Here is a 576,716-nt window from a genome sequence, read left to right on the forward strand (position 1 = left end):
CGACGTCCCGCATACTGTCATGTCCAGCGCCGGCTCCAGACACGCCCTGACGAACCTCAGGCAGCGGCTCTATATTCCTATTCCTCAAATTCACCATCATTCATGGGTTCCCCCGTGTCGTGGGGGAGACGGCCTTTGATCGCTTTTTACGATCCGCAGAGCTGCGGTGGGAGAATTCTTGAGCTGCTTTCCACACGGCTTCGTCCGTTACCCTGGACAGGGACCCTTCGACAGGTTTCAGCTTCCCGGGTCAGGGAGCTCCTGGAATCTGCGGTGGGCAGGAGTCGATTCAACTCTCCTGATAGGTGAATCGCTAGGAATTCACCTACCGCTACCCTTTTATTATTATTATTATTATTATTATTATTATTACTTATTATAACCTATTCACACGAATTTGACAATCATTGTTGTTGGTTTCAAATAATATCTCGTTATAACTCATCGAAAGAAATTTAATAACAAATTGAGAAAAATTTATCTTATCACATGAATTTGACAATTATTGTTGCTGAATCCAAATAATTTGCAGATATGGTTCATTAAAAAAAATTCACCTTCGAATTTGGCGGACCAACTAGACAATGATTAATATGATTTGAACTAATTTGAAATAATTCGAGATAATTACCTACCTATAATTCTTAATAATATGCAGATATAGTACAGCCACCATAAGCGCATCAGCCAAAATCGAAACACGCGCGGGGGTCAGAGATTAAATTGCACTTGAACCCATTTTGTATATCTACTCACAGCTAAGTCGGAAATTTGCATCATTGTTTTCACTGTTTGGAAATCAAAATACCTTCTTGAATTTATCGATTCTTATTGAACCCTGTGCTGAAATTGAAGGAAAAGTGCATTGTTTTTCTTTTTCATTTTTTTTATTATCACGTTTAATGAAAATGTTATAGTCAGGCTCAAACGTGATGAAAATGACCAATGAGATTTTATATTTATTAATTAAGAATTAACAATCCACATAACTGGCAACATATTCAAAAATCATCATCACTATTTGTTTGAAGTGGTGCCTTATTTCCTGTCATTATTCTCGAAGGAGCCTTTTTTTCCATCGCTGAAACCTCAAAGGCCAGCGATTCATCTTCAGAATTCATCAACTCAGGCTCGTCCTTATCTAGAAACAGTTCTTCAGATTCAGAGTCAGTACTGAGATCCAGTGATGATGCACTCCTTGATCTTGGAGGTTGCATTTCACCAAATGCTTTCGGCTTATCGTTTCTAATTCTGCCTAAAAATAATAAAACATCAGTTAACGCGTAACATTATATATAAGAAAGTTATTGCTCGACAATCTCGAATCGAACAATTTTTCATTCTTATAATTTTGCCGGCGAATTAATTGGTGCTATTGCCATATAATGTGAGAAAGGATGAATTTTGCATTACGATAATTTTTGGCTTAATTCTAGAAAAACTATTGGGGAGCTCTGATATAGCTTCGGCTATTTCAGAACGCGATTAGAAAATCTATTGAATTATGTATGACATGTTAAATAAATAAATAACCTTTATTCTATGCCTTCAGATACAAATTAATTAGATATAAAAAACAATTTTTCATTATCAACATCAACTTGGACAAAAATAGGGAAAAAATGCACCATTGAAACAGAACATAACTTAAAGTAACACAATTCTCAATTTTTATCACTAAAGGAAATTCTTGTTTGTGGTATGATAATAATCTCAACAAAAAATTAAACTTTGTCCCGAAGCTTGTATGAGCTTTACCTCCTCACTTATCACATAAGAACAAATATAAAAATATATAGACATACGCACATTCAGGTCAAAGAAGCATTCTTTATATCGATCATATTCGAAATGAAGAAACGATGCTGCGAAAAGATCCACCTCTTTATCTTATTTATGAAATAGTTTGGGTTACGGATGGCTTTCAAGTCCGTGGGTATCATATTGAATGACCTTGGCGCAAGGAAGAGAAAAGATCTTTGTACAATAGTTTTCTCCATCCTAGGCCCTAGGGCCTAGGCACATAACAGTTTTGCATCAATGATCGGGTTGAAATGTTAAAAAAAATTTCCCCTTTTGAAGGTAATAAGCTTGGATGAATATCACATATATCTTTTATATTAATTTTGCTAATACATCTTTCACATCGACAACGATGTCAAAAATGTATCAGCTAATATATTAATATTAGCCCGTTTGGTTTTAACCAGGAATATTTTTGAAAATATGTGAGTCATTTATTACTCCCGAACAATTATAAAGATACCAAACAGAAAGAAAGCTTTCTTAATTCTTCAAAATGCAACCAACAATTCCGGTCACATATAGTATATCGATACCATATAAAACAGCTCTTATAATCTGAGGTAAACCCAAGGGCTTAGAAATGGGGAGGGGTACTAGGGGTGAATACCCCCCCCCCAAGATTTCCAAATTACTTATCAAATCACGAATTCTCGCAAAGACGAACAACTAAAATTTTTCCATAAAATGAACTAATAATCATTTTACTTTTCTTCGAAGTCAACAGGGCAGTGAAAAATCGGACCCTTTTACGGTTTATGCTTTCAAGATGAGTACTTTTATTGCACAAGGGCACGTCTATGTCCGAGGTTTATTATTTTCCTTTATCTATCCGCTTCCTCGGCCTCTTATTTGCCATCTGTGATTTTTGCATTCGTCATCGGTATACACTTACCTGTTGTTTTCGGTTTTTTGAATAATTTTCGTCATAAAATTTCTATCCTCTAATCAATGAATTGAACTAAGTTTTTCAAATTAATTAATTTGAATAGACCTTAGATATTCCAGATCAAAGTTTTCATCATGTCATATGCTAATTTTGAATGCAAATCCACAGGGTGATATATTTTCCTGGAAGAGAGCCTGATTTTTTGCTTCGAAATTCTTTTTTGGTGTACCGCTGATAGCTTAAAAAATGTGAAAAGAAACTTTGGTCCAATACTGCACTTTTAGTTTGCTAAAATTTTATCGTTTTTGCTATCGATTTCGAGAAAAATATTTCAAACAACTCAGGAAAATCCAAAATTATAAAGATCCAGCTAGTAAGCTGTAATGAATAAATGAATCATAAGTTTTGGTACTTATTTACCCACTCTGTAGCGAAGATTTGATAAACTGATATAAGCATCGCTAAAAACTTCCTGTATCTCGAAAACAAAGCGTTTGAGGGTTTATTTTCTTGGGACTTTTTATTGCTGAAATAATCAAAGGAATCTCTCATTTTCCTCCGTAACTCTAATTTAGGAACATCCAGTATGAGGTAAGAACTACCGAATTGGTAATAAAAAATATTATTTTCAGTAATTTGTAACTTCGTTATCAAACTTTTTTCTCACATTACAGATGAGTAAACGTTGTGATCGACAAATTTTTTTTGGATACCTCCTCCAAGAAAAAGAAAGATCTCTGCCCTTAGGTAAACCTCTGGTCGACAGAAAGATATATGTTTTCATTCAATTTTGTATTTTATATTCGAAAAACATGAAAATTTTCATTGATGACTGAGATATTTTTGCTCAGAAGGTTTTTAATTACAAATCGAACAAATATGCGAATACATGAGAAATTACCTTACGAGGGAAGAAAAACTCTCAGATCTTACAAATTTGTCAATTCTCGAACATTTTGAGAGGATAGGATGGACGGTACAAATAAGTGTAATTTTAAAAACTGAAGGGTTTTCCGATAAGTAGTATCATTTTTCTATAAAAAAACAATGAGTATATTTTGAGAGGAATTGATGGGTGTTCTAAAAAAAAGCTATGCCATTAACGACGAAAAATTACATCAGCCAAATCGCCCCCAAGGCTACAGTTGCAGCATCATATTCTTTTCGTGAAAATTTCCATGATCAATTCGCATATTTGCGGCTGTATATTCTCGAATTTCATCTTTATGATCTCGAATCGATCGTGGAGTATTGACATAGACCTCATTCTATACCTGGCTCCAAAGAAAAATGTCTAGAGGTGTTAAATCACAAGATCTGGGTGGCCAATTGTCATCTACCTCTTCGAGATATAAGACGGACACATAACTTTCCTTGCAAAATTGAGATTATTTCTTGAGTCCTTGTATTAACTGAACTTTTGAAACCTTAATACATGAGTCTTCATTCAAAATACTGAGTAATGTCGTTTGTGGATAGTCCGATTTCGAAGATCGACGAGGAACCGAAAAATCTGGGTTGTCATCAGCATAACGGACTACAGCAACAATATTCTCAGTAGTTCTCAAGCTCCGCCAACGGTTTCGATTCTTCACATCACTTCTTTGTCCAGATCAAATTTTTCCACTAGTTTAATTATTGCCAGTTGACAAGGTGGTTCACGATGACCCTACTGTGACTGCAATATTTTCGCAATTTTCATTGTGAATTTTTTAAGTGCGTTGTTGAAGCTTGTGTCGTATTATTTTTAGTAATAGCATAGTTCTCACATGTCAAATATCGAAAGATGACAGCTTCAGAATTGAAAGCTGCCCAGATAGTGGACTATTCAAAATGAAAAATCTTAGTGGTAAACTCTTAATATGATTATCAAAATGATCCCAACATTGTAAGAAAATAAACCAGTGGATGAACCCTTATTAGAACAAATCATCAAAATGCAGTTCTGAGCTCTTATCAATCGGCCTCAATAACCGACAATAACAAACTCTTGGTCAAGCATGACGCTTGTTAAGCAAATTTCTTAAAAAAAATTAATGCATTACCTCCAGTTCCAGCTCGGGGTCGTTTTTGTTTACTCTGAAATTTGTCTTCTTGCTCGATATCGTCATCAATGAAAACGTGGTCGGGATCCATCTTATCATCAAAGGGAATCGTTTCTATTCGAGGCGAAGACAACATCATTTGTTTCTCATAATGTGCTCTCTCTACTTCAGCGAAGAGATTTTCAAGATGATTCAGGCTTCTCAGCTTTGTGGAATATTGTCTGAAAAGTTCTTCTAATTCCTTCTCGAGAGCTGTGAATTCATCAAGAAAAGCTGGCCTAGAGATAATGAAGAAAATGTTCGAAACAGTTGGAGTATATTTTCCATGGTAATAATAATAATAATAAACCGACTTTTTTCAACAAATGTACATACATTTGCCCTGAAAAGGCAATGGTTGATTCATTTGAATAATTTCAGTTAATTCCGGTTAATATTTGAAGAGGTGAATTTTATCGAGTGTTATGTGATAAATTTGAAATTCACAATTATCAGGAACTTTAACTTAAGTTCTTTTCCTCAAAAGAAATATATAATTGGGCTAACCTCACTTTCTTCAACGTCTGCAATCTCTTCTCATACCGATCAATCTCAACCTTCCTCCTCTCTATCTTTGCATCCAAATTGGCTTCAGTAGCCGAAATATTGCTAATCAGTTCTGTTGTATCCTTGATGTCTTCGTTTATTATATCGATAGCTTTCTTGACACCACTTTCAACATCATTTATTTCGAATTGTCTAGAAATACTCCTCTGTCTGTGGACCTAATATTCAAAAATTTAAAAAAGATTAAAGAAAATTTAAAAGATAATTGTTTTCATTCTGTGCGGGAATTTCTCGATCTCAATTTTTGAATTTTATACACAGTGTTTCTCAAACTCGTAACAGTGTTTGTTGTATACATTTAACTCATGTTATACATGTGTTGATTCTCGACTTTCCGTGTTACATCAATATTCGTATGGTATTAATTTCGTATGGTATAATAGGATGGGCAGGTGTTTTTGACACACACAAGAGAACCATAGATGTTCTCCAAAAAAATATCATCAAAGTAATGTACAGGAAAAAAATTATATTCTCTAGTGACAGTATATACAGTTTAGCTAAAGTATTAGATATAAGACAAATTTTTGCTCAAAGGATTATCATACATATTAAACAAAATAAAATTTCCATCACACAAAAAGGACACAAATACCCTACGAGAGCTGGAGACGACAACAAAAATTATGAGAGACCCAGGGCAGAAAAAGGAATAGGACAGAGATGTGGTGAATAAATAGCTGCAAGATTATACCCGATCGTACCAAAAGAAATAAAAGAAATTAATAATGAAAATAAATTCAATAAAGAATTAAAGATATGGCTGATAGAACAAGACCGAATTGTGATACATAAAATTATAAATTCCACTTAAAAAGAGAAAAGGAAAAGGAGAAACGATGGAGAGAAAAAAACACACCACTAAAGACGAAAGGGGGGAAAAGATCCGAGAAAAAAAAGTCACCGATGAAGACGAGGAAAAACTGATGAAGAGACGTACCTATACCGACTGAGACAGGGATCAATTAGAGTTGAAATTTATTTATCATTTGTTATGTATAGTTGCTAGTTTTTCAGTTTTCTTGTTGCTGTCAAATAGGGAATAAATAATAATTTGAATGCTGTACACAGTTATTATCTCAGTGTTAATAACTCACAGCTTTATTTTCTGTAGTGTATTTTGTATTTTTACTGAATAAACTTTATTTTATTCTATTCGATCGTGGAAATAAATATTATAAATGAGGAAAGTACTGAGGTGAAACCTTTGAGCGCTCGTTCATCCTCCAATTGCACCCAACGAAACCACATAAGTATATAGGGTGTCCCATAAGTGGCACGTCACAGTGACACCGGAGGTAGGTCAGCTAAAGAGGGACCTAACCAGCCTATCATGACCCGAGTAAAAGTTGCATGGTTTTCGAGTTATTACCAAATTACGTTTTTTAGTGAATTTTCACCTTTTTTAACATTGTCAGGGTCAGAATTCTGCTGGAAAGCTCTCGAAGCTTATTTTTTTTGTTGTAATGGAATCTTAAATAATTATTTAAGATGACATGAGTATGATTCTGTCAAAAAGTTATGTGGATTTCCGTAATTTAATGGATAAATCTTGATTTCAATTGCTAGCAAAACGAGAACTTCGACTTTGGACACCTGCTGTGAAAAAAAAATCCTTGAAACAAAACGAGCAAGTAACATCAAAAAATTTGGCATTTTAGACAGATTTAGAAATGGTACAATACACGAATCTTATGCCCATAAAACTAGGTATTTTCATCATTTTACCGATGCCCTACTTAACTAAGTTGAAACTAGGAATCCCGCTATCAGGTAATTTTGCCGCTTGCTATGACATTACATTTGATACCGGGCTTTGTTATTATTTGTTAAAGTCACAATAGGGAAAAAAAAGGATTAGGGGAAGCGAAAAAGGAATATTATTGGAAAAAAAGGTAAATTAATTAAAAACAGACTCAACTTTCGATTATTTATTTAATTCTTAAATCTAACTTACAGTAAATGTTCAAACTGTTTCCCTCGGACTCTAATGCATAAATGACACCGTTTTATAAAATTACGATTCAATTTTCTTAAACTAATTGTAAACTAAGTGTATGCAAAACCAATAAGAAGCGAGGAAGAATTGCGTGAACGCGTATTCGACGCAGCCCGGACCATATCGAAAATTAGTTTAAGAAAATTGAATCGTAATTTTATAAAACGGTGTCATTTATGCATAAGAGTCCGAGGGAAACAGTTTGAACATTTACTGTAAGTTAGATTTAAGAATTAAATAAATAATCGAAAGTTAAGTCTGTTTTTAATCAATTTACCTTTTTTTTCAATAATATTCCTTTTTCGCTTCCCCTAATCCATCTTTTTCCCTATTGTGACTTTAACAAATAATAACAAAGCCCGGTATCAAATGTAATGTCATAGCAAGCGGCAAAATTACCTGATAGCGGGGTTCCTAGTTTCAACCTAGTTGAAAATATCTAGTTTTATGGGCATAAGATTCGTGTATTGTACCATTTCTAAATCTGTCTAAAATGCCCAATTTTTTGATGTTACTTGCTCGTTTTGTTTCACGGATTTTTTTTTCACAGCAGGTGTCCAAAGTCGAAGTTCTCGTTCTGCTAGCAATTGAAATCAAGATTTATCCATTAATTTACGGAAATCCACATAACTTTTTGACAGAATCATACTCACGTCATCTTAAATAACTATTTAAGATTTCATTACAACAAAAAAAATAAGCTTCGAGAGCTTTCCAGCAGAATTCTGACCCTGACAATTTTAAAAAAGGTGAAAATTCACTAAAAAACGTAATTTGGTAATAACTCGAAAACCATGCAACTTTTACTGGGGTCATGTTAGGCTGGTTAGGTCCCTCTTTAGCTGACCTACCTCCGGTGTCACTGTGACGTGCCACTTATGGGACACCCTGTATATAGCTTTACATCTCTGAGGGTGCTCGAAATTTATTACTAATCTTGAAATGGTTATTCACGGAAAATATTAACCCGAAATAATGACAAATTCTTTTCCAGAATTTTCGATGGTTATGAACAATATGATAAGCTTTTACACCCCTAGGTTCTTCCGGTATCGCCGGAAGGTAGGGTAAAACCGAATTTAAGGAAGGATTCGTAATGAGTGAGTCAAACCCCATCCTTTCAGATGATTTCCGGCTAAAAATTCGAAAATTACAGACACTGTGATGAAAAGATATAGCAATCGGTTCCGAGGTCAAGCAGTCAAAAATGGATATCAGTACACAAGTCCATAACTTACTCTCAGGTCGACTTCTTTTCCGAGTAATTCAAATAAAGAAGCACCCGTTGTTGTTATTTCTGAGGCGAGTTGGCGAGATAACTTCAATTCTCCAACCTGCAAATTGAAAACAGAGGAATTATTATTATGCCATGATCAATAACATAAATATCAAGTCGAACATGTGATAATGATACAATTTGTAGAACTTATGAATATAAAATTATATCCTAAAGAACCCCTTTCCTCAGTTCTGAAAGTGATTTATTCGGTGTAATATTAAAATTTTATTTCGAAAGAATCAGGCTTAATTCTTAGGAAAACTTGCAATGATTTTAAATGATTCAATTAATTTTATGCTACTGAAATTTGCAAAGAAGAGGTAATTTGTCAATTCATCGTACGTGATTGGTCACCGATGAATCGGCTGCGGGGTATGTGTTTACCTAGAGAAAAGGACAGAGTGAATTTTTTGAAAGATCTTCAATAACTGTTGAGACTTCAGAAAAGATACCTACGTTGTTTTAGATTTCAGCTATTACTAGCTGAATTACAGATTTAAAATTTACTTTATGAGCGAGAATTGTGTTGGGATTCTCCGTAAGTGTTCACATTAATATTTGCATTCAAAAAGTAATAACCCCACCAGGAAAAATGAATTAAATTTGAAACAGTAGTCATCCATCTTATAGAAACATATTCAGATTTGGTGAAATTCTTTTATGTGTCAAATAATTTCAATGAAACTCCTTCTCATGTAATCATTTTTTGTATTATTTCTTGCTTAGAAATCAGAGAGGGAGTTGTTTATACAGGTTAACATATTTTAATATAGTTGTGCATTTCCTCAAAGGATCGGAGCATTATGAAGAACAACCTCACTTGGGATTGAAATATCGTAAGAATATACCTCGGGATTGAAAACTTAGAAAGGAGTACCTCTGTCTGTTGAAGACAGATATGGGTGTGGCAAGCCTGGGGCCCCAGCTGGGTACTTCACCTAAAGAAGCGTGTGGTCCCTGCAATAAAGGGACAAAAATGTTGCAGGAGATAGCCTTGGAAACCTCGTTGGTCAGTCGAGGTAAAAAAGACTCTATGGGAAGTTGCAGTAATGGCAAGTGGCAACCCATAGTAGAGCCTCAGCAACCCCAGGTAAGTTTTGGAAATCGCAGCGCCACCCGCCCCTCTCTCAGCTACTACTGGGAGAGGGATGAACCAGATGACGGAGGGGAGCCCCCGGTATCTGGTCATCAAAAGAAAAGATTAAAATTGAGAACATATTATATGGTTCAACTGGCGAAGTTAATCGTGTAAGAAATATAAATATGGGACTACCGAATTCTCCAAATTCCTCAATTTTCGATAAATATAACGATTGTTTTGTAGAAATAGTCTCTATGATTTTTTCCAGAAAACATTTGAAAATGAGTAATTTGGGGGATTCGATGTTGAAGTGACTCCACACACCCAGGTGAATCAAAGTAAAAGTCGATCTACTCAACTGAACAATGGAAGAAATCAAAGAAGGCCTAGAAAATCAAGGAGTTGTTGATATCAGGAGACTAAAAACGAAAAAGAACGGAATATTAGTTGATACTCCTGGACAAATATTGACATTCAATATACCTAATCTTCCAAAGAAAATAGACATTCTTATATATGAAAGAGTCGAAATACGTCCATATATTCCCCCACCTATGAAGTGTTGCAAATGTCAAAAGTTTGGCCATGTAGCTTCGAAATTTACAAACATCGGAATTTGCATATGTGGTCAACCGAAACACCCAGAAATAATGGCTTGTAGTAAACCATTCAAGTGCCCTAATTACGAAGGGGAACATTTGAGTACTGACAAGAGATGCCCTACTTACATTTTTGAGAAGTGTGTATAAGAGATAAAAACCCTCGAAAATGAATCATACTTCGTGTTACGTGCTCAAAGTTTGTATTGAAATTTTCCATCATTTATAGGTTAATGTTATTTTTTATATTTCGAACTGCGTGCATTAGCGCTACCTGTGTCAACTGTCGATCATAGATATTTGAGTGAGAGAAATTTACGGGCCAGGGACTCTGTGATTGTGAAAATTTTGGTTAGGAGCTGATGGTGATCATTTGCGATTTCTCGAATTTTCGACTTTGAGTCATCCATTGTGGGATTTATTTCGTCAATCATATTTTGTGCATTATTGACAATCGAAGCCCTTTTCCGTTTTGAAGAAACTGGTAGTTTACTTTTTTTCTCGAAGGAAGCTTATTTGAATATTCTGCTGCTCTAATTGCATGTGGTGATCTTTGGAATTTCCGCCAATCAGGTATGTTTCGTAGTGTACACTTTCTGCAATGCTCCTCACCATCTGATATTAACAGTTATTACCTATACTTGGTGAAATTTGGTAGAAGTTCACTGAAAAATTCCACTCAGTGGAAAAGAAGTCTCATTGACTGCCCGAGAACAACTGGGTATGTATTGTAAAGTTCCTCGTTATTTCTTGTGTTTAATATTGATCAATTTCTCTTCTACGGAATATAGATTAAACCCTTCAATTTAACTGTCGAAACCTCATTTGCACTCCTTATCTACAGGGTGTTAGTACAACGTCGTTGTTTCATAATGTCTTGGTGGAGCACCACGTTTTCGTGAGATTATTGCTGAATTATCGACAACTCTGGAGATTTCAAGGGACAGCCAACTTGGAATCGAGAAGATTGGGGAAGTATAGAAGGAGTAGTTCCTGAGAGGAGAGCAATCAAGTTGAGGACTATTGAGGATTTTTAAGTTTTGGATCGTTGAAATATCTGTATTTATGAAAGTTGCCTATACCTAATTATTTTCTCTTGATATACTATTTGTGAAGAAATTTATTACCACGCAAGTTCAAACTGCGAAGTCTTTCAGTTTCATAAAGATAACAATATCTCATTACCTTTGTCAATATACCACTTATAAGTAAGGTTATTTTCATGCATGTGTTATAGAGAAATTTGTCATTCAGTTGTTGCTGCATTTCAGCTTGATTTTTTCTAGATGTCACATAAATAAAATGTTTTTTTTCTCATTTACCTAACATATTTCTAGATTCAACTCGGGTGAAATTTTATAAGCGTTAAGGTTTCATAATTGGCTAGTGCTTTCCTGTCCTCTGAATTTTACACAATAGACTACATGCCTAGATAAATCTTATTCACATATCTCTTGGGGAAATGAATCTGACTCATCATAGAAAAAAAGAGACGGCATGGCCTAGCTGTGTTCAAGGAATTTCATTTCTACTTAATCTTTAAAGTGCAATTTTGAAGAATACTTAACTGATTTCATATCATTCAATCCAGAACATATTGAAAATAGTCCCTAGTTACTTCAGCAATAAATCCATCAATTTTTCTATACATATCCTGAAGCAATAAAATTTGATGCTTGATAGAGGATAATGAAAGATTGAATCAGATAATTTTTCCAGGCCTGTTGGGAAGAGTGAAACTTTGTGTTGGGGATCCTGCCATCTACAAAATGTGCGCAAATATTTTTGATGGAAAATAATGATAGGTGAAACTTAATAAGTTTTCTGTTAGAAATCCTACCTCTACCATGTTTTGTTCGGTTTCTTGATGAAGAATAAAAGAAGATTTCGTAAATATTTTTGTAGGGGCTGGAAAGCCTTTAGAATATACATGAACTCAAACTTACTTTTGTTCCTGCCATCTAATAATGCTGTGAAGTTATTATAGATAGGAAATAATAAAAGATGTAATAAACAGAAATTTTTAGGGTTGGCAGATTGTTGGGGAAGGGTGGAATTCGGAAACTTTTTGTTGGATATCCTACCACCACCAAATTGTGAGTTTCGCTTTCAATGAAAAGTGATGAGAGACTTCATCAACAGGAAAACATTTTCGAAATGTCGTTGAGGAAGAGTGAAACTCGACAACTTCTTTGTTAGAGATCCTCATAGCACCAAAACTTGTGATCGTTCTTGTTGTAGTGAAATGTGAGGTTTTACAACAGAGAGTGTAATTTCTTGAAAATTATCACTATTATATTGCTGGAGGTCTAGATCGAAAATAATGAAACTTTCACAAATAGAAATTTTTTTAACGTTGGAGGAAGGTGCAAATTTTTTGTTGTAGATTTGCTGTCTATAAAATTTGAGATATCGTTCTTGATAGGTAATAATAATTTCATCAACAGAAACAATTTTCCAATCGCTGCAGAGGGTGTTGGGCCGGTTGAAACTCAGCAAATGTTATATAAGGTATCCTTTTACCATTAAAGCTTGTGAGATGTTTCTTGAAGAGATCAATGAGAATTTTTTTGACAGAAAAATTTTTCCGAGGTGTGTTGGAAGATATTCGTACTGAACAACTTTTTTGTTAGAGATCTTGCCACAACCAACATTTGTAAAAACGTTCTTGATTGAGAATAAATGAAAGAATGAAAGATTTTTCGAGCGTCGAAAAATTGCTTGAGTAGGGAGGAACTCAGCAACTGTTTTATTAGTAATCCTGCCACCAAACAATTACATCTTCGAAGCATTGAAAAATTTTGTGGAAATAGAAGAACTCCACATGTTTTTTTGTTAAAAATTATGATATCTTCAAATTTCAAGAGATCGTTGTTGATGCAGAAAAAATTTGATCAACAAAAAATCTGACAAAAATTAGACAGAAACGGAAATATGATCGCGATAAAAAAAAGTGTAAATTTTTTTTTTATTCATTTGAACGAGAAACATTCGAGAACTGAAATATTGTAATGATGAAAATAATTTTACAAAACTTTTTATTTTTTTCGTATTCGAAACGATAAAATGTATAGATTCAAAAATCGATCTAAATGTTGCGCTATTGGTTGTTTAGTTATTTTCGAGTCTTTTAATAGAGCTTCTATAGAAATACATCCTCGAAAATATTCCACAAAACTAACTGATATTGCTTACTTTATCTGTTATGTCGAAGTCTCTCATGTCAATGTCGCTCCTATTAAAATTATCTTCTTTTTCCTCGATTTCAACATTCAATGCGTCGTATAACAATGAAGTTATCTTCAGAAGCTCCTTCACGGCATACCCATCTGCTTGATAAAGCCTCTTCGTGTTAAGCTTTATGTTCGCTTTTATAGCCTGGAAAACAAACTTAGAATGTTAGGGAAAAATATTATCCGAAAAATAAATTAAATGGATCAGTATGAATGAATTTTGGTTTTGGACGCTCATTCCCGAATTTATCGCTCCATCATTTGGTCAGAATGTCAGTACTTAATTTTCACATTATTCGAAAATGGTCTCAGACGGTTCTACTCACTGATGATGAATCCGCCCTCAAACTCGATTCTATCCGTCCTTCCCGTGAACACGATACCATTGACCGAGAATATTAAATTCTTCAAAAGTTCGTTACTGGGCAAATCTCGATTGGTGATTCCGTAATTATAGCAGTTTGAAATTTTGTTTTTCAGTTCATTTCAAAATTTCAGTTGGATTCAAATGGACAATTTCAAATCTCGTGCAAAATTCAATCTCGATAACATAACAAAAAAAAATCAAGAAGTTTGTATAACGGAAAAAATTACCCAATATTTCTATGACCTCATAACCAATGGAGTTGAAAATTTGGATGTTGATATAGAATAATCAATTTACGTAACATGCATATCGAGCTGATGACAGTAAGAACCATAGAATATTCTAAAAGAAGAAAAAAAAGGAATAGCCAATATTTCTGTAATGCGCTCTATTAGTGATGACGTCACGCCGCCATTTTAGTTCTCTTGTCAGTGTTCCAATATCCAATCAAACAAATTGTCGTTCAAATTAGTACAGAGCTATTGAAGAAGTTGACTCATTTCCATAAATAAGATTATTTCAGGACCGATTTTAATATTAATTGATAGACAGAAGGAACAAGATTAATACCAATAAGTTTGAATCCTATATCATTCACCAGATTTTGTGAAAAGCCGTGTTTATTAGTTTGAACATAACCTCAAAATGTGTTTTATTTTTAGCTATGGTAGATAAACATGTTTTGTTATTTACCACAGTAGCACATTGGAACGATAAATATATATTTCTTTTAAATATCTTCATTCAAACGAAGATGGTGATGTGTTGGGCTCCTGATTGCACTCATTACAAATTGAGGAGGAATAACAATGTTTAAATTGCATGTGGATAGCATCATTAGAACTGCAGAATATTCAAGCAGAATATCAGAAAAATATACTGAAGTATGCATAAAATAACAGTTACGAGCATCGTACAAAATTTTTTTGAAAATAGTGAAGTCACAACCATAAAAAAATTATGCTGAATATCGACATAAACAATAGGAAAAGCTGCGACGAGAATTCAAAAGCTTTTGAGCGATTGTTCATTCATGAGACAATTACTCCCTTGAAGACCACATAATTGTAATTAGGTGTATATGTAGTCCGCAAAGTAGCAATAGGCGCAGGAATGACGAGAGCTTCTGACATCAGTGTTCCTTCATTTTTAAGTTTCATTTGAGATATAACAATGAAGGGATAATAAATAACGTTTCTATAAAAAATAAAAACCTATCAGTTCGACACAAGAGTATGTAATTTTCGAACTTGGAGAAGGAAGTGTCCCCGAAGTAAAATATTTTCATTAGAATTATTGAGAACCAGGAGAATTCTTCAGATGATTACTGAAAATTAAAAAATGGTGAATCTTATCAGAACCAGTTCCTAGATTCTGAGGAGATTATTTTCTCTAACTTTTACTAATGTTTTAGGACGGAATCTTTCAGGAGGATAGAAGTGTAATTAAATAACAAGTGTAAGCAGTGCATATAAATATCTCCCATAAAAATAATTGATTAAATGAATATTCATTTGCGGTATGTTTCCATTACTTGATAATCATTACAAGTTTCTCTTACTTCCTATAATTTATTATGTGAATAACAATTGTTTGTCTACACATTAGTTTCTTCAAATGAATATATTTCGAAGAAAAACTGGGACACATCGATTTTTAATTCGAGAGGAATAACTTTTAAGATCAAATTCAGAACTATATCGCTTCAACCCTTAGTTCTAGAACACCAAGCCCTAAATTTTGCATAAGGAAGATGGGGTCAGTGATACCTTGAAAAGTCATCTATCCTGAGTTCAGCATATCAATTTTTTTTCTTCGCCTACGAGATATTCGAATTTGAATTTCATATAGTACTGGTCATTCCGTCAAGCATGCTATGTGAATCAAGAAAATCTTCACCTATTGATTCTGTGATTACGATGATTATTCTTTCTACAAGCGTGCGCTTTCAACTCTTTTTCCACAAGCATTTGAAGTAACAAAAAGATATTTTCCCACACATTGCGGGAAAAACACATGCCATATAACTTTTCCTCATATGCGTGCGGGAAATAATTAGCAGTGGATTTTTCCGGACGCAAATATCAAAGAATAAATTATATTCTGTCAAGTCTTTATGCACCGAACGCCCAATTGACGTCAAGGATGTGTATGTGAATAATCAAATCTTTTGAGTTTTAATTTATTCCCATCGAATGAAGACAAAATGTTGTTCCTAAATCTTGCGGAAAGTGTCTGTTCCGCTCTCAACTGTTTGACCGAACTTCCGCGGGAAAGTATCTCTTTCCTCACTTATTGGCAAAACAACTATTTTTTATTCACATGTGAAAATCTTACATTTTGGTGATTTCAATTAATAACAATGAATTATTTCAGCCAATCATTGGGGATTATAAAAACACTCGTCCTTAAAGACTCGTGATTTGATCAATCGCTTTGTTTTCATATTTTTCCAAATAAACAAGTTTTCGTGGAAATAAATATCAATAAAATCTGAAGCAGTCGTGCTAGTACCTTTGATAATTATGTTAATTGTCAAATACTAGACAACATAATTATTACTGTTTATTACTTTTATAAACGATTAAGGTAGAAATAGTTCATTCTTGACAAAAAGACTGGAATTGATTTTTTTAATTTTTAAAATAACGTATACGAGCGTCGCAGATTTATTTGATGAGGTGCGTTTTATAGTTTGTACGAAAATTTCAATGCTCAATTATTTCTCTGAAGCCATCTGAAGAGCAAAACCTACGCTACGCAGCTAGAATCTGCCATAAATGTTGGAACATCGACCGGGACAAGAGGAACAGAAATAGTTTAAAATACCACACAAAAATTAAAACCTCATTTGAGAGGTATTCATTTAATAATAATCCAGGTTTTCTAGGATTATTGACTTTTTTGCACGTTGAATTATAACACATTCCCCAATGAAATGATATTTATTCGGACATATCCACTGAAATAATTATTAAAACATTGCTGTAAGTTGTTTCTGCCTACTCACGAAAACCTTTCATCGTTCGACCCTTACAGAAAATATCGAAAAATATTTGAAAATTTTAAGACCAATAGACTGCACCGAAATGGACATCATATCGGCAGAAGTGGAAGCAGTATTGTGAAGTCTATGCGCTGTACAACCGATAGTTTCGTTGACTTCGGAAAAATTTCTTTTAATTAAAAAAACTCGCCCTTATTTTACTTCGAAGTAAGTACCTATTAGTGTCATCCGCACTGACAGCGAAAATATTTTATATGGAAATATGTCCACTAAGGATTCAATACAAAATAAAGTGATTGTATGAGACGATTTATTTGGCAATGTGTCCAATTTAAATAATTCAATTTTCAATCCTTCTGTTTCTGAAAAATAATATTTGAGCAACGGAAACAGCATTTCAGATTTATGATGGATTCCGTTGAGATTCCATAAAAACAAATTTTGTAAATAGGGAAATATGAATCTCATAACGGTCAAATTACTGACCGGGACAATTGAAAACTAACCGGGACACGGGGACTCAATGGTCCAACATTGATTGAAAATTTAAACATTGATTACTTCATTTCAGTTCAGAAAGTGATCGATGTCCAAGTTTTTCAATGGTTTTAAATAGCAAATGGTGCAACTGGCCATTAGAGGAGTTGAGGCGACGAATTATAGGAGAATCTAGAAAAATAACGCTAATAATGCTACAAAATGTGATGACCAGATTCGAACAGAATCTCTGTATATGGGCGAGGGGGAAGAGGACCGTTTGAACATTTGATTCAGTATTTATTCAATTGCCCGATAGCAAAATATTTTAGTGTTTCAGCAATTATCGATGTTGGTTTTTCATCGAAGGTTCTCGAAACATGCCTTTCGATTTTTTTCCTTTTATACTGTTTCAAATAAAAATGAGAATTCATAAACCTCTCTAATACCTTCATTGGTAATGGGAAAAACTAACAGTATTTTGATGTTTGGTGTATGACAGGTATAGAGCAACATCAAAACAATTTTTGAATTTGAATTCAATTGATCACACAGCATGCTTGACGTGAAAACCAGGGTTTTTCAAAAATGAAATATGAATATTTCGAAAACCAATAGATCAAATGGAAAAATTTAGGTAATTCTTTACTTTACTGGTATATTCTGAATTCAGGAGAGCAAGACCTTTCAAATGAGGTATCACCTAATCCAAGAATCAATATTTTTATTATTGAAATAGTTATTTGAGAATTATAATGAATTTCTGCATCAAAATTCAATAACAATTGATTTTTTTGCCTACCGGGGATGGCAGCTGCCTCCCTTTGCTCCTTCCATGACATAACCCATCTTCCCTTTACGAAATTTAGGGGTTGCGCTGAAATGATATGGATATCAAATTGATCGAAAAAGTTGTGCCTTTCGATTCAAAAATCCACATGTGGGTGCATTTTTTCGAAATGAGTTTATTCCGTGTTATCTCGTGCGTTTCGTTCTCGAAAGCCAACCCTGTATTAGTTGAATATAAAGGGCTGAAAGAATAACATCAATAAATAATATTAACAGTAAAAATCTGTATATCTGCTTTTCAATGAAACATAATTGAAAAATTTATTAGAATTGTCGATCTTAAAAGGTAAAGGACCCCGCACATTTTTTATGGGAAATGGCTCTCCGTGAATTTTGCTGAATTTCTGTTATGTTGGTAGACTGATAAAAAAGGATTTATGTTACAAAACTGAAAAATGGACAGTTTCCGAGATTATGGAGCTTTGAATATTTTTCCACTTATTGCGCTGTTTTCTCGTGTAAAACTGAAACTTTTGATAATTTATATATCATGTTATATATTTTTAAAAAACCTCAAGTTTGAATTTTAACGTCAAAACTAGTGTCAATAAAGAACAAATGATTACACCGATGGATTCTACTGAGAAAAGTGCCTGTGGAGGGCTATTTTTTTGTAAAACGTTTTTGATTCATGTTGTTAGCTCCAATGAAAAAGAAGTTATGAGAACTTTTCATTACACGCCATTTTCCAATTTCCTCTTTAAGCTTTAATAACGTTGAATATTTGAAGTTATGTTTTCACTAAATCAATTCCATCGAAAATCGAGCCCGAAAATGTGCTATTCATTTTTTTCTAACTTCAAGGGAATATGAGATCCCCTCACTAGACAACGAATTTGGGATATCCGATACAATATATCAATACTGATCACAATTGTTCCCCACTTTATCCTAAAACATCTTGCTGAGTCTCATTATGAACCTTTTTGAGAACATTATTTTCTTCCTTCAAAAAATTACCCAAAAATACCCTTTCTCGATCATGTGAATTATTGCAGCGTTATCCTGAAGCATAAAAAGATGTATAGAAGATCTAGAAATTCCTATCTCATCAAATTATCATATTTATAGAGATAATTCAGGTACTAAGAAAAATTTGTTATATTGCTTTCAAACCTGAAGATGCAGATGAAAAATTTTGCTAAACGTTGCCTCACTTGATATAAGCTCAATATAAATTAATTTGTCTCAAAACCCCAAAGTCACAAGTGGATTTGATTAATTTTGTTGAACACTATTTCAAACGATATGATTTGATTTTAATTTTGAGTGAGTTTGAATTATCTGTTGAGTTAATCTACTATATAACTACGCAACGAATAAACAACGTCTGAATAAGAGCAAGAATGATAAATATATCACCAAATCGTGACTGACAAAAAATTCGAATTTGATGTTTATTGAAAGCAACACTCTTTCGATATGTGGTTGAAAAAACATCTTGAACAGATAGCCAAGCGAATGTTCATTATTGCCAACATTTCATCCTTCAGTAGTCGACTGGTTCATTGTAATGTCATTATTTGGCAAAAGGAGTTTCCTCAGATTTCGTGATTGGGATGGTCATTGATTTCGAAATGAGATTTAAATTTTTTTCATTTTGTCGATCTCATGGACCAAAATAGGTATATTCAAGAATAATAACCTAAATGTGAAGTGATCTGCCGAAATCTTTCGTGAGCAGGTGGCAAACCTGATATGTTTTTATGGCGGTTTCTTTTTTTTACTACGTCGATGAGCTCATGCAAATTTGAAATTGATTTCTACAGGTTGATCCGCGAATAACTGTACATTTAGTGTCATAATGAATAGATTGTAGCCATGGCCCACGAGAGCCAGAAACAACAACTATATATTATGAGCTAAGGTTATTCGTTTCTCAGATACCGGGTGACTTTTGAGCGAATTGTTTTTAATTTTGTTATCCTCATCCTACGCCATCAAACTGTTTATGGAAACCATACTAAAATAGTGTAATCTAGGATTTCGACTTTGATAAAACATCCTTCACATGAAATATAAATTAGTCCTTTTATTTTCTTGCAATTTAATAACACCAAAAATTATTGAGCACAGTTAATGTCCTGAATATTGAGATGCAACTTTTCTGAATTCAAAATGAGCTGTTGAGTGAACTCACGATATCCGTCATCAGTGCTTCATAAATTGAATACTCACTGAATGGTAAATCAAATGATGAGATGTGCTGCTAAGAGTGTTAACGAATTCATTACAAAAAATTTTCTGGGTATGTATGTCAAACTACTGAAAAAAAGATCAAAAATTTCAAAAGAATGTTTTTTTTAGGTTTTGTTCTCAAATATTTCCCCTCTCTCTTCATTGAGCTTTTCTGATCCTATATGGTTAATTTCTCAGTTCATTGAACTCTGTGTTATTCTTTCAATTTAGATGTTCTCTACTACGATTTCCTTCACACAGACTTACTGCAGCAAGAGGCTTACAAAAAGACATACATACATACACAATTATAGTCTCTTCTCTGTTAAGCTAGTGAAACGCATTATTCAAGAACAATTTCATTAGTTGGAGCGCCATCATGTTCAAAAAGTATTCCTCTAATATTTATATTTGCAGCGTTTAGCAGCAATGAGGAGCTATTCATCCAGAAATCCAAATAACCACGACTGTTCAAAGGGTGGCAGGAAAACGATACTTCTTCTTCCTCTTCTTGTGGGCTCTCAGTGTGTTTTTTCAAACTCAACCATTCGTCAGGCATCTCATAAGATGTTGAAATCCAGGGCTCTTTCCATCTTTTAGTTGGTCTACCCAAAATCCTCCTGGGTTCAGGGATTCCATCACGTGCAATTTTCGCCAAATTGTTATGCGTCATTCTGCCCACGTGTTTCGTTTCAAGCTGTTCTGTGCTTCCATCTCCATTGTAATATATTTGCTATACATATCGCACACTCCTTGTTCCCCGCGTATTGCCGAATTATGAATAGGATCTCCCAATGTACAGTGCATCCCATTTTGGGTGAGACAGCCAGGTTTCTCGCTTGTTATTTAAGATAGAGCCTTGCGGTTTTCACGTTCCTATCCTACTTTTTCGTGAAACTCAAGTTTGTCTAATCAGATTTTGCATAACTGTTCCAGTTCAAGAGATACAGGGTGATTTTGGAAATTGATACTTTTCGGACCCCTCCTTTATCTCCGAAGTTATTAGAAATAATGCTGAGGTAAAAACTACGTCTGAATCAGAATTCTGCATAGTGTACATCCTGATATTCTTCTAAGTATTCTCATCTCGGCAGTTCTCAGAATTGCTTCCGCCTTACTCATATCAGCTCTCGTCTCTATTGCGCATGATATACAGGGTGTCCCGTAAAGACCACGTCAAACCGAGGGAGAATGTAGATCAAAGGATAACCAACTTGCTATGATAAAATTCCCATTATGAAAGTCTTACAGTTTTCGAGATACTTTTTTTTTGGAAAATAATGAATTTTTGCCCCTTTCAATAGTTTTGCCCTTACGGTTGGTACAATTTTACATCATTTTGGTTAATTTTTTCAGTAAAATATTGCTGAAGAATGATTTCAACGTTTACATTAAAACATACTCCGAACATTTTAAAGTCGTGGATTATTTTGTTCATTAAGTTTAGCCCATCGTAGTGGAAAAAAAATGTACCGAGCTACTGCTGCACATTACACCAATAAATTTTCTATTTCATAGTGATTTCAAAAAGCTACCACACAAGTCATTTGTTATTCAAAGAAAAAAGATATGGCTATGTTATCCAAATGGGTACGTTTCTGACAAAATCAAGTTTGACAATTCAGTTAAGAAATCTTTGTTGTTGCATTACTTAGTGAACAATGGCAATTGTTAACTTGCAAAAATATTACTCGCATAATTATTCACCTCAACGAAATTCAATTTTGCCGGCAAATTTTTTCGAAAACATCATGCAGATCCAGATTTTTTTCATAAGTTCATTTGGAGCGACGAGTCTTCCTGTACCAAGGATGGGTACATATTTTATGGGAAGTCATTGGAAGTCTTGGCAAATTTTAATAAAATTCATCTGATTATTCTGTTAATTCACCTCTTTTTGGGTTGCAATTGCATTTTAACACACTTAACCTCCACAGTCAATGAATAAATTTGAGGTACCTGTTCGTCCCTCTATATAAACACTATGTATCGTAATCCTCAAATTGTGGTGAATTGGGTTTTAAGGTGGATAATGTCAAAGTACGGGTATTGCATATTATCCGCATAGTGAACTTGGTTCATGTGATATATCACGTGCACTAACTTGATGTTATCTGACCAACGCACTGTATGAAATTTTCAAATGGTAATTGGTATGACCGTTACCTCGATAACCTTTGAGCTACTGGATGTGAAGCAATGAAACAATACAGTTTGGAATAGTAGGACTATAGAAATGAAATAAATAAAAATAAATGAAAAAACTTTTGAAGGACAAGCTTTTATTCAGTGTCATCAAAAGTAAAAATAATTTATCTATTCTGTGCCAAATTTTGTAGAAGAAGATCGTGTGGGAATGTCGCCGATTCTCACAGATTTCATCCTCATATTATATTATAATATGTTGGACTCGAAACTCTCCTGCCACGGTTTATTCATCAACTGTCTAATTTGTGATACAGAAAACTATTCTGCCAACCCACATTTTCCAATGACAAAATCACTAAACGATATTTATGGAAATATTCCATTATTTTCAATAAAAATTCAGTGAACTACAGAAATAAGGGTCAAGGGTTTGTGGCTTATCCGCATAGAACAATGACTTTACATAGCCCCACAGAAAGAAGTCTAGCGGTGTTAATCACAAGATCTTGGAGGCCAATTCACAGGTCCAAAACGTGAAATTAGGCGGTCACCAAACGTGTCTTTCAATAAATCGATTGTGACACGAGCTGTGTGACATGTTGCGTCGTCTTGTTGGAACCACAGCTCCTGGACATCATGGTTGTTCAATTCAGGAATGATACATTTAGTGATCATGGCTCTATACCGATCACCATTGACTGTAACGTTCTGGCTATCATCGTTTCTGAAGAAGTACGGACGAATGATTCCACCAGCCCATAAAGCGCACCAAACAGTCAGTTTTTCTGGATGTAACGGTGTTTCGACATACACTTGAGGATTAGCTTCACTCCAAATGCGGCAGTTTTGTTTGTTGACGTAATCATTCAACTAGAAGTGCGCTTCGTCGCTAAACAAAATTCGTTTATGAAAATCGGGAACAACGGCAATCTCATTTTGGGCCCTTTCGACGAATCTACGCCTTACTTGATGATCGTTTGGCTTCAATTCTTGCACGAGTTGGATTTTGTAAGTACGCAAACCAAGATCCTTCCGCAAAATCTTCCATAAAGTGGATGGACACAGATCCAATTCCTGTGCTTGATGGCGGATAGACTCATTCGGGTCTTTCTCAATGCTACGCTCTACAGCAGCAATAGCTTCTTCTGTACGCACCGTACGGCGTCTCTGGGGTTGCGAGTTATCAATAAGAGTAAACCGAAGAGTAAACGTGGTGCGAAAACGTTCCATGGTTAATCGAATTAACTGCTCTGATGGACGATTTTGTCGACGATAAAATGGACGTAGTGCGCGATACGTATTCTACACAGAACCATTATTTTCGAAATATTGCACCATTTGCAACCGTTGTTTAGGCGTGAGTCTATTCATGATGAATTGCCAAACCAAACTGAGAATAAATCACTTGACAGCTGTTAAATCGGTCGCCATCTTGAACAGTAATGCCAACTTAAAGTTATATACCTCGAAAAACAACTCCCTATATTTGTTTGACAACAAATTTTATCTTGAAAATATGCAGATAAAACAGAAAATTAGTAAATATGCACTGCAAACCAAAATTATCTCATTTGAAACACAAATAATGCATCTTTATACCCATTAGCATATGTAGTTGAGCAAATGCAGATTTATCCGAAGCATAATTTTATAATCAATGTTCGTCGATGAATTGTGCTACATTTATCCATCTCACTGGAATAATTAAAAATATTTCGAAAACTGTAGGGGCATAAAATCCATACCATACGCCACGAAATGAGCGTAATTTATCTAAAGAAGAGAATTTCCATCCGACAAGTAAGTGACTCACAGGGAAAACTCGAAATATCCCGAAAACTGAATGGGCACAAAAATTTTTTTATACGGCAAAAATTGGCACAAAATAACCAGAACAATATGATATCAAAATTCTAGGAGTGGATCACCAACTTGACGCATCTCATTTTAAGACTAGAATAATTTAAAAAACATGTTGTTATCGATTTAGATGATTCGATTATAATCTTACTTTTGTGGGTACCTATTCTTTCTCATGAATAATTTCTTATGGTTTATGAACTCCGAATTATATTTATGATAAAAAATTAATTTGTATCATATTTATCTGATGTTAACACTATTCCTTCAATGTTTACATCATATTTGAATAGTTTGGCAAAAAATCACTAAATCAGAATGAAAAATTTCGTATGAAACGTGCAGTAGTTGAAGTAAGTCATGAAAACAATATTTCAACTCACCATAAATTGAGCAGCATTCCTTATCAATTGAACCCTTTCGTCTTCTGTACTTATCTGGAGTGGAATATTCACATCTGCATCGAATCGTTTCACTAGCCAAACAAGTAACTCAGCAACAAGCGGAAAATTAGAAAATCGAAAACTTTCCACAGAAATGAGGCTGTGAAAACCTAACGCCCTGTTCATTTCCAAGAAGTCTGTGAAAAAGATTGTGTCCATCAAAACAATTGAATAGCCATAAAGAGGTTATTCAATTTCTTTATCTTGTCTGGTTGTTTTGTGACGGTAAACTTTACAGACCAATATTATATCTATTTATAGGTATATACAGGGTCTACCAAAAAGAATTTGACCCCCCCAACAACTCACTAACGAAGAAATTTGATATTCAAAATACAGGACAACTTCTGTTTTGAGGAGGACTAATTTCCAACATGAATTTGTTCTGAAAAAAACCCTCTCCATGAAAATGACATCAACCCCCAACATTTTTTCATGGGGAAGAGGTATCCAGTGTTGGTAAGTATGAAATTTATTTATGTACTGTACACAACCAGGGGCGGATCCAGGGGGGGGCCATGGGGGCCATGGCCCCTCCTCGCGGACCTTATAAATATAAAAGTGTATCCTGAATTACCGAAGACTATTCAATCATTTAATTTTTAATTTTTTTTCCAATAGATAGCTTTAGTTATCTGCATTTCGTGTTTTATAGGTCCGATTGGGTTCCACTAAATGGCGTTAGAAAGATGAGATTTCGTACTACATAATCTTTTTCGACAGTTTTGTGATTAGTTTACATCGTTTAGTTTGAGCGCGCGTTAAAGAAAAAATACGTTATATTTGAGTTTTTCTTCGATAAAGTCGAAAATGCAAGCCAAGCGGCTGAAAATTTAAATAATGGTTATGGTTTTGATACTGTAATATACAATCACGCGCAATTTTGGTTTCGTCGATTCCATTCTGGTAATTTCTATGTCAAAGATGCATCACGCACTTGAGACCAATTGTCGAAAAGATCGACAAAATCATGGACATTATCGAGTCCTGTTTCCATTGCTCAAGAGTTGAAGATTGAACAAAAAACCGTTTAGAACCATTTGCATAAGGCTGGTCTCAAGAAGAAGCTAGATGTATGGGTACCACATGAGTTACCGCAAAAAACTTCTTAGACCGAATTTCCATCTGCGAATCGCAACAAAATCACCCCGTTTTTGAAAAGGTTGGTGGCTGGTGATGAAAAGTGGACGACTCACAACACCGTCAAGCGAAAACAATCGTGGTAAAAAAGCGGTGAGCCATCGGAAACGGTCAGGAAGGTTTTGCTGTGTATTTAGAGTGATTGGAAGGGAATTATCTACAAGCTGCTCCCCTAAGGCACAAATGTTGATTCGGAACTGTACTGTCAACATTTGGACCTTCTAAAGGAAGCAATTGCCCATAAGCGACCAATAGGATAGAAATTGTGTTCCATGGAGACAACGTAAGTCCAATCACATCGATAGTGACTCGCCAGAGGTTCTTATGCATCCACTTATGCATCCGGAACTAGCCCCAAGTGCATCTCTTGCTGTCCACGGCGAACAATTTTGCTGGTGAAAAATTCGTTTCAACAGAGGCTTGTGAAATTAGACTGTCTTCATTTTTTTTGCCAATAGCGAGAAGGGTTTCTATGAGAGAGGCATACAAAAAACCTTCAAAATGACAACAAGTTATAGAACAAAACATAATTGTGACTGTGGTAATTGAAGTATTGATTTTATGTAAAAATAATGATTTTTTTCCATACCTCATATTTTCTTGTACCTGAGTTTTCTCATGAAATAAATCTACATGTATTCATGAAATTGTTTGAACTTGTTTTTGTACTACAACAATTTTGGGAACTGAATATGAAATGAATTACTGAAATACATCTTTCTTTAAAAAAAATACTTGACCCAGTAGGCACCAACAAAAAATTCCGCTATTTTGCTAATCGATATGAGCCGTGACTTTTTATGGCCCCCCCCTCAGACATCACCTGGATCCGCCCCTGTACACAACCCAGTTAACATTTTCAAAATCGGTTCATTATTCACGAAATAATGTAATATTGGACTCACCGTCAAGAGACCTAAGAGTTTCTAAGAATCCAAAATAATTTTCAAGTTCTGTATTAGGGAGAAAGAATTTCTATGACGACATTGTTCCGAAAAAAACCACCTGAGGTGGCAATATTATTTGAATAGCGAGGAGATGTTGGATGTGGTTGGGTTGAGAAGTTTTTTCTTTTCTCTGAACATCGCAGATGAAATGAAAAAACTTCTTAACTGAACTATGTACATCCAACATCTCCTCCCTATTCAAAGAATGTAGGGGGTTATTTTTTTTCGGGAAAACGTCGTCATAAGAATTTTTTCTCCCTTATACAGAACTAGAAAAACATTTATGGGTTCGTCAAAACTCTAAGGTTTTTGAGTTTGAGCGGTTCAACTGTATGTTCTCATTACCTTTCGACGGTATGTTTAATATTTGATACACAAATTCGTGAATAATAAACCGATTTTGAAAATATTAACTATTGTGTACAGAACATGAATAACCTTCAAACTCTCGAAATCTCTTCCATGAGATATGATGTTAATTCATTCTTGACCTAATATTTTTTGATCTTCTAAAATTCTTCTTTTCTGAGTTCTAGGAGCAGGTCAAATTCTTATTGGGACATCCTTTATATATTGTATATATATCATATTCAGCAAGATTTTTTACCCAGTTCTCAAGTTGTGTCCGTATTTTCATAGAAAAAAATAAGAATAAATAATTCATTAATCGTAATACGTAATGCAATTTTCAAGAATTCTATTCGCACATTCCACAGACTCATGTCACAAAGGTTGGGTTGGAAGATTGGCACCAGAAAATAATTAGTTTTCAATCTGTAAATTGATGAATCATTCTTCTTTCGATTCCATCACCTCAATGGTTTGTGGTTGAAAAGCTGAATTGTTTGAATTTCTTGATATAGCTACAAATTTGTGGAAATAAACTTACTTCTTATATCTCTGTATGACATGTTCAAGAGCTCAAAAACCAACCACAATACTGCCTAGTTACATCAATAGAAATACTTCATCTATCTGTCATGCTACACCGACAGTAGATTTAATATCTGCTGTCGGTGTAGCATGATAGATAAATGAAGTATTTGTATTGATGTAACTAGGCAACGTGAATATACAAAGCTCTCTGTCCGCAAGGTGTGACACCGTTCACTCTATGCTGTACAGTACAGCAGAACTCTTTCGCAAGTTAGTCATTATGGTTTCTCTGAAGCTCAACAATGAGCTCGTTATTTATTGCTTCATCTGAAAATTGATATGTTATGATCGCCCCCGGCTAAATACATGTTCACTTAACTGACTTAGCATCTTCCTCAACTATGAAAAAACGTATAACTCATTAATTAATAATCATACAAAAGATCATTGTCATACAATTTTCGAGATATTGTTTTTGATATGATTCACATAATTTCAAATTGTCTTAAAGGCATCAGGAATGAATAAAAATCAGGTATATTATACACACCGGCAAAATTAGGAAAAACGGACAAAATCTCAACGAAGTTTTCTAATTTTTTTCCGATATGTGTGGAGGACTCGATGGTAGGTAATTCTTCTATATCGCTGATTTTCGATGATATAATTATCCAAAATTAGCTATATGTATTTTATGAAAATTAAATACCTACTGATTTTGACAAATGAAACATGGATAGGAATCTAATAGAAACATCAAAAGAACTGAAAGCTGGATTATGGTTTTCTATATTGATTAAAAATCTGTATGGCAATGAAAAATATCTATCATAATGGATCTCATCATGAAACGGATTATGGGCATATAAGTGTATTATTATGTTAGGACGGGTGTAGAAAAAACTAATTACTTGTATTTTGTATTGAAGAATAGCAATAATCAACCCCATTTCAGTGACACAATATACTTTTTCTTCAATAAAATGAAATTTCATTCTTTAACGTGAAGGTTATTTATAGATATTAGCAATATTTGCAGAATGATATGTACCAAGTGTTCGTTCGCTTATATGTAACTAAACGACCCGATACCATCTATAGGCAACACATCAATCTCGGCTTCGTAAAATTCACAAGACGTACACATGTTATTCATTCGTGCGTTCATCTCGCTGAAGTGACAACTTGGTATATTCACCGGTATTTCTTACGCCAATTATCATCGTTAAATAATTGAAATATTCATACTCTTTCATCTTCATCTGAAACCATTAATGTTTTATGTCATCATTAAATAGACCTAGTTTAAATTGAGAGTAAATTCTTGTTCGAAGAATTTCATGGTCATCTGAATTGGATCAGAAGTAATATTATTATCCTTTCAACCCCTTCATCCTTATTAGGCATTACTTCTGAAGCATCATCTTCAACATCGAAAATGTTTTTGGTCCATTTAATTCTAATGAGTATACAAGAGTAACAAACACAACAAGTTCTTCTAATTCCAACATTCACACAAAAATATAGAGAATTCGGAAAGTCTGGTTTTCGGAATGCATGTACCTATCAGGTCATAGGACACAAAAAATAATTCGCTATGAACTACAAAATGAAAATAACTAACATATTTTCTAGATTTTCTGGTCAGAGAGAAAAAGAGAAATTTCAAGCACGGTTACTAGATCAAAACAGGCAACTTGTACAGCAAGTGAATAAGAAAGATTTTCATGACAGATCGTAGAGGAATGTTTAATGAGAATTTTCCCAGAAAACTGAACAGGAACAAGAAACATAAAAATACGTACAGGACACCTAAAATTAATTACATAGAAAGTAAGTTGGACATTCTATTGGTCTGAAGAAACTCAAATCAGCTGTAACCGAAACTTACAAAAAAGCGGAGAAAGAATATGACATGGTTTTATGGAAAAAAAAAGAAATGTATATGAGAAGAGAATTAAGAGGTCAGACAACAAGAGTCAATAAACGATGTGGCAAATTTGTAAAGAAGTTACTGGTAGAACACATAATGCAAATGATTGTGCATTGGAAGGAAAACCAGAAGAATTGATCAAGGTCGCGTTTTAGGGAATCTCGCTTAGGAAAATTTGAGATGTAATTTTTTTTCACAGTCTATGGTCTATATTTGTTTGAGTGTTTAATATTCTCATATAAAAATAGGCACACGTTATATTCATATGAGACATGAAACTCATACAATAAAAGAACTTTTGACATTATTTATCGCAGCAACATGTCCCTTCAAAACAAATATATTTTGTACAAGGCAACAATCCGTACCACTGTAACTTATGTTTTAACGTGTTGGGCCTTCTCACCCTCCGCGCCGAAATTCAAAATAACAAGTCTTCCAAAATAAATTCCTCAGGACAGCTTTCAACGCGCCCTGGTTAGTTCGCAATTCCCAACTCCATCGTGAGGCGAACCTACCACCGTTGAAGGAATTTCTTCACGAAATCGCTCTCCAAACTCTTGGGAAGTCGATAATACACCCCAACCACATTAGTCAGAGACTCTCTGGACTACGACGAATCTTGCACCAGATACAAGCGTCTAAAGCTTGCTTTTCAAATCAAGTCTTTCGAAGACCGTCAGTGATTGGTGCACGTTATCATTTAATTTTCCACAAAAAGATAGTTCAGCCGATGTATCCTTTCTAAGGTGACAGGCAATCCCAACTCCCGCCATTTAACCTACTCAGATAAAGCGGTCTAAAAGAAGTTGCAACAGAGTCTCCTCTCAGGATGGTGTGTCTTGGGCAGAGATCGCTGGATAGCCCAACTGAAGAGTCCACCAGTGATCTCGGGACGAAACACTAAACCCCTGGCAGAGGGCGCACCCCGTAACTTGGCTCGAGAAAGACTCGCCAAAGTTTAATAGTATGTAGTTGTTTTTTGATTTTATGAAAAAAATTCATTTTTACTTTTTAATGTTTCTGTTCATCGGTAAAAAAATATATTTGAATTCATCAATACAATTAATTTTTTCATGAAATTTATTCACACTTTTGGTTCGGTTGAAGTTAACCTAAAGTTCTTAACGTTTCAAATAAATTTCTGCTCCAACAATAATCCTATATGAAGTGCTATATTTTTCAAATTGAGATATTGCAATAAAAAAAATAACATGTTCAGAAAATATGAGGCAACATATTCTCGGCTGTTAACGAATCACTCCACATGGTGTTCTGAAAAAAAAACTTTTTCATTTCGTTTTGTTCACTGCTGTATAAAAACAAAACTTAGTGAATGAGTATGGCATCTCAAAAGTTGTGTTTCCAAAAAATCAAGCTTCAATCCAAAACTATACTTCGTTGAAATTTTGCCCTTTCCCCTAATTTTGCGGGTGTATAACGAATAAAATGAATATTACAATTCTTACTGATCATGGAGATTCAACTTCTTGAGAATGGATCCCATTATTGATATTTGTATCATTTAATTGAAATTCTTTCAAATATGTCAAATAATTAATTTCTGCATTAAATTATGCAACAATGGACTTTCACAGGTTTTAGCTAAAAAAAAACGTTACAAATTAAAACAAGTTCTTTATAATAAGTGGGCTGTAATTGAAATAGAATTCAAGTAAAAAAAAATAATACATTATGATTGAAAAATTTTCAGTATCCCGTCATAAATTCTCCTTTTTTTTGTCATTGAATACGATATTTTAAGATTCTGCCGCAGGTTTGCTACTCTCATCGAATATTCAATTGAGATGTAATCTTCAACAAATCATTTAGGCCTGGGGAAATTAATTCTCGACGCGTGGTCTATCAAAATGTGGCCATTATTCCTAATTGAAATAAATTTAATTATATTGAACAACTTTACATCCAACCATACAATAAATAGGCATTTCAAATAATATTTAATCTCCTTTTAATGTCCTTTCAACCTATCGAAATAGGTATGTCAATAGGTAATCCATGCCGATGATGATAATTAACTGTATAATTATTCAACTGGAAATTTTAGAACAACAACCACAGCTTCTCAATGATACCGCTTCATCATCAAAAGAATCTAAAAAAAACTTTTTTAATGAGTGGTACATCTCGGTTCCCGTATAAAACATGCATGACTAATTTCAATGGGCCGGAAATCATTGTTGTGGTTTTCTTTATCTCCTCCAGGTGATTGGATACGCTAAATTCTTGAGCATGATATCTAACTGAGAGAGATCGAATTATTAGAAAAATTTCAACAGTCAGCAAATTTCAAAATGAACTAAATCATCCGGATCTATACGAAAGAGGTAAAAATATCAGAAAAATCTCAACAGGCGATATTATACTTCCAATCGAGTGTTCATTGTTTCAGATAACTGCAAATTCTAAGATAAATATTCACTGTTGTATAGGGTGTGTGACAAATCGAAACTCCGAAAGAAATAAAAAATTCCTACTAACTTCGCTTCAGCAGTTTTTGAGCGCTTGTCATTAATGCACATATTGCGCCCTTGGAGATCAATAAAATGTTCACTTACATATATGAAATGTGAGTAATCAATACTTCAATGTTGTCGGATCCTGAGTGATCCTGAGTGAGAGAATCTGTTGATACGATCTTTCTGAAATTCAGCAAGAACATTCGAGCGATAATTTCAAATATTTTTTCGATCTACACGCCACTGTTTTCTTTCTAGAGAAACCTTAATCTTTAAGGATAGGGCTCTTTCCAGATGAAGAGTTGCGGTCCCATAAGAGAAGGAGTTACTAATAGCCTAATTTTTTTTTTATTTATTCATTTTCCACTGGAACACAAATAGGACAAAGTCCCCAGAGTGTTCACTCAGTTACAAATAAAACTTAATTATACATGTTATTTACTTATGAACTGAACAAACGGAAAAAAATTACATTTTAAAAGTTCTCAGCGAACAGGAAAAGAAATCGACGTATGGATAGACGACACCTGAGGTCGTCATCATCCTGACAAGTGGGAAATTTGCGGTGTAGTTTTTTCTCCTAAGGGATATCTAAAACATGTTATCCAACCGGAGTCTTAGATCTTAGATCAGGAACCCTCAAGCGAATCTCCTCCAAAATACCAGGAGCAATAATCAAACCATTCAAGAGCTTGAACATGAATGAAGCATCATTCATGAATCTTATATCGACTAGCCTGGGAAGCTGAAAATTGCTACGAGCATACGTGTAGTCGTGATTTCCAATGACAATTTTATATTTGTAGGCCAGAAACCGAATGAACTTATTCTGAACAGACTTCAAGCGCCGAACATAGCAGTCGTATCTCGGGTTCCATATGATCGAAGCGAAGTTCAATCGTGAGGAGACAAATGCATGGTATACTGTTAAGACAGTCTCATTCTTTTGGAAAACTTTTCCATGCCTAAGAACGAAGCCAAGCATTCTGGAACCTAAGGTCGAAATATGGTTTCGATGATTAGTTATGTAGTTGAACTGGATCAAACCCGAGAAGGACAGAGACTCAACCATTTTCGAGCACTTGCCCTCAATGTTGGCTCTAAAAACAGACCAGAGGCACACCTCGTCCACTCAATTCCGGCACAGTTTAAATCGCCACATATCAACACGCGATCACCCTCGCTGACCTCGCGGAAATTTATCTTCAGCTTACTTAGGAAACTTGAGACTGCGAACCTTTCACCCGGAGGCAAATATACACAGCACAAGTATAGCCGAATGTCACTATATGATACCCAAATCCAAACATCCTCAGCATCAATCTGGAACTCCGGAAGAGCAGCTGACTCGAGGTCCTTGCGGATCACAAGCATAACACCACCCCCATCCTCTTATCACAGGCGGTAGAGGCCCTGTTCGAAGGAACAGGTCGACGGAAAACTCCATACAGACTATAGAAGTATAGTCTGTATGGAGTTTTCCGTCGACCAATTCTCCATCCGCTATACAATCAATCGGCCAGGATTCAGTGACGAACACAATATCATGGTTGTTAGATGATAAGTTATTTTTGAAGTTGGTACACTCTTCATATGAACGTGTGTGAAGTTTCATTTTAATCTGCCATTAAGTATCGACGATTCCAATGGAAAAAAGTGCAGTGCAGTGATAGAATTTTTTTTAAAGAAAATGATGAGGGAAATTGAAATCGAAAGAAATGTTTAAGGACAATTCCCTCAAGGAGAAGCGTTAACCGTAGACACGTGTTTCGGGCTTAAAGCCCTCACCAATAATGAAAAAGTGGAACACTCAGTGGAAAACAACAAAAAAACGATCACTTGTGGTTTCGGTAGGCAGACCCTATCGACTACAGGTCAGCAACCAACGGCAACTTCTCTTACTTTTATTTTTGCAAGGTACAAAAGGAAAGGAAATTTACGAACGAATATTGAAATTGTACTTCTCCTTCAATAAGTAAAGTAGAAAAATAGGTTGTTGAATTTAAACGTGATCCTACATGCCGTCAAGGACATCCAAAAACATCAACAACACCAGAATCCTAGAAGAAATACAGGACATCAAATTGGAAAATCGTTGAGTTAATGAAAGAGATACAGTAGAAGTCCTAGTCATCTCATTGGGCAAACTAAACAATATTTCGACTGAAGTATTGGGTTTCAGAAACCTGTGAGCAAAATGTGTGCAGCATTCTCCTCGGCATTCTTTTACACTGGAACAAAAACACATACGAATGCGACGTCCTTAGCTATATTCAGAGAGTTTCGAAAGGATGAAGTAGATTTTGTGCGTCGATTCATTACTATGGATGAGACTCGTGTCTATCACCATGATTCTGAATTGAAACAAAGCCTGGTCTTTAGCTCCGACACAAATTCTTGTCCAAAAATCGGCCAAGAAGGTTTTAGCATCAGTTTTTGGGATGCGAAAGAAATTTTGTTTGTGGATTACTTTGAAATCGGTAAAAATAAATTTTTAAAATTATTGGAATCTTGGAAAAGCCAAATGAGAAATTTATTCAAAAAAGACTCATTTTGCAGAAGAAAAAAATTTATTCATCAGGACAATGCACCGTATCTCAAAAGCATTTTGACCATGGCTAAAATCCATTAATAAAAGTTCGAATTGTTAGAATATCCACCGTATTCACCAGATTGGGCCCCATCTGTTTCCAAACCTGAAGAAATCATTGCGTGAAAGGAATTTTCATGAGATGATCATGAGGTCTTAACAGCTGTATAGAAAAGCATATTTTGCAACCCTTCCAGATTCTCGATTCGGGGATGGAATTCATAATTCAGAATCTCGTTGAAACAAGGGACACAATTAGTATAGTAGACCGGCCACAACCTGAAACATCTCGTCAATATCTCTTCTCTATACCTACAACAGATCATGAAACTGCTTGTTGTAAGTTTCAAAATGGTGGATGCGATAGCAGTGACGTCATCATCATGGCCGCAGACGGTTTTGTTTTTTGTTAATTACATCGCAACCTATTCTCTGGTGTATGGTTTGCTTTGAAAGCTTATTGAATGTTCTTCAATTTATTCTCAGACACCTGAAGCGTTTCTATTATGTTTAAATAAATGTTCGACAAAAAATGATTTTTTGTCAAGGCGATTTCAAAATTATTTTTCTCTATTTCTGTATCGTAATGAGTTCATTACAGTTCTAAAAAACAGTGCTGTAATGAACTCATTACAGCATAGTTTTCAGATATATTTTTCATTTTGTGGTTGTCTATGCTGACTTCGAATCCTATCACATTTCAACAAACGTCAATAATTGTCAATATTATATAATTTGGGGATATAGAGAAATGATTTGCTACATATTCGCAAATTCTCATAATTCTGGTAGTGTTAAATCGATTTCGTCGGACATAATTCACGAATTTAATGTGTAATTGTAAATTATGTCTAAATTCGAAACATACGATTCATATTCAAATTCCATAATCTGTCAATTTTCGTAACAGTCACACCAACTGCCAAGATACAATACAAAAGTCACTATGATATATAATCTGAATTTTTCATTGAATTTTGACAATTTTTGGCAAAACTTGACTGAAATAGAGAAAATATCGTCTAATACTCGTTGCAGAAGGCCATTCCAAGACTCATGCGTTCGAAAACTCGCTCCTTCGTCGCTCGTTTTCGAATTTCGCATTCGTGTTGGAATAGGAGCCCATTCTGCAACTTGTTTTAGAATATACTATTGTTTTATACGTTGAACTAACGTTAAATGTGTTCGATATGAAAATTATCCAGAATTCTATAACTTATTTATGAATATCAGTTTCATTAAAATAGGACCCAAATAGATTGAGCTTTGTCCAATTTTTAATTGTAATTTTGTCCCATTCATATTCATTCATACTGTTAACCAAACGTACTTTTTTCAACAGGTAAAGATGTGTTCAGGGCATTGTGTAGATCACAAAATGTTCGTTTTCATGTTTTTTAGTGGTGGAGGGTATAGCAGTGACGTCTTTAAAATGGCCACCGACGGTTTTTGTTTTTTGTTGCATACATCGCTCTATTTGCTCGTGTATGGAGACATTTGAAAGCTAATTGAATGTTCTTCAATTCATTCCTATACATCTGAAACGTATTTGTTATATTCAAAAAAATATTCGACAAAATATTTTTTCCGAGCGGTTTCAAAAATATTCTTTTTTACTGAGAAACCATTCAACTTACACGATAGATTAGTGCAATGCAGTTGAAAATTATGCGAAATTTAATCAATTATTTATAAACGTTAGTTTCATCAAAATAGGAATTAAAAAGACTGATCTATGTCTAACTTGTGGCCTAAGGAGCCAAGGTCAGATACACTTACGTCAGATAATTCTTACCCATTCAAGGTGATATACACTGGCATGATATCAAGTCTAAGTCTTTTTGAAATAGGTGCTGGTGACAACTACTCGCCATGTTATTTCCAGCCGTGCCGTGCCGGGGTACATTTTTCCGTTTCCTATAGGGTTAGCGCAACCAGTTGCTCTAATTCATTAGGAAACGAAGAAGCATGAGACAACTCCGTTCCCTATGTGGCTAGTGCAACTCGCACATTTATTAACCATCCTTTCTGCGCACATCCAAAAAAATGTTTTCATATACACCTACAGTCGCCGCCAAATAAGATGGCAAATCTAAGGCGCAGAGAGAGCTAATGCTATCTCCTTCGCACTATTACGGCATTGGTTCTGGGGTGTTGCTGATTTCGAGACTGCTTAACTCAGTGGCGTGGTAAATAAATCGAATCGGCAATGAATTATTCGAGATAACGAAAAAAATATCAGAGGATAATATTTGACATTGAGAGTAGAACCATTTATTATAAGAAAAGATAGAAAAAGTTTACATTTATAACAGGTACTTTTATTTGAAAGAATAAGACATACAGGTAGTACGATAGTATGACATTGAATTCGTTATGCTTTATATGTACGCTACTGAATGGAAAGCTTCGGTTTATTAGGTACCCTTAGTCAGTCATTAGCTCCTCCTTCAGTTTTCTGCGCAATCAAGTTCTTGCCAACATATTTGGCGGCGACTGTATATTGTTATATTTAAATTTCTTTTTTTTTTTGAGATCAGGCATATTATAGTTTGGTTTCTTTTAATTTCTCAATTCAGCTCTCTCATTTGAAAGGTTCTTCATTTATAATTTTTTAGATCATTGGGTACGTAGTTTATTCATTCCCACAATACATTGGCGATTCAATTTAATTTTTATTTGTCTATGAATCCTAGTTGGTTTATGCACAAATAATAAATAGTATTCGATATTGAGATTTCACGTTAACTTCAATAACATTGATTTGATTTCAACTGTAGGTATAGATGTAAATCAAAGCGGCATTCATACTAAAACAAAGTACCTGCGCAAAGTTATTTTAATATCTAATTTTGGAGAATAACAATCCTAATTGTTATATTCTACCTACAGAAATTATATTGAATAATTTAAAATCTCATTTTGATCCTTTTTTTTTTCTATAAAAATTTCTTTTTTAGACTACAGTTAATTTTGGCTATTTTAGTTGATTAAATTACTTGAAAAAATAAGACCGAATGAATAAAAACTATCTGGCACCCCTTCTTATATATTGTGCAATTATAAGACCCAATTAATAGGTCGTCGTTTCCGAAACAATTCCATGACTTTAATCGGTGTGTTTATTTCGAATATACCCAATTACCTTTTTACAGATAAAGAAGAGAGTTGGTGTTTTTTTAATAGGTCTAAGGGCTAGATATGGAAAATTTTTCAGGTGAGTTCGAAATTGGGATAATCAGAGATTGTCAATTCTAGCATTACTCACCGATTCTTCGTAGAGCTCACAGTTTTGAGGAAATTTGAAAAAAAAAATTGAATTTCCCTTCAAAAATCGTTATTTCTCCTGAAGTATTCGTTACAGACCACTCAAATAAAAACGTTTTTCGAACATCAAGTTCCGGTCCAACTCATACTGAGGTTTCAAGGGCGTAGCTTACGTTCAGGAAAGGTTGCAGCATCGGAAATATAATCAATTTTTTTCTCGAAAATTTCAGATTTTTACCTATAATTTCGAAATAATGTACAGTGCATCCCATTTTGGGCGAGACAGCCAGGTTTCTCGCTTGTTATTCAAGATAGAGCCTTGCGGTTTTCACGTTCCTGTCCAACTTTTTCGTGAAACTCAAGTTGGTCTAATCAGATTTTGCATTACTGTTTCCGTTCAAGAGATACAGCGTGATTTTGGAAATTGATACTTTTCGGACCACTTCTTTATCTCCGAAGTTATTAGGAATAATGCTGAGGTGAAAACTGCATCTGAATCAGAATTCTGCGTAGAGTTCAGTGGCGTACTCAATTTTTTTTTCGGGGTATGATTTTGAAGATTCAACACAAACCTATAGTTTTTTTAATGGAACACCCTATATATCATAACTTCGTTGAATTCGTTATTTTTTTCCCTTCAAAATGATGTGTGATAATATATAGGTAGAATGGTCAGAAATGTTAAAAAACACTAAAACATCAAATAATGATGATTTTTTGTTAATGAGCAATGGATTTCCCATATGAAAAAAAGGTTCAATTGGATAATTTGAATTTGTGATTTTTATAAATAGTAGAGTAAGCAAACAAAGATAATACACTCATCACTAACATGAAAAACAAAACGTAGGTACCTACCTAATAGCAACAAATAAATAATACAAAAATTCATAAACATTGCATGAAATCTTACAGCTTAAACTGTTCAAATTGCTGTCCATTTTCCCTAATACATATAATATACTACAGTAAAAGATATAACAGTTTAGAAGAACTTCGTGCATCAACAGAGGCAGTTTTCCAGGATTTACAAAACCGCCCTTTTATAATATTAAATGCACTCAGGCGTATTGAAAAGTTTTGACAATTATGTATTAGAGGAATATGGACAGTAATTTGAACAGTATAAGCTGTAAGATATCATGCAATGTTTATGAATTTTTGTATTATTTATTTGTTGCTAGTAGGTAGGTACCTACGTTTTGTTTTTCATGTTAGTGATGAGTGTATTATCTTTGTTTGCTTACTCTACTATTTATAAAAATCACAAATTAAAATTATCCAATTGAACTTTTTTTTCATATGGGAAATCCATTGCTCATTAACAAAAAATCATCATTATTTGATGTTTTAGTGTTTTTTAACATTTCTGACCATTCTACCTATATATTATCACACATCATTTTGAAGGGAAATAAATAACGAATTCAACGAAGTAATGATATATAGGGTGTTCCATTAAAAAAACTATAGGTTTGTGTTGAATCTTCAAAATCATACCCCGAAAAAAAAATTGAGTACGCCACTGAACTCTACGCAGAATTCTGATTCAGATGCAGTTTTCACCTCAGCATTATTCCTAATAACTTCGGAGATAAAGAAGTGGTCCGAAAAGTATCAATTTCCAAAATCACGCTGTATCTCTTGAACGGAAACAGTAATGCAAAATCTGATTAGACCAACATGAGTTTCACGAAAAAGTTGGACAGGAACGTGAAAACCGCAAGGCTCTATCTTGAATAACAAGCGAGAAACCTGGCTGTCTCGCCCAAAATGGGATGCACTGTACTGATCACCCAACAGCAAGCATTTTCGTGATCTACATAGTCTAATCAATCAGTGAAATGAAACAATATTTCCATAATGGAATTTTAATTTTTTTTCAATTTTCTAAGGCAGGAGACATATATTTTAGAGTAGTTTTTGTTGTCCAAGTATAATTCCAATTAAGACATATATGGGGTGTTCCATTTGATAAACTGCAACTCCGCTCTATATCCCCAAAACGATAATTGATTTCTAATTAAATGGGACACCTATTTATGATTTGATCATACAATGGACACAAATGAATGAGAGCATGCGTTCGGATTAGGCAACTGGTGTAGTTGCGCTAACCACATTACATAGGGAACGGAGTTGTCTCACGCAAATGGCTGCAAATTGCTCCTATCATTATTGGCGTATAGGTTAGGGGCGACTGAAAACACGATACCTCCGAAAACAATGCCACTGAGGCATTGTAGAACTGCAGGAAATATTGAATATCCTCTGAGTACTATATCGTCCAAAATTCAAACTAAAATTTATAAAAATAAATAAAAAAAATGAGTTCAAAGCATGCATTTCCGAAGGGATTCGAAAAAAAATACTTGAGAAAACATATTTTAACTAGAACTATCATTTCCTGAAATTATGACCTTAATCTGTTGAATTTCCTTAAAAAACAAATCTAAAATTTTATATGAAGTTTATAGTCGTATTTCATAGTTTCTTCGTTTCAGCCTACAAAAATTGAAAAAACTAACTTGAGTTGATATCGAATTCATTCCAAATATTTTAAACGCACCCGTAGTCTGAGGAAAAACCACGAATGCCTTCAATGCAATTATTGGTTAGTGACTGACGCAGTCTTATGATTCGGCGAAAATGTTCAAAATTCCACAACACAATGAAAATCTCATATTTGTAATATCTCAACCGCAAACATTATACAACGATTCAATTGAAATCATGTAGAGAAGAGATAATGCCAAGAAGAACGTAAAAATCCAATTTTAGAATATGACTTATTCACGTCACGCCATGGGTGAGTTTGAGAATAAGTGGAAAGTATACAAAACACTTCATAGAATACCAATTAGATATTTTATGACAGAATTCGAATTTCAATTATCACAACCTTTCTTGAAAACAGTGACTAGTTCCAAGAATTAATTTGGAAGCTGAAGTAACATAGTCCATAGAGTTTTTTCTTCAGCATTTGACGTGTAAATAACTAACTCATCATCATCATCAGAAACTTCAGGTTACAGGTTACTGTAATTAGAAATTAGTCCGTTCAAGAATTACTGATATCCCGCGGGTTTCTGTGGAAAATCGAAATTAAGTTGGTACTGGCTCATTTAGCAATATTTTGAATTGAGATTTCGGGTTGGCATTGAAAATGTCATTGACAGAAGGTTGGATTTAGTGATTCGCTTCAATTTGTTTGTGTAATTGGTTTTGAACCAAGAAATTTCGAAACTAAAAAGTTGTATCAATTTTGAACACACATTGCGATTAGTTAATTTGAGTATTTCTCCCAGTACTGTTGATAAAAGGAGAATGCAAGTCATTACAGGCTGGATTATTCGTGAAAACCTGTCCACAAAGATTTTACCTTCAAAGAATCATTGAATGATTTGATTGTTACAAAAATCAAAAGCAACCAATATATCAGTCTGGATAAAAATTGACCAAAAAGCCTCTGACTTTTAATCCACCAAAGAAAACATTACATAAAATTGTTTGGTTACAAGTTCAGAACAGTTAATAATTAAGGAAAATTCTAATTGATAAACAGAAAAATATTAGTTGAGTACGATTTTATGGTAAATACAGAGTATATTTGCAACAAAATGTGAAATTCATTTATCTGAATGAAACTTAGTAATTTAAAAATGACAAAATGGTCTTATTCAACAGTGGACTCTAGAAAGAAAACAAAAAGTTAGTCAAGTATATTCAAGGGTAAAGGTAGAAGGAGCACTATTTTGAATACCTGGATGTTTTGTTTTGATAGTGGTGATATAAGGATTATATAAATCTATGAATGGAGAATTATTTCATAATTGGGTTGTTAAATTAATACCTTTTCTGCAGATAATTGGAATTGCAATAAACCCCTTCTTTGGGGTGTATATGTGTCAATGGAAGAGCGGCTTTCCACTGACTATGAAAAAAAATTGATGTTATTATAATATTTCTCATAATGAGGATGGGGGTTCGACCCGTCGCACTAGGGACAGGTCTTCTTGTTGAATTTCTATATTGGGGACAGAATTAGATTTTCAGGTTACTTAATTAAAATCAATTAATTCTTGAAAATTGAATATAATAGAAGAAAAACCAAAATTACAATATTTTAGAATTTTTATTATTTGGCTCAACGGCCAAAAACTTCAATACAGAAAAATATCTCAAATGATCCACTACTCAACACAACTAAACAGAATTATTTATTGAATGTTGAATTTGGAAGAATCAGGACTACCCAACAAGACAAAAATAAAAAGAAACACCCAAAAGATCGTTGAACTGTTACTTGTCCTTATCTCACTGAGCTAGGTTGGTAAACCTAGTTTCAATAAACTCTTTTTCTTAACTTTTCACACAAGACGTATAATTCGTCTTTATTCACTTCACCCCCGAATCGCGCAATCAAAGCTTATCTATTTCTATATCAAAACAAAATTGAAACTTTATCAAATAGTTCTGTTTCCTACTTTTGAGTCTGACCTACCCCGTCCTTTCTTAGAGTAAAACCATTTCTTCTTTCTTAATAATTGAACTTCCTTACCCCTAATAAAAATTACGCTGATTCACAAAAAAAAATGTTTTGTTTTAAGTCCGGTTTCACGACCGACGTACTATTCCAGTTGCTATTGACTCTCTTTAGAGCCCGATCGATACTTTTTGTCACCCGTTACTAACCATTCCCTTGAAACCCCGATCGATACTGACTTATTTTTCTAATCCATTATCACAATTGATCTCTCACAGAGGGGCTCAGTTGAAGAAATTAAAAGCAATTTCATGTTATTTACCAAAAATTTTTTTCAAAGAATTATTCCGTTCAAGTATATTAGATTATCATAACTGCGTATTGAAAAGACAAATTTAAAAACCGTGTTGACCACTAATCTATGTGGCATTAAAAATCCATATATTTGAAGTCCGAGACAAAGAAACTGCTGAAAGTTCTAATTATGAGTTATCGATAATTCGAACCTCTCACGCTGCGTAGAATTTGGTTCGATTTAATTTGGAAGGTTTTACCAATTTCCGATTTATTATAGAATAATATGTATGGTCACAGCTCAAATGATGAATTTCAAAAATTCATGGAGTATGACTGAAGTTATATTATATCAAGCTATTTTCAAAAAAAATATATATCTCGAAAACGGTAAGACTTTTAAAATGGGAATTTTGTCATGGCAGGTGGGATATCCTTTGATCTACATTCTCCCTCGGTTTGACGTGGTCTTTACGGGACACCCTGTATGATATCAAGCTATATAAAAAGATCTGTAAAAAAAGACTTGGCATTGTATCAATAGTTTATTTATATTCGATTTTGAAATTGTTATATCTGTTTTTTGTTCTTCAATGAGTAATCCAAAAATCTAATGAATTCTAATTCCCTTATAAAGTGTTTACTGAGTATTCAATCGAAAAATATATTCGGAAGAGTAAATTCAAGAAGTTCTTCAGCTCTCAACCATAATAACAGAATGCATTAAATTTTCAAAATCCACGAATTAAAAATAAGTTCATGCAAAAATGCTTTTAGTGAGTGGATCAAAGCTGTTTTGGGCAAAATATTTTATGTAGGTAAAAAAAAGAAGGAAATAGTAAAAAATCATTTCAATAAAAGATAGAAAACTTGACTGTACAAATAGTATATCTGACATCCTTCCTCATGTAGACCTCAAAGCTGCCCTCAAAAAGAAATATTTCCGAGAATGGCAAATCCGATGGAATGTATGCAACTAAAAACTCCGCGAAATCCAACCCAAAGTAGACAACCCCCCAAAATGAGTTTCCTTAGAAGACAGAACAAGATAAATATTCAAAGACTCAGAATAGGACACACGAAATTAACCCACGGCCATCTGATATCAAATGATGATGCTCCCAGTTGCGAATACTGCGGTACTCGCCTAACAGTACAGCACATTGTAGTACACTGCCCCCAACACGAAGATGCTCGTCGTAGGTTTGGACTGAAAGATAACCCGAAGGACAATCTTAGCTCACACGATGCAGCCGAAAATACATTAAATTTTCTGAATGTTATCCAAATAGGTAGATCATAAGAATGTTGTGAAATTGATATTACATATAATATGATAAAGTGATTGTGTAACAGTCCCTCGTGTGACCATAAGTTTTATTTATTTATTTATTTCAACGGTACAACCATTTTACATGATGACGAAAACAGATAAACAGGAATAAAACAAAGGAAATAATACAGCTCAGCCGAAGGCCCAGAAAATATAAAAAAAAAATATGAAAAAAACATGAAACAGTTTTATTCAAGAATTATTGAAATATCTTTTGATCGCGAATAGGAGGACTCATTCAACAAATCCCAACCCGATTCATTAGATGCTCTCATAGCCCTATCCACTGGGTTGTTATAGGAATAGTTCCTGGTATGAAGCTCAGGTACAAGAAAATCTCTGTGACGCAAATTAACATGCACTGCATTGAAATTCAATTTTGCTAGTAGATAATGATGAATCAATGAGGTCATTAAGGAGCTTATAAACAAACATTATCCCGAAATTTTTCCTTCGTTTCTGAAGAGTTTTCAAGGATAAGCCGGACATCAATAAACTATAGTCAATTTCACTAGACTGAATGCCCCGCTTATAACCTATCCATCTCAAAAATTTTTCTGTACTTTCTCACCAACTGAGCCACCGAGGAAGTTCTCAATATTACCGATGTGAACCTAATAGTATGGATTTTGAGTCATGTAAATTAAATAAATGAATAAAATAGTATTTATATTTCTCATACAAGTTTAATCAATCATTCATGTCATATACAGTTTCAATAAATATGACTTTAGAAAGTAATTTAACATCGGCTGATTAATTGGTTTCAATTTCGAAAGTTGCAGTACAACTGCGATGTTAAAATTCTTCATATACTAAATGGATTCTCAAATTTTATTTCTGTCTTATTATGATATGGCTCTTTCATTCACTTAGCTACACTATTTAAATTCATCAACCAGTTTTTTTCTGCTTTCTTCGCCAGTTCAGCTACCACAGTTAAAATGATCCATAAGAGTTATATGAATACAATTTTGCAAAAAGTGTCCATCAAGTAGGTATGCAACAATTATTGAAGAGCCTTTGGTGAAAAGAAATATACATATTTTGATGATCTTCAATGGAATCTTTCATCGGCGATTTTTTAATGAATTGATATCTCTTCATTGGATTTCCTTGAAATGTGATAGCATTCCACTATATGTTTACATTATAGAACCTGAATTCCAATTAATGAAACCATGACTATATGCGCCCTTTAGTAATTTCGAAAATTTGGGATCTTCCGAATACAAAAATCATGAAAATAATATGAACTGATTATTTCTATGATGAAGCACAGCATTTTCAGTGATATTTTTGTAACCATTGTTGAATAATAGCGCGTTTAGAATGTTTAGATGCCTTAAAGTCTCATTCTAATTTAATCAATGGATGATCTGATAAATCATGAGAGAATTTTTAATTTTCAAAGAAAATCGTAGTTATGTTTCAGAAGTTTGGACACAAATCTCAACTGTTCAAACAAAATTTTCATTTGTAAATTCCGAGTCGGCTCGAAAACCGTAGTCATTCAATGGTTTGGGACGAGTTAGTAACGAAGCTGTGGATAGTCAAAGTTGAATTTAGTAGTGCTCAACAACAAAATTGATTAATTTTTTGCACTAAGATGATTTTATGTTTTGTCATTGTGCATCGTTGTTTTATTGCAATTTAAAATTCTATAGCTCTAAAAATAACACCCTTTATATAGAGTGTTTCATGAATCACTGTACAGGCTTTCAGTGCAGATGCAAAATATTCTAGGGAGTCACACATAAAAGCCGCAACTGTTTTCATAGCACCAGTAATAGAGGAGTAATGAGAACTTTTCATTTTAAGCCATATTCCAATTTTCGGTAAATTTTTACAAAAACGCCTCCTTGTAGTTTCCACTTTTTTATTATTTTTCATTGAATATGAGCATTCCTAAATGATTCTTGATGGTTTTCAATGATGGCAATGATTTGCTGATTTGTTGATAAGGGGGATAAGGAGTGAACTGGGTGGGTAAGAATTTTTGTAGAAAAGTTATGAAAATGATGATTGCTAGGCACGTTTACTCTTAATAATGTCAAACATGTAAATATTGATTACGTCATTCTCAAAAACAATTCAAAAAGTATATTCAAAAAGATTTAGAACTAACTTTTTTTTTTTTTTTTAAATGGAGGGGAATCCACCTTATGGACACCCAACAAATCTCGACAAATGTAAAACACCTGTCGAGATCTGCTGGGTGGTGTGAGGCTCTCCTAAAGGGCATACTAACAAAAACCTCCTTTACACCTCCGCCGAAAGCGAAGAGAAAGGTTCCAAGGACGCCAACCTTCCTCTTAGCGGGCATAATGCCCGCCACTCACGAAGCGTTTTTTCGAGCGTTTGGTAGCAAGCGTTCAAGTAGCTTGCGCCGAAATGGTAGCTAGTCTGTCATCCCTTGCTGCCATCGAAACCTGCCACTCGAGAGGTTGTTTACTTGTTTTATTGAGTATCCGGGTCGGATTTCAGATGGTTGTTATTGTTTATTGTTATTATTTTCCTCTTGACATTGAAATAAACATTCAGTAATTGGAGATCTTCTTTCCCTGGAATGTCCCATTGGAAGGTAGTCTTCCTAGTCAATCATTTTTACCAATTTGAAAACCGTAATAAAAAAAAAAATTTTTTTGCAACAACTTTTACCCATATCTGTAATGTGAGATAATGAGGTTTGATAAGTTTTTTTTTTTTCTTCTTTTTTTTATTCTCACATTTAAAGTAAAGTAATTTTACAGTTTTTTTTTTTACATTCAAAAACATCGAGAGATGTGCAACAGTACCTAGACAAAATGTCTGTTTCTACCATTGCACTCCCTCACGTTCCTCGAAATGTACATACAAAATAACAACTGGCAATAAGACGAAAATCGAAAGAAAAAAAAAAACAAAACAAAACAAATGGAGAAAGCAGTGACGGCAGGTAAGGACTCATCCGGACATGCAGGTAGTCCAGAAATCTATACTATACGAATGCAAACCTCTCAGGATTCTCAAATATAAAACTCCTGAGCTCTGATTTAAAGACATTCAATCTTTTATTCTGTTTCAGTTCAGTAGGAATGACATTAAACAATTTTGGACAGAAATATAGAAATGATCTTTGGGTGACCGACTTCTTGAAAAATTGAACATGAAAAACCAAATTATGTGTTGATCTAGTCACTCCTGTACGGTTTTGCTTGAAACTCTTATTTTTCTTAAACACCCTTATAACACACTGATTTATGAAAATAGCTCTTATATTCAATAATTTAGACTCATCGTAAAGTAAACTTGTCGAGTACAATCTTTCTTTTTTTAACATTACTTTGATAAGAGTGTTCTGTGCCGTCTGTAACGTCTGCAGCGAAGTGTAAAATGCGCCCCCCCAAGCAACAATACAGTACCTGATTATTGACTCCGCTAGGCTGTTATATAATATAAGTATATTTTTTTTTGATAGAATGTCTCTCAGTATATAAAATGTATGGCTTAATGATCTAATTCTCTTTGTTACCTGACTGATTTGTTCTGTCCATCTTAAATGTTGATCCACCATAACCCCAAGGTATCTTATGGAAGATGTTTTTTCCACCTTTGGGCAAGAACATAATTGGGTATTACAGGGAGGCGAGTGTAGTTTCAATTCAATCAAGGGCCGGTCGACAATTGATGGGGAGAAAGTAATATATTTAGTTTTATTTAAGTTCAATGTTAGTAAATTGTAGTTCAACCATAAATATATTTTTCTCAATCCAGATTCAGCCATGGTTTTTACCTCATCCCAGGTTTCAGCACAGAAAGTTAGAGCTGTGTCATCAGCATAACAGACTAAATGGGCTCCTAAATTCTTTATTTTAGTAATATTGTTCATATAAACAAGGAATAACAGTGGTCCTAAGACCGTTCCCTGTGGTACCCCAACCTTTACAACCATATATGAACTTTTCACGTGTCTAATTGCAACACGTTGTGATCTCTCCGACAGATAATCCCCGATGAGATCCAAGGCAATCCCTCGAATTCCGCAGCCCTCCACTCTTTGAAGTAGTTTATTATGTGGGATAGTATCAAAGGCCTTGGCTAGATCAAGGAACACCGCGAGGCATTTTTTTGAATTATCCATAGCTCTTATCGGTTTCTCTAAAAAGTCAAGTAAAGCATCCTCCGTATTAAGGTTTTTCACGAAGCCAAACTGTCTGTCAGTAATTACACCATGTTTATCGAAAAATTTTGACATTCTATTCTTGAGGGATTGTTCAAATAATTTCGCGAAATTGTTTATAACAGAAATAGGCCGGTAATTACACATTTGACTTTGATCTCCTGTTTTGAAAACCGGAGTGACAAGAGACTCTTTCCATTTACTCAAAATAATTTTTTTATTACCAATTGTTCTTATGTAATTCTGGATTCTCTTAAAATGGAGTAACGAAGGAAAATGAGAGATTCCTGGGATGATTTTAAGAATAAAAAGTCCCATAAACATGAGCTCGCTAATGCATTGTAGGCTGTACTTTTGATATTTCTGTTTGCGTATGCTGAATTTTTTATTTTTCATCGACAGGTTTTTTGCCTAAATATTTCGATGGAACCTATCAAAAATTCTTTCATTTTGCACAAGAATTTGGTTGGCTACGAAGTTCCGACGGTACCTGATAATTTGCTAGCTGTCTGTGACCATCTGAAATCCGACCCGGATACTCAATAAAACAAGTAAACAACCTCTCGAGTAGCAGGTTTCGATGGCAGCAAGGGATGATAGACTAGCTACCATTTCGGCGTAAGCTACTAGAACGCTAGCTACCAAACGCTCGAAAAAACGCTTCGTGAGTGGCGGGCATTACGCATACAGCCTCAGTGCGACCGGTTCACTAACGGTTTGGTACTCTACGGCAGAATGTCCTTCTTGTTTCACGCTGTCCTGCCCCAAGGTGTGTGGGATAGGGCAGAAGCAATTCGTTGAAGGTGGTAGAGTCATTCAACAGGTAGCCTGAAAAGCGTGAGGCAACTACTCATCAATGATCTCCCTCGTTCCGTGGTTTTCCCCATAGCTCTGATTACGGAACTCAAACCCAGCGGGGACTTGGTCGGCAAGCCTCCTACCTCCGAACTATATCTTCCACGAGGAGACGCCTCTTGACCCTGGTCCTGCGACCTTTGCGAACTTGCACAACTTACGCAAACCCTAAGTCCTCACAGCATAGGATCAGACTCAGTTTGTGCAAGGAAGTTATAAGGATGGGGGTTTGTAGAGGTAGTTTAGTAGTGTTGACTGTGAGTAGTGGGGGTTGAGCAAGATTCGATGTCATTAAAGTCATAATTACTCCTCGAATAGTGTAACGGGAATTACACTTAAGGTCCTAAACTGGCGCCCGCGGAAACATAAGTAACCCCTATTCTACCACGTACTCATAGCCATCTTCTTGCTTTCTTCTCGACCTCTTGTGTCTCGTTCTGCTAGACCTGTCAATGTTTTCCACCTACCTTTATGGCCTCTGGTCGGTTCTGCGCCTCTATCTCCTTTTTAGTGGAACCAGCTAGCCAACTGGCTGGCTGCTCTGCTTCTCTTCTCGTGTTGCTCATTCTGCTGGAACCTGTCGCTTCGAAGGGTAGATATTAGAGGATGTTCTTAGGGGTGAGTGAGGTATAGGCAGGAATGTTTGGTCTGGGGGAACGTGGAATTGTTGAGGTATGGGGGTTTTAGCAGGCTGGGATTAGCCACGCCACATTTTCTGGTCAGTCTTAGTTTCACTGTCTACATTACAGCAGGCAGTTACTACAAGCCCTCCCACTAAGACAAGCTGCAGACCTCGGGAGAGAGACTTAACCTGACCTAACTACACACCTGTAATTCTGCAAATTGATGACGTAAATCTCAAAAACAATAAAAAAAATTCAACAATTTTTTTTCAGGAAGAATTAGTTGTCATTAGCACTTATTAAGTGAGTGTTATTGAAATATCAATTGTCTTTTTCTTCTATTTCAGGAACTTTTTATTTGCCAGTGCTCTTATTGAAAATATAGCATGAAAACATCATAACGAATCACTATACGAAATATTATCAAAATTAACCCAATTGGTGTTATAGCTTGAAAACAGTTGAATTTATGAAGGTTTTCACCTAATTAATTCTTCCAAAAATTGAAACCGAAATAAAATTTTGTTCTTTATGACCTTTATAATTAAATGATTGTTTTTTAAATTTTTGCCAATACTTCTCATCTTCTGATGTGTTGTTCTATGGTCATATTCTAGTTTCTGTTCGCCTTACGCATAAATAATTACATTTACATCCCTCTAATTATAATTAGAGGGATGTAAATGATGAATTATTTTGCGTAAGGCGAGCAAATACCAGAATATGACTATAGAACAACACAGCCAGTTCACATAGCAGATCTAAGTTTAATTTTCAACGTATAGAAAGGATCATATATTTAAGAATTGATCAATAGTACTTCAATGAGTCATTTCGAATGAAAAGAGGTATTTTGTCAGGTTTAGCTTTTATCGCCAAAAGCAGTAAAATCGAAATTCCACACGAAATATCGTAAAATCCATTCGACGTGATCATTTGCTCAACATGAAAACAATTAAGTTGAAAACGTGATCCGAAGAAATATTCATATATTTGCACAAAAATATGGGAACGTCTTTATGATCGAATAAAAATCACGTGAGTTCATTTGCTTTAAAAATTAATAAACGGTTTTCAATTTGTAGTACCCATTCATAACATAACATTTAAGTGCTGTTTGATGTACGTAATTCTCCAATTTTCAGTTACTAGGTGCTAATAAGTCAATTCCGAAAGGTTAAAAAAAATATAACTATTTCATGTGTGTATTAGTTTCATCAATAAATTGGAAATTATTGATAAACCACTTAGAATCTCAATACAAACAATCCAAGTTTATTATTTGAGAAAATAGGTTAACTCGTATGTAACCTTATCGTGAAAGTATGTATACAGGGTGATTCAATAATAATAATAATAACGATAATATTTTATTTATCCTTCAAAACCATATTTACTTGTATGAATACAAAAAAATATGAAAAAAATATACAAAATTTTGTATCAAGATTTCAGGGGCGTATTTTTCAGGTCAAAATAAGAATTTTATTCCATAGAATCATTTTTTGAGGTATTGAGATGGAATTTGAAATATGGCTGGGCTGAGAAACCAAAAAAATTTAGTGTATCGAACGGGGTTGTATGTTCCACATATTGCAGCAAAATGCAAAACATGGCGGAACATAATCCTGATGATCATTGAAGAACTGAAATATGATGAATTTACAGAAATACTATAATCCACAATAGAACCACATGTTGATTAATCCATTATTGTATCGATATACCGACCATCAATAGGAAATTTTAAGGTGTTCACGGAAGTGCCGGATGGATTGGTGTCGAAATTGGTATACAATTATAGCAGATGCGATGTATCTGGTGACTTCAATGCTAGTTTCAATGTAAATTTTCTGAACGACACCGATGAAGTGAAAGACATAATACTATATATAATATATACCAAGTATATTTAGTTTTTCTCATTATTTTATGTTCTATATCCGACATGCCCATCTTTATATTTTATAATGGTCGATGGCCAATTGCATATGCAATGAAGTACTGTTATTATTATTATTTTATAATTTTACTTCCATGATGTGTACTGTAGTATCTTTTTATTCCATTACATACCTTGAGATGAGGTACTTGTACTCGATTGCATTATTGTTAGTTTTATTCATAGTGCAATTATTTCAACCACATATACAGGGTGTTTCAAGTTCGACTGCCTATTAGACGTTTCTGGAGAACAGGGCCGATTTGAAATCTGAAAATTTGGAATAAGACATTGTTCATGATGCCTTATTCAGCTAAAATATTTTCGAAGCTACGGCACTTCCGGTTATACAAGAAATCAAAAAGATTTTTTCAAAAAACCTTTTTTTTCCTTTTATGTCTCAACTATTATCAAGATAATCATTCTCAATTACTCCCTACTGAAATTTTTGCGTTGGTCCTTATACTTTTCAAAATATTAAGAAAAAACCGAAAAAAGAGAGAATTTCCATAGTCACTATTACGTGAATTAATTTTACTGTGCACATCCTATGCGTATACTCGATTCACCTTCTGGAACTAGAGTCATGTAAGAATATCATCCATATCTTGAACTTGAGAAATATCATCCCAGGGTGTTTCAAATATTGTGCCAAAAAATGTGAACAATATTTGATAATAACTTTCGATTTTCAAATTAGAAACCTATTTTTTTATGATTGCGTTGGATTCTACGGAGAAAATAAGACGGTAATGTCCAAACATGATTATGCTCCCAAATTCAATAATTCAAGAGTTATTCGAGATTTTATGAATTTATGCGATGTAGAGTCAATTTCATTGAATCTGTTTCTAGAGTGCGTTTCAATTTCAAAGCAGTGTTCTATGATCATAGAAATTAAAATATGCAATTATTTCAAAGTGACAGGTGTATTTATTATTGAAGCTGGTAGATTATAATTCACGAAATGAATCCCCGTTATTCAAATAATGAAATTGTGGATCTATTCTATATACTGAATTGTTCCGAGAACTTGTCGAGCATTCAATCAGAAATATTCACATTTATCACCAATTATCCAGAAGATATTTCGGAAGTATAAAATGTATTCTACAGCTTTTTTATATGTATAGCATATTCATCAACTTTGGCACACAGGAGTTCTGCATGATTCTATCTCAAATGGTACAGATTTTTTTTCTATGTAGGAACTCCAGTATAATGGATACTCACAATGTATGGAACATCCTTTCAAGATATGTATCTTCTCATTTAAATGATGAAGATGAGGAAATTTCTGATTTAATGTTAGATGAGTTCTGCCAATAATTCTATTCATCATGTAATAAATTATTCATAATACAAGTGCAGATGGTTTTGATATTCTTCCACAAGTCCAAAATGAACAAGTGGTAGAATGAGACAGATAATTGATAAATCCGTTCTATTTTATTTTGTTCCACAAGATGTGCCAGAATGAACGGATTTGCCACAGAATTAGAGGAATATATATCCAGAATTTTGTCATTTGAATAGCGGAAATAGTGAAATCGAATTAGTGTAGCTTTGATAATGAAAGCTCCTGTAATGTGATTCGAAATTAAAATTTCTATGATCATAGAGTATTATTGCTAGTCTGTCTGAAAACAGATGAAATGAAATTGACTCTACGTATAGCATAAATTCATAAAATCTCGAATAACTCTTAAATTATTGAATTTGGGAGCATAATCATGTTTGGACATTACCCTTATTTTTCTTTGTAGAATCCAACGCAATCATGAAAAATAGGGTTTTAATTTGAAAATCAAAAGTTATGATCAAATATTGTTCACAATTTTTGGCACAATATTTGAAACACCCTGTGATGATATTTCTCAAGTTCAAGATATGCATATCGAGTATACGCATAGCATATTCACAGTAAAATAATGCATGTGATTGTGACTAAGGAAATTCTCTTTTTTTTTCGTTTTGTTTTTTTTAATATTTTGAAATCTATAAGGACTAACGCACTAATTTTAGGAAGGAGTATTGAGAATGGAAATCTTGATAATATCTAAGACATAAAATGAAAAAATTTTTTTTTTGAGAAAAACTTTTTCATTTCGTGGATAGCCGGAAGTGCAGGAGTTTAGAAAATATTTCAGCTGAATAGGTATCATGAACAATGTCATATTCCTAATTTTCAGATTTCAAATCGGCTCCGTTCTCCAGAAATGTCTAATGGGCAGTCGAACTTGAAACACCCTGTATATCATATTCGACTCAGCAGAAAGAGCATAAAGTGTTTTCATATACACTAGTGGAATAAGTTAAAGGATCAAAATAAAATTCGAAATTTCGAGCTTTTTTTCAAATGGCTGTACTTTCGATAACAATAGTCGTATCTCAATTTGAAAAAAAATTTTTCAGGCTTGAAGTTCATAGTTTAGAGATCTCCTGATGAAAAAATTTTTCAAGCAACGTGTACTGCTCAGTCCTAATGAATACAGTATCTGAAATTTCTGCAAAATTTTTTCAGTTTTTATTTTTGACCTACAGTCTTAGAAATTTTTTTTCGAACTCAACCACTATATGGATGAGATAACCTGTTCATTCAGCTTCAATATCCTTTTTTCAAAATTTTTATGCGAGCACTTCTCGCTGAAATATCGAACTTTGAATTGAAAAGGACCTTTTTGTCTTTAACCATCAATATCTCACCAATCAATGATTGCACAGGAAATTTAAGGGATGTTTTGAAATCATGAATGAATTCTCTACAAGAAGTAGATATTGAATTTTCGGAAAAAATTAAAAAATTTCTTTTCGTTCTCTACATTAATTTGAAAATTTGATGAAAAAAAGGCTTTCGGAGGCTTTTTGGATAATCAAGCGCTGAATTGAAAATATCGAAAAAACCATCAATGTTGAGTATGCGTTTCACAGTTCAATATCACCACAAAAATCCTAGAGAATTTCAATTCAATTCATGGAGCGGTTTTTTTTGTTTCATTCGATCGAATTTCCAAAAAATTAAAGGATAAAGTATATTAATATAAATTCATCATGTTTGTACACTACTAAGATGTCTAAAAACCTGGTGTAAGGATTGATTAGATTTTGTTTTGCCAATTTTGAGAATATCAGTTAAGTTTCGTTTTGTAAACTGTAGGTAGCGCTTTCAACTAATTTTGACTCATTATTGTTATTTATCATTTATAAATTTGGTTATATTATGTACTTTTTACAGACAGAAAGAAATAAGAGGAGGATAGAGGCTGCAGAGAGGGATGCGTTGAGGAGATCGGCTAGAATATCTAGACTGCAAAGAATAAGAAACCAGCAAGTACGTAATCAAATGGGAGTAGCAAGAACAATCATGGATGATATAGAGAGAAAACAGCTGATCTGTTAATGGACATGTTCAACGAATGGGACAATCACGACTGCCGAAAAAAACAATGGAGTGGATACCAAACATGAGAAGACAAAGAGGAAGACCAAGAAAGAACTGGATTTATGTTCTTTAATTTGAATATCAGACTTCGGCTCAACCGAGTACAACATTCCCTTTTGACATAAGTATACATATTTGTCTGGAAATAAAATTCCATCAATACAAAATTATTATTATTATATCAATCAAAGAAAAATACAAAACTATCAAAACTAAAATTCAAGAGAACAATTATATCGAATCAATAAATTAACATAAAGACTGACAAGCATTCAAGAACTTCTGATATATTTATTAATTATTTGAACGGTGAGACTCTTTAAATAAAATTCATTCATTTAATTAGAAGCTGTTTTCCTGAACTGTAGTTACATAACCATCAAACTGTTTACACCTTATCAAATGAAGTAATACTCTATCGAATCTGGATTAATTTGAATTTCATGCTTCAATTTTTTGTGCGAAAACAAACTGTCCAAGGCAAAAACTAAATCATAAAATTCTTACTGCGAAAATTAAAAATCTTTTTGGCTTTTCGAATGCATTAACTGATCTTGTTGATTCCTATTTGAGTCATCGTCGGCAATTTGTTCAAATCGAAAATTGTAGATCTAGAGATATTGACGTTACTTCGGGAGTGCCTCAGGGGTCTAACCTAGGTCCGTTATTATTTATCCTATTTATTAATGACTTTCTACAGATAATAAAGAACTTGAAATTAGCTTATGCTGATGATTTTAAAATTCATGCGGAAATTTCATCTGCTGATGACTGTTTAAGTTTGCAGGAAGACATGGATGTTGTAAATGGGTGGTGTAACAGTAATAAATTTCATTTGAATGTATCGAAATGTAGCGTAGTGTCTTACACGCGGAAGAAGGAAGTACATCTGTTTAACTATAACATTAGGGGTATAAATCTCTCTCGGCTTACTGAAATCAAGGACCTGGGTTTGGTATTTGATCAAAGATTTTCTTTCATACCACATATAACTCAACTAATTCTATCGGCATGTAGGATATATGGTTTCATTGTACGGAACGCGAGATTTTTTGAGAATTCGTCAACAATAATTCACCTATTTAACGCGTTGGTCAGAAGTAAGCTCGAGTATGGTTGTCTTATTTGGCACCCAATCTATAACTGTCATGCTCGCCATCTAGAGACTGTACAAAGAAGGTTTTTGAAGTGGCTTTCATTTCGAGAGGATGGACTGTAACCCCCTAGGGGATACGATCATAGTATCTTATTATCAAGATTCAATTTGAAAAGCCTTGAATGCAGACGAGGTTTACATGCCATCAAGTTCCTTCATGGTCTTATGGGTGGTAGGAATGACTGCGTTGAGTTGCTGAGTAAGCTAGATTTTCTCGTACCTCGCCCGAATGCTAGAACCAGATACCTTTCCTATGTTAGTACACCAAGAACTAATTTGCTTTTGCAGTCACCACTTAGATATGCTTGTTCCGTTGTTAATTCTATAGCGGATAGATGTGATCTGAATAATCAATCTCTAGATTATATCTGTGATTTATATTTAAATGAAAACATCTGAAGTTAGGATGATCACACATGACATTGTATTGTATATGATTTCCATTTCTTTCTTGTGTTTTATTTTTTTTTTCCGCGGGGCCTGAAAACTGTCTGTTGGGGTGTATATGGGTTGTTTATCTATTAATTTCCATTGTTTTATTGGATTACGTTCATGATATAGCATATTTTTTTCTTTATAAATTGTTATTAATTTTATATTGATTATTGTTTTTGTATTTCCTGTAATTGGGTACTATAACCTGTAGGAAATAAAGACTCATTATTATTATTATTATTATTAAAAACTGAAATTTTTGAGAAATAAGATGGCATTATTCTATCGGATACAATCAAAGACTTTTCATAGAAAATAATAATAATGGTTAATACCAAACGACGTGGGAAAAAACATTACAAATTCAACGGGAAAGCTGAGTGATATGGCCACTCATCAATATCTATTATTGTTCATATTCTTCCTTAATCTCAATGAAGAACTCAATCGAATGATTAATAAAAGTTGAACCGCAAACAATCCCACCGCAAATCAAATTTAATGAACCACCTGTTGGGTATTCACATTGTGCAATATAGGTATTTCCTCTAGTTCGTAATTGCAAGTGAAAAAATATAAATAAACGAAGAAATGACTGACTGGGATAATTTGATTATGTTGTGAGGTATATTCAAATTACTTAGGATCAGTTGTTGTTGAAATAAAACTACAATGGATCACTTAATGGGAAACGTAATCTTTATTCAGCGAAATGTTTTCATTCATTTACGATAGATTTTTCTAAGAGAAATTTTTTTCACAACGGTTTATTGTTTCAACTATTTTACAAAAAATTTTATCTTTGAAAGGAAAAAAAATATGAAAGATCCCTTAAATCTGTAACTACTTCGATATAAATCTTTACCCAAGAAACTTGCTGAAATATTTTTGGGAAGCACTGATGTGGAGCTTCTGAGCGCTAATTCATTCATATGTAAAGTGATATATAGTAAAGTGATCTCTAAGGGCGAAATTAATGCATGAATTAAAGTGCTCGACCAGATTTCACTTTAATTATATTTAATCGGTGAACTACTTGGATTTTATATTTCTAAAATGACGCGACCAAAACGAAATTTTTCCTCGAGCCTGAAATTGTTATTTCATAATATCTTGCAGTATCTGAAAACACTGGAATTTATTGCTACTGAAATATAAGATTTTTATCGATATTCTGCTTGAATGGCCTATGGTTCTGATTACGTTATCAACAAAAATGCAACACGGATCTTGAAATTATTATTCTAAATATTCAAGTGAAATCTTATCCCCATCGGATATAGATTAATATTTTCCGGTAAATATTGAGTATTTCTTTTCCATTATTCCTTATTACAATGTTTCATACAAATCCTTCACTATAGTCCATTATTTTTTTATATCAAGAATATTCCTATAACCCAATGATTTTTCGATGAAAAGCGATTAAAAAAATGAAATATTATTTAACCACTTCGCAATCTCTGAAGTTCTCACAAATACGCCACTGGAGTGTGTTGAAGAAGAATGTTGTGACAGAGAATATTGTATTCGGTAAAATCCTGATACCGTACAATACTCATAATACAATAATTAAGAAGTATTTCAATCTCCTGCGAAATTATATTTTGGAATGTGTAGAATCCAAAAATGGAATACAAAGAATCCGTTCGTACACCATCTACAACTTTTCTAGGAATCTTTTGATATACCCTTTGACTCTTCTAGCTGGAGTCCACGATCAACATATTTTTGAAGCAAAAAGTCAAGTAAAAAAGTATTTTTCAGAAAATAAACAACAAACTGTTGATATCGCCAACATAACACTGAATGGAATATCTTAGTTTCGGACTTTAATAATTATTTGGAATTCAGATCGGATGATTCTGGGTAAATCAATCAATTTCCGAAAATCATTACAGATAGGGATGAGAAAGTTGATAAAGAATAATCGAGAGAATACGAATAACCAAAAATGTAGTAATATACAGGGTGTTACGTTTGATATATTGAAGATGTTAATACTTCTTGACAACACCGCAGCGCTGAAATATTCTAGATCGATAAAGCAGTATGGTTTCTATTTAGGAAATCAAATATAGAAAAAATCTTTTCTCCTTTTAAATGTGAGTCTAGTGTACAATGGACGCAATAGGCGCTTTGAGCTCGATGTTCAAATTCTCCAGGCCAGAATATTCTTCCAGAAAACAATTCTTCGGTATTGAATTAATCAATAACAGATTATATACATAGAGTTATGAGTTATGTGATGATTCATTAGTAAAATATTTTGAATGAGAATCTACAACCTATGAAAGTTTATTGGTTTTTCATTAACCCATATAATTTACCTTTTTTTTTAATCTTACCTATCATCCTACGATAGATACATTAAGAGTGGTCTATCCCATTTTAGCGATCATGTCAATAATTAGCATGCATTATTTTACGCCGAAGACCATCGATTTATATGAGGTTTTCACTTTTATTCGTTGCGAAAAATTCGACAAACAAGCATTTGTTTTTTAATGAATTTTCACACAGAACTATTACTCATAAATTTTTGTCGGAGGAATACGTTAAAACGTATTTTGATTTCTTGCATGTGGTAAAAAAAGACGGTAAATCAGAGGAACGTTTACTCTAACTGAAAGTGGTGAAATTTCAAAAGCGCTGAGGAGATAGGAGTAGTTTTAGCAGAACACGAGAAAGTCACGTGGTATAAACCCCTCTTGAAGTAATCACAAATCTTTCCTCGGGATATATAGGCTGTTTATGAAAATTACACCATTTTTATTTAGGCGGTGCTCTATCTTATCCAAAATATATTTGAATGTGTCTTGGCTCATTCGGGTATATTGAAAGGACTTTTCGTCATCATTCTTTAATTTAAAAAATAAGTGATGATATTCGCCATATCTAAATCTCAAACGATTTATTGGATGAATACCCTTGTCAGTTTTAAAACTACTGAATCTAGAGCAATCATATCATCAGATGACGACGACGACATCTTTCACGCTCAATGTTTCGAACATAACTACCAGTTTTAGCCGGCAACTACGCATAGGTGCGAGAAACCGGAACCGGTAAGCGGTTTACCCGCTTTTACTCTGCAGCTACGCTAATAGAGCCTTCAGCAAATGACATAAACCAAACAACGCGAATGCATTACAAGAAAATATTCTGCTGAACTCTGAAGAATTTGTTTAAGCACCTCTTACTATTCCTAATACAAAGGAGATTGACAAAAGTACATTAATGGATCAATTACTAATTTCTATATTATTAACAAATAAAATTGTTTATTAAATCGATAAATTAGTGCTAGATGGAATAAAATACACTGATTCGCAATAATGGTTTTTATCACCTTGGAATGTTACTTCCTCTCCGTTTACACGTTTCGGTTCATAAATATTCTTTGGTGAGAATAGCTATCATTATTGGCTCATTGTATGATTGCCGTTCAATATGGACCTCTACAGGGTGTATCAGTTTTAATCGTTAAAAATTTAATGGGATAGTTGTCCTGATTCGGAAAAAAAGTATATTATATACCTATGAGATATGAATATGAGAGAGATATGAATTTCACAAGAAAAAATCATTTTTATGCAATAGCTTCCATAAAAAGGTTGGATTCAAACAAAATTTTGCATGCCTACCCTACTCCCTAAGGGCTATTTTATCAAGATATTTTCGATTTTGGGCAACACCAGTGGCGTGCAATTCGGTCACATCTAAATTATTTCGAACAAAAAAGTTTGTCACTGTTATTTTTAAAGAATGAATAAGGCTAATCGAATTGCTGTTTGTATTTCGAGTTGAATTTGCTTTTACAGAACCAAATTTAAAGTTTCTGTTTCGGTGATAATTAGATTTTTTGAAAGACGTGCTGTCTAGAAACTGACTACAAATCAAATAGGAAATTCATTAAAAATCAAAAGGTAACGAAAAATAGAAATGATATCAGAGCATATGTTCAAAATACAGATCGTTAGCCACGATGCATCTCTGACAACAGGGAACTAATGAATTAACTCATTCCATCATTTCCTAATTTTGCCTCATCTTAACGCAGACATCTTTTATTCGCTGGATCAGCTCGTCGCGGGTTGTCACGGGAGTACTTCAAACTTTTTATTCAATGTAACAAACAATCAAATCGTATGTTCGAAGATATCTCTTCGAGATATCACCGAATTCAGTTCGTGGCTGACTAAATCATGAATTTGTAGCCAATTTCGAGTTAGCACGTCTTTCGAAAAAAAAAAAAAAAATCTCTAGATCTGGAATTTTGTTCTGTAAAAGCAAATTATACTCCAAATTGATCAAGAAGTTCGATATTGCTTCATTCATTCCTGAAGAGTCCGTTCACGCGGCGCAAATTCAGGCTTTTTCTTAACTAATTCGGTCTTGATTTTCTCAGAAACGGTAAACGCTATCGAGATGATTCAAAACAATATTGGAAGGTCTTTATACCTTGTGCGTTCGTTAGGTATTAATTCCACTTTAAGTTGCAAATTAATTGTTTTATTGACGTAGAAAGTACGATTTTCAATACCAATTTTGATTGATTTATTGTCGCTTCAGTTGACCTAAATTCGAAAATCTAATACAACATGGCCATAGCTCCTTCGTCGTTCGTTTTCGCATTCGTGTTGGAATAGGAGCCCATTCTGCAACTTGTGTTAGAATATAGTATTATTAGTTAAATTAACAATATTATCAAAAATACCTATTGTCTAGCGGCAATTGGTTTGAATGTAACACCCTGTAGTTTGTTACATTTTTAGATTAATAAAACTGTATAAAAATAAGAAATAATTTCTTTCGTATTCTGTCTGCTAGACCACAAGTACCAAACATGTTTGGAAACAGCTCATTTTTATCTATCTAAAAATGTAACATACTACAGGGGGTGTTACATTCAAACCAATTACCGCTAGATAATAAGTATTTTTGATAATATTGTTTATTTAACTAAATAAGAATGTTACGCGTTACTTTATGAGCACACACAAAACTGTTGTATTCTTGTCCACCCTGTATCAATTGGAATCAACATTTTTGGAATCAGCTCAGCTAGAGTAATCGGAAAATTGAGACAAAATGTGGGTGTTCCATTTGAAAAAAATGACGGTGACGTCATTACATTTTTGGAATCAGCTCAGCTGATTCCATTAAAAAGAATGACGGTGACGACATTACTCGAAAGTAATTCACCCTGTTTATTAGATTATTATTTTGAAATACGGTAAATTACAATCAAAATCGACGTGTTTCAGGATTATTCCTTAAAATGGTCTATTTAGCTAAAAATGAATTTGTTCCATACCTTACGACCACAGTGTATAACATTAAGATGTCTTAAACAATGGTGTGCTCACTTACTCCTTATTATCAATTATTATTTCACTGAATCGGGGTCGTTACGGCTCTGTTAACCTTGCCAACTGCGACCAAATTGATCTTTTGTTCTTAACCCTGCCGATTCATCAAACCTAGGGAGCCGTCGATACTGTTGAGGAAACTGATGACATCCTTAGAAGCCTTGGTAATTACTTCGTGAGTATCTAGAACTGACTTTCCCATGTGAGTGGTTTTTAGATCAGTTAGACCCAGACATTTGCACACTATGTTTTCGGATGTTTCTACCTCCTTTCCACGTAACCTGCAGATCTCATCTGCTGACTTACTCATGTGGTAAAACACAACAGGTATTTAGACCGACAGTGTCCTGTCAGCAGTCCCACCATTACCCGAAGATCAGGTCTTCCTGGTATATGTCGGTTAAAGCACCACAAATTTAATTGCTTGAAGAAGACCCGGAGTATTCCTGCAGAGGGTTTTTCTATTGTCTCACTCCCGTTATTAATAATAATAATAATAATAATAATCCCTTTATTTCTTAAAGCAAATTTACAATTGTGCGGTAAGAGTGACGTCATAAATTTAATTCACATAATGAAATTACAATGAAACATACTTCTAAAGACGAAAATAAACCTCAAATTTCTCAATTATTTGTGTAGTCTGCACACTCCTTAAAACTCTTGAATGTTATATGGTTCGCAGATTATCAGGAAATCAGCTAGCTCTTTTTTAACTCCAGTCCATTAAGGGATGTTTATAACGATTGAATATTTAGATGTGTCAATGTTAAGTTTTGTTTCTTTTCAATTTTTGTATCTTTAGTCTTGTATTTTTGTTTGGGGTGTGAAGTTCAGACAGTTGTGTTTCTTTTCTTATAAAAAATCCTTACCTTGCTGTGTAAGTTCTTTGTGTTTGGAAAAACTAAATCTTTTTATACCAACCCCTGAGGGCCAAAATTCTGGTTTGTACATCTCATCTTTTTTAGCTATTGGAGCTGTTAACACAAATCTCTTCAGGCTGTTCTCTTCAGATGGAATTTCTCTTACCATAATTGTTTGTTTATCAAACCCTTCCTTCGTTAATATATAATCTTCGATCATATTGGTAGTTGTATTTCTGTTTACTCTGTATATGTATGGCCAAACTTTCCTTTCTTGTCCAGAAAATCCTTCACATTGTTGTCCAGTTCCAATATTCTTTTCGGGGTTTTTGAATCGTCTTTTCTTTCCACGATTGACTTCCTTGAAATCCTCTTCTTGCTTTCGTCCTGTATTAGGGTGTTTTGTTATTTCAGCGATGTTTTCCTTTTGATAACCCATTGTTGTTGTTTGTCTATCGTCCAAGAATGACATATCATCAGAATTCTGTGGTCTGGGTGATTTAAGGTTAGCTGGTGCTGCCATCTTCTGAACAGTAGCAGAAGTAACCTTCGCATAGGAAGAGGTTTCTTTATCATTTTCTTGGGCTTTTTCAATTGTTCTGTCATTGTGAATTAAAATTGGTGATACTTTTTTTTGAATGTTTACTTGCGTTTTTGTTGATTTTTGACTTTTTCCTTCCATATATTGTACCTACTTTTTCCAGTAATAAACAACTATTTTGTTTCAGGATGTTGTTTTTATCTCTTGTCTCTTCTAGTAACTCTTGTAAATACTTAAGTTGTAAAATTAAATTTTCTGTTTTCTCTGCACTTCTTGGATTTTCTTGTTGTTGTTCATCTTGTTTATTCAAATCTTCATTCAGTTGCATTTTCTTCCTGAATTCTTTAACAAAGTTAATTAATGTTCCATTTGTCACATATTCAGGTAATGTAGCACTCATTATTAAATCTACGAGTTCATTTTTTCGTAATTTATTTAGCTCGGCTGCCACGACATCCGCACTCTCCGGCATCTTGACAAGAAAACCACTATCTTATATTGGTATTTTCCATGTCCACAGATGGGCTCAGGTGCAACGGTGATGCCGTTTTTGCAAGTTCATCGGTCTTTTCATTTCCTTCAATACCACAACGATCCGGTACCCATAGTAATAGTATATTATTCAACGAGCGGTAATCTAGGTCATAACTCACGCAGATGATGTTTGCAGCACGAGCCGCAGGCGAGTGCTGTAATTCATCAAGTGAGTTATGACCATTACCGCAAGTTGAATACTATACTTTATCTACGACTATATCAATAAATACTAAGGAAAAAATACAGACTTAGAATAAAGACAGAAGGAACGGGAAATAAACATAATGTGCTCGATCCCGTACAAGAGAGATGGAAACTTAATGCTACCAATCACAATCGAACTAGCTTCGGCTAGCTCGAATCCAGTACAGAGTACAGACATAGAAATTTATTGAAAAACCTTAATAATTGCCTGTAAAAATGCATTGAAATATACCAAAAAATATTCCCTGTAAACGATGACTTAATAATTAATTCTGTATGGTAACATTAGCTGTTTGTCTTTTGGAAATGTATACCTTTATAATTTAATTCACTATCTGAATTAATCGTTTTCAGCAAAACATTCACAATAATTAGATATCAACTTAATTTGAAAACGTCAAAAGTGACATTCCCTCGGACATTCCTCCCCTCAATAACAATAATGGAATGTTCCCTTTCGGCCAATCGAATAGAAGCAGTGAAGTATAGAAGCACAGATCCATATTTTCCGATTTATAATAGTGAGTTATATTAGTGAGTTATTATAAATCACGCTGTTTGTTAATAGATACTATTAATAGCTCAAAAGCAGTTGAATAATGAGTTTATAATTCAATAGGAGTAGATAAAGTTACTTTATTGCCTCTGATCAGTTACTTTATGGCATTACAGCTCTCACATGTCAATAGCGAGCTTAGCGTGGCCTGGCTATCCGTAGTAGTGTAAATACGCGCCCCTTTGAGTTTTTTTTTTTTTTTTGAGAAACTCTTGGGTGCAGTAAATATCTAGTGTCTCTGCTTGAAAGATAGAGGGCTCACTTCCCAGGGATCTAGATATCCTCGTTTTAGGCCCATCTATTTCAATACCTGTGCTTTTTTCTAATTTTATATCATATCATATGGAGGACTTCTTGTCCAAGCGTTCATTACACTGAGACGATCGTCAATGACATCACATCCCAGGGTTTTGCCAAGAGGTTTGAGTTTAATGTATTTAATATCCCCATATGCCAAATCCAGTTTCCCGGACGGAGTTTTTATTGCTTCCAGAAAGCTACATTTCCTCACATGTTAGTATAAGGGAGGTTGATCAAGTTTAACCTCAAGTGCTGGTGTGGGAGGTGTGTGTATAGCTCCTGTGTCACCGATACAGGCCAGTTTCTGCAGTTTCTGCAGCCGCCTACGTGTGGTGACCTCTTCGGTCATCAGGTTGAAAAACCTTAAGATTGAAGCGGCGACTTTTGAAGAGACCAGCCTTTTTGGATTTTAGGGTTTTGGTCTCTTTTAACTTGGTTTCTTATGGCTCACGTCGTCTTTCTGACAATGTCAAGTTTTCAGGTCGAACCAACATTAATAACAAGATCAATGACTTTCGACAGAATTAATGAAAATTCTTAATAATTGATTAGTCAGTTCTATGTAGAGCGCCACCTTAAGTCGCCAGAATTATCTTATACAAAATCTAATTATTGATAGACACAGGTACATTACTTGAATTATTTAAATTTATGCAGTTGTTGGAAAAGTATAATATGGAACATGTGGAGAATAGTATATTGTGCAACAAGTGAGGAAAGTCCAATTTTTCTCGCGAGTGTGGAAGTTTGTGGCACGAGCATGAAAGGCGAGTGCCGCAAACACACGAGCGAGAAAAGGACTTTTTCCACATGTTGCACACTATACTTTTCCTACAACTGCACAAATTTCAATAATTCCAGTAATGGACTTGATTCAGATAATAATAATAATAATAATATTATTTATTTTCCTCAGCGACAATATTACAAATCATTGTATAAGGAATGGTCAAAATGGTGTTCGTTGACAGTATGTGTTTCCATAGAAACTACTCAAAAGCCCAATTTCATTGGTCTACCAAGCGAGCTGTGGGCAAAGTGCCGTGAGAAATAATATTTTCCACAGTATGAGCAATACATAGTTTTGAAATTGAGTAAGCTATGAAGAATACGCTACTTTTCATAGCAGTTGTAGGAAAAGTACTTTTTCTCATTCAACTCTCAGGCTCGTGCTATAAACTTCCACACTCTTGAGAAAAACTGGACTTTCCCTAATTTTTACACAATATAATATTCTTTCAACTAACACAGCCTTGGGTGTGTGTAAGAATTAAAGGAAACATATTACCCCGAACGATTGGATGCATATGCCGATGTAATTTCCGTGATCACTTTAACTCAAAGAAGTTCATCAATGAAACTGAGTGTATTGGGCAGTGGCGGATACAAAGGGAGGGGTTGCGCGGTCCCCTTGAGCGATGATGTTTTGTCTTCGTTCGACGCAATCCACGTTGAAAAATGGAAAAGAGACTTCTAAATATTTCGTACAATTTCTTGTGCATAACTTTCATCTGAATTCGGTACCCTTGAAGAAATCCTGAATCGACCCCTGGTACTGGTCAGTGTAAGTAAAACCCCATATCTCAATCAGCAACCTCTCCGTTCACCTCTTGCAACTGTTTGGTGCGCAGTATCGATACTAAAACTCATTGCTTTCTTCTTATTCAAAAGGAGTAATGGTGACAGTCAACTCGAATCGATGTATCGGTCAATGCGTTTTTCCCGTGACAACTGCAGATTCTTAACTTCCAAAACGACATTTGTTTCCAGAAAAGTGGAGCTGTTCATATATCAGGAGTTTCGTCGGACTTGATGCAAAACTTTTTTCAGATCCTCTGATTTCAAATGAGTAGATTAGCTTTGGGTCCAAAGGTTTCCTGAAGTAAATATGTGCAATTTGTTAGAAGGAGACTGTTATGCATAGGATCAGAAAAAAAAAGGAAAGGTGCTTACACTGAAAAGATCAAATTGCAATATCGGCTACACATAATGCTCGGAGATATATACAAATTGTTGCAAATAATAATTCAAGGAAAAATTTATAGACGAAAGGGCATCGGAAAAAGGAGACACTCATGGCTACGAAACCTGACATAGTGCTTCAACTGCTCTTCGAGCCAGCTTTTCAGATCTGCCGTATCTAAGATCCGGATAGTCTGATTATTGCCGACCTTCCAAAGGAAGAGGAAGAAACAGTAAACTAGAATGATGAAAGGACTGTTCGAATACCTTGCCTTTGAGAGAAGAAATTGGCATATTTTGAAAATTAGCACCACCTCGGAACATGTTTGCTAAGTAAACTTGAAATCAACCCATTATTTTCAATTTGCTAGTTATCTTCAGAACCACTTTTGCTCTCAATAAAATATACTGTTTCATTCATGCTCATTGAAAAAAATTCGATAGAGAATGATAGAATTAATCAACTATTTTTCAAAAAAAAAAAAAATTAAAATTGCATTCTAGAGTTTTCCACATGTGTGGATAATAGGTTAAGAAACCATTGAATTTTCTGTTGTTGATGGTCTATGAGAATGAACTACAAAAAAGATGCCTAGAAATTGATTAGACGCCTCTAAGTTGAACATCAGAAACATAATTCAATGAATTATTCAAAATTCGTTATAAAGATTTACCGGAAATTAAGTTTATCGAAAGTGATACCACAAATAAAGACGAATTTACATTTTGACATATGATATTGGAAATATAATTTTCATAATTTATACTTGTCTTTCTCCATATATTCAGTTCAGAGATAAACACATTAATTACCAGGAAAGACTGAAAATTCAAAAATATCCTTGCTCATATTAACGTGATACAATATACAAGTCAATTCCGAAACACTTTCTTTTGCAATTTCTTCCACTGGCCTCTATTTTACCTCCATCCAACACTTGCTAATCCCATAGAGATAGTGAATTCCGATCGAAAAACTAGCCTATCGAGCAATCACGCGGTGAGAATTGAATCCCAGTACCACCTTCTACTCTGGTACCTATCGGTGCAGCAGGTATTTGGCATGTCAATAGTTCAGCAGTTCAGTTTATTCCCGATCATCTATAAGTAAGGTAATACCCAGGAAGTACCCAGCTTGCTTTATCTACTTTTCGCGATCAGTGCGAAATGTGAGGTGCTTTTGTGATTTATCTGATAACTGTGGTGAGTTAAATTTTTTGATTGCGATAATTTCTTAAACTTGCAGAATACGAATCAGATTACTATGAATGAAGCAAGTTTCAATAAATCGGCGATGAAGTATTTCGTTACCCACCTAAATTATGTCACAATTATTGCGTTAATGATAATCGTTCAAATTTGGATGGTTATTGGAGCAGATCATTATTATACGCAAGAGTTTCAGGCAGTCGTGAGTTTCACTCAGCACGTCTTGGATGAAACATTTACTTTTAAAGAAAGAACTTGCTCATCTCAAAATAATCTTGTCACCCGTTTTTGTTTGGTGAATATCTACATTGAATTCGTATTTGTAACAGAGAATATTTGAAATTGATCCTCGCTCTACTGTCAATTAGATCAATAATAATGTATAAACTGATCGTAAGCTGAGAATAACCAAATAACACACTCTATTACATTTATTTGTTTCTTCCACAGCTTTTTCATTTCATATGCACTCTCATAATAATAGTCTTCATTCAAATAATCCAATCACGGAAAAATTGCACTCCATTGAGGTATCAAACCGTAGGCAAAAAAATATCAGGTACCCAGGTACATTCAAATCCAATGCCGGTTTACCCGAACTGCTTTCGTTAATTCAAAGAAAAACTCAAATGTAGAAACAATTTTAAAAAATCACGATAGAACTGACATGAAATCGGGAGATTTTAGGCGCTCGTTCATTTAAGCACCAAATGCGTCCTCGGAGACAACAAAACTCTATATAGGTGAATGTGGTCTCCAAGGGAGAAATTGGGACATGAATGAACAAGCAATCGAAAGCTTCTGACTTATCATCTTTGCTTTTCTAGTTGTTTTCGATAATCTGAATTTTCTATAGTTCTGATGAATGATACGAAATTTTGTATGAATCTTGAAATTTGTCGTTGATATATGTATAGAAATATATCAAGGCTAAATCTGAAACTGATCACATATTTTATGACGGAAATATTGGGAATTTAATTTCCAATATTACTCTTCCGTAGTTCTGATTATTTGATGAGCTTAAAAATGTTAATTCATATCAGCAACCGAAATCTCAACTACGTCAACTACGTAGGTTCTGAATTTTTTATGGTGTTGGTTCTCATTTTATGACCAATTGCAAATTTTCTTTCCGATCAATTTTCGTCAATACGGTTGACCGGACGGACAAAAATCAATTTGAAGACGCATACGTCGAACCTTATCCTCTTAGACCATTCTTGGGTCAAAATAATTGAATTTGTAATGAAATTATAGAGGGATTGGTTCGGAGAAAAAGGGTTTTGTATCATTGTTTTGACATTTGCCACTTTTTTCAGTTTGAAGTTACGAATATTTTGCATGAGAATGCAAATTTTTTCGTTAAAGGCAGATTGATTTCAATGGAATCTAGTGTGAAAGGTAGGATACACATTTTGCGAACAGCTATTATTGACTGTTTTCTTCTCTTACTCTGAAAAATTACTTTGAATACCTACAGTTTATCTATACGATTCAATAGATTTTAAAACTCGATTCCATGAAAAAAAAATTTCCTTCATCTCAAATGAAAACTATTTAGATCATATCAAGGGCTCGAATCATTCCTACATGCAAATAAGTATGATATACCCGTTATCTAGTAGAAAGATTTTTTGTGAAAATATCCGATAGTGCGAAATCAAAAACCTGAACATAATTCAACATAAATTTTTATCAACAATAACACTGAAGGAGAAATCAGGTAGCCTTTGTTATGACGTAGAAAATTTTAAAGGTCACTTTTGAAAGCTTACTTTTTATGATCCATAAATTTTTAATTCGGAATTGAAATTGGGGAGAGTCAATCATAACATCAATAATTTGATTGTTGACATTATAATATTATTTATTATTTCCGAATGAATTATCAAGCTCATTCATTAATTCATCAACATTTATTTGATAAACATGATTAATCAAATTGATATTCTCTACCACACGCCTTCATTTTCCTCCTTAAACGACGATACGTCCATTTGTTTGAAGATAAAGCGATCTCAACTTTCTAATTTTTTTCCTCTAGATATCAACCTACTTTCGTTGAAAAAATCGTCAGTTTTGAAATTTTACCATACTCACTACATATTCGATTAGATCATGAAGGAAATTCCTAATCGAAACGAACTGAGTAGTTATGAATTGTTTGTGATTATGATCATTATATTGATTAATCACCTCCAGTATAAAAAATTTAATAGAATTTAATATTCGAATTAATTATTTCAACTTTATTTTCAGTTGCAGTATCGCACACTGCAAGTTTCATGAAACTCTGGTCCATCGATTCGTTCATTTAATTTGATTTTAATGGTGGAACCACTGAAACCGAAAATAAACTGATTGAATGGATTGATTCGATTTACAACATCGACAATGAAAGTTTTACGACATCTACAATGATTAATCTTCTCAAATATGTAGAAAATGCTCTTTGTTTAGAGATATTTGAGTTTCAATATGAAGTTCAAGATAATTATTTCTGCTGAAATACGATAAATAGGTACGTCACGGAATAATTGAAAAACTGTTTTATTAAATTTTAAAAGACCGAAAATGGGTTCGGATTACTGAAATATGTTTTTCTAAAGTTCAAAACAGACATTCACCTGGAAAATTCTTATAGGTACTTATTATCACATAGTTCGAACTTTTATTAGAAGGTTATGTTTATTTTGCTCAAAAAATGATAGAATAAAAACTATTTGATGATGAAATGAAGTAGTACTAGGAAGCATCTTCTTCTTAAAACGATAACATTTTCGTGAAATTGGTTAAAATAATTCCTACGGATATGAAGATGTATAGGTATTCATTCATATACATGATGAAAAATAAAATTCAGTTCAAGAATTTTTGCAATATAAATGTTAGGTATCTCTTCATAGCATTAAAAATGATTTTAACTGATGAAAATCTTATCGTTTCAAGGAAAATATGCTAGTACTATCACATTCTATCCTCAAATTGTTCTCATTCCTGTCAATTTGGAGCAAAATAAACATAACTTTGAATTCGAATTACCTTATAATAATAAGTACCCATAAGAGTTCCCAAGGTCTATGAATCTTTTTTTTTAACCTTAGAAAAACATAAAAACATATTTCACTAATCTGAACTTTCAGTCTTTTCAAATTCAATAAAAAAGCATCTCAGTTATTCTTTGACTTATTCATCGTATTTCATCATAAAAATATTTTATTTAATATTTCTCTACTGTGTTGATTTAAATTCAAGATATCAGAGAGGATCTACAATGAACTCCTTAATAACAAAATATATCATCCTGCTGAATTTCTGATGCGAAAGCTGATTTCGTGCAACACAATAGATTGCGAAAAATGCTCATTCTATCCAATGTATTCCTTTACGACTCTAACTAATTACGAAGAAATTACTGCATCCTTCACATTGCCCTACCTCAAAAGCATATTCTTTCCAAATTAATGGGAACATTTTAAATCTATGTAGTTACAAAAATTGAAATTATTCGGTCTGGCTCGAAATATTTTTTCAACTTATCCAAAAATTCATTGATTAATCTGTGGATTATTTATAACTGAGGATATTGTTGCTTGATGTATGATGAAAGCAGTTTCAAATTATACTCAGTGACATGGAAAGAGTCAAACTCAGAACGAATGTTTTTTCAGCATTTCCGAAAAAAAATTTAAATGCGTGAATTTTTTCTGCCTGAGGATTACAGTACAATGCATGTTTGAAAGGAATTTGAATCTGGTGAATAAGGTTGCCGAAACAATATCCATCAATGTCCAATTCATGAAGAAAATTCATATTTTAACGAGTCCCTGCCTTATATGGGGACGACCATCTAAACATGATAATAAAGTAGAGTAGACCAAATCCTAACGCCCATCAGGAATAAATTGCTCAAAAAGAAATACCCAAGGAGTACCATAGACAATAGCCCCCAAATTAGTCAAAGCATTCCATATGTCATAAAACAAATATGTAAAAAGAGATTCAGGCTGACATAGGTAATACTCCAACATTCTTCTGTATATGCCTTTTAACATATCTGAATATTTCATTATTTTATTTATTATGCAAAGTTTCAAAGCCAATACTTGAAGTTCTGAACATTTATCACCATACACAAATTTTGTTCAAAATAAACCTCCGAATATTTATGTTTCAAAACGGTGTTTCCTGGAAAGTCAATCATTTCAATTTGTAGTGCAATGTTATAACTCCCGAGTCCCAAAATATTAGCAGCTTCATTACATTCCACCATCGGTGTGTTATTTATGGTATATTCACCCTTATTCTTTATTCTGACCAGAAAGGACAAAATAACGTATTTGAAGAAGTACATGTTAAATTCATTATAAAAACAACCAAGAGCGGAAACTTTTATGGCAAATGGGTTTTTATATGGCATAAGCGTATTGACGTCCCGGGAATTCCGTAGATCAAATACTTTTTCAACCCAGGAGTGTTCAGAAACTCTCAAGATTGAAGATATGAAATTACATAAGGTAGTGTCAGAATCAATATACAGAACAAACCCAACCTATCCTAGGACAGCCTGTTTCAAAACACTCCCTATAACTGACTAATTGAATTGTCAGTGAATAGGATTTTTTCGGGTTCCATTTTTATTCTTCTTACTACAGATTCAGATTTGAAATGATTAATTTGAGGCAAATAATAAACTATCATTCAAGGATAATTATCGAACAAAGAAAAAGAATACGATAAGGAAGCCATAAAATGAAAGGTAACCACAAATACGTAGATATTGTTTATTATGTACACGACACAGTTCTGGATTGTTTTGGGTTTCAATTTTTAAGAATATTTTTATTCCTTGAGATATACTGAATGAAATATAATAGTTTTCAGTACTATAGACAATAATACCGATTATATAAATTACTGGTTTGAATTAATTATTTCCAGTAATAAACCTTCGGAATTATCCGAGGCAAAAAAACCAAGCCACAATCCTTTCATTCAAGCTTTTTAAAATATTCTAAGTACTTTATCGACAAAATGTACGCTTAATTGAGTTAATTCATATTGTTAAAGGAGATATAGTATCGGTATCTCAATTTGTCATAATAAAATGCTATTGATATCTTTGGGAGGTATAATAAATTTTAATGAGCTACTAACGGAAGAAGAGACAAGAAAATTAGATATAAGACATACAAATTATAAAATGTTTACGTAACAATTGCAACGATTTTCAAAAAGTTTCCATGATGATCGGTCAGGCGACAGTTCGATCTATTGTAGAAATCGTGGTGCGTCACAATGAAATATTATCCACGTGACTTCCCACAGATTTAATGAATTGCTTCGTCAGATTGTAATTTAGAGCCATTGAATTCTAATGATATCATCCCATTCACACCATAGTAGGTAATACCATATGTATAAGAACAGATCTTGTCGTGAAATTTAAATTTCGCAGCATTTGGGTTTTATTTCCATTGTATATATTCATCAGATAGTCAGATCCAAGATCAGGAAATTAGTCGACTAGGTCAACGTCAAGGCAATTTATGTTGACATTACGATGTTCTGCTTCTAATCATAAAATTTATAAGGAAGAGCTGAATTCAAAACTATTTCAAAAAACATATTTCACGAAGTTATTTTTCACTTCTAAAATAGAAAGAGATCAATCTTCAAAGAACAGAATTTGTTCATACATATTGAATATCATCAAGAAATTATAATTAATTATATATAAAATTAAAATTATAAAATTATATATAAAATTGCAGCTCAAAACAACGACATAGATTTTTAATTCACTGTTTGTTTATCGACTGTATCCTATGTATCATCCACGGTTATTGGATGCCAGAGGCGTCTATTGTTGGGGGTCAATGGCGGTACAGATTCGGTTCACCGATCCATTCTGTGTGGATTATGAGAAAATCAATATAAAATTGACGATATTTTATGAAATTTTTCTAGGAAGCTATTCCTCCGGATATTGCCACTAAGTCTTTGAAGTCTTGCGTATCGCTGACCGCCGCGTGACGTAAAGAGTTATCAATTTTTGTGATTTCAAAAGTGAACGTAAATAAAACACTTTCATTTAGAATATCGATAAAACTTTATTTTAATATAAAGCTTGGACCTTTCTATTATGTGTGGAATACAACATCATTCAAATATCCTCCGCAAAATCTTCCATAGTATTTGATCCTTATTGTGAGATGATTTCGATGTTGGTTTTCAGACAGTTGATAGTCTGAGGAATATCGGCATAAATACTATCCTACGCATAAACCTAAAAAATAATCCAAAAACGAAAAATCATTATACCTGTTCTTGCTAGTGAAGAAGTATATTTTAGTCGCTTGAAAAAAAAAATAGTCGAATATTTTATATTCGGACTGAATGATTCCATATAACATAACATACTTTATTGATCCTGTAAGACACTACAAAAGTATAGGATAAGTCAAAGAAAAGAAAAATTAAATTACAATTGCAGTTAATGTATCTAATGCTAAGGAATCTGAAAAATACTCTCCCACTGAATAAAAACATATTTCGTATGAATGATTGATGGACCGGATACATTCAATTTGTTTAGACGGAAATTTCAGAACTCGACATCAGAGCCATCTATGACAATTCGTGAAAAATCGCTCTCACAAAACTTTTTGTATTTTGCAAATCTTCATAAAAATTAGGGATTCCCATGTGAAGTTCCAAAGTTGACCTCCGTACCCCCCACAAGGACGAATTGAATGGGTTTTGGCATAGGTGAACTTCCCTTTCAAAATCATTAACCTTTTATTCGAACATTTTTCCGTAAGATGTTTCCCTTTCGAGACTTTTGACAGATTCAAGCTGAAAAAAATAACCCGATATTAGTAAGTGAGCATTTTCAAATATTTTTCTCACATGTCAAAGTCGGACATTTTGGTAGTTTCGACTAATAGCAATCACTCGTCCTAACGGACTCGTCATTTTATCAATCAGTTTCTCTTCATATTTTTGGCAAATATACGAGTTTTCGTGGAAAAAAAAATTTCGATAATATTTGAAGCACTCGTGGTATCACCTTTGATAATGATATATCAATTTGTGGATGATTAGATGAACTATTTCCATACTATTCAGCAACATACTAATATAATGAAAAAGGTCTTAAGATACATAATCATATTCTTGAAATCCGCAATCGAAACAATTTGCCAATAAATCAGGATTTATCCTGATAATCCATGCCAAATTTCTGTCTTGTTCATATTCGATGCATCTTTCAACTAAGAAATGAAATCTATAGAAAATACAACACATAATTAACACACTTTCTTATACGATAATAACCTTGAACCAAGGCAAGTACCTTTAAGAAATCAATATTTCACATTCGAATTGGCTTATTGACGAAATTTCATTTTATTTAACAACGATGCAACAACTGCCGATTCACTTCACAATTCAGTTTTCTTAGTCTGATTTTGATTGATTGAAACTCAGAGATATGAACGTGTTAACAGGGTAAGTAAATAGTGCTCGATCGGTCGATAACTCTTGAAAATTTTGGGCTAGGGTATCGATTTAAATTTTGACGGAATAGATAGATAGATATATTCTTTATTTCAAATAAAATTTTACACTAGGAAAAACATGAAATGAAACAGTGTCCTTAAGTAATTCACAACTACATGAAATAATCCCCTAAATTATACGGTTCAAGATTTATTAAAAATGTCTTGGTTTTTGATTTGAAAAGTCTGTAATTTTGTATTATTTTAAGATCATTTGGCAAACTGTTGAAGATTTTAATGCACATATAGGATGGATTTTTTTCTGTTAGAGATAACTTATGCTGTGGGTAATTTATATTGGCCGTTCTCGTATTGTATGTGAAATTAGTGTTATTTCTAAGAAATTCTACTTTGTTTTTGTGTAGGTAGAGAAGGCACTCATGCAGATATAGACCATAAACTGTTAGTAACCCCAATGACCTGAACTTGCCCCTGCAGGAATCCCGGTACCCCATATTCAAAAATATTCTAAGTATTCTTTTCTGACTTATGAATACTTATTGTACAGATGAACTCACACCCCAAAATATTATACCATATCTTAATAGAGATTCATAGTTAGCATAATATAATTTTTTTTTTACATTTTCATTTATATATTTGTGTACCACTCTGAAGGCAAAGATCATCCTATTCAATTTTCTTAACAGATCATTAATATGTGTATTCCACTTCAGAAATTCGTGAATTATTATTCCTAAGAATTTAGTATTCTCAACAGTGTTATTGACTTGGTTGTTAAGACTTACTTCTGCAGGTTTTTCTTTTGAATTACTCGCTCTGAATACAATGACATTAGTTTTACTCGTGTTTATAACCAGACCATTTTTTGAAAACCAATTCTCTACACAACTATATAATGAACTACACCTTTCCTTCAAGCTTTCAGTGTTCTGTCCCGCCACCAGAATATTAGTGTCATCTGCAAAATTTATAATTTCTGAATCGTCTACTTCATTTGTTACATCACTCAGGTCATTTATGTATATTAAGAAGAGTATCACCCCTAAGATGCTACCCTGGAAAACACCAAATTCATTACTTAGCCATTCAGAAAAGCGAGTTTCATTACATTTTGTTATTTTAACGCACTGCCACCTGTTGGACAGATAGGAGGCAAACCAGCTCAGGGCACTTCCCACTATTCCATATTGTTCTAATTTTTTAATCATATAGTCTCTATTAATGCAGTCAAATGCCTTTGAGAGATCTATAAATAGACCTGCAACAAGTTTATTTTCTTCCAAGAATTTCAAAATATTGGTTGTTAACTGAAAAGTCGCAGTTTGAGCTGATCTACCCCCTAAGTATCCATGCTGAGTGGAACTGAAAAGGTCACAATCATTAAAGTACTTGATAAGACGAGTGGCCATTGCAATTTCAAAGATCTTAGAAAAACTATTTGAGAGGTTAATTGGTCTATAATTTTCCAATTTTTCTGGATCTCCAGACTTGAAAACTGGCACTATCATAGACATTTTCAGTTGATCAGGAAATATTCCAAATCTAAAAGAGTTATTAATAATATAACATAAAACCTCTTTTACATAAACTATACTAAGTTTTACAATGTTTATCGGAATTTCATCAATACCGCTACTATATTTATTTTTCAACTTATTTGATAAATCTGAAATTTCCGATGGGAGAAAGGGTTTCAAGTACATCGAAGTATCAGTCTTAACATCACAATAAAAGTTTGATTTCTGACAATGTTTTAATAGGTTTGGAACTATGGTTATTAAAAATTCATTATATTTTTTTGAAATAGACTCTGGGGAACCATGTATTCGACATTCTATCCCATCAGATATTTTACCTTGAATTTGTTTACAAATGTTCCACATGCTTTTATTCTTATTGTCAGATGCCAGTATTCTGTTATTATAATATTCTTTTCTTGATTGAATTAAGATATCATCATATTTTCTTTTTTCATCTCTATACGAAGTTTTATATCTTACATCATGGCTACTCAAACAAAATAGCACATCTAAACGATGTTTGGACTGTGAAATTTTAGGATCATCATAAAACTTTTCTTTTGAATTTTCATTTTTTACTATAATTTTTTTTTAGGAAAATACTTTTCAAAAATGTGTGAGAATATTGTGAAAAAACAGTTCCACTGTCCATTCACATCATCAGTTTCAAAACTAAAAACATTTAACCAATTCTGGTTACCTAACTCATTGAAAAAATCTTGTCTAGCTTCATTTGAATATAACCTGATTTGTTTATATTTAACATACTTATCAACTTCAACCTTAAAACATATTTTCTGCGCACTATGATCAGAAATATGATTAAAAATTATGGAGCTATATACAGTTTCTGTTAAATTTGAAAATATGTTATCAATACAACTGTTTGTGTTATGAGTTACTCTAGTATCCTCAGAGATATGTTTCACCAATGAAAACGAGTCAAAAATTGAGATCAATTCAGTCCTGAACCTGTTTTCTTCCCTGAGTTCAATGTTAAAGTCACCCCCTATTATTATTATTTTGTTTTCTTTATTTATAGCAATTAGTAAACCCTCAAGCAGATCAAAAAATATTTCCTTATTTCCATTACATGGTCTGTAGATTGATACCAGTATGTATTTCCTGTTGTGAAGTTCACATTCTACCACTGCACACTCCATCTCACCTTGTACTGAACACTTACTGAGCTCACTTCTATGTATATGCTTCACTCCCCGTCGAACATAAACTGCAGCTCCTCCATGTTGGTTTTCTCCCCTGCACCATTGTCCTGCTAGATCATAGTTATTTATCGATAACGTTTTCAGCTGCTCCACAGTTTTCCAGTGCTCGGTTACCATAAAGAATTCGCATTCTCCCTCTAAATGAATGAAACTTTGAATTCTGTCCAATACGTTGCCAATTGACTGCACATTTTGATGAATAACACAAATATTAGCTTCTTCGCTGTTTTTATTTTTCACCACTACATTTTTATTCCTAGTACTCGAACTTAGGACTCTTGAATGCTTTTCTGAAAATTTCCGCTTCTTTCACTCAAAAAAAAGTCGAATCGTTTAACACCGACATTTTTGGGCCAAAATTCTGGTTGATACATTATATCTTTTTTTATTAATGGGGCCGTAACAAGGAATCTCTTCAATTGATCTTCACCACTTGGAATTTCTTCTACATTAGTTGTATATTTGTCAAATCCAGGTTTGTTAGTGATATAATCAATTATTTCTTTTTCTGTCGTTACTCTGTTGACTCTGTATATATAGAGCCAGACTTTTCTTTCTCCACCAGAAAACCCATTTTTAGTTTCATCTTCACTAATTTCAGCTGTTCCTAAATTTTTTTTTGGTCTCTTCTTTTTATATGTAACCTTTTTGAATTCCTTTTCTTGTATCTGACTTTCCGGTTTGTCTTCCACTATTTCTTGTTTGTTTATATTTGTGCGTGCATCTTTGTTTTGTCGACTGTCATTTGATGTATCTTTTCTAGATGCCTGTAATGAGGATGTAGACACCTGTTGGATCGGTGTTGTACTCATTATGCTGCTGGATGTTACATTCTTCAATCTGTTACTTGACATCTGATTATCCGGCTTATCATCTTTCAAAATTATTGGAGTTCTTGATAATGAAATATTTTCTCGTTTTTCGATGTTTATAGTAGGACGATTTTTTTCTTGACTGCTGTTTATATTGACTATTGGAATTTCAGTCTGCATTTGTGTCATTCTTTCCATCAAAAATCTATTATTCTCTCTGAGAATTAGGTTCTTATCATTCATTTCATTTAAAAGCCGTTCTTTGTTTTCTTTTTGTTCATTCAATAAATATTTCAAGTGATTTATTTCAGCTTGGAGTATCTGTTTTTCATACCTCATTTTGATGTTTTCTTCTTTGAGTCGAATGTTTACTGATTGGTTCGATTCTATTTCATTTTCTCGGCCTCCGTTGGAATTATATATTAGTTCCTCCATTTCACAGCATTTCACATAAGTTGCGTCCAGGAATGACAGACCTGTTTTATTTACTAGTTTTCTCGCACAAGAATCGTGATATGCACCACCACAATTTTTGCATATTAATGTTGAGCATGTTTTCTTTGTACAACATTTGAAGAATTTGTAAATTTTTGTATTTTTCACTTCAGAATCAGCACTAATATCAGAGCACTGATCATTCACGTCATCTACACTTTCCGCCATCTTGACTTATAGAGAATAGCCACCGCATAAGCTTAGGTAAATTATTCTGACTCTACAAGCTGATCCGAAAGTGGTGAAAAACGACCTGCTTTTTTAATTGATAACGCCCAATTTTTATAATATCGTAATCCATGAAATTCTGAAATGTTGAAATATCCCATGTGTCATAATTTATCTGTGGTATTTTTCAACGTAGTTCACTTTTTTCGATAAATTCCATGGTTCTGAAGGTTTAAACTGAAGATCGCAACTTTGAAATCGTTCAAGATAATTGTACGACTTTTTAATTGCATTCCCGAAAAGTTTTCAAGTATTCTATAGATTTACGTATCATGCTACAGCTAGATTTTTTTTTGAATCACCTTTAAAAAATGACAATTTGGCCAATTATTCAAATTGCATGTTCTGAATTTTTTTTTGTCTGTCAGATAGCCTAGTGAGTAGTCATTTTTTTGTTGAGACATGTGATGCCTAAAATGAATAGTTTTCAGAATGCCTTACATTTCAAAATATCAATTAACATTTTCTCTTGAACCTTTCGGCCGATTTGAACAATTTTTTTTTTTAATTGTAGCTCGATTCTTCAGGAACGTGAGTAATCAGATGTCGTTCTCGTTTAATTCTTTTCTTCTATAAAAAAAAATTGAAATTCAAGTTTTATTCAGAACAACCTATGGAGTGAATACATTGACAGACGGGAAAATTCACGAACACACAGACGTTGCCTTTTTTTCTAAACATTCACTGATTTCATCAATTGCGATATCTTTATTTTGAGAAATGACATCACTTCTTGTGGTACCGTTGTTGAACGAGAAATTAACCAATTAAATTTTGAATATCAAAGTTCTGAGTTAATTTCAATTGATACATTGAACCGAAATGTACATAAATTCCATGAAAAAGTTAATTATATTGATGAATTCACTCATAATTTTTCAATCGATATGAAGAAACATTTTTAATTGATATTTTATTAACACAATTTGAAGTCGTTCATCATATTAATGAATAATTTCCATTGTATCAAGGAACATTTTTCATTATAACAATCATCCTTTCATCATATCATTCAATCATTTGTCCGTTTATGTTTATGTACGATTTCTTCTATCCAATGAATTTCATCAAAACATCGAACACACAACGTTAATCAATTTCGAATTGTGATGTTGATGAACAGGGATTCATAATATTAATGAATGAATATGCGTTGACGAACAAAATATATTTTTTATCAATAGGTGACAAAATACATTGTACCATTGAAATCAAGTTGATGATTTCAATACCATTCTTCAGTACAATGAACAAATTTTTTTCAGTGTACCTAATGACACCATCAAAAGTTCTGTTATTACTCTCAAAATTAAGATATCGTAATCAATAAAAAGAAGACATGGGGCAATATTCTCGTCTGTTAACGAGAGTTCTGAATAAAACCTTATTTTTCTTGTTCATTCTTGTTTATAACAGATAAGAAAGTAAACAAAGGCCGCATCTGAATATTAGAAGTTTCCGAGGCATCAAGCTACAAAAAAATTATTGCTAAAATAAAAAAAAGCGATCCGTTGTTGGATTTCTATCGATAATCCAAACTGCCTAGCTTATATTTCTAAGATATAACTTCCGGATTACACACTAATCATACAGTTGATTAAATCCACGTGACGTGATTAACTGTTGTAATACAGGTCGATAATCCAGGTAAACATACTCCGAATCTGGAATGTTCCATTTTCGCTATAATTGAATTTACGCTTATGCAGATAAATCTATTAGTTGACAATAAATTTGGTTATTTGATTCTCAAAAAATTTTTGTTTTACTGAATGTCGAAGATGTTTCGTAATTGTACCTAATATACTACAGACTACATTGAAAAAGGTGTAATCTCTTTCGAATTAATATTATGAAAAAGCTACAACCCCTACCAGATTACATTCAAAAGTATTCAGGGGTACAATATTGAATACGACATACAGGGTGTTCCTAAATTTATACGACAAAATTCAGAAGTTGTATGCTCGCACAAAATTAGTCTGAGTCTTTCCTATAACAAGCTTTCCTCAGCCCGCCTCTGAAATTAGCGACCTCTACTTTATTTCATATCAAAACTATTTTTCGAGATGAGGTTTCATGAAATGAAATTATAAATTTAAATCTTTGTTTTGTTTACAAATTTATTTTATTCTTGAAATGAATGGAAAACAGTAAATATATTAAATGTGGAAGGATTCATAAAAAATGCTGAAAATGACCACCTCTAGCCAAATAAATGAACGTAGTCTACGTGTCATGGATTGCCGTTTCTTATGGTGAATTTTAGTCGCCACCTTTAAAGGGTGATATCTCAAAAAAGTGTGGGCTGACGAAACACCCTGTATGTATAAGCTTGGTTTTCAATGTGATATACTACTGATGTATTAAATTTTTTCATTTTATAGACTCATTAGGCACAAGCGATGCGTCGGGACGAGAAGATTTTCGAAAAGAACAGAAATTTTGTGGATGTTTTCATACTAAGGCAGTACGCCAGCACATCATGTAAATGTTTATGTTTTCTATTCCACTATTCTAAACCTCTATGATACCTCTAATAATCTTATAGCTCGGAAAACTGGTTTTGTTCTGTGTAGGCTTTGTTACTGTGTTTCCTCGCCAATTAAGACACAGTACTGTTAATTTTTTACCCAACAGCGAATATTTCGACTGTTCCATTAGGTATAGTATTTATTTTTCACTCACTCGATCAGCTATACAGGGTGTTTCCTAAACATGCGGCAAAAATTCAGGGGGTTGTTCCTTGGACTATTCTAAGAATATTTTGTCCTCTGATGATTTTTGAAAAACCTATTTGTTTCGAAGATATAGGGGAAACAAAATTTCAGATAATAACATTTTATTATGAAAAATTACATGAAAATTCAACTCAACCTACAAAAACTGTTGAAAATGACCACCTCTAGCCAGCATACAAGCATCCAATCTTCTCCTCATTGACTGCCGAACCCTTTCAAAAACACCAGGATCATTTCTTATTAAGTTACACCCAGCAATGATCCGATTTCGCAAGTCTTCCACATTTTCTACTGGAGTGGTATAAACTCATGATTTTAGATGGCCCCATAGGAAATAATCTAAGGGGTTTAAGTCCGGGAAACGAGCAGGCCATAAATGAGGTCCACCTCTTCCAATCCAGCGATCTCCGTATGTTAAGGTTGTAGACTACTTTGCGCTGAAACTGCAATTCCGCTAGATGGAGCTACCCGAAAATTTTTGGTAGATTTGTACCTGACACACCCATTCAAATTGAAGAACCGCCTGTTTGGTATTTATTGCCCCTAATAAAATCTCAACTCTCGATGAAGCCCAGCAAAGAGTAAATTTGTGTTTCTGTAAACTTTAGAAATTCAGTTCAGTTTAGATACAGTGGCGTAACCTAGGGGGGGATAAGGGGGATATATACCCCCAGGAGGAATATCCATTATATGTAACAACCTTATATATCACAATCTTATTATGAGTAAGCAAAATTCTTTGGAAAACTTCTTCAAAAGAAGGAAAATTTGATTTTTTTTCCTTTATCCCCCCTCCAAGGCTTATGTCTGGGTACGCCACTGTTTAGGTATATAATACTAAATAAGAAAATCGCTGAAAATATTGTAAAGTTAGAAATGACAATGAACCACTGTCATGGACTTATTTTGAGTATGGATAATAGAAATAGCAATTTATTCGAATAGAGAAAAAATATATGATCATCTCTGGTTGTATGATTTCACAGAGAAAATCAGAAAAATTTGCATATTGAGATTTCTAGAATGTTAAATTCGAAAAGCTTTTGAGTTCTCATTTTATGCGCCTTTGGAGGCCACAACACTGTGTATAGGAATATAAGATATGCGATTTATTAGGTTATTGTTGTCGGTCTCTTTATCTAGATGAGAATTTTTGATATTCTCCTGAAATTCAGAATGATTATTCAAATGATTATTTGACATTTGACACGTATTATGAGTCGTGAAAAAAAATTAGTGAGGGCAATAAGAAAAGAGTAACAGAATAGAAATGAAAAGTTGTATTTTGTTCTGTCTATCGGGTGTCACTTTGGGTTTTTACAGATATAGTCAGCTCATCTAAGTTCAATATTCAAGCTTTGTTTTATCGAAATCGGATGAAAAGGGTTATTGCCAAATAAAATTCACACAATAATTTGTTTTACTAGGCGACAAAGTAGTGATTGACTACCTTAGCTGAATTCCCAGCCACGCTACGCTCAGCCATGTACAGTATAACTTCAGTAGTCCGGGCAGATTTCGTTCCGGTACCTGCCCGAAATATGAAGGCGTCCGGATTACTGGAGTGATTTTAATTTATGAAATGAAGCAACTTATAAATTATCAAAATAAGGTTTATTAATCAAGTCACAAAAAAAAAATTATTTTCTCATAAAATAAAACAAAACTGAACAAAACACTCAAGTACATGTAACACGTTATGTATATATGTACAGGTAGGTATTTATAATATTGTATAAATACATATTATGTATGTATGCAAAATGAAATATCATCTACTTTTTTGAAAAATACATATCAATTTTAGTTTGGACCTTTTTGGATGCATCTATATCAATTGCGTTGTCTTTAAGCCTTTTCAAAAGCTATAAATGTTCAAGGGGAAGGTTATTCTCCTTTGTCCACCTGATAGCTAGACTTTTCCCTGAGTGTAAGTGTCTTATGTGATCGTTTGACTGCAACCATTGCGTCCGGCACGCTCAAAAACAAAGTGCAGAATTAAAGATGCTACCGCCACGCTGTTTCCAACCGACATGTTACCGTTTTTTACATGTATAGACAGGAAAATGCTATTATTTTGCATAATGAATATTTTCGCGCCCGGATTTCAGAGGCAAAAATTTCAAAATCCCCGAATCCCAGCAGTGTCCGGAATACTGGAGTGTCCGGGCTAGCGCTATCCGAACTATCGAAGTTGTACTGTATTAGTATTTTTTATAATATGACTCGGCTTTGAACTATCAGCCGCGGCAATCTATCTACTACTTTGCTACCTATAGTAAAATAAATAACTATTGAAAGTATTTTTTATTTGACAATAACTATTTTCATCCGATTTCTATGAAACGAAGTTTCATTTATTTTGTAGTGATAAATTAAAATAAAATTTGATACAAATTGCAATTGTTGGTATGGTTGGTTGCTATGGAAATGTATATGTCCATAATAATTATAGTTTGACAACTTTTTGGAATGTTTTATTTCCATTAATCATTTCTGATGATGCCTATTCATGAAACTACTTACTTTGCTGCCTAGGCAGGAAAAGTAATACTTTACTGATTGATATGTGTCTGCAAAATTAATATTTGTTGTCAATCGGAGGAAAAATATTTTACAAATTTCAAGAACTTTTTTGGTGTGCAAGGGGAAGCCCTACTCGTTATGCAATCTTGATGAATTAGGGCGCTTCGCCATAATTGAGGTACAAAATAATAATAATATAAAAAATATCACAAATAAATGCACAGTTATTCACACGTTTTCCGAATAGCTTAAACTAATATTTTTTGTATCATCCATTCGAATAATAGGTACTCATCATATAGAAAATATACTAATTACACAGTTCCTTTTCATAAATGGAATATGTTATGCCTTCAAAATTGAATTATCTACAAATATCTTTTCTTATATATTCTAAGAAATAACGATTCATAAAGTTCTAGTTTGATTTATAAATTCATTGAAATTGAATATATAGATAGTGAGAAAGGGCTGCATATCATATATTTGTCACGTATAGGACGGCCTGACGGACTGACCAGAATCGAATTTGAGGACGGATTCGTCATCGGTGAGTCAAACACTATCGTTGGAGACCATTCCCGTCACAAAATTCGAAAAGTACGTATTTTAGGAACAGTATCGTTTGTAATTCTAACAATGATTTCATAACAAGTTTTCTATCTATCCCTATTCTTCAGTGCAATATTGTCATAAACTAGTAATGAAGGTACACAATTTTAGCCAATCAGAGAAACCCTACCCTCGTAAATCATAAAAGTGTCATTCATCTCGAGCCATAAAATACAGTCCAAGATTCTATTGGCGTTCATATTGCAAAAAGGCGTAAACCTTTGGGAGGCGTTCCAAAAAGCATAATTCCATATGAAAAACACCTACAATTAGAGCAAATCAAGCAATTTTAAAAAAATGTTTGCACCAATTCAAAACACATAATATCACTGAACATTTGTGGATGAGTTACTTGAAATGAGAAGTCTCTCTAAATCTGAATAGTCATTTAAAGAAAGTGTTCAATTTCAAAGTTCGATTTGCGCAATACTATCGATTTTTTTTTGAAAATTGAGAAGACATGTTCAAGTTCACTATCACGTCATTGTTCACTCAAAAAATGAAATGAATCCGACCTGTATTTTGGAAATGGGAAATACAGTTGATTAGCACTGAAATAGCAGTGGTATGAACAAGGTATTGAACACCCTTAATGTTAAAAACTCACGAGCAACCAAACTAAAATGCGCTGGTGCACCATCGTGCATAAACCACATTGCATGTCTTATTGCCAATGGTACATCCTCCAAAAACAGAGGTAACGTTTGTTCTAAAAAGTTGCGATACACGTCCCCGGTAAGTCTTTCTGGTAAAAATATCGGCCCAATAGGGCCGATATTGGGTGACTGCCTAATAAGGCAGTCACCCACAATACCAACCCAAACATTCAATGAGAACTGATGTTGAAAACGATCTTCAATTACCTCATGTGGATTTTCGTCGGCCCATACATGGTTGTTATGAAAATTTCTTATTGCATTTCTTGAGAAATTCGCTTCATCGGTAAAAAGAATCAGCGTCAGTAATTGAGGAATTTGAACTAATGTGGTTAAAAGCCATTGACAAAATGCAATACGTGGGGGAAAATCAGTAGGAATAAGTGCCTGAACGCATTGCATATGGTATGGGTATAACAAATTGTCTTTAAGAATTTTCCAAACAGTCTTATTACTCACATTCAAAGTATTGGAAATTTTTCGAGTAGAAGTACTAGGGTCTTCTTCGATCATGTCCAGCACATTCTCTTCCAGTTCCACCGTTCTTACTGTGTTTGGTTTTCCTGGTCCCCCCATTTTTTTCAATGCGCCTGTTTCATGCAGACGTTGATGAATATTTTGAAACAATTTTCTGTCAGGAATATTACGCCCAGGAAATCGTTCAATGTACAACCTCCTAGCTTTTAATGAATTTCCATCAGCAAGTCCATAAATGAAATGCATGTCAGTCATCTCGGTGTTTGTATAGCGATTCATAATAGTCAAAGATAAAATGTTAATTGCTAATACATCACAAAACGAATTCAAATGAAAACCGTGTTTAATCTGTATTCCTTTACCATCTGCACTTATCAATTTTTAGTCAAAAAACTGTCCGTTTTTAGTAATTGGAATGTTGTTAAACAAATTTAAAAATAAATTGTACCTACTTAGTAAACACAGTGCGGTACGCATTTTTATTTAAACTATTATTAATTTTAAAAATATGAAAAATGTTGTTCGCCCTGTATCTTCGAAACGAAGAGGTTTTAGTAATAGTCCAAGGAACAACCCCCTGAATTTTTGCCGCATGTTTAGGAAACACTCTGTATAATATATTACATACACCTACTGAGTTTGTCCAAGTTTCAAGTCATTCGGAAGCTGATTAGAAGTTAATATTGATGAAATCATATTCAATTTTCTCCGGTTTTACAGAGTAGGTAAAAAACAAATTCACGCAAATATTTTTGACACTATGAAAAATGATGAATTTCATGCATTTATTTTGAACAGGATTTGTGAATTGAAGTTATTTTACAAGATCACATCTTTTTAATCATGGATACATGGTGGGGCATGCTGCTGAACGAAAATATGTTGAAGAAAAACATTAAACTGAGGAATACAATGAAGTGAGTCAGGAGCTTGTGGGTACTCGTTTAGGAGACAACAAAACTGTAAATAAGTGAAGGTGGTCTCCAAAGGTGCAATCTGCGCTTGGATTAACGAGTGCTCAAAAGCACTCAAGGCCAACTCAGTGATATTTTTATTTCCATTTGTAGCATTACCTATGTAGCTTGAACCCTGAAATGACAATAGGACCGGAATTGTTCAATCAAGGTATAATTTTGTGTGTGGTTTTATCGGGATTATCAATTCAAAGGTTCATGAAGTTTTCATCATAATATGCTTGTTAGAATATTTTTGATGGTTTTCCAGTATTTTTCTGTTTTTGTCACGTTTTGATTTAGCTTTTATATTTGATTCAGTTCGAACGAAGTTATTGAGCTACCGCTTAATCAATATGATCACCCAACTCTTTCGATAGTTTGGATCCACAACGGAATGAAACAGTAGTATACAATTGCGATTGTTTTATAATGTTCTCTGAATGAGTTCAAAGTTCCACATTAGATTATCAGCAGATCAAGTTTAGTGCATGTTTATTTCCGGATTGTCTATAATAAATGGAAATAGTGTGTTTGAAATTGAGACTGGAATTCCATGTGCGAGATCAATTTATTTTGTACGAATACCTTCTTGGTACTTTATGAAATTGAGGTATTTTACTTCTAAATAAATACCATTGGTTGAGGCGTTCTAAGCCAATTTAAGAGGGTCCGTCCTTTCTCAGAGGATTGCGGTTTGATACACAGTGATCTAGACTTCAATACCTAAAAATTGAAGCAATTAATATAATAATACTAGAGTTGTAAGTAGAAAACTTTGATACCCTGTATCTCGAAAACGAAGCTTGTTAAGATATATGTTTCTTCTTCATCAGCAACCAGCTGTCCAGTCCTGGAGATAGACCTCCCCAAGTTCTCTCCGTCTGTCGCGGTTTCCCGTCTTCATGTACCAGTTAACTCCCGCTATGTTCTTAATATTGTCTATCTAACGTTTGGGAGGTCTACCGACACTGCTCTTCTATAATGTCACGTAAGTTTATCTGGCTATATGCCCTGACCAAGACCATTTTGACGTTGCCGTCGGATGACGTCATCCACCTCTGATCGGCGTGTCAGCTTCTCGTTGCGGATATGTTCCGGAGGCTCACCCCTAGTATTTATCTCTCCACCACTCGCTGAGTTGTTCTCAGTTTGCTCACTGCTCTCATTGTCAGTGTTGTTGTTTGTAGTTCATATGTTAAGACCAATACCACCAAATGTGGTATTGGGCCTGCGTTCTCCCGGTCAATATCACATTCGGTGGTATTGGGTTCCTTGACGAATTCAAAGTTTTATGATATCGTTCCGTTAACAGATATACATTAAAGGATATATGTTCATTTGAACTTTTTTCACGAAAAGAGTTGTTCCATCCGACACCAAAGTTATTGAACTAAAATCTGGACTACCCTTTATATTCAAGTTTTGGAATCTAGGTATTTCAAATCAAAATCTACGAAAACTTCACGTTATTCTCTCGATTCATTTTGAAATAATTTGCCTTTGAAGGCCTATCATCGAAATTAATTGATCCGCACGTTTTACCGTCCATAATTTGAATTTTTCTGGGGAATTTTAAAAATCCGAATATCTGCCAGTTTGAATAGCTATTGAATTGAGTGGGATCACCTCTGCAATTTATTGAATGCATTATAATATGATATCATACCTTTAATCCAAAATAAGAAGCCTACAGTAATGGATTTTCAAAGCTGCATATTCCACCGCTCCAGAATTGCCATCCAGTTGCATCTTCATCTTTACCCAAAATTATGTAAAAACCGTATAATATTCCAAACAGAATTTGTTTCTTGTATAAAATTGTTCTCATAAATAATAAATGAGAATTAACCAAATTTCTCATCGTTTGTATTACCAGTTGATACATTTAATTCGTGTTCATTAAAGGAATAACTGTTTGCTTCCATTGAGTAATTGATTATGGCAGTTCAACAAGGGTAATTTATGAGTGATGGTTATCTTCAGACCTTCCTCTTCTTCGCAATTCCAAGGAGGAAAATTTTCCATAGAAACAAGGTTTTCGCCCATATCATTTCATGAAAATTATCTCGCATATTCCAATTTTGTTAAAAGGAATAGCCTACTTATGACCTCCATGGGAGCATCTCATCAAAGTTCAGGTAGAACAACAAAAGCTAAATACACACTATTATATTCCTTAAATATATACATTAAAAAGTTATTACTTCAGTAAATTTGTATGCTTAACTACATTATATCTATTGGTACTTCCGTTTTCTGAGATAAGTTTTAATTGAGAGAGTTCAAGTATCATATCTAATTATTGATCTATGTAAATAACACGTTCAATATTTCCACCTTAATTTAACAACAAATGTTTCTCCAATTGTCATCAGTTGTGAGTCTTGTGAATTAATATCAAATATAATGTGATACTTGATTTTTTCCCATTCTATGAAATATTATTCTACAGTCTACACTTTTGTAGAATTTTGTCTCAAAATCCTTCGACAGATTCAACTTTTATTGTATATATTTGAACAAAGAAACACCATTACTGAACTCACTCCCTTCGCGTACACCCATACTCTAGGATTTGAACATTTTTAATAACCGTTCGTGGTTATTGCTCCCCTTATATGCAGACCACCATCATTGTTGTTCTCTTCGATATTTAGTATATAAAACAACCATTCAACTCAACCTACCTCACCACCTTAGATCCTCTGTAATAGTTTTGTTTTTATCCAAATATATACACGGTGTTTCATCATAAAAAGGACAAACATATATTGTCACTTAGAGGACGCTGGGAGAATCATTTTTACTTTATGATATATTCTTCCTTCTCAAATCTTAAGTGAGATGCAGGATGTTCAACGTGATTTCTGAGCAATATTCTTGAGTGTGGTTAGTTATGTAAAAACTTTGTCACAGTTCCTGGTCTAATCAGAGAATTATTAATGCCAAATTCAGAAGAGATGAAGAACTCTAAGAAAATAAATTCAAAATGGCAAAAATACTGCAATGTAGTACTGGTTATAACGTGTCCTTCATCAAAACCTTCCAAACTCCCCCTTCAGTCATCTAACATGTTTGAGAAAAAACTGGTTGTGTTATCAGCACCAAAATTTTGAAATTGGGCTGTCAAAATATTCCTGATGGTTATGTAAGGTTATCACAAAAAAAACTTGTGATGAGCCATCGTTCCGGTACATTGTATTTTAAATGCAAATACTGTGGAGCACTACACAAGCACTGACAATGTAACTTGATGTCTTCGAAGTACAATTAAGAACCCTATGCTTGAGTAGACAGCTTCAGAATCCTATTACTTCTTTCAGACTTCTGATTTCCCCTCTGTTTTTTGTTCTATAAATAGTTTGGAGTTCCTTCTACTGATTAATTTTCCAGAGGTGTCACCATCCATGTTTTTTGAGGATATACAGAATCATTAAAACAAATTGTTTCTCAATCTAATCATTGAATGGGTGTCCGCGCTGTTTATATCTCCACTGATCTATTTGTTCAACATCATCCAATAGAACCATTTATAACAATTGTACTATTTCGTCTTACATTATCTCAGAGGAATAAATATGTATTATGAATATATTTCTATGGCATTCAAATTGTCAAAGAATCAAAACGAATGCCAAAAAGAACTCGCAGTAAGCATTCGCATCGAGAACGTTTAAAACTTCACGAGTAAAGAATACCAAAACGTGTGACATTCAGAAAGTACCTACGTATACCTACGATTTGAATGATCACTTGTCGAGAATAAGGTCCCAAGATCACAACGAAAAAATACTTTACACAGCTGAAATATGGTGTTCCGATAAACTTACAATCAGTTGTGTACAGCATTCCATGCTCTAACTACGACAGGGCCGACATCGAACAGACAAACAAAGCAACTGTTGAAGGACAGGGTCAGACAACATAGAACAGACTCCAACAACATCACACGTAAGGAGAAAACTGCTCTGACTTCACATACATTCAAAGAAGGACACAAATTCAATTTCGAAGGAACGACAATATTTGACCATGAAAACAGCAACTATCGTAGGAACATAGGTGAATTGATTCACATAACATGGAATGAAACAGTGAATTATAGAGAAATTGTCAATAGACTCAGCACCATATATAACAATCTATTGGTTCCTTTAAGAAAATAATCGGTATTCTGTTTGATGACTTTCATACTCCCTTGTCAATTCTTTTAAAACTACACTCTGTTACCCTTACCAATATTTGATGTTTTCCACGTTCCGCTTTTCCTTTCGTTATTTCGTTGTACCAAAATTAAACAATATAAGAGAAGAAATAAAACAGTATGTATAATCCTTTTTCATATTTTCCTACGGTAGAACAGGTTAATATATTTTGTTGTGATGACTCAATTCCTGTGAAATCATTAATGTGAGTCTTGTGAAAATTGTCATGTTCAAGATTTTTAATCTGTTTAAATTTTTAGTTATGACTCTTGATAAAGGTATGTTTTGAAAACGAAACGTCGGTGTTTTCGATGTGAAAAGGAACATTGATTAATATGCAATATCCAAATACCTGAAAGAGTTTTTCGTTATATATAACTGACCACAATCAATAGAATATTGCTCAGAAATTACGTTGAACAACCGCTTATGCTCAGAAAACGAGGTATATGTCATAAGGCAAAAATGATTCTCCCGATGTGATCGGCAGGTCTATATATATTTGTCCAGTTCATGCTGAAACACCTTGTAAATCTTTGGTTCTGTTCGAGTGGACATGGTAACAGACATTATTAATGTAACAATACTTCATATCCTGATTTCGCTATTAAACCTTTTGTAACACTTCAATAGAGTACTGAAATAAAGCAGGATTCAAACGGTTCGTTGAACTTGTTGAATATGCTTAAAAAGAATTGCCTTGATAAAGATGAAATCGATGTTGTAATAATTATTGCCACTACGTGGTAAGCGTATAAAAGTAGTCTCAAAATGTAGGTAATTGAATTTACGTTTTGATAGTTATTTTTAACAGGTTTGCGGAATATGAGGAACCCGTTCTGATAAAATTTCATTAAATGTTATTTGTTTCGTGTTGAGGAAAATATAGTCATAATAAAAAAAAATTAAGGATAATACTTCAAAGATGAAGAGACAGTTATGATGAATAATAAATTCGGACTTGTATACAATCTAGGTTGAAAGTTGATCTCAAGGAAACGTGATGCAATTGAAGATGAACTGGTTAGACTGGTTTCGCACTTTTTGGAGCTCATCAGTATCACATAACCCAAAATCGATGACAACCCGATGAAACAAGAAGTAGCGATAACTTGAAATTTACTATGATAACAGTATTCTACTTCCGCTATTTGTTATTTTCACGATAATTCTTTTGTCATACCGAGAACTCTTCAGGTAAATATTACTGGATACTTATATCCAACCGTTGAATACCACAGAAGTATCTGAATTATGAGATTTATTGTGTCATTCTTGAAGGTTAGTTCATCTAAATGAGCGATTCTGAGGAAGTTATTCGATAGTTCCATTCGTGAATTATTGTATTTAAGGCAGGTAACACAAAATACTTTCAATGCGTCAAAATAATAGAGCAACCTGTTCGGGAGATGACCGCGTACAACAAATTGCATACTATGTGCTATCGCTCTTCGTAGGTGCGTAAAAAAAATTCATAACATCGAAACTGCGTGCTAGAACTTCGCGGTGAATTTCGTTGAAACTTACATCTTATATCTAAATATGATATCAAATCCTAATATAGGCAGATTTTAAAGTAGTTCCCATCTTATTTTCCGAGAAAATTTCGACCTTATTTCGGAAGGTTTGATGAATGAGCATATTTTTCATATTATGATCTCAATTATAGAGATCATACTCTAATAAGTAGGTAGATCTCATATTTCTCTGTATGTTTGAACTTTTATCGCTATTTTTCCTCCATCCAACGATCTTCAATTTCAATGAAAATTATCAGCAATATCAGAGGTCATTCAAATTGTAGGCATATACTATATTGGGAGATTGGTCATGTCGTTCAAAAGTTGAACATGATTATTATACAGTGCGCGTCAAAATTATGGAACAAATGCATTTTCTCAGAACAAAATATTTGGTAACAAAATCCTGAAACAGGTCCATTTTTGTTCCACATTTACCAAATTTTTATGCATTTTTGAAGGATTTTGTGACGTGTCGAACTTGAGTAAGCCGGGTCACAAGGCTAAAGTTCGGCTCGCGACTACACTCAGTGAAGATGGGGGTGAGATGTGCCTGTCTCAAGAACCAATTGCGTAAATTTCTACCAGAGTAGCAATAAAACAAATAACTCAATGTCAAACGTTTAATTAAAATTAAAATGTCTGCAGTGGTTGATAATAAAACAAATGAAAAAGAATTCTCTAAGTTACCAAGAGCAAGAAGGGCTTCCCAAAAACTTTATCTAACACTGAACAAATGCCAGAAGGGCTTCCTATAAACTATAACAACACCTAATGCCAGAAGGGCTTTCTAAAAACTATAATACCTAACCTAATCCTGAAGCCTTATATCAGCCTACACTCGGCTTAGGCTAAACCTCAAACTTCACTACCGAAACTAAACCCAAACAGAGTTCAACAAACTCCAAATATATCAGATAATACCAGACCAATTACCGAATTAAACAATAAGATTGCCCTCAACCACAGATTCTGAAGGAATACACAAATACAGTGGTTGTTATAACTGGCTGGTATAAAATAGTTGGTTGAATAAGGTGAAAATAAATTCAAGTCACAAATCCTAAAGGGATACACAAGTATTATAGTTGTTAAAAGAAAATAAATGGTCAGTTAGTGAATTGCACCTCTCCGCAAACTGTTTACAATTTCCACAGTATATAATAAGCATGAAACAACCAACAATTCAATATATTTCAATATAACTATCAATGGAAAGAAAATTGATGATAAAAACCTCTATTCAAATGACTGATTTACTATCAGTACGCTAAATCGTTACTTCCAAAGTTAAAATTCATTACAATACTCATTAAAGCCAGTGCAAGCACTGGTTACCTGAATCAAAATCAATATTGAAGGCTGACAGCAAATTTAACCTTGAGATCTCAAAACGTAGAATGTACCATCTACTCGAGCTATACCATATGCCATAAATATACCATTCACTTGAACTGTACCATATATCAGAATGTATCATCTACCAGAACTGCACTAGAAATTCACAGCCATATACCAGATAATAATGTACCATGAACTCGAACCGTACTATATACCAGACTCTAGAATTCCTGAACGTAACCAGACACTAGAATGCTCAAAGATATCCAGGCACCAGAATTCTTCAAATTCAACCAGGCACTAGAATTCCTCAACTTCAACCAGACACTAGAACCCTCTCAGTTGTTGTTCGAGGGAAAAGGATCTTCTTGCTATTCTTCGTGTAAGTCCAACAGTTATTCGAACTAATCGCCGGGAAGCGAATCCTCTCAGATCTTCAGGGTAAATTCAATACAAGAGATGGGCCTTGTGGAAGAAAATTTTCATAATCACGTATAAAACGTATTTCCCAGAAATATTCCAAACACCATAAACTAAACAGGGAATTATCCGAATTGAAGAAATAATCGCCCATTACAATAATGACTCCAGATCATATATTCTCCAATTCAGTAGAATTTTTTCCAACAGCTCTCAATCTCAAAATTATCTAAGAATCCCGAAAACCCCTTTTGACAATTCTCGGTAGTTTTTTCCCTATCACAGAGTATCCTGGTTGTCAAACGAAACTTCCCACACAGAAGGAAAATAACAACAAGAACTCCAAATATTTCAAAATATTTCCCAAGGTAGATAATGATATTCGATCTCAGTAATCCGGAAATAGGTATTCCATAATAAATACAAATTGACATTGATTAGAAATAAACCGAGTTGAATTAACGATCAACCTCCAGAGGGCGCATTACCAATCGAAACATGAAGTGGTGTTATAATTATCGTTGCCGTTATAATTTTCGTTGTACCCTGTGCCATCCTCATCAAATCTCTAAATTTTTTGAATAGGGTAAGTGTATGTGGTACTTTTTTGGCAAGGTCTTTGTATCTTTTTTACAGGCGTGCAGAAATTTTCGAGGAAATTTTGTTTTTGTTGAAAAATTAGTTAGTGCAAAGAAGTTTTCAGTATGTGTACTTTGTCATGGATTATTTACTTTGAGACGATAGTTCCTGATGAAATTTGTCACCGAATGAAAGTCGACCAGTTTTGTTCATGCACAACTTTCAACCCTGTCACGTGAAAAATTAGAATGTGTGAAACACTGCGCTTCAGTTATGTAGTTATGTTATTAGTACGTTTCTACTGATGTTGAAACTTTTCGATAAAATGTTTCAATTCAAAGAACGATTTCTGACAACGCAATGTCATCAATGTTATCAATGTACCGGGTTTTTCACCATAATTTGACCCCCCCTTTGACTTTGTTACTAGAAGAGGTACAAAAAAATATTTTCTAGAAAAGTTTCACGAAATCGACCAGTGTTTTTTGAAATTATTTCACAAAACGAAATATATACAGCAACTTCATTGTTTCAAATGGAACACCCTGTATATTTTTCTATATTTGACTAGCTCTTTTTTCCCTGATTTCGAATATATAACATATGTTTGGCATATTTTTCTTATTCTGAGTACCACAGAGTTTCAAATTTTAAGAACCACCTGGCAAGCTACGTACTCTGTTTTCAATTGGAAGGCGGCGATAATTCAGAAGGACCTTTTTTGAGTTATCTCGTTGGCAACGATATATTACAAACGTTTGTCATTGAATAAAACTATTCATCGAATATGCACAGAAGCAGAAAAATTTGAAATATTTTCGCTTTATGTGGAAAACAATAAAAATAAGAAAGCTACAAGGAGAGAATATATGGAGTTGCATCCAAATTATTCAATTCCAATTTAAAGTGAAAAACGTATGTCATATCGTTGCCAACGAGATAACTCAAAAAAGGGTATTTTGAGTTATCCCAGCCTTCCACTTGAAAACCGATTACTTAGCTTGCCAGGTCGTTCTTAAAATTTGAAACTCTGTGGTATAGTCAGAATAAGAGAGATACGCCAAACGTATGTTATATATTCAAAATCAGGGGAAAAAGAGCTAGTCAAATATAGAAAAATATACAGGGTGTTCCATTTGAAAAAATTAAGTTGCTATCAATATGTTGCTCACCCTATATATATTTCGTTTTGTGAAATCATTTTAAAAAACACTAGTTGATTTCGTGAAACTTTTGTACAAAACATGTTTTTGTACCTCTTTTATTAACAAAGTTAAAGGGGGGGGTCAAATTATAGTGAAAAACCCGGTACATATAACCAGGTACAACCATGTAGAGATTTAAAATTTGGAGTAATGAAATTGTTTTTATGCTCATGGCTGAAAAAAAAACGTACATAACATGTGGTTTTCAAATGCGCCAGGTATCATATCATACGATAAGTGTCTTTCTTTCAGAAAATTTGAATTCAAGTTGCATTCAATCGTTGCTCAAATTCGAGTTCATTAAATTAAAAATCAGAAGAGAAATGCCTCAGTTAAATGAAAAACAGAAAATTGAAATTTTAATGATGATCGGGTGGGGCGATAGAGTCCGTACTCAACAGGAGGTTTGTGATATTTTTAACGCCAAATATACAGAAAGACCAATCACAAGGTCAACGGTCTGTAAAATTGAAAGCAATTTCACGGAGTACGGACATGTTAGACATATTCCAAATGTCAGACGACCCAGAACCTCTGAAGAAACAAAACTGAATGTCTTGGCGGAAATTGAACAAAATCTTCACAGAACTTCACGACAGTTAGCGGAACATAATAACATTTTCCAAACGACTGCTTTACGCATTTAGAAGGCAGAAAAATATCACCCGAATAAAATTGAGCAATATCAGGAATTGAACGAAGATGATCATGATTGACAGAATCAGTTTTGTGAAATTATGCAAGATGCGTTGAACCAGAATCCGCAATTCATAAAGAAAATTATTTTTTCGGATTAAACCACGTTTTCTCTGAACAGAATTGCAGGTTTTGGAGCCGAGAAAATTCGCATTGGATGGTGGAAGCACATATGCAACACCCACAGGAAGTAAATGTATGGGCTGGGACGATTGCGGCAGTTTAATCGGGCTTTTTTTTTTCGTTGGAAACCTCAACGGTGCAAGGTATTAATAATTCCTCCGAAATCTCTTACTCGCTCTTCCCAATATTTTTCCGAATGAAAATGACCCAAACATGCGGTCCCATAAAATGGCCAGCCTGGTCTCCAGAACTGACACCGCTCGATTTTTTCTTATGGTGCTACCTAAAATCGAAAGTGTACCTTAATAGGCCAGAAAATTTGAAAGACTTGAAAACCCGAATAAGGTTCGAGATAGGTAGAATAACTCCAGAAACTCTCTAGAAGGTACAGGAAGAATGTGTCAAGCGCTTTGATTATTGCATCCAGAATGAATATAGTGGTCATTTTGAACATTTAATTTAACTTATCTCGTAATGCACAATGATTCTCCGGGTGATACTTTAATGCCGAAATAAATTTCCAATATCGCTCAATTTTTTTTCTCCATTAAAGGGTTCGTAGGGGTTGAAAGTTGTGCATGAACAAAACTGTAATGGTCGACTTTCATTCGTTGACGAATTTCATCAGGTACCATCGTCTCAAAGTAAATGAGCCATGACAAAGTGCACGTACTGAAAACCTCTCTGAACTAATTTTTCAAAAAAAAAAATATATTTTCCTGGAAAATTTATGCACGCCAGTAAAGGAGATACAAATACCTTTCTAAAAAAGTAATACATGACCTACATTCCCTATTCAAAAAATTTAGAGGGTTGATGCAACAAAAATTCTTTGAAAATGCATAAAAATTTGGTAAAAGTGAAACAAAAATGGACCTGTTTCAGGATTTTGTTGTCAAATATTTTCTTCTTAGAAAATGAATTTGTTCCATAATTTTGACGTTCACTGCATTTTACATTTCCCTAATCCTCAACATTTGTATATCGAAATTTAGCCTTTTTTTTTTTGAAAAAAGTAACATCCTTCCGTTCTAGGGAATAAATTGTTTTTTTCATAAATATCCCTGGCACCGGAATAATGTTAATTAGGAAAGGAAGAGTTTCCATTTTCAAGCATAACTCAGTCCATTATTCAGTGCCTTCTCAAATTATGATTACTTTATTCAATTAGGTAAGTAGCACCTGATCATCAAGAATAGTTTATTAACTAACAATTATTTAATATTTCTTAGAAGTCTTCAATAGTCAGACGTCGATATCGCTTAAAAAATATTGACCATTAATTTTGAATACCACTAGCCCAGACATTTTACCGCACAGTTATATTATTTCTCCGCATGCATTATCAATAACCCGGAGGCGGTTGAACAAGTCACATGCTTTTCTGAAAGTCCATGTCATTTAGACTGAGATAATCTGTACCAAGACTTAACGTAGAAGATCGATTCATAAGATACCATAAGTTTGTCGTGAAGAATCATGAAAAATTAATGACGAATGACCTTAATAAATGAAGAAATTATTGAACAGCAGAAGGATATTTGCAACTCATTGTCAATGTCAAGCTTGTAACGGGATGATGACATATGTTATGACTCTACTGACTTAACACAAACGAAGTATGATTATATATGCCATACATACATACATAGTTTTCAATTTTTAACACCACAATTTCTGAATTGAAAATGATTTATGATTTTATAGAATTACTCAACCCAGCTAAAAATATTCGAATATTGGAAGTGATACACTAATTCGTCGACAGTTAGATTCAAATTTAAGGGAGGTTATTGCCTAATGCGTCACCCATCAGAGCTTTTGTTGCCATTACTCCACAGTTCGCCTTTCAGTTATAGTTATATACTGAACTTCAGTATGTGGGATAGCTTTAAGAATGATATTTCCTGGTTTCTAGAAGTCTTTTGTCCAAAGCATCATTTGGCTAGCAATCACCAGGTGATCTGGAGTTTCTTTCTCCTCCCTGCAGGATCTGCACTAGCCCTTTTCTCCTAAGCCTATTCTCAGGCAGCAATGACCTGTAAGGAATCCAGTAAGGAGATAAGGAGGTAAACATATTCTTGCTAAGATCCAGATATTTCTCAGATCTCGCAGAATCAAAGTTTGGTAGAAACTTTTTGAGATGATCAACCCAGTAAGATTCCGCCAGAGTGCTTCTCTTTCGGTTTTTTCCTTATCCTGAAACTCTTTCCTATAGGTATACCTATACCACAGACGGTTTCTGGGCTAATAAAAAGAGTTTGTAACGCCAATTAGTACCCTACGGTACTAAGGAAGAGTGAGACATAAGGAAAAATATCAAAGCCACCTATGAGCCAATCTGAATACTTATTGGATTCAGATTGAAAATTTCATTATTTTACATTCGAAACAACGAAATATTGAAGTCTCGGGAATTGAACGATTGCAATGAACAACGCTCTCATCTTCCATCCTTGAATTCATTAAAAGGTCATCCATGAACCAAATCAGAGATTCAGAGTAAAATTTTTCAGAATTGTTGTGAAAGTTTTACGGCTATTACGAGAATTAATGGTCGACAGACAAACTTGAAACATAAACAGTTCGAAATGGCCTATATTTTGATAGGTAACATTTCGAATTCGAAGATTTTCATCTCAAGAAATGATCAAGTCGCACGTATTGTCGGTAGACTCAGAAGTTATTGATCATAATGAATAAACTATTCGAAACATTCGCAAGACTATATGATGATGAAAAATATGACTATATATCATTGAAATATGATCTAGGGAGTGTCAAGACATCCTAAGGGCTAAAGCAAAAATTCTATCATTAACAATTCTATTTTCCTTCTCTCCCCAACTCCTATCAATTACTGCAACCAGAATCAGCTTAACACATCAGCTGGCAGAGGAAACATCACAGCTGACATCACAATGGAAAGATACAAAGAAGAATTACTAAACCTACTTACTCGGAGATTAGGAGTTTAAAAATTGATTCTAACCCCTTGGCGTGATTAGTCATTAAAGCCTCAAGATCTGGAAGATGAAACAGCCAAGACTGCAATCAACAACATAATCGGAATGAGAATTAACCATTCACACTTCCGCGGCCATGAGAAGAGTGTCCAACGTTTTGTTAGTAAATCAATATCGAAGAGATTTTGTGAATGAACTTCTTTTGAAGGCATCTAACGACAATCCTAGCTCCATCCAGTAGCCTACAAAAAAATTTCAAAGTGGAAGAAAAACTGCGCATCAATCAATGGCTGAAGAGGACTAAGAAGAAATAGATTCTAGAAGTGCCATAATACCTGGAACTTCTCCCATCATATTTGTTTTCTTATTATTTGTGCCTCAACTAACTCAAGAGATCTCCAACCTCCTTTCCATCATTCATGTTGATTGTTTGATGGTACGAGTATATAAATATTAAGAACATTTTTGTTTTATTTTCTTTTGAAGTTTTCTGTCTACAGGTTGTAACATGGTTGGGTGGCCATAGCGTTGTGGTAAATGTAGGTCATCAAGTCCTTTCAGAAAAGTAGCTTGTTATGAATGTTAAGATTCGCAGATTTAGTTTCGGAGATAAAAGGTAATTCATGAAAGTTGGCCCAAATTTCTGATACCCATAACTTTTGAATAAGCTGTACGATTTTGTTCAAATTTTATGGGTTTGTTCACCATATGCAACAAAACGTTACTTGTTATTTCGATATATTCGGGGCAGTACTCAAATTATTGAGTTTTTTTAAGTACACATCGAAAAACATTCACACGTTTTAGATAAAAGTTATTATATAAAAAATATCAGTCTACTCATTTCAATTAAATTTTGAATGGCGCACTTTTTTCGAAAGAATAGCATGTTCTATGTAACGTTTTCAAAATACGGTCCCGCTTTTATTTATTTCGTCATAATACTTGATGTTATCCGTTCTGTTCAACTTTTCTTCATTCTAAAACTCAGCACTAACTGAGTGTTGTAACATGTTGCATAAAATATAAATAAGAAGTAGGTATGCATAATCAAACTGTGATTTCTTTTGAAACTACAGATCAAATCGAAAACAAAATGACTTAACCGTCTCGGAAAATGAGAACTGATTGCATTTGCTTCACAGAAATATAAGTATTAATAATAAATTTTTTGGGGGAAATTTGATCGTATTTATTCAATTCGAAATTGAGCAGAATTGGATATTATCATAAATCAACCATTTAGTCAATCATTCACAAGCGTTTATTAAGAGTTCTCTTAATATTTCGAAGATGTGGATGAAATCTTATCTTCACAATCTGAATGCATTGTTAAATTCTTGAATAAAATTTGCCACTTGTCAAATCAAATTATGACGTTTCAGAGAATATGGATAGTCATGATATTTAGGAGTTTAATGAAGTAATCTATGAGGATTATTGAACAATAATCGTCATATTGCATGTCTAATTTGTTTTTCAAATTTCAATTCAATTTTAGATATTCCCACGTAATGCGGACGTTTCAATCTTCATTTGAACTCAACTAAGATCATTGCAACCACATAAAATAAACACAGACAGCCAACTGAGTACCTGTTTTCTGCTCTCGCTCTTGGACGAAAAATATACAGACTCCATCATAAGAGAAATTACACACACAATGAAAATTTTATACATTAGACGTGGACAAACAAATATTTCGAACCTATAAGGTTGACCTTGATAATATCCGAATCGTGAAAAAACCCGAACACAAATTATATGGTGTATAAAATATATTTGATGTTCTGTTAATGATAAGAAAAATAGCTAAATGAACTTAGCAATTTTATAACGTCCACTCAAAAAGATATTACGTGCCTCTTCACATAGCATCCTTCAATAAATTTACTGGCAAAATTTTAATTATGTGTTGATATCTTATTTCCTGATGTTTAGGTTTGACACTCGAGAGTCTCACGGTCATTGTTGATTACATAACTGTAAGAGCTGATGCAAAGATTCATTGTATTCAGTCACTCTGTCGATTCATGTGTAATGTTAAAAAAACATCGATGCTGGTATTGCAGTATACTATTTTGCCACTCGTATCCACAACAATAATCGCAACACTTTACGCACGAAATGATAACGACTTTATGGTTTGACTGCAATTTGAATAGATTAAACCGTCAATTTACTCCACGTTATAGTGATTATGATACAATTAATGTTAAAAACGCATTTCAACAGTAGATTTCACTAAGCAACAATGATAATACAATAATGACATATCATTTCCAATCCATTTTTGTTTCATTTATGATACATCAACAAAACACAGCATCAGCAGGCAAAATCAGGTTAGTTTCCAATATTCTTCACTCGTATCCTTTTTGTGTATTAGGATATTTGGCGTCCTATTCGTCAACCACCTACCTAAACACTATGGACTATACACTAAACCTAATGGAGAAATATATCTCTATGCTAGTGATACCAGTATTATCGTCAGTGATCCATCCCCTAAAGTTCTGTAGAAAAAATGAGACGCTGTGTCTACCCTGTAGGCAATTCCAACACTCATTTCAGATTTCGCATTCGTATTGGAATGGAGCTCATTCTGCAACTTGTTTTAGAATATTCTATTGCTTTACTGTTTCCAATAATAATCTTTTGAAATCATTCGGAGAAACACTTTCTGCGACACTGAAAGTTTCACAATTAAAATTTTTGAATGTTTACAATGTGGACTTAGTGCCCTAGTAAAATAAAAACGACTTTCTTCAATAGAATAAAAACATAATCGACCCATTTTTGGGATCATTCAGACAGAATCGAGGTCGATGCAATGAAAAATATTCATGAAAATTTTTACATCACAACAAACAGACGTAGTCAATGAGAAAGCTATGATTTTTATTCTTTGTTCCAGATAACACCATTTGAAAGTGGAGTAGAATACAACAAGGGCAAAACTGGGGGATTGGTCACACTTTTGAACATCAAATGAAATGATATCAACATCAGGAGACATTGGTTGAGGAATATTTTAAATAAATGTGTTAAAATGTTTAGTTTCCTTTGTGATTAAGAAATATTCTCAAACTTATCAAAAATGACAAAATTCAAATTGAGCTCAGATTCAAATAACAGCAGTCAGGTCACTCTGACTAGTTATATGGTCGGAGGAGTAGATGGTACAGGTGAAGTAAACCATGGTTTCGCATCGACCGATGACTTGAGGAGAGACCAAAATATTTGTATGGGATGCCAGAAGAAGAGTAAGTACTCATTTTGAATAATGAATATTCGATCATTCAAAATATTCTGAGATAAAACGATAGATAGGGAATGGAAGAGCAGAACAGATATTGATGCAGGAAAGTTATAAGAAAATTTGGCACAGGCATGCAGCGAAAAATTCTGTCAAGTAAGTAATAGGTTTTCTGATGAGAGGTTCATTTTGATTTAAAAAAACAGGGTATATTTTGACATAAATCAAAAGATATTTATTTTATTGTGAAGAGGAAGGCATGAACCTTGGGAAACTATATTATCTAATGGCTGTCACGGCTACGATTGTAGCACCATAATCTTTTCATGAAATTTTCCATGACCTATTCCACATATAAGTCTGCATGCCCTCGATGCCTTCACGAATTCATTAACGTCTTGAATAGATTGTAGATCATTAGTATAGACCTTATTTTTACGCGACCTCAATAAAAGTATAAAGGTGTTAAATCACAAACCCCCGGGAAGAAACTCAGGTAGAAAAGTTTTCTCGCATAAGTGCGATTATTTCTATGCTTGTGAGGCATGTATGCCGGTTTGTTGAAAATGAACGTCCAGATCAATATCTTTCAATACCTAACTTAAAAAATTATTAATCATAGCACACTAGCGCAATCCAATCACCGTAACATTTTCATTATACTCATTTTCGAATAATTAAGATCCAATATTAGGCTTAACGGGGGAGGACGGGTTATTTGGGATATAAGCCCTCGCCTTTGATTAGAAGAAATTTTAAAAATTGAAAGGAACATTTTGAAAATTATGAAGAATTGAAAGATTTTGCTTTCTCATAGTAATGGTACACCCTACCCATGAGTCAGTAATGAATCTGGGATGCGCAAGGTATAATATTCATTGATTACCTCTTAAAGAGCCAGACCATCAAAAACGATTATTATATAGCGTTATTGGATCGTTTAAAGAAAGAAATCGTTAAAAAAAACGGCCTCATTTGAAGAAAAAAAATGCTGTTTCATCAAGACAATGCGCCTTGTCACAAATCAATGAAAACAATGGCAAAATTTCGTGAATTGGGCTTCAAATTGCTTCTGCATCCACCGTATTCGCCAGATCTGGCCCCCAGCTACTTCTTCCTCTTCTTCTCTGACCTCAAAAGAATGCTCGCTGGAAAGAAAGTTAGGGCCAATGAAGAAGTTATCGCCGAAACTGAGGCCTATTTTGAAGCGAAAGACAAATCGTACTTCAAAAATGGTATCGAGAAGTTGAAAGATCGTCATTTTAGCTGTATCGCCCTCGAAGGCAAATATGTTGAATAATGAAATTGAATTTTGCCAAAAAAATGTGTTTTACAACGGTAGATCGGGGACTTTTGAATTGGCCTGTTACCTTGCCTAGGTTGAGTGTAGACGAACTTCAACTATTTAAGGTACAAGAGCCAACAAGTAACACCTGCACAACAAGAGTCTCTAGAAGATATCGGAGCTTATAAAGAAAATCCTAGAGGCTCAGGTTGTACAGCTGTTCGTTGTCGCCCCCCCCGTACCTTAAATAAATAGCAACTACATATAATTTCAATGATGACAGTAGCACTTGAGTTCATTGTTGAATGCACCTATGTATTCGTTTTCCTAATTGAAACCTGATATCTCGTCTCCTAGGTCAAATTGTTTGAGCAATTTGACGTAGTACCAATGACCTTGACCTAGAAGCTAGAGGATTTGTTGAACTCTATTGGCAACGAACGTTTTCCAATTCCCCTAGGGAAGTCAATGATTTTTTCATAGTTTATTCACATCGCTAAAAGTAATCTACATTCCAAATATGGTTATGCTCCGACGCGTACTTTCGGAGATACGAATTTTTCAAATAAAACAGATGATAATTTGAATAAAAACGTTGCTAAAATATCCCGAGTTCTATAGAAAATCAATATTTCCTCCAACGGATACTCTGAATACTATACGAAATCCACTCCTTAAATTTATATCCGAACTAGTGAATATTTCCATAAAAAATCGTTTTTTTGCCGCACGCCACTGGTCACCGCCTTCGGGCGTTTTCGTCAAACAGTCTGCTGGAAAAGGTCTGCTGAGTTCACACGGGTTTATTTCCAAGCAAAATTACATCAAAAGTAGAAAGATTGTTTATCTACTATTTATCGAGCCATTTATGCATAAGAATAAATGTTTTTTCCTCCCATTTCGAAATATCAAAAATAAATATAACACAAGGACAATATCCTATAATTTTCCAAAATGCAATCGAAAGCAAACTGTCAATAATCGAAATCATATTGACTCTAGCCTACTTCAAATTGACAATATGCAAAATCAAATTCGATATTGTCAATTTCAGGTTGTATAGGTATATGAAACGCAATTAGCGTAATCAATTTATTGGAAAAGAATATGGCAAAAAATGATATTCTGCATAATTTTCCTATGCAGCAGGTATACAGGTAATAATAACTGTATATCGATTCAAATCTGTAACGAGTTTGAGGTCATTATTTAAAAAATAATATTTTGCATAGCCAGTGCAGTAGACATAAATCTTTGGATATATGGCAATGAGTTTCGTACAATTAGCAACAGTTCTTTCAACACTTTTACCGTTCTCCGATCTCCGCATCCGATAATAATAATAATAATATAATAATAACATTTATTTCAAAATATGTACAGATAAGGCCATACATAAAAGAAACAGTGTCCAGAAAATTGTCTTTAACATCCAAAATATCACATAGTTATCAACAGATAATCATCTAGAGAATAAGGTAATAACTCAAAAAAGGGCATTTAGAGTTATCGCAGCCTACCACTTGAAAACTGATTACTGAGCATGCCAGGTTGTTCTTAAACTTTGAAACTATGTGGTACTCAGAATAAGAGAGACCACACATATTCTAAATCAGTATAGAAAAATATACAGGGTGTTCCATTCGAAAAAATGAAGTTGCAATCAATATACTGTATAATTGTATATATATGTATTTCCGAATAAATATTATTTCCGACTTTTGCCTATACGCGTAGGATTTATCCTCGCCGTCGGCTTCTCACTCCTCGCTAAGAGGAACATTCACTCAATCCCAGATATTTAAAATATCAGAAGGGTAGAGCTCGGTCGTGTCCGGTCCTTGTGGTCCCCCTGGTCCTCTTACACGCGATCCTTGGACCTGTCCTTCGCTTCCTAGGAATTTTCTCACCGTCCTTGCAGTACCTAAAAGAACAGCTTTTTGCATTACATTACATATATACTCACTAAGCCCTAGTTGCTTGATATTTCTCTTGAGATTTTTGGGTACTATTCCTGTTGTTGAGATGTTAATTGGAATAGTTCTCGTTGATATCATTCCCCACTGGCGCTTTATCTGAAATTCGAGGTCCCTATATTTTGAAATTTTTTCGACCTCTTTTTGACGCAAGTTGTTGTTATTAGGTATTGCTACGTCGATGAGTAGTACATTTCTTGGTGTAATATCTTTCCTACTGCATCGTGTCTCTCTTTATATTCATTTCCTGCAAACATCTGACATCCACCCGTGATATGTTGTATTGTCTCATTTGTTGGACACCCATATCGGCATCGATCGTCGGTAATAGTTCGATCCTTTATGATATGCCTGCAGTAATTTCTAGTTGAGATCACTTGATCTTGGATGGCTAAAAGAAAACCCTCTGTTTCTGGGTACATTGCACCTGATGTGAGCCAATAGTTCGACGCTTCAATGTCGACATGATCCTGGTTCACCTCGTTGAAATGTCTTCCATGCAGGGGCTTCTCTCTCCATCTATCCAATTTTTCTTGGTTTGTCTGGTGGTTGTATGAAAATTGCTCCTTGTGAAGTTGTAAAGGTGTTGATTCGTCTGCTTCACACAGTATTTTGTAGAACTCTGATGTACTTGCTTGATCTCTGAAGTATTCCCGTAGGCTTTCTATCTGCCCACTAGCAAGTTCCATGATGTCCGTAAGACCCCTGCCTCCTTTATTTCTCGGCAGTGTAGTCCTCTCAATGCTGCTTTTCGGATGGTGCTTGTTTGCTTTTGTCATCAACGTTCTCATTTTACGTTGCAAGTTTTCGATGTCTGTTTTGCTCCATGGAACTATACCGAATGAGTATGTTAGAATTGAACATGCATATGTGTTGATGGCTCTCGTCATGTTCCTGCTGTTTAGGTTTGTTTTTAAGATTTTTTTGGTTCTCCTAATGAACTCAGTCGTTAAGTCTTGCTTCATTCTTTGGTGGTTGATTCGTCGATTCTGTTTCATTCCAAGATATTTATAAAGATCATCCAACTTCATTGCTTCTATTTGCTGTCCATTTGCGAGAGTGATCGGTTCATCTTGTATTCTTCCTCTCACTACGCTGAGAGTACGACATTTGTCCCAACCGAATTCCATACCTACATCTTTCGAAAAATGTTCCACTAGTTTGACCATAATTTCTAGGTGGTTCTTATTGCCTGTTATCAGTTTCAAATCATCCATGTACAGCAAATGATTGAGGGTGGTAGTATTATTATTTCCTTTAATGTTGAAACCCTTTTCAGTAGCGTTTAGCTGTTTAGAGAGTGGGTTCAGCGCCAAGCAGAACCATAAAGGGCTCATGGAGTCACCTTGGAAAATTCCCCTCTTAATTGGAATCAGTTTGGTTTTTATGTTTGCCGTGGAAAGCTCGATGTTCGTTTTCCAATTGTCCATTGCAAGCTTTAGAAAATTGGTTATACTTGGATCGATCTTGTATATCTCCAAAATTTTCTTCAGCCAGCCATGTGGAAGTGAGTCGAAAGCCTTCTTATAATCAAAATAAGTCATGAAAAGGTTTCTATGTTTCTTGAAGGCTTGGTTGCATATGATGGAATCTATTACCAGCTGTTCCTTCGATCCTTGTGCATTCTTGGAACATCCTTTCTGCTGTGTTGTTATTATTTTATTTTTCTCGCAATGTTTGTAGATACGAGATGCTAAACATGATGTGATGATTTTGTATATTGTTGGTAGGCATGTTATAGGTCTATATTTTGATGGATCCATAGTGTTTTGAAAATCCTTCGGTATTAGGTAAGTGATACCTGTTGTTAAAAATGTTGGCATTTCTGTTGGATTATGTATTATGTTATTTATGTATTCGACTAGCCTGCCGTGCAGACACCAAAACTTCTTCAACCAGAAGTTGTGAATTCCATCTGGGCCTGGAGATTTCCAATTGTGAGTGTTCTTCAATATTTCCTGTAGTTCTTCAGACGTTATTACACTATGTGGCATATTTTCTATGGTCTCACATGATTTCTCCTCTCTTCTTATCCAATGCGCTTTGGAGTTAAAAGGAGTTGGTGTTGACAGTTGATCGGTCCAAAAACTCTCCATATCTTCGGCGCTTGGAGGACTCACTAATTTAGTTGACGTTTGTTCATTAAGCATTCTATAAAAGTTCTTTTCGGAGTTTTCAAAAATCATATTGTCATGTTTTCGTTTATAGCTCTCATTGTATCTTCTCAGTCGTTCAGAGTATACACTTAATTTTTGTTTGAGTGTATCTAGAGTTTCTTGAGCACTTTCATTGTTGGCGTCGTAATTTGCATGTCGCCTATGGCGATCCATAATTGCATCCACTATTTTCTGTAGTTTTCTCGACGGAGAACCTTTTTCAAATTGTGTTAACCGTCCTATATCTTGTCGGAGGCTATGTACTTTTGCTTCTAGCCTATTTTGCCAATGTGGTTTGTTATGCTGTTTTTTCTGTGCTGGTTGCTCACTTCTAGGTTTTGGCTTCACACCGAGCACTGCTGATATTGTAGAGGCTGCACAGTAGGTAATAAGATGCAATGACTCTAGGTTTTGGTCATTCGAAAAAAACGGTGGAATTATCTCTTTGTTCATTATGTGCAGAATATGTGAGAGTTTTTTCGATGTCTTCAGTCTAGGAAGAATTGGTCGTTTAAGAGGATCAGTACCCTCGAATTCTATAAAATATCTATTCATTGTAACAGATAATTGCTCTAATAGATCTCTTCGACTTTCTTCTCGGTTTTCCATAGTCGCAGTTTGTATATTCCGCCATTGCTCATCTCTTGCTAGTGCCAAATCTCCGCTGTTTTGTTCCTCAGTATTAATTTGTGCATTGATGTTGTGTTGGTTTTCAGCACAATCGTAGTTTTCTTCAATTGTCACTTCGTTGTTAGTGGGGTTCCTATTCTGTAGCCTCAGTTGGACTTCATTTTTTATTGTGTTAAGTCTCTCATCGGGTACAAGTTTATTTCTCAATATGACCCGGTATTGGTCGGCTACTCTTTGTTCAGAAACTTGAAGTTCGGGATAGTTTCTGTGGAATTCTGCAAACAGCTTTTGCCGGTAGCCTATTTTATCCTCTTCCATATTAGTTACTTCATAGTATATGCGCATGATCGTTTCATTTATCGAACTTGTCCATTTCATGCGTCTTCTTGGTAGACCTGCTTGGGTGAGTGCTGGTTGGGGATCCTGCACAGCACCTTCAGCAGTCGGAGAAACTCGTGTTATTCTTCTCCTAGAATGTTGAGATTGTGGAGGCGTAGCATTTTGATCGACAGACGCCCGTCTCCTTAGCACTCTGTCACCGACGTCCCGCATACTGTCATGTCCAGCGCCGGCTCCAGACACGCCCTGACGAACCTCAGGCAGCGGCTCTATATTTCGATTCCTTAAATTCACCATCATTCATGGGTTCCTCCGTGTCGTGGGGGAGACGGCCTTTGATCGCTTTTTACGATCCGCAGAGCTACGGTGGGAGAATTCTTGAGCTGCTTTCCACACGGCTTCGTCCGTTACCCTGGACAGGGACCCTTCGACAGGGAGCTCCTGGAATCTGCGGTGGGCAGGAGTCGATTCAACTCTCCTGATAGGTGAATCGCTAGGGATTTCCTACCGCTACCCATATTATTATTATTATATATATTATTATTATTATATATATTATTATTATTATTATTATATGTTGCCCACTCTGTATATATTTCGTGATGTGATCATGATAAGCACCAACTTGAAAAGGTTAAGTGCTTCACAGAAAGAAAATTAAGACACAAAATATAGCAAGTGAAAAATGCCTCCAAATTATAGGGGCGCCAAATCAATTAGTAAAACATGGCATATTTTCTGACAAAAAAGAATATTTTCTTACTGAAAATACCACTTTATGTAGTAAATTAAAAATTGCCAAGTGACAATTCCACTTAAAACGAATAGGCGCTCTCAACTAGTTATGAAAATACAAATGAGTAGTATTTTCACTAGAGAGCTTGATACTTTCGAATAATTCGAGGCAATATTCGATGAAATCGACAAAACATCCTATGATGAATTGGACAAGGTTATTTTGAGTTAAAAAATACAATTTCATATGAAATTGAAAGGAATAAAAGAGGCTCCTCCAAAGAAAATTAGGTGAAGTTGGGCGATGACATTTGATTTTGCCTGTGCGCCAAAATGCCTCGTGGCGGCCCTGGGGGTAATACTTATCTTTTGCTCAAACGCAAATGTAAATTACTCGATATACTAATATTTTGCGCTCTACTCGTCCGATTTCGATCAAATTTTGGGCAGTATGTTTATACACATTAGCACATTGAATATTTCATAGGAATATTATCTTTTTTCTTTATAAGGTGTGCGTTGTGTAACCTAAAAAATCTTTTGGGAGATAATAGTGTTAATAGTTAAGACCGAAAATAACCGAAGTGTTGAGCGTTGGCTTTTTTAGAATGAAGGATGAGGAAGCATAGTGCCACATCCTTTGGCAGCAAATTTCTTCATTTCAAGGTATAGAATCTTACTTATTTCAGGCTTTTGAATTTCAGATAACGACATCTTCAACATTCCAGACGAAACCTACCTTCGTAATAGGACAAAACCTTCAATGAAAGAGCGACTTGAAGCGAAAGTGAAGAATGGATTCACACGAAAATCCTTGTACAAACGTGTTCCTATTTTGTCGTGGTTACCAACTTACAGCCTCGACTATGCCATATGCGATCTTGTAGCTGGAATAACTGTTGGTCTTACTGTTATACCACAAGCTATTGCCTATGCTAATATTGCTGGATTGCCACCACAAATTGGTAAGTTTTCGAAACCACACATTAGCATAATATGTGACTTGAAAGTGGAAAGTCTGTTGTTATAAAGGCTTTAATTTCTTTCAGTCATTCTATGTTGTATATTATCCACATATATGAAAAAGGTGAAGATTGTAATAATTAAGAGAGATGTTGGCATACATATTACACTGAAATCATTTTTGTAATTCATTACAATATGGCGCAAAAGGCAGGGCAGTCGCAAGGGGAATGCAGGGTAGGCGGTCGCCTAGGGCAGCAAAATTCTAAGGCGGCATTTCAAGCTTTATCAACAAAAATCACAAGTACCGAATGAGATTTAATTCGGTCAGTAACAACAGAAACAAGTAATATCGACAAATTTAATTGATATCAAACACTATAGAAGATGCCGCATTCGGCATTATACTCATGAATATCCAGATTTCGCGCAATCCCCTCATACGAGTTTACAAGTTATTATCCGTTCCGGTAATTTCGATGTCAAAGATGCACCACGCACTGGAAGGCCAATCAGGGCCGCCGCCAGGAGCGGCATACCGGACATTTTGCCGGGGCGCCAAATTGTAGAGGCGGGAGTGTCAGTCAGTTAAAAAAAAAACTTTTGCACTTTTGAGAACTACGTCGTTTTTTTGCTATAGATTTATAAATAGAGCGTCATGCTTTCAAACAATGCAGGACGATAAATTTGACAAGGCGATTTTGAGTTGTAAAATACGATTTCATATAAAATTGAAAAGATGCCTGAGGGGAATAACAAAAGCTCCATCAAATAAAATTCAGATAAATTAGCAAAAATTAGTGAAATTTTATTTCGCCGGGGAGCTAAAATGTCTGGCGGCGGCCCTGAGGCCAATTGTCGAGAATATTGATAAAAGCGTGAACATTGTCGAGTCCTGTTTTGATTGCTCAAGAGTGCACAATAAACCGTTTGGAACAGTATTTATATAAGGCTGATCTTAAGAAGATGCTAGATTTATGGATACCACACGAGCTAACGCAAAAAACCGCATGGACCGAATTCCCACTGCGACTCACTGCAGAATCGCTACAAAATCCTCCATTTTTTAAACGGTTCGTACCTGGTGATGAAGAGTGGATCATTTATGACAACGTCAAGTAAAAACGGTCGTGGTCGAAACGCGGTGAGCCTTCGGAAACGGCCAGGAAGGTTTTGCTGTGTGTTAAGTGAGATTGGCAGGGAATTATCTACGAACAGCTGTTCCCCTAAGGCACAACTGTTAACTTTGAACTGTAGTTATCGAACGAAACAGCGCATATTTGTTCCCAATTGGATAATTCTAACTATGGTGATTGAAGCCTTGTTCCTTATGCAAAAATAATGGTTTTCTTTTTACTACACATTAGACTTTCTTGCGCCCGAGTTTGATTATGAAATAAATTAACATATATTCATGAAATATGTGGAATTTTTTTTAATTTGTTTTTGTCCTACAAAAATTTTGGAAACTGAATATGATATGATTTACTGAAATCCATATTTCTATAAAAAAAACACTTGATCCGGTAGGTACCAACAAAAAATTCTGCTATTTTGCTAACCTATATGAGCCGTGACTTTCTGGATCCGCCCCTGTGTTCGAGTGTTTTATGAAGTCGAAACTCAGCAGAAGGATCTGAAACTTGAATTCAATTTTATTATTTATTCATAAAAATTCACTTGAGCACGTTTATTGTTTATTACATTCCACGTTTCTTTGATCATATATTCATTCAAATTTGAATCCATAAAAAAAATTTCGTTTCAAATACATTTTTTCTTTTCAAAAATACTTTTCATATTCGATTCAATTTAATCTTTTCAATTTTTATTAATCCTCCGAGACATATTATAATATATAGGACATGTCAACATAAAAATAATTACAATCAAAGTAAAAAGGAAATTAATATAAAATTTGAAATAAAATAATTCAAACAGTATGAAAAATAAGAATTACGAAAATAACCAACTAACTGAAAGAATCAGAGAAAAATTCCTCAGTACTATAAAAGCATTTTTCAATTAATATTAACTTGATCTGCTTCTTAAATGTTTTATCATCAAACGATTTCAATCGGCTAGATAAATAATTGAACAATTAAATACCGGCAGAAGTGGGAGATGTTTCATATTTAATAGTATTGTGTCCTGGGATGCATAAAATACCATCATGTCGAGTCTGGTAGTGATGAAAGTCAGAAAATTTCATCAACTTGCACAGTTGAGATTTCACATGCATAAGACAGTCCAATATGTATACAGGGTGGCCACTTTTTCAATGGGATTGTATTGGTAACTTTTAAACCATAAGAGTTAGAAGGTTGGTCAAATGGAGAAAAAGTTGCATGCATAGAAGCATTATCAAGCCGTTTAAACAAATCGAGATTATCAGGGCCAGTTATTGAGATATCATAAGAAAAGTAAATTCTGTCATTTTGATTTTTCTTTTTTTCCCACTTTATTTCGAATATTATCAAAAAATGTTACAGGAATTTTATATTCGACAGTAAATTGTTCTCAATTTGACGTAATCAGATTTCGTATCCAACGTTTCGTGCTCTCTGGGCCACCCTCAACCTCATTTTTTTCAATACGGACCTGTATATTTTATGACACTTTTCGAAATAACTTTTAACGCTGAATTCAATGATATATCATACAATGTCATTCAAAGTTCATTTTCAGGTGATTTTGACCCTTATCCAAATTTTTTAGGTACCTTTAGTTTAATTAACAACATCCAATACATTTCGATGAGAATATCAACTTACTCATCTTGAACTAAATGGAACATATCAGAATCAAATCAAGAAACAAGTAATATTTATTTACATATTTCAATTCATAATAATTAAACGAATTATCATTTAATGAAAGAAAAATCGAATGATTATTCGAAAGTAAATGAAAATTAACGAAGTAAGTGTTCGAAATGTCCACCATTTTGTAAAATGCACTTACTGGTTCTGGAACCCTTACTTCTTATACATTTGCTCATTTCGTCTTCTTGAATACCTACCAATACATTCTCAATCTTCTCGCGAGAAATCACTATTGTTGGAGTCGCCATTTGTTCCGTTGAAACAAATTACAGAATCGAACTTTATTTTGATATCATTACGATATTCGTTTTGCAAGGCTTGGTATTCAAATTTAAAATCATTGTATTGGCGTCTCTTGACTATTTTATTAACAGCAAATTTTGATAAATTGCATTCACTACAGATCCGACCCAAAGAAAATTGAATAAGGGTCAAAATCACCTGAAAATGAACTTTGAATGACATTGTATGATATATCGTTGAATTCAGCGTTAAAAGTTATTTTGAAAAGTGTCATAAAATATACAGGTCCGTATTGAAAAAAATGAGGTTGAGGGTGGCCCAGAGAGCACGAAACGTTGGATACGAAATCTGATTACGTCAAATCGAGAACAATTTACTGTCGAATAAAAAATTCCTGTAACATTTTTTGCTTATATTTGAAAAAAAGTGGGAAAAAAGAAAAATCAAAATGACAGAATTTACTTTTTTTATGATATCTCAATAACCGGCCCTGATAATCTCAATTTGTTTGAACGGCTGGATAATGCTTCTATGCATGCAACTTTTTCTCCATTTGACAGAGCTTCTAACTCTTATGGTTTAAAAGTTACCAATACAATCCCATTGAAAAAGTGGCCACCCTGTATACAAGGAAGGCTAAATTTAAAAGTTCCTGAATGTTGCTCTACATGACTCTTAAGGTTTTAAGCCGAAAATCAGGCGAATGTTATTTTTTTGGGCAATCAAGGCACGACTACTTCCAGAGGACGCACCCCACAATATGACGCCATAGTTGAGATGACAATTGAGCATGCCGTAGTATTTTCCCACGAGTTTTCCTAACTGAATCTATGAAAACGAATTCACCAGCCTAATCCTTTCCCCCCTCTTTTGCTTTTGCTTTCTGGCGGGGCGACAGAAACGCTAGAGCGGGCACTGGAGCCAGATTATTCAATAATAATTTTTAGCATACTGCAGAGTAAGCTTTTGTTAGGGTGGCAAATTGGGTCTCTGTCTAGGGCAGCAATTTGGCTAGCGACGGCCCTGGCAAAAGGAGGGCTATCGACAGGAAAAACGGGCCTGGGGTGATATGGCTCCCAGGCACTTTCGCCATTTTGAGTCGAACTCTTAGAAGATGGTGAAATATAAATTCACTATCTTTTCATTTCTTCACCCTTTGAAGAAAGTTTAATATCTACTAAAACCACCAGCATAATAGACTGAAAAATATCGTTATACATTTCAGTTTGTATCCCATAAGCGGTGATATGTAGATCTGTAGATGTAGATTTGAAATGAATCACATTAGGATTTATCTAGGACAATTTGTATTTTTTACACTATAAGTGGCTATTGAAATTAAGCTTTTTTGTTCTGGGCAACAGCGGACGACTCGATAATAGAGTCGAATTTTTTTTTAACCTGCAATATCAAAGCATTCCAGAGAAGTATTAATTTTCTTATTGTTTCACAATTTTTCTGGCTGTCCATTGTATATTTATCTCCTATTATTCAGAGTTTCATTCACTTTTACTCTAGCAAAAATGGACATTTTCGGAAATTCTTCAACTTTTACTGTTTCATTTATTCGACTCGGAATGCCACCTAGAAACTTCTCCGTTTCACCACTCGGGTGCCGGATAAAATATGTACCAAATATCTAGCCGATAATTTAGAAGGAGGAAGTTTTAACAACTTCGCATATATTTTTGTTCTGTATAATCAATTCTATAAAAAATAGAGATTTTCTCAAAAAACATAAACTTGGAAATTTTTGACAGGAACTTTCAAACGAATATAAAATATAGATAAATATTTTGAATGAATTGATAAAAAAACTAAGAATATATACTATACAAACAAAAGTTCAGAATTAAGGACAGATTATAAACAACTTTGGAAGACTGTGAAATCATTTATTAATACAAACAAAAAAATACCCCAACAAGGAAAATTTCCATAACAAACGCTTGGAGGATGAGAAAGATATAGCAAATGCATTTAACAGTTTCTTCATTGATGTTGGCAGGAAAATACGAAGAAATATGGACCAGAGTTTCAATTTGCAAATATCAGATAAAAGATCTTTCAGACAAAGCAACTCCATGTTTCTAGAACCAATTACTGAGAATGAATTGATACTGCATATAAGATCCCTTAAACCTCGCTCATCACCTGGAGATGATGGAGTAACTGCAACGTTAATCCAGCACTATCATAAAATGTTGGTGGGTCCATTGCTCCATATTTATAATAAGTTATAGAATCGAACTCAATACCAGATGCATGGAAAGATTCTATAGTTACGCCAGTTTTAGAATTAGGAGATAAATGTACACTAACTAATTATAGACCCATATCCATAATTAATAACTTTGCGAAATTGTTCGACAAGTGTATAAAAATGCGAATTGAAAATTTCTTCGAAAAAAACAAAATATTATCTAACTGTCAATTTGGATTTATAAAAAATAAGTCTACGGAAGATGCAATTTTTGAACTTATCAGTAGTATTTATGAACAGCATGGTAACAATAACAAAACTTTAGCAGTCTTTTTAGATTTGTCTAAAGCGTTTGACTCGGTAGAACATGAAATACTATTTGAAAGATTGGAAAAGTTGGTTATACGGGCCGAAAACAAAGAGTAAAAATCAATAATGTTTACAGTGATTATGCCACCATTAACACTGGAGTCCCACAGGGAACGGTATTGGGCCATTTGCTATTCCTTGCTTATGTTAATGAAATTGATACAGTCCTATTGTTTTCGGCTTATACTTGGAGTGAAGTATATAAGCGAGCGGAATATGGTTTGAGTGATGTGAATCGGTGGCTAACAAAAAGTGAGCTCAGCTTGAATTTTAATAAAACACATTTCATGACATTTTTTCCAACCGTGGCAGATCAGCCGAGGACTGGATTTCTGTCCATCCATTTGTCATCTTGTCAAAAAATTGGATCATGCAGTTGTGTGAGGATGAATAAAGCTAGAGAGGTCAAATACTTGGGTATAATTTTTTTTATTATAAACTTTACAAGAGTTGAGGCGAAGCCTATAAACTAACAAAAAAAATACAAAAATTTGAGCATAGACAAAGTTCACGATAGTACACTTTGGCCCAGCCATCGGTCATACGAGTTCTTGAACGCATTCACTGAGCCAGAACCTACAACACTCTCGGGCAAACGATTCCAAGTGTCAAACACACGGTTGGACAGGAAAAGCTGCCTGCGGATCGAAGAAAAACTTTCTTTTTTCAATTTCAGTGCATGACCACGCAATATTTCATCTCGATTAAGCTCGAAGAGGTCCTGCAATTCAACGCCGAAAAAACCACGGAGGCACCGGAAAGTGACTATAAGATCACTACGCGCTCGACGGGCATCAAAAGACGTCAGACCCATTATCGAGAGCCTGGTCGCATAGTCAGAATGTCACGGTCACGGCACAACACCGGGCTCCAAACTGGTCCAGCAAATTCCAGAATGGGACGAATGTGCGCCTTATACTCTGCACTACATGTGGCTGGATCACACTTACCGAAGGTCTTCTCTACCAAAAAGAGGGATCTTCTCACCCTGTTGAGTGGAGAGTGGCTGATGGCAAAAGAGACCTGTCGACCACAAAAATGGTACTGGAGACGGGGATTGTTAGTACCCATATGCAAAACTGAACATTTCTCAAAATTCAAAGGCAGCTGCCAATATTCACACTATGACTTCATACTTATATAAAAATATAAATATATAAAAATGACTTCATACTTATATAAAAAAGCAAAGACTGAGTACAACCAATTATTAAGACACTCTAAATTGAATTATAATAAAAAATTATACTTAATTCTGATTACGTTTGCAAAACAGTTTGGAAATTAGTAAACGACGAATTAAACATCAAAGTTAAATCTCAGAAAAAGATTACAATACGGGTCGATGGGGAACTCATCTCCTGTCCCCAGAAGGTTTCGGAGGCTTTTGCCGAATATTTTACTGAAGTGAATGTTGTCTCTATACTTAAACATTTTGGCGTTTTCTTGTCTGGTTCATGCACCTTGCAGACTTCCCTAAATTGTAATTTCTTCTTCTTTTCCGCTACTGCCGAGGAAGTTTCATCCACCATTTGCTGTCTGAAGAATAGTAGTAGCGCAGGTCCTGATATGATATCTGCCAGGGCCCTGAAATTCATTTCTCCTTAAATATCTGAACCCCTGGCTGCTCTACTGAATGAATCAGTGTCCTCTGGTCACTTCACAACTATCCTCAAATTGGCGAGGATTATACCAGTCCATAAAAAGGGTGACGCACAAGATATAACAAACTATCGACCTATCTCCATCCTTAGCCAATTGTCAAAAATCTTAGAGAAAGTCATATTTAATCGCATGTACAATTATTGACAAAGGCATGGCAGGTCGACACAATCGGCCGGTTGTGAATTTTTCGAGTATGTTTACAGCTGCCTGGAAGCGGTGACTACGTGGCAGGTATTTTTTTTGATCTGTCGAAGGCATTCGACACGCTGCAGCATGACGTCATTTTGAATAAGATGTATCAGATGGGATTCAGGGGCGTGTTTCTTGATTGGGTCAAGAGTTTTCTATCTGATCGAAAAGTTTATGTGAGATTGAACGACGGTTCATCTGACGAATACACCAACAACATGGGTGTCGCTCAGGGATCTGTGCTGGGTCCGCTTCTGTTCTTATTATTTATTAATGGTATGCCTGCATACCTTATATAATTTGCTTCACGTCTAAATGTTGAAACATGACATTTAGAAACATTTAATGTTATCCTATTGGCTCCAAAATACTCCGAAACCGACCTCAAATCTTTCTGCAGCTCGTCACAGTCTCTAGCACAAAATATATGCTTAAATAATTTAAAGTCATCCGCCAATATGACACACTCAAAAACTCCAGAGAGTCCGTCAAGTCTTCTATAAAAATCACAAACAATAGAGGACCAAGGTTGCTGCCCTGTGGCACCCATGACACTGCGATGTATTTTGTGGACAGTTCACCACCCACCCTGACCCGTTGGATCTCTTCCTCAGATAGGATGCTACAAACTACAAACAAGCCGAAATAGAAAAACCAAAACCAGCCAACTTAGTAATCAGCAAACCATGGTCAACCTTGTCAAATGCTTTTTCACAGTCTGTCATGATAACATCCAACTGCTCCCTCTCATCAATAGCCTTAGCTGCAGCCTCCGTCAGAATGTGACAGTCGAGACCCCCGGCAGAAAACCGTGCTGCTGTATTGCAAACCTATTTTCAAAGGCACTCAATATATCCCGACACAGAATGCTCTCAAAAACTTTTGCGAGGGAATTAAGAACACTAATCGGTCGATAGTTCCCAACCAGACAATCGTCTCCAGATTTGAATATCAGTGTCACTGTGGCAAATTTAAATTCTTCGGGGAAGGTATTTGTCTTCAAATTCAAATTAAAAATTGTCTGTGGAGCACACAAAATATCAGAACATCCTTTATAAATGTAGGATGGTATCTGATTGCCACCAGTGCCTTTCTTTGGCTTTAATTTTTTAATGCATGCCTCAATGTCTTCATCAGATTTACAAGAGAACTCGAAGCTCCCAGAACACCTTTCAAATTTAGGCTCCCCAGACTGCTGGAGAACTGAACCAAAATATGTAGCAAACGTGTCTGAAACGTCCAGAGCACCACTAACAGAATGACCCTGAAAAAACACCTCTGCAGGAATATTTGGTTTTACACGTTCAGACCTCATAAAATCCCAGAAACTATTCGGATCAACAAGAACATTGTCTTCAACTTTTTGCCTAGTTTGATGCTTGAATGTGGCCCTCAGTGTTTCATACTGATTTTTAGCATCCAAGCTAGTATCTCCTCTTTACATCCGTCTGTGAAGCCTATTCTTAATTTCAATATATCTTTTTAACTGTGCAGGAAAGTAAACTGGACAGCCACTACCCTTGTGAATGTCTCTTTTTACAATTTGTTTAGGTATTGCCTGTTCCAAGCACTCATACATCTCCTTATAAAACAAGTCAACACACATATTTACATCCTCAATTACCTGAAGATCTGACCAGTCAACATCTTTCAATAAATTATATAATGAACAGAAATCACCCTTAGAAAAATCGTAGACATGCTCATTGCAGGGAAGAATATTACTCATTATAAGGGTGATTTTGGCACACAAGTTCTGTAACTTAGGCCGAATCGCTCTCCTTAGCTTGAATCTTCTTTTGTTATGAATTATGATTCATGGATGAATGAATTTATTATTGAAAAATTTATTATCAATCGAATTGGCAATAAATAAAAATCGTTTCGAGTAATTTGGTTCAAACTTCTTTATCAAACCTCTTTTTCTCACATTATAGAAATGAGTAAACAATGTCGTCAGAAATTTTTTTTTCGATTACCCCCCCCCAAAGAAAAAAAAAGATCTACGCCCTTGTACCTACTATTATCTCAGAATCATGAGGCGCTGAGAGCAAATTGGAAATGAATTTTTGACTTTAACTCCTATAGAACAACTACCTAATTCCTCTATAAATTGTAATGAAAACAAATCATTTTATTTTTTTCTAGGTCTTTATTCCTCATTTATTGGATGTATTATTTATGCAATATTCGGAAGTTGTAAGGATTCTTCTATTGGACCTTCTGCCATTTCAGCTTTGTTAACCAGGGAGAACATACATGGATTAGGGCCTGCAGGAGCAGCCCTTCTTTGCTTTCTTAATGGTTGCGTTGTTTTCATTATGGGAATTTTTCAATGTGGTAAGAATGAAGTTGACGGCTTCGATCTTATGAAGAGCATGCCATAAAAAATAATATAACTCAATAAGTTGCGGGTGTAAACAGTAAAAGCACATTTTTCCTTAAGAATCAAAATATATTTATAGTAACCTTCAAGTGTGATACATGTACTTCAAAGTTCTTCTAAATTTTCAATACCTTCTCTGTATAAAGATTTGCATTTGCTTTGAAAGGCTTCTATCATGGCAATCCCTTCTTCATTAGAGCAAAATGTCTTTCCATGAAACACCTTCCAACCGTTGTTGGCAATGATGGAGCAGAGTCTGATGAATGACACTTACCAAGTCAACAAAAACCACAATTTTATCGACAGGTACAGCACTGGCGGTGACATATATGTGCTCCAGGCCCGAAGCTTATTGAGTCACGTGTAACTATTGAATTGAAAAAGTAGTTATTTCAGTTAGTTTATATATTTTTAATTGGATTTTAGGCTTTCTGATAGACTTTGTCTCTGGTCCAGTATCTGTTGGCTTCACTTCAGCTGCAGCAATCATCATCGCTACAACACAAATGAAGGATATCCTAGGACTATCTTATCCGGGTGGTGATTTTGTGATAATATGGGAACAAATATTTCAACACATATCAGAAACAAGTATCAATGATGCTGCTCTAGGAGTTGGAACTATATTAGTTCTACTCCTGCTTAGGGTGAGTTTAATGTTATGCAAAGTTCGATAAATTCTATCATTCGATTCATCCTTTCTAAGAATATTGAACAAATAAAAGATATTTGATTGACACAACAGATCTTCATAAAATGAATTTTCAATTGCTACAATTCCTAACGACAAACAGATAATGATAAATTAACTTAAATTCAAACGACCGTTTTAATGGACCAGTGGCAGCAAAAAACTGAATGATCCCTAGATCATTCAATAAATCAACGAAAACGAAGTATGAAAAATTGAATATAATGAAATCGATTGATTCAATAGAGGTTGCAATGATATTTGCAAAGCAAATATCACGTTTGAATAAGAAAAAACACTACCACTGTGCTTTTTGTTATTCAAACGTAATATTTCTAGTCCTTCGCACCTTAAAAGTCATCACTCCACAGTACAGGATGGTCAAACCTTTTAGCACTGAAATTTTTAAATCATGAGGAACTAACAAGAGTAGTATTCATTTTTGACCTCCTACTTTTGTTTTCGAATTATACGAGAGTGAAAATTATAAAAATGACGATATATTAAAAAAATGTATATCTTCGCTAAAACTGATGATAAAGCTATGAAATTAAAACATTAAAGAGGAACTTTTTTATGAAGAATCCAGTGGTGTGCTCATCTAGCAGGATTTTCAATTACGAAACTATGAACCAAAGTTATGTTACTGTTCCAATTTCATCATTTAAATCTTCGAATTCTGTCCATAAAAAAATAATTCACACTAACAGTTATACCAGCTTCAATTTCGAGTAAGTAAGGTGCATCAAAAAGTGACACGGTAAGGAATGAGGAGGCTCTTTTACAATCATTCTTAGATTTCTGGAGCCACAAATGTGACAATTCTTCTTATTGAAGTAGCCTCCGAGGTGATAAACAAACAAGATGATTTTTCGATAGAATCCGGATCATTTTGATTTCAAGGACCCAATCAGCGAAGGTACGACGTTTTTGGTGATCAACCGGCATGAGTTCTTGTGTTAACTGAACTTTAAAAGCCTCAAGACCAAAGTCATTATACAGAATAAAGTATAATGTCGTTTGTGCAATGTCTAATTCAAATTACCGATCTTTTATCGACAAACCGAAGTTTTCGTCAACACTATAGCAGCAAGCTTCTCAGTAGTGCTTGAGCGACGCTCAACAGTGAGCTTTTCCAAAACAGCTGATAATATGAATTTCATGAGGATTTTTGTTTTCAGAAAATCAAAACCATCCAATTCGCTGTGGAAGAAGCTGATAAGTCATCCATTAAAATATATCTGAACAAAACAATATGGCTCATATCGACGGCGAGAAATATAATAGTAGTTTGTTTTACTGCAGGCCTGGCCTACTCATTTGAAGTTAATGGATCTCAACCCTTTCGACTTACTGGTAAGCTGATCATATTGACTATGCAACGATATTCATTTTTTCCAGTACGGCGAACCCTAACTTACAATACACGGATTCACTTAACCTCATTTTTCATTGAAACTATTCATTGATGCGAAAATTATCTGCAGGTAAAGATGCTCGAGTTCAATTCAAATGAGTATTCGTTAAAAGTGGAAAATAATTATGAATTCTATTTTACTTTTTTTGAAAATTCTGTCTAAAGCAGTAAGTAAATATTTTTCATCGCTCACCATTTATAGGTTTGACAGTTGGTACTTAATTTCTTACTGATAAAAAGAAGAATTGCACCTATATTTTATCCTGAAACCAGTGTTAATCTATTTCATTTACTCATATTGTTTTTTTTCTCATAGGATATATAAAACCAGGTCTACCTGATATAGTGTCACCTCAATTCGAAATCACATCAGGAAATAACACAAGAAATTTCATGGAAATAACATCAACATTCGGATCAGGACTTCTTGTGGTTCCCTTGCTTTGCATTTTGGAAAATATTGCTCTCGCGAAAGTTTTCGGTGAGTATTTTCAATGTTAAGATGTATCGGTATCTCTGTGCATAATAAAAAAGGAATTATTGACATTCCAATAAACTTATTGAAAAAAACATTCATTAATGTTTTACCTTTGTATTTTTCACTTGGAACACTTATTTCCACACAGTTCAAAGGCAAATTCTATTTGAACTTGCAGAGGTTAACGTGCACTCAGCACGGTAGCAGGCTGCGATGGTTTTTGTCCTTCTCGAGTGGCAGGATTCATGATGCCACGATTCGTAGTTACCAATCAATACTACAACTCCATCTCATTCGTGAGCACTCCTTATTTAGATATTCATGAATATGGTGAATTTTGTGCTGATATCGAAATATTTGCACTAGCACGTGATTAATTTTTCTGTATGAGAGACATGGCAAAAAAACACTTCAATAGGGCCAATCAAAGCAACAATTTTAAAAGGCAATTAATGTAATCTTGAAGAAGCTTGCACGAAAGATGAAACGGTCCCAGCGGCCAAACTCCAGATAGTAATCTTAAAAGGCCCTTCTAATCCGAATGATAAATTAGTAAGCCATGTGGCAATTTCATCGTTAATTCCGATGACAATTTGAGAGCTCTGCTTATGGCCCACTTTTCAAACATGAATAAAAGACAATGACTAGAGGTAGTATACAATTCATTCCTCAAATTGTAGTCACTAGATATCTGGTAAACTATTTACCCAGTAAAATTGAACGGGCATTTAAGAGCTTTCAGTACCACAAATCGGTAGGTATAGATAACACTTATTCTGCTACAAAAAATATGTTGTCTCCACTGTAATCCCTCTGTCAAGATGTATGTATGCAATTCCAAAATCTTTGAGAGAATCCTTACCTTTTTCTACTTAAAACTAAGGAAAGAAATGTTGATGACGATCTGAAAAACAACATTCAGCATCATAGAAAACAATTTCATGGAAAAACTGCTTCCAAGTTCACATCAATCAAGTGGGTCTGCAAAAAGTTGTTCGAGAAGACTTGGGAGATGAAGTCAAAAATGCCGGTCGTGCGTCTCGCTGATTAAATCGGTCACAAAAGTTAATCGATTGCATCACGAAACACCTTTTAAAGTGATCATTCGTGCTCGTCAGAGTGCCTTAGACTCCGTAAATCAATTGGAGAACAACTCCTCTATGTGGTTCACAGATGCATCAAAATAAGAGAGGGGCACAGGCATAGAAGTATACGGACTTCAATTGAGACTATCCATGCCCCTGGATCATAAGCTCTCATGCAAGCAGAAACTGTAGCTCAAGAATGTCTGAATTTGAAACTCAGAGAGTAAATAATATACATCACAAGGGACAGCTAGGCCACACTGAGAACCTTGATATAGTTTCCTGTTCCCTTGGAAATAGCCCAGTCATATTAGGTAAAAAAAGGGGTCAACCTCGGAATGAAAGATAATAAGCTGCAAATTGGTATGAACCTTTGTTTTGTCATTCTAAATGTTGTCTCAAAAGTCACAATCGTTATCGTGTCCGCGTCTCAAGATATTCAAGGTCAAAGGTCACAAAAATCGGTTTTTTGCGAATATCTGGCTTCCTATCGGTTAAATGAGATTTGCATTTATTATAAAAGTTGTAGGCTATAAAATTCCCTACAACTTTTGTTTAAACTTTTTTTTCATACGACCAACCGTTTTGAAGGTAGAGCGCGAAGAGTGCACATCGTACAGTCATATACGGCCTAATGCAAGGTCAAGCGTGAGTTATGGTTATCAGTACGTTATAAAGTCAATTATTTACTTGGAAATTATAATTATTAAACAATGCCTATTATTTATGTACTAACTATTAATTATTTATATTTAATTAAAGTAAGTAACTTGATTATTTATATATAATTATTCATATTTAACTATTTAAGTATAAAATATTATTAATTCTGGATTATATATTTTAGTTTTATTTTAAGTTAACACGACATTATATATCTTTTCTTTGAAACGCGTTATTTTAATTGGACGTACTCAGTCACATCATCAGGAAATTTTTTTGAAAAAAGTTGGCAAAGGCAATGTCAAAACACAAATATATTCTACTAAAAGTTTTGACCAATATCCTCGTACTAAAAAGCACATTTTATTTTTACACGCATTCAGTGGCTGTGACACGACTTCTGCGCTATTTAAAAAAGGAAAAAAAACTGTTACTAGAGCATTGGAAAAAATTCCTGATTTAGATAAACTGGTGGAAGTATTTCAACAAGAAAACTGCCCAAAAGAAACATTATTAGAAAATGGAGTGCGCATCTTGTTGGCATTATATAATGCTCCAAAATCTGAGGACAACATTGATCATTTCCGCTACACGCAATTCATCAAATTTACAAAACTAAATAAACCTGTACAACTGTCAACACTTCCACCAACAAGTGTAGCAGCTCATCAACACATAAAACGTGTCTACTACCAGATTCAAACGTGGTTAGGGAAGAACCTCAAGAATGGGGCTGGATGCTTGAAAATGAAATCCTGGAGCCCATACGAACGTTATTACCTCCAGCACCAGCCGAACTACTAAACGTAATATTTTGCAATTGCAAAAATGGTTGTGGTTCCCGCTGTGGATGCAGAAAATCAGGGCTACAATGTTCTTTAGCTTGCGGCCAGTGCAACGGACAAGCTTGCCTCAACGCTTCACTGTATCCAAGTAATCCCGATGAAGAAAATACATATGATCCCGATATTCTGGAAGGTTTGGAGATGAACATGACAGATAATGAGGATGATGACAATGAATCGAACATTTTTGAGCGACAAGAAGAAGAAGACGACGAAGAAGAAGAAGATAATTAGCTTCCATTTCCAATTTCATTACAATTAAAATCAACAAAGATACTTTTGATATTTGAACTCACATTTTGATAAATGTATATTATGCCGTATTTAATAATAAATAAAAATATGTGTAAAATATATACTCTTACTATCATTTTAACTTAAAATAAAACTAAAATATATAATCCAGAATTAATAATATTTTATACTTAAATAGTTAAATATGAATAATTATATATAAATAATCAAGTTACTTACTTTAATTAAATATAAATAATTAATAGTTAGTACATAAATAATAGGCATTGTTTAATAATTATAATTTCCAAGTAAATAATTGACTTTATAACGTACTGATAACCATAACTCACGCTTGACCTTGCATTAGGCCGTATATGACTGTACGATGTGCACTCTTCGCGCTCTACCTTCAAAACGGTTGGTCGTATGAAAAAAAAGTTTGAACAAAAGTTGTAGGGAATTTTATAGCCTACAACTTTTATAATAAATGCAAATCTCATTTAACCGATAGGAAGCCAGATATTCGCGAAAAACCGATTTTTGTGACCTTTGACCTTGAATATCTTGAGACGCGGACACGATAACGATTGTGACTTTTGAGACAACATTTAGAATGACAAAACAAAGGTTCATACCAATTTGCAGCTTATTATCTTTCATTCCGAGGTGAAAGCCCTAATATGACTGGGCTAAAATGCCATATTACATGAAGCAAATGGTCATAGACAACAACGTGGCTTTTTAATGGGTTCAAGGGTACTGTGTTATTGAAGGCAATAAAAATACAAATTTACCCAATAAACTTTCGGAAAAAGTATACACGTCGATACACCTTTGTAGAAACACACCCAGACTTACGCAACCAAACTGATTTACGGAATTACTATGATATGTTTTGTCATATATATTATTATTGAGAGTTGAAAAATTTCAATAATTGTTGGTACCTACAAATGATATTGACTTAACTGACATCATAATAAAAACATTCAGCAATTCTCATGGGTAGTCTTAATGGAATGAAGTGATTATTGAGTTTTATTTTTAATTATATTTCCTGACATGAAAAATATTTTACAGCTGATGGAAAAGTTATAGATGCCACTCAAGAGATGTTCGCCCTAGGAATCTGCAACATAGCTTCGTCTTTCGTTCAATCTATACCAGTATCTGGAGCGCTCTCAAGAGGTGCAGTTAATAATGCCTCAGGTGTTAGGACGACATTTGGTGGGATATACACAGCAATCATCGTGATGTTTTCTCTCAAATTTTTAACACCTTGTTTCTCATATATCCCAAAAGCATCTTTAGCCGGCGTTATCATCGCAGCTGTCATCTTCATGGTGGAAATACAAGTTGTGAAACCTATGTGGAAAACTAAAAGTGAGCTCAATTAAATCAGTTAGTCGAATTAGTTTCTATAAATTTGCATACAAATCAAGAAAAATTCCTTTATGTAGGTCATTATTTATATGAAATAGGTATCTTTCAAATTTTTCTCTTTATAAATAATTAATCAATTTTAATTTGTACCCTTCGTAAGTATAATAATTTCAATCTGTGTGTAAGAATCGAAAACTTCACTTTCATTTCACATAATTCTATTTATTAGTTCTAACCTAACCTTTGAAATTGTTGAACTGAAATATCTCTGAAACTATAAGAAATTTTCGGTATAAAATTGGGTTCAAAATTATTTTTTCTATCTCCATGAATTTTTAACGCGAAAACTCAAAACATCCATGTTTTGAAAATTAATACCTCGAAACATTTACGGAAAAAAAGATCTAGCCGAATTCTCAAATCCCGAGTAGAGAACATTTTATTTTTTCGAAAGCAGCTTTTGAGAATATTCAACCGTCATAATATGATATTTCCATATTCTTTTTCTAGCTCTGAATAGAATTTCTAAATATCAATTGCTCTGAAGAGTTCAAGCTGAAGACTTCGCGGTAAAAGTATTGCATACTAACCGTGTTATGAAAAAAAGAAAGAAGAAATATATATTTATTTATATGCAATTTTCACTTCGATATACTTCGACTTTGATGAATAGGACACTTAGGACTGAAGAATCCATTCCGAATTTTCTTACGCAATCCATGAAGATACTACCAATAATTTTCAAGAAAAAATGTGTACGCCGAATCGGTCAGCCACCAATTTTGCACGCAATTCATTTGAATATTTCGTATAATGTATTATGTAAAATGTATGTTGCACCACGAAAATAGTATATTGTGCAATGAGTGGGGAAAGTCCAACTTTTCTCGCGAGTGTGGAAGTTTGTGGCACGAGCCTGAAAGGCAAGTGCCGCAAACACACGAGCGAGAAAGGGAATTTCTCCACATGTTGCACACTATACTTTTCCTACAACTGCACAAATTTCAATAATTCAAGTAATGGACTTGATTCAAATCAAAATGGCCTTCGTTGACAGTTTGTACTAATTAATTGCATTTCCATAGAAACGACTCAAAAGCCCAATTTCATTGGTCTACCAAGCGAGGTGTGGGCAAAGTGCCGTGGGGAATAATATTTCCCACAGTATGAGCAATACATAGTTTTGAAATTGAGTAAGCTGTGAAGAATACGCTAGTTTCCATAGCAAATGTAGGAAAATACTATTTTTTTTAATACACAGATCATCTCGGAAACTAGAAACCTTATTGATCAAATGTAATTCGTAATCTGAAAACTGATATTTTTTCTCGAAAATATTGTTATAATAACTGAAAATTGTTCCTTGATCCTCCCTGACAGATTTCTTATTATCATTCAATATTTTCAGAAACGGATCTCATACCTGCAACAGCGACGTTTTTAGGTTGTCTTCTCCTTCGATTAGAAATTGGAATAGTTTTAGGAATTGCCATCAACATCATTTTCTTGCTGTATCAATCCGCCAGACCTTCCGTTCGCGTGGAGAAATCAACGGTGAGTGAATATAATGTAATAGTTTATTCGTGAGAAGAAAAGAGCTTGACGCGTGGGTGATTCTAAATGAGAAATAATTTCCAGAAAAAAAAATTTAGGAAATAAATTCAAAGATGTCGCTACGATTGCTTTCATTTCTCAATTGAGTTGATTTAAACGTGATAACCGAGTCAAAAAATTAATTCAATGAAATGTTCAAAGAGTTGGATAAAAAATTATTAATATCCAATAAAATCAGGTATTATTCAATAAAATATTAATCTGGAAGCAAAATTAAGCTTTTTTTTTCCCTTCGGTGAGTCAAATATAACAATCGAAATAAAGAAAGCACTGACGTGAAGACGGTTTCAAGCGCTCGTTCATTCATTATCCGATTACGCTCTCGGAGAACTGAAATAACTGACCACACTCAAAAAAATATTGGTCGGAAATGACGTTGCACATCCTGTATCTCGCTTATGCTTCGAAAACGAAGTATATGTCACAAGGCAAAAATGATTCTCCCGGTGTCATCTACATGACTATATATGTTTGTCCGGTATAAAATGAAAGACCCAGTATAAGGGTTCATTTGGTTGATAAAGAAGCGGTCAAAAGTTCTTGAATTCGCGACAGTACTTTCCTCTTTTTTTCGGAAATAAAATAAAAGGACCATGAATTTGTACGCTCTGCGCTGCATTAGATACGACTGAGGAATCTTTTATTCGAAATTTATTCTACTTGAAATTGTGTAACTATCGTGAATGAGCCCTTCAAGTGATTACCTAGGATTTATTTTATCCTTCAATAAATAATTGCAGAAATATGTAATATTATAAGTTATATCATTTGGAGATCATTCGTCGATTTCTTCCTTGGAGACCACAAAGCTCCATAAAGGTACCTATATGTGGTCTCCACGCGTTCAACAACAATACAAGATTTTGTCGATATCCTGCTTGAAATCGATGTTCTATATGTTGATAAACCCAAAACTCTGTCGGATGTAGTCACTAATTTTTTTTTATATTATTCTTGAATTTTTCATAGAGTTGATGACGCTATAGACATCAATTTTATTCACTCTAAAATCTAAACATAATTTGATATGTAGGTAGGTAATCACGGATTCATTCGATTTGTTTTTTCATTTGGTTCAGCATTATGAAATAACGCAAAAGACTTGACATTGTCATTCTACATCTAAATAATCTCGATCGAATTCACACTTTTGAAATGTTTTCCTGTTAGGAAAACAACATTTCGAACGACCAGATTTACACCCAGTGACAAATATGAATAAAAAACTCGAGCTGGAAATTATTACTACATTTGAATCAGGAAATGAATCTGCAATGCCGCGGATGGAACCGTTAGCAGTAACCATTCTTAAATCTCAGAGTACAGCTGCCAGACTACTCCAATATCTAAAGACAACATCTCTTAACTATAAAACAGCTTGAGAACTCACTGAATAATGATAACCTTCGAAAGGTCTTCATATGGATGTAGAATTTTCTGATATTTGTGGTATTTAACACAAATATCAATACAGAAATGGCAAGAGCCGTCAAGAAAATATGATACCATCTGAAGGAATACGGAAGCCATCAAATCCATAAGTGAGAAAGAAGAGATCTCCATGCCAGAAAGACGATTAGGCGAACACTATAACTAGTAATATTCTACTGAATGAAGAAATATTATTATTATTATTATAACAAATGCAGCTCCAACACCCAGAACTGTAGATGTGAGAAATTCAAGAATTTTACCGCAATATAGAGATTCAGTAAACCAAAAACAATTATGCAAGAATAAATATGCCTGGTTATACTCGGAAGTTGTTATCTCACGGATCAACGCTAGTGTAGGAAAGTGGAAAACGTTCGTTGCCAATAGAGTTCAACAAATCCACTACCTTCTAGGTCAAGGCCATTGGTACTACGACAAATTGCTCAAACAAACTGACCTAGGAGACGAGATATCAGGTTTCAATTAGAAATACAAATACATAGGTGCATTCAACAATGAACTAAAGTGCTACTGTCATTATTGAAATTATAAGTAGTTGCTATCTATTTAAGGTACGGGGGGCGACAACGAACAGCTGCACAACCTGAGCCTCTAGACTTTCCTCTAAAAGCTCCGATTTTCTTCTAGATACTCTTGTTGTGCAGGTGTAATTTGTTGCCACTCGTACCTCAAACTGTTGAAGTTCGTCTACACTCAAGGTGACAGGCCAATTGAAAAGTCCCCGATCTACCGTTGTAAAACACATTTTTTTGGCAAAATTCAATTTTATTATTCAACATAGTTGCCTTCGAGGGCAATACAGCTATAATTACGATCTTCCAACTTCTCGATACCATTTTTGTAGTACGATTTGTCTTCGCTTCAAAATAGGCCTCAGTTTCGGCGATCAATCCTTCATTGGCGCTAAATTTCTCTCCAGCGAGCATTCTTTTGAGGAACGAGAACAGGAAAAAGTCGCTGCTGGTCAGATCTGTCGAATACGGGGGATGCAAAAGCAACTGGAAGCCCAATTCATGCAATTTTGCTATTGTTTTCATTGATGTTTGTCACGGCGCATTGTCTTGATGAAACAGCACCTTGCTTTTTCTTCAAAGGGGTCGTTTTTTAACGATTTCATCCTTCAAACGATCTAATAACGCTATATAATAATCGCAGTTGATGGTCCTGCCCTTTTGGAGGTAATCAATGAATATTATACCTTGGGCATCCCAGAATACTGATGCCATACTAGCTGACTGTGGCATTTTTCCACGCGATGGAGTTGGTTCATCATGTGCAGTCCACTCAACTGTCTATCGATTGGACTCTGGAATGAAATGATTGATGGAACCATGTTTCATCCATTGTCACATATTGACGCAAAAATTCAGGTTGATTGCACTTGAACAGCTTCAAACACTACTCAGAATAATTAACACGTTGTTGCTTTTGATCGATCTTGTGCTCGCGCTGCGACCATTTCGCACACAGCTTCCTCATGTACAAATATGAATGATATGATGTACACTCTCAGATGGTATCTTCATAATGTCTGCTATCTCGATCGACCTCACTTTACGCCTTACGGTCATTCAAAATTATTTTTTGCACTTTTTTTACTTTTTCGTAGGTTTCAGCCTCATTTGGGCGTCCACTGCGCTCGCCGTTTTCGGTGCTCATTTCACCACGTTTAAACTTAGCTACCAATCAATGATGATTAATTTTCCTGGTACAGGCCCTGAAATTTTTCATCAAACCAAGATTTTGCTTCAACTGTACACGAAATTCTTTTTTTTTCATCTTTTTTTCAAATAAAAAAGTAGCAACACTCACAACGCAATATTTAACAAATTAATGGTCGGACTGCTGACATATTTTGACACGTATCGTTTGAAGCACAGCCATCTGTCCGTCAGACCGGTGACTTTTCAATTGGCCTAATAGTCTTCTCCAGACATAGGCACAAACTATGATAGACGACATAAAGGTATATTATGTCCAAGGTCTCTTAAAGTAGTCCATAAAAACGCTTGGCCAGTTGTCCTTTTGAAGTGGATAACGCAATCCGCTAATACAGGGATTTATTTGAGGGTAGAGTTTAGACAAAAAATTCACTGGCCCCAAAGTAATTTCTGGAAACTTCAAACAAACAAACCTCGTATAATCGAAATATTCTGGCTTCCTCCAAGTGACTTTGGATAGACTACATCACATAATTGTGCAGGCAAATCATTCGAACAATTAATGTAGAGCAATCCTTGCATATTGTATATGTAGTTGAAATTGGATCACCCTACTTTACGTCATCAATCGAATGTGATATACAGGGTGTTTCACGAATGATTGTACAGGCTTTCAGGGCAGATGCAGGACGTTTTGGTGAGTCTGAATCAGTGCTCGAAACATGTCCTAACTATATTAGTTCAAGAGATACAGGCTGTTTTATGTATTTTATCGAAAACTTTCAATCGGCATAACTTTTGAACGGCTGCATGGATCTTCATGTAGATTTGAGAGAACGAATATAGGCCAATGCCTAATATTTGCATATGATGACTTGTCGATAGCGCAAGTGAGAAAATTATATTCTTTATTCCACATCTTGTAAAACACCCTGTACATCGAATTTTCGAAAAGTGAAATTTTCCTCAGAATCTACAATGAATACTCTTTCAAAGAAGCTCATTTGAAATAATGGCACACTTCGCATCAATATTTTATGAGCAATTGAATATTTGTAATTTTCGATTCATAGTAAATGTGTATCTGTAATTTCCGAATAATGCGTTAATTCATATTGAATGAATTTAATTTCTCAGTATTATAACTTGAGGCAGCATTTCTAACCTGTGGGGGCGTCACCTAAGGGTACGCGAGCATCCCGAAGAGAAAAAGTTTAGATATTCAAAAAAGTAAAAACTGGCATATACAAAAAATTACTTTTCGACATCTCATTCACATTTCCGCAAATAAATTTTTTTATACCCCTTTCCCCATCAATTTTCGAATTTGTTTTATTCTCGAAAATTTCCTCTTGGAATATTGATTCCATCATTCAAGAGCTATAGCAAATGCTCTATTAAAAATGCTAGATATGTCACTCCATTCATCCTGTGTGAAACAATATATGGTCCAATAAGGCGTTATTGTAAATTCCACACCAAGTATTTTAGAAACACGATGTTGTAAATGGCGTATTCTAGCATGAGCCACTTAGACTTTGAAATGGGTTGAATTCAGAGTAAACGAATTTCTTCTGTGGTCTTTCACATAGCATTGAAAATAAATGATATCTTAAGCTTCAGATCGATTCAAGCAGCATGTGAGAATATAAATAGTGGACCAGAAAGAAAGCTGCAGAACATTCAATACAAGAGCTAGCAGGTGTCAAAAAAAAAACGGAAATTTTCGAGAACAAAACATATAAGAAAATTGATAGGAGGAGGGGTATAAAAGAATTTATTTGCGAAAGTGTAGATAAGATGTCGAAAAGTATTTCGTTTTTTATGCGTGTGTCTGATTTCAGCCAGTTTTTATTTTTTTTAAATTTCTAAAATAACTGTTTCCGTTCAAGAGATTCAGGGTGATTTTGGAAATTGATACTTTTCGGACCCCTCCTTTATCTCCGAAGTTATTAGAAATAATGCTGAGGTAAAAACTACGTCTGAATCAGAATTTTGCGTAGAATCCAGTGGCGTACTCAATTTTTTTCTTCGGGGTATGGTTTTGAAGATTCAACACAAACCTATATTTTTTTCAATGGAACACCCTATATATCATTACTTCGTTGAATTCGTTATTTTTTTCCCTTCAAAATGATATATGATACTATATAGGTAGGATGGTCAGAAATGTTAAAAAAACACTAAATTCATCTCGGGGCGCTTGAAAGGGCGTTATAAGCTTAGTCTTTTCCCGAGAGATGCGTATAAAAAAAAAAAAAAAAATAATCATGATTTTTTGTTAATGAGCAATGGATTTTCCATATGAAAAAAGGATTAATTGGATAATTTTCATTTGTGATTTTTATTTATAGTAGAATAAGCAAACAAATATAATACACTCATCACTAATACGAAAAACAAAACGTTGGTACCTACCTAATAGCAACAAATGAATAATAAAAAAATTCATAAACATTGCATAATATCTTACAGATTAAACTGTTCAAATTGCTGTCCATTTTCCCTAATACATATAATATACTACAGTAAAAGACATAACAGTCTCGAAGAACTTCGTGCATCAAGAGAGGAAGTTTTCCAGGATTTACAAAACCGCCCTTCTATAATATTAAATGCATTCAGGCGTATTGAAAAGTTTTGTCAATTATGTATTAGAGGAAAATGGACAGTAATTTGAACAGTTTAAGCTGTAAGATATCATGCAATGTTCATGAATTTTTGTATTATTCATTTGTTGCTATTAGGTAGGTACCTACGTTTTGTTTTTCGTATTAGTGATGAGTGTATTACATTTGTTTGCTTATTCTACTATAAATAAAAATCACAAATGAAAATTATCCAATTGATCCTTTTTTTCATATGGAAAATCCATTGCTCATTAACAAAAAATCATGATTATTTGATGTTTTAGTGTTTTTTTAACATTTCTGACCATCCTACCTATATAGTGTCATACATCATTTTGAAGGGAAAAAAATAACAAATTCAACGAAGTAATGATATATAGGGTGTTCCATTGAAAAAAATATAGGTTTGTGTTGAATCTTCCAAACCATACCCCGAAAAAAAAAATTGAGTACGCCACTGGATTCTACGCAGAATTCTGAGTCAGACGTAGTTTTTATCTCAGCATTATTTCTAATAACTTCGGAGATAAAGGAGGTGTCCGAAAAGTATCAATTTCCAAAATCACCCTGTATCTCTTGAACGGAAACAGTTATGCAAAATCTTATTAGACCAACTTGAGTTTCACGAAAAAGTAGGACAGGAACGTGAAAACCGCAAGGCTCTATCTTAAATAACAAGCGAGAAACCTGGCTGTCTCACCCAAAATGGGATGCACTGTACACCGAAAGCGTTTTCCTTATTTTTTATTCAGGTAGGAATATCATAAGAGCATCTAATTTTTCCGAAAAAACACGTTTCTGAATAATATTTCAAAAAAGCATGAGTGCTGGCGTCAACAAAAATCCGAGTCGTGGACGAGGTTTTTTGCACCGGCACGAATGCTTTTTGGTAAAAAATATTACTTTGCATTAAATTCTTCAATTTTTTTCACAGGAAAAATTAAATGACCGAATGTTATTTGACAAGACCATTTGATGAAACTAAGATGTCTAAAAACATGGTGTATGCACACGTCAATTTTTGAATGGAGTGACATTCGACCAAATTTAAAATATTAGTTTCATTTCGTGGCGGCGCCGCAATGTCATACTCGTCATTTCGATCTTCTTTCCGTTGATTTTGACAGAATACATTAATTAAAACATGATCCTAGCCAATCAGAAGCGATATGTAACCAAGTATGATCGTGCAAAGTCGTGAAACAAAACACAAAACGTTGAAACGTTCACTAGAATAAATTCAAATATGTATTTGAAATAGAGATGAGAGAGTGAGAGAATTCATTGAAGTTAAGGTGTTCTTACAATTTCAAGAATTTTTTACACAGGTCATGACTTTAGGGCAAGATATATAGGTAAAAATGTCATAAACCTATAAATAATAAATAACAAGAATCTGTCATAATTTGGTAATAGCGCTACCTACAGATGACCTAACGAAACTTAACTAATATTCTCAAAATTGGCAAAACAAAATCTGATCAGTCCATACATTTTATTGAGTAATAAAAGGGCCTTATATTTTGAATAAATCCCAAAAATTTGTTAAACGGAAAATATTAACAAAAAACTGCCATATTTAGGCTCAGCCAATAAAAACGAGACCATGCGTGACGCTGTTGTTTGATAAGTCACTATAGTTTTTCCATCTAGAAACCATTTGTTATTCAAAATTGAGCGTTTGTGATTGGTGGAAACTGGAAAATAAGACAAGGGAAATAGTCGGTATTATAACGATTGTTTTGTTTTTCTCCTATATGATGAAAAAAAAAATATTTTGCCTTTGGAATCACTGATAGGAGTATATTATTCACTAGCCTACTCCCATATGAATTATAACACCATTCTATGGGGAGAATCTCCTAGTAAGAGTGAGGTTTTTGTTTCTCAGAAGAGAATCATTAGATTGATGTTCGGCTTAAAACACCGGGAGTCTTGTAGACCATCATTTATCAAGAATCGAATACTTTGTTTTCCTTGTATTTATATATTTAATTCCTTGCTATTCATTCGTGAGAATATACATGAAAAAGTGCTCTGAATATCACAAGTATGATACCAGACATAAGGAAATAATCTGCTTACCAACTCACAGAACCACGAAATTTCAACAATCAGCCATGTATGCTGAAATCAAACTTTTTAATCACCTACCAGAGCGAACTAAGCATCTTGAATATTTAAGTTTTAAAAAAATTATCAAGGATTTATTACTAGAGCAGTGTTTCTATAGCAAACAAGAATATTTTTGTTTCAGGTTGATTTGAATATTTAGTTTGATTTTTTTTTTCTGTTTACTTAATTTCTGACCTGTCCTATATAAATGTGAATTTGTCTTATGGGATGCAATAAATGATTATGATTATGATCATGATGAAAGTATTGTTACAATTATAAATACAAGTGATGTTTTTTCATTCATAGACCCCATCTGGATGTGATTATCTCATCATTACACCTGATAGAAGCTTGGCATTTCCATCAGTGGAATACGTAAGAAATACTGTTTCCAAAGCTGGTATCAAACAAGGTTCTAGCTCAATACCTGTCGTAGTTGATGCAAAACATATACAAGCAGCCGACTACACAGCAGCAAAGGTGAGTGAAAGAAGCCTGAAAACTTATTCTATTGTAAAATTGTTCAAGGAACGTAATATAGCTATTGATATTTTATTTCCTAATACTTCTGGAAATGAATCAAATTAACCCCAAAAAAATTTGAAGAGCTCTGACGTGAAATGAGGAGCTTTGAAACGCAAGTTCGAATTCATACTCCTGAAATTTTTTCACAAAATAAAGATTTTTGCTTCAAAATACTAAACTCATTTTTAAGAATAAGAATCTAGAATCGAATCTTCCTGAAACCTGATATTTTGAATGTGTCTCACTTATTGCTGTAGTGCCTGTACTTGCTCGCTGACAATTGTGATAAATTTCTGGACGGGTAATTATTTTGTGTTGTTCATTTGATAATTGTGATACAACCATATTTGCCAGAAAAACCCTGATGATGGTATTCAATTTGACCAAAAGCGCTTGATTTTTCACTTATAATAAATGACACTGAAGTACTCCTGAATTATTCACTACAATATGTGTTCCTATTTTCATAATTATTTCAGATAATTTTTAACATGGATGTACCGATCCTTTTTTTCTTTTTTTTTCTATTTCTGATCATGTCTGCTTTCATATCAGCAAAAGGGTTAAAGTAGTTCACCTACCTGTTCCTATTTACTTTTTCAGTGTCCTGTTATACACAACATGAATTTGTATTTAATAATAATAATAAAAAGTGTTCAAAGAGATACACTATTTTCTATAGATTGTTTTTTGGATGAATGACATTTTTTCTTTTCAGTTATATACTTCAGAGATGATTTTTGAGGTTTACATTTTTCTGAAACTATGACTTGTTTTTATAAAACAACAAACGGACAATTTTTCCTATGAATCGGCTTATTGAATCGTTTCATGTCAACTGTTCATGCAGCCAAATTGAGGACTACCACTAAAACTAATCTATTTCACCATAGACAGGGCCGCCGCCAGGACCGGTATATCGGACATTTTGCCGGGACGCAAAGTCTGTTGAACAAAATTTTTGACACAAAATGTTTTCTTGGCGAAAATACCACTCTTTTCGAATTTGTTTTCGGCACAATAACATTAGGCTCCATTAGAACTTTCCAAATTGTTTGGAAATAACAATAGGGTTGTACCAAACAAGTGTATATTTCAGATTGTATGGCATAATTGATCGCAATTTTGTTCGAAGTTTCATATGCTTAAACCTTACCGTTTTTTGAGATATTTCGATTTTTTGTCTTTGGAAACCTAGTAGCTTTGAACTTATTTATTCCAATGAGCTTTTTAAGTGAATACTAGAAAAACGGAAGGAAGTACTGATAACCTTTCGATAAATCATTGAGAACTCTACTTGGGTGTTCAAAATGAGGCGGATTCATTTATGACTTATTCGAACCTTTATATCGGGCTTATTACAAATATCATATCATCTTTTTATTTTTTATTAGGTAGCAAATTTTATTATCTTCGGAAAATTCGCTACCAAATGAGATATTGGAATATAGGGTATTGCATTTTCTCTATTTGAACCAATGACATGATGTTATAAATGGCAAAAGTCTTACCAATATAAACTGCTCTCTGCTTTCACACAGCACCGTACTGTACAAGGATGTGAGGAAACAAGTTTGAGGATTGAATTGGAACAAAATGAGATTTTTACAATGCAAACTATCCTTCTAATGAACTTTTATCTTGATATATTTAAAATGTCCGTGAATGAAACCATAAACGTTATATAAAACACCGAAAACTTTATACTACCAAATCTCAACTTTTCTTTCCGACAACAATACCTCTAATTATTAATCTAACAGAACATTCGTCTAGATATTTCAAGAAAACGCAATGTTGCCACAACCCCAGAATAAACGTCACAATAATTCAAAAAGAGCTAAAACATAGGGCGTGCCATTTAGTGTATGCCCAATATTAACGATTGAATAAGTCATCAATGAAATGTCTGATTTTGAACACCTAGTCGAGTTCCCAATTATTATCGAAAAGTCAGTACTTACCTCCGTTCTTCTAGTAGGTATTCACTTTCAAAATCTGAATAAAATTAATTTCGAAGTTATTAGGTTTTTCCAAAGACTTCAAGTTTCAAGCAGTATTTCTAAACAATTTGAATGAAGCCTAAAGTCTCTGTGTCGAATAAACGAATTAGAAAATTTCAGTGCTTAACCATAATAGGGCTTTGCGTCGATAGTGGAAGACCTTGTATATGTACCTAACTCATTGAATCTAAAAATATTTAGTAATGAATGGTTTTTCTATAGAGCCCTGTCAAGAAAAATTTTTCTTTGCTGATAAATAACGAGACATATCAATTTAATAAGAGTCAATGAAGGTACAATTAGACAATTAGGGCGGCGAATTTCATTTTGTCTAGCTGCGACCCTGATCATAGAGAATTCTCACCGGAACAATTTTTTCAAATCCATAATTGAATCAGTGTTTATATTTAACATACTTTTCAATAATTTATTCTGTAACATGTGCTTCAACCCTTTGTTACAACTCAAAATGCCAGAGAACCCAACATCAACCCAACTTATGACAAGCCATGCCCTTTATTCTTGACCTACAAAACTTTTATTCCTTATTTATTGTTATTATGTTACGGTCTTAATTTGCTGTAAATATTGTATTTTTCCATGGGAGTAATAAAATGATGATGTTGTTGATGAGGAAGCATGGCGCATGCATATTAATTTTTATGAGAGATATTCCTGCTTGTCTGAGTTTTCCGCTTGCTTTATTATTCACTGACGATTTCAAACGGCTCAGAGAAATTTGTGTCAGAAAGCACAACAAGAAGTTGTACGATGAACAAAATGTTTTTAAATATATATTGTATTTTTTTCAGGGTATAAAATCCCTAATAGATGACTTCTACCAAAGGAATCAAGCCATAATCTTTTTCAACCTCAAGCCCCGAGTATCGAGTATTTTTCAAGGTGTTGGTCCTAAACAATTCATCTACTGCAGTACGTATCAAGAATTGAACGAATTGTTGCAGAAGCATTGCAAAGACACTAAATGTAAAATAAGAAACAGTGATAGTGATGAAATAATCGATCTGAATATGTGATAGTAAGATGTAAATAGATAACGTAGTATTTTAAAATTACAAATGTGATAATAAATAGTGAATTTGATTAATTTATTTCATGTAATTGTTTGTAAATGTTGTTACTGGCGAAACCCGTTTCCTCAACACTCAATCAACTATACGATATACTTGCCTTCTATCAATAGGATGCATTTATTGAATGATAAGGATATACAGGGTGTTTCAAATTCGACTGCCTATTAGACGTTTCTGAAAATTCGGAATATGACATTGTTCATGATGCCTTATTCAGCTTAAATATTTTCGAAGCTCCGGCACTTCCGGTTAAACAAGTACTGAAAAATTTTTTTTCAAAAAAACTTTTTTCTTCATTTTATGTCTTTGATATTTTCAACATTCCTTATCTCAGTTACTACTCACTAAAATTTTTGCGTTCCTCTTTAAAGTTTTGAAAATATTAAGAAAAAACCGAAAAAAAGAGGATTTCCTTAGTCACAATTTCGTAAATTATTTTAAGTGTGAATATCCTATGCGTATACTCGATTCACTTTCCCGAACAAGAATATTTTGAACTTGCAAAAATATCATCAGGGTGTTTTAAATATTTAAATATATTTAATTATTTGTTCTGCAGATTTTAATTGGCATAGCGAACAAAAAATTCAACTCCAACTAACTGAGTGTGAATATGAAACACGGAACCAAACAAACCAATACCTTACCCCAAGAGCAGGAAAACGAATAGGTCAGAGATGCTTTGCCTACCTAGCCCCAAGAATATATGCCGCTGTCCCAAAAGACCTGAAAAATATCAGAGAACTCATTAAAAAGAGAAAAAAATAGAAAAATTGGATAATTGACAAGGGCAGAAAATATTTCAATTTAATAATAAATCCCCAATAACTCACATCATTTTCGATGATTTTTACTGAAAGAAATAAATGGATAACTTACTTACCGAAGACAACCTTCCTTCATGTAAATATGTTGACGCAACTTGCAGTAAAAAAAATGAGCTTGTGTTAGTGATATATTATATGTATAAAATTTGCACTCATCAGTGATCATTATAGTTCCTAACATATTACAGAACAATACCGGTTGTAACTTTTCGTGTAATGTCAAAACAGATACTTCCATGTATCTAAGAGCCTTTTCACCCTCAGAAATTTCAGAGCTGGGTAATAAATTAAAGAGCAAAATGAGTAGTGGTATTGATGAAATTCCAGTTTGCATTGTAAAGCTCAGCATAGATACTGTCAGGGATGTTTTGTGTCATATTGTGAACAATTCTCTTAAATTCGGCATATTTCCAGACCCACTTAAACTTACAATTATCAAACCAATTTTTAAGTCGGGGGATCCTGACAAATTAGAGAATTACAGACCAATTAGTCTATTAAACAGTTTCTCAAAAGTTTTTGAGTTAGCTATGTCTACTCGTATTCTAGAATATTTTAACAACTGTAATCTTTTCAGTCCTTCTCAGCATGGCTATTTAAGAGGTAGGTCAGTTCAAACCGCAATTTTCCAGTTCACATCTAACATCTTGAAATTCTTAGAAGAAAATAAACTTGTAGCAGGTCTATTTATAGATCTAACTAAAGCATTTGACTGTTTGAATAGAGAACACTTATTGAAAAAGTTGGAACAGTATGGTATAGTAGGTAGTGCCTTGAGCTGGCTTGCTTCTTATCTATCAGAACGGTTGCAACGGGTCAAGATAACAAAAAATAATGAAGCACACTTTTCCTCATGGCTGCAAAATGAGTTTGGTGTACCTCAAGGCAGTATTTTAGGGGTTGTCCTTTTCTTGATAATTATAAATGATCTGGACCAAGAAACAAATACAATAGAAGATTCAGAACTCACAAATTTTGTAGATGACTCTAATGTCTTAATAGCTGGGAAAAATAGTAATGTGTTAAAAGAAAGATGTAACAACCTGTATAGCTGCGTGGAGAATTGGTTCAAAAATAATAATTTCACTATCAACACTGACAAAACAAACGTAATAATATTCAGAGCAAGTAATTCAAAAGGAATACCCTCAGAGGTCTGTCTGAGCAACCAGCACATTAAAACTGTTGAGAGTACCAAGTTCCTGGGAATCATTATAGATGAATTCTTGAAATGGAACACACATATTAATTATCTTTCAAAAAAACTCAACAAAGTCATTTATGCTTTCAGAATTATACATAAATATATAAATCAAAATGTAAAAAAAGTGCTGTACTATGCTAATTTCGAATCGCTACTGAGATACGGAATAATATTCTGGGGAATAAGTTCATCTGTCCAGTCCATATTTGTCAGTCAGAAGCGCATAATCCGAGTATTATTGAATATGGGGTTTAGGGATTCCTGCAGAGGTAAATTCAGGGAATTAGGCGTTCTAACAGTTTATGGTTTGTACCTGCTCGAGTGCCTTCTATACCTTCATAGAAATAAAACAGAATTCCTTAAAAATAATACTAATTTTACGTATAACACAAGAACGGTTGATATTACTTTTCCACAACATAAGCTATCTCTATCTGAAAAAAATCCATCATATATGTGCATAAAAATTTTCAATAAATTACCCCAGAATATAAAAAATATTGAGAATTATAAGATCTTCAAGGCAAAAACAAAGAAATTCTTGATTAATATGGAACCCTATTGTTTGGGGGATTACTTTATATAATCAAATTGTAAATCATTGTAATTGACACTATTTCATTTTGTATTTTTTTCTGTGTATGAAAATTTAAAATCTGAAATAAAGAAACTATCTATCTATCTATCTATCTATACTGTGGATGATGTACTCTTAACTTTTTGTTGATTATTATATCTTTTGTTAGGATATGTTGTTGGAATTTGATTTTGATTTGTGGAATTATTTGAATACCGGCTATTGTATTATATTTTGTGTATTTAGAAGTCACGTTCAGGCTCACGTCTCTGTGATTATATGTTTATACCCTGTAGCTTACACAATAAACCATTTAATTATTATTATTATTCTGTCAAAAATTGGGAACAAAATTTGATCATAACTTTCGATTTTCAAATTTGAAAATGGAATTCCATATTCACAATGAATGCAATAATAATACATTTTTATAATACAAGTGCAGAAGGTATTGATATTCTTCCACAAGTTCAACATGAACAAGCGGTAGAATGAGCCTTCTGTCCGAGTATTATACATTATTTTATCTAATCACTGAATATTATTTCAAAGTATAGGATTATTTCCATAAATATCGTTAAGTGCTTATTGTATTGAGCACTATTGTAACATCTTTGTTACAACTCATAATGCCCGAGAACAGTTGTTTGTTTTGAGTCGTGGTTCTGATCTCTGAATTCATCAAATGGAAGGGACAAAAACCCAGGTCGATCAAACACCTCTTTTATTCACACAAGTGTTTAACAATCTGAATCTTTAAAATATCTGGTATATATATTCGATTCATGGCGTTCGCAGCGTGAACACGTATCGCCACTGCTCCGCTTATTTTTCAAATATTATTAGAAATATTCAAACTGACTAAGAATCTCATACTAAATGGGTGGTACAAGACGAAACCCTGACACCCAGGATACTTCGAATACGATTATCCAAGAAAGGATGTCTAAAATGGAAATTAAATTTCAAGAGGGATTGGATAAACTACGTAAAGATTATATAGAACAGAATTCATCCACCTTCGATCAGGGAATTCCTGCAAGCTTAGAAAAAAAACTCAAACAATTCGAGATCGAAATCAAGGAAGACATCAAAAACCTAAAAGAAGAACTTTTATCGATTCAATCCAGAATTCAAAAAAATGAACAACAAGTTGATAAAATTCAAAACAGTAGCAACAATAAAAAGCTTTTACTGAGGGGTGTTCCCGAGAAGGATAATTCCAGCGATATGACGAAGGAATTATTGAATATTTTCAACAAGAAAATGAATATCAACATCCAACCAACAGAATTAGTCACCTGTTATCGCCTGAGAAAAAATGATAACAAACAGAAGGATAACAAGCCGTCACCTGTGATTGTCGAGTTCGTTACCCAGTGGCGTCGTGATGAAATTTTCTTCAGTAAGAGTCGACTAAAGGGATCCAATCTGTTGATATCTGAGGTGCTACGAAGGGATGAAATACAACTATTCCAAAAGGTGCGACAGGCTTTCGGAAATAATTCCTGGACGAAGAGAGGTAAAGTCTTCGCTTTGCATAATAACAAGAAAATTCATATTCAAGATGAAAATCACTTGAGTCTATTAATTAACTAACAGCGGAGTGGAATCATATGTTTTGGGACACTGTTATTTTTCAAAACATTTGTTGAGAGAGTCGTAAAACTTTATAGTAAATTTGCATCTGCGTTCACTATTTTTCTTATATTATTTTTGTAATGATATTTCAACTCCATACACATTAATCGCTGGAGATCTGATCACTAACATTCAAATACATTTAATGTAGGTTTTTTTTTTTTTTTTTACATTTTTTTCTGTTCTATGTTATGAAAGCAAGTAGTTTAAAAATTGGTCATATAAATATAAGATCTCTAATTCCAAGTCTTGAAGAGTTCAAACAATTCATTACCTCGAATAATTTCGATGTTGTAGGTGTATCGGAAACATGGCTCAATAAAACAATTAACTACGAAAACATCATAATTGACGGATATAGGGGTATCTATCAAAGTAAAAATGGTAGAGGTGGAGGCGTGGGATTATTCATCAAGGTAGGTTTTAATATCACACGCATTGAAAATGAGTATACAAATAACTCTAGTTTTGAACAAGTCTGGATTCGAATGCGTCTAAGTAAGATGGATATTGTTCTAGGATGTATTTACAAACCACCGCAATACAGTCAATCTAGCTTTTTGACAGATTTTGATGATATTTTATCCTCATTAGCACCTCTTTCTGACAATATATGCTGTGTTGGTGATTTCAATTTAAACTACCTGAATTACTCCTCTAAGGAGGTGAGAGAGTTCAACCTTCTGCTCAGTTCCATGGGCCTGGCCCAAGTTTTTACCCATCCTACTAGAGTAACATTACAAAGCGAATCCCTAATTGATCTGATCATTATGTCTGATAATATGGAAGTGGTCAAGTGTGATACCCTGGCCTCAATGTTTTCAGATCACGAATTCATTTTTTGTGAAATTCAAATACCTACTTTAAAAAAAAAAACAGAATTCAAAGAATACAGAAACTACAAGAATATTGATATACAGCAGTTCGATCAGGACTTGCGCTCCATTCCTTGGCGGAATATTCTAGACATAGACAATGCTGACGGGAAAGTTGACTTTATTAACGCAAATATAAACGCGCTGCTTGATCTACATGCACCAATTAAAAAGATTAGATTGTCGAAGTCTAAAAGACAACCCTGGCTTGACAATGTTAGACACCTAATGAAACTGCGTGGCAAAGCCTTAAGTAAATATAAGAAAAATCGCACTGATGAGAACCGAGCCCACTATAAATCATTAAGGAACTTAGTTTCTTCGAAAATTGAACATGAAAAAAAACTGTTTCTACAAGAAAAATTTTCAACAAATAATAATCTTTGGCAAGAACTTAAATATTACTGCGGTGATTTCAAAGATGGCATCACCCAAATACCTGAAAACTTGAGAAATCCTGATGAAATCAATCGTTCCTTCATTTCATTAATTCCACAACCCGTAATTGATCCGGAGGACACTATAAAATTCTACTCGCAAAACCGGAAAAGATCGTTAACCTCTATCCTCAAATTCACTACTGTATCAGAAATGGATGTGCTCAAAATAATCTCTCAGTTGAAATCTAAAGCCTGTGGCATAGATGGCATCAATATACACGTACTACATCTTTGTACCCCGTTTATTCTTCCATTTCTAACTCATCTCATAAATTACTGTATTTCCAACTCAGTTTATCCAACTACATGGAAAAAGGCACTTGTAATCCCAAAACCAAAAAAAACATCTCCTAAAGAATACAGGGACCTCAGACCTATAAGCATCCTCCCATGCTTATCGAAGATTCTTGAAAAAATAATTAACGAACAACTAATTAATCATATAGAAGCTAACAATATCCTTCCTGAAACACAATCTGGTTTTAGAAAATATCACAACTGTTCTACCACTCTAGCAGATATCACGGATGACATCTTTCGTGCCACAGATAATGGTAAATCCACATTGCTTGTTCTCTTAGACTATAGTAGAGCCTTTGACACCCTTGATCGGTCTATATTGTTGGCAGCTCTCCACTACATAGGTTTGGGTGAAAGCGCGGTTGCCTTTTTCAGTAGTTATTTTGATGGGAGGACTCAAAGAGTCATGATAGACGGTGTTCTATCCGAGGAACTACCTGTGACTAGAGGTTGTGCACAGGGATCAATTCTGGGAGCAACTCTTTACATAGTGTACACCTCTGAGCAAGATTGCTCTTTTAATAAATGCAAAGCTCACTACTACGCAGACGATACTCAAGTATGTATATCCTTTGACAACACTGATGTCGTTGAAGCTTGTAACACGTTGAATCTCGAACTTATGAATTTTTCAGCTCAACATCACCTTCACATCAATGCAGAAAAATGTACGGCATTACTTTTCGGTCCTAAAAATTGTAGAGAACAAACTGAAAAATTGGTGAATATAAAAATCGGTGATAAAAGTTTGAAGGTTGAAAACGGCAAACGTAATCTAGGAGTGATTTTTGATAATAATCTAAGATTTGATGATCATGTCTCGAACTGTATTCGTCGGGCATATTACAAATTAAGGCTGCTATATTGTAATCGGCACTATATCCCAGAGAAACAAAAAAAAATTTTATGTGACTCCCTTGTATTGTCAACTTTTAACTTTGGTGACGTGATTTATGGGGAATGCTTAACTGCAATAGCCAGGGCGAGAATTCAGCGTGTCCAGAATTCATGTCTCAGATTTATATACGGCATAAGAAAATTCGACAGAATCTCTCATAAACTCAAAGAAATAGGTTGGTTGAACATGAATTTCCGCCGAAAATTACACTCAGCCTGCTTCTATCATAACATTGTGTTGAATAAAACTCCGAACTATCTTCATAGAAAGATAATATATAGAAGTCATGTTCATAATATAAATATAAGAAATAGAGGTCTTATAACACCACCTATTCATAGAACGACCTTTTTCGAAAGAAGTTTCACCTATAACATCGCAAAAGTCTATAATCCTATTCCATACACCTTCAAGACTTTGAACATAAAAGCGTTTAAAAATAAAATGTTTGAATTATACTTGAAAGAACAGAACGAGCCCTAGTTCTTCTATTTTCTTGCACATTATCTAACTGACTCCATTAGTGAACGCAGAACGCCTATGAAAAAAGTGTGAAAGAACAAATCAAAATTATTTTTTTTTTTGTTTTTTATTTCTTTTTCTGTAAGGGTTGAGTAGAGCAGAATATGCATGAGCATAACTGGACTCCGCCTTTTTTCACAATAAATCAAACTAGCTAATAACTAAAATAAGATAAGATAAGAATTATTGTAACTTTTTTGTGAAAATAAAGACATTATTATTATTATTATTATTATTATATATATATATATATATATATATATATATATATATATATATATATATATATATATATATAGGCTGATTCTGGATTGGTACCGATCATTCATATGGACAAAAGGTAAACATGATTTTAGGATTGAAGAATCGCATAGAAAAGGTTGCGCATCCAAGTCTAAGGCGGCAGAATCTGAGGTTGTTGATGCAGTTGATGCTAGAGAATGGATACCCAAAAAGGTTATTGTCCAGGTTGATTTATAATACCACTCCTTCGACACGGCCAACGAATGGAGAGAGGAGCGCATCCACCACTGTGGACACTGAGAACACGGGTAGAATTCTTTACTTGTCTATTCCCCTAATTAATGGTATGACAAACGCATTAATTAACCTCTTAAAGACCACAGAAATTATGTTGATTCAGAAATCTTATTTTAAAATTGACAGATTATACAGTCGAGTGAAGGATAGGATGACTGTTGATAACATGAGTGGTGTGGTATATTGTATTCCTTGTTCAATATGCAGTGAGGTGTACATTGGTCAGACGTCTCAGCTTCTGAAGAGAAGGATTGCTCAACACAAAAGCGACATCAAGAATTCAAGTAAGATTTGTGCCCTAGCAGACCATACCCGGGACAAAGATCATCCAATGAATTATGATTCCACCAAAATCCTAGAAATTGAAGTTAGTGGAAGAAAAAGATGTTTCTTAGAGATGTATCATATTAAACGCCAAACCTGTTCGATGAACTACAGAAGGGATGTAAATAATATCAGCTCCATCTATTCTTATTTGATTCATTATGACCAGTTCGGTGGGAGAGAATTGGGTGGATCACATACAGAAGGAATTTCAACAAGTTCAGCAGTCGTAGGGATAACGTGAAAATGAATTCTGTGTTCTAGGACATTTCTGTGAGAGGGGATTGGTTTCGGTTCATGGAATCTTTAAAAAAAATCGCATTTGTTCTGGGTTCGGTGAGAGTGAATTACTGCGACCAATGTGATTTAATGCTACTCTATGTTTCATCTGTCATGTGCGTGTATTCTGTGGCAAGTCTGGTTGACAACATTTTTGACAACCTCTCATTTTGTTGATTATTCTGTTTACCTATTTATTTATTATAATTGATTTCTACTCCTTCACTAACGAAGTATCAGATCTTTTTTCGCTGAAGTTGTTGATGTTCTTGTTAGTTGCTTTCTTGAGAGCTATTGATTTGTGTTCAAATAAGATCTTTACATTAGATGGTTATTTGGGCTGTTTCCATCATCTGTGCGGTTGGATGTTTCCGACGTTTCGGCAAGCATTCGCCTGCCGTCCTCAGGGTGGTGGTCCTGAGAAGGACCGATTGGGTGGTTCTGAGAAGAACCGTTTGCCAAACTTGGTCTGTCTGGACTTGTACGCACCATACTTTTTTCGATTTCGTATGAGGGTATCGGGGTTTGAACCTTAGTCGTATCGGTTGCAATCCTTTAACTCTCACCACTAGTCTACAGAAGCAGGTAGTAATCTATACGCATTAAGCTTAATATAAGTTACACCTGTATGCGCAGTTGGGATGCGCAGTAGTCGAATATTCGGGTTGCGCAGATGGTGTGCGCAGTTATCCGTCCGAATTCCGATTCATTTTTAATTTGGTGGTGTCGAGGTGCTTCCGACCTGGACCGGGTTCAATTTCCTCAGATCAGATCTTATGATTGGTGCCCAGACTTCCTTGATCTCCAGAGACGGCATACTTATGGGATTCGGAGTGATGGCCATGAAGGCTGCTTCTTTGAGTTTCCTCCGTTTCGATCTTTCTTCCTTCGATATTATGGAAGCTTCATCCCATTTGATCCTATGTTCCTCATCCCAAGCATGTTGGACTAGCCTGGATTTCTCTGTTTCTCCCAGTCGAGCTAGTTTTTGGTGCTCTTTGACTCTTGTGTCCAGGGGGCGTTTGGTCTCTCCAATGTAAGATCTACCGCACTCGCATGGTATTTCGTATATGCAATTTTTAGTTCTTTGATTTTCGTTGTCAGGTTTCACCTTGGTTAGGTTAGCCCTGACAGTGTTCTTAGTTTGGAATGCAGTTCTCACGCCGTATCTATTACCAATTCTTCTGAGTTTTTCTGATAACCCTTTCACATATGGGATGACCGTGGTTATCGTTTCAGTTGATTCGGTTTGTGTTTCTGGTCGAGGTTCTGTGTTATCCCTCGGTGTTCTGGCGATTTCTAGTATCCTCTTGGGGTAGCCGTTCTTCTCAAGAATATCTGTGATCTTATCGAATTCTTCGTTCTTATCGTTCAGACTGGAGCACACTTGAGTTGCTCTGTCATAGAGGCATCTGGCTACTCCCAATTTGGTGTTGAGGTTATGGTTAGATTCGAAGTGGAGATACTGACCTGTGTTCGTTGGCTTCCTGTAAATCGTGGTTCGAGGAATTCCTTCCTGTTTGTGTACGAGCACATCCAGGAATGGAAGTTGTTCATTTTCCTCAATTTCCATCGTGAATTTTATGGATTCCTCTATGTTATTGAGGTGTTCTAGGAATCCTGCGATGGTCTCTTTTCCATGAGGCCATATCACGAATGTGTCATCCACGTATCTTCGCCATAGTTTCGGTTTTAACACATATTGGTCTAATGCTCTTCCCTCGAAATCTTCCATATATATGTCTGCCAGTACCGGGGACAATGGTGAACCCATGGCCATTCCGAATTCTTGTTGGTAGAAGATGTTATCTACCTGGAAATACGTGGTCTTGATACAGACTGAGAGCATATCCATAATTGCATGTATGCTCAGTGTGGTTCGTTCAGCTAATGTTTGGTCCTCCTCGAGTTTCTTTCTCACGATCTCGAGTGTTTGATCTGTGGGAACATTTGTGAACAAGCTGGATACATCGAAGCTTACCATGGTGTCCTGGTTGAGGATTTCTTGTGTGCGCATGGTTTCTATGAAATGTTCCGTATTTTTGACCATTGCTGTTGTGTGGCCTCTTAGTGGTGAAATTATCTTGAGGAGGAACTTGGCTAAGGAGTGGCAAGGGGAATTTCTTGAGCTGACGATCGGTCTCAAGGGGATGTTCTCCTTGTGTATTTTTGGGAGACCGTATAGATGTGGAGGTTTGCTGTAGTGGGCCCAAACGGGACCATCTAGAGCAAAAATGACAAGAATAAGACCCCCCTCAAAATCGTCTGGAGATCCCGGGAAAAATCCCAAACCTTCGATTCTCCCCGCGGTTTTCGAGTATACGGGGTGTTTCGGATCATTTTGACATTTCAAGTCCCATATTTCTGTGGTATCTGTGGACAATTTGGCTGTCAGTGTCATGTTAATAATAAATATTCCATTTCGATATATGAAAGTTCTTGAAAAAGTTTGCAGTTTCCAAAATTGTTATTCAATATTTAAATAAATGCCGACAGATAAAATGCAAAGTCTTCGGCGAATCGAAAATTCGATAGATATTTGTCAAAATTTGGAAATGAACATTTATATCATCGAATGCATTTTCCTCAATTCAGGTTTGTTTTAAGTGTTTGTATCATTCAATTGGATATGAATGTTACTTCATTTCAGGAATTTTTCGTTTATTTTCCACAAACTATAAAACTACATTCTCTTTCGTGAGAATTTGAATCTATTGCGACAGAAGATGGAACTACAAAACAGAACAGAAGCTTCATCTGATCATGTATTAAACAGATAGAAAAACTCCTTATAGATAATTCACAATTGGCTTTATTACTGGAAAAAGAGCCAAGTTAGTCAGATGACATTCAAAAATTTCCATGTGTTTTTGGAATATCTAAAATATACACTTTTACGACAGAAGAGTGCAAAAATATAAATGATCAATCCGTTTTTGAACAATTTGAGTGCAGTGCTGTTGAATTTATAATGAATAAGTCAAATCGTTGTGAAATCTTCCATACGAATAATTTCAACCATATATACCCTGTTATATTATCATAATATTATTTGTCGTTCAACTGAAACCTTGGAAATTAAGAGACTCTCAAACTTATAACCTGATTTCTCAAAAAGGTTCTATCTAGATATTAAATTTGCTTGAGGTAACATAAGCCATGGGTATTCGAAAGGCAAGTCTATTCATTCTGTCTCTTTTCAGGTTGTTCATTTATAGCTATACTATATACATATATAAAATCAGTTCAAATTTTTCACTTGAATTACTAGTCAAAATGTTACGACAGAAATAAAATTTGAAGGATCATTCAGTATATGAAAAATTTTGACATGGCAGTTACTTTCGAAATTGGTATAAATTTTCCAGCAATTCAATGTAGGTATAAAATACTTTAAAAAGTGACTATTTATTAAAACTTTCCATGTCATGAATGAATGATTAAACTCGTTTAAAAATGTAGATACCTATTTGTTCACTAAAGTTTCCAATCTTTCAATCGTTATAGGAATAGGTGCTCTATGGCCAGTTCGAAAATGCTATCCTACTGATTTATTCATATTGTTTTATTATATTGTATTAGTTTATAAATTATGAAAAATAACCTACTATTAACCAAATTTTTAGATTTCAAAAGGTGTCCTTCCTTGTATTCTAAATATATACACCCTATATAATTGTTGATCATATATTGTATTTCTTAATAAATTATGGAATAGAAGAATAATTTGTTGCTCAACTGAAAAAAGTATTGATGAACCTTGGAAATGAGGGACTTCTTATAACCTGATTTCTCAAAAATGTTACGATTGCTTGTGAGGCAACATAAGCCATGGGTTTTTGGAAGGTAGATCTATTCATTCTGCTGCTTTTCAGTTTATTATAGCTATACTGAATATTCCTAAAACAAAATTTCACTGTAGGTCTTTTCATAGATCTTATCGAATGATTATGTAAATTCAATATTTGTCAAAACTGAAAATAAACATTGAATGCAGTTTCTTTATTTCAGGTGGTATTTCTATTGACTGATAATAACTCTCACACTTTGATTATGCATTTTTCCCAAATTTTTTAAAGAAGAAAGAAATTGCCATTTCTAGAGAAATGAGAATTTCAGATTTCAAAATGTCTAATTACTACTTCAAATATATATACACCTTATATAATTGTTGATCAAATATTGTGTATTTCTTTACAAATTAGTTAATAATTTGAAAGTTTAATCTCAATTTTCAGACTTGAATTGGTCCAACATCTCTAGATACTTCTAATTGATATTCGACAAATAAGTATCCTGTATAATTAGCCATACAAACGAAAATAATCTCTTCTGAAAAGAAAAACAATGTTTACTATATAGAATTAATTTTAATAATGATTCAAAAGTGATGAAATTTTGCAGACTTACTTATTTTGGGTCTTAGATCACGAATCCGCTGTCATAAATTCCTTAATCCAGCTAGTTTTTTTTTTTTATTGTGATTTTTTTTTTTTTAATTGTGAAATTGGCCTAATGAAGGTGAGGTTATCCACATTAATAGCTAGTTTTCTTGTATTTTATCAACTGATTCTCGTTAGAAATGATTAATTAATCACATTTCAAGCTTTCCCTGACATAAAAATGCCTTTTTTTCGTCAAAATCGATGGTTTTATCGATTGTTTATATATGGCGGCGGCCATCATGTTTAATACGTAACGTTTGTCAGATGCAATGATGCATAGACCTAATATCCTAATACGGATATTAGGTCTATGGTCAGATGCGAAATAATCTGCGACGTTGCCTGTATGCCAGATCTTCTTGATGGGATCGGTTTTTTACTTGGTGGAAATTCATATTAATAGATTGTTTGAGATTATGACGTATTATAAAACTGTATGGAAACTCATAATTTTCGCACAGCTATTCGAGCAGAAAATTCGGCAAATTTATTTTCGAAATGAATAAATGGTAGTTCATATGGTGTTATTCTGGTTTTTTCGATATTGGCATCGGATTCAGTTTAGTCCTCCTGAACATATACAGGGACATTGATGTTGACGAGGACGCTGTGATTACAAGGTTTTCAAAGGGTTCACAGACCAAATTAGATTTTGTGTTATACTTGCCAATTGTCTTCTTTTTTTTCATATGAAACAATAGATTTACTATTTTTTTTTTTAATTTCTACCTGAATGGCTAAAACCGTGATAAGTAAATAAATATATTATAATATAACAAATACATAAGCGTACAAATTTTTTTACCGAAATTTGAGGCTTTATTGTAAAACACTGGTTATACATTTATGATTCGAAATACTGCCCATCGCTGGTCACTATACTTTCTCACATCTTTCGGGCAGCGTACGAATTGAAAAAACTGGTCATCTTTTGAAGCTTTCCACGAATCGATCCAAGTTTTTAATTCTTCATAAGATAGGAAGTGCTGGTCAGCCAGGCTGTGTGCTATTGATCGAAACAAGTGATAGTCCGAGGGAGCAACGTCTGGAGAATACGTCGGGTGGGGTAGGAATTCCCATTTCAACTTTTTCAAGTATATCTTGACTTTCGCAACATGGAGTCGAGCATTGTCATGCAGTAAAATCCATTAATTTACTCTCTCGTCGTATTGCGGCGGTTTGTCTCTCAATGCTCGACACAAACGCATTGATTGCGTTCGATAACGATCGCCTGTGATCGTTTCAGTTAACAACTCATAATACACTACGCCGAGCTGTTCCCACCAAATACTGAGCATGACCTTAGAACCGAGAATATTCGGTTTAGCAGTCGACGTGGAAGCAAGGCCGGGATATCCACATGATTTTATGTGCTTGGGATTATCGTAATGAACCCGTTTTTCGTCTCCAGTCCCATTCCGATGCAGAAATTCCTTCCGTCTTTGCCTCGAAAGCAGCTGTTCACAAACAAACAAATTCCGTTCAAACACCTCCCGGCTTCAACTCGTACGGCACCCACTTTTCTTGTTTCTGAATCATTCCTATGACTTTCAGGCGTTTCGAAATGGCTTGTAGTCCTAATGATCCTGTCAATTATTTGAATTTGAGAGCATAATTATGTTTGAACACTACCCTTATTTTTACCGTAGAATTCAACGAAATCACAAAAAAAATAGGGTTCTGATTTGAAAATCGAAAGTTATGATCAAATTTTGTTCACAATTTTTGGCACAATATTTGAAACACCCTGTGATGATATTTTTCAAATTCAAGATATGCACGATATTCCAACATCATTCTAGTTTGTGAAAGTGAATTGAGTATACGCATAGGATATTCACAGTGAAAATAATTCACGTGATAGTGACTATGGAAATTCTCTCTTTTTTACGGTTTTTTCTTAATATTTTGAAAACTATGAGAACTAACGCAATAATTTTAGCAGAGAGTAATTGAGAATGGAAATCTTTCTTGTATAACCGGAAGTGCCAGAACTTCTAAAATATTTTAGCTGAATAGGGCATCATGAACAATGTCATATTCTGAATTTTCAGATTTCAAATCGGCCCCGTTCTCCAGAAACGTCTAATAGGCCTTCGAACTTGAAACACCCTGTATAAATATTCATATAAATATCTAAATATAAATATTTTTGAGAGGTTAAGCTCGATATCGGTGTAATCTGGGATTTGGTACCATAGAAAAACTCGAAACCCTTAACGGCGAACCCCCTCAAACTTAAGGCTAGGACCGCCCTTGATTTGTCGTCATGGAAAGTTATTTGCATCAAATATTTTCATGTGAGCAAGGGCGAAATGGTATGTTCTAGGAAAGAAGTCATATAGAATTCTACCCTAGAATCAGCATAGGATACCGAGTGAATCGTCTAAAATCTGCTAACGATACAAGGTTTCCGAAAAAAATATTTTATTTTCTAGAGGGATACCCAGTGAAGGATCTACCGGCATAGTGACGGGGTCCAAGGGGCGGAGCCCCTTCGGCGAGCAGAGCGAGTCTAAGTATATATAAAACCGCTTGCACATATACGTCAAACTTTAAACGTAAAATCACAGCCCAAACGGGACCATCTAGAGCAAAAATGACAAGAATAAGACCCCCCTCAAAATCGTCTGGAGATCCCGGGAAAAATCCCAAACCTTCGATTCTCCCCGCGGTTTTCGAGTATACGGGGTGTTTCGGATCATTTTGACATTTCAAGTCCCATATTTCTGTGGTATCTGTGGACAATTTGGCTGTCAGTGTCATGTTAATAATAAATATTCCATTTCGATATATGAAAGTTCTTGAAAAAGTTTGCAGTTTCCAAAATTGTTATTCAATATTTAAATAAATGCCGACAGATAAAATGCAAAGTCTTCGGCGAATCGAAAATTCGATAGATATTTGTCAAAATTTGGAAATGAACATTTATATCATCGAATGCATTTTCCTCAATTCAGGTTTGTTTTAAGTGTTTGTATCATTCAATTGGATATGAATGTTACTTCATTTCAGGAATTTTTCGTTTATTTTCCACAAACTATAAAACTACATTCTCTTTCGTGAGAATTTGAATCTATTGCGACAGAAGATGGAACTACAAAACAGAACAGAAGCTTCATCTGATCATGTATTAAACAGATAGAAAAACTCCTTATAGATAATTCACAATTGGCTTTATTACTGGAAAAAGAGCCAAGTTAGTCAGATGACATTCAAAAATTTCCATGTGTTTTTGGAATATCTAAAATATACACTTTTACGACAGAAGAGTGCAAAAATATAAATGATCAATCCGTTTTTGAACAATTTGAGTGCAGTGCTGTTGAATTTATAATGAATAAGTCAAATCGTTGTGAAATCTTCCATACGAATAATTTCAACCATATATACCCTGTTATATTATCATAATATTATTTGTCGTTCAACTGAAACCTTGGAAATTAAGAGACTCTCAAACTTATAACCTGATTTCTCAAAAAGGTTCTATCTAGATATTAAATTTGCTTGAGGTAACATAAGCCATGGGTATTCGAAAGGCAAGTCTATTCATTCTGTCTCTTTTCAGGTTGTTCATTTATAGCTATACTATATACATATATAAAATCAGTTCAAATTTTTCACTTGAATTACTAGTCAAAATGTTACGACAGAAATAAAATTTGAAGGATCATTCAGTATATGAAAAATTTTGACATGGCAGTTACTTTCGAAATTGGTATAAATTTTCCAGCAATTCAATGTAGGTATAAAATACTTTAAAAAGTGACTATTTATTAAAACTTTCCATGTCATGAATGAATGATTAAACTCGTTTAAAAATGTAGATACCTATTTGTTCACTAAAGTTTCCAATCTTTCAATCGTTATAGGAATAGGTGCTCTATGGCCAGTTCGAAAATGCTATCCTACTGATTTATTCATATTGTTTTATTATATTGTATTAGTTTATAAATTATGAAAAATAACCTACTATTAACCAAATTTTTAGATTTCAAAAGGTGTCCTTCCTTGTATTCTAAATATATACACCCTATATAATTGTTGATCATATATTGTATTTCTTAATAAATTATGGAATAGAAGAATAATTTGTTGCTCAACTGAAAAAAGTATTGATGAACCTTGGAAATGAGGGACTTCTTATAACCTGATTTCTCAAAAATGTTACGATTGCTTGTGAGGCAACATAAGCCATGGGTTTTTGGAAGGTAGATCTATTCATTCTGCTGCTTTTCAGTTTATTATAGCTATACTGAATATTCCTAAAACAAAAATTTCACTGTAGGTCTTTTTATAGATCTTATCGAATGATTATGAAAATTCAATATTTGTCAAAACTGAAAATAAACATTGAATGCAGTTTCTTTTTCAGGTAGTATTTCTATTGACTGATAATAACTCTCACATTTTGCTTATGCATTTTTCCCAAATTTTTTAAAGAAGAAAGAAGTTGCCATTTCTAGAGAAATGAGAATTTCAGATTTCAAAATGTCTAATTACTACTTCAAATATATATACACCCTATATAATTGTTGATCAAATATTGTGTATTTCTTTACAAATAAGTTAATAATTTGAAGCTTTAATCTCAATTTTCAGACTTAAATCGGTCCAACATCTCTAGATACTTCTAATTGATATTCGACAAATAAATATCCTGTATAATTATCCATCCAAACGAGAATAATCCATCTTCTGAAAAGAAAAACAATGTTTACTATATAGAATTAATTTGAATAATGATTCAAAAGTGATGAAATTTTGCAGACTTACTTATTTTGGGTCTTAGATCACGAATCCGCTATCATAAATTCCTTAATCCAGCTAGTTTTTTTTTTTTTAATTGTGAAATTGGCCTAATGAAGGTGAGGTTATCCACATTAATAACTAGTTTTCTTGTATTTTATTAACTGATTCTCGTTAGAAATGATTAATTAATCACATTTCAAGCTTTCCCTGAAATAAAAATGCCTTTTTTTCGTCAAAATCGATGGTTTCATCCATTGTTTATATATGGCGGCGGCCATCATGTTTAATACGTAACGTCTGTCAGATGCATAGACCTAATATTAGGTCTATGGTCAGATGCGAAATAATCTGCAACGTTGCCTGTATGCCAGATCTTCTTGATGGGATCGGTTTTTTACTTGGTGGAAATTCATATTAATAGATTGTTTGAGATTATGACGTATTATAAAACTGTATGGGAACTCATAATTTTCGCACAGCTATTCGAGCAGAAAATTCGGCAAGTTTATTCTCGAAATGAATAAATGGTAGTTCATATGGTGTTATTCTGGTTTTTTCGATATTGGCATCGGATTCAGTTTAGTCCTCCTGAACATATACAGGGACATTGATGTTGACGAGGACGCTGTGATTACAAGGTTTTCAAAGGGTTCACAGACCAAATTAGATTTTGTGTTATACTTGCCAATTGTCTTCTTTTTTTTTTCATATGAAACAATAGATTTACTATTTTTTTTTTTAATTTCTACCTGGATGGCTAAAACCGTGATAAGTAAATAAATATATTATAATATAACAAATACATAAGCGTACAAATTTTTTTACCGAAATTTGAGGCTTTATTGTAAAACACTGATTATACATTTATGATTTGAAATATAGCCCATCGCTGGTCACTATACTTTCTCACATCTTTCGGGCAGCGTACGAATTGAAAAAACTGGTCATCTTTTGAAGCGATCCACGAATCGATCCAAGTTTTTAATTCTTCATAAGATAGGAAGTGCTGGTCAGCCAGGCTGTGTGCTATTGATCGAAACAAGTGATAGTCCGAGGGAGCAACGTCTGGAGAATACGTCGGGTGGGATAGGAATTCCCATTTCAACTTTTTCAAGTATATCTTGACTTTCGCAACATGGAGTCGAGCATTGTCATGCAGTAAAATCCATTCATCTACTCTCTCGTCGAATTGCGGCGGTTTGTCTCTCAATGCTCGACACAAACGCATTGATTGCGTTCGATAACGATCGCCTGTGATCGTTTCAGTCGGTTTTAACTCATAATACACTACGCCGAGCTGGTCCCACCAAATACTGAGCATGACCTTAGAACCGAGAATATTCGGTTTAGCCGTCGACGTGGAAGCATGGCCGGGATATCCACATGATTTTATGTGCTTGGGATTATCGTAATGAACCCGTTTTTCGTCTCCAGTCCCAATCCGATGCAGAAATTCCTTCCGTCTTTGCCTCGAAAGCAGCTGTTCACAAACAAACAAACTCCGTTCAAACACCTCCCGGCTTCAACTCGTACGGCACCCACTTTTCTTGTTTCTGAATCATTCCTATGACTTTCAGGCGTTTTGAAATGGCTTGTAGTCCTAATGATCCTGTCAATTATTGTTGCGTTTGAAATGAGTCTTGATCAAGTATTGCCTCCAATTCTGCATCTTCAAAAACCTTCTCTCTTCCACCGCGATGCTGGTCTTCGACATCAAAATCACCATTCTTGAAGCGTTGAAACCACTCTCGGCACGTTCTTTCACTAATAGCGGCCTCACCATAGGTATTTGAGAGCATTCGATGAGCCTCAGCCGCAGATTTATTCATATTTCCGTAGAAAATTAAAACCTCCATCAAATGACGAGAATTTGACTCGTAAGCTGACATGGTTAATCGTGAATAACTTTATGATGCAGACACAAATCGACTAACATGTCGATGGCGTTATGTTCACAAATAACTAAACTTATTGTATGACATCTACGATATATTTATTTCGACTACCACTTACCGTTACAGCCAGCTATTGCAAAACGGCAAGAGCAAAGTTGTACGCCTAAATCTAAAATTTCGGAATATGACATTGTTCAGCTAAAATATTTTCGAAGTTCAGGCGCTTCCGGTTATATAAGAATTAAAAAAATTTTTTTCAAAACAAACTTTTTTTTCATTTTATTATATGTCTCAGATATTATCGAAATTTCCATTCTCAATTACTCTTTGCTAAAATTATTGTGTTAGTCCTCATAGTTTTCAAAATATCAAGGAAAAACCGTAAAAAAGAGAGAATTTCCTTATTCACAATTACCTGAATTATTTTTACTGTGAATATCCTATGCCTATTTCAATTCACTTTCTCAAACTAAAATGATGTTGGAACATCGTGCATATCTTGAATTTAAGAAATATCATCACAGGGTGCCAAAAATTGTGAACAAAATTTGATCATAACTTTCGATTTTCAAATCAGAACCCTATTTTTTTGTGATTTCGCTGGATTCTACGGTAAAAAATAAAGGTAGTGTCCAAACGTGATTATGCTCTCAAATTCAATAATTCAAGAGTTATTTGAGATTTTATGAATTTATGTTATACGTAGGGTCAATTTTATTCGATCTGTTTCCAGACAGACTAGCAATAATACTCTATGACCATAGCAAGTTAAATATCTAATTACTTTACATGTGACAGGTATTTTCATTATCAAAGCTTCACTAATTTGATTTCACGAATTGAATTTCCGATATTCAAATGACAAAATTCTGGATATACTTTTCTCTAATTATGTGGCAAATCAGTTCTTTCCGGCACATTTTGTGGAACAAAATAGACTGGAACGGATTTATCTATTATTTGTCAAATTTGTGATACAGAAAACTGTTCTACCAACCAACATTTTTCAATGCAAAAATCACTAATGGATATTTATGGAAATTTCCGTCAATTTCAATAAAAAGGCAGTGAATTCGGGAACATAATGTTTAAAACTCGTACAGAAGGCTCATTCTACCACTCGGTCATTCTGAACTCTTGGAAGAATATCAATAAGTTCTGCACTTGTATTATAAATATCTAATTCCATATTCACGATGAATGCAATAGAATTATTGGTAGAACTCATCAAATTTTAAATCAGAAATTTCCTCATCTACTTGAAAGGATGTTGCATACTTCATGAATATCCATTATACTGGATGGAGTACCTACCTAGAAGAAAAAAACCTCTACCTACCAAATGAAATAAAATCATGCAGGACTCCTGTGTGCCAATTCTATTCATATGAAAAAGCGGTAGAATACATTTTATGAATTCAGGAAAAAATCAGCGTGGTGATGAAAAGGGAGTAACAGAAAGTTTGAAACATCCTTCCGAATTATCTTCTCGTCAATTGGTGGTAAATGTGGATATTTCTGATTGAATGCTCGACAAGTTCTCGAAACAATTCTGTTGCATTCACCGTGGATATGGAAATACCCAGAATTTCATTATTTGAATAACGGGGATTCATATCATCAAATTATAATCTACTAGATTCAATAATGAGTACACCTGTCACTTTGAAATAATTGAATATTTGAAACGCACTCTAGAAACAGATTGAATGAAATTGACCCTACGTATAACCATAGTATAAGGAATTGCTTATACTATGGTATAACATAAATTCATAAAATCTGGAATAAATCTTGAATTATTGAATTTGAGAGCATAATCATGTTTGAACACTACCCTTATTTTTACCGTAGAATTCAACGAAATCACAAAAAAATAGGGTTCTGATTTGAAAATCGAAAGTTATGATCAAATTTTGTTCACAATTTTTGGCACAATATTTGAAACACCCTGTGATGATATTTTTCAAATTCAAGATATGCACGATATTCCAACATCATTCTAGTTTGTGAAAGTGAATTGAGTATACGCATAGGATATTAACAGTGAAAATAATTCACGTGATAGTGACTATGGAAATTCTCTCTTTTTTACGGTTTTTTCTTGATATTTTGAAAACTATGAGAACTAACGCAATAATTTTAGCAGAGAGTAATTGAGAATGGAAATCTTTATAATATCTGAGACATAAAATGAAAAAAAAATGGTTTTTTCGAAGAATTTTTTTTTAATTCTTGTATAACCGGAAGTGCCAGAACTTCTAAAATATTTCAGCTGAATAGGACATCATGAACAATGTCATATTCTGAATTTTCAGATTTCAAATCGGCCCCGTTCTCCAGAAACGTCTAATAGGCCTTCGAACTTGAAACACCCTGTATAAATATTCATATAAATATCTAAATATAAATATTTTTGAGAGGTTAAGCTCGATATCGGTGTAATCTGGGATTTGGTCCCATAGAAAAACTCGAAACCCTTAACGGCGAACCCCCTCAAAATTTAAGGCTAGGACCGCCCTTGGTTTGTCGTCATGGAAAGTTATTTGCATCAAATATTTTCATGTAAGCAAGGGCGAAACGATATGTTCTAGGCAAGAAGTCTTATAGAATTCTACCCTAGAATCAGCATAGGATACCGAGTGAATCGTCTAAAATCAGCTAACGATACAAGGTTTCCGAAAAAAATCTTTTATTTTCTAGAGGGATACCCAGTGAAGGATCTACCGGCATAGTGACGGGGTCCAAGGGGCGGAGCCCCTTCGGCGAGCAGAGCGAGTATATATATATAGTCAATAGAATTTTCTTTATTTGGAAGTGTCAGGTTTTTAATGAAGTTATTTATTTAATATAAAAAATATATAATTATACGTTTCGGAATTGTAAATTGACGAGAAATTGAAGGTGAGATACATTTATTTTGATTAACTTATTTTGTGAAGTAAATTATTGTGTATACTATTTTAAATGTTTGTGTTTTTTTACAGGTTCAATTTTAATTCATATTTTATATTGTAAACTATCAAATGAATCATTTTTACTGAAGAAGGAGAGTCTCTCCGAAACGTATAATTATATATTTTTTATATTAAATAAATAACTTCATTAAAAACCTGACACTACCAAATAAAAAAAATTCTATTGACTATTGAAAAGCAGGTAAATAACATAATAATAAATAATAATAATAATAATAATAAATAAATAATAAAAATATATATATATATATATATATATATATATATATATATATATATATATATATATATATATATATATATAAATATATTTATATATATATATATCAACAATTTTAATTCCCAATATACAACAATATTTATATGTATGATAAGGGGTGTGGGAAAATTGATAAGTGTTATAATTTCACTCTTCTTTATTTCATTTAGTCGACGTTTCGATCCCGATGGGGACCCTCTTCAGTACTCTACAATAGCAATAGAAAACAGTCAAAAACATGGCAATCACAAAACATGTAAAAATAGTACATACCGAAATACAGAGTTGTAAAGATCTTATTTGAACACAAATCAATAGCTCTCAAGAAAGCAATGAACAAGAACATCAACAAATTTAGCGAAAAAAGATCTGATATTTCGTTAGCACAAGAGTAGAAATCAATTATCATATGTAAATAAGGTAAACAGAATAATCAACAAAATGAGAGGTTGTCAAAAATGTTCTTCTTCTTCTTATATCCTTTACTATGTGCTAGGACTCAGCCATTCGCACATCGAACAAATAACCTTCTCGGTTCTCCTCTCACATCAAAAGTAACTCTGGACTCTGTTTGGACTGTCAGACTTCAGATAACTTGGATTCAGGATTTTCTTCTTCTCCTCAATCTTCTATCTAAGGAATGGGCTGCATTTCTGTCTCCAAATCACTGTCTGCGTACGGTATTTTATACTGCCTGACTAACCGTTAAACTCTCGGAGGAGGTAAATGTACTGGGATTTACCCTATTACTGAGACGTTACACTAAAAGGCAAGGAAAAAAGGAGTTGAGAGGCACAGAGATCAAGAAAAAAAAAAAAAAGGCACACACACTTTGTGAGGAGTTTACAGCTTAATCTTTGAAGCTAACAAAAAATTATACAACAAAATGTACACAGTAATATCATTGGAAAATATCAAGTCATATATGTTAAGAGGGAAGTTCGTTATTGTTCTAGTATTTATGAGATCATCATAGAGCCTTGAGCAATTCATCATATTATCTCGACAATTAAAGAATATGTGAGGGATGTCACCCCTCTCTCCGCAACCACACAGATCTGAATCAACAACATGAATCCTCATCAAATGAGACGGAGAGCAACAATGCTCAGATCTTAACCTGTTCATTGTCACAATGTTACCCCTTGAAAGATCAATCCCCTTAAACCACGGTTTGACTCCAAAGGAAACAATGTGGACATATTTTGAAAAGGTACGATTCCCGATACTGACCTTCCACTCTTCTCTCCATCTTTCCCAAACAATTTTCTTGTATCTAGGCCAAAAGTCACTAATATCTGCCCTCTTGATAACTGATTCCTCAGAACCTTGTTTTGCAAGATTATCAGCCATGTCATTACCTTGTACATTAGTGTGACTTGGGATCCATATAAGTTTTATAGAGAAACCATGGTCACTCAGATATAACAGGTTTGCTCTAATTGCGAGAGTGATATGGTCGTTTTTAGCTGAATTCCTCCATTTCGATATTTTTTCAAGGGCACTCATTGAATCTGAGGTAATCAGACATCTTTTCAGGTTTTTACGTTTGATTTCTCTTGTTGCTTCCAAAATGGCGATTAATTCTGCAGAACATATAGAAAAATGGTCAGGTATTTTCTGAGACATGGAGATACCCACAGGGCTATATATACCTATGCCTGTGAGAGTAGGAGTTTTGGAAGCATCCGTGAACACCATTATATGGTCAGGGAAATCTTTAGAGCAACGAGTAGTAAAAGGCAATGAGTTATCGGGAGAATCCTTTGAAAGGCCAAAGTTAATATATGGTATGAAAGATGACTGGACAGTTAAATCATGAGAAAAGCAGGGAAGCTGGTACGAGGAGTAGAAACTTTCTGAATTATTAATTAGAGAGAATGACTCTATTATGGGTGGAGGATTGCCAGCAGAAGTCCAATTTTTAAGGGAGAGGATTTTATTAAGGACAGGATCGTTAGAGATTCGATGCAACTTTGTGACGAATTTGGTTGCTAGGTAGAGTCTACGATATTTGAGGGGGAGTTCATTAGACTCCATCATAATAACGGGAATGGGGGTAGACTTCATGTATCCCATTGCTGTGCGCAAAGCTGAATATTGGACCCGGTCCAGTTTATTAAGAAGGGCTTTCTGACATTTCCCATAAAATATGCCACCATAATCAAGGAAAGGGCGAACAGTGGCTTTATATAAAAGTAGCTGAGTCGATGGGTGGCTACCCCACCATGTCCTGCACAGAGCCCTCATTACATTAATACCCTGTAGTGATTTAGAACACATGTTGTGGATATGCTGAGACCAATCGAGGGACTGATGGATAGTGACACCCAGATATTTCACGGTTTTGGTCCAAGGGATACTTTGTTGGAACAGATTCAGTGATGGAATATTTGAATTGGCGTTTGTTCTATTACAGCAGAGTGCTGAGGATTTTTCAGGCGACAATTGGAGCGATTTAGAGTTTGCCCATCTTTCAACACACTTCAATGCTTTGGTCATCTTTTCAAATGCTTCTTTGAAGGAAGCTCCAGTTGAGATAATCGTGCTGTCATCTGCGTACTTCAACACAGTAACACCAGGGATATCTATGCAATCCTGTAAGTCACCAACAAAACAATTAAACAGTGTAGGATTCTTTGGAGAACCCTGCAACAAGCCTATATTCGACTGTTTGGGCCCAATAAGTTCTCCTGAGGATGGGTCAACGAGGAAAATATTTGTATGTACCGTCAGAGATCTCAACAGCTGTATAATAGGCAAAGGGACTTTCATGGACCTGAGAGTGTTCTCGAGAAGGTCAAAGCGCACAGAGTCATAAGCTTGCTTGATGTCCAAGAACACGATAATAACTACCTCATTCCTTGAGAATGCTGAATACATTGAAGCAACCAAATATGCCAAAGCGTCATTCACTGACTTCCCCTTACGGAAACCAAACTGAAGTTCTCGATTGTCAGTTGATTGCTGATAAATCCTCTCTAATCTGGTGGCCAGTAGAGATTCTAATATTTTTAAGATGCAAGATGTTAAAGCAATGGGGCGATAGCTGAGAGGATCATCTGGAGATTTATTTGGCTTACAGATGGGCACAACAACCGTGTCCTTCAGAGACAATGGGATATATGGGTTCTCAAACAAATTATTGAAGATCTGGGTCATTAACTCCTTGGCTTGAATTGGCAAACTTTTCAACATTCCGTAAGAAATACCATCCTTACCTGGGCAAGATTCCTTTTTAGAATTAATGCACAGAATTAATTCATCCAGGGTGATAGGCGGGAAAGGCAAAGGACGGTATACTTCCGGTATATTCGTTTGAATATTCGATGTATTCTGAGGGGGGCACAATCGATCAATTATTTTTTGACCGCAGGTAGTCGAAGAGACCCGTGTTGCTGGAGGTTTGCAACCATGTTGGAATTTCGCTATATCTGACCACAACTTCGCACCGTTGCGAGTAGATAAATTCTCACAAAAAGCCCTGAAGGATTCACGCTTAGCATTCCGAATTTTATTTTTAACTGCTGCTTGGATATTCTTAGCATGAAGGTATTGTTCGGTAGTAGGATTTCGCAGGTACATTTTGAACGCTTCAGACCTTTTTTTAACAGCCTCAGAAAGCTCAACATTCCACCAAGACTTCCTATAAGTAGTTGGCTTAGGAGGTTTTTTCTTTGGAATGGATGAATCGGCAGCCTCTTTAATGAGATCGCAACATTCTTTAAGGGTATTGGGTGTTCGGGATTGGATCCCATTGGCAATGGTTTCCTGATATTTACACCAGTCAGCCTGAGAGAGGTTGTATTCCCGTGTAGAGAACCGAATACGAGAGGTGGGTAAGGAATGTTGAAAGGGATTTAGCGATATTAATATTGGGAGATGATCACTATTTCGAGGGTCAGAAATCACCCTCCATTTGGAATTAATTCTGAGGTCGCTAGAACTTAAAGCTAGATCAGGAGCACTCAAGTTTTTGCCAGGAGCAGTGACCCTGGTTGGGGAGCCATCGTTTAAAAGACATATATCGTTGGATAGAAGGAATTCTGCCACAATTTTACCGTTAAGGTTTAGCATACCTGAACCCCAACTAGGATTTTGAGCGTTCAAATCCCCACAGATAAGGAATGGTTGCGAGATTTTGCTAAGTAACATGTTCCAGAATGATGTTGGCAAGGTAACATGTGGAGGGGAATAAATATTAATTATGGTAAGGTTCATAGAAGTTAAATTGATTCCATGGAACTGAACCATATCAGGAGCTTCAATAGAATCCAGGTTGATGACCGTAAAGGAAATATTTGTCTTTATCAGTGAGACAATACCTCCAGCTCGAGAGACTCTATCCTGCCTATAAATATGAAATCCTGGAACTTTGAAATTCCAAAATTTATTAAGCCAGGTTTCCGACAATAAAACAACACTTGGAGAGTACTCCTCAATTAGTGATTTTAGATTGTCAATATAAGATAGAACCGACCTGATATTCCACTGTATGATGTCCAGCACAAGAGTGTGTACTTTGAAAATTACATCAACTCAAAATAATGTAAGAGGAGAAAAATTATAGAAGATTATGGTAGTGTTCACTGGGAAGTTGAAGGAGTGGAAGGGATGTTATTAGTTTCAGGGGACTGGGGTATAATGTTTTTCAATAATTCAACAATATTGTTCAATAACTCTGAACTTTTATTATCCATAAGACGCTTTGAAATTAAACTTAAGATCTCATTATCTGAGATAGAAGGATCTGAATCCAATGGGGTTTTATCTGATAAAAAGTGATAAGCAGATTGGGTAGATTGTTTGTTGCCTACGATGGGCGATAAAGGAAGGGAGATGTTTAAAAGTTGGGAATCATGGAGGTCATGATCATAACCTGGGGACTGTGGGTTTTTCCTTCTTTTCTTACCTAAGACTGCTGAATAGGAAGGAGCTGAAGTTGATCGAGAGTTAAGTAGAGTTCTTCTATTGTGCACAGAGACAATTGTTGAATCCTCTATTGTATTGGTAGCCCTAGAGGGGAGCTGAGGAAACAATTGTGAGCGTAGTTGTTGGGAAGGGGAATGATTGTCCTGAGTCGACAGGTTTACATTATAAGTTTTGGGGATGAGTTTAACAGCCTCGAAGTAGGATATATTTTCTACAGCTATTAAATTATTGATTTTCTTCTGACGTAGGAACTCAGGACAATTACGATCCGTTGATGCATGTTTTCCAGAACAGAAGACACATTTCGGGTTGTTAGGATCAGGGCACTCACCCTCATTGTGATTACTCGCACAATTTCTACAGCGTTTGGAGTCAACAGGATTACTGCAGTTAACCTTGGTATGGCCATACCTCAAGCAGTTGTAACACTGTACGACAGGATCCACATATAGGGTCACATGTCTCATACAGCCCCACAAGACAATTCTATCTGGGAGGTTTTTTCCCTGAAATGTTAGTATCCAAGTATTCGATGGGACGTAAGAAACTACACCTTCTGTAGTTATTCTTCTATTCAGTTGTCGAGCATCTAATATTTTAACTTTACTTTCTGCATGGTTGATTATATCCTCTTTTGTTATTTCCGACCCAACATATTTTATGACCCCTTTACTTGAGACCATTCTAGCTGGAATAAATACATCAATATCGGGATCATTCACAAATGGATTTTCTTTTAAAAAATTGTTAGCTTTATCAGGAAAATCAAATTCTAATGAAATTCTATTTTTGCCTCTTTTAGAGATATTTTTGATTCCTTTGTAGTTCAAAGTGTTTAGCTTTTTAGCCAAGTTCATGGGGTGGATGTTCCCAATATTTCTTGTAGATTTCGATTCTATTATTACCATAAAAGGGCCCAGATCTGTGTGGTTATATTTGAATTGGAGCTTAGTTTTATTTGGTTTTGAGCGATTAGCTTTTTGTGTCATAATTTGAGAAATTGATTGCGACAAGAAATTTGCTTCCTCAATGATTTCTGAATCATCGTGGAAGGAGTCTACAAGCTTATTTACCTCTATTGATAGGAGAGACAATTCAGCAACAGAGAAATTCTCACCATCTGATTCTTCACCAATTGAATATAAGTTATTCAATATTTTTTGAGAGGTTGGGGTTAGTAAACCTATGGTTCTAGGGGACATAGGCGATCTCGGGGGGGACATAGGCGATACAGGGGGGTCCTCAGACCCCCCTGAATTCCAATCCATCAAAAAACAAAAGTTCTATCGGCTTCAAAGATAACACCTCTGTTAATGATGTTAATAATCCCAGTAATTGCCTACCTCACTTAAATTTTGTATCACAAAGAATAAGTAAGATATGAAAATTAATCTCAACAAGGATTTCCACCTGTATTGATTACTAATATTCAATTTTTCCAATAAAACTCAAGACTACACGTAGTAAGAACAATGGTTAACCTCCCTGTCAAAAATGTTGTCAACCAGACTTGCCACAGAATACACGCACATGACAAATGAAACATAGAATAGCATTGAATCACACTTGGTCGCAGTAATTCACTCTCACCGAACTCAGAACAAATGCGATTATTGAAAGACTCCATGAACCGAATCCAATCCCCTCTCACAGAAATAGTCCGGAACACAGAATTCATTATTACGTTATCCCGACTGTAGAACTTGTGGAAATATTCATTCCATTTGATCCATACAATTCACTGCCACCAAACTGGTCATAATGAATCAAATAAGTATAGATGGAGCTAATATTGTTTACATCCCTTCTGTAATTCATAGAACAAGTGTGGCGTTTAATATGGTACATCTCTAAGAAAGATATTTTCTTTCCACTAACTGCACATTCAAGAATTTTGGTGGAATCATTATTCATTGGGTGATCTTTGTCCCGGGTATGGTCTGCTAGGGCACAAATCTTATTTGGATTCTTGATGTCGCTCTTGTGTTGAGCAATCCTTCTCTTCAAAAGCTGAGATGTCTGACCAATATACACCTCACTACATATTGAACATGGAATACAATATACCACACCACTCATATTATCAACAGTCATCCTATCTTTCACTCGACTGTATAGTCTGTCAATTTAAAAATAAGATTTCGGAATCAATTTAATTTGTGTGGTCTTTAGGAGGTTAATTAATGCATTAGTCATACCATTTATTAGGGGAATAGAAGAGTAAAGAATTCTATCTACGTTCTCAGTGTCCACAGTGGTGGATGCGACCCTCTCTCCATTCGTTGGCTGTCTCGAAGGAGTGGTATTGTATATTAATCTGGACAACAACCTCTTTGGGTATCCATTCTCTAGCATCAATTGTAACAATAACCTCAGATTCTGCTGCCTTAGACTTGGATGGGCAACTTTTTCGATGCGATTCTTCAATCCTAAAATCATGTTCACCTTTTGTCCATGTGGATGATTGGAAAAATAGTGTAGGTATCTCCCTGAACTTGTTGGCTTTCAGTACCAATCCAGAATCAGCCTATTTTCCGGTGTTCGAATCACCCTTGTATCCAGGAATGGGACACCACTCGCTGTTTCTTCCTCCAACATAAACTGTATACTTTCATGTTCACTGTTGAACCTGTTTAGAACGAAAGCAACCTGGTCTTTAGGTACAGCACATATTAGATCATCAACATATTTCTTGATGAAATGAATGTGAAAAGGAATGCTAACAAGAATGCAGTCCAGAAGGAAATCCATTACTACTTCAGCAATGGACGGACTGAAGTTGGAACCCATAGGGGAATCGAGCACCTGTTTGAAGAACCTACCATACGTCAAGATGAAATGCAGCGTATTAATATGCAAAGTGATGAATATACATCAGATGAAAAGAAAATATTTTATAAGTGTTGTGAGAAAAGAGAATGCAAAACTCTCTTTTGTATAAAATGTGAGGGCACCTACCACAGGTCTTGTGCTCAACTTAAAAAATTTGTTTTTATAAGTGATACTCAAGTTGTATGCTGTGAAGAAGTATCTACAAACAAGGAACCGGCAGATATAAAAGAATTTGATTTTACACAACTGAAAGTAAGCTACCTGGTCCAATTATTAAAGTCAGCTAATGAGAAAATTGAAATACTTCAATCGTACAATTCTTTTCTATTGAAACGTATTGATGATCTGGAAGGTAAACATACCGATTCTAATAAAATAAAAAATGTTGAATACAAACCAAACATACGGCATGAAAATATCAGACCTGATAAGAATATAATGAAATTCAGCGATGTTGTAAAAGCAAGTGAACCCAGTGCGCATGCCGCAACTGATAGTCCCGGGCAATCTACCAGCACAGATAAAACTCAGTCGAGATTGCCAGTTACGGGTCCTCCCAAAACCCAACCAAAACAAAAACAAATAAGTTCCTCACATGAAAAGAACATCATAGTTACAAACAGTAGAAATTCTGTTGAAACTGAAAAATCGGAATGGAATGTTGTCTCTAATAGGAAATTGAAAAGGAAAGCCCGACCACCATTGATAATTGGGAAAAGTACTGAGATATCTACAGTTGAAGGTGTTGAGAAGCTCAAGGCATTTCATGTCTCAAGACTTAAACCTGAAACAACATCCGCTGATCTTTATTCCTTTTTAAGTAAAAATTTCACTGATGTTAAATGTGAGTCCTTGAAGTCAAGATACCCTGAATCTTATGCTTCTTTTAAAGTTCTCATTAAAAGTAGTGAAATGGAAAAAGTACAGGATGCTACCAATTGGCCCAAAAATTTCAGCGTCAATTATTTTTTTCGCAATGCGAGGGAAAAAAAACAGGATATTGTGAAATCTCCGAATCCTTCAAAATAATTCATGTAAACGTTCAATCTTTGAGCAACAAAATTGACAACTTAGAGCTGCTTTTAGCTGAAGAATGTCCACTATTCGCAAGTATAGTTGAACATTGGTGTATGAGTGACAAATTAAACTCCATGTCTCTACGAGGGTATATCCTAGCGACCTCCTTCTGTCGTGGTAGTTATATACACGGTGGTGCTGCTATCTACGCAAGAATTGGATTGAATGTAATTGATATGGACATCTCGAAGCATTCCATAGAAAAAAATTTTGAGTTTTGTGGCATAAAAGTGGTATTCCACGGAATAAAATACGGAGTGATAAGTGCATACAGAGTTCCTACTGGTAATTACTCAGTTTTTCTTGAAAGGTTATATTTTATCTTACAACAGTCTTTCAAACAAGTTGACATTTTATTCTTATGTGGGGATTTAAATGTCAACTATTTATTACTTGATAATCCACAGAAGCAAAATCTGGATGATTTGTTGATGTGTTTCAATTTGAAGGTACCTTCAACTGAACCAACCAGAATTGTTACTAATATCAATCAATTGACTACCATCTCTAAAATTGATTACATTCTAACAAATGCCTGTTCTGATAGTTATGTAACTAATGTTTTTGAAGGAAATATGGGCGATCATAAAGTTCTCTCTCTAGATTACTGTATAAGTATGCCTGTCATAAGCGAAAAATCTGAAAATGACTGGATAGATTCTAGAAAAGTATCACCTAGGGCTTTAAATAATTTATCTGATTTTATAACTACTGTTAACTTTGATACTTTGTATATGCATACAGATGTTGATGATTGTTTCTTATCTTTTATGAATTTGTTCGAATATTGTTTGGAAAGATCTTGCCCAATGCGACGTGTGAAGCGTTCACACAATTTTTGCAAAAGTTGGGTAAATGATGAAATAAAAAAATCTAGTAGTGATTTGAAAAAATTGAATTGGCTCAATAAAAATTTGGGAACATATGAATCATATAAAATTTATAATAATGCTAAGAGAGACTTTAGATGTCTACTCAAACAAACAAAATCTTATTTCTATCAAAGTGTCCTGAATTCATCTGTATTGATTCCTATCGATTGCGATTGACTTAAGTTATGCCATGCGCATTATCAGCATCCCTCGAACCTGATGCACCACCCAAAAAGCTCACTTCTGAGTCAGTTCCAATCGTAAAACAAGCATTATACACAACTTAACAGCATCACTAATAATTATTCATTTTTTAATCTTAAATTATCTATTTATATGTAATATACAATCATATTACTTAAACAGTGTGTTATTAGTGTCAAACTAAATCATTACCCCACGAAAGTTAGTTATACCAACCTACCCACCAGTAAATCGAGTGAAAAATCTCACGAGATCGAACATGGCCGCTTCGAGCCCGATGTGAACCAAGCGTAACCAAGCCAAAGTCAATCGACACATCTCAGGTCCTTCGAATCAAGCAAATCAAGCATCATCAACAATTTCCAGTGTTAACTTTCGTTGGAGTTTCAAATCAGCAGCAAAACTATTCAGCATTAGCAGGTACTGTAGCCAACAGGTACGACATTCAACAGGTACGGCATTCAACACGTCAGCAGATGCGGTAGTCAGTGGCGTAGCAACAGTGTGGACAAGCCGATCGACGCAGCTCAAAATCTTAGTTATCATTGAGATACTCAAGTAAGCCTTTCCTTTATTCTTGCTTCATTTTTAATTTTTATTGTATAGATTCTCATTAGTCAAAATGACCGAAGAACAAATCAAAACTTTCCATTACAAACGCGGCAGTATAAAAGCACATATAACACGATTTTCAAAATTCTTACAAACCATAACAGACGATAGCATTTTAGAAGAATTAAAAACACGTTTGGAAAAATTGGAACCGTTATGGAATGAATTAGACAATATTCAATCTGAATTGGAATTAATCGATACAAACACCACAGTTGAAGATCACCTCTCCGAGAGAGAAGATCTTGAAAACTTTTATTTTAAAACTGTTGGCCAAGCAAAACGATTAATAAAACAATTCACATCACCTGTCGATAAAAACTTCCCTTCTGACAGACAAAATATTCTCAATAATTCAACAATAGAAAATTCAAATTCAAAATTGCCAAAATTAAATTTACCGGAGTTTCATGGAGCTTACGAAAAGTGGCTTCAATTTTCTCATACATATAAAGCGATGATACATAACTGCCAATCTATCAATAATATTCAAAAATTTTGGTACCTGAAATCATGTATTAAAGGCGAAGCTGCAAATGTTTTAACAGCTTTGGAAGTATCTGAAGCAAATTACGATAAAGCGTGGGATCTCCTTTGCGAACGTTATGAAAATAAAAGGGTTATAATTCAAACACATTTAAATGCCATAACTGATCTACAGAATGTGCAAAAAGAGTCGCACATTCTACTCAGAAATATAATTGATACTGTCAATCAGCATTTCAGAAGTCTCGAATCATTAGGACTACCTGTAGACAAATGGGACACTATCATTATTCATTTAGTCTCATCGAAATTAGATGTAACCACTAAACGTGAGTGGGAGGAGCACGCATTGAATATCCAATCAGAGCTACCTACACTAAAAGAATTCACTTCATTTTTGAATCAAAGGTGTCAACTCCTAGAAGGATTACATTCCAATAAAAAGGTTTATAATTCTGCAACTCAACATTTCATGAAAAGGAACATTCATAATTCAAGTGTTGCAAATGTTGCCACCACAGACCCAGTGTGCATTTTTTGCAAAAAAGATCATTTTCTTTTCACATGTGTAAATTTTTTGAAGCTCAGTGTACCACAACGTATAATTGAGGTAAGAAAAATTAATGCATGCAATAACTGCCTACGAAAAGGACATACGTCGAGAGATTGTAAAAATCCACATTCTTGCAAAAAATGTTCTCTTCGACATAACACCTTATTACATTTAGACAAGGAACAATATTCAAATGCAACTACCTCCGTAACTTCACAAAAAAATGAGAATGATAATTCAAATGCTATTTCTAATTTTTCAACTCTCACTGCCTGCTCATCGCATACTGACTCATATGTTATGCTTTCTACAGCAAACGTCCTCATTTTCGATAAATATGGCAACACGCACAAATGTCGAGCTATCCTCGATAACTGTTCTCAGTCAAATTTCATCACTGAGAAGTTATTCAAAATCTTAGAACTCCCTACCTCAAAGGTTACCCATTCAGTTGAAGGTTTCGGTTCAAATATAACATCTGTACTCCAAAAAACTTCGGCGACTTTCAAATCAAAAACAAATTCATACATATTGAAAGATGTACCCTTTTTGATATCCAACAAAATAACAAAGGATTTACCAGCTGTTTCTTTCGATATCAATAATCTCAAAATTCCACCGAATGTCATTTTGGCAGATGAAAAATTCAATGAAACCGGTCCTATCGACATGCTTATTGGAGCTTCTATTTTCTGGGACTTAATTTGTGTCGGACGTATTAATCTACTCAGTAATCATACGGTTCTACAAAAAACAAAACTTGGTTGGATATTTTCTGGGCCCTTACCGATGTCCCAAGCAAACTCTTCAAGTTCAATTTGCAACATAACTCTACAAAACAATAACAATATTCACGATTTACTAGAGCGGTTTTGGAAAATAGAAGAATGTCCAGCACAAGTTCAATACTCACCCGAAGAAGTAGAATGCGAGAAACATTTCATAGAAACTACAATTCGTGATGGATCTGGTAGATTTATTGTTAGTTTGCCTTTCAAAGAAAACATGAACCAACTTGGTGATTCGTTCGATGTCGCACTCAAGAGGTTTTATTCTGTTGAGAAAAAACTTTCTAAAAATTCTCAATTTAAAAAACAATATGTCTCCTTCATGAACGAATATGAAGAACTCGGACACATGACACAGATGAACCCTTCGAACGATTCAACTAAAAATTCAATATATTATTTACCTCATCATGGCGTTATTAAAATGTCCAGCACTACAACAAAGCTCCGAGTTGTTTTTGACGGTTCAGCAAAAACCTCGAGTGGAATTTCACTAAACGATGTTTTGAAAGTTGGTCCTACCATTCAGGATGATTTGTTTACAATCGTCACAAGATTTCGAACCTATCAATATGTTGTAACAGCCGATATTGAGAAAATGTATAGAATGGTAAAAATACGAGATGATCACCGTGATTTTCAACGGATATTATGGCGTTTTGACCCATCTGAGGAACTTCGTCATTATCAGCTAAACACAGTCACTTATGGAACTGCCAGTGCATCATTTCTTTCTATTAGATCTTTGTTCCAAGTGGCTAAAGACAATCAATCAAAATTCCCTAGAGCTAGCCAAGTTATCACCACCAGTTTTTATGTGGATGATTTGTTAACAGGTTTCAATTCCATTGAAGATGGCAAGCAAGTTCTATCAGAACTCTTACATATTCTCAATTCAGCTGGTTTCAATCTCAGAAAATTTGTATCAAATAACTGTAAGATTTTAGAAAACATCACTGAAATAAAATCTCAATCATCCCAAACTGTTATCACCGATGACAAAACAACAAAAACATTAGGTTTGACATGGAACTCGGAAGATGATATTTTCAAGTTTATCGTGTCTTATAATCAGACATCGAATGTCACAAAACGAACAATTCTCTCTGCAATAGCTCAAATTTTCGACCCCTTGGGTTTAATTGGACCTTGTACTATCAAGGCCAAAATAATCATTCAAAAACTATGGGAACTAGGGCTTCATTGGGACGAAAGCCTTCCAGTAAATCTACATTCTTCATGGTTAGAATTTTCCAGTCAAATACTCCATTTGAACTCGGTTAACATTCCCAGGCATATTATCTGTCCAAATCCTAGATCCATCGAATTGCATTGTTTCGGAGACGCTTCTGAAAGGGCTTACGGAACTTGTTGTTATCTTCGATCTATTGATGAATTCAACAAAATTCATGTGCATTTAATATGTGCAAAACCTCTTAAAACGATATCATTACCCAAGCTCGAACTTTGCGCGGCTCTATTGAGTATTCAGCTATCACAAAAGGTTCTTCAAGCCATGACAAATGCAATTGATTGCACTTATTATTGGAGCGATTCCAGTATTGCATTAGCATGGATAAATACAGAACCACATCAACTCAAAACCTTCGTTGCAAATCGGGTAACTGAAATACAGCAGTATTCGAATAAAAATCAGTGGAATCACGTTCCCTCAGAATCAAATCCAGCAGATATAATATCACGAGGTCTTAATCCGAAGGAATTAAAGGAATGCAAAATATGGTGGAACGGTCCTCCTTGGATATCCCAAGAAAAATCATTCTGGCCAGAAACCAACATATTACCCTTATCGGAAATTCCTGAATTCAAGAAAGTTGATATAACCCTGATCACAACTGAAGAAACTCAAGATATTAGCATCATAGATCGTTTTTCTTCCCTTACAAGACTCCATAGAGTTATAGCCTACTGCCTGCGATTTGCAAACAATTCAAAAATCTCAATTCCTGAAGCTCGTTTTTCCGGTCGATTAACAAAATCCGAACTCGACAATTCCCTCATTACCGTTTGCAAATTCATTCAAAAACACGCATTTTCTTCAGAGCTTATATTACTACAAAAATCTAAACAATTATCTCCAAATAGCAAAATCATATCATTGAATCCATTTTTGGATAAAAATGGTTTGATCAGAGTAGGAGGTAGACTCAAACATTCCAACCTCTCTTACAGTCAAAAGCACCCAATTCTGTTACCTCTTCACAGTAATTACACTAAATTAATAATAAAACATGAACATCTAAGGCATCTTCACGCGGGCGCTCAAGCCACTCTTTCAGCCGTCAGAGCTAAATTTTGGCCAATCAACGGACGTAGTGCTGTTCGAGGAGTTCTACGCACATGTGTAATTTGTTTCAGAACAAAACCAATAGAAAGTAAATATCATATGGGAGATATTCCCTATTCACGTCTCAAACCACAACGCCCATTTGCATCAACAGGCGTTGATTTTGCAGGTCCTTTTCATATTAAAGATGGCAAAACGAAAAATAGAAAAATTATCAAATGCTATTTATGCATTTTTGTTTGCTTTGTCACAAAGGCAGCACATATCGAACTATCTGAAGATCTCTCCACGGAGTCATTTCTCAAATGCTTAACAAGATTTGTGTCAAGAAGAGGTGTCTGCACCGACATTTATAGCGACAACGGTACTAATTTTGTAGGTACCGAACGTGAATTAAAGACTATTTTATCAAACCTCAAGAAAAACAGTCAGTTTAATCAATTTCTCAACTTAAATCAAATAAATTGGCACTTTTCTCCGCCACATGCTCCCAATTTCGGAGGTTTGTGGGAAGCATGTGTAAAGTCAACTAAATTTCACCTTAAGAGAATCGTAGGTAATTCACATTTGACATTTGAGGGTCTATACACAGTAGTGACTCAGGTTGAGGCAGTCCTTAACTCCCGTCCTTTATCCCCAATGTCCAATGATCCTAACGATCTCTCACCTCTAACACCTGGACACTTCCTTATTGGCGAGCCATTGACCACTCTACCTCAGGATGATGTCAGACATGTTGCAAGCAATCGTTTGTCCCACTTCAAGAATATCCAAAAACAAATGCAACTGAATACTTAAACCATCTCCAAGAAAGGATGAAATGGAGACAATCTACCCCAAATCTGGAAACAGGCACTCTGGTTCTACTCAAGGAAGACAACACAGCCCCTTTATGCTGGAAAATGGGCCGAATCATCAAGGTATTTCCAGGCAAAGACGGAATAGTGCGGGTAGTTAATGTGAAAACCGCTAATGGTGTTTTAAAACGACCAGTGACCAAGGTCTGTGTTCTTCCGATAAACTCTTAGATTAAGAAAGACAATAGACATTTATATCATATCATTTTGAAAGCCGATCCTTTCAAGGGGGGCGGCATGTATTGATTCCTATCGATTGCGATTGACTTAAGTTATGCCATGCGCATTATCAGCATCCCTCGAACCTGATGCACCACCCAAAAAGCTCACTTCTGAGTCAGTTCCAATCGTAAAACAAGCATTATACACAACTTAACAGCATCACTAATAATTATTCATTTTTTAATCTTAAATTATCTATTTATATGTAATATACAATCATATTACTCAAACAGTGTGTTATTAGTGTCAACCTAAATCATTACCCCACGAAAGTTAGTTATACCAACCTACCCACCAGTAAATCGAGTGAAAAATCTCACGAGATCGAACATCATCTATCAATAAAAATAAAACAGTCTGGAATATTGTTAATGAGGAAACTGGTAGAAAAAAAAGAAATAATATGAGTATAGGCCTGAAATACGAAGGTACCATATATAATAAACCTACAGATGTTGCGAATTTGTTTGTTGATCATTTCGCTTCTGTTGCTGAAATTAATATTCGAAATTATTTCGGCAATTCACTGTCACAGATATGCACAACATCTCATTTATCTGTCACTACATTCTTTTTTCGGCCAGTCCTGGGAGAAGAAGTCATTAATATTGTAAAAGCTTTTAAAAACAAAAAGAGTACTGGTATTGATCAGGTTTCTGTTAATATTTTAAAATCAACTGTTAACATTGTAGCTGACCATCTAGCTCATATTGTAAATCTATCAGTCAGCTCTGGAAAATTTCCTAGCCTACTGAAAATGGCTTCGGTTATACCAGTGTATAAAAAGGAGGACCCTCTCAATATAATAAACTATAGGCCAATTTCAATTTTGAGTATATTTTCTAAAGTTTTCGAGAAAATTGTACTGAATCGGATGATTTCTTCTCTGACAAAATTTAAAGTTTTAACGGACTGTCAGCATGGTTTTAGAGAGGGAAGGTCCACTGAAACAGCGACAGTGTCGTTCATGAATTTCGTCTACGAAAAGTTAGATAAGGGACTTTTTGTTGCTGGTCTATATTTTGATTTAACCCGTGCTTTTGACGTACTTTCCCATAAATTTATTATGGATAAGTTGTACAGTATTGGTTTTCGCGGTATTTTTCTAGAGTGGATTATGTCTTTCCTGACTGATCGTGATATTTCTGTTAAGGTTGAAAACTGTTGGTCTAGAAAATGTAGGATGCACTATGGGGTTCCACAGGGCTCCGTGCTGGGACCGCTTCTGTTCCTCCTCTTTATAAATGATTTGCCAGAGTATATTAATCCTGAACTTCTAATTATGTTCGCTGATGATACGTCAATGGCGGTCTCAGCGGGGAGCTTTCTGGAACTCACTGCAATATGCGAGTCTTTGGTCTTCGGTTTATCACATTGGTGCAAATCAAATGCGCTACTGTTAAATGTTGAGAAAACTGAATGTATATATTTCTCAAATAGGAATGTATATGGAAAAAGGCTTATTATCAGTTGTACAGGTGAACAAATTACTTCAAAGGACTCCATAAAATTTCTGGGTGTTCATTTGGATCATTTACTGAAATGGGGTTATCATGCTGAGTCAGTCAGTATGAGGTTGAGTAGGTCCTTTTATGCGATCAATAGAATTAAGGCATTACTACCAATTGAATCTGTTATGAATGTTTATTATAGTTTAGTTTACAGTTTTCTAAATTATAATGTTTTATTGTGGGGAAATTCCAGTTCTGCTCAGAGGGTTTTCATAATGCAAAAGAGAATCATAAGAATGATATTTAATTTAAAACCTCTTGATTCATGTAGACCTGTATTCAGAATGCAAAAAATATTAACACTTCCCTGTTTGTATATTTTGAGGTGCTTAGTTTATATTAAAGAAAATGAGCAGTTAGTTGATAGTATATCTAGTTTTCATCATTATTCCACTCGGAATACTAGTACTTTGTGTATACCATATCACTCAACAACCAAGTTTGAGTCGAGCCCTATGTATCAAGCCATATTGTTATTTAATCACCTATCAGCTGGATTGAAATTATTGAACAGGAATCGATTCAAAATTGTTGTGAAACAAAATTTGTTGCGGGCAGGATATTATAGTGTGAAAGAATACTTCGATGATAAGTTTGTTTATAATTGAAATTGTTACTTTTAGTTTTTTCTTTTGGACCTGTCCCATACATTTTGTAAATTATGTCATAAGGGATCAAAAAATTATTGTTATTGTTATTGTTATTGTCATTAAAAAGAAAATAGTTAGAAGAAAACAGGAACTTAATGGCATGGATGAATTCTTCTTTTGGTAGACTAGTGTGGTTTTTGATAGTATCCCACTTGTTCTCAACAGCTGAGACTGCCAACTCTACAGGAATGTTGGCGAAAAGAGATACAACGTCCAGGCTGATCAGGACATAATCAACTCTCTCTCTAGTCGTTCCATCATTGCTGATGATCGTGATTCCCTCCTATACGCTCGGTAAGTTGTTTCCACCTCGCTCTATCCTCTGCATCTCGAAGAGCCTGAAAGAATGGGCGGGTCGTACTTTGTTGAACTTGGTCGGTCCATCTAGTCGGTGATCTACCTCTCGCTCTCTTACCCGGAACATTTCCCGACACAATTAGTTTCTCCAGGTTGTCTCCATCTCGGCGGGCTATATGACCGAAAAACTGAAGAAACGCGCTGCAAGCAGATGGACGATAGTCTGGTTCTTATCTTCAACTCACTTAAAACAGAAACGTTAGTGCGATGAGCTGTCCAAGGTATTCGCAGCATTCGCCTCCAACACCACAATTCAAACGCGTCAATTTTCTGACGTTCAGACAACCGCAGAGTCCAGGTTTCAGCACCATACAGGAAGACAGAGAAGACAAGAGCTCTAACAAGTCTCACCTTTACACTCTTAGAAATCGAGCGGTCTCTCCATACTTTAGTTAACCGGGTCATGGCGCTCTTTGCCATGATTATGCGCCTTCGTACTTCCGCTTCGCAGTTTCCATCACTAGTTATGGAAGAACCCAAGTAATTGAAACTGTCTACCAGGTCATATTGGCTCAGAAGGCCCGTCAACCGTAACGTGCCGAATCTATCGACTATCATTATTTTAGTCTTTATTTTATTTATTTTCAAACCGACATTGTTGCTCTCACATTCCACCCGTCTGAGAAGTTCCACCATCTCTTCTTCCGTCGCCGCTATGAGGGTGGTATCGTCAGCAAATCTTAAGTTGGTGATTTTTTTCCCGGCAATCGTTATGCCTCCAGACCATTCATCCAAGGACCTTCTCATCACAAATTCACCATATATATTGAAAAGGTCTGGCGATAAAACACAACCCTGTCTGACTCCCCGTTCCGTTCTAAACCGTTTCGAGAACTTCTGGCTCAAACGAACAGTTGCCTCATTTGATTCATAGAGATTTTTAATGAGGGATACCAGATGAACAGGGGCTCCCATATGTACCAGGATTGTCCAAAGTTTGGCCCAGTTCACACAGTCGAACGCCTTTTGATAATCGACGAAACATATTATCATGGGTACTTGGTATTCTCTAGATTTTTCGATCAGCTGTCTGATATTCAGTATTTGTTCCCTAGTACCTTTTCCTTTTACAAAACCTGCCTGCTCTTGGGGTATTTGGCAGTCCAAATATGCTTTCAGTCTTGTTTTCAAGATTTTCAAAAGGACTTTGCTGGCGTGAGATACAAGTGACAGTGTTCGGTAGTTCTCGCACTTTGTAGTTGATCCTTTTTTGTGTAATGGAACGTATATTGACGTACACCAGTCGGTTGGCCATTTTCCCGTGCTCCATATAGCCGTACAGACTGAGTGGAATATTCGTACACCCTTTTCGCCCAACATTTGAAAGAGTTCGCCTGGTACGGTATCGATTCCTGGGGATTTATTCTTCTTCAATGATCGAATGGCTTCTTGTACTTCAGATAGTAGTATCGCTGGCTCTCTGGGATAGCTACATGGCCATGAAATTTCTGGTGGGTCCTGCCTGCTCTTGTACAGATCTGCACAGTAAATCCTCCATGTTTCCAATATTTCATCCATATCAGTCTTCAGATTTCCCCCAGCATCCAGAATGGACCAGTTCTGCGGTCTGAATTCTCTTGTCAGCAGTTTTATTTTGTTGAATAATTCCCTAGGCTCATTTCTGATCCCATGCCTCTCTATTTCCTCACATATACCAGCTATGTACTCCTCTTTGTCCTTGCGACATTGTCTTTGGACTTCCCTCGACAGCTTCCTATAGGCACGGTCTGCATCAGCCTTGCGCTTCACATCTTTCCTGCGTTGAATTAAATCCCATGAGTGATCAGTAATCCATGGTTTGCGCTTTGTGTTGTTTGGTGGTGTATGTTTTTTTGCTGTCTCAACCATTATGCTCTTCAAGTATTCCCAACCTTTTTCAGGATCGCTCTCTACCTGATCTAGGCAGAGTTTACTTTCTATGTCCAGCCTAAAATCCTGGACTTTTGATGGTTGCGGTATCATGGTCTTTCTTATTAGTTTCCGAGACACTATTTTAAAACGAAGCCTGAAATCGAGAACTAAAAGTTGATGATCTGTTCCGCAGTCCGCTCCAGGGTAGGCTCTGCAGTTTGTGGCCGACGATCTCCATCGTTGTTTGATCAGAATGTAGTCAATCTGGTTTTTGGTTCGACCATCTGGGCTCCGCCACGTGAATTGTCTTCGAGGGTGGTGTTTAAAGAGAGTGTTAGTAATTGCAAGGTTCTGTTGTATGCAAAACTCCAAGAGGCGATCTCCTCTCTCATTTCTCTGGCCCAGTCCAAACTTACCCACAGCGCGCTCGACTTCTGAAGATTTTCCGACCTTGGCATTGAAATCGCCTAAGATGAACAATAGGTCACGGTTTGGAATATCGGTAAGAACCTCCTCAAGACGACCGTAGAACGCCTCTATCTCCACCTCCGAGGATGTCGATGTTGGTGCATAGATTTGTACAAAATGCGCTATTGTTGTGGTGGTTTGTATCTTGACATGTATTATTCTGTCATCTACTGCACGGTATCCAACACAGAGTTATTCAGCTTTGGAGGCACAATTATTGCGACACCATTCGAGCTCGTATTTTCTGGACCCGAAAAGTAGACGGTGTTTCCCTCGGCGGTTCTGAAATGTCCACTATTCCGCCAATGTGTTTCCGACAGTCCCAGAATATCAAGATTATAAGTTCTCATCTCTCTCTCGACGATCTGTAGCTTCCCAGAATGTTGGACCAGACCTCGGATGTTCCATGTCCCAATTTTCCTTTTCTTTCGGAGATTTATATTTGTGTTGGTTCCAGTAACATAATTTCTGCAAGGTACCTGATTCCTCACACCTTTGCAGCCGGTAGCATCTTTCACACCATCCGACCCGGAATCAGTATGGCGCCGAGTGTGAGTCGGATCGCAGCACGAACTATCAACCGTATCTTTGACTTTCATTATGGAGGAGAGAATTCTCTTGGGAATGTAGTGCAGTGGTTTCCCGTTGCCTTCTGCACCGCAGTACCCAGCCGTTTTTAGAATACGTCCATTGCGCCTGGAGAAATCCGTTCTGAAGCCGGTAATGATGGATACTGCTGCCCTCCATCATATCTTGGTTATAAACCCCAAGACAAGGTTGCCACTTCCGCTAGTTCCACCGTGCCGATGTCTCCCATCTCCGCCATCACAACCGTTGTGGACTTCGCCAGTTTCTCTTGGCATGGGACCCTTACAGGTACTAGTTTTCCGGGTCAGAAAACTCCTGGAATCTGCGGTGGGCAGGGATTGATTCATTTTCCCTGATAGGACTGCCCAAAGGGTTCCTACCCGCTACCCCGACATAATCAACAGGTAACTGGAAACCATTCACACATTGGGCAAAAGCAAAGGAATCTTCAATAAAATATCTACTTCTGGTGGAAGAAAGATATTTAGACAGGATGTCTGAAACAAAAACTTACAGTTTGGAAGTGGAGGTGTTGACAGATGATATTATTGGTCTCAAGGCAAGAATGGGTTTGTGGATTTTTGGTATACCGTAGAATCTAGCGGGAACTGAATTATAAATGTACAGTAATTTACCTTGTACTTGTGTTATGTGGCCCCCACTGACCCATCGCTTAATCAATGCATTACATTTACCTTGTATTGTAATGGTTGGATCTCTGTTAGGAAGAAGTTGGTAATATTGTTCATTGAGCAAAATTGTGTTGGAGAGCTCTATGTACTGATCCTTATCCATCAATACCGTAACATTGCCTCTATCAGCCCGTAACACAAGCATTTCTTGATGTTGACTTAGGTACCTCTTACAGTGGTAAAATTCTCTCTGGAAAACATTATTAGTCCTTTTTCCAGGTTTGATGTAGTCGGTTATAATATTAGCAGCTTGGGAACGTTTGATGTTCTTCCCCTCATCTGACAGTCTATCATTAAGGTCTATAATGCTCTCTACATCTGCCAACAGTCCCGACATGGAAACCTCCTTAAAAGGAATATCAATGCCGAATCTGGAACCCAGTGCTAGGGATTTCAATATTCTATCTGGTATAATCACAGAACTAACATTCTTAACCCACCTTTCTTGTGGTTCTACTCTCTTTAGAAGTTCATCCGATAGAGCTCTCACCTTCATCAGATTTCTCTCCTTGATAGCAGCAAATTCTCTTCTGTACCTTCTGGACTGGTAAGATTCAAAACGAATTAGCATCGCTGGTGGAAGCAACCCCTTCAAGATCTGCCACAACCTGGAAGACTCACACTCCATTCTTCCTATCCTGGTAACAGTCACAGTGATCTCAAATTGAAGAACGAGACGCCTTGATTTCTCCAACATAGCTTGAACCTGTCTGGACGAACCTGAATCACTTGCTGAGCTGAACAAATAATTCATATTGCTGGAAATATGTTTGGGAAGTAAACCCTGTGGTTTGCATTCCAAAAGGAACACTCTTCGGTTTCTATGAGATGCCAGTTTCATATTGTACGAAGATCATAATTTCAACGCCTCATATGCTACTCTTCCATAGTTGTTTCTTACTTCTGCATAAAACCCCATGCTTAAATATCAACAATTTTAATTCCCAATATACAACAATATTTATAAGTATGATAAGGGGTGTGGGAAAATTGATAAGTGTTATAATTTCACTCTTCTTTATTTCATTTAGTCGACGTTTCGATCCCGATGGGGACCTTCTTCAGGACTCTACAATAGCAATAGAAAACAGTCAAAAAATTATTTTAAAACTGACAGACTATACAGTCGAGTGAAAGATAGGATGACTGTTGATAATATGAGTGGTGTGGTATATTGTATTCCATGTTCAATATGTAGTAAGGTGTATATTGGTCAGACGTCTCAGCTTTTGAAGAGAAGGATTGCTCAACACAAAAGCGACATCAAGAATCGAGACAAGATTTGTGCCCTAGCGGACCATACCCGGGACAAAGACCATCCAATGAATTATGATTCCACCAAAATTCTTGAATGTGAAGTGAATGGAAAGAAAAGATGTTTCTTAGAGATGTACCATATTAAACGTAAAACCTGTTCGATGAATTACAGAAGGGATGTAAACAATATTAGCTCCATCTATTCTTATTTGATTCATTATGACCAATTTAGTGGGAGTGAATTGAATGAATCACATTCCACAAGTTCTGCAGTCGTAGATATAACGTGATTGATTCCTATGTTCTGGACCAGTTTGATGATAGTGGATTGGTGTTTGGTTCATGGCATCTTTTAACAATCGCATTTGTTCTGAGTTCGGTGAGAGTGAATTACTGGGACCGATGTGATTTAATGCTACTCTATGTTTCATTTGTCATGTGCGTGTATTCTGTGGCAAGTCTGGTTGACAGCATTTTTGACAACCTCTCATTTGATTATTCTGTTTACTTTGTTTACATGATTAAAATTGATTTCTACTCCTTTGCTAACGAAATATCAAATCTTTTTTCGCTGAAGTTGTTGATGTTCTTGTTCATTGCTTTCTTGAGAGCTATTGATTTGTGTTCGAATAAGATCTTTATAACTCTGTATTTCGGTATGTACTATTAGTATAATTATTATTTTTATATTTATATATATGTAAAAATAAGACTGTTATTTTTAGGGAAAACAACTTTATAACTTGTATGTTCTATGTTCTATGATCTATGTTCTATGATCTACGTTCTATGTCTGAGATTCTAAGCTAAGACTAGTTCATGTGGTATTTGTGAGTTATTTTAGAATCCCGAAGAAGTGGCATTGTTTTTGATTTCTTACAGGTTAGTGAGCTATTTCTTTTTATTTATTTTTATTTTATTTCTTTGTATTACTCTGTATAATATTATTTCTTTTTTGTATGTTATTATGTTATATTTTAAAATAAACAAAATAAATCTTACAGACTCAAGACATCAAATCGTCTATTTCTTTGATTATAAAAATAAGAATTGATTACATTCTTATAAATCAAAAACGTAAGCTATAATGACGACAACCATGAAAATTTGCATCGCTTTGGAAGCATCAAATACTGATTAGAAGAAAAATACATACAAATTCAAATGGATCCAAACTACGGGAACAGAAAAAACATATTATGAAATACCAGAGGACAAACAGGATATATCTGACCATCATGATTTTTTGGCTCTACCGTAGGTGAAGAATATCTTGAAATCGATTAAAGCAAGAGGTTCATTTCGTACGAGCGTCATTTCATTAACCCCGGAGTTGAAAGAAATATATTTTGATACCGAAGAAGATGTGATGTTTAAGGATGAATATTTACAACTGATTAATTCACCCGCATACGTGAGAACAGTATTTGGACAAGAATCATCAGAACCACAGGATACGGTAGAACTTCCAAGAAAAAGCAAGGAGAATAAAAAGGATTTCAAGAAGATAAAGGAGGATTTTGTGCTGAATAATTTTGATGGTAAGAGTGTTTCAGTTAATTTAAGGTTAGAAAAATTCGAGACGGAATGCACGCGTTGTGAAGTAGAAGAAGATAGAGACAGAATTTTGATTTTACGGTTGTTTATGGATGGAATAGCGAAAGAATGGTTTGATTCTAAATTAATTAGATTAGGTTTAGACAAAAGTTTTCAAATATGGAAAGAAAATTGCTTAGAGAGTTTTTGTGAAACGAGTTGGCATAAATATAGAGAGGCGTATTCATTTAGGTATATTGGAGGAAGTTTAGTGGACTATGCCTTTAGGAAAGAAACTTTGTTGTTAAATCTCCGAAATAATTTTCCAACTGACATATTAATTGATTTAATTGTCACGAGTTTGCCAGATATCTTACAAGATAGAATTAATCGATCAAAAGTAAAAACTTTCGAGAAATTATTGGGTGAATTGCGAAAGCTAGAAAGTTCAAAAAAATATGATAACGGTCGAAATAAAGATAATCATAGAATGACTAAATCTGCCGAACAAATTCCTTCCTATTCACAAACAAATAGAAAACCAATTAAGAAGGAACCATGCTCAATTTGTGAGAAGAAGGGCTTCTCAGGTAGATTTCACCTATAAACAGTCTGTCGTCTAAGGAATAAATCCAATAATGTCGAACAAAAGAACATACCTGGAAACATAAGAACGGTAAACAATGTTGGGATACAGGATGAATTAAATAAGACCATTTCAAACCAAAAAAACTAAGACTGTTGCCATTGATAAAATTGAAGTTGTTTATAAATAATAATGAATTATGTAGAATTTATGATTCGGGCTCAAATGTTAGTCTTCTGAATTCCAAAGTAGCAGAAAAGTTATGTCTACATATTCAAGAGAATAGAAACACATTCAAAACAGTCAGTGACAGGGCAAATTTTCCAGGAAAAATAATTACAAAAATGAGAATCGATAATATCGAAAAAAAAGTTGTACTTTTTGTGGTTAATGAGAAAAATTTCGAGTATGATATTCTACTCGGACTAGATTCTATTTCCAATTTTCAATTAAAACAAGATTTTGATTTGAATATTTATCAAAGATTAGATATGAATGAAGAGAGAAAGATCGATTATCTCAATAATGATAATAATAATGATTACACCATCAATTTCAATGAAGGGATACCAACAGAACTTTTCGAAGCAAAATTAGACCATTTGGAAACAAATCAGACAAGTAAAATTGAAGTTTTAATAAATAAATATGACCATATTTTTGCAAAACACAAGTTTGATATTGGTCAGGTGCAAAATAATGAGGCACATATAAAACTTTTAGAACACAAATTTATAGCAAAAAAACCGTACAGATGCTCAATGGAGGACCAAATAGAGATAGAATTCCAAATAGGAAGATTGTTGAAAGCGAATGTGATTGAGGAGTCCTCCTCACCTTTCGCATCACCAGTCACTTTAGCATATAAGAGAGATGAAGGGTCTAAAACCAGATTGTGTGTCGATTTTCGTGAACTCAATAAATTAATTGTTCCCGAACCACAGCCTTTCCCATTAATTGATGAAATCTTAGCCAAGACCCGAAATGCAAAATTCTTTACAACATTAGATGTAAATTCTGCCTTTTGGTCGATTCCTATTCGCATCAAAGATAGATATAAGACTGCTTTTGTGACACAGAATGGTCACTGGCAATGGAAATGTTTACCTTTCGGACTTAAAACATCTCCGGCCATATTTCAACGTATATTGAATAATATTATCAGAAAATATAACCTGAATTTATTCTGCCTAAATTATATAGATGATATTCTAATATTTTCTTCAACATTTGACGAACATATAGAACATTTGGACAATCTCTTGAATGCAATATGTAATGAAGGATTCAGACTTAAATTTATCAAGTGTAATTTTGCAGAAGAAGAAGTCAAATATTTAGGACATATTGTAGGAAACAATCCAGTACGACCTATAAATGACAATTTAATTTCCATTAGGAATTTTTCTCCACCAGATACTCGGAAGAAGATAAGGCAATTTTTGGGTAAAGTTAATTTTTATCACAAATATATAAAAGATTCAGCTAGATTATTAGAACCGTTGCATAATTTACTGAGAAAAGATGTAAAATTCAATTGGTCATTGGCTTGTCAGGAAGCTTTCAATAAGGTTAAGGACATCCTTTGTTCTGAGCCAATTCTTGCAATTTTCGACCCAAGTGCCTATACTACTATATATACTGATGCCAGTATTCAAGGAGTAGGAGCTGTTCTTAAACAAAAACAGATTAATGGTGAAATGAAACCCGTAGCGTATTTTTCTAAAAAACTGAATAAATATCAAAAGAACAAGAAAGCAATATTCCTAGAATGTCTGGCAATTAAAGAGGCAATTAAATTTTGGAAATATTGGCTAATGGGACATAAATTTATTGTTGTTACTGACCATAAGCCATTAGAAGGGAAAGAATTTCGTACAAGACCAGATGAAGAGCTGGGTGACATGATGAATTTTCTATCACAATTCGATTTTGAGATTAGATATGAACCAGGAAAAGGAAATGTAGAAACCCAGTTCTGGAAGAAACGGAGAATATGGACGAATGTATAAGAACAGTTAATTTGGTGGAATTAAATGAAATAAAAAACGATCAACAGAATAATCTCTTAAAGATAAATAGTATGAGAAAAACGGTTGTAAAGAAAGAGATACATTACAAATTGTACAAAAATAACAAAAAAATAATTTTGTCGAATGATTTTGGAAAAGATTTGATCAGAAAAGTGCACAAGCATTATGGCCACATTTGTGCTAGTAAGATAAATAATAAAATCAGGAAGTTTTATTACATTCAGAACATGGATTCACTGACAAAAGAGGTTTGTGGATCATGTGACATATGTTGTAAAAATAAAACGAGAGTAGGTCAAAAGTATGGTCTCCTTTCTCAACTGGGCCCAGCAAAAGAACCATTTGAAATAATGTCATTAGACACAATTGGAGGTTTTGCTGGAAACCGCTCTTCAAAAAGATACCTTCATCTCCTAGTCGATCATTTTACTAGATATGCATTTGCGAGCACTTCAAAACACCAAACAACCGAAGATTTCATCAAATTAATTAATAAAATTCAAGATAAACGACCGATCAAAACACTATTAACAGATCAATACCCAGGAATAAATTCGGAAAAATTCAGACAACATATGAGAAGTTTGAATATACAATTGATTTTCACAACAGTAGATTGTCCTTCTTCTAATGGTCTGAATGAACGACTGAATCAGACATTAGTGAACAGAATAAGGTGCAAACAAAACGAAACGAAAACTAGGGCATGGACGAAAATAGCCGATGAATGTATTGAAGAATACAATAGAACAGACCATTCTACAACGGGATATAGCCCAGAATATTTACTTTGTGGCAGAACTGATCCCATTGCTCCAGAAGAACTTATAGAAGAGAGAAATTTACCAAAAGATAGGGAAATAGCATATAAAAATTCTTTACGCTATCATGAATACAATAAAAAACTGATCGACAAGAATAGGAAACATTATGATTTTAAAATTGGAGACTATGTTTACGTTGAAAATAAATCAAAATTAAATAGAAAAAAAATTGATGAAATAAGAATAGGACCTTTTCCAATAGTGCAAAAAATTTCTAACACTATATATGAGATAAATATTGGAAATAAAAGAAAGGACAATAATTATTTTCATGTAACTAAGTTGCTCCCATGTGAAAACGCAAACATATAATGTAACATGTAATATACTTTGTGTGGGGGGATGTAAAAATAAAACTGTTATTTTTAGGGAAAACAACTTTATAACTTCTATGTTCTATGTTCTATGATCTATGTTCTATGATCTACGTTCTATGTCTGAGATTCTAACCTAAGACTAGTTCATGTGGTATTTGTGAGTTATTTTAGAATCCCGAAGAAGTGGCATTGTTTTTGATTTCTTACAGGTTAGTAAGCTATTTCTTTTTATTTTATTTCTTTGTATTACTATGTATAATATCATTTCTTTTTTGTATGTTATTATGTTATATTTTAAACTAAACAAAATAAATCTTACAGATTCAAGACATCAAATCGTCTATTTCTTTGATTATAAAAATAAGAATTGATTACATTCTTATATATATTTCTACATGCTTGTGATATATCATGTTTTGACTGTTTTCTATTGCTATTGTAGAGTCCTGAAGAAGGTCCCCATTGGGATCGAAACGTCGACTAAATGGAATAAAGAAGACTACGCCACATATACATATAGATATATATATATATATATATATATATATATATATATATATATATATATATATTTTTTATATATATATATAAATATATATAATATATATAAATATATATAAATATATATATATATATATATATATATATATATATATATATATATATATATATATATATATATATATATATATATCTATATGTATATGTGGCGTAGTCGACAGAGATCTCGACTGAGGCATCGAAAGTCCGGAGTTCGAATCCCGGTGAGGGCATGGATGGTTAGTGGTTGTTCAAGTCTTTGAGAAAAATAAAAATTGTATGTTGACACAAGAATTTATATCGTTGTCTAGGGGTTTATATAAAAAAGGCCGCCGGAACTTAACTAATGTTTATTTACACAATGTACAATTCACGTCAATTGAATGTACAGCCACTGAACTTTCGTCTAATTGTCTGATTATTCGCGTTGATCCGTCTATATTTAACGTCGAATTATCTTACTCGCTGCGTACTATTTTACGTCGAATTATTTTCATCGACGGGATAAAAGAAGAAAACCCCTACATCGACCGGGATAGAAGGAGAAACCACACATTTTGAAGAATTATTTGGAGAAGACATCGAAATCGACGTAGAAGTGTCCAGAATTTGCAACGAGGAAAAATTGCCAGTGAGTCAATCAACAATTGGGAATACGGAAGAAGCCAGTACCGAAGGTGTAGACGAGTGAGTTTTGATCCAGTAGACGAAAGGACCGAAACGAGATCAATTTTCCGCAGTAATCAGAGGATAAATGGTAAAATTGTATGCAGACTTTCAAGGTAGGACGTTTATCTTTCCAATTTCCATTTTGTGAGGCTTGTTGAAGAAGACGACCAAAGAGGAGACTTTATATTTGTTTTTTTTTTCATATTTTTGAATTTTTAAATTACTTTTGAACATTGTCCATATTTGTGATTATTGATTTGATTTATTTTGTGAGAATATACAGCCATTTAACGTTCGCTATTAGTTCGAATTTTTGATAATTTTAACTTGAGATAGCATAGTCGAATTAGTATTGATTTTAGAGTTTACTGTTTTAATTTGGCGGTTTTCGTTCATTTGAATTTTCAGTTTTTCGTTGAATATTGACTGAGTACTTTCATTGAAAATGTCAACTTTGGGCGATATTACAATTATTGAAAATCAAATATCCAATGCAACATTATCTGCTGTCAAAGCATTACATTTTATTTGTTTCGGTGATGAAGGCGAATCGCGAAAGGTCCGTAGAGCGCTACGTAAATTTTCGGGTTTTGGATGGGACAAAAACTCAGACGATCACTTGACTAAAGTACAAGACGTTTATAAACAACTCAAACTCCCAGACCTGATAACCGTTTCCAATATGCTTGGCTTGGATTATAGTGGAACCGATGACGTAATTATCGATCGTATATGCTCATTTTTAATAAAATTCGAATATGGCTTTGAACAAAATGATGAATCGGAGAGAGATGACGAAAATGACGACGAGACGGAAAACACTGACGACGAGACGGAAAACACTGACGACGAGAATGAAAACAGTGACGTAGAAAAATATTCCTCAAGACATGACAAATTCAATAGACGAAAAATTATGAAAAAAGAGAGTTTTTCATTGACTTTTCGAGACGTAGAAGATAGTATTAGGCCATTTGACGGAAAAGAAGATTATCCAATAGAAAAGTGGATCGAGGATTTCGAAGAAATTGCAGAAGTGACGGGATGGAATGACTTGCAAAAGTTGATATTTGCAAAGAAATCTTTGAAAGGTCTCGCTAAACTATTCATTCAGTCTCAAAAAGGTATTAGAACTTGGAGTATTTTGAAGAGAAGATTGATTCAGGAGTTTGAAGTCAATGTAAACAGTGCACAAATTCATAAAATGTTGATGTTTAGAAAGAAGAAATATGATGAAAATGTTCAAGAATATGTATTGATCATGAGGGAAATAGCTAGTCGAGCTAATATAGAAAATGAAGTTGTAATTCAATACATCATAGATGGAATACAGGACGAATCATCAAATAAAATCATATTGTATGGTGCCAGAAACTTTCCAGAATTCAAGGAAAAAGTGAAACTGTATGAAACTATTTCCAAGAAACAACCTGTAAGAGATATTAAACCTTTCAAGGTCAAAAGAGACAGACGGAGATAGTGAGGATTCGACGTTAGAGACGAGACGGGAAAGGTTAAATAATTTCGACGTGATAGACGCATAGAATTCGACGTAAAATAGTACGCAGCGAGTAAGATAATTCGACGTTAGATATAGACGGATCAACGCGAATAATCAGACAATTAGACGATAGACGAAAGTTCAGTGGCTGTACATTCAATTGACGTGAATTGTACATTGTGTAAATAAACATTAGTTAAGTTCCGGCGGCCTTTTTTATATAAACCCCTAGACAACGATATAAAAACCCTACATATATATATATATATATATATATATATATATATATATATCTATATGTATATGTGGCGTAGTCGACAGAGATCTCGACTGAGGCACCGAAAGTCCGGAGTTCGAATCCCGGTGAGGGCATGGATGGTTAGTGGTTGTTCAAGTCTTTGAGAAAAATAAAAATTGTATGTTGACACAAGAATGATTGCGAGTGTGATTTGATGTGATACATGTGGGAAATTAGGAGAAAACCAACAAATTTGTGACTGGGTACATAACCAAAAGTTGAGCCCAACAAGCGAGAAAGAATGAATGAATGAATATCGGTCGGAGTTGGTCTGTGGTCGGAGTTATAATAACAAGATACACACATAATTCATTTACCATGTCTTAGTGTATTCTTCACATTGGTTGCTACAGAATAATTTGTAGTGTGTGTTTAGGGCATGGATGTTTAGTGGTTGCTCAAGTCTTTGAGAAAAATAAAAATTTTATGTTGACATAAGGTTGAATTATATGTGATACATGGAGAAATCCAACAAATTTGTGACTGGGTACATAACCAAAAGTTGAGCCCAACAAGCGAGAAAGGATGAATGAATGAATATCGGTCGGAGTTGGACTGTGATCGGAGTTATAATAAGAAGATACCTACATAATTCATTTACCATTTCTTAGTGTATTCTTCAGGATTGTTTCTACAGGATAATTTGTAGTGTGTGTTTTTTTTCTGAAGTGTTTGTTCAACAAGGTTAGTCAAATTAATATAGTTTTGGAAAGTTTTGATAGACCATTTTCATACTTTCACAAAAAAATAGGTACAATAGTTTTTTCTTATTTTCAGTTGAATTTTTGTTTCTAAAAAAGCCGGCAATTAGACGTACAAACTTAAGTCGCAGAAACCGTAATGCTGTAAGTCAAAGAAATACAAGAGCAAGGTAAACTGATGAGCAACGTGAAACGCGGAATGAAGTTGAACGGAATCGATGGAACCGGAACCAACAAAATAGAAGTAAAAATTGTATGTTGACATAAGGATGAATGCGAATGTGAATTATATGTGATACATGTGAGAAAATTAGGAGAAATCCAACAAATTTGTGACTGGGTACATAACCAAAAGTTGAGCCCAACAAGCGAGAAAGAATGATCGGATGAATATCGGTCGGAGTTGGTCTGTGGTCGGAGTTATAATAAGAAGATACCTACATAATTCATTTACCATTTCTTAGTGTATTCTTCACGATGGTTTCTACAGGATAATTTGTAGTGTGTGTTTTTTTTCTGAAGTGTTTGTTCGACAAGGTTAGTCAAATTGATATAGTGTTGGAAAGTTTTCATAGACCATTTTCATACTTTCACAAAAAAATAGGTACTATAGTTTTTTTTCTTATTTTCAGTTGAATTTTTGTTTTTAAGAATGCCGGCAATTAGAAGTACAAACTTAAGTCGCAGAACCCGTAATGCTGCAAGTCAAAGAAATACAAGAGCAAGTCAAACTGATGAGCAACGTGAAACGCTGAATGAAGTTGAACGGAATCGATGGAACCAACAAAATGGAAGTGTTGCGTTTAACCCCTTTAGAGCTGCATTTAATTATAACAAAGAAATTGACTACAGTACACTGCATATCGTTGCTATTGGACCAATGAACGTTGTTGGTCAATATGGCAAGGCATTCAAGTTTAAAAATGAAGCCCCGGCATTGTGTCGCTCGAACTCAATAAAGAAATTAACTTAATTCAGACACATATATATTTATATATATATATATATATAGGGCTTTTTTGAGTGAGATATTCAGTTCAATTTCAGTTCGACAGATTTAATCATGCTGCGTTGTACTTGTAAGGGCATTGTAGTTTGCCTACAAAAGTTTTCCAACAATTGTAACAAATGAACGAATTAATTGGAATATATATATATTCATGAATTATTGCTCATACAAAACTTTCAGAAAAATATAAATATAATCTGTTCGGCAAATATGAATGATAAATCTCCTTAACTTCCAGAAAAGTAACACTTTCCTTCTATATTCTGAAAACCCAAATCAGGCCCTGAACAGTTTCTTCTTTCATTAGCAACAATGCCTCTGTAAAAAAAAGGAGTAAGCATCAATGCAAAATGAATGAATGCCAAAGATTGATTCACTTGTTATCTATACTATACTGTTCTATTCATTCATACAAGAAAATGTACACGAGTTCATGTGAAAAATATATGTGATCACCATCAAAGAGTTACATAGCCCGTCAATTCAATCAAAAGGTATGAATGAACGCAAAAAAAAGGACTGAAAATTCAAAAGCACAATTTAAAACATCAACCGAGAAATTCACTGATATTATACACTGTCTTCTCGAGCAGTATCTTCTTGACAGCCCTATTGACTTCGTAGTCAAGAAAATCAATAATTTAACGAGTTTGTTAATATATTGAAAGCGCTCGGTGATGAGCACTTGACATCTTCTGGGAGACCATTGTAGAGCTTCAGCCATATATAGTTTGGACCCCGCTGTTCCCTTCTGCTTCTCAGTCGTGGAATGGAAAACTTGTTTTCATTTCGCTAGTTGTACTCATGAAATTTTGAGTTTCTTGAAAAGTTTTCCTGATGACCATGCACATAATTTAAGCAGACAAGTATGAACGCTGCTTCTACGTTCAGAATATTTTCATTCATAAACACATCTTTACAACTATCAGTGCTCCTTATGCCGTATATGGCCTTTATTGCCTTCTACTGATGAAGGAGAACTTATTGGGCGAGAATGCTTTGGCCCCATAAGAGATACCTTATATTGCCAGGCTGTGGGATGCCGAATAGAACGTGAACTTGGCAATGTCGGTTGTTGATATCTGCTTCATTCTCTTTACTATAAAAATTGCTGTCGAAAGTTTCTTGCATGATTTATCAATATTCATTCCCCAGCTCAATGAATTCTAAAACTCCAAACCCAGAAATCTCCTGATTGATCAACGTTAATAAATGAATGAATAATGGTTTAACATCTATGTGATAAAATAAATTGTTGAATTAAAATAATTTCACAGCATTCAGAATTTTTTTCAATTCTGGAAAAAGTACCTACTCGAGCGGGACTCGAACCCGCAACCTCCGAATAACTGGTCCAATGCTCAAACCACTAAGACACCAAAGCAGGAGATTCTCCGCAATGAGGAACCACTAATCCCAGAATCGAGTGTTAATATGCCTACGAACTATATACAGTGGACTCTCGTTAAGTCGAAACACCACGGGACGGAATTTTTGTAAATATTGAACAGTTTGTATTTTCATGAATTATGAAATACCTACTTTGAACTCATCATGCTGCGTAATCGTTCCAAACGTTTTCGAACCAAGGGATGCTTTTTCGGGTGATGTTTCATCTGGCAGACTGGAGATCGCATGTGATAAGATTGAACACACAACTTCAATACATCAGTTAAAATATCCAAAGCATGATCCATATCATCTGTGAAAAGCTGAAAATGAATGAACTGTTATGAAAAAAAAATATAAACCTTGAAAACTACTGAAAAAAAAACTTTTGGAATTTTTCGAATATCTCGAACAGTAACAAAGATATAGCGAAATATTTCGAACACTAATAACCCTGTAACTCGAGAAAGAATCAAGATATCTATTGAACTGCTCTCTGTTATCCCATTATTTCGAAATAAAATATCGGAGGATTTTTTTTTTCTTATAGTTCGCGAGATGCTTTCAGTGACCATCAAATTTGAGATAACATGTACAGGGAAGGCAAATTTCGATCTTTTAGCACTACAACTTTTCAATCAGAGGAGATAGAAAAAGTCCTCATTTTCTGAGAAACCGAAATGAGTAGTATTCATTTTTGGTTAACTTCTGTTGATTTCGAGTTATAAGCGAATATTGGAAAAATGGTGAAATCGAAAAAAAATTATATCTTCGCCTATACTGACGATAGAGCTTATATATTTTATTCATTTTCATATCTCAAAATGGATTCGGAAATAACGAAAAGATTCATGATCGACTGTTTCAATAGATACAGTTGTAATGACTGACTAATGTACTGATGGATGCATCAGAACATTCTTTTTATAGGTCTCCAGAATGTCGCTTATCAACAATAATTTAAACCGTAGAAATATTGTGTGCAACAAATGAAAAAAGATCTGCGACCATTTTGTATTATTTATATTGATACAAACCACACGATATCGTATATTTTATAAATTAGCAAAAATCTAATCTTCTCATTTAAAAACATAACTTCGATTCATAGCTTCGTAATTGAAAATCCTGATAAAAAGAGGATTCTACGTAAAAAAAGTGCCTGTTTAATGTTTCGATTCCAAAGCTCTATCTTCAGTATTAGCGGAAATATAATTTTTTTCTGATATCGACATTTTTCAAATTTTCGCTTATAACTCGAAAACAAAAGAAGGTGACCAGAAATGGTTGCCACTCTTGTAAGTTCCTCAGAAAAAAAGAACGGGAGTGGGATATGAGATTTTATTTATAAAATCTCTGATTCAAAAGTTGAAGTGCAAAAACATCGAAATTTGCCCACCTAGTATAGTGTCGCCACCACATTTTCTTGTTTATTATATACAGAGCAAAAATACTCTACCTACATGAACAATTCTTTGAAATATTCAGCTTTTTTTATTTATTTCAAGTAATCTAAGTTAACTACATAGAAACAAAATAAGGACAAATAATGAAATCGTTCAATAATACGTAGTGTTCTGTTCTCAGTACCAAGACTTTGCCTATTCATCGCAATTACGAATTTCAACCATATTAGGTATATATATATATATATTTATATTGTCTCCAGATAACAGTCGTACTATAAATATCGTGAATCTTTAAGGGAATTCGACTGATAAGAAGGATTTCAGTTTTACTCTTTAAAGATTCACGATATATATATTTATATATATATATATATATATATATATATATATATATATATATATATATATATATATATATATATATATATATATATATATATATATATATATATATATATATATATACCATAGACCCATTATCCCATGATACGTCTATGGTATATATGTTCTAAAATGTAATCCAAATTAATCGAATTCCGAACTTGGTTATACAGGATCCGACATAAAAGATGGACAGTTTGTAACGATCATAAAATCAGTAATTTTTACTCAAAAACAAATTTATTGATGGATTCAGGTTCGCAATGAAATAGTCCAGTAGATGAATACATTATACCTGGAAAAAATTCCGAACTTAATGAAACTTCTAAAGGATCTTCGGGGGTGCTGTGGCATGACTATGTCAAGCTATCCAACTCGAGGATCCTGTGCTGAGGAGGGCCGAAGAACTTCAATTTTCCACAATTGTGTATACACAAACTTTTCCGTAGATCTCATACGAGATACAGCCTATCAAAATTAGAGGAATTTTCTCAAAATGGCAAAAATTGGCAAAAAAACAAAGTTTTGGCCCTTCATCTATCAATTACCATCGGTTCTATAGTAAATATATTATTCACTCATCAATATCGACAAACTGAAACATAAGGAGAGAGGTAGCTTTGAATAAGAGCTGGTTGTTTTGTAAATATAGTTATTTCAATGTTATCGTGGCAAGCTATCTAGTCCAGTAGATATATACTCAATGAAACTTCTAAAGGTTATTCGGGGGTTGTGGTTGACTTTTTCAAGTTATTCAACACGAGGAACCCGTGCTAACCTGCGGAGGACCGATGAACCTCAACATTTTCGGCCTTTTTTCAGTATTTGCTCATAACTTCTGACCTAATTCGTTTTCTACCAAAACGTTTATTTTCAAAGTTGTAGAGAATTAAATTCTTCATAGTTCCGAGGTACAGCCTATCAAAATTAAAGGAATTTTCTCAAAATGACAAAAATTGGCAGAAAACGAAGGTTTTGGCCTTCTAATTATCAATTTCGATCGGTTCTATGGTAATTATGGTAATTACTCATCAATATTGATATACTCAAACAAAAGGAGGAAGGGATGTAGCTCTGGCTAAGTGCCTGTTTTTGTGAAGTTGAGTTATTTCAATGTTATCGTGGCATGTTATCACTTTTTTTATATTCCTATCAAGATCAATCCTTTATCAATCAATAAATATTTACCAGGAATTAGTTGAAAAATAAAATTGGAATTGAAATTTATTGTAGAGAATTCATTTCTCTACAATTTTGTATTTTTGTAAAATCGAGATGTACCTGATCAGAATTAGAGGAATTTTTTCAAAATGGAAAAAATTAGCGAAAAACGAAGTTGTGCAATAAATACTTCGGAATTGCCAGTGAAATTGACTTCGGTGCTCAAAAATTGCAATGTGATTTAAGCAGGGCTCCTGCTACCCGATCCTGGACGACGTCAAGCGAAGTTATATTCCAGATAGTCTGACAGAACTACTTGGACTACATCAAAAAGCACTTTTGTAGCAATAACTGGAAACCAAGAGAATCCAAGTCAAGCTGGCAGTAGAAGACCTTGAACGTACGGCCTGCTGTCTCAGTTTCCGAGGAGTACGACAGTGTAGGCATTACAGGGAAGGACATTGATCTTCTAGTGTTGCTGAATGCTTTGGATTTTCGAAAGAAACTACTTCTAGAAAAGTGGAAAAAGCAACAACCCAACTATCGTTTTTTCCCCACTCTTTCAAACATGGGGCCCAGTACATCCTTTCCTGCACGCTATAAGTGGGTTCGAAAGCATCTCAGCACCCTTTGATAATGAGAAGAAGATGGTGGTATCAGATCAGTATCAGATGATGGTTCTCAACATCACAACAATGGATACTACACCTAAACAGCTCCGCTTACTACGCTGCATAGGCATCATTGGTGCATCACCACTGGCGGCCATTGTAGAAAGGCTGGTCTGATGTGCTCCGCAGTATTCAAGCACTTTGTCGGCATAGCATGCTAAAACAGCCCTCAGTCTGACACCTAGGACGTTGATGCTGATGAATAAAGTGAGGAAAATCTCACCTTTACACCTCTTCTAGACATGTCGATGGACCCCGAAACATAGGCTATGACGACGTCGAGGATGGTGCAGTAACCCCCAAGTGCAACCAGAGCTGTGAGGAGCACTGAAAAAAAGTGCTTGAGCACTAAGCACTCGAAAAAAAGGGCTTCGAGCACCAAGCACTAGGCACCGATTTTCACAAAAGACTCGCGATTACTAAGCACTTTGTAAAAGTAATTCGAAATTTCGAGCACTAAGCACTGAGCACTTCAGTAGGAACTGTTGAAAGTGAAGTTTTTCAATCGGAATAAATATTGTTCCCATAAACATCTGTAACATTATGAACGGGTAAGAGTAGAAGTTCACCAGAACTTTATAGAAGCGATCTGATTCAAAATAGTAAATTTTCGCGAATGAAAAAATGAGGTTGGTATTTTTCAGAGTTGACAATATAAACAGGATTATCAAAATGGGCAAAATGAAAATGAAAGAGAACAAGTTCAAATTCTACAAATATGGATTTTGAACTTTTAACACTTTAATTTCTATTTGTAGAGAAATGTTTGACTATATTCAAATGAAAGTAAAAATTGAATTGTCACAAAAATTAATGATACTAGTTAACCAACAAATATTTATTGATTTATACTGTTACAAACAGACATAATCTTATTACATGTAGCAGTGTGAAAGAAATATACCTAAAAATCTCAAATCTAAATATCTTTAAAAAGTATAAGAAGTGCCTATAACAAGATAAAATACAAAAATATACAACACGACATAAACATAACACAAAATAGGGACACAAATAGGAACAACTCATCCGATATAATATTTTTAAATTTTTTAAATTCATTATCACAGTTTGGAGATCAATAAGTTTCTTGAGATATTCAGTAGGTCTATCTCAGAAACTTTAAGGAAATCATTAGCAGTAACTACGCAGTTATCAATGGGGGAATTCTTGATAACAGTTTTGAACATTATCTTCACTTCATTTCTTTCACGACGTTTGCCCAACAATGTGACGTTGAAGTCGGTTCTTTGGCTTTCATAAGATATCAGCATGTTCCATACCTTCTAAAGTGCAATGATCTCAATAACTTTTTTTGAATGTTTTCCAGCATTTGAGAGTATATTTCAGTTTTAGGGTTCCAAATGATGCAGCAGTACTCTAATTTAGATCAAACATACAAGTTGAAAAGCATTATACATGTTGAGTACCCAAAATCCTTGCAAGATCTCAACATGAAACCATGTTTCCTATATGATTCCGAACTAAGCCTGGTAATATGCTCATTGGATTGGAAATTTTTTGTAAAAATTACACTCAAGTCTTTGATCCATCAATGGTTTCTAGTTTGGTACCATTGATGGTGTAATTACCCTGTAAACTTTCCTTCTTTCTAGTGAAGGACACTATTTTGCATTTGGAATTCATTTAGCGAGAGATCATTATCCTCACAGAATTTCAGAATGGCGTCAATGACTGACTGAAGATTTCTTATATCATCCAGAGATTCTATTTTGAGACTCGCTCTGCTCGCCGAAGGGGCTCCGCCCCTTGGACCCCGTCACTATGCCGGTAAATCCTTCACTGGGTATCCCTCTAGAAAATAAAAGATTTTTTTCGGAAACCTTGTATCGTTAGCTGATTTCAGACGATTCACTCGGTATACTATGCTGATTCTAGGGTGGAATTCTGTATGATTTTTTTTCCTAGAACATACCGTTTGGCCCTTGTTCACATGAAAATATTTGATGCAAATAACTTTCCATGACGACAAATCAAGGGCGGTCCTAGCCTTAAATTTTGAGGGGGTTCACCGTTATGGGCTTCGAGTATTTCTATGGGACCAAATCCCAGATTATACCGATATCAAGCCTTACCTCTCAAAAATATTTATATTTAGATATTCATATGAATATTTATATAAGGCGTACAACTTTGCGTCTGCCGTTTTGCAATAGATGGCTGTAACGGTAAGTGGTAGTAGAATAGTTATTTATAATACAAGTGCAGAAGGCATTGATATTCTTCCACGAGTTCAAAATTCAAAAACGAGCCACGAAGTGGCGAGTTTTTGAATGAACGAGTGGTAGAATGAGCCTTCTGTTCGAGTATTATATATTATTTTCTCTAATTCATTGCATTCTTATTGAAATTAATGAAATATTTCCATAAGTATTATTTAGTGATGTTTGGCTTGAAAAATGTTGGTTGGCAGAACTGATTTTTTTAAGGCAAATTGATGAATTGGCGGATAAAGCCGTGGCGGAAAGTTCGGAGTACCAACATATAATAATGAAATATAACCATGAAAACTGTGCTTTTCTGATATATTCTCGCACGATTTTGTTCCACAAGATGTGGAAGAATGAACGGAGTAACCACAGAATTAGAGAAACAAATATATCGTAGATGTCATACAATAAGTTTAGGTATTTGTGAACATAACGCCATTGACATGTTAGTCGATTTGTGTCTGCATCATAAAGTTATTCACGACTAACCATGTTAGCTTACGAGCCAAATTCTCGTCATTTGCGGGAGGTTTCAATTTTCTACTAAAATATGAAAAAATCCGCGGCTGAGGTTCATCGAATGCTTTCAAATATTTATAGTGAGAACGATATTGGTGGAAGAACGTACCAACGATATTGTTTATGTCTAGGTTTAGTTATTTTCTGGTACATCTGTAAAATGGCTTGTTCCGTTTGATTAAATAAATAAAGAAATAGATGAGTGGTTTCAACGCTTCAAGAATGGTGATTTTGATTTCGAAGACCAGCATCGCGGTGGAAGAGAGAAGTTTTTTGAAGATGCAGAATTGGAGGCAATAATTGATCAAGATTCATGTCAAACGCAACAATAATTGTAGGATCAATAGGAGTGACACTAAAAGCCATTTCAAAACGCCTGAAAGTCATAGGAATGACTCAGAAACAAGGAAATTGGGTGCGGTACGAGTTGAAGCCGCGAGGTGTTTGAACGACGTTTATTTACTTGTGAACAGCTGCTTGCAAGACAAAGAGGGAAGGGGTTTCTGCATCGGATTGGGACTGGAGACGAAAATGGGTTCATTACGATAATCCCAAGCGCATGAAATCATGAGGATATCCTGACAATGCTTCCACATCGACGGCCAAACCGAATATTCACGGTTCTAAGGTCATGCTCAGTATTTGGTGGGACCAGCTCGGCGTAGTGTATTATGACTGAAAGAATCACAGGCGATCGTTATCGAACGCAATTAATGCGTTTGTACCGAGCATTGAAAGATAAACCGCCGCAATACAACGAGAGAGAATATGAATTGATTTTACTGCATGACAATGCTCGACCCCATGTTGCGAAAGTAATCAAGATATACTTGGAAACGTTAAAATGGGAATTCCTACCCCACAACCCTACCCGACGTATTCTCCAGACGTTGCTCCCACGGACTATCACTTGTTTCAATCAATAGCACATGGCCTGGCTGAACAACATGGTATTATAATACCATTATTTACTTATCAGGGTTTTAACCATTCAGGTAGAAATTAAAAAAAAATAGATTGTTTAATATGAAAAAAAGAAGACAATTGGCAACTACATCACAAAATTTAATTTGGTCTTCAAAACTTTGAACCCTTTGAGAACCTTGTAATCACAGCGTCCTCGTCAACATCAATGTCCCTATGAATGTTCAGGAGGACAAAATACTCCATAAAAATGGAAGCAAACTACTAAATATGTCGTTTTCCACTGAATCTTATTATTATCCTCTATGATAGAAAAACTTTATTCAAATCAACAGATTTTTCTCACACCAAAATATCACAGCAACATATATCGATATTTAACTCTTACATATTTCGATACATTTCGATAGTGTCAGAAAATATCGATACAATATATAGATATCGATAGTTTTCTGACCTTTGCCCATCCCTAGTGTGGATTTGCCGAACGCAGTCATAACCATAAACAAAGATTTCTCTATGACCATAATTGTCAGTCAAACTCAGACGCATGTCTTAAAATTTTGTTCGAATATAAATCGTATATTGTATTCTTTAATAATGAATAAAAAATAACCGATATCAACCAAATTCTCAGATCTCATTTTTCCAGAAATGGCAATTTCTTTCTTTGAAGAATTTGGGAGAAATGAATAATCAAAATGTGAGCGTCTGTCTTTCAAGAAAGATATTCATGCTTATAGGTTTGTAAAAAATTTTTAGAGAATATTGAATAATAATATAATCCCAACATTAAGATTTTAAATTAGCACATTTCTTCTTTATAGAGACATGTATGATGCATAAGTCCAAATTTAATTGATGATTGGGTAGGAAAAATTGACAAAAAAAGTTTATGTTTATTAGTTAAGTTGTAATCCTTTTTATGGTCCTTTTTTTTGTTTATTTAATAGTTACAATAGACAATTATTAGCATATTTTTCTCTGAATTTCAACTTTGAAAGAAAATTTGTCATTTTATGTCTTGCCGATGAAAATATTGATATTCTTGTAAGTCAATTCAAAATGAATAATAGATATATTTTAAGGGCTATCATTCCATTGGATATTTACTTGTGAGCCCTAAAATGAAGTTACATTTATTCAATTGACTCATTAATAGAAATACTACCTGAAATAAAGAAATTGCATTCAATGTTTATTTTCAGTTTTGACAAATATTGAATTTACATAATCGTTCGGTAAGATCTATGAAAAGACCTACAGTGAGATTTTTGTTTTAGGAATATTCAGTATAGCTGTAATAAACAAACTGAAAAGAGGCAGAATGAATAATAGATCTACCTTTCGGATACCCATATCTGAGAAATCAGGTTATAAGAAGTCCCTCATTTCCAAGGTTTATCAATACATTTTTCAGTTGAGCAGCAAATTATTCTTCTATTCCATATTTTGTGAAGAAATACAATATAATTGCAACAATTTGAAAGACCTATTGGAAATTCCTGACGAACTAAGGAGTTTTTTAGTATCTGAAGATTGTATTGATGCTATGTTATAGAACGAGACTTGTGGCTCTGGGTTTTACTCAGAAGTGAATTAAACAGGGCAATTTATGTCCTATATAGTAAATAAAATTTTGATAGATATAAGTTTCAAAAGATCAACAACTGATCATAGTATTTACATAAATCAAAAAATAACTGGCTTACTATTGTTGCATTGTACGTGGATGACTTTTTTGTTTTAACTAATGTTAATTCTGAATGAATTTTCTGATAGAAAATTTTATGATAAAGAAATAAGGGGAAGCTAAAAAATGATTAGGGATGAATATTACTAGAAATTATGGAAAAGGTAGTAACGCTATCGATTATATTCTTCAAATATGTATTGCAATAATTCAACATGTCTGATTGTGAACATGTGAAAACTAAATGGAATTTTAATTCAACAAAAGAGAGTTGTAATGATGAACCATATAAGAAATTAATAGGTTTATTAACATCTTTAGCAGTATTAACTAGTCCTGATATAGCATACTCTGTTAATTTCTTGAGTCAATTTAATAAATATCTCATTGTTGAACACTAGAAAAGTGCAAAACTCATTTCAAGATACAAAGATCATTGTTCAATTTTTACTTCAGTCAAAAGGAACTGAGTATTTGAAATCGGAACTAAAATTGTATCGGCCAATACTATTGACCCATATTAGTGGGTTTCGATATCTACACTGACTTGATTTTTTCAAATGTTAACTTTGGATCTGAATCAATGAATAATTTAATTTCTACCAAAATGAAAAGCAATGAATAAATCAGTAGGATAGCATTTTTGAAATGGCCATATAGCACCTATTTCCATAACGATTAAAAGATTGGAAACTTTAGTGAACAAATAGGTAGGTATCTACATTTTTATACAAATTTGATCATTCATTCATGACATGGAAATTTTCAATAAATAGTCTGCTTTTTAAAGTATTTTATACCTTCATTGAATTGCTGGAAAATTGATACCAATTTCGAAAGTGACTGCCATTTTAAAATTTTTCATATACTGAATGATCCTTCAAAATTTATTTCTGTCGTAACATTTTGACTAGTATTTCAACTGATATATTCCATACGTTATTGAAATCAATATCTTCAAAGTACTATTCAAAAGACTTATAATGGAATTTAGAAGAATATATCTTTCTCAATTTCATAGTCATATATGATATGATGCATAAGTCCAAATTTAATTAATTCACATCTAAAGTGAATGTTATTTTTAGAAATATTCAGTATAGCTATAATAAACCAACTAAAAAGAGACATAATGAATAGACTTGCCTTTCAAATACCCATGGCCTATGTTACCTCATAAGCAATTACCTATAATATCTTAGTGAAACCTTTTTGAGAAATCAGGTTATAAGTTTGAGAGTCTCTTATTTCCAAGGTTTATTAATACATGTTTCAGTTGAGCGGAAAATAATATAACAGGGTATATATCGTTGAAATTATTAGTATGAAAGATTTGACTTATTCATTATAAATTCAACAGCACTGCACTCAAATTCTTCAAAAACGGAGTGGTCACTTATATTTTTGCACTCCTCTGTCGTAAAAGTGTATATTTTAGATATTCAAAAAACACATGGAAACTTTTGAATGTTATCTGACTAACTTGGCTCTTTTTTTCCAGTAATAAAGCCAATTGTGAATTATCTATAAGGAGTTTTTCTATCTGTTTAATACTGTTTCATAGTAGCACAACTTTTACTCCAATCCAAGACTGAATTGATGAATGAAGCTTCTGTTCTCTTTGGTAGTTCCATCTTCTGTCGCAATAAATTCAAATTTTCACGAAAGGGAATGTAGTTTTATAGTTTGTGGAAAATAAACGAAAAATTCCTGAAATAAAGTAACATTCATCCAATTAATTCCAAATAATACAAACTCTTCAAACAAACCTGAATTGAGGAAAATGCATTCGATGATATAAATGTTCATTTCCAAATTTTGACAAATATCTATCGAATTTTCGATTCGCCGAAGACTTTGCATTTTATCTGTCGGCATTTATTTAAATATTGAATAACAATTTTGGAAACTGCAAACTTTTTCAAGAACTTTCATATATCGAAATGGAATATTTATTATTAACATGACACTGACAGCCAAATTGTCCACAGATACCACAGAAATATGGGACTTGAAATGTCAAAATGATCCGAAACACCCCGTATACTCGAAAACCGCGGGGAGAATCGAAGGTTTGGGATTTTTCCCGGGATCTCCAGACGATTTTGAGGGGGGTCTTATTCTTGTCATTTTTGCTCTAGATGGTCCCGTTTGGGCTGTGATTTTACGTTTAAAGTTTGACGTATATGTGCAAGCGGTTTTATATATACTTAGATTTGCTTTCAAGTCATCTGCATATAGCAGGAATTTTGAACCTTTTATGTAACCATTAATGTCATTAATGAACAGAGTGAAAAGCAAAGGTCCTAGGATTGAACCTTGAGGTACTCCGGATGTACTGACAAAGCAATTCGATTTGCTGTTGTTGAATTTCACAGTATTCGGATGATTCGTAAGATATGATTCTATATATTTTTTCATGTTTTTGTCAAAAGCAAAAGATGTTAATTTATTTAATAGAACTTTGTGGTTGACTCGGTCAAATGCCTTTGCCAGATTAAATGATATCAATCTGGGCGTTATTTATTTTTGTTGCTAGATAATCACCAAGAACAGATAGGTTTGTAGCAGTGGACTTTTTACTGACAAAACCATGCTATTACTCTAAGACTAAGGCAAAAATGAGATATTGAAGCATAATAACAACCTACTCATGGAAAAGATTAGAATGCTGGAAAATGGAGAACCAAAAAAAAAAGTGTAAACATCATCGAAAACAACGCATCTACCACAAGCAGAACGTTCAATGAGCCAAGGACGGTTACGTCGAACAATAAACCAGCAGAAATCTTCACAAACGCTAAAACGACTGTGTCCACGATTAGACAACAGAGGGACCACAGGGCAATGTTTCCGAACAGACAGATAAGAACATACAACCCAGTAGTTCTATGGCGGGTAGTTCTAGGGACCATAATATAACCCCAATTGGCAGAAAGAAAATAAACATAAACGAAAACAATGGAACAACACAAAATAAACAAATCGAATTGGACGAATACACAGAAGTAAATCGTCGAAGGAAAACACGAACTAAACACCCAAAAAATATCGACACTGGACAAAATTCGAAAGGATTCTCGGGAGAAGAGAAAAAGATATGGCTTTACATAAACAGAGTGAAGAGAAACACTACAGAGAAGATGATAAAAGAATGCCTTTCCAGGAAACAAGGATTTCAAAATGACGAAATTACAGTAAAGGAAATACCGTCGAGCGAAAAAATGTCAAAAAGATTTTTAATAACAGCAACATTCAACAAGAAGGAGGAGATGTACAAATCTGATTTTTGGCCAGCAGGAGTGGGTGTCAAAAGATTTGATTTTTTCAGGCACAAAGATATGATGAAGTAGGAGAGGATTCGCATCTAAAGCGGAAACAAAAAGCCCCAAATCTGCGAAGACAATTAGTAGTATTCACCAAAACATTTCAGTCATAAATTTGTTCTCATGAAGATGGAGCTATATGGGATAAGGGGAATGGCTCTGAATTTATTTGAGTCATATCTTGAATCGAGAACCAAAGTGGTGGTGGTTGACAACAAAGGTTTCCGAGAACTATCTGGAGAGAAAGACACATAACTGGGAGTGCCCCAGGGGAGCATTCTTGGTCCGTTAATCTTCATTTTATTTGTGAATGATCTCCAAAACATATTTGAAGATATGGCAGGTGATTGGGATATAAGTACACCCTGCATTTCAGATGTACTGGAAGATCCTTGGAGGAAAGACGGATCCCAAATCTCCGGAATACAATTTGCCGATGACACCAGTTTTTTGATGAGAGCAATTAATTCGTATTGGTGCAGCCAGTCGAATACGCTTATACTCAAACCGACTTGACTGTCAATATCCGCTTATATTAGTTCAGTTTGACAGACCGTTAGCACATGGTGATCATGGATAAACTAGTTAGTTTGTGTATGGAGGTGACTCTTTTATGCAGTGACGTCGATCACAACGGTAGAGGCAGAATCTAGCTCATCTGTGAAGAGAACTCTTTCCCAATCAGCCTCTTCCCAATGGTTATGCTCTCTCGCAAAATCCAAACGCGCCCTTCGATGGGCTGCTGTAAGAGCTGGGCCTCTTGCCAAGACACGAGGCTTCAAATCATATTCTCTGAGGCGATTTCTTATTGTCTGAGTGCTAATTTGCACCCCATGAGTTAGCTCAAGCTGATTTTGAAGGAGGCAAGCGGTTGCAAACCGTTGTCTCAACGAAGAAACTCTCAAGTACCGTTCTTGAATGGCAGTTGTTACCCGTGGTCTACCCTGTCCTGGTCTTCGGACATTCATACCTGTCTCCCTGAATCGCTGAAACATTCTGGACACACTTGTATGGGAAACTCAAAACTTTTCTACAATTCTTGTGTATGTCCACCCTTCTTCTCGCAAAACTACCGCTTGGGCACATTCCTCTTGGGTCAAATTGTGTTTCGCGTTGCATAGCGATCGGGTGTAGAAAATCAAACGAAAGAAAAACTATTGATCACTAGAATTGATCGAGAACAACTGATTTCAGAATGGAGCCAATACATTCAAAATCTGATAATCTCATCTTTTTTTATTCCTGATGAGAAAAAACATCTGTATTGAAGAAAAACGTTGAAAGTGGATAACATATGCATGCATAATTCTGATAAAAATAATTATCATTGAGAACACCTTCAGTTGTAGAAGAAATTTGAGATTTCCATATTGTGCGTTAATTCTTTTGCGCAGTGTAGTTTACAATGTGATTTATTTATAAAAATTCTTTCGTGTTTCAAGAGGGTCAATGTTTTTCTCAGTTTGATGATTTAGCTATTGTGAAGTTATGAAAAACGGATTCCTGATAAAGCATTCAACAATCAAATCAGGATTCTCCACGCCTATGGCTCGCACACACAATCGGCTAGCTCCACTGTTATTGGTGACACTAAACTTCCTAGTATTCGGGATCGAGCACAAATGTTTTCTTTCCGTTCCGTCTATCTATGATCTAAGGTATCAGCAGTCTTGACATGATCCAAACCACAGCTCATGGCAACTGCCTCGCTGCTTGATGTCAGCAGGTTATGGCGCTTGATGTATTTATCCAGAAAGTTTTTATATTTTTTATCTTCCACTGCAGGATATCTGTTGTGTAGTGGTTCTCTCCAATCCTAGAGGAGGGTTTTGATCTGGCGGGTGTTACTTTTGATGGTTTGATGCCATTTCGACAAGTTTATCAGCTTATTCATTATCAGAGTGCCTTGGCATCCATAGGGAAGTATAGTATATCCAAAGTCACTTGAACTAGTCTATAAAAACGCTTGGCCAGAGATAATTGCAAAATAGTCATAAACCATAGGCGCACACTTTTCAAACCCTTGAGTTGAAAATAATATTTTTGCGTATGTATGGGACTCAGATGTTGATTCTTTCCGATAATTTGTGACGTGAGTAGCTTTTGCTGTCACATCAAAAATGATACTGTCATTCTACGGTGTTATAATTTGATTATTCTTTATTCTCGAGCATGAACTGATCGTGGCATAAAATTATAAGAGCACGAAAATGTTTGAGATGAATTCGGAAATGTTCTGTCTGAAGATAAGACAAATAAGGGTAAAATAGGAGCATGACCTTGAGATCTTTGACTGACATCCAATATTCTACGTCAAACTAGCAGCTACGTTGCCGAAATTTTTTTTTATGATTTATTGAATAAAATATACAAGTACAAAAAATTTACATTCACAATCCTCTAAACAGTACCCTAAACTGGTATCGAGGATAGTAGATACAGAATTCCATTGAAATTAACCAGTGTCTTTGTTAGCAAATAAAATCTTATTTCGTACATACACACCTGATGCTTGAGGAATCGCAGTTCCACATCAAGACAAATTTCAAAAATGCCAACTTAACATTCTATTGAAAAAGCGAACAAAATCACATTACACCAACTCTAAGTATTCTCTCATTCAATCAGAAAATTACTTATAGAAGTAGGTAATTGATTAAATATTTTTCATTTCATTAATCAAATCAACTGTTGCACTGAGAGTATTACTGTTTTTTGTAAATCCATACTGGTCTTGATCGACCACAACATACTTTTTAATGAAAGATAACATTCTATTTTTTATGGCCGTTTCACAAACTTTAGAGAACGTACTGATAACGGATATGGGTCTGTAATTATTTAAGTCATCAGTTTTTCCGGATTTATGTATGGGTGTTATTTTACTGATCTTCAATTCGCTAGGATAGTTACCACTTGAAAGAATTGCATTAACTAGCCAATTGAACTGACAGATTTTATATAAGTAGGTAATTGATTAAATATTTTTCATTTCATTAATCAAATCAACTGTTGCACTGAGAGTATTACTGTTTTTTGTAAATCCATACTGGTCTTGATCGACCACAACATACTTTTTAATGAAAGATAACATTCTATTTTTTATGGCCGTTTCACAAACTTTAGAGAACGTACTGATAACGGATATGGGTCTGTAATTATTTAAGTCATCAGTTTTTCCGGATTTATGTATGGGTGTTATTTTACTGATCTTCAATTCGCTAGGATAGTTACCACTTGAAAGAATTGCATTAACTAGCCTTGTTAAAATTGGCAATAAGTCATCCTTTAAATTCAATATATCTCTGATAGATATTTTATCGTGATCAGGTGCAAAATTCTTTTTCAAATTGAGTAAAATATCATTGATTTCCTTCTCGGTTACTGGAGTGAGAACAAATGAATTCAAATTATCGATCTCTTTAACATTTAAAACTGGTTCATTACTAACGATTTCATTTTCCACCTCCCCGACAATATTTTCTCCCACCTTTGCGAAATAATTGTTAAAATTGTCAAATATAGTTTCCCGATCTGTTATGATATCGTGGCCAACCGATAACTTTTTTATACCCGGAATGGTTTTCTTTTTCCTCGAAAGCAGTTTGTTTATGTATCTCCATTGTTTCTTTACATCGTTGCCAGCTTTCTCCCATTCCAATCTGAAATACCGATTTTTCAAGGATCTGATTTTATTGCTTACATCGTCCTTTAAGCTCTTAAATTGTTTTTTCTAAATGAGGATGCTTAGACTTTTTCTATATAATTTATCACGTTTCTTAATGAGTTCGATTAATTCATTGTTTACCCACATATTATTAGAATGACATTTAATTTTCCTCGTACATTCACACTCTCTCCTGCACTCAGTTATCAAATCAATTAGTTTTGCAAATGTATCAATATTGTACTGTTGTGATTTTTCTTCGATTATTTATATATTATTATAATAACTTTTATATAACTTTATTAGTTTTCCAGATCATTTGAATCTCGAACCAGTAGTATTTTAGAGTTCTCATCCTTTCGAAGGAAAATATTACCTTCCTTAATCCACAGATATTTATATCCGTTCTGGTATTTGAAATCACGAGCTTCCTTGTGAAGTTGTCGATTTGCTTTAGTCAAATCATGGTTCAGGAATACTTTTTCATCTGTTTTGTATCCTAGAGCTTTTGCCGTAAGTTTGATTTTATTACAGCTTTTAATCATATTTATCTTATCTGACTTGTTTTCCATAATAATTCGGATCGGTACCGCTCTTCCAGTAGTTTTTACAACTTTATAGGCGCTCAGAACTTCTCTCTGAATTTCCCCCTCTAATTTTGTTACCAGGTTCTCGACGATATCTTGAACATTTTCATCATTCTCCCTGGGTACGCCGTGAACTATGAGAGTATTCTCTAAATCTCTTTGTTCTCGTTCATTGAGTATATTCTTTATTTCAGCCACTTCTAACTGAAGAGATTTATTAGTTATTTATTAGTTCGTTGTACTTTATGAAGAGTGCATTGTATTTCTTGTCCATATCATCTAACTTGGACATTCCTGACCATCAGCCAACGTGTAGTCTTTACTTTGACCTGTACCCTGTGTTGTTGTCTTAAATAAATAAATAAATAACTGTATTTGAGGCAATTGACCTTACTCCTTCAGCCCAAGAGATTCAAATCACAATAGTCAGATTACAAAATAAAAAAAAAAGAAAGACATATGTATATATATATATAGAATAAATCATAAGGTTCTAAGTTTTTCTAGTAGGGTGCAGGTAGGAAATTTTCTATGTTCTGGCTAACTGGATCATAATGGAACTGCACAAGAACGTCATCTGCATCCTCCAATCTTCTACCAAATCTTTCATTCAACTTCTTGATGCGTTCTCTGATTGGCACTACCTTTGTTAAATTGTAGAGGACATTATTAGATGGATTAGTAGGCGGTTTCTTGGATTTCTCAACTTTGTGATAGTCCTAAGCGATGAGGTTTCAGCCACTTCTATTATCTTCCATAAGGATTCTTTACAATTCGCGTAAAGAGGATGACCATACTCTATTATTGGCCTGCATATTGTTTTATAGATTTTTGTTGCCGTTTTCATGTCAATTCCTTGGTCATTATATGTTAGGCATTTGAAATGTTTCGCTCTATTGATGGCTTTTCTCTTCGTTATATTGGCGTGCAGTTTCAAGCTTGCTTTGTTGTCCAAATGGATTCCGAGGTATTTTATGGATGGTGAAGGTTTAACTTTTTAATTTTTTATGGTGATAGTTGGAGAATTTTCATGGATTTTGTGATTGAAAATTACAAAAGCGAAATTAAGTTGTAATTTCGCTTGCTTAACTTTGAGTTTCCATCTGTCCAACCATGCTGTGATGTAATTTATATGAGTTTGCAGGTTTTCCAAGCATCTTTTATGTGTTTTCTCATGAGAGATGGCCATTGCGTCATCCGCATATTGTAACCTGTACTGGTTGACATCTGGAGGTGGTCCATTACACGTAAAATAGGAGTGGAGAAAGCGGTGATCCTTGAGGTGTACCTTTCATGGGAGTGAAGTAGTCTGAAAATGTGTCATTTATTCTTACTCTTAATTATCTGTCCTCTAAATAAGACTTGATGAAATGCACAAGGTAAGCTGGAGTATTTTTCTTGTACAGTTTATAGAGTAAACCCTTCGTCCATATACTATCGAACGCTTTTTTGATATCTTTGCTCACTGCAGCTGTTTTTTTGTTGTTTAATTGAGCATTCTGTAGATTGGAGCATAATATTGTGAGGGGATGCACAGTGGATTTATTTCTGCGAAAGCCAAATTGATGCTTAGGTAAAAGGTTCTCAAGTTGTTCTTCAAGTTTCTTCTTGATTATTTTTTCAAATAATTTTCCGAGGACAGGTAGGGTTTTTTTTTTGTGGAGATCTTCTAATTCTCGTGTTTTATGGTTGAGCGGTTTGATGCTTACATTCGGTATACCTTCAGTGGGCTTCTTGGGGTGTTTAGGGCATTTGGCCGACCATGGAAGGTGATCTTCCGATCAGCATGCACTACATTTTGGAGGAAGATTTGTTCTGCAATTAGCAGTCCTGTGAGTACCTTGGCATTTGCTACACTTCATTTGTTGTTGACAATTTTCGGTGATTTGGTCGAATTGATGGCATTTGCTGCATGGACTTGGTGTAGGATCTGGTGGGTGACTTGCATATACCAGGTAGTGTCTATTTTTGAAAAACATTCCATCATTCAGAAGTTTTTCGGAAGTTGAAGCTTCGCCTGTAATTATCCTAATATGTGTTGTAGGTGTACTGAATGCTCTTGATATTATTCTTTTGCAAAATCGATGTTTCAGGTTCATTTCTGTCAAGTGTTTACTGATGTCCTCATCTTAAATAAATTTTTCCACTCCTGTTATCACCACTGAGAACGTTTGTTGTGGTTCTGCTCTCACTTTTCCTCTGATATAAGGTTTAGTTTCCTTGAATTTCATTATTATTTTCTCTGTAACCATTTTTTCCATTGCTTGAGTGATTGTCGTCTTTTCTTGATTGGATTTAATTGTAGCCAATTTTGGTTTTAATTATTATGTCTTCAGAGTTTGGGAATTTTTTGATGCATTCGTCTGACATTTTAATTCTTATAACTTTTTCATCTACTGTTAGATAGAATAGATGCTCATAATTGGTGTCGTTTATTTCATTCATTCTTGTTGAGAAGTTCTTTGTAGTTGTTTTGATGTTTTGAGATCGGTTTTCATAGTTGTCTTGTTGTGTGTGTGGACCTTTAGTAATCGAAATTGGTTGTGGTAAAGTTGAGTCATTTATTTCCATACTGATATCGTTTGAATTATCAGGGACCAGATGTGGCTGGCTGATTTCTGCCTCAGGAGTTTTATTGTCGTTTACTTTTTTGTTGTCATCTTTCTTTAGTGTTTTTTTCTTACGTTTGCGATTTGCTGGTTTCTTGAATGAATCATTGTCTTCAGTGAATTCTTCCGGGTTTTTCTGTGAGGATCTTCCCTCTGGATTAGACATTCCTTCGAAATCCGAAGCGCTATACTAGTTTTGATTTTAATAATAATCATTTTTTTTAAGAAATTCTCAAGAAACGTCGAGATTATTAGCATGTGCTCACCATGGAGGTTCAACATTGAATGATGTTGTCTTATTTTTGTTCCTTTTAGCTGTTTTGTTCGTTTGCTGCTGAATGCATGGATCACAAAACCATTTCTCGGAAGACTTGCTTATTCGTACGTAGGTCCTCTGCGACATATTTATACAAAGACGATGCATCCAAGGATCGCATCCATCACAAAATACTGCTTCGTCTTCATCAGCCACTCCTTTCCGACAATTTTTGCAAAATTCAGCCATGTTGGCAACACTGTAACACCTTGCAGCCTGAGATATCGCAACAATAAATTTCGACTTAGTTATTATTCACAAATATTCACGAAATTTTCCAACTTGTGCATATGTACTAATCACGTATAGTCACTTTAGTTGTTTTTATAATATAATTTTCTGAATATTAAGCAGTGAAGTCCTCAATTTTATGAGGAGCTAATTGCACACGTCTGCTTGCGTTAGATATCGAACTTGCATTATGCATTATGCAAATGAATTTTATTTCTTCGTTATTGTAAGGCGAAATTTATGTCCCGCAGTGGAAGCAGAATAAATGATAATGATGTACAGGGTGATTCACCGCGATGGCCTATTAGACGCCTATTATGGTAAACTAATAATAATTTTCTGCTGAAAATCTACACAATTTACTTTCATACCGGAAACAAAGTACTATTTTCCTATTTCACACGGCACACCCAGTATATTATTGCATTATCAGATAGCTTGGTTGATGATAATTCCAGCAATATGGCAATACTTGAGTATAAGCTCAAAGGTTCATGAGTTAATGAGATTCTTATAGATATCTTATGAAAAAGTTTTTTGGAAAAAAACCTATTTCTTATTCATTCAGTCAATTTTACGCACGTATAAAAAGAGATGGATTTCAAGCAAATCCTATACTTAAAGAGTTATCGAGGAAAAACTTGAATTGAGGAAAACCAGTGATGATTGAGGAAAACTGCAATTTCTCATTGAATAGAGTAGACTATGACTTCCAGAAAACATAGGAAGAAACTAAAAAGTTGAAATTTTATTAATTGTAATAAATTATTCGTTAAGATGGTTGAAAAGCCATAAACCAATAGAAGTTTCAATTATGATTTCGATTTTAGTTTCTATGTTTCCCGGAAGTCATAGACTACTCCACTGAGTTGAAAATTGTAGTATTTCCTTAGTTCAAGTTTTTCCTCGATAACTCTTAGATTTTTCGTATACAAAATCAGAATAAATATTCAAAGATAAAGGTAACCTATTATTGAAACTGTCCCGACTGATGGCAGGAAATGGTGAAATATTTCTACTTTCTATAAAATACTTGATTGATTTTTCGACCTGGCTACGTAGCTGCTAATTTGACGTACTAAATAAGAGAGCCTCAAGATCATATGCCTATTATACATGATTTCTCAAACCAGTAATAAAATTGCTAAAATCAGAAAATGTAATGAAAAATTTATTGGTTCTCATTTTGAAAAATTTTTTCTTCAGTGGAATGAAGATATTTAGGATGCGAAATCGTTTTCTTCAGAACCCGTCATATCAATTCTGATTTTGAACGTAAATGGAGGAATAGATTTGATTGCGAAATATTCATCTTTTTTTACATAAGCCATAGAATTTTGCCAAACATCATAGTCGAAATCATTAAAAGCATTAGTCACAACGAACTGAAACTACGTAAAAATGCATTTCAATAATACCCCTATGGACCACACTGGTCTATGCGAATTATTAGAAAGTAATTAAGAAGTGATAGATGCAGCCAATGAGTGTAACCAGAAACGCCTTCAAAGTGGAATGGGGAATACGAGGGGAAATATTCAGCCAATAAGATCAAATTGGGACATTCTTGTTTCCAAGACGATTTGCTAAATACCGGGGTTTATTTGAGAGTATTTTTAGCAATATTTTCATGAATTCCAAAAGAATTTTTGAAAATTCGGACAACCCTTGTATTATTGAAATATTCTGGCTTCCTCCAAGTGACTTTGGATATATTATACATTGTTGCCTTTAGCCAAGAGCGTTAGAGCATTGCACACCAAAGTCATGAAAGTGTTCATATGCCAATTTAAAAACGCTGCTTCTGGGGACTGTCTTCATTAACAGATATTCCGGAAAGTCAAAACTGTAAATCTGAAAATATTAGAAGGATATTTCTACTCACCACTTGCGCAAAAAGTCCAGGATTAGCCCAGTGCATTTCCAAATATGTTTTTCTATTGGCAATCACATCATTGAATAATTTATGCAGATTAGATATTTCTTTCAAAACTACGGAGGAATTTCCTGAAATTAAAATATATCAGTAATGAAGATGCAATTCATTTTGAGTTACCAATATTCAAAATGTGTAAACCTTCGAAAATAAACCGCTCTATTCGTGTTTATCCAAATATCAACATTGTTTCTCTACGAAACTGATTTTATAAAATAGTCCTCTTCCAATAAAATTCAATTTAGAGTTTGAAAGGAAAAATATTCAGTAGAGATGTCAAAAATAGTATAATCACTTGCATCTCTAACAATTCGAACCAAAATATATCCGAGGAAAAGAAGTGATATTAGCATACCGGAGAACGCCTATAAAGTAAATTACACAGTATTCATCAAGAATTTATAATTCAAATGCAGAAGGCATTGATATTCTTCCACGAGCTCAAATTTCAAAAACGAGCGACAAAGTGACGAGTTTCTGAATGAATGAGTGGTAGATTGAGCCTTCTGTACGAGTATTATATGTTATAGTATTTTGCCTAATTCATCGAATTTCATTTTCAAATAATGAAACGAATAAATATCGTTTAGTGAATTTTGCATGGGAAATGTGGGGATTTCGAAATCTATATGTCGTCCATTCATTAGGTACACTGAATAATATATTTTTTCATGACAATGGCGACATTCCTCTGAAACAATTTAAAAATCTAGATGTCGTCGAAAGGAAAAAACTGAATAACTAAATTACATAAATTCGAAGGGTTGTATGAAGTGAACAAATCCAAAAAATTTACACAAATTGGAACAAATGTCGTAATAAATAAAAATTTTCATATTTAGTGTTTCCCATTACAGAAATGGAGTGGAAAAACTCAATATCTTAGAAACGGATGACATATTAAAAAATTGATAACGGGATGCTGTTCGACAAATCTAGGTTGTCCCATGTAAGAAACACCATTTTCCCTATATATCTCTGAAACGGTCATTAATTTTAATGATCTGGTATGAGTATCATATAAACCATAAAAATTACTGAAAAAAAAATTCTGAATTTTTCGATTATCAGAAAATATTTGAAACGGTAATTTTTCAGGAACGCCCGGTAACTGGATTACAAATCAAGATATCTATGATCTGCTTTCTGTTATCATATCATATCATATCGTCGTCTAAGAGTGTAAATCTGCTAAGTCCATTTTGAACAATTTCACAGGAGACCAAAAAAACCGTACAGTACAGTGTTATAATAATGATAATAAAAGAGTTTATTCATGAAAATACATTCAATAAACTCTATTGAATGTATTTTCATGAATAAACTCTCTTATTATTATTATTATTACACCGTACTGTACGGTTTTTTCGGTCTCCTGTTAAATTGTTCAAAATGGACTTAGCAGATTTACACTCTTAGCCGACGATATCATATTTATTTACCTTCAATTTTACAAGGCCTGTCATAAAATATTTGAGGACTAACATATACATAAACTGTGTATAAGACAATACTCAATTCACAAACAACATGAATGATCGACAACTATGAATAATCATGCGCCAAAAATTCCTCTATACTATAAAACGCGTTATCACACAAGTATTTTTTCAATTTTTTCTTGAATTGGTTCGGTGGTTGTGATTTAACCTCAGCTGGTAAGTGGTTATACACTTTTGTTCCCAGGAATAGAAATGTATTCTTGGTCTTTTCTAGGCGGTGTCTTGGTGGAACATAATTATCTCTGCTTCTTGTTGCATAGGTATGGACGTCAGAGTGCCTTGGGAGCTGCCCCTTACGTCCGTGAACAAATAAAAGACACTCAAATATAAAGGAGCTGGGGATGGTAAGTATTTGATATTTTTTAAATACTTCCCGGCAACTAACTCTATTATTTATACCCGCTATCAATCTTAAGGCTCTTTTCTGTTTGAGGAATACTTTTTGAGCATCGGCCGAAGAGCCCCACAGTATATGGCCATAAGTGGCCAGGCTATGAAAGTACGCATGGTACGTAAGTATTGCTGCACTTTCTCCCACTATTGATCTTATTCTTCTGATCATGAAGATGGATGAAGAGAGCCTTCTACAAAGGGAGTTTACATGTTCAGCCCACGTTAGGTTGGTGTCGAATGTTAGGCCCAGAATTGTAACCTTATTTTTTTGGGTGGTCTGTCTTGAAGTTATCAGCAGCCTTTGTGTTTTTTCCTCATTTGCTGAAAGCTTATTTCTGCTGAACCAGTCCATTGCTTGCTGTTCGGATGTTCTTGCCTTCTTTTCAAGGGTTTCCCTATGCTTTGACCTATTCATGAATGTTGAATCATCCACAAACAACCCAGGCAAATCCGCATCAACACCATTCACCAAGTCATCTAAGTACAATATAAATAATATTCGACCCAGGATCTGGGGTCCTCGAAGATTTTTTCATGTCTCTGGTTCTCGAGACGCTTTCAGTGAGCATCGAATTTAGGACATCCTGTGCGATAACAACGTCATATTTTGACTGTGGAGAACATCAGAAAGTTTTACTTTTCCTGTGTCGGAAGGAGAACTGTTGCCTAATAATGGGGGCGTTCAGCAGAAAGATCGGTAGAGTAAGCTCCGTTACTGATACCATAGTATAAGGAATGGATGGATAGTAAGACAGTGTAGTGCTATATTCCATTTTGTTGATGTTGAGCGCTATCTAGTTGTACTCAAATTGTACTCACGTTGTACTTACGTTTTACTCAAGTCTTACTAGAAAAAAATGGACCGTGAAGTGGAGCCCTCTGAAAAAATCGGTGTAATTTTGAGGAACTAAAATATTTGAAATAGAGTTGTCAGAAGATTTATATATTTCGATATTTCTTATGCTCTGTAATATGAATTTTTCAACCAGTTACGTCAGTGGCGTCTATTTGTGATCTACAAGTATAATGCTACAAGTTACCATAAAATCACTAATCTTGTCCAGTCGTCACGAAATGATTTCTCTAAGTTATTTCGGAATTGTTGAATTGAATTGTTAGAATATTACTTCATCCGAACAAATTACGAGAGAGACAACCAACATTACATCCTACCCTACACTCGTAGTATTACTTCAGGGCTATCGAGCGAAAGAATAAGAATCGATCTTCAATGATCTTAGTTTCAGACATCTAAGGTCTAATCTATAAGTTGAGTCTATTCGATATCGAGCTTGCTCGGAGAGAGATATTCTAGAGAGAATAAACGATTAAAATATTATCTGTGTCTTAGTGAATCCTCTGCTATACATATTAATCCAACAGGTTCTAGGCTCAGTGCACGTTTCCACTACTCGACGAGGTAAACAATTATTCTGAAAATCTGTTGTGTACAGGGTGGGCAAATTTCGATGTTTTAGCACTACAACTTTTAAACCATATGAGATAGACAAAATCTGATACCCCATTCTCGGTCTCTTTTTCTGGGAAACTAACAAGGGTAGTATTCATTTTTGGCCACTTTCTTTTGCTATCGAGTTATAAGCGAAAATTGGAAAAATGGCGATATCGAAAAACATTTGCTTTAAGTAAATGGTTTGTTGAACGTGAAAAGTTCATAGAAGTATAAGTAAATAAATTTATATCTCCGCTTATACTGATGATAGAGCTCTGGAATCAAAACATTATACAGGCACTTTTTTACGTAGAATCTAGTGGCGTCCTCGTATTTTCAAAAGGGTTTTTAATTACGAAGCTATGACCCAAAGTTATGTTTTTTCAAATGGGAACACTAAATTTTTGTGTCATTTTTTGAAAGCTTGAATTTCCTGATTTCAAAAATGTATAACATTGTATGATTCGGATCAATATAAATAATATAAAAAGGCCAAAAACCTCTTTTCACCTAAGAGTCTCAATATTTCTATGGATTCAACTGTTGATGAACACAGAAAAATTGAGCTTTCTTAACAACCTTCCGTCAATCTGATTATTTCTATGTTTTTCTCTTATTTCTACAAAATTCGAATTCTAGATATATTTTATAAATTTTTTATCTAAAAATTGATTTGGAAATAACGGAGAAACCACAAGATCGAATTTTTCAATCGAAAGAGTTGTATTGAGGTGCATGTATCAGGAGATTATTTACATAGGTCTCCAGAATCAATACGCACAAGTTTCAATCCATTTTAGACAGCATAATTATGAAACAATGCATATATGATTGACCTCAACAATTTAATTACGAAGGGACAAACTTTTTCCAAGTTCGTTTATCTTTTCGAAACTATTTGTATAAAATAAATATAGATTCGAATTTTGTAGAAATAAGTGAAAAGCATAGAAATAATCAGATTGACGGAAGGATAATATAATAATAATAATAATAATAAGATTTATTTTCCAGAAATTAATACATATACAATCAGTTATGAAAAATCATATTTGTAGTTAATTCACAAAAAAAATGCAAGAAGAAAAAAAAATTATAAGCAATCCAAACCGGGATCGCATGAAATAGTGAAAATTAAAAAACAGATTGCTCTCAATGTCCTAAGAGTGCCATTAACCAGAATTCACGGTAATCCTGTCAATCTCATCCGCGGACATACCTCTCAACCAGATCTTCAACCACTTTTTGTATAATGTTGGACTATTCACATTTCTGATATGAAGCGGAACCAGCGAGAAGACTGTTGGAGCCATATAATAACATGATCTCTGACCTACTACTTTTATTGATCTTTCTGTGACATATTCCGATCTTTTTTTGTGCCTAGTGTCGTGAGTATGGCTTATAGATGGCAATTCCGTTTTCCTCTTGTACTGCTGGCAAAGAACCCTAAAATAATAAAGTTTTTCCAGTTCGAACATGGTTACTTCCTCGAAGAGTTTTTGGGTGGGATAAGTCCGTTCCTTGTTATACATAATCTTGAGGAAGGTTTTTTGTAAAACTTTGAGTTGTATTTTGTGACATTTGTACGCTCCACCCCAGGATGATATTATTCCATATTGTAAGTGCGACTCAACCAGTGCATGATACAAAATTTTGAGAATACAATCGTCCATGATTCTTTTCAGGCATCTGAATGTAAATAAAAGGGATCTAAGTTTCTTCGTCACCTTGGCGATGTGAAGGTCCCATCTAAGGTGTTCGTCAAATTCCACTCCAAGATAAGTTTTCGATTTTATGCACTCAATTACACTGCCATTCCTCAATACCAAATTCTGAATCCTGGGTAAGCCAGATACTCTGTTAGAGAATACCATGCACTTGGTCTTTTCCATATTCAACATCAAGTCCATTTCACTTAACCAATTTCTCATCTCTTCCATTCCATTCTCGGCCTTATCCACAACTTCCTCCCAGGTTGAGCCAGTAAACAGGATCACAGTGTCATCTGCGAAGGACGATATCTCTGCATCCACCTCAAGAGACAGGAATCCATTTATATAGATGAGAAATAGTACAGGTCCTAGGACCGTCCCCTGGGGCACACCGGTCAAAACCTCCTGCCCCTCACTCACGACCCCATTAACCTTCACGCATTGTTTTCTACCCTCAAGATACGACCGGAACAAATCACCCGCTACTCCTCTTATACCAAGGTCCTCCCTCCATGACGTACAATAGTTTGCGGTGGTTGACAGTGTCCAAGGCCCTGGCCAAGTCTAAGAAGAGTCCCATCGTACATTTTCCCCCATCGAGTGCTCGATAGATACCATTCGTCAAACAAATAATAGCATCATCCGTTGATCTCTCCGGTCTGAAACCAAATTGTTTTGTGGAAAGCAAATTGTTTCTCTCCAGAAACTCGACCAGTCGTACCCTGATCACCTTTTCTACAACTTTTGCAATAGTACTAATCAGTGAGATTGGCCTATAGTTGGAGAGACTTTCTCGATCACCTTTCTTGAACAGAGGTTTTATCTTAGCCGTCTTGAGGTTGTTCACATTCACCAGGCACGTTAGAGGTTCCTTTATGTGTTCACCAATAATTTTCAGATGTTCTCCAGTTATTTCATCGAAGCCATGGCATTTATGATTTTTAGAGATTAATTCATGTTACAGAGGTAATTAGAATTGATAGAATTTTTTTTTTTATTCTAGAGTATTAGAAAACCCAGCTTTATTAAAAAATTAATTCATATAACAGAGGTTATTAGAATTGAGAGAATATTTTTTTTGGTGAATTCTAGAGTATTAGAAAACCCAGTTAAATAAAAATTAATTCATGTTACAGAGGTAACTAGAGTTATGAGAATATTTTTGATTATATTTTAGGGATTTAGAGTATGAGAAAAGCCAGCTATATTTAATAAAAATTAATTCATTTTACAGAGGTGATTAGAGTTAAGAGAAAGATTTTTGGTGTTGAATTCTGAAGTATTGGAAAACCCAGGTATTTAAAATTCATCCATGTTACAGAGCAGAATTCAAATTTGAGATCTGGATCGACAGTCTAAGATCTGAGCTTTTTGATGAATGATTTGTTGGACGTCATAGAGCCAACCAAGTACGAGTAACCAATTTTGGTCAGAGGCCAACAAACCCAAGAAAAGTAATTGAGTACGAGACATTATCATAAACAGAATTGACGAGAATTATTACAAGAAAATTCTCAATATCCGAGACCCTGTTGAAGTAATTAGAGGTTTGAGGTTCTCCAGGAAGTGCGAGTCAAATGCGACACACACTTCTGGTAAGAGCTCGCTTGTACTCCATCAAAATGGAGAAACACGAATCGGTCGATGATTTCTGTGAAAGATTCAACTCGATAGTATGAGAGCATGAAGCTTTCGAGGATGTGATTGAGCTAACTGCTCAAGAGATGAGATCTGCATTTTATCAGACTGTATTAACAGTCATATCCGAGTTACGAAATGCAGATCTGACCAGGAGACAGACCTCATACCAAGAAATTAATTTAGACGAGATCAAGACCTTCATCCCTCGATTAGAGAGATTAGATGCTGAGAAGAGGTCTGAAATTAAAGAGGAGATTCCAAAAGTTCAACGGATGCATAAACTAAAATGCTACCTTTGGTTGTAACAAAGAGAGACACTGGTCAACCGATTGCAATTTGAGGCAACAGAGTAAGTGCTTCTGCTTCGGTTGTGGGGCAATCAAGAAAGAGAATTGCCTTAATAATGGTGGCATGAATGAGACTAGGCCCGTTCAATTTAGAGGATCGAGTAGAGGTAGGTTGAACAAGCCAAGTTTCAACACTAAGAGACGGAGTCACGTAGACCAGAGGAGAATGAGAGAGCAAGAGATCCAACAAAGAGGGTCGCTCCAAGGCAAGAAGGGTTGGGTATAGAGCATAGAGAAACTAGAACAGGTAAGCTTGATCCAACCATTAACTTCATGGCAGATTCTGGAGCAACAGACCATATCGTAAATGAGTGTCTGATTTTGAGAAACTTTGAGAGATGTCAAAATACGAGTATAGAGTACTAATAAAAACGAGATAGCAGTAATTGTAGTCGATGGTAACGGCGAGTTAATTTTATATTTAGATTCTAGAGATGAGAATACTAAGAAATTGCAAAATGTTTTTGCAGCGAAAGAGATTTCTGAGAATTTACTTTCCTTACGTAAAGACGCAGACTCTGGGTACAATATTTACTTAGAAGTCCAAGTCCTAAGAGTTTACAATAAGGTTAAAAATGAAATTGTTTTAGAGAACAATTTCAAGTCCCTAAGAGTTTACAATAAGGTGAATAATGAATTGTTTTGGAGAACAATTACAAGTCCTAAGAGTTTACAATAAGGTTAATAATGAGATTGTTTTACAGAATTAATCCAACCCCTAAGAGTTGACAACAACGTTAAGAATGAGATTGTTTTAAAGAGTCAGTATGAAAAACCGAACTGGATTCTCAACCTAAAATTTACTGTTACAGAGCAACGATAAGCGAAGAAGATGAGATGAGCTTGCAATCGCAGACACATTCCAATAACGAGTTATTAGGTTCGGAGGGAGAACCGGAATCTGCGATTGGGAGGGAGAAAGAGTATTATCTCATTTCTTCACCTAAAGAGAAAGTTCTACAAGATTCAACTGACAAAACAGATGAAACACAATCTGAGCAATGAGAGAAAAATTGGGATTGCAGTCATATCAGTAGAGAGGTAATTTAGATCAATAACTTGGAACCACTCCAAAACTTAGAGGAATTATGTATCGTAAGTCCATTAGACAATAACTCCTGTAATTCAGGAAAAATCAATGAAGCAATGTTATGGCATTGTAGACTTGGACATGCGTCAGTTAACTATCTGAAGAGAATGCAGAAGTTAAACGAGAAACTTAAGAACGTCATATTTGACGACTCTATTTTAGAATGTGAAGTATGTATCATATCGACAATGAAAAAATTACAATTTAAAGAGACAGAATGAGAACTGAGAAACAACTTCAGTTGACACATACTGACACGATGGGACTTATTAAACCACCATCTCATCCAGGTCAGTAAAGATTCATTAACGTCTACATAGACGACTATTGGAGACTTGCTAAAGCCTATTCATTGAAAACAGAAGATGAGTTGGCTGAAGCATTAGAGAAATTCTTAATATCAAAAAGAAACTTGTTGGAGAAAAATGAGAAGGTATGTTATATCAGGTCAGATCAAGGTACAGAATTTACCGAAAGGAAATTCCTAGAAGTACTGAGTAGAGAAAATATAGAGAACGAGTTTGCAACTCCATATACGCCTGAACATAATGGTGTAGCGGAGAGGTTTAACTCGACGATCCAAAAGAAGGTTCGTACATACATGTTTGATTCCAGACTACCTAAGAGTATGTGGGAGGTTGCTGTTGATGCATCTTTAGATGCGTACAACAGAACACACAAGTCTATCGGATATCAAACACCATTGACAAAGTTTGCACCAAATGTAAAATGCCACTTTGATCAAATTAAGAGATTTGGATGTATTGGATGTATTTATAAGTATTATTATGTATTGTAATGTTTGCATACATTAAGATTCCAAAACCTTGAAGCTTGAAATTTGGAGAATGTGCCCTGAAAGCTGTCCTAGTGGGTTATACCGCTACAGGATACTTGACGTGGTATTCAAGCTCGGGAAAGTCCTTTGAATCTCAACATGTGAGATTTAACGAGAAACTTGTCTACAAAGATGTTTATAGAAATAAACAACTTGATGGCACTAGAAAAAAATTAGAGACCCATGAAATATAATTGACTGGGATTGGATGAAAAACTCCAAAGAGCCAAAATAAGGGAACTGCCGATAAAAAAAAAGGCAAGTACCCTGCTACACTTAGAGAAAACTGTAGAGGACGTAAGCTATGCAAGGTTTCTTGATTACTCAGAGAATAATATTTTGGAGAATGGGCTGAACGATCTCGGTCAATTGCCCTTGGATGACTAGTTATCAATAAAGATCAGCTATTAATATTATTATTTTAGGTGAATATGAGAAAACCGATAGAGAAGAAGATATGAGGCTTTGTCTTATTTCTTCATTAAATAGAGAACCTATAAATTTCGAGGAAGCTATAAATTCTAGAGAAGGCCACTTATGGAAGAGAGCTATAAAAGAAGAAATTGATTCCATGATACAAAATAAGGTTTGGATATTGGTAGATAAAGAATATCTTCAAAAACGGGCCAATATTATGGACTCGAAATGGTATTTAAGAGAAAATTAGAGGAAAATGGTCTTATACGATACAAGGTAAGATTAGTCATACGAGGATTTAAGGTCAAAAATATTTATGACCGCAAAGAGACATATGCACTAGTATCTAGACTTCCTGTAATTAGAGCTACACTTGCAATAATTCTTGAGTATGATTTACATGCTTGTCAATTAGATGAAAAAACCTGATTTTTTAAATGGCACTATAGAGGAGATCTATATGGAGATTCTGGATGGAGTAGACATCGACAATGAGATCAAACGATCTTATGTATGTAAACTCCGGAAAGCCTTGTTTATATACTTGGAAGAGAAATGGTAAAGTAGTACTACTAGTCATATATGTAGATGATATATTGCTAGCTAGTAACTAAAACTTTTCTAGGTATAAATATAGAGAGAAACCGAGAAGAGAGGTATATAAATCGATCAATCAAATTATACATTATATATATATAAATTTACTCACAGAAAACCATTTTACTTGGTTTTCTCCATTTTTTGAATATTCATTAGTCCCTCATATGTATGTTTATGTATATGTAAACTTTGACGATGAATATATATATTATTATTATACCACTAATATATTAGAGAGATTAAATATGAATGACTGCAATGCCCAAAATACTTCTATGGTAACCAGACAGGTTGAAAATAGGATTAAGAGAAATCAATCAGAGAATCTACAAGGTGACTCAGATAAATAAGAGATGAAAAGAGTTCCTTATAGAGAAGCGATTGGTAGCTTAATGTATCCATCAAATGGTAGACACTACGTTTGCTGTTAACTATTTAGCGAGAAAACAAATGAAGCCTATCGAAGCTGATTGGAAAGGTGTAAAGAGAATCTTCAGGTATTTGAAAGGTACTGTGAATTTAAGTCTCAAATTCACTGCTCAAACTGAAGACTTAGAGGTATTTACCGATACAACCTTTAGAGACCATACAGACTCTTCATGAACTGAAGGGTATGTTATTAGGTTGTTTGAAGATGTAATAGCTTGGAGAAGCATTGTCCACTTGTAGAGCCGAATACCTAGCTATGAGTAATGCCTATCAAGAATTAATATCTCTTGACAAGGCAGATTTGTGATAGGAAAACTGATGTTTCCTAAAACAGTCTGGTGTGATAACATCCGCTGGAGACTGCACCAAGAGAGATGGTTATCACAAACCAAAGGTATTCGATGATCGTTTAGAGTACGACCTACAAGATAGAGAGAAATCTGGACTAAAACGACATATGTTTGAAACACATGGTAATTTCGAACAATGTGTTGAATATAAGAGAACCACAGTGAGATGGACCCCAACTAAAGAGAATATGTCAGACATAATGACAAAACCTTTACCATCAGACGGTCACAAGAGATTAACTCAAAAACTTATGATTTTATAATCTTAGAATACAAACTCATTAAATTTTTGTTTTTCAGATTATTCTTGGAGACTTGAGTACAAACTAATTGAGTTCTGTTTATAGATTAGACTTAGAGTGGATAATGCTGGTTGTAGTTCGATGAAGGGATGGAGTGTTAGAATATTACTTCATCCGAACAAATGACGAGAGAGACAACCAACATTACATCCTACCCTACACTCGTCGTACCACTTCATATCGTCACGGCGGCGCTACGAGGCTGCGCGTGACAAGGCCATCGAGGGCTATCGAGCGAAAGAACAAGAATCGATCATCAATGATCTTAGTTTTAGACATCTGAGGTCCAACCTATAAGTTGAGTCTATTCGATATCGAGCTTGCTCGGAGAGACATATTCTAGAGAGAATAAACGATTACAACATTATCTGTGTATTAGTGAATCCTCTGCTAAACCTATAAATCCAACGAATAAACTCCATTATGCGGAATATCGATATTGCAATTGAATGTATTTGAAGAATATTCGATTGATATTGTTTCCTTATTGATTGACTGAAAATAGGTAAAGTCTATTTATATAAATTTCCTAATGTCGTAAGTTCCAATGAAATTTCTCAAAACCCAGGCACTTGCATTTTATATTGAATGAAGTGTTTTTTGTTCTCGGGTCGCAATTCTGAAAAAAGTAACACTGGCTTGATCGGACTAGTTCGTACGCAAATCTCAAACTGTATTTCAATATCCACAACTCCTCTCTTCCAGCTCTTTTTCATAGTTTTTCAAATGAAGCTAAAAAATTGGGAGAATTATACCGTATGGAATATTTATGATCACCGATTTGCATATGAGATTTCAAAGTGAAATAAATCAAAGTGGAAGCATCGTAGTAAAAATGATTTTCATGTCCCTTCTGGATAAATTATAGAAATTTTCAGCATTAAAATTAAGATCGAGACACCGAAAGATTGTATAATGTTTAAGGGGTGGTCCAGACTTTAGTTTATTGATTTAGCATCGGATAGAACAACTCTTGTAATGAAGAAAAATTCATTTAAACATATGTCCTAACTAGCTTTGTTTCCGAGATACAGAGTGTTGAAGTTTGCAAGAAAAAAAGCCGTTTTTTTATCCATTGCGTAAATAAAGGACAGCGATCTGATCGAAAAAAAAAGTCTTTCTTATTGCGCATCTCATACGGCTTCTGGATGTTTCAACTATTGAAACTCCTTTCATATTCTCCAATCAGTTAGTTGATTCCTCAGAGCAATGTCGAATATACGAGAAACGACTCCGTTTCACCATTTCTTTCTTATTCTTCTCAAGAAATGTAAGAATATTTTTGTGATTGAAAAAACTCATTTTGTTTGAATAATTTTCGAATGTTTGTTTTATGTTAGAGGTAGCAATGCCTACATTTGAGTAGTAGCAAGATTATAAATTTTGAATAAAAATAATACTGATGTCTACGACTGCTTTACTTTATGTTAACTGAAAGTCGTAAATTTTATACTACTTAAATATGGTCCTACCTCGAACATGAAATAAATATTCAAAGATTATTCAAATTAAACCAGTTTATTCCATGTAAATGAAGCTGTAACTCCCAAATGATTGCATTTAGGTTTGAGGAACATTAAACCAAAAATATTCAATGTTTCTTGAGTATTACAATAGGTGAAAATATACAAGTAAATCAATTTCAAATAAAAAAGTTCATTATTATTCCAGAAAAAAAAATGAACTGACAACAATGTAAATAGCACCATAATATCGGCCATATCACAAGATCCTTGCACACCACAAACTATAAAATCGTGCGATCAAACTTGGGTTTGTGCCTAGTTCCACTAGCGACGGCTCTAGTGTGCAATGTTTCAAAGCTAATTTTTCCTTCAGTTCTGAATATTTATCACCACACACAAATTTTATCCAAAATTCAGAACATTGAACTTCCGAATATTTATGTTTCAAAACGGCGCGGCCTTCAGTTCAGTTTATCATTTCCATCTGTAGTGCAGCTTTATTACCCCCAAGTCATGGTTTGATGCGAATGGGATGATGATGAACATTGATAAAACTCAGACGCTCCTCTTCGAGACCCAGCCGTCGTCTTCTGGTTGCTCCTTGAAACTTCTTGGTGTCACATTGACGCCCAATCTGAGCTTCTCACTTCATGTTGATATGCTGATTCCGAAACTATCGAGAGCAACTTATGCTATAAGGAGAATCAGGCAGCTCGGGATGCCCGAAGCTGCAAGATTGACTTATTTTGCACACTTCCATAGTGCTCTCAATTTTGGCGTGCTCTTTTGGGGCGATTCCTCTGAGAGTGCCAGGATATTCAGAAAGCAGAAGATCGCTTTGAGGGTGCTGTGCAGGGTGCATTGGCGACAAAGCTGTAGGGAATTGTTCCCGAGGGAAGGCATTCTTACCTTGCCGAGTATTTTTATACTTGCCCGCATACTATATATTTTCGACCATCAAGAAATAATAGAGAGGAACAACTGTCATCATGAATATCACAGAGTGAAAGTGAACGTATAACTCACTTAAATCATATAATAAGCTACCTTCCAACCTAAAAACGCTTAAGAGGGGACAGATGAGGAGAAGACACAGAGGGATGTTGATGGAGAAAGCCTATTATAGTGCCAAAGAATTCCTCGATGATGACCTAGTCTGAATTCCGTTCGATGTGTAGTTGTTTTTCAACGTGTGTTTGTGAACAATGTAACAATTTGTGTTATACATATTTTTGTATGATTCTTATGACTCCCCATGTAAGTTTGATGGGTCAAAAAACTTATTTACCACAGTTTTTATGTAGATAAGTGAATAAATGAATGAATAAATAAATAAATGAATAAATATTTGCTTCATTTACCATCGGGCTAAAATTAATTTTCCTATTCAATAGCAACCAAACCAAATGGGCAAAAACAGCAAAACTATGATTTCTGGTATTTCCATCATTTTTATAACAAGAAAGGGGAAAATTTCATATTAACAGAAGTACATATTGAATTATATGGAGCATGAGCAAAATTGGTACAAGATGGTTTTTTATGATCCGGTTTGCCGGTCTTGGCGGCGGCCCTAGATGTATTCAATTATCCTTGTGACCTTGCAGTAAAAGAAATTGCAGTTATGACTTAAATAAAGGTAAAAACGGAAGTTAAAAAAAAAAGATTGAAGTGTTACACGACAAGGGATATAATAAACCACAACAGGTACTTTGCAGATTTGCCGCCTGGGATTTTCTTATCATTTGAAGAGTCTAGCGATGGCGAGTCAGGACGACGTGTTGTCCGATACCTCCGATAAAAACGATTGTGATATACAATATATGAAGTTTTGTGCAACTAAAAGTCATGAGCTGAAAGTTTGTGTAACATGTTACTCGATTTATCATTAAGGTTGTGCTAAGAGAAGTTCGAATGTGAAATCTCGCGGAGGGAACAAAATCATTTGTTGTGGAACCGAAGATAACGAGAAAGAATCACCTACACAACTCTCTTGTGAACCAGGTACTGAAAGTTTACTATCAGAAGTAAAATATCTGAAAGACCGTTTAGAAGAATCAAGAGACGAAAATGAGATTCTGAAAATGAATAATAGTCTTCTGATAGAAAAAATGAAAACAATAAAAGAGACAAAAACCAAAGAAACAGATTCCTTGCTACCTGTAAATGTCAAGAAATCTGTTATTCACTCATCAAACAATACTGAATCATATACATATGCTAAGGTTTCTAACTCCGGTATTTCTGGAACTGTACATCAGATGGTGCCGCTGAAGAATGTTCAAGTGGTCAACAAGAGGAAATTTAACGAGTCTTCTAGACCTCCAGCACAGAATAATTTGAGCAGAATATTCCAAGGAGTTCGTATGGAAACAACTTCAAGTAATAAAAATGAAAACAAGAAAACCGAAATGACTGTACAACGCTTCTTTTTCGGATTTACGTTTCAGGTCTCCCACACTTACTTTCGGCTTTCTGTTCTCAATACGCAGAAGATATCAAATTATTTTATGATGCACTCTTTCCTGATGTCCTTCGAGGTGACCTGGTGCGGTTGGATGGGTGGTGTCACCAATGGCTCCTCCCTCTAAACGTGGATAAATGCAAGATCCTTCATCTTGGCAGATACAACCCGAGGCATCAATACTTTTTTTGATGGCTGTGTTTTGGAGTCATGCAGGCAGCATAATGACCTTGGTGTCATCATTACAGAGGATCTCTCCTGGTCTACCCATGTGGCTAATTTAGTCTCTAGAGCCAGTAAGATGTTGTACCTGATATGGCGGGTGTTTCCCAGATGTTCGATTGTCTCTTGCAGGCAGCTTTATATAACCTACATCTGACCGATTCTCGAACACGCCGGCCCCATGTGGTCTCCTCACTTGATTTGTGATCAACAACGTTTGGAAAGAATACAGCGCTCTGCAACCAGGATTCCTTTTGGGCGAGTTCGACCATCTTACGAGGAGAGACTGCGGATGTTCCGGTTGAGTAGTTTTCATGACCGTCGTGTCCGGGATGACTTGATTGTGACATATAGCATCTTAAACAATTTTATTGGGAGTGATCTCGCTGACATCTTTATGAAGAACGAAAATCATCTCCGGGGCCACCGGTATAAGTTATACCACGAGATGTTTCGTACACGTGCGAGAGAGTCTTTTATGCCGAATCGGGTATTCGGTAGGTGGAACTCTTTACCGGAGAGTGTCGTGGTTGCTGAGAGTGTGAATTCGTTCAAAAACAGACTAGACTCCATTTTTTCTTGGAATGTTTTTTTTTGTTTCTTACATTTATCTCCTAAGGTGTTTTTTTTTTCTTTTTTGTATGAGATTCATAGGCCATATGGCCTCATCTCAGTATATTTTTATAATAATAATAATAATAATAATAAAGACAAACTAGCTAAAGCTAGGGTAGCGGTAGGTGAAACTCTAGCGATTCACCTATCAGGAGAGTTGAATCGACTCCTGCCCACCGCAGATTCCAGGAGCTCTCTGACCCGGGAAGCTGAAACCTGTCGAAGGGTCTCTGTCCAACGTAACGGACGAAGCCGTGTGGAAAGCAGCTCAAGAATTCTCCTACCGTAGCTCTGCGGATCGTAAAAAGCGATCAAAGGCCGTCTCCCCCACGACACGGAGGAACCCATGAATGATGGTGAATTTGAGGAATAGGAATATAGAGCCGCTGCCTGAGGTTCGTCAGGGTGTGTCTGGAGCCGGCGCTGGACATGACAGTATGCGGGACGTCGGTGACAGAGTGCTAAGGAGACGGGCGTCTGTCGAACAAAATGCTACGCCTCCACAATCTCAACATTCTAGGAGAAGAATAACACGAGTTTCTCCGACCGCTGAAGGTGCTGCGCAGGATCCCCAACCAGCACTCACCCAAGCAGGTCTACCAAGAAGACGCATGAAATGGACAAGTTCGATAAATGAAACGATCATGCGCATATATTATGAAGTGACTAATATGGAAGAGGATAAAATAGGCTACCCTCAAAAATTATTTGCAGAATTCCACAGAAACTATCCCGAACTTCAAGTTTCTGAGCAAAGAGTAGCCGACCAATACCGGGTCATATTGAGAAATAAACTTGTACCCGATGAGAGACTTAACACCATAAAAAATGAAGTCCAACTGAGGCTACAGAATAGGAACCTCACTAACAACGAAACGACAATTGAAGAAAACTACGATTGTGCTGAAAACCAACACAACATCAATGCACAAATGAACTCTGAGGAACAAAACAACGCAGATGTGTTAGCAATAAGTGATGCTCAACGACGGAATATATATGCTGCACCCGTCGTAAATCCAGAAGAAGACCAAAGAAAACTACTGGAGCGATTATTTGCCACAATGAATACATGCGTTATAGATTTTGAGAGCACAGATCCATTGAGACGACCGATTCTGCCAAGATTGAGGACATCTAAGAAACTATCTCATCTTCTGGTCATGACCAACAAGGAGATTATACCCAAGTATCTTTCTGACTACCATGATCTCGAATCATTACACCTCATCATATACTGTGCAGCATTTTCGATAGCAACAGTGCTAGGTGTGAAGCTAAAACCTAAAAGTCAGCAACCAGCCAGAGAAAAACAACAAAATAAACCACATTAACAAAAAAGGCTAGAAGACAAAGTTCATAGCATCCGCCAAGAAATTGGGAGGCTCACCCAATTTGCAAAAGGTTCGCCGTCTAGAAGATTACAAAAAATGGTGAATATAATAATGGATCGTCACCGGCAACATACAACGTATGATCCAAACAATGAAAATGCTCAACAAATTGTAGACACACTGAAACAAAAACTTAGTGTGTACTCCGAAAGACTCAGAAGATACAATGAGAGCTATAGAAGAAAACAGGATAATATGATTTTTGAAAATTCCGAAAGAAAATTCTATAGAATGCTAAACAATAATATGTCAGCAACACCAGGAAGTTATCCAACCGTCGAGGATATTGAGAATTTTTGGACAGATCAACTGGCTACACCAACCCCCTACAACTCCCAGGCTGATTGGATAAGAAATGAAGAGAAATCCTGTGAGACAATGGAACAAATGCCGCATAACGCAGTTTCTATAAAATAATTCCATGAAATATTTAAAAACACACACAATTGGAAATCACCCGGCCCAGATGGAATCCACAACTTTTGGTTGAAAAAATTTTGGTGTATACAAGGCAGGCTAGTTAAAACCATAAATGATGTTATAAGTAATCCAACGGAAATGCCCAAATTTTTAACAACAGGGACCACTTACCTCTTACCGAAGGATATGCAACACACAGCGGATCCATCAAAATACAGACCAATTACATGTCTACCAACAATATATAAAATCATCACATCATGTATAGCATCTCGTATCTACAAACATTGCGAGACAAATAATATAATGACAGCACAGCAGAAAGGATGTTCCAAGAATGCACTAGGATCGAAGGAACTGCTGATAATAGATTCCATCATATGCAACCAAGCCTTCAAAAAACACAGAAATCTTTTTATGACATATTTTGACTATAAGAAGGCCTTCGACTCTATTCCACATGGGTGGCTGACAAAAATTTTGGAAATATACAAGATCGATCCAATTACAATAAACTTTCTGAAGTATGCAATATGCAACTGGAGAACGAATATCGAACTCTCTACAGCGAACATAACTAATAAAGATATTCCAATAAAAAGGGGAATTTTCCAAGGAGATTCGTTGAGTCCCTTATGGTTCTGTTTGGCGCTGAACCCCCTTTCTAGACAACTGAATGCTACTGAAATAGGTTTCAATGTGAAAGGAAACAGAAATAATATTGCACTCAATCATTTGCTATACATGGATGACCTAAAACTTATAACAGGCAACAAAAACCACTTGCAAATTATGGTGAAACTGGTGGAAAATTTTTCGAAAGACGTGGGGATGAAATTCGGATTGGACAAGTGTTGTACTATTAGCGTAGTGCGTGGAAAAATCCAAGATGAACCGATAGCTCTCTCCAATGGACAGGAGATAGAAGCAATGAAATCGGACGATCTCTATAAATACCTAGGAATGAAACAAAACCGACGAATAAACCATCAAAGAATGAAGGAAGACTTAACTACTGAGTTCATTAGGAAATTCAACAAAATTTTAAAAACAAACCTCAACAGCAAGAACATGACGAGAGGCATCAACACATATGCATGTTCAATTCTCACATACTCTTTCGGTATCATTCCATGGAGCAAAAGAGATATGGAAAACCTGCAACGCAAAATGAGAACCTTGATGACGAAAGCAAACAAGCACCATCCGAAAAGTAGCATTGAGAGGACGACACCGCCGAGGAATAAAGGAGGCAGAGGTCTGCTAGACATAATGGAACTTGCCCATGGGCAAATTGAATGCCTACGAACATACTTCAAAGACAAATCAGGCATGTCAGAGATCTACAAAGTACTGTGTGAAGCAGACGAATCAACACCTTTACAACTGCACAAGGAGCAATTGTCATACAACCACCAGACAATCCAAGAAAAACTGCAAAGATGGAGAGAAAAGCCCCTACATGGACGACATTTCAACGAGGGGAACCAGGATCATGTCGAAATTGAAGCGTCGAACTATTGGCTCACATCAGGTGCGATGTATCCAGAAACGGAAGGATTTTTTTTAGCCATCCAAGATCAAGTGATCTCAACAAAAAATTACTGCAAGCATATCATAAAGGATCGAACTATTACTGACGATCGATGCCGTTATGGGTTTCCAACGAATGAGACAATCCAACATATCATGGGAGGATGTCAAATGTTTGCAGGAAATGAATATAAAGAGAGACACGATGTAGTAGGAAAGATACTACACCAAGAAATGGCAACTAAATTAACACTAATTCATTCTGAAAAAGTGCCATACTACAAGTATCGACCGGAAACCATCCTGGAAAACGAACGCTATAAACTGTACTGGGATCGTACAGTTTTGACTGATAAAACAGTCCCTTAAAACAGGCCAGATATATTGCTAGTTGATAAACATCAAACAGCAGCAATACTCATCGATGTAGCAATACCTAATAACAACAACATGCGTCAAAAAGAGGTCGAAAAAATTTCATAATATAGGGACCTCGAATTTCCGATAAAGCGCCAGTGGGGAATGATATCAACGAGAACTATTCCAATTATCATTTCAACAACAGAAATAGTACCCAAAAATCTCAAGAGAAATATCAAGCAACTAGGACTTAGTGAGTATATATGTAATATAATGCAAAAAGCTGTTCTTTTAGGTACTGCAAGGACGGTGAGAAAATTCCTAGGAAGCGAAGGACAGGTCCAAGGATCGCGTGTAAGAGGACCAGAAGTTCGACGAGAACCAGGGGGACCACAAGGACCGGACACGACCGAGCTCTACCCTTCTGATATTTTAAATATCTGGGACTGAGTGAATGTTCCTCTTAGCGAGGAGTGAGAAGCCGACGGCGAGGAGAAATCCTACGCGTATAGGCAAAAGTCGGGGATAATAATAAGATGTTCAAAAAGCCTTAATCGATATAAATAAAACTAAAAAGAAAGAATACGAGGGGCAAGTACAATAACGCTTCAATAAAAAGAGGAAATAAAGAGGTTTCCGATACAAATTCAAATCAAAATTCGCCATCTATTTAGGAACAACCTGTAACTTTTTTCTCTTGCATATTAGGGTAGTAAAATCTAAAACATGGTTTAAGTAACAGTTCCTGAAAATTTCATCTTTTTGGCGTGAAGGGAAAAGAAATAGCTGAAAATTCAAGACGAAAAACAGTTTTTTGTGAATAACTCAGAAAATATTCACTTTAGGGCAAGGGTGTGATGCATACACTCACATTATTTTTTAACGTAGATTCAATATCTGCCATAAAAAAATGGGGTTCTAATTTGAAAAAATTGATTTTTCAAGATTTTGTCATCCCTAACTTTGAAAGCGATATTTTCACCCCCTGTATCATGAATCGCGATTTCGATTTTTAAAGTGGATACATCAATCTTACATCTTGAAAAATCCCAAAAATGAAAATTTTCCATCCAAAAACCTCGAAGTTATTCTTGTTTCAGCGGAGCTCTATTTTCGATTTTGTTTTCGAATTTTCCCGATCAGAGAGAATTTTCCAACCAAAACTGAAAAATGTTACATCAAAATAACTTGAAATTTTCTAAGGAATCTATTTCTGCAATAAAAAAATGGTGTTCTAATTTGAAAAACGGAAGTTGACGTCATTTCCGGAAAAACCGGAGGTGCGCATGCCTTGAAAATATTTTAGATTTCATCAGCATCGTGAAATACTTATAAGTGCTGAATTTCATGAAAATACGTTCAGTAGTTTCCCGTATAAATATGGGTGAGGTTCCTCGTGAAAGACCCTGTATACCGTGTCCAAAGATCAGTAACTTAGAATATAATTGATTCATTTATTGATAAAATCAGTCTATGAGTCAATAAACATAGAAGTAAAGGAACTCCCAACTGAACCTAGCAAAAATAAATGTTTCCTTGTTACTGCTCCATTTGACAAAAAATATTATTCTTATTGCCCTTATTTCTAGCCAAAAAATGTTGGAATTAAACAATATAACTTCAATATTCAGAAAAACTACCTCAGCCAACAGACATCACAAACATTTTAAAAGTTCCAAGAGAAGATACTAATTATCACAGAGAAGAAACTTCTGATTTGGAGATGCTTTTTCTCAATATACGCAGCTTGGTAAGAAACCACGATGAGTTAGAACTACTAATCATGGATAAAAAATTCGATTTTATAATCATTTGTGGCAATTGGATATCTGAACAAAACATATCCCAATATAATTTACCGAATTACGAGATAGCTAATTATTTTTGTCGCAAAACATCGTCTGGAGGTGGCGTTATTATATTATCTTGGAAATACCTACAGTTTCAAGAAAATTCCTGATTTGGAGAACATTTCTGTTGAGAAGCATTTTGAGATCACGGGAATTGAAATCCAGGATCGAAACATCATAATTTTTGGTATGTACAGGGTGGGCACATAAGCGAGGTAAGCGGCTATATCTCAGTATCCACTCTTCGTAGAGACTTGCGGTAAAAATTTTTACCACTAAAGAGTACAAGAGAACACACTGGAAATTATTTTGAAGTTCATACCTCTACCGCTAGGAGGAGTATTCGCTACCGTCGAGTAGAAAAATGAATTTCACTCGAAAATGTTTTATATGAAGTTGAAGAAAAAATATCATCACAGTAATCCTTGGAAAATTCTCTATCTTTTTGAATTGTCACTTTCGATTTTACGACATCAAATAAGGGTAGGTGAAAGCGAGAAACCTGACTGATTGAAACGCCTGTAACTTCAGTTTGGCCCAACATTTTTGAGCAAATTAGATCTCGTCTGAAAGATGATATCTTGTTGATTGAGGACAAAATATAGTCATGATGAATTTGTTTTTGCTGTTTTCGATAGGGGGCGCTAAGTCAGAAGTTCATTGTTTTGTTCATTTTACTCCGAAATTTCAAATGTAATGATAGCATTTTCTTAACAGAAACAGAAGTTCCATAAAATTTGCATGACAAAACATAATGGTCACAAAGCGATAATTTCTGGCGTTCTGAAGTTATGGCCGAAAGAAGATATTATTCAACTGATGCACTGCGAAAACAAACCAGTCACTACACCGATACGGGGAGACAGAGTTTTTGCTGAGGTTTTTATCTATTCTCTTCAACGTATGATACATACGTTGAAATGTATGATGCCCCGTTACATTTCCTCTGCTAATACTGAGATTCATCGACACATATGCTTGATTGTTTGAAATTAATATTTTGTATTGCTCTTTCTCAAAAGAATATATATATATATATATACTGCGAAAAACCAAATTGTGTCTTAAGTTCTAACAGAAACCAAAATCCCATTTAATTTGTATGAAAAAACCAAAAGGTCGCAAAGCGATATCTTCAGGCATTCTGGAGTTATGGCTGAAAGAAGACAAATTTAGTTTTTCAGTGCATCAGTTGAAGAATATCTTTTTTCGTCCATAACTCTAGAACGCCTGAATCTATCGCTTTGCGACCTTTTGGTTTTTTCATACAAATTTGATGTGATTTCTGTTTCTGTTAGAACTTAAGACACAATTTGGTTTTTCGCAGTGCATTAGTTGAGGAATAACTTCTTTCGGCCATAACTTCAGAACGCATGAAATTATCGCTTTGCGACCTTCAGGTGTTTTCATGCAAATTTGATGGAAATTCTGTTTCTGTTGAGAAAATCTTATCATTACATTTGAAATTTCGGAGTAAAATGAACAAAACAATGAACTTCTGACTTAGCGCCCCCTATCGAAAGCAGCAAAAACAAATTTATTATGAGTATATTATGTCCTCAATCAACAAGATATTATCTCTCAGACGAGATCTAACTTGATCAAAAATGTTGAGCCAATTCAATCAGTCAGGTTTCTCGCTTTCACCTACCCTTATTTGCTGTCGTAAAATCGAAAATGACAATTCAAAAAGATAGAGAATTTTCCAAGGATTACAGTGGTGATATTTTTTCTTCAACTTCATATGAAACATTTTCGAGTAAAATTCATTTTTCTACTCGACGGTAGCTATTACGCCCCCTAGCGGTAAAGGTATGAACAGTTAATAAAAGGAAAATTCTCATTGATAAACAGAAAAATATAATAAGTTGAGTACGATTTTATGGTGAATACAGAGAATATTTGCAACAAAATGTGAAAAATGCCAGCATTATTCAACAGTTGACTCTAGAGAGAAAACAAAATGTTTTTCAAGTATATTCAAGGAAAAAAGTAGAAGAAGCACTATTTTGAATGCTGGATATTTGGATTTTTACCTGGATGTTTTGTTTTGACAGTGGTGATCATGAGGATTATATAAATCTATGAAGAGACAATTATTTTATAATTGGATTGCTAAACAAACTCTTGGCATTGCATCTATAGTTTATTTATATTCTATATTGAAATTGAGTATAGTTATATCTGTTTTTTGTTCTTCAATGAGTAATCCAAAAATCTAATAAATTCCAATTGCTTTATAGAATTTTTACTGAGTATTTAATCGAAAAATATATTCAGAAGAGTAACTTCAAGAATTTCTTCACCTCTTACCCACTTGAAGATAATAATAGAATGCAATAAAATTTGAAAATTCACAAATTAAAAATAATTTAATGCAAAAATGCTTTTGGTGTGTTAGTTAAAGCTGTTATGGGCAAAATAATCTATGTGATTTAATAGAAACTGGAATAAAAGCATTTCAATAAAAAACAGAAAACTCGAGTACAAATAGTACCTATATTTTTCATACAAGTTTGATCAATCATTCATATCATGAACAGTTTCAATAAATAGTGACTTCACAAAGTTATTTACACATCGGCTGATAAATTGGTTCCAATTTTGAAAGATACAGTACAACTGTGATGTCAAAATTTTTCATATACTAAATGGATTCTTTGAATTTTATTTCTGTCTTATTATGATATGGCTCTTCTATTCACTAAGCTACACTATTTAAATTTATCAACCAGTTTTTTGTGTTTTCTTCACCAGTTTAGACACCACAGTTAAAATGATCCATAAGAGTTATTTGATAAAAATTTGCAAGCAGGTTGGTATCCAGCGTCCACCAGTAATGCAACAATTTTTGAAGAGCCTTTGGTGAAAAGTGTATGCATATTTTAATGAACTTCAATGGGATCTTTCATGGGCGACTCTTAAATGAATAGATATCTCTTCATTGGATTTCCTTGAAATGAGATAGCATTTCACTATATGTTTACGTTATATAATCTGAATTTCAATTTATGAAATCATGACTGTATGCGTCCCTTCGTAATAATCGTAATTTCGAAAATTCAGGATCTTTCGGATACGAAAATGATGAAATGATGAAAATAATTTAAACTGGTTATTTCTATGATGAACCATAGCAATTTTTAGTGATATTTTTGTAACCAGAAATAAAGCCGCGACTAAACGTTCATGGCCTACTTCGATGTCAACAATTCCTGAATGGACTGTACAAAAAATGCACCGGTTTTTATTTTCGGCATTTCAATATCGATTTACTAATTAACGATCCAAGTTGATAACATCTTATGGTTTTAGTTTATTAATAAATGAGGCAACTAGGATATCAGAAAAAACTAAGAGCAGTTGCTTGGATAATTGTATCACAAACAGTATGGATCCTTGTAGGTTTTCATTCTGGGGCACTTATATGTCAGATCATATGGCTGTATCGGTAACATGCGAAAATAAATGGCAAGATACGAAGAAACATAATCAAACATTTGTTCAATATTTTAGACCCATATGTGAAGAAAACATCGAATTATGTATTACACTCTTGAAGGAGGTTGACGGGCATTATATGTTGGATTCGTCCTCAGATGTTGAAGAGGTTTTCGATAATTTTTTTTATGAGTTCATGTTGATTTTCAATAGATGTTTCCCGAGAAAAAGTAAGACAGTTCATGTTAAAAATGAAGACAAGAAATGGTTTAATCATGAATTGAAAAAAATGTAGAGATTATTTGAATTTGTTGGTTTCTTTTAATCAGAGCAACGAAAAAATAGATGTAACAAATTACATCACTGAATATAGAAAATATAACAGATATTATATATTAAAAACAAAAAAACTTTTCTATTTTGATAAGATCAAAAATAGTATCAATAAATCAAAAACAATGTGGGGAATCATAAATAACTAATCTAAAAAAAAAGAAGAATAAAAGTGCACGTATTAATGCGGACGAGTTCAACAATTTTTTCGTGAATATTCCAAAGGAGATAAAAACTAAACTCAGGAATTCTAACTCAAAGTCTTATAATCCATCCAAATTCATTCATAATAATTATACAATATTCCTTAAGCCGGCTGAAATATACGAAGTCAGCAACATTATAAAGATTTTAAGTAATGCTACGGCGCTTGATATTTTCGGTTTGAGCAACAAAATGATAAAAAAACTAGAGAAAGGTTTGACAATTCCGCTCACTATAATTATTAATAAGTGTTTCTCTTCTGGTTCATTCCCCGACAGATTAAAAGTCAGTAAAGTATGTCCAATTTCCAAGGGGGGAGATGAGAATGATAAGAATAACTACTGACCTGTATCCATCACCCCAGTTTCTTCAAAGCCTATTGAAATTTGTCTAAGCAATAGATTGATTTCTTTTTTAGAAAAATGTGACCTACTGTCACTATATCAGTTCGGGTTTTGAAAGAAATTGTCCACTATTGATGCAATTAATGAGTTGATATCCTATGCTGTCGAATGCCTGGAGGGTGGCGAGTCTGCTTGTGCGATATTTTGTAATCTATCCAGAGCGTTCGACTGTGTATCTCACCAGATTCTTTTGGAAAAGCTAGCTTGCTATGGAATAAGGGGAAATACGCTTAGTTTTATTTCCTGTTTCCTTTCCAATCGTACACATATTGTTCATTATGAGGGAAGAGTCTCTTTACCTCTAAAAATAAAAAATCTTGGCCCACCAATGTTCATCGTATATGTGAATGAACTCCCAAGGTTATTTCCCCATAAGAGAACAATTCAGTTTGCTGATGACACTACTCAGCTCATAAAAGGAGTAAATATTTCCCAACCTAATCAAGAATCCGAAACCGCCCTTCAGAGCTTATCCGACTGGTTTGCCTCTAACAATATGTCCCTTAACGTGGGAAAAACAAACATAATGACCATTTCCCTACAAGAACGTCAGGAAGCAAAATGTGTGAAATTTCTAGGGATATATCGATACTATCTTGAATTGGAAAACACATATCAGAGATTTAACATCAATATTATCTCCACTCACAAACCTACTACGTAGACTCACACTAATAGCACCATCTAGTGTTGTTAAGTCCGCATACTACGGACTTTTTCAATCAAGGGATTTATATGGCCTAATTTTCTGGGGGAATTCGATCAATGTGGAACAGGTTTTCAAGATGCAAAAAGAGCAATTAGGACCATTTCAGGGAGGAAGGCACTCGATAGTTGGAGACCGCTATTCAAAGAACTTAATATATTGCCTCTTCCAGGTCTCTCTCTATATATATATATATATATATATATATATATATATATATATATATATATATGTGGGAAGGATAACGAGGGTCACCGTACTGATGAGGGCCGAAAGCCCGAAACACGTGTCTACGGTTAGTATTTCTCTGAGAGGGACTGTCCTTATCCTTATACTTTATATATATATATATATATATATATAAAATATATATATATATATATATCATCTGATTAGTTTTTGATCGTCTTGAAATTTCAAGACGATCAAAGCGTAGCGCATATTCGTGTTATGACAAAAATTCTGAAGTACTTAGTAATCCGCCAAAGTGCTCGAGAGCACTGCAGGGCTCGGGAGCACCTTTGAGATTACTAAGAACTAAGCCTTTTGCGAAAGTGCTTCGATTACTAAGCACTAATCACTGGTTTTAAAAAGTGCTCGGGACCACAAAAAGGCTTCAAGTGCTTTCGTAAGCCATAGCACAATGCTTTGGCACGGCTCTTATATAAAGCATATAAAAATCTTACAAATTGTTTTCATTAAGTTTTTATCCGATGAACCGTTATTCTAGTTCAAACGATTGTTGAAAATTGGCGTAGTTTTCTGTCTCTGCAAAAACACACTTATTGAGATAGTTTTGTTTTCTTCCATTTCATTTGTTTTTGGGATGCTGATTCTGATGTTTGCACCAAAATTTCGTGACAGAACATTGAAACAAATTGCAAGAAAAACTCAAAAAAGTTCATTTTCGGGCTCTTGAAATTAGTAAGAATTTTATTTGAAATAATTTACCTTTCAGATAATCACCACTGGAAACATCGTTCATGTATTCAGAGTCGTCAACAAATTTTTCGTTGTTGAGCATATATTCTTGAATAATCTGGTTGACACCTAGCTTTTTCAAAGCATCCTTCTGATTTCTATCAAGATCTTGAAAACAAAACATTTTCTGATCAGCATTGTCCCCCATCATCATAAACCAGTACTGTCAGAACATAAGGAATAATAATTAGAATTTCGAATTAACTTGAATTCATATTTATTACGCCAGTAGTGTGAAAAAAGGTTCAATTGGATTTTACCGACCCAAATTTTTTCTTTCTGCATTTGGTTCTACGCAGAGGATTCTTTATTTTTGCAGGATCGCTTTGAATGAACAGTAGTTAAATTTGCCGAAATTCTTAGTACATAAATTAAGTATATAATGGAGTATACCATTTATTTATTTATATCTACCAATTCAATTAGCGTTAATGTTTAATGTCGATTTTTGAAACTTTCTATGTCGATCAAATTTTCATCGAGGGACTTTCATTGAACAATATACGATTTTGATTGAAATGTACTCCATACTTCTAAGAAATATTTTTTTTATCTATATATTATATATTTATAGTGTGTTTCCATAATCCATACATTCATCCCATATGCCTATATAACTTTTTGGGGTGAGCCTTGAGTTTAAAAACACCATAGAGTAACAAACATAGATAGAGGGAGATCGAGAGGAAGTACATGCAATTTTTACGTCTCCAAGATGTTAGAGAATCTTTTCAGATTGTAATATATTTTCAGTTCCACAATTTTACTGTATCGTTATGAATATACAGGGTGTCCCATAAGTGGCACGTCATAGTGACACCGGAGGTAGGTCAGCTAAAGAGGGACCTAACCAGCCTAACATGACCCCAGTAAAAGTTGCATGGTTTTCGAGTTATTACCAAATTACGTTTTTTAGTGAATTTTCACCTTTTTTAACATTGTCAGGGTCAGAATTCTGCTGGAAAGCTCTCGAAGCTTATTTTTTTTTGTTGTAATGGAATCTTAAATAGTTATTTAAGATGACATGAGTATAATTCTGTCAAAAAGTTATGTGGATTTCCGTAAATTAATGGATAAATCTTGATTTAAATTGCTAGCAAAACGAGAACTTCGACTTTGGACACCTGCTGTGAAAAAAAAATCCTTGAAACAAAACGAGCAAGTAACATCAAAAAATTGGGCATTTTAGACAGATTTAGAAATGGTACAATACACGAATCTTATGCCCATAAAACTAGGTATTTTCATCATTTTACCGATGCCCTACTTAACTAAGTTGAAACTAGGAACCCCGCTATCAGGTAATTTTGCCGCTTGCTATGACATTACATTTGATACCGGGCTTTGTTATCATTCGTTAAAGTCACAATAGGGAAAAAGATGGATTAGGGGAAGCGAAAAAAGAATATTATTGAAAAAAAAGGTAAATTAATTTAAAATTCTTAAATCTAACTTACAGTAAATGTTCAAACTGTTTCCCTCGGACTCTAATGCATAAATGACACCGTTTTATAAAATTATGATTCAATTTTCTTAAACTAATTTCCGATATGGTCCGGGCTGCGTCGAATACGCGTTCACGCAATTCTTCCTCGCTTCTTATTGGTTTTGCATACACTTTGTCCTTTAAACATCCCCAATACAAAAAATCCAGTGGATTCAAATCCGGGGATCGCGGTGGCCACAGTATGGGTCCTAATCGCCCAATCCACCTGTCAGGGAATGTGTTGCTGAGGTGCTCGCGAACCCGCCGAGCGTAGTGTGCCGGGCAGCCATCTTGCTGGAACCACATCCTCTGCCTGAGTGCCAACGGCGCGTCTTCCAATAATCTTGGCAGGCCATTTTGAAGCATTTCCAGGTAGTTTTCCCCGTTTGAAATAGCTGGCAACTCGACCGGTCCTATTATTTGGCCGTTAAAAATTCCCGTCCACAAATTGATTTTGAATTGGTATTGGGACCGGTCTTCTCTTGTTTCGTGTGGGTTTTCTAGTTGCCAGCTATGGATATTATGTAAGTTGGTGTATCCGTCCCTTCTGCAGGCCGATTCATCGCTCCACAACACTTCATTAAAAAAGTTGGGATTTTCTCTCCACTTTTGTATCATTTTTCGACAAAATTCAACACGCGGTGCATAATCAGTCGGCTGTAGAGTTTGTACGCGTTGAATGTGGAAGGGATGGCATTTGTTCCTGTTCAAAATTCGTTGTGCCGAGGATTTGGGGACTCCAGTACGGCGTTCAATATTTCGCACTGAAGTTCCTGGCTCCGCTCGCACTTCTTCTAAAACGACGTTGTCGTCAATCGTTCGAGGTCTTCCAGATCGGCTATTCGTCCCTGGTAGTCTGCCCTCGCGATAAGCATTTGCAGTTCTCAAAATGACTTCGTAGTTGGTAGGATTACAATTCGGATATCGTTCCAAGTACAACCTTGCAGCCAATCTTGCATTGTAACTCACATTGCCTCGATTTGAAACACGCCTGGTTTCGCCGTAGATTAAATGCATGTCAGCGTACTCACTATGAGTAAACTTGTGATTCGCCATGGTTGCATACACAAATCAGTGTCCGATAGAGTGCCGAGTTGTCACTTTATTCTACAAATAAAGAGTAAATCAGAGTCCAGAGAAATGCCAAGTCGATTTTAGTTAAGGAACACACGAAAACACAGACACGGAGAACACGGGGATCGCACGAAACGCAAGGTAACGAACTGATTTGGTTTGCAGGGCCATCGCTGCTCGTGCTACATGATCGAACAAAGCACTCTATCCATCCCTTTCTTTACCAAGTAGATAAACAGAGACAGAACAAGTCTCTCTCTAAGGACGGCTAGCTAGGTGCATAGTTTTAAATTAGTTACATAGGGCATCGGTAAAATGATGAAAATACCTAGTTTTATGGGCATAAGATTCGTGTATTGTACCATTTCTAAATCTGTCTAAAATGCCCAATTTTTTTATGTTACTTGCTCGTTTTGTTTCAAAGATTTTTTTTTCAGAGCAGGTGTCTAAAGTCGAAGTTCTCGTTTTGCTAGCAATTGAAATCAAGATTTATCCATTAATTTACGGAAATCCACATAACTTTTTGACAGAATCATACTCATGTCATCTTAAATAACTATTTAAGATTCCATTAAAACAAAAAAAATAAGCTTCGAGAGCTTTCCAGCAAAATTCTGACCCTGTCAATGTTAAAAAAGGTGAAAATTCACTAAAAAACGTAATTTGGTAATAACTCGAAAACCATGCAACTTTTACTGGGGTCATGTTAGGCTGGTTAGGTCCCTCTTTAGCTGACCTACCTCCGGTGTCACTGTGACGTGCCACTTATGGGACACCCTCCATTACGTATCTTTTGAGCTCACTTCTATACTTCCTGCTCCTCGTATTGATGTTGCTTTACAAATATATGGGTAGATGGCTGTAGAGCTCAGGACCATGATAAAGTGAACTGTGTAGAACATGTGTTTTCTTAAAGTGTGGCAATATAATCGCTTGATTGCTCGCATATCTAGTAGGGTATGGGTGATTAATCGTTGTCTTCTCCCTCTTAATCTGATTCAAGATGATATTAGTAAGCTATTGCCGACAGAGCCGTCGCTAGACGAACTGCCGACCTAGAGAGAAGGAATCAACATTCTGATTGGAGAATTGAAAATTAAAATTATTCCTGGAACATCCAGGAGCCGTGCCAAAAACGGAATAAAATTCGGTTTATCAAAGAAGATGTCGATAAGCCTGATGAGTGCATGACTTTAAGCATCAATAAATTAAGAGAAGGATTACGCGTCATCTGAAATATTTATGAATGTATGTATAATGCACCTTCGATGGTTTTCAAATTGAATTTGTCTGAATTCCTTCCTGTTGTTTCAGACTGAATTATATTCGCATTCGCTACATGAAATTTTTGTTGATCAAACTTGAAATACCGCCGGTTAATTTTGGCGCCCTAGGCGACCGCCTACTTCCTTGAAATAGCCCTATATTCCGATTTCAGTTTATACTTGCTAAAGCAAAAATTCTTTGTACTGTCGAATTCTGTTTGTTACATTGAAAAAATCAGAAAATTCCATCCTGTATGCGTATGGTGTTTCCTCTCTTGTCCCCATCCCTCCGATTTCATCAATTCTCCGGATTGTGTGTCACTTTCCTGGAATTTCTTCACTGAACTAATCATACTATGAAAACCTGCCTTCCGGTATAAGTTATTATTATTATAATTGCTTTTGCTTACTTCAGCATCTTTCTTCTTCGAGTTCAACTCTTCTATCGGTGTTGAAAGCAAATCCGCCAAGTCTTCACAGGTACCATCTATTAGTTTACGTATTGTCATGCCCCTGAAAAAGTAATGAGTTATTTCAACTATAAAAATCGCTTCCTACATAAAAGATATACAGGGTGAGTCTTTGACTTGTACATATCTTTTAACCGAAGATTCCTGAAGTCAAAAGAAACACTTTTTCCTTTATAATTTTTTCCGATTCGGCCCGGTTACAAAGATACAGGCTGTTGAAAATCGATTAAAAAATTTGATTTTCGGCTATATCTCGTAAATGATTCTATCGAAGAAAATGATTTTTGGAATATAGCTATTCCTTGATGTGATACATCTTTTCCGAACACAAGATTCCCTACACATCTTTCAGTTTCTTCATTATGAACATTACATCCCATAAAAATACCAGGAATTCAAAGAACCCAACTCTCAAAAGTAATTTGAACGTTCATTGAAGAATATTTGGCTAGTTTGAAAAATAAAAGTATTCTTCATATTTTCTTGTACGAAGCGCCGTTTTCGAGTAACCTGATCTTAAAAAAAAAAATTATCTGTGAAATTCAAAAAATTGGGTACTTTGGCTAAATGCAACTGTGTTCTGTTGTGGAAAAAATCGACAGAAATGAATATTTACTATGATGTCATGTCCCAGGTTTTAGAATTGAAGTACTAGCCAACTTAGTTTGAAAATGAAGTTATTTGAATAAGCTCACCTCAACTCTTCTATTTGATTACAAATTACTGAACTTTGACACAGCTCTGATAATAAGAAGATAGTTCATTAAAATCAACATTCTTTTTGAAGAGTCCAGATTACCCATAAAGCCCATGTTTAAGAAAGTTTTCACAAAATAGTCCCATTATAATGAAAACCATCAATATCCCACTAAAGACTGCTGCTATCGAACAACACTATATTCTTCTTCGGGCCATTCAAACTCACATCGAAACATACCTCTAGGTACATACTAGACAAATTTTCAATTGATTGAGATTGAATACTTTTATTCTTTTGCTATTCCATAAATTCATCCTAGAGCATATGATTGACATACTTCCAAGAGGGCCATAATTGTTTTAATGTGAAAACAAATAGGTGAGTTGAAAGAAACAGGATATTCAACTGTGGATATTATTGAATACTTCTCATTTATTTTCAATGGCAAAATCAAGATGGATCATGTAGTAGGGTTGGCTATAATGTAGGTACATATTATAGTACATATTTGATTACAATTGGAGTTTAAAATTTTCCATTGATTACAGAGCCATAAAACTTCATTTCCATATTTTCACACTGATGGCTTCAAAAATATTGATGCAGATCAATATTTTTATGAGATAGTTGGAAAAAATTAAATGCTTCATTTCATAAAGGAATTGCTTGCTATCAGAATGCACACTTATTTATTTTGTATCCACACAATTATTTTGGAAATTGTCATTAAATTTCTTGAAAGTATGTATGGAACTTCAATATTCTGTTAGGTTTCTTCAAATCTTCGATGATTTTCATTTTATACGAACATAATATCACAATAACAGTGTGAACAGGAAATGAAAATGAATATTTTAGGTTAGAACATAGATTATTCGAACTACTTTGTTTAAATTTGCAACACTCGAAATTTGAGGTTCAAACTTAAAACCACAGACTACTAGTCTGTGTTAGAACTTTCACAGATGAATATTATTTATTTTAGAATGTTAGGTTAAATGGCATTCTTGAACGAAATGAAATAAACAACGATATAAGTAATATAAATGCGATATAATAAATGAATGGATATGAATAATGAATATCAGAGCTCAGCCAATATGGATGGTAGCGAGCTCAATTCGTTATGATATCGAAAATGAAATAGAAAATCAAGAGAAAAATATTTAAACTTTATTATCAATGAAATTGGGATAAATCATTTATTATATTATAAATATACTACTTTTTTCAAGAAATGGAATGTTAAAAGTGAGTTTATGATGGTTTTTCCAATTTAGTAGCTTATTTCCAAGGTTCAAATGGTATATCTTATACTTGCAAAAACTTCAGTGTTCCGGTTTCCAGGGGTGAATTAGCTCATTATGAAAAATTAAAATGGCTATATCTTTTTAACCGGGCCGAATCGGAAAAAATGGCAAATGAAAAAAGTGTTTCTTTTGACCTCAAGAATCTTCGGTTAAAATATATGTACAAGTCAAAGACTCACCCTGTAAAGATTCGGCAAATCGTTTGAAGATAGTTATTGTTTGAGTTGAATTAATAAATGGACATCTCCTTCAAATCATCATGTGATGATAACGACGAAGCAGATACAAAAATTTCAAACCATATTCGTAAAATTGAAGAAACTGCGAATGTTCTAATCAATTCAGATGAAACATTTATATTAATTATTATTCTCGGTAACATGGATCGTTATGAATGTGACAGTCTAACCATTGAAACACTTAGAATGAAAGATTAATAAACATCTCCTAGTTATCAACAACTGAAGTATGAACACAACTGTGATTCAGTTAACCTTGTTTCCCTGCGTTAACGAATTGTGATTACTACCCTTCTCGGATCAATTTTTCAAAAATGATGTAGAAAACCAAAGCTTTCACCGATCTGGGATCAGTTCATGTGATTTTTTCAAGATTTGAAGCTTTTTGCCTTTGTCGGCGAAATATATGAATTTAATTTATGAGTTAATCAATATTATGTTATTATTACAAATTTTTATTGAAAATGTTTCTGATACTGCAACGTCCTGAAAGTAAACTGACACCACCAAAACGAAAACTTCGAATTTTAATGGTTCAAGGGGAGATTGTGTGCCCCCTTTTCTTTTGGATCAGATAAAGCAAAAATACAAAGAAAAAATTAATATGTCTTTTCATGTTTCGAATTATTAAATCTTTTGAGAGCTCTAAAAGGATCCATATCTAATGAACAATAAGTAACAGTCTTCTTGGCTCTCAGAATTCCATTGAATTTATATTGTCTTTCTAATAACACTATTCGGCAGTTCACACGAACTGTTGACCAATAATAATAATAACAATTAATTTCACAAAGTTTGAAAATATTGAGACAATCACTAGCGAAGATCAAATTGTAATGTCAATTTCAGAAAACATATAGAATTATCCACCGCGTGCAATGTAACATGTAACTGAGCGATTGAACGAAAATTTTCATGGACGTTGGATCGGCAACACTTCCCCTGGCATAAGATGGCCCCCACGATATCCGGACTTAAACGCAATGGACTTTGTCTCCTTGGGAACCATGAAGGAACTCGCTTATGCCGAACCATTAGTAACTCTTTAACAGCTACGAGAAAGAATATTAGACGCAGCCGACGAAATCAGGCAAATACCAGACGTTTTCAGTGAAGTACGAGGAAACTTTTTGAAACGTTTGCGGATATGCTTTGAACGAGACGGTTCCCACTTCGAGCATCTACTAAATTAACTTTTGTTAAATTTTATAATAAACGATTCGTGAAAATGTTTGGAATTTCAATGAAATAAGTTTGCCAAACGATAAAATCCAAAGTAATTCCAACTACATCATCTCGGTACTAATTTGAGTTTGGTCATCATCATCGTCCACACTTACGTAAGGACTCTGGATCAGAATAATTGAATTTCGCTGGGACTCCTTACAAATCAGGTCGGATTGAACCTTTGCTGAACGGGAAATGTTACCATTTTTCCTAAAAAACCAGACTTGATGATTATTTCATTGAATAATTTGATGATAAGTATTTGATAACGAAGAAAAGTAATAATTTTGTTGATAAAGTGTTGCATTGTTCGATAATTACTTTGAAATCTATGCGCTACCAGTCTTTCATTCGCTGATCACTTTCTCGAAATCCTTGCGATTGATGAAAAAATTGAATGAAACAAAAAAGTTTGACAATGGAATGTTGTTTTTGAAAATATCAAAATTTTTAGAAAATTCGAATTTGTTATCTAGAAAACTTGGTCCCAAAGTTAATAAGGCACTCAAATAAGTGTCTCCGAAGAGCTTCCGGAAGAAAAAAATATCAGTAGCAGATTAGACATGACTGAAAACCCCCTATACCAAATTTCATGAAGTTCACACAGCCGAGGCCTGAGATATGAAAGAAAAAATTTCCCTCTGAATATGGATCGGAATTAGAGTGTGTTGTGAATTATACATATATAAATAGGTTGTTGGATTACAAGAACCATTGAGACCAAGAATTTAATAGCCAAGAGCAATATCAGGAAAATACACTACTACTAAATAATTCATCGATCGATTTGAATTAAAGATACATGTATGTTCAAGCCTATCTGCACCCAGTTCTTCTGTATGGCGAAGAAACGTCGACCTTGACAGTTAATGAACAGACTTAGAGAAATTGAAATGTGGACATTCAGAAAAATGCTCAAAATTCAATGGACACAACATGTAACAAATGAAGAAATTCTTAGAAGTATACATAGAGATAGGGTGGTTACTACTGACAGGTAAATAAAATACGAAATACTGAAGTTAATAATAGAGGGTAAAATAGATAGTAAGGGAGGTCCAGATCGAAGACAATACTCGTGGATGAAAAACATTCGCGATTGGACCAATATGACTTATTGCTTGGAGCTACGCAAGATCAATAGATATATACCAATATTGTAACTAATCCTCATTAATGGAGAGGAAGAAGAAGAATCATGTATGTTAGTATGTTTTTTTTTTACTATGAAAACAACGAAAATAGGTGAATATACACATTAAAACAGAAACTGCAATCTAAATATCAGATAAATGAGGAATAATCATAAAACAATTCCTCAAAAGAAGAAAGGAAAAATATTATTATTATTATTATTGAACATAGTTTGAACTTTTGAAATTTTATTTTTTTTTAAAGAAGAGAACAAGATAAAAGTGCTTTAGAGCAAAATATGATACAGATTATCTGGAGAGAAAAAGAAAAAAAAATCACACAAAAAGGTTCCTTTCACTTGAATGCCAACTGTCATAATTTTTTTTGAACGAGTTCACCGACACTGACTCAACCACAGCAGGAGGTAACACGTTCCAAACACCGAATTTCCGGTTCGTCAAAAAGTTTTGCCTTTGCACAGTCTTAAAGTTTACCTTTCGCAGCTTGAAAGCATGGCCTCTCAGACGGCTATCCCCGTTCAACGTGAATAGGTTGCTCAAACTGACACCAAACAGATCATTCAGAGCTCGAAAAGTAGTGATGAGGTGACCACGAGTCCTCCGGTTCATGAAAGTTGGTAGGTTCATTATGGAGAGTCTTTCATTGTATGACGGGCGCGAGATCGGACCAACTCAGGTTATCTGTCAGTATAACACCCAAATCACAATGGCTGCTGGAAACAGGGATGACAACTCTATTGAGATAGTAACTCTGGCGTGGATTATGGGGACCCATGTGGAGGACGACGCACTTCCCACTGTAGAGTGGCAGTTGCCATTCCTCACACCACCACGAAATGGAATCGAGGTCATCTTCAATAGTGTAGGCGCTACTGGAGGGACTAAATATCTTGGTGTCATCGGCGAACTGTGAGAAGTGGTAGATGACATGATGTGGCAAGTCAGAAACGTAGAGTAGAAAAAGAACTGGACCCAAGACAGAGCCTTGGTGGTACTCCACTCATAACAGCTCTCGGTGAAGAGACTGAATCGCCTACACGAACCTGGAATATGCGATTCGAAAGAAAAGCCTCGATCCCCGAGAGGAGGCGGCCACGAATTCCGATATGATCGAGTTTGGACAGGAGACGTCTATGAGGCACACGGTCGCAGGCTCGAGAGAAGTCAAGGTAAATGACCGGGTCGCCCTCATCAAGAGACATCGACCAGGAGTTGTCAGATTGGAGGAGGTTTGTGATGACCGAGCGCCCCGGTAGGAAGCCGTGTTGACAATCAAGTATTATGCCGTGTCCAAGAGAAAATTGTAGAAATTCTTCCAATATAACCCTCTCACAAATTTTCTTGATAGACACAAAATTAATCATTCTCCTCAACCACTTCACTGTCTTCAATATAGAGTCCTCTATGTTTACTTTTCCGAATTTCAAATTCACTATCTGATAGAACTATTCAGTTAACCGATTTTAAGAATCATGGAAAACATCCGAGTATCAAAACACTCGACACTATATCTTCGGTGCGGAGAGTCGTAAGTCTTTGATTTCATTATTCATATGCAGTACCACCATTTGACGGCAAGGAACCTTTAAGAAGAGGTCGTTACTGCAGTTGGATGTGTCGTTAATTCAGATTTCGTATATAGTAAACTATTGATTACCCAAAGTAGAGAAGTACCTCGATAGCAGATGGTGCTGAACCATTACCTAAAGATGACGCAGAAATAATACCATAGTATAAGGAATGGATAGTAAGCCAACCGACGTTTGACGGCAAGGAACTGGTCACCAGGGGTCGCTACTGTAGTTGGATCCGGGTGTGTTACGGGTTGCATATATCGAACACTATTGACTACCCAAAGTGGAGAAGTAACTCGATAATAGATGGCGCTGAATCATGAGCTATAGATGGCGCAGGAATAATACGATAATTCATTCAGTGGCGTGGTTGAAAAGGGGTCGCATGACATTGCCAACAATTTTTATGTTATTATTAAGTTACCACTACATTTGAATATTGGAATATTCATTGAATATTTATTCGAATAATTGCGTTTTGCATTACGATAAAAGTTTGAATGATCACTCAACTCTCTATTCAGGGATAATAAAAACAAATTGATAGATATAATTGAATTAAAATTATTCATATAATAGTAGAAAGTGGTTTCATCCGAAGAAATATGAATAGAATTGGTGTTGCATTTTCCCTATATTTGAACCAATAAAATGATGTTATAAATTGTCTTACCAATATAAACTGCTCTCTTGCTTCCACACAGCACCGCACTGTATGAGGATGTAAGGGAACAGGGTAAAAGGATTGAAATGGAACAAAATGGGACTTATACAATGCAAACTGACCTTCTAATGAACTGTAATCCTTATATATTTGAAATGTCCGTTAATTAAACCAAAACCGTTATATTAAACACCGAAAACTTTATACTAACAACCTTTAACTTTTCTTTCCGACCGCCGATACATCCCATTAATTAATCTAACAAAACATACGTCTCGATTTCCCAGAATCCGCGACGTTGCCAAAACTAAAATCACAATAACTTAAAAAGGGCTAAAACATACCCCCCGCCCTGAAAACTCAATTTCAGACACTTTGAAATCAAATACCTTTCATAAATGAACTTGTCAAAATCATCCCTTCTTAGAAAAGAAATTCACCAAAAAAGAAACAAAAAATTAACCTACAAAAAAATATATATATAGTATTCAACTCTTCTGACTACTGGGTCGGTAAAGGACATACCTTTACTACAGGTCGTGTATAGGTACCTTTACTCGTTTTCAGCGTTACATTACGTACTATACCATCTTTTCCGGGATGGACCTCTGTGACCATCGCCAATGGCCAATGCAGTGGTGGCGAATTTTCACATTTTAATATGACAACCGTGCCAACTTCAATATTTGAGCATTTCAAATGCCATTTCTCCCGAGTTTGTAAAGTCGTTAGATACTCTAATTTCCAGCGCTTCCAGAAATCCTGAACCATCCGGTCAATCATTTGAAAACGATCAAGCCTATTCAACTTGATATCCGACAAATCATGCGATGGAATACATTTTAATGGTGACATTGTCAAAAAATGTGAAGGTGTTAATGCTTCCGGTGCACTTGAATCTGATGACAGACGACAAAGAGGACGTGAATTCAATAAAGCTTCCACCTGCGTAAGAAGAGTGCTGAACTCTTCAAAAGTTAGAATTTGAGTACCTATTACCTTATAAATCAGATTCTTAGCCGATTTAACATTGGTCTCCCACAAACCGCCCATGTAGGGTGCCCCGGCTGTATTAAATTTCCACTCAATACCATTCAAAGCTAATTCATTTTGAAAAGAAGTTATAAACTGATCCGAATTAATAAATTCATTAATTTCGCGAAGAACTTTTTTAGCACCCACAAAGTTAGTGCCCCTATCTGAATACAGAACATTACAAGTACCCCTTCGAGATATAAACCGTTTAAAGGCTTGCAAAAAATGATCCGTAGATAATGAACTGACGAGTTCCAAATGAACTGCTTTTACGCTCATACATATAAACAAACAAACATATCCCTTATATACTTGAGTCTTTCTATTTTTACCGAGTGATATTTCGAACGGTCCAAAGTAATCTACCCCCGTTTGAGAAAACACTTTTGTAGGATTCATCCTTGAAACAGGCAAATTCGCCATCAGAGGATAATTATTTCTGGGCTTTAACCTAAAACAATGATTACAGGCATGTATTTGCTGTCGTATAACATTACGACCACCCACTATCGAATATTTTTGTCTCAACAACGCTTCTAAAAGAAATGAACCTGTATGGAGATTTATTTTATGATAGTATTGAATTAATTTTACTGAAAAAGGATCTTTGCCTGGAAGTAGAATAGGGTGTTGGCTAGAAAACTTGAGAGAAGAATTTGCTAATCGCCCCCCCACCCTGAGAACTCCATCTTGGATGAAAGGAGTCAATTTGCGTAATTTTCCATAGATCTCTTTTTCTGAATTCAATAACATTATTTCCGATCCGAATGCTTTACCCTGAACAATTTTCATCAATACTATCTCCGCCTCTTTCAAATCATCCGCTATAATAAATTTCCTCTTGGGAGGCTTCTTCAAAAATCTAAGTAACCAAACCGTAATCCGCAAAATAAAAATCCACGACGAAACTCTCGAAAACATTGTATAAAACGATTCATTCGCTACATTCCGAACAGACACATAACACCCAGTTTTTGTCTCCGCTCCAAATGTTAACGAAACCACAAGTTGTTGATCATTAGGAATTAACTCTAATAGATCGAAAGAGTTAGAAGACCACTTAACTAACTCGAATTTTCCTTCTGCGAATAATGACACTGATTGTGAATACAAATTAAATGCTTCCTCTTCCGAAGGAATGCTGCAAACCAAATCATCTATGTAAACATCTGTCGAAACTATTTTCGTTGCTAAAGGATAACTACATCCATTTTCTTTTATCAATTGCTTTATAGTACGAAGAGCCAAATATGGACTTGATTTTACCCCAAATGCTAAACGATTGAATTCAAATACCCGAACCGGATCATCAGGACTGAAACGCCAAAGCAATCTTTGAAACCTCCATTGATAATCAACTAATTTTATTTGATGATACATTCGTCGAATATCCGCTGTAATCGCTATTCGAAACAACCTAAAATTCAGCAATAAAGAAAATATATCGGATTGTAGTTTTGGACCACCATGTAATAAGTCGTTCAACGAAACATCATTATCGGATGATGTACTAGCATCTAAAACCACACGAATTGGTGTACTCGAACTACATTGCTTAACAATAGCATGATGAGGCATGTAATACGCAGGTTCTGAATCTTTTAAATATTCATCCTCAACCAAATGCATATAACCTAACTGAATTGCTTCTTTCATTATCTCATTATAACTCACACGAAACTCCGGAAATTTCGCCAACCTTCTTTCTAATGAATAGAGCCGAATCAATGCCGTTGTCTTAGAATTACCCAAAGTATTCGGAGAATTCTTAAAAGGAAGCGCTACCGTGAAACGTCCCTCATAATCTCTACTAAAAGATGTAGAAAACAAATTTTCGCATATTACTTCTGCTGGGTCCGGCAAAATATTCTTTGGAACTTGTTCCATCTCCCAAAATTTACAAACCAAGTCATTTAACTGACATTCCTCCCTTAAACTAAAGAATACACCGAACTCCCCCTTTGACTCTAACTTACGAACCTTTCCCATAATAATATGACCAAATACCGTTTGTACCGCCACTGGAGATCCCGATGCTGATGGTACCGAATTACCCACAATAATCGAGAAAAGATCCGCCCCCATAATGCCATCAACTTCAGCCGGTTCGTCAAATTTTTCATCTGCCAATTGGATATTTCCAAAATTCTTTAAAACACCGCGATCAATTTTAGCTATTGGAAGTTTATCCGTGATTTTATCTACTAAAAATGCCTCAATAGAATATTTCTTATTAAAATCATACCTAGACGAAACAATAATACTTGTAAAACCTTTAATTGAATTTGAACTGAATCCAACCTCATGAATTGACGTTGAACATTGTGAAAACTTCAATCCTAATTTCTTACAACACCTATAAGTAAGTAAGTTAACTTCACTGCCACTATCTACTAAAAACCTAGCTTTTTTCAAACCACCCGAACCGTTCAAAACATTTACCATAACCGTCGACAATAAAACCGGAATGTATATGCCGATCACCCATAGCAGTAGCACAAAAATTGTTATCTGTTGAAACCAACGTATTTGTATTCGAATCCGATTTCGAATTTGGATATTTTTTCAGTTCACCCTGTATACGTCCCAAATGTAATAGGAAGGGGTGTTTTCTGGAACACTCTGAACATAATTTGTCTGAAGGACAGTTTCTTACCCCGTGATTTGGCGATAAGCAATTGAAGCACCAGTTGTTATCCCGTACTATAGCATATCGTTTAGCTGGCGATAGTTGTTTAAATTTATCACATTTACTCAACGAATGATTTTTCCGATTACAAAAAATACATATATTTGACCGATCCATTCCTACGCAAGAATTATTTTGATGTACAAAAAAGGATTTCGAATTACGAGTTTTATAGCTATCACCTCTACTAATGGTTGATTGCTGATTTAGGGCCAAAATATTCGATTGTTCCTTAACAAATTTAATCACATTTTCATAGGTAGGTATCCCATTACCCCTAATAGTCATTTCAAACGATCTCACCGTATCAGAATCAAGCTTAGAAAGGGCCTGATGCATTAAAATGAAGTCCGACATATCATCTAATTTAAGCTTTTTTAAAGCCTGTACCGCACAATCAAATTTTTCCAAAAATATATTGAGACCCTTAGATGACTCACCCTGTATCGATTTGAACTCTAAAATTTGACACAAATAATTAGTTGCAAGAGCGCGCTTATCCTGATATTTTTCCACAAGCGAATTCCAAATGATTTCATAATTTTCTCCAGTAGGAGCTAATGAAGAACAAATAGTCAACGCAGATCCTTTCAAACGACCTACTAAATAATTTACTTTATCAGTATCCGTAAGTAACTTATTTTCATGTATCAAACTGTTGAATATTGAGTAAAAAGTTTCCCATTCTCTAATATTTCCCGAAAATTCCGGCAATTCAATTTTCGGTAGTGTAGGAAGATTACGTATCAAACTTCCCTGAGGTTCAACATTAACCGAAGAAACATCTTTCTGAATTTGTTCTCTTTCCAATTTAGCCGCTGAAAATTGAATGTGACAACACATTTCATCAATGGTTCTAAATATATTGAAGTCTGGTTCGAACTCATCATCAATTTCAAAACTGAGCTCTGTTATATCGTCTATTATTTTCAGTAGGTCATTCTTTGTTGAATTGATTGAACTGACCATTGTTAAAAATTTAGTTTAAGCTATTCCACTTGTTAATGATTTTGACAAATCCAATAAATTCTATCGAAAATAAAGATTCTTTCTTAGCAATAAGCATCTTCATTTTCCGTTCAGTTGACGTTCCACCCATTGTGTTGAAAGTCAAGTGCGCAGAATACTCGAAAACTAACCCCGCGAGTCTAAACTGTGAATTGAATACTTTTGTGTACGCTTGGCAACAAGGCTTACTCTGGGACTCGAAATGTATTTGATAACCGCTGAAAAAATACAAAAACTACCGCACGTTTTCACTTCGCTCAATAACGTATGAACGAACAAAATAAACTGAATTAATATTTCCAAATACAATTAGGAATGAAATGAAAATGAGTTCCGAAACTCCGTATACCGATAGAAACTAAAATAAATGTAACCGAAACTTGAATTAAAGTTCAAAAAACCCGTGCTCGAAGAACCAAAAAATGTTGCATTTTCCCTATATTTGAACCAATAAAATGATGTTATAAATTGTCTTACCAACATAAACTGCTCTCTTGCTTCCACACAGCACCGCACTGTATAAGGATGTAAGGGAACAGGGTATAAGGATTGAAATGGAACAAAATGGGACTTATACAATGCAAACTGACCTTCTAATGAACTGTAATCCTAAGGCCGGCCATCCACGTACAGTTGAAACTGTCAGTTTCGACTGAACAGTTAAAACTGTCAGTCGAAACTCTACGTGAGTGGGTATTTCAGTCTCAGTTCAACTCGAATTTTTCAACTGAACAGTTCAACTGAGAGAAATGAAATTGTTCATATTTTTAACTGAAAGGTTTAACTGAACTGACAGTGTGTGGGGGTTCAACTGTGTAGTTCTCAGTTGATTTCGTGTCGAGCAAGGGTGCGCATCACAATGTCGCGTAAACATAACCAGGTTATAGTCGATTTTATCGAACTATATAGGTCGGAACCTTGTTTATGGCAAGTGACATCGGCTGATTATCACGATCGCGCCAAAAAAGATGCGGCATACAGCAGACTGGCGAAAAAGTTGGAAGAAACGGAACCTGGTACGACCAAGAAATCGGTGCTGTCAAAAATAAACAGCTTGAGGAGATATTCTTGTAGAAAATTTCAGGCACTCATACGAGCGTCCTGTGGCTAAAAATCTCAGAGTAGCAGCTAATCTTTCATGTGGAGATATTGCAGTTCTCATGACTGTATCTTTTTTCACAATTAAAGGAGAAACCAACAATAGTAATTTTTGGTACACTGTTTCAGTCATGCGCAAATAATTGAGAAAATCTAATGGTTCTTCTCCTAATTCTCTCAATAAATTTATGTGTGAAGATAAATTTCTTTTTTGTAGCCACTGCTTGCACCACTGTTTATGCTTTCTCTTCTTTATTCTTGGTAAAATTGCAAAAATTAAACCGAGGACCGCCAGATGGTCGGACCTTCTCGAATACATCATGGAACAAACTGAAGCTTTGAACTGCACATGTGTGCACATCTCAGTTCACAGTTGAAACTGACAGTTTTAACTGTTCAGTCGAAACTGACAGTTTCAACTGTACGTGGATGGCCGGCCTAATATATTTGAAATGTCTGTTAATTAAACCAAAACCGTTATATTAAACACCGAAAACTTTATACTAACAACCTTTAACTTTTCTTTCCGACCGCCGATACATCCCATTAATTAATCTAACAAAACATACGTCTCGATTTCCCAGAATCCGCGACGTTGCCAAAACTAAAATCACAATAACTTAAAAAAGGCTAAAACAATTGGGATATTATCAATGAAAAAAATTTAAAAATTGAATATAAGATTCAAACATATGAATTTAGCAATAAAGAGTTCTAAAAATAATAATATAAGATTCCACATTCGAAATGTAATGCCGTCTTTTAAATCGTTGGCAATGTTTTTTCATTTGAAACCTTGCTTTTCTGTTCCCTATGCATTGTGATTTTTAGACATTTCTCTATTTCAGTAGTCAAATATTTTTTTATTCTGAATTGAGAACCGACGAATCTTTCTATTCTTTTAAACCTGGGGTCTTAAAATGTACACACATCAACTGAAGTACCAAAGTGTTTTGAATCATTCATAGAATTGAGCACGAAGTGTATTCTTGGAGGATTTCATGTTCTCAAAATCCGCTCGATCATTCTTTTTGTATCTGTATACCTGTAATGAGAATGAATTTATTTATGGCATTTAGATTGTATTGTTGTGTCCCAGCGTAGGATTACTCCGTCTACATAAGAATCTATAATTGTATTTTGAACGTTGTCATGTAATGAAAATTGTTTATGGATTTCCCAAATGAGATTTTGATTTTAAAAATATGACAATACAGTCGTAGATAAATTAATTTATTTATGGCATTTTCAATACGTCCCGGATAATCTGGGCTTAATCCTTAATGTGTCATATAGATTACCGAAAGTTGACAATTTTAACAAATTTCATGTTTAAACGTATCTGCAAACTGAACTTTCCAGATATCTGTTTGAAGATATCAAAGGGAGGAGCACCTATTTACGGATGCGTCAGTAGGTACCTTTAAAGCAACAAATAAGGTCCAATACCTGCACCAATAAATACAATTTTTATTTGAAAGGTTTTAGAGAATTCTACGTTCTGAATAATCCATGAATATTTCAGGTAAAAGCGAAATAATGATTATATTCTAGACAAACTCCAAAACAATTCAAAATATCAATCTTATAAATTTTATACTTTCTATAGGGGGATTCGTCAAACGAAATAAATTTTCAATTTTTAGGTAGCTTGATATGTTTAATTTCATCTATTAAGTGTGTACTGTTTTTGATTAAGAATTATCCTCGAAAATTAGCTCCGCTTTGGATGATCGGTATTAATTTTCTCGATAATTTGGAACAATGAGCGATAATGAATGATACTGCTAGTCTACTTGGATGATTTTTTTATGCAATTTTTTTAATGAGAATTGTTTTGGGGTTTGAGGATTCATTAAATTGAATTTGTATTTTAATATATCCTGAAACATACTAACTATATTTATCTTAAAATGATAAGGAAATGCCAGGCGGCAAATTTTCAAAGTGCCTGTTATGGTTTATTACATCTCTTGTCGTTAGACACTTCTATCTTTTTAGCGTTTTCTTCTGTACCTTTTTAAGTCATAACTCCAATTTCTTTTATTACAAGGTCAGGAGGATTATTGAACGCATTACGATCTAGGGCCGCCTTCAGGACCGGCCAACCGGATTATAAAATACCATTTGGTCCTATTTTGCTCAATCTCAACATCAATTGAGCGGTAGTTTTTCTATAGAATTTAACATGTACTTGGGTAAATATGCTATTTTTACCTTTCTTGTTATAAGAATAAGGGTAAATACCAGAAATAATGGTTTTGCTGTTTTTGCCCATTCTTATATTTCTTGAGAAGGATAAGAAAAAAATCGCGAAATGAAAAATGAAATTGTTTCTCGTATATTTTGCATTCCTCTGAGGAATCAACAAACTGATTGGATAATTAAAAAAAAAACTAATACTTGAAACATCCAGAAGCTATTTCAGATGCATAATAAAAAAGAATTCATAGATGTACAATGCATATATGGTAAAAATATTATTTTTCTTAAAAATACCCCTAGAACTTTCTCTGAAATTTAATTTGTTTATACTACGTATAACTCTTCTTTGTATAATGAAAATCTTTCGAATCAATGTATTAGTCCCCCAAAATACAATGACATATCTAACTACAGATTCAAAAAATGCATGGTAGAAGACAATAGATGACTTGATGCCTACAAATTTTGAAACATTCTTGATAGCAAAAGATGTAGTTCTTAGTTTATGGCAGAGATAGTCAATATGAATTCCCCAATCTAGGAATTCATCTATGTAGATACCTAAGAATTTATTGTTGTTTTCTAGTTTGATTTGTGTACCATCTACAGTCAGATACTTAGGCAAATCAACTCAACAATTGCTCTCTTTGTCCGAAATAAAACAAAGGTTGTCTTTTCCGTGTTCAGAACCAAGCGATTATTTAAAAACCACTCTTTTACAAAATTGAGTAGTTCGGAGGATATTTTCTCGATATCATTGAGATTATAACTCCACAACAGAATATTCGTGTAATCTACATATTTCAATAGCAGGTATAAGAGAAGGTATATAGAAGCACAATAGGCTTTCATTGAGTTTCAACATATCATAAACGGAATTGTTGTCATACTACCAAAATATTTTTATTAACATATGGCTGATTACCTTGCAGGTAGTCTCTGTTGCAGATGTAATTTGTAACAATGCTAATTTTGAATGCTTATTGTGGGATTTCCATTCTCTGTATTGTATTGGGATTTGATTCTTGAGTCGATCTTGAATAAGCCTTCTGTCAATGAATTTTTGAGCCCACATTTTTTATCCGTTGCAAGTTGCTAAACGGTTTTTATATATAGTGACAAGGAAACCATCAAATATATGGGTCTCGGTACCTAATTTGTTATTTTTGCCAACTTCAAAGAAATAATTGCCAGTTAATTCATAATAATTATTGATGGTTGCAAGAGCATTCGCGTTGATATCACTCAGTATCTTCATGATTACAAGGTTTTATTGACTGAAACTGTGTGCTTTTCAAAACATCAAATTCATTATCATCAGGGCAGCACTGAGACTCAATAACCCTCATCAATATCGTATAGTGTCTTATATCGGAAAAGCTTTATTCCCATAGAAAATTATTTTGTAAAGAATTGGTGCGGGTTGAATTCAAATGATCGAGAGTATCGAAAAAATACATCATATTGTTTCCTTCCAAGAACAAAAAAAAATCAGAAACTTTTGATTTCTAATTCAGTAAAAATTGAGGAAATCTCTCTAAATTTTTATTGAATTAGAAATCGAAAGCTTCTGACCTGATCGTAGCTAAATTCTTTAATGTATTTCTGACATCTAAATTCACCTTGATACTCACTTGTTACCATTTACTTGAATATTGAAGGGATTGAGGCAATAGGTCCTTTCTCAAATGATGGATAAATAACAGATTTAGAACAAGATCTTGTAGAACTGGTGTTAACCAGAGAGCTAAGAGTTCAAATTAAACACGGATAACAACGATTCTGATTTAAAAGGTCATTTTCAGTTCTTTCTTCGTTAATGGTTGGGCTTGGATTTGATAAAGTAGCTTATTTACTTTATAAAAAAAACTGCACAGCACTGAGAGTGGCTATTTGCTTATATTGTAACGTTTTTCGGTTAATTAAATCGGTACTTCAGGCTGACACTAATTTATTTCAGGTACACAACTATGAATAACTATTTACAGATGATTTATTTCAACTATTACACTAATTTATTTTCACTACTACATTAATTTATTTCTACAACTTATATCTAATTGAGTGTACGGCACTGACCGCCGATTCCGTCGCACTGCCCTGCTCTGCGGCTTCGATTGGTTATATACCGCTCGCATCTCTCTCTAGAAGCGTCTTGATCTTTCTATCAAGCTCTCGGTGTGTCCGGTACCTTCTAGAAAGAGGCAGTGGCGTAGGGCTTGCGAATTTGTTACACTGCCCCCTTCCTAGGATGTTCAGTCCCTGAACATATCCGGCACGGTGGCTAAATCTACAGGATTCTCCGTTTCTGCAATTTCCTTGTTCACAGAAATAACACCTAACAGTCCTCTCTCGAACTTTGATCCTCTCCTCAAAGTCGCAATACCTCCCGATCAGATCTTCCAGTTTCTCTTCCTCGAGAGCGTCGTCCCTCGTTATCAGCCAATTCACGAATACGGACACCTCCTTCTTGAATAACTGAACGTCCAGGTTCTGATCGCAGATATCCTTTCGCTTCTTCTAAGTCCCTAATCCAAGCTTCAGGATTTTGAACTTCTCGGCAATGTCTTGGTTAATATATCCTCGGGATGGTTCCAATTGCTGCAAGTTATATTTCTCCTTCTCTGCGCACACAACAATATATTTGTAAGCTTCCAGCGTATCTTCCCTCTTGCTGTCAATGTGCTCATTGGTTTCTGGGAATTCCTCGACAAGTTTGTTGGCCTCTTGCTCTCTAAAGTTCGCCTTGTCCTCGATCACTTCCAACTCGCCTTCGAAAGTCTGAGGTTTTCTGAGCAAATTTTGGTTACTTTCCGAATCTTGACTATTGGTATCGTAGCACAAGTCAACCTCATTCTCGCTTATCCAAGAGATTATTTCTTCAGCTCTTCTATCGAACATATGCACCTGTTTTGCTCCGACCAAGAGTTCATTCAGACCGTTAACCAGCTCCAAAAGATCCTTCCATTGAGTCTGGACCTCAATCATCATCTCCTGGATCTTAGCGCTATATGTGCATTTAGCTTCTATCAGAGCATTTCCACTGATCAAACATGATAGGAGCCTTGCCTCGCTATTCATTAAACTAGCGTAAAAAGTGTCGAAGGCATGAATTAGAAGTTTCACATGCTCGACATCAACTCTGTCAACATGCTTTTCAATTTTGGAATTGGTCATCTGGTCCTTGATCCATTCTTGGAGCTTGGTGCACTCTTGGAGGAACCCGAAATACTGGAAGGCTTCAGAGAGGGAAACTTCCCTCTGAGCTACTAGCTGACGTAATTTCTTGAACTGGTGCACTATTTCTTCCTCTCTTTTCTTGATGTTATCTGCATCGTAGTGCTCTCTTCCCACAAGATGGCAACATCTCTGCGATAATTTATCGATCGTTTCCTGGTAAGCTTCAACTTCAGCAGTTATTATACTCAGCTCTCCCTGCAATATCTGTATGGAAATCTCATCTCTACCAACCTCACTTGTTGCCAGAGCCAACAACTTGTCATCAATCCAGGCCTCAGCTTCTGAACTCTCCTCGTAAAACTTTTCCGATTCAAGGGCATCTTGCAACCTCAACATCTTCAGACTGGCCATATCCCTCACCATCACAAATCGATTCTCCAATTCCTTCACCTTCTCACTGATATCATTGGAGAACTCATGACCGGATCTCATCATGTTGACCGCCCTATCCATCAAACATTTCACGATGTGTTCCCTTGAGTTCAGCTCGACCTCCAGCGTCCGATTTTTTTTCTGTAAGCTCTGGACCGCGGTAAGACTGATACTCATGTCCAAAGACGCTGCCAGCGATTTCCTGTCGCTCAACCACTGTACCTCCTCATCTATCTCGTTGATGCTCTCGTAGTTCTCTAGGTGCTGTTGTTAGTCATTTTCCAAAGTGGGGTGGCATCTTAGGATGTTGTTGTCTGAAGCCAAGTCGTTTCCGAAATCGTTACTAACTTGAATCTCGACTTCAACTAACCAAACCTCAAACTCTTCGACGGACCTCCTGAAGAGCAGTGCTTGATATGCCTCGTTCAGCTTTTCCCGTTTGATCTGCTTGAGTTCCAATAGTCTCTTCCAATCCTCTTTGATTTTTATCAGCCTTATGACTATTTCATCTTTGGCATAGTGATTCGAATGTAGTAACACTTGTCCCTCGTTTATTACGCTTTGCACTCTTTCATCGCTGTCCATAACCTCTGCCTCAAATGTAGAATGCTTCTGGATTTCACTTTCCAGGTTATGAGGTTCCCTATAGCTCTCATCTGCCGCTATCTGAAGCTTTTGTTTCAACCAGATCTCCACGCTGCAAACATTCTTCAGGAATTCCTGAAAGGCCCTGTATTCTTTCAGTTTCAGTCTTCTGGCTTCCTTCATTTGCAAACGTTCTTTTTTCCTATCTGGTGTAGTATCCATCATTTTTGACACTTCCTGATTATTCTGGTTCCTTTCATGATCCTCCAGTTTCTTCGATTCAACCTCATTCCTAGTATTCTCTAACCTTTTCGTGTTATCTATCATTCTTCTACAATTATCCTCCGTTTCATTTCTCAACGATTTGATGCTTTCCTTTATTTCTGTTTTAAATTCCTGCACTTGCTTGGTCCGTTGTTCAAAAGCTTGCTTACAGAAATCCAAGGTTGTCTGATCCATTTTTCTTGACTGCGAGTCTCGTAAATGGCATTCAAAAATATGGTCACAAAAATTTTCACACTACTGTCCACAGAAATTTTGACGAGAATGTCCACTAAAAAAATGTCCACGATAATATCCACAGAAATGTTCACGATTAAATTAACTCTCGGTTCGAAAACACACGCGAACCCCACACCTGACACCAATTGTAACGTTTTTCGGTTAATTAAATCGGTACTTCTGACTAACACTAATTTATTTCAGGTACACAACTATGAATAACTATTTACAGATGATTTATTTCAACTATTACACTAATTTATTTTCACTACTACATTAATTTATTTCTACAACTCATATCTAATTGAGTGTACGGCACTGACCGTCGATTCCGTCGCACTGCCCTGCTCTGCGGCTTCGATTGGTTATATACCGCTCGCATCTCTCTCTAGAAGCGTCTTGATCTTTCTATCAAGCTCTCGGTACCTTCTAGAAAGAGGCAGTGGCGTAGGGCTTGCGATTTCGTTACAATATGTATAGAAGAACTAAAATTCCATCTCTGTCTCTACCAACTCTTGAACTTTTATTATCATATAAAATTTCTTTTATTTGATATTAAAACTGAATTTTCCAATTTTCAAGTTTTTTCCTTCATTTTTACCAAAAAAGATGTATACTAGGAAACTTCTAATATTTCAAGCTCCTGAGCTATATGAAAAATCCATTGATATGTTCAATCCACAAACTACAATCCGAAAATATTCATTTCAATTTTAAATATAAGGTAAATATAAAAATAAAACATGATTTTATTTATTTTCAACATAATTGAGATATTTCATTATAATTTGGTTGTTTAAGGTAAACTTTTCTTCAAATATTCATAAAAACATGGGCTGATTTTTCGGTCAGAAAAAATTATTACAGTCGAATAATAAAATACATAACTCGAAGAATCGTAAGGTTGGGAAAAATGATCGAAACCAACTGTCAAATGCTAAATATAGCTTTTGAGAAATTTCATTGGAACTTACGATATTAGGATATCAATGTTGATAGAAACTTTACCTATTCTCACTCAATCTATAACAAAACAATATCAATCGAATATTCTTCAAATACATTCAATTGCAATATCGATATTCCGGAAAATGGAGTTTATTCCATTCATAAATCCTGAAAAAACCTAGAGATATCATTTCATGACGACTGGACCTGATTAGTGATATCATGATAACTTGTAGCATTGTACTTGTTTATCACAAATACACGCCACTGGCGTAAATTCTTATTACAGAGCAGAAAAAATATCAAAATATAGAAATCTTCTGACCACTCTATTTCAAATATTTCAGTTCTTCAAAATAACACCAATTTTTTCAGAGGGCTCCACTTTACGGATCAATTTTTGACAGTAAAATTCGAGGTTGAACGTGAGTGCAACTAGATGGCGCTCAACATCAACAAAATCGAAAAAAGCATTACACTGGCTTACTATCTTTTCCTTATACTATGATAATACATTCGTTCAGTAGCGTGGTTGGAAAGTGGTCCCATAACATTACTAACAATTTTATGTTATTAAATTACCACTTGAGGAAATGTTTTGGGTGTGAAACTATAATTATTGAAAATATGATATACAAGATATTCGTATTTATTATCAAAACATTCTTTGATTTTTTTTATTATATCACTGAATACGATTTTGAATCAGATAAATTTTCGTGAGTAAGAAGGAATCTGAATAAATTTAGAACATACTTTTTCCTACAACTGCTATGAAAAGTAGCGTATTCTGCATAACTTACTCAATTGCAAAACTATGTATTGCGCATACTGTGGGAAATATTATTCCCCACGGCACTTTGCCCACACCTCCCTTGGTAGACCAATGAAATTGGGTTTTTGAGTCGTTTCTATGGAAACGCAATAAATTAGCACATACTGTCAACGAAGGTCATTTTGATTTGAATCAAGTCTATTACTTGAATTATTGAAATTTGTGCAGTTGTAGGAAAAGTATAGTGTGCAACATGTGGAGAAAGTTGGACTTTCCCCATTTGTTGCACAATATACTATTTTTTTCAAACGTATAATAACAACGTCATATCTTGAATGACCGGATCATCGAAAAGTTCTACTTTTCGCCGGAGGGAAAACTACTTTTCCCTCCAGCGGAGGGAATTGTAGGTTGCTACGGAAAGGATTAATTAGTTAACATGGACAAGAATAAATAATTCTAATTCAAACGTCATTCATATTGACTAAAGTTATATTTATGTACAATTGGTTAATGTTGCATTCTAGAAATTGAAACCATGTAGTGATGGACGGTTGGAATTATGTTCCCAAGTTGATGACTCAATGGCCAAATTTGTGGATGAGAAAACCTATTCGATGTATTATTGTATCCTCAAAGTGTAACATTATATTGATTTAGACAAATCATTATAATAATAATAATTCATTATAACCTCTACCACAGTTACAATCATAAAAATGCACCATCAATAAATACATGACAAGTCTGAAATCCAAATAAATATACATGCATATATATTTATACACATATAAAAAGGTATATAACGCAAAAACATCAAAAATTCACAAACAGTAAAAAATCAGAGTTTGAGGGAAAAATATTCCTTCAAGTCATAAATTGTTTACTCCGGAAGCAAATCTCTTACCTTCCTTCTAAACTGCGCAAGAGGGAGCAGTTTGAGCTACTGAGAAAGCTGACTGAACTGCTTCAAGCAGGTATAGTTTGGGCCCTGATGAGTTTTCTTCAAACGCGTATGGGGTATTGCAAGTAAGTTTCTTCCTCGAGTACCATGATCGTGATAGGCACAGTTGGCTGTGTATTTTTCTGGGTGTTGGTGCACGTAAGTAACGTAGGTAAGTATGTATGCTGAAATGATAGTCAGCAAACCCTCTATCTTGAACACTTCCCGACAACTTTCCGTACTCCTCATACCAAAAGGAACTCTCACGGCCTTTTTCTGTTGCAGAAGCACCCTAGACGCATCAGCAGGGTTCCCCAGATCATTATTACGTATAAAGCGAGGTTATGGAATGAAGAGAAGTAAGTTAACCTTGCTGACTCCAAACACCTGATATAAGCTTCATTCTCCTCATCATAAATATAGCTGTTGAGAGTTTCGTGCATAGGTTGTCTATGTATAATTTACAGCTTAGAGATGAATGTTAAACCAACCCTAGGTAAGATGAAGAGCAAGTGTCATCACCAAAACGCGAAATTATGCGTCCTTCAAATTTTGATCACAATATAGCCATGTTTGGTCGTGTTGTATGGCACCATAACAGTCACAGCCCGCAATAGTGCTCGCCTCAGGTCTCACTAACCATCTCTATCGCAGTCATGCCTACGCAGTGCGCATATTACTCTTCTGTATATTTGAAATATTTATTCGCATCTATAATTTTTCATATATATTTTGAAAAAACATAAATTATATCATATATTATTATCGAGGAGTTTTGGAAAAGCCTTAAATACTCATTGAATATAGTTTTCAGAAGGTATGAACATTACTTATAAATAAATATAAATAGGTATCAAATATAAGGCTGAATATTCGTTCTTACCCAGTTATGGTCATATCAGGATTTTCTATTTTTCCATCCATAGGGTCATCTCTCACATCTGTAAAAAGGTCACCAAGCATTTTTTTCACTCCTCTGACTATATGACGATGCGTATATTTCTTCATTCGCATGAGACCTTCGTAGGCTTTAGTACGAGATATTCCCACCTCCAGAATGCCTGTTTGGCTGAAAAAATTTAAGGTGATATCAAGGGAAAAATGGATACCTAAACGGACGATCCAATAAAACGTTCTAACTGATGATTATCTTATCTTGTGGCAAATTAAATGTCGTTTCTAGATAAGTGGTCAAATTTGATGTGACTCAGTGGCGTACCCAAGGAGGAATATCCAATATATTTGGCAACCTTATATATCACAATCTCATTATGAGTAAGCAAATTCCTTTAGAAAACTTTTTTAAAAGAAGGAAAATTTGAAATTTTTTTTTCTTCATCCCCCCCTAAGACTTATGTCTGGGTACGCCACTGATGTGACTACAAGAATAACTGTGAATTATTATCGATTTTATGGAAAAACTCGAAATATTTCGTGAAATCATGATTTTTTGGTTGCAATTAACTTGTATGATTTCCCCTTGAAGCAGTGGCGGATCCAGGATTCCTTCAAGTGGGGGCGCGCACAGTACCGAATTCACATGGAAATTATACAAAAGGTAGTGGTTTTTCCAGTTTTCAACAAGCACCATCTGCCCTGTGCCCCACCTGTATGCCCCCCATCGTTTTGCACGCAGCTTGAAATTGTTATTTCCGATGAACACCCAAAATATCTATTCCATGGGTTGAGTGGTCACGGAAATATTGATTAATGTTTCTCAATATTCTTCTAGAATTTTTTATGGTTATGGTTTTATAAAGTTAAGGCTAAACAAAATCAACTGTGTCCTTTGAGCTTTCCAATTTTAAGATTACTCCTATCAATTTTATCGTGTGTCAAATGTCCGACCGTACCGACGGACATAATCGAATTTAAGGACGGATTCGTCATCACCGTGTCATATTTTATCATTTGAAAACACAAAATTTGAAAATTACAGATATTGTGATTGTGATCTCAAAAAACATTTTCGCAAAATTCTTGCTTCATGTGACATTTTTATTAAATATTTCGTTTGGAATGATTCATTTATGATCACATCGTTGCCATATACGAGTAAAAGCCATATATAAGAATATACTGGTTCATTTTCTAGGTAACGCGGAAAAATGCGTATAATAACTCTTTTGGAAGCTGCAAAAATCTTCAAAAGGGACTATTCGATTTAAAAGGATAACATTGATGTAAACAGAATGAATCCGTATAAAAAATTATGTTTCATACATTCAAATAATCTTTACTCCAAAGTAAAATGATTATAAATGATAAAAATAATATAAATTAGTCATTGTGTCCTCCACAGTTTAACCAAAGAAGGGGTTTTTCTTGATGAGAATACAGACAAACACTGTAGAACCTTTAAAATACATTTGGCGATGTTTCGCAGATTTTCCAATGCTTCATCAGGCTTAAAAACACCAAAGATGACAAAAACATACATAATGTAACGAGGTCGCAAGCCCTACGCCACTGCGTTCTTCTGGAACAACACCGAAGCGTCCAGGCAAAGCTAGAAAGATCAAGTGCCTTCTAGAGAGAGATGCCAGTAGTATTTAAACCAATAACTGCTTTCGGGGTGCGTATCACCCCGGGGCTCGGCGCACTAGAGCTACAAACCCTTGCTATGAGTGGAACGCGCCAATACGAAACTGTCAAATTGATCGTAAACAAACCAGCTGTCTCGTACTTCATGCGAAGTAACGGTCTTCTTTCTCTCTCACACCTGTCAGAGCTCGAAGCCCCGCAAATGCGGGGGATGCGTCAGGGAAAAGGGGAAGATAACGCGAGGGCTCCGCGCCCTGTTTACTGGAACAGTCGGTACGCTGCGGACAATGCCCCAGAAGTAACGATCCAAGTTGTCATGGAGTCCTCCAGTATTTACGGAGACGGTAAAATCAGCGGGCGTACAGTGAAATTGCTAATAGATACAGGTGCAATTAGGACAATTGTGAGACCTGATATACTGAAAGGAGTTGGGAAGACCTTACCTGTGATAGTCAGGTTACGAACAGCAACAGGCAAAGAAATTCCAACACACGGGATGAAGAAAATAATAATGGAAATCGGAGGAATGTCATTTGGATATCAAGTGCTAGTGGCAGATATTACAGAAGAAATGATCTTGGGAATGGATATAATAAAGAAATATGGTTTCCAGATAGATATGGCAAATAATGTCATAAGAATTGGAAAAGTAGAGATTCCATTTCGCTCGTATGAAGAAGCCACGATTCAGGTCCTTTCAACCCAAGACATCACCTTACCCGGCCAAGCAGATAGTTTAGAGAAGGGATATCTGGATGGAGACCTCCGAAATAGTTGCATTCGCCTCATCGAAGCTGACTGTGAAAATAGCCTCGGGAAAGGACTTTTAGTTGGAAAAAGCGGCGGCAGCAATTTGACAAATTTTCAGTTGGGAGGAAATGACTGAATGTATCTTTTTTTTCTTAGTGTTTGGGGGGCTGCCGCCGCTCTCCCCCCCCAACCGAGTCGTAGCTGACGTTCACGAGGCTTTTTTATCATTATTATCTGATGCATCTCACAAAGTATCTCTTGAGAGGAAATAATCAACCAAAGGACCCCGCACGTTTAGTACGGAAAATGGCTTTCCGTGAATTTGGCTGAATTTTTGATATGTTGTAGTTCTTGATGAACTGATCAGAAAAGTCCTTAGCCACAAAGCTCAAAAATGGACAGTTTTCGAGATATGGAGCTTTGAAAATGGATTTTTTGCAATTTTTGGGGTTTTTGCTCATCAATCGGGGAGCTCTCATTTCTGGTTCTGATGGAATTTGGATGTTCGGCGGCCAGAACCCGACTGAGAAATGATCTACCTTGGTTATATTAGGCACCGCCATCGATAATTTTTTATACACTGCTCCACATTGGCTATGAAATGAGATATAAAATCCAAGATCTTCCATACATCTTTTCAAGCCACAAGATGACGCCAGAATAATTCACATGACCGAGAAACGACATATTGTGAGATTTTTTTAAGAGAGACCATAATAACTGAATCCTCATATATCTGATGTCCAATAATATCAAATATGTTAGCCGAAATGTTCATAACCAGGCATCGCGAGCTGTAATGGGGGAAAATGGGAAAATCATAATCATATTTCCTCGGGGATAACAATTGTGATCACTATTGATCTCATTTACATATGATATACGATTTGTTTCTCACAAATCTCGATAATCTGACAATGGGGTGCCAATACATTTTCCTTGGAATGTCTCGAAATTAATGATAGCATCTCACAGACAAACGAATCCGTGAAAATGTCTGCAGTTTTGATGCAATATAGTACTATACGGGTAGAATATAGAAGTCCAAGTGTTGGAAGCTAACTATGAATGGAACATCCGATATTAACCCACGAATTCTTGAAAATAATTTTTTTTTCTATGAACTTTTTGAACTTCACACATACAAATGAATACTATCTAATAATATGATCGTTGGCTAAATGAATGAGTAGATCAATCAAAAACAATATAATAATGAGAGTGACATTCATAATAATAATAACAATAATGATAATAAACAAAAAACAATTTGAAATTATATTAGCAATCGCAAGAAATCATTTAGAATATTATGAATCGAATCGAGGGCAAAATTATCATTATTGTTATTATTATTATGAATGTTATTCTCATTATTATATTGTTTTTGATTGATATACTCATTCATTTTGCCAACGATCATATTATTAGATAATTTTCATTCGTATGTGTGAAGTTCTTAAAGTTCATAGAAAAAAAAAATTATTTTCAAGAATTCGTGGGTTAATATCGGAAGTTCCATTCATAGTTAGCTTCCAACACTTGGACTTCTATATTCTACCCAGATAGTACTGTATTGTATCAAAACTGCAGACATTTTCACGGATTCGTTTGTCTGTGAGATGCTATCATCAATTTCGAGACATTCTGAGGAAAATGTCTTGGCACCCCATTGTCAGATTATCGAGATTTGTGAGAAACAAATCACATATCATATGTAAATGACATCAATAGTGATCACAATTGTTATCCCTGAGGATATATGATTATGATTTTCCCATTTTCCCCCATTACAGCTAGCGGTGCCTGGTTATGAACATTTTGGCTAACATATTTGATATTATTGGACATCAGATATATGAGGATTCAGTTATTATGGTCTCTCTTAAAAAAATCTCACAATATGTCGTTTCTCGGTCATGTGAATTATTCTGTGTGGCATGAAAAGATGTATGGAAGATCTTGGATTTTGTATCTCATTTCATAGCCAATGTGGAGCAGTGTATAAAAAATTATCGATGGCGGTGCCTAATATAACCAAGGTAGATCATTTCTCAGTCGGGTTCTGGCCGCCGAACATCCAAATTCCATCAAAACCATAAATGAGAGCTCCCCGATTGATGAGCAAAAACCCCAAAAATTGCAAAAAATCCATTTTCAAAGCTCCATATCTCGAAAACTGTCCATTTTTGAGCTTTGTGGCTACGGACTTTTCTGATCAGTTCATCAAGAACTACAACATATCAAAAATTCAGCCAAATTCACGGAAAGCCATTTCCCGTACTAAACGTGCGGGGTCCTTTGCACCTGGCTCCCGGACTATGTGTTATGCACTTGCGACTTTCGAGCGAATAATGGAAACCATTTTAAGAGGATTATCATGGAAAACATGTCTCGTTAATTTGGACGATATAGTCATTATTGGGAAGTCATTTGATGAACACCTTAGGAGCTTGAGGGACGTACTTAAAAGATTACGAATGGCCAACCTAAAAATGAGCCCCACATAGTGTCCCATCTTCAAGAAAGAAGTGAAGTACTCGGGACATGTCCTGTCCCAAACAGGTATCAGTGCTGATCCGGATAAGATACGGTAGTGCAGGAGTGACCAGAAAGCAACCCTCTGTATCACAACCAAAACATTGTTGAAGTAAAAAACATATAAGGTGAAATTAGATACCCCAAATCTTTTGTCAATAAATATATCCCCGAACTTTTGAAGAAACTTGTAAGCAACAAAGGCATGACACCCAAAACAATTTAATCTTATTTCAAAGTTCCATATATACCAGGTCTTTCACAGGAAATTAAGAGAACTCTTAAAACACAAAATAATGAATTAGTTTTTATGACAATGGAACTGTTGCTACATTATATAGCAGAATTGAAGATCCAATTGATAATGAACTTAGATCTGGCGTAATATATGCTTTTCCTTGTTTATAGACTGTGATAAATTGTATGTAGGCCAAACAGACAATATTTAAACAACAGAATTGATCAACATAAATATGATATTAGAGATGTAAAAATAGCGAGAAAATTGCTTTGTGTTCCCATTATTTCAAAGATGAACATAGGTTTGATTTTTTAAACGTTGAAATCTTGGATAACGAGAAATATTTTACGAAAAGAAACATCTTAGAAATGATACATATTAACATTAACAAGTCAGTTAATTTCAGATCTGGCACTGAACATCTAAGTAAATTATATAATTCTATACTGACTAGATATAAAAATTTGAAATTATGTTAAATAAAATTTCAACTTGTTGTCTATGGTGAGTCGTTGACAGTTCCTTGTTATAGGTTGATATTTTTCTATGACTGATTCTAGAATATTCCAGTTTTGATATTGCTTGATTGTAATTTTGATGTGCGTAGATATTTTAAGATTTTGTAGTTGGAGATTGATGTTGGCTTTTGATTATGTTCGAAAGAACTTAAATTCATAGAGGTAAATTTAACCATTTTTTCTGACTGCCTCTGTAGTGCAGTCGACTGTAATGCCGAAGGTACCGGGTTCGAATCCTGGCTAGGTCATGGATGTTGTACATATCTTGCGATTATTAGGTCAGACGCTAATGACCATAGCAGTTGATGCCTTCAACGAAAGGAAAAAAATTTACCGTTTTTGTTGTGTATGTTTTTGTCATATTTGGTATTTTTAAGGCCTGATGTAGCAGATGAAAATCTGCGAAACTTTGCCAAATATATTTTAAAGATTCTACAGTCTTTGTTATTATTTCCACCAAAAAAGACCCCTTTTTTGGATTAAAATAATCAATAATCTAATAAGTTTTAGGAACTTACAGTGAGTGACAATAATATTTTCGACGTAAGTATTTTCGATGCATCTCTTCTGTCTTAGGTATAGTCAAAACTAGTGTTGGTCGTAGTCCTCGAGCTCTCAACAGCAATGCGCCATTCAGATCACCGTGTAAAATCAAAACAGACTTTTTAGATGCGACCTTAGACAACTCCGATTGGGCTGTGGATAAACAAAAACATAAAATTCAACTTATATAATATTAAGCCAAATCGCATAAGTAAAATGCACATGTTTTCCACAAAAAGACAAAAATAAGGTGCGTCAAGTTGGTGATCCACTCCCAGAATTTTGGTATCAAATTGTTTTCGGTATTTTGTGCCAATTTTTGCCTTAAAAAAATTTTGTGCCCATTCAGTTTTAGAGATATTTCGAGTTTTTCCCGTGAGTCACCAACTTGACGCTGCGACACATACATGAAAACTTTCAAATTTTTTCATTTGAGTATTTTGTGCCAATTTTTGCCGTATGGAAAAAATGTTGTGCCCATTCAGTTTTCGAGATATTTTGAGTTTTCCCTGTCAGTCACCTACTTGTCGGACGAAAATTTCTTTAGATAAATTGTGCTCATTTTGTGGCGTATGGTAAGGATTTTGTTCCCCTACAGTTTTCGAAATATTTGTTCTTATTCCACTGCGATGGATAAATGTAGAACATCGACGAGCATTGTATTATAAAATTATGCTTCGGATGAATCTGCATTTGCTTATCCTCATATGCTAATCCTAAAATTTCATTTTTACGTGATTGAATACTTCTATCCATTTGCTATTCGATAATTTCATCCTAGAACATTTGATTGACATACTTTTAAGAGGGCCAAAATTGTTTTAACGTGAAAATAAATAAAAAACTTCAATAAGTCGAAAGAAGCAGAATATTCAATAGTGGATATTCATATTGAATACCACCATTTCATTTTTAATACAAAAATCAAAATCAATAATGGAATATTGAAGATTAATGAAACTTATAAGCTTCTAGGATGAAAAAGGAAAAAAATTCAATTCCTTCTGGAAATTATTTATTCCTCCTCATACTACTGTAATTTTTAACAAGATAAAAACGGAATTTTTCCATCACAAAATTACCTCTGTGTGATACAGAGGTGATTCCATCTTCCACATAAATCCATTCATGAAACTGCCTTTTAATTTTCGAGCTAAGTTATTGTGTAGGTACTTAGATGAAGTATTCTGGGTTCATTCAATCCAAAATGCAAACGTTCTTACACTTCTTGCTACCCTAAAAATTTAAAACTTTTCTCACTGATTCCATGATAATAAGAATTCAAATTGAACACTGGTTTGAATACCACTTTTTTGCTGACCTCTAGATAACAAAATATACTCAATTAGCCCAAATTTCTAGTAATGTACAAAACTTCAACCGTTTGTTGGGTTTCTTGAATTTTATTGACAAAACATAACATAACCTTTAAACATAACATTACAGATGCGAGATGATTAGTATTCATAGGTACATAGATTTAGCTTATTATTCTGTAGGTTTTTTGTCATTATAGTGTTGATTATCATTTATGTTTATTTACCTTTATGAAAATGAAAGGTTATATGAATTGTTAACTCTTGTACGAAACGAAGTGAAAAAGCGAAAATAAATGATTGGATATGAATATCAGATTTAATATGGGTGGTTGCAAGCTGAATTTTTTATTATTATGGAATATAAAATAGAAATCAAGAGAAAAATAATCAACATATTTATCTCCCACGAAATTGCTATAACTCATTTATTATATTGAAAATAATACTTCGGTCACCAAAGGGAATGGAAAAAGTGGGTTTATGCTTGTTTTGCTAATATAGTAACCCATTTCCAAAGTTCAAATGGTATGAATTTATGCATGGGAAAACTTCAGTGGGCTGATTTCCAGGTTCGCCATAGCTCATTATGAAAACTTAAAATGGCCATATCTTTTCAACCGAGCCGAATCGGAAAAAATGGTAAATGAAAAAAGTGTTTCTTTTGACCTCAAGAATCTACGGTTAAAATATATGTACAAGTCAAAGACTCACCCTGTATATACAGGGTGTTCTGATTTGTTTCCGACAAACTGAAATGGGTGATAGATCACATCATTTTAAGCAAAAAAAATCCTATGAACATGGGTCCGGAAATGCTTCGTTTCCGAGATACAGGGTGTTAAAGTTGAAAAAATAGTTCGCGTTTTCTTTAATATGTTTTGACTGCTTCGAAATCCTTTCATGAAATAATTCCTATTCAAATATTAAATTCGAATTCATTTTGAAAATTTTTAAGGCGAAATGCATGCGGATTTTCTATTGGCCACTAATAAGTAGAAGTGGTATGCTATGTAATTGTTATTTTTGAGTGTTCTGAATATTCTGTTTCCTGAAATATTGCATTGTTGGGATGCTTTACGAATACTGAGTTTTTATTTTCCTCGAAGGTCTGTAAAATCCTATTTCTCTGTAGATGATTTCTTCTTTGTATGCTTCGTTCGGGCCTTTGGTAACCAATACCATTTTCCTGTATTTGTTGATAAGCTATTAACTTAGTTAACTATAATTATAATTAATGACATCTGAACCTAACACACTTTAAATCTGTCATTGTGTATAGCCATTTTAAATCTATTGCCGCAACAATTGTTGAATGTAAAACAATCAATCATTCGAAGATGTCATTTGTGCATTCAACAGAACGGTGGACATTTCGAACACCTTCTTTAAAAATTATTATGTTATTTTGTTTTGTTCTAAATTGTTACTTCTGAAAAATATTTAATTTAAAATTATTATTTGTTTCTACATGTTTTAGAGATTACAAAAATATGGATTTGGCTTCAAATGCGTTTTTCTCTGAAACGGTTGCCCCTAGCAACTTAAATGAGGTATACCTTTTTTAACTAGAAAAGTCAGGGGAATCGATTTTTTAGTCCAGAATGACGTACAGGGTAGCACAGAAAAATTGCAACGGTTTAGAGGAGACGAAATGATTGCCAGTGGCGCCCTCTAGAAAATACAACCAAATCGACCACAAATTTGAATTTCTCACCTCAAAAAACCCTATGTACCAACTTTCATGCAATTATTTGGAATCAGTCAAAAGATATTTAAGAAAACGCGAATTATTTTTTCAACTTTAACACCCTGTATCTCGGAAACGAAGCATTTCCGGACCCATGTTTATAGAAACTTTTTTGCTTAAAATGATGTGATCTATCACACGTTTCAGTTTGTCGGAAACAAATCAGAACACCCTGTATACAGGGTGAGTCTTTGACTTGTACATATATTTCAACCGAAGATTCCTGAGGTCAATAGAAACCCTTTTTTCATTTACCATTTTTTCCGATTCGGCCCGGTTAAAAAGATACAGGCTGTTGAAAATCGATAAAAAAAATGTCATTTTCCGTTATATCTCGGAAATGCTTGAATAGAAAAAAATGAATTTCGGGATATAGTTTTTCATGTATGTGATGAATCTTCTCCGTACACAAAACTTTATCCACATCTCCCCGTTTCTTCATTATGAACACTTCATCCCATAAAAATACCAGAAATTCGAAGAACCGAACTCTTAAAAGTAACTAGGACGTTCATTGAAGGATATTTAGCTAATTTGAAAAATAAAAGTATTCTTCATATTTCCTCGTATATTGAGCCGTTTTCGAGTAATGTGTTTAAAAAAAAAAAAAATCTGTGAAATTCAAAAAATTGGGTACTTTGGCTAATTGCAACTCTGATAGAAAAGACTCACAGAAATGAATATTTGCTACGTTGTCAGGTCAAAAATCATGGATTGAAACACTGAATTTGCATTGACAAGTGAGGGAACCAGCCGACTTAGTTTGAAAATAAAGTGATTAAGCTCCCCCATTGAGAAAATTCAATTTTTTTTGGTAAATCCGTCGGCAATAAAGCTTGTACCTTTTGAATATGGTATGGGTACAATTCTTGATCTCTCAAGCTGCGATCCACCGTAGATTGCGATATGTTATATCGCAATGTGAGACGTCTCCTACTTATCCACCATGTTGATAGCGAGGGTTCCATGATCACGCAATCTTTGAACAATCCTTACCAAAGTTCTCTCATTTGGCTGTTTCCTATTTGGAAACAGCCTTCCATAAGCTTCTTTAGCTCTTCTCGCTATTTTTCCATTTGTGAAATAGCATTCCAACATATCTACCATCTCCTGGTTAGAATACATTCTGCTAATTTCCACTTAACACACTTAAAGAACTTCACAAACAAACACTTTACACTAAACAAACACCTTACACTAAACAAACTAAACACACTTAATAAGTTAAACGCACTTAGGTAACACTTAACAAACTAAATACACTTAGGTAATACTTATCATTTACATTAAACAAAGCAACAGAAATCATGATACCATAAATTCGAATTTCAATTGTTTTCGGATAATTCTATGCGCATGACCGATCAACATAGAAGAATCTCAAATAATTTTTTGAACAAACCATCAAATTTATGAATTAATAAATTTATTTTATTATGAATTTCATTAAATGTAATAATTAGTATCATCCGAAATGTTAAATCGAATTTTGTATAATAAAATAAGTCATAATATGCTAGATTACTGGATGTTATGAACGATTTGAACTATTGCGCATGGCCTCAGAGTTTATTACTCTATGCGCATGGCCAAACTGAAAATTTGAGAAATCTCGAAGAATTGTGGTTATGTTTGGCAAACAAATGGAATAATTCGATATTTGATTCGAAAATATTTTATGTTTCAATAAGAAACAACATAGTTCGGCGTAAGTAAGTTACTAAGTTATATAATATAAATAATATATTGAATAATTATTGTATTTTTTCAGATCTCCTAATAATTCATCGAATCATTCAGAAAAACACCATAATGAATTTAATTGGACGACGATTTTCCTTCGTGATTTATTTCGTGAAGATGATTGCCCACTATATACAGAGAAGTTTCAGATGACCTGTATTTAAAGAGAATCTTGAACCCCTTCAAATTAAATCCAACCGGAAACAGTTTGCTGTGAGGTGTTCATGATTTCATAAGGATAATTTTTCCATATAATGAATGGAAAAGTAAATTGATTAATTGAAATAACCAAAAATCTACAATACAATGATTCTGTTGATAAATTCAACTACTTGAATAAGTGAAGCACTAGTTCTATAATGAATATTTATTCAAACTTCATACTTATTGATGTACTGAAGAGTAATTTCAAAGTCACTGATTTCACCATTAACGCAGATCCTATCCTATTATCTAGTAAATGTACTGATCCAATCCATATGTTTCAGAATCAATAGCTATTGATATTTTAAGGCATATACATAGTTTGTAGTTACTGTCCTTGGTTTATAGATATTATAATAATATAATGAATACATCTGAGATCAGGAATCATTGAGAATTAATTCGAATAATGGCAGGCCTAATTTGATAATTATTGGCTAAATATTGAATGTTTTTTATTTCGCACAATCCATCTGAGGCTAAATGAATCTACGTAAGAAGTATAAGAGTAAAATAATGTTAAACCTGGTTATTTATCAATTAAATGAAAATAAAGACAATTTATTATTATGGTAGTTTGTACTTCAATTCCTGTTTTTTGATATGCATTTTTTTGTTTCAGTAATGAAAAATCTTTATTTCAAATTGCTTTGAATGTTGTATACCTACTGTTGGGCACAAGAGAAATATTTTTCTATTTTGATTGGAATACTGGATTTATAGTAAAAAAGTGGATTTGGCAATAATACATGATTTCAAGTCACTGTTAATCTTTCGATAAGTTTATCAAAAGCTTCAGTTCATTGAGTACTTTTGAAAAAAAGGTATACCTTACAAGAATTCAAAATTTATTTTACATGTAGTTGATATGTGAAAACAAAAAAAAAAGATTACATAATTGTTGGGAAGTTTCATATTTTCAGTATATCTGTTCGATAACAAACAAGTAAATTTACTTGTACGTTGTACTTCCCTTTTTCTAGCCGAATACCATTTTACCATCTTCAGGAAAATAAAATTTTCGAAGATGTTGATTATAACATAAATAATATTAAGGAAAGACTAATTGCTTCTTTATTATCGAAAGTGTTCGAGAGCATTTTTTGAAGTTACCTATTGGGTATCAAATTTTCAGACAGAATATTGGCATTAGTGAACACTAAGAAGAAAAGGATTTCAAATATTTTCATGATAACAAATTACTGAGCTTTGGCACAGCCCTATAATATGAAGATCTTTCATTCAAGTTAATATTCTATTTTGAATTATTCTCATTTTCAAATGAATTTTCACAAACTAGGCTCCTTATAAAATAACACCAATCAAGATCTGAAATCCCATTAAAAACTGCTGCTACCAAACATTAGTATAATCTTCTTCCAGTCTTCTGAGCTTTCATCGATACATAACAATACATCCTAAAATTTCATTTTTACGTGATTGAATACTTCTATCCATTTGCTATACGATAATTTCATCCTAGAACATTTGATCGACATACTTTTAAGAGGGCCAAAATTGTTTCAAATGAAAATAAATAAAAAACTTCAATGAGTTGAAAGAAGCAGAATATTCAATAGTGGATATTCATATTGAATACCACCATTTCATTTTTAATACAAAAATCAAGATCAATAATTAATCAATAATAGAATATTGAAGATTCATGAAACTTATAAACTTCTAGGATGAAAAAGGAAAAAAATTCAATTCCTTCTGGGAATTATTTATTCCTCCTCATACTACTGTTTTTTTTAACAAGACAAAATCGGAATTTTTCCATCACAAAATTACCTCTGTGTGATACAGAGGTGATTCCATCTTCCACATAAATCCATTCATGAAACTGCCTTTTCATTTTCGAGCTAAGTTATTGTGTAGGTACTTGATAAAGTATTCTGGGTTCATTCAACCCAAAATGCAAGCGTTCTTACACTTCTTGCTACCCTAAAAATTTAAAACTTTTCTCACTGATTCCATGATAATAAGAATTCAAATTGAACACTGGTTTGAATACCACTTTTTTGCTGACCTCTAGATAACAAAATATACTCAATTAGCCCAAATTTCTAGTAATGTACAAAACTTCAACCGTTTGTTGGGCTTTTCGAATTTTATTGACAAAACATAACCTAACCTTTAAACATAACATTACAGATGCGAGATGATTAGTTTCATAGGTACATAGATTTAGCTTAAAATTCTGTAGGTTTTTTGTCATTATAGTGTTTTGTGGTTGTAAACTTGGCAACGTGGGAAGTCCACAGATGATTATCATTTATGTTTATTTACCTATATGAAAATGAAAGGTTATATGAATAGGTAACTCTTGTTTCGAAACGAAGTGAAAAAGCGAAAATAAATGATTGGATATGAATATCAGATTTAATATGGGTGGTTGCAAGCTGAATTTTTTATTATTATCGAATATAAAATAGAAATCGAGAGGAAAATAATCAACATATTTATCTCCCAAGAAATTGCTATAACTCATTTATTATATTGAAAATAATACTTCGGTCACCAAAGGGAATAGAAAAAGTGAGTTTATGCTTGTTTTGCTAATATAGTAACCCATTTCCAAAGTTCAAATGGTATAAATTTATGCTTGGGAAAACTTCAGTGGGCTGATTTCCAGGATCGGCATAGCTCATTATGAAAACTTAAAATGGCCATATCTTTTCAACCGAGCCGAATCGGAAGGAAAAAATGGTAAATGAAAAAAGTGTTTCTTTTGACCTCAAGAATCTACGGTTAAAATATATGTACAAGTCAAAGACTCACCCTGTATATATATGTATATATATATATATATATATATATATATATATATATATATATATATATATATATATATATATATATATATATATATATATATATATATATATATATATACAGGGTGAGTCTTTGACTTGTACATATATTTTAACCGTAGATTCTTGAGGTCAAATAGTACATACCGAAATACAGAGTTGTAAAGATCTTATTTGAACACAAATCAATAGTTCACAAGAAAGTAACGAACTTGAACATCAACAATTTCAGCGAAAAAAGAAATCTGATTCTTGATGTCGCTTTTGTGTTGAGCAATCCTTCCCTTCAAAAGCTGAGACGTCTGACCAATATACACCTCACTACATATTGAACAAGGAATACAATATACCACACCACTCATATAATCAACAGTCATCCTATCTTTCACTCGACTGTATAATCTGTCAATTTTAAAATAAGATTTCTGAATCAATCTAATTTTTGTGGTCTTTAGGAGGTTAATTATTGCATTAGTCATACCATTTATTAGGGAAATAGATGAGTAAAAAATTCTATCTGCGTTCTCAGTGTCCACAGTGGTGGATGCGCCCCTCGTAGGCTGTCTCGAAGGAGTTGTATTATAAATTAATCTGGACAACAACATTTTTGGGTATCCATTCTCTAGCATCAACTGTAACAATAACCTCAGATTCTGCTGCCTTAGACTTGGATGGGCAACTTTTTCGATACGATTCTTCAATCCTAAAATCATGTTCACCTTTTGTCCATGTGGATGATTAGAAAAAAAGTGTAAGTATCTCCCTGAACTTGTTGGTTTTCGGTACCAATCCCGAATCAGCCTCTTTTCCAGTGTTCGAATCACCCTTGTATCCAGGAATGGGACACCATTCGCTGTTTATTCCTCCAACGTAAACTGCATGCTCTCATGTTCACTGTTGAACCTGTCTAGAACGAAAGCAACCTGATCTTTAGGTACAGCACATATTAGATCATCAACATATTTCTTGATGAAAGGAATGTGAAAAGGAATATTGGCAAGAATGCAGTCCAGAAGGAAATCCATTACTACTTCAGCAATAGAAGGACTAAAGTTGGAACCCCTAGGGAAACCTAGCACCTGTTTGAAGAACCTACCATTAAAAAGGAAATAGTTCGAAGAAAACAGGAACTTGATGGCATAGATGAATTCTTCTTTTGGTAGACTTGTTCTCAACAGCTGAAACTGTCAACTCGACAGGAATGTTGGTGAAAAGAGATACAACGTCCAGGCTGATCAGGACATAATCAACAGGTAACTGGAAATCATTCACGTATTGGGCAAAAGAAAAGGAATCTTCAATAAAATATCTACTTCTGGTAGAAGAAGATATTTAGACAGGATGTCTGATACAAAAACTGACAGTTTGGATGTGGGGGTGTTAACAGATGATATTATTGTTCTCAAGGCAAGAGTGGGTTTGTGGATCTTTGGTAAACCGTAGAATCTAGCAGGAACTGAATTGTAAATGTACAGTAATTTACCTTGTATTTGTGTTATGTGGCCCTGACTGACCCATCGCTTAATCAATGCATTACATTTACCTTGCATAGTAATGGTTGGATCTCTGTTTGGAAGAAGTTGGTAATGTTGTTCATTGAGCAAAATTGTGTTGGAGAGCTCTATGTACTGATCCTTATCCATCAATACCGTAAAATTGTCTTTATCAGCCCGTAACACAAGCAATTCTTGATGTTCACTTAGATACCTCTGACAGTAGTAAAATTCTCTCTGGAAAACACTATTAGTACTTTTTCCAGGTTTGATATAGTTGGTGACTATATAAGCAGCTTGGGAGCGTTTGATGTTCTTTCCCTCATCTGACAGTCGATCATTAAGATCAATAATGCTCTCTACATCTGGAAACATCCTTTAAATGAATATCAATGCCGAATTTGGAGCCCAGTGCTAGGAATTTCAATATTCTATCTGGTATAATGATGGAACTAACATTCTTAACCCACCTTTCTTGTAGTTCCACTCTCTTTAGAAGTTCATCTGATTGAGCTCTCACTTTCATCAGATTTCTCTCCCTGATAGCAGCAAATTCTCTTCTATACCTTCTGGACTGGTGATATTCAAAACGACTCAGCATCTCTGGTGGCAGCAACCCCTTCAAGATCTGCCACAACCTGAAAGAATCACACTCCATTCTTTCTATCGTGGTCACAGTCACAGTGATCTCAATTTGAAAAACCAATCCCCTCTGACTCAACTGGTCTAGAACATGGGAATCATTCTTTCACGTTATCCCGCGACTGCAGAACTTGTGGAAATTCTGCCCCCATGTGATTCATCCAATTCACTCCCACTGAACTGGTCATAATGAATCAAATAAGGATAGATAGATCTAATATTGTTTACATCCCTTCTGTAATTCATCGAACAAGTTTGGTGTTTGATATGATACATCTCTAAGAAACATCTTTTCTTTACTTCACATTCAAGGATTTTGGTGAAATCATAATTCATTGGATGGTCTTTGTCCCGGGTATAGTCCGCTAGGGCACAAATCTTGTTTGGATTCTTGATGTCGCTTACAAAAGCGACAACACAAACACAACTCAAAAGCGACTCAACACAAGTTGAGCAATCCTTCTCTTCAGAAGCTGAGACGTCTGACCAATATACACCTCACTACATATTGAACAAGGAATACAATATACCACAACACTGATATTATCAACAGTCATCCTGTCTTTCACTCGACTGTATAATCTATCAATTTTAAAATAAGATTGCTGAATCAATCTAATGTTTGTGGTCTTTAGGAGGCTAATTAATGCATTAGTCATACCATTTAGTAGGGAAATAGATGAGAAAAAAATTCTAGCTGCGTTCTCAGTGTCCACAGTGGTGGATGCGCCCCTCTCTTCATTCGTTGGCTGTCTCGAAGGAGTGAATCTCATTTTAAAATTGACAGCATTTTTGACAACCTCTCATTCGATTATTCTGTTTACTTCATTTACATTTAGTTGGCACGAAATCGTGGAGGAAAAACTACTCTTATCAATTAATCTTCAAATTAATTTAAATGAGATATGATTACTTCAAACATGATTATAATTGATTTCTACTCCTCTGCTAACGAAGTATCAGATCTTTTTTCGCTGAAATTGTTGATGTTCTTGTTCATTGCTTTCTTGAAAAAAAGTTTGAAAAAATTGAAAAACTATAAATAGCCGACAAGAGCAATTCAGTCAGCGAAAAACCATAGTTAAGGTCACATCGCTTGAATCGAGATAGCAAACCTGAAACAATTGAAAAACAAAAGAAGTTATTTACGTAAATTGAAGGATAGCAGAAATTATACAAATACGTACTTGCAAATCAACCATTGTGTGAGGAAGATACATAAACATTTTTAATCAATATCAAGGAAGAAGTTCCTTATTTTCGAGTAAGAGTATGAAGCAGTATTATATGGAAAATAATTATAAAAAAAACAAATATATGAAGAATAAGGTTGAAATCTGAGGTTAGAAGCATAGAGGACAATATCACAGATCAAGATTGGCTTGTTAAATGCGGATGAAGATTTAGATAAGTAATATAAGATTAAATAGATAGGAATTTAGTTTTGGATAAGAATTTTGAATAGTTAGTGAATTCAGAAATTTTAATTAAATTTTTAGATCAAATTAAATTTGACTTGAATCCAACTGAGATCAAGAGTCGGCACGAAATAATTCAAAAAAAAATGTATCAATTTTCAGTTATTGGATCGAATCCTTTAAAATTTATATTAAATCACCAAAAAGGAAACGCAGCTTGTATAAATACCATCCATAACAATATAATTCGTAAGGTATATTAACACACAATTCTCGGATCAGTAGTTCCTCATTGCGGAGAATCTTCAATTTTCCCGATAGCTCAACGGCGAAAGAGTCCGACATGTAATTCAGCAGTTGCGGGTTCCAGCCCCGCTCGCGGAGGTACTTTTTCCAGAATTGAAAAATTATCTGAACGTCGTGAAATCAATTTGATATGTTATTGATATACAGACGTGAAACCATTATTTATCTATACATAACAAGGTTAGCAATAGATTGACTCGGTGATGCCCACATAGGAGTGCCATCCAATTCTTTGTAGGAGTTACCTTCAAAAGAAAAGAAACTACTCTCGAAAAACACGTCTATCAGGGACAAGAACATCTCTTTATTGATCTCTGTGAAATTCTGTATAAAGTTCCAACGTTTTTCAATTATTCTAATGACTAATTGTTTAGGAATACATGTGAAAAGTGATATTACATCGAAAGATACTAGCATGTATCCCCATCTGGAACTATAACGTCTTTCAACTGTTCTACAAGGCTATGTGAATCATCTAAATTGTATGTTGAACTGGATAAGACTGAACTAAGTAAATTGTGGATGTAATAGGAAATAGCTAGTGATGGGCATCCTTTTTAAAATGCTCGGTAACATTCGAGCATCGAAATGTTCGCATGGCTAAATACTCGGCACTCTATCTTCAGTGCGGAGACTCGCATCTCGAAAGTCTTCGTTTGATTTCGTAATTCATATGCTGTATCTACTCGTACTCGACGAGGAATCCTCGTGTACATTTCCGATTCTCATGCTCGTAAATTAAATCGTGATAAGAAAGAATTAGGATTTAGGAATAATGAATAACAAAATAACTTGGTCTTGATCAGCGAATGATATGTGTGTGTGGGTGATCTTTTTTTTTGGGAATATTTCGCAGCACCACCACTGAAAACTGAGGTTAACTATATTTGTATTTATCGGCGTTGAATGGTGAAAACTGAAATGGAAGATAAGTTCCACACAGCCACTTGATTATCAGCTTTGCTGAAGTATTTCCAAACAAATGACTTCTTGGCTCCAAGACGCATTTTTATTTTCGGAAATAATTAATCGTTCCAAGATGAAATTACCTTCGTTGAAACATTCGAAGGAAAATGTATGAGCAGGGCCGTCGCTAGGGGGTAGGCAGGGGAGGCGACCGCCTAGGGCGGCATTTCAATCTTGATCAACAAAAATCATATGTGTAGAAATTCAAAGTAAGAAATGAGATTTAAATCGGTTAGAAACAACACGAAAATATACAGACAATTTAATCAACATTTTAAACTATCAAAGGTGCCGCATTATACACAACAACTCATAAATATCCAGATGTCGTGTAAACCCTCTCACAGCTGTTTACTGTTTACGAGATATTGAGGCTAAAAAACACATGTTCTAATCAGGCGTGTCGGCCTTCTCTTTGTACACTGCTCAATTTTATTGCTTTATTAGGGTACCTAGCCGGTGGAGGATATTTTTCTCTACAATTCTTCAACCAGAATGCCTATTCCCAGATGAATGCAAAATATACGAGAAACGTTTCCATTTCATCATTTCCATCTCATCCTTCCTAAGAAATACATATCTGAGAAGTTTATTTTATTTTATACCACGTTCCATTATATAACAATATTTTTTTGATCGTACTGTATGTGCAAAGTGAGTGTTATATTCTGAATTTTTCGATTTGCCTTTGGATTTAAGGATTTCAAAGTAGATTACTGAAGGTAAGTTCTATAATTTTTTATTTTCATCATTTCCTTATTATTATCATTTTTCGGCACTGGGAAGTACCTACGTTCGAAGCGTCGGATGATGAGATAGACTTAATAGAAAAAATCATATTCATTTATTTCAAAATGTAAGGTGCCGAAAGAGAAAACAAAAATTTCAAGATAATATTTTTCTAAAACGTTCTCATACTTCCCTCGCCCGGAACTTTCAATTGCTTCTTGAAGAACTTTTTCTTAATTAAATACTGAATCAGGGCCCGCTCTGGAGGCTGGCTGATTGGCATTTCGCCGGGGCGGCAAATATTGGAGGGCGGCATTTTCAATTTTTTTCAGAAATCCGAATTCCAAGAAGAAAGTGTTGAATACTTTTTTTTAATTTCCAAGAATTTCACACATGATTTTTCATCAAATTAATTAGTTTTGGGGGTGGGCGCATTCGAATTTGAAATAATGGTTCATCCGTATCATCCGATTGTTACACACTATCATCTTAAAGATAAAAAACAAAATGTTCAAGCGTTTTATAAGATACTTTTTTGCAAAGGTATCTGAATTTGAATTCATAAGAAATAATTACACTCAATACATTTTGCGTCCATAAAACCCTTCTAACTTTTTATAAAAATTCTCACCCCGAACAAGGGCGTAGACTTGTATTTTTGCCGGGGCGGCAGAAACGCTAGAGCGGGTCCTTATTGAATATTATTATGAAATATTTTTACATTTATTTATTTATACTCGTGTATATTATTCGTTTTTACCAATCCTCAAATGCCAATTTTGACATTTAATTAATTAACTTTTCGATCATTTGAATAAATCATCGAAAAGTTAATTCGTTGAATATTTTTTCCGGAAAGATATTTTTTGTTCTAGTCATTCATATTATGTATTCCTATTATTGTTCCTTACCAATCCTAAAATGATTTTCATTTTTTGTACAAGTTTGAACTTGTTGGTTTTGTTTATATTTTTTCTATGTTATTATAATTAAAATTTTACAAACTGTCGCCTTCAACTTTTTCATATTTCGGTAGAAGACCCCGATAACCCAAAATAATTTTTTTGCATTCTGCAGAGTTGACTGTTAGGGCGGCAAATTGGGTATTTGCCTAGGGCGGCAATTTCGCTAGCGACGGCCCTGTGTATGAGAGCTATCCCCTTTTATTTTATAGGAATAAGAGTTTCTAATAATTAATAGATGGCTTTGTACTTTTCTGACTTGAATTCAGAAAATGTATATTTTGTTGAGATCACTCTGACATGCCAAATGCATATTATTTACAATTTATGAAACTTAAACTCGAGTTTCAAATAAATTTGGAATAGAAACTCAAGTATTCCCTAATTATTGGTGTGAATGGAATAAAAAATTTAAAGATTTCATGAATGACATAAATCTCAGGCATCACAGTGATTTCCCGGAGACGCATATCCAGCTGAGTAATGAATTGTTCCCGGTGACTGAATGATCCAAATTAGTGATGGGCATCCTCGGATAGAAATACTCGGTTAACCGATTTTTAAAATGCTCGGTAACAGCCGAGCATCGAAATGTTCGCATCGCTAAATACTCGGCACGCTATTTTCAGTGCGGAGACTCTCATCTCTAAAGTCTTCGTTTGATTTCGTTATTCATATGCTGTATCTACTCGTACTCGACGAGGAATCCTCGTATACATTTCCGATTATTTACGATTCTCGTGCTCGTAAATTAAATCGTGATAAGAAAGAATTAGGATTTAGGAATAACGAATAACAAAATAACTTGGACTTGATCAAAGAAGAATATGTGTGTGGGTGATCTTTTTTTTTGGGAATATTTCGCAGCACCTTACTGAAAACTGAGGTGTAGTATATTAGAATTTATCGGCGTTGAATGGTAAAAACTGAAACGGAAAAATGAAGATTAGTTGCTCCTCCAAAATATTTGGAAATTTTTTCACGAAATAGACACACAGCCACTTGATTATCAGCTTTGCTGAAGTATTTCCAAACAAGTGACTTTTTGGCTCAAGGACGCATTATTATTTTCGCAAATGATTAATCGTTTCAAGATGAAATTACTTTCGTTGGAACATTCGAACTGAAATGTATGAGAGCTATCCCCTTTAATTTTATAAGATTAAGGGTTTCTAATAATTCATTAATGGCTTCGTACCTTTCTGACTTCAATTCAGAAAATGTATTATTTTGTTGAGATCACTCTGTCATGCCAAATGCATATTATTTACAATTTATCAAACTTCAACTCCAGTTTCAAATAAATTTGGAATAGAAACTCAAGTATTCCCTAATTATTGCTGTCGGTGACTGAATGATCCAAATGTCTACCAAGTGATAACATGTGTATTTTATTACTTAGCGCAACGTATTCGGGAATTTTTGGCTATTGCCGACGATATTTTAATATTTTTAACGCATTGAAGGTCATATCGCATACGAGGATTTTTATTCGAATAAACATCCGATTTTTGAAATGCTCGGTTATCGAATAACCGATTATTGAAAACATCCGCTTATGCCCAACACTATGAAATACCACTATATTGGGAATCAATGCAACTCACTATGGGTCTAAGGCTAAATTCATCTTTGATTCCTGAGGCAATAGAATTTAGGAGGGACACTATTATATCTAACTATCTTTCTACATTCATCCTTTGTTATAATTTTGCGATCTAATAATTGTTTATAATTGAATTGTTTTTTTTCTCAATCTTGTTTGTTGAATCTGAGTTAAGTTTCAAGTATAAATAAGGATCACTAAACATGTTATATATCTCTTGTATGGATTCATCTCTATCCATAACAACAGTGATGTTACCTTTGTCAGATTTGCTAACTAACAAATTTGGGTGATCTTTTATGAATTTTGAAGTAGCTATTAAGTCTTCCTTTAGATATTGTTGGGAATGAATGTTTCAAATACTCATATTGTAGTTCTTAATAGATCTGACACAATCTGATTTATACACGTTTTTATCAATATCAGTTAACTGCTGTTGGGATTGAATGCAGTATTCTATATCTTTTATCATGTCTATGATGGGTAGTTTATTTGGGAACAGACCGTCATTCGGACCCAAACTCAATATTGTTTTATCTGCGTCAGGTATAACGATATTCTATATTCTATGAATTAATGCTGTGATAAATGTTATCGGCTTGTGTTGAATTCTATGATTTGAATCAAAATGGTGGGCACGAAATGGATATTCTGAACAAAAACTGATATTTCTGAAGGCACTAACGATCCGGCCCGAAGGACCAAATTCTATGTTGGGGAAAATTCAGTTGGATGAACTGAAAGTGGTTCAACCTTATTCGAAAATTAAGTTGCAATATTTCTAATAGATTTATGAAAATAGTGGACTGCGTATTGAATTTGAGTAAATAGAGAGTCCCAACACTTCACAAATAAGGAAAAATGAAATTATCATCAATAAAACTGGTTGCTTACCCTTAGGTGGATGAACTTGAAGAAAAGGGATCTTAGCAGTACTCACGCCCCAGAAGCAGATATAAGGAGCTCAACAACCTGATCGGAGGTGGAAGATCCTTCGGATGAAATGCTTCAAACTAGTTAATGAAACTTCAATTGTCCTTGTGATATTCACCATTCACGTCACTGACAAAGGCGAAAAAAAAAACTCCACATACTAGTTTTGATTTTAATTTCGATCACAAATTGAACTGATGTTCTTTGAATGAATTCAATTTCACTTTGAAATTGTATTCTGAATGGAAACAAGAATTTCGATTTTTTGAATTGAAAATTTGGAAACTATGAACGCATATGACAATCTTCCGTTCTTTACGTAAAGATGCATACTGAATTATCGAGATTGAAACATAAGTGCGTTTTCAATCTTTATCAGGAGAGGTGAGGGGTAAAACATCCCACAACTGTTATTAATATTCATTCGGTCGCTTTGAACCGAAAATGGATAAGTGTAGATTTTGAATTATTGAATGGAAAATACTGGAATTTTCTTTGCGTTCACCTGGCGAGAACAGTAAGGAGGTGATTTTCGTTTAACTTCCTTGAACGATCATCGCTACAGGCAGTACATAACTTGAGTCTACGAATTCAATTCAAATTTTGCCACCATTCCACCCTCAGAAGCCGCAGCCAAGCAGCACACATATCGAGTTTTCCATCAGGTACAGCAGTGGCTTGGAAACGCTCTACCAACAGAGGAGTGGGGTTGGCAGACAGATCAGGGAAACTTGATCCCTATACCACCCTCAAAGCTCCAGCCCCAGACAAGCTGCTGACGTTGATAAGCTGCAAGTGTCATAAGGGGTGTAGGGGCAATTGTGGATGCAGAAAAATTGGATTATTCTGCACAAGGTTGTGTGACTGCAATGATCACTGCTCTAATCAAGAAATTATCTTTGATGTGGACGACGGTATATATGACCTTCTGGAGTCACCGCTTTCATCTGAAGATATTGAAGAAGCTGAAGGTACTTTAAAACATACATCTTATCAACTCGCATGTGATATATTCATTTATTTTCTGTTTCAGTGGATCCGCCATCAGATGAGAGCCAACCCTGTCATCAGCATCATCATCACTCAGCTCCCTGCGTTCACTGCTGGACATAAGCCTCCCCCATTTCTGCCCATTCCTTCCTGTCTTGAGCTCTTTGTATCCAGTTGCCTGCACATCTCTTTAGATCGTCCGTTCAACGTGTAGGAGGTCTTCCTCTGCTTCTTTTATCCAAGCGCGGTCTCCATTCGAGCAGCCTCTTCGTCCATCTCCCGTCCGTCATTCGTGCCACATGTCCAGCCCACTTCTACTTGAGCTTTCGAATTTGGACAACTACTTCTGTGACGCCTGTTCTTCTTCGCAGATCCTCATTTATTATATGATCCCGCAATGACACCCCGAGCATGGACGTTTCCATTTTACGCTGTGTTACCATAAGTTTGTTAGCACTTGCTGTTGTTAGTGTTAAGGTTTCAGCTCCATAGGTCATGACCGGCAACACACATTGATCAAACACCTTCCTCTTCAAACATTGTGGTATGTCGCTTTTAAAAACGTCCGCAAGCTTTCCATAGGCTGCCCAGGATAGTGTAACTCTTCTTTTAATTTCGCACGTTTGGTTGTCTCTTGAGATTTGGACCTCATGACCAAGATAATTATACTTGTTCACCAAAGCTACTTCCTCATCACCAATAAAATCTGCTCACTGGGAACTAAATTTGTCTTATATTTTGTTTTTGAGATATTCATTTTTAGGCCTACGTCAGCACATGCGTTTTGTAGTTCCCGTAACATATCCTTGATGTCCTTAAGGTTATCTGCTATCAAAACTATATCATCCGCAAATCCTAGATTTGATAAGTTTCGACCGTCTATATTTAGGCCCTTGTTTTTCCAATGTAGTTTCTTAAACGCATACTCCAAGACCGTTATAAAGAGTTTGGGCGACATCGTATCTCCCTATCTAACACCTCTGCCGATTTGAATGCGTTTGGTATTTTCATGAAGTTTTACCATTATTGTAGCATTTTTGTAGATATTGTAAATCAGCTTTGAGTATCTGTAGACAACCCGACATTCCTGTAATGCACTGAGGACCGCCGTCGGTTCTACCGAAAGCAAGTACTTAGTGGTCTATTGTATTCAATGCTTTTTTCAATTACCGTTTTCATGCTCTGCAAATGGTCATTTGTTCCGAATTTAGCAGGGAAGCCCGCCTGCTCTTGAGGTTGATAGAAATCCAGTTTTTTCTCAAGTCTTGCTGTTATTATTTTTGAGAGCAGTTTATAAAGGTGGCTCAGAAGGCTTATGGGTCTGTAGTTCTCAAGTTCCACTATATCGCCTGTTCACGCCAAGTGAACGTTCTTTTTTTTTCTAAATCAATTTTCTCAAAACTTTTCGATTTTCAGTTATTAAATTTTGAATGAATTTTAATGTAGTATTTATCGTAATTTTAAAACAGCTGTGATCTCTGCCGCTTAGCGCACATGTTGTGATTTCCATATCAGTCAGTATCATTCTTTACGTCTTATACGAAAGATTTGATTGTTTCCATTCTGCTACCAAATATTAATATAATTATTGTTCTAATTTACGTACACAAATTTCGGAAAATATCGCATTTTCAACGCATTGTTCGCTGACAATCGAAGTTGTGTATATCAGAAATACAGTGTTTCTGTTCCATAAACATTAAATCAAAAGACTCCGTTTGAGAAATAAAGTTGTCACCAGTGGCGTACTCTGTGACATTCCTAAGGATAAGTGGGGTCGAATTAATAATTTTCCAGCTTGTCAATCATAAAGGATCTACCACTTCTGGTTCAGTTTGTCGAGCTCAATCAATCTGCTTCTGGAAGCTGAGGACTGCTGCAAGATCCATAACTTAAGTTCACCCACTTCTAGGTAAGAATATTATTTTATTATTACTTTGGTTTCACTTGTCCTTTTCGTTTTCATACTGTGTTGGGATAAGATTTAACTCTAAATACAGTCCACTAAAATTTTCTTTGTAAATCCCCAACATAATTTGGTCCTTCGAGCCGGATTGCGTCCAATTTCAATATCTCAATCTAAATTTTCAGTAACTTCATTTCAAATTTCTTTTTTTTGCGGCCATCAAAACAGTTTTTTATAAGTATCCATATATTACAATCTGGCAACATTCACCATAACTGGAAAGTAATCTTTCTCAGAGTTCACATCTGTTTCAATTTAATCAATTCACTTTTGATTCTGTTTCTTCGTTCGTTTATTTACAGCAATGCCACCTAAAACTGATACAGGTAATGCCTTATTGAATAAATTGGTCGATAAAAGAGACAATGTATTTTCTATTGTAACCGGAATATGGAAAAAAATTGAAGGTTACGATTTTTCAAATATTTTTGAATTGCAAGCGTACTAGGAGAAAATACTTGCGTGCGAAGCAAAATTTGAATGCATACAAGATGAAATGATGGAAGTTAATTCCGAATTATCAGCAACTGAACGTGTTGAAACGGCTCAGTCGGAGTTGGCGTTTGCTGAGGTGGTAGCTCACATTAGGGCTTTATTTTTTTCATTAAAACAACAACAATCAGCGTCAAACCAAGCAACTAACACACAGGTTTCAAATTTTGAATCACTTTTGCTACCGAAAATAAATATTCGCCCTTTCTCAGGTGAAAGTTCAGAATGTCCAGAATTCTTTCAACTTTTCAATTCTCTGGTCCATGAAAATAAAAGTTTAGCGCCAATACAAAAATTTCAATTATTAAAATCTTATTTAAGGAATGAGTCACTCGCAGTTATATCAGGACTGCAGTTATCAAATTAAAATTATGAATTGGCATAATTGTCCGCAAAAAAGGGTTTGCGGTCAATTTCAGATGAATTTTGCTACTAATATTGAACAACCAGAAAATTGTGAAATGCAACTTACCCCAACGGGCTGCAGAAGAAACCTAGACGAATCACCGCTAATCTGGTTCCAAAAAGGAGGTTCCAAGGAAGGGAATTCAGGGGAATTTACCTCCCTTAAGTACCTATGGCTTCACCTGGTTGATGATAAATTCAGGGCACTTCACGAATAGTTGTTCAATATTATTTTGTTCACTAACACTAGTAGATGACGATGCAGAAGATAGATGAAAATAAATCAAACTCAATTATGATTATTCATCAGAAGATTAATTGATTTGTCTCTTTTGAAACTTTTCTATTTAGCACGTACGATCGATATTAAAATCTGTTCTGTTTCTCCGCTGACAGCCGATACGAAATCAGATTCTACCGGGGTCGTTCGAGAAGAAATACGACCGTAGTTCACGACTGAACATGCCGCCCGCCCTGAAGTGTCCCTTCAGTAAGATAACTGAACTGAAGAAGTGAACAGACGAAATAATTCAGGAGCAATCTACTGAGTTGGAAGAGGACACAATTTAACGACTGGTCGCCGAATTGTCCCAGACGCAGTGGCAACATCAGCAACGCGGGTTGTGGAATCAGTTCCCGGAAAAACAGATGATATACGACCGATAGACCACTTTAGAGGAGGAAGATTGTCATCTCGAATGACGACAACGGTACCTGGAAGGATAGTAGTAGATGAGTGCAACCATTTGTGACGTTGCTGCAAGGTGTGCAGGTACTCCGTATGCCAACGATTCCAGAAGTCCTGCTGAAATCGTTGGACTAGTTGCCAGCGAGACAGAAGGTTTACTGATACGGAACTCACATCGTTATCAGGAGGAGCGGTGAGGGAGCGAAAAACCAAAAAATGCCCTGGTGTGAGAGCTTCAAAATCAGAAGGATCAGACGAAGGGAGATACAGAGGACGAGAGTTGAGAATTGCCTCCACCTAAGTACAGACGGTGAGAAACTCCTCGTACGTGAGTTTTTGCTCGCCGATAACGCGAGTGAGATGATGCTTAGCAGATTTGACAGCAGCCTCCCAAAGACCGCCAAAGTGAGGGCTGGAAGGAGGTATGAATCGCCAGTCAGTGCCAGAGGAAGAGGCGGCATCACACAGACTTTGTTGATGTTGTGGAGCAGCCAATAAGCGGCCAAGGTCACGAAGGTAATTATGCGCACCCACGAAGTTGGTCCCGTTATCTGAAAAGATAACAGAAGGATGACCTCGGCGTGCAACAAAGCGACGATAAGCAGCAATGAAAGCTGAAGTGGATAGCTCAGACGCTAACTCTAAGTGAACCGCTTTAGTAGTGAAACAGATGAAGACGACTAGATATGCTTTGGTGCTGACGGCTCCGCGCAGTCGCGCACTCGTCACGTAACCGGCGTAGTCAACGCCAGTGGTAAGAAAAGCCATAGCAGAAGATAACCGCTCAGGCGGAAGATTGCCCATTGGCTGAATGAGAGGACGAGGTTTGCAGGAGAAGCATCGGTTACATTTTCGTAGACGGTTACGAACTACGTTGCGGCCATCCAAGATCCAGAACCGTCGACGAATGAACGAATGCGTAGCTAAAGCACCGGCGTGAAGTAGACGATAATGGGCATCATCAATGATCAGATGCGTGAGATGATGATTTTTGGGTAGGAGAACAGGATGTTTGTGTTTATAAGGTAGTAAGGAGGCTGAAAGGCGACCACCGATACGTATAAGTTCATGATTGTCGAGAAAGAGATGGAGTTTCATGACAAGCCGATGACGAGAAGAAGGTTTTTTAAGTTCAGCTAGCTCCTCAGCGAAATGCAGAGACTGAACTAGACGTATCAAATAAATTTCAGCTTCTTGAAGCTCAATAGAGGAGAGGAAACCTGAGCGAGGGAAAGATGGACGACGAGCATTTACCATGAAACGTCGACAAAAGGCAGTTACGCGCTTGAGACGAAGATACGAAGAGAAACGTTCTATGAAGGTGGGTTCATTGGAGATGGCCGCTAACATTAAGGAGGAGATCGGCTTTGCTTCGTCGTCCACCTGTTCAGTTTGAGATGAATCGACAGAGGAAAGAGGCCACGAGGATGGGTCGAGAGACAACCAAGGAGGACCGCGCCACCACAATGGGTGGTGATGAATATCTGAGGGCATCAATCCTCGAGAGGCGCAATCAGCTGGATTGTCTTCAGATATCACATGCCTCCAGCCATTAGAAGGAATCAAATCCTGTATCTCAGCGACTCGATTGCCAACAAATGTCTTCCACCTGTGACTCTCACCACGGATCCACGACAAGGCAACAGAAGAATCGCAAAAGGCAATATAGTCAGCACTGAGATTCTGTAAAACGCGGGTAGACAAATGATGCATGAGTTTTGCGAGAAGATGGGCACCGCAGAGTTCTAGACGAGGCAGGGACATTGCCTTACAAGGAGAAATTTTGGATTTGTCCGCTAGAAGAGACACGTGGAATCGACCGGACGATGTAGGAGTGCTTAGATAAACAACTGCAGCATAGCCGGATTCAGAGACATCACAGAAGTCGATGAAGCGATGAGCAGAAGAAGAAACGGCAGGGATGAATCGTGGTATGTGAAGCTCTGTCAACGTGGGAAGCTGGGATTGAAACTGCAACCACCGGTTTTGAATCTCATTCGAGAGAGGTTGATCCCATTCTAGATGAAGTAGACAGAGCTGACGAAAGAAGATTTTGGCATAGAAAGTGACTGGAGTTAGCCATCCCAAAGGATCGAAGATTCTAGCCATCTGACTCAGCACATTCCGTTTGGTGACTGTCGTTGAGTTTAAACGGACGGAATAAAAGAAGTGATCAGATGCAGGATTCCATCCAAGTCCCAGAATTTTGAGACTTGGTTCACGGTCAAGAAGAAGGGGGTCAATAGAGAAGGATTCCCTACGATGATCAGATGGGATACCGTCTAGCAGGGGAAGATGATTAGTAGCCCATTTAGGCAGCTGATAACCACCCGCCATGAGCAGGTCTTGAACCTGCTTTCGCAATTCAAGAGCTTCAGATTGGGATGAACAGCCGGTCAAGATGTCATCCACATAAATCTCATTCAGCAAGACTTGCCTTGCCGTAGGAAATCTGAGTCCGTCGTCCGAAGCTAGCTGATGAATGGTTCTAAGGGCTAGGTAAGGAGCCGAGGAAACTCCATAGGTGACTGTTTTCAGACGGTAATATTGGAGGGGTTCCCGTTTGGAGAAACGCCAGACGATGCGTTGATAATCCCTTTGCTCAGGGCGTATCAGGATCTGTCGATACATCTGTCTGATATCGGCAGTAAAAACAAATTGATGTAGACGAAAACGAAGCAGAAGAGTGGAAATGTCCGCTTGCAGCTTCGGGCCGGTAAGCAGAAGATCGTTGAGGGATTTGCCATTAGCAGATGCGCAAGAGGCGTTGAAGACAACTCGAATTTTAGTAGCAGGATCATCTGGACGGTGTACAGGATGATGAGGAATATAATGAGGTTCATATCGAGGATGGTCGAATGATTCAGGAACCAATTCCATGTGACCACTCGGGAGATAATCTCGCATAAACTCATGATAGGCGACACGAAGATCAGGGTTATTTTCTAGACGATTTTCTAATCGAAGAAACTGCCTAGTCGCCACATTGACAGAGGTACCCAGACGATAAGATGAGAAGGGCAAACCAACAGTGTATCTGCCAGTGGAGTCACGAGTGACTTCAGCGCGATACAGAACTTCACACTCCTTCTCGGCAGGGGTCAAAGGAAGCACGTCAGGTACTTTGTCGAGTTCCCAAGAATGCCGAACGATGTTGACGAGTTCCTGATCTCAATGACGCGGGGAGCTAAGAGGGTCCGTGATGACAGGAGAACTTATCACATCAGATGATGAGATACGGGCAGAAGCATCAGAAGAATCAGTATGGTCCGAAGGAACATGGCAGGCGGCCTCTGATAGAAGGACTTTGGGCTGAGAAGGAGATGGAGAAGACACAGCAGATGATGACCCTGCTGAAAATGACGGAAAAGTGTTTTGACTAGAAGGTCGAATGCGACTATGAACAGTGGCTGGTGAGAAAGACACGTGTTATGTCTTCCTCCGATGGCGAGCATACGGCCCATAAAGTACCCAACCTAAGGTGGTCGATAATGCACCTGGAAGCTCAGACGATGGGCACAACGTGCCAGGAAGAACTAGATGAGGAAGCACATCCGAGCTGATCAACATTCCAATGGCTCGAGGAAGAAAAAAGAGTGGATCAGCCAGGCTGAGTTTCTGAAACTCAGGCCACCGGCCGTTGAATGCTTTGACAGGAAGGGGATCTATTTGGCTGTCAATAACGTAAGCTTTGATGATGAGATTGGGAGGATCCCCTTGGTGATAGAGAGTGACGTATGCGTACCCCTGAATGCGGAACTGATCCGCGTTACTCAAGGTGCAAAGTTGGATGGTTTCAGGGTGGATGAAAAGACGAAGCTTGGAGGTCCACTCACGGGTGATAAGGGTGTGCTGGCAGCCGGAATCCAGGAGAGCACGGCCGAACACGACATTCCGCCGGTTATCAAGACGTATCCAAGCGGTAGGCATGAGATAGTCAGGATTATTGGTCTGACGACCGCGGAGATGAAGACAGATGATAAGAAGAGAACAGACGGAAAGACGAAGACAGATGTTTGTTTGACGGAGTAAGACAACCGCGAGATGACCAGTGCAGTCATTTGGAACCACTTCCAGGGGAGTGGGAAGAATGAAGGGGAGGTGAAGCTGGCGAGGCTCGAGACGACACTGAACCTGCCGCCTCAGGGCTTCGGCGTGACATCAGCGAGATCCCCGCTGATCGAGCCCTTATTGAGGTGCCCCGAGAGGTGAAAGCACGGGTTGGCTCCTCTGATGAAACAGAGGGCGAAGAAGGACGTTCTTCCGTTGAAAGGGATTTCCTTCCAGCATAGGAAACGAAAGGGGATGCAGTGGCAGCAGATGCCGCGGCAGCAGATGCCAGATGGAGAATTGTATGGTGTTGTCCCCCGCATGTGTGACAGCTCTGACTCGAACTGCACTTAGCGGTGGCATGGAAAGACGACATGCAATTTCTACATAGTCGCCTTTCAGTCACGAAAGCTCGTCGCTGATTAACGTTCATGGCCTTGAACTCACGACACTGGCGAACAGAATGATTCGTCGAGCAAAACACACACGCGGAAGACGACGAAGGGCACGCACCAGCGTAAGCAGGGCGGCGAGGATACACACCAGAGGATGAAGGCACAGACGATGGGGAAACAGATGCTGAGCCTGCTGGAGATTGAGGTCTTAATGATCCCTTCGGCGCAATGGATGAGTTGACGGAAGTGCTCTCCAACACTCGCAACTGTCGATTGGTGAATTCGAGCAACTGAGCGAGAGTGGGAAAGTCATCAGAGGATAACTGCCCCTCAAACAAGTGGCGAGATGGTATATCGAGGTTGCGCAAAGCTAGAGAAAACAAGAGGAAGTCAGCCAGATCTGAAATGTGTAATGCCTTGATAGCATGAATGGCATTCTGATGCGTCGTGACGAATTTCTTCAACTGTGCTAAGGAAGACACAGATGCGGGCCGTGAATCCAAGATCTGATTCACATAAAGATTCGCCAACCGACGAGGGTTTTGATACCGGGAGTGAAGGGCTTGATAGGCCAGAGGGTAATTCATCGAATTTAGTTGAAAGCCAGAGATGACAGATGCTGCTTCACCAGAGATGGCAGATGCCAAGAGGTGAAACTTCTGAACGGGCGCCAGGGAATTGTTCTGATGCACTAAGGCGTCAAATAGAGAGATGAATCCGGGCCATTCCTCAACCTTGCCCTGAAAGCAAGGCAGGTCAACCCGCGGAATAGGTAGCTCAGCCGATGACAATGATGGCGCCTTAACAGACGAAGATGCGGTTAGACTACTATGGGCGACACGTACATGTAGGCAAATTTCAAAAAATGCCTCGAATTTTGATGGTGATCCGAACTGACCAGGCTCCTCTAGCTGAGAATTGAGTTGAACAACTAACTCATCAGCCTCCCTGAAAGTCTTTTCCACTTTGACCAACTCAGCCAGACACATGTTGGCCACATCGACTTCTGTGGTCAAATCCTCTATTAATTTAAGAAGAGTAGATGCCGCAGAATATGCATTCTCGCGCTTAATGACAGATGTTGCTAAAGAGGCCTTCAATTTATCCGTTGACGGCATTTTAAATTGTCGAATGACCCCGGTATGTATATCGGTATAAATTAATTCCGAAAAATCTAAGAAGAACAGACGATGTGTTTATCGTTGAAGATAATGAACAGATGACGCGCGATAAGATAACCGTGTTATGAATTTTCAATAACTACCCAATTAATGAATGAAAATCAAATCACAAATTCAATCAGATGAACGGAAATGACAATTAGACTGAATCTAGGGGGTTTTAAGATATTTTCCCGGGTTTCGGCACCAATAGTTGTCCGCAAAAAGGGGTTTGCGGTCAATTTCAGATGAATTTTGCTACTAATATTGAACAACCAGAAAATTGTGAAATGCAACTTACCCCAACGGGCTGCAGAAGAAACCTAGGCGAATCACCGCTAATCTGGTTCCAAAAAGGAGGTTCCAAGGAAGGGAATTCAGGGGAATTTACCTCCCTTAAGTACCTATGGCTTCACCTGGTTGATGATAAATTCAGGGCACTTCACGAATAGTTGTTCAATATTATTTTGTTCACTAACACTAGTAGATGACGATGCAGAAGATAGATGGAAATAAATCAAACTTAATTATGATTATTTATCAGAAGAATAATTGATTTGTCTCTTTTGAAACTTTTCTATTTAGCACGTACGATCGATATTAAAATCTGTTCTGTTTCTCCGCTGACAGCCGATACGAAATCAGATTCTACCGGGGTCGTTCGAGAAGAAATACGACCGTAGTTCACGACTGAACATGGCATATGAAAGCTTGAAGTCACGTTATCAAAATCCAAGAATGTTGGCGACTATGTACCTAAATGAAATATTGAATTTCAAGGCTTCAACAAATAATTCTGTAACACATCTCAAAGAATTCTTGAATTGTCATCAAACCTCAGTTAACGCAATAAAAGCTCTAAACTTAAAAGATTTATCAGATTTTCTTTTGTTTTCACTAGCATTACGTAACGTTGATCATTATACTAGAAAAGCATTTGAAAGACAATTGGGCTCGTCTGATATTCCTGAATATAAGTCTTTGATAGATTTTGTCACGAAACAACTCAAAGCTCAGGAGTTTTGCGAACAGAACTCTTCTAAATCTTCAAATAAATCAACTGGTTCAAGTTCATTTCACTCTTTTAAAAATAAAACAAAAAATGTTTTGCTCGCAAGTTCTGCTGGTTCTTCTCAGGATCATTCCCTCAATGGACCATCTCGTTCAGTGAACTCAAGAATTCTTCATTGCCCAAAATGTAATGATACTCATCCACTGTTTGCATGTCCATCTTATATAAAAATGTCGAGGCAAGCTAAATTTGATTATTTAAAAAACTGCAAACGTTGCTTCAACTGTCTTGGACTTCACAATTTTAAATACTGTGCTTCCAAAAATTCATGTAGAGTATGCAAATCAACTCGTCACCATACTAGCCTCCATCCAGATAATCAATCAGTCAGATAATCTATCTGACATCCCGAACAATAACAGCCTCCACATTGAAAGTAAAGTTTCGGAATCTGAATCTGCTACCCCCAATGAAATTATCAATTCATATCATATCAATAAAAAGTCTATTTGTGTTGGACAAGTGCTTTTTGGTACTGTTCAGGCTAGAATTGAATCTGCTGACGGTACAAAGCTCCAAGTTAGAGCTGTGTTAGATCCAGGGTCTCAAATTTTTTTTTTTTTTTTTTCTGCTATCAGTCAGAAACTAGTGAGAAAATTGGGTTTGGGAATTAATTCAATCAATGTGTCTATTTCTGGTATTGGTCAGACCAATGCGCAACCATTAGGTTTAATAGATTGCAAGTTGTATCCCAGAACGGGATTGGAGTACTTACAAGTACACGCTGTTGTGTTACCTGAAATTACCAACAATATACCTTCTGCCCCTTTGTCACAGGAAATAATTAAATATTTCGAGCACTTGAATTTGGCTGACGAAACATTTCATAGATATTCTCCTAGGTGCTGATACTTATTCTATAGTTTTTGAACGTGACGGTCGTATTTCGTCTCCTGGATATCCTACTGCCGTAAATACATTTTTCGGTTGGACAATCATAGGTCCCATAAATGAAATGTGTTCCTCTAAGAAGTCAGTACTTTTGACTCAATCTGATCTCAGCGAACAGATTTTTTTGGCCGTTGGAAGAAGTTGGAGAATAGTTATTTATAATACAAGTGCAGAAGGCATTGATATTCTTCCACGAGTTCAAAATTCAAAAACGAGCCACGAAGTGGCGAGTTTTGGAATGAACGAGTGGTAGAATGAGCCTTCTGTGCGAGTATTATACATTATTTTCTCTAATTCATTGCATTTTCATTGAAATGAATGAAATATTTCCATAAATATATTTTAGTGATTTTTGCATTGAAAAATGTTGGTTGGCAGAACTGATTTCTTTAAGGCAAATTGATGAATTGACAGATAAAGCCGTGGCGGAAAGTTCGGAGAACCAACATAGAATAATAAAATATAACCATGAAAACTGTGCGTTTCTGATATATTCTCGCACGATTTTGTTCTACAAGATGTGGAAGAATGAACGAAATAACCACAGAATTAGAGAAAATAATATTATAGATCCTGTAGATGATTACGTGGAAAAACATTTCGTATCTATTCATTTTCGTGACGAAAGTGGTCGCTATGTAGTGTCATCACCATTCAAGTTGGATAATCCAAATCCAGTGCTTTCTTTTAATTCGAAAAGATCATTGAAATCTTACTTCTCTCTCGAAAATCGATTGATGAAAGACGAAGCTTCCTTGAATTTATATAACGACTTTATGTCAGAATACTCGCTCTGCTCGCCGAAGGGGCTCCGCCCCTTGGACCCCGTCACTATGCCGGTAGATCCTTCACTGGGTATCCGGCTAGAAAATAAAAGCTTTTTTTCCGAAACCTTGTATCGTTAGCTGATTTCAGACGATTCACTCGGTATACTATGCTGATTCTAGGTTGGAATTCTATATGATTTTTTTCCTAGAATATACCGTTTCGCCCTTGCTCACATGAAAATATTTGATGCAAATAACTTTTCATGACGACAAATCAAGGGCGGTCCTAGCCTTAAATTTTGAGGGGGTTCGCCATTTTGGGCTTCGAGTTTTTCTATGAGACCAAATCCCATGTTACACCGATACCAAGCCTAACCTCTCAAAAATATTTATATTTAGATATTCATATGAATATTTATATAAGGCGTACAACTTTGCTGCCGCCGCGGCAACGGCGCGCCGTTTTGCAATAGATGGCTGTAACGGTAAGTGGTAGTAGAAATAAATATAACGTAGATGTCACACAATAAGTTTAGGTATTTGTGAACATAACGCCAGCGACGTGTTAGTCGATTTGTATCTGCATCATAAAGTTATTCACGATTAGCTGCCATACGTCCCGGTTTGGACCATTGAGTCCCCGTGTCCCGGTTAGTTATTCAATTGTCCCGGTCAGTAATTTGACCGTTATGAGATTCATATTTCCTTATATAGTGTAGGTGAGACAAAATTTGTTTTCATGGAATCTCAACGGATTCCAGTAATCATAAATCTGAAATGCTGTTTCCGTTGCTCAAACATTATTTTTCAGAAACCGAAGGATTGAAAATAAAATTATTAAAATTGTCCAAAAAAATCATCTTATGCAATCACTTTATTTTATATTGAATCCTTAGAGTACCTTAATATTTCCATATAAAATATTTTCGCTGTCAGTGCGGTACTTACTTCGAAGTAAAATAAAGGCGAGTTTTTTTTTAATTCGACAATGAAACTATCGGTTGTCCAGCGCATAGACTTCACAATACTGCTTCCACTTCCGCCGATATGATTTTAATTTCTGTGCATTCTATGGGTCTTAAAATTTTCAAATATTTTTCGATATTTTTTGTAAGGGTCGAACGATGAAAGGTTTTCGTGAGTATGCAGAAACAACTTACAGCAATGTTCTTTCTTATTCTAGAATTCGATGGCTTTCACTAGTTCTAGCTATTGAACGCTTGCTGAAGCTATGGGTGCCATTGAAAAAAAATTTCTCAGCTGAAAAAAAGGCCTTAAAAGCTGTAACCGATTTTTTTTGACTCTCTATTAGAACTTTATACTCTATTTCTACACAGTCAAGCATTTCTGATTGACAAACCGATTGAAAGTATTGAAAAATCATTAATTACTGTTATTAAAGATTAAAGTAAAAATTAATTGAGAGGATAGGTACTAAGAAAGAGTTGAATGGAAGATTACTAAAGAACTATTTTGGAAACCAAACAAGACAAGTCTACAGGGTGGCCACTTTTTTAATGGGATTGTATTGGTAGCTTTTAAGCCATAAGAGTTAGAAGGTCGGTCAAATGGAGAAAAAATTGCATGCATAGAAGCATTATAAAGCAGTTCAAACAAATCGAGATTATCAGGGCCGGTTATTGAGATATCATAAAAAAAGTAAATTATGTCATTTTGATTTTTCTTTTTTTCCCACTTTATTTAAAATATTATCAAAAAATGTTACATGAATTTTTTATTCGACAGTAAATTATCCTCAATTTGACGTATTCAGATTTCGTATCCAGCGTTTCGAACTCTCTGGGACACCCTCGGGGACACCCTCAACCTCATTTTTTTCAATACGGACCTGCATATTTTATGACATTTTTCGAAATAACTTTTAACGCTGAATTCAACGATATATCACACAATGTCATTCAAAGTTGATTTTCAGATGATTTTGACTCTCATCCAAATTTAATGTGTATGTAAGAAAAAATAAGTTTATTAACGATATCAATGTTCTGACCCAAATTCAATCGAACCCAGAAAAAAATCGAGAACTGTGGCCAGTGAATGGAATTTTTCAAAAACTGCTGTTAATAAAATAGTCAACAGACGCGAATACAATGATTTTAAATTTGAATACCAAGCCTTGCACAAATTATATCGTAATGATCTCAAAATAAAGTTCGATTCTGTAATTTGTTTCAAGGGAACAAATGACAAACACAACAATAGTGATACCTCGCGAGAAAATTGAGAATGTTTCGAAAGGTATTCAAGGAGACCAAACAAGCAAATGTATAAGAAGTATGGGTTCCAGAACAGTAAAGTGTATTTTACAAAATGGTGGACATTTCAAACACTTACTTCATTAATTTTCATTTACTTTCGAATAATCATCTGATTTTTCTTTCGTTAAATGATACTTTCGTTTAATTATTATGAATTGAAATATTTAAATGATTATATTATAAAAGAAGAACCAAGAAACCAGTATACTGGTTTCTTGCTTTGATTCTATTATGTTCCATTTAGTTCAAGATGGGTAAGTTGACTTTCTTATCGAAATTTATTGCATATTGCATGTTGTCAATTAAACTGAATAAAGGTAATACAGATCCGACCCAAAGAAAATTGGATAAGGGTCAAAATCACCTGAAAATCTACTTTGAATGATATTGTATGATATATCGTTGAATTCAGCGTTAAAAGTTATTTCGAAAAATGTCATAAAATATGCAGGTCCGTATTGAAGAAATTGAGGTTGAGGGTGTCCCAGAGAATACGAAACGTTGGAAACGAAATCTGATTACATCAAATTGAGGATAATTTACTGTCGAATAAAAAATTCCTGTAACATTTTTTGATGATATTTGAAATAAAGTGGGAAAAAAAGAAAAATCAAAATGACATAATTTACTTTTCTTATATCTCAATAATAATGCTTCTATGCATGCAACTTTTTCTCCATTTGACCGACTTTCTAACTCTTATGGTTTAAAAGTTACCAATACAATCCCATTAAAAAAGTGGCCACCCTGTAGACTTGTCATGTTATGAGTTTCCATACAGTTTTATAAAACGTCATAATCTCAAACAATTTATTAATATGAATTTCTGCCAAGTAAAGACCGATCCCATCAAGAAGATCTGGGCATACTGGCAACGTTGCAGATTGTTTCGCATTTGACAGACGTTACGTATTGAACATAATGGCCGCCACCGGATATAAACAATGAATAAAATAGTAGTTTTTGACGAAAAAAAGCCATTTTTTTTTAGGGAAAAGCTTGAAATATGATTAATTAATCATTTCTAACGAGAATCAGTTGATAAAATACAAGAAAACTAGCTATTAATGTGGATAACCTCACCTTCATCAAGCCAATTGTACAAATTTAAAAAAAAAAACCATTGAGGAATTTATGTCACCGGATTCGTGATCTAATACCCAAAATTAGTAAGTAAGCTAAATTTCATCACTTTTGAATCATTATTAAAATTAATTAATATAGTAAACATTTACCTTAAAATTAAAATTAATTCTATATAGTAAACATTCACCTGTTTTTCTTTTCAGAAGATGGATTATTATACAGGATTTGGATGGATAATTATACAGGATATTTATTTGTCGAATATCAATTAGAAATATCTAGAGATGTTGGACCAATTCAAGTCTGAAAATTGAGATTAAAGCTTCAAATTATTTACTAATTTGTAAAGAAATACACAATATTTGATCAACTATTATATATATTTGAAATAGTAATTAGTCATTTTTGGAGAAATGAGACATTTTGAGATCTGAAATTCTCATTTCTCTAGAAATGGCAATTTCTTTCTTTAAAAAATTTGGGAAAAATGCATAATCAAAATGTGAGAGTTATTATCAGTCAATAGAAATACTACTTGAAATAAAGAAACTGCATTCAATGTTTATTTTCAGTTTTGACGAATATTGAATTTAAATGATCATTCGATAAGATCTATGAAAAGACCTACAGTGAAATGTTGTTTTAGGAATATTCAGTATAGCTATAATGAACTGAAAAGAGGCAGAATGAATAGATCTACCTTTCAAAAACCCATGGCTTATGTTGCCTTACAAGCAATCATATTTAGGTATAACATCTTTGAGAAATCAGGTTATAAGAAGTCCCTCATTTCCAAGGTTCATCAATACTTTTTTCAGTTGAGCAACAAATTATTCTTCTATTCCATAATTTATTAAGAAATACAATATATAATCAACAATTATATAGGGTGTATATATTTAGACACCTTTTGAAATCTAAAAATTTGGTTAATAGTAGGTTATTTTCAATAATTTATAATATTGAAAGACCAATTGGACATTCCTGAAGAACTAAGGCGTTTTTAGAATCTGAAAATTGTATCGATGAATTTTGCATACTCTTCTGTTCTTGAAGGTATAGGGACAAAAATGATTTTTATGGGTTCTGGTGAATGATCAAAGGGATACAGGTAACAATTTCATTAATACCAGTCGAGATGTAGTTATCATAGATAAGGGATGATATAGAAATTTCACTAGATAATTCTGATTTAGTGGAGGACAGCTGAATGATGGTTCGCTACGTTATAGAGCAAGCTTGTAGCTCTGGGTTTTACTCAGAAGTAAATTGAACAGGGCAATATATATAGTAAATAAAATTTTGATAGATATTAGTTAAAAAAGATCAACAATTGAGCATTGTATCTACATAAAATCAAAAAATAACTTACTAACTGTTGCTGCATTGTACGTGGATTACTTTTTCGTTTTAACTAATGTTAATTCTGAATGAATATAATATCTGATAGAAAATTCAAATGATAATTTAATCATAAAGAATTTAGGGAAAGCTAAAAAATGTTTAGGGCTGAATATCACTCCTTTGAAAACTTAATTGAAATTTGATTCAACAAAAGAGAGTTGTAATGATGAACCATATAAGAAATTAATAGGTTTATTTATTAACGTCTTTAGCAGTATTAACTAATCCTGATAAAGCATATTGTTAATCTCTTGAGTCAATTTAATAATTATCTCATTATTGAACACTGAAAAAGTGCAAAATTCATTTCAAAATGCAAGTAAAAAAAGATCATTGTTCAAGTTTTACTTCAGTCAGAAGATGTGTTGAGTATTTGAAATGACTGCCTCGGTACTAAAATTGTATCAGCCAATACTATTGACCCATGTTAGTGGGTTCGATATCTACAGTGACTTGAATTTTTTCAAATGTTAACTTTGGATATGAATCAATTAATAATTTAATTTTCACCAAAATTAAAAGCAATGAATAAATCAGTAGGATTTTCGAACTGGCCATAGAGCAACTATTCCTATAACGATTGAAAACTTTAGTGAAATAGGTATCTACATGTTTATACAAGTTTAATCATTCATTCATGAAATGGAAAGTTTTGATGAATAGTTACTTTTCAAAGTATTTTATACCTACATTGAATTGCTGGAAAATTGATACCAATTTCAAAAGTAACTGCCATGTTGAAATTCTTCATATACTGAATGATCCTTTGAATTTTATTTCTTTCGTAACATTTTGACTAGTATTTCAACTGATTTTTTATATGTATATCCTAGTATAGCTTTAATAAACAAACTAAAAAGAGACAGAATGAATAGACTTGCCTTTCAAATACCCATGGCTTATGTTACCTCATAAGAAATTTTAATATCTTGGTGGAACCTTTTTGAGAAATCAGGTAAAAAGTTTGAGTCTCTAATTTCCAAGGTTTATTACTACATGTTTCAGTTGAGCGGCAAATAATATAATAGATAATATATAGTTGAAATTATTCGTATGGAAGATTTCACAACGATTTGACTTATTCATTATAAATTCAACAGCACTGCACTCAAATTCTTCAAAAACGGATTGATCATTTATATTTTTGTACTCTTCTGTCGTAAAAGTGTATATTTTAGATATTCCAAAAACACATGGAAATTTTTAAATGTCATCTGACTAACCTGGCTCTTTTTCCAGTAATAAAGCCAATTGTGAATTATCTATAAGGAGTTTTTCTATCTGTTTAATACATGATCAGATGAAGCTTCTGTTCTCTTTTGTAGTTCCATCTTCTGTCGCAATAGATTCAAATTCTCACGAAAGAGAATGTAGTTTTATAGTTTGTGGAAAATAAACGAAAAATTCCTGAAATAAAGTAACAATCATATCCAATTGAATGATACAAACACTTAAAACAAACCTGAATTGAGGAAAATGCATTCGATGATATAAATGTTCATTTCCAAATTTTGACAAATATCTATCGAATTTTCGATTCGCCGAAGACTTTGCATTTTATCTGTCGGCATTTATTTAAATATTGAATAACAATTTTGGAAACTGCAAACTTTTTCAAGAACTTTCATATATCGAAATGGAATATTTATTAACATGACACTGACAGCCAAATTGTCCACAGATACCACAGAAATATGGGACCTGAAATGTCAAAATGATCCGAAACACCCCGTATACTCGAAAACCGCGGGGAGAATCGAAGGTTTGGGATTTTTCCCGGGATCTCCAGACGATTTTGAGGGGGGTCTTATTCTTGTCATTTTTGCTCTAGATGGTCCCGTTTGGGCTGTGATTTTACGTTTAGAGTTTGACGTATATGTGCAAGCGGTTTTATATATACTTAGATTTGAAATTGAATCATATGTCACGTGCCAAAACTTCCAATAGTTATGTGATACCGCATCATGTTATTCGTAAAGACTCTAGCTCAACCACGAAGTTGCGAGTTGTATTTAACGCCTCGGATTTGGATAGTTTGGGTGAATCGTTGAATGATATGTTGTTGGGAGGTCCCAAATTACAGAAAGATATTCAAATAATTTTACTTTCATTCAGAATGTATCCTATAGTAATTTGTGCAGATATGGAGAAAATGTACAGACAAATTCTAGTATGTCCTTCAGACCGCAAATTTCAACATATATATTGGCGTTCATCCCCGGATCAGCCTGTAACAGAATTCGAATTGAACACCGTCACTTATGGTTTGAAACCTTCGGCGTTCTTGGCTTTACGAGTGTTGAAACAACTCGTATTTAACGAGGGAAAGGATTTTCCTAGAGCATCTAAAGTTTTAGATGATGATATATATGTAGATGACATTTTAACCGGTGCCTTTAATTTTCAGGAAGCTATCGAACTGCGTGATGAGCTTCAGGAAATGTTGAAGAAAGGCGGATTTTCTTTGAAAAAGTTTTCGAGCAACTGTCCCGATATTTTGAATGACCTGCCCCCTGATCATATTGAGGCTAAGTTAGATTTTAATGATGATAGCATGGGAATAAAAATTTTGGGTTTGAGTTGGATTCCAGCGGTAGATTCTTTGGTTTTTAAGGTACATGAATTCAATGAAAAACCAAGTAAACGTTCAATTTTATCCTACATTGCACGTATATTCGATCCAGTAGGCTTTTTATCACCTATTGTAATTTCGATGAAGCTTTCAATACAAAAATTATGGTCGGAAAAACATGATTGGGATGACCCCTTGTCAGATGCTTGTCATGGTGACTGGATGAAAATAGTGAATGAAATTCAGTTGCTATCAAATATTAAAATTCCACGGTCTATTATTTCTGCTCCTGAAAGTAGCGTTATATTAGCGGGATTTTGTGATGCTTCCGAGAAAGCTTACGCAGCCACTATATACATATCCGTAAAATTCAAGAATCACATATACGCCCATCTTTGGATTGCAAAAACCAAAGTGGCTCCATTGAAAACTCTGTCTATCCCTCGACTGAAACTATCTGCTGCAGTCTTGTTGACCAAACTGGTCAAGGTTATTTTGGAAAATGTATTTCCAGTGCCAATGTCTGGGGTTCGTTTATTTTCCGACTCTCAAACTGTCCTTTCATGGATAAAAACCCCGCCTCATAGGCTCAAAACGTATGTTGCAAATCGAGTAGTCGCAATAAACGATTATGTTCCGGGTGCTTCATGGCATCATATCCAAACTGCTTCCAACCCCGCCGATTTGCTTTCACGAGGTCTCACCCCTCAACAGTTCATGAACCCGGAAATTCAAAAATTTTGGTTTCATGGTCCTGAATTTCTGTCGATGCCTGTTATTAATTGGCCAACACCCTTTGTCATTTCTGACATTGAAACTTGCTTATTACCTGAGTTGAAACCAAGTCTTCATGTTGCTATTGCAACCAAACCTACAACTAACCAATTTATAAATATTTTGGATACCTTTTCAAGTTTGAATAGGCTGAAAAGAGTATTTGCTTACGTTAGGAGATTCACTTATAATTGTCTGAACTCGAAAACACGTTTGTCTGGTCCACTTTCACAAGCTGAGCTCAAAGAAGCTCTACATTCCATTATTTTGATTACTCAAAATCACCACTTTGATCAATTGAGTCAGAGTTTATCACAAAAAAAATCAGTTGAAAAATCTTTTCGAAACTTGAGTCCTTATATCGACTCTGCGGGATTGATCAGGGTGGGCGTAGGCTACAGTATTCTTGTTTATCTGAGAATGCAAAGCACCCTATTCTCCTTCCAAAAAAGTGTGTATTATCTCGATTAATTTGCAACCATTTTCATTTGATTTCTCTACATTCAGGTCCGAACACGACTATGAGTTTGATTCGGCAAAGTTATTGGGTTTTGTCTCTCAGAAGTTTGGTGCGAGAATACATCAGAAAATGCATCACTTGCACTAGATTTCGTGGTGCTTCTTATCAACCCTTAATGGCTCCTCTACCGTCACAAAGAGTGAATATTGCACGACCATTCAGTAAGGTAGGTAGTAAGGCAGTTCATTTAGAACTCGTGTCATCTCTCAATGTAGAGGCATTTCTATCAACCTTGGATAGATTTATTGCAAGAAGAGGTTTACCCCAAGAGATTTGGTCAGATAACGGTAAAAATTTTGTAGGTTCTGCGCGTTATATTTCTAAGGTTGGTCACTTTTTAGGTCAAAATAATTCAGATATTTCCGAAAAATTAGCATCTGAATCCTTTAAATGGAAATTCATCCCCCCATATGCTCCTCATTTCGGTGGCCTCTCAGAGGCCGGTGTGAAGTCGGCAAAAAGACTTCTTTTCAAACTGTTGGGCACAACTGCCTGTACATTTGAGGAATTGGCAACAATTTTTGCTCGTATTGGAGCTGTACTAAACAGTAGACCGATATGTCCATTATCTACAGACCCCTCTGAGTCTGTCGATTTTCTTACTCCAGGACATTTCCTGATAGGTGCCCCCCTCTTATCTAGTCCCGAGTTATCCTATGACGAGTTCAAAATTCCTCTCAATCGTTGGGAACAACATAAAAAATTACAGTTTTGAAAAAAGTGGTCAAGTGAATATTTACACACCATGCTTCAACGCAATAAGTGGCATTCAAAAAATGTTTGTCCGTCTGAAGGAGATTTAATCCTTATAAAGGGCATTGAATCAAGTCCTGCCACTTGGCCTATCGGGCGTATATTGAAATTATATCCAAGACCTGATGGTATCATTCGTGTAGCATCTGTTAAGACCGCAACTGGTCAATATACGAGAGCGCTGACAAAATTGGTGCGACTCAACCTTTAAGGTAATAAGGTATTTAATTTCATCGTTTCCATTATTTCTTCGTGTATGTCGTTGGTCTGTAAAATTAGGTAAATTTTAGGTGGGCGGTTATGTTCACGCCAAGTGAACGTTCTTTTTTTTTCTAATTCAATTGTCTCAAAACTTTTCAATTTTCAGTTATTAAATTTTGAATGAATTTTAATGTAGTATTTATCGTAATTTTAAAACAGCTGTGATCTCTGCCGCTTAGCGCACATGTTGTGATTTCCATATCAGTCAGTATCATTCTTTACGTCTTATACGAAAGATTTGATTGTTTCCATTCTGCTACCAAATATTGATATAATTATTGTTCTAATTTACGTACACAAATTTCGGAAAATATCGCATTTTCAACGCATTGTTCGCTGACAATCGAAGTTGTGTATATCAGAAATACAGTGTTTCTGTTCCATAAACATTAAATCAAAAGACTCCGTTTGAGAAATAAAGTTGTCACCAGTGGCGTACTCTGTGACATTCCTAAGGATAAGTGGGGTCGAATTAATAATTTTCCAGCTTGTCAATCATAAAGGATCTACCACTTCTGGTTCAGTTTGTCGAGCTCAATCAATCTGCTTCTGGAAGCTGAGGACTGCTGCAAGATCCATAACTTAAGTTCACCCACTTCTAGGTAAGAATATTATTTTATTATTACTTTGGTTTCACTTGTCCTTTTCGTTTTCATACTGTGTTGGGATAAGATTTAACTCTAAATACAGTCCACTCAAATTTTCTTTGCAAATCCCCAACATCACCTTTCTTATGGAGTAGTATTACAATAGCATTGTGCCATTCGTCTGGTATTGTACCATTGTATATGCACAAGTTAAATAGCACTCTGATCTTTTCTAGTAAACGCGGACCATCGATTTTTATTGCATCTACAACTACATTATCTTCTCCGGGAGCTTTGTTATTCTTTGTTCTTCTTAGCGCGAGCTTTATTTCTTCTATTGTGATGCATGGCAATTTTTCTGAACCTTCGTTCACAATTCTTTTTTTGGCTGTCACTATATCCGGTTCCGTGATAGAGTTCAATGTATCTTCGCTTTGGCTTGTACTCAGTGTCTGGTAAAAGTTTTCTACTATTTCTAGGATTTCTTCTCTATTTGTAGTTGTCATACCTTGTTTGTTCTTTAGCTTGATTATATGGTTTTTCCCGATTCCAAGTTTCCTTCTCATAATCTTCATACTTTTATTATCTTCGATCGTTTGTTGGATGTGACCCGTATTGAATGCTCTACTGTCACGTCTTATGGCTTTCGCCACCTTTTTATTTGCTTCTTTTTGCTCGTTGTTGTCAACTATTCCTTTACTCCTGAAGTCTCTTCTTTCTTGGATCATTTGCCTTGTATTTTGGCTCAATATTTCTTCCTTTTTTGTTTTTGCGCAGTATTTCTTTTGGCTTTCTAGCATGGCGCTGGTAAATATGTCATTGAGAGTGTTGTCATCTTCTTCGTAGCTTCTATAGGGAATCTGGAATCTCTCTATATCTGCTGGTGTCTTCCAAGGTTTATTTGTTTCCTTCTTGACCATTATATGCCGTTCTTTATCGATATCAATAACTACTTTAGCTCGTACGAGTCTGTGGTCACTTCCCCTGGAGAACCTATTCAATACTGTCACATCACTAACGATGCGTTTTCTGTCCGTTATAATATAGTCTATTTCATTTTTTTGTACGACCATCTGGGCTTTGCTATGTCCATCTTCTATTTAATTTTTTCTTGAAGAAGCTGTTCATTTGAAACAGGTTATTCTGTAGCAAATAGTCCAGCATTATTTCACCTCGCTCGTTTCTACCTGGTGATCCAAAGTTAGCCAATGGGGTTTCAGCGGTGTCCTGCTTCATTCCCATCTTAGCATTGAAATCCCCACACAGAACCGTAAATTGTGTTTGCTTATCTGTGAGCCGTAGTTATATCATCATAGAGACTGTCTACCTCTTCGTCATCACATCTAGTCGTAGGTGCGTATATCTGTATGATCTTGATGTTGTATCTCGCGGTCAGCTTCAGAACAAGACAGATTACTCTGGTAGAAATTTTCTTTAAGGAGACTATGTTTGCGTTATGGCGCTTATGTATTAGGAATCCCGTTCCTCCACTAGACTTGCCCTCTTCGCCCGCATAGTATAAGTTGTGTCCTGATTTTAGTGTGATGAGTTCTTCACTGAGGCCTATAACATCCCACTTAATATTTGCAACTTCGCACCCAAGTTCGGTGAGCCGTTCCTGTGACAATAGGGATCGTGTGTTGAACGTTGCGATGTGTAGTGTCTGGTTTGTGCTGCAGTGCATCTTTCTCTTCCTCAGATGTTTGTCCCCCCAGAATCCATGGGACAGACTGATTAATCATCAGTGCGAGATTCTGGAGATATTCTCCTACTCGCCTGGGGTAATTCAGTTTTAGCAACTGACATTTTCCAGAAGGGGTATTTAGCCGTAAAACACCTCGCTGGCTAGACGTGTTGGTGAGTTTGTAGTTCAGCCGCCCAATCTGGAGCAGACGCTGACGGTAAGCCGCCCATTCTGGGTCAGACGCTGCCTGGAAAAAATTGCTAGTTTTGGTCCACCCCGAGTATTTGATTTCCTCGGTACCACCCATATCTGGGAGGCATCCCCCTATCCGCCACCTGGGGAGGCGCCCGATAGGGGACTAGCAAAACCCCCATGGGAACCCTGTTATAAACGCCCAAAATTGTCCTCTCTCGATAAACCGGGTCCATCTGGTTTACAACGATAGCAGACAAAAGGATGACGATTGGTAAGTAATGTGGTATCCTGTAAACCTGCTCATGAAATTACTTGAATGAAACTATTTTTTTTTGATCTCTGAAGAAAGAATAGGTCTATAGACCCTGTTTTCTCTGTTTTCAGGTGGAGCTGTACCCAATTACAATTCGGGTTGAGTTGTCTACTTTCTACAATAATATCTATAATATAATATGAAAGTGTATGATAATAATAAGTTGTCAATAAACATAAGCTAAAACTAAATTGTCGTTTATTACAATCAACTCCTTGTATAAACTGTACTTGACAGAGTGGAGTCAAAAATGCTCACATTCCTCATTGACGGTCGGCAGTTCAGTAAAAATGGCCAATTGTACAAAAATTTTTAGCACGATACCTAAATTTGATTTTTCGTTGAGATTTCAGAAAGAGAGTACTTGTGAAGTGACCTAATAGGTGAGCAGGTGCCTCATTGACGTTTGATAATGTGAGCTGTATATAAAAAATAATTAATATTTAACTATAGGAGTGAAAGAAGTATAATAGGCCACCATCAAATATTTTCGAGGTGATTTTCGCGTTTTTAGCTACATGTCGCCATATTTAAAAATATCATAACTCCGCAAGAAATAGTCTGATTTCAGATTTGTTTTGTAGGTATTAGCTTAAGCTGCAATTTACTATACAATAATTTTCTTTAAAAAAGCTTTGTTGTCGTTATAGGCGAAAAACTTTTAATTACCGCTATTTTGGGCGGTTTTTCGCGATTTTGAGTATGAAGCCGATGGTTGTCGTGGAAGCAAACTGCAGTTTTTTCTTTGTCAAACCATTATATAATAGGACTAAGACAATATTTTTCGATTATACGAACCTCTTCACTCGACGTAGTTCGCGAAACACCACACGAGCTGCGCTTTCGTGATGTTTCGCGAAATACGTCCCGTGAATCGGTGTATAATCGAATATTGTCTATGCTCTTTTGATATTATAACTGCGTATTTCACTGCATTATCCAATTCTGAATCTCCGAAATATCGAATGATTTTTCTTTAATTTTTTGTAGATGATGATAAAAAGAAATATTTCATGACATTTCAAGACACATTCAATATTTAAACCAACCAATACCTTAAAAAAATATTCTTATTTCCTGCATATAATATCTAATGTCGAAATCTAGATTTAAGTATTGTAGAAAAAGATCATTTTTTTGTATTTTTAATAATTTGTAATAATACATCTTCGGTATCTTTAAGAAATTTAACCCCCCCGTTACATTTTTAGTCCGCCCGTCAAAGGCTTTTTTCCGATACTTGTTTGCAGCACTGATACACCTAGCTGGAGACTCGGATCCATGAACTGATTTTTAAAGTAATTGGATACACAGATTACACAAAATTTCACATGTGCGTGCATTGCCATGATTCTACAAAATACTTTTTTTTCAACACTTTCAACTTCAAATAATTGTGGAATTATACATTATATGTTGCTGAAATCAAGCCTATGAAACCGTAAATTATATATGAATCTCAAATACATTATTTTCTGAGTTAAATTCATTTTGGTAACTAGTTTAACTTTATTACTTGAATTTATTTCAAGTTAATTATTCTGTCTGAAGTTAGTATTTTCAACCCCAAACTTAGGTCTTATTATTATTACATGAATGATCACAGGGGAGGCCTAGAAAAGCCTGTAAGGTAGTATATGTTGTCTGTGGGATGTGCGGTAATTTTCGTGAACCCGAATTGAGGACCTCGGAAGTTGTTTGTATTAAGAGCAGAAAAGTGATGGAAATGACACCCAATAAGCCATTTAACGCTCCTACTTATATTTTTAAAACACAATATTATAATTTTTTACGACATACCTAAGCCATACAGATGTCCGAAGTACTCCGATGTAGTATAAAACATACCTCTTCTCATCATATCTTTGAAGGTATCATAAGTAACGAAGTGGTACTGCTCACCATCTATTTCTCCTTCTGATCTTGGTCTAGTCGTGTGATTGACACCTCTTGATACGTAACTAGAATTTACAAATAATCTCATGAAATTGCAAAATATTCTTTAAAAATTGAAAGTAGAAATCTTAGTACTTTTAATAGCACAAACTGTCACGATTGAATGCATCATAAATAATGTTTTATTCTGCAAATATTCTAGCCCCCAATTTTTACTTCTCCACTGTTTTGTGTGACTTTCCTAAGCGTCAGAAGCTTCGAAATAAGCTTTCGCGAAGTAGAAAGAGTTTTATTCTGTGCAGCTTGTTCATGCTATTCGTCACCTTTGGCTCACCACTAATAATAATAATAATAATAATAATAAAGTTTATTCATGATTCAATACAGTAACATTAATAAACATGTTTACCACAGAGGTAATAATTTATTTCTAAAAAATTACCTGTGCGTGGTGCCTATATTCATTCGAACTCAAAACTTATTCTAATATACATGAACAATTATTATTTACATAAATTAAATATTTGTTATTCTTGTGCACTCTGCTATAATTAGAATCCTGCCAATATGTGTAACCATTTTTTTTTATCTGTTGTTTCAAGTTCTTTCTTTAATAGGTTTCAGATCCTTAAATAGTGAAAATAGTGTCATCATCGTGTTTTAGTCCCAATATATATGATATATCACGTCTAAATTCAGTTAACTTCAGGAATTAGCAACTTTTTATAAATTGGTGACATTTCTTTAGTCAAGCTACCTCGAACACCAGCTAAATTTGAGCAAAATCAAACCTTATCAGATTGAATTCGTGTCTGAGGCAGTATTCATTGCTAAATAGTTGCGTTTTAATGATAACGTTGGAACAATAATCAAGTTTTCTACTAATTAACCCTCTTTTAATGTAAACTACACAATTATTGTAATTGTTTGAACTAGGGTAAAGTCACCCCCAAAATGGCTGGGCTACCCAAAAATTTTGCTAATCCCTTGAATTTGTCATACTGAGGATAAAATTAGAAGATAAGTAAAAATTTAATTCGATTCAATTTCTGAAACGAATCAAGATTCAAGATATCCTGATCTTCTTTCTGATAGAGATCGGTCTCAAGATGCTTTCAAATATCATCCAATTAGGGATACACTGTACTTTTCTGATAACTGAAGCGCGGGGAGTCCTTAGTTTAACCGCGATTTGATTATTCGATTGATCCTCAACATGCAAAGCCACTTCTCTTGCTCTATTGAACACTGACATTTTTTTGCCAGTTCTAATGTTCAAACAGTATGGATATGAATATGGTTGGAATATAATTTCAAAAATTGAGAAAGATAAACTTAAACACGCTTAATCGGTAAGCACCACTTTTAGAAAATTAGTAATCCAAATGAGAGGAACTTGTTATGTGAACATTTCTGGATGACTAACTGAGTTGAAAGAAATGAAGATTAAATATACAAAAAAGCAGCCATGATAAATATTTACAATTTATGAGAGAGGTCCAAGAATGTTGACGATGTATGTAGGACAAATTGGAGTTCCATAATAATGTGAATATTTCTTATGATTTCATTAGGAATATATTCAATTTTTTTTTATCCTTGCTGGTTCCAATATCTAAGAAAATATTACTTATATTGTATGTTGTCTGTTTCAGATACCAGAAAACCTTTCCACACCCCAGCAAACAAAACAAACATCAACGATCATCTTAGATTCTAAGGACAGCCCTAAACTAAGGATGAAGCAACCTCCTATGGGCAACTATTCACTTCATAGCACCCCCAGTCATTCGCCCCTCCTTGGACAACGTCACCCCATCACCTGTGTTCCGATGATAAGCCATGAAGACATGCTGCACAAAGCTCTCAACGTTCCACCTACCCCAAGTCCCGACTCTGCTATTCATTCCGCCTACAGTGTGTTCAGTTCGCCAGATCAGAGTCCCCTTACTCAAAGACACATAAACTTGACCCAAACTTGAGTCGGAACAATAGTGATGCATCGCATTCCAGTTGTTGCAGCTATTCTAGTGTTTCGGTATCAGTGACGCCCACGCAACAGTTTTCACCAACACATAGTGCAATACAGGATTGTGATTTGTCATAGAAATGATAAATAAACATCGGTTTTGAAATGTGTATATGAACACAGAAGTCTGGACTTCTAAAAAGTAATGTTATGTGAACTGAAATATAATTTGGTTCACTTAACATGCTCTTATAGGTCTAGTGATTTCGATTAAATGATTCATTGTGTTTTTTCTCAACTCAAGCATTTTGAGATTTATCTCTAATACTCGAAGGTCCGAAGGATCAATTGCACTTATTTTAGTTCAGTTTGTTAGCATATGCAATTGGATTAGGATAGGTGATTGTTCTCTGACGGATGAGACATCTGAATGTCGAATTTCCATCAAAATAGTATTTTTTCGGCAACCGTCCGGGAAGTGCTCACTTCCCGGACGGTTTTTCTCTGAGAAAGTAGCATTTCCCGGCCTAGTCCGGAAAGTACGTACTTCCCGGACTAGGCCGGAAAAGAATCATAGAATCCATAGCAACCGAGATAACGGCTGACAGTTCATTTGAAATCAGTTGTCAAAAATTTGCATCTTTTTTTATCGCAATCGCAATAAAATATGGAAAGCAGCAGCGATAGTGTTATTTTACATGGTTGCCGAAAAAATATTGTACGCAACACGCCCGAAAATGTTTTTTTTGGACTCACAGACTTCCAGGACTCGCTTACGCTCGTCCTGGAATTTTGTCTATTCGTCCAAAAAAGCCTTATTTTCCGGACTTGTTACGTAAATTACTATTACGTAACAAGTCCGGGAAATAGGGTTTTTTTGGACGAATAGACAAAATTCCATGACGAGCGTAAGCGAGCCCTGGAAGTCTGTGAGTCCAAAAAAACCATTTTCGGGCGTGTTGCGTACAATATTTTTTCGGCAACCGTATAGAATAACACTATCGCTGCTGATTTCCATATTTTATTGCGATTGCGATCAATAAACATGCAAATTGTTGACAACTCATTTCATACGAACTGTCAGCCATTTTCTCGGTTGCTATGCATTTATTAAAAATATAACTATAAAGATTTTCATATTCACAACGAAACAAACAACGTGATTCTTTTCCGGCCTGGTCGGGGAAGTACGTACTTTCCGAACTAGGCCGGGAAATGCTTCTTTCTCAGAGAAAAAGCGTCCGGGAAGTGCTCACTTCCCGGACGCTTTGCCGAAAAGTATAATTTTCTCCTCCCTTCGAATACATCGAACATATCTGGTTCCGGAGGTTTTCAGAATTTTCGGAAAACACTATACCTTCTATGTTCTTTGATATGCATTTTTGACTTCATCGATATTTCAAATATTTTCATCCTCATTCTTCCATTCGGATGAAGACAAACCTACAAATAAAACATTGTACAGGGTGGGCAAATTTCGATGTTTTAGCACTACAATTTTTAAACCAGAGGAGATAGACAAAATCTGATACCCACTTCTCGGTCTCTTTTTCTGAGAAACTATCGAGGGTAGTTTTCCTTTTTGGCCAACTTCTTTTGTTTTCGAGTTATAAGCGAAATTGAAAAAATGGCGATATCGAAAGACATTTATATCTCCGCTAATAGGTACTGATGATGGAGTTCTGAAATTAAAACATTATACAGGCACTTTTTTACTTAGAATCCAGTGGCGTGCTCGTCTTTCCAAAATAGTTTTTAATCACGAAGCTATGACCCAAAGTTATGTTTTTTCTAATGGGAACACTAGATTTCTGTGCCATTTTTTTATAGCTTAATTCTTCCTGATTTCAAAAATATATGACATCGTATGATTTGTATGAATATGAATAATAGAATAGTATAATGGTCTAAAACCTTTTTTGAACTAAGAGTCTCAATATTTCTATGGTTTCAACTATTGATGAACCCAGAGAAATTGAGCTTCCTATAACAAGAGTAGTGTCCTTCCATTAATCTTGTTATTTCTATACTTTTTACCAATTTCTACTAAATTCGTATCTAGGTATATTTTATAAACTTTTTATCTAGAAATAAATTCGGAAATAAAGCAAAGATCCACAGGATCGACTGTTTCAATCGAAAGAGTTGTAATGAGATGGATTCATTAGAAGATTATTTTCATAGGTCTCCAGTATGAATACGCACAAGTATATTTTATTCAAAGTCACTTGAACTAGTCCATAAAAACGCTTGGCCATAGATGTCCCTTTGAAGTGGATACCGCGATCTGCAAAATACCGGGGTTTATCTGAAAGTATTGTTAGGCAATAAATTCACTAGCCCCAAAGAAATTTTTGGAAACTGGGACAAACCTTGTATAAACGAAATATTCACCTTCCACCAAGTGACTTTGGATATACTATACCAATTCATTTCAAATAGCACATGAAACAATGCATATATGGTTGAACAATTCAATTACGAAGGGAATTGGTAAAAATCATAGAAAGAATCAGATTAACGGAAGGACACTTCTCTTGTTATAGGAAGCTCAATTTTTCTGTGCTCGTCAACAGTTGAAACTATAGAAATATTGAGAATCTTAGGTAAAAAAAAGGTTTTTGACCATTTTCTTCTATTTATATCGATACAAACCATACGCTGTTATATATTTTTGAAATCAAGAAAAATTAAGCTTTCAAAAAATAGCACAGAAATCTAGTGTTTGAAAAAACATAACTTTGGGTCATACCTTCGTAATTAAAAATCCTTTTGAAAAGACGAGCACGCCACTGGATTCTACGTGAAAAAGTGCCTCTATAATTTCAGAACTCTATCATCAGTATTAACGGATATATAAATGTTTTTCGATATCGCCATTTTTCCATTTTTCGCTTATAACTGGAAAAAAAGAAGGTGGTCAAAAATTGATACTACCCTTATTAGTTTCTCAGAAAAAGAGACCGAGAATGGGGTATCAGATTTTGTCTATCTCCTCCGGTTTAAAAGTTGTAGTGCTAATACATCGAAATTTGCCGACCCTGTACAGATCGATCCAGCCATTTGTAGTTTAAAACGGTGTGACTAATCCGACTTATACCTACTTCCGGGAAACCGAAAGTGTACCAGATTTATTGAAAACAACTGCATTCATTATAGCAAAGTCTGAAACGAATCAAAGGGTTTTGAAAACGCATGAACGTTTTTCAACCTCCACAATTAATCTGAAATTATCACAATATCAATCCTGTATTTTAAAAAAGTGTTGAAATCAGTGATTTTGTATACTATTGAAAATTGAATGAGCCATACCAAAATTAATAATTAATTTTAAATTTGATATTTCGCCGCGAAGAGTCTCAATTGAAACACCAAGCATAATCCAAACATTGTTACGAAATTGTCTTGTTGATACTTGTTTTGAAAGTTACAGACCTATCAGTATACTGTCCCCTATCCCCTACATGATGTAGGGGACCATTTAAGAGAAATAAACTGTTAACAATTTTTGGTATTTATGTATTAGAATATTTGCTTTTTTTTTCAAGAACAAAGATATTTTTTCAGTTCACACAATTAAAAGTAATTACCCTTTAAGATCGCAGAACTTGCATTATCCTATACATAGGTTATCTCTATCAGAAAGGCACCCATCTTACATGTGTATTAAATTGTACAATAAACTACCTGATAGGATTAAACAGTTGAATGATTTTAAGAATTTTAAGAAAAATGTCAGAGAATATTTGATTGTTTTGGAACCATATTCTGTTTATGATTATTTGAGTTAATTTTAGTATTTTTGTAGATTTTGGCAATTTGACACTATTTTTTTCATGTATAGTACACTGTACAGACATACTATGAAATAAATATTCGCGATGGTGGCCGATGATGACGGTTCATTACTCGGCGCAGTTAAAAGTCAGTTTAAATGTTGTAAATATAAGACTTCAAGCAATGTCTTCTTCTTCTTCCTCAGCCATTCTTCATCCACTCCTGGACGTAGGCCTCCTTCAAATGACTCCACTCCGATCTGTTCTGTGCCACCCGATGCCATCCATTTCCCGCTCGAGCCTTAATGTCGTCTAACCATCTCCGTTGCGGTCTTCCTACACTGCGTTTTGTCTGTCTTGGTCGCCAGTGTGTTAGCTTATTCGTCCACCTGTTAGGATCTTGACGAGCCACGTGTCCCACCCATTGCCATTTCAGATCTGCCACGCGCTGTATTATATCTACGACTTTTGTTCTTTGTCGTATTTCTTCGTTTCGCACCTTATCTCTCAAACTCAACCCGAGCATCGCGCGTTCCATAGCTCTCTGCATAACCCTCAATTTAGTTGTAGACTTTTTTGTGAGTGCCATTGTTTCAAGGCCATATGTCGCCACTGGCAGTATACAGGCATCAAAAGCTCTTTTTTTCAGGTTTATGGGGATGTTGCTGTTCTTGAATATATACTTCAGTTTTCCAAAAGCTATCCATGTCAGTCTTATTCGCCTGCTCAGCTCCGCTGTCTGATTCTCTCTACCCAATCTTATTGCATGTCCAAGATAAATATATTCTGTTACATTCTCCATCTTTGTAGAATGCAAATAGATGTCTTCCTTGATGTTACTCATTATCTTGGTCTTCGAGATGTTCATCTTCAAGCCAACCTTTTCCGCAGCGTCCGCCAGTTCTTCTAGCATTTCTAACTGTTCTTGGGCATCACTGCTGATCAGGACAATATCATCCGCAAACCGGAGATGGTTCAGGTACGATCCATCGATGTTAACACCTTTTGTTTCCCAGTGCAACGATTTGAAGATGTTCTCCAGAGCGAGGGTGAATAACTTCGGAGATATGGTATCGCCCTGACGTACACCCCTATTCAATAGAATTTTATGTGTTTTCAATTCTTCATTTACCTTGACGTGAAAAGTGGCATTTTCGTATATAAATTTCAATAGATTTTTGTATCGAGAATCTATCCTAGCGTCGACCATTGCTTCTAGAAATGCCCATGTTTCGATAGAGTCGAATGCCTTGTGGAAATCTACGAATGCCAAGTTGTATTCTGACGTTTTCTCGATAAGTGTTCTTATGCGCTGAAGATGATCCATTGTTCCAAAACCTTTACGAAATCCTGCTTGCTCTACTGGTTGGTATGTGTCAAATTTATGGGTGAGTCTGAAGGCTGATAGGACGATAATTCTCTAATTTTAATTTATCTCCTTTCTTAAAGAGCAGGATAACTTCGGCATTCTTTCAAGCGTCTGGAATTCTACCCTCTTCCAAGCATTTGTTCAAGAGGATTCTCAATGATTGTTCTAAGACGTCTCCTCTCTCCCTCAGCATTTCACAGGTGATCTTGTCTTCTCCACCGCATTTCCCATTTTTCATTTGCTTGAGAGCAGCTCTTATTTCTTCTCTTGTTATCTCAGGGATGTCTTCGGATCCCACATTGCATACAATGGATTTTGTAGTTCTTGGATTAGGCCTAGTAGAAGTATAAAGACGAGTGTAAAAATCTCTTATGTGTTCAGTAATTATGTTGCTGTCCGACACCACACTTCCACTCTGGTCTTTCATCTGCGATATTCTGTGTTTCCCAGTGGATAGCTTTGATCTTAAGACCTTCATATTCGCATTGTCTTTGATTGCGTCCTCGATCATTCTCGTGTTGCAGTTGCGAATGTCTTTTCTGACTTGTTTTTGTATCTTCTTATTCAATTCTCCATAGCCTGATGCATCTCTTGGTGTTCTTCTTCTCTCTTCTAACAGTTTGAGCGTATCTGGATGTATTTTAGGGTTGTTTTTTGTTTTTGCTCTCGTGCATAATTTCTTGGTAGCGGTGTATACGTCAGTGGTCACCTTGTGATTTAGATCATTGATGTTCATTTTTTCTAACTCACTAGTTGGTTCAAGTCTTTTCCCTAGTTCTCTCTGATATTCGCCTTTGCTTAGTTGTAGTTCTTTAGAGGTTGGGAATCTGCGGGCATGGGTAAGCTTGTTTCTTTCTATTTTCAGCCTGAAGTTGAGGGATGCTCTTACCAATCTGTGATCGCTGTTCGTATCAAACCGGTTCAGAACCGAAACATCTGTGCAGATTTTTCTGTTCGTCAATATGAAATCGATCTCATTTTTTGTTTTTCCGTCTGGACTCTTCCAAGTCCATTTTCTCTGCTTGGATTTCTTAAACAAGGTATTCAAACAATATAAGCGTTCTTTGCTCGAGTAGTCTACCAGAGATTCTCCTCTATTGTTTCTGGTACCAAGGCCAAAGTTCCCAATATAGTGAGAATCAGTTGAACACCTCTGGCCGATTTTTGCATTGAAGTCACCACTTATTACTTTGAAGTGTTTTTCGTGACTCCATGGCCTTAGAGATATCTTCAAAAAATGTTTCCATCTCTTCGTCGTCTGCCTGGCTTGTCGGAGCGTATCCGTGGATGAATTGAATGTTGTATCTCTTATTCAGTTTGAGTAGACCACCCTGTCTGAGATCGAATTCATTTCGGTTATCAGGTGTCTCAGTCTTTTATTAATCAGAAAAGCTACTCCTCCCTGTCCAGGCTCGGCAGAATTTCTCTGATACAACAAGTGACCTGAGTTTAGAACTGTGGCTTTCTCTTCCGGAAGGCGGGTTTCATATAATCCCACAATGTCCCATTTAATGGGCTCGAGTTCTTTTTCTAATCTAGCGAGGTATTTCTCATCGTTCTTATATTATTTGTGGCAACATAGATCTTTGTTGTATTCGCTACTTGTTTTCTACTAGGATCTATCGAATTTTTGCCTCCACCAGAATCCGAATTGAGGCAGACTGATATGTTATCAGTGTGAGATTTCGTGCGATCGACACTACTCACCTGGGGTATTTTCTTTGAATTCGACATTTCGGCATAGAAACATTATGAAGGGTTTTTGGCATATAAAACGCCTCGCTTGCCGAGCGTGTTGGCGAGTGAGGTTCTCAGCCACCCAATCTGGGTCAGACGCTGTTTGTAGCCGCTCAATTTGAATCAGACACTACGGTGCTAGTTTTGGTCCACCCCGAGTATTTGATTTCCTCGGTACCTACCATATCTGGTAGGCGGTCCCCTATCCGCCACCTGGGGAGGCGCCCGATGGGGGACTAGCAACCCCACACGAGCAATGTAGTATGTGTTAAGTGTGGAAATATTTACCACTACTCATGTTACGAGAGAAATTTCTCTAATCCAATCATCAAAGGGTCCAAAACAATTTGCTGTGATAATACCATAAGAGAAATGGATGATGTTTACATTACTTCGATTTCAAACATGAAGGAAAAAACCCAAGAACATAATCAAGTCAGTATGGAAAATAATTACCTAAAGGAACTACTGAGGTAAGTTCAAGAGAAGAATCAAATTCTTATGGAAAATAATAAATTATTAAATCTTAGAATTCAAGACCTAGAAAAAAAAGATCAAAAAAAGAATTTCGCAGAAATCGTAAAAAAAACAACAACAAACAAGTGATGAAAAATTCTAATCTGAATGGCAATACGAATTGTAAACAACCAAATCTGAACATAGAAATATCTCTGACATCAGAGAAAGTGACAGTGGAGAGTCCAGGTGTCGAAAACATCAATCTGCAGAAACAAAACCTAACCAAACATGAGAATGAAAGTAGCTCTGATGAAACTAAACAAAGACTACATAGGAATCGTGGAACTACTTCTTCTTTTGACAATCTGAATCATAGACAACATCTGAATCATAGCCAAGCTCAGTCTGGCTCTCGTACAAAAAGTCAATCAAACTCAAATCCAGTTCGAACCAATATCTATAAACGTAAATCTATTAGACTTGGAACTGCAATAATAACTAATGAAGACCCAAAAAACGCTTTCATTGGAGTGGAGAAAAAAATCTGGCTGTACATTTATAGAGTTCAGAAACATGTTACATCTAACATAATTCATGATTTCATAGTGGGGAAACCAGAATGTGAAAACTATACTATAGATGTCAAAGAAATACCAGGACACCCAGATGGACTCAAACGTTTCGTGGTTAGTGCACCATTTAAATTCAAAGATGCCATGAACAAGAATGATTTCTGGCCGAATGGAGTTGGAATTAAACGCTTCAACTTCAACAGAAATAATGACAATCAGAAAGACAATTTTCTATACAACACACATCCTGTCATTGAGAACCTTTCAAAATGACAATCAGGAAAAGACAATAACATCAATGGCATTAACATCATTCACCAGAATATACAATCAATCACGTCATCAAAAAATATCCTTGAGAAGTTCCTTACTGATGAAGATGCTGATTTTGCTGCACTGACGGAGCATTGGAAAAGCGAGGATGAAATGGCTAATATCCACCTTAACGACTACAAACTTGTATCAAATTTCTGTCGAACCACATCTAAACATGGGGGCAGTGCAATTTTCTGTCGTAAATCACTGGAATGTAAAGAGAGGCTGGATATACAGAAACTAGGCATAACTAATATTTTTGAGTGCTCAGCATGCGAACTAAAATCTACTAGTGGTAAACTAGTAGTAATCTGTATATACAGACCACCTTCCAAAATTGAAAGTGATATTGAGGCATTCATAGATAGGTATATTCACTCACTAGAGATACTGAGTATCTCATCCCTGGATTTTGTCATAGCAGGGGATTTTAACATAAATGTGATCTCAAATGAAGAGCGAACTGCCATGTTATTCAAGTTCATAACGGAAAGTTTTGGAGCAAAGCTGACTATTAATGTACCAACACGTGTAACAGCACATTCTGCCACTTGTATAGATAATATCATCACAAATATCCATGATGCCATATTCAGCGTAATTGATAGTCATTTATCAGATCACACAGCACAGAAAACTCATATTCCTGGTTACGTTTCTGCTGTGCGGACCCCATCCACCAGGAGAACTCGTAGGTACACTGAAGATTCGATCAATAACTTCCTAAATTCATTGGCCGAAGTTGATTGGGAGAGTACTTTGAAGGGCGACCAGGGGCCTGAGAACATGTGGAACAGTTTCCACCAGCGATATGGTCGATTGTTCGACGAAGCATTTCCTCTTGTGTTGACCAGAATAGGGCCAAATTTTATCAGGATCCAAAAATAATTTCTCTTGAGGAAAAATTGGATTTGCTCTTTGTCTTGTGTAAAGGCAACCCTTGCTTTCTGGCCCAGTACAAAAAACGAAAAGAGAATTTGATGAAGCTCTTGGAAAACTGAAACAATCCCTTATCGAATGGAAAATTAAGAATTCTTCAAATAAAACCAAAACTACATGGAATATCATAAACAACATAAGAAAGAATCCAAAAGCGAGCAGCAACAGATTTCCTCAAGGTAGCCTAGAAAATGTTGTGAAACAATTTAACAAGTACTTCATTGAGAAAGCGCATAACATGGACCCAAATAACTCTGAACAAGGGGCAAAGAACAAGTCCCTACCCAGTATAAACCCTAAGTCTTTTTATATGTTTGAGGTGACGGTTGATGAGGTGACGTCAGCTGTGAGGAACCTGTAAAGTAAAGCCTCGGCTGGATATGATGGTATTCCTATCAACATCATAAAACGCTCCATACACTTGATAGCTGAACCTCTCACTAGGATAATCAATAAACTTTTCTCACAAGGCATTTTCCCTAATGCACTCAAAGTTGCTGTGGTGAAGCCTATTTACAAGAAAGGTGATGCTGGGGATTATGAGAACTATAGACCCATCAGTATTCTTCCATCGTTCTCGAAGATCTTTGAGAAAATATTAGCGAATTTCTTCAAAAAGTTCAATCTATTTAATAATGCACAGCATGGTTTTATGCAAACCAAAGGCACCGATACTGCAATTTATGAACTGGTCAGGATGATCCTGAGAGGATTTGAGGAGGGAAAAGTGCCTTTTGGCTTTTTTTTGGACATGTCAAAGGCTTTTGATTGTGTGGACCACAGATTGCTACTCTGAAAGTTGGAGCGGTATGGCATAAGAGGTATACAACTGGACCTCATTAAAAACTATTGGTCAAATCGGAAGCAGAGGGTTGAGATTGCAGTTGATGGCACTACATATGCCTCTGAAGAGGAGTTAATCACCCGGGGGGTTCCACAGGGAAGCATCTTGGGACCGCTCTTGTTCATAATTTTCGTGAATGATCTTCCCGGAGTGTTCTACTCAGAAAGTCAAGCACCGATTATGTATGCGGACGACACTAATCTGCTCATTGAAGCACCAAAAATCTCACAGCTACAAACTACATCAGCCGATGCGATTTCCAAGATTACATCCTGGTGCCGGGAGAATGGACTGAACCTTAATATCAACAAAACTGAGTATGTCTGTTTTTGCACAGATCGAACTAGACAGTCTCTCCCTGAAACAATATTATTAGGCACCACTGAGGCACATATATCGACAACAATGCCAAGTTGTATTCTGACGTTTTCTCGATAAGTGTTCTTATGCGCTGAAGATGATCCATTGTTCCAAAACCTTTACGAAATCCTGCTTGCTCTACTGGTTGGTATGTGTCAAATTTATGGGTGAGTCTGAAGGCTGATAGGACGATAATTCTCTAATTTTAATTTATCTCCTTTCTTAAAGAGCAGGATAACTTTGGCATTCTTTCAAGCGTCTGGAATTCTACCCTCTTCCAAGCATTTGTTCAAGAGGATTCTCAATGATTGTTCTAAGACGTCTCCTCTCTCCCTCAGCATTTCACAGGTGATCTTGTCTTCTCCACCGCATTTCCCATTTTTCATTTGCTTGAGAGCAGCTCTTATTTCTTCTCTTGTTATCTCAGGGATGTCTTCGGATCCCACATTGCATACAATGGATTTTGTAGTTCTTGGATTAGGCCTAGTAGAAGTATAAAGACGAGTGTAAAAATCTCTTATGTGTTCAGTAATTATGTTGCTGTCCGACACCACACTTCCACTCTGGTCTTTCATCTGCGATATTCTGTGTTTCCCAGTGGATAGCTTTGATCTTAAGACCTTCATATTCGCATTGTCTTTGATTGCGTCCTCGATCATTCTCGTGTTGCAGTTGCGAATGTCTTTTCTGACTTGTTTTTGTATCTTCTTATTCAATTCTCCATAGCCTGATGCATCTCTTGGTGTTCTTCTTCTCTCTTCTAACAGTTTGAGCGTATCTGGATGTATTTTAGGGTTGTTTTTTGTTTTTGCTCTCGTGCATAATTTCTTGGTAGCGGTGTATACGTCAGTGGTCACCTTGTGATTCAGATCATTGATGTTCATTTTTTCTAACTCACTAGTTGGTTCAAGTCTTTTCCCTAGTTCTCTCTGATATTCGCCTTTGCTTAGTTGTAGTTCTTTAGAGGTTGGGAATCTGCGGGCATGGGTAAGCTTGTTTCTTTCTATTTTCAGCCTGAAGTTGAGGGATGCTCTTACCAATCTGTGATCGCTGTTCGTATCAAACCGGTTCAGAACCGAAACATCTGTGCAGATTTTTCTGTTCGTCAATATGAAATCGATCTCATTTTTTGTTTTTCCGTCTGGACTCTTCCAAGTCCATTTTCTCTGCTTGGATTTCTTAAACAAGGTATTCAAACAATATAAGCGTTCTTTGCTCGAGTAGTCTACCAGAGATTCTCCTCTATTGTTTCTGGTACCAAGGCCAAAGTTCCCAATATAGTGAGAATCAGTTGAACACCTCTGGCCGATTTTTGCATTGAAGTCACCACTTATTACTTTGAAGTGTTTTTCGTGACTCCATGGCCTTAGAGATATCTTCAAAAAATGTTTCCATCTCTTCGTCGTCTGCCTGGCTTGTCGGAGCGTATCCGTGGATGAATTGAATGTTGTATCTCTTATTCAGTTTGAGTAGACCACCCTGTCTGAGATCGAATTCATTTCGGTTATCAGGTGTCTCAGTCTTTTATTAATCAGAAAAGCTACTCCTCCCTGTCCAGGCTCGGCAGAATTTCTCTGATACAACAAGTGACCTGAGTTTAGAACTGTGGCTTTCTCTTCCGGAAGGCGGGTTTCATATAATCCCACAATGTCCCATTTAATGGGCTCGAGTTCTTTTTCTAATCTAGCGAGGTATTTCTCATCGTTCTTATATTATTTGTGGCAACATAGATCTTTGTTGTATTCGCTACTTGTTTTCTACTAGGATCTATCGAATTTTTGCCTCCACCAGAATCCGAATTGAGGCAGACTGATATGTTATCAGTGTGAGATTTCGTGCGATCGACACTACTCACCTGGGGTATTTTCTTTGAATTCGACATTTCGGCATAGAAACATTATGAAGGGTTTTTGGCATATAAAACGCCTCGCTTGCCGAGCGTGTTGGCGAGTGAGGTTCTCAGCCACCCAATCTGGGTCAGACGCTGTTTGTAGCCGCTCAATTTGAATCAGACACTACGGTGCTAGTTTTGGTCCACCCCGAGTATTTGATTTCCTCGGTACCTACCATATCTGGTAGGCGGTCCCCTATCCGCCACCTGGGGAGGCGCCCGATGGGGGACTAGCAACCCCACACGAGCAATGTAGTATGTGTTAAGTGTGGAAATATTTACCACTACTCATGTTACGAGAGAAATTTCTCTAATCCAATCATCAAAGGGTCCAAAACAATTTGCTGTGATAATACCATAAGAGAAATGGATGATGTTTACATTACTTCGATTTCAAACATGAAGGAAAAAACCCAAGAACATAATCAAGTCAGTATGGAAAATAATTACCTAAAGGAACTACTGAGGTAAGTTCAAGAGAAGAATCAAATTCTTATGGAAAATAATAAATTATTAAATCTTAGAATTCAAGACCTAGAAAAAAAAGATCAAAAAAAGAATTTCGCAGAAATCGTAAAAAAAACAACAACAAACAAGTGATGAAAAATTCTAATCTGAATGGCAATACGAATTGTAAACAACCAAATCTGAACATAGAAATATCTCTGACATCAGAGAAAGTGACAGTGGAGAGTCCAGGTGTCGAAAACATCAATCTGCAGAAACAAAACCTAACCAAACATGAGAATGAAAGTAGCTCTGATGAAACTAAACAAAGACTACATAGGAATCGTGGAACTACTTCTTCTTTTGACAATCTGAATCATAGACAACATCTGAATCATAGCCAAGCTCAGTCTGGCTCTCGTACAAAAAGTCAATCAAACTCAAATCCAGTTCGAACCAATATCTATAAACGTAAATCTATTAGACTTGGAACTGCAATAATAACTAATGAAGACCCAAAAAACGCTTTCATTGGAGTGGAGAAAAAAATCTGGCTGTACATTTATAGAGTTCAGAAACATGTTACATCTAACATAATTCATGATTTCATAGTGGGGAAACCAGAATGTGAAAACTATACTATAGATGTCAAAGAAATACCAGGACACCCAGATGGACTCAAACGTTTCGTGGTTAGTGCACCATTTAAATTCAAAGATGCCATGAACAAGAATGATTTCTGGCCGAATGGAGTTGGAATTAAACGCTTCAACTTCAACAGAAATAATGACAATCAGAAAGACAATTTTCTATACAACACACATCCTGTCATTGAGAACCTTTCAAAATGACAATCAGGAAAAGACAATAACATCAATGGCATTAACATCATTCACCAGAATATACAATCAATCACGTCATCAAAAAATATCCTTGAGAAGTTCCTTACTGATGAAGATGCTGATTTTGCTGCACTGACGGAGCATTGGAAAAGCGAGGATGAAATGGCTAATATCCACCTTAACGACTACAAACTTGTATCAAATTTCTGTCGAACCACATCTAAACATGGGGGCAGTGCAATTTTCTGTCGTAAATCACTGGAATGTAAAGAGAGGCTGGATATACAGAAACTAGGCATAACTAATATTTTTGAGTGCTCAGCATGCGAACTAAAATCTACTAGTGGTAAACTAGTAGTAATCTGTATATACAGACCACCTTCCAAAATTGAAAGTGATATTGAGGCATTCATAGATAGGTATATTCACTCACTAGAGATACTGAGTATCTCATCCCTGGATTTTGTCATAGCAGGGGATTTTAACATAAATGTGATCTCAAATGAAGAGCGAACTGCCATGTTATTCAAGTTCATAACGGAAAGTTTTGGAGCAAAGCTGACTATTAATGTACCAACACGTGTAACAGCACATTCTGCCACTTGTATAGATAATATCATCACAAATATCCATGATGCCATATTCAGCGTAATTGATAGTCATTTATCAGATCACACAGCACAGAAAACTCATATTCCTGGTTACGTTTCTGCTGTGCGGACCCCATCCACCAGGAGAACTCGTAGGTACACTGAAGATTCGATCAATAACTTCCTAAATTCATTGGCCGAAGTTGATTGGGAGAGTACTTTGAAGGGCGACCAGGGGCCTGAGAACATGTGGAACAGTTTCCACCAGCGATATGGTCGATTGTTCGACGAAGCATTTCCTCTTGTGTTGACCAGAATAGGGCCAAATTTTATCAGGATCCAAAAATAATTTCTCTTGAGGAAAAATTGGATTTGCTCTTTGTCTTGTGTAAAGGCAACCCTTGCTTTCTGGCCCAGTACAAAAAACGAAAAGAGAATTTGATGAAGCTCTTGGAAAACTGAAACAATCCCTTATCGAATGGAAAATTAAGAATTCTTCAAATAAAACCAAAACTACATGGAATATCATAAACAACATAAGAAAGAATCCAAAAGCGAGCAGCAACAGATTTCCTCAAGGTAGCCTAGAAAATGTTGTGAAACAATTTAACAAGTACTTCATTGAGAAAGCGCATAACATGGACCCAAATAACTCTGAACAAGGGGCAAAGAACAAGTCCCTACCCAGTATAAACCCTAAGTCTTTTTATATGTTTGAGGTGACGGTTGATGAGGTGACGTCAGCTGTGAGGAACCTGTAAAGTAAAGCCTCGGCTGGATATGATGGTATTCCTATCAACATCATAAAACGCTCCATACACTTGATAGCTGAACCTCTCACTAGGATAATCAATAAACTTTTCTCACAAGGCATTTTCCCTAATGCACTCAAAGTTGCTGTGGTGAAGCCTATTTACAAGAAAGGTGATGCTGGGGATTATGAGAACTATAGACCCATCAGTATTCTTCCATCGTTCTCGAAGATCTTTGAGAAAATATTAGCGAATTTCTTCAAAAAGTTCAATCTATTTAATAATGCACAGCATGGTTTTATGCAAACCAAAGGCACCGATACTGCAATTTATGAACTGGTCAGGATGATCCTGAGAGGATTTGAGGAGGGAAAAGTGCCTTTTGGCTTTTTTTTGGACATGTCAAAGGCTTTTGATTGTGTGGACCACAGATTGCTACTCTGAAAGTTGGAGCGGTATGGCATAAGAGGTATACAACTGGACCTCATTAAAAACTATTGGTCAAATCGGAAGCAGAGGGTTGAGATTGCAGTTGATGGCACTACATATGCCTCTGAAGAGGAGTTAATCACCCGGGGGGTTCCACAGGGAAGCATCTTGGGACCGCTCTTGTTCATAATTTTCGTGAATGATCTTCCCGGAGTGTTCTACTCAGAAAGTCAAGCACCGATTATGTATGCGGACGACACTAATCTGCTCATTGAAGCACCAAAAATCTCACAGCTACAAACTACATCAGCCGATGCGATTTCCAAGATTACATCCTGGTGCCGGGAGAATGGACTGAACCTTAATATCAACAAAACTGAGTATGTCTGTTTTTGCACAGATCGAACTAGACAGTCTCTCCCTGAAACAATATTATTAGGCACCACTGAGGCACATATATCGACAACAATGCCAAGTTGTATTCTGACGTTTTCTCGATAAGTGTTCTTATGCGCTGAAGATGATCCATTGTTCCAAAACCTTTACGAAATCCTGCTTGCTCTACTGGTTGGTATGTGTCAAATTTATGGGTGAGTCTGAAGGCTGATAGGACGATAATTCTCTAATTTTAATTTATCTCCTTTCTTAAAGAGCAGGATAACTTTGGCATTCTTTCAAGCGTCTGGAATTCTACCCTCTTCCAAGCATTTGTTCAAGAGGATTCTCAATGATTGTTCTAAGACGTCTCCTCTCTCCCTCAGCATTTCACAGGTGATCTTGTCTTCTCCACCGCATTTCCCATTTTTCATTTGCTTGAGAGCAGCTCTTATTTCTTCTCTTGTTATCTCAGGGATGTCTTCGGATCCCACATTGCATACAATGGATTTTGTAGTTCTTGGATTAGGCCTAGTAGAAGTATAAAGACGAGTGTAAAAATCTCTTATGTGTTCAGTAATTATGTTGCTGTCCGACACCACACTTCCACTCTGGTCTTTCATCTGCGATATTCTGTGTTTCCCAGTGGATAGCTTTGATCTTAAGACCTTCATATTCGCATTGTCTTTGATTGCGTCCTCGATCATTCTCGTGTTGCAGTTGCGAATGTCTTTTCTGACTTGTTTTTGTATCTTCTTATTCAATTCTCCATAGCCTGATGCATCTCTTGGTGTTCTTCTTCTCTCTTCTAACAGTTTGAGCGTATCTGGATGTATTTTAGGGTTGTTTTTTGTTTTTGCTCTCGTGCATAATTTCTTGGTAGCGGTGTATACGTCAGTGGTCACCTTGTGATTCAGATCATTGATGTTCATTTTTTCTAACTCACTAGTTGGTTCAAGTCTTTTCCCTAGTTCTCTCTGATATTCGCCTTTGCTTAGTTGTAGTTCTTTAGAGGTTGGGAATCTGCGGGCATGGGTAAGCTTGTTTCTTTCTATTTTCAGCCTGAAGTTGAGGGATGCTCTTACCAATCTGTGATCGCTGTTCGTATCAAACCGGTTCAGAACCGAAACATCTGTGCAGATTTTTCTGTTCGTCAATATGAAATCGATCTCATTTTTTGTTTTTCCGTCTGGACTCTTCCAAGTCCATTTTCTCTGCTTGGATTTCTTAAACAAGGTATTCAAACAATATAAGCGTTCTTTGCTCGAGTAGTCTACCAGAGATTCTCCTCTATTGTTTCTGGTACCAAGGCCAAAGTTCCCAATATAGTGAGAATCAGTTGAACACCTCTGGCCGATTTTTGCATTGAAGTCACCACTTATTACTTTGAAGTGTTTTTCGTGACTCCATGGCCTTAGAGATATCTTCAAAAAATGTTTCCATCTCTTCGTCGTCTGCCTGGCTTGTCGGAGCGTATCCGTGGATGAATTGAATGTTGTATCTCTTATTCAGTTTGAGTAGACCACCCTGTCTGAGATCGAATTCATTTCGGTTATCAGGTGTCTCAGTCTTTTATTAATCAGAAAAGCTACTCCTCCCTGTCCAGGCTCGGCAGAATTTCTCTGATACAACAAGTGACCTGAGTTTAGAACTGTGGCTTTCTCTTCCGGAAGGCGGGTTTCATATAATCCCACAATGTCCCATTTAATGGGCTCGAGTTCTTTTTCTAATCTAGCGAGGTATTTCTCATCGTTCTTATATTATTTGTGGCAACATAGATCTTTGTTGTATTCGCTACTTGTTTTCTACTAGGATCTATCGAATTTTTGCCTCCACCAGAATCCGAATTGAGGCAGACTGATATGTTATCAGTGTGAGATTTCGTGCGATCGACACTACTCACCTGGGGTATTTTCTTTGAATTCGACATTTCGGCATAGAAACATTATGAAGGGTTTTTGGCATATAAAACGCCTCGCTTGCCGAGCGTGTTGGCGAGTGAGGTTCTCAGCCACCCAATCTGGGTCAGACGCTGTTTGTAGCCGCTCAATTTGAATCAGACACTACGGTGCTAGTTTTGGTCCACCCCGAGTATTTGATTTCCTCGGTACCTACCATATCTGGTAGGCGGTCCCCTATCCGCCACCTGGGGAGGCGCCCGATGGGGGACTAGCAACCCCACACGAGCAATGTAGTATGTGTTAAGTGTGGAAATATTTACCACTACTCATGTTACGAGAGAAATTTCTCTAATCCAATCATCAAAGGGTCCAAAACAATTTGCTGTGATAATACCATAAGAGAAATGGATGATGTTTACATTACTTCGATTTCAAACATGAAGGAAAAAACCCAAGAACATAATCAAGTCAGTATGGAAAATAATTACCTAAAGGAACTACTGAGGTAAGTTCAAGAGAAGAATCAAATTCTTATGGAAAATAATAAATTATTAAATCTTAGAATTCAAGACCTAGAAAAAAAAGATCAAAAAAAGAATTTCGCAGAAATCGTAAAAAAAACAACAACAAACAAGTGATGAAAAATTCTAATCTGAATGGCAATACGAATTGTAAACAACCAAATCTGAACATAGAAATATCTCTGACATCAGAGAAAGTGACAGTGGAGAGTCCAGGTGTCGAAAACATCAATCTGCAGAAACAAAACCTAACCAAACATGAGAATGAAAGTAGCTCTGATGAAACTAAACAAAGACTACATAGGAATCGTGGAACTACTTCTTCTTTTGACAATCTGAATCATAGACAACATCTGAATCATAGCCAAGCTCAGTCTGGCTCTCGTACAAAAAGTCAATCAAACTCAAATCCAGTTCGAACCAATATCTATAAATGTAAATCTATTAGACTTGGAACTGCAATAATAACTAATGAAGACCCAAAAAACGCTTTCATTGGAGTGGAGAAAAAAATCTGGCTGTACATTTATAGAGTTCAGAAACATGTTACATCTAACATAATTCATGATTTCATAGTGGGGAAACCAGAATGTGAAAACTATACTATAGATGTCAAAGAAATACCAGGACACCCAGATGGACTCAAACGTTTCGTGGTTAGTGCACCATTTAAATTCAAAGATGCCATGAACAAGAATGATTTCTGGCCGAATGGAGTTGGAATTAAACGCTTCAACTTCAACAGAAATAATGACAATCAGAAAGACAATTTTCTATACAACACACATCCTGTCATTGAGAACCTTTCAAAATGACAATCAGGAAAAGACAATAACATCAATGGCATTAACATCATTCACCAGAATATACAATCAATCACGTCATCAAAAAATATCCTTGAGAAGTTCCTTACTGATGAAGATGCTGATTTTGCTGCACTGACGGAGCATTGGAAAAGCGAGGATGAAATGGCTAATATCCACCTTAACGACTACAAACTTGTATCAAATTTCTGTCGAACCACATCTAAACATGGGGGCAGTGCAATTTTCTGTCGTAAATCACTGGAATGTAAAGAGAGGCTGGATATACAGAAACTAGGCATAACTAATATTTTTGAGTGCTCAGCATGCGAACTAAAATCTACTAGTGGTAAACTAGTAGTAATCTGTATATACAGACCACCTTCCAAAATTGAAAGTGATATTGAGGCATTCATAGATAGGTATATTCACTCACTAGAGATACTGAGTATCTCATCCCTGGATTTTGTCATAGCAGGGGATTTTAACATAAATGTGATCTCAAATGAAGAGCGAACTGCCATGTTATTCAAGTTCATAACGGAAAGTTTTGGAGCAAAGCTGACTATTAATGTACCAACACGTGTAACAGCACATTCTGCCACTTGTATAGATAATATCATCACAAATATCCATGATGCCATATTCAGCGTAATTGATAGTCATTTATCAGATCACACAGCACAGAAAACTCATATTCCTGGTTACGTTTCTGCTGTGCGGACCCCATCCACCAGGAGAACTCGTAGGTACACTGAAGATTCGATCAATAACTTCCTAAATTCATTGGCCGAAGTTGATTGGGAGAGTACTTTGAAGGGCGACCAGGGGCCTGAGAACATGTGGAACAGTTTCCACCAGCGATATGGTCGATTGTTCGACGAAGCATTTCCTCTTGTGTTGACCAGAATAGGGCCAAATTTTATCAGGATCCAAAAATAATTTCTCTTGAGGAAAAATTGGATTTGCTCTTTGCCTTGTGTAAAGGCAACCCTTGCTTTCTGGCCCAGTACAAAAAACGAAAAGAGAATTTGATGAAGCTCTTGGAAAACTGAAACAATCCCTTATCGAATGGAAAATTAAGAATTCTTCAAATAAAACCAAAACTACATGGAATATCATAAACAACATAAGAAAGAATCCAAAAGCGAGCAGCAACAGATTTCCTCAAGGTAGCCTAGAAAATGTTGTGAAACAATTTAACAAGTACTTCATTGAGAAAGCGCATAACATGGACCCAAATAACTCTGAACAAGGGGCAAAGAACAAGTCCCTACCCAGTATAAACCCTAAGTCTTTTTATATGTTTGAGGTGACGGTTGATGAGGTGACGTCAGCTGTGAGGAACCTGTAAAGTAAAGCCTCGGCTGGATATGATGGTATTCCTATCAACATCATAAAACGCTCCATACACTTGATAGCTGAACCTCTCACTAGGATAATCAATAAACTTTTCTCACAAGGCATTTTCCCTAATGCACTCAAAGTTGCTGTGGTGAAGCCTATTTACAAGAAAGGTGATGCTGGGGATTATGAGAACTATAGACCCATCAGTATTCTTCCATCGTTCTCGAAGATCTTTGAGAAAATATTAGCGAATTTCTTCAAAAAGTTTAATCTATTTAATAATGCACAGCATGGTTTTATGCAAACCAAAGGCACCGATACTGCAATTTATGAACTGGTCAGGATGATCCTGAGAGGATTTGAGGAGGGAAAAGTGCCTTTTGGCTTTTTTTTGGACATGTCAAAGGCTTTTGATTGTGTGGACCACAGATTGCTACTCTGAAAGTTGGAGCGGTATGGCATAAGAGGTATACAACTGGACCTCATTAAAAACTATTGGTCAAATCGGAAGCAGAGGGTTGAGATTGCAGTTGATGGCACTACATATGCCTCTGAAGAGGAGTTAATCACCCGGGGGGTTCCACAGGGAAGCATCTTGGGACCGCTCTTGTTCATAATTTTCGTGAATGATCTTCCCGGAGTGTTCTACTCAGAAAGTCAAGCACCGATTATGTATGCGGACGACACTAATCTGCTCATTGAAGCACCAAAAATCTCACAGCTACAAACTACATCAGCCGATGCGATTTCCAAGATTACATCCTGGTGCCGGGAGAATGGACTGAACCTTAATATCAACAAAACTGAGTATGTCTGTTTTTGCACAGATCGAACTAGACAGTCTCTCCCTGAAACAATATTATTAGGCACCACTGAGGCACATATATCGACAACAACAAAGTTCCTGGGTATCTATTAGGACAGGAATCTGAAGTGGTACAAGCACACCGAGCAGCTTAGCAGAAGACTGGCGTCGGCTTCATTCTCGTTGTTTTCTCTGAGAATGCATGTGAGCCTGGAAGTTCTCTAGGTTGTTTACTATCCCAACTTTCAGTCAGTCATGTCATATGGGATTATCTTTTGGGGGTCTAGCTCCAACTTGGATAGGATTTTTGTGGTTCAGAAACTTACTCTCCGAAGAATGTTAAAGATGAAATACAGGAAGACTTGTCGGGGAAAGTTCAGGGAGTGTGGATTGCTGACTGTGTCTGCCCTATACATATATCGATGTCTTCTTTTCATAAAAAATAACAGTGATTACTTCAATCAGTATGCCTCCAGAAGCTGTACCAGACACATCCAGCCTTACTTGTACCCACTGTTCAGGCTCACTCTCAGCAAGAAGAATGTCGAGTTAATGTGCATGAAAATTTTCAATTCTCTTCCTGTGTTTTTGCGGTCAATTAATGATTTGAAAAAGTTTAAAAAGAAGGCTTTTGAGTTTCTGTTGAATCAGGAACCATACAATTTGCATGAATATTTTGTCAGTACTTCTTAGAATATAGTTATTTGTGACGTGTTCTCTTCTCATGTATTGTTCATATATTGATTATGAGAATAAAGATTATTATTATTATCCCGACTTTTGCCTATACGCGTAGGATTTCTCCTCGCCGTCGGCTTCTCACTCCTCGCTAAGTGGAACATTCACTTAATTCCAGATATTTACAATATCAGAAGGGCAGAGCTCGATCGTGTCCGGTCCTTGTGGTCCCCCTGGTTCTCGTCGAACTTCTGGTCCTCTTACACGCGATCCTTGGACCTACCTGTCCTTCGCTTCCTAAGAATTTTCTCACCGTCCTTGCAGTACCTAAAAAAACAGCTTTTTGCATTATATTACATATATACTCACTAAGTCCTAGTTGCTTGATATTTCTCTTGAGATATTTGGGTACTATTCCTGTTGTTGAGATGATAATCGGAATAGTTCTCGTTGATATCATTCCCCACTGGCGCTTTATCTGAAATTCGAGGTCCCTATATTTTGAAATTTTTTCGACCTCTTTTTGACGCATGTTGTTATTAGGTATTGCTACGTCGATGAGCATTGCTGCCTTTTGATGTTTATCAACTAGCTCTGAAATTCGAGGTCCCTATATTTTGAAATTTTTTCGACCTCTTTTTGACGCATGTTGTTATTAGGTATTGCTACGTCGATGAGCATTGCTGCCTTTTGATGTTTATCAACTAGCTCTGAAATTCGAGGTCCCTATATTTTGAAATTTTTTCGACCTCCTTTTGACGCAGGTTGTTGTTATTTGGTATTGCTACGTCAACGAGTAATGCTGTCTTTTGATGTTTATCCACTAGCAATATATCTGGCCTGTTGTGAGGGACTGTTTTATCAGTCAAAACTGTACGATCCCAGTACAGTTTATAGCGTTCGTTTTCCAGGATGGTTTCCGGTCGGTACTTGTAGTATGGCACTTTTTCAGAATGAATTAGCGTTAATTTAGTTGCCATTTCTTGGTATAGTATCTTTCCTACTGCATCGTGTCGCTCTTTATATTCATTTCCTGCAAACATTTGACATCCTCCCGTGATATGTTGGATTGTCTCATTCGTTGGACATCCATAACGGCATCGATCGTCAGTAATAGTTCGATCCTTTATGATATGCTTGCAGAAATTTTTTGTTGAGATCACTTGATCTTGGATGGCTAAAAGAAATCCTTCCGTTTCTGGATACATCGCACCTGATGTCATCCAATAGTTCGACGCTTCAATGTCGACATGATCCTGGTTCACCTCGTTGAAATGTCTTCCATGTAGGGGCTTTTCTCTCCATCTTTGCAGTTTTTCTTGGATTGTCTGGTGGTGGTATGACAATTGCTCCTTGTGCAGTTGTAAAGGTGTTGAATCGTCTGCTTCACACAGTACTTTGTAGATCTCTGACGTGCCTGATTTGTCTTTGAAGTATATTCGTAAGCATTCAATTTGACAATGGGCAAGTTCCATGATGTCTAGCAGACCTCTACCTCCTTTATTCCTCGGCAGTGTCGTCCTCTCAATGCTACTTTTCGTATGGTGCTTAAGTGCTTTCGTCATCAAGGTTCTCATTTTGCGTTGCTGGTTTTCTATATCTGTTTTGCTCCATGGAATGATACCTAAAGAGTATGTAAGAATTGAACATGCATATGTGTTTATGGCTCTCGTCATGTTCTTGCTGTTGAGGTTTGTTTTTAAAATTTTGTTGATTCTCCTAATGAACTCAGTTGTTAAGTCTTCTCTCATTCTTTGATGGTTTATTCGTCGGTTTTGTTTCAATCCTAGGTATTTATATAGATCGTTCGATTTCATTGCTTCTATCTCCTGTCCATTGGAGAGAGCTATCGGTTCATCTTGGATTTTTCCACGCACTACGCTAATCGTACGACACTTGTCCAATCCGAATTTCATCCCCACGTCTTTCGAAAAATTTTCCACCAGTTTGACCATAATTTGCAAGTGGTTTTTGTTTCCTGTTATAAGTTTTAGGTCATCCATGTATAGCAAATTATTGAGTGCAATAGTATTTCTATTTCCTTTGACATTGAAACCTTTTTCAGTAGCATTCAGTTGATTAGAAAGGGGGTTCAGCGCCAAGCAGATCCATATGTGACTCAATGAATCTCCTTGGAAAATTACCCTTTTTATTGGAATCTCTTTAGTAGCTATGTTCGCTGTAGAGAGTTCGATATTCGTTCTCCAGTTGCACATTGCATACTTCAGAAAGTTTATTGTAATTGGATCGATCTTGTATATTTCCAAAATTTTTGTCAGCCACCCATGTGGAATAGAGTCAAAGGCCTTCTTATAGTCAAAATATGCCATAAAAAGATTTCTTTGTTTTTTGAAGGCTTGGTTACATATGATGGAATCTATTATCAGCAGTTCCTTCGATCCTAGTGCATTCTTGGAACATCCTTTCTGCTGTGCTGTCATTATTTTATTTGTCTCGCAATGTTTGTAGATACGAGATGCTATACATGATGTGATGATTTTATATATTGTTGGTAGACATGTAATTGGTCTGTATTTTGATGGATCCGGTGTATTTTGCAGATTCTTCGGTAAGAGGTAAGTGGTCCCTGTTGTTAAAAATTTGGGCATTTCCGTTGGATTTCTTATAACACCATTTATGGTTTCAACTAGCCTGCCGTGTATACACGAAAATTTCTTCAACCAAAAGTTGTGGATTCCATCTGGGCTGGGTGATTTCCAATTGTGTGTGTTTTTCAATATTTCATGGAATTCTTCTATAGAAACTGCGTTATGCGGCATGTGTTCTATTGTCTCACAGGATTTCTCTTCACTTATTATCCGATCAGCCTGGGAGTTGTAGGGGGTTGGTGTAGCCAGTTGATCTGTCCAAAAATCCTCAATATCCTCGACGATATTATTGTTTAACATTCTATAGAATTTTCTTTCGGAGTTTTCATAAATCATATTATCCTGTTTTCTTCTATAGCTCTAATTGTATCTTCTGAGTCTTTCGGAGTACACACTAATTTTTTGTTTCAGTGTGTCTAAAATTTGTTGAGCATTTTCATTGTTTGGATCATATGTTGTATGTTGCCGGTGACGATCCATTATTATATTCACCATTTTTTGTAATTCTTCTTCTGTGGAAGAAGACCTAAGAGAACTACTGAAGCGATTTTCTGCCACAATGAATAGATGCGTTATAGATTTTGAGGGCACAGATCCATTGAGACGACCGATTCTGCCAAGATTGAGGACATCCAAGACAATCCAAGAAACTATCTCATCTTCTGGCCATGACCAACAAGGAGATTATATCCAAGTATCTTTCTGACTACCATGATCTCGAATCATTACACCTCATCATATACTGTGCAGCATTTTCAATAGCAACAGTGCTAGGTGTGAAGCCAAAACCTAAAAGTCAGCAACCAGCCAGAGAAAAACAACAAAATAAACCACATTGGCAAAAAAGGCTAAAAAATAAAGTTCATAGCGTCCGCCAAGATATTGGGAGGCTCACCCAATTTGCAAAAGGTTCGCCGTCTAGAAAATTACAAAAAATGGTGAATATAATAATGGATCGTCACCGGCAACATACAACATATGATCCAAACAATGAAAATGCTAAACAAATTTTAGACACACTGAAACAAAAAATTAGTGTGTACTCCGAAAGACTCAGAAGATACAATTAGAGCTATAGAAGAAAACAGGATAATGTGATTCATGAAAACTCCGAAAGAAAATTCTATAGAATGTTAAACAATAATATCGTCGAGGATATTGAGAATTTTTGGACAGATCAACTGGCTACACCAACCCCCTACAATCCCTACGAAAATCCATGGATTTTCGACGGGTGCAGCATATATATTCCGTCGTTGAGCATCACTTATTGCTTACACATCTGCGTTGTTTTGTTCCTCAGTGTTCATTTGTGCATTAATGTTGTGTGGGTTTTCAGCACGGTCGTAGTTTTCTTCAATTGTCGTTTCGTTGTTAGTGAGGTCTCTATTCTGTAGCCTCAGTTGGACTTCATTTTTTATGGTGTTAAGTCTCTCATCGGGTACAAGTTTATTTCTCAATATGACCCGGTATTGGTCGGCTACTCTTTGCTCAGAAACTTGGAGTTCGGGATAGTTTCTGTGGGATTCTGCGAATAATTTTTGCCGGTAGCCTATTTTATCCTCTTACATATTAGTCACTTCATAATTTATGCGCATGATCGTTTCATTTATCGATCTTGTCCATTTCATGCGTCTTCTTGGTAGACCTGCTTGGGTGAGTGCTGGTTGGGGATCCTGCGCAGCACCTTCAGTGGTCGGAGAAACTCGTGTTATTCTTTTCCTAGAATGTTGAGATTGTGGAGGCGTAGCATTTTGTTCGACAGACGCCCGTCCCCTTAGCACTCTGTCAACGACGTCCCGCATACTGTCATGTCCAGCGCCGGCTCCAGACACGACCTGACGAACCTCAGGCAGCGGCTCTATATTCCTATTCCTCAAATTCACCATCATTCATGGGTTCCTTCGTGTCGTGGGGGGGACGGCCTTCGATCGCTTTTTACGATCCGCAGAGCTACGGTGGCAGAATTCTTGAGCTGCTTTCCACACGGCTTCGTCCGTTACCCTGGACAGGCACTCTTCGACAGGTTTCAGCTTCCCGGGTCAGGGAGCTCCTGGAATCTGCGGTGGGCAGGAGTCGATTCAACTCTCCTGATAGGTGAATCGCTAGGGATTCACCTACCGCTACCCGTTATTATTATTATTATTATTATTGCGAAATGGCATTAAATTTGCCTTAATATAAGATGTCATGTGTGGCAAAAGAGCTCTACTGACGATTGTGGTGAGGTGGTGAAAATAAATATTCTGAAGAGAGTGAAATAAGTTATATTTCTCCAATCGTTTTATGAATGAAAAACTAATAGCCCTCCTTTCAGTCATAGTGTACACTACAGTGAGAACATATTTTCTTTGCAGTAAAAACTTCTCCATTTAGCAGGCTTTCGAACGACGTATCAAATTTTGTGCTAGATATTTCCCTTCTGCTGTAATATAAGCAGAATGATAATGAAAAAGAGAAGAAATCATGCCTTCTTTTCAAATATTGAATATCGAGATATGGTATTTATTTATAGACATGCAAATGAAAATGCCAACGAAGCGGTTCGAGAGTATGGTTTTCCGAACGTTTTCCGAACAGGTGAAAACCAATCAGGAAGACCTTTGTAGGAGTGTTCAGGCGGTTAGGCGAAACAGGTTCATTCCGTGTTTAAAGAATCAGAAAGCGCGTTCGGTTGTTACCTCGGACCGCTCGGACTTGTCTGAACCGTTCGATTATTACATCCAGATTGAGGGGAATACACATCTGGAGCATTCGGCAAAGATATCTGATCAATCAGATGTCAATCTTTTTCGTCGGACGTTTTCGACCTAGCAAAACGATTTTATCCACAGTTTACCTTTGTCTATGAATTATTGGATTTTATCTGTCTATAATGCTTGTTTGTTTATAAAAATTAACATTTCGTCGTAGTTTGTATTGAACAATTTCAATACCTAACTTGTTATACTTCTATAATTGGATTTTAAATAAAATTATGGGTATGGAATGCAGATAACAAATGAATAGGCAGTGTGTATATTTTTGGAATGAGTTATCTGGTGGTGACTTTGGACAATATCATTAGTAAGACTTTGGGGACACATAATTTTTTCGTGTAATTATATAAAGCGTTGTGCATGTTCAGTTTATTCAGGAGAGCGATGGACATTCAAGCTAGGGATATGAAGAAAAAGGCCAAGCTTTTGAAAAAGCTGACCTTGTTTACAATATATGAATCGGACTGGTTTCATTACTTCTTAATAAATGAGACAGACTTCAGTGAATATTCCACCTTATTATATCGAAATTATGTAATGGATGAAGCAGAATAAATTGACTCCTTCAAGGGTAATGGGTATCGACTGGGACATCAGTGTCCCAGAAGTATTTTATAAATGTCCTGTTCGGCAATAAATATACCCAGCATGGAATCAATTGGGAATATAAAGCCAGATCAGTGTATTCAAGGTACTATACCTATATTTGTGTCAGCTAATAGTTTATTATCATACGAAAGTTTCAGAGAAAAAAATACCATATTCAGGAAAAGGACTTGAAGTTTGTCAGTTGGACCCAAGGCTTGTTGCTTTTCTGAATGGTGTTATTTTCAAGAATGGGGAGTCAGTGAAATTATTGGAAATCAAATGTCTATTCATTGGTAAGTTTCTAGTGAGTTATAGAGATTATTTTTATAATTGTTTATAATTTCAGGTCAAATTATTTGTGCTCGAAATACTGAGCACCATTGCCTATATTTGAAAAGAGAAAAAGCCAGCTAATTTGAAAGAATGAATAAACATTATGCTAGAGTCTGATTAAGTATGGCAATTATGAATTTGAAAAATTGCAACTCTATAGTGTTCTCATCTGGTGATAAGACGTTCAAAACTGTTAGTGAGCCATTTGATGAAGAATTCACGAAAAAATAATTCTTAAAACTTGAAATGATTTATTTTAAAAATATGCTTTACACATTGTGTAGCATAAAAGTTTAAAATTTTCAATTAGAAAGATTTTTTCCAAGCCTTAATTAAGCTGTAATAATACCATTCAGAATAAGGAAAGTTCTGATTCATATGTGGCGGCTTCTCATAAAGCTCCACATAGCAACAATAAACACAGCATTCGGTAGCCTAGACGTTGAGAGGTAGACTCGCTCACCGAGATGCGACAAGGTGCCGGGTTCGAGTCCCGGCGGCTCCCGATAATAATAAATTCCCCGAGCGTCTGTGACACGGCACACACGAATATACCAAAGTCACACTGATGAGTCCGGTGTGTGTGTGCCAGGGACGAAACGCATAAGTAGGCATATGTGAAATTCTACATTGGTGACTCCGACGTGATGGCGGAAAGCTGCGGCGTTGGAGCCCAAAGGCAACTCACTGCCCCGCTCAACGTTACGGCTACTGGGGTGTCCATCGGACACTAGAGCCGATGGCACGCCGAGCCTCGTGTTTCCGTCGTCGCAGCACGCAAGCCCGACGTGATGGGAATGGCCGTCTTAGCGATGTGTCCCGGAAAGCAGAAGGTTGATGCGTAGCTCCCCTATATCTGCAATTTCCAACGCAACTCTAGACGCCCATTCCCATGACGTGCTCCTTGGTCTGCCGCGGTATATCGGACCTGAATAGGCGGCATTCACCGTCCGCACGATGCCACGAAGTGCAGCTCTGATTAGGCGGCAATCACCTGGCTAAACCGATGACCTCGTAACACGCATAAGTTTCGTTCCTCCGTCACTGGGGAGGGAGTCATGTGGCGGCTTCTCATAAAGCTCCACGTAGCAACTATAAACACAGCACTCGGTGGCCTAGTAGGTAAGAGTGTAGACTTACTCACCGAGATGCGACAAGGTGCCGGGTTCGAGTCCCGGCGGCGCCCGATGATAATAAATTCCCCAAGCGTCTGTGACACGGCACACACGGCATTGCCCCTCCTGAGATTATGATTGTCTCATTTTTCAGCACAACACCCTCAATATTACTTTCTCAATACAAAGGGCAAGGAAAAAAGGAAAGTAATGGATTCACAACAATTTCCGGGTTTTCAATGGAATTACTATACATATATCCATAATATACTATACACATATCCGTAATCGGCAAAGGTATTTTTTAATTGAAAACTTTTTTAGGCGTCTTGAGCACTCCTTGGGTGAAGAAAAATCGTGGAACCGAACGCAATCCATGCGTGTCAATTTTTTAAAAAATCCATCTTATATATACTCTCCTATTGTCTAATAGATAAAGGTAAAAAAAAATGTGTCGCAGAAAATAGAAAAAAAAATTTACAGATTATAAAAACAATAGTTTTCTGCGGAACTCGCCCACGATATGCCTATACGAGAGAGTAACAAGAAATTTTATTGATCTTTTGAAATTCAGAGTAGACGCTGGATATAAAGATTTAGAGATCCATTTATTCAACGCAGCTGGTTTGAATTTGGACAAACATAACAAGGTTATGATGGATGCTCAACAATGGCTGGTGAAATTCTCAGGGTTCAAAATATCATAAGAGATAAGTACAAGAAAGCAATTTATTTCCATTGTGCCTCCCATAGGTTGAATTTAGTAATAAATGACATCAGTAAAATAACTGAAATTCGTAATAGCATTGGCACCGTTAATGACATTCTAGTCTTTTTTCGAAAGAATACCTCAAGCAGAAATCTGATTCCAAATATTCCTTTGTTTTAAGAAACTCGTTGGTCAGCTAACTATAAATCTTTGTGAATTTTCGCTGAAAACTTCAATACCATATTCAAAACTCTCTTTGCTATGAAATCTGGAGAAATTTCAATGCATTTTCAACAACAAAAAGAGTTGCTCAGTTATGGGCTGCAATGAACTCTTTCACTTTTGTGATTTGTTTGACGGTAGCAAGGAAATATTCAAATATATTGAAACCAATAGCAAATATACTACAAGGTGTTTCTATTAATTTTGTAGATTTTCACCGTCATATAAATTTAATTATAGGAATATGTGGAAAACGTCGCTCAGATGATGCATGCTTCGCAGGATTTTTTTGAAAGCATCATCTATTGCTCAGAGTCTCAATATTGAGATTGGAAAACCACGAATTTGCGGTAGACAAATGTACAGATCTAATTATGAAGCAGATTGAAGATTACTTCAAAAAATCTATATTCATCCCATGTTTAGATCATTTGATTTCAGCCCTTGAAACGAGATTCTCGAAAGAACATGTAATGCTTTTTTTTTTTGTTCAATTTTTTCCGAAGAATTAAAAATTACTAGATATTGAATCTTTCGCACCTAAGGTCGGCAATATGTATAACATTGAAAATTTAGAAAGTGAATTGAACATTTGGAATGAGTATTCATCTAAATCACAAATGGATGAAAACATAAAAATTGAAGATCTTATCTTATTTTCTTCTGCTGTCAAAGAATGCCTTATTCTTCTCCTTACACTTCCATGTACTACTTGTACTACAGAGCATAGTTTCAGCATTTTGCGCAGAATTGAATTTTAGTTTAGAATAAAATATGCCTACTCTGTTGTATAGAGATCAAGTATTTCGTCTTCAGAATTAATATAGTTTTTATGAGTTGTTTTTTTGCAATTTATGATTTGTTAATTTTGATAATATACTTATTTGTTGTTTTCACAATCTGGAGCAATTCTGTGTTCTTTTGGATCATATTTTAGTAGCAAGTTTTAAACTTTATTGTTTGAGTCATTCAGTGTATATTTCAAGATTTATTATTCATTTATTATTTTCATAAACATAGTTTTATCGAGCGTATATGTATTTATTTTTTATTTCGTTATTACTCGTTGATTCTTCTTTATTCATTAGAAATTATAATAATTATTTCATTCCGTTCTCCATATTTTTTATATTTTATTTTTTTGTGAATTGTTTCATTGAATGTGACTCGTTTTGAAAAGAGTTATCGTATTATTTTACATCACCCTATGTTGTTGATGTTTTAAAAAATATTGAAGTGGAAAACTTCATAATTTTCATTTTGCACAGTCCTCCCCCCACTTATGAATATAAATACATAAATAGAAAGAAACGGAATACTAATATCGTATACGACAATGATGGACGCGTTATCGTTTTTCAATAATTTCCATTTTGCCCCCCTGAGAAAAATTTCTGCGGGCGCCCATGGATGAGGATGCTGAAATGAATAAGATTTAATTGGTTTTATTTAAAAAAGTGATAAATTCCGGGAAATCAAGAAATCTTAAATTGAAGAATAACCGCCAACCTTTCGACCATGTGTTATATGACATTTTTTGTTGCAAATCACTCGCATAATCTCCCCTTGAAGTTAGGCCTTTTCAAAAGTGTACACCCTGTATAGCAACATGTCATTATTTTTTCATGTATATTCACCCCCTGAAATTTGTCGAATTATTCACTTACACCTCGCATATATAGGGTGTTTTTTTTCGAAGTATATAACTTTAAGTTGGCATTACTGTTAAAGATGGCGACCGATTCACAGCTGTCAAGAGTAATTTATTCTCAGTTTGGTTTGGCAATTTATCGTGAATAGAAGCACGCCTGAACAACGCTTGCAAATAGTGCATTTTTATTTCGAAAATAATGGTTCTGTGCGGAATACGTATCGCGCACAACGTCCATTAACGATGAAGCGCACTTCTGGTTGAATGGCTACGTCAATAAACAAAACCGCCGCATTTGGAGTGAAGCTAATCCTCAAGTGTATTTCGAAGCACCGTTACATCTAGATGGCCATAATGTTACAGTCAATGGTGATCGGTATAGAGCCATGATTACTAACTTCTTCATTCCTGAATTGAACAACCATGATGTCCAGGAGCTGTGGTTCCAACAAGAAGGCGCAACATGTCACACAGCTCGTGTCACAATCGATTTATTGAAAGACACGTTTGGTGACCGCCTAATTTCACGTTTTGGTCCTGTAAATTGGCCTCCAAGATCTTATGATTCAACATCGCTAGATTACTTTTTGTGGGGCTATGTAAAATATTTGTTCTTTGCGGATAAGCCACAAACCCTTGACCATTTGGAACACAACATTCGCCGTGTTATTGCCGATATACGGCCACAAATGTTGGAAAAAGTCATCGAAAATTGGACGTCCAAATTGGACTACATCCGAACCAGCCGTGGCGGTCATATACCAGAAATCATATTTGAAATGTAATGCCACAAGATTATCTTGCAGATAAATAAAATTCATGTCAATCGAATAATCCATCGTTGTTTTATTGCAATTTGAAGTTCTATAGCTTTAAAAAAAAACACCCTTTAGATCAATCGTTGATTTTTGATTTTTCAACTTGATTCGCTATTTACACTCTGTCCTAAATTCATATCAATCATACAAAAAAATAATGTTTAGAACTATTATTTGAAGTACAAACGTAATACTTACTGAGGAAATATTTCACAGCAAAGATCGACCAATAGACCCTTCAAGCAGGATGGTGGCCCTACAAGAACGATCATTGGCTTCGGAGGATCGGTGTATGGAATCACTGATTTCGTTATGTTGGGAAAATTGTAACTATTCAACAGAACGTGCTGAGTGCCAGGTTTGACGTACTCGTAAATGGCCATGTTGAATTTTTTCCTACTCAACACCTTCATCTCGGCTGTTATTTCCTCGCCGTCCAGAATGAATAAACCCTTGCAGAAGTTGACGGTTGTATCAAAGTATCGGTTATTATATCTGATCGGGTTTTCTCTCATATCCAGATCGTTGAGCCGATTCAAGTCCTTCAAATATACCAATTCAGCTGCATCTTCTATAGATTCAACCAAAATGAAGGTGAAGATTAGTAGTTATTTATTCTTAATAGTATTCTGTGGCAAGAAATTTAAAGCAGATTTTTATCTAATAGTCATCATGAAACAAGTTGCTAGAAACATGCAGGCCTCACTTATTTCTATATGAACAAAATATATAGTCTCTTAAAATCCCATTTTGAATTGTTGAGTATAAAGTTGAAGGAAACGTCTACAAAACACTTCTGCAGGTAAAACCTTTTATATTAAATCATCTGGTTACATGTTTTGGCATATTCGCCATTATCAATCCAATGATTCTGAAAAAGTTTATACTATTAAATACAATATATCAACTTGAGCGGAAAACTTGATGAAAAGGTGAAAAGAAGTGGAGAACATTAATACTAAAGTTCGGTTAATTGCACACTGAAACTCACGATTTTTGAGGTTCCATAGTCATATGGAATCGATTAAAATATGTAAGTCACAAAGTGAAAAATAAGGATAAAAAATACAACGGTCAAAAAGAGCATAATATGAATAGTCAAATAACATAAAATGACAAACAAAAACATGAACAAAACAAAACAAAACTGTCGTTCATGCTGACGGATTCTTCTTCTTCAATCAAGGTTGACTCAGGTGTTGAATTTCCATACGAAGCAGTGGCGTCCTCAAGGAGCATCAATATAAAATTTTATATGTGTTTTTAAAATTGTTTGTTAACATAGCATTTTATATTAGTGTCCTGTATTCTGTGTTCTTGATATGTTTAAAGATTTCCACCTCTTCTGGAATTTCTTGTTTGTAGCCAAATTCGCAGTGATAAATTAGTTTAGTGTTGTCTTTCATATCAAACTAAACTTATGTTCTTCTTTCCTTAAATGACAACCGAAGATGGATTTATCATTGTTTGGGTTCTTGGCGCTAGCTAGATGTTCCCTTGTCCTCGTCCGAATGGATTTACCACTTCTTCCCACATAGACTACATTGCAGCCTGGTTCGCCGCACTCCAATGTAGACGTCAGGTTTGTCTAGATTATCGATAGGGAACTTATTCTTTATTATAAATTGACTCAAGATGTTATCTGATTTAAAAGTCACTTTGGAGTTTCAATCTGTCTGATTACGTTGGCAATCTTATGTGAAATGCTGCCATAGCAGAGGAGAATGGTTTCCACCCGAATGTCATCGATAAACTGATTGAGGAAAGAAGGATGAAGCAAAACACAGAAAGATCTAATTTGTCGACTTCGGAACCCAGTACAACTCCGAACAATAAATACTGTTGCATTCTTTTCAATGGCAACATTTCACATTAGATTGCCAACATAATTAGACAGATTGAAAACTCCAAAGTGACTTTTAAATCAGATAAAATATTGAGCCAATTTTTAATGAAGAATAAGTTCCCTATTGATAATCTAGACAAACCTGACGTCTACATTGGAGTGCGGCGAACCAGGCTGCAATTCAGTCTATGTGGGAAGAAGTGGTAGAGCGCCAGGAACCCAAGCAATGATGAATCTATTTTCGGTTGTCATTTAAGGGAAGAAGAACATGAGTTTGATATGAAAGACAACACTTAAATAATTCACCACTGCGAATTATGCTACAAACAAAAAATTCTAGAAGAGGTAGAAATCTTTAAACATATCCAGACAAAAGTAAATTTGACAACCTTCCTACCTACAGGTAGGCTATGGCAGGTTGGACCATCCATAGAATTATATCATATTATATTTCTATGGGACCATCTGGTGCTCTGGGAAACAACGTTCCTTCAATTCATATTATTGTTCATTTCATACTCATTCATTCCATACATACTGTGAATACCAGCATTTTATTTTGAATCAGGTACCTAACAAGGATATGTTGGAATAACCTATGTATTTAATGTATGTTCTTTAATTTCAGTATTATACTGCATCAATAATTGTTGGTATCTAATAATAATAACAATATTTTTTTTGCGGGTAGCGGTAAGAAATCCCTAGCGATTTACCTATCAGGAGAGTTGAATCGGCTCCTGTCCACCGCAGATTCCAGGAGCTCCCTGACCCGGGAAGCTGTAACCTGGCGAAAGGTCCCTGTCTAGGGTAACGGATGAAGCCTTGTGGAAAGCAGCTCAAGAATTGTCCCACCGTAGCTCTGCGGATCGTAAAAAGCGATCGAAGGCCGTCTCCCGCACGACACGGAGGAACCCATGAATGGTGGTGAATTTAAGGAATAGAAATATAGAGCCGCTGCCTGAGGTTCGTCAGGGCGTGTCTGGAGCCGGCGCTGGACATGACAGTATGCGGGACGTCGGTGACAGAGTGCTAAGGAGACGGGCGTCTGTCGAACAAAATGCTACGCCTCCACAATCTCAACATTCTAGGAGAAGAATAACACGAGTTTCTCTGACTGCTGAAGATGCTGTGCAGGATCCCCAACCAGCACTCACCCAAACAGGTCTACCAAGAAGACGCATGAAATGGACAAGTTCGATAAATGAAACGATCATGCGCATATACTATGAAGTAACTAATATTGAAGAGGATAAAATAGGCTACCGGCAAAAGCTGTTTGCAGAATTCCACAGAAACTATCCCGAACTTCAAGTTTCTGAACAAAGAGTAGCCGACCAATACCGGGTTATATTGAGAAATGAACTTGTACCCGATGAGAGACTTAACACCATAAAAAATGAAGTCCAACTGAGGCGACAGAATAGAAACCTCACTTACAACGAAGTGACAATTGAATTAAACTACAATTGTGCTAAAAACCAACACAACACCAATGCACAAATTAATACTGAGGAACAAAACAGGGGAGATTTGGCACTAGTAACAGATGAGCAATGGCGGAATATACAAACTGCAACTATGGAAAACCGAGAAGAAAGACGAAGAGATCTATTAGAGCAATTATCTGTTATAATGAATAGATATTTCATAGAATTCGAGGGTACTGATCCTCTTAAACGACCAATTCTTCCTAGACTGAAGACATCGAAAAAACTCTCACATATTGTGCACATAATGAATAAAGAGATAATTCCACCGTTTTTTTCGAATGACCAAAACCTAGAGTCATTGCATCTTATTACCTACTGTGCAGCCTCTACAATATCAGCAGTGGTCGGCGTGAAGCCAAAACCTAGAAGTGAGCAACTAGCACAGAAAAAACAGCATAACAATCCACATTGGCAAAATAGGCTAGAAGCAAACGTACATAGCCTCCGACAAGATATAGGAAGGTTAACACAATTTAAAAAAGGTTCTCCGTCGAGAAAACTACAAAAAATAGTGGATGCAATTATGGATCGCCATAGCCGACATGCAAATTACGACGCCAACAAAGAAAGTGCTCAAGAAACTCTAGATACACTCAAACAAAAATTAAGTGTATACTCTGAACGACTGAGAAGATACAATGAGAGCTATAAACGAAAACATGACAATATGATTTTTGAAAACTCCGAAAATAAATTTTATAGAATGCTTAATGAACAAACGTCAACAAAATTAGGGAGTCCTCCAAGCGCCGAAGATATTGAGAGTTTTTGGACCGATCAACTGTCAACACCAACTCCTTTTAACTCCAAAGCGCGTTGGATAAGAACAGAGGAGAAATCATGTGAGACCATAGAAAGTGTGCCACATAGTGTAATAAGGTCTGAAGAACTACAGGAAATATTGAAGAACACTCACAATTGGAAATCTCCAGGCCCAGATGGAATTCACAACTTCTTGTTGAAGAAGTTTAGGTGTCTGCACGGCAGGCTAGTCGAATACATAAATAACATAATACATAATCCAATAGAAATGCCAACATTTTTCATAACAGATATTACTTACCTGATACCGAAGGATTTTCAAAATACTATGGATCCATCAAAATACAGACCTATAACATGCCTACCAACAATATACAAAATCATCACATCATGTTTAGCATCTCGTATCTACAAACATTGCGAGAAAATAAAATAATTACAACACAGCAGAAAGGATGTTCCAAGAATGCTCAAGGATCGAAGGAACAGCTGATAATAGATTCCATCATATGCAACCAAGCCTTCAAGAAACATAGAAACCTTTTCCTGACATATTTTGATTATAAGAAGGCTTTCGACTCACTTCCACATGGCTGGCTGAAGAAAATTTTGGAGATATACAAGATCGATCCAATTATAACCAATTTTCTAAAGCTTGCAATGGACAATTGGAAAACGAATATCGAGCTTTCCACGGCAAACATAAAAACCAAACTGATTCCAATTAAGAAGGTAATTTTCCAAGGAGACTCCTTGAGCCCTTTATGGTTCTGCTTGGCGCTGTACCCACTCTCTAAACAGCTAAACGCTACTGAAAAGGGTTTCAACATTCAAGGAAATAATAATACTACCACCCTCAATCATTTGCTGTACATGGATGATTTGAAACTGATAACAGGCAATAAGAACCACCTAGAAATTATGGTCAAACTAGTGGAACATTTTTCGAAAGATGTAGGTATGGAATTCGGATTGGACAAATGTCGTGCTCTCAGCGTAGTGAGAGGAAGAATACAAGATGAACCGATCACTCTCGCAAATGGACAGCAAATAGAAGCAATGAAGTCGAATGATCTTTATGAATATCTTGGAATGAAACAGAATCGACGAATCAACCACCAAAGAATGAAGCAATACTTAACGACTGAATTCATTAGGAGAACCAAAAAAATCTTGAAAACAAACCTCAACAGCAGGAACATGACGAGAGCCATCAACACATATGCATGTTCAATTCTAACATAATCATTCGGTATAGTTCTATGGAGCAAAACAGACATCGAAAACTTGCAACGTAAAATGAGAACGTTGATGACAAAAGCAAACAAGCACCATCCGAAAAGCAGCATTGAGAGGACTACACTGCCGAGAAGTAAAGGAGGCAGGGGTCTTACGGACATCATGGAACTTGCTAGTGGGCAGATAGAAAGCCTACGGGAATACTTCAGAGATCAAGCAAGTACATCAGAGTTCTACAAAATACTGTGTGAAGCAGACGAATCAACACCGTTACAACTTCACAAGGAGCAATTTTCATATAACCACCAGACAAACCAAGAAAAACTGGAAAGATGGAGAGAGAATTCCCTGCATGGAAGACATTTCAACGAGGTGAACCAGGATCATGTCGACATTGAAGCGTCGAACTATTGACTCACATCAGGTGCAATGTACCCAGAAACAGAAGGTTTTCTTTTAGCCATCCAAGATCAAGTGATCTCAACTAGAAATTACTGCAGGCGTATCATAAAGGATCGAACTATTACTGACGATCGATGCCGATATGGGTGTCCAACAAATGAGACAATCCAACATATCACGGGTGGATGTCAAATGTTTGCAGGAAATGAATATAAAGAGAGACACGATGCAGTAGGAAAGATACCACACCAAGAATTGGCAACTATATTAAAACTTTTTCATTCTGAAAAAATGCTATATTACAAGTACCAGCCGGAGACCATCCTGGAAAACGAACGCTATAAGCTGTACTGGGATCGTACAGTTTTGACTGATAAAACAGTCCCTCACAATATTACTAGTCGATAAACATCAAAAGACAGCATTACTCGTTGACGTAGCAATACCAAATAACAACATCCTGCGTCAAAAGGAGGTCGAAAAAATTTCAAAATATAGGGACCTGGAATTTCAGATAAAACGTCAGTGGGGAATGACAGCAACGAAAACTATTCCAATTATCATCCCAACAACTGGAATAGTGCCCAAAAATCTCAAGAGGAATATCAAGCAACTGGGACTCAGTGAGTATATATGTAATATAATGCAAAAAGCTGTTCTTTTAGGTACTGCAAGGACGGTGAGAAAATTCCTAGGAAGCGAAGGACAGGTCCAAGGATCACGTGTAAGAGGACCAGAAGTTCGACGAGAACCAGGGGGACCACAAGGACCGAACACGACCGAGCTCTATCCTTCTGATATTTTAAATATCTGGGATTGAGTGAATGTTCCTCTTAGCGAGTAGTGAGAAGCCGACGGCGAGGAGAAATCCTACGCGTATAGGCAAAAGTCGATAATTTATTTGTACACAACATAATATAACATAACTGTCAATAAATGAAATGCACAAAAAGATTATGCCATCAAGAATCTCATGGTTTGTCATAAAGTATTAATTGAATATTTGAAATACATCGAATAAAATATTATATATGTAAAAATATATACTGTTACAGATTAAAACATGTTAAATTTGAATGATATAGGGGACAAAAACTTTAGAAAAACAAACTAAAATATTGCACAAGTCATCAAATAAAAAACAGGGTCAACTTTCTAAAAAATCACTCAACTTGTAAATAGTTCTCCTCAGAAGCAAATTCTTCACCTTCTTGCTGAAAGCTGTCAGACGTAGTTGTTCAAATTCATCTGGAAGTTTGTTATAAAGCTTCAGACAAGTGTGGCTTGGGCCTTGTTGAGTTTTATTTATTCTAGCTGAAGAAAGTGCGAAGTGACTTTTTTCACATGTATTATAGTTATGAAAGGTGGAGTTTTTAGGGAATTTATCCTGATATTGATGCACGTACTTGACACATGTAAAAATGAATAGCGCTGGTATTGGTAATATTCTTTCATTTTTAAAGACCTCTCTGCAGATATCTGTACTTTTCATCTGGAGTATGGCCCGTATAGCTTTTTTTTGCTGTATAAGAACTTTCATTGCTTTCATTCTTTCAAAATCCTTTAACGGCTGTAACAATGCTACGCTCAGCAAACTGATAAAATATTATGTGCGACCTATTCTGGAATATGCAGGACCAGCGTGGTGGCCTTCATCTCGAGCAGACGCAGCTCTTCTGGAGTCGGTTCAACGGTGGGTAACTCGATTTCCTTATGGACCCATTAGACCCTCTTATGAGGAAAGACTGCAACTCTTCAGTTTGCCAAACTTTGAAGACAGGAGAACAAGAGGCGATATCATTTTTACCTTCAAAGCCCTTCGCAATCATTTTGGCGACGATATCCGTCGCTTGTTTTCCAGAAACTACAATCACCTCAGGGGCCATTCACTTAAGCTTAGGAGAGAACAGTTCCGCACGCCTCAGAGACAGCAGTTCCTCACAAATAGGGTGTTCCACTTATGGAACAGTCTACCGAGTGATCTTGTAGATGCAACCTCCACCAACGCCTTCAAGAATGGATATGACCGATGGATTACCCAACCTCGAGAATAATACGTCCTAATTTTTTTGTCATTGTAAACCATAATTTTTGTTTTGAGTTATATTTAGTTTCCGAATGTTATTTTTTTTTTTAAGTTTGAGTTTATAGGTATTTGTACCTCTACTCTTATTGTAACAATAATAATAATAATAATAATAACTTTCTCAGCTTCGGCACTCTGGCCCCACAGGCATGGCCGTCGTTAGGGGGTAGGCAGGGTAGGCGATCGCCTAGGGCGGCATTTCAAGCTTGATCAACAAAAATTACATGTGTAGAAAGTAAGAAATGAGATTTAAATCGAACTCGAAAATATACGGACCAATTTAATCAACAATAGAAACCATCAACGGTACCGTATTATACACAACACTCATAAATATCCAGATGTCGTGTAAACCCCCTCACAGTACTGTATACGAGTTATTGATGCTGAAAAACACATGTTGCTTGTCGGCATTTCCCTTGCTAAACTGCTCAATTTTATTGCTTTATCAGGGTAGCCGGTGGATGATATTTTTCTTTACAATTCTCCATACTGAATGCTGATTCCCCAGATCAATACAAAATATACGAGAAACGTTTCCATTTCATCATTTCCATCTCATGCTTCCCAAGACATAAATATATGAGAAGTTTATTTTATTTTATTCCACGTTGAACTATACAGGGTGTTTCCTAAACATGCGGCAAAAATTCAGGGGGTTGTTCCTTGGACTATTTTAAGCATGTTTTGTCCTTGGATGATTTTTGAAAAACCTCTTTGTTTCGAAGATACAGGGCGAACAACATTTTTCATATTTTTAAAATTAATAATAGTTTAAATAAAAATGCGTACCGCACTGTGTTTACTAAGTAGGTACAATTTATTTTTAAATTTGTTTAACAACATTCCAATCACTAAAAACGGCCAGTTTTTTGACTAAAAATTGATAAGTGCAGATGGTAAAGGAATACAGATTAAACACGGTTTTCATTTGAATTCGTTTTGTGATGTATTATTATTATTATTTGTTTTTGAAAGGGTTCGGCAGTCAATGAGGAGAAGATTGGATGCTTGTATGCTGGCTAGAGGTGGTCATTTTCAACAGTTTTTGTAGGTTGAGTTGAATTTTCATGTAATTTTTCATAATAAAATGTTATTATCTGAAATTTTGTTTCCCCTATATCTTCGAAACAAATAGGTTTTTCAAAAATCATCAAAAGACAAAATATTCTTAGAATAGTCCAAGGAACAACCCCCTGAATTTTTGCCGCATGTTTAGGAAACACCCTGTATATTAAACAATATTTTTTGATCGTGAAAAGTAAGTGTTATATTTTGAATTTTTCGATTTGCCTATGGATTTAAGGATTTCAAAGTAGATTACTGAGGGTATGTTCTATAACTTTTTATCTTCATAATTTCATTACAGGTTAACATTCATAGACAGGTTCTATGAATGTTAACCTGTGAAATTGACATATGCATTACGGCAACGTTTCTGAGATTTCTACATTTATTGTGATTTTTATTGAATTTTATGAGTAGAAGACCTTTTATAGCTGCACTTATCATCTTAAATAATTCTGTCCTGTCAGATCATCCTGAAGAAGAACCGCATATTGGTTCGAAATATAGATGAATAGACGATAGACTGTTGATCTTTTCTAAATTGCCTAGATACCCAACCACACCTCCCTATATATATATATATATATATATATATATATATATATATATATATATATATATATTCGGTTCAATGTTCAATGACAATATATATATATATATATATATATATAACTTAGATGCAGTAATGGTCGTGATTTATACAGAATGATTTCTAAGGGAATCGACCAAGTTTTACACCAAAAAAATACTCTGTTTTCTTTGCCGAGCTTTCGGATTTTATTCAATCCATCCTCAGGGCTTCTACAAGATATCAACAAAAATTATCAGTTACAATAAAAAGAAAAAATAAACATAAAACTGTCACAATGGTACATACAGTCATCGATAAAACTTGATTAAAATGAAAAACAAAAACAATTGAAAACATACTCACTGAAATCGAGGTTAAGGTGTCAACAAATATAAACTAATCATTAAGTAATTCATAAATCTAACAAAAATAAAAATATTTCAGGAATCTCAAAGTGACAACTGGGTATCTTATGTCGATAAAGGTCAATATTTTAATGTGGAATATAGAATGAAATAAGATGGTGGTATTTGCACATGCGTTTAAATCATTCAATTTAGACAGAAGATAAAAATCAATGAGACAAGGCATCAAACAATGGGTGCAAGAGAGATGGTGGGTTTTGTTCACAAATTTTATTATTCATCAATAGGTCCATCATAGAAATTTTTCTCTCGGTTTGGGTATGTTAACAAATATGTGTAGATATTACTAAGATTTTGCGTGTCAGATTTACTGTTAATTGCTTCTTCTTCCTCATTGATATGGATCATCTCTAATATAATTCTCTTATTGTAATTCCGTTCTTTATCAATTATCTCTACATTGTCAAAAAGAAATTTATGATTTTGTTCTAATGAGTGCTTTGTTAGGGCACACCTTTTGTTCTTTTTATTTATGTCGCTCTTGTGAAGTGATATTCGATTTTTCAACAATTGAGATGTCTGACCTACATAACCACGCGAACAATCTTCACACTGTATTCTATAAATTACATTTGAATGCAACATAGTTGGAATGGTATCTTTCAGCCTACTATACAATCTCTTAACAGTTTTGTAATTATATACTGCTATTTTCACATCTTCTCTACTCAAACATTTTTTTATTTTACAAGTTAAACCTTTAATATTAACAATACTACCAAACTTAATTTCAACTCCATCTGTGTCCGTAGATCTAAGTACCTGGGGAGGGCGGTCGTTGTCGTCTATATGGTTGACATTCGCTGACGAATAGAGTAGCTTGGAAATCATTTTTCTTGGGTACCCATTTTCAACAAAAATATTAAAAAGTTTGTCAATGGAGCGTTTCAAAAATCTGGGATGGCATATTTTGTTCACCCTATTTTTCATTTCTTTAATACAATTTATTTTTATTTGTACAGGGTGGTCAGATTTGAAATGTATTAATTTATCTGAAGCAGTTTGCTTTCTATGCCAGTCAAGATGTACAGTATTATCAATTCTGTAGAGTCTCGTATCTAAAAAACTAACAGAATTATTTTCGTCCTCAAACTCTATTGTAAACTGTATATGCGGATTGTAACTATTGAACTGTTCCAATATAATTTCAACGTCTTGTTTGTGTAAGGCTACAATAAGATCATCAACAAATTTTTTGATGAAGGCGGTTTTGTGTCTCAACTTTGGAACACACATATCGAATGTATGATCCATGACATACTGAGCCAATATTGGGCTGATTTTCGAGCCCATGGCGCATCCAAATATTTGAATATAAAACTGATTGTCAAATGAGAAATAATTGTTCCGAAGTATGAACCTGATAATTTCAAAAAATAGATCTTTAGGAATGTCACAGTTTCTAGAAATACTACCCCATCTCTGATTAAGGACATCTACTACAACTTCCTCACATAGGTTGCCAAACAGGTTGACAACATCTAAAGAAATGAGGACATAATCCTCCTCTAACCTGAAATTATTGACAAATGTAGCAAATTCGAATGTATCTTTTATAAAGTACTCATTTTCTCTATCATAAGTTTGGGTTAACACTTCTGTCATAAACATAGATATATTACTGGTTGGACTGTTTATACTTGACACTATAGGACGTAAAGGACAATCACGTTTGTGCAATTTGGGATTGCCATAGATTTTAGGACAAACTGAATTATAGGATTTCAGAGCTTTTGCCCTTTCTGCACTCAGAATATTTAGGTCTTGTAACTTTTTGATATAATTATTACTTTTAGTTTGCAATGTTAAAGTTGGATCTTTTTGGAGTGTTCGAAAACTCTCTGAATTTACTATTTCATACATTTTTTGTTTGTAAGTTTCGCGTTCTATTATCACAGTTACGGAACCCTTATCGCTGTTGAGGACTAACAAATTTTCATTGTTTTTTAAAAAAGATCTTGTCTCGTTATAAATTCTATCAGTATATGTTTTTGCACCCTTATTATTATGAATGTGATTCGTTATAATACTGGCTATTTTAGATCTCAAAAGATCGCGGTTAGTATTCTGGGTTTTTTGAAGGATGTCTTCAACATCAGCAATCAACTTATTCACAGGAATGTCCTTAGTTGAAATTTGTAGGCTGAATTTTGAACCCAATGAGAGAAGTGTTTTAACATTATTTGGTATATCAACTCTAGAGAGATTTTTAAACCACTTTTCATGTGTTACTAATCTATTCAAATTTGTGTTATGTAATCTCTCAACTTTGGCTAAATTTGACTGCCTAATTTTGTGAAATTTTTTGTTGAAACCTACTTTTTGTCTACGTTTGAATTCATCTAGTATTATTCTTGGAAGTTCACTTGTTAATTGATTCATTATGTGTCTGTTAGATTTTTCCAAAAATTGAATCTTATAATTAATATAATCTATTTCTAATCTTATGATTTTTAGTCTAATATTTTTGTTCAATTCATCCAACTTTCTATTAAATTTACGACTACTGCTAATCTCAAATAAACCCATAATACTATTGATGTTTGAGCTGATATGTTTAGGTACAATACCTTGTCTCTTACATTCTAATAAAAATATACGTCTATTATAAGCCGACGCCAACTTGCCCCTCTGTGAACTCCATTTTTTAAGGTGTTGTGCTACTTCCTCTGAATATCCTGTAGATATGTCCTGATAAAATCCCATATTGATTACAACTTAGATGCAGTAATGGTCGTGATTCATACAGAATGATTTCTAAGGGAATCGACCAAGTTTTACACCAAAAAAATACTCTGTTTTCTTTGCCGAGCTTTCGGATTTTATTCAATTCATCCTCAGGGCTTCTACAAGATATCAACAAAAATTATCAGTTACAATAAAAAGAAAAAATAAACATAAAACTGTCACAATGGTACATACAGTCATCGATAAAACTTGATTAAAATGAAAAACAAAAACAATTGAAAACATACTCACTGAAATCGAGGTTAAGGTGTCAACAAATATAAACTAATCATTAAGTAATTCATAAATCTAACAAAAATAAAAATATTTCAGGAATCTCATCTGTACATCTTGACTGGCATAGAAAGCAAACTGCTTCAGATAAATTAATACATTTCAAATCTGACCACCCTGTACAAATAAAAATAAATTGTATTAAAGAAATGAAAAATAGGGTGAACAAAATATGCCATCCCAGATTTTTGAAACGCTCCATTGACAAACTTTTTAATATTTTTGTTGAAAATGGGTACCCAAGAAAAATGATTTCCAAGCTACTCTATTCGTCAGCGAATGTCAACCATATAGACGACAACGACCGCCCTCCCCAGGTACTTAGATCTACGGACACAGATGGAGTTGAAATTAAGTTTGGTAGTATTGTTAATATTAAAGGTTTAACTTGTAAAATAAAAAAATGTTTGAGTAGAGAAGATGTGAAAATAGCAGTATATAATTACAAAACTGTTAAGAGATTGTATAGTAGGCTGAAAGATACCATTCCAACTATGTTGCATTCAAATGTAATTTATAGAATACAGTGTGAAGATTGTTCGCGTGGTTATGTAGGTCAGACATCTCAATTGTTGAAAAATCGAATATCACTTCACAAGAGCGACATAAATAAAAAGAACAAAAGGTGTGCCCTAACAAAGCACTCATTAGAACAAAATCATAAATTTCTTTTTGACAATGTAGAGATAATTGATAAAGAACGGAATTACAATAAGAGAATTATATTAGAGATGATCCATATCAATGAGGAAGAAGAAGCAATTAACAGTAAATCTGACACGCAAAATCTTAGTAATATCTACACATATTTGTTAACATACCCAAACCGAGAGAAAAATTTCTATGATGGACCTATTGATGAATAATAAAATTTGTGAACAAAACCCACCATCTCTCTTGCACCCATTGTTTGATGCCTTGTCTCATTGATTTTTATCTTCTGTCTAAATTGAATGATTTAAACGCATGTGCAAATACCACCATCTTATTTCATTCTATATTCCACATTAAAATATTGACCTTTATCGACATAAGATACCCAGTTGTCACTTTGAGATTCCTGAAATATTTTTATTTTTGTTAGATTTATGAATTACTTAATGATTAGTTTATATTTGTTGACACCTTAACCTCGATTTCAGTGAGTATGTTTTCAATTGTTTTTGTTTTTCATTTTAATCAAGTTTTATCGATGACTGTATGTACCATTGTGACAGTTTTATGTTTATTTTTTCTTTTTATTGTAACTGATAATTTTTGTTGATATCTTGTAGAAGCCCTGAGGATGGATTGAATAAAATCCGAAAGCTCGGCAAAGAAAACAGAGTATTTTTTTGGTGTAAAACTTGGTCGATTCCCTTAGAAATCATTCTGTATATATATATATATATATATATATATATATATATATGTCTGGTGTAGGAATACGAGATCCGTATACAACCAAGTTATCAACGCTACGAGATCATGAGATCCGATGGCCGGATCTCGTAACGTATTTCGTTCATTTTTGGTATCCTAAGGTAGTATATATCATTCTGGCGAAGTTTGAGATGGAGCTCATAGCGGTCACTAATTACATGCAAATTGTACAAATGAAGTTCGAGAGAATTGGCGCTGTCATCGAAAATGTATATCGTGGTAGAGGTGTCATACGAACTTTGAGAGATCCGTAAAATGCAACACTGTGTGGATCTCGGAAAGTCGAAATTTTTTATCACTTTGAAGAATTAAATACATACCTATTATGCATGTCGGGTTGATTCACGTACGTGAATGTTTCCGAGAAGGGTTTGAAGAGACACAGGTATATTTCGCTCCTTGGGATTCGAATTCTCGACGACGCTTGATAGTCTTACTAGCGCAGTTTGAGCTGTTTTTCCGATAAGTGTATTTGAAATGAGTTTCTACTAGAAGGTTTTCATTGGGAATTTCTAACTTCTGAATGTACATGTTCAAATACATAATAAAAGTGAAATTTACCGAAATTAATAAAGAGAAGTTTATATCTAGAAACCGAAAACTAACACTTTTTGAAAGATATGTATTGAAGTGCTTCATCTTTATAAGAAGAAATATCACTTTTTTTCAGAATCAATAATACAAATGAAATCCTTCAAGACGTACCATTCTTTTCCATAAAAAAGAAAAATATTGAGTGTTCATACATCTGCATAAAATTCTGGTAGACTTTGCGCAAAAAAAAATTATTGGTAGAGCTCAAATTGAGGAGATTAAATGTTGAATTGATTTTATGAAATAAAACACACTCGATTCGCCGAAAGTTTACGACTCTTTGAAAACCTGTAGGTGTGAGTCAATAGATGTTTGTCTTGGATTTTGTTATTGTTAATTTATAATTGTAAGAATGGATATCATCATTACGGATGGCATGCCAATTTGTTTGAGACCAAAAATGAAATCGGTGATTTTTTTTTGAGGAAAAGTTGTGTACATTTTCTCAAGAAATATTTTCCATGAAAATTGAAATGTTACATTAGCCTACTGAAGCGGATTATGTTTTCAACAACGAACGGAAGTACCTACTGAAAATAAATGTAGGGAGAACGTAAAATATCATAACTTGGACAGATACTAAACGATTTCGAATAACACAAGGCAGATTGTAGATATCGTTAAAAAACTTCAATATAATTTCTCATATATAACCAATATTCGTGTATGTTTTTTTGGGAAAAATTTGGGATTGTTGAATTCAATTTCCATTGCTTTGTTGTAATTTTCAATAAGTAAATTGTAAGGGAAGAAGATTCCTTCTCACTTGGAGTTCCCCAAGAACCTTCTCTTCTTTTTTAAAAATAGATTTTTCTCTAGAAGACGAATGACAATTAAAATGAATTTAATGCAAATATAGGTGCTAAATCTTTTCACTTCCGATATACAGGGTGTTGAAGATGAAAATATTTCTAACAAGTTACTACAAATTTGAGCCCAATAATTGTATCGAAAACATTAGTTTTTATTAGAACATCTTCATCGAATTGCTTGAATTCCAATTTCAAAAGAATCAAATCTTAAAATTCTGTTATCCGTTTATCACCAAGTTTATGTATCAAGATTATTTTTCAAAAACAATCAAATAATGTTGTGACCACATTTGTCTTTAACAATTTTTTAAACAACGAATAAAAAATTTGTACTAGGACTACTAATTCGTACTTATTGAACGCGGCGCTAAAATAGTTAGCGGCGGGCATGTTTAACTGAGTACCCGCCTTATACAAAGGTATAGTTTTTCTATTATTTCGTTTTTTTCCATCTCATATGTTATTTCTAGAATATTTCCTTTAAATCACGTAGTGGTTGGAGGACATCAAAGATTACATACGAGAAATTAACAGAAAATAAAATTCATTCGTCATCAAGGAAATTTGATGGTGGTAGATGAAAGTAGGCTTAATACATATATGACAAGAATGTCTTGGAACTCTATGCTGTGTATCAAAATGTCTTGGAACTCTATACACTTCGGAAATTCTCGTTGTATGAAGAGAATGTCTTGTAATTATATCATTCGCAACGGGATTGTCCTTACCTATAAATATAGTTATATGAAAAAATTATTAAGGAACTAATAACTTTAAGTTCTATCATATATCTACGAGGTGTCCGAAATTTGATCCTCACTGAAAGCATCTCGAAAACTATAAGACAGAGAAAAATATTCAAGAATCATAGATATCTCGATTCTCGAGTTACAGGGCGTTTCTGAAAAATAATTGTTTTGAATATTTCGGTATATCTTGGTTTCTGTTCCAGATGTTCAAAAAATTCTGAAACGTATTTTTATTATTTATTATATGATACTCATAACAAATCATAGAAATTAATTATCGTTTTGTACATAGTAGAGTACATAGAAAAAGTTGGTGTTTCCTAAAAATTTCCATTCAAAAACGCAGTTCTTTAGCCTCAGATTTGTCGAAAATTATTCCGTTATCGTTTTTCCAAAAATGTCAACTGTTTGGAAGAAATTGAAATTTTCGTCTGAATTTTTTCATGGGACACCCTATATATGTCATTCATTTGGAGATGTAATTCATTTCGTGTTCATCGTAAAATTGTGATCCAGTCATATAGGGTGTCCTATTTTAAAAATACCAACACTCCTTCATTTATTTAACAATATTTCATTTTTAATTAAATGGGAAAACCCTATATATTACATAATAACAATAACACGATGGGTATAAAGTAAATTGAATCTCGAAATAAATGAAAAATATATACAGGGTGAGTCAAAAATGCTCGATCGGTCGATAATTCCGGTAAATTTTGGAACAAATCAAAGAAATCATCGAAATATTTAAAACATATTCAGGCAAAATGAAATGGAGACCATGTGAACAAACAGAAATATAGTTCATGAAATTTTAGCCTAGTGAGTAGTATTCAAATTTTATCTGGACAATTTGTGCCTAAAATGAAATATTTTCAAAATGCTTCGCATTTCATGTTTTGTACTGGGACTGGCAGTATGCTTTTCCCGCATACAATTTCAAGGTATAAGATTACTTAACTCTATATCACACCAAATAATAATATCAATTGAAGATAAGCCAAATCAAAGAAATCAGCAAAATAGACCACTTGAACTAACAGAAACAAACACAATTATCTTAGGGAGTTCGCAATGACTTCATATTTTCAGCTGAAAAAGTGTCATCGAAATTATTTATCGCTTATGTGAACTGCTCAGATGTCTTAAATCTTTTTTCAATTCAAACTGCAATTATTAAAAAAGTTTGCAGACATCTGAGCAGATCATATGAGCGATAAGTATTGATGACACTTTTTCAGCTGAAAATATGCAGTCATTTGAAACTTCCTAAGAGAATTCTGACTATATTTCTGTTTGTTCAAGTGGTCTCCAATTCATTTTGTCCGAATATCAGTACAGAACACGAAATGCGAAGCATTTTGAAATTAAATCATTTTAGGCACAAATTGTCCAGATAAAATTCGAATACTACTCACTGGGCTATTCGACAGGCAAAAATTTCATAACCTATATTTCTGTTTGTTCACATAGTCTCCATTTCATTTTCTCTGAATGAATGTTTTAAATATTTTGATGATTTCTTTGATTTGAGTTGTCGACCGATCGAGCACTTTCGACTCACCCTGTAAAAATTTTTCATTTATTTCGAGTTTCAATTTATTTTGTATCCATCATATAATTGTTATTATGTAATATATAGGGTTCTCATTCAATTAGAAATGAAATATTGTTAAATAAATCAAGGTTTGTTGGTATTTTTAAAATTGGACACCCTATTGACTGGATTACAATTCTACGATGAACACGAAATGAATTAAATCTCCAAATGAATGACAAATGTATAGGGCGTCCATAAATTTGCAGAAGACTTAAATATTTTTTGGGAATTCAATAAAAAATAAATCCTTCAATTAAGTCGAACGCTTCCCAAGATGATATTCAATTGAAACCATCAAAACCATGAAATTTTTCGAAGAAAATGACCTTTGTCAAAAAGTACCATAGATGAATGATTGCAAATGGGGTATTATATAAAAATTGGCATTCCCATTTGAAAAATAAGGAAGTATCGCGTTTCACCACTTTCGGACCGGCCTAGAGAGTCAAAAATAATTTAAGCTTATGCGATGAGTGCTGTCGATTCCGTCAAAGTTTGAATAATTTTCCTAGCCCAAAATTAACAGGAATTATCGACCGATCGAGCACTATGGACTCACCTTGAATAAGGTGTCCCATCAGAACGGAGTCCCATGTTTGAAATGGATAACTTAATTTTTTCGATTGAATATATTTCAATATGTTTCATTTATTTCGAGATCTAATTCATATTTTGTTCATTGTATGGTTTTAGTCAAGTCTTATGTAGGGTATTCATTTGAAAAAGACCTACTATCCTCTATATCTCTGAAACGGTTATTAATTTCTATGATGTTTCATGCATAAAATATGAACCATAATATCACTGAAATAACACAAAATGAATTAAATCTCGAAATAAGTGAAAGTTCTTCATATGAAGGGTGTTCTATCAAAACAGTGAAAACAAAAAACTCAATATCTTTGAAACGGATGACATTTTTTGAAAAATAACTGGATTCTTCAAGACAAATCTGCGGACAAAAAACTGCGTTGAAAAATATAAGGTGTCCCATTGAGAAACATCAACTTTGCTCTGTGTCTCTAAAATTAATTGTATATATAATGATATGTTATCAGCATCATATGATCTGTTACCAGTATCATATAAACCATAAAAATTACTGAAAAAAATATTTTAGAATGTTTTTGATATCTCCAACAGAAACCAAAATATTGCGAAATATTTGTAACATCAGAACGAAGCAAGATATCTATGATCAGCTTTCTGATATCATCTGATTATTTCGAAAATAGAAATCAGGGACGGAGGTCCTTGAAGATTTTTTTAAGTCTTATGAGTCTCGAGATATTTTCAGTGAGCATCGAATTTAGGACACCCAGTACATACAGGGTGTCCGGAAACTATGGTGCCAAATTCAGAAAAAAAAAATTCCTTGAAAAATAAATGAGACTCCTAATTTTTTTTCCAGAAATCGATCATTGCAGAGAATATAAAAAATTGAAAGTAATTTTACACATTACTTTCACAATTCTCAAAATTTTTCAATTGAATTTGAAAGTACGTTTGTGTTCAAAAGGTGCTTCATTTTGAACAAATAATCACATTTTCAGATGCCACCAGTGGCTCACAAGAAGGACATCATGGTTCCTTGTCTTCTCTATTTTTCAAGCCACTGGTAAAATCAGAAAAATTTCGCTTTCTTTATTCAATTTTTGGTAAAAAATATATATTTGTTCGGATCCGGAAAAACTAACCGTTCAGAAGATGATTGAAAAATTATGGAAATTTCACAATTAACCGAATGAAATTACTTATAATTTATTATATTCTCTGCAACGAATGGTTTTTGAGGAAAAAACATTAAAAAAGTCTTATTTATTTTTCAATGGGAATATTCTATTTCAATTTGGAACCATTGTTTAGGGACACCCTGTGTATTCAAACAATCCAAGTTTCATGTGAATTTGTTCTACTCGAAATGAAACATGTTCCTATTCTTCACGATTAATTGATAAAAACATTTTTTTATTATTATCTTAGAAATATGTTCCGTATATACCAAAAAGGTTTATTAACACTACGTTTGAATTATGTCATGAATATTTATTAGGACTTGAAGGTTACGTAACAGAATATCAAACCATAATAATTATTCTGTGGCTCGAAAGTTATGGCGCTTGAATATTTTCGTATTTTCCGGAAAATATCATGCAGAGAATTAACAAAACGTTTGACGGCCTATTCTGAAAAATTAATGGACACTCTGTATATGAACGTTTTAGGAAAAGAAGCAATAGTTAGAGTTATGAATAATATTGACGTGTCTCCATTCTAACACATCGGCCTTAAGTGGTGACGTAACATCTCGAAGAAAGGCCGATATGCAGGGGGACACTTCAAGCGTTGGCAGGTATAACCCAATTTGCCCAGACCAAGATAACTTTTAACGCATTCATATCGGTTTTTTAACTTAACACTATCAACACTTGGTCGGCCAGCCGATCGGAAACTTCAGTCATGATACTATACACGACCTACGGCTCACGGTGTTAGCGACTGTGTAGAAAGAAGGAATACCTGACATTCGATCTTTTCTTGATACATACACAGTCAACCGAAGCAATTTGAGACCCCCTAAGCATTTTGTTTGCGCGGGAATGATTATGTTTTCACAGTTTTGTATTGTTGTGACATTATTTAATTATTGAATAATAGGAATAATATTATCGAATCTCTGATGTTTCAGTGAAATCTTCTGGGACCTATGTACAATAATGTATGAAATTAATGGTTAATTATAAAATATCAGGTTCACTGAATAATGCATTCGTACCGTTCAAAGATATTGAGTGATTATCGAACCATCATTTTTAATGGTAGGTAACACTTATTTTCATACAACATTTTCATTCATCACATGAATAAGAAAGCAATAAGAAATCACTGCCATGAAATCTATCTCGTAAGAAATATTTCTGTGTTATCGAGAAAATATGTTAATATGAAAACTCAGCTCTGAAAATATCATTCTTGAGAGAATATGCAAAAATTGTACACTGGGTTGAGTGAAGTCAATGCGGGTTATTTGGAATTCTTGGATTCATCGGTCAGCCGATCAAGAGGGTGGGACAATCTAGAATCGAATCGCTCATTAGAATTAAGCGATAAAATGCGAGAAAGTCAGGGGTGCACATATTTTTTTATTTCTTTGCTTCATTTCGTTAATCTAAGTGAATTCTGAATTTCTTCGGTTATCGAATTATGAACATATGGTGGAAAGTGTCAAGTAACGGTGACTTTGTAAGGTTTTCATAATGGAGAATACAATTTCATAATTTTCATACGACGACAAAAATTTTGTGACAGAGTTACCATTTTCTAGGACCCTCAATGTCAAAACTGGTTCAGCGCATGAGTCAGAATCGTACTTATTCAAAAACTATTCACGAAAAATTCAGTTGGTTAACCGGTAGCAAAATTCTAATCAAACTTTTCTGTTGATACTGCCTGCTACATTCCTATCAAAAAAGGCCTTTCGTTTCGACTGGATAAGATAACTTGTAGTTTCTCGCGCTACGGGTAAACCAGAAATTTCCAAAGAACATATTCATCCGGCTATGAAATCGAAATTGTTCAGAATAATGTAAATACATTGTACCGTGCTCAACGCGAATTCATCAACAGTGTTAATAATGGGTAAAGGGAAAAGCGTAAAATGATAAAGTATTTAATGAACATGTTCATTCTACTATCGACACAAGAACTTTTAGGGGAAACAATGAAAGTGTTAATTCGGAGAATTTTTGGGAGCTTGCTCAATTCGCCGTGACGTTATACGAAGATTTTGAGAAGTATATATTTTCGTTGTTTGGTGTGAATTATAGAAAACCATTCAGAACGATTCAATAGATTCGGTGACTAAAATGTTGGGGAAAAAATTTATAACGAAGTTGACAGTATTTTTTTTTTGAATTTTGAATATATTCATTCAAGTACTAACTGATACTTTTTAGGTTCTTATCTCTTTTATTACCATAAAATAAATGTTTTTGTTACTGAAAGATATGTTTTTGATTATGTTTCAAATATGGCCTAGTGAAGAGCCACTTCTACTTTTTGAAGACATTTTCAGTTCTAATTTATAAATAAATGAAACTATTCGATCTTTAATGACCTTTTGAAAACTTAAAATATTTTCACCTAAATTCAATTCTAAAACTAGGTTCAAACCAAAATTATTGAAATAATCAAAACTATAATTCAGATAATAGCTCACCCGTTTATATAGGTGATACCTATTTCTAACGAGCCACTCACGCGCATTCAAATCATCTAATGAGTGTCCATTATTTTTCACAATAAGGTTTGTAGTTGTAATAATAAACTGCGATAATGATTGATATTTGAGTTGAACATAATGAAAATTTGAAAATTTAGAAATGATAATTGACATCTGATGAAATCAAAACTATCTACCTACTATCCACTGCCTTCCTTGTTTTTAGTCATTATTTGTACTGGAATATTGTGCACATATCTGAGTCTCCGCAGATCATTTCTCGGAAAACGAAAGTTATTCAAATGAAATTTCTTCTCTATTATATTATCATTACAAAAAACGGGTTCACTAGGTTTTCATGCCTTTTTTACACCAACTGTATAATGAAGATTCAATCAAAATATTTTCTCATATAACCTCTGCTTCCAGGACATTGTTATAAAATATATAGTTCCAAAATAATCTGAATTGTGAACACCATTCGACATAAAACGTTCAAGTCAACTATGTTGCTGAGTCGAACTTTTTTTGAGAATTTGAAATTCTTGTAAAATTTGTTTTAATTCAAATTTTTTTCCACCAATGTAATGGTTCTGTCATATGTTCGAAATCAAAAAATAATTCAAATTTCTCGAAAAATTCACATTATTATTTCGTTTACTTATACAGTTACAACTATTCGTTCATTAGTTCCTGTTGAATAATGGAGGCAAATATTCACCATGAACTCTATTCCTTTTGACTGACCTGACATCATGTAGGATTTAGTCAATAAACATTATTATGATTATGATTAAAAGTTTCTTTGAATAAACATTGGTCGCTCGTATCTTAATAAAATAAGGAAGGTCTGTATTTGAAATCCTTAAAATAGAACTCAAAGCGCGTACATATTGAAATAAAGGATACTCATCAAAATATCGTTGTAATAATTCTCCATTACATAATTTAATTATTTTTTAAAATACAGCCTCTGGTTGTTTCTGCTTCATTAAGTAAAACAAACATAAGAAAGAAAACCAATTGTTCATAACGAATTATTTATTGAATGAACAATTCAAGTTTGAATGTAATTAATATTTTTCATATGAAAGAGCAGGATAAACTATGAAAGGGTTAGTTAGTTACTCGAAAATAATAATAAGTCGAATAAAACTTTTGTTTATCAACAAATACGCTTCTTAATCTTAATATGTTTCAGAATCAATTTAATTAAGTTGCAAACAACGCATTTGTCTATAACAATCTTTTAAACAATTGACATAACAAACTTGTATTTGGACTATACGATACTTAATGCTCTCGGCGCCAAAAGAGTTAGCGGCAGGCCTGTTTTGAACCAATACAGAAAGCTGATTTTTTTTTCATGAACTACATTTCAATTCCGAACAATTTGATTTTTAACTGGCTTCTGAAGCTACCTTCAAATTGAATATGAAATTGAAGTTGACGTATGATGAAATCTACCTATGTCTCTGAAGAAAAGCCAAGCGAAGCGTTTTTCTGATTATTTCGCATCTAACTGCAGGTAGATTAAGTTAAATTTAAATTGTGGAATACTTTAATGAAATTGCATTTGCTTGCATTTGCACGTCTGCTTCTTACAATATTCCACTTTAAATCACGAAGCGTTCGGATAAATTCAGATTTCACTCGTTTCGATTTCAAAGGAGTACTCACCCTATATGAGTTAATGCTCCGTTTTATGATTCCGTTTATAATTATTTCCATCAAATTGCACTGCACAACTTGTTTCTAGAATATTTCTTTTAAAACACGTAATGGTCGAGGAACATCAAAGATTTCATACGTGAAATTTACCGAAAATTGAAAAAAAGTCATTCGTTATCAGGGAAATTTGATGGGGAATTTATTCTAAACAAAAAAGTATATTTTTATTCATGCACTTGTTACTGCACCTGTCGTTTCCAGAATATTCCCTTTATTTCAAATAGCGTTCAAAGGACATCAAAGATTTCATACGAGAAATTGACCAAAAAAAAAAACAAAATCATTCGTTGTCCAAAAAATTTTATAGAAAACTTATTCTAGGTGGAAAACAAATTTTTTTTTTATTCCGTTTGATTCCATCGAATTGCACTTGTTGTTTCCAGAATATTTCCTGTATATCAAGTAGCATCAAAGATCTCATAATATGTTAAATCAACTGAAAATAACTAAAATGTCATTCGATATCAAGGAAATTTGATAGGGAACTCATTCTAGGTAAAAGACAAATTTTTTTGTGATTCCGTTTGAAAAATTGCAATAGATTGACCTCATTGATTTAATGACCTCATTGATTTAATTTTAGAGGAAGAACGGCTACTAGACACGCAAAAGGTCAAGAGAAAAAGAGAGTCGAATAATTCAAGCGATTCTGAGGAGAAAGGTAATTAATCAACAAATAATTGTAGTTTTCATTCGTATAATTGAAAGCCATTTTATAAATTGCATTTTATTGGGAAATGATATGGAAACTTCTTATTTTATCTCAGAAACACCAAAAGTGAAACATCCGAAAATAAGATGGACAAAACAACAAAAGAATGCAATAGAATGTTCTCAAATTAGATAGAGCAAAGTATAAAGTCTGCTAAACTGGGACCATCAGCTTGCATTGCTGCTGAAGAACGACAGTTTGAAAATCTATTGTAATACAAATAATAATCTACTCACTACTGTTGTACACATGTTAAACTGTGAGATATTTTCAGAGAAATATCTAGAGGAAAAAAACGGCCACAGAAGGGAAAATCAAGGAGTTCAAATCTGTTCATCTATTCATGAACAATAAAACTTGGAAACAAATAAAAGCGTTTGTTTCTCGGTTTGTTTTCAACGCATATCGAAACAAATGATGAATGTTTGCCTGTATTTGTGTATGGTTATACCCTTTTTTTGAAAATCAAGTTCTTATTCCTTTTTTTTGAATTTCTTTCAATCTAAAATGATTTGTAAATTATATTCTTCATACATTTTTTTTTGAGAATATTTCCTTGTACTTCTTGATGCTGTGATTTCATATGAGCATTTGAAATCTTAATTCTGTCATTTTAGTGGTTTCCGAGATATTGGCCAATATTTTTTAGATATTCTCCATGATTTTTCTCTGGCTCTGGTTGAATGTTCATCTAAACTAAATGCAAAATTTTATCGAAATGAAAGCTGCTGTTTTGAATTATTGAGAACATAACATTTCGAAAGGAAATATTTCCGGAACCACTGATCAGGTTTTGCGCGTTAACGAACTTGACTGAGATTATTGCCATCTGAATCTACCCTGAAAATTTCAAGTATCTGGTTCAAAAGATCGTAAACACGGCAGTAGGAATACCATTGAATTCGAATACGAATTCGTCATCAGGAAAAACTGAATTGTGAGATCACTTTTGAAAAAATTTGGAAGAAGAATAATTCTGAAAATACAGACATCAATACGAAATGATAGAGCGATCATTCGTAGAAACAACCACTCAAAACTAATCATTTCAGGAAAAAACATTATCGGAATTAATAACGTTGGCATAAATACATATTCCAAGTACACGACATGTTCTGCATCTTGCGAGATCCGACGAATATGCGATTTTGACCCTTATTGATATACAAAGATTTTGATACTCATCTCGCATCTCACGAGATCCGTCTGTGTGGCAACGTCGAACGGATCTCGTTGCCTCGCGGTATACCATGTATATAGGGTATATAGGAGAGGATCTCGGATTGTTGGTTTATAAGACATGGACCTCGTAGCGTTGAAATTTTACAGGGATCTCGTAATCACATTTTCGAAGTATATATATATATATATATATATATATATATATATATATATATATATATATATATATATACAGAGATCCAACAGATCCAACCATTACTACACAAGGTAAATGTAATGCATTGATTAAGCGATGGGTCAGTCAGGGCAACATAACATAAATACAAGGTAAAATACTGTACATTTACAATTCAGTCCCTGCTAGATTCTACGGTTTACCAAAGATCCACAAACCCGCTCTTGCCTTGAGACCAATAATATCATCTGTTAACACCCACACATCCAAGTTGTCAGTTTTTATATCAGACATCCTGTCTAAATATCTTTCTTCTACCAGAAGTAGATATTTTATTGAAGATTCCTTTTTTTTGCCCAATATGTGAATGATTTCCAGTTACCTGTTGATTATGTCCTGATCAGCTTGGACGTTGTATCTCTTTTCACCAACATTCCTGTCGAGTTGGCAGTTTCAGCTGTTGAGAACAAGTGGGAGACTATCAGAAACCACACAAGTCTACCAAAAGAAGAATTCATCTATGCCATTAAGTTCCTGTTTTCTTCGAACTATTTCCTTTTTAATGGTAGGTTCTTCAAACAGGTGCTCGGTTCCCCTATGGGTTCCAACTTAAGTCCTTCTATTGCTGAAGTAGTAATGGATTTCCTTCTGCCAATATTCCTTTTCACATTCCTTTCATCAAGAAATATGTTGATGATTTAATATGTGCTGTACCTAAAGATCAGGTTGCTTTCATTCTAGACAGGTTCAACAGTGAACATGAGAGCATACAGTTTACGTTGGAGGAAGAAACAGCGAATGGTGTCCCATTCCTGGATACAAGGGTGATTCTAACACCGGAAAATAGGCTGATTCTGGATTGGTACCGAAAACCAACAAGTTCAGGGAGATACTTACACTATTTTTCTAATCATCCACATGGGCAAAAGGTGAACATGATTTTAGGATTGAAGAATCGTATTGAAAAAGTTGCCCATCCAAATCTAAGGCAGCAGAATCTGAGGTTATTGTTACAGTTGATGCTAGAGAATGGATACCCAAAAAGGTTGTTGTCCAGATTAATTTATAATACCACTCCTTCGAGACAGCCAACGAATGGAGAGAGGGGCGCATCCACCACTGCGGACACTGAGAACGCAGATAGAATTTTTTACTTATCTATCCCCCTAATAAATGGTATGACTAATGCATTAATTAACCTCCTGAAGACCACTAAAATTAGATTGATTCAGAAATCTTATTTTAAAATTGACAGATTATACAGTCGAGTGAAAGATAGGATGACTGTTGATAATATGAGTGGTGTGGTATATTGTTTTCCTTGTTCAATATGTAGTGAGGTGTATATTGGTCATACGTCTCAGCTTTTGAAGAGAAGGATTGCTCAACACAGAAGCGACATTAAGAATCCAAACAAGATTTGTGCCCTAGCGGACCATACCCGGGACAAAGACCATCCAGTGAATTATGATTTCACCAAAATTCTTGAATGTGAAGTGAATGGAAAGAAAAGATGTTTCTTAGAGATGTACCATATCAAACGCGAAACCTGTTCGATGAATTACAGAAGGGATGTAAACAATATTAGCTCCATCCATTCTTATTTGATTCATTATAATCAGTTTAGTGGGAGTGAATTGAATGAATCACATTCCACAAGTTCTGCAGTCGTAGAGATCACATGATTGATTCCTATGTTCTGGACCGGTTTAGTGAGAGAAGATTGGTGTTTGGTTCATGGCATCTTTTAACAATCGCATTTGTTCTGAGTTCGGTGAGAGTGAATTACTGGGACCAATGTGATTTAATGCTACTCTATGTTTTATTTGTCATGTGTGTATATTATGTGGCAAGTCTGGTTGACAACATTTTTGACAACCTCTCATTTGATTATTCTGTTTACTTTGTTTACATGATTAAAATTGATTTATACTCCTTTGCTAACGAAATATCAGATCTTTTTTCGCTGAAGTTGTTGATGTTCTTGTTCTTTGCTTTCTTGAGAGCTATTGATTTGTGTTCAAATAAGATCTTTATAACTCTGTATTTCGGTATGTACAATTTGTATTGTTATTTTTATATATTTTTACATGCTTGTGATGTATCATGTTTTGACTGTTTTCTATTGCTATTGTAGAGTCCTGAAGAAGGTCCTCATCGGGATCGAAACGTCAACTAAATGGAATTAATAAGAGTGACATTATAACACTTATCAATTTTCCCACACCCCTTATCAAATTTACTACTATTATATATATATATATATACAGGGTGAGTCTTTGACTTGTACATATATTTTAACCGTAGATTCTTGAGGTCAAAAGAAACACTTTTTTCATTTACCATTTTTTCCGATTCGGCTCGGTTGAAAAGATATGGCCATTTTAAGTTTTCATAATGAGCTATGCCGAACCTGGAAATCAGCCCACTGAAGTTTTTCCAAGCATAAATTTATACCATTTGAACTTTGGAAATGGGTTACTATATTAGAAAAACAAGCATAAACTCACTTTTTCCAATTCCTTTGGTGACCGAAGTATTATTTTCAATATAATAAATGAGTTATAGCAATTTCGTGGGAGATAAATATGTTGATTATTTTTCTCTTGATTTCTATTTTATATTCGATAATAATAAAAAATTCAGCTTGCAACCACCCATATTAAATCTGATATTCATATCCAATCATTTATTTTCGCTTTTTCACCTCTTTTAGTACAAGAGTTAACAATTCATATAACCTTTAATTTTCATAAAGGTAAATAAACATAATGATAATCATCTGTGGACTTTCCACGTTGCCAAGTTTACAGTCACAAAACACTATAATGACAAAAAACCTACAGAATAATAAGCTAAATCTATGTACCTATGAATACTAATCATCTCGCATCTGTAATGTTATGTTTAAAGGTTATGTTATGTTTTGTCAATAAAATTCAAGAAATCCAACAAACGGTTGAAGTTTTGTACATTACTAGAAATTTGGGCTAATTGAGTATATTTTGTTATCTAGAGGTCAGCAAAAAAGTGGTATTCAAACCAGTGTTCAATTTGAATTCTTATTATCATGGAATCAGTGAGAAAAGTTTTAAATTTTTAGGGTAGCAAGAAGTGTAAGAACGCTTGCATTTTGGATTGAATGAACCCAGAATACTTTATCTAAGTACCTACACAATAACTTAGCTCGAAAATAAAAGGCAGTTTCATGAATGGATTTATGTGGAAGATGCAATCACCTCTGTATCACACAGAGGTAATTTTGTGATGGAAAAATTCCGATTTTATCTTGTTAAAAATAACAGTAGTATGAGAAGGAATAGATAATTTCCAAAAGGAAATGAATTTTTTTCCTTTTTCATCCTAGAAGCTTATAAGTTTCATGAATCTTCAATATTCCATTATTGATTAATTATTGATCTTGATTTTTGTATTAAAAATGAAATGGTGGTATTCAATATGAATATCCACTATTGAATATTCTGCTTCTTTCAACTCACTGAAGTTTTTTATTTATTTTCACGTTGAAACAATTTTGGCCTTCTTAAAAGTATGTCAATCAAATGTTCTAGGATGAAATTATCGAATAGCAAATGGATAGAAGTATTCAATCACGTAAAAATGAAATTTTAGGATGTATTGTTATGTATCGATGAAAGCTCAGAAGACTGGAAGAAGATTATAGTAATGTTTGGCAGCAGCAGTTTTTAATGGGATTTCATATCTTGATTGGTGTTATTTTATAAGGAGCCTAGTTTGTGAAAATTCACTTGAAAATGAGTTTCGATCAGAATTATTCAAAATAGAATATTAACTTTAATGAAATATCTTCATATTATAGGGCTGTGAGCTCAGTAATTTGTTATCATGAAAATATTTGAAATCCTTTTCTTCTTAGTGTTCACTAATGCCAATATTCTGTCTGAAAATTTGATACCCAATAGGTAACTCCAAAAAATGCTCTCGAGTACTTTCGATAATAAAGAAGCAATTAGTCTTTCCTTAATATTATCAATGTTATAATCAACATCTTCGAAAATTTTATTTTCCTGAAGATGGTAAAATGGTATTCGGCTAGAAAAAAGGAAGTACAACGTACAAGTAAATTTACTTGTTTGTTATCGAACAGATAAACTGAAAATATTATGAAACTTCCCAACAAATATGTAATCTTTTTTTTTTGTTTTCACATATCAACTACATGTAAAAAAAATTTTGAATTCTTGTAAGGTATACCTTTTTTTCAAAAGAACTCAATAAACTTAAGCTTTTGATAAACTTATCGAAAGATTAACAGTGACTTGAAATCATGTATTATTGCCAAATCCACTCTTTTACTATAAATCCAGTGCCTCACAGTAGGTATACAACATTCAAAACAATTTGAAATAAACATTTTTCATTACTGAAACAAAAAAATGCATACCAAAAAACAAGAATTGAAGTACAAACTACCATAATAATAAATTGTCTTTATTTTCATTTAATTTATAAATAACCAGGTTTAACATTTTTTACTCTTAAACTTCTTACGTAGATTCATTCAGCAGATGTATTGTGCGAAATAAAAAACATTCAATATTTAGCCAATAATTATTAAATTAGGCCTGCCATTATTCGAGTTAATTCTCAATGATTCCTGATCTCAGATGTATTCATTATATTATTATAATATCTATAAACCAAGGACAGTAACTACAAACTATGTATATGCCTTAAAATATCAATAGCTATTGATTCTGAAACATATGGATTGGATCAGTACATGTACTAGATAATAGGATAGGATCTGGGTTAATGGTGAAATCAGTGACTTTTAAATTATTTTTCAGTACATCAATGAGTATGAAGTTTGAATAAGTATTCATTACAGAACTAGTGCTTCACTTATTCAAGTAGTTGAATTTATCAACAGAATCATTGTATTGTAGATTTTTGGTTATTTCAATTAATCAATTTACTTTCCCATTCATTATATGGAAAAATTATCCTTATGAAATCATGAACACCTCACAGCAAACTTTTTCCGGTTGGATTTAATTTGAAGGGGTTCAAGATTCTCTTTAAATACAGGTCATCTGAAACTTCTCTGTATCTAGTGGGCAATCATCTTCACGAAGGAAAATCGTCGTCCAATTAAATTCATTATGGTGTTTTTCTGAATGATTCGATGAATTATTAGGAGATCTTCAAAAATACAATAATTATTCAATATATTATTTATATCATATAACTTAGTAACTTACTTACGCCGAACTGTGTTGTTTCTTATTGAAACATAAAATATTTTCGAATCAAATATCGAATTATCCTATTTGTTTGCCAAACATAACCACAATTCTTCGAGATTTCTCAAATTCTCAGTTTGGCCATGCGCATAGAGTAATAAACTCTGAGGCCATGCGCAATAGTTCAAATCGTTCATAACATACGGTAATCTAGCATATTATGACTTATTTTATTATACAAAATTCGATTTAACATTTCGGATGATACTAATTATTATATTTAATGAAATTCATAATAAAATAAATTTATTAATTCATAAATTTGATGGTTTGTTTAAAAAATTATTCGAGATTCTTCTATCGGTCTTCTGATCGGTCATGCGCATAGAATGATCCGAAAACAATTGAAATTCGAATTTATGGTATCATGATTTCTGTTGCTTTGTTTAATGTAAGTGATAAGTATTAAGTGTATTTAGTTTGTTAAGTGTTACCTAAGTGCGTTTAACTTGTTAAGTGTGTTTAGTTTGTTTAGTGTAAGGTGTTTGTTTAGTGTAAAGTGTTTGTTTGTGAAGTTCTTTAAGTGTGTTAAGTGGAAATTAGCAGAATGTATTCCAACCAGGAGATGGTAGATATGTTGGAATGCTATTTCACAAATGGATAAATAGCGAGAAGAGCTTAAGAAGCTTATGGAAGGCTGTTTCCAAATAGGAGACAGCCAAATGAGAGAACTTTCGTAAGGATTGTTCAAAGATTGCGTGATCATGGAATTGAATTTTCTCAATGGGTGAGCTTATTCAAATCACTTTATTTTCAAACTAAGTCGGCTGGTTCCCTCACTTGTCAATGCAAATTCAGTGTTTCAATCCATGATTTTTGACCTGACAACGTAGCAAATATTCATTTCTGTGAGTTTTTTCTATCAGAGTTGCAATTAGCCAAAGTACCCAATTTTTTGAATTTCACAGATTTTTTTTTTTTTTTAAACACATATTACTCGAAAACGGCTCAATATACGAGAAAATATGAAGAATACTTTTATTTTTCAAATTAGCTAAATATCCTTCAATGAACGTCCTAGTTACTTTTAAGAGTTCGGTTCTTTGAATTTCTGGTATTTTTATGGGATGAAGTGTTCATAATGAAGAAACGGGGAGATGTGGATAAAATTTTGTGTACGGAGAAGATTCATCACATACATGAAAAACTATATCCCGAAATTCATTTTTTTCTATACAACCATTTCCGAGATATAACGGAAAATGACATTTTTTTATCGATTTTCAACAGCCTGTATCTTTTTAACCGGGCCGAATCGGAAAAAATGGTAAATGAAAAAAGGGTTTCTATTGACCTCAGGAATCTTCGGTTGAAATATATGTACAAGTCAAAGACTCACCCTGTATATATATATATATATATATATATATATATATATATATATATATATATATATATATATATATATATATATATATATATATATATATATATATATATATATTCTTTCGAGAAAGAGCAATACAAATTTTTAATTTCAAACAATGAAGCATATGAATCTCAGTATTAGCAGAGGAAATAATAATAATGAAAAATACCTATACGATTGTCTGAAATATCCAGCATTTGAAGGTATCTTGCTCGCTCTACGATTTGCAATGAGTTAATCATATTCCTTGCTAAACTCAACTTCTTCAATCTGAGCATTGTTTTCAATCCCACATCAGGGCCTACTTCGAACTTACTAATGATATTATTGTAAAGTGTCATACACTGTACCCGATCCAAATGACTCAAACCTTCCAATTTACTGATCCAATTGTAAGATAAATTGAGTCCTCTCAAGTGCCTGAAACAATAAAATACACACATTTCTATATTCTCTATTATTTCTATCAATTACAGATCCCTTTTCCATATACAAGGTGTCCCGGGAAGAACGCGACAAACGAATACCATGAATTGAGGTCATCATGGAGGACCCTTATCAAGAAGTTTCAATCGCCTGAGTGCCTTCGTTTGGGATATACAGGGTGATGTTCATCTTATGAGTGCAATTTCACTGTTGAATAACTCTTTAACTAATCAACCGAATATTTTAGAATTTTGAAGTAAAGTCGCCCTTTACTATCGCCTTTCTGCAATATTTCTGAATTCGGGTAAATTAGATCCGGACTAGGAAAATATCAGACTTCTCCTATTTTCGTCAATATTGGATCACCCTGTACGTGAACATCATGATTTTTTTTCGTTTTCGCGACCACAAAGAATTACTTCATTATGAAAATTCTAAATCTCTACTTGGCACGGTCATACAGAGTGATCAATAAACATTCCCTTATGAGTGAAATTTTTTTAGTTCAATAACTCTTCAATAAATCCACCGAATAATTTCATTTCAATAATCAATATTTAGGCAAATGCACCATTTGCCTAAATATTGATTAAAAATTTAAACATTTATTACTCTCTGATTTCTTAAGAGAAATAAGAAATTAATCGATGTTTAAATTTCAATCAATGTGTAGGCAAATGGTGCAACTGGCCCATAGAATTTTATAATGAATTAACATTTTGTGGATATGAATACGAAAAAAAATCATATTGTTCACGTTCAGTGTGATCCAATATTCATGAGAATAAATAAAGTCGATTTTAGAAATATTGAAGGAAGACATTCGCAAAAAGTAAAAAAACTGCAATTTCCAAAATGATTCTACCGATGAATTCAAGATTTATCGAACTATGAAATTTCTTTCATAAGGAACTGTCACCCTGTATGACAGTGGCAAGCAGAGTTTTAGAATTTTGATTATGAATTAATTCTTTGTGTTTACGAAAACGAAAAAAAATCATGATATTGACCTACAGGATGATCCAATATTCACGAAAATAGAAAAAGTCTAAAATCCTCCTAGTCCGGACCTGATTTTTTCGATTTCAGAATTATTGAAGGAAGCCGATAGTAAAATGTGACAAAACTTCAAAACTTGAAATTATTCGGTGGATTTATTGAAGAGTTATTGAACTAAAAAAAATTTCACTCATAAAGAAATGTTTATTAATCACCCTGTATGACCGTGCCAAGTAGAGATTTAGAATTTTTATAATGAATTAATTCTTTGTGGTTACGAAAAGAAAAAAAATCATGATGTTCACGTACAGGGTGATCCAATATTCACGAAAATAGGAAAAGTCTGAAATTTTCCTAGTTCGGATCTGATTTACTCGAATTCTAAAATATTGAAGAAAGGCGAAAGTAAAGGGTGACAAAACTTCAAAATTTGAAATTATTCGGTCGATTAGTTGAAGAGTTATCCAACAGTGAAATTTCATCCATAAGATGAACATCACCCTGTATATCCCAAACGAAGGCACTCAGGCGATTGAAACCTCTTGATACGGGTCCTCCGTGATGACCTCAATTCATGGTATTCGTTTGTCGCATTCTTCCCGGGACACCCTGTATTGCCTAGTAATAAGAAACAACATTAAAAATATGGTAATGACTCACTTCAAATTCTGCAAACCAGAAATAACTTCAATTTCGTTATGGGATAAATCTAAGACGATAAGCGACCAGAAGTCCGACAAGTCTCTTATGATCCTTATTTCATTTGAAGAAAGATTGACGTACATTAAGTTAAAAGGAGCCTTGAAATTGAGTACTTCCGTCAGCAAGTTAGAAGATGCATCCAAATACATCAAGAACGGCATTTGTCCTAAGGCTTCTAATGATGGTATACGATTTTTGGAAATATCTAAATATTGAAGGTAATGGAAATTCTTCATAGCGGATATCATATATAAACCCTGAAATATAAATAATACAATTGTGTCATCTAGTATGTTTTCATTGTAGTAAACTTATTGATAGAAATATCTTTCATTGGTCCATAAAAATATTATAAAGAGGAACCTTTTATTTGTATGTTTGTTTGTTGATATCAATCAATTTCAAAAATCGTTTCACCTACCGAGAGGCTGGGTTGCGCTAGGCGGTTAAGCGAGGATAGAGGCGAGATCGGGGAAGTTTGTTTTCCTTCATCGCCGCGCTACTGCGCAATCAATAAATAAAATTGGATATTGACGCATTCATAAGTTCGATATTTGTGAATAGTAATTTGTGGAATCAGAGAGATGCTTAACATCATAATTGATATATTTTGGACAAGTTATGGGATGCTGTAGCGGATGAAATGAAAAAAAACAAGTAATTAATCCGTGGGAGTGATAGGGTCGCGAATGAAATTAGGCCAGTTTTTCATTAATTTAGATTCAATTTTTCCCAGAATGTAGTCGTTGCCATATTCATACGGAAATATGAAAGAAATTTCTCTGGGTGATCGCGTAATTCTTTATACAAGTGATGAAATTCACTCCTAGATTTATTAATTTCGTGACCACTACAAGTTCTTCTATTTCATCATTTTTCATTTTCATTACATACCAGAGTTTCAATAACGAATTTTCTAACAGTATAAATCCATTTTTCGGAAACGCACCTCCTCTATAATAATCAAACTCGACTATCGCCTTGATTTCTTGTTCGCCTCACTATGAGATGACACCTCGTCATCGCCGCTACTCTCGAAAACCGCTATCCTCTCTGCTATCCTCTTCGCACCTCTTGGTCGCTTCATTATGTTCCTAGCCTAACCATCTCCGTTGCGGTCTTCCGACACTGCGTTTTGTTTGTCTTGGTCGCCAGTGTGTTAGCTTATTTGTCCACCTGTTATGATCTTGACGAGCCACGTGTCCCACCCATTACCATTTCAGATCTGACATGTGCTGTATTATATCTACGACTTTTGTTCTTTGTCGTATTTCTTCGTTTCTCACCTTATCTCCCAAACTCAACCCGAGCATCGCGCGTTCCATAACTCTCTGCGTTACCCTCAATTTACTTGTAGACTTTTTCGTGATGCCATTGTTTCAAGGTCATATGTCGCCACTGGCAGTATACAGGCATCAAAAACTCTTTTTTTAAAGTTTATGGGGTTGTTGCTGTTCCTGAATATATATTCAGTTTTCCAAAAGGTATCCATGTCAGTCTTTTTCGCCTGCTCAGCTCCGCTGTATGATTCTCTCTACCCAATCTTATTGCATGTCCAAGATAGATATATTTTGTTACATTCTCCAGCTTTGTAGAATGTAAATAGATGTCTTCTTCGATGTTACTCATTATCATGGTCTTCAATATGTTCATATTCAAGCCAACCTTTTCCGCAGCGTCCGCCAGTACTTCTAGCATTTCTAACAGTAATTGGGCATCACTGCTAATCAGGTCAATATCTGCAAACCGGGATGGTTCAGGTACGATCCATCGATGTTAACACCTTTTGTTTCCCAGTACAACGATTTGAGTTTATTCGTCGGTTTGTTTCATTCCTAGGTATTTATAAAGATCGTAATTGCTTCTATCTCCTCTCCATTGGAAAGAGCGATCTGTTCATCTTGGATTTTTCCTCGTACTATGCTAATAGTACGACACTTGTCCAGTCCGAATTTCATCCCCACGTCTTTCGAAAAATTTTCCACCAGTTTAACCATAATTTGCAAGTGGTTTTTGTTGCCTGTTATAAGTTTTAGATCATCCATGTAAAGCAAATGAATGAGTGCAATAGTATTTCTATTTCCTTTGACATTGAAACCTTTTTCAGTAGCATTCAGTTGTTTAGAAAGGGGGTTCAGTGCCAAGCAGAACCATAAGGGACTCAATGAATCTCCTTGGAAAATTCCCCTTTTTATTGGAATCTCTTTAGTAGTTATGTTCGCCGTAGAGAGTTCGATATTCGTTCTCCAGTTGCACATTGCATACTTCAGGAAGTTTATTGTAATTGGATCGATCTTGTATATTTCCAAAATTTTTGTCAGCCACCCATGTGGAATAGAGTCGAAGGCCTTTTTATAGTCAAAATATGTCATACAAAGATTTCTGTGTTTTTTGAAGGCTTGGTTGCATATGAAGGAACCTTAATAATATATAATAATGATAATTCAGCAGTGCCTTCGATCCCAGTGCATTCTTGGAACATTCTTTTTGCTGTGGTGTCATAATGTTATTTGTTTCGCAATGTTTGTAGATACGAGATGCTAAACATGATGTGATGATTTTATATATTGTTGGTAGGCATGTAATTGGTCTGTATTTTGATGGATCCGCTGTGTGTTGCAGATCCTTCGAGAGGAGGTAAGTGGTCCCTGTTGTTAAAAATTTGGGCATTTCCATTGGATTACTTATAACACCATTTATGGTTTCAACTAGCCTGCCGTGTATACACCAAAATTTTTTCAACCAAAAGTTGTGGATTCCATCTGGGCCGGGTGGTTTCTAATTGTGTGTGTTTTTCAATATTTCATAGAATTCTTCTATAGAAACTGCGTTATGCGGCATGTGTTCTATTGTCTCACAGGATTTCTCTTCACTTCTTATCCAATAAGCCTGGGAATTGTAGGGGGTTGATGTAGCTAGTTGATCTGTCCAAAAATTCTCAATATCCTCGACGGTTGTATAACTTCCTGGTGTTGCTGACATATTATTGTTTATCATTCTATAGAATTTTTTTTCGGAGTTTTCAAAAATCATATTATCCTATTTTCCTCTATAGCTCTCATTGTATCTTCTGAGTCTTTCGGAGTACACACTAAGATTTTTTTTCAGTAGTCTAAAATTTGTTGAGCATTTTCATTGTTTGGATCATACGTTGTATGTTGCCGGTGACGATCCAATGATCCATTATTATATTCACCATTTTTTGTAGTTTCCTAGGATTTGCAAATTGGGTGAGCCTCCCAATATCTTGGCGGATGCAATGAACTTTGTCTTCTAGCCTTTTTTGCCAGTGTGGTTTATTTTGTTGTTTTTTTTCTGGCTGGTTGCTGACTTTTAGGTTTTGGCTTCACATCTAGCACTGTTGCTATTGAAAATGCTGCACAGTATATGATGAGGTGTAATGATTCGAGATTATGGTAGTCAGAAAGATACTTGGGTATAATCTCCTTGTTGGTCATGACCAGAAGATGGGATAGTTTCTGTGCTCGGAATAATTTTGGCCCTTTGTCAGCATTCGCGGCTGACGCAATATGTCGTCTCAACTCCTGGCAATAATGTGAATGTGCCCAAGCGTAGTGATGAGCATTGCTCACGAACTACATTTTGCACTGCTGAGTTAGTTATCTATAAAGCGAGATTGAACAATTATTTCATCGGCAATGAAGTTACCAGTGATAATAAAAAACGTGCAATTCTCTTAAACATGTTGGATGAAGAATCGTACAAACTGATTTTCAACATGTGCAGCCCGGATGTCCCTGAATACATTCGATATGTTAATTTCACTCTTGGATAAGCATTTCATCCCAAGAAAATCAGTCCTAGTTGAACGTTTCAAATTCTTCGATAGCAAGAAAGGGAATAATGAAACAATTAAGGATTGGGCAGCGCGTGTGCGGAGCTTAGCTGTTTCCTGTGAGTTTGGAATGGAATTAGATATTTGTCTCCGAGACCGTTTTGTTTGTGGATTCGAAAAAGGTATTATACTGGACAGACTCCTGGAAGAGAAAAAGATATAACTTTCGAACAAGCTATCGGCATAGCAGAAAACAAGGTGGCGTCTTCGCAGAGCTACCAGATCGGCAACCCCGTGAAGATGGAACAGTTGTTACTTGTGCGCAGCCACTTCAATCGTCACGAGAGCAAACGTCACTTCAATTCCCAGAAAGGTTCCAGCGCCAGCGCAACGAATGGTGGTACAAATGACAAGTGTACAACCTTTGGAAAAATTGGTCATAATAAAGATAAGTGCTTCAAAAATTTATTTTGTTCTTTCTGTAAAAAGGAAGGCCATAATATTAATAATTGTTTCAAAATGAAAAAAGAACGAATAATGTTTCAAGATCTCATAATTACTTGCAAGATGAAAATGATAATTATGAAAATGAACCTTCTTCGTTTGTTGTCAATAATGCTAACAGTCAAAACAATGCATACTCACTAGAAGTAAAACTTGGTTCTTGTAATATTCTATTTCTAGTTGATACTGGAGCAAGTATCTTTTGCATTTCTGAAGATTTGTATTTAGAGAAATTTAGAATGTTCAAATTGAAACAGACTGATCGATGTCTCACTTTTTTTAATGGAACCAAGGTAGAGCCTCTAGGTATTTTGAATATTTCGAATTTAAAAGAATTGTAACTAATATGAATTTTTATGTCTTTAAAAACGGTGGCCCACCAATATTGGGTAGAGATTTCTTGAATATATACAATATTGGCTTTTCAAATTTGAATTTCATGAATGAAATAATTAATATTAAAACAAATGCTCTGATAAATCAATTCTCGAATCTCTTTTCTGAAGGAGTAGGATTATTCAATAAGTCAAGCTTAAGTTTAAAGTTGAAAAATACCAATGTTACTCCTAAATTTCATAAGGCCCGTCCTTTTCCATATGCTTTAAAATCGCCAGTTGAAGTTGAAATTAATCGCCTTCTTTCACTAGGTATCATCTCACCGGTAGACTATAGTCAGTGGGGCACTCCGGTAGTACCAGTGTTGAAGAAAAATGGTGCAGTCAGACTTTGTAGAGATAACAAGGTGACAATAAACCCCCACATTGAAATAGATCAACATCCATTACCAAGAATTGAAGATCTGTTTGGTTGTCTACAGGGAGGAGTTCAATTTTCCAAATTAGACTTATCAGACGCGTATCAACAAGTAGGTTTGGATGATGATTCAAAAAATCTCACCACTATTGTAACTCATAAAGGTTTATTTATATACAATAGACTTACTTATGGAATTGCTTCAGCGCCCTCTAAATTTCAGAAATTGATGGAATCACTGTTGAGCGGAATTGATGGCGTGACAGTATTTTTAGACGATATTCTTATTACGGGAAAAGACGAAAAGGAACATTTTAATAGACTTAAATTAGTTTTGTCAATTTTAGAAAATTCCGGTCTCAAGTTGAGCATCTCTAAATGTAAATTTTTTCAAGTTTCAATTGAATATTTGGGATATAAAATTGATAGGGAAGGTCTTCACAAGTGAGAATAAAGTCGCGGCAATTTTGAAGGTCCAGAAACCAAGTAACATAACTGAATTAAAATCATTTCTAGTTATGGTAAATTATTATGGAAAATTTATCCGAAATATTTCTTCGATTTTATGTCCATTACATCGTTTGTTTAGAAAGGATGTAAAATGGTTTTGGTCGAAAGATTGTGACCAAGCTTCTGACAGAATCAAGTTATTGCTTAGTTCAACAGAAGTTTTGGTACATTTCAATCCTGAATTAGATATTAGATTAACAGTAGACGCTAGTTCACACGGATTAGGGGCTATTTTAAGCCATCAATACCCATCAGGAATTGAAAAACCAATTGCTTATGCTTCAAGGTCACTTTCAAAAAGCGAAAAAAGTTATAGTCAGATAGAAAGAGAAGGTTTAGCTATTATTTTCGGAGTGCATAAGTTTCATCAATATCTCTATCCAAAAAAATTCAAGTTGATTACAGATAATAAACCTCTGATGACAATTTTCTGACAAAATAAGCCAATCCCTCAATTTTCTGCTAATAGGTTGAGGCGTTGGGCTGTGATTCTATCGAATTACCAATACGAAGTCGAATACGTCAAATCGGAGAATAATACGGCGGACGCATTATCTAGATTATCGGAATTCGAATCCGATAGTTAATAATACCAATAAACCTAGATGTAGTTGAAAGGGAAACTGCCGATGATAAAGGGATGAGTCAGGTCATTGAATTTATGAAGATAGTGTGGCCAAAGTACGTTAGTAACAATATGATCAAACCATATTATGCCAGACGTTCAGAATTTGCAGTGTCTAATAAATGTTTATTCTGGAATCATCGCATAGTGTTGTTCCAGTAAAGTTACGACATATTTTTCTCAGAACATTGCATTTCGGTATTGTTAAATCAAAAAATATTGCAAGGGCACATTTTTGGTGGCCAAATCTTGATAAGGATATAGAAAATTATGTTGAGCGGTGCGAAAGTTGCAGAAAGAATTTATTTAATCCCGCTAAGGTTCCGTTGGCAACCTGGTCGTGGCCAGGTGAAGTTTGGGAAAGGTTACATATTGATTATTTTGGACCTTTCTCCAGGAAGTATTATCTGATCATATTAGATGCGCATTCGAAATGGGTCGAAGTTTTTGAAACTTCAACGACATGTTCGGAAGCGACGATTAAGATGCTTAGGAGTTGTTTTGCCAGATTCTGTTCACCAAAAACGGTAGTATCAGACAACGCTACTTATTTCACATCTGAACAGTTCGAATTTTTTTTGAAAAAGAATAATATTAAGCATGTTTTGATCCCACCATATCATCCAGAATCTAATGGTGCAGCTGAAAATTGTGTAAAAACAGTTAAAAATGGTATCAAAAAGGCTATGAGCGAAAAAACCTCTTTAGACACCAATACAGTTCTTTCTAGGTTTCTTTTTGACTATCGAACTACTGAACATTGCACTACCGGAGTAAGCCCTGCTCAAATTATGTTCGGTAGAAACTTGAGAACAAGATTCAATGCTCTGTTGTATAAACCATCTAAAGAATTAGCTAATAAGGTACATTGTAAACAGCAAGATCAAAAAAATATTATAAAGAAAAAAATTGTGTCGATTACCAAGTAAATGATTTAGTTTTGGTAAAAGATTATCGAGACGTTGATAAATAAATTGGATTAAAGGTAAAATTAGGAGAAAAATTGGTAGAGTAACATTTCTAGTCCATATTTTAGAGTTAGACAGATGTTGGAAACGTCATGCTAATCAATTGAGAAAAACTTCAGAGAATATTGTTTACCCATCGGAGAGAATTGTTAGTAATTTTGAACAAGAAACAAAGAATAAAAATGTATTTGAAAATGATGAAAATATATTTGAAAGTAATGAAAATGTATTTGAAAGTAATGAAAATGTATTTGAAAGTAATGAAAATGTATTTAAAAGTAATGCAAATGTATTTGAAAGTAATGAAAATGTATTTGAAAGTAATGAAAATGTAATATTAGATAAGACTGATAGACCTAAGAGAGTGAGAAAGCCTCCAGAGAGATTCCAAGCTGAATAATGTTTAATGGATATATGTTTTTAGGATATTTTGCTGTGATAAATTTTGATGTGATATGTTAAATTTTCATTGATCAATTTGTGATATTCTTTTGAGTGCTTATAACTAAAATAAGTTAAATTGACTTATGTTGGATTGTGATATTTTTAAAAATTCATATAACTCAGATTTTCTCGTAGAGGGCAAGAATGATTAATATTGTCATGCGCTAAACCCCCCACTTAATCTTGTTGTATCCAACTGTTTTCCGTTGCAAAAGCAGATCAGTTGTATTGTAGCACATGAATGAATAAAGTGTACGTCGTAGTCGTAGTCATTGCTATTTATTCAATACACCACAGGTATAAACCCAGTTCAAAAAGTATGCCATCTCAGACACATTTCCCCTACACATGCTACCGCGTGGCAATTTGTTCGCTCTTAGGTATTGGTGAGTTGTGCTCATCTTCCACATCTCATCAATAAAACTGGTTTGGGGAGTTATTGTGAGCCTTTCAATTAAAATTCAATTAAAAATGTACTCAAACACCGACTAGGGATTTTACAGTCATCGAGAAAATGAGGGAGGTTTTTAATGATTTTGATTATGGCGTTTGCCAAAACTATGTGGCTCATGTTGAAAAAGCTGACGATGAATACTTATTTATTTCTAATTCTAATTCTAATTTCCAATCAAATCTATTCCCCCAGTTACTTTCAAAATCAATAATAATGATACGTCATTAGATATTACTGTCATAACACTGAAGAAAAGTTGTTTGGTGGAATATGAAAAGGACTAGGTGAGATTAATCAATATAATTACCACTTCATTTTCTGATCAATTTCATCAATGTTATTACTAGTTTGCCTTATCTTCGGGCAGAACATTTTCAAGTTCTTCTAAAACACTTTACTGTACTTATAATTAAAATGACATAGTAGCATTAATGATGTGATAATAAAAGCTATTTGCGTCTCAAATTATCTGAAAGAATGGACATCAGTGTTCAATATAATGGCATAAATATTATTTCCAACAATATTATAAACGTTCTGCTGCAACACGTTTGATATAAAATAGAACTTATCAAACTCACCTTGTCTGCCAATACACATTTGCATAAAACATATTCATCAGTTTCAGGGGCTCTATCCAAGTAGCTGCTACAGGCTGCAGTAATGCGGTCAGTTAATATGCCATCTTCTTCCTCTTCTGTCAATTGAAGATCGTTGTATGTCACCAGTTTCCTTGTGTACCTCTCCCCATCATCCCACGCAGAGTACTCATAGGCATGACTACCCCAGTTGGCTAATGATAAATTTCAATTAAGTTTTCAAAGTGATCGCAAAATGTGCTCTTTATAATAAATGAGGAAAGCAGTGACGTTAGGTTAGAAGCTTTTTAACGCTCTTTCTTTCATGCGCCAATTATAGCCTTTGTAGGACTAACTGTATATTTTCATTGTACAGGGTGGGCAAATTTCGATGTTTTAGCACTACAACTATTAAACCTGAGGTGATAGACAAAATCTGATACCCTATTCTCTTTTTTCTCTTTTTCTGAGAAACTAACAAGGGCAGTATTCATTTTTGGCCACCTTCGTTTGTTTTCGAGTAGTAAGCGAAAATTGGAAAAATGGCGATATCGAAAAACTTTTATATCTCCGCTAATAATGATGCTAAACAAACTCTCTGACGTATCGGTCGCAGGTTCATCCATTCGAATGTAACACAGAACTGCACCAGATGGAAAGTGATATGTCATGAAAATTATAATTTTATTTCTTTAATCAGGTTCGAATATACGATGTTCAGTGAACCTATATCAGACCGCGCATTGATTGAATTCGGGTGTCTCTTGATGAAGAGCATCTCTTTGAAATTACGTTTGAACCAATTGTTCTCCCTGGTCAGAATTTTCGCGTCATCAAAATCAAACTGATGTCCCTCAGACATGGCATGCTGTGCAAGCGCAGTTGTGTTGGATTGTTTCATGCGATCTGATTGATGTTGTTTAATCCTGGTACCAAAATACTGTCTAGTTTGTCCGATATATGCACCTGTACAATCTTTACAATTGACTTTGTAAACCAAACCCGATTGCCTGTAATCTGGATCCTTGTCCTTAAGTTGGGAAAATAGTTTTCCGACGGTCTTATTATAATATGAGACGATAATTGATGACGAATTCCTTATAACTTTGATCAACCTCTGGCTTAATCCCGGTGTATAAATAAGTTTATTGTACTTTTTATCAGCACCATCCGAGTCAGGGGGACAACTAGGAGTCACCATAGGAGTAGAAGTGTGAAAAATTCTACTAACAAGGCTTCTCGGGACCCATTCTGAATGAGTAAAGTTGCTTGCTCTCTAAAATTTTTTGTATGGAATGACTCGTGAGACATACCGAGGATCTTATGTTTTATGGATTTGATTATTGCAATTTTTTGGGAAGTGGTATGTAACGAACTGAAATGTAATGTTCTGTGAGAAGCAATAGGCTTAGAGTATAAATCCGTCTTCAAGTGTCCGCCCTCTCTTATGATCCAGACATCCAAAAACGGAATTCTACCATTTTCTTCAATTTCATGTGTGAATTGTAGGTCACAATGAAAGCTGTTAAAAATTCTCAAAACAATTTCTATTTTATCACGAGGGACCGCCATGATTATGTCATCAACATAGACAAAGATAAAAGGTATAAAAAAGTCCAATGACAACAGAACAAACTTGATGAGACTGTTCATAATTAATTCAGCTAAAATCGGTGAAGCCGGGTTGCCCATAGCCGAGCCTCTGACCTGTGCATAAAATTTTCGATTATACTGAAAATAACTATTTTTGAACACGAAGTTGACTATCGTAACGATGATATCTAGAGGAATATCTATAAAATTCCTGAATACACGCCAGTTTTCATGTAACAATCGTATCACTAGATCTTGGGGAATATTCGTAAAAAGAGATTTCACATCCACGCTTATCAAGACATACCCCTCGGGACTGTCTGGTATAGTACCAATTCTAGAAATGAGATCAACAGAGTTTTTAATCGAGTACGAGAATAAGGGTCTGATTTTTCCCAACATAGCGCAAAGAAACTTCGAAATATTATATGTAGGTGCATTACAACAAGATACTACCGGTCTCAGTGGATAACCTACCTTATGAACTTTAACTAGACCATAAATTTTAGGGGGAATGGAATTATATTTTCTCAACTTTTTTCCTTCACTATCTGTTATCAGCAAACAAGTTTCCAAATGTTTGACAAGTTTGTTAGATTCAACCTGGATCTTGATTGTTGGGTCTGATTTAAGAGGTTTATACGTTACAGAATCTGAAAGCAAATCCATCATTTTTTGTTCATATTCAACTCTATCTATGATATTAAAACAGTTTTGTTGCCTTTGTCTGCATTAACCACATATATGTCTGGATTGTTTTTGGGGTAATTACGAGTTTTCTTGAAAATATACAGTAAATATCTGTGAAAAATATCAGATGAATTGGTTTTGAAGTTCTTATAAAAACCGTAGATTATATTACATAATGTTGCACGTAAACCATTCTTATCATCATTATTAAGGCTATCATGAGACATAATAAAGTTTTCAATATCCGACAACAAATCCAACTAAGGGAAATCTTTAATATCATATGGAAGAGAAAATTTAGGACCCAATGATAATAGCTTGGTCACAAAATCAGGAATTTGTTTGGTGGTCAGGTTCATGAACCAACTAGATTGCGTAATCAAAGATGGAATTGTAACAAGTTTAGTTAGCTGGTGAAACTTTTTGACATTACAATCGCGAACTCGTCTGAATGTCAAGTGAAAAAATTTATCTTGATATTTCATGAAATTGTTTACTACATCATGTGGAACTGAATCGCCAATAACATTCTTATGATGTGCAATATTTTTCCAATTTTCCAATTGGATCCTAAAACAAAAAAAAAAAAAAAAGAAGCAGAAAGGAGTACTAAATATTAGTTTTCATTATATCGATTTGAAGTTAACTACCCATTCTAAAAACGAATCTGAAACTGAATGGATAGCTTGGAAACCATCATGAAATTTATAAATCGGATAATCATTCACCAAGTGGTCAATGGTCTCTTCTACACCACACTCACATAGTGGGCTATCAATAGAATGCCATTTGAAGAGGGTACTATTACAACGACCATAATAAGCTACGTAAAAATATTGCGGTTTTTATAAGAACTTCAAAACCAATTCATCTGATATTTTTCACAGATATTTACTGTATATTTTCAAGAAAACTCGTAATTACCCCAAAAACAATCCAGACATATATGTGGTTAATGCACACAAGGCAACAAAACTGTTTTAATATCATAGATAGAGTTGAATATGAACAAAAAATGATGGATTTGCTTTCAGATTCTGTAACGTATAAACCTCTTAAATCAGACCCAACAATCAAGATCCAGGTTGAATCTAACAAACTTGTCAAACATTTGGAAACTTGTTTGCTGATAACAGATAGTGAAGGAAAAAAGTTGAGAAAATATAATTCCATTCCCCCTAAAATTTATGGTCTAGTTAAAGTTCATAAGGTAGGTTATCCACTGAGACCGGTAGTATCTTGTTGTAATGCACCTACATATAATATTTCGAAGTTTCTTTGCGCTATGTTGGGAAAAATCAGACCCTTATTCTCGTACTCGATTAAAAACTCTGTTGATCTCATTTCTAGAATTGGTACTATACCAGACAGTCCCGAGGGGTATGTCTTGATAAGCGTGGATGTGAAATCTCTTTTTACGAATATTCCCCAAGATCTAGTGATACGATTGTTACATGAAAACTGGCGTTTATTCAGGAATTTTATAGATATTTCTCTAGATATCATCGTTACGATAGTCAACTTCGTGTTCAAAAATAGTTATTTTCAGTATAATCGAAAATTTTATGCACAGGTCGGAGGCTCGGCTATGGGCAACCCGGCTTCACCGATTTTAGCTGAATTAATTATGAACAGTCTCATCAAGTTTGTTCTGTTGTCATTGGACTTTTTTATACCTTTTATCTTTGTCTATGTTGATGTCATAATCATGGCGGTCCCTCGTGATAAAATAGAAATTGTTTTGAGAATTTTTAACAGCTTTCATTGTGGCCTACAATTCACACATGAAATTGAAGAAAATGGTAGAATTCCGTTTTTGGATGTCTGGATCATAAGAGAAGACGGATTTATACTCTAAGCCTATTGCTTCTCACAGAACATTACATTTCAGTTCGTTACATACCACATCCCAAAAAATTGCAATAATCAAATCCATAAAACATAAGATCCTCGGTATGTCTCACGAGTGATTCCATACAAAAAATTTTAGAGAGCAAGCAACTTTACTCATTCAGAATGGGTACCCGAGAAGCCTTGTTAGTAGAATTTTTCACACTTCTACTCCTATGGTGACTTCTAGTTGTCCCCCTGACTCGGATGGTGCTGATAAAAAGTACAATAATAGTTATTTATGTATCAAGGGAGTTAAGAGGGTTTTAACCACAGAGGGCAACAGATTTCAATCCCGAGGGACGTAAGTCCCGAGGGATTGTTGCGTTGCCCGAGGTGGTTAAAATCCAATAACTCACAAGATAGATAATTAATTTTATTTCATACTGCATGAAATATAAAAACCAAATTGTTTTGGTTTTCAGAACAAAACGAATTATCTTTATTAAGAATTAAGTAGGCATAGTTGCCATGGAAATGTCACTGACAACATTGTAGATATTTGTCATATCGTGTTTCTCATCATATTCAAATTTGTGAAAATGAATGCAAACTCAGAGAGAATTGAGATTTCAAGAGATTTGTTGGAAAAGGCTGAAAAAGCTCGTTCCGTACTACTCGGAACGAGCTTTTTCAGCCTTTTCCTTTTTGTACTTAAGTTCCGACTTTGTCGGTAACTTAAGTACAAAAAGGAATATGACAAATTTCTGCAGTGGATGGAAGTTAACCGTATGGATAGTAAAAACACGAGTGAAACTGTAATGTTGGCGTATTTTCAAGAGATGGTATCTATTTATTCTTTTAGTCTAATATGTGAATTGGTTTATTTTTCTTACAGTCTGAATTGTATAGTCCTAATTCGCTGTAGACTAAGTGGTCAATGTTAAAATTGATGATGAGAATACATGATGACATAGATGGAAGTGAATTTCACGAATTGGAAGCGTTTCTCAAACGCAAAAGTAAAGGCTATGAGCCAAAAAAGTCTCAAGTGTTTAGTCGGGAAGATATTGTCAAATTTTTGAAGAATGCGTCTGATCAAAAATACTTACTTCATAAGGCATGTAATGCAAACTGTAACGATTGCACATTTATTGTTCTGTTTCACAGGTAGTTTTGATTATGGGTTATTTCGGGGGCTGTAGATGTCAAGAACTTTTGAATATGAAAATTAATCACATCGAAGATAGGGGCTCTGTTATGGTGGTTGACATTCCGGAAAGTAAAACAGATATTCGTAAGAGATTTACTATTGTGGAAGAAAACGAGTTCTCTGCATTGAGTCTAGTGAGGAAGTATATGCTTCTACGTCCATCGGGCCCGGAAAGATTTTTTCTAACGTATCGAGGAAAACGTTGCTCAGTTCAACCGGTTGGAAAAAATACATTCGGGAAAATTCCAAGCAAAATTGCTAGTTTTTTGGAATTGTCGAATCCAGAAGCATTCACAGGACATTGTCTGCGAAGGACTTCTGCGACTGCCTTGGTCAATGCAGGAGCAAATATGACAACATTGAAGAGACATGGTGGATGGCGAAGTTCAACGGTGGCAGAAGGGTATTTGGCCGACAGCATGGAATTGAAAAACAAAACTGCAAGAATGTTAGCTGGCATGTCAGATGAAAGAAGGGAAACAACTTCATGTTTGAATACAGTCATTAACAGTGACAACCGTTTAATAGAAAATCCTTGCAATTCGGGTAACAACTTTAATGGTAAATTCGACAACTGTCGGTTTATTTTTGTGAACACTTTAGAGGGAGTTAAAGATCTATAACTGCCCTGTTTAACTCCCAAGGGAGTTATGACAATGTTTATAGTTACGGTAACTAAGCATTTATGCCTTTGTAATGTATCAGTATGAAATAAATAAAATTATAATTTTCATGACATATCACTTTCCATCTGGTGCAGTTCTGTGTTACATTCGAATGGATGAACCTGCGACCGATACGTCAGAGAGTTTGTTTGGATCCCCGAAATGAAAGAAAATTGTTATTTTTATTTTCTCCACGAATTTGAATTTCTTCAAATGATTCACATCGTAATTTCTTATTCACAAGGTGAGCTGGTGTAATTTTCATTTGCGTTTTTTATGTTCCAGTTTCGAATGTTCATTGTTTGTTTTTTCAATTGTAATACAGGGTGAGCCTGTGTGTTTGTTCTATATTGTGTTGTTTGCTGAGAGTAAATTTGTTGTTAGTTCATATTCCAGATCTCATGCTGCCCATTACTAATTTAGGTAAAATTGTTTTTAGCCTGAGGAAGGGAATAAATTTCCCGAAACGTTGCTGCTGAATAAATTATACATAAATAGTTCCTTGTGACTGATACTTTCACCTATTCAAAAGATTAATCATTCATACACATGTAAAATTAATATTTGAACTACCTCCTGTTAAAAACGAATCACTCTTTCATTTGAGAAAACTTCTAGGCAATTTCAATAAAAATATTCGATCATTAAAAGCTCTTAATCAACCCATTGAAAGCTGGGATACTCTTTTAGTTTATATATTGTCATCAAAATTGGATTCAATTACCAAAAGAGAATGGGAAGAATACGTGAACGCAAATCTAGATAAAAAAAACACTTCCCACAATATCAGAGTTGACTGATTTCCTGTCTAAAAGATGTCAACTTTTGGAAACAATTGAAAACAAAAGCAAACCTTCAACTAATCCCTATCGAGAAACAAAATACATACAAATTTAGCAACTCAAAAGCAAACATATTCATTTTGTGGAGAAAATCATTTCAATTATAAATGTCATAAATTCTTAGAAATGTCTACAAACGAAAGATTAGAAGAAGTTAAGAGAACCAAGCTTTGCACCAATTGATTGAGAGATAATCACTCGCAATCAAAATGCAAATCACTTTCTAATTGCCGAATTTGTAAGAAAAGGCACAATACGTTACCCCATAACAATACTAAAAGCGATACTAAAAGTCCAAATTTCTCGGTAGCTGACGCATCTAGTAATTATTCTGTACCTACTCAGGTAGAAGAAAATGATAATCCAAAAACCCATCAACCAAATTCGACTTTCACTTCAATATTAGAAAATAAGTCGACTAATTCTCTATTCTCAGAAAGTTCTCAGGTAATATTACCAACAGCTAAAATTAATATTTTTGACTCAAACATACACTGGTTCAAGAGTCTTCTGATCAACTATTCTCCTTAATAGCCTAAAGGTCTACAAAAAACAAAACTAACATTTGATATTAACCAGTAATCATTTTTATACATTCAAATATCTAATGGTGTTTTAAATTTGATATGTTTTTATTCATTTAACTGCTGAGATATTATGGATGTTCATTAGAACAGTTACGGCCGTGTGCACCGAAGAATGTATTTCAAGATTATTTAACTCGAGTTAAATCTTTATTTCCGTCGCAGTTATCAAATAATCTTGTATTAGATTCTTCGGTGGACATGGGCTTCAGTCTAGCATAAACAAAGTTTGGTAATTTGAACAATACCTACCACCCAGATGAACATTCGTCCAATGAATATCCCTATTAAAATTGGGAACTCCATAGAACTTATCCGCCATCCTGTCATACAAAGCATGACTGGCATCCTCACTTATACAAGACGAACTAGTATGACTTTGACTAAGCACATCAGATTCGAACAAGGAGGAAGTTTTCAGATAGTTTATTTTAGACAGATCATGGCTCACCGTTGACACATTACCATCTTCTTTTTTCAGAGGACCTTTCGTTTTGAGTACGCTTGAAGTAATAAGTTTGGTTGCTTTTCGGTCTTTATAATCTTCGCTTGACATTTTGGAACTCTCAAAAAATGGCAATCGCTGAAAAGACGATTCTATTATTTATTATTCTACTCCATAGAATAATAAATAAGATGCATCGAAAACCAGGTGTATCTACTCATACCGGTAAAACTTTCAGACGAAACGGGAGATTTTTCAAATTTATATCTACTTGATTTCGAGAGATCGCGTCAGTTTCAGATGGGACATACATCGTTTATATTTGACATTTCTCTCAATTCTCGGCACTCCTATTTTATATTCTATGCTCGTGAAAATCTTCTAGACTCTGTCATTATATTCCATTAATTCCATTAAAATTCGATATTTATTATGTTAGGTCGTTAAGTCTAAAATCAGTTTTTAAACGGCAAATGACAGGAATTCGAAAATTTCTGAATAGCGTCACCTTAAAGAACTCTGGTGAAGCAGAATACAAAAGCAACAGGTCCATATCTCAAAAAGTCTGAAAAAAATCGAATCAGTACACACACTAGGGAGTCTTTGCCGAAAACGGTTATTCTGTTTGGTTCAATAGTTCTCAAGTTCATAAAATTGATGCACAGCTTAACGTTTCTATGAGAATTATCAATGGAACTATAAGATCCACACCTTTAGATTGGTTACCAGTGCTATCACATATACTTCAGCCTCATATTCCTAGACAGGTCTCAGTCAAGAAAGTGTCTTTAGTAATAGTCTAATCATTGATCCTTCAGAGAATGTTCTAGATTTAAATCCTCCTAGGAAAATTTGGTGTATTTTAAATCGACTTAGGACTGGTCATGGTCATTGTAATAGTTATGCTCTTCAAATGGCATTTTGATAGCCCACTACGTGACTGTGGTGTCGAAGAAACCATTGGTGAATACTTGTCCAATTCATAAATTTCATGGTGGTTTCCAAGCTATCCTTGTGGGCACACATAATAAAGTATAGATACAATTGCAGTTTTATATCCTTAATTTAATCTTCCCTTGTAATTATATCGTTTCAGCTGACCGAACCACATATATCAGAGATATTTCTCTGATAATTCTTGGATTTTACGAGCCCTAATTACGAGAATTCTTCTTATTTACGTAGTCTCCGACTTGAAAATGGATCCCATCAAAGAAGATGATTTTTCAATGAAAATTCGAATCATTTTGAGGCATTTGATTCACTAGCGCGAAAATATTCTTATTTCTTAGTATCGAGTATTATGGTTGAATATGTCCTACATAAATACTACCTTAAGACGAACAAGTTGCCGATGGATGCTGGGATTGCTCGGTCATAAAAAATATACAATTGTGCTACTCGAAAAATTTCAATAGAATCTATCTGGCTTCAAAATTTCCGATTTAATAACAGATTTTTCAAAAATCAATCTTGTTATCATCATTCACGTGTTTGATTGATCGGACGAATGACTCGACTAATTCAAAATAATTAACAAAATTATATGAAATGGATTTAGAAACTGCCAACTAAATAACCCTTGAATGTGAATCAAAGATATGGAAGAAGAAATTATCGAGAATCCTCGATTCAAAACTTGTGCAATATCGGTATACTTCCTTAATATGATAGGAAGTTATATTTCCTAACATATCGATACTACGCAAAATATTTTTCCTACAACTGTTATGGAAAGTACCGTATTCTTCATAGCTTACTCAGTTTCAAAATGATGGAACTATTGCTCATACTGTGAGAAATATTATTTCATACGGCACTTTGCCCACACCTCGCTTGATAGACCAATGAAATTGGTCTTTTGAAAAGTCGTTTTCCTACAATTGCTATTAAAAGTAGCGTATTCTTTATAGCTTACTTAATTTCAAAACTATGTATTGCTCATACTGCGGGAAATATTATTTCTCACGGCACTTTGCCCACACCTCGCTTGGTAGACCAATGAAATTGGGCTTTTGAGTCATTTCTATGGAAATGCAATAAATTCGCAAATATTGTAAACGAAGGCCATTTTGATTTGAATCAAGTCCATTACTTGAATTATTGAAATTCGTGCAGTTGTAGGAAAAAAATTGTGTGCAACATGTGGAGAAAGTCCTTTTCTCGCTCATGTGTTTGCGGCATAAACTTCCACAGTCGCGAGAAACGTTAGACTTTCCCCAATTGTTGCACAATATACGATTCTATAGTTATGCAAGAAATGAACAGATACTGTCAACGAATGTCATTTTGAATTGAATCGGGTGCATTTCTTGAATTATTCAAATTTTGTGCAGTTCTAGGAAAAGTATAGTCTGCAACATGTGGTGACTGTTTTTTTCTCACTCGTGTGTTTGCGAAAATGTTGGACTTTCCCCACTTGTTGTAGAATATACTATATTAGGTACGTTACCAGTATCGACCGTCACGCTGAAAAGAACTCAAGAGACTGAAAACGTCTTTAGAATAAGATCCACACCATGTCTAGATCTGACGTGGTTTACCGCATTCCATGTGAGAACTGTGAGTCTGTGTATGTTGGACAGACATCACAATGTTTAAAAAGACGGTATCTCAATACATAAGAGTGACGCCAGATTACGACCTGATAGATGTGCATTGGCTAGCCATTCGTCCTCTCTAGACCATAATTTTAAGTTTGATGAAGTTGAAATATTATGTACCAATTCCAACTATAATAAAAGAAGTTTCCTTGAAATGTGTTTCATAAATGAAAATGAAAATAATATAAATAAGAACACTGACTTAAAGAATTTGAGTGTTGTATTGTAACGCCCTTTTTGCGTCACTGGCGCCTCTGCCAATTGCCCTTCAGCACTTTGCAGTAGTATCTCGAGCGCCAGTCAATTTTAGGGAGAAATTGACAAACCTTACCAGGGCAGCTTAGTGAAGACAGGATTCGGTGTCACCTAGGATGGTAGCGGTGACCAAGTAACAAACAACGCAACAAAATTAATAGGTTTATTGATTCAATTATACAATACAGACAATCTCAGTAAAAACGGGAAATCAGGAAAAGCATAAACTATATCAATTTGTATACTTCAATTCGGTTACTGAGATGATTTGTACTGTCTACAACTACTGTGTCCTTACCTCACCAATTTAATGTCAGTCAGAACCGTTGAACAAGTTAGTCGGATCCGGGAGCCGGGAAATTATGATATTTGGAGATTGAGAATCGTGGATTTTGTAGAGTCGGGAAGGAATGAAAACTAATCCTAACGCGTTGAAAAACTCCACCGGTACACCACCCTCTCGTTGTCTCTATCAAATGAAACCCTTGAATATTCACTCGCAAGAAAGTCACAAGTAAAAATTAGCAAACTCCCCAGAAAAAGACTAACAAGTAAGTTTACTGATGAAAATGGCGATTTTCGACCTCAGAAACGGATTTGTAATTATTGGCGTTCAATTACCAATTTTACTATTTTCCGGTCACCTGGTAACCACTTAACCAAAATGTCTTTTCTAAAACTAAAACTACTGCCTAAACTTCTAAATCTAACTAACTAACTACTGAACTAACTACTACCTAAATCTATCTGAATAACTAACTTTACTATACTACTGAAAACTACTAAGCAACTATCTGAATGCCTGAACATCAATTTATACTGACTGCCTAAACATGAATTACCGATTTTGGGTCGGTTACCCCCTTTTATAACTTCGGTGCGGGACGGTGAAAGAATTTAGTCCACGTGACTCTTCATGTCGACAAAAACCTCGTTTTTCGAGAAAATTCTCTTGGCGGAACGTAATCTGACATATGGAAAAAAAAAAATATCAGCGGTAAAAACGCCGAAATAAATAATTTCTTATATTATTTCACTCGGATTATTCGAGGCCCTGGTCGGTTGAAAAACATGAAGCATGGACTTTTTCATTATCGCGGTGAACAATTAATAAATTATTTCCAATATTTACGGAATATATCAGAATGATTAATTTAAACGGAAAACAATAAAATATTCTTTAGACGGAGCCTGATTATTCCTATGGGAATAATCAGACTTCGTTACATCCCCCCTGGTTCGGAAAAATTCAAGTTACGGTGAAACAGAAATTTGAATTCTAAAAACAAACAAAAAAAAAAAATAACCGAATACTCTCCTGTCTTATTACGCGGGATATATGGGAAGTACGGGTCTGACTGTTACGTTACGCTATCAAAGACTATAATGTTGTTGTAGACAGTATGACATATAAAAATAAAACTTTGCTCTATGAATCGATGTCAAATTCAAACGTCGGCTTCTTTCTTCTGTCATCCGGGGTGATTTGAATTGAATGTGTTTGGGAATTTCTTCATCTCGGGGTTGTGGAATAGCTCTCATTCCCATTTCCATGAAGTTTCCAAGTGTCGGTGAAAAATTCAAACGCCGTCTTCCTTCTTCGGTCATCCGGGGTGATTTGAATGTGTACATGTTTGGGGAATTTCTTCATCTCGGGGTTGTGGAGTTGAACTCATTCCCATCTCCATGAAGTTTCCAAGTGTCGGTGAAATAATCTGATGTCAGGTGTGGATTATCCCGTTCTCCGGTGAGTAGTTCTGTGATTTCCATATCTCGATGAATCATGCCATATTATTTCAGAGGGACGTCGAAGTTCCCAGTCAGATGAGTCGAAACCATTCCAAACCCATTGAATATATGGAATATACTGGTTGATTTACCTGTGGATATTACAAGGAATCAGTGACTGTATGATGAGATTTTCAGAACGGTGAAAATTCTTCCAGTTATACAGTTTAAATTGTCTATATGAAAAATTGAAATGGAATCCAAATGTCCACCAGAGTAATAATTGACAGGCCATGATGTCCAACCCTTCTAATACTTCTTCCTTGGATGATGACATGATTAAATCTTCAGGACTGACTGATTACATGTCTTCGGTGGAATTGGGCCTACAGCTGATCATCCGATGAAAGGTGTGTTGCCTATCTCCAGCATTTATTCTCATCGGTGAGTATCTAGCCTCTTAGAAAACTTCATCTGTAACACTGCGGAATATTTCAGTAATTTATCAGAACAGTAAGAGATTAGAAATGGCATTCTTCAAATAGATTACACAGTGAAACTACTAATTTATATCTGATGGCCTTTGAAATTCGGGGCAAGTGACTGGAATTGTTTCTATTGTATAATATTCACTGACTTATTATGTACTATTCAGTTTCATCAACATTTACAGATTAAAAATCAGTCTACTAGTCTTGAATATAATGTTATCAGATATTGGGTTAGGCCCTATATGGTTTTATACAGTTTTACAGGATTATGGAACAAAAACAACGGTATCTTCTTTGTAATTCTATTTTTCCCATCATTCTTTTTGTTCTATCTCATTTTCCGCTGCATGGCCTCCCTTTCTGTGCATCTTGCACATGGATGCCTGGCTGGTTGTTCCGACCTAGTTGCTGGCGGTCGTGGGGCCAGTTTCCTGGGTACGCACTCGCAGTACCTGGTCTGCGTACCTATCAAACCACATCTGCTGCAAAATAGGAGTGGTGGACCTCGACACTCCTGCCGCGAGGGGCATGTCTTGCCGCACTTCCAGCACGTGTTGGATCTCACCTCCAGATAGACCCTAGATCCCATCGTACCTACCGTACGGACATTCTTGGGGGCCGGTGTGGTTTGATCTGAAACATATGGTTTAGTTATACCGGTGTTGTCTTCCACACTCGTCCTGAATGGAGTTTTAGAACCGGTATCTTGCTTACTGGCACGCAGCTGGCACAAAGGGGGGGTCTGTGTAGACTGTGTAGTGGTCCGTTTCACCACCCTCTCCACTCTTGCTAGGGTGTTTCTCCCTCGCACTGACGATACCGAGCTCTGGGGGGTTCCGGGCATCCGCATCTCCGTCGTTGCTCTCCTCCTTAACACCGGTACTTCCTTGAACGGCGCATCCACCATCTTTCGAGGTTGCATCTTTCCTGCCAGTTGCTGTTGGGGTACTTTGAACTTTTGGCACGAAGTGCAGTTCCGGACATATTTCGCAATGTCCCTAAACATACCTGGCCAGTAATAATTCCGCGAGATCTTCGCAATCATATTAGCTATTCCCAGATGTCCAGCCAAGGCAGAGTCGTGGTTTTCTTTCAGTACTTTGGTCCTCTGTTCGGTGGGTATACACAACTTCCAGGGATGGCCTGTTCCAGCTTCCCTGACGTCTGATGAATCCCAAAAGTGTCGGTGCAATCTTCCATTGATGATGGAATACTTGGGGCAGTGCTCTGGTCCTTTCTCTACTTCCTGAAACTTATTTTTGTACCACTTACATTGCATACCTGTTTCTTTCAGTTGGACACAGTTGAGTGTCGGCAATGGATTTCTTGACAGGCTGTCGGCAAGTCTGTTGTGGGATCCTCTTCGATTCTGGAGGTGTTTTTCGGGAGTCTGCACCTCTATGACCTCTTGGCTAACCTGTTTAGCTCTGGGGATCCGTCGTCCTTCTAGATAACATTCGGTGTTCTTGATATCCAGGGAGAAGTTGTATGTCTTCAGCATCTCTATTCCCAGGATTAAGTCGACTGGTAAGTTGGGTACAAGTAAGAATTCTATGTTCTTCAGGGCATAATCGGCTATCACCATTCCAAGGTGATACATCTTCGGTATGGCTGTAGTTTGTCCATTTGCTACCATGACAGCTTCAGTCGTTGATTTTTCTCCCTTGATTCCGTTTCTTTCACACAGCTGGGCCACCCTCTGACTACAGCAGCTCTTTGCCGCACCAGTGTCTATCAATGCATGGAATAACTTTCCCTCAATGTGCACTTCTACCAGAGGCCAGCTGTCGTTGCTAACGATAGGAATTACTGTAGTTAGGAACCCCGCTGAAGTTGACGGTGTCGTTCCTCTCCGGTTTTGAGGACATGGGCAGTCTCGTGAGAGGATATTTTCTCGTTGACATCGGGAGCAAAACATTTTCGGTGTCCCTCGGCAGTCTCGACGTAGGTGGCCATATCCCCCGCATCTGAAGCATTGTGTCTGGGAGGACACTCTTCGCTCCGGTGGTGATCCATTCCGATCCTGGGAGGTGTTGGCATTTCCTGTTCTGTTGGTCGAGTATTCCGGTGGCCTCGAGGGCAGATGGGGACGATCTGGTCCAGGGGATACTGAGCAATTCCAGTCTTCTATCCTTGTGGCTGTGGTTAGCGGTCTTGACGGGCCCTTCTTCGGAGATGGAGATGGTGTGGGAGCTTTCTGACGAGTACTGTGGTTTCGTTGTTTAGTATTCTCCGAAATTGCAGAGAGGTTGGCCGGGTAGTCCTGTTGACGACGTTGATGATATGTTAGATGTGGTTCATCGATGAGGCTGGGTTTAACCGGTGGTTTGGTATAATGTCCCATCTGCCATTGAACCATTTCAAAAACTTTTCCCTTTTTCAGGAGTTCATCATACGTGGTGGTCTCTTGAAAGGCCAAAGCCTGTTGCAGTGATGGCAATAACCTCTGTCTTATCAGTCGAATCTGTTCACTCTCAGTGGGACGATTGCAAGTCAGCTTCTGGAACAAATTTTGCATCCGGGTGACATACAGTAGTAACTTCTCATCAGGACCTTGCATCCTCTTCTTGATTTCATCCAGTAGGTTCTCTTCATAGTTGACTGGTAAGAATGCCTCTTTTAATTGAGTCTTGAAGTCGTCCCAGTTTCTGAAGAGTCCCCTCCGGGGGATGAACCAATCTTTGGCATCCTTTCGCAGAAGTTCGTAAATCGATTCGAACACATGTTCTAAGGATGTCTTTCGGGATTCAGCAAGTCTCTCTATCTCTTCTATAAATCCGGTTACGCTATCAGTCCCATCAAAATAAATATTCCATTTATGAATGGGTACCGTTGCGGTCGGTGTTGACTTCTGTTGGGTGTCATGTCGGGGGTTCAAATCTATTATTGATTCCGTCGGATGGGGGAATGACACCCTTCTCATAGAGCTCGTCCACCTACTATGAGTTGGCCCCTCTTGTTGTTCCACATTCTGTCTCTGTGGTTGAGAAACTGGCATTGTTGGTAAATGCTGTAGTAAATCTTCACATTCCTGTCTAGTTTCATTCAGGACCTGTGCTAATTTTGATTTATTTTTAGGTGTCGCAGCCTGGGGAATTGGAACCTGTGGTAGTGGCTGATCATCAGCGTCCAATGTTATCAACGATGTCTCCAGTGGTGCAACCTTAGTTGGCTGTATGGGAGACATCCCCGGCGACTGTGGGATCTCTACATCCAAAAGCGATCCATCCGGATGATTCGATGGCTGCGGTCTGTCTGCAGTCACTAGTGCCTCCAATGACCTCAAGGCCCGAGCTGCAGTCTCCTTTAATTTTTCTATCATCTGTGACTCGGTTTCATTTTCAGTGATAATAAAATTCAGTCTTCTCTGAATGTGTATCAATCTTGTTGAAATCCGAGTATATTCATTTGTGGTGTTCCCAGTGTCAAAGTGTTTAATGGTTTCCAGCAAGTCGGTGAGTTTGTTCTGACAGGACTCCATGTCCAGTGTCGGGTTCGTTCCTGTCGGCTGTAGAGGCAAATTTAATTTCAATACCTGTCGTAATAGGCTTCTCTTTAGCGTTACTGTGCTGGGTATTGTTTGTCCTCTCAGCTGTAACTCATAAGTCAGCTCATCATTCAATAATCTATTCACATCCATGTTGAGGTTAAGTCCAAACTCAATTGGTTTGAAATCTATCGAAGTTATTCGACAATGTCCTCTTCTTATTAATCGTTGAAGTCCGAACACTTTCCCCCACTTCACTATTCCCGGTAACAGTCCTTATTTTTCCCTTAACCCTCGCACAAAAATAACACTAATAGACAACAATGCTGAAAAATTACAAGTTGACAACAGAATTCAAGTTTGAATTATTGTTTGATACAGTCAAAGAAAATCAAAAATGAGAAAACTTTCAGAAAACAAGTTGGTTTAAATTTATTATGATTCTCAAAAAACAATTTTCCAATGTCAGACAGTTGACAATTTCCAGAAGAAACTAAATATTCAATGTCAAACGCAGTTGACAATTTCAAAATAATTCAAAAACCCAGAAAAGAAAAGTAGGGTTAACCGAGTAGTTCAAATAATGTTCACTGTCAAACACAGTTGACAGTTCTAGCAATCAGATAATCTCAAAAATAACAAATTGTCAATTTTATTCACAGTCAAAATATATTTCAAATAAATCAAAAACAATTCAGCAATCCTGGAATATCAGACAAAGAAAATCAATGCAAGTCTTTATTCAAATCAATAACGATAATCACTTGTTTCAAAAATTCTTCAGCAATTCAACACAAAATAAAAATGTTTCAGGCAATCAGTAAACTCAGAAATAAGTAATACACAGCAACAAAAACTTATATTCACTGTTGCAGCAATAATAAAAAACAAGTCAACTTTATTTATCAGAAATCAGCTATTATGGTTCAAAAGCAAATAAAATCACAGTAAATATCTCCAAGTCCTTATGACTTTTATATCCCTACCTTGTTTCAGCCTGGAATAAAGTTGCTCAGGATAATAGTGTGTAAGGGAAAAAACAACAAATCTTTCTTTATTCAAACGATGATCAGTAAATAGTAGCAGTGAACAATACCCTATTATATGAAGGCGGTATGATATCACTATATTAGCTGCAGTGATTGTACAATGAAACAATCGGTAGCAGTATCTCAATTATACTCACTGGTTTTCTGTCCGAGTTGAACCAACCACTCAACGTTAAACAGTATTCAACGCGCACAAAGATAGTCACTGAGTGTCACCCCAAAGTCACTTTCACGTAACCGAAAAAGTCACAAAGAAATCCGGCGGTCGATTGTTCTAGTCCTGCAATACACAAAACGATAAAAAAAAGTTATTCAGATATAAATGTCCACACTGTCAATGCTATGTCGGTTTCCTGCTAATAAAGGAAATTATTGTCAAACGCGGAAATGTTTATAGCACTTTAATATAGTCCACTGATACTTAGGTACCAGTAATAAATCAATTCAATATACGGATCTTCCTCCAACAGGAGAAGCTAATCTCTTCCACTCAGAGAGAGAGGAAAAAAAAAAATGGTTGCACTGACCTTCGGTTCCTCTTCAGTCCTTACACCCTTAAGCGTCGTTTTCTGAAGATCGGGAGCTATTCTGTAGCGTTGTCCTCTCAAGTCCCTCGCTAGGGCGCTATTTGTTACGCCCTTTTTGCGTCACTGGCGCCTCTGCCAATTGCCCTTCAGCACTTTGCAGTAGTATCTCGAGCGCCAGTCAATTTTAGGGAGAAATTGACAAACCTTACCAGGGCAGCTTAGTGAAGACAGGATTCGGTGTCACCTAGGATGGTAGCGGTGACCAAGTAACAAACAACGCAACAAAATTAATAGGTTTATTGATTCAATTATACAATACAGACAATCTCAGTAAAAACGGGAAATCAGGAAAAGCATAAACTATATCAATTTGTATACTTCAATTCGGTTACTGAGATGATTTGTACTGTCTACAACTACTGTGTCCTTACCTCACCAATTTAATGTCAGTCAGAACCGTTGAACAAGTTAGTCGGATCCGGGAGCCGGGAAATTATGATATTTGGAGATTGAGAATCGTGGATTTTGTAGAGTCGGGAAGGAATGAAAACTAATCCTAACGCGTTGAAAAACTCCACCGGTACACCACCCTCTCGTTGTCTCTATCAAATGAAACCCTTGAATATTCACTCGCAAGAAAGTCACAAGTAAAAATTAGCAAACTCCCCAGAAAAAGACTAACAAGTAAGTTTACTGATGAAAATGGCGATTTTCGACCTCAGAAACGGATTTGTAATTATTGGCGTTCAATTACCAATTTTACTATTTTCCGGTCACCTGGTAACCACTTAACCAAAATGTCTTTTCTAAAACTAAAACTACTGCCTAAACTTCTAAATCTAACTAACTAACTACTACCTAAATCTATCTGAATAACTAACTTTACTATACTACTGAAAACTACTAAGCAACTATCTGAATGCCTGAACATCAATTTATACTGACTGCCTAAACATGAATTACCGATTTTGGGTCGGTTACCCCCTTTTATAACTTCGGTGCGGGACGGTGAAAGAATTTAGTCCACGTGACTCTTCATGTCGACAAAAACCTCGTTTTTCGAGAAAATTCTCTTGGCGGAACGTAATCTGACATATGGAAAAAAAAAATATCAGCGGTAAAAACGCCGAAATAAATAATTTCTTATATTATTTCACTCGGATTATTCGAGGCCCTGGTCGGTTGAAAAACATGAAGCATGGACTTTTTCATTATCGCGGTGAACAATTAATAAATTATTTCCAATATTTACGGAATATATCAGAATGATTAATTTAAACGGAAAACAATAAAATATTCTTTAGACGGAGCCTGATTATTCCTATGGGAATAATCAGACTTCGTTACAGTATATAGTTATTTATTATCCTTAGATCGTAGGCCATCTAGATAAACATGACTTTATGTCACTTCGTGCATTGTTGTTTTCTCTGTGTTCCCTTGTCTATGAATGTTAACCTTTAAGTTGACAAATGCATTACGGCAACGTTTCTTGACTTTCTCGATTAATTGTGATTTTTATGAGTAGAAGACCTTTTGTAGCTATACTTATCATCTTGAATAATTCTGTCTTGTCAGATGTAAGCATGAATTGTTGTTGTTGCAACTTTCCAACTCTAACTTTGTAATTCGTGTGATTTTAGCATCCTGAAGAAAAACCGCATATTGTTTCGAAATATAGATGAATAGACGATAGACTGTTGATCTTTTCAAATTGCCTAGATACCCAAACCACACCTCCTTACTTCATTCGGCAAATAATTTCTCTTACTGTATATATATATATATATATATATATATATATATATATATATATATATATATATATATATATATATATATATATATATATATATATATTGTCTCCTAATTAAGGAGACAACCTCAAATTCTGTAAGTGACTGTTTTTAAAGATTTGGGATAGTTCTTTTTGTATATGTAATTTTAATTTTAATTGTTAAAATTGTAGTAACCCTGAGGAAGGAACCAACCAGTTCCGAAAGCTTGGTATGAATAAAGAGTAAAACTGAAATCCTTCTTATCAGTCGAATTCCCTTAATAGATTCACGATATATATATATATATATATATATATATATATATATATATATATATATATATATATATATATATATATATATATATATATATATATATTTTTTTTTTTTTCCTTTCACACATGACGTGGGGTTAATCCAGATTGTCCGGGCACCGAAGCGCCAAAGGCAATCTTTACTGTTAGTGGGAGTGGCACGACAAGGGCCTTAATATGAAAAAAGTAGCGAAGGACCGAAAATTGAAATTCGTGGAGAAATGATTTCTGCCTACCTTGGTAAAGTCCATGAAATGTCCTTGGCTGATAGATCTTCGCCGTCGAACGGGTGGTAGACGGAACACTCAATCTCGCACAACCGAAGAAACGGTATTGTTCTTGAAAATGGAGTCGACTCGAAAATGTTTATGAAAAGAAAATATTGCGTTTAACACAACGAAAGAGCGAGTGGAAATCTGTATGAAATGTCCATATGCACGGACGGGTCTTGAATGAATCCTCGCGTATCTGGCATCTATCAAATCTCCAGCATATGTTTTCCCGCGGTACATTTAAATGAATGATATTCTCTGAATTAGGAAAACAATGAATTTATTAATAATAAAAGGAAAACAAAGAAAATAAGATGAGTTGACTAGTTGCAGTAACATAACCGCTCACCTAAAATAGAATATTTTACACGAAAAAAGAGTTGACAAAAAAAAAAAAATTATTGAAGTGGTAAAGGGCATAACTTAACCACCGGCCTCTGCAGTATACCTTGAGTTGTACGGACACTAGCTACTCGAGCTATTTTATCAGCACCATGGTGCAATTTTTCGATTCGTCCTAAACGCCAGCGCAATGGAGGAAGCTGATCATCTTTGATAAGTACGAGTGTACCTATTGAGAGACAATCGGTGGTTTTATCGAACCACTTCTTACGTTGTTGTAAGGTGTTTAAATATTCCAAGTGCCACCGTTTCCAAAAATCTTTGTGGATACGCGTCAAAAGCTGCCAACGTGAAAGTCTTCCCATTGAAAGGTGTGATAAGTCCGGTTCAGGTAACGCAGTCAATGGCGCTAAGGTGAGAAAATGTCCCGGCGTTAACGCCGATATGTCATTCGGGTCATTACTAAGTGGACAAAGCGGGCGCGAGTTGAGAAGAGCTTCTATTTGCGTAAGTACTGTGTAAAATTCCTCATAAGTAAGAATTTGATCACCTATGATTCGAAGCAAGTGCGATTTAACGGATTTTATTCCGGATTCCCAAAGTCCTCCAAAATGTGGACTAGAAGGGGGATTAAAGCTCCATTTTATTTGTTCCTCAATCAGCGCATTTTGCATATAGTTTGAGAGCTCTCGATATGCTCCTTTGAAGTTCGTTCCGCCGTCACTAAATATATTATTGCATCGTCCTCGTCGAGCAATGAATCGACGTAATGCAGCGAGAAAGGCGTTGGACGTGAGATCTGAGACGAGTTCTAAATGTAATGCCTTTGTTGTAAAACATACAAACAGGCATATGTACGACTTGAACGATTTAGAACCGCGAGTTCGAGACATAGTTGTTTGAAATGGCCCACCATAGTCTACACCTACACATTGAAAAGGCTTGAGCTGATTCACTCTTAGAGAGGGCAAATTACCCATTAAAGGCTGAGAAGCCTTTGGTTTCACCCTGAAACAGGTATGACAACGAGAAATAACTTTATTTATCGCTCTTCGAGCGGACAATATCCAAACTTGTTGAGTAAGGAGAAATTGTAGAGTTTGGGCACCTGGATGATGGTAAACTCTATGGAAATGCTGAATTATAAGTTCAGTGAGTCGATGAGAAGACGGAAGAAGGGCTGGGTGTTTATGGTCATACGAAAGACCAGAAAATGAAAGTCTGCCGCCCACCCTGAGAACACCATCCTCGCCAATGAAAAGATTCAACTTACGAAGACCCTTCGAAATAGGTTTTTCATTCTGAATATTAGCAATATCTGCCTGAAACACAGATTGCTGTACTTGCTTGATGATGAAGGTGAAAGCATGTTTGAGGTCTATCGACGATACAATTCCATTTATACGAGACTTGGAATTTTTCAGGTTATGAACGAATCTGAAAACGTGAACCACTATACGCTGAATCTTGGACAACGACGAGAACTTCGAAAGCAACTCAGGTACAAATTGCGAGCAGACAAATGTGGGCAAAGAAATGTGACGCTCTTCCTCCCCCACGAGATTTTGATCACTTTCCATTTCTCTGCGATCGAAAGTGGTTTCCTCTGAACGGAGCCAGTATGGTCCCGCCCACCATAATGTACAATTCAGAAGTTCAACCGGCGTCAAACCACGTGAAGCACAATCAGCAGGGTTATCCCTAGATTTGACATGATACCAGAGTTCTGGCGAAACCGATTCCTGAATCTGAGTCGTTCGATTACTGACGAACGATTTCCATCGATGAGGGGAGGATCTGATCCATGTCAGAGCGACTGTGGAATCGGACCAGGCAAAAACTTTGCTTATCTGAAAGGCGGATGAATAGACCGAGAGAACTAAGGAAATGAGTTTAGACAAGAGAAGACAGGCGCAGAGTTCCAATCTAGGAATTGAAATTCTCTTTACCGGAGAAACCTTTGATTTGCCACATACGAATGATGTACCAACAGATCCGTTGGGATAGAAAAATCTAAGGTAAATGACAGCAGCATAACCTCGTTCACTACTGTCTCCGAAGCCATGGAGTTCGCATCGTGAATAGGAACCTGATGCCAACAGTCTAGGAATTTTGAGCTTTGCTAGTTCGTGCAATTCAGATTTGCACTGACTCCAGCGATTGTTTACCTCCACTGGGAGAGAATCATCCCATTGCAAGCCTAAAGTCCAGAGATGCTGGATTAAGTGCTTCGCAAGAAAAGTAAATGGGGCAAGAAATCCGAGAGGGTCAAAAATACGCGAGAGATCAGACAGGATAGATCGTTTTGAGCAGACCTCACCAGATGACTTCACTGAGTAAGAAAATTCATCCAATGAAGGAAACCATTTCAAACCAAGAATCTTAATGACAGAGTCGGCATCAAAGTTTATGGAATGCTGATGTTGGTGGTCTAAAGGAACACGCGAAAGTAATTCATGGCTATTGCTACACCACTTACGAAGCTCAAACCCACCACATTCCAACAATGATATCAACTCATCCACCAAAACTTTGGCCTGTTCGAGATCATCACAGCCAGTGACAATATCGTCCACGTAAATATCTCTGAGCAGGATTTTGGAAGCATTTGGGAAAGAGGCTCCTTCGTCCTCAGCTAGTTGAGACAAAGTTCTAAGAGCAAGAAAAGAAGCAGGCGCAACTCCGTAGGTAACAGTGTTTAATCGATATGCGCCGATAGGCTCTGACGGAGAAAACCTCCAAAGAATTCTTTGGTAATCACGATGTGAGGGCTGAATCAAGATTTGACGATACATCTGTTTTATGTCGGCCGTGAAAACGAAAGTGTGGACACGAAAATTCAACAGAATTACAAAAATATCCTTCTGTAATTTAGGACCAATCAAGAGAGCATCATTCAAGGACAATTTACCTGGAAGGTGAGCTGATGCGTCGAACACTACTCGTAACTTAGTCGACGCACTATCAGGCTTGATGATACAATGATGAGGGATATAGAAATTATTTTCAGTTTCGACATCGGTGATTACTGACGACATATGATTACTACTCAAATAATCTTTCATAAAATGACAATACTCCTGGTAAACTTCTGGAGTTCTTATAAGTCTACGTTCGAGCGACAGAAAACGACGCAGAGCTAAAGAATATGTATCCCCAAAACAAACGCATTTGCCACTTTCAAATGGCAATGCAACCGTGTATCGTCCCGAAGCATCTCTCGAATGACCTTCAACAAAGAGTTGTTCACAACGTTGATCCTCTGGTGAAGAGGATGTTGTTGTTGGCACCTCTTCGAGTTCCCAGAACCTCTTTAATGTGGAATTCAAAGAAAAATCACATAAAGACAAATGAAATGAATTCATTGAGCGACTAGGAGACTGAATTTGTCCCATGAAAACCCAACCGAAAACAGTTTCTAGGACTGTAGGTTCCGAACCGTTGCCTTTGATTCGACCGTCCTTGAGTACAAGTGGGAAAATATCTGCACCAAGAAGAATGTCCACAGAATGTGGAGTAGAAAATTCAGGATCTGCTAATTTTTTGTTGGAGATGCATTTCCAATTGGAAAATTGGACTAAAGAGGTCGGCATTTGTGTACAAATTTTTGGGAGAACTATAGCGTCAAAGGTGAAAGATGGATTGATCTGACCTGTAGGGCGAATAGAGCAGACAGTGCTACCAGAAGCAGTAGATGAACTTTCCCCTATGCCAGTAATTGAAAGTGCAGTCTTTGAAATTTGCAATCCTAACTTATTAACACAAGATTGGGATATGATATTAATTTGAGAACCGGCGTCTAATAAAACTCGAACTTTCCGAAAGTTACCCCAAGCGTCTTGGATGTCTACTTGAGCAGTAGCCAATAAAACTGTGGAGTTGGCAGGCAAAAGATTCACTGAGTTGGAATGCGAAAAATAAGAGGTTTGACTCTGCGATTGGCATGATTCGTTCTGAGGTACATCGTCTGATGGACTGCGCATGTGCAATAAAGAATGATGGTTTTTATTACAGGTTCGACATGTTGATTTCGAGGAACAGTTATTTAATTGATGCCCAGAATGAAGGCAATTGATGCACCAATTCTTATCTTTGACAATTTTGAAACGATCTGAGGCAGTTTTTCCCAAAAACGAAGGACAGTTGTGAATATTATGAGATGACTTGCAATAATTACAGCTAATGCCTTTTTTATCTGAATTATTTTTCGACTGAACTAAAAGAGCGGAATTTCGTTTACTTGAAGTATTATTGAATTTTGAAGTTCGAGAATCAGAAAACTGTTGAGATTTTGAAGGAACAGAAAGAGCCACTGTTTCTAGAGCTACACATTGATTAGTTAAGAAAGTTTGCAAATTGATAAATGAAGGAATGTCTGTTGAGCATTCCTGTAATTCGAATCGTTTAATGGTGGCTGTGTCTAATTTTTGAATGAGCAGATGAAATAAAACAAAGTCCCACTGATCAGTAGGCAGACCTAAGTTTTTCAACACAGCTAAATTTTCCGAAAATACCTCCAGAATCCGTCTAAGTCCGGATGCCGACTCACTGTGAAGTTTTGAAATATTATAAATTTCATTCCAACATGTATTAGCTAAGAGGCGTCTATTTTGATATCTATCAGTTAGAGTTTGAAAGGCGTTTTCATAATTTTGAGCGGTCAAAGGAAAACCTTTGAGCAAATTAAGAGCTTGAGAAGAAAGTGAACTTAATAGATATTGAAATTTTTCGATTTGACTCAAATTAGAGTTCTCGTGAACTAAGCTTTTGAATAAGTCATAAAACGTTGGCCATTCCTTATAATTACCATCAAAAATAGGTAAAACGATTTTAGGAAGTTTAACACTTGGCGATTTTGATATACGATTGGTCTCAGGTATAACGGCAGGAAACAAATTCACGTAGATCGTTTTGATTGTGAAATAATTATCGGTAAACGCAGCTCTAACTGATTTTTCGGCGTCGTAATCTGGTTCGTCTGAATTTGCTAAAAGTACTATGATAGCACTGTGCAGAGTTTGAAATTCGCTGTGAATTTCTTCCAGATTTTCGTATCTTAAACGAAATCGTACGTGAAGACTTTGATCAGTTACCGCAGCCTGAGCTAAAACCAAAATTTCCTCGATGTCATCAATGAGAATTTGACGTCGTGCTTTATTCTGTTTCACTTTAGAATTCATTGTGAGTGGAATGAGCTGTTCTACGATTCAAAGTATACTGCAGTTATAATGTTAGGTCGAAAGTTTATTTTGAAAAGTTTTTCAAATTGAACGAAAATGAAAATATCAACAACAAAGTATGGTCACTATAGATCGATAAATGTTCAAACAAGAACAACACCTGACAGAAAGAGCGAGAATATAGAAATAGAGAAACGAAATAATCGAAAGTAAACAATCATGAAATTGTTTACGAAAAGTCAGGTTATTGTTCGACAATGAGAGGTTATCCACTGAAAATACGTCGTCTATGGTTGAGAAGACGCTGAATGTCAACACACTGCGCTTATCAGTTTTTTATGAGCAGAACAATATGGAAATGAAATGAATTAAATTCAGAGTTTCCCAATCAAAAGAATTTTGAAATAAGGTTCAAATATTCGGCTCGATTGGACCAATATGGCACGACAAGGGCCTTAATATGAAAAAAGTAGCGAAGGACCGAAAATTGAAATTCGTGGAGAAATGATTTCTGCCTACCTTGGTAAAGTCCATGAAATGTCCTTGGCTGATAGATCTTCGCCGTCGAACGGGTGGTAGACGGAACACTCAATCTCGCACAACCGAAGAAACGGTATTGTTCTTGAAAATAGAGTCGACTCAAAAATGTTCATGAAAAGAAAATATTGCGTTTAACACAACGAAAGAGCGAGTGGAAATCTGTATGAAATGTCCATATGCACGGACGGGTCTTGAATGAATCCTCGCGTATCTGGCATCTATCAAATCTCCAGCATATGTTTTCCCTCGGTACATTTAAATGAATGATATTCTCTGAATTAGGAAAACAATGAATTTAATTATAATAAAAGGAAAACAAAGAAAATAAGATGAGTTGACTAGTTGCAGTAACAGGGAGTGAGGAGAAAATATGCCATTTGTATGAAATAGTTATAAAAAATGTCTTTATTTACTAACCATAGGTACATGAATTTTAAAAATACTGACTTACAAAGTCACTCTTCTTATGAGAAATCTAAAGATATCTACTAATATTTCAGCTCGAATGAATGAAGATTCTAAAGACGTTTTCAGTCTCTTGAGTTCTTTTCAGCGTGACAGTCGATACTGGTAACGTACCTACAATAGTATATTCTACAACAAGTGGGGAAAGTCCAACATTTTCGCAAACACACGAGTGAGAAAATAACAGTCACCACATGTTGCAGACTATACTTTTCCTAGAACTGCACAAAATTTGAATAATTCAAGAAATGCACTCGATTCAATTCAAAATGACATTCGTTGACAGAATCTGTTCATTTCTTGCATAACTATAGAATCGTATATTGTGCAACAAGTGGGGAAAGTCTAACGTTTCTCGCGAGTGTGGAAGTTTATGCCGCAAACACACGAGCGAGAAAAGGACTTTCTCCACATGTTGCACACAATTTTTTTCCTACAACTGCCCGAATTTCAATAATTCAAGTAATGGACTTGATTCAAATCAAAATGGCCTTCGTTTACAATATGTGCGAATTTATTGCATTTCCATAGAAATGACTCAAAAGCCCAATTTCATTGGTCTACCAAGCGAGGTGTGGGCAAAGTGCCGTGAGAAATAATATTTCCCGCAGTATGAGCAATACATAGTTTTGAAATTAAGTAAGCTATAAAGAATACGCTACTTTTAATAGCAATTGTAGGAAAACGACTTTTCAAAAGACCAATTTCATTGGTCTATCAAGCGAGGTGTGGGCAAAGTGCCGTATGAAATAATATTTCTCACAGTATGAGCAATAGTTCCATCATTTTGAAACTGAGTAAGCTATGAAGAATACGGTACTTTCCATAACAGTTGTAGAAAAAATATTTTGCGTAGTATCGATATGTTAGGAAATATAACTGCCTATCATATTAAGGAAGTATACCGATATTGCACAAGTTTTGAATCGAGAATTCTCGATAATTTCTTTTTCCATATCTTTGATTCACATTCAAGGGTTATTTAGTTGGCAGTTTCTAAATCCATTTCATATAATTTTGTTAATTATTTTGAATTAGTCGAGTCATTCGTCCGATCAATCAAACACGTGAATGATGATAACAAGATTGATTTTTGAAAAATCTGTTACTAAATCGGAAATTTTGAAGCCAGATAGATTCTATTGAAATTTTTCGAGTAGCACAATTGTATATTTTTTATGACCGAGCAATCCCAGCATCCATCGGCAACTTGTTCGTCTTAAGGTAGTATTTATGTAGGACATATTCAACCATAATACTCGATACTAAGAAATAAGAATATTTTCGCGCTAGTGAATCAAATGCCTCAAAATGATTCGAATTTTCATTGAAAAATCATCTTCTTTGATGGGATCCATTTTCAAGTCGGAGACTACGTAAATAAGAAGAATTCTCGTAATTAGGGCTCGTAAAATCCAAGAATTATCAGAGAAATATCTCTGATATATGTGGTTCGGTCAGCTGAAACGATATAATTACAAGGGAAGATTAAATTAAGGATATAAAACTGCAATTGTATCTATACTTTATTATGTGTGCCCACAAGGATAGCTTGGAAACCACCATGAAATTTATGAATTGGACAAGTATTCACCAATGGTTTCTTCGACACCACAGTCACGTAGTGGGCTATCAAAATGCCATTTGAAGAGCATAACTATTACAATGACCATGACCAGTCCTAAGTCGATTTAAAATACACCAAATTTTCCTAGGAGGATTTAAATCTAGAACATTCTCTGAAGGATCAATGATTAGACTATTACTAAAGACACTTTCTTGACTGAGACCTGTCTAGGAATATGAGGCTGAAGTATATGTGATAGCACTGGTAACCAATCTAAAGGTGTGGATCTTATAGTTCCATTGATAATTCTCATAGAAACGTTAAGCTGTGCATCAATTTTATGAACTTGAGAACTATTGAACCAAACAGAATAACCGTTTTCGGCAAAGACTCCCTAGTGTGTGTACTGATTCGATTTTTTTTCAGACTTTTTGAGATATGGACCTGTTGCTTTTGTATTCTGCTTCACCAGAGTTCTGTAAGGTGACGCTATTCAGAAATTTTCGAATTCCTGTCATTTGCCGTTTAAAGACTGATTTTAGACTTAACGAACTAACATAATAAATATCGAATTTTAATGGAATTAATGGAATATAATGACAGAGTCTAGAAGATTTTTACGAGCATAGAATATAAAATAGGAGTGCCGAGAATTGAGAGAAATGTCAAATATAAACGATGTATGTCCCATCTGAAACTGACGCGATCTCTCGAAATCAAGTAGATATAAATTTGAAAAATCTCCCGTTTCGTCTGAAAGTTTTACAGGTATAAGTAGATACACCTGGTTTTTTATTCATCTTATTTATTATTCTATGGAGTAGAATAATAAATAATAGAATCGTCTTTTCAGCGATTGCCATTTTTTGAGAGTTCCAAAATGTCAAGCGAAGATTATAAAGACCGAAAAGCAACCAAACTTATTACTTCAAGCGTACTCAAAACGAAAGGTCCTCTGAAAAAAGAAGATGGTAATGTGTCAACGGTGAGCCATGATCTGTCTAAAATAAACTATCTGAAAACTTCCTCCTTGTTCGAATCTGATGTGCTTAGTCAAAGTCATACTAGTTCGTCTTGTATAAGTGAGGATGCCAGTCATGCTTTGTATGACAGGATGGCGGATAAGTTCTATGGAGTTCCCAATTTTAATAGGGATATTCATTGGACGAATGTTCATCTGGGTGGTAGGTATTGTTCAAATTACCAAACTTTGTTTATGCTAGACTGAAGCCCATGTCCACCGAAGAATCTAATACAAGATTATTTGATAACTGCAACGGAAATAAAGATTTAACTCGAGTTAAATAATCTTGAAATACATTCTTCGGTGCACACGGCCGTAACTGTTCTAATGAACATCCATAATATCTCAGCCGTTAAATGAATAAAAACATATCAAATTTAAAACACCATTAGATATTTGAATGTATAAAAATGATTACTGGTTAATATCAAATGTTAGTTTTGTTTTTTGTAGACCTTTAGGCTATTAAGGAGAATAGTTGATCAGAAGACTCTTGAACGAGTGTATGTTTGAGTCAAAAATATTAATTTTAGCTGTTGGTAATATTACCTGTGAACTTTCTGAGAATAGAGAATTAGTCGACTTATTTTCTAGTATTGAAGTGAAAGTCGAATATGGTTGATGGGTTTTTGGATTATCATTTTCTTCTACCTGAGTAGGTACAGAATAATTACTAGATGCGTCAGCTACCGAGAAATTTGGACTTTTAGTATCGCTTTTAGTATTGTTATGGAGTAACGTATTGTGCCTTTTCTTACAAATTCGGCAATTAGAAAGTGATTTGCATTTTGATTGCGAGTGATTATCTCTCAATCAATTGGTGCAAAGCTTGGTTCTCTTAACTTCTTCTAATCTTTCGTTTGTAGACATTTCTAAGAATTTATGACATTTATAATTGAAATGATTTTCTTCACAAAATGAATATGTTTGCTTTCGAGTTGCTGAATTTGTATGTATTCTGTTTCTCGATAGGGATTAGTTGAAGGTTTGCTTTTGTTTTCAATTGTTCCCAAAAGTTGACATCTTTTAGACAGGAAATCAGTCAACTCTGATATTGTGGGAAGTGTTTTATTATCTAGATTTGCGTTCACGTATTCTTCCCATTCTCTTTTGGTAATTGAATCCAATTTTGATGACAATATATAAACTAAAAGAGTATCCCAGCTTTCAATGGGTTGATTAAGAGCTTTTAATGATCGAATATTTTTATTGAAATTGCCTAGAAGTTTTCTCAAATGAAAGAGTGATTCGTTTTTAACAGGAGGTAGTTCAAATATTAATTTTACATGTGTATGAATGATTAATCTTTTGAATAGGTGAAGGTATCAGTCACAAGGAACTATTTATGTATAATTTATTCAGCAGCAACGTTTCGGGAAATTTATTCCCTTCCTCAGGCTAAAAACAATTTTACCTAAATTAGTAATGGGCAGCATGAGATCTGGAATATGAACTAACTACAAATTTACTCTCAGCAAACAACACAATATAAAATCAATTTTAAGAAAAATTTGTTCTATTTTTCGATGTTTTTATACTTGTTATGAATGTATTAGCTAAAGGCCTCGGTGCAAGTTTTATACAACTGTTCCGAGGTCTGAAATAAATGATTGAAAAAACAATCAATCTTCACATTTCCGCTCTTTTAAATATCTTAATGTTTCAGAGTGATAATTTCTGTTCCAAACTTATCACTTCGTATTCCATTTCGTTAAACTTTATTTTATTGCATTTGTTGAATTTTAAACGGAGGTACTACGTCGAGCGCAAGACAAGACAAAATAATGACGTCACAACTGTCAAAGTACAAACTTACCCTACGAATTAGGGGAGTATGCCGAGCTTCCTCTGAGTATGTTTATGAACGCTCACTCAGAGTACAAACTTACCCTACGAACCAGTTGAGTATGCCGAGCTTCCTCTAGGTATGTTTATGAACGCTCACAGAGCTTACTCGGTGTAGAGCATAGTAACTTTATGAACGCTTCTGAGTAATTCGATCTTAATCGAGTAAGTTTATGAACGCACCCCTGTGTGCCAATTCTATTCAGGAAAAAATCAGCGTGGTGATGAAAATGGAGTAACAGAAAGTATGAAACATACTTCCAAAATATCTTCTCGTCAATTGGTGGTAAATGTGGATATTTCTGATTGAATGCTCTACAAGTTCTCGAAACAATTCTGTTGCATTCACCGTGGATATGGAATAGATCCAGAATTTCATTTTTTGAATAACGGGGATTCATATCGTGAAATTATAATCTACAAGCTTCAATAATGAGTAGATACTCCTGTCACTTTGAAATAATTGCATATTTTAAGTTATGATCAAATTTTGTTCACAATTTTTGGCACAATATTAAAAACACCCTGTCATGATATTTTTCAAATTCAAGTATTTGAGAATGGAAATCATAAAATGAAAAAAATCTTTTTTTGAAAAAATTTTTTTAATTCTTGTATAACCGGAAGTGTCGGAACTTCGAAAATATTTTAGCTGAATCATGGGCATCATGAACAATGTCATATTCCGAATTTTCAGATTTTTAATCGGCCCCGTTCTCCAAAAACATCTAATAGGCCGTTCAACTTGAAACACCCTGTATAATATAGGTAAATTTTTATATTGAATAGAGATCTAATTCCTTATGTACACTTATTACCTTCTTATTTTGATATACATATACACATTCTATTTTTGTTTCACCAACTCATTGCGTCGGACGTTATTAGAGAGTTATTGCAACGCACAAATAAGCGATCTTTTATTAAAGGATCCTGTAATGAAGGATCCTCTATCGTGGTCGTTAAAAGTGAACTATTGCAAGATGCTTTTAACGAAAGTCAGTAGAGTGACAGATATCTGTCAAAATGAAGGATCCTCAAATAAAAGTTGGTCGCCTATATTTAAATAAAGTAAGGGAGGCCTGTATTTCAGATTTAGACAATCGTTAATATCTGACCCAATGCGCATGCGTACATGTCAAAATGAGAGATCCTGTAATAATATTAAAGGACTTTATTGAACAGAAATTCGAATACACTTGCTTTTACATTTATAGAGGGCGAGGTTCAGTTCGTTCGAATAAAAGATCGCTTATTTGTGTATCAAAGTATAGAACAAATAGAAAGCAGTTCGAGTACGTGCGCATGCCTTAATAGCCCAGTCATATTAGGTAAAAAAAGGGGTCAACCTCGGAATGAAAGATAATAAGCTGCAAATTGGTATGAACCTTTGTTTTGTCATTCTAAATGTTGTCTCAAAAGTCACAATCGTTATCGTGTCCGCGTCTCAAGATATTCAAGGTCAAAGGTCACAAAAATCGGTTTTTCGCGAATATCTGGCTTCCTATCGGTTAAATGAGATTTGCATTTATTATAAAAGTTTTAGGCTATAAAATTCCCTACAACTTTTGTTTAAACTTTTTTTTCATACGACCAACCGTTTTGAAGGTAGAGCGCGAAGAGTGCACATCGTACAGTCATATACGGCCTAATGCAAGGTCAAGCGTGAGTTATGGTTATCAGTACGTTATAAAGTCAATTATTTACTTGGAAATTATAATTATTAAACAATGCCTATTATTTATGTACTAACTATTAATTATTTATATTTAATTAAAGTAAGTAACTTGATTATTTATATATAATTATTCATATTTAACTATTTAAGTATAAAATATTATTGATTCTGGATTATATATTTTAGTTTTATTTTAAGTTAACACGACATTATATATCTTTTCTTTAAAACGCGTAAATTTCTCAATACTTATATACCTGGAAATACTTGTCCCTACCCTATGCCCTTTTCTATTCATTGCCGGGACAGATGTTCTATAGTATTCAAGGCCACTCTCTCCACTTTGTATGAGTCAAGATTATTCGTTAGTTAATTGTCACCGAGCCCATGAAATCGGATTGCAATCTATGGTAAAGATAACTGGTTTGAACTTCAACGAAATAAAGTTAAAACGCGTCGATAAGGTTTTACCGCTTTCAGCCATTAACAAATCTGTCAAAATTAATGATTGTAAAGTTTCTATAGATCCAATGTTACTTTTCCAGAGAATAACTGTAAGCAAAAAATTTGAAAGTAATTTACAAGAATATCTTCAGTATGAACTAAGCCCGTATCCGACATCTTTATTTGATAGTAATGGCATGAGAAAAACCACGAAAGCAACATTATATGACAATATGATGCCTGTCGTTATCGATCTTGATGAAAATAATGTAACATACATCATCGATGGTGGATTTCTTCTGCATCGCGTCGTATGGAGCAAAGACGATACTTTCTCTATTATTTTAAATAAGTACATTAAATATTTACAAACACATTATGGCTCAGCAATTGTTGTTGTATTTGACGGATATTCGGTCTATAGTAAAAATATTAAAGCACTGGAACAACAAAGAAGAACTGCTGCACTTTCAAAATCATATGAAGTTTGTTTTGACGAAACAATGGTTGTGCCAATCAGTCAAGAAAAATTTTTATCAAATCGGTCTAATAAAAAAAAATTTATCGACATGCTTGTTGAAAAATTTAAAACTGTTAATATCACAACAAAACAAGCCAGAGATGATGCTGATGTTCTCATCATTGACACAGCTATTGCCTTATCAGAACATCAAAAGACTGCTGTCATCATAGGAGAAGATATCGATTTGCTCGTTATTTTAATTGGACGTACTCAGTCACATCATCAGGAAATTTTTTTGAAAAAAGTTGGCAAAGGCAATGTCAAAACACAAATATATTCTACTAAAAGTTTTGACCAATATCCTCGTACTAAAAAGCACATTTTATTTTTACACGCATTCAGTGGCTGTGACACGACTTCTGCGCTATTTAAAAAAGGAAAAAAAACTGTTACTAGAGCATTGGAAAAAATTCCTGATTTAGATAAACTGGTGGAAGTATTTCAACAAGAAAACTGCCCAAAACAAACATTATTAGAAAATGGAGTGCGCATCTTGTTGGCATTATATAATGCTTCAAAATCTGAGGACAACATTGATCATTTCCGCTACACGCAATTCATCAAATTTACAAAACTAAATAAACCTGTACAACTGTCAACACTTCCACCAACAAGTGTAGCAGCTCATCAACACATAAAACGTGTCTACTACCAGATTCAAACGTGGTTAGGGAAGTACTTAGAACCTCAAGAATGGGGCTGGATGCTTGAAAATGAAATCCTGGAGCCCATACGAACGTTATTACCTCCAGCACCAGCCGAACTACTAAACGTAATATTTTGCAATTGCAAAAATGGTTGTGGTTCCCGCTGTGGATGCAGAAAATCAGGGCTACAATGTTCTTTAGCTTGCGGCCAGTGCAACGGACAAGCTTGCCTCAACGCTTCACTGTATCCAAGTAATCCCGATGAAGAAAATACATATGATCCCGATATTCTGGAAGGTTTGGAGATGAACATGACAGATAATGAGGATGATGACAATGAATCGAACATTTTTGAGCGACAAGAAGAAGAAGACGACGAAGAAGAAGAAGATAATTAGCTTCCATTTCCAATTTCATTACAATTAAAATCAACAAAGATACTTTTGATATTTGAACTCACATTTTGATAAATGTATATTATGCCGTATTTAATAATAAATAAAAATATGTGTAAAATATATACTCTTACTATCATTTTAACTTAAAATAAAACTAAAATATATAATCCAGAATTAATAATATTTTATACTTAAATAGTTAAATATGAATAATTATATATAAATAATCAAGTTACTTACTTTAATTAAATATAAATAATTAATAGTTAGTACATAAATAATAGACATTGTTTAATAATTATAATTTCCAAGTAAATAATTGACTTTATAACGTACTGATAACCATAACTCACGCTTGACCTTGCATTAGGCCGTATATGACTGTACGATGTGCACTCTTCGCGCTCTACCTTCAAAACGGTTGGTCGTATGAAAAAAAAGTTTAAACAAAAGTTGTAGGGAATTTTATAGCCTACAACTTTTATAATGAATGCAAATCTCATTTAACCGATAGGAAGCCAGATATTCGCGAAAAACCGATTTTTGTGACCTTTGACCTTGAATATCTTGAGACGCGGACACGATAACGATTGTGACTTTTGAGACAACATTTGGAATGACAAAACAAAGGTTCATACCAATTTGCAGCTTATTATCTTTCATTCCGAGGTGAAAGCCCTAATATGACTGGGCTATAACTAAGAACTAACAAGAGAGTGCATAAACGCCACTGAATTCTTAGGTTTAGTTCTTAGTTCATAGTTCTTAGTCCTTAGTTCTTAGGTACGGTTCATAAATCCACCATCTATTGTGTTAATGAAGTGAGGTTATGATGTTTGATAGAGTTAGGTGTTGGTCAACTTCGATATCTTCTTCTTTTTAAGCAACCCTGAAATTAAATTTCACCATACAAGGAAAATAATAAACCTCGGACATAGATCTGCTCGTAGTGCAGTAAAAGTACTCATCTTGAAAGCGATAATAAACTCATAAACTGTAAAAGGGTCCGATTTTGTACTACGTGTCGATTTCAGAGGAAAGTAAAATGATTATCGATTCTTTTTATAGAAAAATTTTCGTTTTTCGTGTTTGCGAAAATTCTGAAATCTTATATTTTGGAAATATTGGGGGGGGGGGATAATTACCACCCATTTCTACGTCCTTGCTGGAAACATTGAAAATATTGCTAGCCTTCTCTAGAATTTGCCTACTAAGCATAAAATAATCACAAAATATATGACAGTTATGCACAAAAAAATACTATAAGAAAAAATAATCGATGAAAAAAAATCTTCGAAAATGGGGGGCGCTGTCTAAGATATTGCCACAGGCACAATAGTACCTAGATACGGCTTTGGTTCTTGCCATTCATATTATGTATTCCTATTATTGTTCCTTACCAATCCTAAAATGATTTTTATTTCTTGTAAAATTTTGAACTCGTTGGTTTTGTTTAAATTTGTAAAAACAAGACTGTTATTTTTAAGGAAAACAACTTTATAACTTCTATGTTCTATGTTCTATGATCTATGTTCTATGATCTACGTTCTATGTCTGAGATTCTAACCTAAGACTAGTTCATGTGGTATTTGTGAGTTATTTTAGAATCCCGAAGAAGTGGCATTGTTTTTGATTTCTTACAGGTTAGTAAGCTATTTCTTTTTATTTATTTTTATTTTATTTCTTTGTATTACTTTGTATAATATTATTTCTTTTTTGTATGTTATTATGTTATATTTTAAACTAAACAAAATAAATCTTACAGATTCAAGACATCAAATCGTCTATTTCTTTGATTATAAAAATAAGAATTGATTACATTCTTATAAATCAAAAACGTAAGCTATAATGACGACAACCATGAAAATTTGCATCGCTTTGGAAGCATCAAATACTGATAAGAAGAAAAATACATACAAATTCAAATGGATCCAAACTACGGGAACAGAAAAAATATATTATGAAATACCAGAGGACAAACAGGATATATCTGACCATCATGAACTTTTGGCTCTACCGAAGGTGAAGAATATCTTGAAATCGATTAAAGCAAGAGGTTCATTTCGTACGAGCGTCATTTCATTAACCCCGGAGTTGAAAGAAATATATTTTGATGCCGAAGAAGATGTAATGTTTAAGGATGAATATTTACAACTGATTAATTCACCCGCATACGTGAGAACAGTATTTGGACAAGAATCATCAGAACCACAGGATACGGTAGAACTTCCAAGAAAAAGCAAGGAGAATAAAAAGGATTTCAAGAAGATAAAGGAGGATTTTGTGCTGAATAATTTTGATGGTAAGAGTGTTTCAGTTAATTTATGGTTAGAAAAATTCGAGACGGAATGCACGCATTGTGAAGTAGAAGAAGATAGAGACAGAATTTTGATTTTACGGTTGTTTATGGATGGAATAGCGAAAGAATGGTTTGATTCTAAATTAATTAGATTAGGTTTAGACAAAAGTTTTCAAATATGGAAAGAAAATTGCTTAGAGAGTTTTTGTGAAACGAGTTGGCATAAATATAGAGAGGCGTATTCATATAGGTATATAGGAGGAAGTTTAGTGGACTATGCTTTTAGGAAAGAAAATTTGTTGTTAAATCTCTGAAATAATTTTCCAACTGACATATTAATTTATTCAATTGTCACGAGTTTGCCAGATATCTTACAAGATAGAATTAATCGATCAAAAGTAACAACTTTCGAGAAATTATTGGGTGAATTGCGAAAGCTAGAAAGTTCAAAAAAATATGATAACGGTCGAAATAAAGATAATCATAGAATGACTAAATCTGCCGAACAAATTCCTTCCTATTCACAAACAAATAGAAAACCAATTAAGAAGGAACCATGCTCAATTTGTGAGAAGAAGGGCTTCTCAGGTAGATTTCACCTAGAAACAGTCTGTCGGCTAAGGAATAAATCCAATAATGTCGAACAAAAGAACATACCTGGAAACATAAGAACGGTAAACAATGTTGGGATACAGGATGAATTGAATGAGACCATTTCAAACCAAAAAACTAAGACTGTTGCCATTGATAAAATTGAAGGTGTTCATAAATAATAATGAATTATGTGGAATTTATGATTCGGGCTCAAATGTTAGTCTTCTGAATTCCAAAGTAGCAGAAAAGTTATGTCTACATATTCAAGAGAATAGAAACACATTCAAAACAGTCAGTGGCAGGGCAAATTTTTCAGGAAAAATGATTACAAAAATGAGAATCGATAATATCGAAAAAGAAGTTGTACTTTTTGTGGTTAATGAGAAAAATTTCGAGTATGATATTCTACTCGGACTAGATTCTATTTCCAATTTTCAATTAAAACAAGATTTTGATTTGAATATTTATCAAAGATTAGATATGAATGAAGAAAGAAAGATCGATTATCTCAATAATAATAATAATATTGATTACACCATCAATTTCAATGAAGGGATACCAACAGAACTTTTCGAAGCAAAATTAGACCATTTGGAAACAAATCAGAGAAGTAAAATTGAAGTTTTAATAAATAAATATGACCATATTTTTGCAATACACAAGTTTGATAATGGTCAGGTGCAAAATAATGAGGCACATATAAAACTTTTAGAACACAAATTTATAGCAAAAAAACCGTACAGATGCTCAATGGAGGATCAAAAAGAGATAGAATTCCAAATAGGAAGATTGTTGAAAGCGAATCTGATTGAGGAGTCCTCCTCACCTTTTGCATCACCAGTCACTTTAGCATATAAGAGAGATGAAGAGTCTAAAACCAGATTGTGTGTCGATTTTCGTGAACTCAATAAATTAATTGTTCCCGAACCACAGCCTTTCCCATTAATTGATGAAATCTTAGCCAAGACCCGAAATGCAAAATTCTTTACAACATTAGATGTAAATTCTGCCTTTTGGTCGATTCCTATTCGCATCAAAGATAGATATAAGACTGCTTTTGTGACACAGAATGGTCACTGGCAATGGAAATGTTTACCTTTCGGACTAAAATATCCCCGGCCATATTTCAACGTATATTGAATAATATTATCAGAAAATATAACCTGAATTTATTCTGCCTAAATTATATAGATGATATTCTAATATTTTCTTCAACATTTGACGAACATATAGAACATTTGGACAATCTCTTGAATGCAATATGTAATGAAGGATTCAGACTTAAATTTATCAAGTGTAATTTTGCAGAAGAAGAAGTCAAATATTTAGGACATATTGTAGGAAACAATACAGTACGACCTATAAATGACAATTTAATTTCCATTAGGAATTTTTCTACACCAGATATTCGGAAGAAGATAAGGCAATTTTTGGGTAAAGTTAATTTTTATCACAAATATATAAAAGATTCAGCTAGATTATTAGAACCGTTGCATAATTTACTGAGAAAAGATGTAAAATTCAATTGGTCATTGGCTTGTCAGGAAGCTTTCAATAAGGTTAAGGGCATCCTTTGTTCTGAGCAATTCTTGCAATTTTCGACCCAAGTGCCTATACTACTATATATGTATACTGATGCCAGTATTCAAGGAGTAGGAGCTGTTCTTAAACAAAAACAGATTAATGGTGAAATGAAACCCGTAGCGTATTTTTCTGAAAAACTGAATAAATATCGAAAGAACAAGAAAGAAATATTCCTAGAATGTCTGGCAATTAAAGAGGCAATTAAATTTTGGAAATAATGGCTAATGGGACATAAATTTATTGTTGTTACTGACCATAAGCCATTAGAAGGGAAAGAATTTCGTACAAGACCAGATGAAGAGCTGGGTGACATGATGAATTTTCTATCACAATTCGATTTTGAGATTAGATATGAACCAGGAAAAGGAAATGTAGAAGCAGATTGCCTTTCTAGAAACCCAGTTCTGGAAGAAACGGAGAATATGGACGAATGTATAAGAACAGTTAATTTGGTGGAATTAAATGAAATAAAAAACGATCAACAGAATAATCTCTTAAAGGTTAATAGTATGAGAAAAACGGTTGTAGAGAAAGAGATACATTACAAATTTGAAAAGATTTGATCAGAAAAGTGCACAAGCATTATGGCCATATTTGTGCTAGTAAGATAAATAATAAAATCAGGAAGTTTTATTACATTCAGAACATGGATTCACTGACAAAAGAGGTATGTGGATCATGTGACATATGTTGTAAAAATAAAACGAGAGTAGGTCAAAAGTATGGTCTCCTTTCTCAACTGGACCCAGCAAAGGAACCATTTGAAATAATGTCATTAGACACAATTGGAGGTTTTGCTGGAAACCGCTCTTCAAAAAGATACCTTCATCTCCTAGTCGATCATTTTACTAGATATGCATTTGCGAGCACTTCAAAACACCAAACAACCGAAGATTTCATCAAATTAATTAATAAAATTCAAGATAAACGACCGATCAAAACACTATTAACAGATCAATACCCAGGAATAAATTCGGAAAAATTCAGACAACATATGAGAAGTTTGAATATATAATTGATTTTCACAACAGTAGATTGTCCTTCTTCTAATGGTCTGAATGAACGACTGAATCAGACATTAGTGAACAGAATAAGGTGCAAACAAAACGAAAAGAAAACTAGGGCATGGACGAAAATAGCCGATGAATGTATTGAAGAATACAATAGAACAGACTATTCTACAACGGGATATAGCCCAGAATATTTACTTTGTGGCAGAACTGATCCCATTGCTCCAGAAGAACTTATAGAAGAGAGAAATTCACCAAAAGATAGGGAAATAGCATATAAAAATTCTTTACGCTATCATGAATACAATAAAAAACTGATCGACAAGAATAGGAAACATTATGATTTTAAAATTGGAGACTATGTTTACGTTGAAAATAAATCACAATTAAATAGAAAAAAACTTGATGAAAGAAGAATAGGACCTTTTCCAATAGTGAAAAAAATTTCTAACACTATATATGAGATAAATATTGGAAATAAAAGAAAGGACAATAATTATTTTCATGTAACTAAGTTGCTCCCATGTGAAAACGCAAACATATAATGTAACATGTAATATACTTTGTGTGGGGGGATGTAAAAATAAAACTGTTATTTTTAGGGAAAACAACTTTATAACTTCTATGTTCTATGATCTATGTTCTATGATCTACGTTCTATGTCTGAGATTCTAACCTAAGACTAGTTCATGTGGTATTTGTGAGTTATTTTAGAATCCCGAAGAAGTGGCATTGTTTTTGATTTCTTACAGGTTAGTAAGCTATTTCTTTTTATTTATTTTTATTTTATTTCTTCGTATTACTTTGTATAATATTATTTCTTTTTTGTATGTTATTATGTTATATTTTAAACTAAACAAAATAAATCTTACAGATTCAAGACATCAAATCGTCTATTTCTTTGATTATAAAAATAAGAATTGATTACATTCTTATAAATTTTTCTATATTATTATTATTGAAATTTTACAAACAGTCGCCTTCAATTTTTTTATATTTTGGTAGAAGATCCCGATAACCCAAAATAATTATTTTGCATTCTGCAGAGTTGACTGTTAGGGCGGCAAATTGGGTATTTTCCTGGGGCGGCAATTTGGCTAGCGACCCCTGATCATTGGTAATTAACGAACGCGATATTTACTGCTTTCGGTATATGCCCACCGGTGCGGAGCGTGCGGTGTAAGGTGTAAACCAGGGGGGTGAAACCGCTAGTGCTAGCATTGGCAACAGATGTGACGTCACAAACACTCAGCATACACGGTATACATCATGCATACATATCACGATGTAAAAATTTTATTCTCATAATAAGCCAATCAGCATTCGAGTTTTTCAATATGGATTTTATAACCAACAATAAATTGTGTTGGTAATTGTAATTCTTGTATGGTGGCAATGAACAGATAAAGTAGTTTTTATTGTCACTTACCTATTTATTACAAGTTCTGTTTTAGGTTTCAAGTAAGGTAAGGTCAGGTAATCCATGAGAAAATAAATTTAGAACAAAATAAGACCGGGATTTTCCTCATATTGAATTTCAATGTTCTAATATATCTGAGATCCTTACTTGTGATTATAATAATCCTTCAGAACCAACTATATTAAAGTTAAATTCTGTTCCTCGGCATTTATTGAAGTATCAAATTTATAATCATCAGTCCTATGATTGTAGAACTTCCCCAAATGTTTCTTGTATGGAAAATATCAATGATTCTAACAATAACCATCTACGTGATCCAGAATTATCATATCAAATTAAAATGAATTACCTACTTTGATCGCTATTTATAATCTTTTTTTTATATCCATCTACAACCTCCAAATGAGCTGAAAATGAAGTACCAAAGAAGACCTGTGATAATTAAAGTGAATTACGAAATGAGCACTGTAACGCAGGAAGATAGATTAAACCAACTGAAGATTTTTATCTTTCATGTATGTGTAGAAATTTGAATATTGCTTCAGAAATTTATCAATTCAGTTGTTCATCAGATATAATTTTATAAAGTAGGTATAAATAGGTATTTTTTTTCAGTCAGGTATAGTGTAAATCTCCCAATATAATGTATATTATGTATTGATTTTTACAAATGATTATTATTTTAAGCAAATATGTAAATTTCCTTTGATAAATAAAACTTTTCAATGATATTGTTTTGTTTTAATTCGAAATTATAACAACATAACCTGAAATAAATAGTAATAATATTCCAATTATTTCAATGAATTGTCATACCTTCATATTCAAATTTTCCCGCCATATAACACTTGGTGATGGTGGACAAAATATCGGCCATATTGTTGCCTTGATTTAATACGGCGTTAGCACTTCTTATATATTTAGTATTCTGTGGTGTAAACGGTTGATAGGTCACGTGACCACGGAGCAATAGGTGCGTTCTTGATTTGCTGAACGATGACGGAGCTAACGGAGCTGATATCGAAGAATTTTTGAATGATCTTGTGAAAAGAAAAAAAGCAATTTCGTCGATTGGAGACGGCCAGACTAGATCTAATTTGTCTCCTCCTGATATCAGGATGTATTCTACATAATGTGTTCATCTTGAAAGAGTTGAAAGGAGATAATCCTGAGGATATTGTTGATGAACCAATGAAAAAGTTGGAAATTTTGTAGACATCGAAAATATGTATCATCAATCAGGAAGCCAATTAGAAGAGAGTAAAAGGAATTTTATAATCTATTCTTTGAACATAGATGAAAAATTTCTTCGCTCAGATACAATTATGTACTCCGTAAAATAAATCTTTATTTTTAATAATAATAATCGTTTCCTAAATGCCTTTAACATATACAAACATAAGAAAAATCACTAAATATATAAAGAGATTTTGCATAATAAGCTTATAACTTATGAATATTGTATTTCCAAAATTCTCAGATTCGTGCATGATGTTCAAAGACAACCAATGCATGTACCTATTTTCGAACCAATCCTTAATTTCTAATTTTCAGGTTCAGAGCTTAATACGATCTACCGGATTTCAAGAGAAAATTGATATAATCAAAAAAGGCATCAATTGTAATATTTCTAATGCCCGGTGTAGTCTCCTCTATAAAAATAAATTCATTTCTTATTGTGAAGCCTCCAATTTTCATTTGTATTGTCCTGAATATAAAACTTATTTGCGTTCAATATAACCTCTTGAAATCAAAAATTCCTATCCCACAGAATTTGGCGTACTTCTTTTCTTCATTTTTATATTAATATTATTGTAATCTATGGTCCACAGTTCGCAACACAGAATACTAAATATATTTCGCACCCTTTTCTCCGTCTACCTAGGCGGTGCGAAAGGTTAAGCTCCGGTGCCTTCGGTTGACATTTACCGAACGCAGAAAAGTGCAGACGGTGCGAAAGGTGTGATTTGCCGAACGCTTAGGGAGCTTACGGCGAGAATGGTGCGAACGGTGTGACATATACCGAACGCAGTAATTGACACAGCGCCTAATACGCATTAGGCATCTGAGATTAAGAATGCAGCGACAAGGTGAGCAAACGTAGAACTATAAATGTTGCCATTGGAGTGTTTGGTTGTATTAGTTGTGTGTATTTGCGTTATTAAAATTCGATTTTACAATAAATATAAAAACTTTTCAGACTTCTATAGTGAACAAGTGTGTTACTGTGTATATTTTATTTTAATTTTAGGTAAAGGCGGTAGATATCATCATTTGTTTCAGTTCAGTCTAGTGATATTGAAAGTTATGCAAGGATGGAAGACTTCGAAAAATGACGAATAACAATCGTGTGCATATAATATGTGAATGGTTCAATAAACATTATTATACTACAGGATTCTAATAATACCTTTTTTAGGTCCAAATGGCAAGACTGAGTAGAATACTTGGGGTATCTTAAAGGTACAAACACTTCTAGAAGTCTTTATGAAGGTGAAGAAGTTTTAAATGCTGGTCACATAATAAAAATGTTACATGTTATTTGCATGACTAATAAACTTTAGTTGAAAGGTTTTTTTATTTATCAGAATTGATCATTTCACATAACCCTTCAATTATACAGTCCCAACAAAATATTACAAATGCTAATGTATTGAATATTTTTAGGAATACTACAGAAAGTCGCATATCCATTTTTTTTATTTATTAAGAGATAACTCAATTTACATAAAATGTTTCTAAAAATAAATTTAAATAACTAGGTTACTCAAAACTACTTATATCGATACCTATTTATCGAATTAAATTATTGTTTGACTAATGAATCATCAAAAAATAATGGGAATTCAATTGAAAATATTTCACTCATGAAATGTATTTATTTTGAAAATATATTCGGCATATTATACGACTATTTTAAAATAATTAAAATGTGATAGAGAAGTATCATCAGTGTGCCCTGAAAAAAAATATATAGAATTTCAGAATACATGTCCAAATATTTCTGAGGAATTTTTCCAATATTGTGTAAAGGTACCTTAGATTTGAAGACAATGTATCTTTGGCACAATTCTTGTGAAATGCCAAATAAAACAGATGTCACATATGAAAGATATATATACATATATAATCTGTATCCCATTTGATACCTTTCGGTGTATGGGTTTCATTATCTACATTTTCCAACTTAACAATAACTTAAGAATAATTCTAATTTGATTCAATGAATTTCTTCCATTCTGTCCTATTTGATGTCATCATCTCAGCTTCCCTGACGCTTTTCCCTCTTTTCTTTATTTCCTCCTCTACCATATCCTCCCATGTTTGTTGCGGTCTCCCCCTTTTTGCCTTTTTCTCGACTTTTGCCTCCCATATTTGTTTGATTGGTCTCTCCTCCTCCATACGATGTAAGTGTCCCCACCATCCCAACTGCCTCTCACCCACAAACCTTTCCAATGATTTTATCCCCAATTCACCTCTTATGTCGTCATTTCTCCTTCTGTCCATCCTTGTAACCCCCTTCACTCCTCTCAAAAATTTCATTTCTACTGCCTGTAGTTTACTCCTCATTCTCCTTGTTGTGTTCCAAGTTTCACATCCATACGACAGAACAGGTCTGAATATCGACTTAAACACGGTCATTTTAGTTTTCTCTTCGACTTCAGTTCTTCTTAGGAATTTCCTATTAATTGTGTGGTATAATCTGCCGGCTTTTTCAATTCTCTCGTTAATCTCCCTTTCTTGGCTTCCCGTATTTTCTATGTTCACTCCTAAATATCTGAAACATTTCACTTTTCAACTTCCTCTCCCTCAATTTCCAATCTCCAATCATCCTCCCGTTCATCGTTCACTTCCATCACTTTTGTCTTTCTTCTATTTATTTCCATCCCATATTTTCTCAGTATTCCATTCCATATATCCAAATTTCCCTGTATACTCCTCCTTGTTCCCGCCATCAATACGATGTCATCCGCAAAGGCACATTCTGATATTACAACTCTTCTTAAGTTCTTAAAACCAATTGTAAGCTTCTCTGTTCTCTCCTTTGCTTCTCTGATTATCTCATCCAAAAACAGTATAAACAATGTCGGACTCAGCACTCCACCCTGCCTCAGTCCCTCCTTTGTCTCAAATAACTCCGACTTCATATTTCTGACAATAACACAGTTCAAGCTTTCACAATAAACACTTTTAATAGACTCCACCAAATTTCTGTTTATCCCTCTTGTTTTCAATATATCCCACATTTTCGATCTACTAACCCTGTCAAAAGCTTTCACCAGATCTATAAATACAAAATAAGCCTTTCTTCCACTTCTTTTCATCTTATGAATGGTCTGTTTCAGAGTGAAAATGTGGTCTTGTACACTTCTCCCTCTCATAAACCCACTCTGAGCTTTATCTAGTGTGTCCTCTGTGCTTATTTTTAGTCTACTCTCCAATATCGCTTCGTATACTTTGAGAGCTGTACATAGCAAGTTTATACCTCTATAATTATCACATTTCTTTCTGTCCCCATTCTTGTAAGCTGGTACTATCATCGCCATTTTCCAATCTTGTGGTATTTCTTTCGAATTCCATGCTTTCTGACATATTTCCCTGAATACATTTATACCTTTTTCTCCCATGTTCTTCATCATTTCCGGTGTAATTCTATCGTATCCTGCAGCTTTTCCATTCTTGACTCTTCTGAGAGCTACCTTAACCTCTTCAATGCTTATCAAGTCTTCCCCTTCGTCCTCCCATCGCTTATCTTTTTTTTGTGTATCTACTTTTTTGACTTCATTTCCCTTCAGTAATTCAATGAAGTGTTCCTTCCATCTTTCCATTATTTCCTTCTCTCCCACAAGCAATCTGTTTCTTTTACACTTGATCGATGTATTGTCAACCTTCTCCCCCTTCCTCATATTTTTCATGACTCTGTAAAAAAGCTTTCTATTTTCCGTGTAATTTTTCTCCATTCTCTCTCCAAAATCTCTCCATGTTTTCTCCTTTTCTTCCAATGTTACTTGCTTAACTCTCTTCCTTTGTTCTTTATATTTCCGATAATTACATGCATTTCTATTCTTTAGATATTCCTTCCACAATATTTTCTTCATTTTAATTTGTCTCTTCAAGTTGTCACTCCACCAGGCTGTGCCCCTTCTGTTTCTCCCAATTTTAACACTACCACACACTCTTTTTGCTGATTCCATTAGTATATTCTTGAACCTTCCCCATACTTCCTCCACTCCCTCCTCAACTCCTATTTCCACCCTAGTCATATTCTCTTCTACATCTTTCCTGTATTCTTCTGCTACACTCATTTCTCTCAGTTTATAGCTTTTTATATTTTCATATCCTTCATTAAGTTGCCTATGTTCGACCTTCTCTTTTCCTTCACTCATTATCTTTGCTACAAGCATATAATGGTCACTTCCTATTTCCGCTCCCCTGTGCACTCTTACATCTGCGATGTCCCTTCTATTATCTCTTTTTACTAAGAAGTAATCTATTATTGATCTATCGTCAACGTTATGTCCATGCCTTGTGTACCTATGTACATCTTTATGCTCAAAGAATGTATTCGAAACTATCATATTATTCATCCTGCAGTACTCAATAAGTCTTTCTCCGTTGTTCGTTTTCTTTGTTTCTCCATATTTACCGACGATCCCATCTCTTCCTCCTCCTATTCCAACCCTGCTATTAAAATCTCCACACACCACGATTTTTCCCCTGCATTCCTCTGTTACCATGTTCAATTCTTCCCAAAATTTGTTCTTATCCTCCACCTTTGCGTCTTCATTTGGTCCATATGCTACTATTATGTTCCACAACTCGGATTTTTCTCTCCTCAGACGTACCTTCAATAGTCTCTCCGAACATACCTGCCAGTGTTCCACATATTTTCTCCAATTCTTGTCAATTATGCATCCCACGCCTGCCGCTCCATGTTGTTCATATTTCACTCCTCCGTAAATCATTAAATGATCACCCCTCATCACTTGCTCTCCTATTCCTTTCTTCTTTGTTTCTGTCACCGTTAATATTTTTATCTCATACCTCTCCAATTCCTGTATTAGCTCGTCCTCTCTGCCTTTTATACCTCTCACATTCCAGGTTGCCAACTTCCAGTTATCTCTCCCTTTTTTCTCTTTTACTTCTCTAGTTTCCTTACTCATTTCTTCCATTTGTGTTTTCCTATACTCATATTCCTTTCCTCGCTTTGTCTCCATCTTAATAATCAGCCGTCCTTTATCTATCCCTATTGGTTTTTTGAACTCTGACCCAGGTCAGATTTCTTCAGAACTTCTTGTTCCTTTACACCTTGTTCTCTTTCATCCCATACAAAAACCTTCTCTTCTATGAACAATTTTCTGTATCCAACCCTCACATTCTTCCCTCTTTTCTTCTCCTCCTTGCTTATTTCCACAATCTGATTTTGTATCTTCCTCTCCTTCGCTGTCAGATCGTTATCAATAAAGATATCTTTTCCCTTTAACATTTGTTTCTTTCTCATTATATTCTGTTTCTGTTCCCAGCTTTCAACTTCAGCAACTATCATTTCATTTTCCTTTCCTCGATTTATTTTATATGCCTTAGCTATGTTTACCTTTATCTTCAGCTCCTCATTGATGAATTTTTCGATCTTTTCCCTTTCATTTCCATCACTTGTTTTTAATTTTTTCACAACTATATTATTCTTCCTTTTCAGTCTTTCTTCTCGGTCTACTTTATCCTCCAAATTCCTTATTCTACTTTCTAGTTCTCTCTTTTCATTTTCCCACTGACATTCCCTAACCTGCATTTCCTTCCTCAATTTATTCATCTCTAATTTTACTTCCTCCGTATTTCTTCGCATCTCCAATTTCATCTGCTCCATCATATTCTCAAACATTGCCTTCAAACTCTCGACTTCCATATCTTTTCCCTTATTTTTGATGTTGGGTGACCTTATTACCTTTTTTGACTTTGCGAAAATATCTTCCTCTTCTTCTTCACTTCTACTTCTTTTGTAATCGCCCTTGTTCATTAGAGATGTCGAGTTACAACACTCTCTTCAGAATTCACAAATCTCGTTCCGCTACCTCTGTGCGTCGAGAGCACGGTTGCGCCGCCGCCGGTCCCCTACTCGATTCCCGACCCGATACTCTCGCTAGCGCTTCAGTTGCAGAAAACCTATGATTTCAATCTCTGTTATTGTTTAGTTTATTTTAACCTCAATCTTTTAAGTCTATATTTTCCTTCTTTATATTCTTACTATGAAATATCTCATCAACTGCCTTTATCACCACCTGAGAATTCCAGCTTTCTCTCACTTCTCCACACAAGTCTTTTCAAATTCACTCACTTTTCCACCAATTATCGCTTTCTTGACACGACCGTACTTATCGGTTTGGCGCCAAGATCTGTGAAAAAATAAATAATATGAAAGATCACATTTCAATTTTGTTAAAACTAAAACAATACACTGCTTGATCGTTAAACGATCTGATCTTTGATCACTGTAAATAGATTGTACTGCTTCTACTATTGTATCTTATAGTTTCATATTATTGAGACCAGTAAAAAAAACTGTTCAGAGCACTATCTGTTGTTATCAGATCACACAAAGAAGATACTTCAGGAGTATTCACTTGCACTTCGAAATCCTTGAAAGTTTTAGGCCCATTATAATCAGGCTGACCCTGAAGAAGCTGTAATAGACCTTGTGTAGCTTCGATTTCTTCACTAGAGCATTCTTCAGCAATAAGTTTTTCTTTGTTGATATTTCTTTGATTCAATCTTTCAGATCTACTACTAGAACATTCAGGTTCTTCCTTTGTGGTAGTGGATCCAACAGAAAGATTTCTGGAAGGCACAGCAGTCTTTTTCAAACATTCTTTCTGTGTAGAACTGGAATCTGTAAACGATTATTATTATTATTATTATTATCCCCATAAATATAATCTAAAATTCCACGTGCTGTCAGTGTTTACCTCGATAAAATAATCATCATCGATAAAATGCAGAGAACATACTTTCATATTTCTTGTCACTGGTTTATCGATTTTTAGTTTCAGTTGCCAAGCTTTTTGTCGATCCATCAGCACTTTACTCCCCAATTTCCCTTCCATCCAAACACGATATTTATTACCAGTTTGAGGGAAAGCATGGAACTTGATATTTGACCTTTTTTTCCCAGGAAGAACACTGAGGAACTGAACAATAGCGATTTGAACGACTCAGAACTATTGAAATGATTCAAAAAATATATAAGTATTTATAGAATATCACACAAAAACAAAGCAAAATACTAGAACCTCAGAGGAATGAAAAGGACTGACTACCTCTCAGGTAAGAGCCATAGCAAACCATGGCAACATTTATAGTTACTCTGATTGTCACCAGGTGGCGTAGCGCTTATCTTGATTCGCCTTTAGTCAGCGTTGACTTTCCGAACTCGCCTTATGCTCCTTCCTGGTATTCTATGTTCTAAGGATATCTATGATCTTCACATAACCATTTTTTGTTAATCTATGCACATAACCAAAATTTAGGCAAACTGAGAAATTTCCGTAATGATTTAATTTCTTCACAATGCCAGTTTCATGCAAAATCTGTCTGTCGAAATTCCCTTCGAAAAAATTGCTCGTTCAGCATCATCTAAAGAATCATTCGAGGCAAGTACGATGCACAATATGTTTTTTAAGGTACTCTTCTTTGAGGCTGCTAATTCAACATTACAATGAAAAACACTCCAAACAAAGAATTGCAAAGCAGTTAATCAAATATTCTTCGCATTGTACAGTTCGGCCTTTTAGCTGGGTAAAAACTAAAAAAAAAATTGAATCTCCCAAACAAGAATTAATTGATACGCAGAATGTTGAAAGGTTATATATTGAGGACAACATACATATCTCTTATGGAAATAAAGAAATAACTATTGAATTGTGCAGTGATGATGAAGAATCATTGGAATTGAGTATAGAAGATATACCTCCTGTTTCTGAAAAGGATGAATGTATACCAAAAGAGAAATTTCCTTTGAAAGCATTCATATTTGATAATAATGCTAATTGTATGTTAGAAGTTATAAAACCTAATGAAAAACTTCTACTTGTTCCAGAAAAATCTAAAGAAAACAAATTGAAAAAGAAAGGAATAAAAAATAAAAAAATAGTCAAAAATTATAAAAAGTTTCGCTTAGAGTTCATGAAACCTAATTGCCTTAAATCATTAGATCATAAGACAGGGGAATTTTATATCTGTGATTGTAGTCAAAAAGCAGAATCAGATGTAGAAAAAGAAGATATAATAATGGTTACATCTGATACAGAGTCCTCATCAGATAATGGAAAATATTCATTTTATCCAATTCTTGACAAAAAATTGTACTGCGCTGTTTGTGGAAATGGGTATAAAACGAAAAGTAAATTAATAGAGCATAAAAAACTGCACAATTTTCATTGTCAAACTTGTGGTACTTACTACCTCACACAAAAGCAATATACTGAACATATAAAAAATCATGTGCATATCTATTGTTGCCATGTTTGTAATCTAGAATTTATTCACAAAGTGCCTTTAGTACATCATCTTAACTTGCATCAAGAACAAGAAATTATGAGGAATGTCATAGAGATGGAACAGAATTACAATCATTATTTGATAAATTTCAACTCTGAATCATATGCAACTAGCATAAATAATATAACTTCATTCTTAGCACAGGGTTGTGATTATAAATATAGCCATGTTCAATTTTACAAAATAAGATGTCATTTATGTTTCATGGATTTTTTCAAATGTGACTTTCAACAGCATTTGAAAATGCATTATTATTTTAAAAACCAAAGATCCTATTTTTCAAACTCTGTAGATTGTTCCTATCTATAGGGAAGTAATAATCTTTTGATTGACGGATCAATCCAATACTGCCAATGAACAAGTCATACAAAAACAGTTTCAAATTTCTATTTGGGGTAACTATAATGCTTAATGGTTTTAAGTTTGATTTTTTATTTACTGAAATTTTCTGTTACCTATTATGTAAAATTTGGTATCAGTTCCAAAAAATTTATGACTTCAATATTATAATCTTTGGTTTCAAATTACGGAAACAATTATTTAAAAAATGGTGAGCTTTAACTGATCACAATTTTCTAAACCTATTGGAATCCCCTTTTTTTTAATTTTGCTAGGTGATATGATTTTCATTTGGGAATTCAATATAACAGAGTTTTGTTTATTTTTAAAGCTTTCCAATGAATCTACTGTGATAGAAGTGATATTTTTTTTTATTACCTATGTTTAAGTTTATATATTTTGTTAATAAACGGTTTGAAGCTAATTTTGAATATAGTTTTTTTTGGATTTACTTCATCAAATATTATGAAGAGCATTCGAATTGATTTTAATTTCAAACTATAACTTCGTTACGGGCGTTCCTTTCAAGAGCAGACCGCTATATATTTGAAATATATATGTATATTAGGGCTGGGAATCATGAATGAATGATTTGAATATTCGAATAATTGCATTCTGCATTATTCGAATAATCATGAATATTCACTGAATAGTTGAATAATCAATGACTACTTTTCTATTCATGAATAATCAGTGAATAGTCAAGTATTCACTGAATAGTTGAATAATCAATGACTACTTTTCTATTCATGAATAATCAGTGAATAGTCGAGTATTCACTGAATAGTTGAATAATCAATGTCAACTTTTCTATTCATGAATAATCAGTGAATAGTTGAGTATTCAATGAATAGTTTTCTATTCAGTGAGTAGTTGGATATTTATGAAGTTACGAATGAAAGTTTGAATGATCACTTGACTCACTATTCAGGAATGATTAAAACAAGGTTTTGTGATTCACTACGGACAAATCGTTTTATTAATATTAAAATTACTGGAAATTACATAAAATTGAAATTGATAGATACAATTGAATTGAAATTATTCATTTAATAGTAGTAGAAAAAGGTATTCAGCCAAAGAAAAATTAATAAAATTTGGATTTCATCAATGAAAAAATATAAAAATGGAATATAATATTCTAACATATGAATTTAGCAATAAAGAGTTCTCATAATAATAATATAAGATTCTACATTCGAAAATGTAACCTTGCCTTCCTATTCCTTATGCATTGCTATTTCTAGACATTGTTCTATTTCAGTGGTCAAATATTGTTTTATGTATTCTGAATTGCGAACCGACGAATCTTTATATTCTTTTAAATCTATGGTCTTAAAATGTACACACATCGACTGAAGTAACATCCTTCCCTAACAAAACTGAATCAGAAAACAATTTTTTGAAAATTCCGTATAATTGATCACGAAGTGTATTCTTGAAGAATTGAATGTTCTCAGAATCCGCTTCATCATTCTTTTTGTACCTCTAGACCTGTGGAGGTTCTATGTAGATTGTATTGTCCCAGCGAAGGTTTTACTGCGTCTATATTTAAGGATCTATTGTATTTTGTACGTTGTCATGTGATAAAAAAATCTCTGTATTTACCAAACGACAATTTAATTATAAAAATAGGACAATTTTTTCGGTAACACCAGAATACTCCCGACTTTTCCAGGAATAACGAACGTTTGTACATTTATGCATCAGATTATAGTAAACTTTGTTCAATATTACCTGTTCGTTAAATAGATCTGTTAAATATTTATGCATATTTTTTGCTAGATCTCAAAGAAGGTCTAGTCCAATCATGGGTCACTATGTTTTTTGAGTAGAATATTCGAATAAGTATTAACTTAATAATCATTGAATATTTTTTAATATTCATTGGATAAACATTTATATCATAAGAGCACAGAAAATATTCGATTATACACCGACTCACGAAAGCGAAACTCGACTGGTGTTTCGCGAAATACGTCGAGTGAAGGAGGTTCGTATAATCAAAATATAAATTAAATTTTTAATTTCTTATTTATTAATTGAACTATAATCGTAGCGCTGCCTTTTGCAAAATTCAATGACATTTCACTGAGCTTGACTTTTATTTTTTTGGCGAACGTCCAATTACGTTACTGTGGAAATGATCGTAATAATATGCTCTATTAGTGATGACGTCACACACTGCCATTTTAGTTCTCCTGTCAGTGTTCGGAATCCAAACAAACAAATTGTCATTGAAATTAGTACGTTGTCGTTGAAGAAATTGGCTTATTTTGATAAATAAGATTATTTAAGGAACGATTTTACTATTAATTGATAGACAGAAGGAACGAGATAAATGCCGTAAGTTCGAACTTGAGGTTCAACTAATAAACACGGCTTTTTACAAAATCTGGGGAATGATATAGGATTCAAAGTTACTGGTATTAACCTCGTTCCTTCTGTTTATCAATTAATACTGAAACCGTACTAATTTGAATGACAATTTATTTGTTTCGATTCCGAACACTGACAGGAGAACCAAAAATGGCGGTGAGTGACGTCACACTAATAGAGCGTATTCCTTCCTTCTTTAGGGGCGAAAATGAAGTTTTCTAGTAAGATAGTAGAAAATAGTAATTTTTCGGCAACCGTCCGGGAAGTGCTCACTTCCCGGACGTTTTTTCTCTGAGAGAGTAGCATTTCCCGGCCTAGTCCGGAAAGTACGTACTTCCCGGACTAGGCCGGAAAAGAATCATAGAATCCATAGCAACCGAGATAACGGCTGACAGTTCATATGAAATTAGTTGTCAAAAATTTGCATGTTTTTTGATCGCAATCGCAATAAAATTTGGAAAGCAGCAGCGATAGTGTTATTTTACATGGTTGCCGAAAAAAATATTGTACGCAACACGCCCGAAAATGGTTTTTTTGGACTCACAGACTTCCAGGACGAGCGTAAGCGAGTCCTGGAATTTTGTCTATTCGTCCAAAAAAACCCTATTTTCCGGACTTGTTACGTAAAATATATTTTTTATTATATCGCAACTTAAAATGAGAATGATTTTCATATATTTTTATCAAGTGAAAATTGTTATATTATGTTATTATTGAGTGAAGATGGTCATTCTTTCAAATGTTTGGTTGGAATATTCAATTCAATCATAGTATAATACTATGATTCAATATAGACTAACTCTTAAATATAACCACTTAAAGATTCAAAATGAAAGTATACTGCTTAGTAATTACCTATTTGTGTTGTTCTATTTTATTACTTTGACTCTCGACAACCAAAATTCTAAGTACGAATATTATTGATGGTAGAATGAAAAATCGTTTTCACAAACAATTTTACCGTTTGAATAGAATCAGTTATGTCTATTACATTTCATTCTTCAATTTTGTATTACTTTCAACTAGTTTAGTTCAAGTCATTTATCATAATTTGATAATAGTAAAATCTTTCAAAAAATAGTTTCCGGATTATACAGGCAATTAAAAAAAAGAGAGTCTATGAAGAATTGTATTCATTAAGTTTTTATTGCTATTCAAAATACATTATTACAATAAATGATTTAAAGAAATGGCCCGACTTTAGCCTATCAGCGCAAGAGGAAGAACATCTTCGCACGCTCGCAGTCGGATTTCTCACTCTCCACTAAGGAGGATATTCACTCATCCAATCATATAATATCCAGGATATTGAAAAATATCAGGATTGAGCTCTTCCTCTTCTTAGTTCTAAACTCCTGCAAATCTTGAAATTTATGGATCTTCTTCTCCTTATCTCTCCAAGGATCAGTTATGATACCTTCATTTTTCCTGAAAAATACATATTATAATGTTATAAGTTGTTGTTCTCATACGTTAAAAGTAATTTTCAACTAAATATAACAATTCAAGATACCCCTTTTCAGCCTTTCAGTGAACAACAATAATCAATACGAAGGGACTTTATTTTTCCATAACTTCATTTATAGCAACTTTTTTCTTATTGTATCAGAAATATTCATTTATGTGTATATGTATAGCTAATTTAAAGGTTTCAGTAAGCATATTTATTATTTATATAACTTAGTTGTACGTTGTACTACTTGCACTTAACTACCTATATATGGGTTAAATTTGGGGCAAGGTTATCGCAGAGAGAGAGCTACTGATGCTTTCTATTGATTTTCCGACAACGAAAGTATATAAAAGAAGTTCAGATGGCAATGACATTGACCTATTGACTTACTTCCGTTTCCTACTTTCAGAGTAAACCCTTATTTTCCATTTTACCCCCACTTGTATCTCCAATCCACCCTTAAATAAGTGGAATTGCGGAATTACCAGGGCATTGCAACCAAGAATACCTACAAGAACGTTGTTAGTGAATTATTGGTTGCAGTATGTGAAATAACGAAAACTTCATTTCATATTTCAATATTCAATGGTATAAACTTTAAAGATAAACATTGGACGTTGTTCGATTGTTAGAAGTATTAACAGAAAACAAAACATTTTTTCCCTTGATTTGTTTGGACTTTCGATATGGTAAGTGTTTTTTTTTTATTGAAATCAGTGTATCCATTAATTTAGAAATGTTCAAGTTTTTTAACTTGAAATTTACCTTTTACATTAATATCAATGAACTGTATTATATGTAAAATTATTTATTTCTCTATAGTATCAAATGATTTCACCAATATTAATTAAACATAAGGAATTTATATATTAATAACAAAAAAGGCTTTATTTTTCTCGAAAATCAAGTAGAATAGGGATTCTACTTCCATTTATTTCATATCATCAGAAAGATATAGCACATATTAATATTTGGCAAAATTAATATTTTTCCAGTTGTTTAAACCCCATTCTTTTTAGATGTATACATTGAAACATTGCGGTTCTTTTTTGCTGTTCAATATTTGAATAATGAGAAATTAGCTATTTGAATTTCATACCTATATATAAGTACTGTTAGTTTTGAGATCTGGGTTTGTTTTGAGTATTATGTGATATCTGTTATATTTAACTGATTTCATTGAAATTTTACAGAATATGACTGCTTCTGCTAAAGGATTCAAGGTAACAGATGCTAATCGGAAGATAAGAGTGGGTGTAGCTGCCAAAGACTTGGAAGAACTGAAAGTTAAAACTATTATGAAATTCAAATTGAAGTTGACTCCATCAGAAATAGAATTTCAACTTCCAGATGGCACTTTTGTAGAAACAGAGGATTACTTGCAGACTCTTAAACCTCAAACTCTGCTCATTTGGGTGAAGCATGGAGAAATTGCTCAGACAGATTCTGAAATTCTGTACAAAACTATAAGAGAAGTGAATAATGAATATCTTACAGCAGGCGAGAAAGTACAGGAGTTTTTTAGTGAGAATATGAAAAGTAAAGTTTACAAATTGGCAGAGTTATTGAGAGGAATCGATGATGATAAGTCTAAGTTTTCATTAAAAAGTGAACATCCTGAATGGTTTGAGGGTAAATATTCTATTCATTGATATTACTAAAGTTCTAAATATTTTTGAAGTGCTGTTCAAACATGCAATGCAAAGAAGTGGAATTTGAAAAGATCTACACAGTTTCAACCAGGAAAATATCAATAATTTATTTTCCATACTCAATATCATAAATATCATTTCAAAACCAAGCTCTCTCCACTCTCCTTCCTTTAACAGTTATCTACCAGTATTCTCCATTGTTTTATTAATAGCTATATTTTGTTATCTGTGATAGAGTGATTGGCAATACTTATGAATCTTCTTTCCTCTTTTTTTAATTGTTCAGTTGGCTGCCAAACTGGCAGCTTGTCAAATTGAACAAGTGAAAGTAGACACAAGTTCAATTTGGCTAGCACAAGATAAGTTGCTCAAATGGCTTGTGTACATAAACTGGCATTAAAATTTACCCACCGGGAAAAATATAGGAACGGTCAAAATCTCAACGAAATTTGTTGTTCGTTTTCTCTTGAGCAATTATTTTTTTCGAATAGTTGCTGGATTCCTCAGGTGCTCAACTATTTAGATGATGTCCTCATTTACTTCCTTTTTTGTTATATGCAGGGATGAACAAAACAAATTTCTTTAGAAAATCCTTGGAGTGATTTGTTGACAGACAATACTATTTACAAGCACTCACTTGTTGCATCCTCTTTTCCAAACATTTCTTCTTTTTTATTTCCAATTTTGCGGGTGTGTATATATTCTTTTATTAGGCAGATTTTCACATATTCTTCGGGGTATGTCAAACATGAATTTCAAAGTCATAAACAAACATAATTCTTGATAGAATGTATTTCATACAAAGATTTATGGCGATTATACATAATAGAGAGTCCCCTCGACGTAAAGTGGCTGTGGCTCTTTGTCATGCTCTTCAATAATACAATAAATTATTAATATATAGTAATTCTTTCTACCAATTAGGACTAGCCGAATGAGGACAGTACATATTTTGAATTTGGCTGGCCGCATTCAGCCAGTCCCAATAATAAAAATAATTAATGCATATTGGAAATTGGCATTACAATGGTTGTTAAAGGTATTTCACCGTTTTCTTATTAGAGCGACACATACAATTTTGCATAACTAGAAAAAAGTAACATCTTGCTCTTTATTTCTTATGAGGAATAAGAATTACATTATTTAGGATATTGAGTTCAGCCTGCATAATTATTAATATTAATTAATTGATTAATATTATCTCACCTAAGCCTATCTTAGTATTAATTTTTAATGTGGCTTCAAACTATTCTTATTTGTAATGACCACTTTTACCTATTAATTTTTATGTACATCATTGACAATCCGACTATTTACATTATCAGGGTTAGATACAAATGCAAAAACAAAAGAAGACTTCATGTTTCGAAAGGCTCAGGACCGCATCAGAACTTTCTTCTACCGCACAAGAGAGGAGCTCAGAAAACGAACGGAATTACCTCAAGATAGACTTCAGTTTTTATTGTTAGAATTGAATAATAGACTTAAATATTCTAAGTACAATGGGCATTATTTCGACAGGAGGAAATGGGATGGAGACGGCGTCCTAAAATCTCTATGCAACAAAAATGGTACTTTTTCCTGCCAAGGAAGATGGGATAAGGAAAAATGTTTGTATGAAACTTCACACCAAATCAACCCATACAAAAGTAGAGAGGAAAGGATTATTTTTCAGTGTTGGAATTTGGATCACGTCAAAGAAAGGTCCAGAAGTATCTTACCTGCTATTTGTGAAGCATTGAAACATAAAAGTGCTACAGAGAACGGTAAAAAATTGGAACCCTTAAATGATGAAATAATTCTAGATGCCATGAGTATTTACGAAGATTTATTTACTACAAAAAATCTTAAACTTGTACATATCGTATGTCATGATAAAGGAGCACATAGTAAAAAGGCTGGACCTTATTTTTTAATCTGATAAGAATGACTGAGATTTTTTCAGGTGTTCACCAAAACAAATCTGATTATTAACAGGTTGATCTCAACTAGTTTGAAGATTAGAAATAGAAGATACAAATTTTTATATTTGAATTAATTAATAATATCTTTAAATTGAGACAGTTCACTTAGATGTTCATATTTAAAGAATACAAGAATATCTACATTTCTGAATTCTATTTGAATTTTATAATTCAATTACTTTCAGTTGACTTGAGAAATTTCGCTCGAAAACTATCTCATTTTGCTTTATATTACTATTTGTTAGAAGCACTTTGTCTATTAACAACAAATGATGAAAACTCAAATTTATCACAGGTAACCCCAGAACAGTCTTATATCAGACTTACTAACCTTTTAAGAACAAGAAAAACTTTAATCATAAATAAAGAATTTTGATTAACTTAAACATCTCACTTAAACGGTTGTTTCTTCACTTCGTGATTTTATCAGGTATTGCCAGCGCTGGCACTAAGGTATGATATGGTGGGGCAGCCGCCACTCTGTGAGGGACGGCTTTTCCGCCACGTTTGGCTCGTTGAATTCTAATGGTTTGCTTCTTTCCTTATTAATGATCAATGAATTTGCTTAATAGAAAATTATTTAAAGCACAAATGAACCTAAAATAGCGGAGATATTGATGACTTAGGATTTGAAAATCGAGAAGATCATACATAAACACTACATTGAATCCTTCAAAAACAAAGCTGGAATTTTGTCTCTATAATTAATTCCTTGAAGTTTTATAACAGTCTGCCAACATTTTATCACATGATCCAAAATGAAAAAGTCTTTAAAAATAGAATACGAAAACTGGTCTTGGAATGCGAACCCTATAAAATTCAAGAATTTTTCGAACACTACTACTCTCTCAAGAACTTATATTGATTGGATTTATTTTTCTTTTGTATGACGTATTTTCCTTTTATTGTACTCAATAATTGTGATCAAATGAAAAAACTATTACTATTACTATTAAATTCGCGAAATCTGGTCTTCACTTGATGGTATTCCATTCGAATAAAATAAAAACAATTAATTGCAATTCCACAAAAAAATTTTGCCACACTATGAGTTCATACGGTATTTACGATTCCGAATCTAACAAAGAGAGTGGAAGCATTAGGTATAATCACTTTTGGTAAGGAAAAAATGTTTGGTTTCCAATTTCGAAATTTGTACTCGCAAAATATATTTCAGACCATCCTGAGTAGCTTTGATTTCATGTCTGTATGTACGACAGTCCGTGTGGCCACACATTCTTCAACAATTATTATCCGAATTTAATGAATTTTGATTGGTTATTAAGTTTGGCCGTAGATATTCCCATACTAATATCAGATTAAGAATTATCACATGAAGACTTCGCATGCGCAAACTTGAAATTCTCAGAATTTCTATACATATATCTCCTTCTAATTGTTTGATGTTAATGAAAATACATATGGATATTTGAATTGGTAAAAGTTCCTTTGAAATTTTCAGGTCTTTTGCAAACTTGAAATTCTACTTGTCTGGTTTTGGTCAAATTTGGTTTGGGTTTTTGATATTGGACATTAAAAATACTGCTGAATATAGGGCTTGCATTGCGTATGAGTAAATCGGAACTTTCAGAAGCTAAAAGAGTTGACTTTTAAAAAGTGAAGAATGAGGAAGCATTGTGCCTTATCTATTGGCAGATTTTTTGTCAATTTATATTAGGTAAATCTGAAAATATTGCTGTTGTGATGGTTCAGAGGATTCTTGAAAGAGATGCTAAAAAATTATTTGCTTCATGCTCAAAAACTGACTGGCCTTGTTCTTGATTATACATTTTAACTTTTAATGGATAAATAAAGATCATGACTTACATAGTTACTGTTAATCATGGATAAAACGAAAAAAAAAACGAGGTTATTGGAACTTGGTGCCGATATTACCAAATCATCTGAACATTTTCAACAAAGAAAATAATTTTTTAATTAACTGTAAACATTTCTTGGAGACCACAAATGCAAGTAAAAAGCAGTTATGGTTATTTCAATCTTCAGATTACTTCGGAATATGTTGATCATTGAAAATGTTTGAGCTGATATGGATTGAAATCCATATCAACTCAGTTATCAACTTAGTTATTCAATGAATTGAATAACTAATAATTGTTCTGAAATCTAACCTCATCCAAAAAATTTGAGTGCTGATTCTCACCTAGCATCACCTGTGATTTGTGATTAAGAAGTTCGCACAAGTAGCTTTATGAAATTCATTGGAATGATATTGATGTGTTTTGTAGATTTAATTTTTCAAGGAAACTTCTTAGGAACACACCCTTCTTTTGTTAATGTGACACTCTGGTCAATGATATTAATATTTTCATTTTGTTCACATGAAATTCTAAGGCTTCAAATTGCTAGTACAAAATACCTGAAAAAATCTCATTGAGAATTACATTGTACCCCAACTTCGATGGGTACAATGGAATTTCATTTTATATGTAAGATCTCGTTTTTAATAATGCTTAGAGAGTAGGATGATGAATTTGAATAATCAACGATGAGATATAGTGAATAAAATTTATGATACTATGAAACGGTGAGTACTTCAAATGAGGATTCGATAAGTAGGTAAATATAAAGGAAAAATGTGAAATTCTTGTTCCAAATAGAAAACAAAAAAGAAATGAACTATATTTATTTTCTTGATCACTTGAATTCCATTTGTTTCTATCACGATCAACTGGACAAGTTATACCAGGCCTTGCAACAGTGGTGCTCCATTTCTCCTTTTTCGTTTCTCACAATTGCAATCTCTCAAGTTATTCTAATCGTTTATTCAAATGTTTTTCGTAACTACTGAGGAACAAAGAATCAGATCATACCTACTGAAATTCTACTATATTCCATTTAAATTATATTGGCAGTTGGGTTTATTATGCCCTACAACCTATTTCTCTATTATTCCTGGCTGCATTGATTTGAATGAATTTCATTCTGAACTGCAACTACTAATTCCATTGAACTTTAAAAGCTCAGATAACTAATGTTCGCCACTCACGAAGCGTTTTTTCGAGCGTTTGGTAGCAGGCGTTCAAGAGATTCCGGTCGGGCAGTCAAGTTCATTCTCTGATTTACAGTCGTGCGGTCGTGTCCCGAGCTGCCCGACTGGAATCTCTTGAACGCCTGCTACCAAATGCTCGAAAAAACGCTTCGTGAGTGGCGGGCATAATATATCTTTATCATCATTGCATAAAGATTAGTAGAAGGAGAACCGCAGTTTCGTTCAAATAATTTTGAAATTAGATGACGCTACCGTCGAATGATTCTTCACAGTAAAGTTAAAGTTTATCGTAAACGATAAAAAACAGTACGAGAACAGAAAACTACATATTTTTATATTTGTGCCTGTATGTACACGCTAATCTATGAAATACTTTAAGGATTCATTTGCGGTTTTCGAATTGGGCGAAGATAAGCTTAGAGCAATAAAGCTTTAAGCAATTAAGTTTTTTTCGTTGGAATTGGATGAAAGTAAAAAAAGTTATAGTCATTAAAATATAATGTTTTAATGAGCAAAGTCGTGTGCACATACTAGTTTTGAATAAACATAAAAACTAAATTTCAACTAGGTCGGACCTATCGGAAACAGGGTCTCCTTTTTTGATATTTGTCTGAATTTTCTATGAATAATCATAAAATTTTTATTGCGTCACCAAAAGGTGACGCAAGCTGGGATCAAGCTGGGAATTATTGATTTGACTTCACCCACAAAATTTAAACTTGGTCGAATCTTGTTTTTTTTATATTCTGCACGAATTTGCTATGGTTTTCTTATAGTATAATTTTTTTTTTTACCTCCAAATACATAATTCTAATTGTAGTTGAGAAAATAAAATTCCGAAATTATTGGGTATGAATTTTCCCCATTAACGAACCTGACAACGAGATTCGAGTAATCATGTTCACGGAAGGACATAATTGAATTTGGTCCTATTTTTCTTGTTATATGAAGTTCATTTCTCCTTTTCTCAAATACTGTATTTTGCTATGACAAATAAATTATTGATTGATTGAATTTGACTCCAAATTATTCATCAGTAGATCAAATAAAATCGTTTGAGAACAATATTGGCAAAAAACTCAGAATTCTAGACTTTCAATTGGCGTGAGATGTCTAGAAATGCTAGAGTGTCCACTGATTAGATATATACTGAATTGACCAGATATCTATGCTTAATTCAGCAGGGTGCTAACTTTTTCAAGAGGCAGTGGTCACATCTTCACACATTCAAGACAAACCTATGTTACACTGAACTCTTGAATGATAAATTTGTTGTCAGGAAAATCAAAGGAATTTTTTTTTCAAATATTGAAATAACGTTTATCTCTTGCTCTAGCTAGCACTACCTAAATGTTATAGGTGAAGTATATAAATGATTTATCAGAAGGTTGACAAGTTGATTAAAATCAATTGTGTGGTAGAAAAATTTTTCCCATTTTTATATTTCTGAAGTACTCATCAGTTTCAACTTTCACTGAAACGTAGAATAAGTGTGATTTAAAAAATCAGACGACAAAAAAAGATTACTAAACTAAATTGAACTATAGAGATAGACTGAAAAATTCTAATTTTGAAATTTAAAAGATAATACGCTGATTGTGAGGTACCTAATAAGTATGTTGATAAATCAGTGATTTAGTACAACAATATTAGTAGTAATGTTAATATTAAACAGGGTTACTGATGCAAATTTCGATTTGTGGAATTTACTGCCATGTGTACGCATAATCATATATTCTTTCATAAGATATATTTTTTTAATTAATTCAAGGTTTCAGATATGTTGATGAAGAACCTAACGGCAAAAATGTCTTTAGAATTAGAAAATTAAGATCAATGTTACAATCTCAACTATTGAAAGTAACTTTAAGATTAAAGTAATTGACAGAAATAGATAATTGAATCAATAAGTATTGGAAGATTTTGAATAGGTATATAGAATTTATGCAAATTATAAAATGAATATTTGCTTGAATTTACTGCGATGCTTGTTCCTAACATGATATAGCAAGTGATAACTTAGATGAGTTCACAAATAAATTTTAAAAAACACAATACAATTTGATGTTTATGTATATACTAAATCTATTGATATGTTTAACAAAAACAGTTGAATCTTCGTGAATCTGTATGTATTTGATGAGTGGACTAGATAATGCTAAAAGTGAATTTCTGTTGGCAGGTAAATAGGTGAACATGATATAGTAATAGATATGCTTGAAATAGATTTAGGATGAAGAAAGCTCATTTTTTCAAAATGGATGGAACATTTAGAGAACGAGATAAATAATGAGTGAAATGGCCAAGGAAATATTTCAAATAAATAGTTGTGATTTTTCGAAAAGTATTCTGCAGTTTTCATTAACAATTTTTTGTAGTATCGTAGTGGTCTTATCAATATTTTTTTTTCACTTATCGCTTTTTTGTAAACAGAAAGTTCATGAATTAAGAATATACACAATTATTGATAGTCAATTTCGATATTTCACCCTATAGAATAATTGCATTGAGTAAGTGGTAAAGAACATCTGAAAATCCACTAAGGCGTTACGATCATTTATATTTGTAAATTTTAAGACAGAAAGATTACTGATGAAGCTGGAATGGTATGATATTGTTGATATTATTGTGGTAACTCCGCTAGCTCGAGAGTTGGCACCGTACGCTGAGCAAATCTCGGTATAACGGCAGCGCTTGGGACATAAACCCAACCGTAAACTTCCCACGCTCGGCTCTGGAGGTGGTAGGTGATATGACATTGACCACTAAGTTGTCATACTGATGTTTCAATCAGTGGTCCCGGGATGAAACACCGCAATTCTCCGAGAGTGACCATAAAAATTGGTTGAGAACGCCTTGTCAAATGTTTAACTCTGTACTGTGGAAGTTCTAGAACTTTTATGTATATGCATGAAAATTTAAATTTTATATATTTTTGAAATAGTGGCAAATTAACCTTTGACTTGTCGTTGCTAACAACATAAATAATGAAGCTGATTTTTAGTTATCTATCTTTACCCAAAGAATTTCGTTGAGAATTGTGTCCAATTTACTGTAAAAAGGTTTAGTCAAATAAAGCAAAAATTCAACATATGTGTTGTTTTATTCAATTTCAACTGATAAATCAAAACAACATTATTAGTTAAAAATATCATCGCAAATTTTGACAAAAACAATTAAGTGGATGTTGGACCTAAAATACGAGACGTTGCATTTAAATAGTAGTCTTAAAACTGTTGCAATATATTATTGATGTATTAAAGCTAACTGTAGAATCCGTAGAGGCGAATAGAACTATAAAAATGGAGTACTTACATTATTAATTGTGGGTCCCGAAAAGTCGATGTAATAATACTTACCATCAATTTGAAATCAATGCTTTCTAGTATTTGAATGTATTATTATTGCCAATATTCTGTTATTAACATCTAAAGTAACGTTTTTTTAGTGTAATTTCCTTTCTCGGTCTCTGTAGGCTATAAGAAACGACTTACTTTTTCTAATACAGGTTTTTTCAATAAAAGGTTTCATTTTGAATAGCCCGCTATCTGGACAGCTATGACTTTTGAAGATGTCAGCTGTCATCTTATTTTTTGACATGTAAAAACTACGCCATTACTCAAAATAGAACGATATTCGCTTCAATAACGCATTGAAATTTTTAAAATTCACAACAAAATTGGTGAAAATTGTGCAGTTACAGTTAGTAAATTTAAAAAGCACTTTTTGGCCGTTGTGAAGCACCTTCTCGGCTGGCAATAGTGGAACTGGTGACAATTTTTGAGTAGTTGAGACAAGTTAGTACTCGAAGTATGCATTGCTCAAAAAAACTGAGAATAAATAAATAAATAAGCTCGTTGTGTTGAAGGAAGCCTAGGTTTCTCGATTTCTCGTCGATCCTCGAAATCAGGCATTTCACAAATTATATTACATTGTACGATGAATGATGATAAGACCTATGTATATTAATTCGGTGATCTTTAACAGGTTTCTAGGACAGGGATATATTCACAAAACCAACTTTCTGTAAAAAAGGCCAACTAGTTTCGACTTTATTTCAAAGTCTTCATCAGGGCTCTGAAATGGAACAACAAGAACTACAATCAAATACAGATGCACGAAATTACAACATTAAAAGTTAAAATCTTATTTTTAAAATCTTTACAAACATATAAATTCAGAAAGTCAGGAAACATGTTAGAAAAATATCGTGTTTGAACTAGAGTTGTCGACTTACATTTTCACTTTGTGTGGTTCCGTTGTCAACAATTAAAATGTTGGAAACGATAACAACTGCTTGCATAAAGGACTTTTAAAAAACTGAGGTTAGCATATCAGTTGTTTATGGAGTTTGCGCGTTTAATCTTGGTTGTGTCATGAACGGGTTGGTCAGAGAAAGTTGATCAATCGTTCACTTATCTCCGGTTGAGATGCTCTTTGAACCCCTGGAAGAGCGGTTTTCCAGAGGTCTCGGAGAATTAATAATTATGTAAATTCACTAAGATGTTATGTGAGTCCGGCCCGTCGCTTCAATGGACAGGTCTTTTTAGTTGACCTTCTTTCTCTAGGGACAGGATTAGTTTACTGGGTCAATAAGAGTCGATTTAAATTTTAAGACTAAATATAATTGTTCAGGTTCCAAGTACCTAAAAAACTTTCATTTTTCTTTCTTTAATTTCAGACTTAAATTTATTTTAGTTAATTTTGGTTTGTGGAATGAGAATGTTTTGTTGGAAGAAATTCAAGTTTTATTTCAATTTTTCGCGCGCATGTGTTGGTCAAATTTAATACCATACCTGCAGCGAACACATGTGGAAGAAGCAAGAGAGAAGTTTTGAGTTTTGGGTTTTCGATGTGCTGCAGAGAGAAAATATAAAATTTCTACAATTACCAGTGATTTCGACATTGTTAATGATCAGGATTGTGCCTTAAAATAGCAGGATAATTGAGGTTTACAAACAATCAGTGAAGGTAGGTCGATTTGACCAGTACTCGATTTATTTTCATTATTTTTTATACAGTCCATTAAATTCATAAATACGCCTCAGTCGGCGACATTGGTCCAATCAGAGCCGAATTTTCTTTTAATAGACGTTCTCATTTCAAAATTCCATCGTTTCAAATTGAAAATATTCATTTAATTTTGTTTTGCATTTGATAAGCAGCGGAAAGAGCATCAGAACTCTGTCCCATATTTCTCTTATCATAACTGCACATCTGTTTCATGTTATCTTGAATATTTTCATGATCGTCGTCAGTACGAGAATTTTACGATTGTTTTCATCCGGAAAATAAATTGTTTTTCATTTTTCAGACAATTTAATTTTATTTGCATACAAATATTTTGGTGAAGAATAAATATATTGAGGATAGACTCATTATATCATTGTTTTCTTTTTTTATTATCACGTCTTTGCAGAATATCGAATTTTATTCATTCATTTCGATAAAATGAGTGTCAATAAATTGAAACAAGCAAAAGCCTTGCGCCAACTTCAAATAGATGAAATCTTGGAAATACTAGCGCTCGCCCAACTTGCTGTAACTGATCAAAGTTTGCACGTTCGATTTAATTTGCGGTGTTCCAATTTAGATGATATTCTCGAAGAATTTAAAACAATGCATAATTCGATTATCTCCATTTTGTCAACAATCTAAAATCCAGATATGATCGCTGAAAAGGAGATAAAAACTAGCTTTATGCATAATTTCTTTACTGTCAAGACCATTTACACTAATTTATTCAACGAAGAAACCTCCTCGAATATTGATACAACGTCAACAACGCCAAATGTCAAGCTTCCAAAAATTTCTTTACCGACATTTGATGGAAGTTATAAGAATTGGCCTACTTTTTTCGACATTTTTAATAGTTTGATTCACACAAATTCCACCTTATCAGATATTGATAAATTTCAATATTTACTCAGTTCGTTGTCTTCTGAAACGAGAAATCTTCTGAAGGGATATCAGTTAACAAAAGAAAATTATCAATTAGCTTTCGAAACGTTAACTGAAAGATATCAAAACAAGAGGCTTTTAGCAAATTCTTTTTGGAAGGAAATATGTAACGCACCTAAACTAACCAATGAGTCAGTGGATGGTCTGAGAAATTTATTAGCAATATTTTCGGAGAATTTAACAGCTTTGAAAAATCTTAATTTGCCTATTGAAGATTGGGATTTTATTCTTTTTCATTCGCTCATACAGAAATTAGATATAGCAACAATTAAGAGATTTGAGCTGCAAGAATGTTCCACAGAAATTCCTTCGTATCGTGCTCTTTATAAATTTCTCAAAAATCAATGTATTTCTTTAGAGTCACTTAAGTTCTCGGTTTCACAACGCGTGAATGCATCATCAAGTGATAAGCCTTATGAAAAAAGTTCAACATTTCTTACTCAGTCAAATTCGCCGAACAAATTTTCATGCAGCTATTGTAATGCTAACCATTAAATTTATAAATGCTCTTCTTTCCTCAATGAACCTCCATCAGCAAGATTGCAAATCGTTAAAGACAAAAATTGGTGTATTAACTGCCTTCATTCGGGACATAGAGTATCGGGGTGTTCGTCGAAATCTACTTGCCGTCATTGTCATAAGAGTCATCACACATTGTTGCATTTAGGGACAATTGATCCATCTCCTGAAACAATTGATCCTTGTAATGAAATTCCATCTACTTCCATGGTATGCCGCTCTCAAGTGTTAACAAACATATCTGCATCGCCAGCTACTGTGTTGCTAGCTACTGCGCGGGTTGAAGTCTTAGATGCTCGAGGTCAATATCAAAATATTCGCATTCTTTTAGATCCAGGCTCCCAAACGAATATAATCACACAAAAATGCGTAAAAAGGTTAGGACTTGAATGTTTTAAAACCCCTCTTGCTATCTTTGGCCTTGGTGAAACATCAGCATCTGTTTCTGATTCCATAACATGTACAATTCGTCCGATAGGGTCCATAAATCCATCTTACACTATTGATGCAGTCGTATTGCCGAAGATTTGTTCTAATATGCCTAACAACTTTCTACCCTACCATGAGTGGTATTCTCTTTCTAATATCAAACTGGCTGACCCAACCTTTCATTCTCCTGGTCCAGTTGATATGCTAGTAGGAGCAGCTATCTTTCCTCTCATTCTGAGAACAGGTCGTTTGCCAGGTAATCTGAAACAACCTTCTGCGTTACAAACTGTATTCGGTTGGATATTGATGAGAAACACCTCTAGTCCATCAGCTCTAGCTCTTTTCACTTAACAGCTAATTCTGTAATTGACTCAACGCTTAGACAATTTTGGGAAATTGAAGAAATTCCTAAATCTGAAATTTTTTCACCAGATGATGCCCTGTGTGAGAAGATATTTGACGATAATTACTCTCGTGATTCAACAGGTCATTACACGGTTATGTTACCCTTCAAAGAAGGGATAAACAAATCCTTTGGAGATACATATACCATGGCCTTGCGACGTCTGTTTTCACTGGAACGAAGATTCAAAACCTCTCCTGATTTCTATAACGAGTACAAGTTGTTCATGAAAGATTACCTCGATTGTGGTCACATGACTTTACTCCCAAATGCCAGTCCATCTGTTGACGAATATTATATACCACATCATGCTGTTATCAACCGAAATAGTCCTTCTACAAAACTTAGAGTAGTGTTTGACTCCTCAGCGAAGGTTTCAGGCAATGTGTCCCTGAATGAGATTCTTTTGACCGGTCCAAAGCTCCAGAAAGATGTGATGGCTCTTCTGCTCAATTTTCGGTTTTATAAGGTTGTTTTCACTGCTGACATCAAACAAATGTACAGGCAGATTCTCGTTCACCCATCACATAGACGATTTCAGCGAATTCTTTTCAGATTCTCTCTCTCAGATCCAGTTCGAGTATACGAGTTGAACACTGTTACGTATGGTGTTGCTTCATCTCCCTATATAGCTCTTCGGACGTTGAAACAATTATCTTCTGATGAGGCGATGGCTTTTCCTTCAGCGGTGAGCGTTTTACGGTCCGAAACATATGTAGATGACATCTTATCAGGTGGAGATAGCTTGGAGGAGGCTCGAGGTTTGCAGGACGAGTTGATTTCTTTATTGAGGCGTGGTGGATTTGAACTCAGAAAATGGTCCAGTAACAGAACTGAGCTAATAGATCATTTTCCTCCAGATCATCGACATCAAGAATCGTTGAATTTCGATGATTCTGTATTGAAAATTCTGGGACTCAGGTGGTTTCCAGCCGGAGATCATTTCTCCTATGTTATAGATTCTATCGAAAGACCAGTTACAAAACGAACAATTCTTTCAGACTTGGCACGAATCTTTGACCCAATTGGTTTTCTGACACCATTCACTTTCCTGGCCAAACATCTCATCCAACACCTTTGGACTCTAGGTCTGCAGTGGGACGATGTTCCTCCATCGGAACTAACGGATCGTTGGAATCAATGTAAATCCGAGTTGCAGGTTCTTTCCACTCTGCGAATACCACGCAGAATCTTCACTCAATCATTTACTAAATGTGAAGCCCACGGATTTGGGGACAGCAGCGAGAAGGGGTATGCCGCTGTTGTTTACTTCCGATTTATCAATCCAGATGGTTCAATAAATATTTCTTTGATTGGCGCAAAGTCTCGGGTTTCACCAATCAAACGCATTTCTTTACCTAAGTTGGAGTTATGTGCCGCTCTTCTCCTTTCAAAATTACTTTCCTTCATAATAAAATCATATGGACCCTCATTGAAAGTGGATGAAATATTCGCATGGTCAGACTCCACCGTGGTTCTTCATTGGATCAAGTCATCGCCCTATCGCTGGAAGAGTTTCGTGAGCAATCGTACCTCCCAAATTCAGGAATTAGTTCCTCCTGATCGATGGTATTATGTGAAGTCTCAAGATAATCCGGCAGATTGTGCCTCTAGAGGCATGTCTCCGTCTGGTTTACTCGACCATTCCTTATGGTGGGCGGGACCTCCTTGGCTTCAGTCCAAGGATCCAATAGGAAAACCTGGTGATCCAAAAATTGAAGAAATGCTAACTGGAGAAGAACGGCAGGTTGTTTTATCAACCTTCGCCTCATCCGACGTATTTGACGATCTTATAATGAGATATTCCTCTTTCTTTAAACTTCAACAGGTTGTAATTTATCTATTTCGTTTTTCCTTCAATCTCAGAAGTCCTCACTCCAAACGAATCGGTAGTATCTTATCCGTGGAAAGAAAACAAGCTCTCAATTTTCTCATTAAATGTGTTCAGCAAAGAGTTTTTGGTGAGGAAATTCAAAATCTTCGATTAAACCGTCCTATTACCGTGAAATATCTTCAAAAACTCAATCTCTTCATTGGAGATGATGACATTTTGAGAGTGGGTGGTCGATTAACGTTTTCTGGCCTTCAGTATGACCATAAATTTTCAGCAATATTGCCTAATAAACATTTGTTCACGGATATATTCATTCAACATTTTCATCGGTTGTACCTTCATCCCGGTTCACAAACGTTACAGTTTCTTCTATCCCAGCAAGTTTGGATTTTGTCTGCAAGAAAGGCTATTCGTAGAGTTACTTCCAAATGTCTCGTTTGCTTCCGCTCCAATCCCAAACCTCTACAGCCCTTGATGGGCAATCTTCCATCGTACCGCGTCAATCAATTAAAGCCCTTTCAATGTGTAGGAGTCGATTTTGGCGGTCCTTTTCTTGTTACGATGTCAAAAGGTCGGGGCATCAAATCAACTAAATCGTATATTTGCCTCTTTGTGTGCTTTTCGACAAAAGCTCTGCATTTAGAACTAGTGTCAGATTTGACTAGTGAGGCATTTCTGGCTGCTTTAAAAGGTTCATTGCGCGCAGAGGTAGGTGCACTAGAATTTTCAGTGACGGTGGCAGTAATTTCAAGGGTGCTCAGAGAGAACTCATTTCATACATGAAGTGCGCTGTGGAAGCAGAGAAAATAGACTGGGATTTCAATCCTCCTTCAGCTCCTCATTTTGGAGGGTTGTGGGAAATCGGTATTAAATCTGTTAAATCACATCTATACAAACTGATTGGTGATCAAATTCTTTCTTATGAGGAGATGTATACCGTGCTGGTTCAAATCGAGGCGGTCTTGAACTCCCGACCACTTTGTCCTCTCAGTACAGATCCAAATGACTTATCGGTACTCACTCCGGGGCATTTTCTCACACTGGCTCCTATTTCCGATATTCCTGAGCCTGACTTATCCAATGTGTCCCTCAATAGATTATCTAGGTGGCAGTTGATCACTCGGTTGCATCAAGATTTCTGGAAAAGGTGGCATGTCGAATATTTGAATACGTTGCAACAACGGACCAAACGGTTCACACCACGAGATTCCCAATTATCTGTGGGACAACTTGTGTTGATCAGGGATGAGCAACTGCCTCCTCGACGTTGGCGCATGGCTCGCGTGATTGATGTCCATTTGGGCAAGGACGGTATAGCACGAGTGGCTACCGTTCGCACTGTTAGCGGTATTCTGCATAGACCGGTAGTAAAATTGTGCCCTCTTCCGGGGCAAGCATGAGCATATAAAATAATGCTATTTTAGGTGGGCGGAATGTTCAGGTTCCAAGTACCTAAAAAACTTTCATTTTTCTTTCTTTAATTTCAGACTTAAATTTATTTTAGTTAATTTTGGTTTGTGGAATGAGAATGTTTTGTTGGAAGAAATTCAAGTTTTATTTCAATTTTTCGCGCGCATGTGTTGGTCAAATTTAATACCATACCTGCAGCGAACACATGTGGAAGAAGCAAGAGAGAAGTTTTGAGTTTTGGGTTTTCGATGTGCTGCAGAGAGAAAATATAAAATTTCTACAATTACCAGTGATTTCGACATTGTTAATGATCAGGATTGTGCCTTAAAATAGCAGGATAATTGAGGTTTACAAACAATCAGTGAAGGTAGGTCGATTTGACCAGTACTCGATTTATTTTCATTATTTTTTATACAGTCCATTAAATTCATAAATACGCCTCAGTCGGCGACAATAATAAAGAAAATCAAAAATATCCAAAATTACAATATTCCTTCAATTTCTATGTTGACTCAACGGCCAAAACTTAAAAAAAAAACAAAGAATGTCTCAAATAATCTGTTATTCAAACAAACGAAACAATAAACCAACTTTGAATTTGGGAGAATCGGGACTACTCAAATAAACTCATTTTTATCGAAAAAAAAAACATTCCAACATCAACAAATAAAATAAAAAGTAAATAGCCAAAAGACTTGCCCTTATCTCACGATGCTAGGTGAGTATTTTAGGCCCTGCCTAAACCTAGTTTTAATTTTTCCAAACTGTTCACTCGAAAACGTGTAATTCCTTATATAACACTTCACTCCCGATCCGCGAACTCCGATCTAACCTAATTTATTCCAAAACAGATTCTAAACTTTGTCCCAAAAAAAATTAATCCCTAATTTTTTATTTCTGACCTAATTCTTCCTTTCTCAGAGCCAAAACAATCCCTTTTCCTAAATACTTAAAATCTCGAAAATTTACCGTCTATTCAACTTATCCTTATTAAATATTACTCTGATATTGAAAAGAAATTGCTTGGCTCTAAGTCCGGTTTCGCGACCGACGTTCTAATTCTCAACCCTTCTCAATAAGAGTCCCTAAGCGATACTGAATAAAAACTTCAATCTCAACAAAATCGCAACATCGTACTTATCTAAGACCGCCCCAACAATTCCTCAAGATACCATGTCAATTAGATCATTGGTTAGAACATTTTTTATCTTTTTTCAATAAGAGTCCTTACCTCTACTTCAAATTACATTTTTCTGTCGATCTCAGCAAGAAACATACTTCAACTCCGCCTAAGACCTTTTTGCTGCGTCATCTTGAGAACGACCCAGACGGTTTTTCGCATGTATCGAACTCAGATAATAATAATAATAATAAGTTTATTCATCCATTAAGACACCATACAATAGGTATATAGGATAAGTCAACATGAAAAAAAAAATTTACATAGAAGCTTAAATCTAAGACAAAATATCAATACAATATTCCCCAACTGAATAATAACATTTCTTCAACAAAATTTCCTTTACTTCAAGTTTGAATTTACGTTAGTCCAGTGATTTCACAGAAGATGGTAAATGATTGAATAACTTAATGCTCTGATAAAGTGGAGAGCATTCAAATTGTTGAGTTCGGTGCTTAGGCACTAAAAGAATCTGTGAATTCCTGGTCTTGTATTCATGGTTGCTGAATAGTCTTGTCCAGTTTTTTTCATTTTCCTTTGCATACACAAGACATTTCAAAATATAAATGCAAGGTAAGGGCAATAACCTATTTGCATTAAATACTGGCCGACAACTTGTTCGAGAACTCAAATTAAATATTTTTCTTATTATTCTTTTCTGTGCAATGAAGATTCTTGAGATATCCACACAGCTGCCCCACAAAATAATATTGTACGTTAAATGGCAATAAACCAGGCTATAATAAATGTCTAATAGTGAACCAACAGGTAGTACATTTTTAACTCTTAGTATTGCAAAAAAAGTGGTGTTGAGTTTTTTGCAGAGATAATCAACATGGGTAGTCCAACTTAGATTTCGGTCTATATAGACACCCAGGAATTTGGTACATTCACTTGGAACAATGGTGTCCTCCATATAACGAATTCTCAAATTACCCCTCTCGAAATTTTTCAGGCCGAAGTAAACGCACACCGTCTTATCTACATTCAACATCAACCTATTCGAGTGACACCAATTCACAAATTGTTTTACAAGGGTCTCACAAGCTACTTGTAATTCCCCACAGTTCCGGGCCGGAATAACAATCGAAGTGTCATCCGCAAACAGTGTCAGCAACAGGCACGTTAAATGATGAGGCAAATCATTGATAAATAATAGAAACATTAACGGTCCCAGCACGGAGCCCTGGGGAACGCCAAGGTCCACACATAAGTTGTTATCCAGACACGCGTAAACAGATTCTACAAACGAAAGTGCAGCTGTCTGGGTTGACCGACCAGTACGAAAACCATGCTGAGCCGAATTAAGCAATTTGAATTTATCCAAATAATCCATTATTCTAGTGAGGACAATCTTCTCGAAAACTTTGGAGAATACACTAAGTAGAGATATAGGCCGGTAATTGGTTATCTCATTCACGTCACCCTTTTTGTAAATGGGAACAACTATTGATTTTTTTAAAATTTTAGGAAATTTACCTGTACTGATGGAAAGGTTTATTAAGTGAGCAAAGTGTTCACAAACAACGTCAGCAACTGATTTCAAAATTTGAACCGAAATGCAATCAACACCAGTGCTTTTTTTATTTTTCAACTTTTTTATTGTTTCCAACACCTCATCCTTAGAAACGGGATAGAAAAAGAAATTGTTGCATGATAATGGTGATGTAGTGCAAGAAACAGATAGATCACCATCATAACATGAGTTTAACTTAGATCTTGCTACTGAAGAGAAATAACGACCGAATATATCAACCAACTCAATTGGATCGTCATGTGTTATTCCATTGATATTAATACAAATAGGATTACTATTTTTTATGCCTCTTGTTGTTAAAGTATCAACCATTGTCTGATTTTTCAATCATCGAACAATGAAAACTGAGTTTGGTTTTTATTATAAGCTTGTTATGTTGGTTTTTCGCTCTTCTATACATTTCAAGAATGTCTGGCGAACCTATATTCTTGTAAAGCCAGTATAAATTATTTAAATTCCGCTTGCTACTTTTAATTTCAGTGGTAACCCACTTTTTCCTATTATTGCCTGAATACTGTCGCATAAGAGGACAACACTGTCAAGACTAAGTCATTCTAATCTAAATTATTTTTCTTATCCGTAAAAAATATATCGATTTCACCAACGCCGTGAGACGGTAACTAAGAAAAGCATTGATTGGAAAATAAAACATCCTTATGCTAAGATAAGATCAGTTTACATAAGTCGCGATCACTCTTTTGAATTTAACGTATATTGCCTCGGCATAATAATTGTAATAATTTCGATAATTTCCAAATATCCGATTTACTACAGTTGGACAACAACTTCTATCAATCTTTCATTTTTCCTATTAAATAATAGTACGCGGTATTCAAATTGTCTATGTCATTTCTCTTATTGATGGAATTTTTGTCCGGTTTTATGGATATCATCTCATGTAATAACCGTTTCTTTAAATTGGTCTACCTACCTAATATTCCTACTGAGCCTGGATCGAAATTAAATGAATGAAGGAGATTTCTTACGTGCTCCGCTAATGCAGTATTATTTTCTTTTTTGTTCTTCAACAACATCCTCAATCCATTGAAGAACAAAAAAGAAAATAATACGGGAAATAGTCGGCAACTGCCGGACGGATTGTCACGGCAGAGGCCGCTGCTACGGTCCTTGCAGAACCTTCCGAATTATCCTGCTTTTGCGAAGCTGAGATTATGTCCTTATCCAGGCAGAGTCTTTGGGTATTCTCAATCAAGTGTCTCTCTACCATACCATTCACCGAGATGATCATAGGCAGGACACTGACCGACTCAAGAGCGTACATTTTCCGTAGTTGGAACGCCAGATCTGTGTACTTGGTGACCTTCTCCGAGTAGGCCCTTGTGATGTTATCGTCCGCGGGTATGGTGAATTCTATCAAGAGACATGTTTTCCTCACCTTGTCGAATAGAGTGATGTCTGGCCTATTATGGGCAACTGCTCTGTCTGTTACCAACGTGCCGTCCCAGTACATATTATAGGTGGCGTTCTGCAGAAGTGCTTTTGGCACATATAGGTGCTGCTGGAGTTCGTCCTGGATAAGCCCAAGTTTTAGCGCCATTTGCTGATGGTAAATCTTCGCCATTGAATTATGTCTCCCAAGGTAGTCTTTTGGGGCCAGGATCGGGCACGAAGAGGTAAGATGCTGAATCGACTCCGGTCTCTGAGAGCATTTGCGGCATCGGTCGGTGGGGATGTTTTGCTGAGCTATGTGCTTTAGATACATCCTTGTCTGCATCACCTGATCCTGGATCGCCAAGAGCCGTCCCTCCGTCTCGGGGAAAAGGTAGCCCGCGCGCAGGTAAGTGAGAGACTCCACTTTATTGACATCTCTACTCTCCAGGAGACCAGGGTATCTGCCGTGCAAGGCCTTGCTCCTCCACTCCTCTATCAACCCCTCCTGAGGACGTCTAGTGTCCTGATGTGATGACTCTGACAACCTCAGCGGTGAAAGCCTATCATCGGCTTCACGGATGGCAGAAAAGAAAGGTGAGTTGTCCCCGAGGAAATATGCTCTGAGCGATATGATGTCTCTCTCATGAACCGACTCAAGGTTAAGGAGCCCTCGTCCTCCATGTTGGCGTGGGAGGTAAAGACGGATGGTCGAAGAGTGAGGATGGTGCACTCCGTACCTTGTGAGCATAGTCCTTAAGCCTCTGTCAATTTCCCGCAGTTCAGTCACGGACCAGGTCAGAACGCCGAACGAATACGTTATGCTAGGCACAGCCCAGATGTTAATTGCCGTGAACAGAGATTTAAAGTTGAGTTTTGACTTGAGGAGGAGACTCACCCTTTTATATAATTTTTGTTTGAAGAGCTCCTTCATCTCAGAGGTTCGGATTTCTAGCGCCTGATTTATTCCCAGATACTTGTAGGAGTCGTGTTTGTTCAAATTGGGGATCGTCATCTGATTCATAAGCGGCGTCGTCTGTCTTGTTTCCTGTATTCTTCCCCTCCTGACCTCCAGAGTCGCGCACTTTTCCACCCCCATTTGCATGCATATATATATATATATATATAAAAAAAATATATATATATATATATATATATATATATATATATATATATATATATATATATATATATATAAATATATATATAAATATATATATATATATATATATATATATATATATATATATATATATATATATATATATATATATATAAATATATATATAAATATATATATATATATATATATATATATATATATATATATTTATATATCGGGTGTCCCAAGGTGAGTGGCCTATTAGATTATTATGGAAACTATTGATGGTAAAGATTTCAAATTTTGTGGATAGATATTTGGCCATGTAAGGTACATTTTTGAAATAATTTCACATTTCCAGTGTTGCCGGATGTACGACAATTTGGCAACAACTTTGTTATTTTGAATGGGACATCCGGTATTTCTATTTTTTTTATGATACTCCATAAAATATTGAATCTATTCACTCTTACTTTTCCATCCCTATCTTCGAGCGTTTTTGAGTTATTAATTATTTTTCGAAATTTTAGATCGAATTGGCGTATTACGAAAATGACTCTAGTTCGCTCAATATTTGAGATTTGAGTCAGAAATTTTGCAAGTCGTTAAATATTGATCTGATTTGTGTCACTGCTTCTGAATTATGGTTGTCAATAATACAGGATGGACCAAAAAAAATCATCATTTGCCAAGTCACAAAATTGTAAAAAAGTCTGTGTAAGTGAATAGAAGAATTGTAGAATGTGTTGAACTGATTCCAAAAATTGAAAAATATACTAGGGGTCTAATTTGAAAAAATCGACTTTTTTACAATTTTGTAACTTGGCAATTGATGATTTTTTTTGGTGCGTCCTGTATTATTGACAACCATAATTCAAAAGCAGTGACACAGATCAGATCAATATCTAACGACTTGCAAAATTTCTGACTTAAATCTCAAATATTGAGCGAGCTAGAGTCATTTTCGTAATACGCCAATTTGACCTAAAATTTCGAAAAATAATTAATAACTCAAAAACCGTCAAAGATAGGGATGGAAAAGTAAGAGTGAGTAGATTCAATATTTTATGGAGTATCATAAAAAAAATAGAAATACCGGATGTCCCATTCAAAATAACAAAGTTGTTGCCAAATTGTCGTACATCCGGCAACACTGGAAATGTGAAATTATTTCAAAAATGTACCTTACATGGCCAAATATCTATCCAAAAAATTTGAAATCTTTACCATCAATAGTTTCCATAATAATCTAATAGGCCACTCACCTTGGGACACCCGATATATATATATATATATATTTATATATATATATATATATATATATATATATATATATATATATATATATATATATATATATATATATATATATATATATATATATATATATGCATGCAAATGGGGGTGGAAAAGTGCGCGACTCTGGAGGTCAGGAGGGGAAGAATACAGGAAACAAGACAGACGACGCCGCTTATGAATCAGATGACGATCCCCAATTTGAACAAACACGACTCCTACAAGTATCTGGGAATAAATCAGGCGCTAGAAATCCGAACCTCTGAGATGAAGGAGCTCTTCAAACAAAAATTATATAAAAGGGTGAGTCTCCTCCTCAAGTCAAAACTCAACTTTAAATCTCTGTTCACGGCAATTAACATCTGGGCTGTGCCTAGCATAACGTATTCGTTCGGCGTTCTGACCTGGTCCGTGACTGAACTGCGGGAAATTGACAGAGGCTTAAGGACTATGCTCACAAGGTACGGAGTGCACCATCCTCACTCTTCGACCATCCGTCTTTACCTCCCACGCCAACATGGAGGACGAGGGCTCCTTAACCTTGAGTCGGTTCATGAGAGAGACATCATATCGCTCAGAGCATATTTCCTCGGGGACAACTCACCTTTCTTTTCTGCCATCCGTGAAGCCGATGATAGGCTTTCACCGCTGAGGTTGTCAGAGTCATCACATCAGGACACTAGACGTCCTCAGGAGGGGTTGATAGAGGAGTGGAGGAGCAAGGCCTTGCACGGCAGATACCCTGGTCTCCTGGAGAGTAGAGATGTCAATAAAGTGGAGTCTCTCACTTACCTGCGCGCGGGCTACCTTTTCCCCGAGACGGAGGGACGGCTCTTGGCGATCCAGGATCAGGTGATGCAGACAAGGATGTATCTAAAGCACATAGCTCAGCAAAACATCCCCACCGACCGATGCCGCAAATGCTCTCAGAGACCGGAGTCGATTCAGCATCTTACCTCTTCGTGCCCGATCCTGGCCCCAAAAGACTACCTTGGGAGACATAATTCAATGGCGAAGATTTACCATCAGCAAATGGCGCTAAAACTTGGGCTTATCCAGGACGAACTCCAGCAGCACCTATATGTGCCAAAAGCACTTCTGCAGAACGCCACCTATAATATGTACTGGGACGGCACGTTGGTAACAGACAGAGCAGTTGCCCATAATAGGCCAGACATCACTCTATTCGACAAGGTGAGGAAAACATGTCTCTTGATAGAATTCACCATACCCGCGGACGATAACATCACAAGGGCCTACTCGGAGAAGGTCACCAAGTACACAGATCTGGCGTTCCAACTACGGAAAATGTACGCTCTTGAGTCGGTCAGTGTCCTGCCTATGATCATCTCGGTGAATGGTATGGTAGAGAGACACTTGATTGAGAATACCCAAAGACTCTGCCTGGATAAGGACATAATCTCAGCTTCGCAAAAGCAGGATAATTCGGAAGGTTCTGCAAGGACCGTAGCAGCGGCCTCTGCCGTGACAATCCGTCCGGCAGTTGCCGACTATTTCCCGTATTATTTTCTTTTTTGTTCTTCAATGGATTGAGGATGTTGTTGAAGAACAAAAAAGAAAATAATACTGCATTAGCGGAGCACGTAAGAAATCTCCTTCATTCATTTAATTTCGATCCAGGCTCAGTAGGAATATTAGGTAGGTAGACCAATTTAAAGAAACGGTTATTACATGAGATGATATCCATAAAACCGGACAAAAATTCCATCAATAAGAGAAATGACATAGACAATTTGAATACCGCGTACTATTATTTAATAGGAAAAATGAAAGATTGATAGAAGTTGTTGTCCAACTGTAGTAAATCGGATATTTGGAAATTATCGAAATTATTACAATTATTATGCCGAGGCAATATACGTTAAATTCAAAAGAGTGATCGCGACTTATGTAAACTGATCTTATCTTAGCATAAGGATGTTTTATTTTCCAATCAATGCTTTTCTTAGTTACCGTCTCACGGCGTTGGTGAAATCGATATATTTTTTACGGATAAGAAAAATAATTTAGATTAGAATGACTTAGTCTTGACAGTGTTGTCCTCTTATGCGACAGTATTCAGGCAATAATAGGAAAAAGTGGGTTACCACTGAAATTAAAAGTAGCAAGCGGAATTTAAATAATTTATACTGGCTTTACAAGAATATAGGTTCGCCAGACATTCTTGAAATGTATAGAAGAGCGAAAAACCAACATAACAAGCTTATAATAAAAACCAAACTCAGTTTTCATTGTTCGATGATTGAAAAATCAGACAATGGTTGATACTTTAACAACAAGAGGCATAAAAAATAGTAATCCTATTTGTATTAATATCAATGGAATAACACATGACGATCCAATTGAGTTGGTTGATATATTCGGTCGTTATTTCTCTTCAGTAGCAAGATCTAAGTTAAACTCATGTTATGATGGTGATCTATCTGTTTCTTGCACTACATCACCATTATCATGCAACAATTTCTTTTTCTATCCCGTTTCTAAGGATGAGGTGTTGGAAACAATAAAAAAGTTGAAAAATAAAAAAAGCACTGGTGTTGATTGCATTTCGGTTCAAATTTTGAAATCAGTTGCTGACGTTGTTTGTGAACACTTTGCTCACTTAATAAACCTTTCCATCAGTACAGGTAAATTTCCTAAAATTTTAAAAAAATCAATAGTTGTTCCCATTTACAAAAAGGGTGACGTGAATGAGATAACCAATTACCGGCCTATATCTCTACTTAGTGTATTCTCCAAAGTTTTCGAGAAGATTGTCCTCACTAGAATAATGGATTATTTGGATAAATTCAAATTGCTTAATTCGGCTCAGCATGGTTTTCGTACTGGTCGGTCAACCCAGACAGCTGCACTTTCGTTTGTAGAATCTGTTTACGCGTGTCTGGATAACAACTTATGTGTGGACCTTGGCGTTCCCCAGGGCTCCGTGCTGGGACCGTTAATGTTTCTATTATTTATCAATGATTTGCCTCATCATTTAACGTGCCTGTTGCTGACACTGTTTGCGGATGACACTTCGATTGTTATTTCGGCCCGGAACTGTGGGGAATTACAAGTAGCTTGTGAGACCCTTGTAAAACAATTTGTGAATTGGTGTCACTCGAATAGGTTGATGTTGAATGTAGATAAGACGGTGTGCGTTTACTTCGGCCTGAAAAATTTCGAGAGGGGTAATTTGAGAATTCGTTATATGGAGGACACCATTGTTCCAAGTGAATGTACCAAATTCCTGGGTGTCTATATAGACCGAAATCTAAGTTGGACTACCCATGTTGATTATCTCTGCAAAAAACTCAACACCACTTTTTTTGCAATATTAAGAGTTAAAAATGTACTACCTGTTGGTTCACTATTAGACATTTATTATAGCCTGGTTTATTGCCATTTAACGTACAATATTATTTTGTGGGGCAGCTGTGTGGATATCTCAAGAATCTTCATTGCACAGAAAAGAATAATAAGAAAAATATTTAATTTGAGTTCTCGAACAAGTTGTCGGCCAGTATTTAATGCAAATAGGTTATTGCCCTTACCTTGCATTTATATTTTGAAATGTCTTGTGTATGCAAAGGAAAATGAAAAAAACTGGACAAGACTATTCAGCAACCATGAATACAAGACCAGGAATTCACAGATTCTTTTAGTGCCTAAGCACCGAACTCAACAATTTGAATGCTCTCCACTTTATCAGAGCATTAAGTTATTCAATCATTTACCATCTTCTGTGAAATCACTGGACTAACGTAAATTCAAACTTGAAGTAAAGGAAATTTTGTTGAAGAAATGTTATTATTCAGTTGGGGAATATTGTATTGATATTTTGTCTTAGATTTAAGCTTCTATGTAAATTTTTTTTTTCATGTTGACTTATCCTATATACCTATTGTATGGTGTCTTAATGGATGAATAAACTTATTATTATTATTATTATCTGAGTTCGATACATGCGAAAAACCGTCTGGGTCGTTCTCAAGATGACGCAGCAAAAAGGTCTTAGGCGGAGTTGAAGTATGTTTCTTGCTGAGATCGACAGAAAAATGTAATTTGAAGTAGAGGTAAGGACTCTTATTGAAAAAAGATAAAAAATGTTCTAACCAATGATCTAATTGACATGGTATCTTGAGGAATTGTTGGGGCGGTCTTAGATAAGTACGATGTTGCGATTTTGTTGAGATTGAAGTTTTTATTCAGTATCGCTTAGGGACTCTTATTGAGAAGGGTTGAGAATTAGAACGTCGGTCGCGAAACCGGACTTAGAGCCAAGCAATTTCTTTTCAATATCAGAGTAATATTTAATAAGGATAAGTTGAATAGACGGTAAATTTTCGAGATTTTAAGTATTTAGGAAAAGGGATTGTTTTGGCTCTGAGAAAGGAAGAATTAGGTCAGAAATAAAAAATTAGGGATTAATTTTTTTTGGGACAAAGTTTAGAATCTGTTTTGGAATAAATTAGGTTAGATCGGAGTTCGCGGATCGGGAGTGAAGTGTTATATAAGGAATTACACGTTTTCGAGTGAACAGTTTGGAAAAATTAAAACTAGGTTTAGGCAGGGCCTAAAATACTCACCTAGCATCGTGGGATAAGGGCAAGTCTTTTGGCTATTTACTTTTTATTTTATTTGTTGATGTTGGAATGTTTTTTTTTTCGATAAAAATGAGTTTATTTGAGTAGTCCCGATTCTCCCAAATTCAAAGTTGGTATATTGTTTCGTTTGTTTGAATAACAGATTATTTGAGACATTTTTTGTTTTTTTTTTAAGTTTTGGCCGTTGAGTCAACATAGAAATTGAAGGAATATTGGAATTTTGGATATTTTTGATTTTCTTTATTATTGTCGCCGACTGAGGCGTATTTATGAATTTAATGGACTGTATAAAAAATAATGAAAATAAATCGAGTACTGGTCAAATCGACCTACCTTCACTGATTGTTTGTAAACCTCAATTATCCTGCTATTTTAAGGCACAATCCTGATCATTAACAATGTCGAAATCACTGGTAATTGTAGAAATTTTATATTTTCTCTCTGCAGCACATCGAAAACCCAAAACTCAAAACTTCTCTCTTGCTTCTTCCACATGTGTTCGCTGCAGGTATGGTATTAAATTTGACCAACACATGCGCGCGAAAAATTGAAATAAAACTTGAATTTCTTCCAACAAAACATTCTCATTCCACAAACCAAAATTAACTAAAATAAATTTAAGTCTGAAATTAAAGAAAGAAAAATGAAAGTTTTTTAGGTACTTGGAACCTGAACATTCCGCCCACCTAAAATAGCATTATTTTATATGCTCATGCTTGCCCCGGAAGAGGGCACAATTTTACTACCGGTCTATGCAGAATACCGCTAATAGTGCGAACGGTAGCCACTCGTGCTATACCGTCCTTGCCCAAATGGACATCAATCACGCGAGCCATGCGCCAACGTCGAGAAGCCTCTGTCAATTTCCCGCAGTTCAGTCACGGACCAGGTCAGAACGCCGAACGAATACGTTATGCTAGGCACAGCCCAGATGTTAATTGCCGTGAACAGAGATTTAAAGTTGAGTTTTGACTTGAGGAGGAGACTCACCCTTTTATATAATTTTTGTTTGAAGAGCTCCTTCATCTCAGAGGTTCGGATTTCTAGCGCCTGATTTATTCCCAGATACTTGTAGGAGTCGTGTTTGTTCAAATTGGGGATCGTCATCTGATTCATAAGCGGCGTCGTCTGTCTTGTTTCCTGTATTCTTCCCCTCCTGACCTCCAGAGTCGCGCACTTTTCCACCCCCATTTGCATGCATATATATATATATATATATATATATATATATATATATATATATATATATATATATATATATATATATATTTATATGTATTCTTCCCCTCCTGACCTCCAGAGTCGCGCACTTTTCCACCCCCATTTGCATGCATATATATATATATATATATATATATATATATATATATATATATATATATATATATATATATATATATATATATATGCATGCAAATGGGGGTGGAAAAGTGCGCGACTCTGGAGGTCAGGAGGGGAAGAATACATATAAATATATATATATATATATATATATATATATATATATATATATATATATATATATATATATATATATATATATATATATATGCATGCAAATGGGGGTGGAAAAGTGGTTTAAAAATCTCTCTAGAGTTGATATACCAAATAATGTTAAAACACTTCTCTCATTGGGTTCAAAATTCAGCCTACAAATTTCAACTAAGGACATTCCTGTGAATAAGTTGATTGCTGATGTTGAAGACATCCTTCAAAAAACCCAGAATACTAACCGCGATCTTTTGAGATCTAAAATAGCCAGTATTATAACGAATCACATTCATAATAATAAGGGTGCAAAAACATATACTGATAGAATTTATAACGAGACAAGATCTTTTTTAAAAAACAATGAAAATTTGTTAGTCCTCAACAGCGATAAGGGTTCCGTAACAGTGATAATAGAACGCGAAACTTACAAACAAAAAATGTATGAAATAGTAAATTCAGAGAGTTTTCGAACACTCCAAAAAGATCCAACTTTAACATTGCAAACTAAAAGTAATAATTATATCAAAAAGTTACAAGACCTAAATATTCTGAGTGCAGAAAGGGCAAAAGCTCTAAAATCCTATAATTCAGTTTGTCCTAAAATCTATGGCAATCCCAAATTGCACAAACGTGATTGTCCTTTACGTCCTATAGTGTCAAGTATAAACAGTCCAACCAGCAATATATCTATGTTTATGACAGAAGTGTTAACCCAAACTTATGATAGAGAAAATGAGTACTTTATAAAAGATACATTCGAATTTGCTACATTTGTCAATAATTTCAGGTTAGAGGAGGATTATGTCCTCATTTCTTCAGATGTTGTCAACCTGTTTGGCAACCTATGTGAGGAAGTTGTAGTAGATGTCCTTAATCAGAGATGGGGTAGTATTTCTAGAAACTGTGACATTCCTAAAGATCTATTTTTTGAAATTATCAGGTTCATACTTCGGAACAATTATTTCTCATTTGACAATCAGTTTTATATTCAAATATTTGGATGCGCCATGGGCTCGAAAATCAGCCCAATATTGGCTCAGTATGTCATGGATCATGCATTAGATATGTGTGTTCCAAAGTTGAGACACAAAATCGCCTTCATCAAAAAATTTGTTGATGATCTTATTGTAGCCTTACACAAACAAGACGTTGAAATTATATTGGAACAGTTCAATAGTTACAATCCGCATATACAGTTTACAATAGAGTTTGAAGACGAAAATAATTCTGTTAGTTTTTTAGATACGAGACTCTACAGAATTGATAATACTGTACATCTTGACTGGCATAGAAAGCAAACTGCTTCAGATAAATTAATACATTTCAAATCTGACCACCCTGTACAAATAAAAATAAATTGTATTAAAGAAATGAAAAATAGGGTGAACAAAATATGCCATCCCAGATTTTTGAAACGCTCCATTGACAAACTTTTTAATATTTTTGTTGAAAATGGGTACCCAAGAAAAATGATTTCCAAGCTACTCTATTCGTCAGCGAATGTCAACCATATAGACGACAACGACCGCCCTCCCCAGGTACTTAGATCTACGGACACAGATGGAGTTGAAATTAAGTTTGGTAGTATTGTTAATATTAAAGGTTTAACTTGTAAAATAAAAAAATGTTTGAGTAGAGAAGATGTGAAAATAGCAGTATATAATTACAAAACTGTTAAGAGACTGTATAGTAGGCTGAAAGATACCATTCCAACTATGTTGCATTCAAATGTAATTTATAGAATACAGTGTGAAGATTGTTCGCGTGGTTATGTAGGTCAGACATCTCAATTGTTAAAAAATCGAATATCACTTCACAAGAGCGACATAAATAAAAAGAACAAAAGGTGTGCCCTAACAAAGCACTCATTAGAACAAAATCATAAATTTCTTTTTGACAATGTAGAGATAATTGATAAAGAACGGAATTACAATAAGAGAATTATATTAGAGATGATCCATATCAATGAGGAAGAAGAAGCAATTAACAGTAAATCTGACACGCAAAATCTTAGTAATATCTACACATATTTGTTAACATACCCAAACCGAGAGAAAAATTTCTATGATGGACCTATTGATGAATAATAAAATTTGTGAACAAAACCCACCATCTCTCTTGCACCCATTGTTTGATGCCTTGTCTCATTGATTTTTATCTTCTGTCTAAATTGAATGATTTAAACGCATGTGCAAATACCACCATCTTATTTCATTCTATATTCCACATTAAAATATTGACCTTTATCGACATAAGATACCCAGTTGTCACTTTGAGATTCCTGAAATATTTTTATTTTTGTTAGATTTATGAATTACTTAATGATTAGTTTATATTTGTTGACACCTTAACCTCGATTTCAGTGAGTATGTTTTCAATTGTTTTTGTTTTTCATTTTAATCAAGTTTTATCGATGACTGTATGTACCATTGTGACAGTTTTATGTTTATTTTTTCTTTTTATTGTAACTGATAATTTTTGTTGATATCTTGTAGAAGCCCTGAGGATGGATTGAATAAAATCCGAAAGCTCGGCAAAGAAAACAGAGTATTTTTTTGGTGTAAAACTTGGTCGATTCCCTTAGAAATCATTCTGTATATATATATATATATATATATATATATATGCATGCAAATGGGGGTGGAAAAGTGCGCGACTCTGGAGGTCAGGAGGGGAAGAATACAGGAAACAAGACAGACGACGCCGCTTATGAATCAGATGACGATCCCCAATTTGAACAAACACGACTCCTACAAGTATCTGGGAATAAATCAGGCGCTAGAAATCCGAACCTCTGAGATGAAGGAGCTCTTCAAACAAAAATTATATAAAAGGGTGAGTCTCCTCCTCAAGTCAAAACTCAACTTTAAATCTCTGTTCACGGCAATTAACATCTGGGCTGTGCCTAGCATAACGTATTCGTTCGGCGTTCTGACCTGGTCCGTGACTGAACTGCGGGAAATTGACAGAGGCTTCTCGACGTTGGCGCATGGCTATGCATGCAAATGGGGGTGGAAAAGTGCGCGACTCTGGAGTACATATATATATATATATATATATATATATATATATATATATATATATATATATATATATATATATATATATATATATATAGTTATAAGTATGATAAGGGGTGTGGGAAAATTGATAAGTGTTATAATTTCACTCTTCTTTATTTCATTTAGTCGACGTTTCGATCCCGATGGGGACCTTCTTCAGGACTCTACAATAGCAATAGAAAACAGTCAAACACATGGCAATCACAAAACATGTAAAAATAGTACATACCGAAATACAGAGTTGTAAAGATCTTATTTGAACACAAATCAATAGCTCTCAAGAAAGCAATGAACAAGAACATCAACAAATTTAGCGAAAAAAGATCTGATATTTCGTTAGCACAAGAGTAAAAATCAATTATCATATGTAAATAAGGTAAACAGAATAATCAACAAAATGAGAGGTTGTCAAAAATGTTGTCAACCAGACTTGCCACAGAATACACGCACATGACAAATGAAACATAGAATAGCATTAAATCACACTTGGTCGCAGTAATTCGCTCTCACCGAACTCAGAACAAATGCGATTATTGAAAGACTCCATGAACCGAATCCAGTCCGGAACACAGATTTCATTACTACGTTATCCCGACTGTAGAACTTGTGAAAATATTCATTCCATTTGATCCATCCAATTCACTGCCACCAAACTGGTCATAATGAATCAAATAAGTATAGATGGAGCTAATATTGTTTACATCCCTTCTGTAATTCATAGAACAAGTGTGGCGTTTAATATGGTACATCTCTAAGAAACATCTTTTCTTTCCACTAACTGCACATTCAAGAATTTTGGTGGAATCATAATCCATTGGGTGATCTTTGTCCCGGGTATGGTCTGCTAGGGCACAAATCTTATTTGGATTCTTGATGTCGCTCTTGTGTTGAGCAATCCTTCTCTTCAGAAGCTGAGATGTCTGACCAATATACACCTCACTACATATTGAACATGGAATACAATATACCACACCACTCATATTATCAACAGTCATCCTATCTTTCACTCGACTGTATAGTCTGTCAATTTTAAAATAAGAATTCGGAATCAATTTAATTTGTGTGGTCTTTAGGAGGTTAATTAATGCATTAGTCATACCATTTATTAGGGGAATAGAAGAGTAAAGAATTCTATCTACGTTCTCAGTGTCCACAGTGGTGGATGCGCCCCTCTCTCCATTCGTTGGCTATCTCGAAGGAGTGGTATTGTATATCAATCTGGACAACAACCTCTTTGGGTATCCATTCTCTAGCATCAATTGTAACAATAACCTCAGATTCTGCTGCCTTAGACTTGGATGGGCAACTTTTTCAATGCGATTCTTCAATCCTAAAATCATGTTTACCTTTTGTCCATGTGGATGATTGGAAAAATAGTGTAAGTATCTCCCTGAACTTGTTGGCTTTCGGTACCAATCCAGAATCAGCCTATTTTCCGGTGTTCGAATCACCCTTGTATCCAGGAATGGGACACCACTCGCTGTTTCTTCCTCCAACGTAAACTGTATACTTTCATGTTCACTGTTGAACCTGTTAAGAACGAAAGCAACCTGGTCTTTAGGTACAGCACATATTAGATCATCAACATATTTCTTGATGAAAGGAATGTGAAAAGGAATGCTAACAAGAATGCAGTCCAGAAGGAAATCCATTACTACTTCAGCAATGGTTGGACTGAAGTTGGAACCCATAGGGGAACCGAGCACCTGTTTGAAGAACCTACCATTAAAAAGAAAATAGTTAGAAGAAAAGACCGAAAGCCCGAAACACGTGTCTACGGTTAGCATTTCTCTGTGAGGGACTGTCCTTATCCTTTTGTGCTTTATATATATATATATATATATATATATATATATATATATATATATATATATATATATATATATATATATATATATATATATATATATATATATATATATATATATATATATATATATATATATATATATATATATATATATATATATATATATATATATATATATAAAGCACAAAAGGATAAGGACAGTCCCTCACAGAGAAATGCTAACCGTAGACACGTGTTTCGGGCTTTCGGCCCTCATCAGTACGGTGAAAAAGTGTTAGGATGAGCAACACTTGAAATAAACAACAAACAAACAGAGTCAACAACAGAAGCCAGCCGTCCATTTGTGGTTTCAGCAGGAAGACCCAATGGGTTTTCAGGAAACAACCAACATCACCACGTAGGAAGCTATTGTTATAAATTAAACGCACTGTTTAATAATTAAAAGTCTTTAATAAAATATAGGAAATAACTGTGTAGTAAACACACTGACAAATATACAATAATACTCTTCAACAACGGCCAACGAGAGAAAGGAGCGAGCATAGCTTGCACATGGCCTATCTAACAATTACACAGAATAAACATACAACTGCGCATGCCGCGCATAGAAATACTACAAGACAACTTATATTACTTATGTACTGGGTAAATATTTCAACACCCCCACTTACACAGTACAAATAAAAACAAAATCACATGATTGATGAAACTTAAGAACTACTACATATCATGAATGCCCAACATTTTTGAAAAATAATTATGTTTAACAGCAGGTAAACTTTTCGTTAAAATATCAGCTGGCATTTCATGTGTCGGTAAATGTTTCAATACAATTTGCTTTTCTGCAATAACTTGTCGAACAAAATGATGTCTGATGTCAATATGCTTTGACCTTTTATGATAGGTATCATTCACAGATAATTTAATTGCACCTTGATTATCACTGAACAAATTCACGCAAAGAGCTGTTCCCATTAGCTCGTACAATAAACCTTTTAAATAAATAGCCTCCTTTACCGCTTCAGAGATAGCCATGTACTCTGCCTCGGTACTAGAAAGCGCAACTGTTTTTTGTTTGCAACTTTGCCAGGAAACCACGGAACCACAAAATTTGAAAGCATACCCTGTGTATGATTTCCTATCAATAGAATTGTTGCCCCAATCGGCATCTACAAAGCCTACTAGTTCCATGTTTTCCTTTGAAAATCGCAAGCAATAGTGTTTAGTACCCTTTAAATATTTTAATATGCGTTTAGCATGCTTCCAATGTAGTTGACTATATGACCGATTGAATTGGCTCAAGTAGCTTACACTAAATGCAATGTCTGGCCTAGCTATAACTGCCAAATACATAAGACTCCCTATTAAATTCTGATGAGGGTACATGGAAAGTTGATCTTGATCACCATTTTCTAGACTAATATTGCATTCCATAGGTGTTTTTATAATATTACATTCTGACATATTAAATTCATTCAAAATTTGGTCAATGTAAGATTCCTGATTCAATGTTAAAATACCCTGTTCCTTATCATAATTAACATTCATACCAAGACATTCTCTGACAACACCCAAATCTTTTACTTTGAATATTTTGCTTAATTCGTCCTTTAAATTATTAGTTTCCATTACATCATTGGAAAAAATGAAAAAATCATCCACATATAAAGTTATGACTATAAAGCTATTTTCAACCTTTTTGGAAAAAAGACAAGGTTCATATTGAGATTTAGTATATTCCAATTCTAATAATACTGAATTAATTCTATCATTCCAACACTTAGCTGACTGCTTAAGACCATAAATTGCCTTATTAAGCTTCAAAACTTTACATTTATCAGATTCTGAGCATATAAAACCTTCAGGTATTTTCATAAAAACTTTTTCTGACAAATTTCCATTTAGAAAGGCTGTTTTTATGTCTAAATGCCTTATGTCTAAATTTAACTTGACTGTTAATGCAAATAAAATTCTAAGAGTGGAATATCTGACTACAGGAGAGAAAGTCTCATTGTAATCAATTCCATACTTTTGTGTAAATCCCTTTGCGACTAACCTTGCTCGATATTTCACTTCTCCATCAGCACTGGACTTCCTCTTGAAAACCCATCTTGAATCGACAACAGTGACATCTCTCTCCGTTTCAACTAATTCCCATACCTGATTCTCTTCAAAAGACTGTAGTTCCTCTTCGATGGCACTTTTCCAAAAAATACTATCAGGACTGGATAAAGCCTCTGAAACAGATTTCGGATTACCTATTGCACTGTTATGTCCACCACATGCATATGTTACGAAGTCTGGATCCACCTTCTTTTTTCTCTGTCTTTGAGATCTTCTAGGTTGATCGTTTAATATACCTGAAGTAGTTTCAGGTTCACTGTCGTCCAGTTCATCTGTTGGTTGACCATTTTCTTTGAAATCTTCCATTTTTGATGCGGAGACCCCCACTGAATCTGTCACCTCTTGAACTGGTTCTTCGATGTTTAGAGCAACACTCTTCTTTATGTTCTCCATTATTGTGACATCTCGACTGATGAAAATTTTTCGGCTGTTTGGGTTATAAAGTCGGTATCCTTTGGTGTGATCATCAAATCCTACAAGGATGCATTTGACGGCCTTTTTATCCCATTTCTGCCTATTCTCTTTTGGGACATGAGACATTGCGGTACAAATACTCGTATGCTACTAATGTCTGGCCTTTTGTTGTGCCACATTTCATATGGAGTTTTTGAAATACTAGAGGTAACTGAACGATTGATTAGGTGGCAAGCAGTTTTACTCGCTTCAGCCCAAAATTGCTTACCTAGGTTTTGGTCGAAGAGTAAACATCTTGCTCTTTCTACAATCGTCCTATTGAACCTCTCTGCCATACCATTCTGTTCTGGAGTATAACTGTTTGTCCTTTGATGAACAATACCATTGTTTTTGAGATAATTTTGGAAATCTCAACCATTGTACTCCCCTCCATTGTCTGTTCTCAGAATTTTTATTCGTTTATTCCTCTGTTTTTCTACTAGGCATCTGAACTGGTGAAACTTCTCTGGAACTTCATCCTTCGATTTTAAAAAATAATTGAAACACATTCTTGAGTAATCATCTATGAATGTGAGAAAATACCTTGAGCCTCCTATAGATAATTTTTCATGAGGTCCACAGACATCACTATGAATAATCTCCAATACGTCACTGGCTCTACTTCCTTTTGCTGGGAACGGTAATCTATTTTGTTTTGCCTCGCATCATACCTCACAATTAGATTTCTGAATTTTTTCTCCAAGTTTGAACGGTGGCATACCTTCAACTACTTCTGGCATTTTTATTAAGAAATCCGAGTTGATGTGCCCTAGTCTCCTGTGCCATAGATCTGGTGTAACCATTGGAGCGCCCAACAATGCTGTTGAATTCTTGTTATTCAATCTCAGCTTGTATACATTGTTCTTCAAATCAGCTACTCCAACAAGAACGTTATTTTTATTAAAAATTTCACATCCTGTGTCATGGAAATTTACTCTGGCTCCGTTTCTAATTAATTGGCTAACAGAGACCAGATTCGTGGTTAGTCCTGGAATGAAGTGTACGTTTTGTAAAAGTACATTAACACTTTTTCCTCTCACCATAGTTTCCATTCTGACATCACCTGTACTTTCGACTGCAAGTTTGGCCTCATTCGCACATAATATTTCTCTTAATTCTGGCTTCCGTTTGTCAATGAGATCGTTATCACTTGCTGTAAGGTGAAAACTGGCACCGCTATCAATATACCAGTCAGTGTTGCTAAAAGAACCATTAGCAAACACGGCACTCAAAGCTTAAGTTACCTTTTTGTTTAGACACTGCGACACATAATGTCCTTTTTCCTTACATTTGAAGCATGTGATATTACTACGATCCTTTTTGTTTACGTTATTCTCAAATCTTTGGTTATTCTCATTGACGTACGACCTACTGTTCGAATCGCTGCTTCTTCCGCCATCTCTGGACCATCTCTGGAACTGTTTCCCTTTTCGTGCGTTACTTTTAGCAGAAAACGCTTCTCCATGCCCCTGGCTACCGCCATCTGCGTGCATATCGAGCAATTTCGATTTAATGGCATCTGTTGTTATTTTCATACCAGAGTGTTCAACAGCCATAATCATCGGTGAATAAAAAATATGATAACGCTCAATAATTTTGATGGTAAGAGTGTTTCAGTTAATTTATGGTTAGAAAAATTCGAGACGGAATGCACGCGTTGTGAAGTAGAAGAAGATAGAGACAAAATTTTGATTTTACGGTTGTTTATGGATGGAATAGCGAAAGAATGGTTTGATTCTAAATTAATTAGATTAGGTTTAGACAAAAGTTTTCAAATATGGAAAGAAAATTGCTTAGAGAGTTTTTGTGAAACGAGTTGGCATAAATATAGAGAGGCGTATTCATTTAGGTATATAGGAGGAAGTTTAGTGGACTATGCTTTTAGGAAAGAAAATTTGTTGTTAAATCTACGAAATAATTTTCCAACTGACATATTAATTGATTTAATTGTCACGAGTTTGCCAGATATCTTACAAGATAGAATTAATCGATCAACAGTAACAACTTTCGAGAAATTATTGGGTGAATTGCGAAAGCTAGAAAGTTCAAAAAAATATGATAACGGTCGAAATAAAGATAATCATAGAATGACTAAATCTGCCGAACAAATTCCTTCCTATTCACAAACAAATAGAAAACCAAATAAGAAGGAACCATGCTCAATTTGTGAGAAGAAGGGCTTCTCAGGTAGATTTCACCTATAAACAGTCTGTCGGCTAAGGAATAAATCCAATAATGTCGAACAAAAGAACATACCTGGAAACATAAGAACGGTAAACAATGTTGGGATACAGGATGAATTAAATGAGGCCATTTCAAACCAAAAAAACTAAGACTGTTGCCATTGATAAAATTGAAGGTGTTTATAAATAATAATGAATTATGTAGAATTTATGATTCGGGCTCAAATGTTAGTCTTCTGAGAATTCCAAAGTAGCAGAAAAGTTATGTCTACATATTCAAGAGAATAGAAACACATTCAAAACAGTCAATGGCAGGGCAAATTTTTCAGGAAAAATAATTACAAAAATGAGAATGGCATCTGTTGTTATTTTCATACCAGAGTGTTCAACAGCCATAATCATCGGTGAATATTTCGGGGGTAAGCCTGCCACGAGTAATGATCCGACCCATTCATCATCAATGTTGAAGCCCGTTCTTTTCAACTTTTGCGATGTTTCGACGACTTGAGTTATGTAACTCTCCATAGAATCATGGTTCTCCAATCTGGCTGATATTAAAGTCCTTAAAAGCCCGATCTTTCTGGTAAAACCGCTATCGTCGTACAGATTTATAAGTTTCGTCCATACTTCTTTAGGAGTTTTTGCATCTCTCACGTGGGTGTAAAGCGATGGTTCCATTGTCAATATTAATTTTGCCTTTGCTTTGGCTAATAGAACGGAGTCCAATTCACTGCCATCATCGCACTTATCCAGCCCTTCGAGTACTAGCACGTTTTCAATGGCGAATACCCATTCCTGGTAATTTTCGCGTCCGTTTAGCTTTGGCACACTGGCGAAATAATTAACTGCTGCCATCTTGAATTATTGTTCGTCTGTTTCACAACACTATTTCACAATATATATATAAATGTACTTACGTAGTGGAACGTTCCCGACCGATAAACTATTATAAAAAGTCTAGATTGCAAGCGATGAGAACGCACGTGGGCACATAACCTGTTATAAATTAAACGCACTGTTTAATAATTAAAAGTCTTTAATAAAATATAGGAAATAACTGTGTAGTAAACACACTGACAAATATACAATAATACTCTTCAACAACGGCCAACGAGAGAAAGGAGCGAGCATAGCTTGCACATGGCCTATCTAACAATTACACAGAATAAATATACAACTGCGCATGCCGCGCATAGAAATACTACAAGACAACTTATATTACTTATGTACTGGGTAAATTTTCAACAGCTATAGCTACCTGCGTGACATCCGAGTCCAGGGATAATCACATGTGTAAAGGATAACGAGGGTTTTTGTTCATAAAACAAAGCACAAAAGGATAAGGTTATCCATATTACAGGTATAAAACTAATTTGATATAAAAATATAAATAAATTTACACGAATACATTTTAAAAACAACAATGTGATCTGTTCTGATTTGGGTTATTTCGTCTTTTTAATTAGTTGTCAATATGTCTCGATGACAAGTCAGATTGATATGTTTTCAATCGTGATTTTCTTATCATTCATCTAATGGACCGTCGTAAAATTCATATTCTTTTTCTTTTTCTAACAAATAGCTGTAAATATTGCTGAGTTTTTTTGTATCAGATTTCTTGTTGATAGTATTTTCATATTTATTAATCTGGATCATCTCATGAATCAATCTCTTTTGATAGTTTCTTTCCGTTTTGAGTATTTCAACATTTTCAAAATCAACTTTATGGTCCAAGTTTTGAGCGTGCGTTGTAAGTGCACTTCGATCTTTCTGTTTTGTGATATCCGATCTGTGTAGAGCTATTCTACTTTTAACCCACTGGGAAGTTTGACCAATATACATACCCTGACAATCTTGACATTTTATCTGATACACTATATTACTTTTTAATTTTGTTGGTATTGGGTCTTTGAGATTACTATATAATGATTTTATTGTTTTTTGATTGTAGGTTGCCAATAGAACTTATTCATTTTTGAAAATTTATTTAATTTTCGAGGTCAGTTTGTTTATATTCGGGAATGATGCATGAAATTTTTCCACTGTGTCATTATTCTCCTGTTGTCTACGTGACTCAAGTGTTGTATCCGAAGCGTACAGAAGTTTATTCAACAAACCTGTTGGATATGAATTTTGTTTCAAAATTTCGAATAATTTTTTTAATGCATCTTTTCTGAAGGATTCATGGCATATTTTGTTTATTCTCTCCTTCATTCCAACGATAAAATTAACTTTTATATTCATATTATGGTTTGAGTGGTAATTAATGAATTTATTAGATTCTGTATTTTTTCTGTACCAATTCAATTTTATGGTGTTGTTATGTCGGTATACTTTTGTGTCGAGAAAGGGAACTCCCTGTTCGTGATCTTCCATCTCAACAGTAAATTGTAAATCTTTACAGTAGGAATTGAAGCATTTCATAGTCTGTTCAATTTGATCTTCTGGTAATGCTATGATGATATCGTCCACGAATTTTTTTAAAAATGGTATTTTAAAATTTAATATTTTTATGCTGTTATCGAGTAAATCGTCCATAACATATGATGATATAATTGGACTCAGTTTTGACCCCATAGCACAGCCAAATACTTGTTGGTAGAATTTATCACGAAATGTACAATAATTATTTTCAAGAACAAAGTAATTTCCAGGAAAAGCTTTTTTTCGATGTTTGTATGATTTTGAATTATATCCCACTTTTTTTCGAATCAAGTATACAATGCATTTTTCTTTCATATTCGCTCTTTTCCATTATCACAGTTACTCCTCTCTTATCACTGTCAAGTACTATCAGGTCATCGTTGTCTTTCAAAAATTTTTTTGTGTCCTTGTACTAATTTTGTATGAATGAATTTTTGTTGTTTTTTTCATTAGTGAAATTTGTGATGACATTTGTCGCCTGTGCTCTGAGTACATCTCTTCTGTCTTCAGGTACTCCTAATAGAACGTATTCTAAGTCAGCTATAAGATTATCGATTTTAATGTCTTTTTTATTGAATGATACACTGAATTTTGAGCCAAGTGATAAAAGATTTTTTACTGTTTCTGGAAGGGATTTACCTGATAAGTTTTTTAGCCATTTTTCTTGAATTTCCATCTGATTTCGTTTTTTTCTACACAGATCATCAATTTTTTTCAAATTTAATCGCCTGACTTCGTCCATTAGATGAATGATAAGAAAATCACGATTGAAAACATATCAATCTGACTTGTCATCGAGACATATTGACAACTAATTAAAAAGACGAAATAACCCAAATCAGAACAGATCACATTGTTGTTTTTAAAATGTATTCGTGTAAATTTATTTATATTTGTAAAAATAAGACTGTTATTTTTAGGGAAAACAACTTTATAACTTCTATGTTCTATGATCTAGTTTCTATGATCTAGGTTCTATGATCTACGTTCTATGTCTGAGATTCTAACCTAAGACTAGTTCATGTGGTATTTGTGAGTTATTTTAGAATCCCGAAGAAGTGGCATTGTTTTTGATTTCTTACAGGTTAGTAAGTTATTTCTTTTTATTTGTTTTTATTTATTTTTATTTTATTTCTTTGTACTACTTTGTATAATATTATTTCTTTTTTGTATGTTATGTTATATTTTAAACTAAACAAAATAAATCTTACAGATTCAAGACATCAAATCGTCTATTTCTTTGATTATAAAAATTAGAATTGATTACATTCTTATAAATCAAAAACGTAAGCTATAATGACGACAACCATGAAAATTTGCATCGCTTTGGAAGCATCAAATACTGATAAGAAGAAAAATACATACAAATTCAAATGGATCCAAACTACGGGAACAGAAAAAACATATTATGAAATACCAGAGGACAAACAGGATATATCTGACCATCATGAACTTTTGGCTCTACCGAAGGTGAAGAATATCTTGAAATCGATTAAAGCAAGAGGTACATTTCGTACGAGCGTCATTTCATTAACCCCGGAGTTGAAAGAAATATATTTTGATGCCGAAGAAGATGTGATGTTTAAGGATGAATATTTACAACTGATTTATTCACCCGCATACGTGAGAACAGTATTTGGACAAGAATCATCAGAACCACAGGATACGGTAGAACTTCCAAGAAAAAGCAAGGAGAATAAAAAGGATTTCAAGAAGATAAAGGAGGATTTTGTGCTCAATAATTTTGATGGTAAGAGTGTTTCAGTTAATTTATGGTTAGAAAAATTCGAGACGGAATGCACGCGTTGTGAAGTAGAAGAAGATAGAGACAAAATTTTGATTTTACGGTTGTTTATGGATGGAATAGCGAAAGAATGGTTTGATTCTAAATTAATTAGATTAGGTTTAGACAAAAGTTTTCAAATATGGAAAGAAAATTGCTTAGAGAGTTTTTGTGAAACGAGTTGGCATAAATATAGAGAGGCGTATTCATTTAGGTATATAGGAGGAAGTTTAGTGGACTATGCTTTTAGGAAAGAAAATTTGTTGTTAAATCTACGAAATAATTTTCCAACTGACATATTAATTGATTTAATTGTCACGAGTTTGCCAGATATCTTACAAGATAGAATTAATCGATCAACAGTAACAACTTTCGAGAAATTATTGGGTGAATTGCGAAAGCTAGAAAGTTCAAAAAAATATGATAACGGTCGAAATAAAGATAATCATAGAATGACTAAATCTGCCGAACAAATTCCTTCCTATTCACAAACAAATAGAAAACCAAATAAGAAGGAACCATGCTCAATTTGTGAGAAGAAGGGCTTCTCAGGTAGATTTCACCTAGAAACAGTCTGTCGGCTAAGGAATAAATCCAATAATGTCGAACAAAAGAACATACCTGGAAACATAAGAACGGTAAACAATGTTGGGATACAGGATGAATTAAATGAGGCCATTTCAAACCAAAAAAACTAAGACTGTTGCCATTGATAAAATTGAAGGTGTTTATAAATAATAATGAATTATGTAGAATTTATGATTCGGGCTCAAATGTTAGTCTTCTGAGAATTCCAAAGTAGCAGAAAAGTTATGTCTACATATTCAAGAGAATAGAAACACATTCAAAACAGTCAATGGCAGGGCAAATTTTTCAGGAAAAATAATTACAAAAATGAGAATGGATAATATCGAAAAAGAAGTTGTACTTTTTGTGGTTAATGAGAAAAATTTCGAGTATGATATTCTACTCGGACTAGATTCTATTTCCAATTTTCAATTAAAACAAGATTTTGATTTGAATATTTATCAAAGATTAGATATGAATGAAGAGAGAAAGATCGATTATCTCAATAATAATAATAATAATGATTACACCATCAATTTCAATGAAGGGATACCAACAGAACTTTTCGAAGCAAAATTAGACCATTTGGAAACAAATCAGAGAAGTAAAATTGAAGTTTTAATAAATAAATATGACCATTTTTTTGCAAAACACAAGTTTGATAATGGTCAGGTGCAAAATAATGAGGCACATATAAAACTTTTAGAACACAAATTTATAGCAAAAAAACCGTACAGATGCTCAATGGAGGATCAAAAAGAGATAGAATTCCAAATAGGAAGATTGTTGAAAGCGAATCTGATTGAGGAGTCCTCCTCACCTTTTGCATCACCAGTCACTTTAGCATATAAGAGAGATGAAGGGTCTAAAACCAGATTGTGTGTCGATTTTCGTGAACTCAATAAATTAATTGTTCCCGAACCACAGCCTTTCCCATTAATTGATGAAATCTTAGCCAAGACCCGAAATGCAAAATTCTTTACAACATTAGATGTAAATTCTGCCTTTTGGTCGATTCCTATTCGCATCAAAGATAGATATAAGACTGCTTTTGTGACACAGAATGGTCACTGGCAATGGAAATGTTTACCCTTCGGACTTAAAACATCCCCGGCCATATTTCAACGTATATTGAATAATATTATCAGAAAATATAACCTGAATTTATTCTGCCTAAAATATACAGGGTGAGTCTTTGACTTGTACATATATTTTAACCGAAGGTTCTTGAGGTCAAAAGAAACACTTTTTTCATTTTCCATTTTTTCCGATTCGGCCCTGTTAAAAAGATATAGCCATTTTAAATTTTCAAAATGAGCTAATTCACCCCTGAAAACCGGAACACTGAAGTTTTCTCAAGCATAAGATATACCTCTTGAACCTTGGAAATAAGCTACTAAATTAGAAAAACCATCATAAACTCACGTTTAACATTCCATTTGTTGAACAAAGTAGTGTTTATAATCAAATAAATGAGTTATTCCAATTTCGTTGACGCTAAAGATTAAATATTCTTCTCTTGATTTCTATTTCATTTTCGATAATTATAACGAATTGAGCTCGCTACCACCCGTATTAGCTCTGATACTCATATCCATTCATTCATTATATTTCATTTATATGATATCGTTGTTTATTTTTCGTGCAAGAATTATCCTTAAAATCTCAAATAAATAATATTCATCTATGAAAGATCTAACACAGACTATAGTAATCTGTGGTTTTATGTTTGAATTTCAAATTTCGAGTGATGCCAAATATAAACACAGCAGTTCGGTTCGAATAATCTATGTTCTAACCTTAAATTTTCATTTACAGTTTACACTGTTATTGTTATAAGATATTTGTTATGAAATGAAGCATTTGATTTATTCCAACTATCTCATAAAATATTGAAATGCATCAATATTTTTGAAACCATCAGTATGAAAATATGGAAATATGTAAAATATTCTGGCTCTGTAATCAATGGAAAATGTTAGACTCCACTTGTAATCAAATTTGTTGTTAATGTGTACCTACATTATAGCCAACTCTACTACTTAATTCATCTTGATTTTGGCATTGAAAATAAATGAGAAGTATTCAATGTAAATATCCACAATAGAATATTTGGTTTCTTTTAACTCACCTAATTTGTTTTCACATTAAAACAATTATGGCCCTCTTGGAAGTATGTCAATCATAAGCTCTTAGGATGAATTTATGGAATAGCAAAAGAATAAAAGTATTCAATCTCAATCACATGAAAATTTGTCTAGTATGTACCTAGTCCTAGTGGTATGTTTCGATGTGAGTTTGAATGAGCCGAAGAAGAATACAGTATTGTTCGATAGCAGCAGTCTTTAGTGGGATATTGATTGTTGTCATTATAATGGGACTATTTTGTGGAAACTTTTTTAAACATGGGTTTTATGAATAATCTGGACTTTTCAAAAAGAATGTTGATTTTAGTGAAGTATCTTCTTATTATCAGAGCTGTGCCAAAGCTCAGTGATTTTTAATCAAATCGAGGAGTTGAGGTGAGCTTATTCAAATAACTTCATTTTCAAACTAAGTTGGCTAGTACTTCAATTCTAAAATCTGAGACATGACTTCATAGTAAATATTCATTTCTGTGGTTCTTTTTTCCACAATAGAACAGAGTTGCATTCAGCCAAAGTACCCAATTTTTTGAATTTCACAGATAATTTTTTTTTTTTAAGATCAAGTTATTCGAAAACGGCGCTTTGTACGAGAAAATATGAAGAATACTTTTATTTTTCAAATTAGCCAAATATTCTTCAATGAACGTTCAAATTAATTTTAAGAGTTGGTTTCTTCGAATTTCTGGTATTTTTATGGTATGTTATGTTCATAACAAAGAAACAGAAGAATGTGTATGGAATCTGGTGTTCGGAGAAGATGTATCACATCAAAAAAAAGCTATATTTCAAAAATCATTTCCTTCGATACAACCATTTACGAGATATAGCCGAAAATCACATTTTTTTAACGATTTTCAACAGCCTGTATCTTTTTAACCGGGCCGAATCGGAAAAAATGGTAAAGGAAAAAAGTGTTTCTTTTGACCTCAGGAATCTTGGGTTAAAATATATGTACAAGTCAAAGACTCACCCTGTATAGATGATATTCTAATATTTTCTTCAACATTTGACGAACAGATAGAACATTTGGACAATCTCTTGAATGCAATATGTAATGAAGGATTCAGACTTAAATTTATCAAGGGTAATTTTGCAGAAGAAGAAGTCAAATATTTAGGACATATTGTAGGAAACAATAGAGTACGACCTATAAATGACAATTTAATTTCCATTAGGAATTTTTCTCCACCAGATACTCGGAAGAAGATAAGGCAATTTTTGGGTAAAGTTAATTTTTATCACAAATATATAAAAGATTCAGCTAGATTATTAGAACCGTTGCATAATTTACTGAGAAAAGATGTAAAATTCAATTGGTCATTGGCTTGTCAGGAAGCTTTCAATAAGGTTAAGGACATCCTTTGTTCTGAGCCAATTCTTGCAATTTTCGACCCAAGTGCCTATACTACTATATATACTGATGCCAGTATTCAAGGAGTAGGAGCTGTTCTTAAACAAAAACAGATTAATGGTGAAATGAAACCCGTAGCGTATTTTTCTAAAAAACTGAATAAATATCAAAAGAACAAGAAAGCACTATTCCTAGAATGTCTGGCAATTAAAGAGGCAATTAAATTTTGGAAATATTGGCTAATGGGACATAAATTTATTGTTGTTACTGACCATAAGCCATTAGAAGGGAAAGAATTTCGTACAAGACCAGATGAAGAGCTGGGTGACCTGATGAATTTTCTATCACAATTCGATTTTGAGATTAGATATGAACCAGGAAAAGGAAATGTAGAAGCAGATTGCCTTTCTAGAAACCCAGTTCTGGAATAAACGGAGAATATGGACGAATGTATAAGAACAGTTAATTTGGTGGAATTAAATGAAATAAAAAACGATCAACAGAATAATCTCTTAAAGATAAATAGTATGAGAAAAACGGTTGTAGAGAAAGAGATACATTACAAATTGTACAAAAATAACAAAAAAATAATTTTGTCGAATGATTTTGGAAAAGATTTGATCAGAAAAGTGCACAAGCATTATGGCCATATCTGTGCTAGTAAGATAAATAATAAAATCAGGAAGTTTTATTACATTCAGAACATGGATTCACTGACAAAAGAGGTTTGTGGATCATGTGACATATGTTGTAAAAATAAAACGAGAGTAGGTCAAAAGTATGGTCTCCTTTCTCAACTGGGCCCAGCAAAGGAACCATTTGAAATAATGTCATTAGTCACAATTGGAGGTTTTGCTGGAAACCGCTCTTCAAAAAGATACCTTCATCTCCTAGTCGATCATTTTACTAGATATGCAGTTGCGAGCACTTCAAAACACCAAACAACCGAAGATTTCATCAAATTAATTAATAAAATTCAAGATAAACGACCGATCAAAACACTATTAACAGATCAATACCCAGGAATAAATTCGGAAAAATTCAGACAACATATGAGAAGTTTGAATATACAATTGATTTTCACAACAGTAGATTGTCCTTCTAATGGTCTGAATGAACGACTGAATCAGACATTAGTGAACAGAATAAGGTGCAAACAAAACGAAACGAAAACTAGGGCATGGACGAAAATAGCCGATGAATGTATTGAAGAATACAATAGAACAGACCATTCTACAACGGGATAGAGCCCAGAATATTTACTTTGTGGCAGAACTGATCCCATTGCTCCAGAAGAACTTATAGAAGAGAGAAATTTACCAAAAGATAGGGAAATAGCATATAAAAATTCTTTACGCTATCATGAATACAATAAAAAACTGATCGACAAGAATAGGAAACATTATGATTTTAAAATTGCAGACTATGTTTACGTTGAAAATAAATCAAAATTAAATAGAAAAAAACTTGATGAAATAAGAATAGGACCTTTTCCAATAGTGAAAAAAATTTCTTACACTATATATGAGATAAATATTGGAAATAAAAGAAAGGACAATAATTATTTTCATGTAACTAAGTTGCTCCCATGTGAAAACGCAAACATGTAATATACTTTGTGTGGGGGGATGTAAAAATAAGACTGTTATTTTTAGGGAAAACAACTTTATAACTTCTATGTTCTATGATCTAGGTTCTATGATCTACGTTCTATGTCTGAGATTCTAACCTAAGACTAGTTCATGTGGTATTTGTGAGTTATTTTAGAATCCCGAAGAAGTGGCATTGTTTTTGATTTCTTACAGGTTAGTAAGTTATTTCTTTTTATTTATTTTTATTTTATTTCTTTGTATTACTTTGTATAATATTATTTCTTTTTTGTATATTATTATGTTATATTTTAAACTAAACAAAATGAATCTTACAGATTCAAGACATCAAATCGTCTGTTTCTTTGATTATAAAAATAAGAATTGATAACATTCTTATATATTTTTATATCAAATTAGTTTTATATCTGTAATATGCAATGTCGAGCTCACAACTCAATAAGTTTTAATACATAACCTCAATTTCGGTAATAACAAACAAATTATAGTAGACAAATTTCATTTATTATATATAAACTATATCTGTAATTGTAGAAACCCTGAAGATGCAATAAATAAATTGCGAAAGCTTGGTGAAGAAAAAGGAGTACACTTTTTACCTAAATGATACATGAATCTCAATACCCTTAAACAAGTATTTATATTTCTAAAAGGCTCTTAATCAAGATATCTTATATTTATATATATATATATATATATATATATATATATATATATATATATAAAAATAAGTTTTCAAGAGAATAAGGAAGTGTGTGATATAAAAAAGAGACGTTATTGTATTAGAGACTATTTTGTGTTCAAGTTAATTAATAATTTTTCCTCCAAATCTGTATAAGATTCAGTGCAACTTAAGATCTGGTAACTCTTCGCATTTCGGTGCGTTTTAACATGTTGTCTTTTCTGCAATGTTTGTTATATTTGTATGTTGTTTGTTTTATAGAAGTCCTGAAGAAGATCCCAACCAAGGATCGAAACGTCGACTGATGAAATAAAGAAGTTAGTAACAATTGAAGTTTTCCAACACCCCTTAAACCATTGTTTATATATATATATATATATATATATAGATACAATATATATATATATATATATATATATATATATATATATATATATATATATATATATATATATATATATGTGTAAAGGATAACGAGGGTTTTTGTTCATAAAACAAAGCACAAAAAGATAAGGACAGTCCCTCACAGAGAAATGCTAACCGTAGACACGTGTTTCGGGCTTTCGGCCCTCATCAGTACGGTGAAAAAGTGATTGGATGAGCAACACTTGAAACAAACAACAAACAAACAGAGTCAACAACAGAAGCCAGCCGTCCATTTGTGGTTTCAGCAGGAAGACCCAATGGGTTTTCGGGAAACAACCAACATCACCACGTAGGAAGCTATAGCTACCTGCGTGACATCCGAGTCCCGGGATAATCACATGTGTAAAGGATAACGTTATCCTTTACACATGTGATTATCCCGGGACTCGGATGTCACGCAGGTAGCTATAGCTTCCTACGTGGTGATATTTTAGCATCCTGAAGAAGAACCGCACCTTGGTCCGAAATATAGATGAACAGACGATAGATTGTTGATCATTTCAAATTGCCTAGATACCCAAATCACCCCTACTTACTTTATTCGGCAAATAATTCTCTTACTGCATTATACAGAAATGGGTTTCTTTGATGACGTAGATTTAACGTATGGTAGAACTACGTCTGAACAGATGAGACTATGGGCTCATTTGAACACCAAATTAGCAAAGTTAGCATGTAGAAGGAACTTCTTGCTCCATTGCAGAACGACAGATGTTGCCAATAACGACAGAATGAACCGATCATACAAGAGAGTGTTTTCCAACAACAAGAAGCTTCTTGAAAAAAGGTTTCTTGCACCAAAGAAACACAAAATCCAGTCCATCCAAATCAGAGATGAATGGCTTTGCAATCTCACTATTACACAAATTCCCACCGAAGATGAGGTTATCTTTAGTCTAGTACCAAAATTTGAAATGTGTTTCATAACAAAAATGAAAATAATATTAATAAGAAGATTGACTTAAAGAATTTAAGTGTTATATATAGTTATTTATTATCCTTAGATCGTAGGCCATCTAGACAAACATGACTTTATGTCACTTCCTGCATTGTTGTTTTCTCTGTGTTCCCTTGTCTGTGAATGTTAACCTATAATTTTGACAGATTCATTGTGATAGCGTTTCTTTCCTTTCTTTTTGGTTTATTGTAATTTTTATAATTTTTATGAGCAGAAGACCTTTGTTGCTATACTTATTAGCATTGATAATACTGTCTTGTCGGATGTAAGCATGAGTTGTTTTTTCAGCTTTCCAACTCTTGATTTTGTAATTTTGTAATTTTAGCATCCTGAAGAAGAACCGCACCTTGGTTCGAAATATAGATGAACAGACGATAGATTGTTGATCATTTCAAATTGCCTAGATACCCAAATCACCCCTACTTACTTTATTCGGCAAATAATTCTCTTACTGTATATATATATATATATATATATATATATATATATATATATATATATATATATATATATATATATATATACAACACCTCTCATCGGGATGCTCAACTATAGCCAGCACAAAATACCTAAATAGGCACAACAACATGGGCAAGGTGGTACACCAACTCATATGCCTGAAAGAACGACTTGTCCCACATTTCACTCCGCACCATGTGTACAGTCCACAGGCCCTGCTGGAGAACAACGACACCAAGATCTATTGGGATATCCCAATAATAACCGATCAGAGTGTGGAAAACAACAGACCTGACGTGGTGGTATGGGATAAAAAGAAAAATAGTGCCATAATCATAGACTTTGCAGTGCCTCTAGATCAAAATCTCGGAAAATCCTATAGAGAAAAAGTGGCAAAATACGAGACACTGGCAAGGCAAATCAAGATAATGTGGAATTTGCAGAGAGTGGAAATAAAACCTCTCATCAAAAGCTGTAATGGGCTCGTCCATAAGAAAACCGTGCAGCATCTGCAGGAACTCCAGCTTCCCAACAATGCTATCTGTTGGATGCAGAAGGCCGTTGTACTGGGGACGGTTAACATCATCCGCCAGGTGCTTTACTCCTATTGAAGGTGACGACAGGATTTTTACCTCGGTGCTCCCACCCGGTTGATCCTATATAACCACGAAAGTGTGAAGGAAAAAAAATATATATATATATATATATATATATATATATATGTATATATTTTTTTTTTTTTTTTTCTTCACCATTCATCGGGTTGGTACGTGAGACAACCGGGCTGATTCTTCAGCCAAGATTGTTCTCAGGAGCTGGTCAAGAACCTCCTGACTATCCGCGTAGTGCCCAAAATCACTTGCTTTTGGGCTTGACTAATCAAGTAAGTATCAAGTTGCAGCCTCTTTGTATTTTCTAGCATGTGGGCCTCCACCAAGCCGTTCACCGATATTATGAGTGGCACTATAGATGTCTTTCTGAGGCCATAGATCTCCTTCAGTTCAAAGGCCAGGTCGTGATACTTACTGACCTTCTCCGTATAGGCTTTGGTGATGTTGTCGTCAGCGGGAACCGATACGTCTATTATCTGTACAGACTTTTCGGTTTTATTGAACAACACAATTTCAGGGCGATTGTGTGCTATAGACCTATCTGTGACCATGGCAGTGTCCCAGTACAGCTTGAAGATGTCATTCTCCAGCACATCTCGTGGTTGGTAACTATGAAAACCGTCATTACTTTGCAGTAGACCTGTTTTCGTCGCGATTTCCCTGTGGTACACTCTGGCCATGGCGTTGTGGCGTTCCATATAATCTTTTGGGGCCAGTATAGGGCACGAGGATGTGATGTGCTGAATCGTTTCCAGGGCTCTGGAGCACCGTCTGAGGGTATGTTGCGGCCAGTTATTCTCTTTATATAGGCTCTTGTTGGCACCACCTGGTCCTGGATTGCTATAAGCCTTCCTTCGGTTTCAGGGTGTAGGTATCCTGCTTTCAGGTAAGTTAATGACTCATTTTTTATTATATTATCAGATTTTAAATTTCCAGGATATCTGCCATGGAGGGCTTTGCTGTGCCACTCCTCCGAAAGCTGTTCCAATGATTGTTTCCTGAGATTCACCGAGGATTTTGCCAGCTGCAAGGCTGAGTACTCATCTGCTTGGCACACGATCTTAAAAAGCGGTAAGTTTCTTGATCTGAAGTAATCTCTCATCTGTGATACAATTTTGTTGTGTGTTATGAGGATATTTTGGAGCCCTCTGCCACCTTCATGTCTGCTGATGTACAATCTATTCACTGAGGAATGGGGGTGATGTATTCCATACCTAGTGAGGAGCTTTCTGGTTTGGATGTCTATTGCTTGCAGTTCTGCGGCTGTCCAGCGTACTACTTCAAATGAGTAAGTAATGCAGGGTAAGACCCATATATTAATAGCTGTAAACAGTGCCTTCGAATTGAGCTTAGCTTTAAGAAGACTCCTTAGCCTGGCAAAGTATTTAGTCTTGAAATTATCTTTCACTTCAGGCGTTTTTATGTCAAGGGCTTGTTGAATGCCAAGATATTTGTAAGTTTCTTGAGGCCCTAGACATGATATTTTTGACTCGTTCCACAGCTTAATCTCCGGACCCTCGGCAACCCTGCCCCTCTTCACATCCAGGACCGCGCATTTGTCCAGTCCCATCTCCATGCCGATCGTCTGGCTGAAGGATGACACTATTTCCAGTAGCCTTCTCATCTCTTCTCTATTGGCTGCAAAAAGTTTGAGATCATCCATGTATAATTGGTGGTTTATTTTGCAGTTTCTGGTCTTGTTGATGATATATCCGTATTTGCTTTTGTTGAGAAGTTTACTTAGGAGATTCAGAGCCAGGCAGAACCAGAGCGGGCTCAAAGTATCTCCCTGGAAAATTCCGCATTTGATGGCTATCTCCTTTGACATGCTGCTTTCACCTCTATTATCAATCAATAATGTGGTACGCCAGGCGCTCATGAGATGTTCAAGCAGATTGATCACCTTATCTGATATTCCGTACAATCTCAGTGTTTTCAGCAGCCAGGTGTGGGGCACTGAGTCAAACGCTTTTCTATAATCGACCCAGGCTATAGATATATTACGAAGTTTACCCTTCGCCTGCCCGGTGATGATTTGGTCGACTACAAGAAGCTCCTTGCATCCTTTTGCGTCCCTACAGCAGCCATTCTGTTCGCGTGCCAAGATGTTTTCTTTCTTCACGTGATTCCATATATATTTTGTGATGGTACCAGTTAGTAGTTTATATATGGTGGGCAGGCATGTTATTGGTCTAAAATTCTTTGGGTCAGATGTTGTGTTTCCCTTTGGCAACATTATGGTGGTGCCCAATGTGAAGAAACCAGGGATGACAGTTGGGTTGGTCAGTGCTCTCTGAAAGGGGGTAGCAAGGGTTTGATGGGTGCTCGGGAAGTGCTTCCACCAATAATTCTGGATCTTGTCCGGTCCGGGCGCCGCCCAGTTGTTTGTTTTTTTCAGCACCTGTTCAATATCCAGTTTAGTGATCTCAACCTCTTCCATGTTATACCTGGAGCTTTCAGCCTCCGACTCCCTGATCCAACGAGCCGTATCGTCGTGTTGCTTGTTGTTACCCCATATTGCCTGCCAGTAGGTGTACATGTCCTCTGTTTTGGGAGGTTCCTTATCAGTATTGTTGTTGTTTTCCAGGTTTCTAAAGAATTGCTTTTGATTTTTATAGTACAACTGATTATTCTCGTACCTCATTTTACTTTCAGTGTAGCGTTTTATACGGTTACCTAGAGCTTTTATTTTTTGTTTCAGGTGATCATTGAGGGTTTCAAGCTTCATCCGGGAGTCAGAAGCTTTAAGGTTTATACGGACCTCAGAGGCTATCCTACGGACCGCCTTATGGACCTTGTTGGATACGACCTCGGTGTTCAGGTAAGTATGTAGTAATCCGATGTTTTTCCTAATCTTTAATACTTTTCTTTCCAGGCGGGCTCTCCATGGGGGCTGCTCTTTCTTTGGTTTTCTGTGTGGTTCCGTTAGACACTTTCCCATCTCCTCACATACAGTGGCCGCTCCCGTGTATACCAGGTCCACCATATCTCTCAATGTTGTCGCGCTTGTGATGTGAGATTCAATAATTGCATCTACCATCCTCACCTTCTCCAACATGATGCGCGATCCCTTCATCCTAGGAATTTTTAGCCTAGCTTCAGGATTTATACCACTGTATAGTAGTGTATTTCGGCCGAAGATTTGCTTCATTTTTCTGGTTTGTGGGTCTTCCTGGTCTTCTTCCTGTTGTTCTTCTTGAAGTTCTTCCAGTTGGTTGAGCTCTTGTTCTTGCTCTTCTGCTGGTGGCGCTGTCTGTGGCCATATGCTCTGTTCAATCGCTGCTAGTTCGACACTTGAAAGCTTTTCATTTTCTAGCAGATATCTCACTCGATTAGCCAGCAGATTCGTGTAAAGCTGTTTTTCTGGCTTGATATCATTCCATGTTTCAGTCAGAAGTTGTCTATATGTTCTTTCTGACAACTGCTCTAGGGTCTTCGCTATAAAATGAGCGCGCATAATTAAAACATTCTCGTCCTCGGTCCATCGCGCTCTTCCGTCTCGTTTTGGCTCCTGGACGGGACGAGACTCTATCTCGTCCAAGTCTAGGAATCCTTCCATTTCAAGCCTGGATCTTGCGGTGCCATCTCGGGGGGCTGCGCCGCTCGCACCACAGTCTCCCCCATCGAGCTGTGCCTCTGGACGGCTCCGAGAGGGACCAGCCCGTAGCCCCTCACCGCCCTGTTGAGTTTTACTTCTCGTCATAGGAGCTACTTCTTCTCAGTGCCTTAGGGAGCCAACCTTTGGGCCTGGAGAACTCGGGTATGCGGGGACGTCACCCCCCGAAGGCCGAAGCCACCCTGCATATTGTATATATATATAAATATATATATATATATATATATATATATATATATATATATATATAAGATAATATATATATATATATATATAAATATATATATATATATATATATATATATATATATAAGATAATATATATATATATATATATATATATATATATATATATATATATATATATATATATATATATATATATATATATATATATATTTTTTTTTTTTTTTTTTTTTTTTTTTTTCCCTTCACACTTTCGTGGTTATATAGGATCAACCGGGTGGGAGCACCAAGATAAAAATCCTGTCGTCACCTTCAATAGGAGTAAAGCACCTGGCGGATGATGTTAACCGTCCCCAGTACAACGGCCTTCTGCATCCAATATATATATATATATATATATATATATGTATATATATATATAAATATAAGATATATATATATATATATATATAGCTGATATCAGACGAGCTTTCCTTCAGATTGATTTGAACGAAAATGACCGAAATTTTTTGAAGTTCTTGTTTTATGACAAATTGTATTTGAAGTATCATGCAGTCCTCTTTTATTGGGAGCTGTAATAGAACACCACCTGAAAGAAACCCTGAAAAAATCAATTTGCAATGAAAACCATTTCGCCAGAAGTAATTTTGACACCAATGAAGTCTTTTTACGTAGACAACGTTTTAGCAAGTGTGAAAAATGAGGAAACACTGCACCAATTTATAGAACAGTCGGAAACCATTCTGGCTGATGCAAAGTTTGAGCTGAGAGGGTGGGAGCCTTCTTCACTAAGAGAAATCGAAGGCGAAGTTAAAAGCAGTGTTTTGGGCTTGATGTGGAATCGCAGATTGGATACATAAGAACTATCTCTGAAATGGTTTGACAAGATGAATAAAAAAAATGTTACCAAAAGAAAGAAAGATTTCATCTGCAGCACACAAAATTCTTGACCCATTGGTTTTTCTCGCCCAGTGTCGTCACTATTCCCAAAGTTATTACTTCAGAAGACATGGTCATTGAATTTGAGCTGAGAGATAAAATCGATGTTGAAGTTCGGGAGGAATTTTTGAAAGGGTTACAAGAAAAACTCATTTGATAGCTGTCAAGATACCACGTTGGATATCCTGTTCGAATTCTACTGAACTAGTCAGCCAATCTGTTCACATTTTCTGTGATGCAAGTGCTAGTTCTTGAGCAATTTTTTTTTTAGAACAGAAAACAGTGGAGAGATCAACGTAGAATTGGTAGAAGCAAAATCCTGGGTGGCCCCTATCAAAAGGTTGAAAATTCCTCGACTTGAACTTTTGGCTGCGAAAATTGGCATTAGAATGTTTCAAAATTTCAAGAGGAACTATAAAGCGAAAATACAAGTGTATTATTGGTCAGATTCTTCTACCGTGTTATCGTGGATTGAACGAGAAGAACAGTGGAAACCTTTCATATGGAATCGAGTTGAAAAAATCAAACGTTTCTCCAGTCTTCAGGAATGGTTTTGCTTTCATGGGAACATGAATCCAGCAGATCTTCCATAAAGAGGTAGTACACCTAAAATATTAGCTGAAGGAAGATGGTGGAAGGGTCCTAAATGACTTATGATCCGATTTCACAAAGGCCGATTTTGATTATGATGAAGAAGATATCAATAACGAAAAACTGTGGTTTCATCCTCTTCTGTGAGCAAAGAATGTACATGCTACAGGTATTTTTCAAAGTTTAGCAAAATTGTTAATCTTGCTGGAAGGATCTAGCGATTTATAACGATTTTCATGCAGCGAGATGGTTACCATAATGGAATTTTGTCTGTTGAAGAATTGGAAGGTGCAAGAAAATCAGTCATTTTTATGATTCAACAAGAATGTTTTGAGTCAATAGAAGATTCCGAGCTATCTTCGTTGTGTCCTTTTATGATAATGATGGATAAAAATGGATTGATAAGATTACGCACCAAGATTTCTGATAGAAATGATATAGTTGATTTTTGTATGCGATATGTTTTACCATCGAATCACGAAGTTGTTAGACGTATGATTTTCGAGGAACATATCAAGAATGGCCACGTTGGTGTTCAGTCATTGATGCAAATTCTGAGAGAAAACTATTGGATTCTCAAATGTAGACGCACAGTAAGATCTGTAGTAAGAAAATGTAATACTTGCAGGAGATATCGAGGCCATTAGTTTGCCAGAAGCAAGGGTCCGTGACGCAGCAGTTTTCGAGGTCCTTGGTAGAAATTTGTGTGCTGTGTACAGAGCAGTTCACCTCGAATTGACACTGAGACAATTTATCACTAGTAGGGGAAGACTTTCAATTATATATATAGATTGTGGCAAGAATTTCATCGGAACAGAAAATGCTCTTCGCAATTTAGACTGGACAGAAGTAGCCAAAAGTTGTTTCACTATACACCAAATCGACTGGCGATTCAACCCCCCAACAGCAGCATGGCGGGGTGGTTGGTGGGAGCGTCTCATAAGGCTTATGAAAGATGTACTACGTAAGATACTTGGAAAAACCTGTCTCAACTTTGAAGAACTGTAGACAGTACTTTGTGACTGTGCAGCAGTACGGAATACACGACCATTAACTTATATGTCTGAAGATCCGGATAATTGTATTGTCCATACACAGGCGATGTTTCGACATTTAAGAAGTTGGAATAGTTGACATTGATTTAGTTGCTCACCGTAACATCTGCCTATATACTTGCCTCAGTGAGCTATGTGCACCAACATCTGAAGCAGTATCTAGCGGGCTCAAATTACCATGAACATAACACTCGAGGAAAAAGCTCACTGGTGATACCTCACTCTAGGATAAAGAGAACCCAACAAGGTCCAAACTACACTGCGGTTAAACTTTATAATAGACTCCCCCAAGAATTTAAAACGCTTCCATTCGCTCAATTCAAAGGGAAGGTGAAAAATTTGTTACTCAAGGAAACAATTTACGACTTGAGGGAATTTTATCTTGAAATTTTATGAAAAGTTCGTATAAAATACGTCCTATGTTATATACCTATTTGGAAATTTCTGCTGTTGTGACTTACCATGTAATATTGATGGTGCATTTTTATGATTGTATCTCTATATGACATAAATAAATAGTAATAGTAATAGATTTGACTAAACGCTACAGATATCGTGAAGTTGATGCGAAATTTAATCAAATGATTTAAGTCAGAATATTTCGGCCAACTAACATTATTTTCGAAAAGAAAGTGTCTGTAGTGACTCGGTTTGCTCAGAGATGGCGCTCTGGTGGTAATGCGCCACAAAACATCGGCCCCGGCGTATTTATAAGGGCCGACGCGAAGCAACCGATTCACTTCTCACCCAATGGTGTGGGAAGGTGTGTCTTAGGCAGAGATCGCTGGATAGCCTAACTGAAGAGTCCACCAGGGATCTCGGGACGAAACACTATACCCCCCGGGAGAGGGCGCACCTAATTCTTGGCTCGAGAAAGACTCGCCAAAGTGGTGACCCCGACTTGATGGCGGAAAGCTGCAGCGTTGGAGCGCAGAGGCGACTCACCGCCCCGCTCAACGTTACGGCTACTGGGGTGTCCATCGGACACTAGAGCCGATGGCACGCCGAGCCTCGTGTTTCCGTCATCACAGCACGCAAGCGCTCTCTCCCCCCTGGGACCACCTGCGTACCTCCTCCTCAGGAGGGTCGTCATTACTGGTGAGGGGGTATGTAGTGACTCGGTTTGCTCAGAGATGGCGCCATGGTAGTAATTTATTTATTTATTTATTTATTTATATCCCAACAGACCACAAAGGTCTCATTACAAGGATAAAAGGTAACATAAAAAATAACTATACATAATAAATCACAAGAAGGTATAAGTTACATGCCAACACTGAACCTTACCATATAATACAATATAATTTAATTTAATGGGGTTGAATCACACAGAGAGTTGTATGAGGTATCGCATAACTGATGTGCGAAAAGTACTCTGCGACATTGTCCAATCAAGATCTATCATGGAATTGAGTTCATTTGCTAATCGTAACATGGCCACAAGCGGAGATCTAGTAGTGAACATACGAGGAACATTGAACACAGGGATAGATCGAATTTTTCTTGGGGGTACGTTGAATCTTACAAGTGATAATATTTCCGGTGAGTTTATCTTGTTATTGATCAATTTATGCAAAAAAGTTAACACCGCGAGAGTTCGTCTGTTTTCTAGCGATAATATTTCAAATTCATTTCTTAGTTGATATGTTCTTACAGTTTTATAGTCAGCTCGTTTGTTATATTTCTTGAAATAAATGTATCTTAAAAATTTGTTTTGTATTTTTTCCAACTGAACCAATTTACTGTGATATTCAGCAAACCATATCTGTGTACCAAATTCTAGTTTGGGTCGAATTAAACTATAGTAGAGAATTTTCAGAGAATTTATATTTTTGAAGCTTGCAGATTGCCTGATTATGAACCCTAGTAACCGGTTAGCTGACCTTAGTATAATCGTGAAATGGTGAGAAAAAGAAAAGTTGTTATCATATGTGATACCGAGGTCTTTCACATTATCACAACGCGTCAAAATTTCGTCGCCGATCATATATTCAAACAAAACTGGATTTTTTATTCTAGCAATAGTCAGTGTCAAACACTTTTTAACGTTGAAATTTAGTTTATTTGTGAGACTCCATTCATAAACCCTGTTTATATCCTCTTGAAGCTTTATACAATCATGAACTGTATGTATTTCCTTGAATATTTTTAAATCGTCCGCAAACAGTAGACATTCCGATGACTTCAGCACAGACGGCAGATCGTTAATAAAAATCAAAAATAGTAGAGGTCCCAGATTTGAGCCTTGGGGAACACCAGAATTGGCTTCAAACTTTCCCGAAGTATTTCCGTTATATTTCACCTTTGAATATCTGTTTTCTAAATAACTTTTCATAGTTTTGAGTAAGTTACCCGACAGACCAAACCTGTTTAATTTCAACAGCAATACGTCATGGTCTACTCTGTCAAACGCTTTACGAAAATCAGTATAAACTGTGTCTAATTGGGATTTGTTTTCCAAAGTTTCGTACACATAATTTCCGAAAATGAATAAGTTTGTACTTATTGATTTATTTGCGATGAAGCCATGCTGTTGGGATACAAAGTACTTCTCAACATATCCGTATAAACTGCAATAAATTATTTGTTCAAATAACTTGGCTGGTGCGCACATTATGGATATAGGTCTATAATTGGTTATGTCCATTTTATCACCTGATTTAAATATTGGTGTCACTATAGAAGTCTTCCAGAGCGAAGGAAAAGTACCCGATGAAATAATAAGATTGAAAATGTGAAGCAAGGGCTCCCTCAACCATTCGCCACACCAATACTACGCCACACCAATGCGCCTCGCAACATCGGCCCCGGCATGATTAAAGGGGTCGACACGAAGCAACCGATTCACTTCTCCCCCAAGAGTGTGGGAAGGTGTGTCTTAGGCAGAGATCGCTGGATAGCCTAACTGAAGAGTCCACCTGCGATCTCGGGACGAAACACTATACCCCCGGGAGAGGGCGCATCAAATTCTTGGCTCGAGAAAGACTCGCCAAATGTCTAATGACACTGTAAAGATAGAAGATGTTGTACTCGTATCAGATTTCAATAAGAAAAAATTTGATGGGCCTATGGGTCAAGTGGTTGAAAGGATACCTGGTCGTGATGGAGAAATAAGAATTGTAAGGCTAAAGACTACTTCTAGAGAGATATTGCGACCACTACCACTGTTTATGTTGGAGATGGGAAGTTTGCAAGAGCTGCCAAGGAAAGTTGTGAAAAAGGAAGCCAAAGAGTGTTTAGAAGAAATGATGAAATCTCTGAACATGAAGTACAGACAAGATATGGAAAGAGGGTGAAAGTTCCATCAAGATACAAGGATTAGTTGTGTCACAGTTTTTGGAAATTTGATGACACAAGGTGGGAGTGTGTTGTATTATTTACCTTGTGAACAGGGATAAGATAATAGAAGGATTGTCATTGTGATTGTATGTCATATACTGTCAGACAAAAAAGCAGCATTCTCAGTAGTTTTTCGGCTATAAATTCGTATATCTATACCTAATAGTTTGTCCTCTAGAAAGAAACTGTTGATAGTTTTCTAACAATTTGTATTTATTGGCAGAAAACTGTAAAACGTTACATAACTTTTCCAGAACTTGAGTTTGAAGTAACATTATAAACATAAATATAATATAAAGTCATCAGCCAATTTCATCATTTTATTCCCAAGTATCATTTAAAGAAATGATACTTGGAAAAGAGAGAACTCTAAATCGTTCTACTTATTTCAGGTAACAAAAGATGAAATAATGACCACGGTGAAGAAGATGAAGAATAAGGTCTCTTGAGGTTATGATGACATCCCTCTGAACTCAATCAAAAGAAATTTACAAGACTGATGAAACCTATTCATTTAATCATTAATAGAATTCTTGAAAGTGGCATAATTTCAGGTGCTCTTAAGCTCAGTTTTTTGAAGCGCTGTCATCAAAAAGGTGAGGTGATCTTGATGAATTCCCAAAATACAGACCAATCAGCCTCATTACAGCCTTTGCTAAAGCCATAGAGAAAATTCAAATCGACTTCTGGACTTCTTTCGGAAATTCAGGGTGTATTGAGCCCCTTCTTTTTGGGGTATAGTGTATCATTGGAAAAGCGGCTTTCCACTGACAACATAAAAAAAGCTTCAACACGTAAATATAGCTATAGCTACCTACGTGACACCCGAGTCCTGCAACAACAAATATGAGTAGAGGATAACAGATTATTGAAAATACAAAGAAAATGATAACGGACATCCCTCAAGGCAGTACTGTATCTAGGGCGTGGCAAAGGTGGCACTTGCCACGGGCGCAAGGCTACTAACTTTTGTCGCTTAATCTGAAAGGTATTTTGAAAGGAATATAAGATATGATTTATTGGCCGGAAGAAATATAAAGCGAGCCGATTGAATTGGAAGTGGAGTAGTAGCGCCCGTTATTTTATATTCCACAGGAGTGATCAGTACCGTATCTAGGGCGTGGCAAAGGTGGCACTTGCCACGGGCGCAAGGCCCGCAGGGGCGCCCAAAAATATCAAAAGAAAAAAATATTGGAGCTCCAGGCGAAATAATTCGAAAGATCACAATTTAGTTTTCATGTTATACCTATATACGCCTCGCAACGAGCGATGCCGAGAAATCTGGAAACATTTTAAATATTGCTAGCCTTCCATAGGATTGGCCCAAAATGATCTCAAGATCAACAAAACTTTAATTTAAGGGAAGAAATAATATAAATATGGCTATGTTCAAGCGTGCCGTAATCTAGTCATAAATATATCTGTTGAGCGTCGGTATGTTCAAAGGTGCCGCATTCAGATCATAAATATTAGTAATGTGTAATTACCCCTATTTTAACGAGTTTTTTGCGCTTTATCCAACTTGTCGGTATTTCTTCGACAAACGGTACCATCTATTTTTGAAGTGCGGCGGCTTCTTTTTTTTTCATACAATTTTATAAGGATCGGTTTTTTAGATCTTCAGGAGTTATAGTGTTCATATGTACCTATATGAATATCAATGGTTTCAATAAAAATGAGTAAATATACAGGGTGTTTATGATTAGGTGCGAAAAAATCAGGGGGAGATTCAAATAATAGGGTGGGTCTTTCAAATAAACTTTCTTTGAGCTCTCTCCCGCTTAGTGGAAAAAGTAGTTTTTATTTTGTGAAAAGTTGATAAATGTTTTTTGTTACATTCATTTCATATTTGTAACAGTTCTCAAAAAAATATCGTTTTGACATCATTTATCTCTTGAAAACCAAAAAATTCACGAAAATAAAGTTGAGCTGACATTTGATGCGAGCGGGAAGGCATTCTCAAGGCATTCCAAGGGGTAGAAAAAACCACCCTCCAAACTTGTTTCGCGATAACTTTTTCTTTTTTCATATTTTACAATGAGTAAATTAATTTTGGATAGACTAATCTATTTTTAACAAATGAGGTCTCTTATAAATTTTTGCTTTTATTCACAGTTTTCGAAAAAAAAAACATCAACAAATAATACGTCTGAGTTGTGGAGGTTGGAATTATTTTCGACCTCAAATTTATCCAATAGGCGGATGTCAAAACGATGATTTTATCGAGAAATGGTACAAATATAAAATGAATGAAACAAAAAAAACAACAATTATAAACTTTTCACAAATTGAAAACTACTTTTCGGGAGCCATCTTTAGGGGGCTACAGCTAAGGAGATGGAGGCGCAAAAAAAAGTTTATATGGAAAACCCACCCTATTTTTTGACAAGTAATTTCTCCCTGAATTTTTTCTCAACTATATCATATACACTCTGTATAATATTGGTTATTATTTCAAAACTTCAACGAAAGCATATGACTCAAATTATGAATAAAAAAATATTATAAGAAAATATAATAGGTGAAAAAAAAAATCGAAAATGGGGGGCGCTGTTTCGGGCTTTCAGTCCTCATCAGTACTGTGAAAAAGTGTAAGAGTAGTCAAGCAGGTAGCTACAGCTGTCTAAGTGTTGAAGTTGGTTGTTGCCCAAAAACCCATTGGTTCTGCCTAGGGAAAACATAAATGGGCGGCTGGTTACTGTTGTTAACTCCGTTTGTTTATTGTTTTCCTCCAAGTGTTATTCATCCTTACACTTTTTCACCGTACTGATGAGGGCCGAAAGCCCGAAACACGTGTTTACGTTTAGCACTTTCCCTTGAGGGATGTCCGTTATCATTTTCTTCGTATTTTGAATATCCTCTACATATATTCCTTAAAATATTGAAACGATGACGTGTGCTAGTTTTTCATTCATTAATTTACGATGAATATGGTATATTACTCAGCGTGATGGCCTGCTTTTCGATCTGTTTGTAATTGAGAAAGCTTGCGCTGCGTTATTTTATTTTTCACGCTCGACTAAGTCTGGCATAGGGGTGAATGAGGTAGAACAAGTGCGCAATCGGTAATTACATAACAATATCATTATACACCTGGACAAAACCATAATCTCGCACCTGGCATTCAATTCAATTGTTTCACATGAGGGTAATTTTGCGGGTCTCAAAAATTGATGGTCACTGTTCGGTCATATAGAGCAGGGCATAGTTTTATAGATGAAATTGTTTAGGTAGGTATTCAAAATTACTGAATGATGAAATATATATACAGGGTATTTCAAGTTCGACGGCCTATTAAAATTTTCTGGAGAACGGGGCCCATTTGCGTTCTGAAAATTCGGAATATGTCATTGTTCATGATGCCCTATTCAGCTAAAATATTTTCGAAGTTCCGACAAGAAAAAAAAATCTTTTTTTTTTTATTTTATCTCTTAGATATTATCAAGATTTCCATTCTCAATTACACTTTGCTAAAATTATTGCGTTAGTCCTCATAATTTTCAAAATATTAAGAAAAAACCGTAAAAAAGAGGGTATTTCCTTAGTCCCAATTACGTGAATTATTTTTACTGCGAATATCCTATGCGTATACTCAATTCACTTTCTCAAACTTGAATGATGTTGGAATATCATGCATATCTTGAATTTGAGAAATATCATCACAGGGTGTTTCAAATATTGTGCCAAAAATTGTTAACAAAATGTGATCATAACTTTCGATTTTTAAATTATTCGAGATTTTATGAATTAACGTGGACCGTTTGACAAATCTTTTCAGAAGAAAAGGTACCTGCTTGTCATTAAGGATGTTTATACACAATATCGGTATAGATATTTCCTGAAAGAAAAATCTGAGGAAAAAACTGCCTTAACAGAGATGTTATCACACAATCAAAGAAATGTCGAGTGACAATGGAGGAGAATTTGATAACCAAGAAGTGAGAGTCATTTTGAAACAGAGAGGAATTGTTCAAAGACTCACTGCACCATACTCTCCTCAGCAGAATGGAAGCGCAGAGAGAGAAAATCGGACAATAATAGAGATGGCCAGGACGCTGAAAAACTCGAATCCTGAAGCTGATTTTCATCCTAGTCTCTGGGCTGAATTTGTTAACACTTCAATTTATATTCTCGATAGAACTGGAAAGTCATCAGTAGATGGTGTAAGTCCATATGAATTATGGCATGGTAAAAAACCCAGAATGAAACATTTGAGAATAATAGGTTCGAACTGTTATGCTCTTGTTCCTGCACAAAAGAGGTGTAAAATGGATAACAAGGCAGTTAAAGGAAATTTAGTGAGTTATGATGGAGATGAAAGATACAGAATTTGGTTGGAGAAAGAGCGGAAGGTAATTCTTTCGAGAGATGTTACTTTTGATGAAGAATTGAGTATATGTAACCAAGTTAAGAGTCCCCCTGAAGAAATAATTCAAGAAAATAACGCAGAAAAAAGTAATAGTGCTTCAGAATATATACAAAGAAGCAGCCTGAATTATTCAGAAGAAACCATAGAAGATCGAGACGAAGATTTTCAAGCTGATATTGAAGAAGATATTAACGAAAGAAATGAAGAGAGTGAAGATGAAGAAAGAAGATATAATCTCAGGAGCAGAAGTTCTATTCAAACTCCGTCATATTTAGGAGATTACGTCTTATATGCTGAAGAAATATTTCAAGCAGTTGGTACCCCCGAAACATATCAAGCAGCATTAGCGAGTGATGATCATGAAAAATGGATAGAAGGAATGAGTTGTGAGTTAAATTCATTGAAAGGAAATAATACTTGGGAATTAGTTGAATTGCCCAAAGTTAGGAAGGCACTACCTTGTAGATGGATATATAGGATCAAGATGAATCCAGATGGAAGTGTAGAACGATTCAAAGCCAGATTGGTAATTAAAGGGTATAATCAGCGGTAAGGCATAGACTACAATCAGACCTTCAGCCCAGTAACAAGACTAACTACTGTGATATCGATTCTCAGTATTGCAGCAAGTGAGAAAATGCACTTGAGATAATTCGATGTTTCAACTGCCTTCTTATACGGAGAATTAGAAGAAAATATATACATGAACCAACCTGAGGGCTTCAATGATAGATCTGATAGGGTATGTAAATTAAAACGTAGTCTTTATGACCTGAAGCAAGCACCTCGCTGTTGGTATAACCGATTGAATCTATATTTGAGACGTTTGGGTTTCAAAAATAATGACGCAGATTCTTGCTTATATATTCGTGCAGTAGACAATCGAAAAATACTACTAGCTTTATATTAGGACGATGGACTCGTTGCTGCATTATCAAAAAAGGATTTGGACCAATTTATGGATGAATTGAAGCAGGAATTCAAAATAACCTACAAGCCAGCCAACTTTTTCTTCGGACTAGAAATCACAACTGATCCAGAGGGAGTCATAAAAATAAGTCAGCAAATATGCAAAGAAAATTTTGGAGAGGTTTAATTTCGCTAATTGCAGACCTGTTTTGACTCCAATAGAAACATATTCGGAGATCCTCAAATCAGGGAAAGTTACTGAAGGTACAAATTTTCCCTACAGACAAGCAGTAGCTGCATTGATGTACCTCATGGTTGGTACTAGACCAGATTTGGCTTATGCAATTGGTTTTCTGTCGAGAACTCTGGAAAACCCAACTCATGGTCATGTAGTGAAACTGAAAAGGGTTTTCAGGTATATTTCTGGAACAATTAATTTTGGAATTGCATATAAACCAGGTCTAGCTAAAGAATTGGAATGCTATAGTGATGCTGATTTTGGTGGATGCACAAAAACTGGCAGATCCACTTCAGGAGTTGTTATTAATTTTGCTGGTGGAATAATATCCTGGTCTAGTCAAAGACAGAGTATTGTTGCTACTTCAACAACTGAAGCGGAACTTGTTGCTGCGAATGAAACCACAAAATAAGTGATATGGTTGAATAGACTATTCTCAGCTATTATCAAACTAGATCACATTCCAGTACTGCAAATAGATAACTCTGCAGCAGTAAGATTAGCGCAAAATCCAGAGTTTCATCACAGAACGAAGCATATTGACATAAAATATTTTTTCATCAGAGAAAAAGTGTTGGAAGAAAAGTTAGCTGTTCAGCAGATAAATTCTCAAGAACAAGTTGCTGTTGTTCTTACCAAACCTTTGCCCCGAACAAGATTGTTGATAATGTATTCAAGGATGGGACTTTCTTAATTTTTGTTTTGTCACTTATATAAACTATTCTAACAAGGGAAAGTGTTGAAGATGTTCACAAGTGTTAGATATAGTTCACCACATAGAGTAAACTTTGGAACAAAAACTAATCAACTGTCAAATTAATTAATGCAATAAGAATCTTTTCTGTCAGAACCTAGATACTTTTAATTGAATAAATCCTACAGAATTACTGGTTTCAATTGCCATGTTAAAATTTGTCATATACTGAATGATCCTTCAAATTTTATTTCTGTCGTAACATTTTGACTAGTATTTCAAGTGAAGAATTTGAACTGATTTTATATATGTATATAGTATAGCTATAAAAGTTTAATGAGTCTTCTTGATGAAGGATATTTAATATAAATCAAATAATTTGACAACTTTGTGTCTAATCCTTCACAATAATATATCTGTATGATATATTCAGTTTATTTTTGTCTTGGAATATATTCCAATTCTAAAAATGACAAATTTAATAATCAACCAAAAGAAAAATTCAAAATGACTAAAACTGTACAAATTGAGTAAACGGTTAATAAATTGAACAACTAAATTAACATAAAGACAGACGTACGTTTCGGAATTTTTGTATTTAATAATACAATTTTTCCTCATCAGTGCCTTATAGTTCAACGGAATTATTAAATTTACAAACTTACCACGTGTATATCTATATCTATATCTATATTAGAGAGTCAGTATCAACCAATTGATAAATTTAAAATTTCTGAAATTGTTTATTCAATTGTAAATGTCGATTTGTATATGTATTTCAAAAGAATAACAATGAAGAAATCTATGACTACCTTAGGTAATGGCTTGTTCTGTGAATCCTCACCCGAGCAACCGATACTGTTTAGTTAGTTTGTAGTTTCTTACTTGCAGTTTAGTTGAGGTAGATATACACGTGGTAAGTTTGTAAATTTAATAATTCCGTTGAACTATAAGGCACTGATGAGGAAAAATTGTATTATTAAATACAAAAATTCCGAAACGTACGTCTGTCTTTATGTTAATTTAGTTGTTCAATTTATTAACCGTTTACTCAATTTGTACAGTTTTAGTCATTTTGAATTTTTCTTTTGGTTGATTATTAAATTTGTCATTTTTAGAATTGGAATATATTCCAAGACAAAAATAAACTGAATATATCATACAGATATATTATTGTGAAGGATTAGACACAAAGTTGTCAAATTATTTGATTTATATTAAATATCCTTCATCAAGAAGACTCATTAAACTTTTATAATTTGATGTAATCATTTATTGATTAGAGAGTCAGTATCAACCAATTGATAAATTTAAAATTTCTGAAATTGTTTATTCAATTGTAAATGTCGATTTGTATATGTATTTCAAAAGAATAACAATGAAGAAATCTATGACTACCTTAGGTAATGGCTTGTTCTGTGAATCCTCACCCGAGCAACCGATACTGTTTAGTTAGTTTGTAGTTTCTTACTTGCAGTTTAGTTGAGGTAGATATACACGTGGTAAGTTTGTAAATTTAATAATTCCGTTGAACTATAAGGCACTGATGAGGAAAAATTGTATTATTAAATACAAAAATTCCGAAACGTACGTCTGTCTTTATGTTAATTTAGTTGTTCAATTCATTAACCGTTTACTCAATTTGTACAGTTTTAGTCATTTTGAATTTTTCTTTTGGTTGATTATTAAATTTGTCATTTTTAGAATTGGAATATATTCCAAGACAAAAATAAACTGAATATATCATACAGATATATTATTGTGAAGGATTAGACACAAAGTTGTCAAATTATTTGATTTATAGTATAGCTATAAATGAACAACCTACAAAGAGACAGAATGAATAGACTTGCCTTTCGAATACCCATTGGTTATGTTACTTCATAAGCAATTGTAATATTATCATATCTAGGTGAACCTTTTTGAGGAATCAGGTTATAAGTTTGAGAGTCTCTTAATTCCCAAGGTTTCAGTTGAACGACAAATAATATTATGATAATATAACAGGGTATATATAGTTGAAATTATTCGTATGAAAGATTTCACAACGATTTGATTTCTTCATTATAAATTCAACAGCACTGCACTCAAATTCTTCAAAAACGGATAGGTCACTTATATTTTTGCACTCTTCAGTCGTAAAAGTGTATATTTTAGCTATTCAAAAAACACATCGAAATTTTTGAATGTCATCTGACTAACTTCGCTCTTTTTCCAGTAATAAAGCCAATTGTGAATTATCTATAAGGAGTTTTTCTATCTGTTTTATACTGTTTCATGATAGCACAACTTTTACTCAAATCCAAGACTGAATTGACTGGGTGATTCATGTTTATTTAAAGTTCACAATTTACGAATATCGGTATTCCTATTGATGATCAGATGAAACTTCTGTTCTCTTTTGTAGTTCCATCTTCTGTCGCAATAGATTCAAATTCTCACGAAAGAGAATGTAGTTTCATAGTTTGTGGAAAATAAACGAAAAATTCCTGAAATGAAGTAACATTCATCCAATTGAATCAATAATACTAACCTGAACTTAGGAAAATGCATTCGATGATATCAATATTCATTTCCAAATTTTGACAAATATCTATCGAATTTTTGATTCGCCGAAGACTTTGCATTTTATCTGTCGGCATTTATCTAAATATTGAATAACAATTTTGGAAACTGCAAACTTTCTCAAGAACTTTCATATATCAAAATGGAATATTTATTATTAACATGACACTGACAGTCAAATTGTCCACAGATACCACAGAAATATGGGACTTGAAATGTCAAAATAATCCGAAACACCCCGTATACTCGAAAACCGCGAGGAGAATCGAAGGTTGTGGATTTTTCCAGGGATCTCGAGATGATTTTGAGGGGGGTCTTATTCTTGTCATTTTTGCTCTAGATGGTCCCGTTTGGGCTGTGATTTTACGTTTAAAATTTGCCGAACTGTCACGAGCGGTTTTATATATTATTAGATATATTAACAATTATTGTTATTTGTGTGTATCAGTAGTAAGGCCTAACGTGGTCTAACCATCGTCAATTACGTCGTTCACAACGTCTTCTTATCGCTTGGGCGCATATGGTATAAAAAACTTTCGATACATATATCAAGAATCGATAAGATTCTTTGGTTTGAATTGTGCAGATTTGCATTCGAGCAGTGTTGCCGGAATTGTTTGGGAATTTATCAGATATTAAACTTACTTTTCAAACTTCATTATGCCAACAGACATGCAACATAACTTAGCGGTTCTCGCCGCAAATCGCTCTACAGCGGCTGATCGTATTCAAGAAACCTTTAATGTAGCAAAGAATGCAGAACTTGATCCCTCTTTCATTTCAGAATTAAAAATGAGGATAGATTCTCTTGACGCTGTTTACAAACAATTCGAAAATAGTCATCAGAAGATTATAAATATTCGGGCAAGTGAAGGAGAAGAGGTTTTGAAAACTCTAGGAGAAATACGTTCTAGAGTTGACAAACAATATTTTGCAGTTAAAGCCATTCATTATAATTTAATTGAAAATGTTGAAACTATTCCAAAGGAAGTTTCCGAGTCGGCTTAGTGTGTAAGGCTTCCTAAAATCACTTTGCCAGTTTTTAACGGCATTTTCAAAGAATGACCAAGTTTTAGAGATTTGTTTTTTTCGTTGGTTGAATTATTCGCTTCGCAGTAAAAGTTAAAAACTGAAATATTAGGTTTGACATAAACATAGATAATGTGACAAAAATGGCTTTTTTCGGCAACCGTCCGGGAAGTGCTCACTTCCCGGACGCTTTTTCTCTGAGAAAGTAGCATTTCCCGACCTAGTCCGGAAAGTACGTACTTCCCGGACTAGGCCGGAAAAGAATCATAGAATCCATAGCAACCGAGATAACGGCTGACAGTTCATATGAAATTAGTTGTCAAAAATTTGCATGTTTTTTGATCGCAATCGCAATAAAATATGGAAAGCAGCAGCGATAGTGTTATTTTACATGGTTGCCGAAAAAATATTGTACGCAACACGCCCGAAAATGGTTTTTTTGGACTCACAGACTTCCAGGACTCGCTTGTCTATTCGTCCAAAAAAACCCTATTTTCCGGACTTGTTACGTAAATTACTATTACATGCACATACATCAATTTGATAAAAAAAGTATTAACACTTTTCAATTCCCACAGATTTTCAATCAACAATTGTTTCGCCATCCAAGCGGCTTTATTAAGAATAGGTTACATTGCAAAGTGTTACTTTTTGAAATACAATCTCAACTATATATACCCGAAAATAAGAGTACTTATGGAGCAATCAAATATTGTATTTATGGTTTCCCTAATAGGTTCCGGATATTCCAGGCTTGGGGTACTATAGAAATTCATTAGCTAAAATCTAGAATTTTCCAAAAATCTATTTGAAGATATTCAAGAAAGTCAGTCTAAAATTGTACTTGTTTATCTCAAGGGATTCTAAGAGATTTAAACGGTGACTTTTATTTTCAATATATAGGATTTTGAAATCAGAATCAAAGTTATGTCCAATTTCTGTCAAATGATATGCATATGCCCAAAATATGTTATGAAAATAAAATTTACCTTTAAATATAACATTTATGACATTTTCTGTGAACAGTTTTTCAACCTTGTAAGTATGTCCACCCCTTCCCTTCGGTATTGTACGCCTGTTTCCGCTTGGCGCCAGTTAATGCGCGGTACCTACTCACGAAACTCAATTTTCCGTTTTATTCCAATGCAGTTCCTAGAAAACGGCTGTAGTTACTGGAACGAAATGTTTACTCGTATAATTTCGTATGGCACGTTTTACTGAATTCGGTTGTGTTTAAATCGTCACCGCAGTTAAGACAGTGAATTTTTGTGATTTTTTTTTATGGAAATGATGCGTACAATTACTCTAGTCAAGGTAATATTTTTTTATAGAATAGAATTTAATTAAAAAACCATTTTTCCTATAGAAGTAGGAACTCTGGTTTGAGTAATTTGATCTTAGTATTTATTATTACTTATTCTAAGATCGAATTAAATATGTTTCCTAATTGCCAATATATATAATTACATGGATGGAATTTTGATGTGAAAAAGAAATATTTGTATCGGTCCTAAATATATTTTTATTTTATATTCAGCGGAATCTTAAAAATTATGAACAAATCCTGCTTGTTATGAAACTTGAAAAGATTCTCAAGTGGAACTAATATTCTTCAAATGAAATCCTTAAACTTATTGATAATCAAATTGAAATCATGAATACATAATTTTGAATAGATATCAAAATTATGACAATATTGATATTTTTTCGATATATAGATACTTTTTTGGTAGAAATACCAATTTATATTATATAATAATATAATATTATTTCTAGTCAAAAATGTATAGGTATATCAAAAGGATTTATCAGACAGTAAAGGTTTCGAACGATATTTATTTTATTTTCATTAGAATATTAGATTGCCTTCAGCTAGTAGACTTATTTTACCTTTATAATGAATTTTGAGTTTTAATCTAAAAGGCTATAGGTACTTAAATTTAAATAACTAAAAGATCTTATTTTACCAATTTAGTAGTCGTAGACGACCTTCTTGGGTTTCCATGAATGAGTAGTGTAGAGACGAAAAGATCTACACGGTCGCAGTTCCCGGAAGGCTGAAAGAGTCACAACGACCCCTGTTCAAATAAAAATAATAATAACTAGCATTTAGTACGATCACTTGTTTCAGGTGTCTATTATAGTTTCTTCGATATACCAATAATATAATAAACGCACTAATATAATATACAAAGTGAATAAATGGTGCTCGGTCAGTCGATAACTTTTGTGAATTTTGTACTAGGAGAATAATAACAGTTGTAATTTTTTATTATTGTCTGAGTGATAATCTGTATGAGTAAACATACATTAAGGATTTCTTCTGGATATGGCTTAGCGTGTATAACCTCAACTTAATCGTGAGTTCCATCTTATTGTTTGTAGATTATTGAACATGAGAGTTACACTGAATATATTTGTAGATTCCTGAAGATGCTGATAAAACTGTTAGCGTTAAAAATTAAAAAAATCTTCTAATTTTAACCTGACTGTTTATCCCAATAATTTTTGTTGTCTCAATCCTACAGTTGATAACTTTTCTCTAATATATATATATATATATATACAGGGTGTTTCCTAAACATACGGCAAAAATTCAGGGGGTTGTTCCTTGGACTATTTTAAGCATGTTTTGTCCTTGGATGATTTTTGAAAAACCTCTTTGTTTCGAAGATACAGGGCGAACAACATTTTTCATATTTTTAAAATTAATAATAGATCAATAATTAATAATAATTTGGATTGGATGAGGTGGACCTCATTTATGGCCTGCTCGTTCCCCGGACTTATACCCCTTAGATTATTTCCTATGGGGCCATCTAAAATCATTAGCTTATACCACTCCAGTAGAAAATGTGGAAGACTTGCGAAATCGGATCATTGCTGGGTGTAACTTAATAAGAAATGATCCTGGTGTTTTTGAAAGGGTTCGGCAGTTAATGAGGAGAAGATTGGATGCTTGTATGCTGGCTAGAGGTGGTCATTTTCAACAGTTTTTGTAGGTTGAGTTGAATTTTCATGTAATTTTTCATAATAAAATGTTATTATCTGAAATTTTGTTTCCCCTATATCTTCGAAACAAATAGGTTTTTCAAAAATCATCAAAGGACAAAATATTCTTAGAATAGTCCAAGGAACAACCCCCTGAATTTTTGCCGCATGTTTAGGAAACACCCTGTATATATATATATATATATATATATATATATATATATATATATATATATATATATAATGTGATTCATTCAATTCACTCCCACTAAACTGGTTATAATGAATCAAATAAGAATAGATGGAGCTAATATTGTTTACATCCCTTCTGTAATTCATCGAACAGGTTTCGCGTTTGATATGGTACATCTCTAAGAAACATCTTTTATTTCCATTCACTTCACATTCAAGAATTTTGGTGGAATCATAATTCATTGGATAGATTGCTCAACACAAAAGCGACATCAAGAATCCAAACAAGATTTGTGCCCTAGCGGACCATACCCGGGACAAAGACCATCCAGCAATAATTTGCACGTTGCATCAAAAGATTGGGGTTGTAAATCTAGGAGATTTCTGGAATTTTCGTCCACGTTATTATAAAAAACTGTATTTCCTATTTTATCTGATAAGTCTATAGACTTTCAATTCTGTGGGACTTAGCCCAATAATCTGTATTTGGTAACCATTTTGTAACTTAGTTTGTCTGACACTATCAATAAATTCAGATAACGATTCTTCCGAACATTTCCTCATGTATTGACATTCGCTCTGTAAGACATCAAACTTTATTTTAAAACCAAATTTGCTATTTAGTAATTGTTTTAATTCGATCCAATTATTACAACTGGGTTCAGAATAAATAATGGTTTTTGCATAGTCGATAAGTTTTGATTTGACCGTAGCAAAGCGATATTGATTTATCAATTCTACATTATTTGTAAATCAACTTATTCATATCGACTACAGTAAATCGACAATTTAAGGATATCGGGTATGGTAGTCAAACTCTATAAGATCAATCTCATTTATTGTACCATCCTAGCTTTCTGTCATCATTGTGACCATCTTCGGGGAGCTGAAATATAAATTCAGTAAGACAAAAACAACAACAAACATGACTCAAAACACTCACATCAATTCGAGATGTTTGGGAGTTAATAGTTAAAAATGCTTCAATGGTCTGATTATTCATCTGGAAACTACGATTTTTCACTCAGTATTTTCTTTCAAACTTATTTCATTTAAAACTCTTGTCATATCAGATTGACACAATGTTCAAGATGTTGCACGTAAAAAAAATCGCAATATAAAGATAAACACAACATCGAGTGAAATAATAAATACCAATGCTGTCAAAGAAAATGATAACCTTGAAATAGACAAACAAACACAGAATACTAATAATTCCATATTAACCACCACGGTCGAAAAATCGGACACTACGATGTCTTGCGCATCTGTCACGATCCTTGACAAACACATTGCCAATAATGTGAACATAAACAAGGAAAGGAAAGGTAAACAAGATCTAAATGAACAGGAAGGCTTTCAAGAAGTCATAAGGAAAAATCGTAAACGGCAAAAGAAAGTGAATGTTGGTTCCAGAATAGAAGTAGATGAGTCAACATTTAAATCATTCAAACCCAACAAGGGATCAAAGAAGATATGGATTATGGTTACTTATCTCAAGAGTTAATAAATTTGTTCAAGAACAAGAAATAAAAAAGTATATATCAGCTAAAAGCGACTCAGAAATTGATCAAATATCAGTGATGTTATTGGAAACGAGGTCAAATCAAGCAGGTTTCAAGAGCTTTATGGTAGGAGTTCCTTTAACACTAAAAGAGGAAGTATACAAAAATGAATTCTGGCCTGTTGGTATTTCCTTTGCTAGATTCAATTTTATGAGAGGACAACATTTTTTAGAACCTCAACCGAATTCAAAATCATCAACTTAAACACGATTAAATACTGAAAAATGTAGCTTTAGGGTGCAATACTCAGTATTCATCAAGAAAATCTGAATCTTCTAAAGTTAGTATGACAACAATTATTCACCAAAATATTCAGTCAATTGGAAATTGTGTTAATAGATTAGAAGAATTTGTTCAAAATTTTCCTCATTGCTTATTCTTGTGTATATCAGAGCACTGGAATACAGAGACCCAACTGAGTAACTTCGACATCAACAATTTTTACTTGGCTGAGGCTGTTTGCCGCAAAAATGAAAACCAGCATGGTGGAAGTGCGATTTTTGCAAGGCAGGGTACACAATTCAAGTCACTCAAAACGATTACAGCTCTTTCAGAACAGGGAATCTGCGAATGCAGCGTATGCCAGTTCAAAATCCAAGGAGAAAAAATTGTTATTATGTGTCTGTACACACCTGGTGGAGTGGTAGCGGATTTTTTGAGATGCCTGGAGGACATACTGAATAAGTTCGTTTCGTTTCCAGGGCACATATTCCTAGTGGGTGATTTCAACATCCCAATGCATGAAAAAGATAAAAGTAGAGAAAAAGAACTGTTATTCTCTCTACTAAATTCATACAACATGTTTCCCATGGTTAAAGAATACACTCGGGTTACAACTCTCAGTAGGTCTTTGATAGACAATATTTTCACCAACTATCCTGAAAATTGTGAGGTTGAGGTGCATTTTAGTTTGATTTCTGACCATGCAGCACAAAGTATAAGTTTCTTCATCCAAAAACACAATGAATTTATTTCCAAAAGAATTTTTAATGACTTTAACAAGTTGGATTTTTAAACTAGACTCAAGGAAGAAGAACGGACTAGGGTATACAATGCAAATAATGCAGATGAAATATGGGATAATTTTCACAATATTTTCCTCTATCATTTCAATGTCAGTTTTTCCATTAGAAGATTTAAACAAAGAAATAATCCACAAAAGCAAATAAGGAACGACCCAGAGATAGAACGATGTAAGAGACACTTGGATGTTTTATATGTGATGAGCTCGGTAGATACAACTTTCAAACCACAGTATAAAAGAGCAAAAAAATATATGAAGATTCACTTGCAAAACGAAAGGCAGAACGTTTTCAAAAAGAAATAGAAAACTCAGACAATAGGGCAAAAACTGTATGGTCCATAATAAATAATATAATGAGTGGTTCAGGTACACCCAGAGATATCCAGAAGGACGGAGATCGTGAGATGATTGCAAATCATTTTAACAGCTACTTTCTGAACTGTACAGCAAACTTGTTGTCTGCTTCACCTGTAGGAGACCACCAAACTAATTTCGAGCAAGCAGATAGATCAATGTTTCTCAAACCAATAACAGAAACTGAGATAATAAAAGTAGTAAATAGCTTGAGTAATAAATACAGTAGTGGTTATGATGAAATACCAACTTCTTTGATGAAATTTTGTATTCATGAGGTCATTTCACCGCTAACTTTTGCCATCACCACATCTTTCAGAACAGGGGTTTTTCCAGACAAATTGAAACTGGCAACTGTAAGGCCTTTACATAAAAAAGGAGATTGGTCAGGTGTGGAGCATTATCGACCAATAAGTTTGCTGCCGTGTTTTTCCAAAGTGTTTGAGAAATGCATGAGTATCAGATTGATGGAGTACTTTTTGGATAATGATATGTTCTATAGGGGCCAACATGCCTACATGAAGGGAAGGGGAACTCAGACTGCTCTGTATGAATTTACTGAGTCAATCTTACAAGCACTGGAGAATAAAAGCTACGTGATGGGTTTATTTTTGGATCTGACAAAGGCTTATGACTGTGTAAATCATCAGCTTTTGTTGAAGAAACTGAAGCTGTATGGGATAACTGGGGTTGCTATCTCCTGGTTGAGGTCGTATCCATCGGGAAGGTTGCAGCAGACTGTTGTTACTGAAAAAGGACTATCAGTGAAGCCAAGGAGAGGGATGGTTGAGATGGGCATTCCACAGGGAAGTATAATCGGTCCAATTTTGTTCAATATATATATTAATGACGCTCGGGAGTGTATTGTTGGGCAGAATTGCTTGTTAACTAACTATGCCGATGATAAGAACATATTAATAACTGCTCAAGAAATGCAATCATTACTCAATGATTCGGATAGGATTTTTAAATTATTATCTGAATGGACTTCAAACGAAATACTGATTTTAAATGAAAAAAAAACGAATTGTGTCATATTCAAAACCAACAGATCTAACCTTGAGTGTCCGAATACAATAAAACTAAATGAATCTGAAATTAATATAAGTACTGAAACTAAGCTCTTAGGATTAACGATAGACTTAGTTCTATCATGAGAAGCTCATATAGAAAACCTCAATAAGAGGTTAAACTCGGTTTGTTATACTTTGAGAGTAATGTCACAATATCTCGGCAAATATGGCCTGAAGATGATTTATTATTCAAATTTTGACTCCCCCGTTAGATATGGTTTAATTTTTTATGGTAGTGTCAGAGCAGTGGACAATATATTTAAGACACAGAAAAAAACAGTCAGGACAATAAATAAACTTGATTTTAGAGCTTCATGCAGAAGTTATTTCAAGAGTAGCAAATTTTTAACAGTAATAGCGCTACACATTGAAGAGTGTATAATGTTTCTTTTCAAGAATAGATTTTACTAAAGTTCAAATTTGCCATCACATTCTCATACTAATTGAAATTGTTTATATGTATATCCAGTTCATAGATTGACTGTAACGGAGAGAGGAGCAAAGTATTCTTGCATGAAGTACTATAACAAATTGCCACCAAGGATAAGGCAAATTGATAAACAAAATAGATTCAAAAAAGAATTACACTAGTTTTTACTAGATCTTGAACCATATACAATCCATGAGTATCTCAATTCTCCAACATAGAATTTATATTTGTTTTTTTCTTTGACATATATTTCATTCTGATACAATATAGATATATATATATATATATATATATATATATATATATATATATATATATATATATATATATATATATATATATATCTTTCTTTGTCAATTGACAAAGAAAGATTAATAAAACTGATAGAGTATTTGAGACTAATTTACTTAAAAATTTGCGTTAATTGATGAATTTTAACTTATTAAGGAGACAACCTCAAATTCTTAACCCTGAGGAAGGAACCAATCAGTTCCGAAAGCTTGGTATGAATAAAGAGTAAAACCGAAATCCTTCTTATCAGTCGAATTCCCTTAATAGATTCACGATATATATATATATATATATATATATATATATATATATATATATATCGGGTGTCCCAAGGTGAGTGGCCTATTAGATTATTATGGAAACTATAGATGGTAAAGATTTCAAATTTTGTGGATAGATATTTGGCCATGTAAGGTACATTTTTAAAATAATTTCACATTTCCAGTGTTGCCGGATGTACGACAATTTGGCAACAACTTTGTTATTTTGAATGGGACATCCGGTATTTCTATTTTTTTTATGATACTCCATAAAATATTAAATCTATTCACTCTTACTTTTCCATCCCTATCTTCAACGGTTTTTGAGTTATTAATTATTTTTCGAAATTTTAGATCAAATTGCCGTATTACGAAAATGACTCTAGTTCGCTCAATATTTGAGATTTAAGTCAGAAATTTTGCAAGTCGTTAGATATTGATCTGATCTGTGTCACTGCTTTTGAATTATGGTTGTCAATAATACAGGACGGACCAAAAAAAATCATCATTTGCAAAGTTACAAAATTGTAAAAAAGTCTATTTTTTCAAATTAGACACCTAGTATATTTTTCAATTTTTGGAATCAGTACAACACACTCTACAATTTTTCTATTCACGTCCCTATACCTATCTCAACTGGATTCCGAGTTATATGCGTTTATTAGATTTCACATTGATTCAATAAGCATTTATTTCTTTTGTATTGTTATTTTTTCGATGTCGTTCATAGATCGATATATTCAATCCATAAATGTCAAAATAAACAATTATTGCCTAACAGGTGTTTTGTTCCGAGATTTTTCTATAAATAATGGCTCAAGAAAGATATACGCCATATAACTCGGAATCCAGTTGAGATATGTATAGGGACGTGAATAGAAAAATTGTAGAGTGTGTTGTACTGATTCCAAAAATTGAAAAATATACTAGGTGTCTAATTTGAAAAAATAGACTTTTTTACACTTTTGTAACTTGGCAAATGATGATTTTTTTTGGTCCGTCCTGTATTATTGACAACCATAATTCAAAAGCAGTGACACAGATCAGATCAATATCTAATGACTTGCAAAATTTCTGACTTAAATCTCAAATATTGAGCGAACTAGAATATTGAGCGAACTAGAGTCATTTTCGTAATACGGCAATTTGATCTAAAATTTCGAAAAATAATTAATAACTCAAAAACCGTTGAAGATAGGGATGGAAAAGTAAGAGTGAATAGATTTAATATTTTATGGAGTATCATAAAAAAAATAGAAATACCGGATGTCCCATTCAAAATAACAAAGTTGTTGCCAAATTGTCGTACATCCGGCAACACTGGAAATGTGAAATTATTTTAAAAATGTACCCTACATGGCCAAATATCTATCCACAAAATTTGAAATCTTTACCATCTATAGTTACCATAATAATCTAATAGGCCACTCACCTTGGGACACCCGATATATATATATACAGGGTGTCCCATAAGTGGCACGTCACAGTGACACCGGAGGTAGGTCAGCTAAAGAGGGACCTAACCAGCCTAACATGACCCCAGTAAAAGTTGCATGGTTTTGGAGTTATTACCAAATTACGTTTTTTAGTGAATTTTCACCTTTTTTAACATTGTCAGGGTCAGAATTCTGCTGGAAAGCTCTCGAAGCTTATTTTTTTGTTGTAATGGAATCTTAAATAGTTATTTAAGATGACATGAGTATGATTCTGTCAAAAAGTTATGTGGATTGCCGTAAATTAATGAATAAATCTTGATTTCAATTGCTAGCAAAACGAGAACTTCGAATTTGGACACCTGCTGTGAAAAAAAAATCCTTGAAACAAAACGAGCAAGTAACATCAAAAAATTGGACATTTTAGACAGATTTAGAAATGGTACAATACACGAATCTTATGCCCATATATATATATATATATATATATATATATATATAGCTCTATATATATTATTAGTCTATACTCCGTCTTTCGTTTTCGTAAACAATGTGTTACCAACAGTGAACGGCGTCCTCTTGGCTATTCTCAATTCAAAATCACTATGGTGTTTCCCAAACAGATTACAAATACTCCGAGTCAGATTGCTATATGCATAATGGTAGAGAGCAATACATTACATTTGTATCATTATTGAGGTCGTTTCCTCCATGGCTAGTGGCTGTCCTAACCATGGTTTCATCCAGGTGGGGTGTACTATAAAGAAGCCTGTTGATAAGTCACTTCAGGTACGAATTAGAAATCAGCAAGTTCCTCAGCAAATCCAGATTCGGGATGATCAAATGAGGGCTAACCAATCCTTCTATTGGGTTCTTAAGTTCCAATACTAAGTTCATTTTATGTTTTAATTCATGTGATGACATATAATTTAAGTATCGACCAGATGATATGTTCTTTCTATACCAGTCAACCACAATATCACATTCCTGTCTTATCAGTAACAATTCCAAGTAGGGAAGTTAAGAATCCTGTTCAATCTCATATGTGAATTTTATATTTTCGTTTATTGTGTTCAATGTGTGGAATATTAGCTCTAGTTTGTCTGATGGTAAGATGACAAAGAGGTCATCTACGAATTTCTTAATAACAGGAATTGTAACATCAGGGAGGTTCAACAATACTTTATCTAATAGGTCATCGATCACCATCTGAGCTAAAATTAATGGAATATCTGCACCCATAGGTGTGCCTTTTATTTGTTTATACAATTCACCTTGGAATCGACAATATATATTGTCAAAAATCATCTTTATGCAATCTATGAACATTGCTTGTGAAAAAGGGCAATTACTTTTTATTAGTCTCCATCTGTTTTTGATAGATTGAACAATCATATCGAACGTTACATTTGTAAACAATGATACTATGTTGAAACTAACCATGATACAATCATCTGGGACAACAAAATTCTTTATGAAACTGGCAAACCCAAACAAATCTTTCACATAGTAAGGGTTGTCTCTGGTTGTCCCTACTTGGACTTGTTACTGTTAAGACAGGACTGTGATATTGTGGTTGACTGGTATAGAAAGAACATATCATCTTGTCGAAACTCAAATTATATGTCATCACATGAATTAAAACATAAAATAAACTTAGTATTGGGACTGAAGAACCGAATAGAAGGATTGGTCAGCCATCATTTGATCACCCTGAATCTGGATTTGTTGAGGAACTTGCTGATTTCTAATTCGTACTCGGAGTGACTTATCAACAGGCTTCTTTATAGTACACCCCACCTGGATGAAACCATGGTTAGGACAGCCACTGGCCATGGAGGAAACGACGTTTATAATGATACAAATGAAATGTATGCTCTCTACCATTATATAGCAATCTGACTTGGAGTATTTGTAATCTGTTTGGCAGACACTATAGTGATTTTGAATTGAGAATATCCAACAGGACGCCGTTCACTGTTGGTAACACAGTGTTTACGAGGACGAAAGACGGAGTGAAGACTAAGAAAAACACTAACATAGTTTACAGAATTAGATGTAATTACTGTGATTGTTTTTATGTGGGCCAGACAGGAAGAAGTTTAGAGACACGCATTGAAGAACACCAGAAGGACTGTAGACAAGGGAAACAGACTAGTGGTTTATCTAAACATGTACACGACACATTACATGTAATGAATTTTGAAGAATCTATTATAGCCAAAAAAGAAAAAAATAGATATAAACGTTCTTTCCTTGAGACAGTTGAAATTCATTGCTTGTGAGAACAACCTCAATATTACGACTGATTCATGTAGACTGAATCCAATTCACACTTATCTAGTTCATACCATAAAGAAGAAAAGTGAAATGTCATCTTTCGATGACGTTCCAACTCAAGGTTGAGATTCTTAATGAAATAATTTTGAGAGATAATACAGAATGAAAAATCGTAGTTTCCAGATGAATAATCAGACCATTGAAGCATTTTTAACTATTAACTCCTCAACATCTCGAATTGATGTGGGTGTTTTAAGGCATGTTTGTTTTTTTTTTTGTCTTACTGAATGTATATTTCAGCTCCCTGAAGATGGTCACAATGATGACCGAAAGCTAGGATGGTACAATAAATGAGATAGATCTTATAGAGTTTGAATACCACACCCGATATCCTCAAATTGACATTATTTGTATTTCCAAATTGGTTCATGAAAGTATCAACTTCTATCAAAAACGTCTGTAGTTCATGTGAATTTCCATTAAATTTTGGTAATAGTTGCAAGAATAGTAAGAGTTCTCCAAGTTCTTTTGTTTTGAACCTGGTGCTTGAGGTGCTACTTCCAAACTCCACAGGGCGATTTTTCAAGGGGTGCTCGCGTCGCTCCAGTCAGGGTTGGTCCACCACCTCTTCGGTTCCATAGAACTCCTCACATAGACCACAAGACCGTCGTTTTGATCAGCCTTTGATTCATTACAATAAAACTTGAAATGAGGTATGGAAAAATCACTCACCGATTCTATGTTTCACGTTTCCGACAGAACAATTCAATTCAATTCAATTCAATTTTATTCATCAATATATACAATAGATTAAAAGTTAAAACTGGATTGCCAATTTGTAGAGTATGCAGTCTAAGCTAGGCTTGTATACTGCCAATACTCTCGCAAAAACAAGTGATGAACATTCCCTGCTTACCACTAATATTCAAATAAACAACTGATATGTAGAAAAAAAAAATTAAGCCTACATACATAATCAAGAACAAAACAAAAAAAGATAACAATATGAAAAAAAAAAAAATAATAATAATTTAAACCAAGTTATGATGAAAGAACTGCCTCGAATCTACTTGAATTCACTATAATATATGAACGGAGCGTATTTCTGAATGACTTACTCTTTACATTAGCTGATGCCTTCAGCTCATAGGGAAGAATGTTATAGAATTTGGGGCCATGATAACAGAGGCTTTTCTGCGAATGTTTTTTATTGAACTTCGGAACGAAAAGGTCTCCACGTAAAATCTGTCGTGTCTGAAATATGTGATTAATGAATTTCTTTTCTGATTTTATTTGATATAAAATCACTTCATATATGTATAGCAGTTTGATACTTAATTGTCCAGATTCCACGTAAAGTTTCTCCGTTCTAAATCTTCTACCCAATTTTAATATTATCTTCAGTATGGTCTTATGGACAACATCAAGGCAATCCATATTATTTGTACACATACTACCCCAAACAACAACTCCATACCTCAAGATCGAAAGAGCAATTGCCTCATATATTTTTAAACATTCTTTAGCGGAGAGAACATACCTGATATTGTAGAAAATATAAAAGAGCTTCTTGAGCCGTTTGACTAGATAGAAAGCGTGTTCACTTCATCTCAAATGCTGATCAATAATAACACCGAGATACCATCAACTATACCATTCAACTGTTTTTTATCTTTTACTGTTATAATTCCCTTTTCAGTTCTAACCTTAACATTTCCATCAATAGTCCATACACTTTTGGGAAATTTTTCTGTGGCAAACTTAAACAGTTCAATTCTTTTTCTTGTGAGATCTTCCTTCACAAAAACCCTATTTTCTAAAAAAAGTTTCCTCGATGAGTAAAATATATCACGATGAAATTCGTCCGTAAATTTGATAATGATTGGACGTGTTTTGTTTTGAATTTGTTTTCCTAGTCGGTAACATGACTTTATAGACTGTGCATCGATGTTTACTGCGTTTTTCTGACACATGGATATAAGATTCTTCTTAAGATCTGCATTATTAGATTAAGGAATTCCAAAAACAATAACATTAGTTTTTTTACTTTCTTGTTCAAATTGATGCAATTTCGCTTCGGTCTCTCGAAGTCTTGAATCCAAATTCTCTGAATATTGTTTCATCGCAGTTAAATCACTGTCTTTCAGTTTTAAATTCAGTCGTTTGAACTCTTCCTCCATTCTTTCCTTATTCCTCAGCATTATTTTCTCAGTCAATGTATCAAGGTAACTGTCGAGAACAGATATTACCGTCTCCTTGATGATCTCTTTAATTTCAGATTTATTTTCTCGAGTCAAACCCATATTCTAACTTTCCAATAATATTTACTTCAATGGTTTCAGACTAGACTTATCAGAGCTCTTATTAGATGTCTAATAACATCTAATGTAGAAACAATATAAAAAACATCAATAACATAAATACCAAAAAAAAAAACAGATAAATCACAGATCCAGAAAATATTCATGGAGTAGTAGGCCTTCTCCAGTACATGCTTTTTTAAATGGCTTTTCAGGGTTTTTTTTGTTAGTTGCCTAAACCTTGGATTAACTTATTATAAACCTTCAGGGCTGTATGATTCATGGTCAGCTGGGAAGATCCTACCCTATGATGTTGAAGGGCAAGGTTGGCGTGTCTGGTAGAGTAGTCATGATGAAAGTAGTTCCTCTGAAAAGTATCCAGGTTATCATGAACAAACAGTACACAGGCCAGGACCAGGAGAGATGGTAACGTTAGTATGGACTTTCTAACGAACAAACCTCTGCAGCTATCCAGACGTCCTGCACCACACAATGCTCTAATGGCCTGTTTTTGCTTAATAAATATCTCCGCAGCATGTGGACTATCATTCCAGAAGATGATGCCATAGGGGATTATACTGTGAAAGTAGCTGAAGTATGCTATCTTTGCAGATTTCTGGCCGGAAAGTTGTTGAGTTCTTCTCACAGTAAATATGGATCTGGACCGCTTCCTCTTCATATCTTCTATATGGCATGTGAACTTAAGGTGAGGCTCAATTGTCACTCCTAGTAGACTGGTTCTTTGTGTTGGTCGGGTTTCGAGTAGCAAATGCTGAGTCTTATCTATGTTCATCATCTTCAGTTTGTTCGCATCAAACCATAGTTTTGCCTGAGCAAGAGTTTCCTTCATCAGGTTTTGGATGGTAAGCACGTCTTGTCACTTCGCAAAAAGCTGGCATCATCAGCGAAGATCACTTCAACATCAGCTGAAACATTAGATGGTAGGTCATTTATGTACACTAAGAACAGTAAATGTCCTAGGATGGATCCCTGAGGAACACCGAATTCAATTCGTTCCGTATTTGATGTTTCATCGTCAGACAGTACTCGCTGGGTTCTATTGGTTAAAAAGCTCTTCATCAGGTTCCCCCATAGCCTTCGTCTCTGGAGAAATGTGACACAACGTTGTCAGTTACCACAGCAACATCCACTCGCTCCCCAGACAGAACATATTCCAACTGGTCAACCTTGTTTTTGAGCGAAAGTCCTTTCGGCCAGAAATCGCCGCTATTTATCTTTCAATTAAGTCGAATCTGATCCCAATTTTAAAAGAGGAATTTGTACTGTTACTATCGGTTAACTTTTTCAGTATAAAGGTTTCCCCCGGTAATTTACTTCTCAAGAACTTTTCTACGTCGTCATTAGAACAATGTTTATTTACTTTACCAACATATAACCAAGCTTTTTGATCGGCGGGTTTAAGATCATAGATTTTCTCGTCTGTTCCATACACAATGTCAGTTTTGTTCTTCTTCTTTCCTGTCAGTTTATGTTCAGATTCTGCTGCAACATCTACGTGTAGATTTCTTCCTGTCACTGCGCCATATGTAGTTTCCTTTTTTGAAGTATCAGATTTCGAAGATTTGATTTCGTTTGAGTTAATTACGCTAGATGGTGGTACCTGCTTATTTACGTTGAATTTTGGAGTTGGGTTAGATTCAACTTTTGCACCACTGGAACACTTCAATAAGTTAATAAAGTCCTTTTTGCTCTACAATTCGTTCCTCAAAATGTTTAGTTAACTGTTTTCTCACTTCTAATTCACATATTAAGTACTTCACACTCTGCACTACAGTCACACACCTGTCACAGGAGGAATCCGAATCTATGCGATCTTCGTCTACTCCGTTATTCAAAATGTATTTCAACTGTGAGTTCACTTCCTCACCATCGGGCAACTCCTTATTGATTATAATAAACACTAAATCACTTTTTTTCAGTTACATTAGCTGCTCTCCTAACAACCGTACGTCACATTCGGCCATCTTGAATTTTCCCCCCTTATATCCAAATTTTCAATGCTTTGTTTCAAATATACAAGTTTGTGTTCAAATTTTTTTCTGAGACTGCAAATGTTAGAATGAACAACCGCTATTTCACCCAATTGCTGGGTTTCCACATTAGAGAAATAATCTTGCAAACTATCATAAATTTCCGTCTTTACCTCCTCGCGATCATCCAATACGCTCAAAACACCCAACATGACCAGTTACCAGAATCACAATGTCGATCCGGCATCCCCTAAAATTATACACTAGAGAATAAATTGAAGGATCAAAATAAAATTCGAAATTTTTAGCGGTTTTTCAAATGGCTGTATTTTCGATAACAATGGTCGTATCTCAATTTTAACAGAAGGTTTTTGTAGTTTGAAGTTTATAGTTTGAAGATCTCATGATAAAAAATTTTTTCAAGCAAAGTGTACCGCTCATTCCTATTGAATACAGTATCTAAAATTTCTGCGAAATTTTTTCAGTTTTTATTTCTGGCCTACAGACTTGGGAATTTTCTTTCCAACTTAACCACTATATGAATGAGTTTACAAGTTTATTCAGCTTCAATATCCTTTTTTCAAAATTTCGAGGTGAGAACTTCTCGCTGAAATATCGAACTTTGAAATGAAAAGGACCTTTTTGTCTTTAACCATCAATATCTCACCAATCAATGATTGCACAGAGAATTTAAGGGATATTTTGGAATCTTGAATGAATTCTCTGAAAGAAGTGGCTATTGGAATTGTTTTCGTTCTTTACATCAATTTGAAAAGTTGATAAAAAAGGGCTTCCGAAGGCTTTTCGGATAATCAAGCGCCGAATTGAATATATCGAGACAACCATCAACATTAAGTGTGCGTTTTACAGTTCAATATCACCACAAAAATCCCAGAGAATTTCAATTCAATCCATGGAGCGGTATTTTTGTTTCATTCTATCCAATTTTCAAAAACTTAAAGGATCACGCATTCTAACCATGTTAGGAAATCAAAAATAATTTTCAAATTCGTTTTGAGAATAAACTGGCTTCTTTAAGCGTTGTAAAAGTTTTATAGATGAAAAGTTGAAATACGCAATTTCTGAAAAGCGAGTAGATCGATTTCGAAATTCCCTGGGGTAATCAACTTTATTTCGAATTTAATTTGGTTTTCATCATAAAGATCATGGAATTAGAAATGATAATGACATTTTGAGTTGATTCATTTGGAGTCAAGAAAAAAATTGAAAGAGAAAAAACATTTTTTTTTAATTTTCAAAAAATTCATTTCATGAATTCTTTTATTTGTTCTCTTCTGTTACTGATACAAATGCAAAAAAAATTTTATTTCTTTATTTTGTTGGAGATTATGAACATTCGAATCAAAATCGTGATCCCTTAATTTTTTGAAAATTCGATCGAATGAAACTAAAAACTGCTTCATGAATTGAATTGAAATTCTCTGGGATTTTTGTGGTGATATTGAACTGTGAAACGCATACTCAACATTGATGGTTTTCGATATTTTCAATTCAGCGCTAGATTATCCAAAAAGCCTCCAAAAGCCCTTTTTTATCAACTTTTCAAATTAATGTGGAAAACGAAAAGAAAATTTTTCCGAAAATACCATATCCTCTTCTTGTAGAGAATTCATTCAAGATTTCAAAACATCCCCTAAATTTTTTGTGCAATCATTGATTGGTGAGATATTGGCGGCTAAAGATAAAAAGGTCCTTTTCAATTCAAAGTTCGATATTTCAGCGACAAGTGCCCGTATCGAAATTTTGAAAAAAGGATATTGAAGCTGAATAAACAAGTTATCTCATCCATATAGAGGTTAGGTTGAAAAAAAAATTCCAAGTCTGTAGGCAAAAATAAAAACTGAAAAAATTTCGCAGAAATTTTTGATACTGTATTCATTTGAAAAACTGCTAAAAATCTTGAATTTTATTTTGATCCTTTAATTTATTCGACTTGTTTATTATTCATTTCATTTTATTGCTTAATATTCATTCAATTTTATTGCATAATAATTATTCAATTTTATTGCATTAAAACCATAATTTATGAAACAAAATACAAAAATTAATTGGAAACAAATGAAAATGAAGCAAATTATAATCAAAGAGATTCAACGAACTCTGAATGTGAATGGAATTCAATCTGCTTAATGAAATATAGGATAAATATCGTCTTCAGATTCAACAACAAACTTCTTCTTATTTTCACTTATATAAATCCTCCCTGCATCCGTTCACACATTCTTCAGACCTGCCCTTCCACAGAAATATTCACAAGTTTAACCCTCTAGCTTGTAAGATCTTCCCTTATTACAACGCCAGTGCCCTTCAATAGCTTTTTCTTACTGTAGATTTCTTGTTTAAGTTTGTAATTATTTAATTCAATAAGCGCGGTCCTTGCTTTCTGTTTGCCAACCTTTCCCACTCTGAAGCTGAATTCAAAGTCACCAGCAGCCAGATTCACAGACATTTTTGAATTTAAAAAGAAAATAATTCTCTCTCTCTCTCTCGCTTGTTCACCTGGCTTTTCTTCAAAATTGAAAACTCTGAGATTGCATTTCCTTGAATTTTGATCAATCTGATCTAATTTTTTTTCTATGAATTTTCTGTGATCTAGTTGATCATTAATTAAATTGATGTTTAATCTTCTTAATTCTACCATCAGCATTATTCCTCAGACCTGTTAACTCCTCCTGTATATTTGTTATAGTTTCTTGCATTTGCGATAATTTAATCTCGAATGATTTGATTATCGTTTCCAACACATTTTCAACTATAGTTTTTATGAATGTCTTGTTCTTCAGGCAGTTGTCTATTGCTATTTTGACTGCCGTTGTAATTTCTTGCTTATTTTCTCGTGTAATAACCATTTAAAAACTTCAAGAGGGAGATCGACCGATATTATTTAATATTTTGGTAAAATATTCACTTCAAATCCAAGATGTATCCTTGAAACTTGAAATCTGCGGGAGGTCGGATTCGATGCGACTTCTTACACACGAAAAATATGAATCAATTCGAATAAAAGTAATCGTACTGAAAGCGATAATAAACTCTTAAACCGTAAAGGGGTCCGATTTTTTTACTGACGTGTCGATTTCAAAGGAAAGTAAAATGATTATTATTAGTTCATTTTATGGAGAAATTTTCCTTCTTCGTCTTTGCTTGATTTATAATATTTATATTTTGAAAATCTAGGAGGGAGTAATAACCTCCCTTCCACCATATTCCTACTCCCTTGATAACTGGACACAAAGTTGTCAATTTTTTGATATTTATATTGCATATCCTTCATCAAGTAGAGTCAATAAATTTTTATGCTTTGAAGAGAACAACTTTTTTGGGAAGTACCACAGATAAATGATGACAAGTGGGGTATTTCGAAATCATAATTCGATGGATGTTATGAGTATGATAAAAATTGGGCATTCCCATTCAAAATAATAGGGTCGTATCGTGTTTCACCATTTTCGAATCGGTCTAAAATAAATTAAGCTTATGCGATGAGTGCTGTCGATTCCGTCAAAATTTGAATAATTCTCGTAGGCCAAAATTTACAGGAGTTATCGACCGATCGAGCACTATTGACTTACCTTGTATATAAGTATTTGAACGTCATAATTCGTTTTTTTGACTTTCAAACTGCGGTTTCTTGAATTTGCTTTGAAGGAATGAAGGAATCTTTCAAGCATCTTTTCAATTTCATATGGAATCGCATTTTGAACTTGAATCACCTTGTCGAATATCAAGGACGTTTTGTCGATTTCATCGGAAAAAGTTTAATTGTTTAAAAGTACGACGCTCTTCGGTAAAAGGACGATATTGTTCTTGAAGGTGCATTTTCATAACGAGTTTAGAGTGCCTATTCGATTTGAATGAAATATGCTATTGTTAATTTTTTTTAACCAAAAGAGTGTAATTTTCAATGAGGAAGAATTTTTGGGTCTAGTTTTATTATCTGTACATGGATACGAAAATGCGTGAGCATGAAGGAAACGGACGAAAGTTTATTTTTTCTTAACAATCTCAAATGGATTTAATTTTTTTGTACAGGTTTAAAATTGGTGTTTTTTTGGTTATGAATAGTAGTATGCTTTCATCAACATTTTCAAAAAATTCTTTCATCTACCTTCAGAAGACCCCAATTACCAAATACTAATTTTTGTATTCTGCAGAATTGATTTCTGTTAGAGCGGCAAATTGGGACTCTGCGTAGGGTGGCAGTTTGGCTAACGCTGGCTATGGTCTTAACATTGAAATGTCATCTGATTTCTTTAGTTAGCAATGAAAATATATTTTGCATTGCTGAGTGGAGAAATTTCATCAAACTCATGAACTTTTGTTCGTTTTATTTTGAATCTATTGAAAAAACCTGCATAATTTCTAGATAAATGTAGAAATATTTCCAGAAGGTGAACGTAAAATTATCGACCTACCCTGAGAGGTATTTCAGATCAACATTTCCCCCTAATATGTAGATAATAATTGTTTTATTTTGAAAGCTGATTTGATGTTATTCATCATATTATATTTTATCGACATCCCCTTAACCAACTACCCTCGAATTTTTATCATTAGTCCTTACATTGAACGAAATGTTTGCCCGTCAATGAAGAATCAAATATTCAGTAGCTCTTATTGGTCACTAAAACCACAAGGTAAACTTTTCCTCACGTGCTCTAGACCAACGAAGCTTCATCATTCTAATCGATGAATTGCATTCACTTCAAAATAAAAAGAAATGTTATTTGTTATGCGGCTCATTTCTTGTTCTTTTAAATTTTTTCCAATTCATTAATATTTAGCCGGATTATTTCAAGCATATACCTACCTACCTAAAAATAAATTAACCCTTAAGGGAAAATACTTTTTTCTAATTTTGGCTTATAAAGACACTCTCTAAATTTCAGTGACTTTTTGAAACATTTTACTCTGATTAAGAGAAAAAGTATATCTCACTATTGATCCTGAATGTGAAATTGAACTACCCGAACTATCTCTTAATTGCCACCAAATTTGATACAAATATACTTTTATCTTGGATACTCAAGAAAAAAAGACTAATAATGAGTTTTAGATCTTATATTCGAAGTTGATAACCGGATTGTGCTTGAAAAGAAATCTTTACTAGTGTTCACACGCCAGCAGAAATTTTCTTTCAAATGGGTTAATCCTTTTTCGTTCACACCATAAACAAAATTTGGCATAGGATAAATAATAATTGCTCCTCGAATCCGTAGGAATAATTGTAGAATGCGCAATTTGAATTCATATAGTCACATCCAAAGATAGAGAACTGGAGAAAACGTTTCTCAAATAACTATTCCATAGTAATGCGAAAACATACATAACATATAACATTCAATTTATTCTTACTCAAATATTTTTTCAATCATGCGAAAAATACCCATTTCATAAACTGAAATTTTTCAGCAAGGCTAATACACAATGTGTTGGGAATAGTACCACCATAAATATGTGAAATAAATAGACTTTATTTCTTTTATAAAACTCAATATGTTTGTTTCATCTATGTTCGTAGTTATACAGGGTGTTTCATTGGTAAAAGTACCTAGGTTAACCTGAGGTAGAGCTACCCTAGACGAGTCTAAAAAACCTATATATTATAGGTCTAATCTTCCCCATAGCCGAGATACAGGGTGGTTTATTAATTCACCAATATTTTCAATTCTTTATAACTTTTGAACCACTCAGTATCTTTGATCGATATTTGGAACGCACAATTCACTCCATTAGGCTCATCGATTAACCATTAAACTAATTCAAAAAATCAGGTCCGTATTGGAAAAATATGGGACTTTTCACAAGCTGAGATTCAACACCCTGTATAGTGGAATATTAAAATTTTATGAAAATATTCGGAAATGGCAGAAATTTTTCTATGGGGATCAATAGATTTCGATGTCCCGCAGGTCATTTAACTCATCGAAAATTTCGGCCAAAAATTTAGTTCAATAGTGGAATTTTACTAACTTCTCAGGAAAATCGTACATTGAGATTGAATTGGGAAATTTTTTGTTACGCTGATTTGATACATTCATTCAGATGTATATCCTGATATTCTGACAATTATTTCTCACTAAATAATAGAATTTTGAGAAATTATTCGGTGTCAAATCCCACATGAGTTTATTCGAGTAGGCTACAGCAATTTCTATGACATGAAATTTTATAACTGATGGAACTGGCACATACTTTTTTTGAGGTATTGTGGATTGTTCTCGATATTGAAATTGAACATAATAGTGCCTCATAAATTCTCGAATCAAAAATATGCTGATATTCGGGTATGGTTCGTGTATGGTTTTTGTGACTGTAATGGTAGAGCGGCTGTACGAGAATTCCAATCAAGATTTATTAATAGAAGATTACCACATCACGAAACTTTTTCTTCAGTTTTTGATTATAATCGTAAAATGGCCAGTTTTCAACATCGAAATTGAATGATTTCCAAGGAGGTAGACACCTTAATATCGATGAAGACATTTTTGAAATGGTAAAGATACGTCCAGAATATAGCGCTAAGAGGATTGTTCATGCACTGAATGTGAGGTAGACCAAATCCTAATATGAATTTTCATTGTACTTTTGGTGTGGAGTTTATAAGAACCAATTGATTGGGGCACACATCCTACCAATGCAATTTACGGGTGGTCTTTATTTAGATTTCCTTCAAAATTATCTACCTGTATTACTATATGGACATTCCAGGGATATTCATTCAGTATGATGGGACTTCCCCTCAATTTACAGTTAACGTCAAGAACTTTTTGGAACAGAACTTTCCAAATATGTGGATTGGCAAAAGTGGCCCTCTAGATCACCTGATGTCAATCATGTCGATTATTTCGTTTGGGGATATTTGGAACTTACTTACGATAATTGCATTGTAGGAAGCGAAACAGCCGCGCGATAATTGCACTGTTCATAGATGCATAGTTTCTATGCATCTTACACAGTTCGAATCTATGGCAATTCCATTCTACATCAGTTTGACAAGTAATGTAACAGTTTATTCGGGAAATATTCCCCCGAATTAAACTCGTGCATCAAAATGACCAGATAATTTCGCATTCCAGCATGTTTTCTTTGAAAAACTGCATTTGGTCATTTTCATTTTTGGAGAAAGACACCGATGACACCGAAGGTGGAGAGCTCTTTCTCCAAAAATGAAAATGAACTCATGCAGTTTTCATGACAACACGCTGTCATGTAAAATTATCGGTAATTTTGATGCACTTTTGCAATTACTTTCTATAAGTTTGGTTCTGATGATGGTTTCATTATTTCCATGAATATGCAAACTCACTCTGTATAGCTTTCTGAATGTTTTTCCTCGTTCGATAATAAAATAATTATGAAATAAGTAACAGCTGATAGGGTATGTTCGAGTAAGTTCATATGGTCAATTCCAGAATGCCATTTCACGGGCTACTGCCTTGTTTCCTCTCACCTGTCTTTCCGTACCATACGTAACAGGACGCAGGGGGTTACTTCGAAGTTTTTCACCCCTATTAGTAATCATTCATATATCGTTCATTCATATACTATCCATAATTGGAATTTCAACGTATAAACCTCGCGATTTGAGTTTTTTGGAGACATAATCCATCTCTGATTATTATTATTTCCTGTCAGAATTTTTGCTTTTATTTGCCATTTTTTTTTCAAATTATAATTCATTTAGCTGTCATAAATACACATTTTTCTATAAGCTAAAATGCAGAGAATAGTGTTCATATAGAATGTTCACCGAAAATACTCTCAACTTTTTCAGATTGAATCCTTCATTTTACTGTATATTTAGAGGTATTTTTCAATTCATATGATCATTTGGTGTACTTCTCCCTCGACTTTCTCTAAGCTACCTTGAGTAGTTGTTGAGTTATTTGACTTTTATCGGAACAAATTACTGGCTAAGGTCTATAAGAAATTGTGTATTTCTCGAGCGCAGTGTATAAAATAAGATGTGTTTCATGGAATATGAACCTGGTGATTTTTTGTATTGAATCATTCAAAAATATCGAAAAGGAAACATTTTGCAGAAAAAAGTTTCCATTAAAGAGTTGATGATCATGATGCGGAAGTCTAATTATGCCACAATCTCTTACATTCAATTCCCTCTTGTGGGGGCACGAGAGTCAACTTTGGAATTTCAAATCGGAACTCCTGTTTTTTATTACAGATTCGTATTCTACCGCAACAAAATACAAAAGCTTTGTACGTTGTACGAACAATTTTTCACGAATCTTCACAGATGGCTCTGTAATTGAGTATAAATTTTCAGTCTAAACGACCTAAATGTAGCCGTACAATTAATCATTTACAGCGGGAAACGTTCAGCACATAAAGATATACTTGGCTGAGATATCTACTAGATTCCAAATAATCTTCTTTCAATTGATTTATCCTTATTGATTAGTTTCGAGTATTTTGAATAGTTCTTTTTTGTGATAATCAGAGAGCTCAGAAATTTAGGAATTCAGTCCATCATTCGAGAACGAAATCATATCAGCTACCATTGAGAGTTTTCGAAAAGGAGTGCTCGATGTAAGTGCAGAAATCTTCACAATAGCTCTTTTCAAAACATGTCATGAATTTCATGTAAAGGCATTGGGAATGGATACCTTACGTTTAGATGCGGTGTTAGAGTCCAACGTTTGATAACTCCATTGGAGCTTAATAATAATCGAGTTGGTTTTGATGACAAAAATTAGTTGTCAGTTTGACATTCGGAGTGTGGTTGATAAAATATTTTCAACGAACATTCTTCAATTATTTCCACTAAAACTATCATAATCCTTCGGAGACCTATCAAAAATACAAACATTATTGAATTAAGATTTCACATGAGAGTATTGTTTCGGATGCATGTCATTTTTGAGGAGATAGAGGAAGGTCGCCTAATTTTGGATACCTTTTTTCATTCAACTTCTTTTGTGTGAAAAAAAGATATTTTATTATTTTTTTTGTGCCTAATATATGTTATCAACTCATTAAAAACAGTATACGCTCACAAAAATATTTATATTAACTCAAAAGAACATAATAAATGGACCAAAGTAAAATATAGCACTTTTTCAAATAAAAAAAAGGGTTCCCAATATTGGATACCCTATCCAAAATTGGGAACCTATTTTTCCGAGCAAAAATCACACACATAAGCGTTCGTTTTCTCACTACCATCACAGTCTTTGCGTGCCCATTGGAAACAAACTGAACACTGTATCCAGCTTTTTCGATGTTGGTCTGCTGAAAAGTTTCCAGAGCAGAAAATACACATCTGAGTCATCGTCATAAACAAGATTTTGTGAGGAGTCACTTTCTTCTTCAACCTTTTTACTCTTCTTTATCTTCTTAGTTTTAACAATCGTCTTGTTTTTAGTTTTTCCAAAGGATTCTAGTTTTGGCGACTTTCATTTTTCTTCAAGGAATTCTTTTCTACTGTCTTTCTATAAGAAAATCCTAATTTTGGATATCCAATTTTAGGAAGCCTCTCCTATCCAGAATTAGGGAACCACTAGACTCTAGGTTAGGTGATTAAAATCAAAATGTCCATAAGAGTAATTCTTATTTCAAATACACAGACTGATTCTACCACTATTCTTATACATCCTCGCAAACTAACACTATCCTACTCTAAGTACTTACCTTTTTATAACTGTTTATACGAGGTGAAACAAAAAACTCGTTGTTACAAATAAACACATAATATTATTGTGCCACCTAGTATTGAATAGTAGTATTATGTGCTTCACACGGGATCATTTTATGTTAGGGGTGCTTCGTTCTGTGTATTCAATCAAAGAAAACTGTAAACGGATATTGAGATAATGCGGTATTCAAAATTAGGCAACTATCCAAAATAAGGCGACTTTCTAATAGAATCGTATCAAGTGTATACGCGACGTAAATTACATCTGACATAGTCGAGTAAAATTTTAATATGAAAAAGTACACAATTTATTATGGATTTATGAATAACAATTACAATTCACAAATATTCGGCAATGCTCAATATATGACCAAAAAAAAAAGGATGTTAAAATGTCACAGTTTTCACGAGTACAAAATGATCATTGTTCAAGAGTTAAGACCAGAAAACTATAACAGAATACTTCATTTCATTGAAGAAATTATGGTTTTAGGAGAAAATATTTCAAATTTTCGCAAATTAATAAAGATGGTCTTATTGCATACATAGTATATAATTGAGGGGACATATAATAAAACTTCTCAAAATTCTTATACGTAAAAATTCTTTTATATGAGTGCCTAGTCATCAGGTTACTTTACCCACAATTCCAGTACTAGGTTCTGTAATTTATCAGATTTAGTTTCAGTTATATGATTTAGTTATTTTCACAATTTCGATTAAACTTCTGTACCATATTCAACATTAAATCAAAACAGTTTAATTTCCCGTTAAAAATCTCATTTATGATCAGGATACTCCCTGTGCTATAAAATTCTTATGAATCACTGAAGAACCTGTCCCCCACCTGTCAAATAGCGGCTTGGTAACGATAAATATTTAAGTACCCTTCTATCGTTTTCCTCGCCCGACCCTTTCTGATCGTAAAAAGATTAGGAATTGAGATGGAACGACGTTCAGTATGACGAGACATAGCCTGCTGCGATCCTGGAAAATTATTGATCTGCCATAGTCGCGGTGGTCACTAGTGACGTCAGGCCGGTCGAATAAATAGGCTGACAATGTTGCCATGATTACAGATGATGAAAATTTAAGAAGGAAATAGAATTATACTTGCGCCTTAATTTTTAAGGGAAATGATCTGCATTTTGAATTAAAAGAACTTACGTTGCAACGAATAACATAATGAGAATATATATGCTTCCTTGAAGGAAATGCTAATAATTTCATGGAAGGGTAACTATGCCAGCTGAATTTGTTATTTTCCAGAAGAAAAACATTGCACATTTTACACTGGTGGTTTTTTTTCCTGAGAGAATATCTCAAATGATTTTCAGGAAGCAGAGCTCTAAAACCGACCCCTTTCACAAAGAAATTTGCTAACTACTGAGCCATAAATCTTTGAATATAAATTTGGAATTATAATGATTATATTGAAAAATATATACTCAAAAATTCATAAGCCCGAAACCATGAGCGCTAGGAGTTTTCGGTGAAAAAAATTGTATTCAACATCATCGTAATCACATATTCTTTAATTTTCATGATTTTGCGTGGTTAAGTTTTCGAAATGTTTATTCCTTTTTTTTTTCTTGTGAGAGATTATGAATCGTATTTCCAATACAGAAAAATAACGGTGTAGCAGATTTCATGTACTGCTGTCATAGTTTCCGAGGAGAGCTCTGGACGACATACAGCTGTCAGATTTTATTTATTTTTTTATTGGATTCGGTATATTTCGAATCGTAAAATAAAAGGTTTATTATTAACAACAACAAACCGAAATTATAACATAGAAATTCTTCAACCGAAGTTTTCTCGATATCTATTAAAATTATGACCTTATGTGATCCTCTAACGATATAGAAGGAACAGTGGCGACGCCACCTTTCAAGAATAGGAGGTGCCAATATTTCAGGAAGAGACCAGCAAAGATTAAGGGGAGGCATGTGCCCTTCTGGCCTTCCTCTATTACAACCATTGAAGGAAAACAACTTATATGGCTGAATGTTGATACTTGATGTTTAACAAATTGGAAATTCAATTCAATCAAGAAGATGCAACACTAATAGTATATACAGAGTGTTTCTAAATTGGAGGTTCAAAAAAAATGAAAGATTTCTCGGATAATCTTAAGAAAACAATTTCCTATGAACATGGGCCCTCAAACGCTTTGTTTTCGAGATACAGTGTGTTTCTTGTTATCCTACTTTTTTGTGATAAGAATAAGAAAATTTTTCTTCACAAATAAACATCTTTGGATCAATTATGATTCAATTATTATTAAATAATCATAGTCATACTTTTTGTGATGATCAGACCAGTTTATCAAATCTCTTTTAATATTCACTACAGATTGAGTAAATGAATTCGAAAACATAAAATTAATTTATTTATCACAGCTTACTAACTGGATTTTAATAATAATTTCGATTTTTCTTAGGATTACGAGAGAATGGTTTGAAATTTTATCTCGAAATCAGTTAGCAGTTATGACTAAACTACTAAAAAAAAAGTGTAGAACAAAAATTTTTTTTTTGCATTCTTTTGAAGTAACTACCATTGGTTCTCCAAAATTCTGGGGTTGAGAGCGTGTATTTTTCCAGAAAAATATCACTGTACATTTTCATTCAAAATCAGCCTATCACATGATGAAAACTCTAAATTGGAACATCTATTCTAAAGTTAAGTTGAATATATATTGTGAAGAGAAGGTTTTATGAGAAAAAAAACTCCTATATCGAAAAGTTTATAAAACTTTTTTTTCTTATATTGATCCGAGGAATCTGTCATTTTCATTTATAACTCTTGCGGTAGGTCGAAGTGTTTATTCGGAAAAGATCAAATAACTATGTAACCACTCATGAACCATCCTGAAGTTTCATACCGAAAAAATAATCTAGCTTCGGTAGAATCGCAAGCAAAAGCATCAAATTTATCGTTGGATCATAGAAAATTGAAACGTCAGTTTGTTATAAATGAAAATTCAGATGATAGAGAATTCTAGAATATCAATTATCAATTGAAATTAGTGCTTAAATGGCCGCAATTGATTGATCTAAAGGAGTTTGTGTGAAGGAATGTTGAGCTGAAATTAGTGATGTCATGTGAGTAACATTATTAATTATTATGTAAAATATGAGGAGTTACATTCCACTGCGACCTTTAGGTATATTGTGCAACATTATAATTATTCAATTGAAGAAAGAAGTCCATACTCAAAGTAAAGTAGTATCTACATATGAAAAATTAGACTTTTATTGCTCTGCTACAAAATAGATATTTTATGGTGGTTATAGACCTATAATTGAGGATCCAACCACCGAGGATAGGAAAGATTAATTAAATTAACAAATTGATTTTATAGATCGAGGAAATAATATTCATGTTGTAGCAGAGAAATAAAAGTTTAACTTTTGATATATACAACTCCTCTTTGAGTATGGACTTCTTTCTTCAATTAAATAATTTTGTTACACAATATACCTGAAGGTCGCGGTAATTAACTGATTCGTAGTGGTAGGTCTGTCAAGTAGTTGTGTACCTTTGTATTTGATTTGGATATATCTTTTTCTTTGCATTTCCTCCACTAAAGATGAACCCATCAGGCTTTGAAACACGTCTGTGGGAGTTTTTTCAATAAAGTTTTATTGAATTGGAAGTTTTCGTGACCTTAGTTTCCTTTGCTATTTTTTTAACATAATTTCATAATACCAATTATGGATATTGAGTCAATATGAGAAGAATTTCACAATTTTTGCGTAGTACGCCGAAGAAAAACAATTGAAACAATGAAAATTCATAATACTAGTGCAGAAGGTATTGATATTCTTCCACGAGTTCAAAATTAAAAAACGACTCACGGAAAGGCAAGTTTATGAATGGAAGATTGTTAGAATGAAACTTTTGTACGATTATTATACATATTTTCCCTAATTCACTGGATTTTATTGTAATTAATGGAATATTTCAATAAATATCGTTTAGTGATTGATGCATTGAAAAATTTGACATGTAGTAGATTAATCCGTGACAGGAGATCTGTGTGAAACTGAGATATTTCCGCACGATTTTATTTTACAAGGTAAGGCAGACTGAACGGATTTGCCCCAGAATTAGTGATTGAATTACCTTAATATTTTTTAATTGATCAGATTCATTTATGATAAATTCAATTAATAACTATATGTCTTTCAATATTGTATGGGCTAAATGTTTTAAAAGACTACTCTATTCGTTACTTTTTTGATCCAAAACCTTCATTACCTACTCAATCATTTAAAATTGGAATTGTGCTGAGGAAATTTCACAAATTCCTAACCATTAATTCTTAATTTTTGAAACAACTGTAGATTGATCAATTTGATAAGTATTGTGGTCCCACGTTTCATAATTTCATACATTATATGCATAAAATTTAAGTTTATCCCTCAACTAATAATTTTATTGAAATGCGTGAGGATACGACAATGCTGCTCTGTGAACAATATAATTAATAAAAGTTCTGGAAAAAGTCATTCGAAATGAAGAGTATTACTTCGATGAAAAATATCATGTGCATGAGGGAAATTGCTTCAACAATGACAACTCCGCGCTCTCTTCATTCCAAGTCCAATTCCCAGATCTGAATCTAGTAGACTATGGATCCCTGTGGAATTCAGAGTGTTCGCGTGCATGCTGCGATTTTATGGATATATTGTCAAAAGGTAAATTGAGGCTTAAATTTGTTAAGAAATTGAAACACGCCTGTTTGTCCCGTTTGGTCTTCTTGATTGGGGGAAATTTTGATGAACTTATAGGGTATCGGAACTCATTCATAATTTTCGATGCTTGTATAATAATATGAAATCAAAAACCATTCTCTGAATGGAAAATTGTAATTATTTGGTGTTCCCAACAAGTTATAATACAAAAATTCAATTATACAAAATTTTTTATTTGAACGTATGCATCAATTCCAACTTGAAAACACATAGGTACGATTAGTAGCGCAGTGTATCCATGAACAATCCATCCCAAATATGTTCATTATCCTGACAGTCCTGTAAGCCTCTCAGAGGCTTATTTGTTCGAATTGGAAAATTATGCTCTTTTTCTATGTATTGTTGCTAGGTACGCCCCACTGCCACACTTAGAGTACATACTTTTAGATTTTCACTTAAGATTGGGATAGTCGAACGGGACTGGAAAATTGAAAAATTTCTCCCTCGATCAGTGGAATGGAACCCGGGAGAAAATAACACCTGCCAACTGTCATGATCGGGGGAAAACATGCTTAGGGCCAGTTGCACCATTTGCCTAAATGTTGATTAAAAATTTAAACATTGATTACTATCTGATTTCTTAAGAGAAATCGAAAAGTAATCAATGTTTAAATTTTATTCAACGTTTATGCAAATGGTGCAACTGGCCCTTAGCCCCTTCCTCAACCTCTATTAAGTTATGAGCAGAGCTGTGACAAGCACTAAGCACCGGTTTCCACAAAAGACTCGCGAATACTAAGCACTTTGTAAAGTAATTCGATATTTCGAATACTAAAGAGGATGAAAACGAACAATTTTGAATCCAACTCAAATATGGATTTTGAACTTTTAACACTTTGATTTAAAAATAAAGAAAAATGTAGAATAATGTTTGAAGATATTTTTGAATGGAAGTAAAAATGGAATTACCAATATAATGAAGGATATTAGTAAAAACGGGAACCTTAATGGACGGTACAAATGTGAAGAATTATTATTCCATACCTATTTGAAAACTTATGACTATTTATTTTTGAGCCCTCGTTCCCTGAACAGATCTATTATTTCGTCATAATGTCTATAGGTAATGTAACGATAGCTCAATGAAATTAAGTTAAACAACAAGAAAACACAAAAGATACGCTGGAAGCACTCGAACCTACCTTTATTGGGATGAACGCCCAGAATCGGTAGTTGGTCATATCCTGGTATCTATTTATAGTCTTTGAGAACTTTTCACACACTCTAATAAAATTAAAGAACTTAGAAAACAACAAAATTCATACGCTAACTTTGAACTTTGAACCAATCTATATTAAGTAATTATCTTCGGCACCTATGTATCCATATGCAGACCGAGGTATTCCAGCGTATTTATTCACGAAAACAAAATGAAAAATAAAACCCGACGCGTTGTTTCAACTGTCGTAGAGAAATAAACAGAAAAATATACCGAAATTTAGAACGAAAATATTGAGTGTTGTATTAATATAACCGCCCACCTAAAATGTACATATTTTAAAGAAAATAACATGAAAACAAAATAATGTATTAAGCAATATACTATTATTGCTGTGGTAATGGACACAACTTCTCAGTAGGACATTGTATCATAATTTGGCTGGTACGAACGGTAGCTACACGAGCTATCCCATATGAACCTGGATGTAGCTTCTGAGGAAATGTCAGAAACCAATTCAAAGTGTATGGCGAAATAAATGAGAAGGCAGACGTAGGCTTTGGTATACTTAGTGCCCTGTGTTATTAACATGGTGATGTGAGCACGACCACTGAAGGCGACATCAACACATTGAAAAGGCTTCAACCGATTTGAAGGGATAGAAGGCAAATTTTCCATGAACGGTTGAACTGGTTTGGGATATGTTCGAAAGCATTTATTTCATTGTGAGAGCACTCGATGTATTGATCGCCTCGATGAAAGTATCCAGAATTGCTGACAAATAAGGTACTGCAGAACTTGATGACCTGGGTGTAAATATTTTATATGGAAATGACGAATTATAAGATCGGTCAAGGGATGTTGGATGTTTGCTCTCAAAGGAAAGTCCTGAAAGGGCAATTTGACCGCCCACCTTGAGAATATCATCCAAATCAAGGAAAGGATTTAGTTTCCTTAAAGGTTTTGACAAAAGTTTACCCCTTCGAAGATCCATTTGAACCTTTTTTATAAGAAATAATAAGGCATGTGTCAGTTCAGAAATAGTTAACTTGCCATGGCAAGGCATTGAAGAATTTTGAGCATTGAAGCAGAATCTCCAAACGTATGCCAATATCTGTTGAATTTTCGAAAGAGATGAAAACTGCGAAATGAGGTCATCGGTCAAAGATTTCCGAACCGATGTTGAAAAAACAATCTTCCGTGTTTCCTCCAAATGAAGAGAAAGGTCTTCAGTATAGGTGAATAGATTGTTCAGAACTAGATTAGATCTTAACCAAGATGGTCCCGACCACCACTTGGAGTAATTTTCCATAAACGGAGTTAAACCGAGAGAGCCAAAGTCAGCAGGGTTATCCCCTGACTTAACTTGAAACCAGTTTTCGGGAGGAACGAGATCAGAAAACTTAAAAGGTGGATAGGAGGAGACCACAAATGAAATCAGCTTGGCCAAAAACAAAGCAGCACATAGCTCGAGTCGCGGAAGAGATATACACTTAATTGGAGCAATTTTTGATTTTGCGCAAACAAGACAAGTTTCAATTTGTACCGATGAATAAATGAAACGAAAATAGACGACAGCTGAGTAACCCCCTGCACTGCCATCACCGACTTCATGTAGTTCACATCTATTATAAAACGGCCGGAAAATACATCGAGGAATCCGAAGATCTTGTAGATGAGAGATAGGTCGAACCTTAACTGATTCCAACAATTAACGAGGTCAGAAGTAGGGGTCTGGTCCCATTGGAAACCCTGAATCCAAAGAACTTTTATGAGATGCTTCAGGAAGAAAGTAAAAGGTGTTAAAAAACCAAGAGGATCATGAATTCGATCAAGTTGCGATAATATGCTTCGCATCGTGCAAATGGAATCTATTTTAGACTTTGAAAAAGAGAAGGTATCACTATTGGGATTCAAGCAAAGACCTAGAATTTTTATGAATTCACTAGTGGTAAATGAAAATGACTGTATTAACTGGTGTTTCAATGGAATTTCTTCGAGAAGCTTAGGTTTATTACTCGCCCACTCTCGTAGTTCGAAGCCACCCCCATTTAAAAGGGAAATAAGATCATCTCTGAGATCGATGGCCTTTTGAAGATCATCAGAACTCTCAACAATGTCATCGATGTTGATGATGATATATATATATATATATCTATAAATATGTCGTCAAGCAAGAAGGTTGTGTGGAGCGGATCTCTTCAAATTTCGATTCCCGAGTGCGCTTCTTGTAAACGAACAATTATTAAAAGTAATGCAAAATGTAATATTTGCAATAAAGTGTACCATCCTAGTTGTTCAAGTAGAATTGAGAAGTGTTGTGATAAAGATCTGTTCGATTGCACTTCTGGAAATGTATCTCCGATTGCTGAGATTGTAAATGAAAGTATATCTGATGAGTCTACTCAACAAGAACTGCTCTTCAAGATTATATACGAATTGGAGGCGAAAAACACACTACTCATGGAAAATAATCACCTTTTGAAGTTCAGGCTTTCCACCCTCGAGGCTGAAATTTCGAATAAGAACGCCGTGATAATTGATATAAGGAAAATACACAAAACTAACATTAATATGAGAACGGATTTAATTCCACCAGTTCAATCAAGTGCAGCAGGCAGCGAGAATGCTTCTGGTTCTGCAACTGGTGCTCTCACTGTTCCGGAGATTGTCCAAGTGTCATGAACGGGTTGGTCAGGGAAAGTTGACCAATCGTTCACTTATCTCCGGTTGAGATGTTCTTTTAACCCCTGGAAGAGCGGCTTTCCTGAGATCTCGGAGAATTAATAATTATGTAAGTTCACCAAAGATGTTCTACGTAAGTCCGGCCCGTCGCTTCAATGGACAGGTCTTATTAGTTGAATTTCTTTCTCTAGGGACAGGATTAGTTTATTGGGTCAATGAAAATCGATTTAAATTTTAAAACAAAATATAATAAAGAAAAATAAAAAATAACCAAAGTTACAATATGCCTTGAAATGTTGACTCAACGGCCAAAATTTTATAAAAAACAAAAAAATGTCTCAAATAATCTGTTATTCAAACAAACGAAACAATATACCAACGTTGAATTTGGGAGAATCAGGACTACTCAAATAAACTTATTTTCATCGAAAAAAAAACATTCAAACATCAACAAATAAACTAAAAAGTAAATAGCCAAAAACTTGCCCTTATCCCACGATGCTAGGTGAGTATTTTAGGCCCTGCCTAAACCTAGTTTTGATTTTTTTCAAACTGTTCACTCGAAACGTGTAATTCCTTATATAACACTTCACTCCCGATCCGCGAACTCCGATCTAACCTATTTTATTCCAAAGAGATTCTAAAACTTTGTCCCAAAAAAAAATAATCCCTAATTTTCTATTTCTGACCTAAGTCTTCCTTTCTCAGAGCCAAAACAATTCCTTCTTCCAAAAAAACTTGAAATTCCTTCAACTGTCTATCATCTACTAAATTTATTACTCTGATATTGAAAAGGAATTGTTTTGCTCTAAGTCCGGTTTCGCGACCGACGTTCTAATTCTCAACCTTTCTCAATAAGAGACCCTAAGCGATCCTGACTCAAAACTCAAGCCTCATCATTCCTTCTTCATTTTTTGTCAACAGACCTTCAACCTCAGTTCAAACTAGATTTTTATGCAGTCTCAGCAAGAACCATACTTCGAATTTGCCTACAGCCTGACGGATTTTCTGCAGTGTCATATGTGACCAAAAAGCATTTACTGAACTCAGATAAGCCAAGATTTCCCCGTATCTAAATGTATTCTTCTTATCCGTGAAAGATATATCGATTTCACCAGCATGGTGTCGAGACGTCTGGAGACGGTAACTAAGAAAAGCATTGATTGGAAAACAAAACATTCTTATGCTAAGATAAGATCAGTTTACTTAAGGCGCGATCACTCTTTGAATTTAACGTATTTCCTCGGCATAATAATTCTAATAATTTCGGTAATTTTCAAATATCCGCTTTACTACACAAGTACCAGACGGGATTACGAGTGCGACAACTCCTGTGGCGCTCCTGTGGGGAAGGCTAGAGCCAAATATATTCAAGATCTAAAGTGAATAATACAACTGTGAATTCTTCAGAATCAAGGCTCGCCAACAAGTCGGCAATTTCACCCAACTTACAGAGTGAAGAATGAAATACTGTTTTTCATGAAAGAAGGAAACGTAGTCGTGTATTAGTTGTTGAAACCTGCTCTGGATATGCATACTTCGAAGGCATCGAAAAATTCAGTATGTTTCATGTGACAAATTCAAAACCAGAAACCACTGAAGAAAATCTGCACGACTTTTTGAAGGAAAATTTCTCGTCTGTACGTTGCGAGCGACTTACATCAAGGTACCCAGATAACTATTCATCTTTCAAGGTGACTATTCCAATCTCAAACCATGAAGAAGCTTTAAATGGATCAAACTGGCCTAACAGGGCCAGCATTCATCGTTTTTTTCGGCCCAAGAAAATAAGCCGCCCAACAAATTAAGCGTTGATGTAACCGATTAGCAGAGACTTTTACAACTAAATGTTCAGTGTTCAGTGTTGCTTCATTCCGAAGTGGATCCTGACATCGTGAGTGTTGCTGAGCATTGGTGCAACTCTGACAGTGTAAGAAAAATGACTGTGGATGGTTACACCCTAGCTGACTTTTACTGTCGCCCCCATCGAGCACACGGTGGGTCACTGATATATGTGAAGAATGATTTGAAGGTACGAAATTTGTGCGTGTCAAGTTTCTCTGTTGAGATGAATTTTGAAGTAAGTGGTACTATTGTAATGGCAAATAATATCCGTTTAGGTATCATAAGTGTTTACCGTCCTTATACCGGTGACTTTGAAGTGTTTCCTGGCCGATTGTCATATACTCTCAATCATTGTTCAATATTTTTGTATGCGGTGATTTTAACGTTGATAACCTAAAGGTGGATTGTATACACCGTAAGCTATTGTTTGATTTCATAAATTGTTATCATTTTAGTCTTTCCACACAAGATCCAACTAGGATATTTACTGATATAACTGGTCATACGTCCATCTCCAGAGTCAACTATGTTCTTACCAATAATAACCAATAATTCCCAGCATGGCTTCAGATCTGGCCGTTCAACCCAAACGGCAGCTGTTCAATTCACTGAATACATATACGAATGTCTTGATAACGGGTCAGCAAATGTCAAAGTCGGGGATACTCTATCATCTGAGTACACTTTAAAATTAGGAGTACCACAGGGATCCGTCCTTGGACCTCTGTTGTTCCTTATTTTTATCAATGACCTTCCTGCAAGTTTGAAAGATGAATTGTTCAGTTTTTGTTCCCAAAACGAGTTACCATCATTCTCGAAGATGTGTTTAATTATTTTGTTTGCTGACGACACATCGTTTGCTGTTAGGGCTTCTTCTTTCGAAGAGCTCCAAATATTGTGCGAGTTTCTACTTGATTGTTTTGTAAAATGGTGCCGTACAAATAATCTTGTAATTGATATCGGAAAAACTGAATGTATTCATTTTTCATTGGGTAAATATAGTAAGAAACTCGTTCTTCACCATCTAGATACTGTAACCACATCTAAAGATTATGTAAAATTTCTTGGAATTTTTCTGGATGAAGGTTTAAGATGGTTCAGTCACATTGATTTGGTCTGCGGTAAATTGAAAAGTTCATTTTTCGCTATAAGTAGAGTAAGGCACTTGTTTCCCATGTCATCGTTGATCAATATTTATTACAGCTTAGTATATAGCCATATATCTTACAACATCCTACTTTGGGGAAATTCTTCAGAGGTTAGTAGGGTCTTTATTATTCAAAAGCGGATTCTGCGCATGATATTTGATATAACACCAAGGACGTCTTGTAGACCAGTTTTTTTACAAAATGGTATTCTCAAGCTGTCTTGTATTTTCATTCTTAAAACCTTATTATATATTAAGGAAAAAGAGAATAGCATCACAAAATTATCAGCTTTCATAATTACCATACAAGAAGTGGGGGAGTGCTGTTTGTGCCAAAACACAGAACAACAAAATTTGAAATGTCGCCCACATATCAGGGCATAAAATTGTTCAATCATTTACCTTCCCATATTACGTCTCTGAATCTTAGAGAATTCAAGGCCAGTGTGAAAGCTTTATTGTTAAGAAATTGTTATTATACTGTTGGTGAATTTTTAAACGATACATTTGATAATTATTTATGTTAACTTTTTTCTTTTTTTTGTGACTTATCTCACACATAATTGTATGTCTTATGAGATCAATAAACGATTATTATTATTATTATTAATAGTCTAAAGGAGTTAAATCTGGAGAACGTGGTGGCCAAAGATGTGGACCATTGTTCGCCAACCATCGATCTTCAAATAGCCTGTAGAGGATATTTGACACATTGAGTGAATTGTGTGGAGGCGCGCCATCTTGTTGATACCATAAGTCATTATGGTTCTGTACTAGCAGCTCAATTATTTGAGTCAATATGTCAGAATATCTATCTCCTAAGGGAGAACATTCTTTAAATAATGCAAACATGTGTAGTGTTCTATCTTACCAGTTAAAGTCCCATCATAAATGTGAACATCGAGAATTGCGCAAAAAACATTGAAACTCCAGGTCTCTTGAAAGTTCCATTGTCTGAAGTGGTGGTTGTTCTCTTCATCCCAATAATGACTGTTATGCCTATTGAAAGAACCATTCTTTGTGAATTTAGATTCATCTGTCCAAATTATACAGTCCAAAAAGTTTTCATTCTCTTGAAATCGAATCATCGTAGCTTCGCAAAACTCTGTTCTCCTGACGAAATCAGTTTCCTTCAAATGCTGTACCCTATTGAATTTATATGGGTGCATTTTATGTTTTTTTAATATTCTCCAAACACTCGATTGAGATAATCCCAGATCAATCTCGGCATCTTTGAGAGAATTTTGAGGATTCACACGAAAATATGCAAGAACTCTAAATTACGTTGTTCTCATCTTCTACTACACTTTTTTTTCTGTGTATAGTTTTCTTAACGAAAGATCCGACATTTCTCAAGTTTGTCATGGTTCTGTTAATGGTATCTCTCGTTGGTCTGGGTCGGTCAGGAAACCTCTCAATGAACAGTCGAATCGTTCTATCTACAACTTTATTACATTCTCCATGAAGTAGAATGAGATTTAAATAATCTTCATTGGTAAAATTAGGCATAGTGATCGATTTTATAACTTAATAATCACCAAATTAATAGTAAACACAAAATGCTACTGAATAAAGAGGAATTTGGCAGATGTAATTAATGATATCTATCATTAAAAAAAAAATGTAAAACATGGTAAGTTTTTGCATAATATGGTTCATAAGGAATTATTTATTTATCACTGGAGAGAAAACCGATGGCCGATTAGTTGAAATAAAGAGGTTTCCGATACAAATTCGAATCAAAATTCGCCATCTATTTAGGAACAACCTGTAACTTTTTTCTCTTGCATATTAGGGTAGTAAAATCTAAAACATGGTTTAAGTAACAGTTCCTGAAAATTTCATCTTTTTGGCGTGAAGGGAAAAGAAATAGCTGAAAATTCAAGACGAAAAACAGTTTTTTGTGAATAACTCAGAAAATATCCAGTTTAGGACAAGGGTGTGATGCATACACTCACATTATTTTTTAACGTAGATTCAATATCTGCCATAAAAAAATTGGGTTCTAATTTGAAAAAATTGATTTTTCACGATTTTGTCATCCCTAACTTTGAAAGCGATTTTTTCACCCCCTGTATCATGAATCGCGATTTCGATTTTTAAAGTGGATACATCAATCTTACATCTTGAAAAATCCCAAAAATGAAAATTTTCCATCCAAAAACCTCGAAGTAATTCTTGTTTCAGCGGAGCTCTATTTTCGATTTTTTTTTTTCGAATTTTCCCGCTCAGAGAGAATTTTCCAACCAAAACTGAAAAATGTTACATCAAAATAACTTGAAATTTTCTAAGGAATCTATTTCTTCAATAAAAAAATGGTGTTCTAATTTGAAAAACGGAAGTTGACGTCTTTTCCGGAAAAACCGGAGGTGTATCATGAATCGCGATTTCGATTTTTAAAGTGGATACATCAATCTTACATCTTGAAAAATCCCAAAAATGAAAATTTTCCATCCAAAAACCTCGAAGTAATTCTTGTTTCAGCGGAGCTCTATTTTCGATTTTTTTTTTCGAATTTTCCCGCTCAGAGAGAATTTTCCAACCAAAACTGAAAAATGTTACATCAAAATAACTTGAAATTTTCTAAGGAATCTATTTCTTCAATAAAAAAATGGTGTTCTAATTTGAAAAACGGAAGTTGACGTCTTTTCCGGAAAAACCGGAGGTGCTCATGCCTTGAAAATATTTTAGATTTCATCAGCATCGTGAAATACTTATAAGTGCTGAATTTCATGAACATACGTTCAGTAGTTTCCCGTACAGGCAAAAGTCGGGGATAATAAAAATAACAATATACAGGGACTTTCACGAGGAACCTCACCCATATTTATGGGTGAGGCTGAAAAAAATTACCCAAGAGAACATTTTGGTAAATACTTATTTCGCTCTATTCCATAGCTGTATGTCTTATGCCATAATTATCTGGGGCGATGCGTCGGAGGCAGATCTGGTTTTCCTGAAGCAGAAGAGAGCCATAAGAACAATTGCGGGTATTAATAACACCACTTCCCGCAGGGAATATTTCAAAAAATTGAGAATACTTACCTTCTATTCCCAGTTCATTTTTTCATGTCTAAATTACATTCATGAAAATAAACACAAATATTTTACGACGGGCGAATTCCATCAATACGCTACTCGCAATAGAAATGATCTCTGTATTCCATATCATAGGATCAAAAATGCACAAAAAGCCACTAACTATTTAGGCATAAAGTTATATAACCATCTTCCTGTGGACTTCAAAACTCAAGATGGTTTCGAAAGACGTCTCCGAAATTTGATGATTTCGAAGGCCTATTATTCTATTGAGGAGTTTCTGTCCGATGTTCTTCAGTGAAATTCTCAATACTCGTAATGAATATAATAATACATGTGTATTCATTTTTGATACTGTTTTCTATTTCAAATGTTTTGGTATATATATTTTTTTTGACTATTAATTGTTACCTTTGGCTTTGTAACTATTTGTGAAATAAATTTGATTTGATTTGATTTGATATGTTGGATTGTCTCATTCGTTGGACACCCATAATGGCATCGATCGTCAGTAAGAGTTCGATCCTTTATGATATGCTTGCAGTAATTTCTTGTTGAGATCACTTGATCTTGGATGGCTAAAAAAAATCTGGATACATCGCACCTGATGTGAGCCAATAGTTCGACGCTTCAATGTCGACATGATCCTGGTTCACCTCGTTGAAATGTCGTCCATTTAGGGGCTTTTCTCTCCATCTTTGCAGTTTTTCTTGGATTGTCTGGTGGTTGTATGACAATTGCTCCTTGTGGAGTTGTAAAGGTGTTGATTCGTCTGCTTCACACAGTACTTTGTATATCTGTGACGTGCCTGATTTGTCTTTGAAGTATGTTCGTAGGCATACTTAGAGGTCTAGAAGACCTCTGCCTCCTTTATTCCTTGGCAATGTCGTCCTTTCAATGCTACTTTTCGGATGGTGCTTGTGTGCTTTTGTCATCAAGGTTCTCATTTTGCGTTGCAGATTTTCTATAACTGTTTTGCTCCATGGAATTATACCGAAAGAGTATGTTAGAATTGAACATGCATATGTATTGATAGCTCTCGTCATGTTCTCGCTGTTGCGGTTTGTTTTTAAAATTTTGTTGATTTTCCTAATGAACTCAGTTGTTAAGTCTTCCTTCATTTTTTGATGGTTTATTCGTCGATTTTGTTTCATTCCTAGGTATTCATAGAGATCGTCCGATTTCATTGCTTCTATCTCCTGTCCATTGGAAAGAGCGATTGGTTCATCTTGGGTTTTTCCTCGCACTACGCTGATAGTACGACACTTGTCCAGTCCGAATTTCATCCCCACGTCTTTCGAAAAATTTTCCACCAGTTTGACCATAATTTGCAAGTAGTTTTTGTTGCCTGTTATAAGTTTTAAGTCATCCATGTATAGCAAATGATTGAGTGCAATAGTATTTCTATTTCCTTTGACATTGAAACCTTTTTCAGTAGCATTCAGTTGTTTAGAAAGGGGTTCAGCGCCAAGCAGAACCCAAGGAGATTCATTGAGGTTCTGCTTGGCGCTGAACCTCAATGAATCTCCTTGGAAAATTCCCCTTTTTATTGTGATCTCTTTAGTAGTTATGTTCGCCGTAGAGAGTTCGATATTCGTTCTCCAGTTGCACATTGCATACTTTAGAAAGTTTATTGTAATTGGATCGATCTTGTATATTTCCAAAATGTTTGTCAGCCACCCATGTGGAATAGAGTCGAAGGCCTTCTTATAGTCAAAATATGTAATAAAAAGATTTCTGTGTTTTTTGAAGGCTGTGTGTTGCAGATCCTTCGGTAGGAGGTTAGTGGTCCCTGTTGTTGAAAATTTGGGCATTTCCGTTGGATTACTTATAACACCATTTATGGTTTCAACAAGCCTGCCGTGTATACACTAAAAATTTTTCAACCAAAAGTTGTAGATTCCATCTGGGCCGGGTGATTTCCAATTGTTTGTGTTTTTCAATATTTCATGGAATTCTTCATAAGCTGCGTTATGCGGCATGTGTTCTATTGTCTCACAGGATTTTCTTCACTTCTTATCCAATCAGCCTGGGGGTTGTAGGGGGTTGATGTAGCTAGTTGATCTGTCCGAAAATTCTCAATATCCTCGACGGTTGGATAACTTCCTGGTGTTGCTGACATATTATTGTTTATCATTCTATAGAATTTTCTGTCGGAGTTTTCAAAAATCATATTATCCTGTTTTCTTCTATAGCTCTCATTGTATCTTGTGAGTCTTTCGGAGTACACACTAAGATTTTGTTTCAGTATGTCTAAAATTTGTTGGGCATTTTCATTGTTTGGATCATACGTTGTATGTTGCCGGTGACGATCCATTATTATATTCACTATTTTTTGTAGTTTCCTAGACGGCGAAACTTTTGCAAACTGGGTGAGCCTCCCAATATCTTGGCGGATGCACTGAACTTTGTCTTCTAGCCTTTTTTGCCAGTGTGGTTTATTTTATTGTTTTTCTCTGGCTGGTTGCTGACTTTTAGGTTTTGGCTTCACATCTAGCACTGTTGCTATTGAAAATGCTGCACAGTATATGATGAGGTGTAATGATTCGAGATTATGGTAGTTAGAAAGATACTTGGGTATAATCTCCTTGTTGGTCATGACCAGAAGATGGGATAGTTTCTTGGATGTCCTCAATCATGGCAGACTCGGTCGTCTCAATGGATCTGTGTCCTCAAAATCTACAACGCATCTATCCATTGTGGCAGGTACTCTGGATTCTGGAAGCTCTTCAAGTTTCCAAAAGGCCTTTAAACTTGCATTCAAAGATGAATCTAGAGTCACATGCGATGAATTCACCACATTACTGTAACGTTGTGAGTTTAATTCTTAGGTAGAACATCTGTTGATTTCACATCTGTTGATATTACTGATAAAATAAATCAGTTTTAATCCAAACCTCGTTTGAGATACATCCCAGTTACCTAAATTATCACAATTACAAGAAAAATGAGTCCCACCTATCAATACCCAACCGAAAACAGTTTCGAGCGCTGAAGGTTCTCTTACCTTACCCTTATGACGACAATCTAGAAGTAAAGAAGAACATATTTCTGCTCCCAGTAGTATGCCAACACTACCAGGTTTGTTGGAATTCGGATCCGCCAACTTCAGTGATTTGTGAGATGAAAATATTGTTGTAAAATTCGGAAGATCTGAACAAATTTTGGGAATCACGACAGCATCGAATGTGAAGGTTGGGTGCATAATTCCTCGAGGACGGATAGTGCAAGTGACAGAAGAAGATGATGGGGATGATCTTTCTCCTATTTTTATTTATTTGAACATAATAATAATACATTTTATTACATTATAGAAAGGAATGTCCAATTCAAATAAACAATCAAGAACAGAGGCTCATACAAAACAGAATATTGCCTGTGTGTTCTATTCCTTTAATGCATAGAAATGATTTGAATGAAGGAATTCCCAGTGAAGCAACACACTTTCTGATGATTATATTAGTTTGTGAATCACTGTCTAAAAGATCTCTCACAGTTTTATAGTTGCCCCAAGCATTAAAAATATCTACCTGAACTGTAGCGAGTAGAACACTACTACTTGAAGATGCAATGGTAGTGAAACTCTGAGCAGAAACACATAAATTCATGTCAGAAGATAATGAGGTGTGCTTTTCCTTTTCATCGGAATTGATATGGAGCAGAGAATGGTGTCTCTTAGAGCAAGAGCGACAACTGGATTCAGAAGCACATTTCGAAATGGCATAATTTTGTTTGAGTTTATTAGTACTCATAGTGAAGATTTTGAATTGAATTAGGTGTAAATGTGAGGTCAAATTGTAATGCAACACTCAATGTGGAATATAAGCTGATAAGAAAAATTGAAAGAATTGAAAGTGAGATAAGGAAATGAAATAATTTCGAAGCAATCGCCGGAGCAACGGAAATTAAAGAAAATTTGGCTCGAATTGGACCAATGTAACGATAGCTCAGTAAAATATGAAATTTAGAAAAACAACAAGAAAATACAAAAGATACGCTGGAAGCACTCGAACCTACCTTTGTTGAGATG

The 576,716-nt window shown here is 34.9% G+C and overlaps 17 protein-coding genes and 2 long non-coding RNA genes across 24 annotated transcripts in view; 9 read left to right on the forward strand and 10 right to left on the reverse strand.

The window, feature by feature from the left end:
* Window positions 1–946: 946 nt before the first annotated feature.
* On the reverse strand, window positions 947–27,987 carry LOC123682795 (clusterin-associated protein 1 homolog). Its single transcript, XM_045621580.1, has 7 exons — window positions 27,840–27,987; window positions 24,804–25,000; window positions 13,497–13,679; window positions 8,581–8,676; window positions 5,284–5,501; window positions 4,738–5,015; window positions 947–1,255 (listed from the first exon to the last, which is right to left on the reverse strand). The coding sequence occupies exons 1-7, from the start codon at window positions 27,859–27,861 to the stop codon at window positions 1,002–1,004; spliced, it is 1,248 nt and encodes a 415-aa protein (XP_045477536.1). The 5' UTR covers window positions 27,862–27,987; the 3' UTR covers window positions 947–1,001.
* Window positions 27,988–68,130: 40,143 nt separating this feature from the next.
* On the forward strand, window positions 68,131–142,345 carry LOC123681921 (sodium-independent sulfate anion transporter-like). Its single transcript, XM_045620286.1, has 11 exons — window positions 68,131–68,365; window positions 104,125–104,473; window positions 112,292–112,552; window positions 122,193–122,384; window positions 122,857–123,077; window positions 124,303–124,477; window positions 124,855–125,019; window positions 128,927–129,229; window positions 130,638–130,783; window positions 139,014–139,187; window positions 142,048–142,345. Exons 2-11 carry the CDS (start codon window positions 104,308–104,310, stop codon window positions 142,270–142,272), a joined length of 2,028 nt encoding a protein of 675 aa, XP_045476242.1. The 5' UTR covers window positions 68,131–68,365; window positions 104,125–104,307; the 3' UTR covers window positions 142,273–142,345.
* A 3,471-nt stretch (window positions 142,346–145,816) lies between these two features.
* LOC123683034 lies at window positions 145,817–148,918 on the forward strand. Its single transcript, XM_045621930.1, has 5 exons — window positions 145,817–146,459; window positions 146,876–146,994; window positions 147,241–147,376; window positions 148,187–148,752; window positions 148,829–148,918. The coding sequence occupies exons 1-5, from the start codon at window positions 145,817–145,819 to the stop codon at window positions 148,916–148,918; spliced, it is 1,554 nt and encodes a 517-aa protein (XP_045477886.1).
* Window positions 148,919–151,468: 2,550 nt separating this feature from the next.
* LOC123683035 lies at window positions 151,469–152,806 on the reverse strand. Its single transcript, XM_045621932.1, has one exon. It carries the CDS (start codon window positions 152,804–152,806, stop codon window positions 151,469–151,471), a length of 1,338 nt encoding a protein of 445 aa, XP_045477888.1.
* A 16,865-nt stretch (window positions 152,807–169,671) lies between these two features.
* On the reverse strand, window positions 169,672–171,240 carry LOC123683036. The gene has a single exon (XM_045621933.1). It carries the CDS (start codon window positions 171,238–171,240, stop codon window positions 169,672–169,674), a length of 1,569 nt encoding a protein of 522 aa, XP_045477889.1.
* Window positions 171,241–198,344: 27,104 nt separating this feature from the next.
* Window positions 198,345–412,761, reverse strand: LOC123681922 (leucine-rich repeat and guanylate kinase domain-containing protein-like). The gene is made up of 14 exons (XM_045620287.1): window positions 412,658–412,761; window positions 412,242–412,572; window positions 404,576–404,787; window positions 395,899–396,197; window positions 393,983–394,233; window positions 361,240–361,612; window positions 326,421–326,581; window positions 282,408–282,585; window positions 276,182–276,367; window positions 252,972–253,074; window positions 248,707–248,899; window positions 221,216–221,337; window positions 199,759–199,928; window positions 198,345–198,534 (listed from the first exon to the last, which is right to left on the reverse strand). Exons 1-14 carry the CDS (start codon window positions 412,745–412,747, stop codon window positions 198,444–198,446), a joined length of 2,760 nt encoding a protein of 919 aa, XP_045476243.1. The 5' UTR covers window positions 412,748–412,761; the 3' UTR covers window positions 198,345–198,443.
* LOC123681923 lies at window positions 370,611–373,830 on the reverse strand. Its single transcript, XM_045620290.1, has 2 exons — window positions 370,872–373,830; window positions 370,611–370,738 (listed from the first exon to the last, which is right to left on the reverse strand). Exon 1 carries the CDS (start codon window positions 373,637–373,639, stop codon window positions 371,147–371,149), a length of 2,493 nt encoding a protein of 830 aa, XP_045476246.1. The 5' UTR covers window positions 373,640–373,830; the 3' UTR covers window positions 370,611–370,738; window positions 370,872–371,146.
* Window positions 409,390–410,624, forward strand: LOC123681924. Its single transcript, XM_045620291.1, has 3 exons — window positions 409,390–409,530; window positions 409,584–409,805; window positions 409,856–410,624. The coding sequence occupies exons 2-3, from the start codon at window positions 409,626–409,628 to the stop codon at window positions 410,519–410,521; spliced, it is 846 nt and encodes a 281-aa protein (XP_045476247.1). The 5' UTR covers window positions 409,390–409,530; window positions 409,584–409,625; the 3' UTR covers window positions 410,522–410,624.
* Window positions 412,762–416,397: 3,636 nt separating the features above from the next.
* On the forward strand, window positions 416,398–420,727 carry LOC123681926. The gene is made up of 3 exons (XR_006747735.1): window positions 416,398–417,039; window positions 417,093–417,464; window positions 420,590–420,727. It is a non-coding gene; the product is annotated as an uncharacterized LOC123681926 (long non-coding RNA).
* Window positions 417,800–421,626, reverse strand: LOC123681925. Its single transcript, XM_045620292.1, has 2 exons — window positions 418,226–421,626; window positions 417,800–418,144 (listed from the first exon to the last, which is right to left on the reverse strand). The coding sequence occupies exons 1-2, from the start codon at window positions 421,149–421,151 to the stop codon at window positions 417,840–417,842; spliced, it is 3,231 nt and encodes a 1,076-aa protein (XP_045476248.1). The 5' UTR covers window positions 421,152–421,626; the 3' UTR covers window positions 417,800–417,839.
* A 3,710-nt stretch (window positions 421,627–425,336) lies between these two features.
* Window positions 425,337–429,365, reverse strand: LOC123683037. The gene has a single exon (XM_045621934.1). The coding sequence runs from the start codon at window positions 429,261–429,263 to the stop codon at window positions 425,337–425,339; it is 3,927 nt and encodes a 1,308-aa protein (XP_045477890.1). The 5' UTR covers window positions 429,264–429,365.
* A 4,368-nt stretch (window positions 429,366–433,733) lies between these two features.
* LOC123681927 (DNA fragmentation factor subunit beta) lies at window positions 433,734–469,943 on the forward strand. 4 transcript variants are annotated; one of them, XM_045620296.1, is made up of 7 exons: window positions 433,734–433,800; window positions 433,886–434,216; window positions 454,666–454,817; window positions 460,631–460,910; window positions 461,415–461,853; window positions 463,199–463,337; window positions 463,395–469,943. In XM_045620296.1, exons 4-7 carry the CDS (start codon window positions 460,908–460,910, stop codon window positions 463,792–463,794), a joined length of 981 nt encoding a protein of 326 aa, XP_045476252.1. In that variant the 5' UTR covers window positions 433,734–433,800; window positions 433,886–434,216; window positions 454,666–454,817; window positions 460,631–460,907; the 3' UTR covers window positions 463,795–469,943. The 4 variants fall into 4 exon arrangements, with proteins under 4 accessions (XP_045476252.1, XP_045476251.1, XP_045476249.1 ...); XM_045620295.1 differs by having other exon boundaries at window positions 460,631–460,763; window positions 460,825–460,910; window positions 463,199–469,943; XM_045620293.1 differs by having other exon boundaries at window positions 463,199–469,943.
* LOC123681929 lies at window positions 459,896–474,088 on the reverse strand. Its single transcript, XR_006747736.1, has 2 exons — window positions 471,088–474,088; window positions 459,896–460,196 (listed from the first exon to the last, which is right to left on the reverse strand). It is a non-coding gene; the product is annotated as an uncharacterized LOC123681929 (long non-coding RNA).
* Window positions 474,089–481,159: 7,071 nt separating this feature from the next.
* Window positions 481,160–482,611, reverse strand: LOC123683039. The gene has a single exon (XM_045621935.1). The coding sequence runs from the start codon at window positions 482,609–482,611 to the stop codon at window positions 481,160–481,162; it is 1,452 nt and encodes a 483-aa protein (XP_045477891.1).
* A 1,401-nt stretch (window positions 482,612–484,012) lies between these two features.
* On the forward strand, window positions 484,013–485,464 carry LOC123683040. Its single transcript, XM_045621936.1, has one exon. It carries the CDS (start codon window positions 484,013–484,015, stop codon window positions 485,462–485,464), a length of 1,452 nt encoding a protein of 483 aa, XP_045477892.1.
* Window positions 485,465–490,835: 5,371 nt separating this feature from the next.
* LOC123681930 lies at window positions 490,836–492,608 on the forward strand. The gene is made up of 2 exons (XM_045620297.1): window positions 490,836–492,370; window positions 492,504–492,608. Exon 1 carries the CDS (start codon window positions 491,016–491,018, stop codon window positions 492,093–492,095), a length of 1,080 nt encoding a protein of 359 aa, XP_045476253.1. The 5' UTR covers window positions 490,836–491,015; the 3' UTR covers window positions 492,096–492,370; window positions 492,504–492,608.
* A 10,431-nt stretch (window positions 492,609–503,039) lies between these two features.
* Window positions 503,040–505,592, forward strand: LOC123681931. Its single transcript, XM_045620298.1, has 2 exons — window positions 503,040–503,148; window positions 503,278–505,592. Exon 2 carries the CDS (start codon window positions 503,361–503,363, stop codon window positions 504,543–504,545), a length of 1,185 nt encoding a protein of 394 aa, XP_045476254.1. The 5' UTR covers window positions 503,040–503,148; window positions 503,278–503,360; the 3' UTR covers window positions 504,546–505,592.
* A 7,263-nt stretch (window positions 505,593–512,855) lies between these two features.
* On the reverse strand, window positions 512,856–516,217 carry LOC123683041. Its single transcript, XM_045621938.1, has 2 exons — window positions 513,287–516,217; window positions 512,856–513,227 (listed from the first exon to the last, which is right to left on the reverse strand). The coding sequence occupies exons 1-2, from the start codon at window positions 516,215–516,217 to the stop codon at window positions 512,856–512,858; spliced, it is 3,303 nt and encodes a 1,100-aa protein (XP_045477894.1).
* Window positions 516,218–533,325: 17,108 nt separating this feature from the next.
* LOC123681932 (meiosis-specific transcription factor mei4-like) overlaps window positions 533,326–576,716 on the forward strand; it is a 117,474-nt gene continuing 74,083 nt past the window's right edge. The window contains exon 1 of one of the 3 annotated variants that reach the window (XM_045620301.1): window positions 533,326–533,502. The gene's annotated coding sequence lies outside the window, so the exon portion shown is untranslated. Of the gene's footprint in view, window positions 533,503–561,012; window positions 561,156–562,696; window positions 562,755–576,716 lie in introns of those variants that run through there. The other 2 variants (XM_045620299.1, XM_045620302.1) reach the window with 2 other exon arrangements.

Source organism: Harmonia axyridis, chromosome 6, assembly GCF_914767665.1.
Source record: "Harmonia axyridis chromosome 6, icHarAxyr1.1, whole genome shotgun sequence".
Classification (NCBI taxonomy): Eukaryota; Metazoa; Arthropoda; class Insecta; order Coleoptera; family Coccinellidae; genus Harmonia; species Harmonia axyridis.

Coding starts and splice junctions, on each gene's coding strand:
- LOC123682795 (XM_045621580.1), bottom strand. CDS start 27,861: ATGTCATACAGAGATATAAGAA. Junction 25,001..27,839: donor GTCATACAGAGATATAAGAA/GTAAGTTTATTT, acceptor TCTTTTTCACAG/ACTTCTTGGAAATGAACAGG. Junction 5,502..8,580: donor GAAAAGAAGTCGACCTGAGA/GTAAGTTATGGA, acceptor TTTGAATATTAG/GTCCACAGACAGAGGAGTAT.
- LOC123681921 (XM_045620286.1), top strand. CDS start 104,308: ATGACAAAATTCAAATTGAGCTCAGATTCAAATAACAGCAGTCAGGTC. Junction 125,020..128,926: donor TGCTCTCGCGAAAGTTTTCG/GTGAGTATTTTC, acceptor AATATTTTACAG/CTGATGGAAAAGTTATAGAT. Junction 139,188..142,047: donor CCGACTACACAGCAGCAAAG/GTGAGTGAAAGA, acceptor TATTTTTTTCAG/GGTATAAAATCCCTAATAGA.
- LOC123683034 (XM_045621930.1), top strand. CDS start 145,817: ATGGGTGGTACAAGACGAAACCCTGACACCCAGGATACTTCGAATACG. Junction 146,460..146,875: donor TAATTCCTGGACGAAGAGAG/GTAAAGTCTTCG, acceptor TCGATGTTGTAG/GTGTATCGGAAACATGGCTC. Junction 146,995..147,240: donor GCGTGGGATTATTCATCAAG/GTAGGTTTTAAT, acceptor TACTCCTCTAAG/GAGGTGAGAGAGTTCAACCT.
- LOC123683035 (XM_045621932.1), bottom strand. CDS start 152,806: ATGGTCAAAAATACGGAACATTTCATAGAAACCATGCGCACACAAGAA.
- LOC123683036 (XM_045621933.1), bottom strand. CDS start 171,240: ATGTCCCCCCCGAGATCGCCTATGTCCCCTAGAACCATAGGTTTACTA.
- LOC123681923 (XM_045620290.1), bottom strand. CDS start 373,639: ATGGGATTTTATCAGGACATATCTACAGGATATTCAGAGGAAGTAGCA.
- LOC123681924 (XM_045620291.1), top strand. CDS start 409,626: ATGTTAAAATTGATGATGAGAATACATGATGACATAGATGGAAGTGAA. Junction 409,806..409,855: donor AAAAATACTTACTTCATAAG/GCATGTAATGCA, acceptor TCTGTTTCACAG/GTAGTTTTGATTATGGGTTA.
- LOC123681922 (XM_045620287.1), bottom strand. CDS start 412,747: ATGTATGTCCCATCTGAAACTGACGCGATCTCTCGAAATCAAGTAGAT. Junction 404,788..412,241: donor GACGAATGTTCATCTGGGTG/GTAGGTATTGTT, acceptor ATTTATCATTAG/CCAACTGGGGTAGTCATGCC. Junction 276,368..282,407: donor AAATATTATTGTCACTCACT/GTAAGTTCCTAA, acceptor AAATTTTTTCAG/CCAAACAGGCATTCTGGAGG.
- LOC123681925 (XM_045620292.1), bottom strand. CDS start 421,151: ATGGATGTGAATAGATTATTGAATGATGAGCTGACTTATGAGTTACAG. Junction 418,145..418,225: donor TTTGTGCCAGCTGCGTGCCA/GTAAGCAAGATA, acceptor CATATGTTTCAG/ATCAAACCACACCGGCCCCC.
- LOC123683037 (XM_045621934.1), bottom strand. CDS start 429,263: ATGCGCAGTCCATCAGACGATGTACCTCAGAACGAATCATGCCAATCG.
- LOC123681927 (XM_045620293.1), top strand. Junction 461,854..463,198: donor ACATCCTGAATGGTTTGAGG/GTAAATATTCTA, acceptor TTACATTATCAG/GGTTAGATACAAATGCAAAA.
- LOC123683039 (XM_045621935.1), bottom strand. CDS start 482,611: ATGGGGGTGGAAAAGTGCGCGACTCTGGAGGTCAGGAGGGGAAGAATA.
- LOC123683040 (XM_045621936.1), top strand. CDS start 484,013: ATGGGGGTGGAAAAGTGCGCGACTCTGGAGGTCAGGAGGGGAAGAATA.
- LOC123681930 (XM_045620297.1), top strand. CDS start 491,016: ATGGGCTCGAAAATCAGCCCAATATTGGCTCAGTATGTCATGGATCAT.
- LOC123681931 (XM_045620298.1), top strand. CDS start 503,361: ATGACGACAACCATGAAAATTTGCATCGCTTTGGAAGCATCAAATACT.
- LOC123683041 (XM_045621938.1), bottom strand. CDS start 516,217: ATGGAAGGATTCCTAGACTTGGACGAGATAGAGTCTCGTCCCGTCCAG. Junction 513,228..513,286: donor GAAAACAGGTCTACTGCAAA/GTAATGACGGTT, acceptor GACATCTTCAAG/CTGTACTGGGACACTGCCAT.